General features: G+C 37.3%; 27 protein-coding genes and 2 long non-coding RNA genes across 46 annotated transcripts in view; 12 read left to right on the plus strand and 17 right to left on the minus strand.

Annotated features, from left to right (window-relative positions):
* Positions 1-6,273: 6,273 nt before the first annotated feature.
* ccdc88b (coiled-coil domain containing 88B) lies at positions 6,274-23,805 on the minus strand. 3 transcript variants are annotated; one of them, XM_043257290.1, is made up of 29 exons: positions 23,565-23,805; positions 22,897-23,045; positions 22,652-22,760; positions 21,018-21,087; positions 20,845-20,903; positions 20,635-20,718; positions 20,407-20,547; positions 20,132-20,274; positions 19,407-19,488; positions 19,157-19,315; positions 18,122-18,268; positions 17,738-17,918; positions 16,559-16,674; positions 16,370-16,459; positions 15,640-16,254; positions 15,054-15,233; positions 13,977-14,317; positions 13,045-13,171; positions 12,277-12,675; positions 11,939-12,100; positions 11,391-11,668; positions 10,226-10,369; positions 9,450-9,636; positions 8,648-8,793; positions 8,395-8,508; positions 8,064-8,215; positions 7,202-7,501; positions 7,003-7,065; positions 6,274-6,556 (listed from the first exon to the last, which is right to left on the minus strand). In XM_043257290.1, exons 1-29 carry the CDS (start codon positions 23,622-23,624, stop codon positions 6,504-6,506), a joined length of 4,851 nt encoding a protein of 1,616 aa, XP_043113225.1. In that variant the 5' UTR covers positions 23,625-23,805; the 3' UTR covers positions 6,274-6,503. The 3 variants fall into 3 exon arrangements, with proteins under 3 accessions (XP_043113225.1, XP_043113223.1, XP_043113226.1); XM_043257288.1 differs by having other exon boundaries at positions 7,003-7,068; XM_043257291.1 differs by having other exon boundaries at positions 7,003-7,068; positions 23,558-23,805.
* A 1,350-nt stretch (positions 23,806-25,155) lies between these two features.
* Positions 25,156-29,924, minus strand: rom1b (retinal outer segment membrane protein 1b). The gene is made up of 5 exons (XM_043257292.1): positions 29,753-29,924; positions 28,684-28,959; positions 27,853-28,007; positions 27,287-27,533; positions 25,156-25,799 (listed from the first exon to the last, which is right to left on the minus strand). Exons 1-5 carry the CDS (start codon positions 29,900-29,902, stop codon positions 25,569-25,571), a joined length of 1,059 nt encoding a protein of 352 aa, XP_043113227.1. The 5' UTR covers positions 29,903-29,924; the 3' UTR covers positions 25,156-25,568.
* Positions 29,925-30,794: 870 nt separating this feature from the next.
* LOC122357740 lies at positions 30,795-46,669 on the minus strand. The gene is made up of 6 exons (XM_043257281.1): positions 46,487-46,669; positions 33,538-33,566; positions 33,111-33,239; positions 32,949-33,015; positions 32,423-32,530; positions 30,795-32,025 (listed from the first exon to the last, which is right to left on the minus strand). The coding sequence occupies exons 1-6, from the start codon at positions 46,511-46,513 to the stop codon at positions 31,402-31,404; spliced, it is 984 nt and encodes a 327-aa protein (XP_043113216.1). The 5' UTR covers positions 46,514-46,669; the 3' UTR covers positions 30,795-31,401.
* LOC122357739 (lateral signaling target protein 2 homolog) lies at positions 33,543-36,905 on the minus strand. The gene is made up of 2 exons (XM_043257280.1): positions 36,382-36,905; positions 33,543-35,797 (listed from the first exon to the last, which is right to left on the minus strand). Exons 1-2 carry the CDS (start codon positions 36,519-36,521, stop codon positions 34,375-34,377), a joined length of 1,563 nt encoding a protein of 520 aa, XP_043113215.1. The 5' UTR covers positions 36,522-36,905; the 3' UTR covers positions 33,543-34,374.
* Positions 46,670-46,846: 177 nt separating the features above from the next.
* scyl1 (SCY1-like, kinase-like 1) lies at positions 46,847-54,663 on the plus strand. Its single transcript, XM_043257279.1, has 18 exons — positions 46,847-46,985; positions 47,784-47,924; positions 48,178-48,300; positions 48,388-48,608; positions 48,730-48,820; positions 48,942-49,097; positions 49,718-49,876; positions 49,987-50,094; positions 50,250-50,363; positions 50,477-50,632; positions 50,724-50,912; positions 51,029-51,104; positions 51,199-51,393; positions 51,938-52,056; positions 52,189-52,269; positions 52,575-52,916; positions 53,020-53,098; positions 53,766-54,663. Exons 1-18 carry the CDS (start codon positions 46,878-46,880, stop codon positions 53,888-53,890), a joined length of 2,583 nt encoding a protein of 860 aa, XP_043113214.1. The 5' UTR covers positions 46,847-46,877; the 3' UTR covers positions 53,891-54,663.
* A 1,003-nt stretch (positions 54,664-55,666) lies between these two features.
* Positions 55,667-57,630, minus strand: LOC122357741 (phospholipase A and acyltransferase 3-like). Its single transcript, XM_043257282.1, has 5 exons — positions 57,509-57,630; positions 57,192-57,233; positions 56,627-56,735; positions 56,245-56,513; positions 55,667-56,171 (listed from the first exon to the last, which is right to left on the minus strand). The coding sequence occupies exons 2-5, from the start codon at positions 57,204-57,206 to the stop codon at positions 56,052-56,054; spliced, it is 513 nt and encodes a 170-aa protein (XP_043113217.1). The 5' UTR covers positions 57,207-57,233; positions 57,509-57,630; the 3' UTR covers positions 55,667-56,051.
* Positions 57,631-60,874: 3,244 nt separating this feature from the next.
* Positions 60,875-62,656, minus strand: LOC122357330 (phospholipase A and acyltransferase 3-like). Its single transcript, XM_043256682.1, has 5 exons — positions 62,544-62,656; positions 62,245-62,278; positions 61,773-61,881; positions 61,396-61,664; positions 60,875-61,241 (listed from the first exon to the last, which is right to left on the minus strand). The coding sequence occupies exons 2-5, from the start codon at positions 62,251-62,253 to the stop codon at positions 61,122-61,124; spliced, it is 507 nt and encodes a 168-aa protein (XP_043112617.1). The 5' UTR covers positions 62,254-62,278; positions 62,544-62,656; the 3' UTR covers positions 60,875-61,121.
* Positions 62,657-63,063: 407 nt separating this feature from the next.
* Positions 63,064-67,700, plus strand: ints5 (integrator complex subunit 5). The gene is made up of 2 exons (XM_043258119.1): positions 63,064-63,326; positions 64,250-67,700. Exons 1-2 carry the CDS (start codon positions 63,250-63,252, stop codon positions 67,275-67,277), a joined length of 3,105 nt encoding a protein of 1,034 aa, XP_043114054.1. The 5' UTR covers positions 63,064-63,249; the 3' UTR covers positions 67,278-67,700.
* A 190-nt stretch (positions 67,701-67,890) lies between these two features.
* On the plus strand, positions 67,891-76,595 carry ganabb (glucosidase II alpha subunit b). 2 transcript variants are annotated; one of them, XM_043256814.1, is made up of 25 exons: positions 68,014-68,037; positions 68,115-68,191; positions 69,038-69,139; positions 69,344-69,452; positions 69,653-69,780; positions 69,943-70,122; positions 70,629-70,701; positions 70,964-71,045; positions 71,223-71,319; positions 71,402-71,582; positions 71,674-71,827; positions 71,907-72,142; positions 72,238-72,364; positions 72,535-72,614; positions 73,061-73,201; positions 73,349-73,445; positions 73,553-73,654; positions 73,779-74,022; positions 74,157-74,221; positions 74,323-74,399; positions 74,568-74,642; positions 74,722-74,835; positions 74,959-75,071; positions 75,180-75,280; positions 75,403-76,595. In XM_043256814.1, coding segments are annotated over exons 2-25 (2,787 nt in total). In that variant the 5' UTR covers positions 68,014-68,037; positions 68,115-68,189; the 3' UTR covers positions 75,510-76,595. The 2 variants fall into 2 exon arrangements, with proteins under 2 accessions (XP_043112748.1, XP_043112749.1); XM_043256813.1 differs by lacking the exon at positions 68,115-68,191 and having other exon boundaries at positions 67,891-68,037.
* Positions 76,596-76,894: 299 nt separating this feature from the next.
* On the plus strand, positions 76,895-83,854 carry si:ch211-114c17.1 (pre-mRNA-processing factor 39). Of its 3 annotated transcripts, none has more exons than XM_043256815.1 (14): positions 76,895-77,018; positions 77,375-77,601; positions 77,692-77,817; positions 77,996-78,114; positions 79,772-79,939; positions 80,301-80,484; positions 80,585-80,689; positions 81,054-81,290; positions 81,401-81,527; positions 81,661-81,932; positions 82,578-82,762; positions 82,885-82,956; positions 83,039-83,207; positions 83,361-83,854. In XM_043256815.1, the coding sequence occupies exons 1-14, from the start codon at positions 76,964-76,966 to the stop codon at positions 83,430-83,432; spliced, it is 2,118 nt and encodes a 705-aa protein (XP_043112750.1). In that variant the 5' UTR covers positions 76,895-76,963; the 3' UTR covers positions 83,433-83,854. The 3 variants fall into 3 exon arrangements, with proteins under 3 accessions (XP_043112750.1, XP_043112751.1, XP_043112752.1); XM_043256816.1 differs by having other exon boundaries at positions 82,885-82,941; XM_043256817.1 differs by having other exon boundaries at positions 76,956-77,032.
* A 378-nt stretch (positions 83,855-84,232) lies between these two features.
* Positions 84,233-88,612, minus strand: ubxn1 (UBX domain protein 1). Its single transcript, XM_043256818.1, has 10 exons — positions 88,225-88,612; positions 87,643-87,705; positions 87,508-87,561; positions 87,238-87,350; positions 87,044-87,119; positions 86,761-86,952; positions 86,399-86,450; positions 86,170-86,292; positions 84,716-84,893; positions 84,233-84,559 (listed from the first exon to the last, which is right to left on the minus strand). Exons 2-10 carry the CDS (start codon positions 87,699-87,701, stop codon positions 84,519-84,521), a joined length of 888 nt encoding a protein of 295 aa, XP_043112753.1. The 5' UTR covers positions 87,702-87,705; positions 88,225-88,612; the 3' UTR covers positions 84,233-84,518.
* Positions 88,613-88,816: 204 nt separating this feature from the next.
* LOC122358108 lies at positions 88,817-89,902 on the plus strand. Its single transcript, XR_006252577.1, has 2 exons — positions 88,817-88,903; positions 89,394-89,902. It is a non-coding gene; the product is annotated as an uncharacterized LOC122358108 (long non-coding RNA).
* Positions 89,903-90,889: 987 nt separating this feature from the next.
* ehd1a (EH-domain containing 1a) lies at positions 90,890-98,774 on the plus strand. Its single transcript, XM_043257446.1, has 5 exons — positions 90,890-91,633; positions 93,787-93,884; positions 96,538-96,950; positions 97,380-97,544; positions 97,649-98,774. The coding sequence occupies exons 1-5, from the start codon at positions 91,236-91,238 to the stop codon at positions 98,174-98,176; spliced, it is 1,602 nt and encodes a 533-aa protein (XP_043113381.1). The 5' UTR covers positions 90,890-91,235; the 3' UTR covers positions 98,177-98,774.
* A 1,885-nt stretch (positions 98,775-100,659) lies between these two features.
* Positions 100,660-102,921, minus strand: map1lc3cl (microtubule-associated protein 1 light chain 3 gamma, like). 2 transcript variants are annotated; one of them, XM_043256978.1, is made up of 5 exons: positions 102,534-102,921; positions 102,197-102,360; positions 101,814-101,869; positions 101,628-101,734; positions 100,660-101,391 (listed from the first exon to the last, which is right to left on the minus strand). In XM_043256978.1, the coding sequence occupies exons 2-5, from the start codon at positions 102,252-102,254 to the stop codon at positions 101,232-101,234; spliced, it is 381 nt and encodes a 126-aa protein (XP_043112913.1). In that variant the 5' UTR covers positions 102,255-102,360; positions 102,534-102,921; the 3' UTR covers positions 100,660-101,231. The 2 variants fall into 2 exon arrangements, with proteins under 2 accessions (XP_043112913.1, XP_043112914.1); XM_043256979.1 differs by lacking the exon at positions 102,534-102,921 and having other exon boundaries at positions 102,197-102,400.
* Positions 102,922-106,337: 3,416 nt separating this feature from the next.
* si:ch211-168f7.5 (dapper homolog 2) lies at positions 106,338-116,636 on the plus strand. Its single transcript, XM_043256973.1, has 4 exons — positions 106,338-106,971; positions 112,194-112,362; positions 113,310-113,513; positions 113,975-116,636. Exons 1-4 carry the CDS (start codon positions 106,741-106,743, stop codon positions 116,320-116,322), a joined length of 2,952 nt encoding a protein of 983 aa, XP_043112908.1. The 5' UTR covers positions 106,338-106,740; the 3' UTR covers positions 116,323-116,636.
* A 227-nt stretch (positions 116,637-116,863) lies between these two features.
* Positions 116,864-120,441, minus strand: ttc9c (tetratricopeptide repeat domain 9C). The gene is made up of 4 exons (XM_043256977.1): positions 120,105-120,441; positions 119,268-119,580; positions 118,306-118,488; positions 116,864-117,380 (listed from the first exon to the last, which is right to left on the minus strand). Exons 1-4 carry the CDS (start codon positions 120,114-120,116, stop codon positions 117,232-117,234), a joined length of 657 nt encoding a protein of 218 aa, XP_043112912.1. The 5' UTR covers positions 120,117-120,441; the 3' UTR covers positions 116,864-117,231.
* A 476-nt stretch (positions 120,442-120,917) lies between these two features.
* On the plus strand, positions 120,918-123,998 carry zgc:153018 (Transmembrane protein 179-like). Its single transcript, XM_043256976.1, has 4 exons — positions 120,918-121,379; positions 122,238-122,375; positions 122,611-122,689; positions 122,788-123,998. Exons 1-4 carry the CDS (start codon positions 121,057-121,059, stop codon positions 122,992-122,994), a joined length of 747 nt encoding a protein of 248 aa, XP_043112911.1. The 5' UTR covers positions 120,918-121,056; the 3' UTR covers positions 122,995-123,998.
* A 127-nt stretch (positions 123,999-124,125) lies between these two features.
* Positions 124,126-131,273, minus strand: sfxn5b (sideroflexin 5b). 3 transcript variants are annotated; one of them, XM_043256974.1, is made up of 14 exons: positions 131,091-131,267; positions 128,817-128,885; positions 128,542-128,619; positions 128,440-128,466; positions 128,309-128,363; positions 127,646-127,671; positions 127,338-127,391; positions 127,034-127,090; positions 126,696-126,761; positions 126,420-126,510; positions 125,422-125,537; positions 125,160-125,245; positions 124,899-125,016; positions 124,126-124,736 (listed from the first exon to the last, which is right to left on the minus strand). In XM_043256974.1, the coding sequence occupies exons 1-14, from the start codon at positions 131,145-131,147 to the stop codon at positions 124,659-124,661; spliced, it is 978 nt and encodes a 325-aa protein (XP_043112909.1). In that variant the 5' UTR covers positions 131,148-131,267; the 3' UTR covers positions 124,126-124,658. The 3 variants fall into 3 exon arrangements, 2 of the variants coding, with proteins under 2 accessions (XP_043112909.1, XP_043112910.1); XM_043256975.1 differs by lacking the exon at positions 131,091-131,267 and having other exon boundaries at positions 128,789-128,885; XR_006252495.1 differs by lacking the exons at positions 124,126-124,736; positions 124,899-125,016 and having other exon boundaries at positions 126,424-126,510; positions 131,091-131,273.
* A 1,170-nt stretch (positions 131,274-132,443) lies between these two features.
* LOC122357880 lies at positions 132,444-147,188 on the minus strand. Of its 2 annotated transcripts, XM_043257519.1 has the most exons (7): positions 145,363-147,188; positions 141,641-142,146; positions 141,311-141,465; positions 140,913-141,229; positions 136,532-138,715; positions 135,070-135,214; positions 132,444-134,313 (listed from the first exon to the last, which is right to left on the minus strand). In XM_043257519.1, exons 1-7 carry the CDS (start codon positions 145,722-145,724, stop codon positions 134,053-134,055), a joined length of 3,930 nt encoding a protein of 1,309 aa, XP_043113454.1. In that variant the 5' UTR covers positions 145,725-147,188; the 3' UTR covers positions 132,444-134,052. The 2 variants fall into 2 exon arrangements, with proteins under 2 accessions (XP_043113454.1, XP_043113453.1); XM_043257518.1 differs by having other exon boundaries at positions 140,913-141,465.
* A 214-nt stretch (positions 147,189-147,402) lies between these two features.
* On the minus strand, positions 147,403-155,162 carry LOC122357881 (BEN domain-containing protein 4). Its single transcript, XM_043257521.1, has 5 exons — positions 153,610-155,162; positions 150,689-151,249; positions 149,946-150,037; positions 149,336-149,576; positions 147,403-149,185 (listed from the first exon to the last, which is right to left on the minus strand). The coding sequence occupies exons 1-5, from the start codon at positions 154,064-154,066 to the stop codon at positions 148,944-148,946; spliced, it is 1,593 nt and encodes a 530-aa protein (XP_043113456.1). The 5' UTR covers positions 154,067-155,162; the 3' UTR covers positions 147,403-148,943.
* Positions 155,163-155,616: 454 nt separating this feature from the next.
* shisa3 (shisa family member 3) lies at positions 155,617-160,177 on the plus strand. The gene is made up of 2 exons (XM_043256773.1): positions 155,617-157,123; positions 158,712-160,177. The coding sequence occupies exons 1-2, from the start codon at positions 156,850-156,852 to the stop codon at positions 159,284-159,286; spliced, it is 849 nt and encodes a 282-aa protein (XP_043112708.1). The 5' UTR covers positions 155,617-156,849; the 3' UTR covers positions 159,287-160,177.
* A 1,338-nt stretch (positions 160,178-161,515) lies between these two features.
* atp8a1 (ATPase phospholipid transporting 8A1) lies at positions 161,516-267,580 on the minus strand. 6 transcript variants are annotated; one of them, XM_043256766.1, is made up of 38 exons: positions 267,263-267,580; positions 247,159-247,273; positions 244,095-244,194; positions 242,017-242,115; positions 238,093-238,138; positions 237,672-237,712; positions 235,655-235,728; positions 233,743-233,812; positions 233,520-233,647; positions 233,081-233,192; positions 232,836-233,001; positions 232,486-232,491; positions 228,820-228,947; positions 228,367-228,444; positions 227,552-227,640; positions 220,642-220,686; positions 216,572-216,644; positions 215,551-215,656; positions 214,347-214,429; positions 212,435-212,484; positions 212,238-212,307; positions 211,564-211,648; positions 210,930-211,069; positions 207,909-208,047; positions 203,554-203,618; positions 197,878-198,050; positions 195,538-195,721; positions 192,159-192,269; positions 185,095-185,169; positions 183,435-183,557; positions 178,776-178,854; positions 176,889-176,950; positions 176,507-176,563; positions 175,296-175,403; positions 167,658-167,746; positions 166,871-166,963; positions 166,505-166,596; positions 161,516-164,081 (listed from the first exon to the last, which is right to left on the minus strand). In XM_043256766.1, the coding sequence occupies exons 1-38, from the start codon at positions 267,309-267,311 to the stop codon at positions 163,984-163,986; spliced, it is 3,501 nt and encodes a 1,166-aa protein (XP_043112701.1). In that variant the 5' UTR covers positions 267,312-267,580; the 3' UTR covers positions 161,516-163,983. The 6 variants fall into 6 exon arrangements, with proteins under 6 accessions (XP_043112701.1, XP_043112702.1, XP_043112703.1 ...); XM_043256767.1 differs by lacking the exon at positions 235,655-235,728 and adding an exon at positions 236,472-236,545; XM_043256768.1 differs by lacking the exon at positions 232,486-232,491.
* Positions 267,581-273,299: 5,719 nt separating this feature from the next.
* On the plus strand, positions 273,300-277,347 carry grxcr1a (glutaredoxin and cysteine rich domain containing 1 a). The gene is made up of 4 exons (XM_043256667.1): positions 273,300-274,250; positions 276,083-276,322; positions 276,413-276,478; positions 277,168-277,347. Exons 1-4 carry the CDS (start codon positions 273,849-273,851, stop codon positions 277,345-277,347), a joined length of 888 nt encoding a protein of 295 aa, XP_043112602.1. The 5' UTR covers positions 273,300-273,848.
* Positions 276,785-279,435, minus strand: LOC122357319. Of its 2 annotated transcripts, none has more exons than XR_006252452.1 (2): positions 278,992-279,435; positions 276,785-277,743 (listed from the first exon to the last, which is right to left on the minus strand). It is a non-coding gene; the product is annotated as an uncharacterized LOC122357319 (long non-coding RNA). The 2 variants fall into 2 exon arrangements; XR_006252453.1 differs by lacking the exon at positions 278,992-279,435 and adding an exon at positions 278,510-278,985.
* A 388-nt stretch (positions 279,436-279,823) lies between these two features.
* On the minus strand, positions 279,824-293,918 carry LOC122357635. Its single transcript, XM_043257066.1, is given in 32 exon segments — positions 279,824-281,206; positions 282,022-282,135; positions 282,349-282,478; positions 282,748-282,913; positions 284,095-284,202; positions 284,283-284,354; positions 284,448-284,487; positions 285,000-285,135; positions 285,215-285,270; positions 285,381-285,483; positions 286,113-286,180; positions 286,396-286,454; positions 286,560-286,642; positions 286,939-287,031; positions 287,130-287,229; positions 287,320-287,363; positions 287,571-287,771; positions 287,773-287,870; positions 289,518-289,771; positions 289,973-290,024; positions 290,097-290,426; positions 290,912-291,033; positions 291,119-291,301; positions 291,493-291,631; positions 291,737-291,932; positions 292,075-292,146; positions 292,689-292,744; positions 292,961-293,044; positions 293,218-293,330; positions 293,404-293,454; positions 293,524-293,635; positions 293,789-293,918. Coding segments are annotated over 32 exon segments (3,501 nt in total). The 5' UTR covers positions 293,810-293,918; the 3' UTR covers positions 279,824-281,161.
* Positions 293,919-293,922: 4 nt separating this feature from the next.
* Positions 293,923-296,895, plus strand: grhpra (glyoxylate reductase/hydroxypyruvate reductase a). Its single transcript, XM_043257063.1, has 9 exons — positions 293,923-294,133; positions 294,459-294,589; positions 294,679-294,751; positions 294,887-295,003; positions 295,381-295,469; positions 295,766-295,867; positions 295,982-296,117; positions 296,270-296,400; positions 296,489-296,895. The coding sequence occupies exons 1-9, from the start codon at positions 294,051-294,053 to the stop codon at positions 296,608-296,610; spliced, it is 984 nt and encodes a 327-aa protein (XP_043112998.1). The 5' UTR covers positions 293,923-294,050; the 3' UTR covers positions 296,611-296,895.
* A 462-nt stretch (positions 296,896-297,357) lies between these two features.
* tomm5 (translocase of outer mitochondrial membrane 5 homolog (yeast)) lies at positions 297,358-298,160 on the minus strand. The gene is made up of 2 exons (XM_043257065.1): positions 297,944-298,160; positions 297,358-297,649 (listed from the first exon to the last, which is right to left on the minus strand). The coding sequence occupies exons 1-2, from the start codon at positions 298,062-298,064 to the stop codon at positions 297,615-297,617; spliced, it is 156 nt and encodes a 51-aa protein (XP_043113000.1). The 5' UTR covers positions 298,065-298,160; the 3' UTR covers positions 297,358-297,614.
* Positions 298,161-298,285: 125 nt separating this feature from the next.
* On the plus strand, positions 298,286-300,946 carry si:dkey-109l4.3 (uncharacterized protein LOC559137 homolog). Its single transcript, XM_043257064.1, has 4 exons — positions 298,286-298,787; positions 299,966-300,157; positions 300,241-300,323; positions 300,422-300,946. Exons 1-4 carry the CDS (start codon positions 298,604-298,606, stop codon positions 300,458-300,460), a joined length of 498 nt encoding a protein of 165 aa, XP_043112999.1. The 5' UTR covers positions 298,286-298,603; the 3' UTR covers positions 300,461-300,946.
* Positions 300,947-376,212: 75,266 nt separating this feature from the next.
* The window catches only part of lingo2 (leucine rich repeat and Ig domain containing 2), a 201,287-nt gene continuing 783 nt past the window's right edge, over positions 376,213-576,716 (minus strand). The window contains exons 2-6 of one of the 3 annotated variants that reach the window (XM_043256500.1): positions 536,833-536,897; positions 505,439-505,527; positions 460,323-460,403; positions 411,347-411,402; positions 376,213-379,101 (exon numbers count right to left, since the gene is read on the minus strand). In XM_043256500.1, coding sequence (XP_043112435.1) covers positions 377,242-379,089 — 1,848 coding nt within the window. In that variant the 5' untranslated portion in view covers positions 379,090-379,101; positions 411,347-411,402; positions 460,323-460,403; positions 505,439-505,527; positions 536,833-536,897 and the 3' untranslated portion in view covers positions 376,213-377,241. The remainder of the gene's footprint in view (positions 379,102-411,346; positions 411,403-460,322; positions 460,404-505,438; positions 505,528-536,832; positions 536,898-576,716) is intronic. The other 2 variants (XM_043256499.1, XM_043256502.1) reach the window with 2 other exon arrangements.

A 576,716-nucleotide genomic window follows, 5' to 3' on the forward strand; every position in this document is an offset into this window, starting at 1 on the left:
AGCAGCCAGTGCGCGGCTGCTGCTGAAATAGTAACCCTTCAGTGACGATTACACTGGAGTGCATCCTATACGCCAGCAGCAGAAGCACGGCGAGATGAGAGCTCCTCTTCTCTTTTTTGCTGCTCTCTCGCCTTATCTCTCTCTCCCATGCCCTCGTGCGCTCGTTTTCCACGATCCTATCGTGTCTCTCTCTGGTTCCCTCCAGCTGCGTTCCCTGTGTATCGTCAGACTCATAACCCCAGATTCTGCCAGTCAAACGGAGCCCGCTATCACTCGCGGCCCTGCCATTTCATCCTGGTGCTCTGTCGCAGTTTATAGTCACTTCAATCTGGTTTAATCTTGTGGGTGCAGCCAGAAGTGTCATGGGGCTTTCTGAGCCAAGTGGATTTGAATGTGACTTCCCAAATAATTATTTTTATCTTTGATTATTAAGTTCCAAGGTGAAAAAAAAAGCACATGTCTCTACATATTGGTCTAACCAAGTTGCAGTTGCTTAGCATTTTTTGAATCCCCACTCATGTCGCTCCAAATGCATGTGATTTTTTTTTTCCTTCTATTGTTGAACACAAAAGGCGATCATTAAAATGTCAGCTGTAATGCTTTCCAATCAACGAGAAGTTGCACTTTTGTTCTAGTCCTGCATAAATGTATGTGAAAATAAGCACCACCATCTATGCTTGTTTGTTTGTCCCCCATTGGCCTGCGAGGGCTGTGTAGTTCATTATTACTTCATGTTCTTAAAGGAATAGTTCACCCAAAAATGAAAATCAACCCATATTTTACTCACCCTGAAGCCATCCTAGGTGTATATGACTTTCTTCTTACAGAAAACTAACCTATATATATATATATCTTTAGTCCTTTTTGAACGTGATGCCACTGGTCTAATTGGATTCAATGACAAGCTAAAAGTGCTATCACCAGACCTAACTCTGGGGGAGTTGGAGAATGAGCCTATTTCCAAAAAAAGTGGAGTGTTCCTTTAAATGTCCTTGTTTGGCTGCTATTTTGGGCTTCGAGATACTGCGAAACTTTTACACTTGATTCAGCACCTTTGGTCTTAATGGCTTCCTGCTTAGCCAAAGTACGAAGTTCTAGTTAAATGAGCTGTTCAGTTATGACGCAATTTGTAGGTCAAACTGGAAGGCTAATTCACCATAAGCTCCCTCTGGATATTCTTAAGGGTTTTTGAGAATCATGGTTTTTGATTAATGAGTACTGTAAGGTCTGTGGTTAGCATTACTTGAAGAGATTTTTACATTTTGTTCTATGATATTATACAGACATAAAATGGTAAAGCTGCCACAAGCATAAATAGCTAGATAGAGATTAAAAATTGATTTTTAAAAAGGCCGATTTTCTTACAGTGTTTAGGACTACAAACTGTGAAATTCTACCACAAATAATGAAGAATACAGGGTTATTTTTTTATGTAAAAAAATGTTGAAATTTGGTTGAAATAATGGTGCCATTCAGTGTAACACAATATTTATGTTAAAATGCTTAGTTTATATTTAATATAATGACTTATATTAAAATACATACAAGAATAAGCTTTGTTTAAAATTATTTTAAATTAGTGAAAAAAATTAAACATGTCTTTTAATATGTCATAAATAGATGTTTTTTGAAATAAATATGCCTGGCAAGAAATTGTTACACTAAATGACATTTTAGTGGGTATTTTCTGTAAACCGGGAATATGTAGCATATTTATGTTTTGCTCAGGAAAACAGAATTGAAATGAAAATAAACAGAAGACTTTACCAACACGGCCTCACCCCAACCCGTCACATATTGTCACTAGGTCAGGACCCTTTGGCATCACTTTTGGATGCACAGGGTACCAACGTTATTTACACATTTATGAGTACGTTTCTGGTTTGAAGGACATTGTTCTATCATTTCCCTAACATTGTCCTAATGTTATTTTAACATTATTTTTACATTTAAATAGAGAGATTAAAATAATAAAAAAGTGACTTAAAATATGTTATCGGTACATTCATGTCTTACCACTGAAATGTAGTTTGTTCAGCGGGATTGTATTCTTTTGACCTGTAAACAAAAAAAAAGCTGGCTTTTCTCTATAGTTTTCCCCCCCGAAAGTTACAATTTAATAAATAGACCAATACAATAAATAGATAAACTATAAAATAAAATTTAAAAAAAGGTTTTTTTTTTTTATTTTTAAATTCAACAAGCTCATGTCTTTTCTTTTAAAGACTGGTGAAAGTGCATGCAGATCAGAGGCGTGCAGTAAATAAAAATGAAAAAAACATAAAATTATGATTTCTGTTATCACTTAACCCTGGCTTAATATAATAATTTTGAACATGTTTTGATTACTCTAATTTCTGTATTTTAATAAATGCTGCATTAAACAAATTCGAGATCTGCATAGGTCATTACACGTTTAAAAAAAAAACATCTGCTACGTTTTAATTAGGAAAGATACTTTTAGAGTGTTATAAAAATAACCTAAAAATTGTTGCAGTTTTTTTTTTAAATAACCATCCTGCAACATTCTGGGAACGTAATTTTTGGTTGCTAAAATAACCTAAATAATATTATATATATATATATATATATATATATATATATATATATATATATATATATATATATATATATATAATTTTTTTTTTACAAACACATTCAAATCTTTAAATTAGGACAAAAACTGATGCTAAAGTGTTCTGACCATGCAGCAAAATTTGAAGAGTTGGGACTGTGTTGGTATTAGAGTAGGGCCCACAATTTAAGACAGATTCTTAAACGCCTGTTGCATTTGTTGCCACATAAGTAGTTTAGTGCTGTGTACATCGAAATGTGATTGTGTTACTACATCTCCCACAAGCCTCAGGGCCTCTGTTTAGTCCGTATATACGAAGAGACGAAACTAAAAAGTTGTTTTTAAAGAAAAGTGTCGTTTGCTCTTCGACCGTGTTTATGTGACCTATAGGAAAGCAAAGCGAGTCAGGAGCACTGTGAGAATGGATACCTGATCTCATTGAGAAAGCAGGTGAGCGGGTAAATGAGTGTGAGCGAGAGTGTTGAAAGAGTCGGATGGGGTCAGCAGGGGTTGGTAGCTGATGTTTATGGATGCTGGAGGAGGCGCTGACATGGGGGGCTGCTTGTGAAATGAAAATGGATCTTTAGCAGAACCCAGGACACTCTGCTGCCCCTCAAGATCAATTCACTGATTTACTAGCTGAAAGCCTGTCAGAGCCAGAAACAGTAGAGGATAAACTCAAGTGGGGGTGATGGTGGGTTGAAGGAGGCATCAGGACTTTCGGTAGAGTCGTATGAGGAGAATGGAGCCTGGTTTGAAGTTTTAAATGCACTAGAATTTGCTCGCATCTTCTCAGAGGAGCAGACAGAAGATGGGGTTAGGAGACAGCTCTTTTGTGCATATATGATTCTTTTAATTAAATACGCCGTTTACTTTTGTTCTTCTCCAGTAAACACTGCAACTGAATAACACATTGTGAGAGAATTATTTTTAGTGAAGCGTCAGGGAAGTTAAGCTTTATCTCCTGCAGAGTGCCTACCTACAGTCTGTGTGTGTGTGTGTGTGTGTGTGTGCGCGTCTCTTTTGTTGGTGTCTACTAAAATATTAAAGATGTTTACTGTATTGTAAGAGAGAGGTGATAGCATCTCTTTCTGTCAGACAAATGTGTAGCATATATTTAATTTAATATTCCTAATATAATATTTAACAATTGCAAAAGTCCCAGAGCACACGGAGGCAGTTAAAATAACATTATAGTTTGTTTACCACATTACTCTGCAGCAATATGGTGCTGAGCATTATTATCTCCGTAATATTTACCAAAAGAAATGTTCTTAATAATTGTTTTTCACACAGAACACGTTGTTCTTTAAAAAAAAAAAAAATGTGAGAAGCAGCACAGCTGAATAGAAAAGTAGTAGGCTAGGCTTACCTAGCTTTGTTTTGTTTGTTTAAATGTTGTGAATTTGTACGATATCGTTCCTCTGTGATGTTATCATTGCAACCATGAAGTGGACTTCCCAATTCTCTTGTTTTAAACTCCTTAAAAATGTTATTTTTAAAATTGCATTAGTTCAAGGTGCTGAATTTTGTAGAGTCACTCTTATAAAACTAGTTAACCAAAATTAAGTGAGCATACTGTTTTGATTTACATCAATAAAAAACATTGTGTCACTGGCTGTGTAAAACCATAAATGCAGCATTTGTGATTAAAAACTATTAGCTGGTAGATGGAGGATGAGTGCTCAGTGTATAATGGAACAGTGGGTCATTTGTGGGCATTTCGTTTGTGGGCAATGTATGATTGCCTATTCGCTCCATTATAAAATGATCCATTGTATCCCTATCCTGTTTAGTTCTATTTTTATCATATATCTTGCATTTGTACAAAGCTCTGCCCACACTGAATGCACTACCACCAGTGATAAATCCTTTCATGCATTGGCAATTATTTTGGCTCTCTTGCCTTGTATCTGTGACATTCTTCTTTGGTTTGGAGGCCTAGCTTGTTTTGTGTAATTTAACTAAAATCCCATTTTTCATGATATGCACTTTACATAGCCAACATTGTTAAAGTTTCTGCTAAGAATTTTTTCTAAATTTCTGAAAATGCAAGCATGAAATTTACATACATAAATATATACATATACATATATACACATATATATATATACATATATACACATATACATACATATACATATACATATATATACATATACATATATATATATATATATATATATATATATATATACATATATATATATATATATATATATATATATATATATATATATATATATATATATATATATATATATATATATATATATATATATATATATATATATATATATATATATATATATATATATATATATATATACATATATATATATATATATATATATATATATATATATATATATATATATATATATATATATATATATATATATATATATATAAAAATAAAAAATGTTTTAATAAAATTATATAAAAATATATATATAACCAGTCTGAAAATGGTGGCTGAATTTTAAGTTTAAGTGTTTATCCAAATGTAATTGAAATGGAAAGCGTGTGTGCATGTGTGAGTGGACAGTGCCTGAGTGCTCTCCTCTCACCTACCTCGATTTTATTTTATTTTTATTTTGAATGTTTAATGTATTAAAAGGGCCGGGGTAATGAATTATAATCTTTAATGCAGAGAGCGATCGATACCTCCACAAAATAAATCAGCTTTTTACTGAGAGCGTCAAAGCCTTTAATACACTGGGGAAGAAACAAGTAAGGGAGGGAGAGAGAGAGGAGAGCGAGCGAGGGAGGGGAGCATGACAGGAGCCGTTGATGGAAGGAGAAAGCAGGAACGAATGGGGTTAGATGAGAGTGCTTCGGAAAGATACTATCACCGGTGACCATATTTCAGATGATCCCCACAAAGTCTTAGTATCTTTAACAAACTCCAGGGAGTCAGGAGGTCACATCTCATCTCGCAACAGCTGCATATGTGATCTGTTCAAAATAAAATCGTGGTGGCTTTGTTTTAAGTACTCTGTTGGAGAGGCAATCAGGCCATGAGATCTCATAATAATCATTCTCCTCTTAACTTAATGAAGGCTACCCTCAAGGGGTCCTCTAATTTTAGAAATTCTGACAACTTCACGCTCGCCTTTCTTTGTTCGGCTGAAAAGCACAGCGTTTTTGGCATCTTCGTGACAATAGATTGATTTAAAGTCCTTGGTCTAAACATTTCTGAATTCAGCGTCTTTGAGACATCGCTTAAAATGTGGTCTACCGGATGACAGTCTCTAAACTCTGCGTCGTGGTGCTCAGTATATCATCAATTCATCGACAAAAAGGTCTGCGGACTGACGCATTTTGATTAATGTTGCTATGACAACTGCATAATTCATGAATTGTATTAGCGTTCCATTTGTCGTTTTTGAGTTATGATTCACCCCAGCCAAGGATCGTCAAAAAAAAAAAAAAAAATTCTTTGCCCGCACCCACGTTGCTTTAAGACCCCCATCATCTTCTGCCTCCTTCTTAAATGTCAAAGTCTCCGAAGTGTCAGCTTTTTTCCCCCCAACGAGACGGCATGAATTAATCTGCTCTCATAAATATCTTGTTAGCATCAGTTTGTATAAGACACTCTCATAATTATACCGATACAAAGGCACCAGCACACCAACCAGTGGGCGTTATACTGCCACATAGCGGTAAGGATAGGAACTACATCCTCAACCACAACATATTTTAGTGTAGTAATGATTTATTATAATTATATTTCAGGAAAGTTACATTTTTTATAAAATACGGATTGTATTAATGATGGATGCATCTTGCGTTTTGTAAATTAATTTATTTGTTTTCTCACTATAAATGTACTAGTACATATATGAGTGTATATCATATGCTTTATGGATTGTTCGAAAACCAGGGATAAAAGTAGTTAAATGAACATGAACAGACTGTTATTGCTTCATGCTTGTTTGTTTTCTGTGTCCTGAGACTTGTCAAAACTGGAGTGAAAATCTACAGGAGAAAGACAAAAGATTGTTGTTAATATTTTTTGGGCATTCTCAAAAGAAATCAAGGCATATTCAGTAATTAAAGGGAAATGAACTGGTCAAGCTGATTATTAAGTGGCTGTACCTAATTTAGAGCAAACAGAAAATTAACGAACTGTTATTTATTACCCTCATAACATATTCAAATAATTTATTATGACAGGCTGAATGGAAATGGGCAGGCAGCATGTTTTTATAATGACTTAATATAGTTTTGAAAGACAGGTGGGCCCATATTTTCAGCATTTTATTATTTTCTTTTACTTTTTGAAAGAGCATGTCAGTATTTTGGCATTAACCGAATGTCTCTAGCTTCTACTAGTTAACAGATGTATTGGTGGCGAAGAAAAAAACAACGCGACATCACAAACAAAAAAAATCCAGCAGCTAAAAAGCACTGTATAGACTGACCTTCAGTTCCAGATGATACACGGCTGACATCGGAGTGTGCAGGTGAGATGTTCTCCTCACTATCTACTAAAACACACACACAGATATTATACTCGACGCGAATCAAACACGGTGCATGTTATTTTACAACCTTGTATTTTGTATTAAGCAAATGTATTTTTCTTCTCCCCTATCCGGTATAGGTCTTTACTGTTCTCACCTCTGCCCTCCTCACTGGGGCTGTCCTGGCTGGGTGTAGGGCTGCCGTCATGTTCCCAGAGGGCCTTGGCACCCGTTTGAGAAGAGCGCAGGCGCATGCGAGGTAGCGCGCGCTGGTCTCCTGGGCTGAAGGACTGGGACATTCCTCCTCTGCCCCTGCCGAGAGCCCAGCCGTGCCGGGAGCCCAGCTTGCGCCGACCAGTCTGCAGATTAGCTTTGTGCTGATCGTCTTCAGCCTGAGATGCGATTCTTCTTAGTGAACTCGGGGATACTGGAGCACTGATGGGATCCTGCTCCTGAACTGAAGGGTGAAATTAGGAAGAACATACTTTGAAAAAGACAGCATTTTTATTCTCTTTCTGGTGATGTAAAGGTCTTTATGGACAGATAGGTATATAATCATTAAATCTGTTGATAAATGTATCGAAATGTCAAAACAGAACTTTTTTTTTTCAAAGCAATAACTAAAGCAAGCATATTGGATATATTCTCAACGCGAGTGCCATGTTATATCCGTATACACAGAAAATACAGTACATATAAGTACACTGTTGCTTTTAGTATTTATATTATCATAAATCTCAATGCTGTACACACTCTGAGCAATATTCATTTGATCTGCAAATTCCATTCCATCGCTCCTTCACATAAACACAGAATTACTGTCTCTGGTTGTGATCCAAGGGAATAACATAATGTGGTGGGGTAACGGCATCATTCATTGTTATGAGCTTTTGGGGACCTTTTTTGTGTTTTACAGAGTCCAGGGACCCCTGCAGTCTTAACTTACTGGCACTCTCTTACACTCCGTGGTACAATACGTCTAATGTTATTACACCAGCCATACAGCTCTGCAGTCTCACCAGGAGCTGGAGCTGAAGAGACGGCAGCTCCGTCGATGGTCTCCGCGAGGTTCTCTATGCTTCCAGCTGCAATAAACTGAGCGCGGCCTTCTTTGCTTCCACCTTTAGGCTTTATCAGCTTCTTCATGCGGTCCGCTATCCAGTTTGACTTCCTGAAGCCACGAGAGAGTTTATACGTGATTTGAAAGGCAGCCAGCAAGATTCAGATAAGTCAGAAAAGGTGAAAGAGAAAAACGGCAGGATGTCGAGATGAAAGAGAGCATACAGTGAGTAAAGCGATGAGTCCGCGGTGAAAGGGTCTGCTAGAGACAGATGTTAAAGCCTGACTAACTTTGGTTGTTTGAGTGGAGACATGCCAGGCAGGGCCGGCTCCAAAACACGATACTGATCCATTATCTTCTCCACCAGCTTCTGCTTCTCCCTGCGCAGCTCGTTGAGCTTGTCACTGAGGTGGAGAGAGATGGACAGACGGGAGAGAAAAACATGAGTTATTTACTGATGCAGGTGGTCCTGTGTTGAACGTTGTACATGGTGCATGTGAAAAAAGTGTGTGTGTGTGTGTGTGTGTGTGTGTGTGTTCGTACAGGTACTCTCTCTGCTGGTTGTGGTGCTGGTCTCGGCTCTCCAGGCTGCTCTCCAGTAGGGCCTTGTTTTCTTTGGCCAGGTTCTGGTTCTGCTCCACCAGATGCCGGTTCTCCTCCTCCAAGTTCACCTTCAACTGGGTTAGGAGCTACAGAAAACATATAAATACTAGGGCAATAAATTATACTGTAAATTAAAATAGCTATTAGTTACAAAATCTTTGTAATTACTGTGATTTAATCTCAGACTTTAAATAGAACGAAATGCATTATAAAGACCACAACATTTAAACCTGTAAATAATTCAAAAATGTAAAAAAAGGAAACAAAAGTAATATGGAAAAAATGGTAAACATAAAATTAATAAGAATTCGGTTTTAAGAAAATGTATAAAACAAAGTTTGCAAATAAACTCTTCACACACACACACACACACACACATATATATATATAAATCTAGAGTGAGGGAGAGACTACAATTTAAATCAATTCAATCTAAAAAATAATATATTATAAAATGTAATGCATTTTCAGAAATCATTGTAATATGCATATTTGCATATTTACAGATTTGCATATTATTAAAATATTATTAACAATGCTGAAATATTTGCTCCATTTTTGTGGAAACTCTTTAGCAATGGAGTGTTAAAAATAATAGTATTTATTTGAATTAGTAACTTACAGTGACTTTACTGATACGTTTAATTAAATATAGTTTTTAATTAAAACGGTCCTTGCTGTTTAAAAGTATAAGAAAGAAAGAAAGAAATGATACATATCATAATGTGCAGTGTGCTCAGACCTGGTATTGGCTGCTGAGACGGACGCTGTTGAGATCCAGCTGTTGGTTGTGCTCTTTAAGAGCGTTGAGTTTTCCCTCCTGCCTGGTCCGTTCAAGCTGAGCTGTACTCAACTCTGCACGCAGAACCGAGCTCTGAGCCAGCAGCTCAGACTGCACCTGAACCCACTCCTTCTGCAGGTTCTGATACCTACACATCAAACAGGTGAATCACGCTAAACTACACAGCTCATCAGTCGTATTTTACTCCTGATACAAAAAAAACATTTGTGATTCATATGATCATATTACTTATATACGAGTGTAAAGTACATCTAATTTAGATTTCGTTATTTTTTCAGTTCTGATGTTAAGTCCAGACTTGTTTTCGTGAGCCGGTCTACACAACCATCAGACCATACAGTTAGACAATTGATCAAAGCACCAATCCCAACCTGCACTAACACAGTTATCTACCTACACTGAACTGAATGCACCTAATACAAGAAAACTGCCTCCTGCTGGGTTATGTAAAGATTTTTCTTTTATCTTCCTCACCAAAGCAACCAGCTTTACAAATATTTTCATGAGCTGTCACACCATAGCAACAACTGTTTACACATTTCAACTGGCTCTGAAATGACTCACGTTGTGGGGAGACTTTGGTGGGGCTTACCATCACCACAGTGGGGGCAGTTTGAGGTGGGTGGTATCATCACTTCCGCTCTCATTCCTGTGAATCTGCTCAACTGTAACTTCAACCCAGTGTTGTGGTCACTGCAATTATGACTTTCTCTCACCTTTCATTGTCCATTTTCAGTCTCTCCAGCTCCTTCTCGCTTTGCACCTGTCCTTGTGTCACTTTCTCCATTTTCTGTCTCTCCACACGTATCGATTCCTCTGCTTCCTCCAACTGTGCTTTTTGCTCCAGCATCTCCTTATATCTAGACAAGTACAGTGTAAAACATTTTACAAGATTAAAAATTATAAATCAAGAGAAAATTTTGTTTATTTCAGCTACTGTTAATCCATGTTTCATATGATGGTATAATCATATAGGAAAAACACAAATACAATTATACAATATGAATAAACAAACACAATAATAGTTTATCTATTTTTATATTAACATACTCTTCATGATGACCAAGCTCAAAGTCTTAAGGTAATATGTCTTTGTAGATTCATTACTAAATCATCCAGGTGTTAAATTATGTGGAAAAAAAATTTGTGTAACAAAAAAATCTGTGGATGAGTGTGTCTGGTGTGTTATTTTATTTTACATTTACATTTAGTCATTTAGCAGACGCTTTTATCTAAAGTGACTTACAAATAAGGATAATAGAGGCAATTTAAACTGAACAAAAGAGCAATAAGCTGTAAGTGCTATGACAAGTCTTGGTTAGCCCAATGCAGTACACATAGCAAGGTTACACACACACACACACACACACACACACACACTCACACATATACAGTAGATAGAATAGAAAACGTAGTAGATGGAACAGAAAAAGAATATAGAAAGCTAGACTTTTTTTTTTAAATAATGAATATAGTGCAAGTCACAGAGGGTTAATACTTTTTAAATAGTTTTTTAAAATCCACTTATTTTACTAAATTAAAGTACAAGTAAACAACCTTGTATATTAATTCATATTTAAATTTCTAACATATTTACTTAAAATATATGAAATAACCTAAAGCAAATCATATATTATCTAAAAATGTTGCTATTATTCTTAATTAATTTATTAAATAAATAACCATGTTTTTTTCTGCTTAGACTACTTAAGTTAAAATATTATTATTAAATAATTACAAATTAATTTATTAAATAAATAACATTTCCTCATTGACCTTTTATGTGAATAAGCTAAATCTGTTATTTATTAAGCATGCGGTTATAAATTAATTTTTAGCCTTTTAATAAATAAATGATTCATAACTTTTTTGGCAGTGTACCTGGCCTCGATGTCTTTATATTGAGCTTCTAGACTGCGACTGCTGCTTTTCACTTGACTGTGTTTGACCAACAACTCTTCTAACTCCGCCTCCTGTCTCTGCTGCAGAGCTGTCAGTCTCTCATGATCCCGCCTCGCAGCTTCCAGACGCATCACCGACTCCTCCTTCTCCTTGAGCCACACCCTTGATTCGGCCTCCAGAGCAGCGCAGCGCAGCTCGCTCTCATTGCAACGTGCCAACACCGCCGCGTGTTCGGAGCTCAGAGATGCCTGCTCCACCTAAGCGAGAGGAAAAAGGGTACAATAAAGCAGATGTAATGAGATTGTGGCCATTGGGGTGGAAATAACCTGTTTATGAAAAGCCTGTATAATTTAAAGTGGTGTAGCTTTATGCTCCATCAACGGTATGATTGAAACCTGTTAGTGCCCGCCCACTGTAAAAACTAATATAGATTTAAACAAATGTCAGTTTCTAAAATACCCCTGCCTTTATTTCAGCGTCAAGGGTCCATTTGGAGACCAGCAACCCACACTCAATCAAGCACTCACCTGTAGTTTGGTGTTGAGGGCCTGTAATTTAGCGCAGTTCTCTTGCAGCGAGATGGAGTGGCGCTGCAGGGCATCCAGCTGCTCTCTGAGCTGAGCACAGGCTGACTGAGACTGAGTCAGCTGAGACAGCAACACCTCTCGCTCTCGCTGCAGCACTGCATTCTGGGATAAAACCAGAGGCATGGAGTTCAGCATACAAGTTGATATCCATTCAGTTAGAATGTAATCAGAATCCCTGGATGGCGTTAATGAGGTTTAAATAAAGACATACGTGGAGTGGCCCCGTGGGGCCCCAAACGTAATGACATTTCAGTGTGTGTCTTGCAATTTTATCTCACCTCCCTCTCCGTATTTATCAGTTTTTGACTCAACGCCTCCTGGCTGCCAGTGCCAGTCTCTGCCGTTGTGTCTGGTTGTTTGTTCCCTGTGTTTTCAGAGTCTTCTGCTGCATAGATAGAGTCTGTAGGCCCCAAGCTCTGGTTGTGGTTAGTCTTATCTACAACACTGACAGTGGCCTCCTGGGGTCTTCTTGACAGCGGTGGAGACTGTCTGCTTGATTCACAACCCTCGATTCTCTGTGTGTGCGAGTCAGGAGGTGAAAAAGCAACCTCCGGAGATGATGGTTGCTGTTGTGTAGCTGTAATTTCAAGCTTGGTCTGCAGCTCTTCAAGCGTTCTGTTCAGCTGCGCGATTTGATTGGATAACTCTTGGGAACGGGCACTCTCGTTAGCCAGATCCTGGATGCGAGGGGGATATAAAAGTTAAGACAATTGCTGCACCTTACCAGCTTTATCCAGAACCAACCACGTGCCTCTTTAAGAAAACCTGAGCAATAACAGCTTTCATTAATCTCACAAAGATGCATTTTCAGCACAGTTGTCCAAGGAAGGGAAATCTAATTGCGCTGAGGATTTTCAGATAAAAAAGCAGCTAGAAAACAATTATCTAGTTGAAAGGAAATATTCTAAGGAGCCCATTTTGCACGATCTCAGCTCAGTGGGACCTCCGGGCGAACATAATTGCAGAAATATGGTGTACTGAAGCACTACAGTAATTGCTTTTATCATTCCGATTGTGCATACAAACACTTTGAATACTGCACAGACCTTTGTTAGGGAGTCAATCTGGACATTGCTCTCAGCGCTGAGTGTACAGAGCTGCAGATTTTCCTTCTGCAGCTCCTCGAACTGGGCACATGTCTCTTTGAGCTGAGAAATCTCCTGACACATGCGTCTGTGGGCAGATGACAGATGTACTGAGTGATATACAGAATATTCTCATGCCATGTTATTTCATAAGATAGGAAATAAGGACTGTGACAAAGGGATGAGTGTGAAATAAATGAAACAGTTCACAAGTAAAAGTTTGAAAATGAAAATATATTTACTTGTTCCATTTTTGTGAAAAAAAAAAAAATAAATAAAATCCATCATAAAAGTATTAAAAAGGTGGCCTAGACAACTTGCGCGCTATAGATTCCAAGTTTTGTGAGCAACAGACAGATAAGTACCAATGCTTTTAGAGATATGAAAGCTGTGGTGAAAGATTATCAATAGTAAAAAAAACTACTTGAACTTGGGTCAAAAGAAATATAAAGCACATTCAAGGTCTTTGGTGATTTTCAGAGCATGTTAGAAGAACAAGAAATGACATTCATCGAAAGAAGTTACATTGGTAAGATGTTTCAATTTAATATCTAATGCTAACCATTGCTGCATTGATTTATTTAAAAATACAGTAAAAATGGTAATATTGTGAATCATAATTTGTTCTTGTGATGGCAAAGCTACAATCTGCTATTTTCAGCAGCAGTGATTTATTTTTTTTTATATATTTGGAGCATAGAAAGTTTCAAAGAACAGCACGGATGATCAAATTTTTAAATTTTCTTCTAAAATTGTAAACTTTGGAGCAGTAGAGCATCTATCTATAAAGATTCATTTTGAACAACTTGAAAGTAAATAATGAAACTATTGTTTTTTTTGGTGGCATATTTCAATAAGTGCGAGGGTTCCTTTATATGTGCTTATGTCTGTACCTGTTTTGTGCCTCTAGGCTGCAGGCCCGTTGGTTGCCATGCTCTAGGGCGGATGTTGTGCTTTCCAGTTGCTGTCTAAGTCTGGCCATTTCTCGTTCTCGTTGTCGTAGCTCACGCCGTTGACTGTCCAGCTCTGCCTGACACGCCTCCTTCTCCTGTTCCAGTCGCATGACTTCGAGCTGCGCTTCGTCCCGCCCTCGAGTCAGAGACTCCACCTCCAGACCAGATTCGTGGAGTTCAGCTTGCAGGTCTTCTTCATGCCGCCTGGCAGACTCTAAGGTCCGTCCCAATCTTTCAAGGTCTGCCTTAAGGTTTTGGTTGGTCAGCTCTAACTGATCTCCCTATGAAAAAAAAACAAAACACTCACTTTTCTTCTGCTTTGAAGGAACAGTAGGCCTAAAATGAAAATTCGGTTATAATTAACTTATGGTGTTAATACCCCTTGTAATACAATATGATTTTTACATTCATCTTTACTTTAAAAGAAGTAAATGCAAAATGGAGTGTCAAAAGTCACTACAGAAAACAATTTGGATTAATTTAATACCTCCTTGATGAAAAAAAAAATTAATTTCTGTCAAAGCAAAAATCTTACTTACCAAAAATGTCTATATGAATGGTATGCATAATTGCAAGGCTTTTGAAGCTGTATTATAGCTTTGTATATGAATTTAATTTGAACATAAATTTAATTTATATTCAGTCATGAGACATTCAAGAACCGATTACTATCACTGAACATGGCATGAGGCATCCTGACTCTCCAGGTCTGACTATGCAAATGAGAATATGCAAATAAACATTTTGATCTGCTACTCACACAGTTGCATGGAATGCAACATATATGGACTAATATATTCATAGCAACTACTTTTATGGTGTGGAGACTTGACAACCTTATTTCTCTACCACTTTAAAGACCAATTATCATCTATCACTGCTGATTCTTCTTTTTTTGATATCCACTCATTGCTATAGCATAATTTTAGTGTAGGCACCATTAATCTCAATGTTTCCCCAGTCATGTAATCCATATCTTGTAGTACAGCAAAAGGCCAAACAAATAACCCGCCTCACCTTGCGCACCGCAGCCCTGAGTGAGTCCACGGTGCCCCTGAGGGTCTCTCTCTCCCTCTCCAAGGCCACCCTCTCTCCCTCTAATTGAGCAATCACTGCAGCCTGCATCTTCTGAAACTCCACCTGACTGCGCAGATGCATCAGCTCCTCCTCCTGCTGCATAGACTCACCCTGCAGCACCTGACAGATAAACATATAAAGTGGTTATTAGCAGACGCTTTTATCCAAAGCAAATCAAAGTGGAGTGCCGTGCTTAAGGGCACAATAGTGATGATTCATGGATGGTTCTTTAAGGAAATCAAGGCTGGAATCTCTTCAGTTGCAATCTCAGATCATTGTGCTGTATGATACAATGAGTAAAAGTGGAAAAATTAATCATAGTGCGAAATAGTGCTTGTTTTACACGGGTCTAGTAACCACATTGAATGCCTTTCTTAATTGCTAGTGGCAGGGAGTTGCAATTTTACTTGGTGAGTCATTGCCGTTATCGACTGGGCCGATATCTGGCTTTGAGTGGATGTTGAAGGAGTTTGTGCAATGATGTAGTAATTAGGTTTTTCCGTGTCATAACTTGATGGTTCATTACCTCTATCTGCTTCCTAGCCTCCATGAGGTTCTCCGCTGCCTTCTTCAGTCGCTGGTTCTCAGCCTCCAGGAAAACCAGCTTGTGTTCGGCCTCCAAGACCTTCTTGCTCTGTTCTGCCAGTTTGGAGCGCAAATCCTGGGCTAAAGTAGTCTGTCTGTCAGCCTCTTCCAGGGCCTGCTGAAGCTGGTTATGCAGGGCGAAGCTGTCCTGGGAGAATTTATCATCTTCTGTCTTCTGGGCTTCTGTGCTGTACGTCTGAGATGTCTCTTCTGTGATGTCTTTCTTCCTTTCAATTTCTTTCTCACCCTCGGCCTCTCCTCTCTCTTTGGTGTTCATTTCATCTATAACCTTCTTTTTTCTCTCGCTGAGGATTACGTCGCCCCCCTCTCCCCCCTCTCCATCTTCTCTCTGGGCTTTTATTACGCCTTCTTTTCCATCGTGTTTCTCTCTTCTCGTGTCATTTCCCTCGCATTCCCCTCTTGGGATTATTGGCTTTTTCCCTTCTTTTCCCTCCGAGGCTGCTCTATCTTCCGCTAGGTCTTTCCGTTTCTGTTTTGTCCTCAGCTCTTCGAGATTTATCTTCAAGCCTCTATTTTCATTCTTCAGACACTCCATCTAACAGTTGAAAGAGAAATGACAGGGCCGGATTCAAAGAGTTGAGACGAGGACAAAATGACAGTAGACAAAACGCTTAGAATAACTGTCTTTAAATCCATCTAAAGTGCCTCACCTCCTTGAGGGCGCTTTGAAGCTTTTGCGAGAGTTGGTCCGTGTGTTTCTGGAGCTCTTCGGTCATCTCAGGGGGGCTGGCCTGCTGAGCCTAAAAGAGAGAAAGAAAAATGTGAAACCTGAGAATTTACATGAATCAGTCTGAATCAATTTGTAGCTTGAGGATAAAAATGTTGAAACATCCACTGACCTCTCGTTCAGCCTGCAGGAGCTCTAGCCGTCTCCTCAGTTCAGCGTTCTCGTTTTCAGCTCCCAGAAGCCTCAGCGAGGAAGCTTCGTTTACTTCCTCACTAAGAGGCTTCAGATCTGAACAACAGAAAGTGAGACACATGTGCATTTTAACTCTATTTTACTCCTTGTTGTTCTTTTACAATGAGGCAAAAAGTCAATCTTCAAAGCCTTCACCCTCCCAATTCCTTTTATTTATATATTTATTAATTTAGAATGAGCTGCCAACCTCCACCTGAACTGCCGAGACCACTGCAACTTTCAAGAAGCGTCCTCAAGCATTTAACCGCCCCGTCCTCTTAAACCTATGCCCTTACCCACTCGCATTCATATTAAAAAAATTATATATTTATCTTCTTCTCTCGCTTGCTAAGGTTAAAAGCATCGGATAAATGCGTGAATGCAAATGTCATTAAATGGATAGGTAACCCAAAAATAAAAATTCTGTCATAATTTACCCTCACGTCGTTACAAACCAATAAGACTTGTATGTAAAATTAATTGAGGGACAAAACCATTTTGGTTTCATTACATATAACTTTAACCAAAGGTTTTATGGGTTTGGAATGACATGAGTAAATGGACGCAGAGTTTTTGTTTTTGGCTGAATTATCCCTTTAAGTATTAGTTTGCTCAAAAATTCAATTCCTGTTGTCAACTCGTGAGAAGCCAGGCAGGATGTTTCTGCTTCCCTTTTTGCTCACGATGAAAGTATGGATGAACATTGTCAAGCTATAAAAAAAGATTTAAAAGAAAAAGCTGCATGAAAGTGTTATTTGCAAAAGCTCTGCGCTGCCTATTCCCCTCTGTTTTCACTGTATGGGAAAGAGCATCCAGAACAATGCTAATCTTTTCATTTTGTGCTTTGCAGAAGAAAGAACAACATGCAGGTTTGGAAACACGAGGGTTAGTGAACATTAGCAGAATTTTAATTTCTGGGAAATTATCCCTTGACTGAGTGTCAGTGATAGGGTGAAAATGTAAATGTATGCATAAATGTCTATTCCCCAACACACGACAGCTTTATTTCCATATACATGATTGATATACATATACATGAAGTCAAGAAATCAATCGTCTACCGATGGCAGTTGAGTCATAATATCAAATATTATAATATCAAATCATGCATAAAACCTACCAATCTCAGGCATGTTTATTTCCTGAACGTCCTCGTCTGACTCTAGCTCTGATTGGAGGAAATGCTGATGAGTCACATCCTGACTGACACCCACAGAATGAACCTGACGCTTGAGATCCACCTGCAGACTCATATTCATCTCCAACAGCTCGTCTACCCTCTGTCTCTCAACATCTCGCTCCTACACAAATGCAATTAGATACCCATAAAGGATTATGAATATACATCACACATCTTTGAAGAACGCAATACTTTCATATAACTTTCATACATTTTAAAGTAGACGTTTTCTTCCAACCTAACATAATTAATCAAAATTGAGCTACACAGTCACACATGGCAGCTAAAAAATAAAACACTGTAAGTTCATAAACTCATTCATACACTCTCCATATCCACAAGCTTCTGCCTGAGAAGAAGATTTTCCTTCTCCAGTTCCCGCAGAGCGGTGCACCGTGTACGAGCGTCAGCCAGCTGCTCATCCAGAAGTGCCTTGTTCTCTTGCAGCGAGGCACAGTACTGTTGCTGCTCCTGTAGGGCCAGAGAAAATGAGTGTTACAGAAATCATTCACTCACTTTCATGTTGCTCCAAACCCAAACCTGACTTACTTTCGTCTGTGATATTTTTGCAGAATGTTCATGCTGCTAACCAGGGACTGTGCATCATGTTTTATTATTGATCGCAAGCTTTTATTTTACAAAGTTGATAGTGTCATTACTATCCCATAATTAACTTAAATTAAATGTAATATTAATTAATAAAATGTAATATTATTTCCAAATGAAAGCACTCTATTTTGTTAATCCAAATGCAAAAGATACACTACAATTAAATACATTTTATTTCTCTAGTTTTTTGTGTATATCAAAGATTCTTGAAAAAGTGTAGCAGTTTCCAAAAAATTAAGTAGCACAATCATTGATAATAATAAGAATATTAGAATGATTTCTGAAATATCCTGTGAGTAAGGACTGGAATAATGGCTGATGATAATTTAGCTTTGCAATGAAATACATATTACAATACATATTATTTTAATTCACAATGTTACTGTATAAATAATACTATATAAATAAAAGCATTCTAAAAGTTGCTCCGTTTAATGTATTTTTTATGTATATATAAATAACATCAAATTTACATGATGCAGCTTTATGCAGGGTTCCTTTTGCGTTCAACTGAAGAATGTAGCTAAAACTTGTTAGTTTGAAATGATTTTTTTTTTTTTATTCAGTGACCCATTCCTTTAAAAGTAACCCTATGATTTAATTTGGTTTACGTTTTCTTTTTTGCAATTTGCCGATCATTTGCCAGAATAAAAGCTGCACAAAATATCACTCCATTTCCAAATTATAGCACTCCACTTTGTCATTCCACATTGCATGATGATTCAGCCTGATGCATATCTCCTCCTCTACCTTCAGCTGCGTGCGGTACAGCTCCATGCTGCGGAGCCGATGTGTGCAGTTTTTCAGCTCCACCTGCAGTTGCTCTGCTCTGGCTGCACGCTCGCGCAGACAATCCAGCTCATCCTTCAGACCCCGGCTCACACGCGCTTCCACCTGCAATGCTCGGTTCTGAGCCAACCAAACATAAGCCGGTATGTCAGTGTCCATGCACATTTATTAATGATTATACAGTGAGCTTTAATCACTATAGTGTGCTCACTTCCTTTTGTAGTTTCTTTATTTCTTCCTCCATAGTTTGCATTTCTTGTTTGTAATCCAGTAGTTGATCGCCTTTATCCTCCCTTTGAAACATTTGAAAACATTATAAAATATATATATTATACTTATTAGAATGTAATGTTTTCCTGTGATGGCAAAGCTGAATTTTTAGCAGTCTTTAGATGATCCTTCAGAAATCATTCTGATGTGCTGACTTGACACTCAAAACAGTTGTTCTGCATATTTTTTTTTCTTGAAACAGATACTTTGATGAATAGAAAAGTCAAACGAACAGCATTTAAATGAAAAACAACTCTTTTGAAACATTATAAAAGTCTTTACAGTTTTCTGCATCTTCGCAAACACTGAACGATAGTGTGCGCTGTCCTTAACCCATTTAATCCCACCGGTTACAATAGTGACCATAAAAAAGTTTTTCATTTATAAAGCTCTAGAAACCTTACTGTTTTGCATTTCCAGCAAATACGGAAAACATAAAGGGTCTCAATTAAATATGTGAAGTTACACATGATTAGTGCAAATTGTCACATGACCAGAGCTTTTTATTTCCTGTTACAATTGTATAAAACACAATTTTTCATACACTTTCTTTTTTTATTTAATCATTATTTCAAAGGGATACTAATGGCACATCATTTGGATATTTTCATGCCTGGGAAAGATTTGGGATTAAATGGGTTAAAAACGCTTTGCAATGAAACTCACAGCTCCTGTTTGAGTCGGCGCAGTTTAGCTTTGCTGTCTGCCAGCTGCACAGCCAGTCCTTCAGGAGGTCCATCTCCAAACCCACTTGATGTGGTTATATGGGTTGTAGATGACTCCCGTTCCTGACAAAGCTCTGCTATCCTCTGAAGATCAAACAAAGACATCCAAAGCTGAAGAGCCCCCTTTCTGAACACAACTGTGAATAAATCACATCTAGCCTCACCTACTTGCAGTCTGAAAATGTCAGACTGCCGAAAAACAAATTCTTCTCTCACCTCCAAGTGCGTGTCTCGTTGACCGAGCAGGCTCTGGATCTGTTTGGCCATGGAGCAGAAGAGAGTCTGCAACTCGGCTCCATTCAGTCCGTACATGTCTCCAAACTCCAAAGGAAGCACTGCGTTCGGGTCCTGGGTTACCTGGGTTATCGCAGGGTTATTTGCACACTACATAAATGTGTTTTATAGTTCGACATTATGCTTGTGATATGTTGAAAATGCGCCGACCTCCTGTATGCAAAGCGCGAGCTCAGTTTGTGTATCAATGTCCAAGCACTGAATCTGCTGAATGAACGTTTCTTTCCTTTCACACTGGTGACAATGAGTCATAGGAACAGAGATAAATGAATCACACACTGTAAGCATTAATAACGTTACACTCTAATCAATGTACAGTACTGAAACTGTCCGTTAAACATATTAAAAGTGTTTAGTTACCTGCACTGCACAGCCTAGCAATAACAGTAGCAGTCGTCTGAGCTCTTCAACAGCGCCCTCTATTGACAGGGAAACCAACATAACACCAACGTACATGAAAAATCATCACGATCATTTCTGTTTATTTAATAATAATTGGGAGAGCATATTTTTTTTAAATGACAGGACCGCACCTGTCAAGGGATCTCGACCTAAAACTGCAACATTTGGTAGCGGCATCAGCACCAGCTGCTGTAGATTCTCCTGAAAGAGCAACACACGTGCAAGAAATGACAAGCATTAAAACTGTCACTGGCACTCTGCTGTCATCCCAGACAATGCGCAAGTAAGAGGTTTAAGTATGACACGCATTAGAGCAGGAAGAAAGTTATTCATATGCAGTCATGGCCAACAGAAAACAAGCTTGATTGTGGAAAACAGGCTTATTAATCTGCAGCAGCTGACATCTCGTTCGGCGTGACTAATGATCTTGTTATTACACTGCTAATTTTCTAATGCTTTTAAAAAATGAATGACTTTTAGAAGTACTATAACAATACCATTGTACAGTGATATAAAATGTGGTATGGGATTATTACCAAATTCATATACAGTGGTATGCACTATTCCAAAAATAGCAAGAATTTACATAAATCCAAAAAGAACTAACTGTGATACTTTGTGTAAGTGTAGTGAAAAGTTTGATAATTCTGTAAAGTGTTACATTATTTTATAAATAAAAACAACTAAATAATAATAATAACTAAGTTAATTAATGCAAATACATATGGGAATTTATGATTTGCCCTGTGGTTATTTTTGTTTTTTAACAATTCTATAAATAGTTTTTACAAATTTTATTAAAAAAAATTGTAATAAGCGAATGCATGGTAAAATTAAGTTTTATTTTAATTTAAATAGTAAAAAATATTACTTCTAATATTTCATAATGTTTTGAATTAGCTTTTATATAGATTTTTTTATTTTAATTATAGTTTTTGTTTTTTTCTGTTTCTATTTTCTTTTCTTTCTTCAGTTTTAGAAATTTTAGGTACAAATATGCAGTGTTTAGCTACTAATTGAACTACTTGGATTGGACTAAATGGATGTACCTTTTGAAAGGGTACTGCCCAAGTGATATATAATATTTACAATTATTCAGGAATATTTATTACATTTCATTCAGGTTTAATTTCATGAAAGTTATTTGTAATCGTTTTATTTAATACTGGCTGTTTACTAAACAACACTGGTTATTTCACGTAAGATTTCTCTGTATGTATGGATCACTTGCTTAAATTTTGTTTAATGATTAATCAAATAGGTTTCCTCAAAGATAAACCAAGTACACTTTTTATTCTAATAGAATTAATGTAAAAATTCCATTAAAGTAGAAAAAGAGCAAAGTAAAGCAAAACCGCCATTTACATTTTTTTCTACAGTTTTCTAATGACTATAAATAAGCTTTTTGTTCTCATTTTATTTTTAAAATGACAAGAACATAAATTCTTTGTCATTTCCACATGCTTTGTGTGAAAATAACAGTGTAAAAACATGCCCACAACTAGGACATTTGAAACAAGAAGTGAAACCACAGAAAACTAAAAAAAAGCAAGCATGGCTAGCTTGTTTCACAGCTACAGGGGCAGTGCAGACTGTTCAGTTACTGAATTGTCCATTCATACGACATTTACCTGATGCTATTTACCGTCAGGTCACGGCAGGCTTGTTTATTTTAATCAAGGAATCTAGCGATTTTATGCATGTGTAGAATATGATTGCAAAGATGTTTTCACATAGTAGTTTGATTGAGGCTTTCAGTCAGTACCTGATAGTATGATCTTAAGTGTCGGTTGAGTATGGAAAAGTTCTGCACCCTGAGAATCTTGTCGTCACCCACACTGCGGTAGATTTGTTCTACCTTTGGATTGGGATCACTGATTAAAGAAACCAAACAAACAACAAAAACCTTGCTGTTAGTTGGGTCACTACTGAGCTATCGTCAATGAATGTGAAGCTACATTATACAAAACAAAATCATTTTTAGGCTTTCACTTTGTAAGTGTGTCTTACATGATCCTCATGACCTCATTGAGGTAGACTCCATTGGTAAGCTTCAGGTACTGCCTCACGGCATTCTGGGAATTGAAGTTTACCTCCATGTATTCCTGAGAGAGCGATCCACTGTCCTCCTCATCGACAATACCCTCAAACAGATGAACCTGACAGACAATAAAAAACAATGCCCTGCTCACATCAAGGTTGTCTACGAAGAAAAACTGTGATCTGAATCATAGTTTATTTTTTTCTTGTGAATGCTTTATCGCTCCTGTGTCCTGTTTACATAAAGTTAGCAAAAGTTATTTTGCGGTTGTCCAGATTAAATGGTAAGTTTCATTTTGACTCTATATGCTACATAAATAACTGAGATATTTTAAGATATCCTTTGATAACTCTGTTTTAAAGTATGATGGCTGTTTGACCAGCTGCTAGTTAGTAGCTGGTTCAGGATGGTCTGTCAAACGGGACCAAAGCGGCTAACATGTTCCGAAAAACACCATAAACTATTTTTGTAATATTTTTTTATTTGTTAATGTTCAGATCTAACTGCAAGTGAGATGAATTGATTAAGAAAAATCATCTCTGAGCATCATTTATAGTTGCCGGATACTTCTGAACAAACTTTTATCGAACAAAATGAAGATGTAAATGAGCTTTAATTGTTTTTGCTTACCACCTACCCATGTAACAAGTGCACTTCCCATAAATTCTTCTAACATTTCCGTAACGTCCGCGTCCATCTTCGTGTACTGTACCTGGTCTGCTTTATTCCTCAAAATACAACGGATTACTTAAATAATGTGCTCTGAAAAGTACACTCATGGCTACCGTAATTCCCTTGACGGTAAAGTGTCAAGATAAAACTGTTTAACTGTTAACATGTTTGCTTTCTGTGCCTTTCCCTTCCTTCATTAGTCACACTTCGAAACCACACCGGAATCTAGAGTTGCATTGCATTAGTTTTGTTCCCCTCTGCGCGTCCTCATCATGTCAGCGTGACGCCCGTGACGCCCGCGAGACCGCGACAGACAGGCTGCGTCTCAAACCTCACAGCCTGCCTGCCTCGACGGAGTTTTGAGCCTCCGCAAACGCGTCTCTTACGTCCAAAAATGCATTATGCGCCTTATTAAACTGCTTTCTTGGTAGGCAGATCAATAGGATTTGAGACACAGCCCAAGTGTGTGGGCAGCACGGGAAAACAAAATCTATTCGCGTCAATGAAAGTCATCCGCAGTGCCCCTAAAAGAAGTAGGTTACATGCAAATGCATCTAAGCTTGATTTGCAAGGTGACTTGGGTGCAATATTTCTCGAACTTGTGAGTGACAGAAGAGGAAAAATGAGTTTTTGCCGCTCTCTAATGGTGAAACGGTTTAGTGCACTGCCAAGTGAAATAGTGAAATAAATAAATCACACACAGTGAGTTTTTTTTTCTCTCTTTTTTTTGTGAAAATGGTTGTAGTGTCTTGTAAGGGGTAGGTTTAGGTGTAGGGCAATAGCACATACAGTTTAACTATATAAACAGTATACAATTACACCAGTGGGATGTTCAAACACGAACACGTGTGTGTGTGTTTCTCTGAAAATACAGGGACTTTCCATAGATTACTTTTATATTGACCGAACAACATTTTCTTTCCCCTAGCCCTAAACCTACCTCCTACAGATAACTTTTTGATAACTTTACAGTTTGCATAGTTAAACTTTCAGATAAACATCATGTACTTTTTAGTAGGTTTTACTATCTTTGTGGGTACACGTGGTTCCCAAAATGTAGCATAAACAAACTCTCAAGTGTGTGTGTGTGTGTGTGTGTGTGTGTGTGTTGTGTGTGTGTGATTTCCTGGAATGACCAAGCCACTGAAACAAATTGAAATGATCCCTAGTGCAAAACTAACTGCTTTTAATAAATAACTAGGCATGACACAGTTGTATTTCTTGTTCTGGCCTAATGTTTTGAGTGCTTTGGCAGCAGTCATAGTATTAACCATCATCAAAAGGATAAAGAGATTTCAGGTGTCACAACAGGACACCCAACAATATGGCCTGCCGCATTCGGTCAGAGTAATCCTATTCATTTCTCTCTCACTCTCTCTGCGTGTCTTTTTCTCACTGCATACGCAAGAAGAGGAAATAGATTCAGCACTGCACCATTTAACAAATGAAGTTAAGATCAGGCTTGCGTGAGGTAAGAAGTGTCCAAATGAAAAACACATTTCAACACAAACATTAGCGCTTGATGTACGTTCACAATGACCACATGACTTCATAGATCAGTTAAAAACTCAAATCTTTATTTCGCATGCGTCTTTTGCAATTTCACCTCTTTATTTTTGTCTATTTAAGCAAAGCAGGAAGCAGCAAAACATCTACAGACCACATGTACTATTTCATTGCCTTCATTTCCTTGGATTTTTCTGCTTTTACTCTTCTTTATACATCTTCACTTTTATATATAATTGTCAAAGGGGTATTTTGGTATTGTTAGGTTTTGCATTAACAGTTTCCAGTGTTTTGAGAGGTTCCTGGTTTTTACCTCAAATTTTTGACTTCATTTAACAATACAATGAAGTGACAATGTTACGTTGCAATTGTGATTATGTAATCCCTTTGGATGATGAAAATCAAGGGCAGTTAGCACTCGAGTGCACATTAACATTCATTATAAACAATTACACTTGGTCTTTTAGGCTGTGGCTGGCTTTTCTGCCTCTGGCTGTGTTTCTGGGGTCACAGCGGATGCGTCGCCCACCTGAGCAAACTGGAGAAGCTTCTTCATCTTTTCTTTAGTCTCCAGCAATGTCTCCTTCACCCCCTTCTCCAGGATGTATCCCTCTGTCTCGATCTCCACATTTTCCTGTCCAATCACACCCTCCATCGCAGTCTGCAGATAGCGCAGACTCACCAGAATGGTCATCTGAAGGCAGAAGAGATACAGAAGTCAGAGTTCAAGCTCCTTTAAGACATTTAAAGTAACAGTTCAGCCTTAAAGGAAAAGTCGGTCGTTTATACACCCTCATTGTCATTGCAAACCAGTCAGAATTTATTTCTTCTGTGCAACACTAAAGATGGTACTCTGAAGAACATCTAGGTCCAAAAACGAATTCAAACCCTAACTTCCCTTGTATGGGAAACATAAAATCTAGTTTGTGTTGTTCCAAAAAAAAAAGCAAACCATAGAAGTTTATACTAGCATAAATGGTAACCACATTTTCTTTTTTAAGAGTATTTAGTTTACTTTTTTCCATTTTTGTTTCCCTGTATTATAACCACTTATGGGGCCCTACACTTGAATTTATAAAGTAACAACTGATAGTATGCCATGTTAAATATCACACTGTGTAGATGGAAAACAAACCTACTTTTCCTGGTTCTCACAACAGACGCTGATTTGTTGTCTATTGAATTAGTTTATGAGGAGCAATTAATCATGCGGTTAGTGTTACAAAATCTGTGACTGTTAAAAAAAGCTTAGAGCATGATTTGGTTTTGAGTTAAAGTTATTTTAGTCCTTAAATAATGAATACTGACGCAGCATACTGCCAGCCGTTCCGGAAACGTGTCAATATTCAGTGATGAGTGTGTGAACAGTTCGATGTGTTGAGGCCATTAGATTATACAATGTGTCATTCAAGGTTAACACTTAAAATCATGTGGTTATTTGGGGTGTCCTCTCAAAACATTAATAATCATCCTCTGACATTAGTTCGTAGGTTAATTTGCTATGGGTTCCCATTTATTAAGTTCTGTAGTCATCATGATTAACTACAAATAACTATTTTCAATATTTCAGTATACTTTAAAATGTCATTTATTCCTATAATGGCAAGCTGTTGTTACTTTTCATGTGATCATGTAATAAAATTGTTGTAAGATACTGATTTTGTGCTCAAGAAACATTTCTTATTATTGGTAATGCTGAAAGTAGTTGCTTAATATTTTTGTGGAAACATGATACTTTTTTCAGGATTGTTGGAATTAATATAAAATTCAAACAAACAGCATTTATTTGAATATAAATAAAATTAAATACAATGCAATATTATAACTGTTCCTGAATGCAAGTATTCATTAAAAAGAAAAATCTTAGAGACCAAAAAAACTTTTTAAAGGTAGTGTTTTGCTGACAACCACTGTAGTAATAATATAGCACCTTCCTAGCAAATTATGTTATTAAATTAGGGTGTTCAGGATTCACATGAATAATTTATTTTGGAGAAAAAAAAACCTGCAAAAGTCTCCTACAAATCTTATTTTACTAATAAATCACAAACTTCAATTAAATGCCCATAGGAGATTCCTAAGAGAAACCATAACTCAGAAAAGCTAATTATTTTTCTGTTTGGGCTATGAGGATCAGCGGACTGTAATTACTATTCGTTCAAGTTATTAATCAGCTCATACCTGGAGAAGGAAATCAAAAAGTACACAGGGGCCGATGGTGTTCATTAAACCCATGTAGTATTTGACAAGGGCCTGGCGGCAGCCTCGATTGTACAGGTTCAGCTCTTCACTCTGGTACTCGTAGTTGTAATGGGCAGAGTTGTCCAAGAGACTGTACTGGATACAGGGCCGGGGGGAGGCAGGGTTACAGCAGCTGAATGGGACCCCATCCAGCAGATATCGGCCATCTACGTTACTCCTCACGCGACTGTATCGGGCAAAATGAAACAGACAGAAACTTAAGATTATATATAATGCAGATAAAAGTACAGTTTTCCTATTGATTCTAAATCTCTTATTGTTGACTTGCTGATCAACGCTTAAACTCATTTAGTGACGACATTCTGTTTCAGAACAAAACAGAATTCCGATTCACCCTGGAAGCTAAAACGTAGCATTTTGACATGTTTTGTTTATTTAAATAACGTGCAGTGTATTACCTAACCAGCGCTATCTCAGATCCACCCTCACCCTTCATTCAGGAGAGAATGCAGGAGCATGTGTTTATCTGTGATTTTTGGACTTACTCTTTCACTTCTTTGGATGTGAAGTCCAGGTAGCGGTTGCTGATCCACTGCACCTCAAACCAGTCTCTGTAGTTAGTGTTACCACAGCACTGGAACTCAATCTGCAAACGGTCGATAGTCTCCTTCTGGAAACAACGGCCTGGTGTGTCTGTGTCCTGTAGAGATATGAAATATCAGTAAAGTTCATTGAGAGAAATATGTATGACTTGAACTCCTGCAGTTCAGTTCAATACCAATACCAGTAACAAATACCAATACCAATACCAATTTATTCTATTTGTTGCATTTTAGACTGCCTTTGGAAATATTTGTATGAATTAACTGCGTCTAAAATGCCACATTCATTAATTCATTACTTTTCAGTAAATATATATAGGCCTCTGCAATGGCACGGTTACTTTATTTCAATAAAGTACTCTGAAATGACACATTTATTAAAATAAATAAATATCTAACATTTAAATGTCTTGCATAAGCCCAATAGTATTATAAAAAAAATCTGTTGTAATTTCCATGTGAAATTTATTCTATAAGAGGAAATGTGCAAAATATCCTCCATGTGTAAAAAATGCTAATAAAAAAAATCTGAATTTTAAATGTGAATCACAGCTGCATCTATTTAAGTAATTAAACATTTAAATGCATTAAAATATAAAAAAAAATGTAAAATGAGACCATGCAGAGAGCATTATGTAAATAACACACACACATATATATGTATGTGTGTGTGTGTGTACAGTATCTATAAAGTATATATGTATGTGTCAGTGCTAATTACTAAATTAAATGGGGCTTTTAGGCCCCACCCTTTTTTTTTTTTTTCTCACCAACCTTGTAGAAACGGATGCCATTCTTGAGCCCAATCTTCAGAGACTCCTCCAGACTGGGCTGCAGGGCAAAGCTCAGAATCATGGCCACCAGCAGCAGAGAGGTGATGAAGACAGAGAAGCAGAAGAACGGAGGAAGAAATGTCTTCCAGCGTGGGAAGCGCGAGGGATCCAGTGAGTCCTGGCAGGCTTTACCAGCACAGATGTTGATGCCCACAGACGCTAACCCCACTGCCATCAGCAGATTTGGCACAATGTGGATGTCCATACTGTGCATCACCTGTATAGAGTGAGAAGAGAAGTGTTGAATATCTGCTCTCTGTTTTTTATTACTGTTATGTGTAGACATTTAATCAGGCCCAGACCCATGTTTACTTACACAAGGCTGATACTTCAACTGAAAACTTAACCATGAATTAATCAGTATAAGAAAAAAAGGTTCGGCTTCTATTAACATTTCATTAATGTAGTTGACAAACTTTTATCCAAGGCAACTTGTATTGAGGTAATGGTAAACATTACATTACATTATTACATTTTAACAGCTTCTTTCTTTTTTTTCCATACTAATTATTACACGTTGTCAGGTTTCATTTTGAGGTTTATTGACTTCATTGTAGATACAGGCTCAGGTAGTGGTGCACATTACAGGACATTATCTGAGTGCCAATCCTCAGATTATGTGAGATTATTCCTCTCAACAAGACAAAGCTTAGGCCTGTTACACTGGTGTTGACAGTCTAAAGGGTAAATGAAACGAGTGATTGTTGTAGTACTGTAAATATATTAGTAATTCATTTAGTAGTAATTGTCTCAAATAATATCTGCAAACTATTATGTAAATGTCACGTAGTAAAACTTTGCTTACTGTACAAAACACAGAGCGTTTCTAAAACCGTTACACAGTGCATTTCTGATTATCCTCTTTATAGATGGAATATATTGGCTGCGCACTGAAGTTCATTATGTTTCTATTTATGCTTTTGGCAATCAAGCATGTATCTAGGCAAGCATTCGCATATCACATTCTTCATTTTCAGGTTCTCTTTTTTTAATAAGAAAAGTTGGTTTACCTCCGATCTGCGATGTAGCTCAGTTTTGAGGAAGACTCCCATAGCAAAGGTGATGGCTCCGGAGAACATGGCCACCCATGAAAGCAGCCATAGACCCTGGGCCAGACGCACCCTCTTTTGGAAGGGGAACTTTATTTTTAACAACACCATGCTGCATAGGAAGAAGTGTAGAACAGAGGAGAGAGAGAAGTTTAGATTGCAGAAGAGGAATTTAATAGAGGTCAAGCAGGATCAGTATCCAGCTCAGCAAACAATCAGTCATTCTCAGGTAAATTCCCATCAGGTTCTGTTGCTTCTAATAATAAGGAACAATCTAGCATCACTTGAAAATCACCTCTTGATACTTTCAGCAACTGATACAAGGATGCGAGACAAAAACTGTTGAATTAAAATGACTTTTGTTGTCCCCAAGAGCATCTGATTTTAACAGAAGAAAAAAATTGTTCTTTACCTTTAAGAATGTTTGAGTGCCCTTTCTTTCAGACCCTGAGCCTTCAATATGCCTCCTACACTTTGGCAGCCATTTTGATTAGGTCTTAAAAATATGATATAGCGTATTATGTCTTGAGTGTCATAATCTCCTGTCATGTCTGATCCTATTAGACCAGTTCCACCAATGAGAATCCAGGCCAGTGTCCTCTAAGCAAACCTGCCCTTGGTCAACAAGTCCAGAAGAGTGCCGGAGGGAGGGGTTTGACGTAAAGTGTGCCATTTAATGGACTGAGAAACCATGAAACTGAAAAGAATGGAGAAGAAAACAGGCATGACAGAATGTGATGCATTGCTGTGAGCCTTAGAAATGAAGACTCATAAATAAGGACACGGTTTAGGGCAAAAACACACTGAGAGAGAGAAAAATTGCTAAATTGCCAAATTCTAGCATTTCATTTCAACATTTTAGGATATTATATAAAATATGTAATTCATATTCCATAATCTAAGGTAGGTTAGAGCCTTGGGTCATGGGAAATATTAACTGTAACTATGACCAGCATTTGATGTTGATTTAACGTAATTGATTGCTAATTGGATGTTGCACTGGGTTTTATATGGATATAAAGTTGCCCTTAAATTGACTAAAACAGATATAAACCACTCCCAAATGTAGAGCAAATTAGCACATTAGACTTTATTAATACAAATACAAGGATATTCTTTAATAAATATACATGGTTTTGTGGTTTACTTTTAGCTTTTCTAGCAGAAATTATAACTAATATTCTATCAGTTATATATTTAGATTTCACAAAAACAACAATTCAAACTTTCCTAAATTTCACAGTATTCAATAAACACTTTCTATAAAATACACCCTCCAGTTTAATTTTAATTTTATACAGGCAAACATTAAACAAAAGATAAAAGACAGGGTACCATACTTTCCTGAACGGCTCACCGACAGTAAATTTGGTTAGCTATAAAATAATATGAATATCTAGCTGTATTATATCATTTCTAACCAACGAATCGATAACCAATCTTTAAATATTTCACAATATCCAGGGCAAAAAGTGCAAACAGGTATAAAAACACTAATATAGAGGATACCATTTAAATATGCATTGAACTACAAATTAAAGCAGGAAACCACAAAACTAAATGTTTTAATGGATATAGCACAAAAACAGATAGTATATTGCTATACATTGTCAAATCAAATGTTTCTGCTTCCCTCCTGTTAGTTCTGCTGCATGATTCCCTTCAGCATCATGATCTGGAGGAGGAATCTGGTTCAAAAACTCATTCAGCATCCTTTGAGCCGTAAAATAGCTGACATCAGTGGGCTCCTTCCCCAAAGTGACAGTTCCCTCTCCAGCTGTCTGTCTGCTGAGCCTCATCTCATCTAGATTATATGGGTTTGGGGGAATTAAGTGAATCTCTGTGTTCATGGCTAATTGGTGCGCTTGTTGACTTGGGGTCTTTGTATCTGCCAAAGTTTTGTGGATTGGCACATCATTAGTAAAAGAAAAGGGAAGTTGTGAGTCACTTCCTTTAGTCACGAGTTGCCCTGGCCCTGCCCATGGATCGTGATCGTGTTTCCATGGCAGAAAGGCTGTGGCGGGCTGTTGTCTGGCAGATGAGTATGCGTGTCCAGTCTGTGGCCATTCAAAAACATCTCCTTTTCCACCAAATGGTTGGTTGTTTCTGAGCTCCTGCACCCTCTCTGATTGGTCGCCATCGGTTTGGCGTGGAGATGTTCGAGGACATAAGTGTTCCAGGGCTTCATGAGAGTCAAAGTGATTTTTCAACAACTCTCTAATCAGTGAGGGAACCTGAAGAAAGGCAGATGTTAACCTTTGACCTTTAGTTCAGGTAAATTTTTATGTTGAAATAATTGACTATACCATAAATAAACTTGCCATAGCTTGAGCAATGTCGCATTTTATTTATTTGAACAAATTTATATATTTCCCCCTCATTTTTCACGGCAGAAATTATGTCGTGACAATGCTGACTATCTTGAGCTCTGATGTCAAAAATCAAGCCGTATAGGTAAAACATCTACTGCACTACAATAAAACATTATCATATGTAAATTAGAATAGTACAAGTGTTATTATATGCATAATAATATAGGCGTACTTTATGTGCTGTAAGCCATTTAGTGGGGAATTAAATAGTTAGACATGGGGCATCTGTTTGCTGTATCTCTCTGCGTGTCGCACTTACATTGATGTTTTCCAGAGAGCTGATGGTCTTCTGAGCAGTATCCAGCTGTTTCGTCAGATCTGCAATTCTCTGCATGAGGAACTTCCTCTCCGACTCCAAGCTGTCTACCTGTCAGAATAAGGTTAAAAAAAATACTGTTTACATATAAAACAGGTGACAGTATATCACCACTGAAATTTCAGCAGATGTAAATTAGCATTTTTATAAAGCCCAGCGCACAGGAAGGCAGGTGCTTTAATCAGTAAGCCATGAAAAGAGTACCATCATATTTTACAGATGTTCACTTTATGTTTTGGAAAAAAACTTAAATAAGCTATTCACGACACATCTCACATCTGTTGCCCAAAATGATGATTTGGTCCCACCTCGGAGGTCTTGGCCTTTATCCAACAATAGTTCAGTTTAACTAATTTACAGATCAGTGTACTTTTAACAATTCAGGTTAAATTTGAACCTATTTAAAACAGCCAAAAAAAATTGGAGTCATTTTGTGAAAAATGCCTTCTACGATTCGTATTAAACTTACTGCAGTTTTGAGTTTCTGCTCCAAAGCACTGTTTGCCTGCTGAGAAACAGAATAGCTTTCTTGTAGCCTGCAAAGGATACATAACAGAGAATAAGAGATGAGTGCTTTCATTTTATGATTAAATCCTTTTTTGAGTATTATGTATGGAGTTTAGATGCTGACCTTCTGTATTTTTCTTTGAAGCTGACTAACTCGGTCTTGGTACATTGCAGTTCTGCCTCCATGTTTTCAATGCATGCCACCGTCTGCAACAGGTTCTCATGTAGCTCTTTGTTGTACTCCTCCAGCATCCTGCAATATATTACAGATCAGTGTGTTTATCTGTCCATGTCGGGGGGGGGGGAACTGCTGTGTTTCTGCAGAAACTCAGTATCATAAATCATTCGTAAAGAAAAATACCATGACTCTGCTCTAATTGTGTACTGGACAGATGAACAAAGACAGATGAAAATAGAAGCGATCGATATGGCACAGGCTGGATGGCAGAGTTTAGGAAACAGAGCAGAGTAAAATGGGGGGAAAGCTCTGGAATAAGGGCAAAATCAATAGTCTGAAATAACCAATCAGCAAAAGGGGGGAAACCACTTACTGAACTCTGTTGACGGAACCGGATGAATCCTAGGGGCAAGAGAGAAGAGAGGGGGGTGAATAGAGGACAGAACAGGACAGAAAATAGAAAATTGATTTTTTTTTAGCGATATGTTCCAGAGAAGACCATTGATCGATGACTCGTGTTCATCAACGGATATGGACACAATGAAGGGTATCCCTCGTGCTTCCAGCATAGAGGTTAATCCAAGGCTATCAATAATTCGATCTTTATTTCTGTGCTTGCTATTGAATAACATGTGTACTTGCCCAAGTATTTGTGAAGGGAATAATAATAAAGAATAATTCTTTAATTCACGGATTATATACACTGTTCAAATGTTATTGAGAAATCATCCTGATATGTTGATTTTGTGCTCAGGAAATATTCATTATGACAGCTAAAAATTTTTTGTATTGCTTGATATTGTTGTAGAAAAAACATAATACATTTTCCCCCAAGATGAAAAACATTGAAAAGAACAGCATTTTTTTTTAAGTAGAATATTTAGAATATTAGTAAAAAAGTGTTCACTGTCGCTTTTAGTTTAATGCATCCTCCTTGAATAAAAGCATAATATCTTACTCACTGCTAAATGTTTAATAGTTGTTTAAATCCAATCATTACAAAAGTACTTTCGCTCATTGCTGTTTAGCTTTTTTTTATATTGATTTTTAAATGTAGAAACACAGACACACACACACACACTCAAATTTAAAAAAAAAACTACTACAATAAATTTGTTACAGGGTTGCAGTAGGCCCTCGTATAATTTATTGGAATTCAAAACAATAGGCCACATTTCATATTTTATGTATTTATTTATTATAATATTTTCTAGAAACATCTAAGACGTTTTGGCCGTATTTTGCTCCAAACATTACGGTCTTTTGATGAACTCACCCTGTGTGGTTTGGATTGCCTCTTGTGTCCCGTGTGTTTGGGTCTGTCACTTTTCTCTGAACTAGCACTGGTGGATGATTTACTCGACTGGGACTCTGACTCCAGGCCTGCGGCTCGCGGAAGCGGCGGTGATCCCTTCGCATGCTTAGTATGGAAGTTCCTGGACGGGCCATGACTGCTTTGATGTCGCCCTTTGTGTTTAGAGAGGTTGGTGTGGATCGTTTCTGGGCTGGTGCTGGTACCATCAGTGAGCATCTGAGAGTATTGTCTGTGGTGTTGTTTACCTGAAGCAGCCCCCTGTCTTTCGGCTTTTGAAGGGCGGCGGGGCGGTGGCGGAGAGCTGGTCAGTGTCCGGTTGTGGTATTTGCTCTTATGGGATCGAGAGAGTGAGCTTGAATCAGTTTTTCCTGAATCTGGCCTCTCAGCTTTGACAGGCTGCTGTTTGGGTCGCGGCACGAGGCTCTCCTGCTTGCCGCTGCGGTCCTTGCGCTCTTCATTGGGAGATTTTGGTGGCGTTGGTGTATTTACGCCAAATGAGCTAAGAGCACGGGGACTGATAACCTGCCTGGTGATCTCGTCCAGAAATGCAGAGAACTGCAGCTTCCCTTTCACAAAGTTATCCCTCGCAGCTTCCATAGAGATCTGTTTGGATGCTCCCGTGGCGTGCACCCTGGTGGACAGCACCTCCATAGACTTAGATTTTCTAAAATGTCCTTCTTTTTGTCCCTCATCCTTGTTTTTCAGAATACCTTTGCTGGGCAGCTGAATAGATGAAACGGCCTTCTTGGGAACCACCCTGCCACCTAGAGTGTTGTCGTTATTGCCACCAAAGGCAAGGCTTTGTCCCAAGCTTGCGGTCTTGTAAAGTGGCCCATGATCTATGGAGTGAGATCCTGCTGAGTAACCATCTTTGTGCTTGTTTTGTTGGAGGCCCTCCTCGCTTTTGCTATGGCCCCGGGAGAGTTTTGCCATCCGCTGTCCATGCTGAGAAGCAGGCAGCAGGTCGACAGCGTTTTCTAGGCTGTGGCGGTGCCTCTGATCTCTCTGATCAAAATCAAAGTCCTCGGATTCTCTGTCATGGCTTTTCCTTCGGACCTCAGGGATGTTGGAACAGGACAGGGAATGCTGGGGCTTGTGCATGAAATACGTCTCATCATCCAGGCTGGGCTCTGAGGTCCAAGTTGCAGATGAGGAAGTGGAAGAGGATGAGGACAGACTGGAGGAAGACCTTTTAGAGAAGCTGTGATGGTCTCCAGACATTTTAGGGTTAGCGGGATGATAAAAGTGATGCTGGTTGTCGTGGTGATGATGAGTATGTTTATCGGTGTGCTTCCCATGACTGCTTGAAGAGCTGTGACTGATTTTAAAATGGTTACATAAGGAAATGACATAAATAATATTAAAACTAATGTCTAAATGTTATCTGTTCTTGTTATATATTGACTCATTTACACGATAACAGCAGGGAGATTCACAGTGTTGATATTCTCACTAAATATCTCAGAAAAAGTTAAATATACAAAATACAATAAATTTTGTTGGGAACACACACACACACACACTGTGTTTTCTTTCTGTTACAGGCCACAATGTACAATTTTCAGACTACACTGATGACATTTTCAATCATAATTGCAGAAAGTAGAAAATAAGGAGGAAATAATATATAAGGCTGTTATCTTTTTGTAAACAAATACACTAATTATATTCATATCCTATAGATGGATAGACAGATAGACAGGCATTTGCATCTGCTGCCCCTGAAAAATATTTATTTTATATTTATTATGTAAACGGTTACATTTCTATTCAATTTCTATTACCTAAAAGTAGCTATTAGAAAGTAGCTTTAGAAGTCAAAAACATTTTAAACTGAATCTCTGTATCAACGTTATCTATTTTTTGAATTACATATCCTCCAGAGAAAGTTTAAACACATACCTGTGTGATCCATGGTGGCGATATTGGTTGTGGTGGTAATGATGGTTGTGAGGATGCTGTTGAGGTATGGGATGGTAATGTTTATAAATTTTCACCTCATCCTCGGAGGAGCCCCGCACAGGTGTGAAGTATCTTTCCATTGCTTAAACTCACTACACTATCAGTATTTAGCTGTGTTACTCTGTGGATGCCTCCCCTAGAATTCCTGAAAATTATTTGTTCAGCTCTGATTTGGGCATGTGATCCTTGGTTTGTTTAAAATTTGCTGTTGAAATCCCAGGAATCTGAAGAATGGATGATCTTGTAAAGAAATATATTCAAAAGTGCATCCTTTCACGAGCAGATGTTTCTCCACCAGGGTAAAGCAGCAGGAGTAAAACAAGGTTTAGTGCTGCCAGGGCTTTCTGTCACCCAATATCCATCTGATTCTGATGTAATGACTCCACATTGCAGTCACTAAAAAAACATGTACTCATGGGGGGGAACACAGCTGGAACACAATCGATTGGATTTGGTGAAAGGACATTGCATTGCATGGTATCTGGGTTACATAGCCTACACAAAATGGTGTGAATGAAATTCACAAGACTACTCGGTTACATCACAATGGATTTATTGGAAGACATTTATATTCAAAAGCTTATACAAATTGTTCCTTTATATATGGCATTCATGTCTCATCCTATCACCTTACAGATAGCATGCTTTATAATGCCTCTCTCTAATTGACACAAACTTTTGCTAATTACTTTATTATTGTGCATTCATTTTTATGACTTCAAAAATGCAGTCATCGCTGACAAGGTGACAAATCAGTAAAAGCTTACAGAACATGCATCAAATGTGTTTTTGTTCAAAATTTATGTTAGTCTTAATAAAGACTAAATAAAAAAAAAATAAATAAACAGGAAATTAATTAAAATATCTGACTGGTTGAAGGTTTTTATTCAGGTTTATTATTGGCTGATAGGATTTATTAATTAGCATATAGACCTTATTTGTTTAGTGTGAGATCTGTGCCATCTAGTGGTTAACTTCCAACCCAGTCACAAAATATACAGCTCTTTCCACACGTTTCCACATTCGTTACATTAAGATCTTAATATATCGTAATACATTTTAGCACACCACGCTGTGCCGCAAAATGACGCCGTGAAGTACAATAAAACGAGAATATATTATATTAGCAGAAAGTGGAAAAGTATTACTTGTCCGATTGTGACGAATCTGCGAAGTCGTATTAAGCTGTCGCACAAATGACGACAGCTGCCAAGAATAATAAATAATTGCATTGCGTTAGTCTTGAAAAACAACAATGAAAAACAAGTTGTATCATTTGCACGAGTCTGGTTGATTAAATACAGCGATTTAACTTTGATGATCCCTAAAACGATCCCAAAATGACTATTTAGGGCAGCGTAAGGCAAAACCGTTTATCTGATTAATTGGTGTTTACCAAATGAGCGCTGAAAGCGTTAGGTCACTAAACAAGTTTCTACTGGCTCGTTACATGAGGAATGTTTGGACACAAACGGGCAATCTGCCGGTATTTCGTGTTTTTTGACATGGATTTGTTGCCCATCCCCCTTCCCTTCGCGCTGTCCCGATATGAACGTCAGCACAAATACCAGAGAGGATACGTGCTGGAGGTCGCGTTTGCCCCGCACCCACTCTTTTAGTCTGACAAAGAAACGATTTCCTTTAACGTACTTACTCTATTCTCACAGCGAATTCGTTTTATCGTAAGCGGTTTAAACAAGACTAAAAGTATAGCACACGTTACGCACAGAGCATAAGTTCATCGCCAGACAGCAAAAAAACATTTGACAGAATCTCTTTCATGTATCATGGTGGCCCTTTATTTAACCGTCTAAAGTGTAACCCATATGTCTTGACCTCCGAAAACAAAAGCTTGAACGTTTTCGCATAACTTTCGATCTGGATTAAACTAGAACATTCTGGCTTTTAGATCTATCATCTTTTTAAAGCCAAAAACTGTTATACGCATGCGCACTGGGGCACTGCAGTAAAAAGAAAAGAAGATCCGCGCACTAAAACCGGTTTGAGCCGGATTGAAAGAGGGGGTTTGCTTTACCCATGTTGTATTCATCCGCACTGCGCTTCTGACGTAAGTGTTGTTGTTTGAAAAGTGCATTTTGTGATGATTCACCCCGGGTTTCTGGGCTTATAGAAACTGAAAACGTATATGGCTGGGGAATTCCTTTTGATTAAAAAATCCCAATGTCATCTGCTTTTAAATTTGGTTTTGGTTTAGACTTTCTGTCTCACATGAGGCATTTACACAACGTTTAATACACAATATATTCACGAAACAATAGTATTTCACTTTTGATTTACATACACGGTTTCACACATAGCATTATTCACGAATGTTCCTAGCAACATACATTGGCTGGTCTATACGGCTCTGAAAAATCTTTTTTGTTTTAAAAATCTAATTCCTTTGAGAGGAACTATTTTTCATCACACGGCGGAAGGAGCTCAAACCGACCGCCTCACAGTGGTCTATAAATACCGTGGCCACAACAAAGCGCGTCACGACGGGGTGAGGCGCAAAGGAAGGCAGGGAGGTTTCGTTGATCTGGTGATGTGATTTCGTATCATCTTTTCGTAACTTTTTGACGATAATTTAGAGGCAGTGTTCAACCTTTTTCGTCTTTACGCTTATTCCTTTGTTGCAGTTTACTATACTAAGGTTTATTACTATTAACCATTAGCGTGAAGATTTGATATACGCTATTATAAGTGCATTAATTATAAAGAAATAACTAATTTCAAAGAAATAACGGAGTTTAACGTTAGACCATTTGTAATAGAAAAGACAAACTATAAAATGAGCAGTTTGAGTATGTAACGTTATCGTTTTTTACCAAGCTAGCTAACGTTAATGTTTAACCAGCTGATCGATAGCTAAAACAAAACGCAGCTATGATAGTTTTATCTTATTCTATTAAGCTAGTATTAAATATATTCCTTCTTCAACGAGGTTATTATGACGTAACTTGACTTCATCCTTATTTGCGTTATTTGTTTTCTCATTCTCAACGTTAGCAACGTTAACAAAATGGCGGTCGCCACGACACGCACATGATAGTGAGGGCGAAATCTATTACTGAAGTACAGTAGAATTTCTCCAAACAGTTTCTTTTGTCTTTAAACCGTAGCAATTTAAACAACAGACAAACAGAACGTGTTTTATTTTGTTTTTGAAGCCTTTAAAAATGGAGAAGCCCGTCTTGTTGTCCTTATTAGGAAGAAATGTATTATTCCGTACCTCTAAACACCAGACTAGATGAAACTTAATTTTTATTTTCTTAAGCTTTGAAAAACTGAGATACCCGTCTTGTTCACTTCTATTAGGAAGATGTTATTGAACCATGAGTTCCTACCGTTAAGATAATAGTTTTTTTGTTTTGAAGTTTTTTTTTTTTTTTTTTTTTTTAAAAAAAGCCTGTCTTAAAAGAAACTGAACATCAAGTTATTTTTTTCTATATATAGTTGAAGATATGGACGACGATTGTAGTCGCAGCTTATTTGCGTTTGGTTCTTTTTTTTTTTTTTTTTTTCAAACAAAACCAATATTTCGACCATGAATTAATAAGCCTAGGAGTGTTTTAATCTGCTACGATGACGCACTTATCAGTGCTTAAACGACCCACCTAAGTGATCGCTTTTATGGACTGAGTCATGTGTTGCGTAACGGCTGTCAAATGGGAGCATAGCTTGTTTTTCAAGATCCAAAAATATCAGCAGAAGACTGAAGTACGGAGCGAAGGAGAAATGGACTGAGTTTAATTTATCCAGTAACGACTTAGCGCTTAGATGACAACGGATGGAAGAAAAGATCTACGGCAGAGGCCAGGACCAGGGAGAATCAGGACAAGATGGTGATCCAGGCAGGACCAGAGAGGAACCAGGGGAGGATCAGAGGGCACAGATCAGGGTGAAGAGCAGCAGTTTCCAGATGGGGGAGCCAGTTCCACAAAGGCAGGGTAGCGTCAGGACAACTTTCGCCACCAGAGGGAGCTCAGCTGATCTAGATCAGAGCAAGCCAAGATGAATGTCCCGACAGCAGCAGAGAAAGAAAGATGGCTCACAAGCAGAGAGTAACAGGGGTCTTCGCCATAGCAAAGTCATGAAGAGGGCGTTTGGTTTGTATGGGTAGAGGTATCCTGTGTAATTTAAAAGTCATGTCAGTAGTCTGCATACAAGAACACTTTTGCTCGCGAAGTTCTGTTCTTTCCTTTTCAGGCGTGGTGAGTGACAATGTTTGAAATTCCGATGTGTCATCTATCCTGTTGTTGGCCAAGTCTGGTGAATGGCGTTAGTGTGCTGTGGAGATGACCGTCCTTAATCGACCACGCCTCCGCTGCGTTTTGGCTCTAGGCCCGTGGAAAAGTCGTCCCCGTATCCGCTTAAATCCATTAGGTCTGTCCTGAGAAGCAATCCACATGCGAAGGGTTTTTCGGAGTTGAAGTTCGTCTGCGTCTGTCCCTACACGACACAACTACCTCTCTACTGCCGCCACCCCCCGCCGCGTCAGTCCAACATACGATGCCAGGGCAGCTGCGTATTGCCTGCCGGTAAAATTTTGACGAGTTCATGCATGAATTTTAATATTAGATTGAAGCAACAGCTTCTTTTTATTAAAAAAAAAAACTAAATAAAGGGAAACGCAGTGCGTTTTTTGTAAGAGTAAATGCGCTATTTTAAAACTTACCATACAGATTTTGCAAATGCAGTTTCTGAATAGTGGTGTAATGTTCTTGCACAGTGTTTTGGGGGTATGGGAGGGGCAAATGCGTTTCTCGAGTTCTCTTTCCCACAGGCCCTGGTCACATTAGAGGCGATAGAACCAAAAGGGATTCCAGGATGTTGTGTGGACCCTTTTAGAGTCAAAATTGTTGACTGCTGTGTAACGATTTACAAAGCTACAAGGAAAGCCTCTACTTTGATGGGAATTAGGAAGGTACCTCATTGAATTTGTCAAGTCGTGTTTGGAATTGTGAACCATACATATATCCAGTTTTGAATGTCGGGGATTGTCATGGGCTACAGGGTGGGAGGGGTGTGGGCCGTTAACCCAAATCTTTTCCTAGACTTTGCAGCTTGAGAAAGCGGCTTTATTTAATGGTGGCAGTGGCTTGCATAGCGCTGTATGGGGGAAGGAACCACCAGTGTGTCTGCCAGTGGATGAGTGGCCCTGTTACAAGCCTTCCATGGCAGCTAGACCAGCGTTTACATCTTTGGTAACGCGGCATGGGATCAAACGCTTCCATTTATTTAACACATCATTATGGCACTCTTTTGTCTCATTATTGAATGGTGCATCGATATTGGTTGTATGTATTGATATTGTGTATGGGGTTTGTGGATCTGGGGGATTGCTGTAATTTTGACTCTTACAGATTGAAACAAACCCTCAAAGAACAAAGCTGGTGGTCCAACCAATATCCGCTCCCTTCCCCCACTTAAGGAGCAAAGCTACTTCAATAGAGGCCAAGATGCTTTTAACGTTTTCTAATGGCAAGTAATTTGGTATTCATGTAAATGGCATTCATTTGCTTTCGTCTGTCATTGTATTGTACTTGAATACAATTTGATGGCTAAGTGTCTAAGCAGTAATTGTATTAGTTGCTTATTGTTTGGTTACATATTTGTATTTTTAAGAGCGGGGATGTGTGTAGGCTTTCTTTTCCTCCCCCTTTGCATTTTTCAGTGTGCAGTGTCCCTGAATGCTTTCAACTGAAGATGTCATCCTAACATTGTATGTAAAGATTTGCTTTCGCATCAACTTCAGCCTCTTTTGGTCACGTAAGGTCACTAAGCAAGCCCATTTGTTCCTAACCTTTTTCCATTAATAGTCTGTTACAATTGTAAGATGTGTGGTTGAGCACTTATTACAAATTAGCTTTGTAATTTGTATGTAAGTGTACATTCTGTAACTGTTCCCATTTTCAGTTAATAAATGCATAGCTTGTTGTGATTGAAATATTTTGGTATGCATTTTGTTTCTTGGGGTATGTGTGGGGCTTTCTTGGGTATTTCTCTATGCTTTTTCAGGTGTGAGTGTAAAGCTTGGCGCTTTTTGTAGAGCTTGGATGCCAGGGCTTGATGTCAACTCTGTTCAAGTTGGAGAGGCAGATCAGTCCAGTCCAACAACTGCTCATGTCGAAGGAAGAAAGGCAAAATTATATAAACTTAACCTGAAGTTACATAGTCTCTTTGGCTAAAAGCCTGTTCTTTTATTATCTTATTCTTCCAGATTTTACTTTTTTGAATATTGCGCTGTATAAGGGTGGGCATAGGGGTCTTTGTTTTTGCCACTTTTGGTCTTGCAGAATTGTACAAAGCTTCGTGAAGAATGCCACCTCTCTGAAGTTAAGACCCGAAATCACCCAGTTCCACCGAATGCGTCGGCAGGCAGGACAATTTGTTGTGCTACAGTAGACTTTCAACTACTATACCTTTTTAAAATATTAATTACCCAGCCACTGCTCTGTGCAACTGTGCAGGGTTAGGAAAAGTTGCTTTGCAAATGTAATGCAATAGCTGTTGCACAAATGTGCTTCAGACTCCAAATTAAGAGTGGCTGGGAAAAGCTGCGCAACTGTGCGGCTTTATTTGGAATTGGCCGTACAACCGAATATTCTGGAAAAGATGTGTTTGGGGTGGGAAGGGCTTTGCACTTTTCTCTCTCTTCTGCAGAAATTTCATCAGCCAGCTGTGTGGTGAAAGTTACATGATGTCGTCCTGTGGAGTCTGTAGTTACCAGGTGTCTGACACTTTAAACTTGATTTGTAGAATCCTCATGCAACATTTTGTAAACCTTCAGTAACATCAATCGCCAACGCTTCAGAAGCTGCACTTTTTTTTTATGCTTCATGCATTAAGTTTCTTTTACATCTCTTAACTCCTTTAGTTGAGTCATACAGTTAGTACTGCAGTCGGTGTGGTGGAAGTGTTTGTGTGTAGAAGCTCTTTGTTTCAGATTACCCGTCTGTCCCCCTGCCTTCTCAACTGCATCTGAATGCAAGGCTGTCTGAGAGCAGTTGCCCCGGTGAATGTCTTCACTCGAATGAATGGCGATCGAATCCCCCTACCGTGCGCTTGAGAGCTTTGTCCAAACATCGGAAACCCTTCGCCGAAGTCCTTCTCTGTGTCTGCGCGTCTTTCCTTTTTTTTTTTTTTTTTCTTTTTGTTTTTCCCCCTTCCAACTCTTCATTTTCTTAGGTCAATTTCACTTAGGGAGCAAAATTGTCTTGTCATCTGGGAGAGCCTTAACCCGCCTGATGAAACATCCAGTCGCTCTGATCAACCTCACTTTCGTCATATTTTGCTGCTAATTGAGCATCGCTCTGCTGCTATCTGCTGAGTTAAGTACATGTAGTTGGTTTTAATCTTGTGTATGGGTAGAACAAGCATTCACCTTTTCATAAATATGCATGCACATAACACTTGCACTAAAATTTCAATCCAATCCAATGTCAGTATTTGGAGTTTGGTAGCTTGGGAGGGGTGGGGCAACACTTTCTCTTTTTTCAGGTATGCTGTTGTGATTCTTCTAAAATTGAGACTGGGCCGTAACATGGGAGTGGATGGATGTGCTTGCGTCGAAGCAGTTGCGTAACTAGTATTTGCAATGGTTTGTAAATTGGTTTAAACTGTATTGGGATGGGGAGGGAGGGGGGTGTGGGCTTGTAAACTTTTGCTCTTTTTTCCCATTGCAGCTGTAGACTTGCTAATTCTTTTACTCTGAAGAATTGGGTGTAAAGCGTCACTGGCTGGAGATAAGTTTTACGTGCACTTTTGCCTTTTTAAAGATTATGAAAAATGAATGGTTTGGGGAATCTGGAGGGGGGGGCGGGGAAAACTCTGCGAGCATCTATCCAGTTACAGGGACGGTGAATTTTACCAAAGGCAGGATTTTGCGTTTGCGGGATTTCGCGACCTGGATGATCTCTGTTGGTGGTAAACGACATTTGTATTGCATTGGTTATGACACTTTTGGGTTGGGCAGGGGGTGGGGGCTCTAAACTCTTCTCTTTGTGTTTCAGCTTTTAAATGGGAACAAGTCACACCTGAATACAAGTGCAGCCTTATTCAAGAGCTCGCTGGTCAGAGATTTGATCTTCCAAGTTGAAGCATATGAAAATTTGACCGTTCCTTCAGTAATGGCAATGGCCATTTTAAATGTTTTGAAGAGTATTTGGTGATTTGGGGTGGGGACCTGCAGTCTTTGTAGTTTCAGGCTAAAGAAGAGCCGTAGAAGACCAGAGTATTGTAGAGCAGCAGGCTTGAGGTTTTTCTTTTCCTGAGGGAACAGTCTTAGGATTGTTCCTTCAGGTTTTGCTTTTAACCTCATAAGAAACAAAAGCAAAAGACTCCGGTGGAGGCACTCCTGATTCTCAGGACGGGGTTCAATTCCCTGCGGTGTCTTAACTTTCTAACCTCTGCTCCAACAATACTACTTTGACTACTAGATTTATGTACCTCCATTAGTTGAGGGTCGTAACTGGAAAGTATATTTCTCTGCCAGCAGTGTCTGAAATCTTAGCTTAACAGAACTACACAATTTTATGACCTGATGAACTTTCAAATGGTCCACTGCATTGACATTTTTTTTTTTTTTTTTTGCTGTTTGATAAGTGCTACATGATTTTACAATGAAATGAAATAAAAAATACAAATGAATCCAAACAGGTTTTGGAATTGCACTCTTGTGAATTATTGTTACCCTTCCTAGAAGTAAAATGTCCAGTCACAAGAACAATTACCCAACCATGATTTTTCAGTTGGCGTATAAATATAGTAAAAACGCAAATTCCCTTATCACAACAAGGGGGGAAAAACAAATATAGTTCACAGTAAAAAGGAAGATTGACAAATTAAAGTGTAAGAAAATATCTAAAGAATATTTCCACGTGTGTGTATATATTCATAACTTGAAAACCATTTTCTTACACGCATTATATGTATGTTTGTGTGTATATATATATATATATATATATATATATATCCATAGATTTTTTTAAATCTATCCAAATCTAAATCTACTTTTCTGAAATTGTGATTAATTCCACTTTACATTAGTTTTTAACTATACTTTTATATTACAATAATTTCACATTTAATCTTCAAATCAGTGTACAAACAACATTTATTTTGTTTAACGCCATCTTTTTATGAATGCAGGCCGGTATCACTGATACTAAGTAGCCTAATACTAACTGATTTCCCTATTTAAAATTCCTCTAATATTTAACCATAGACTATAGACATTGAACATTACATTCTAATGAAGAGCTATACAACTAACATTTAAGGCTCTCAAAATACCTTCTATTTTAAGTGAACCAATAAACCAATCTTCACATTAACCCATTATAATTAGCTAGGCTACCTGTGCACCTCAGCAGAAATACGCAGAAATTTAAGTTATCAAACACCAAATTCTAAATACAGCTATATAAAAGTTACTGATTTGATCACAACAGATAGATATTAGCTAGGTTTTGGCTGCTATTTCTCTAAGAGCTGTCACTGAGTGATGAGTTGAGTCGGGTGTTTTAGATGTAGAAGACAGTGCTGGGATGCTTCAGGACACTTTTCAAGGGCGTTCTTAACGCAACTAAATAAAACATAACATGCACGCACAGTTTTAACCGCAACTCATCACGACATTGCACGCGCGTAGTTTCTTTCGCGACTTACTTTTTGACATAATATTCAATTGTTCACACGTTGTGCACGAAGGGAAACGTGGCTCGTGGCGTCTTATCCTGCAGCCCGTCCGTATCATATACATAATGAATATACACAGTACGTATAGTGCTATGCAAACAAAAACTTGGATGAGATTTAATCGATTGTCAGCATTTTGTATCTTTAATGTCGTGGGCCTATATTTCTGCCAGACTTGTTAAGACGCATGGCATCATGGATTCAATTAAACACCAACAGATCAAAAATAAATAACTGATAAATTAAGAACAGCAAAAATAACTGTCTGTTAATGCTAGAAATCTTATAATGGGCCGGATCAGTGATCCAACATTTTAATAATAGTTCATAATCTACTTACCCGAGCACTATAGAAAACTTGTGGCATGAACCGAGGAGAAGCACCAACGTGGAGCTAGGAATCAAAACGGAGAGATTTTCGATAAAGGAATATCGACTCTTGATTTCTTGTCAGGTGCTCTCCAAACGCATCGAGCATCATAGGTGAAGACTTTGTTATCTTGGCTAAAGGATTATGCAAAGGTTACCATTAACTGGGGCCAACGTGTACCAGAGAAAAACATTTATTTCTTAAAGAGATTTCCACCGGTCCTATGAATAAACTGAACTGCAAACAGGATCAAGCGAGCTCGTCGTGTCACATGGCCTGCTGGCTTGTTGGATCAGGGGCGCCCTCTGTTGGTTCGCTGTCCGTCCTGCAGCAACATCGTAGGCTGGATTGACGGGGAAGGATGTGGTCCTTTTTCGCACGGGATCCTATCAAAGACTTCAACTATGAGATTTTACCCGAAAACCAAGAAAAGTCAGGCATATGGACCCTTAGTCGGGGCAAGCGCAAGGTAAAATGACTTGACATATTAATATAAAGCATACAGTGTAGCAGCAGGCCGCTGAAGCCTCGGGCTAAAGTTCAGCTACATACCGCTTAGCATCGCGCATCGTTGCGTTTGAAGCAAATCTAAAAAGCTCAAAACACCTTGAAATTCTTTGTAGGATTATATGTTTTGATAGGCAGTGCTAAATATCCTTAAAGCCGCATTTGTTTCAATACCACTTAACACAAACTAGGTGTCTTTTGTCATTATTTCACCACAGTATATTTCGTTCCCGTGGCCACGTCAACAACAAAAAACCTGCAGGCACATTAAATTGCTTAATGATGCTCGTATGACTAAAATAGTCAGTATTCAGTTGTTTATGGGTTTTTTACTCTGAGTGTTACCCTGTCATCTCTCATTGTGTTATGTATGATTATATAAATAGCTAAGAAAGGAGCAGTGTTTGTATTTACCGTACACGTGTCCTGGCAGGCCATATTAATAACTTTATCACATCATTCATCACAATTAATAAAGTCATATCACTAATTGTATTTGGTCGTCATTTACTAAGTTGGCAGGCGCCAGTAACCATTAGATCATCTCTAACGATTTCTGAAAATAATCTGTCAGTATTATAATGGCAGCTCAAGCATCAGGGAGGCTTCTTACTGTAATGTTGTTGACTCATCAGAGGTTTTGTTCATTTGAAGACTAGTCAATATAACCAGGACGTTCAGTTTTTGTTTCCCCCCAAATCTAATTGCCTTAGTCTTCTTGAACTGTAACCTAAGTTAACTAGAAACCTGTTTATTCCAGACGACTGGCGAGCCGGTGTCAGTCTTCCTGTATGAGGTTTCCCAGGGAACAGAGGAGCAGACTCAGCTGGCAAAAGCTGCTTTCAAACGCACAAAAACTCTCAGACATCCCAATATCTTGTCTTACGTAGATGGGCTGGAGGTAAGGATCTTTTACGTTATTGTTATAATAATTTGTATTATGCTGTTTATCAGTGATAAAGCATAAGGGGGTATACATAAGGAGAGCTTTGCGGATGTAACCCATTTTACGTTAAATATAGGCTTATTTGAATCCCAGAAACAACATTTCCTTTGGTTAGTGAGGGATTTTACACAAACATTTGATGGTTCAGATTTATTGTGATTGCAACTGCAAAAAAGCCGTTTTTCTGTCTTTTCCTTTTTGGATTCAGACCGAGAAAAGCTTGTACATCGTCACAGAGCCTGTAACTCCTCTGGCTGCTCACCTGAAGCTCCAGGCAGATAAGGGTGGTGCAAGTGATTTAGAGGTGTCATGGGGCCTTCATCAGATTGTGGTAAATTGTGAAGGCATGGACTAAATTGAAATTATTGTTCAGTCATTAGTTAAATTGCTTAGTTTGCTGTCATTCCTTTCCCATCAGAAAGCACTGAGCTTCTTGGTGAATGATTGCCATCTCAACCATAACAACTTGGGCATGTGGGCTGTCTTTGTGGACCGTGCTGGTGAATGGAAACTTGGGGGGTTAGATCATGTGACCTCAGACCAGGGAGACTCCACTTCCTTACCCCCACCTAAAGTGATCAACCCCGACTTAGAGAGATATGACCCTCCAGAGAGCCCTGGCAATGGTGGAGAAAAATGGTAAAGACAGAAATCTCTTGTTTTCTAGTTCTCTTTCTTGTACATGTATTTCCTATATGTTTTTGTCAAGACCTAAAATGCGTATAAACTGTAGCTTATTGTTGTGTGTGTACAATCTCAGGACAGGGGACGTATGGCGTCTCGGTTGTCTTATTTGGGAAGTATTTAATGGAACTTTACCACGTGCCTCCTCGTTACGATCTCTCGGCAAGGTACCAGAGCATTTTTGCTTGCTGTTAACTAGCTGTGTAATAAATAACAACTTTCTTCAGTAGTTTTGACTATTACATACAAAATAAAAGCTATTTATACTCTGCCTTTTATTTCTTACAGATTCCAAAGCAGTTGGTGCCGCATTACTGTGAGTTAGTGGGAGCAAACCCAAAGATCCGTCCCAACCCTGCACGTTTCTTACTGAACTGCAGATCTCCTGGAGGCTTTATGAACAACAGCTTTGTAGAGAGCTGTCTGTTTCTGGAAGAGATACAGGTATTTTAGTTGTGTCTCCTTGAAAAGCTGGGTTTGGTCATTCTGATATGCAAATACAGGGCTAGAAAGCATTTCTTATTACCAATATTAAAAACAACTGTGCTGTGTAATAGTTTTTGGAAACTTTCATCAAGATTCTTTGATGAATTCAAAGGAACAGCATTTATTTAGACATCTTTACGGTCATTTTTCATCCATTTCATATATCCATTCCTTGAACCACTCTCAAGTATTTGAACAGCAGTGTAGATTGCTGAGTATGCTTTGATAAATGAATAAAGACATATGTTATAAGTGTTTTATGTAAATGATAAACGGTATGTAGAATGATCAGGCTATGTGTGTGTGTTGAGTTTGGGTGTGTATAGGTTTGTGTTATTATTGTGCATTTTCATTAATAAGGTAATATTATTATTATCATAAATTTAGGCTTACCGCTTTTGTTTAATATTACATGTATGTTTTTTGTATATTTGTACTTTATTTATTTGTATATGTATATAAAATGTAAATAATTTTGCCATCAACATAGCAACTGTTGCATTAAATTATAAATAATAAATCATACATTTATGTTAGATAAGTCACCTAAATGCTTGCTTGTTTGTGTGTTTATGTAGATTAAAGAAGCCGCAGAGAAGCAGCAGTTTTTCCAGGACCTAAGTGAGAATCTCGACTCTTTTCCTGAAGACTTCTGTAAACATAAAGTGCTGCCTCAGCTCCTTACAGCCTTTGAGTTCGGCAATGCTGGCGCTGTCGTCCTCACACCATTATTTAAGGTGAAAGACTTTTTTGGTATTGCATTAACGCTAAACAATATGGCACGTTATCTCCAGAGCATCTTAAAAAAAGTTTCTTTAATACAGTTCTGATATTTTCTTTGCCTTAGGTAGGGAAGTATTTGTCAGCTGAGGAGTACCAGCAGAAAATCATCCCAGTCATAGTGAAGATGTTCTCCTCTACTGACCGTGCCATGAGGATACGACTACTACAGCAGGTATAGATTACTTCATCGCTTTAAGTAGTTTTCTACATTAGAATTTAGTCACACCAAAGTTTTAGCCAAGCTATCTGACTCTACACATTTAAGCACATTTAAACTCTCAGTTCTAAACATATTCTTTCTTTTCTATTTGTCTCTCTTTTTACCAGATGGAGCAGTTTATTCAGTATTTGAATGAAGCAGCAGTTAACTCACAGATTTTTCCACACGTGGTTCATGGCTTCACGGACACAAACCCTGCCATCCGAGAGCAGACTGTAAAGGTATTTGTATGCTCCAACTACCGTCCTTTTCAGTGTTTTGACACTCAATATAACTGAGATTGGCATACATTGACAACAGTTTTAAATGTTGTTGTGTTCTTTTTCTCTCGTAGTCCATGCTACTGTTGGCCCCTAAATTAAATGAAACCAATTTAAATCAAGAGTTGATGCGTCACTTTGCACGACTCCAGGCCCGGGATGATCAGGGCCCCATCCGCTGCAACACCACCGTTTGCCTGGGCAAAATTGCCCCCTACCTCAACGCTGGGGTAACTGCATCTAAAAACATAATCTTTCACTTGTTTATGCATATTGTTTTCTCTCAGTGACCATCTATTTTTCATTGCTTTTTTTTCTCAGATGCGCCAGCGTGTATTAATCTCTGCGTTCTCACGAGCAACTAAAGACCCGTTTCCCGCCTCGCGTGCAGCAGGCGTGCTGGGATTTGCTGCCACCCATCAGTACTATAGTGTGGCAGAAAGCGCCAGTCGTATTCTGCCCACACTGTGCACACTGACTGTGGACCCAGACAAAAACGTTAGAGATCAGGTAAAGAAAATGCACAGCAGAACTCATGCAGTATCTACTTAAATGTTCTGTGGTTCGGGAGTGTAATCCATAATTTTTGAAAGAGACAACATCTTGAGCTTTTTCTGTTCCGGTAGGCATTTAAAGCCATAAAAAGTTTCCTCAGTAAGCTGGAGACAGTTTCTGAAGATCCCTCTAAACTAGCTGAAATAGGTATGTTTTGACCCTTGTCTTAAAGGGACGATTTACTCTAAAATTCCCAAATGAAGGTAATTGTATAAAAAATATGTTAATGGTTCAATCGCAGAGAAGGATGTGACTGCATCTGCGCAGACAGGGGGTTCAGCTGCTACATGGGCAGGGTGGGCGGTGACAGGTGTCTCATCTCTCACCTCCAAACTCATCCGAAATGCTCCGGCTGGTTCGGAGGCACCTCCTGCTGAAAACAGCCCTGCCCCTCAACCTGCTGCTGGAACAGTACCCACAAATACTACGAGTAAAGGTATGCAACGAGACCAATGGCTTCAACCTCTGGAGGTCACGTTTGTCATATGCATGCACCAAGAATGTCTAATTAAAAAAAAAAAAAAAAACATTATTTAAGTCTGTTATCTCTAGTGAAGAAAAAAAAAATGACACTACGTTTTTTTTTCTTACTTGTAATGTAAGGTTTTTTTTCTCAATGACACATGTAGCCAATGAAAATTACTTCCTGGGGACATAGATTTCCAAGTATAAGTAAAGGAAGTGGAATGAAAATGATCAAAGATGTAGCTCTTAAGAAAGAAGCTAAATAATAATGAGTTGCCACAAAATGTTTTTCAATTCACGTTGAAAAAAATGTCATTCAAAACCTTTTTACAAATACAAAGAGAACTTGTGATTGTGAGTTTGTGATTAGAATGATTACAGTTATTTTATAACCTAGTTTCAAACTACCAAATCTGCAGTCTTAGTTGATTGAATCATATTTTTTTCCCCCAAAAAATAAAAATGAAAACGGTTGGCACCAAGTTTATCATGTCATCAACCTCTTTTCCTCTTAGGGCCAGAAATGAAAGCACAGACGCTAGATGCTCTTGGAATCAAATCAGAGACATCAAATGAGGGGACCGTGGAGCCAGATGGGGATCGATGGGATGATGAAGATTGGGGGAGCCTTGAGGTGAAAGATGATTATTCAATTTATGTAATGCCTCTGGTATTTTTTCAGTGCTTGACGTTTTTATAATGTTAAAAAATCTTACACACAAATACTGAGAAATCTGAATAATTCCTTATCTTTGTGCACCCACAGGACCCTGAAAAAGTCCAAACAGATCCAGATGATTGGCATTCTGATTGGTCGGCAATGTCATCAACACAGAAGAAAAGCAGTGTAAGTGATTTGCATTAGTATAGTTTATGAAATAAAAGATCAGTATTATCCTACTAGATTTGTTATGTGTATATATACAGTATTCATACTTATTATTACTAAAAAACTAACAGGTTTTAATGCTATTCATTACTATTAGTGGTAGTCAGAGATGGGATTCAATGTGTTTTATAAAAATATAGAAAGTATTGTACGTGCAATGCAATACAAGGATCACAATTTAATTCAAATGTTGCATCACAAATAAATGATGCATTAATCATTAATAGTCATTAATAGCTAATCTACGTGTCATGTTTCCATAGGTGGGCCGGAAGTCCTCCGAGGCAGTCAAGAAGCAGAGTTCTGATTGGAGCTCTGGCTGGGATGCCGATGACAGCTGGTCTAACGAGAAAGACGCAGATGGTCAGGGTCAAAGTTCACCTGCTGATGAGGGCTGGGGTAATGACTGGGATGAGGATGGGAGTCTGACAGAGAGTTTCACCCCAACATCTCGAAGTAAAGCCTCAACTGGAGCTCCAAAGAGTGGCAGGCTAAGCTCTGCACAGGAAGGGGTACGATTGGCCAGCGATTACAACTGGGATGCAGCGGAAGCAAAATCGGCAACATCGGATCTGCTGTCCAGTGTGTCACAGCGAAGTACTACGGTGAGTCTTTGGTGGAGGAATTTCCTTTCATTGTAAACTGCTTAAGGTGGTGGAAATCCTTTGTGGATTATAGTTTATGCGGGTTGTGTGTTTTTGTCCACAGAAGTCTGATGGCTGGGACGCAGACAGTGCAGGAGACTGGGGGACAGAAGAAAACTGGGAGTCACTGGATGGAGAACAGGGTCAGAAACCTTTTTTTTTTTTCTAGTTTATACACTTGAAGGGATAGTTTATCCAAAAATGAAAATTACGTCATTAATTACTCCTCCTCATGTCGACCTTCATTCATTTTTAAAATGCTAATTAAGATATTTTTGATGAATTCCGAGAGCTGTGTCCCTTTTATAAACAGAAAGGATCCTTACATGATGAAACGTGGCAAGGAGATTGTTAAAATTATCCTTGTGATAAAGCTGTGTGCACTTTGATCTGAACAAAAACACATTCATGTATCGCACACATAACGTGTGTACTCTCCAAAATGACGACTTGTTGAATGAAATTATTTTTCTTTTCTTTATGCACAAAAACTTTTCTCTTAGCTTTATAAAATTACAGTTGAACCCTGATGTCACATTATTTTAACAATCTCTTGTTAAAATATGTTTCTGAGCTTTTATCATGCAAGAACACTCGCTGTCTATGGAGGGTCAGACATCTCTAAGATTTTATTATAAATATCTTAATTTGTGTTTTCCAAAGATGAACAAAGGTATCGTAGGTTTGGAACGACATGAGGGTGAGTAAGTAATGACAGATTTGTCTTTTTAAAAGAACTATTCCTTTAATTCCTTTCAGTTAGAGAAAATAGAAAGGGCATCTCGCATAGCCATGCTTTTACTCCCTCAGGTTTAAGTAAAGCAGAATTAGCAAAGAAGAAACGAGAAGAGCGGCGGAAGGAGCTGGAGGCCAAACGGGCCGAGCGCAAGGCGGCAAAGGGTCCTCTGAAACTGGGCGCACGCAAACTGGACTGAGGACTGGAGGTACAACAGATCATTGACTCCTTAAAGATGAAGGGACTGCGAGATTTTAAAGAAACATTCCGTGACGGAGCTCACAGCTGTCTGCATGTGGGGCGACTTGGAAGAACTTAATTCTGACCGAGGAACAGCTAACACACCTTAAACTATGATATTCCTTTACTCTACTCACAGTATGGTTTTTATATTACACAATATCATAGTTTACTGAGTGTGCATGAACTCACTGGTTTGATTATTAGAAGTCGAGGGAAATTTGAACAATATAATCCTAGATACCTTTGTATGGATGTACACTGATTACACATTAACTATGGACTGCTTTACCCTGAATTCGGTGTTGAGGACATAGGAGAATGGATGATCCGGAGAAACTCAAACATGTTAGCTGTTACTTAATCATGATCCTAGATGGAACAATGCCATTACTAGTGCATGTATAAACACAGATGAATATTTTCAAAACAAAGGATTCACTTGACCAAAAAACATTGTATCTCATGAAAGGCGTTTTGTTCTTTGTTTGCCATATGACCGGGTGAGGGTGGATGTGCTTGTTATTTCTGGTTTGTGCCTTCTATTGTGTTCCTAGTAGGCGGTACTGCTTATGTTGTAAAATAAACTAATCAACAGATGATTTTAGTTATTGAGACAGTCTGTGAAATCTGGTGCAATATTTTCAGAAGGGGTGATTCATGTACTGTACACACAGATGTAAAATCCAACTTCATATGTATTATAATAAAAAGGAGCTGTCTGTCTTTGGAGATTTGCTTTACAGAACAGTGTTGCTCAATAGCTGTGTTTCACAGAACAGAAAATAGTCTCAAAAGTCTCACTGAACTGCCAGAAGAGGTGTCAAGTTTTATTTTCTGCAGTCATCAAAAATCTATAAATATCAAGGAATTTTAATATATGTCCCAGGCCTCAAAAAAACACTGGTATACTGTTCAGCTCTAAGATATTTAATTAGCTGAACTGTCTATATAATAATTTCTTTACATAATCAAAAATAATTGTGTGAATGACAAGAGTTGGGAAAGGTGATGTTAAGTTATCGGTCAAAAGGATTGTTATAACCCTCCAAATTAAAATTTAAAGAGGTTTGAAATGCATCACTGGCTTATAAATATAACTTAAGAAGAAATAGGTCTTAAATTCTTATAGTACTGGACAGTAAGATTAATATATTCATTTCCATCTCATTTCCTTATTTTTGTCCAGAGCTATATTTGTAAGCGTTTATTTAAGGAGTGTTGATATAATAGATTATAATTACACAGTATGGTGATTGTTATCTTTTGTTACTTTTGTTATGTATATGACCCTAGTCTTAATGGATGGGAGTTCGGTGTCAATTTAGTTTGATCCCATTGATCCCAAAAGCCTCACCCTCACCCTGAATCTTTTTTCCTTAAGAGAATAATCAAAATTATATTTTGCGGTGATCAACATGCCACAAAATAAGTTTAACCTAAACCATTAATGAGCAATTAACTTGATTAGAGATGTTTAGCAGTGTCTCTGATGTCAGTGTCCAATTGCTATGCTTCCCACTGCTTTCCTGTGTTTAGCATTTAGTCCAGAAAATAGTAACAAAGGTCCCATTGAGCTGACGTAAGGCAGGCCAGCTATGCAGAAATCTCATTTTATTGTGTAAATGGTGATCTTGCAACATGAAACAACAGAATTAATTTAACTAGTAGCATCCACGATATGCTGGTGTAGTGTAGTGTAATCACTTTAAGAAATACACAAACGTCTAGTACATGAAGTCAAATATTTAATGGCACAAAAATGGCAACATGGCAGTTTATTTATATGGTCAAATATTCAGCTTTCTATTTTTGATTATGTTTTAAAGTGCTTAAAGTGTCAATAGGAAACCAGTAGAAAGACAAATGCGAGAAAGTTATTTAAATAATATCTTCGCACAAAGATTTGTCAGCAAAATGCACCACTTAAACAACAGAACAGACAGGATTTCGTTTGGTTGCTGGCAATCTCTTATGTTCAGTTTAGGAGTATTTCTAGTTGTGCTCGGATCTAAGCCTGCCTAATCGGTGCATTAAATTCCATTAGATGAAAAACATTTCATAGATTTTAAATATCAAAGGCCTCCACGGCTGTGCTTTCACCGCTTCACACCCGCTCTTTACTGGTTTCGTTTCTGTTTGTCTTTTGAGCCGAATACGGTTGAAGCAAAAGCGAGCACTGCAAAAGTAGCTGCTGCAACAACACCAACTCCAATACCGATCTCCACCGCTTTCCTCACCTATAACAATGGACAGACTTTTTAGAAATTGCTGAAAGCACAATTTACTACTTCACTGTTATATGAGCTGTACCTGTCGGGACTGTGGTTGTCCGTATCTCAGCTCTGTAACAAAGTGCTCACAGTTCCCTCGAAGGACACAGTACGGGAGTTCTTGTCCCAAAAACCTGTGTGCATCCCGTAGAATGTCTCGAACAGGACGTGGCTCATATTTGTCATCCAGAAGGTTGTTGACACGGTATTCATCATTACCAACCACTTCAAAAAGCTCTTCTTTCTTTACTTTGGCTTTATCACATAATACAGACATCATACTGTAGGCTCCAGCTTCAGCGTGTTCCGCTGTAGAGAAAGAAACGTGTCATTCATGAGACTTAAATGGAGCCCTTAAGAGTCAAAGCTCACTAAACATCATTTGAGGCGTGATACTGAAAAGAGATAGATGAGATACTCACAGGGAGGGGCCAAATGAATCACATAACCTTCTCCAACATAAATAGCCCAGTGCTGATATGAGCCTCGGAAGATTTCAATCAGGTCTCCAGGCTCCGGCTTTTGATCATACTAGGACACAAGATCACATGCCATATTTTGTTAAAAAAAAAAAAATCTTGTAGATTGACAGTAAAACATCATAGTGGTTGACTCAAATAATAGGTACTATTGCACTTGTGTACAGAAAAGAAAATGAAAGTGAAAATGTGCTTGCTAAAAGTTTTGCTACCTTAAACGTAAATGCGCAAAAACATATGCTCTTGACATCTACCTCTTTCTGTTGCCTATTAAAAAAAACAATCTTTTTTTCACGCACTTTTTAATACTCTCTGTAGCTTTTAATAACATATAATTACAAATTGTCATTTCTCCATATCAGGCCTTGAGCAATAAGAATACATAATTACCCAACTGTGCAATAGTATCAAACACTGCGATTTCATCAATAACAAGAGCACTCAAATGATCTATGCTCCATTCTACTGGTACATTTAATTTCGGTCTGAATCATTCAAATGAATTTACCTTTGTCGGTGACATGGCAACCTTCTTGTTTTCACTCTTTTCCTATGAGAGACACATTAACGACATTTACGATCCGGGCACAAAATGAACCTTTAACATTTTTTCCTACGCAATGACTCTTAAATGGAAACAAATACGTGGCATTATCTGAAAATAACGTTAATCGCGTTTCTATATAAGCGAATACGATATACACTTATATTGCGCATCGAGAGAAAAAAAACGAGGTCGTAGGAGCGCAGACGTCGTACAAAACAAACAAACAAACAATTCAAGATTTCGCCGTCTCGTAATCGAAATAAAAAAATCCCACTTACAAATAATGATGTTTGTCTCTGTGAGCTACGATCCGTATAATGTTCTTCGCGTCTGAAGCAAAAATAACATCACAGACCAAACCAGCTGACGTGACCGTCGGTGTCGACCAATCAGCGTGCAGGCTTTCGGCCCTGATGGACATCATTGGCGGACGCCCTTAAAGTGATCCTGCTTCTCGAACCAACCGCCGCATCTTTCGGTGGACGTCAAAAAGCACAGTGCAACAATTTACGCTTAATTAAGAGTAATGGTACAGTGTATGACGGATATTCTGAAATAAGATCGACTTATGTTTCGCTTTTATCGGTTTCCTATTCTGAAATAGATAACTCTGCTGAGCTCCGCACATGTTGATTTCCTAATAATAATTCTCATACAGTGCATAGGGCGGTAAGTGCGCTTACTGACTGTAATGCATAGGGCAGCAGGTCCTGGCCTTCTAGGTTTTGGGGGTCCTAGAAAATATTTCTTGGTGGTGTGGACAATATTGTGATATTATCAGTGGCGTTGAAATGATTAACAATGTTCTCTTCACATTTGCAGTAGGCATAGTTGTTCTTGTTGGGAAAATCTTCGTTGTTTCCCTCCCAGGTTCAGGTCTCAATGATGAGACTTACTTTTAAATGTACTATCTTAATTAGTTTAATAAAGTCAGAATAATTGAGACTGAGCTCAGGATTCAGAACAACAGCATTAAAGGCATGCAGGGCAGTCCTGTATGCTCACACTACATTTCACACAGTATTTATATTCTTGTGCTTGCGTCTTCCTCCCACTCAGGGTGTCCTTCACAGAACCAGGTGCAGTTGTTTCTTCTCGATCAGTAGATGGGCTCAGCAGTCTCCACATCCTGTTTCTGCAGATATGACATTTTGCACAGCACATACACACATAATATCAAGTAGAAAAACTCAGAGCCTTTATGAGGCCTGGGCACAGTGCTTCTATTGAGTAAAACCTGTAAAACATAAATCCTTTAAAACATAAATCCCACATTTTCTAAAACAATATTATGCATGAAATAAACACGCAAAATGATGTGGTGAGCAGTGATACAGGTTAATGAGACATTGCTTCAGTTTATGGACAAAAGTCCCTGTCTGTCTTGTTAAAGTGTTATCTGTGTAGGAAACTCTTTTATGGTGGTTTCATTCTGATTCTCTGGTTAAAGTATGTATAGGCACAATACAGTCTGCTAATGTAGGCCAAAGTTCAGTCCAAATTAATAAAGGTCTAAACATAATTTTGTCACTAGACAGTTATACAATTCATTGCTCTATTGTTAAGTTACCAAATAACTAGGCTAACTGTTTTTCCTATGGTATTACATGTTAATTGTTCATGTAAATTACTGACTCGCATGATAATCAATAATCATTACCAATTACTTCATAAAGTTCTTTTTCCGTCATTGTGGCTTTTTCGTGTATTTCTGATATTACTTTTAGCCCCAATTTGATCTGAAAGAAAAACCACATCCAGCGTATTCAATACAATGGATGTGGTCTGTAAATTACTCACAGGTGCATTACATAACCTTCTTTTCCTACATGGGGCACAATATCAGGTATCATATTTTTTAAGTGTTTTGATATGATATGCTGATCATTCTGTACAGAGACACTTCAAGTCGAACACAGCTAGTCTTTTCCTATGAATAAAGAAAATGAAAGTGAAAGTATGCTTGCGGTTTTGTTAACTTTGCCTAAACATAAATTCACTAGCTCTTTCTGTTGGCTTAGAAAACACAATTTGGTCTTTACAACGATGAATGGTTTATAAAATTGCTGCACTTAAAGTAGCAATGGATGCTTGGTTGTATAATGCAAATGTTTAGTCAAATGATGTCAATGCATCAGCATAAAATCAGCATACACTAAAAGAAGGATCCTGAAATGCAAGAATTCATATCGGTAAAGATTAACACAGCTTATATGTTTATCGGTGAAATAAACAGTGAAGAGAAAATCTTTTGATGATTAAACAGTACATACGCTGTAAAAAAAAAAATCTGTAGTTTTTACAAAACAAACATTTTTGGCAGCTGTGGTTGGCAAAAAAACTGTAAACACATTTATGGTAAAAAAAAAAACTATTCATTTTACAGAATAAAACTGTAATTTAAAAACAAGAACGTTTGAACGTAAACCAGTAAATACAACAACACACGCTGCTATTAAAACCACCGTAATAATGCATGCGGTAAAAGAGAAAGCAACATGAAGAATCAAATCTCATTACAAGTATCCAGTACACGCAAAAGTATCTACTAATATATAAAAGGTGCACATTCATGCAAACACGAAACACTATCATGGTAACACATGGACACTAAATAATGCAATAAAAGAGTACCATGTCCTTTGTGTCAAAAAATGAGATTTATGGCCATTTATAAAAATCTATGTTGCAGTTTTAAAAAAAGTCGTTTTTCACATCGTGAAACTAAAAAATATATTTGGTTATTGTTAAAACAGCAGCATAAGCCATTATTTAAAATCGTATACCATTACAATTTAGGAAAAGCTAACGTTTGTCACAATTTAGAAAAGTTAAAGAGAAATCCTGCAGAGAGAATAGTCAGATAGATCGTCACAGTGGGTTGTTAAAACACAGCGAAGCATCAAACCCCACCCACTAACTCCAGCCCCACTAACACATAACCCTGTTAGGAGAGACCCCAGCACAAATTTTAAACAAACATGTTTTAACATTAGCTTATATTTAATAAATCTTTAACATTTCTTAACTGATTAAGGCATAATGTTGTTTTAGCATGAAGAAAGTTAGAGCTTTTCATTTTAAAGATAATACCATTGTATTTTTACACAAAACACTTCCACAATAAAATGTTATTTTATTTTACTTAGTTATTCACATCTTAAAACTTGTTTGGTTTGGTAGCTAAAACATATATCTAACAAATATCCAACACGAATCCTCACAAAACACTGCAGTGCATTTAAAGAGATAAGTTAAAGACAGCACATGCTAGGATAGTTAAGGAGGATCTTGTGGATAATCTCATTAAACAAAGTCCCTTGCTTTCTAATTTTGATGTTTCCATGTAATATGTGGATACCTTGGTTTAAAGTCTCATCCCGCAGTAAGCATGAACAGTGGACAAGGGCTTGGTGAATAGGGGGCAAATTTTTTTCCCCCACTATAATAGAAACCTGGACTAAAGTAACATAAAAGTCCTCATATTTTAGTTATGTCCATATATCCTGTCTAAATACCCACACTTCCGGTCTTTGCACTTGACCACTTATACAACAAAGCGTTCAAGTGATCATGAAGTCAACTATTGTATTACTGTACAACGTTGTATTACCGGATGCTGGGACGCACGTATAGTCTTGTAAGAGCGTTTACAAAGCTTTTATTTTATTTTCAATACATTTCCTTGTACAATAAACTAAAACAGCTGACACAATTGAATTCGTGGTGCCCAGCTGAGTGACGAAAAGCTATTGTAAATGTTGTACAAAATAACCATTCTCATCTTTGCAACAGTAAACCATTTTACCACCATGCTATATTTTTAATTGTTATTAATATTTAACTTAACTTTAAATAACCCTGTATTTCTAGTTCTTTATCTCTCACAGTTCACTGTGTCTGCTTCTCTTTGTCTTTTGATCTCAAAAAGTTTGAAATGGCATAAGCGATGATTCCAAGGCCAATCCCGGCCCCAGCAGCTGCAGCAAAAGTCTGCACAGCGTCTCGTACCTATTAGAAGAAAAAACAGATATCTATATTCATTTTGTGAGAGTAAATTATTTACAATATTTGAGCATGAAAAATACCAATCCAGTGATTCATTTATGAGTAATTCGGTTACAGTACTTGAGACTAATATCCCAGGTCGTGCAAAAAGCTGTACCTGTCGGGACTGTGGTTTTCCGTATCTCAGCTCTGTCACAAAGTGCTCACAGTTCCCTGTGAGCACGCTGTATGGAAGTTGCTCTCCCAAAAACCTGTGTGCATCCCGTAGAATCTCTCGAACAGGACGTGGCTCATATTTCTCATCCAGACGGTTGTTGACACGGTACTCATTATCGCCAACTACTTCGTGAAGCTCTTCTTTCTTCACTGTGGCTCTATCATGTAGCACCGACATAAAACTGTTGGCTCCAGCTTCTGGCTGTTCAGCTGTGGAGAAAGAAAGGGTGAAGTAAAAGCAATCATCTTAGAAGGAATGTTTCGACTGAATGCAAGTTAAGCTCAATAGACATCATCCGAGGAATGTAAAATACTCACAGGGAGGGGCCAGGTGAATCACATAACCTTCTCCAACATAAATAGCCCAGTGCTGATATAAACCTCGAAAGATTTCAATCAGGTCTCCGGGTTCGGGCTTTTTCTCGTACTATGAGACAATATCGGTCGATATGTTTTGAAACGAGTGTAAATACATAGTCATAATCTGTCAGAAATGGAGGCTAATATTACATTGTTTAACTGATATAATGCAATGCCATTGCACTTGTGAAACTGCAAGATCGCAAGATCTCTGTCACCGTAATAAAACTGAGCAATAAGAGCATATAACAATAAGAGTTGTATATAACAACAGCACAAAAACTACATTTGCAACGTGAGCTTTCCTTTACGAGAATTAACCAGTAGTAAAAGTAAAAAGTAATCTTGTTTTTGGTTCATGTTTTTGTATATAAAAACATGGTTAATATTCGTAAGGGAATCTATTCATCCCATTAATTAAAAGATTTACCTCAGCCATGGCGATTTTCACTTTCACTTAATTCCTGTTAGAAACACACAATAAAGCATTTTTAGCGGACAATTCAAAACTCTGCGTCAAGGAACACATCTAAATCACATTTTATGTACCTCAATGTAAAGGCGTAAATAAATTCACGTGAAGCATCGGAAACAAACTCGATGAACTCGACACTTTCGGTCTTCCTAAAACAAACTAACTAAAAGTTTGCGCTCCGCGATCATTGCTTTGAACGAGGTGTTCATAATCTAGTTGGAAAGTTACACTACTAATTAGGAGCTTATACTTACAAAAAGTAGGTATAGCCTGTGTCGCAGTGATGCTGCTTTCCTGAAGCACGACCGGAGACAGTATGTCGCGCTACCCGACCAATCACCCGTTCAGGGCGGAAAGAGACGCCCTTAAAAGATGTCGGTGTTCTTCTGAAACAACTGAACATCATTGAGCTTTTTTTTTTATTATATTCCTCCAGATAACTGCTTTTAGTACGTTTAAGACAACCAGAGTGGACTTAGGTGGCAACTTTTTTCAAACGCTGGACAAGCAGTTCTTGTGAAAAGTTCACGCACCTGCTGGAAACTGTATAAATAGGCCCTGAATGTTATTAACCTGGTTTTATTCCTGAGTTAATAATAGGACAAGCACAATAGGAGAACGTGTTTGCTTTCGTCAGTACATCATCAAACATTCAGCCGGTTTGTCACGGGTTTTTTTTTTCAAGGAAGGTGTTGAGAGCATAGACACGGTTGAGGGTGCTTTGACAATAATCACTCCTAAACTCCAGAGGGCGACAAGCGTAGCGGCCTCGTACTTCCCCCTCCGCCGAAAGAACACGCGAGAGCTTCCGCTGTCCAGTGCGCCGTTCGTTGAAACGGTGCTGAAAATCGGCAAAAGTTGCAAATACTGCACCTTTCCCCCTCACATTTCGCCATTGCAGTAGTTGTCTTTTGTAGATAAAATACTGTGCATGGAGTACTTCGCATAAGCACATAAACGATGTCTGCGATGTTCGAGGGGAATGCCTTGTCAGCCATGCAGACGTCTCACTGCCACACTCCTCTAAACAATTACAGGTGAGCAGTAATAGAATAATCATATATGTTACTAACATTTTATAAAACATTTCTTAAGTTTATAGAGGTTTCCATTAAACTGCGTTATCGGTATGAACGAACAAAACATTGTTCGCTTTACTGACATGAACAAAGGTGGTTTGTTTTAGTCTGATTTATACGAATAATACAGAGAGCAGGTGTTTGCCAAGTTCAGTCCAGTATTTTAGTAAAGGTAAAAACAAAAAAACGAATGGAAGGATAAATCACTATTGTTACTGAATGTTTATTTTGCATACAATATCATGTGTTGCCTTCTCTGGCAATGCATTTCTGTGTTATTTCAGGTTCAGTGAAATTTCCACACATAGTTAACGGCTTTGAATTGCCAAAGCATTAAGAAATATGCAGTTTTTTGTATCTATTCAAAAATACACCTTTTTACAGTTATGACCCAAATACAGTGTGTAAACCACATTGACACTTTATGACAGCATTCCTAAAATGTGGGATGTTGTCACACTCTATATGGGTTAGTTGGAATGGAAACTAATAAGAAATAGCCTATTAAAGGATTTTTTAGCACAACTTAAAACCTAAAATTAATATGGGACATTTCTTTAATCAGCACAGTTGGAAAAGATTGAAAAGCCATTGTTTTGGCTGCAATATCATAAAACGTTTCTTTCATAGATTATATGAAATTGTATAGAATATGTGACAGCTTATTTTGAAATTATAAATAGTGTATGTTGTTTCTTAATTAATACACAGTCATAAAACAGAATATCTAGTGTTAGATAAAGGACAGTTACATTTGTGTAACTGCTAGACATGTTATTTGTAGAAATTTATAGAAAATATAGAAAAATCTTATTTTACTGCTAAATGTATGCAACATTTAATTTCTATGTATTCCGACTGTCCTCTCTCTTTTTCTTCAGTCCTCAAGAGCTGGCTTTAGAAATCAAGGCCTTTATCAGTGGCGTTGACCAGACGCAGGGACGTAAACTCAGCGTTCGTGATCATGCCCGCTGCGCAGTGCGCCTCCTTCGAACTGTCCCAGCCTGCCGTGGAGCCGTCTTGGAGCACTTAAGGGGAGTGTATGATGAATATGTTGCAGCCTTTCTGCAAGACCTGGAGGCAGAGGGTGAAAACGGTGGTAACAGTACATGTGGAGGAGGCAGCACCAGTGTATCCAATTTGGAGGACGTTATTAAAGAAGTCCATGCAGTCCTTTCTGAATTTATCAAGCTTAGTCCTAAAGCTTGGGCTCCTCTTGTGTCCACGTGGGCCGTTGACCTTCTTGGTCAGCTTAGCAGCAAACATGCAGGACGAAGAGCGGCTCCTCACTCATCCAGCCTAAATGAGCTACTGCAGCTTTGGATGTCGTGTGCAGCCACTCGCTCACTTATGGAGTGCTACTCTCAGTGTTTAGCGGCCATGTTGGCCTGGTGCCCCGATGCCTGTGTGGATGCCTTGCTGGACACCTCTGTCCAGCACTCCCCTCATTTTGACTGGGTTGTCGCCCACATTGGTTCAGCTTTTCCTGGCACTATCATCAGCAGGGTGCTGGCTTGTGGTCTCAAAGACTTTTATGCGCACGGATATTCCTCTGCTGAGAAGATCAGCCAACAGCAGCCAATAGACAAGAGCAGCAGAGTCCCCAAAATAGGCTCAGTGGTTGGTATCCTCGGGCACTTGGCCTCCAGACATTCTGATAGCATCAAGAAAGAGCTGCTCAGGATGTTTCAGGATAGTCTGTCTCTGCCCCCTCAAAATGTACCACCTCATTCATCAGGGGCAGGCGGGTGGGAGAGCTCCCCTCATCTCCGTCGGGCCACTGTACCTTTTTTGCTTCAACTGGCTGCTCTTTCCCCCACTCTCCTGGGTGCTGTTTCTGCAGAACTGGTGGAGTTCCTCAGACCGCCTGTGCTAATTCAACTCCAGGCTCAGTTCCAGGCCTTGCCCCGGGAGGAACTTGAGAATATGTTGGGTCTAGCGGTGCATCTCATAAGCCAAAGCCCTTCAGGTGGAGCAAGGGTGCTGAAGTTCCTTGCGGACACTGCTACACCATCTTCAGTGATTATATCAGGCCCTACACCCTCACCGCATGATAGTATCCGAGAAGCCTGTGACCGCTTACTGCAAATGCTTCTGCTACATCTTCACAAACTGGTTCACAATAGACCAGAGGGTGATGAACCCTTCCCACAGTCCTCTGCTGCCCCAGCAATGCCGCAAGTGATCCCATTTTTAGAGGAGCTTCAGGGACACATAGGTAATTTGTGTGCTGAAACCCTCCGACTTGAGCGCAAAAGGCACCTCTGGTTGCATCAGCTCCTATGTCTGCTATCGGTGTATGGTGGCCCGAGTGTGGCCACTGAAGCTTTGTGTCAGCTCTTCACCCAAGCCCGAAACCCAGAGGAGCTTGCTCTGGCCTCGCAGTTGTACACCCCACTTTCCACTTCACTTTCCAGGTTGCTTCCATCAACAATAGCCCGCTGTGTTGCCCAGATCCACACTCAAACCCTTGACAACAAACAGCTGGCTCAGCTCCTCAACAACCTGGCAACTGCGGTACAGAGTCAAGAGGAGGATCGTAAAAATGGAGGGGCTGCAACAGGGAGTTCAGCATATTCATCAATGGCCGCTCAACTTAGAGTTGCCATCTCAAACAACCTTCAGGATTTCTGCCCATTGCTTCTTCATGGCGACACCATGGTATCCAAGGCAGCTGTCCGTCTGCTTTCGTGTAGCCAGCTTCCCAGAGCTTGCTCTCCTGCTCATCTGTTGCTGATATGTAGAGCAGCGGTGTCACACTTTTTTGTGTGTTTACGACAGCAAGGAGATAGTCTTTGGGTAGGGGAAGAGGAAGTAGGCTACTCCATGCGACTGTTGTCACGTCTTGCAGCCTACTCTCCCTTGACTCTCAAAGCTGTGTTGCAACAACTGGTGGAGGGGGCCCTTCACAGAGGCAACCGAGATTTATTTAGAGGCCTGCAGGAGAACCCAGCTGATGACGCCACACAGTCATCCAACCTCGTTCCAGACTTGGGTGTCTCCCTGATGGATATCAACTGCAAATTTGGCACCTCTGTTAACTTCTCGGGTAATGTGTGGTCTGTGTTTCATGCTGGAGTGATCGGAAAGGGTTTGAAACCCCCATACACCCCTTCACAGCCTGACCCAGATAGAGTCAATCAGAATATGCAGACCTTGTTTGCGGTCATGGTTCAGTGCTGTAGTTCAGGTGGAGGAAGCCCTACTGGCATTGCTAGGAATGGTTCTTCTGGAGGTACCGCTAACGGCCGTGGCCTCTCTGGCAATGAACCTCTTGTTTCTGATGAACTTCCCCCAATTAATGCTGAGGCTGCAAAGGTAATTGCTGTGACTCTGGTGGAAAACATTTGTCCAGATGTAGCAAATGGAGAACTGTCCTGGCCTCCAGAAGAACATGCAAAAACCACAGTTGAGCGAGACATACACATTCGTCGTTGCTTCGAAGGAAATCCTGTGCTGTTCTATCTTCTCCGTGTAGTCGCTGCCGGACGTCCAGCTCTGTGCTACTGCTCCGTCATTTTAAGAGGTCTGCTTTCCACCTTACTAGCTCACTGGGAAGCATCAAGGGAACCATCGGTGTTGGACTCCCCCTGGCACCTTCAGACCTCCTGTTTGCTTGTGTCATGTATGGGTGAAGGTCAGCTACTACCACCGGTGTTGAGTAACATCCATGAAGTCTTTCCTCACCTCACACCCTTTGAAGTTAGGCTACTGCTGCTGGGTGTATGGGAGTACATGCGGGGGAACAGCCCAATGCCACAGAAGTTCACATTCTGTGCTGACCAAGGACTTTTCTTTCGGGACTTTTCACGAGATGGTGATGTTGCACGCTATATTGCACCCATCCACAGTGTTCTACATAAGAACATTGACAGCCTGGGACACCTTTGCTGGAGGTTTCAAATTTGACAACTGTCAAAATTATGAGATGTGGTGTTCTAAGGTCACAGGGTTCTTGCATTCATATATTTTTCTACTTATTGTTATATTAGGTCTGAAGTTGATATTTCTAGATTTTAAGAGTTGTCAATGTCAACAGTAGTAACAGCAAACCACTTTAAAGCCCAGTTGTGACAGTATCAGGAACTGTTTTTTTGTTAACCATCACATCTGTTTTTGTATCTAACATTTATATTGGCTAGCTTTAATGTAGATTTTTTAAACACTGAAAAATAGGCAGTTTGATGCCTACAGCGTAATGTATGATATTTCAAATATTCTGTTTTTGCAATTCAGCACATTGTCTCTGTTGTTGTTGGGAGGGGAACTAAAAAATAAAATGTGCATTAAAATGCCTGTTATTCTGTTGTTTATTTTGCACAAGACTTATAAAATAAAAAATTAAAAGTTGCACAAAACTACATGGGATTAACCATTGGCATTTATGCTCTTAGTGTGTCAAATGTAGTTTTCATCATCCAATCAACATGAAACGAACCACAGCTGTACCGAATGATCCCTGCCTATCTATAATATAATATAGTTTCATTGCACTATTATCTCGTGTACACAAACATACATGTCAGATGGGGAGGTTTCCATGGTAAGTGCGGTCTATAGGGATTCGGTTGTTACCCAATAGTGCTCGCGCAAACACGCTAACCAACCAACCTCCGGGAGGCTGGGCTTAATGCTGTGTGTCCAAGATGGCGGTTATCTCCATTGAAAGGTAAAACAAAGACTAAGCTATTATACAAGTTCGTCGTTAATGTTTTTAAAAAAATGTCCTCTTGTATTGATTTCAAGTTAACCGACGGGCTGCCCGCGAGAGAGTTGGGCTGTAAATCTGCGGCAGGTGTTGAACGAGGAAACGAATAGTAGATGTGAGCCATTGCCGGCCTTATGACGAGTCATCTTTAAATTTAAGACCCCGACGTCTTTATACAGCTTTATGGTTGATGTAAATCAGTAAACACGAGTATCTTTTATCTCGCGTTGATTATTTGCGCATGCATTGCAGCCTTTTCCATGTCATCCTGCGGGTGAAAAAAGCAATTCTGCGGTCGAGATTGCAATTAGTTGATTGATCGGCGTGCAATGCTAGATAAAATCTGAAGAGTTTACAGATGGTTTCGTAAAGCATGCAGTTGATACCAAAATGAACCGCTATTTTTAATTAAGGAGGAAATAAGCTTTATGGGGCGAATGAGGTTATACAAATATACGTTTACTGAGAAAATGCAGCTTTTTGAATTATGCCGTTGTTGTTTTTTACGCATTAATGCATCCCAGCTGCTTTTTTAAATGAATGGCACCAGATTGTGTCACGTGCAAGGTGTAACTTCTTTTTTTCCCCTCCCAAATATAAAAAATAACTCGCTGTGTAAGTATAAAAAGCTGTTAAATCATGGATCGTGGATGCTCGTGATTTCTTTTTCCTCCTAATTTAATTTTCTCTTTAAAACCGCAAAAATGAGCATAGTAAGAAAGTTTACTTCGCATACAAATTCTGCCAGGTCTTGTGAATGGACTTTGATCTGTTTTGGATTGTTAGCAATAGTTTTATTGTCCTATCTGTTTGTTTGTTTTTTGGCTGTGGGTGTAATTACAGAGAAGAAGAAAATGATATGCAAGCATGAGAAATAAAGAAGTGAACACAGCAGTGACTCTTATTGTTACTCCACCCAGCCTATTTTAATGCAAACCTTTTCCTCTTGTATTTTTTTCAGGATGGGGCTGCTGTCTGTAGTCTGTGTGTCTCTGTTTTTCAGCAGCGCCTTTGCTGTGGATCGGGGCAACTTTAAAACCTGTGATCAGAGTGCTTTCTGCAAGTATGTCAGAGTTTTGCTGTTAATCGCTACAGTGTGCAACTAGGATTGCATGTTAAGGATCCTGTGAAGGATAAAGTTGTATTAGTAAATGAAAAAAATTTAATTATCCACAGTATACTATTGTTTTGTTAGTTAAGACACTTCTTGACTCACATCTGTAAAGGCTCCAGAGATGCAATAGTTTTTGTGTCTGTTTGTCTGTAGACGTCAGCGGGCGCTCAAGCCGGGTCAGTCCCCATACAGGGCTCTTCTGGAAACTTTGGAGCTTAGTGACTCTCGACTGACCCTCCAGCTCATCAATGACAACAACAAGGTCCGTTTCATGCTCTCCTTTGATACCTCTTTAAAAAAAAAAAAAAAAAATATATTTCAGTGTTTTATCTGGTCCCATTTATATGAAATCTAAATGCGGTAGTTAGTCTGCATATCTTGTTACATGTCTTGGGGTGTTTTCTCTTCTCAAAGGCCAGGAAATTTGGCTGATTTTAGTGATTTCTCTACTGCTGTTTGCAGGTGCACTTGCTGTTGGAGCTGTACAGACTGCAGGGGAATATGACGCGGGTGAAAATAAATGAGTTGAAACCTCTGAAGCCGCGCTTTGAGGTGCCAGACGTGCTCATAGCAGAGCCTCCTACTGAGCCGTGAGTGTGTCTCTGATCTGAGAGTGCACGATGGTATTCAGAGAACAGTCGAACACATGCATGATTTATTGTGTTCCTCTGAGTAACCTCGGTTTGTTTCTGCTGATTTATTTTTTGCACCTGATTCCCCTGTCTGTCTTTGTTTCTCTCTATCTCTGTCAGTCTCTCAGTGTTGTCCAAGGATGATAATGGTGTTGTGTTGTCTCTGGGAGCAGAGAGCCAAAGGTTGATTGTTAGCGCCCGTCCATTTAGGCTGGACATCATGGAGGGGCCAGAGGTGCTGCTATCCCTCAACTCTCGTGGCCTGCTGGCCTTTGAGCACCTGCGTCTTCGCAAGGACACGTGAGTATTGACCTTTTCTCTACTAAAATGAGCTTTATTTGAAAGCTGAGAAAAATACCATGCATTCCTTTCAAAAGTTTGGGTCAGGGTGAAATCAGTAATATTGTAAAATATTATTACATTAACTGTTTTCTAATTTAATGATTTAAAATGCTGTTTATTCTTGTGATGGTAACCATTCCTCCAGTCTTCAGTGTCACGTGACAAAACAAGTATTAAAAGGATTCATTTTTGTATTGACTCAACTTTTGAACGGTATTTTAGTTGATAAAAATGCTTTTACTACAAGGATTTAAAAGGATAGTTCACCCCAAAAGTGGTCAAAAACATGTGCTTAGGTTGAAATAATTCCCTGTCCTCTCTCGTAAGCAGGACAAAGTGTAAGATAGCTTGCTACGGAGTGGAGGAGATTTGGTAAATGTCAGCGACGAAAGCAAACCAATTACTATCTAAGCCTAACTATTGTTATTCTCTCTTTTGTGTTTATGTTGGGTGACTTATCAAAGGCAAGCACAACCAGATGGTGCTGAGGTTAAAGAGAGTGTAGATGGAGATCAGCAGCAAGACGAAGGCGAGAAGGTCAGTGGCCGTTTTTGTGCATTTGTGGGTGTGTTCAGGTAAATAATACTACAACTTGATTCAGTGTCATCTTGCCACGTCTTCAGTTAAAACCAATATGTCCGGTTGCTGTACCTGATCTGGTTTAGCAACTTTACGTAGCGGTTATGTAACACTGATATGTATGAAAGTAATATAGTAACTAAAGAAGTGTGACCTGACAATCATCACATTGAGAACCGTTTCAAGGAATATAAGATTTTTTTTTTCCCTCCACACAAAGGAAGAGGATGGAGAGAGTGATAAAGAGGAAGACGGTCTGTGGGAAGAGACGTTTAAATCTCATACAGATACCAAACCCGATGGTACGTTTCTGCATCAGTTTCATTTCCATGAGATCATTTTACAAGTGTAGTTTTCAAATTGCTGTTCACGTGTTTCACTTCTTGAAGGTTTTTTTTTTTTTTTTTTTTTTTTTTTTTTTTTGGTTACACAATATCCCACAATAATGAAATGTTAATATTTTTCATTATTTTCTTTAGGCCCCACATCGATAAGTTTAGACTTCTCCTTGCCTGGTGTAGAACATGTATACGGTATTCCAGAGCATGCTGATAACCTTAAACTGAAAACTACAGAGTGAGTGTATATATCTTGATACACAGAAATCTAAATACACCTCCTTTAAACTCAGTAAGCAAGCTTTTTTTCTTTTTTCTAGTGGTGGTGATCCATACAGGCTGTATAACCTAGATGTGTTTCAATATGAGCTCTATAACCCTATGGCCTTATATGGATCCATACCTGTCATGTTGGCTCATAACACTCAGAGGACCATGGGTATTTTTTGGCTTAATGCAGCTGAGACCTGGGTAGACATCAGTTCTAATACAGCGGGAAAGGTAAGGGACCACTAGGCTTCTCTATATTATAATTTCTTGTGCAATTCAAGTCAAACTCATAACTTCATTGTTACCGTTGTCTTTCTTTCAGACTGTCTTTGGTAAGATGCTAGACTTCGTTCAAGGTTCAAGTGAGAAGCCACAGACAGACGTCCGTTGGGTCTCTGAGAGTGGTATCATTGATGTCTTCATCATGCTCGGGCCCAAACCATCAGATGTCTTCTCACAATATGCATCTCTCACAGGTAAATGCCAACTATGACCTCAAAACTACACTAAATCATATTCAGACTTGAATCCTAAATATTGTGGGGGTTTTTTTAGGCACCCAGTCTTTCCCTTCCCTCGCCAGTCTGGGCTATCACCAGTGCCGCTGGAATTATAATGACCAGGATGATGTCAAATCAGTGGACCAAGGCTTTGATCAACATGATATCCCTTATGATTTCATATGGCTTGATATTGAGCATGCAGATGGCAAGCGCTACTTCACCTGGGATCCCCACAAGTTCCCTCAGCCTAAAGAGATGCTTCAGGGCCTAATGGACAAGAGACGCAAGGTCAGCCACAGTAATTGTAGACCTACAGTATGGTATTATTTTCTTCCAAACATTCCATAAGGATTCTTTTGTGCTGATAATCTTGTTTTTAATAGATGGTGGCTATAGTAGATCCCCACATCAAGGTTGATAGTGGCTACAAGATCCACAATGAGATAACTTCTAAAGACTTCTATGTTAAGAATAAAGATGGAAGGAACTATGAAGGCTGGTGCTGGCCAGGTGGGAAATCTGTTGTAGTTGTGCTGCTTAATATTAATGCATCCATGTTGAGTAAAAGTAATCATTTCTTTAAAAAGATTGACCCAAAACTTTGACAAACACCTTGTTTGTGTAAAGATGCTTAATGTTGCTTGAATTGCAGTTTAACTGCATCTCTGTTCTTATTACAGGAAACTCTGGTTACCCAGATTTTACAAAACCAGAAATGCGGGCCTGGTGGGCTAGCATGTTTGCCTATGACCAGTATGAGGTAAAACTCTCAATCTCGGCATAGTGAAAGCTCTAAACTAGGAGAAGGATCTGAAACTGTTATGTCATAATGCTCTTAACCAAAAAGAGTGTTAACTAATGTTAACCTGATTTCCTTCAATAATTCTAGTAATTTGCAAACTTATTGCAGCAGATGTTGTAGCTGTGAAGGCAGGATGTGGTGATGCTTTTATGTTTCGTGCTGCATTTCCTTTCTACATATGACCGTTTCAAAAGGGTGTACAGTGCTTATATTTTTTAAAAAGTTACTCATCTGTACACCAGATTGCAGAAGGATATTGTCAATCATTGGTTTCGACTGTAAAATTGAGGTTCACAAAACTTGCATTTAGGAACTGTGAAACATCACATGTGGGGACACAGTGTTAAAATCAGAAAATGGCCAAACAAATCCCATTGTCATAACTTTGTTTCTTCATGTTTCAGGGTTCAATGGAGAATCTTTTTACTTGGAATGACATGAACGAGCCGTCTGTGTTCAATGGGCCTGAGGTCACTATGCACAAAGATGCACTGCATGGAAAGTGGGAGCACAGAGACATTCACAATATCTATGGACTTTATGTGGTGAGGAGCTGATGCATGGAAAAATGGGGGGCACACATAAATAACATTGGTTACAGTTATTTTGTATTAAATATTCTTTATGCATTAAATATTCTTCCACATTAAATGTTATTCTGTTTGATTTTTCTCTTTTGTATTATTTTGCAGCAAATGGCCACTGCTGAAGGTCAGACTCAGCGATCTGGTGGAGCTGAAAGGCCTTTTGTGCTCACCAGAGCCTTTTTTGCTGGTTCTCAGAGATATGGTGAGCACATGTGGTTGTTTTTGCACACAGAAATCAAAGACTTTTTGATCATTTTATCATACATATTATGTGAAACAAACATTTTATGTTTTGTATGTTTTCATCAGGTGCTATTTGGACTGGTGATAATGCAGCTGAGTGGGACCATCTCAAGATTTCTATTCCCATGTGTCTCAGTCTTGGGCTTGTGGGCGTCTCGTTTTGTGGAGGTCAGTAATTATCTGTGCACTATTTCACATATAATCACAATTTCATAGTTTAAACTGTATGAATGGTGTAGTGCATTATCTGACTATATTTTGCAATCATTATCATTTCTTTCCTTGCATACAGCTGATGTTGGTGGCTTTTTTAAGAATCCCAGCACTGAACTTCTGGTTCGTTGGTATCAGACGGGTGCGTATCAACCTTTCTTCCGTGCTCATGCTCACCTAGACACCACACGCAGGGAACCCTGGCTCTTTGGCCCGGAGAACACGGCGCTCATCCGGGAGGTAATCCGACAGCGTTATGCTCTTCTGCCATACTGGTACCAGCTGTTCTACCAAGCACATAAGACTGGAATGCCTGTCATGAGGTAAGTGAAGTCCCTTTGAATCTCTGTTTAAGATATTGTTCATAATTTCACGCAGAGCAGCTTGTTTGTTTGTATAGTCATAAGCACTGCTTCATTTTACATGCATGCACTTTTTCTTTTCTGCCGTGTCTTAGGCCTCTTTGGGTTGATTATCCCAAGGACACTGCAACTTTCACCATTGATGATGAATTTCTGATTGGTGAGGGCAGAAAAAATTGAACATCAAGTCTAATGTCAGTGAGTCTGTAATTTTATAATGCATTTTGCATGTGTGGTGTTTTTTTTTTTGTTTTTTTTTAGGCAGTGATTTGTTGGTTCACCCAGTCACCGAAGAAGGATCTCGTGGAGTCACAGCCTATCTGCCTGGAGCTGGAGAGGTGATTTACCACCAGCTTTATTGTTCTATGACAAAAGTTTAAAGCTTAAAAATATTTTATTTTTGTCCACGTCACAAAATTACTTGATGTGAAAATGAACGCAAATGTATGTCACATGTTGCATATTATATAAGATTAACTCACACTGTTGTCTCTTCCTATTTCCAGGTTTGGTATGATGTCCACACCTTTCAAAAACACAATGGTGCACAGAATCTCTACATCCCAGTCACTCTAAGCTCTGTAAGAGTCCCTACTTATTCAAGAAAATCTGTTTTATATTTTGGTTTTATTTATTTATTCATTCATTCATTTTTTTAAGATCCCAGTGTTCCAGCGTGGTGGCTCTATCATCCCTCGGAAGGACAGAGTTCGGCGGTCTTCTGCCTGTATGGAAAATGACCCATACACCTTGTATGCGGCTCTTAGCCCTAAGGTGAAGAACTAGTTCTTTCTGTTTATTAAAACAAATGATTTTATGTATGTATGTATGTATGAGTAATTTAACTTTTTTTTTTTTTTTTTTTTTTTTTTTTTCTCTCTCTTTCACACTTTTTAGAAATTTGCTGAGGGCGAGCTCTACATTGATGATGGCCATACTTTTAACTATGGTACAAAGAAAGAATTTATTCACCGTAGCCTCACCTTTGCCAACAATGCTCTCTCCTCCAGGTAAAGCTATTAATCTGCCCTTCACTTATGTTTCATTGTCCAGACATTTTTTTTGATTCAATTCTGTATAAGTAGTTTTGACTCACTTTGTACTTTGCTTCATCTCAGCAACCTGTGTCCAGACTGTAATTTCTTAACCTCGTCATGGATTGAAAAAGTTCTCATTTTGGGCGCTAGCAAGCCAAGCAAGGTTCTTCTAAAAATGGATGGTAAGAAATTTAATCGGTTCCGCTGAACATTGTAATTTTTGTAATGTCTTGTATTTTAACAAAAGTGACATCAATGTCTGAGACTGTGTGGTATGCTGATCTTCTCGTGATCTCTCAAACAGGCAAAGAAACCCCTGTGGACTTTGAGTTTGACACGTCCATGTCAGTGCTAACCCTCCGTAAACCTGGGATGAATGCTGGGGCTGACTGGACCCTGCAGCTGCAGTAACTCATTGGATTTCTATAGCGCCCAGGACCAGATGACATGAGATCTTAAAAAAAAAAAAAAAAAAATCACTTGGAAAAATTCATCAGTTAAACATTTCACTATTAATTCATAAACACATTGAGCACTTACAAATTCAGAAGCGAACAAGTGGTAAAGTGGGTCAGGTATTTCTCAGTGCTAAAAGTAAACAGATCCAACTGGCAGGGTCAGACAGTAAACGCTTTCCATTTTAAATGTAGTAATGTCATTCAAAAGTCAAAAGCTTTGTTTTTAATTTTGTGTCGTGAAAAGTAGTATTAAAGTCAGAATTACTGAATCATGCAGTGGATTTAAATAATTTCAGGGCAGATAAAAGTGTTAGTTGTATTTAAACCCTAAGAGCACAGTGAAAACCCGGTCATTACTGAAGTGAATTGGTCTTTAACAAATAGATTGGCTCTTTTTACATAAAAGAAAACGGCAGGTTCACAAATCAATTGTTGGTCTTCTATGTTAAAAGCTGTAAAATTGGTTTAACCATGAGCACACTGAAGGGTTTTAGAGTTCAGTTTTAAAGGTCTTCACTGGAAACTACTAAGCTCTATTTGCTTATGGCCTAGTTAGTTAATTTAATGTGGGATCATGGGATTGGATTGTTTTACAGGGGCATAACCTACTAAATATTTGAGTTTATTTTGTCTTTTTGCTTACATTTTTGTTTTCTAGAGCACTTAAATATACTATTTTTGGGATAGGTAGGGGGATTTATTTTTTGAGCCAGAATGAAACAGTCAGGCACTTATAATTATTCCAGTCTAATCTACTGTGATGGGGAAGATGATGAATTGTGAAATTATTTTTGTCATCCACTATAAATTTATGGCTATCGTGTGAAAACGACTGAACTAAATGTCTCGTGAAGGAGAGCTTTGTGTATATTCCAGTTTGACCATCTTGCACTACTGCTCTGATTTTCCACTTTGTTTCATTCCATTTTTTTGAGGGTGACCCTGAAAGCTCTGAAAATTTGAGGCGAAACGTAATGTCTACTGTGATTGAGAGTTCAATTGAGATGGTAATAAAAATTACTGTACATTCCCAACTGCATTTGTTTGTTTTGCCTTATCTGTATGGCAGCGCATTCGTTCAAAATATTAAAATAACATTTTGATTTAAGTCGTAGCTACACAATTGTATGGTAGTTGCTTATTCCATTTAAAAGTACCAATGTAAATTAAATGGTTTTAAGCAATAATACCGAAAAATAGCTTTTGAATTGTTTTACGCCGAAAGTAGCTCCAGACTGTTTTTCTTAAATATTTAAAATGTCATTTCCGATCACTATTTAATTTTCTCTTTGAGATTTTATGGATCGTACAGCAGCGGATCACTTTATATACCTTGTTCTCGACAATTTACTGCGACGGTGGAGCAAGGGTCGCACATTAAGTGCGTCATTTGTTGTGTGGTCGATAATGGCGGCGGAAGGCGAAGAGGACCTGGGTAAAAGGGAACACACAAACCCTTCAGGTTTCCCTTTAAAAGTTACATAATAAAATACGAGTTTTTAAGCATGCGTGAATAGTTTGGCGAATTCATTTCTTAAACGCTTTATGCATCAGTTATTACAAGAGCGCGTCTTTATAATACAGCTAGCGATCTAAATAACCATTGCTTTATTGATTTAAACGAGCATTTATATATATGTAATTTGTTAAATTTATTACGAAGATAGATTAAATTGCAGACTAAGCCTTCATATTTAAAATAAGTAATGAAATCAAATTGACTAGGGTGAACTATTCTCACAGCTATATTGTACATCATTGCTTAATTAAGGAAAATGAATTAAACTGCTGTCTGTTTAATCAAATGCATCGCTTCAGTGACAGAGCTTTATGAGCCTGAGGTTGCAGACCTTCCCAGGTCAGATGATCAGGCGTCAGCGGATGGAGGAGACACTGGCATCCCGACAGCATCCTACACAGCAGAAGGAGAAGAGGAGGAAGAGGGAGACATGCCCGCCGACTTCCAGAGACTTTGGAAACTTACCAGCGATAATCCTCAAGATTTCAACAGCTGGACTGACCTCCTGCAGTATTGTGAACAAGAGGTGAATGTGTTGTAAACGGATAGCAGTGTTTCGTTACTGGGGCGAAACCAAAATGTTAGTTGGTTTTACATTTTTCACTATGTATTGCAGGGGCACATGAGAGCTTGCCGTCAAGCCCTAAATGCTTTTCTGCTGAGGTATCCTCTGTGTTACGGTTACTGGAAAAAGTTTGCGGATCTTGAGAGACGGGCCGGTCACGTCGATAAGGCGGAAGAGGTGAGAACATGCAGAGATCAACATTTCAGTCAATTACAAAAGAACAGGAACAATGCCAAAACACAAAATTATCTGGCTTAGTATTGTATTCACTTTTCTGTAATTTTGTAATATTTAAAAATGATTTGTACATAATATGGCGGCGAATATGTGACGCTGTATTTGGTTCCTTTGACAGGTGTGTGAACAAGGTTTAAAGGCAATACCTCTCAGTGTTGATCTCTGGATCCACTACATCAACCTGCTGCTGGGAACGCTCAACATGAACCTGCCTGAGTCAACACAGCGCATCCGCAGGTACCACTCACTAACTTGCAGCCCTTTTTTTTCCAGGATGCAGTTTCACCTTCCATTTTTGTTCTATGATATTGCTAGAGCCAATGTGTTACTAGTATTCTTCCTCTCCTGAAAAGTAGCAGATTTTGTCTGAAAGTGAGTTGGCTCTGATGCGAGTGAAGAGCAAGAGGTAGGAAATACGTCATGAGTATATAGGCAGAATTTATTGAGGAACATTAGTTGTGTCTTTTTCAAAGCTCTATCTGACCAGAAACAAATTGAGCTGGTTGTTTTTACAACAAGCAAAGAGAAAAGGAAAGTTTAATGCTATTTAGCATTTTAAAGGGATAGTTTACCTGAACATTTAAATTCTGTTATTAATTATTCACCTTCATGTTGTTCCAACCCTGCAATTGATCTTTGTAACACTAATTAAGAGATTTCGGATGAAGCCCAAGAGCTCTCTGACCCTTCAAAGATAGCAAGTGTCATGTCACGATCAAGGTCCAGAAAGGCAGAATTGTTGAATGAAGTTGTAATTTTAGTTTTCTTTGTGCACAAAAAGTATTTTTGTAGCTTTATAAAATGACAGTTGAACCACTGATGTCACATGAATTGGATTGGATCTGAGGGATGAGAACCAGAAGAGTGTAAGTGATATTTTGGGTGAAATGGGAGTATATATCAAAGCTCTGAATGAGCTATTTTAACTAGCAAAGGTATATAAGTATAACGTCAGCCATGAGTGGTCAATTCTTTTGTCATAGTTAAAATCAGTGTAGGAAGTTATATCAAAGTATGGTCAATTTTAGTTTTGGCCCTCCTGTAAATTTGCTGAAATGTCACTTACAACTTCTGGTTCTCACCCCTCAGATTATTTTAACAACGTTCTTACTACCTTTCTGGACTTTGACTGTGGTAGGAAATACCTTAAATATCAAAAATATCTTACTTTGTGTTGCAAATATGAATTGATGAATGAAGGTTTTGTGGGTTAAGAACAACATGAGGGTGAATACTGACATGAAAATCTTCGGGTCAGCTCCCCTCCGTTTTAATACCTTTTCCAATACAGTTATTCTCTTTAACAAAATTAAGACATCATAATTTTTACTCCGATTATTTCTCTCATTTACAGACTGTACAAGTTGACACTAGTTGTCACACAGGCTATGAATTTGTGCTGTCTGAGGATATCAAACATGACTGATATTTTAAATACATTTTACAATGCACTTTGTTTTCATCATGCATCTCCTGGCAATGAGGTACATGTGTCTGCATTAGTTTGTCGTGTTTAGAAAGTGTGGTAGTCTGTTATCCTCAGTCATTTAGTGTAGGATGTTCTGTTTTGCTTTACAAGTCGGCAAGTATATAAAGCCATATGTTTTAAATTCCTGTTCAGATGTGTTGATTTTTGAGTGTATTCCAGACTTTCGTTAAAACTTATCTAAAGGAAGCTGGTTGTCTTTTGTATCCCTGTTATGATGTATATCCAAGTCGTATGGCATGTCAAACCAGAAAAAATGTGGGGCGGGACTTTTGTCTACCTAGAAGTTATTGGACAGTTGTTGTTTGCTAATTGCTGCGTTTTTATGTAACTGACGGGTAACATTCCATAAAACAACATTTCAATGACCTATGTAACATTAAAAGAAATGTCCTGTCCTCTCCTCAGTGTGTTTGAGGAGGCCGTTGCAGCCGCTGGATGGGACTTCCATTCAGACAGGCTGTGGGATCTGTACGCTGAGTGGGAGAAAGAGCAGGGCAACCTGAATTTCATGACCGGCGTCTACGACCAAGTACTGAGGGTCCCTACTCAGCTCTACAACACACATTACGAAAAGTATGCTATTCTCATAGATCACATGTTATAAGCGTTAACATTATTTTTTCCTCGCACAACTCCTCAGATTTGAGGCACATAATCCACATACCACTCACACGCGCATGGATTTGTGAGAATTTGTTACCATTTCTTCTCACGCTCATATTCTGTGATCTCTTTCCCCCTTTATATTTAGATGCAGCTGAATGCATCAACAAAAGCCTAATTGGTAAACTGTCAAACACCTGCAGTTAAACACATCAAATCCAGATCACCAAAATATCACAAAAATTCTTTTGCTTTCAGAGTCCATAAAAATCATGATGACCCTTACACTGAACAAGGCTGATGTTCTCTGAATTTCTGTCTCTTTTGTCAGACTGAAAACTCATCTAACCTCCCACCCACCTCAGGACGTCCTGTCCCCTGAGGAGTACGGTAAGGTGAGGAATGAGTACAAACAGAGCCAGATTCAAGCCAAAAAAGAGAGCTCTGATATCAGCGCTGAAGAAGAAGAGAGGCCGCCTGGGGAGGAAGAGTCTGCAGACAATGGAAAGGACTCGGTAACTTACTTTTTCAGCTGTAATAGAAGGTTTTCTGCAGTTGATGTAATACAGCACTCTAGATATCATCATTTGAATCTTTTAACATGTTTTTATGCAGGAAGAAGCAGTGCAGAAGATGCAGGAGCTCCTGATGATCAGCAGAGAGGAATTGTACCAACACAATGAAACAGAAGTCAGGAAGAGATGGAACTTTGAAGATGCTGTAAGAGTCAGAAAGATGCTTCACAGACGTTAAGGAAACACAGATGTTATATATATATAAAAATAAATCATATATACATTCTTTGGGAGAGAAATCAATACTTGTATTTAGCAAAGATGTTAAATCAATCTAAAATGATAGAATACATGAATAAACCCCTGTAAAAAACATTTTACACTAAAATATTACTTACTCAAAATAAAATGTTATTTTAAATCTTAATATTTTTAAGCGAATAAAGAGACTTATCAAAAAAAAAAATTCTGACCCAAACTTGAGCTATTTATGGTTTACGTATGAAGTCTTTCTGTCAGTTTACCTTCCTCTTTCTTTCTTGATTCCTTCTCTGCTTTTTTCCCCCCAGATTAAAAGGCCTTATTTCCATGTGAAGCCTCTGGACAGAGCCCAGCTGAAAGCGTGGCAGAGCTATCTGGACTGGGAGATCGCAGAAGCTGAAACAGCAGCACTGAATGCTGAAGGGGCGGCTGTGGAGGGCCATGAAGGCTCAGTACAAGAGTGTGTAGCTGGGCACAAGAGGGTACTGATTCTGTTTGAACGCTGTCTCATTGCTTGTGCGCTCTATGAGGAATTCTGGAATAAAGTAAGTATAGAAGGGGGATCCAACAACCTGATATTTAAGATCATGATGATTTCTTTTATAATATTGCTGCCATTTTATTGCAGTTTATAAGCTGTTTATGTGTGTTACAGTATGTGCTTTACCTGGCACCACACGGGCTGGGGGAGGTGCGTGAAGTGTACCGCAGAGCTTGTGAAATCCATCTTCCGTACAAACACAGCATCCACCTTCACTGGGCATCGTTTGAGGAAAAACATGGTAAGACAGTAAATTAAGCATGGAAAGAATAGACTTAGCATAAAATCTTAAACATGTTTAATTGAAATGTGGACTTGTCTCAGCTACTGCAGAACAGATTACATTCTCTCATGATTTCTTTTCCCTCTCATAGGTAATATAACAGAGGCACAGCGCATTCTAGGATCGCTTGAGATGACAGTGCCTGGTTTGGCCGCGGTGCGTCTGAGAAGAGTGGGTCTGGAGCGGAGAACAGGACATTTGGTTGCAGCGGAGGCACTGCTGAAGGAGACTGTGGAGAAGAGTAAAGACAATCCACAACTTCATGCCTTCTTCTCCATAAAGCTGGCTCGCTTTCTTCACAAGCTGTGCAAGAGTCCTTCCAGGGCCCGCACTGTTCTACAGGAAGCCATAGAGCTGAGTCCGGTAAAACATTTGACATATTATACACATTACCGTAATTCTGGCTTGGTTTAATCAGTAAGATAAAGGAAATGTGTTGCTTCAGCAAAGATACATTAAATTGAGCATAATTAAGAGTAAAAACATTTATAATGTAATTTTTTTCCTGTTTTAAATAAGTAGTTCTTTTGGACTTTCTGTTTATTAAAGAATCACTGTTTCCACAAAAATACTGGTTATTGCTCATGAATTCCCTTTTTTCTGTCAATTATTTATTAGGCTTATAAAAATATAATAAACATATTTTAAATAAATATTTCCAAGCAAAATGAACAAGTGAATTCTTTTAAGATACCTTAACATCCCCGTGAGTTTGCACATTAATATAACTCATTTTTGCCTCCTCTGTCCTGTGTGCTGCATTTTACTTCACACCTTAGAGGGAACATTGAACATAACTATTTTCAGCATTAATAATAAAGAGAAGAAATTATCTCTAAAGGATGGTGTGACACTGGAGTAATGGCTGTTGAAAATCTGAATATTAAAATATAAAGAAAATATTATTACTGTATTTTTATCGAACGTTTGAGTGGTATTACAGAAAATGATCACAATATGATGCACCACAATACCAATATTTGATTATTCTTGGATTCGGATCATTAGGATAACGGTAGGTTGTATCAGAACCTTCTGGAGCTGGAGATGTCAGGTGACCTGCGGGCTAACGGAGGTGCTGTTCTACAGTGTGTGGCCAAAGCCCTTGCTGCTCCTCTCTCCCCAAAGACCAAAATCCTTTTCTCCCAACGTGGCTTACAGTTCGCTGAGGACTTTGGGACCACAGTACAGAGGTCAGAATTAATTCAAACCATTCTGGGTAGCTTCAGCACAAGTTCTAAAACTTGTTTAACCATGTTAAATTACAATTGTGTTATTATTACTAAGTTGTTAGCTTTTTCTTGTATATTATCAGTGTGTTGAGCATGTATGAGGAGCACCAGAAGCTGCTGAAGGAACATGATGCAAAGAGGCAAGCAGAGAATGGGTGAGCTCAAAAAACACACACGAAGATCTACTTTCATTTTGTGAAAGCTTTTTTACGCTTTGTGCGTTTGTTTTTCCTGTAGCGATAATGATGATCCAGAAAAGATGAGCAAAATGGATGATTCGTCTGCATTGACGGTGCAACAGACGGCTCCACCCACAATGCCTCACGTTCCCATGACAACACCACCTCCCTCTATGATGGGTGGAGACACGAGTGGGTCGTATGGAAGTTATGGCAGCTGGTACCAGGTAATGGATTGAATGGCACATTTACGTTGTATTGCCAAAGCACTTCATTTCCCCAACAGAGGGCATTTAAAGCTTTAAAAGATTAAATGCAAAGAATTTTCGTTTATTATTAAACCTGTATTGTATGCAAATATTGTCCCTGTGTCTCATCAGCAACAGTATGGAGGTTATGGCAGCTACCAGAACCCATGGAACCAGTACAATCAATACTACCCTCCCAGCTAAGTCCCTTTAAAGACAGAGGTCTGGAGAGCTACTTTATGTGATCCACTCACACATCCTCAATCCTTCAAAAGCCACAGCAGTGTGTAACCTGAGCCAGTGTCAGAAATGAGGGATAAAATGTGCAAACCTATTATTTATAAAGCATATTACCCTCTCATTCCCTGAATTTTTTGTACTAAGTGCCACCTTACATCCTAAAATGCATTTGTAGATATATATATATATATACTTGTTCATGCTTTTTATGTAATTTATCTGTGAATTGTCAATTTATGAACAAAAATGTATCTCCTGAAATGTATTGTGAACATTTTTCTGTTGATAATTTTGTACGAAGTTATTTTTAAAAGTTTAGTTTATTGTCTAATCACCATCTTATAATTGTAATAAAATATATACACGAAACATTTTTTCAAATTCAAGATATGCTGTACAGGTTTTACTTAATTGACTTTGTACAGATGTTACATAGACACTTTCTCTTATATAAAAGTGTTTTTAATGCATCAGCAAAAGGGCCTTTTTTTAATGATATATCATTAAGTGTATAATATGTGCACTTGTCAGGTTAGGAACCACTGCTTCACAAAGTAAAGGTAATTTGCAATGATTGTGCAATTCTGATACAAGGTATTATAATCACTGTCATTTTAAAAGTTTTTTAAACCCATTTTAAAACTATTTGGTATAGCTGAATATGCGCACTGTATATGCAATGTTCAGAATCTTGTGCTTGTTTAAAGCTTTTGCCTTTACTTTAAAATTCCAATATTACATTCAAGTCATAAAACTAAAATGAGTAAGATGAGTAAAATTTTATTGGTGAAAATGTCTTGTTTTCATGTGGCAAAACAGAACAGCCAACACCTCTTTCTCAAAGTTATCATTGTAAAAACTCACCTGACCCTTCATTAAGCAGTATCAACAGGTTTATGTTTAATGAAATTATTGATCAATTCATTGCATGTTTGGCATTTTAAGTGAAATCATTGCAGTAGCAGTCCACTGATTCAGTCTCCATTAGAGAATCCATTTGATCTTGCACTGACGTCTGGAAGAACAGCTTGTTGCTATAATTATTATACTTCATTTCTTGGTAACCACAAGGACGGCAGAAGGCACCAAACCTGTCAAGTAAAACAAAAGATTCATAAATGCTGGATGTTATGCTCAAATTCTGAAAATAAAACAGCTATCGTTAATTCCTGAGAGACAAAGGACTGTGATCATTTTAGCACTGTATCGCCAGTCAACACCTACATAACCCTTATATAAATTCTTACCCAGCTCACTAAGGGGTTTTTCCATGTCTAGATCTGTGTACACACGTCTGGGATACGGGGTGATGAGGTTGAAATCCTGTCCGTTTTCCCCGTTCATCTGAATATAGACTCTAACAGCAGCCAGAGGTTCCTGAGCCTTGAAGACAGTGCTCAAGGTGGATCCATCTAGAAGACGCACCTTACAAACAAAGGGTAAGAGATGAGTTTAACTTTAAATTAATTGTGAAATTAAAAACATTTTAAAATGTCCATCCATTCATCCATCTTCCGCTTATCCGGGGCCGGGTCGCGGGGCAGAAGTATAAATAGGGATGCCCAGACTTCCCTCTCTCCAGACATTTCCTCCATCTCTTCCGGCGGAAGACCAAGGCCTTCCCAGGACAGCTGAGAGACATACTTCCTCCAGAGTGTACTAGGTCTTTCCCGGGGCCTCCTTCCGGTGGGACATAAGGGAGGCATCTGAAACAGATGCCTGAGCCACCTCACATCTCTCAATGTGGAGGAGCAGCGGGTCTACTCCGAGCTCCTCACCCTATCTCTAAGGGAGCGCCCAGCCACCCTACGGAGGAAACTCATTTCGGCCCCCTGTATGACCATAGGTGAGAGTATGAATGCAGATTGACTGGTAAATCGAGAGCTTTGCCTTGCAGCTCAGCTCCTTTGTCCCCACGACAGATGGGTACATCGACCGCATTACTGCAGAAGCTGCACCGATCCGTCTGGCGATCTCTTGTTCCATCCTCCCCTCGCTCGTGAACAAGACCCCAAGATATTTAAACTCCTCCACCTTAGGCAGGAATTCCCAATCAACCTGAAGGGGACAAGCCACCCTTGTCCGACTGGGAGGTGGTGATTCTCATCCCGCTTCACACTTGGCTGCAAACTGCCCCAGTGCAAGCTGTAGGTCCTGGCTAGATGCAGTCAACAGGACAACATCAACAGCAAAAAGCAGAGACAAGATCCTGTGGTCACCAAACTGGACCCCCGTCTAGAAATGGTGTCCATAGAAATATTGAACAGGACTGCTGACAAAGGGCAGCCCTGCCAGAGTCCAACATTCACCAGGAACAAGTCTGACTTACTGCCGGCAATGTGAACCAAGCTCCTGCTCCAATCATAAAGGGACCAGATAGCCCCTAGCAAACGGCCCTGGACCCCGTACTCCCAGAGCACCCCCCACAGGACACCGTGAGGGACACGGTCGAATGCCTTCTCCAAATCCACAAAGCACATATGGACTGGTGGAGCCCAGTCCATGAACCCTCCAGTACCCTCCGGAGGGTATAGAGCTGATCCAGTGTTCCACGACCAGGACGAAAGCCACATTGTTCCTCCTGGATCCGAGGTTTGACAATTTAAATCTTTTCTATTTAGCATCTGCCTGGATTCTCAGGACTACATGGGCACTGAGTAATGTGTTATGAGTGAAATGTATCTTAATTTTGTGGCAGTACCTGTATCCGACAGTCATCGTAGTCTTTCTTAGCAGGAGGAGCTCCTTGGTTATCAGGTGGAGACAGCAGAGGGGCTTCAGACGGGGGAGATGACAAACCTGTGCTTGATGAACCACCTCCAAACTGCAGAGGTTTTTGTTATTTATTATTTATATACTTGATATACTAGTAGGCACACAAGTTAATAGTAGTAATGTGAAGTGGGCAAAATGAAAGCATAAATTAATACCTTTCGTGCCCTCTCCTCTCTGTCTCGTGCAATCTTCTCTTTAACTCGCTGCCTAAGAAAAGATCATAAGATATCACTAGTGGTTCTCAACAAGGATGACCTAAAAGGAGCATTTGAATAAGAAAAATGTCAAGATTTCTTGTTTTCATGTTCTTCTATAAAGAACCAATTATTTATAAAAATCATAACTTTTTAATTTCTAAAAGTCTAACTTCTAGACATGGAAAAGTAAGGAAAATGTATTAAAATCTTCTAACTGCATTGGCATTTTTATAGTTACGGCAAGCTCTAAATAGCTTGAAATTAAAACAAATAAGAACCACTGATTTCAAGTGAGGGAACTGTATCCGTGTTCATCTTACTTGGCCAGCTTGTCCTCCATCTTCTCTCTCCTGCGCTGGTCCGCTAGCTTCTTCATTTCATCATCTTGGAGCTTCTGTTTAACCTGCAGCAGCTCTTGGCCCTGTTTCCTCCTCTGCTTTTCTCTTTCTATTTCCTCCTTTCGCTCTCTCTCTCTCCTCTCCTCCTGTCTCATCTTCATCAACTCCTCCAGTCTGTGGGGGGAAAGCGATATTTTCATCAGCTTTTAAATGTGTGCTTAATACATTTTAATACATTTTAAGGTCAGCTCTACGAAGCACAAACCGTTTTACTTGTTCCATCCTTTCTTCTTCTGTCATAGGTTGTTTGGAATCATCCATTTGCTCAGCATCTTCAATGGCTGTTTTTTGTTTTGGTTACAGATGCAAATGAAAGAGAAAGTGACATTTTGTTTTGGGGGATGAAATAATAGCAGTGTTTCCGTGAAATCGAGAGCAAGGAGCATTAGAAGAACATACATTCTGAAGTGTCTGTAGGAGACTGGGTCTGTTCTTCTGTGGTGCCAAGAGTATTTCCAGCAGGCGGGACATAAGGCTCATCTATATCTGGATCATTCTCATGCTCCATTAACCTGTACATTTTTATTTGATTGAAAATTAATATTATATATTCGATTGCCACAATTATTACTCTTTTCCATACAATAAAAATGCATAATAGTCATCAGTTATCAGAATGAGTTGCAATTTATATATATATATATATATATAAAAATAATGATGACTCACCAGTCCATTGCTCTCTCAATGCCCTGGTTTCCAGTATGTGCTACTGCCTTCTCCCTACAAAGCAAACACTGGGTGAGTGAAAGTACTGGATCAGTGTCTAAACATGAGCGTCAATGTAGAAAAACCATCACTTACGCTCTGTTTCTGTCAAAGCCCATTTCCAGCAGACTGTCTAACGTAGTGCACTCAGCCATTGTGCTAAAAAAATGAGTTTATTATAGCATTGTAACAATAGTTGCATCAAGATCGCACATAAACAGAAAGTAAACGCGAAACAGAAAGCTTACTCGGAGTTAAAGAGTTTAAGACATTTCTGAGACAGTTTTTTTTACATCCAGCACACAAAAAAAGTCATACATTTGTGTAGATACTCTAATAGCACTTCACTCGAAACAGTAAGATTAACTAGCTCTACTGTTCTGGCTGACATGATCGTATCATCACTACATAATCAAATCCGACTGATAAAATAATTAAAATAAGTATGGCAGCAGCCTAAATTTATACTGATGGATACCTGATCAAATTCACTTAGCTGGCAGGCTAACACTGAACAGCCTCCAGCAACAGCTAATTATTCTTTTGCCTAACTAGCATCTTCTAGAGAGCGTTTAAGAATCGTCCATATAAAGTAATAGCGCTTTTTCATATCAGAAACGATCTTTTAGCTTAATTTCATCCTTAATTAGCCCTGCACGTCGTTCTACAGCTACTTACATTTGTTGTCAGCACTGGGTTGCCTCCACACACGTCTACGGAATGCCGCGAGGACCAATTCGCTTTCTCCGCTCCTGAGCGACCGGAGCTGTGCCGCGCGGTCCACACACACGCAGAGCTACTATAAAACGGCGAAAGCACACAGTAAAGATATGATGAAACGTAAACAACAGCAAATACTACATGTGTCGTAGTTGTTTATAACCGTGCTTTTGAAATGGCTGAGGCAAAATGTCCCAATCGACACGAATCCGCTATATTTACATATTTGCAATTAATCATGTCTTTTACACATGGCATGTCATGCAATTGCAGAACTTTATGCAACGGGTTTCATTTTAAGGACAATGCATGAAAAATTAAATAAACCAATAAATCAGAAGTGTCCAGTGCCAGAAGTCCGTTTTAAGTTTTTAAGATGAAGACATGATGTTAGGTGGATGTGCAAACACTGCAATATGGGACGGGCTTCGTAGCTTGTTACTTATTGGGTAAATGTATAATAATTAATCTGGCAACATTCTTACTCTGGTGCATTCTTCATTTGAATGGCAAGAGCTTACGCGTGCTACTCTTTGCTCTTTCTCTCTCTCTCTCTCTCTCTCTCTCTCTCTTCTCTTTAATAGATCATCATGTTCCTTCAACCCGAGTTTCTCGCGTTTTGATACAAAGAACACGGGTGAGTTATTAATTATTATCTCTGGTAGGCTGCTTTATTTAGCGTTTATGCAACTTTACATAAAGTTTGCATAGTATATGCATGTACGCTTTAATTTTTTGGGAAGGATTTGTAACGAATGACTCTCTAGATACTTCAGAATAATAGTAAGCTAGTCAACCAATAATACGTTTTAATGTTTATTGTATTAAGCAAAGTACAAAATGTGCGCAGGGAAGATCCGACTTTATAACGTTCACTAGTCAAGGTGTAAAGTGGGTAAAGTTCAATACGCCAAAGTCCTTAACTTTTTATAACAAAGAGGTCAGCAAATGAAAGGGTGAACAGTTTATACGAATAACAATACTAAGATCACATTCAGTGTTTTCATATACTGCATGTTTTCTCTGTCCTTCAAATCTCGTGACTAGGTCTATTCGTAGATGAGCAGGGTGTTTTCTTGGTAATGTCTTTTTTTATTTTCTAACCGCGGTTCTCTTATCTTTAACAGAATAAAATAGTTGGACGTTGGACAAGGATAGGAAGTGTTGAGAGCTGTTCCTAGTGCTCGCTGCGTGTAACAGCCACTCCATGTGGAAATGTATTGCAGTGCCAGTGGAGGAGCTGTTACCTGCAGAGAGTCACACGTGACGGAAGCCGGAAGTGCTGCGCCCATGGGTGCCTCTCCCGCACGCGGAACTGTGCGCTGTGTATAATGCATCTGTATACATTTAAAATGAGGCCTCATCATCACTAACTATACAAAACATGCTTTTAATGAAACATTTGTGCAATTAGAAATAGTTCACGTTTTATTTAACTAACAATAAACAAATGAAATGTTTAATGTGAGTGCTGTCGCAGCAAATCTTTCGTTTAATTAAGGTAAAGCAACGACTCCATTGCATCTGTGTCTGTTGTCAAATGTCTGTTTATCATGCACTAATACTGCTGTCCACTAGGGTACACTCTTGACTAATGTTCTGTGTCAATTCATATTAAAATACAATCTGCCCTACACGTTTAGCTTTTTACACTTTATTTTATATGTCTATATATATATATATATATATATATATATATATATATATATATATATATATATATATATATATATATATATATATATATATATGTATGTATGTATATATATATATATATATATATATGTATATATATATATATATATATATATATATATATATATATATATATATATATATATATATATATATATATATATATATATATATATATATATATATATATATATATATATATATATGTATATATGTATATATATATATATATATATATATATATATATATATATATATATATATATATATATATATATATATATGTATATATGTATATATATATATGTGTATATATATATATATGTGTGTATATATATATATATATATATATATATATATATATATATATATATATATATATATATATATATATATATATATATATATATATATATGTATATATATATATATGTGTATGTGTGTATATATATATATATATATATATATATATATATATATATATATATATAAATGGTAAAATGCTAAAATGTAACAGTTTTTAATCAAATCTTAATTTAAGTTTTTAATTTAATCAAATGGTATATCGGTTACTCTAAAAATACATTAAAATTATATTATAAATGTATATTTATCTTATGTTTAATATATATCTTCTAGAAAATAAAAAAATAGGTTGTACGCTGTTAGCTGTACGTTTTATTTCAAATGTATTTGCTTTGTCATGTTTTACAGAATAGTATTAAAAAAACTAGAAACGTAGAAAACATGCGTATGAACTACATTCAGAAATAATATCGTAAAGAGCCACGTAGCGCTTTGTTTTATGTTCAGTATCTGTCGATTTTACTTCAAGCACGTATTTATTATGCCTGCTCCAATGCTACCTCTCTCACATGAGCACTTTCTGTAATCCGAATAAATAAATTGCTGTGTGTTTGTGGGCGCAAAACCTAGGCTTTTATTATGAAGTACGCGAGTTTCCGCATGCAAACCGCAGTCGGTTTAGATGCAAGTAGAAAGTTGAGATCCGATTAGATAAGATTTACTGCAACTTTAAACAACGCGGGTTCATAGCAGAGTGTTGCGACAATCTCCGCCGTCCCCGTTGCGTTACAGTTCAGGATCTGTCGGAGAGGGAAGTGCCGCATCAAGTCTTAGGGCAGGCTGCGTGGAGGTGACTGTACAGGGGTGGGACACGCAAACTTTAGACAGAGCGGTGCCTGCGTCTGCGGCCAACATTTGACAGCAGAAGTCGTTTCCTGTCGGGTTAGCATCGACGTATAACGACCATCATGTTCAGCTGGTCCAAACGAGAAGGAAAGAAAGACCCGGAACTTTTCCAAAACGTGTCGGAGGGACTGAAGCGCCTCTACCGCACCAAACTCTTCCCTTTGGAGGACAGCTATCATTTCCACGACTTCCACTCGCCGGCTCTGGAAGATGCTGACTTCGACAACAAGCCCATGGTGCTGCTGGTGGGACAGTACTCGACCGGGAAGACCACCTTCATTAGGCACCTGATGGAGCAGGATTTCCCGGGGATGAGGATAGGCCCCGAGCCGACGACGGACTCCTTCATAGCGGTTATGCACGGCGAGCAGGAAGGCGTGATACCTGGCAACGCGCTGGTCGTGGACCCAAAAAAGCCTTTCCGAAAACTCAACGCCTTCGGAAACGCTTTCCTCAATAGGTAACGCACCAATTGATCGTGTAACGCGTAAAAGCTCGATTGTGAGTGTATGTAGAGTCAGGTGTGGTGCGGGTTAGATTAAGGCTCGCCTTGTGTTTGTGAATCAGGAAATTGTCCCCTCGGTGACTTCGAGTGAAGGTATTTTCACTTCTCTCTGGCAAATCTTTGACACGTGAACCAATGATGCATTGGGGTGATTTACTTTAAAACGCGTTTTTGACATTTTTGTATGTTGATCAGAAAAACAAAAGCATTTTCTACTGGTGTCTTGACTCTGAAAAGTCAAATAGTGTAAGCATTAAATATAAATTTATATTTATTACAAATATAATTAATTTCTTAGTGCTGCTCTATTTAAACAAAACATCCCCTTTCAATTACATTTTGCATTTAAATTGCTCTTTTACATTTCCAGAAACATATAATTAATTTACAATACTGTATTATATATGTTGTTTTAATTTACCTTAAAACTGGCACGAGGGTCTAAATGGTCCTCTCTGTTTTATTGTCACAATGCACTTACTTTTGTAAACAGAATGGTTGCGAATAAAGCAACAATAATAACATAGATTATTCTAAAACGTAATTGCTTCCCTTTTTAAAAATAAATATGTAATAATACACAGTGCATCGTACATTGGTGTAAATCCTTTTGATATGAATCGCCTTTTAATGTATTTTTTTTAGTAACTTAGACAAAAGGATCCATTTGTTTTTAATTATGACCTCATAGCAACTCATTATTTAGTTTCTAGAAAGTTGTGTGTCACAGTTTCCATGTGTGTTGGATCTGAGTCATGGTAAATGCTGTCACACAGGCCATGTTCTTCAGCTTGAGTTTGTCTTGAGCTGTTGGTCTTAAGTCACTTGCCTGCTATCACAGTTAGAGTCGACGGGGCGACACCTAGCCGGGACGTTTAGCCCAGGTTCAACACACGTGTGACGTTATGCGATGCCAGTCTGAACAACTTCCCCCTGTAACAGATTTCTGGGTGGTGTCAGATGTTGAGTCTACTCAAGCGGATTGAGGCGTGCTGGGATTACCAGCGCTCTGCCATATGCTTGTTTAAAAAAAGTTCAAGGCTGATGCAGCAGAATTAAATATTTGGTCCCAAACAGAGAACTGTAAAAAAAAAACACGCTGTTTCATTCGGAAGACCTTCCCTTTTTTCCGCTCTTACTGTCGGTCACGTGATTTGCGGTCATTGTGAAATTACGGATTTATAAAAGCAGCGTGAGCTGGCTCCAGTTTTCAGACCTCGGAATATTTTAAAACGTGAAACGCGTGCATGTGAGAAATTCCTCTCTTTTGCATAACCGGGGCATTTGTCTGAGTGGCGCAGACTGTTCAGCACATTTTGTCCTTGGTTCACGAATACTTCGTGAACCAATTGTTCAATACTTTGTGAAACCTTACTCTGCAGTTAGCTTCTTCCAGGAACTTTTGTCCCGGTGGAAAAGGGTGGGTGAGCTGTTTCAGTGTCGCACGCTCGGTGTTCTCTGTCCCTCATCCACATTTCTATGAGTTTGTTATTAGATGACACAGAAAAGCATTGTCAAACAATACAATGTTCAACGAAATATAATCATAAAGCCTCCTTGGGTTTTTGTCAGTCGCCTATGTTAAAGTCTTGCCCTTAAATGAGCTTAAAAAAATTACGCAACCACTGGAGAGAGATTTCTATTGGAATTATTTTAAGTAAATGGTGTTTTTAATGTCTCTGGGAAACGGCTTCGCTCCAGCGGATCTGTGCTGCTTTAAGAAAGTTCCAGCTGTGATCTTCAGTCTTGTGACAGAGATTCGTGTATTAGCAGGCGCTTGTGTAGAGTGCTTCAGGCTGACGGGGAGAAAGACCGTTAATCACTATAAACAAATCCACATCTTTGTATAAGCAAAGTTCATTTCATGGTGCTACAACATGAGACTGACTTCAACTTCAGATTTCAGCATTGAGCAGTTATTCTACAAATGTCATTTAATATTAGTACGTCACTAAAATATGCTTGTCGAACTTTTTTACTTTGTATTACTGTTGTGTATTTTAATATAAGAGACAGAGGAGGTGTAAAAGAGTGGTGTTGTATTTTGGCCTCGAATGTCACCCAACCTGTTCCGGTCTCTACATGACGTTCTCTCTTTCCCCTTGCAGGTTTATGTGCGCTCAGTTAAACAACCCTGTCTTGGAGAGCATCAGTATCATCGATACACCAGGCATCCTGTCAGGGGAAAAACAAAGGATCAGCAGAGGTCAGCAGCCCTGGGCGCTTTCTGGCTTATTTAGATTTTTACATAATAATAAATTAACAACAAAACTAATATTACAATTGCATCACTTAGAAATGTTACTTAAAACAATTAATTTGAATATGTAAAATACATTCAATTGTATAATTATTTAATTATACTATTTATAATTGATCATATTTGTATTTTATGTTATTATTTTTGCTTTGATTTGATTTCGGTTTTGTTCAGTTTTGCATCTATAGTTTTGAGATTTACTTTCTTTTTAGCCTTATATTTTTTTGATTGATCTTTTCTTTCTTAAAGGAGTACTTTGCCTTTAATCAACTGATATATTTTAGCACTCTTCCTTTTTCTTTCACATACTTTACATATTAAATGCACTCTCCTTTAGTTTATTTCGTGTCGTGCCTATAGCATGTTTGTAACTATTAGCCCGTGCGTTTTAGCGTAGTATAACTTCTTTCTAAAAATCGTTGGAGTCTGGCTTTTCGTTGTGAACTTATGCAGATTTAAGTTTGTTTCTTCTTCTATGAAAAGCAAGTAAAACAAGTCTGCCTTCCTTTCCTGCTCACTATTTTGTTTAAAATCTTAAGTGGATTTTCTGTAATGCGGGAAATATCTAAATACCTTTTTCTCTACTAATAATAGTCATTTATGCTACGTTATTAAATGAAGATGTAACGCAAACAGGATGCCAGAGCTGCTCAGGCAAGTTTGTTCTTTGTGCATAAATCCCCAATCTAAAAGCAAGCTCTGCCCTAATGTTAATGTTGGTAGGGAAAAAACCTACTTTGTCAAAATAATCCTGACCGCATTGTTCCCAGTTCCCACTTTAATACCACTGAAAAGATTTTGTGGGTGGGGTTGCGTCATCGTATGACTGGTAGCTTGTGCTCGTACTTGTGATGAGCTGTCCGATATTTACTACGGTCACAACCTGATAGTGTGCTTAAACTCCATTCTCATTCATCTGTGAACAGGAAGAATCCGAAGGAAATGCTGAGTTGGCCTTGTATGTCAACTCACTGCACTTCTAGATGGAGATAGCAACATCACAAAGAGGCAGCTGTTAAGAAACAGAAATGTGTCATTGTTACAGGATATGTCTCAAGGAGTCACGTGACTCTCTTGTCCCTTCTGGGGCCCGTTGAGCCAGTAACCAGATACTGAGATCAAGGTGCCGTGAACGCACAGCAGTCAGACCCCGAGGCTTCCTCACCGCGAGTCCCAGCAGAGACGAAGCAGACTGTGCCGCAGTTGTGTCTGTGTGGGATTAAGCATGAAAGCCCGTTTGAGCGTTTCTGTCTGACTGCAGCTCGAACGGCCTTTGTGCTCCATGTGTTCCTGTGAGTTGCCATTATGATGTCATTGGGCCGCTTGCAACTGGAGTTTATCCCTGAGGGAAGGTGTGTTTACGGAAAATGGCTGGAAATAGGGCCATCCTGACCATTAGCTGGCGTACAGTTTAAAATGTGTAACTAAAACTTATGTGTGGTACAGGGTCATGTGAGATTTTGCTCAGAAAATGTTTTCCCAGAAGCACATACCACTGTCCACTGCAGTTTTTATATATATATGTATTTAAATTTTATAAATGATTTCCTGGGTCAGTACTATCATGCCTTTTCAAAAAGATGGGGTGCATAGATTTTTATCCAGCATTCAAAAACTAATTATTTTGTATATTTTGTATTCATTTTTGTGTTTTTATTTAATTATAATGTTTTTAAAAATGGATAACAATTTAAAATGCAAAACAATATTTTGTTAAAGAAATATTTTGTACTGGATTATTTTATTTTTCTTTCCTAACCTCATATCCATTGCATATTTTCTTTCTTTATAGTTCTTACAGCCTTGTAACAGGTTACATTTTACGTTAACCTGCCATGTCTTTTCTGTCTTTCTGTATGTAGTTTTCCCATAAAAACGCTGATTTTAAAAACAAAAGTTTATATTACAGTCATTGTAGGTTAAAATAGAATTTGTATTTTTCTGTTACATTTATTACTTTTAAGTGTTATAACTAAATATAACTGTTATAATGTAATAATTGAATAGATTTAAGTATTTTAAAATACAATATTTTATATCAACCTCATATACATTTGAGGTTAATATAAAATATATAAAAAAAAATTTACAACCCATGTGTATTTTTTTATGTTTCTAAACAGTCTTATTGCTGATTTTGGTTAATTGTTCCTTTGATGCACATCCACAATACACTACAAGTTGTTGTTTTCACGTTTTCCTTCAGCTTGTAGATCTCATTAATCCAAAAACCACAATTTCTATCATGATTTGTGTGGGTTAAAGAATCACCTTATGGTTAGCTAGCCAGTACTCCCATAAGATCTCTACTGGAAATAAATAGGTGCACAATGATGACAGATTCCTTTCAATTCCTCTTCATCGGGGATTTCACAGACAGCAGATCTCTTTCTCTCTGAATACACAGCTTTATAGTTGCTGTTTACAGTTTTCTGAATTCACTGAGATCAGATGACGCCGTCTCTAATCGAATCCATTATCCCTGACCTCCTTTTCTAAAATAAAGCATGTTGCATGCAGCCCTGCTGACTTCCTCTTTCCAGAGCTTTGATTTAGGGCACAATCTAATGCACTTATTTCTAACTTCTCTCAATTGCAGGCTATGACTTTGCAGCAGTTCTCGAGTGGTTTGCAGAACGAGTGGACAGAATCATCTTGCTCTTCGACGCCCACAAGCTGGACATTTCCGATGAGTTCTCAGAGGTGATAAAGGCCCTGAAAAACCACGAGGACAAGATGCGTGTGGTTCTGAACAAAGCTGACCAGATCAGCACCCAGCAGCTGATGAGGGTGTATGGTGCCCTCATGTGGTCACTGGGAAAGATCATCAACACCCCTGAGGTGGTCCGAGTGTATATCGGCTCATTTTGGGCTCAGCCTCTTCTGATCGCAGATAACAGGAAGCTGTTTGAAGCAGAGGAGCAGGACCTCTTCCGGGATATTCAAAGTCTTCCCAGGAATGCAGCTCTGCGGAAACTTAATGATCTGATCAAAAGAGCACGTCTCGCTAAGGTGAAACTATGACGTTTTTGCAAATTTACTCTAGCATTCAAAATCTTATGTAAGGAAATGAATGCAAGGATGCATTCAGCGGATCAAAAAGGACAGAAAAGGCATTTATAATTTATTTAAAATTAAGAACCCACCAAAAAAACATACTAGAATGATTTCTGAAGGATCCTATTTAAAATTCAATTATGTTTTAAAGTGCAAGTTATTTAATTTCTTCCGCCTCTTAATAATGAGGATTGAAGTTCAATCTGTTATATGAAATCCATCTGGATATTTTTATGAACTTTAAACCCCAATGTGTGTGTTTCACTTCTTATTTTCCCCTTTGTGAAATAACTTAATACTTGTGAGAAGTGTATTTCTGACACGCTAAACTGCACAAATGCTATTTGTATTTAATTAGAGTCCATTTTTATTCTTTACCTTTAGGTACACGCTTACATTATCAGTTCTCTGAAGAAAGAGATGCCAAGTGTATTTGGCAAAGACTCAAAGAAGAAAGAGCTCATTAACAACTTGGGTGCCATATATGAAAAGATTCAGAAAGAGCACAACATTTCACCAGGAGACTTTCCTAATCTAAAGAAAATGCAGGTAGGTTGATATGAATTTTTATCTAATGAATTAAAGTTTTATAACGATATGTTCTTTAACTGATTAAAAAAAAAAAAACTACACAATATTTTTGTTTTTTGCAGGAGTTGCTAGCTGTTCAGGACTTCACCAAATTTCCCGCCATGAAACCAAAATTGCTGGAGTCGGTGGAAGACATGTTAGGTAACGACATCGCTAAGCTCATGACGCTGGTCCGTAAGGAGGAGGCCGCCATGCCCAGCCAGACAGTGAAGGGTGGTGCATTTGAGGGAACCATGAATGGGCCATTTGGTCACGGATATGGAGAAGGAGCAGGTGAAGGCATCGATGAGCTGGAATGGATCGTGGGCCGAGATAAGCCATCCTATGATGAAATATTCTACACGCTCTCGCCAATTAACGGGAAGATATCTGGTGCCACGGCTAAGAAGGAGATGGTGAAGTCCAAGCTTCCAAACACAGTACTTGGAAAGATCTGGACTCTGGCCGATGTCGATAAAGACGGCTATCTGGATGACGAAGAGTTTGCACTTGCGAATCACCTGATCAAGGTGAAGCTTGAGGGGCACGAGCTTCCGGCCAAACTGCCTGCTCACCTTGTGCCTCCTTCCAAACGGCAGGAGCAGAATTGAAGAGTTGGTTTGAGGTCTCCGTGGCTGTCAGCTACATTCCAAAGTGCCCAAGCCATCTTCTAGCTTGTTTTGACCATTCGACTAATCAGTCTTCAGGAACTCAATTTCTGTCTTAATCGAAAATGCTTGGCTAAGAATGAAAGGACTGAGAAGACAAACCAAGAACTTATTTGCCAGAGAGAGACTTTTTCTTTCTTCTTAATTTTAATATTACTTTGAAATGGAGAAACCACTATGAGCACAGAAGGAATTGAAATTGATCGCAAAGTTCTATGGTACTGTTTAATGGGCATTTGATTGAGGTTGTGAAGCAGCAAGCAAAAATAACGTTGAATTTATACAAAAAATGTGAAAATATTCAATATACGGTATGTAACTCCAAAATTTTGATTGCTGTTTTTCTTCTTTAACTTATTCTTTTACAGCAATTTTTTTTAAATACTGTTTTTTTAATATCTGTAAACTATATCAATATCTCCACATGTATTCTGTTATTTGGGAGTGTATCTTTACTTTCCTTTGGGATGTTGTGATCTAAAATGCTCACCTTCGTTTGAATGCAGCAATTGCAATGACCAATAAAAGAGTTTATTTGTAAGCTGTGCTTCAAAGACTGCTTGTTTTCTGCAATCGGAAACATTTCCAAATTGGAGTGTGTAGTGAAACAAACCCATTGACTCATCCAACACTGACACCTGTCAAAAATGCATACATTTATCTGTCATCTGTTTTCATGAGCACTGACAGAAAACTATGTACTTGCATAAACAGAGATGTTGAGTTTGAGTGGAAAATGGGAGGCTTCTTTGGAATGGTAGCAATGCAATGACAGCATCATATTTCTCTCTGCTTATCAAGTTATGTTTAGACATGTCAAGGTACTCTACTGTACAGAGTCTTGTTTTTTTTTTTTTTTTTTTTTTTTTTTTTACCAGCTATTAGGAATTTATCACAGTTTTTTTTTTTTTTTTTTTTTTGCTTATGCAGCTGGCTTAGTTACTATCTTAGTTTGGTGTAATGTGGACCCTCTTGCAACACTTTTGGCTGAAAAGAAAAAGGGTTTCTTTGTCCTCTCCACTTTAGCTCTGATGCCTTTGGATCTTTTAGTAGACCGTTGCTACCAAAAGAGTTTACAAACGGCTAAGACGAGAAATGCTATGCCATCAAACATACCCACGCTTTTGGGTATCGATATTGATTTCTTTGGGCATTTAGACTTCTTGTACGGAAAAAAATGCTTTACGCCTATGCTTCTATCGCGTCCTGTAAGTTCTTTGATTTGCTGTGGTCATCATATCAGTATTTTATTTTCCGAGTTGTATATTCTGTATTTTATTTTTGGAGTTGTCCAGCTCTTCCGAGTGCAACCATTTTACCTCATCAGAATAATGGCGCCCTCCACAGTCCAAAAAATATATAAAACAATGTGATTTTTTCTAAATAACATAAATCATAATTCCTAGGTTTTCCTCTAGGTATTTCAGTAAGGGACATACTTTAGGTTATATCAAGCCATGCAAGTCTTAATACCCAGGGTACTAAAGTTTACAGAGATTTTTTTTTTTTTTTTTGAGGAAATTATTTTATTTTTGATCAAAAGTGATGGTAAATACTTGGATTGTCAATTAAGTGTATTTTTGGAGTAATAGCTGCTGAATACTCAGATTTGCCATCATTGGAAAAAAATCATGACAATTTAGTTTTACAAACTTTTGAACAGATACTAAACGACTTATTAATATACGCTTTCCTTGCGCTGTTATGTGCCTTCCAGTTATCATGTTATACTATCAGCATGCATTCTGTTTCGATCAAGATCTCTGTTTACCTCTATTTGAACTTTCTCATTGCCATTTCTTAGTTAATGCATTCTGCTTTCACAACACACTTTGCAGGGAGGTGCTAAAGTTCCCAGTAACATCCTAAGTAACAGTAAGAATGCAGATGTGAAAGGTTTAAAATGAACCCCCCATCAACCCACCCGAGATTTGTGCTTAATCTTGAATTAAAACAGCCTGGTTAGATAAGGATGAAGTATGAAGGTCTACAGTTATGTTGTGAGGGACACTAACATGCAATTAACAGCCTGTTTATATCCATATCATTTGTTAGACCTGACCCATTTAACACCTCCTGCTTACTGACACAGTAACCTAAACCCTTTTATTAGAGATGCTGGTTAATAACAGCCATGTGTAAAAGGGTGATGCATCTTTAGAAGAGGTGTGAGACTAAAAAGCAATGACTCAGATTTCTAGCAGAGAATTACTTCACTGCTCTGTGCATGTTTATGAGCATGTAAACGATGCCTTACTGGCCGTATTGTTTATTTTAAGATGCCCATTAGAAATAACCAAATGGAAAATAAGCAAATTATGTCCCTACCCTGCGGTGTATGTCACCATGTTAATCTTAGTTCCCTTGCTGAACAGAGTAAACCACATAAACAGAACAGATCGAATCAAATAAAGCCAGACATGCAGTTAAAATAACTAAACTGATTTATTGAGTATTTTCCAACTGCATTTGAAGCTGAGTACATAATGACTGTGTTGTTTGCACTCGTTTTCATTCCAATAGATGCTTAAATAGTTTTTTGTTTGTCAGTTTCCTCTGTGTTTGTTTTAGAGACAGATGCACAGTCACAGAAAGAACAAGGAAAGGAAACCAGCATCGAACAAACCCCGTCTCATTGTGACAGGACTTCCCCGGTCCTATGAGGAACAGGACGTCCTTTTTTGTGTTGGAGCCTCATGACCGGGCAGCTTGAGGAGCAATGCCAGTGGCATCCCTTTTCTGTTCTTCGTTAGACGTCTCAGATGTAACCTCTTTCAAATCTACTGATTACGCTTCAACATTAGCCTCAAAAAAACCTAAACTATTAAGAAACGAGATCAGAAGAGACCTCTTGGCCAAGTGTAGCCGGTAGTCTGTGTGGTTTTGGGTTTGATGTACAGTGAGAATCTTCTTTTAGCAGCAATACGTGATCTCAGAGAGGCATCAGTCTGGAGGTATGTGAGGTGATCAATGTGTCATGCTCAGTGTGAAGGTCTTTTCATCCGAACATGTCCTGGGATGCATAGGTTATGTAGAGGAAGCCATCGGGGTCTCTGAACTGAGAGTAAACTTCTCCCATGCTGGCTGACAAACAGGACATGTTCTTTCCTGAGATCAGCAGGTACAGAGCTTGAGATGCCTCTAGCGCGATCTTACCTCTGAAAGAGAAAGAGCAAGATGGGAAAATGGTATTAGTGAAAATAATTGCTTGAAAGAGTCTGAAACTTCAGGCAGTGCTTCATACAGAGATTAATGCAACGTGGCACAGCAGCGCTGACCTGATTCAATGTTCATATAACACACATTCACAGTGACTCCAGAAAACAGGCCATGACTCATTTTGAGCTTCAAAATCTGACACATACAGAGAGAGAGAGAGAGAGAGAGTACTTACCTGAGCAAACTGAGGAACTGCCCTAATGTCAGCTCATGTGGCACAAGAAACTTGGTTTTGTCCAGTAGAGGAAGCTTTTTCTCCCGGAGATATCGCTCCACAATTACCTAAAATACAAAATTATAGGCATTTATACTTTAAATTATACTTTTATAATACTCCTATAATATTAAAAAGGTATCTTACTGGTAATTTGTTGGGGAACTTAGATCGAATTGTGCAGACTTCATCTTTTCTTGTTGCTGCATTAGAGGAACAAATATTATTCACTTGCTAAAAATGGAACGCTGTTTTACATAAAACAGTGCAGACACAACTTTTTATCACATTGTCACGTCATTGTTTTGAGAACTGAAACCATTATAAAAGATGAGTTAAAAAGAAGTAGCCTGCATAAGAGGCTAAATAGTAACATCAGATACTACATAAAACCTGTATCTTTGAAAAATGAGCATGCATTTTTAAAACATAAAATAATTTTTTAATCAGCCTCTATTTAATGGATTTATTATTTTCCCAGACAAAACGTATGTAAAATGCAAGAGTTGAGTTTTAATGTCATGACCTACCGAGGCACTTCCTTTGCTTGAAAGGCGTTATTTCCATGGATTTCTCGTAGGGAGGCATTCTGTCTGGAGTTTGGCGAGGGTGAGGTAGGAGGAGGCCTGTCCCGCGGGTGGAGGTCGTCTCAAATGCCTGTCTTCAGCTCGCTGGGCTCGGCCCTTATAGGACTCTGTGTGTGTGTGTGTGTGTGTGTGTGTGTGTGTGTGTGTGTGTGTGTGTGTGTGTGTGTGTGTGTGTGTGTGTGTGTGCGTGTGTGTTTAGGGGGAGGACAGTCTGAGGTGTGAAAAGCCGAGAAGTGCTTGCGCGTAATTAAAGGCCTTGCGGTGATATTAGGATACGAACCGTTACATAAGCTCTTCGAAACCTCTTCAGAGCCTCTCTCGTCCTCGCGCTCCATCAATAATGAAGCGTCGTAGTAAATGAGCAAAACATTCACAGTCACCGGCGATTTGAAGTTCAGCTCTGTGTTTTTTTTTTTCTAAAGTGAGTGCCATGACAGCTTAATTGCGAATCGTGACATGCGTTTGCGTAACACCTAAACAACAGACGTGATAGACGTGAGAAACCGAGCTCCCTAAAACAAGCGAGGGACTATATATTCAAGCGGTTTGTTTCAGGCTATGCCACAGGCGTGAAGCGTTTTAAATGCATTCTTTGCATTGAAAATCAGATGAAATCACAGAAACGTAATTAGTCGTGTATGTACAGGCATCCATACCTAACTAAAGGGCTATCTTAGTAGCAGCTATGGAGTTTTGTCCTCTATAGAGGACTTTATATGTGATTTCCTTGAGATGTTTTTAAGTGTGGATGGCTTGTACAGCGTCAGGGCTTTTCAGAGACATCAAGTGATTGGATGTTTCACCTTGACCACACCCTCTCCTTGGTCTTTAAATGGCTGACATTAATTTGATTTAGTCATTTTATTATTATTATTATTATTTTTGTGAAACATGGAAATATAACAACAGTTAGACATTAGACTTTAATTAATATTAATGAATTAATTGGACTATTTTTCAAATTGTTTATAATAAATTAACATCTCAGGAAAATGTTTTGGGTTATCTGTACACACCTGTTATGAAACAGGACATCGATTTCATATCCACTGTAGAGGACAACAGCATGTGTATTACACTTTTGGGAGACACAACAAATTAACAGAAAAAAATACATCAGTTTTTCTATTAAATATTAGATATTATTATGAAAATCCTGCAAATTATTACTCCTATTATTGCACATCGTTCAATCTATGTTGACCCAAAAACACATTCATATAAAAATTAGACACCGTTTATAGATACATAATAAAAAATGTTATAGATACATAATCAAAAATATTTAAAATATCTTTTATAACAGAAAGAATTATCTTTATATAAAGTTTGGTTTAAACAATGAAAATTGATTTGTGATTAAAACAAAAATCCCACAATTTTTGCCTTTTCATGTTTATTCAAAAACAGGACTTTTTTCCAGGGCCCATGTTCACAAAACATCTTAATCTAAAAGTAGCTTCTAACTTGCTGATTTAGGTCAAAATCGTAAACATTTTGGGCGAGCCAGTTCTGAATTTAGGACTCCTGGTTTTTTGCTCTAATAGTATTTATCTAATAGTAAGTGTTTTAGCGCTAAAACTAGCTTCTAAATCTGTAAAATGTTAGGAGTAGTGACGAGGACTAAGACTAACTCACAACTATCCTAAAACGGCTGATGCAATCTGCCATGGAATATAAACATTTATGAAACATTTGATGATATTGAGCTTTTAAAAATGTATCACCTTTAGGGTTTGGAGGTTATTCCAACTCCAAATTTTCAGTTGAAAATTAGAAAAAAAAAATCCCAGGTAAAAAACAAGCACACTTCCATGATGTAATTAAAGTGCTCTATTTTTGCACAATAATATTGTACTTAATATACTAAAAAAATTATTTTGTACTTCTTAAGATAAACTTTTTAAGATAATCATTTAAGTGTACTCAACTTTTGAGAGCCTGTGAATATGAATGCACTTTTAACATACTACCATTGTTTTTAAAAATTGTATTTAGTTACCACTTGTAACACGCTTGAAACAATCTTTCAGGCAATAGTACACTCTGGTGTAACATAAGGGGTAACTAAATACATTTTTAAATACAGGTAGTATATTAAATGTCATACTAAAAATGTTTTTTTTTTTACTTTAATATAGTTAAAGTACAAAGTTAAAGCACTTACATTATTTATATATATATATATATATATATATATATATATATATATATATATATATATTATATAAAAACTTTTTTTTATTATTATTTTTTTTTAGGAGAAGCATATATTCTTTCATACTATAGGCTATACTATATACATATTTTCTTAGTTTTGTGAATCGCTTTTAAATGACCTTAGCAAAAAACTATTTTGTACTATTTTATGCTATTTAGGAGAACTCTAAATAGTAAGGTAAAAAAATTGTCTACTACATACACACACACACACACACACACACATATATATATAGGTTACAAAAACACACATTTGGTTCTCGTAATTTTCTAAAAATATTTTATTTTCCTAAGAATATCATACGGTTAGTTTTAAAAACGAAACATGGGCGAGTAAATGTTGGCATAATTTAAATTTTTGAGTGAACTGTCCTTCGTGTTTTTGCGATAGATGACCCCAAACACAATGAGGTTAGTATGTTGCAGACTGCATAACCATAGTGAAACAGAGCCCAAGCGCCTCTGAGTTTGGAACAAAAGCCAGTTTTCACTTACCCTAGGGCCCATCCTCACCGTGCTCCCATTCTCAATGAGGTCAAGCAGATACCAAATAAACTGTGTATATGCCTGATGGGTATTAGGCTTTATCAAACAATAACAAGGCCAAGATAGCAATAGGTTTTGGCATTTATTCTTTTAAACAAAACGTTTTAAACATACATTTACACATACATTTTACTCACCGACTCAACAACATGAAACTCTTTAAAGCGCTTAAATTTAAATATACCATGACATTTTGAAAGCATATTGAAAAGTTACATGTGAATTTCGATCTGACTTGAATGTGCTCAATCAGGGTAATGCAAAATAGATTATGTAAGTGATCAAACAAACTATGTTTGTGGGAAAAGAGGATTTAAAAAATGAAGTGAGAGAAAACGTCTAGATTTTGAGGTTTCACATTTAGTTGGATGGTTTCAGCAGGAAGTTTGCCTATGAATAGTCAAGTTAGTTTTATTTTAGAGAGTGATAAAAGAATTAAGAAAGAGCTGATATGCAGAAAATATTGTGCTATAGGCTTGCTTCATATAGGCCTATTTCTGTTTTATAAACAAATTCAATTAAATTTATGACAAATTAATTTTACATACACGCTGAAACTAGATGATGCATTTATTTTCATCTGATGGTTTATTTATAATTTGGTTTCATTATAAACTATATCCAACATGGATATGGAGTATCCAACCTATATTTGTCTGCTCTTCCTATATGATGGTGATTAAAGGATTACTGGAGAGCTCGTTTGGTGTAGGTTAGACAGGCAGATGCTGTCACCTGCTGGTTAGACGCAGTCTTGGTCGTTTGTGTCAACAGTGGACTTTCTCGTCGCCTAGCAGCCGATACGGGAACCTGCTATTTGACACCAACAAAACCAAGCGGATATTTGATCATTTGGAAAAGTACACAAAGTAGGGTAATGCAAGCCATAACAGCATATTCCATTCAATCACGACGTGGGTCATCTTTTTACTTAATGTGCTCATCGTTGAACGCGATATTTCTCTGGTAGCGGTTGCCGAAGGATTTAAGTGAACGAGTCCTTCCGTGAACTGATTCATTTTTGCCTCTTGAAAATATGCGCAAAAGAATCTTCCTAGTGAACGAATTCAAGGCTTGCCGTTAGATAGATGGGGTGAAAGCAAAACACAAAAATCTGCTCCACTGATTTTAAGTCTTTAAATTTGCTAAAAGAACACAATTCGAGTTTGTATTAAATATTAGATAACCTACCGCGCCACGCTACAGCCTCAATACAATACACAGCATTCCTCGTCTTAAAAAAACCTATTCAATTCTGTTCGAAAACTTCCCCGGCCAATCAGCAGCGAGCGTTCGCGTCTAGCTCCTCCCCATTCATACTCTTTTTCTTCACAGCGGTGAGCTGTGTGCAAGACTGTCGCATATGATTCAATCCACATCTTCTTCATCATCATCATCATGAACCGAGTGATAGCTGACGTGACGGCTGTGGCGTCTCAAAATGGTTAGGTGGGAAAGGATTTTTCGGGGGTGCAGATTAGGACCTTAAAAGTATGCCTTTGTTGCGCGCGCCTCGGTGCGAAAGTTGAGTTGCGACCGCACTGCATTTTCGTGATACATTGTTACGGACTCTGAATTTTAAGCGTCGGCTCCGGTGTTTGCTCATGTCGCACGGCGCTCGTGCTGCATTGACAGTCGGTGCTCTGGCTAGAGGCGAACAGTGAGCCCTCCCGTTCACCGGCGACCACCGCGTCTGCCCCCGAACCGATTTTGCGCGCACAATGGCCGGTCGACGCGGTTGCGTGAATTCGCTATGGTCAGGGAGCGATCGGGTTCGTATCGGAGAGCGGCTGAAAGCCACCCTGGCCGGCATATTGGAGCTGGACCTTCTCAGAGGACGGCAGCTGGAGATGGTGGACGCGGTGCTGGACGTGAACGGAGCGCCCGCTCACCAGGGGGAAGGACTGGAGAGCGCCGCCGAGGATTGCGCCGCAACCTCCCGCAGGCAACAGGTCAGTGGGGACGTGGGAAATTCCGAAGGAACATAATGTTCCTCGTAATTGTAACTTTGATCTCCCCGCGCGAGGTGGAACCCCGCTGGTGGCACCTGCTAAACGTTTCGGCGACAGTGGTATCCAGCGGAGCTCGGGTTGCGTGACCTATACAGGACGCCGCTGTGTTTACATTTCAGAATTGTACACACCTTTTTCTTCAACGTGTCAAGGTTGAGTTGGAGTGCACAGCTATTTTGGGCCCCTGCGTACGATGCATTTTGATTGCGCCGATACAAAACGCATACTAGTGGAAATTATGTGGCGGGAGTGGAGCCGTGTCGTTTTTAAGTTTGCCTCTGGGAAAAAGAAGAATTAGATCTAATTTGTTCAATTACATATCAAAACGCCTGCTATCAAAAGCAGCTATTAGAAATTTGACTTATCAGAAAAAGATTCTTGCTTCGTGTTGGGGGGGTAAGCTGAATCCTTGCAACGTGACCATGTTACATGAAAAATGTACATAACCAGTTTACTAATATGTTATTCCAATGTGGCAATTTTGTAGATACCTGCCATTTTTAATATTCAAAATATTTGATTGGACCAAAAAAAAAAAAGTGTTAATGTAATAGTAATAGTTCCATGTTTTTCCCTAATTCAACATTATGGGGAAAATTAGCACACATTTTACGTGGTTTTGTACTCAGTTCATAGACTGGATATATTTGCTTTGATGAGGAATTAATTTCACCTGCTATTTATAAAAAAAATGCAAAAGAGAAAACGTAAAGAAAGACCTTTTCAAAACATTTTTTTCGTGTGCATTGCTCAGAAACAATGCTCTGTTTTGTAGACTTTGGCACAATCTACGCACTGGTACATCTTACCTATAGCAATACCTTTTTAATCTACACGTACTGTCTGTACGCTGCAGAGACTGTTCAGTAACAAAATGTCGATTCTTGTCACGGTGATTTGGCAGGGCTCTTGACCAGGTATGGAGGACTGATAACAGGTGCAGTTCAGGTGTGTGCTGGTGTAATGAGAGAAGGAGAGAAGTGTATGTGAGAGTTGACAATAGAAGCACCATTGTGTGTTTTTAGATAATGGACAGCGTACAAGTGAAGCCACAAATGTGAAATGCATTTAATAGTGGCAAGCAGCTCATCAATTATTTCTCATGTCCTTCATTTATTATAGGGCATTTATATAATTATCCGGGATCGCCTAGATCAAAGTGATGCGATCAAGAAAATGTTCTTTCATGGCTTTTTAAAATCAATTTTGCAATTTCAAAAGGCTTTTAAAGGACACTTACAAGTAGCCATTCAGTCCAGCAAAATGTGCGCATGAGAAACAGCAATATGTATCATGAGACAAAAGTATTAGTCATCATCGGGGCAATGTTGTTGCCTCTCCACCTACGCGACTTCCATTTGCATAAACACCACATGGAGAAATGTTTCTGTTGTCGGCGTCACAGATATCACCTCTCCTCTGCTACCCGCTGAGGGAGAGAGAGAGAGGATAGAGGGAAATGAAGAGAAAGATGGAGAACGGGGGTGTGCCATGCAGAGCAACTGATATGTTAACCCCTCGCTAGGATGGACTTCTGCGCAGTGGCTGAATGCAGCATCGGATTTCATAGCTAATATGCATATTTCATTTTACTGACATTGATTTATTAGACGGTTCCAATGTATGATATGTTTTTCAGTCAAAGAGTAGATTGCTCTGATTCAGTGGCTGGAAAGCTGTCTTCCTGCTGCCTCCCACAAGACTCACCTTGTTATTAAAATATGACGTTAAGCCGTTTCCAGTGTCAGTGAGGGAATTGAATGAGTAATTCCTCTGTCAATGGAACTGATGGCCAGACTGGATGTTCATCCCATTATTTGCATTATTTTATGTCAGTTTGCATCATTAGCCTCATATAATGCAGTTTCCATGTGCCAGAGCACTCCTTCAGGAATTGATCGGGAGCTGGAAAATGGCCAATGCACCCTGCATGAGACCTGTATCAGGTTTCCCCACTGAGCAAATGCTTCTTCCAATTCACCTCCTGGTGAAATGAAACAAATTGCAACTGTATACTAGGATAATGCAGTATAATGCAATAAAATGCATTCTGTCTAGATGTGTGCATCGGCGTATTTCAACAAATTCGGACTTTGGAGGCAAATTATACATCTTGACGCATTTCATTCAGTGGTGGCCAGGAAAAATTAAACTGAAGTAACTCAAGGGGCGGATATATGTCGTCTTTTTCCTCAGTATGTCCTGGAATTGTACAAAATGTCTAAGTGTTGACTTTATTTTCCTATTCTTTGTATATTCGCTGAGGCTATTGACTGAAAAGTAGTTTAATCGGTAGCATGCTGGCATTGCACATAATCGAACCGATTGTGGTGTGCGAGAAGATGGGGTTTACAGGGAACGATAAAACCGATGCAAATGTGCCAATTTAGAAATCCTAAGCCAGACATTGTTCGCTAAATAGAAGTAAATGCGTTTTTCCTCTAATGCAAGTGGAAGTGTCAATGCACGTGTTAGTTCATGTTCAACCAGAAAAGAGAGAGTTAAAGTATTGCTGCTAAATCGGATGTGTGGGCGAGAAGAGGAGAAGGAGAGCGAGAAAGAGAAGGAGAGAGAGGGCAGGAAGAGAGGAGAGGCCTGACAGCTCTCTGAAGTGAAGTGGGGGAGGCAGTTATATCCAGGAGTGGTGGTGGTTGGGAGGGGGTCTCACATAAGAGATGCCTCCTTCATGCTGTTCCTCTCACTTGGCAACCCATCCCCCGTGCTCTCTACTTTTCTTCAAAACTCTTTTTTTGCTATCTAGTCTCTTTATGCCCCCCTCCATGTGTTTTTTTTTACCTTCATCTTTTTCATCCCTGAATGTCCTGCTCACTCTTTATTCTGTACGTTTTCCTTCCACATATATTTTTAGCGTCCAAGACAGGAATTGTGGGTAAACTGCTGGAGCAGAGATAAGCCTGGCCAAAGTCTGTCTTTCAATACCCATTATCCCCCGTCTTTTCTCCCTCTCTCCTTTGTTTCATCATCTGTCTTTCTCCGCTCTCTGCTTATTAACAGCCCTCCCCCGACTTTTTTCATTTCGCCAATGCATCACCTGCATTGTCTGCGTAAAAGTCTGACAGAAGGTTGATCGGACTTAATAGGATATGCACAATAGTCACTTGGTTTGATGTTGTTCCTCAGAAGTGTTGCAAAGGAAGATTCCTTGCAGCTGGTGGAGGTTGTGGATCACAAACAACTAACCCCATAAACACTTCATGTGGATAAGTGATTCAAAACTTCTGAACTTTAACCAAAGCATTCCCCTGATGGATCTCAGTTTATCAGTCTTTTAAAATCTTCTCTGAAAGCAGGCTTAGACATCAAAAAGTCACCAGCTATTGATGTGGTTTCTCTTTACAGGTGTACAGGCTTGTAAATATATACATCACAGATACTTGATTCTATCCTAGGAATTAACGTCTGTGTCTGGTGATCCGATCACAAGTGGTCAGCTGAGACAAATTGCTGTTTGCATTAGGTATATTGACATGCGTCTCAAATGCACCTCCAGTGACCAGCTGTAATCTTATATAGTGGAGGAGGATCTCTGATAAGAGGGCTAAGTACATCGCTCATTTTGCAAATGTGTTATTGCAAAATGAAAATGAAATACTAACCCTAATGTCGCTTTATACTCATAAGACACCAAGTAAAAAACAAGTACACTTCCATAATGTAATTAAAGTGCTCTATTTTCTTGCATTAATTTTGTACTTAATATACTAAAATGATTCTTTAATACTTCTTGAGATAAGCTTAAGTTCATCTAAGTGTACTCAACTGTGCTATTTTGAGACACCATGAATATGAACTAAAATGCACTTTTAACATACTATCTTTGTATATCTATGTATTTAGGTACCACTTGTAGCATACTTTGAGTGTACTATTGTTTGAAAGATGGTTTCAAGTGTGTTACAAGTGGTAACTAAATACACTTTTAAAAACAAAGGTAGTGTGCTAAAATTGCATTTTAGTTCATGGTCTCAAAGTAGCACGATTGAGTATACTAAGCACTGAAGAATAACAAAGTGTGTGAAAATAGAGCACTTTATTACATTATGGTGTCATTTTATTACGTGTACTTGCTCTTTACCTGGGAACTTCGATCTTCAGGAACACATATTGAGATATTTTTGATAAAATCCGAGAGCTCTCTGACCTTATTTAGACAGTACATATTCAAGTATAAGAAAGATAGCAAGAACATTAGTTCTCAAAAACTAGTTTATGTCAACAAGCTACCCTTTTTATGTGCAAGGGAAAAAATTACCTTATTCAACTACTTCTTCTCTTCTGTGTTAGACTATACTGTGCATCCCATTTCATATTAGAATAAACATTTTTGTTGTGAAAATGAAAGGTCTTATGGGTTTGGAAAGACATGAGGGTGAGTGATTAATAATGGATTTTTGGTCGAACTGTCCCAACAATAAAAAAATCGCCAAACTTACTCATCTTTCATGCCGCCCCAAAAGTGTATGATAAGCTCAAACAAAGCTGTTCATAAAAAAAAATATTTCTTTGAGTTCATAATAAAGCAAGTGGCCCTTAAAAGTTAATACTTCAGAAACCATCCAAAGTGTGTTGTTTCATTGATTCATCAGTGTGAACCCAACTGATAAATCAGTGTGCTGATAAAACAGTTGTTTGTGTGGTACATTATTTGTTTGTCACTGGCAATAATGTTTATAAATGTGTGCGTGTTCTTGTGCCTCATTTATTAAGCGTGCATAAATGAGGCATGACTGGTGATACTTTATATATTAATGACATTAATTAGGACATTCATTTATAAGGCCTAGAGCTAAAAACAATAATTTGCGCTAGATCATGATCATTTGCGATGTATAGATATTACACCTGAAAGAGAGGCATACGCATATCAGAGAAATGATTGTAAGATCAAATTTGGGATGGCTTCTGCGCAAGATTTTATAAACAAGGCCCCAGATCTTTCAATCGGATGGTTATTTTTAAAAAGTTTTGTTTCAGTGAAATAATCGATTGACAGCTGTCAGGGACGTTTTGTGATGGATTAGCGTTTAGCTACAAATGCAATGTGATCACATGAATCATGATCTTATGTTAATACCAGGTGTAACCGGGTCTTTGTGTCATCACCTTATCTTGTAGTAACATGACTCCTCCATCTGTTTCAGAGTCTGTCGCCTGCAAACACTGATCTGTCTTGCCTCGGCACGACAGGAGAGGGGATAAGCTCACGCTGGTCCACGCTGTCCTGGGACATCCCGTCTGATCTGCTGTCCTCTCCCACTCCAGACTTCCCTGGCACAACACCGCTTGACTGCGACTCTAGACCCAGCTCAGGTGCTTGTACTTCAAATTCTGCAATAATAAAGAGCAGCTAAGAATGTCTTAGTGTGGATACTTGAACCTGTTGCAATGACCTCTTTGAAGCATCTCTCGTCGACATGCTTCTCTAAAGCTCCTTTTTTCACGAAGAAGAATTGTGTGATTATTCATTGTTCCACAGTATTGTTTCCCTTTTTAGTATTTGGCATTTGGAGCATTATATAATTATTTAGTCACAGTTGGTTATTCTTGGTATTGTATTTTATTCAGCAGTGTTAGTCAAAACCCGGTATGAAAAGATGACTAATACGAAACCTTAAAAAAAACAAAAGGTTTATGAACACTGACTGGTAACTAGGGGAAGGAAAGACACCCAAAGAAGAAAATCTTATATGAAGTGTTTGCCTAGATTTGTCGTGTGGAATATCCAGAGAGGCAATAAATAATATATTCAGAAATAATACATCCCAGATCAAAATATCAAATGTTTTAACAGTGCCACAAAAACACAAATGGATCTCTTACGCTAGAATAGGAGAACATCGAAAGCATAAAACACTTTGTGATTAGATTAACCATACACAACAAAATGAAACCATTTTGGATGAACTATGTAGAGATTCCTGAATCAGTCGAACTATTTGAAATACCTAAATAAAAAGCGGTTATCCTTTAAGCCCTTCCTGAGGAATGAGCACTGCATGAAATAGTAATGCATTTCACACAAGTGTATGACTCACAGCTTGGATAGCCTGGGGCTCTGTTTGAAACAAATGATTCAGTGTTGACCTTTCAACTTCAACATGACACATAGTTTCTGTGTTTTTGGCAGTTCTCTTTTTACTTTGGCAAACATTAACCCTAGCTTTTTATGGCAAACCCATCATTTATATCATGTGTCACCCCTGAAGCACTTCTCCCCCTTACGCTCTTAACTTCATCTATCATTCTCTTGTCCGCAGGTTTTTACTCGGTCAGTGGGAGTTCTCTGTCAGACTCTTGTTACTCTGTATCCAGCGAAGCGGCTCCTGGAGGGTCAGTGAAAGTTAACTGTAGGCCTCGTTCACTGGATCATAGTGCCACTCATTGGAGGGAGGCTGAATCTCATAGCACAGATTGTCCTGAGGGCACAGTGGAAAAACAAGAAAGAAGGCCCTTTTCTACTGGTATGACTACATTAACTGAAAAACATGTTTGAGTAATATTTCATTCAAAACCCAAATTAAGAACTTAAACCTATTCACATAAGCATTTATAGAAAAAGTTTGAAATACTTATACATTATGGTAGGATTTGTTGTTTATTTGCATTTTTTTTTACCAAAAAAAGCTTGTAAAATAGTGAGCATTTAATGAGAATCAATACTTGCTAGTAATAGGAAGTCAAAAATAAATTTACAGATCTTTTTTCTGTATGCATAATTATTATATACAGTAATAATAATTTTGTTGAGAATGTAAAAGATAAATAAAACAAATGCTCATTTTTATGCAATATTTAAAAATATATATTTTTTTAATCAATTGCTGTTCTTAATTTGATGCTGTTTCCTAATTCAAATCTTTAAATAAATTATTGTGTATTAGAGAAAAATGTAAATAATAACTTTTTTTTTATTTATGAACAGGGGATCTTGAGCTCAATAGCCTTATGTTCCTGACAGACCTTTGTTCCAGTTTGGGAGGAATTCACCCTGGCTCTCTAGTACCCTCGTCCAACTCCAGTCCACAGCTTCAGCTGGACCCTAAATTTTGCTCTGACCTAGTTTCTCGGAAGACAAAAGAGGTGTACCCTTACCCTAGTCCACTTCATGCTGTGGCCCTCCAGAGCCCCCTGTTCACCACCTGCCAGGAACCTTCCCCCACCCGCCTCTCCCCCAGTCCAGAGAGCGAGCAGCCTGTGGAGCCAGGGCTTGAGCAACCTCCTGACAAGGGCCAACCCCCAGCCTCTCCTTCCTTTACTCAGCTGGAGCAATACATCAACAGATTAGTCCATCAGCATCACTGCAGGGTGGCCGCTGAAACTTCCAGTCGTGGACCCCTAATAAACATCGCAGGTATTGGTTATGAGGGGATTCACCCAAGAAGTGCTTCCTCCTCCAGCCTGACTGGAGGTAATGTTACTCCTTGCAAGTCCCTCCTGGGCAATTCAGCGAGGGTCAGCCTCAGCAGTATTGGGAAACGCGCAAGTCGCAATTCCATCAACCTTGGAAACTTGCCCTCCGTGACAGGGGAAGATTTCAACATCAGCTTCCACTTAAATCTGAATTTGAACCTGAATCCAAACCTGAACAAGACTTTGGGTGTTGATGCTAAAAATTTAAAGGAAGAGGTCTCAGGATCATGTGGGCATCTCTCCGCCAGTATAGTGACTCCAACTGCTTCTCCTTCCTCTTCAACGTCCACCATCACCAGCACCCCAAACTGGAGCAGGAGACCAAGGATCTCCACCTGCCCTTCCTCTGTGAACAACCGGGGGTCTCTGGAGATAACCGGAAAGAGCTTTGGGCAAATGGGATTCTCCAAGTCATTAGACTGGAGTGGAGCCTCAAGGGAAGAGGCAGAGGGTTGTCCTCCAACCAAAGCTTCAGACAGCCCTCCCAAACTTAATGAGGACTCTGCAGTTGTATGTGAAATCTCTCGCGTATCTGGCCTGCCGAGATCTGTAGTTCTTGGCTTGATGGAAGAGGGGATGGAGTTGGATGCCGAATGTTTTAGGAGCGAACGAGAAAGAGGCGTGGGGTCTGCCTCCCCGAGTAACGTTCCTACCCTGCACTCCTCCCGCTCATCATTTCAGCACCCATTTGGATTAGATCGAACTAATCTGACACCAGCATCAAACCCCTGGGCAAGTGCAGGCACTGGACAGGATTACATATCTCAACAGCATCGCCTACAAGTTTCACACTCGGATTGCCATTCAGCATTGACGTCACAGTCAGGTAGCCCTCATTCGGACCATTCTGGTCCCACTCCTACTCGTTCTTCTCCCATTCTGCCTTTCCCACATAATCAGTCAGACTCTGCCTCCTCTCCGGGTTCTTCCCACACCAGAGTCCACTCTCCTCCTCGGCTACTCTCAAATTCACCCTTCACTCCAGCCCAGCTTTCAGTATTTCGTCGTGACTCCCCATCTCAATGCTCTCTTCCACGCTTTCATCCATGCAGTTCCCCACTGGAGGGTCCCATTCGGCCTCGTGGAGGTTCCCTAAGGCAGAATGCGGGAGCTGGGTGGAGGCCTCAAGAAAGAGGGTGGAGGAGGAGTGGGGATGGAGAGCGGCTCTATCAGGGCAAACATGCCTCAAGAGAACTTATTCGAGCATCCACTGTTAGTAGCTATTCGGGTAGGGACTATGGCACCGGATGGGAGGATGAAATGAGCACTGAAACGCCTAAAAAGGCTGGAAAGTTTTGGAAGGGGTTCGAAACACGTTTTTGGGGACGAGAGGAGGAGGAGGAGGAGCGAGATGAGAGAGCCGGAGGTTTTGGTTGGAGGCACACCTCGTTGAAAGAAACATCTTCCAGTAGGCAAGATCATAGGGGGAACAATTCGAAAAAGAAAGGTACAAGTTGGGACAGTCGCAGTTCCAGCCTCCGGTTGTCCAGGCGAGCGTTATTTCGAAGCGAGTCTCAGGGAATTCTTGAGCCACATTCTCAGAAACGGGAAAGCAATCAGTGGCGTTCCTCGTTCGAGATCAGCCGTGCAGGACGGGGCTCTGAACGTGCTCGCAATCTTGTGAGGAAGGAGAAACATCACTCTTCAACTGCCAGTCTTTTCCATCTCTCTCGCTCCCAGAGCCTGGAGGGAAGCAGTCACTCGCTTTCTCCTCTTTCATCTCCATCGCTCTCGCCCTCGCCTCCCCCATCGGCTCCTCTCACCCGTTCCAGATCATTCCGCGACCTTGGAAGGAAAGTGTTTGGCTCTATGAGGTCCCTCAGTTTCAATAAAAACCACAAGTCGAAAAAGAAAGATTAGTATAAACATTTCAAAATGGTAGAAGCCAACTTTTTTGAACGTACGATTTTCTCGCTTTCTGCTTGTTTAGGTGCTTCTGCATGCCATGCTGTGCTGTGTCTATGTGCACTCTTATGGTCATAGTGGTGCTGGTGTTGTTTTTACTATGAACACATGCTTAAAAAAGCACTCTAAGGTATATGCTGACCAAATACAAAAATAAAATGTTGTTTGAACTTATGCTCAGGACTTTGAAAAAAAAAAAGAAGTTGAAATGATTGTGAAGTGCTGAAACTGATGAAAAGTCAATAAAAGAATTTCCCATTTAAAAAGTCCTTACTGACTTGCTTGGCACTGACTGCATATGTTGTGACTGCTGAGTGAAGTGTTTTATAGTACAATAGGATTACATGAGAGCTCACGTGTAAAAATCTGCTGTCATAGACCTACAATAAATGTCTTATCGCAGCATTTCCATAATCATATTAGCATAATCCATTAACAATCAGCACAACAGCTTTTGAGCATTCTGTTTCAAATGGCAAATAAATCATACATTGAGTACTTTCAAAAATATTTATTAGGACGAGTAAACAAAAAGGCGAGATTCATCTGATTCTGAAACAAAAATACAGATACATAAAGAAACTGAATGCAAAACAGAATCAGGCAGTGTAGACAGCGCATTAGCCATACAAGACCAGAGTACAATGCATTTTAAGTGCATTATAATTCTCGTTCAAGCTGCCACATTACACCAGATTTCAGCGATACATTCAGTCCTTTTACTGGACCTTCAACACCAGTAAATGCCATGTGCAGCGAATTATCCATGCCCTGAAGCAAAACATCCCACTTTCTTCCTGGTGACGTCAGCTCAAGCTTCATTTAACTTGATGTATGTTCCTGCTGAGACATGTATTTGTCCATTTAGACCAATTTCTGGGTCTTCTCCTCTGCTAACTGCTCCTCACTCTGTTTCTGCTTGCTGAACATGCCTTTGTACAGCGCCTTCTCTTTCTGATAGTCTTGGCTGACCCTCTCCTCCACTCGCTGCAGCTGTTTCTTTACATCAGGATCTGAGAAATAGAGAACGGGATGATATGAATGCCTCATTATTTCTAATCTGACATGAACTTTGAATGCAGACGTGAAACAGCAGTTCAGTTGAAAAGCTGCAGAGGCGTTTGATCCTGCTAACTTTTAAGAAAAATGGATCAATCCACAAAATGTAATAAAACTGCATTATGTAACAGGCCCCTGTACACTGTATTCTCTTATGAAAATTGTAAATAAAAATCTCTGGCAGCATATTAAATTAGACCAGTAGTTCCCAACCTTTATCTCTGGGGATTTTTTTTAATGTCATGTTTCTGACACCTTTTTTATACACACATTTTTTATTTAACAGGACAAGCAAACTTGTGAAAATACATCAAAATCAACAGATACACCAAAATAAATAAGCCTGTAGAATACTGTGTAAAATTAGTTCATTAACCTGTCAAATGACCAGCCCAGTAATATTTATTGGGAACCCTGTGTCTGGCTTTTTTCAGCAAGCAGTGTAAAATCAAATCATATGACTATCATTACACACTTTCAATCTGAAATGTTTCTCTTTTTCTGTGTGTGCGTTTACCACAGGACACACAGAACACATTCTTGCATTTAAATATAGCTGAAGGAATGGAAGAGAATGCAGGGGTCTTGTGACATGTTTTTAAACTATTTTTAACTTGACTTTGCTCATGGCATGCCACACTGAAAAATAGCTAGACAAAAGCAAATATCTGCCACACACTGAACAAGATAATTAAAATACTATGTACGCAGAACACAGTAAGTGAACGACCGACTGCTCTTTAGATTTTTTTTTTTTCTCAGCATGTTTATATCATAAAGGTAATTTAACAAACCGAATCTAGTAAATCAATTAGTGGCCCTAACTCAGGTTGGTAACCTCTAGCGACCATGGAAAGGTGGGATGTGGTTGGTTTTTACCGTTGGGTTTCCCCCTGCTGGCCTGTGTGAGGTAATGTCGAGCAGTCTGAGCATCACCCAGTTCTAATGAGGCCACTCCAGCTCTGTAGAGGGCCTTAATGTCACCTGACCTCCACTGGAGCACTTTCAGACTGTATTCTAACACACGGCCATAGTCCACCATCTCTCGCTGCAACAGACACGCTGTGAAACACACAAACAGGTAAAGAAGAGAATGCTTCCCGAGATTAGATTTACAATTATACTAATGAAAAATTTTATCATCTGTAAGATTTTTGAAAGAAGTCTCATCACTAAAAAACTAAGCAAAAACAGTGATTTTGTGAAATACTATTAAAACATCAAATAAAAATGTAGAGTGTAATTTATTCCTGTGAAGGCAAGCTGCATGCTTACGTATTTTTTTTCTTGAAGAATAGAAAGCTAAAAGGAATATATTTTAAATTAGTCAAAAAACTAAATTTTGTAAGATTATAAATCCATTTCCTGTTCCTTTTTGAGTTTAGTGTGTCCTTGCTGAATACCAGTATTAAGTTCTTTCAAAAGACCACGAACTTTTGCATGGCAGTGTTCAATAAAGCAAGACCTACATCAAGGACAAAGTTCACAAGATTGTATTTCCTGTTTCTCATATTATTAACTGCTATGGTTAGAGGTTTTAATGTGATCAGTGAGATGAGACGCCAGCAAATAAAAGGATCCTAGTCATGGGGGTAAAATAGATGGTTTTGCTGAGTTTAACAAAAATGAAGGGGCTTGGTTTAGAGGTTTTAAACCAAAATGAAATGGTATTAATCCAAACGGTATGACAATACATGACACATAAGAATACCGGCCAATGATGATACCTAGCCTAGCCTGACTACTAAGAAACTGTTGCTATAAGCATGCTTAAAAACTGCCTGCAAAGCGAGTACACTTAATTCAGTATCTCACACCTCAACAGTGTAAGAAATACAAACCCGCTAAATTGTTATAGCAATCTACTTGAGTGCTCCTCAGCAGGTCCTCCTGCTCCTGGCTCAGTTTAGGCACCTGAGCCCCAAACCCTTGCAGGGCAGAGGTCACATCGGAGTCCAGGCCACGGAGAACGAGCAAAGCACGATGATAACGCCCAATGGCACTGCGCACATTTTTCTCCCGGTAGAAAGCATTCCCCTCAGTCTTTAATCGAACTGCATCCTGGAGCTGCGACTCCAGACGGGAACCAGATGATCCTCCAGTGGCTCCCAAACATGACGACGCACCTTCGTCCCCCGCAGTAGGACCTAAAACCTGCCACACATAACCAAAATAAGAGCTGACCACACAGAACTACTGCTTTATTAACCCTAGATGTAGCTAGAGCATCTGCACCAGCAGATCAGTCTGGCAGTTCATTATATCCTGGTTTTAGGAGATCCAGAAAGGTCTCCCATCCTGGAAAAGCCAGTGAATATCTGGTATTCCAGTATGACCAGGTGAGAAGTCCCCTAGTTCCTTCTCAAACTATAAACAGACAGGCAAACCATCACCAGCAAAACACACTAAAACTGTTTTCCCCAACAGATCACTCATCACTTCCATGTCCATTCATTAGGTGTGTAGCTGACAGTTTTAAACGCTTAATAGTAAATAACGCGCTCATGAAATCTAAGTACATATAACAGAATTCACATCAAAAAAGCCTTAACTTTTTGAAACTAAAACACATTACGATGAATGTGAACTGCGCCCAGCACAGCAATGCAGCCTCGCCTAGCCTTTATCACGTAGAAAAAGAAACAACACGCCAAGCGACTTTTTTTTTTTTTTTTTACCTTTTCGTCCATTGCGTTTAAAGCTTTAAAAGGCTCGCAGTCTGCTTAGAAGCCAGTTTAACGGAGAAAATATTGTTGGGACGCTAAAGAAACAAATCTTTGACACTCTTCTTCGTGGTTGTTATGGTTGCTGCGTTGCTTTTGACAATACTACCTCCTATCGGTAGAATATTAATAGCGCAAACTCACAATTTACATGATCTATTGCAAATACATGTAGCGCATACATCTCTAAAAACGAACGAACTGTTGATTTAAAAATACAAACACACACAATAAAAGCATAAATATATGAAAGTAGTTTAAAGAAAAAATTTATTATTAAATACATTAATCTATTAGTTTCAACTAAAAAAAGAGTAGAATTTTTTAAATTGTGAGACATAAAATGCTCGAAAGCATCAAAAGCTTTTATATATTTTTATATATTTATTTATTTATTTATTATTTTTTCTACTGGTAGCAGCAACCAGGATAGCGTTTGATTTTATTGATCGTTTTTGCATGATGGATGACCCATTTTCATCACAACGCAGCGCTGATCCACTGACCGAATTAAGCTTTATGGGTGTGGCGCTGCCTCTGTCACGGAAAAACCCAACCCTCGCTTTTTAATTTTTATTTTAATTAAACGCGAATTAAACATTTAAATCAAACGGAATCAATTGCAGGCATGTTTGATGTGAAATATGCAGTCTGTGGCGCAGCTCCAGAGTCGCGCGCGCGCGCGCTCGAGGCTCGTGAGAGCGCGTCAGAGGTCAGGCGGCGCGGAACCGTTGTGTAACGAGCAGCGTCCCGCCGCCGGAGGGAGGAGTCCCAAACACGCTGGAAAATTCCACTTAGCGTGTGCGCTTTAAATTTGTAGCCACACCGTGAAAAACAAACGCCGAGATTGCGGCAGGTGAGTTCGTCTACACTCCTCTAGCGCCGGCTGAGACTGATCTTCGGGAACATGGAGCTGGATCGGCGGCTGCTGCTGGCTCACTGCGCCGCGCACGCCCTGTCCGTTATAGCGGGGCTGTTGGTGGTGGTGCCGCTCGCTCTGAACGGATCCGCTTTCAAGGGAAGGTGCGCGCTGTTTAGTCAGGGCTTCTGGCGGACGGAGAACCTGACGCTGGGCGAGGGAGAGTCCAGGGAGGTCACTCATTTGGTGCTGCAACAATGGGGTCCTTTAGCGGCGTGCCAGTTCGCCACATTTGTCGGTGTTTTCACCGTGCTGTACGGCGCCGTTCAGGGCTGGAGGAGCCTGTTCTACCTCCATCGGCGGCACGACGAGTAAGTCCAATAATATGACACGAAACTTGAATAATTGCCATTTAAACGTTGTATTACGTACGTAAAACGTATGCATCATAGGTAATACTTATGCAATAGCCGTATTTTATCAACAACATTAAAATATGATATGAATTTGAAAATGTGTGTATATATTATATATTTCACTTTTTTGTAGTTGTACAATATATATGTAACATAAGCAATTACATAAATATATATTGTAGGTATATTAGTCAGCTATTTAATATTTTAATAAACAAATTCATAAAATTCAGTTTAATATTTAACAAAATGTTAATATAAATAAATATATATATATTTATAACATTTTCAGCATAGTCTGCTTAGAAGCCAGTTTAATAAGAAAATATTGTTGGGACGCTCAGAATTATTTATATATATAATATTTTTAATTATATATTGTTATATTATAAATATAATTTATATATATATATATATATATATATACTATATATATATATATTATATAATTAATAATAATAATAGTTAACATTTTGTGTTAAATATTAAACAGAATTTTATGAATTTGTTTATTACAATATTAATATAGCTGACTAATATACCTACAATATATATATATATAATAATAATATATTTTTATATATATATATATATATATATATATATATATATATATATATCTATATATATATATATATATTTCTTTTTACACTTTCACTTCTTTTTATTAAGTAAAAAATTTCACATTTTCCATAAATATGTACTATATCTTTTGTAACATATTTGCTATTGTTGTATTTTAATTTTATATAGAAATTGGTGCGAACCACCTGCTTGATCCGTTGGTATTCATTTTCCCTCCCTTTCCCGCAGCACACTCTTTTCTGCCTTCCTCACGCTGCTGCTGAGTCTGTGTGTGCTCTTCCTCTCCGGAGGGGCAAGTATTACTCTCACCCTGGGCCTGGTGTCCTGGTGCAACACTGTTACAGACCATAACTCCAGACCCTACAGGTACACAAAGCTTGAAATCTATACGCCGATGGGAAAATTGTTTGTGTAGCATTTTACGCGATGCATATAGTTTCAGAGCAGCATTAGAGACTTGATTATGATCCAAAATTATAAAAAGCATGCTGTATTCATATTTAATAAAATGTATAGGCTACTGATGAATACATGTTTAACGGATGAAATGCATAATGTTGTCACATGTTGATGTATTGAGTGCTTGTATCTGTCTCTGCAGTTGTGCTGAGTCACAGTCTGTTCCTCTGTATCTGGACGTTGAGACATCCTCTTTCTACTCTGAGCTCAACTGTGCACAGGTAAAAGAGCAATTGAAGTAACTTGCATTTCATTGTGAGTTCAACACAACACGCATATTTACACGGAAAGGCATTATTGTAAGCATCTCTCTTTGCAGATCTCTCTGTGGTGCGTAACGGCTCTGTGGTTGGCTCACTCTATTTTGTCTTTCCTGAGGCTCTATCATTCCCACAGTCAGCAAATCAGCCGGCCGTGTTTATCCAGGGAGAAGGAACTCCTCCTGGGCCAAACTCAAGTGGAGTGTCCCATTCATCATCCAAAACCACACTCGCACCCTTCACACGCTCCCAGTGTTTTTATTTAATGACACAGTGTTCATAGAAGTTGCACTTGGTTGATCGAAGGCCAGTTTTATTGATTGGAAAGACTGGTCCAAGATTAGCGTAGAAGTGAAGTAACTTCTAAACTAAACAGACAATCCCGATGATTCTCTTGCATGTTACACCTCATGAATCGGAGTTAGCCTTGGTTTTGTTTTATCTATTTGTGACTTTTTATGCATTTGTTAACAAGTTTTTGTCATGTAGCTTAGACAATGACATACAATTATGTGTGCACCCATTTATAACTTTGCCATAACAAATGTCAAAGGATTCTTAAATATGTATGATATATTGCACTATTAATGCATTGCTCTTGCATATGCAAGGTAACGTCTAACTTTATATGTTCAGCCATATAATGTGAATTTTAAGTGAATGGGAAGGAAAGACTAGCCCGTTGCATGTGCTGAAGTCTGACCCATGCTTGTTTTGTACAGTGAATGTATACGTGTGCAGCGTGACTGTCTGCAGAGCCAGTGGTACTGTCACTCAAACCAGACGTTCTCTTTCTAACCCAGTGAAGGCTTCTTATATGAAGCTGTTTGCGTTGATGCAACCTCCAGATTCAGAATCCATATTTGCTGGATATTGCATCGTGTAATTTATGTGATGGAAATTTAAAGACAAGGAGACGCTGTAAAAAAAACCATGAGATGGAAAGTCAAGAATGTTGCTTATCCTTTCTGAATCCTGAACCTTTGACCTGGAGGATTGTTGTGAAACACAAACAGTTGAATAAGAAACGAGGGAGATGAGAGAGAAATGTTCACTTATGGTTTGGAAATGTGATGATGCTTTTTTTTTTTTTTTTTTTTACTGCTGTGTGTATCCATTATGTCCTATTTATAAGCTCTTTTCACTTGAGTAAATGGAAAAAGAAAATGGTCTTGATCTTAAGTTACTCAACTTTGTGTGTGTGTGTGTGTGTGTGTGTGTATATATATATATATATATATATATATATATATATATACATACATACATACATACATACACACGACAATTATTTAAACTCAAATGACAAAAGAAATACATTAATCAAAATTGTTATTAAACAAATCAATTAAGTGTTACAAAGATTCATTGTTTAAATAAACCAGTCTCAGAAATAGTACAATTTTCAAACATATATTTGTGTCAATATTGCAATATAAATAGTTTTAAAATGTTAATACTTAAGAACTAAAGCTTTGTACAAGTACACATAAAAACAAGAAATTATTTTTTTTCCCCAGGTATTTGGAAAATATTAAGTGTGACATGCAAATAAACTATTCATTGCAATTACATTTTCATTAAAGTGCATTCACTGACCATATAATAGAACGATTTAAAATGTAAAGTTGCACCTCTATTCTTATTACATATATTTAGTCTGATCAACGTTAATATGCTTATTAATATATAAAATCATGTAATATAAGGCCTTGTTTCCTCCCTGTCATAGTGTCAGTAAAATGGTAAATACTGTAATTATTACTTCATCAGCTGTTTCTATAAAACTGATAAATGGCTCAGCAGGTAAGGGAACGGTTAGCTGGTTACTATTGCTCAGAATGCATTTTCCTCCTCAATACTGTTTGCACCTGTTATGCTACATGTCCTTGGCAATCTTAGACAGCTGATTAAACCTCTCTGTCTTTCATCACAGTCCCTTGTTGTAAGTCAGCACCTTGCAATCCGTTGCCATGGCAATTTCCGGCTCAAGGTGAGATGCCTCGATCTGCGAGGAGCAAAGAATGATTAGCAAGCAATTCCCCGCTAAAATATTTATTATTCAAAACGCATACACACACGAAAAGATTAATGGCAAGAGGTCGACAGACAAAATTAAACCTGCTGCAGCAATTGTTTGGGGGAAGTGATGCAGGTGTTGCTACAGTACCTCTGACATCTGTGGGAAGAGACTGATAGCCAGCGGCAAGGACAGACCAAAGACTGCCAGACATACTAAACTGTGCACAGGCAGCATCATCCTGCGATGGGCCTGCATCAGAGGAAGCCTGGCGGAGCACAGCAACAACAGTTATTTAAAGAAATAAAATAAACACAGTACTACAGTACAAGCATTACATTATACTTAGTAATAATTCATTCTGATTTACAAATGGTATTAAATGCAAGTGAAGAAAAAGTAAATCCATACTTTTCCAAGAAGGCCATTATGATCGGTGGAAGGACAAAGATTGGCAGTGGCAGGGCTACTCGTGTTAGTGCTGTCTCTATCAGTGCCTGAAAGGAAAAAAAATAATTAATTTAAGATTATAAGGCTAGTATAAGGATAGTAAGAATACATTTTAGTTATTATGGCTACTTTTCTACTTGCATTGATTTGAAAAAAAAACAGCACAAAAAAGCTATCAACAAATGGAACTGTGGAATCTCAACTGTATAACTAACATACGTACATGTTTGGCAGCTATCCGTGAGGACCCCACTACGTTCCCGTTGTTGTCTAACACATCGATCCCCTCAGACAGCTCATTGTGTCTCATCAGAGCTACGTTACAGATGTTCGCACTGGCTGAGAAGAAAAAAAAAAAAACAATCTTAATGTTGACCTTCCATGTCAAACAAAACATAACATCCAGTTTCTGTCATTTGTTCATCAATATAAATCAACCACATGGATAAGCAAATAATAATAACAACATGACACAATATTCATTTAATATGTCTCAATTAATTTGCAGTTGAATCTAAAATTTACATGATTAAAATAAATCAGTTTTTTGTTTACCACAGTAATAGACACCAGCCCTTTAACAGCTTTATTTGAGGTTCGTCCAGAGAATGTTTAACTGACAGCTTCAAGGAGAGATAACACTGCACTTTGCACATCTCTTCTAACCTATCAGTAACAGCAACATGATTATATACTTTGTATATATAGCATTTACTACATTTTTATTCCCCCCCCCTAATTTTGTAACAGTTTGATTCTTGAATTGTGTACCACATTTGTTTTTCTTATACATAAAAAAAAAATGAACATAAAACAATAATTCTGTCCTGGATAAATATCCAGGATTCACTTGCTGTTTCTACTAAAATATCAAGCAGCTGTATCAGCTATATTAATAGGAAATAGCTTGAACATCAAATCAGCATATGAAAGTAAAGTAATGGCTGCTGAAAATAATTACAGGAAACAAATTACACTTTAAAATACATTACAACTCTGAATTCAATTGTATTGATATTTCACAATACTGCTAGTTTGTTGTATCTAGTTTTGCTGATCGGATGAATCAACTGCGATTAAAACAAATTTTACTGACCCCAAACTTTTGACCAGTGTGTGTTATGTGTTATTCTTTCACACTGACAGCAGGGGGAGCTTCGTGCAATGCAGAGCGTAGGACTGCTGAGTCCAGCAAAAAGCTTGATGTATGGAAGAACATACCTACAGCAGGGAAAGGGATGAACCTCTGTATGAACAGTCTGGTGGCAGGGTTAAATTTGCTGGATTTCTCGATGAGTACATTCAGTCCCACCTACAGTAAGACAGAAGATTACTGGAGAATTTAAATGGTAGCACATTAAAACAAATAGGGGTATTGTATTGTTTAAACATTATTTTCATATCAAACGTGGAACACTGGAGCAAACATTTACGCACAACTCGTTTACATTATAAATCACACCAATCTCAAACAAAACTCGCTCATCGCTGACTTACTGCAATGGAAACGGCGCTGGTGACAGCTCCCACGTATCCCTGAAAAAACTTTGAGGTTGGTGTTGGCTAAAGATAAAATTGGGGGGGAAAGAAAACATTTATCAACATCCAGGTGTAGCAAATGTACCACAGACCGCTGTGCAACAAAAAAAAAAAACACTTTGAGGTTGTGAACCAGAGTCAGATGCAGAACAGACGTCTGGCCCTGAGGACACAGCAATAATCATTCAGACGGAATCGAGAAGAGCAAACGCTTCACTGAATGACCATCTGCAGCCGAAACGCAATAGTTAAACCTCACAACTTGACCTGAATCAAAAGAGCATTTCAGACCGTACCTTCGTGGCATTGCGGTTGGCGTAGTTCACACAAGCGTTGTGACTCTGGTTGAGCCACTGCAGAAGAGAAACTCTCAATTAGCTTGAACTGTTGGTCGATTATTGTGGAATCACTCTGTCAGGTTTATTCGATTTTAAAGTCAGCCATAAAAAGTCAAATATGTAGGAAATATAATTAATTAAGACTACTTTAGTCTGATTGCGTAGTTCTAATTGTGAAACAGTGGCTGTTGGGATACTGACTAGGCAGTGTTTAGAATTCCTGGCACTGAGGCGCTCAAACGACGGGAACAAGCCACTTTACCTGCCAGAACACAGTAGAGGCCAAAGTCTGGTTTGGTAGGAGAAGACCAACAACCTGCGAAAAAAAAAAAAATTGACTTCTGATAACAATACAACATGCGACAACGCACTGGTTAATAATTCACACCTAGATCTAATAAAGCAAAGACTTATTGCAATGCAGATTTCAACAGCTCTCACGCTTAAAAGATTTGGACGTGTCAACACTGGATGCAAAATGATTAGGAAGGCTTCCATCTTCTCATATTTGCTCTGTCTGCGTGGTCTTCATTTAAATTTTTTTTTAATATAAGCAAACAGAACACTTACGATTGGCGTTCCAAACGGCACATAGCCTGTGAAACGCATCCAGACAAAAGAAAGAGCAACAATAAATTAGAACTCAGAAATCAGAACAGAGCAAAAATAACCTCTATGGCTCTCCTCGCCTCATTTGCATTTGTTTGAATATTTATTACTTTAATTTTAAACAGTGTTGGTATGGTGCAATTCTATTATTAATTTCATGGCATGACCAAACTGCTGCACACACGCATAACTAATCGCTGTAACACATCCAGAATAACATCTATAACATTCATTTTGCTGAAGTCTTAATTCCAGTTAAACTAACAAATAACAACAGAAAAGAAAATGGACTTTCGATATAATTGCAATGTCTATGTATGTTATTGTAAGATTTTTAGATGTTTTAAAATATTTGGCAATATGATTTATTCCTGAAATGTCAAAACTAAGTTTTCAGCAGCCATTACTTCAGTCTTCATTCTAATATGATCATTTTATATATAAAACCGGAATGAGACATCTGTGCTGCTTAAGACTTTGTGAAAACAAAATTCAGTCTTTGCTGGTAATTGATCGGTTTAATGTATCCTCAAAAAGGCTCCTGAATATGTATTCATTTTTGCATGCAGTGATCATTTTATATATATATTATTCAAATTCCTCTAATTCTCTCTATACTCTTACCTGACATACGGAAAGGCATGAAGATTTTTTCACCGGTATCAGGGTGAATGATGGCCTGAAAGGAGATGAGTCAGTGACTGTAATTCCAACCATTTTTTAAAAGTGACAGCGAACGACGAGCAAAGACTGACCTGCTTCACCTTCTGAGCCTCCCAGAGCTGAACACAAAACACAAGTCGTTATAAAGCGCTGCACCACATGCACTACATAAGCGTCATCGAAATCTGGTTCACCTGGTGATCTGTAATTCCTGGAGGAAGGTTCCCGTGCTTAAAATCATCCAGGAGTTTGATACATTCTTTTAAACGACTCTATGAAAATAAAACAGAATTCTGAAAGCATTACATAAAACTACAGGATACGACATTAAGTAGCTGATAATCAGCATTCGTTCTGTATAGATGTGACGTCCTTACAGTATATAAAAGAAAGAAAGATCATTGCAAGGTAAGAAGCAAAGAAGCTCACTGATTAATTTACCATAACACAGACAGGATTTTTTTCATACCTCCGTCACAAACAAAGTGGATGGGTCGATGATATCAATGAAATGTCTCAACCTGCCAAGAAATGTGCTCTGGGGAAGAAAAACACTCCTTCAGTTACACAAACTTGCATTCAAACCTATGAAGCAAACAGAACAACCTACTCACGGCACTATCCTAAACACGATTAAAACTTGCTGTTTATACCTTAAATTCTCAGGAGCTGTTCTAATTTTAGTTTAGAGATAGACCGAATTATTTTAGGGCTGCAATGACAACGCACTGACAGCTTGTGCAGAACGTTTTCAAAGGAGAGACGACTGCCTGCATCAACATTCCCACTGTCTCTGAACCCCAAGCAGCAATGCAAGCGCTTTTCTGAGAGCCAACTGTTTCAGAGGCCCGACGGTTGAGCATGCCAAGGGTTTATTTGGCAAGGAACACAACGTAAAAAAAAACCCAGCTTCAATCAACTGCATCTACACGATTTATCCAAGGGCAAGGCACACAATAGCTGAAATCCATTTTACCTTATATATATGGTGAAGAGAGCAAGAAAATCTGACTTTGCTCGGCTAATAATCCTATTTCTAGGCTACAGACACTTGCTTCAAAGCTGTTGCAGAGAGCCATGTGAGCGCATGTCTGCTGGAGAAGACTTGTTAATTATGCATGTGTTTCTGCTCCCCAGAGAATATGCAACACAGTTAGCAGAGATGGAGCAGGAAGAAAACATACACCCATACCCTTCAGATGCATTGATTTCACCTAAAAACAGCAGCAGTAAAAAAAAAAAAAAAAAAAAAAAAAGAACTGTCTGCATTTATCAAGTGCACTTGTGCTGGATTGTGCCATAAAAGCAATTCGATTTTGATTCAGAGAGAGCCGAGAATGATGATAAAGACAGGGACCGACCACAGGCAAAAGACAGTACATTAGCACATGTATTTTCACAAATATCTCGGACCAGCTTGTCCGCGGGGCAGTGATCTTTTGTTTGGTTTTATTCCCCGTGGACCCAATGCAGACTCATTTGGGCGACATATGGCATAATAATCAGATGAAATTCATGACTGCATCAAAAAGAACACTTAGCAAAGTATACCATTCGAATGCATTCAGAGACAATGTACGGTATACGAGCAGACTAACAAAGGAAAGGAAGATTATACCTTGCCATTCTGCCCTCTAAGATAATGGTAACATAAAGCTCTTTTCAAATGAAGTACTGCATTTATAATAATATCATACTGAGCATTTTTTTCAATTAATGTACATTGCAGTTGACAGTACGCTTCAATATAAGTTAAAGAGGCGCACTGAATAAGACTGCAAAACTGACACACGCTTTCAGTAACACTACAACTACAAATGTGCTCCTTTTTATATTTTAAAACATTAAAAAATAAACCAAATATATTTTAGAACATTAGGTATTCGTATATTTAGGTATATAAAAACCTGAATCTACTATATTTCTGTATTCACATTTTTTTTCTTGAAATTTTAAATAAGACCAGTCGTGACTGTCTATTGTTGTTCAGAACCAATATGGATATAGAAACGATATATCGAAACATTACCACAAACAAATTCCGAATGACCATCATTTATGACTGAATTCACAGTGTAAATAAACTGGTGATATTTTTGACTGAACGGATGTGAATGGGTTAATTAGGATGACCGCGGTGTTTCCATGGAGGCAACAGGACTTAAATAGATGGTCATTCAGAGAGATCTCACAGATAACACAATTATTTGCATTCGTCCAGCAAAAGCGGCTCTGTTTCAAAATGCAAAACTTGAATGCATAAGTTCGTCCAGCGTACAACGACGTTTATTTTAGAAACGACAATAAAACAAGCAAAAAAAAATTATGAACTTTGATAATGTCCCGCGAAATCGCTCCCACTCAATGCCATAATAAAAGTGATAAGTGACATCGCATTCAGCAGCTTTAAAAACCAAAACAATCCTGCCCTACTGGTTTCCTGTTATTTGCATGTAAAAAGAAAAGCTGTTGTGCACGCATCTAATGTTTTATGGGGTTTCTAATACAACGGTGCTACCAAAACCCTCTCTTACGCTCATCGCGAGAAATTGCATCGGCCAGTTATATTGCAATAAAGCAACGAGCAAAAGATACAACGCAAAAAAAAAGCGTGAGAAATGGGTGACTTTCGCAGTACAGTGCCGGAGCAAAGCAAAGGTATCTACACACATATGTTGTTTATCAACGCCCATCAAAGATGCCCAGACAAAGATGCACTTTAACATCGCGGCAAACTCTTTACCTGCTCGTAACGCGGTTTTCCCAGCTGAAACACCGGGCACGACGCAGATTCCGCCATCTCAGCAGCGCTGGAGTGATGTTAAATAATAAAAAGGTCCATGAGACGGAATTTGTAAGAATAGTCAACTCGGGTACGAAACTAGTGAAGCAATAGCTCGCAGGGGTTCATGGGAAGTGTAGTTTCCTGTTAAACTCAGGACAAAGCATAGCGCATTCCATCCCCACCCATTGCAATGACTAAAGTCTGAAAGATTTACATCACAATGTGTTTTTTTAATCTATGAACTTATTACAAATTCGAAGCGGAATAAAAAATGTGCATAAAAAAGATTACCATCTTTACACCACATAGACATTTAACCATGAAGTGAAATGAGCTATTCTGAAATCTCCTTTTTGTTAAAATGAGAGATATTGTGAGGGGTATTCAGATGAATATTCAGAATATCTTTTTTAATAGATGAGTCTTAAAATATTAAATATGTTCCACCCCAGTCCTAAACATGAGGATTATGTAATAAAAAGGTCACAGAAGGAGGAGCAGAAAAAAACATGTTCCCAAGAGTTAAAAATGACATTTCTTGAATCATTTATAAATAGTCGATCTTAAATAATCACATTTAGGGGGATGTAATTGTTTTTATAATTCACTATCAACTGTATACAACCATATAATAATCCTAAAAATATCAGACAAATGAGCTGTTAATTTGGTTTCAAACAATTACATTTTCTCTTTGTTGTTTCCTTCTTAAAACAGTGTAGGCTTTTAACACTGTGCCAGTTAAGCCTATAGTCAGGGCATATTCATTTAGGGAATATTTTAGGACATTATGTTTGTTCCACCAGAGATAATTAACCAAGAATGAAAATGAGCTTCCTCTATCCCCATAGGAATGGTTAAAGATCAGATTTGCATTACTGTGGCATATTCATGTTAAAACAGGCAAAATGTCATTGGCATTCGACACTGAGCCCAAACAATGCAAGCAGAGACACTGTCAGTGTGAGCTTTGATTCCCACAACATTAATATTTCATGAAACCCATCTGCACGATTTGCTGCTATTAAGAATCAGCTTACTGCAACATTTTATATATGCACTTTTTAGCAATGGTCTGAGTGATTTTTGTGATTTTTTTTGTATTACAATTTGGTCTAACGTTTACAAAGTGGGTTAAACGCAACTGAAGCACAATAAATTATCCTAAAAGTGCTCTAGTGCCATCCGGTGGCCATTCAATACATCACTACTCTGACTGTTCATGTAGATGAGAGAGAGATCCACCTACTTGTTCAGGTTTATATGTGAAGCACAGATACAAGTCATTTATGCAAAGAACTCAAACGAAAACACGACAGATGATTTTAAAACTTTATTTTCAAATAACTTTGAAAATGAAGCTGCTTGAAATAATTAGCAATAAATAAAAATACAAATAAAAAAAATACAAATGCGAATGTTGTCAAATAAATCCACAGAGGCACATTGAAAAATGGGAAATAAAAGGCAAAATGAATCAGCAACACTCTAGAATCACAGTGATACCTGGTTCTTTCCTGCAAAACCTGCTGAAACCCAAACTAAAAAAAAAAAAAAAAAGTTGTATGTATTTTATTTTAGAACGTATTTTTGGTGATACACAAAAATGATGCCTCGAGTCAACAACCCTGTACTTCCTTTACATCCAATACTAAGTCATAGAACTGATATCCTCTTTTGACAATCTTGTTTTTATCAGCCTAATAAATCAGGAAACATCAACCAAGAAAATACTGTATAATGAACAAAAGTCACACATAACTCTTTGAAAACAGAACAAAAACAATGGTATAAAACACAATCAGAACGAGTATCAAGAGAAAATGATAAAGCCACTCTTACACGACAAAAAGTTACAATGCAGTAAAACAAACAACAGCTCTTCCATAGTTTTTGTGTTTTAGAAAGCTGTGGCGTTTGCATATCACTAAATCTGCTACTTTAGCAATGATGTATGTGTACTGCAGTGCTAAGGCTTCATGGATATATTTTTAGTGTAGCATATATTATCTCAAGCTACGGATTAGCGGGTTGTATTGCATAGCTTACATGTTTGCAGAAACAAGTTCTGCTTTTGTGCGAGTGCTTGATGGAAGTGAGCATGCACTAATATCTGTTTCTATGAGGCATAGCTGACTGGCTCAAGCACAATGGTTTTGCATAATGCGTATTAAGGTGCTTTAAAAGCTATCAAGTAGTAAGATATTTATTTACATTTACATAATATTATCTAAAGCATTTTTTTTTACATCAACTTTAACACAAGGTGTAACAGACTACATATTATGTATTAAATATTACAGTTTTTAAATCTCTGGATTCACGTAACGTATTCGTTTTAATACCGTATCTATAAATCTGAAACACTATTTTCTTGAAATACTAAGATATGGAAGTTTGAGAAGTGTCCCGAGTTTTTGTTTTTGGTGTTATTTTAGAATTTTATTCCAAATACGTCCAATTATGAGGAAAAATTAGTGTTAAATTGTAGTCAATTAATAAAAGGCAGTGCTTTTTTACTCGCATTTGTGGATTTTTATAACTTTAGAGATAGTTTGTTTGGCATTTTGAATGCATCCAGATCCCAGACCGTATTTCCTATTACGAAAGTTAGCATATTTATGAGGAAGACATGTTCGTGTAGATTCTATGAATATTTACATCTACATGTGATCAACAAAATCTGATTGCACATATTATTATTATTATTATTTTTTTTTTTACTTTTAACCAGTGCCTTGTGCTCATAGCATGACCAGGAGTATGCTAAAACTCAACGACGGGATTGGGAAATCCAACGAGAAGCATGCAAAGCGCTATCGTGTCTACGTGAATCTGGCAGTTTTGAAATTTAATAAGAGCATCACAAATGGCTTTAGATCAATATGAGGTGTTCTCGGGACGGAGCAGGTCACTGTAGTCATTTTGGTCTGGCGCGTACCTGCAGCAAGGTCGGCGTCTGCTCCATGATGCGCACCAGCAGCTTGTCAATGTAGTCCTCCAGGTCTCTGACCTGAACCTTCATCTTCTTCAGTTCGGCCTCGCGTTTCTCCAATAACGCCACCTGCACTTCAGTTTCAGCCCGCTGCTTCTTGACGTCCATTTCCTGCTGAAGCAGCAGGGCTATCAGCTCCATGTTCGTCATGTTCTGGTACTGAGCCCGAGCCTCCATCAGAGCCAGCTGCACAGGAAACAGGTACAGTCACAAGAAGAACAGTAATGAGGTACTAGGTCATGTAGAGAACGATGAACCAGAACTACTTCATTAAACGCTTCAGCTGATCTTTGATCACTCATGCGTACTTGCATTATCTTTATAGTGCAATCAGCAAGTCCATATTCATTTTAATGAGACCCTAAATAACCTCTCAGATCAATACGCTTCTGTTAGCGTCTGCTTGTAGTCTGTTTGCTGATTTCACTTTTCCAGAACCTCGGTCAAAGCATGCCTTCCAGCTCTTTATAGGCGTTGTTTTCACCAATCGGCCTAAATTACACCTGTTTAAAGGGATAGTTCACCCAAAAATAAACTATCACTCCATCACCGTCACGTCACTGCAAACCCGTAAGAACCTTTGTTCATCTCTCTGGAAAATAAATTAGGATATTTTTCATGAATTCCAAGAGCACTCTGACCCTCTGAACAGTATAAGGACGAGACAAAACATTCACTTTTTGGGTGAACTATCCCTTTAAATAACGACAAACAGAAAATTGTGGAATCCACAGATCACCACATTTTAGAAAAGATTATAATTTACTTTCATGCATAAAGACCAATTTTACTAGGTAGTTTTATTGGATTTTTTTATATATATGTTTTAATGTAACAACAAAATGCTGTATTGAAGGAAATTATTAATATGAAAGAAATGCTGTACTTTAGGAATGCTATAAAATTTAAACATTGCTTACAGCACCTTTAAACTTCCAGTACCTGGTTTTTCTCATCCTCAGCAGTGGTTGGAGGCGCAGATCGTCCGGGGTTGATGGTGGACTTGAGTTTCTCCAGCACTGAGCGGCTTTCAGGTTTCTTCTCTCCTTGCAGAGTCGTGTTGGTCAAGGGTTTCACTGGGTGCGGACTGTACAATGGTGCAAAAAGGAGATCAATTAGGTTTTTAAATTTCACATATTACCTAGGGCATTGCATCATGGTTCAACTTGGTACTGTATAAGCATCTTTAACTTTAAGCCATTATTGAAGTCTCATGTTTATCACCATCCCGATGAGTTAATTAATATAACAAAGCCATAGCGCACAGTTGAGGAAGCAATGGTTAAAAGTTATGAAAAAAAAACCCAAAACAATTTTTATCACTAAGAGTTTCTTTTTTATATCTGAAGAGACTAGTTACCTTTCATTTAAGCAAAAACTTGTTTAGAGATCTTTTCTTAACGGTGTTGTTAATATTAACTAACACCTAAAACATATAACATTAAAATAATTACAATAAGGTGAAATAATTGTAAATAATACATAAAAAAACAAGTCTACATACTGAAATAAACTACAAAATGTAAAATATATTAGTGTTGTCAAACGATTAATGAAATAAGTTTTTTTTAAACATAATATATGTATTTGTACTGTGTATATTTATTATGTGTATATAAATACACGCATACAGTATATATTTTCCAAATATTTACATGTATATACATTTATATTCTTATTTCTATTATACATAAATATATAGTTTATAAACAACACACACACACACACACACAGTATACACATATTACGTAAACAAAGATATTTATTTTGAATGTGATTAATCTTTTGACAACATAAAAAAATACATTATATATATATATAGAACTAAAATTCTTTGGATAAATGAAAATTCCATGATGTCACCTCTGAAAGTTTTTTTCTGAAGTCTCAAGCTATTTAATATTTACTGTCTTACTGTTAAGCACACAGTAATATTTACAATTTACTTTCTAGGAGAAGCATTTTGAGAAGGATCTATATATTTGTCTCTCAGTCATCCCTCATACAGTCAACATCTCACATCAAACCTCTCATGATGCAAACCTCTAGATGCATACAATACAACTGACATCTAACTTTAGTTGACTCTACGAAGGAATATGTGTTGCTGCTAAATTAGAATGAAGGCTGAAAGAAGCAAAAGATGAAAAATGAAAGATCTAAAAGTAATGCAGCATGAGCAAACCAGGAGGAAACGTAAAAAGAGGTGGTGCTGGAAAAAAGCATTTACACATTTGTCAAAGTCCGAATTACAGCAAGCTGTGAGTGCAAAACAAAGTTTGTTCTAGGCCAACATATGTGAGAGCATTTATGAGCCTGTCTTAGTGCACCTGTGAGAGAGAATGAGGTCATTTCTCAGGTGAGAGCAGAGGTGAGTGCGCTTTTAAAGGCAATGAGGTCTCACCTGCTCTCCTCATGGGGCAGGAGGACGTTAGCTGGCTGTGTCTCCTCAGGTGAGAGGGAGAGCAGTGCATCAACGTGGGGCTGGGCGGTGGAGGAGCATGTGGAACCCATGCTGGGCAACTCGACTGAGGGGTTCGCAGGAAGGGAAGGGTCAGGGTGGAGACAGGAATTTGTAGCAGCTGATGGGGTGGGTGACGGGGAAGGATCATGCAACGCAAGATGAGGAGAGTCTGGGAGGGAATCGGCACCCGAGACGGTTTTGGGTGAGCCTGTGGTTGAGCGCGGTCTGATACGGGCTGATTTTACTTCTGTTTTATAGGGGCTTCTGGAGTTTCTTGGAGCTACTCTAGCATGCAAGTCCTCGAAGCTTATTTGTTCCTCCAGCGTTGAACAAGATTCCTCGGCCTCATTGTTTTTTAAGAAGCAGACTTCAGAATTCAGGTTACTTTCTGTTAAATGATTATGTGTAGTGTGCAAGTCATTGTCTTCTGCTACTTCTTGTTTGATTTGCATTGTCACAGTGTTATCTTTGCTTGAGCACGTTTGAGTGATCACAGTGATCTCTTTGTTGAGGGGAACGTCAGCAACATTGGGAGACTCACAGTTAAGGTTTGAAGCAGTGTTTCGGTGTTCACAAGAGTCGACCTTCTGTACTCCCAGTTCTTCACAAGGTCTCTCAAAAGGTGACGAGCAATGGTTATGGTTTGGTGAGTCATACAAAAGCGATGTGATATTATTACGGGTGCTTTTTGGTGAAAACATCTCCAACTCTGATGCCATTCTGCACATTATATTCTCTGGTAATCCTGGGGAGCATCTGGGAAGCGAGGAACCATTTGAGTGCAAATCTGAACAATCTTTGAATGATTTAACACCATCTTTGTTTATTTCAAAAGGCAGCTGCAAATCAGACTGTGAACTTCCAGAATCAATAAAAGCAAACTCTGAAGTACTTTCTGTGTTGTTGTTCGAATCTCTAGGTGAGAGGGTCAACAAACCGACGCCATTGATTTTAGTCTTGCATTGTTGTTCATTGGAGATCTTTATTTCACCGGACAATTCTGAATCATGGTTCAGTTGGTTCTGAGGTGAACTGCAAAGCGATTCGGTCACTGTTGTTTCCCAGTCAGACGGGAAACAAAGAGTTTCAGGTACTGTGTACTCACATTCAGAACTTCCGAGTGCATCTTCACCGAAACCATTCGGTGAGCCGTTAGCATTGTTGTTTGTGGCAAAATCATGACCCCTTGCTTCCTCAACCACGAATTCGTTCTGTCTGATACCGCTGTGCAACTCTGCACCCGTCTTGTTACACCCTAATGAAGATATATGGTGCAACTCTTTATCTGAACATAAAATCTGAGAGTTCCTCTTCAAGTCTCCATCTCTCACATGCTGCAGGGAAGCGAAGTCAGTCTGGGAAAGAAAGCAGGCTTCTTTCTGCACAGCCAGTTCTTGGGCTCTATCCAACCAGCTGTCCGTGGTGATCCCTTGGGTCCTCATGGGTCTACGTGGTGGTAGAGGAGGCAGATCCCATGGCCTTGGAACTCCCATGTCAACTTCATCAACCCTTGAACCAATGTTCCCTTTGTTGTTCACACATTGGTTTGTATTTGCTACCTGTGAGAGAAACGGTGCAGATGGAGGTCTGGTTGGAGTATCACTTGGTGATTTTAGCCGGCTGGTGGCAAATGCTTCAAAATCATCCCATTCCCCAGCCCTCTCAGACAGAGAGTGGTTCGGATTAGTGTTCGAGTTTCGATCTGGTGTCTCAGGCATAATAGCTGGAAGAGATCTCTGTCTAGACATACTTCTGGGTCTTTCTCTTTTTATTGCAGACATTTTGTTCTGTGCTCCATTGCGGAGGGGGCTGCATCCGACTGGATATTGATAAAAACCGGAATTAGGAGAACAGTAGTCAGCAGTCGGAGACTTTAGTGTTTCCTCAGCTATAAGATCCTCAAAAAAGGGGTTTTGCTGTAGTCGTGTAAGGAAAGGGTTGGAGGGAGAGATGGAAGGGGGTGTTGGGGAAGAGTGGGTGAATGGGTTGGTGTGATTGCCACTAGGGGGAGACACCGAGCCAGTAGTGCAACCAAGGGGAAGAGAGCATGGGGGCTGACTGGGGGAGCAAGGGATCTGACAGGGGGTGTCTGAGCTGCTCTCTACCTTAGGAGAGACTCCCAGCCTGTGGAGGGAAGGCACAAGTAGTCCTCTTAGTCATAGTGTGCAACGGGCCATAAAATCTAACTATGTCGGGAGGGGAGAGAGACAGTTCTTAAAAGAGACACCTCTTAAAAGGAACTCAAAGTTTTTCATTGTCATTACTCACTCTCATGTCGTTCCCAACTTTATTTTTGATGACACCCTCAAATAGACAGCAGGGATCCTTACATGATCAAGGCTCAGAAATGTAGGAAGGTGATTGTTAAAATAATCCATGTGACGCCAGTAGATTAATTGTAATTCTACAAAGTTACAGGAATACTTTTTGTGTTAAAAGAAAACATGCAATACTCTCCAAAAGGGACAGTATAGGGTGAAAGTGGAGGAGGTGAAATGTTAAATAAAGTAGTTATTTTTGTTTTCTTTGTGCACAAAAAATACTCTTGTAGCTTCATAATATTGATTTCACTGCATTCTTCTTGCTATGTTTCTGAACCTTGATTGTATAAGGACCTTTAGTGTCTATGGAAGGGTCAGAGAGCTCTCGAAATGCATCAGAAATAAATTTGTGTTCCAAAGATGAAAGTAGGTCTTATGAGTTTGAAACTTCAATTCAAATTTTTTGGTGAACTGTCCCTTTAATAGAAGACAAACTGTCATTAGATTAAAATTTGTTCATGTTTTGATTGGAAGCGTCTGGCATGTTTTGACCAGCTTGCACACTGTTCCTACATAAGTACTGCTGGATTAGCAGAAACAAAAGGGGAGAAAATATTTCCTGTCATTCGATAAACTCTAGGGGTGGGCGATATACCTGCAAATGTGATAAACAGGTACAAATTTCACAAATGGTATATATCTCAGATCATCATCTCTAGTGTGATTATGCTAATGCAATGTTTCCAAGTTTAGCATTTACATGCATTCTTAAGCCTTGCCAGTTTAAACTTTGAAGCAATTTTAAAACATTCAAGCACAATAAAGAAAGTTTCTTTCCCCATTTCACATAGCATGAGTACTGTATTACATTGTTTTCCATGGATTATTTTACTTGTCAAATATTTAAAAACTTGCAAGACAATTACAGTATTGGAAATACTGGTTTATTCACATAAACGCAGTTGGTGACGTTTTTAGTAAACATAGACAATTTGGAGAAAATGGGATGTGTAATAATATATTGTATGATGTATCTGTTTTAGGTCCTAAAGTGACAGCAGCGTAATATACCCCGTGTCATTTAATGTCTTTTAATCAACAAAAAAAGGGGAAAAAAAGGAAGCACTCACTGATCTTGAATGAGATAATTTTGTAGTTTTAATAAAAATCCTGTATATTTCATTAATACAGTGTTTTATTGTACATTTGATTGCACATTTATACAATTTCGGTAGTATGTCTTATCACTATCTAAAAAGGCAGTATTTAGTTTTTTTTTTGGTAGTTATTTATTTGTTTCCACTTAGCTTTAATTTCATAATTTCTTATTAAGTTAAGCAAGTATTGTGCATAATGTATAATTGTACAATTTCAATATCACCTATAAAATTATTCTAAATTATTTTATTATAGATATTTTATTATAGAAAAAATATGACTACATGGATTTGTGACATTGTTATGACATGAAATTACTAATAAAGATTTGTCATATCGCCCACTCCTAACTCTAATAAAAAAATAAAACACTTGTAAACTATAAGAAATGGCTGAATGTGTCCAAAAATTCATGCTGATGAATGAAAAAAAATGAAATGAATTACTGAAATGTGAAATAATAAAAAAGTACATAAATCAATCAATTAATATTACGTCAACATTTCTTATAAAAACAGCTGATATTTTTGAACGCTTCAACAAATTTGTGGAACTTGATAAACATTTTATTTATGAAACTGCACATCCCGTCTTTAAAAAATGTCTTGACCTATGTTCTGCAGGCCAAGAGCAATATAAAGGACTGAGATGGAAAAAACTGCTGCAGTAACTGTTGCATCAGCAAATTCAAACACTCCTTTTTCTAAGAATATTCTCTGAGGATCAAAATGCAGGCTGACATTCAAAGCCATCCACTTAAAAATGTATCCCTTTAGAAGAATGTCTGGCAATAAACAAAGATCATAGGAAACTGCTATTGATGATATTGATACATGAGCAAAGTCAGACATCTTTTTGTACTGTAACATAAAACCTAGTAGCCTTGCTTGGCATTCACTCACCTTGGCTTGTTCTGGGAGTCACCCGAGCCAAACCATCCTCTGCGTCTGCCCTCAAGAGGAGCAGAAACCTGGCTCTGCTCCGGCTTGGCTGGGAGAGAGTCACTCCGCCCGCTAGAAAACAGAGTTTTCCTCAGCTTTTTCCCTTTATCCACCGCTTCCAAAGGTCCCGCGGCCTGCGCTGGCTTCCCCTCGGAGGTTGTGGCTCCTTGGGTCTGACTCTGAGCTCCCTCTGCCTCACTGTCCTCCTTCTTGCTCTTTTCAATGGACCAACGCCTCCCATCGCTCTTCTGTGAATCTTCACCACGACGGGTCAGGTTCTGGAGAGAGCGAGAAAGGGGTGCACATTTCTCAAGCAAGGAGCGCTTGGCCGGGATGGCGCTTGGACTCTTAGGGCTTACAGGCTCGGACGAGTAGATATGGCTTCCGTTGATGCACAGGGTTGATTTGGAGAGCGGCATGCTTTGGCCTTTTAGGTTTTCCACAGCGGGGCTGGGATGAGGAATACCTGTGATCTTACTGGCTTCATCACTGTGCGCGCGCTTGTGGGTCATCACTTTAAAGACAGGGATCACAGAGAGAAAATGTCTCAGGGTTTTTGTCCACACAATGGAAGTCAACGGGTCCAATGTTGTTTTGGTCCCCAGTGACGTCAATTGCATGCACAGACAACACTTTTTAAAAATATCTTTAAATATGATGAACTTAATCATATGGAGCCCACAACTGACCTTTTATCCCACCTTCAGAGTCCATTCGGAAAGGCTCCATCACTCTGCTGCTGTAGATGGGTGTTCTGGACAGCTCTACGGAGATGAACGGATCCCCAGCAGAGGATGCCATGCTACTGTCTGACGCCAATGACGAACACGACCGCGTGTCTGAATTCTTGCGCAGTTTCCCCTTAAGGAAGAAGTCTTTCACCTTGCTCCGGTGTACATCGGCCCCCTCTTCCTCACCCAGCTCATCTGGTCCACCATCTCCTGCAAAGGGAGGACCTACAGAGCCTGAGAGTGCGGCGTAGCGACCAGGCAAAATGGCAGAGGAGGATTCAACGTCTCCTCTCTTTCTCCCAGTGACGCGGTCCTTCAGCTTTCCAAACGCAGAACGGGGCTTGTCCTTTATGGTCAGATCGTACATGCTAGCGGTCATGTTGTTGCGGGTGAACTGGACGGTGACCTGCAGCTCGCCCCGCTCCTTCTCCTTGCGACCAGGCTTGGAGTGCAGCTTGAGCCACCTTAAACATAAAAAGAAAAAAAGTCAGCTGAAAGCTAATTTATATTTAACACTAAGTAATCGCTAGCAAATACCTGATGACAAGTTATTCACTGTTTATAATTCTGTAATGAATGAATTCACTTGTAGTATTTAAAATGACTGACTTCAGTCCTCAGTGTTTTAATTTAAACAAAACTTTATAGAATTGTAATATGTAAATGTTAATTACAATTGAATAAATCTAATTAAACATCAGGCCAAGATGGTGCATACTTATTTTCAGAACATCAATATCTTTTAGATATCATAACCAATCTTAATGATCCTAGTTGACGACATTGAAAGAAATTTTTACTTCTATTCAGGATGCTTTAAATTGACCAAAACTGACTTTACAATATTTACAATATTACAAAACTTTCTATCCATCAAAGCTTCCTGAAAAAAACACCAAAATCAGTTTCCTCAAAAATCTTAAATAGTAATAGATTAAATAAAAAATGTTTCTTGAGCACCATGGGATTACTGTGCTTTCACATGAATAAATACATTTTTTGCAATATTACAATAATAGTTATTTCAATCGTACCAATGTTTCACAATATCACTGTCTTTACTCCATCAAATAAATGCAACCTTAATGAGCATGAGACTTCCTTCAATTGTAATTATTATTATGCTTATTTATTTATTTTTTACTGATTTTGGGATAACATTTTCACACGGTCTGCCTCGTCTTTTTTATAACGCGAGCGTACAATTTCCTGCTCCACACCGAAGCAAGCGCTTATGACCTATACTGCAGCGGGGGCCTCTTGAACGAATGTCACTGCCTTAGCACGGTGCCGTCCCTTTGTCTCACACAGAACCAGTGGTGAAACTATTTCCTCCATTTCCGGTAGAGCGGAGAGCACCTCATGTGCGCACACGTGCAGAGAGCCAAGACAAACGCCTTACACTGGGAGACGCAGAAGAGAGAGAAAGAGAAGGCGAGAGAGGTACTCTGAGCTCAATTAAAGCCAGATGTGCAGAACAGCCTCACGCCTACAACATGTGATGACTCAGAATAGTGTGAGCAGAGACCAACATTTCTCCACACCGAGACGAACAACTTCAGAACTAGAGCCCGTTCACTCCACAAAGACATTTGTTATGCGGCTACTAGAACTCCTGAACTACGGTGTTCAACACGGTTGCTAGGCCGTTGCTAAGGTGCACTGTAATTTACTGGTTTTCAACCTTTTAATGCAAAGATTCCTTATATAGATATATTCACCTTAATTTTGACAAAGTTTAAGTTCACTTCAATTGATTAATATATTGTTAATAATAATTTATATGTTATAATAAGTAACAGGAATTCATTTTTGTAATTTCAGCTTTTTAAGAAACAGCAACAACAAAAAAAAAAAACGTTATTAATCACGTGAATATACAATTTCAGCTCGCATCTTGTATTACATATTGCATTTTTTTTTAGCATTTGTATTTAGCTTAAAATTTGATGTTTTTATATCAATTAATAATTATTATTAAAGTTTAGAGACTTTGATTTAAATGACAATAATAATCCTTTTTAGAAGTTATTATTTATATTTTCTTAAAACAGCAGATTTAGGATTTTATAAAACCAGTAACATGCTTAAACCGATAATAAAGAAATATACAAATTCATATATAAATAAGGTTTATATCATAAACGGTCACTCACATTGGGCATTTGATATGTATTAACGTCTTAAGTGTTTAATTAAATCCATTTTTAGTTCTGAATTTAGGAGTTGACTTGTGGACGTGAGAACAAAAGAAGGAGTATTAAATATGAAAATAACAATGTTATTGTTGCTCAGCATGGCTCACCGACTTCCTCCCTCGCTTGTTTATAAAGATTTCAGCCAAGAGGCCTCCACCTACCCCATCTCTTCCTCCCTGATTTACTCCTCCTAATGACGGCACCGCTAGATATGTAGACGGATATCATCTATTAGATGCACGAGCTTTTAAACAAGAGCGATATCCAAATAAATGCAAACAAAAACAAAAAAACCCTAGATTCCAGGAAGGTTACGTCTGCTGTGAGTGCAGTGAAATGCGTGTTTGTTGAGTTCAGTGCAGACTCTGTGACCATTCTGACACATGCTGGTACTGCCCTGTGTGGAGGCATGACTCTGCGCCAGCGCTACGCAACAACACCGATGAGGACTAGACGCAGCATGCCCCTCCGAGTATGTTGCTGTTGTTGTGTCTGCAAAAGCACATCCCATTACTCTGGTATTCAAAACAGTGTTGGTTTTGCACTTCCCATGGATCACTTGCGCGGCTTTGACCGCCATGCATGCGTTTAATATTACATGCGACATCAGTAATTTAGGTTAAGTTTTGATGGCTGGCCAAAGAATCTTCCTTGCAGTTCTGCTATGTTGCGAATGGGAACGTCTGTCCAACTGTGAAATGGATGCACAAAAATTCTTCCACCCAAAATCACAGGCTCAAGGTTTTGGCACGCCTCTGCCAAATATCCCAGGACTATATCAACCGAAAAACAAGGAAAGCTATTCTTTAAAAATACATTCAGCCACATGAACATAAGGCTATAAAAAAACATAAAGCTAGATCCTGTAGCTTAAGGCTATACTTTTTTTTTTACACTCACTCTTGGGAATGAGTGGTGAAACAAGGCTTTTTTTTCTTTCACATGTACCCTACAATCAGTGTTTTTAGTGTAATTTAGACACTACTATAATTGTAACGAATATTTTTTTAAATACATTTTAATGCGCTTTTATCCGTTTTTTGTAACGTCTATGCGTTTAGTTACTTCAGAACATCACATTTAAATATTTTGAGTTAGTAATGAAAACCAGCCTATGATCTTTACACCTATATCTTTTTTATACCATGGTTTTACTACAAATTAAACCACGTTTACTACATTTACACCACGATAATCACAACTTAACCATGTTTTTGTTTAACTAAAAATAGTTTAACCATGGTATTTGCAGTAAAACTGGATCAATACACACACAAAAACATGGTTACTACACTTTTACTGCAACAAAACCATTGTTATTTTTCCTAAGGGTTGTCTTCTTGCTGCTGTTCAGCATTCTTTTGGTTTAGAAAGAGTATAAGCGCTTTTTTTAATGAATATGTCAGTGTCACAGTACAAAAGTATCAAGGAGGCTCGACCAAGAGGCCTGTGATTGATCCTATTATTAGCTGCGATACTCACTCATTTCTGGGACACATTCCATCCTGAAAAACTTTGTCGAGGGGGATAACAGCCTGACCGAGAAACACGTCGAGCCCGATGAGCACGCGGTGCATGACGGTAAGCACCAGGTTGCCGCTCATCCCTCCCGCCTCCAGCAGCCCAGGCAGCAGCTCGAAGGAGCACTCCTCGCTCCACTGCGGCTCCTCAGCCTTCTCCACCAGGCCGGTGGTGTACTTCTCCTTGCCGACCTGGATGATGGTGTAAACGTAGCGGCTGCCTTGCTTGCCCTTCGTGCGCAGACCCCTCGCGCGAAGGACGGTCACGTTGACGTGCGTCGGGACCCATCTCTGCTCGTCGTCGTCGAGGCTGATCAGAGGCATCCCGCTGCGGTCGGAGGCGCAGTTGTTTGGGGTAATGACACTTGCGCACTGGGTAACTATGCGCTGCCCGCGCCCTTGCGCCTGTCCGCCGCCCGAAGTTGCAGTGAGACAAAGCGCTGCATTATCGTCCGGCTCAATGCAAAAGGGCAGTCGCGGTCGTAAGGTTTGCAACAATCATCCCTGGCGAGTCAAACTTCGCGTCTATTCGCCGTAGTGGGCGTTCTGGACCCTCGGCGTCAGCGCCACAACAGATTTTTGACAACTCACTGCACTGCTGCTGCTGCGCGGCCCGCCCTCTCACATTTTGTGGGGGCTCCGCAATAAAACATCCAGCTGAATTAAAGAGAAAGGCGACTCTAATCCGTGCGGCGATAGTTCACCTCGGAACACAGCGAACTATGCAGCGGAGAGCCCTAGTTAGAGCCCTTCTTCGACAGGGACCCAGGGAGCGCGCGGCGATGAGTGTCGGAGAACTTATCCACGCTGAAGAAGTTCATTGCAGCAAGCGGCGTTTGTTTCGTGAACGACTTTCGAACGAATCCTTTAAGCGAGCGAATCGGTTGGTTTGAACGAATCTTATAAGTGAACCGATATCGTTCTCTCTTTTTGTGCACCGAAGCTTTCGAATATAATTGCGAGGGTGCACATGTTGTGGGCGTTTTGATGAGTATGCGACCTCTTCAGAATCAGAATGGTTTGCAAATCTGTAGCTTTTCGAAATGTTTTTCGACAGCTTCACACAATTTCGTCCACCTCTAAATCTACATAACAGCGAGCAAATCGCCCGCTAGGAGAGATACGATTTGAGCAGTTTCCAACTCTGGCACTCGAGATCCGTTTTTCTGGGGTTTGGATCCAACCTCGATCAAACTCAACTGCCTTTAACCCCCTCGCAATTGTGATGAACTCGATTAGTTTGTTCGGGTATGTTTGATTAGGCTTGGGGCTAAACTCTGCAGGAAAGTGCACCTTGAGGGCTAGAGTTGAGGAGTCTGAACGAACTGAACTGAAATACTGATCACCAAAAACTGAAGAGCGATAATGGCGAATTGAACCAAGCGGTTGTATGACTCGCTCTCGCCGTTGCCTTCAAAAATACTCACCCAAAAGACGAGTGAATCAGAATCGTGAGTATTCTGACAGTAAAAGATTCGAATCAATGAATCAAAATCTCCATCACATCTGCAGTACAGTGAAGATAGTTCTGGGGGTGGAGCTCGATGCTATCTCTACTTAACTGTCCCAAGACGAAGATGATTTTTTTTTTCCCCGGCTGAACTAATCTCTGTTTGAGCCACATATATTGCGCAATAACTGCTCGTTGCACAACATAATGAGCTAAAGATATAACTTCACAATGGATGGTGATTAACCTGTAAGAGCAACACGAGTTTAAACTAAGACTGTGTGCCTGCTTTGTCCACCTGGTCTGCCAGCCAATTTTGCACTACTGTTTATCATATATGCTAATTGTCTGCATCCGAATGTTTTCATAAAGTGTACTCGCATCCACTCCGCAGACATCTGCAATTATTCACAACGGAGTGAATTTGACAGCCTCTGAATTGCTCTCACAAAGAAGCGTTGCAGCGTCTTTATTGTTGTCTACTGCCATCTATTGTTCAACGTCTGGAATTAATAGAGCAGCTACTATTGAAACACAACACAGATGGCATTGTCTGGAGCACTTATTTTGCTTCATTGTCTTTTGTCATTTTTGTCCACATTACATAAATGCATCTCCTGTTTGAAAAGAAAATATCATTAATAAGTAAGGGGAAAAACAGTCTCATCACTTTTGGCGGGGTTCACAGTGTTGACACGTTCTTTGAATAGACTAGAGGACTAACAATTTCCAATCACCATGGATTTGTACAATCACAACAGGCTACATAATACAACAACAGAGGCTTTTGTATGTCTGGTAGTCAAAGGCAACAGCAACTTGGTAACTTATTTTGAAGTCTTTATACCACTTTATCAGCTGTTCGATGTTGGGGAACGGCTGACATTTAACCCTGAACTCAGAGTAGCCGTTAGTAGCGGAGTAATGAAGCCACAGATCTTCAGATGCGAAACTAGCTTAAAGATCACACGTCTTTACGCCGTGTGAGCAGCTTTAAATGTTAGGGATTCCCCACTATCATACATCTGATGAAGCGCCGTGGAGAATGAATTCAAAATTAGTAGTTAATGACATTTGACTGAATTCTACCAGACATTACACAAATGACCTGCGTGTTAAAAAACGGTTCACAGACAGAGACTTTGTCTAAGGCATTAAAGAAAGATGGTCCGTTTTCAAACACATTTTTCTTTTGTTTGAAAACCCAAACAGCCAGAGGCCACTAATGTAACAGGAACACCAAGAGATAAACAACAGTCTGAAATTGGCAGTATTTGTAGTTCTTAGTGGTAGATGGTGTCTCTTTTTAAGGCATTTCATTTAGTCTCTTATGCAGTCGCGAGGAATATCAGAATGTGGTAGAATAAATGAAGTCGCGTCGATCCTTTAAACATGATCTTTGTGGTGCTTGACGAACTAGAATCAAGAAGCAGCAACACAAATTACGAACAGCATCGCTTCCTTATTGGATCAGAGGAAAGATTAGGAAGCCGCCCAACACACTATATTACAGACTTACTGTATCTCCACAGTCACAGACACGGACAAATCGCAGAGTTCAGTAATTTCATCCTGCAGCCAATTTGGAAAATGATTTTGCAACATCACAGTTTTTTTTTTTATATAAACATCAAAGATTATTCAACATCATATGATAAAATAGAGGGCAGCACTTTAAATGTAACCATATCAGAAAATCATATTAGCACCTCATTTGCAGGCTGTCTGTATCAACATCTGACCTATATGACACAAGAAAGGAAGCTCTTATTATTTACACAATGGAGTAAAATGGATACATTCATGTTGCTATAGTAGATCACATTCTTAATCACATTCGATGGAACAAATTAGTAAATGGAGCGCATAATCAACCTGATATTGTGTAGAATTCAACCAACTTTGCTGCCTAGTGACTACTAACCATTTAAACAATATAGCATGGAAGAATCCCACATAATTTAGAGGGTAGGTGTAAACGCTCTGGAATGTGTTGACAGGAAGGATTATTTTCATACACAAACCACGTTAAGATCATGTAAGTGCTGCGGATCCAGAGGGCTTGATCCGTGATTTGGACGTAGTTTTCTTCTTTAGTCCCCCAAACCGTTCTGTGAGCCCTTCAGATAGAGCTCATCCTGAGAGAGCTGCCCGTCGTAGCTCTCCATGTATAAACTACCGCTGCTGCTGCTACCGCTGCCTCCGTTCCCCAGGAAAGTGCCTACGGCCCGGCCCTGCCGCGCGTGCCCCACCGCATCGCTGAAGACTTTGTTGATCTGCTCCTCAGAGGGCATCCACCAGTCAGGATTAGAAGCACAGTGCATCCGGATAAACTCTGTGAGAGGGAACGCCGCGGGACAGAGATGGATGAGGGAGATAGGACGTGTGAGATGCTAAATTGAGTTCGCATAATTATCGCACTGATAATCTGATTAAAATTAGATGCTGAAATTAAGAAAAGTGGAAGAACGTTTTAGCTCACTACCTCTGAGACAAGTGACCTTGACGGGGTTGAGAGGTCTTCTCTCCGGGCCCGGTTCCCCCGTGTGTACCGAACGTTTCCTCTTCCCCAGACCGCACGAATATTTCAGCTCATCTGTGGTGAACACGAACCGGATAAGGTAACGCAGGAGCCGTCGGCCATCTTTTTTTGAAGAGTTGACTGCCTCGTCCCACTGCTTATTGGTAATGAAGAGAGGATAGTTCCCCAGAAGCTGTTTACTGCCCTATTTCAAAAAGACAGAGATTATGAGATTATAGTTGGTAGAGGGGAAGAAATCTTTAATCTTTAATGCGCTTTAATGCATCAACATTTAAACAGAAGCTGCACTAAATACTGTACCAGAAAACAGGCAAATTCAATATGAAGAACTGAAACTTTACTGGGATGCTAAAAGACTCTGTTGCTTTTAGTTTACGTAACAGACTAATCTAAGGTTATGAAAGGTTGTGATATTTTCATAACCTTAGATTAGACTAATTTGACTGACAGTTTCAGTTCTTTTCCTTCTGGTAATCTTTTCTTGCGTAAACATGCATCTCTGTGGTTTTCATGACTATTTTAACGGCACTGAAAGACTTTTTGTCAGGCTCACCTCGGTAAGCTGCTCTTCGGGCTGGGGCTGTACAAACTGGTTGTAGTGTTGAAGAACAGTCTTGAAAAAGTCCAGAACATTCTGGCAAGGAGCTGTTAAGGCAAAACCAGCAAAACATGTTGGCTGATGAACTTTTTAGTTTTTTTAAAAACCAACCAAGCTAAGAAGATTTCGGACAATTGTTTGTGACACCATCTATGTAATATCAATCAAGAAATTTCAGCTGCTGTACATAAGCCAAATACAATGTAGTGTTAAAAATGGACAGTATTTTTTCCAGTAAAAGTTTTATACCTACCCTATACCTAAATAAATGCATACTCTGGCTCTGTGGCCTAGAGAAAGCTACTGTAATCTTTGCTATTTGTTATAATAATTCTTACAATACTGTTATAATTGTATTTTAGTTCAGTGTTTTCAGTTCAGTTGAGTGTTTATTTTTACAGAACAACAGTAAAATCGTTCTGAATTTCTCTGCTTTCAAACATTATACCAAAGACCTTTATTTTGGTGGCAAACAGACAGACTTTGGAGCTTCTTCGACGTTTAAATGATTCACAAATTTGTAAAATGAGATTCTACCGTGTCTTCATAAAGTTTGAGAAACATTAAGTGAAACCTTTAAGTACACCGTGCCCCTTTAAAAGCTTAGGATATCAACAATGATTTTGTGGATATAATGATTACAGTTGATTATGTGTCTAATACCAAGACAGAAATAAAACCAAATCAAAGTTGAATACCTGGTATATTATCCAGTTTGTGTCTCAGTTCCTCATTTTCCTGCTGTAGACTAAGGACTTCCTGTTCCAGCTCCATACAGCGTGGACAGCAACCTTCCTCCTCATCTTCCTCAGGCAGTGTGGACGAGGGGTGTCCGTATGATTCTGACGGTGCTGGAGAAGCCCAGCCGCCCAAGTTCTGCCTCGGGGACCCTGATGCTGCCGGCTCTGCCTCGACCGGGCGACACCGTTCACTGTCTGACGACTGGGGTCCGGAGAGCAGGTAGTTCTGGAGAGACTCAGTGAAAATCCGGAGGAAAGTGGAAGTCTGTTGCTGGTTCCAGTGGTTGCCCCGTTGGGTCTCCTCACCTGTGTTCTCCAGGGATGAGTCCTCCGTCCTGGACTTAGAACCGAGCCTCTCTCCTGGAGACAGGCAGCTGTCCTCCTGTTTTATGAGAGCGGAGATGGAAGAGGACGGAGGGGCGAGGGAAGGCTGGGGCTCAAGAAGCCGTCCGTTGCTGTTGAGGAGGCTGAGCACTCGACTGCACTGCTGAGCAAAAGCATCCAATATGAGACGGTTTTCTGAGGGGAGAGCGAAATCACACGCAATTACACAAGTATTGCAGCATCAGATTTCTATTCATCTATTCACTTACTAAACATTTATTACAGTCAAACCAAAATTTATTCAGACACCTTCAACATTTCTCACCTATGGACATAGTTTATAAAATGGTAATATATGACAGGAACACTAAACTCAGAACACAGTTGAAGTCTTAAATTCATCTTGATAATATCAGATAATTTTGATAGATATGTTTGTCATGAATTTGGTTGAATAGCTTTAAATTTAGGTACATATTTAGACACTACCAATTCAGGTCAACCAATCATCAAACAATGCTTAACTTTGTGGTGTAAAGATTGCATTAGCAATTAAAGAAAAAATACTAGGTTAGATCGAAATGTCTGAAGAATTTTTGGTCCCTATTTGATCTTTTTCTTTTTTTTGATTAATGAATTTTACTTGTAGTCCACCGTAACAAGCATTTTTGTGTATAATATGTCAGTTTATTTTATATTGCTTACATAAATGAACTACAGTGCCCTGCACCCACTAGTAAAAGTATATTATACACCAACAATTCTATCTGGTGTCTGTATAATTTTTGGTTTGACTGTATTTTAGTTCAGCCTAACGATCTTTATGAGCTCCATTTGTGCTTTTTCGGGACGTCCTTCACGTCCTCTGTTTGCACTTTCCATCATTTTTATCTTTAAATCTGCAACTTGGTCCTGCATGCCTACAGATTTAGGAGATAAGGACGCTGTGAATCTGTCGGCACACACACACACACACACACATCATTTACACGGTGTCACTGTTCTAATAAACACTATTCATATCTTCCAAATCCTCTATAAATATGATGAGAAGAAGCAGAGAGATTAATAAAAGGAAAATGCTGACCAACCAAGCGCATACAATTACTCTGTCTCCCCACAGCCTTCTGGCCGCGCCCAGATGCAGAATCTTAAGAGGATGATTATGAATTTGCCACCCTCGCACAAAGACACAGGGCAGACAATTATCAGCTCAGGCAGTCACTGTGGCACCCGTATGAGTGACGGGCGCGAGCCACCGCCGTCGCCTGGATGTGTCTATCAGGCTTAAGCAGATGTGGCCATTTATTAACATGCGCAGCATCTCTGTTTACCCCCAGCAAGATGGATTTGATATCATTCTCCTCTATCTTACCCTCTCCCTCCTCCTCTGCTGCTGTCGTTCCCTCTCTTTCCTTTCACTTCTCCCCTCCTTCTCTCCCTCCCTCTTTTTCTCCCTCCGTTATGCCACGCAGAGTGAGCCTCATGAAATTTCATTAAACACAACATGTGCCGCAGAGCCAAATTTATGAGCCACATTTGTTTTAATCACAATCCCTTTGGAAGAGCTTTTAAATGCAATTTGGATTATTGCACTGATCTCAGAGCTGTGTCCTTGGGTGTCTACGGCCCCTTTCCCCAGGGCTAGAAAGATGAAACCATTAGCATTGTCTGATTGGCCAAAAAATCCCCATGTGTTCTTTTGCAGTGGATATTCCATAACAATAAACCAAAAGGGGCTTCGTATGAAATTAGGATGCACTGTTTACAAGCAGGCACTGTCAACTCTGAGCTACGTTGGAAACATCTACAGCGTCTCCAACAAGTGCAATTAATATTTATTGAACAGCCTGAAGCCCTTTTAATGATGCCCAGGTGAATTGCGAAGTGGACTCTGCATGTTAAATACTACATCCAAAAAACAAAAAAAAGAAAGAAAAAATAAAAACAAATAGGTGGCAAGGTTGATCTTAAACCTTCCCATATCCAATCCAATAACTCATGTAGGGAAAAAACAGATCAGCTGAATGTTTTTACAGACTCTTGAGGCACGCTGTTGTATGATAATGACACAGCTTATCAATTTGTGAAGGCCTGGGGCTCTGCTGAATGAAAACGAACTCTTGCAACAAGCACAAGAAAAAACAATTACGGAAGTTGACAAGTTTAGGTAAATCAGAGAGAGCGGGTGAGAAAAACATCATGCTTTATACAAATTCATGCTGGGAGCATCTTAATGTATGGTGTAAAGAAATCAGACAGTACTTGACGAGTCTTTCATTTTTATGGCAGTTACTCTATAATCATGGACCAGCTCACATTTCACTGTAAAACTGTACACTACCTGTCAAATACTTTCGGGTAAAAACTGATGTGAAAATTAAACATGTAGACAACGCTCGAATGAGTCGCATCATTTGGGCGTGGGTCCCAAATTCTGCATGTGTTCGAGTCTAAAAATAATTGCTCGTAAGAAAACACACCCCAAAGTTAGACGCTTCAAGTTCTCAGCTTCGTGGTGGATAAAAGTTTCTGAGGCAAGCTAGTTCGCTTACCTGAGCTTATTCCGTAGGTGCAGTCTGGAGACTGGTGGCGACCCGCCGGGTATCTGCCTGGCATGTCCTGGCCGGCGACCCTCCTCTGACTGCCAAACGATGCCGCTGCCGCCGCGGCGCTCCCCGCTGATGCCGCGTTGGGTGTCGCGACTCTGCTGCTGGGCCTGATCTCGCAAGGGAGACGGTGCTGCTGGCTGCTGCTGATGGAGAGGGACGCTTGCGGAAGCGGTACGCGCTGTGAATACTGCTGCTGCTGATGACTGAGAGGATGAGGATGGTCTCCGAGCTGCGGGATGTCCACCATTGTGGGTCTGTCATATCTCGCCTTGCCCGCCGCGCGCTTGCTCGGGAAGGTCTTGAGGGAGCTGTACGGACTCCGCTGCTGCTGCTGCTGCTGCTGCCTGCAGATTTTGGGCGCAGAGAGACCTTCGTCTGCCGGTAGCATCTCCTCCTCCATCTCCCTCGCACTTGAGCGTCGTTCTGTCCCGGTCTGGTTAAATCAGTTATGCCAGCGTCTCGCCGCCTTGCTCTGTGTCTCAAACACTTCTAACTCTGTCTGAGATACTCAGAGGGTGGGTGACTTTACTGACAAGTCATTGCTCCAATCCCCTGGCGGTAACGGCACTCGCTGGCTTTTTATTCTACCAACAGGGGGATACCGGCGGCATCCGCACGCGCCTCCGCCGCTCGGTGTGTATATGTAGCTCGTGCTCCCATCAGTGGGAGTGTCAGACGAGAGAGGTGCAAGATGATATAAAGAGGTGCGCGCGATGCCTCCATGTTTTCTCGCATAGCCATGTTGTCAGTGACGGGGGTCATTTGTTGTTTAGTAGTTTGTTTGGTGTTTTTGGTCCGAACCGATTGGGGGGAAAACTACTTTTGTCAGAGCCGATCGGAAACGCAAATGCAGCGCAAATATAGGCTAGATACTTAAAGGGATATTTCACCCAAAATGAAAATTCTGTCTCCACCATATCGTCCCAAACCCGCAGAGATTGAGAACAGCACCCGAGCCCTTTGACCGCCACTGAAGGGACATAAACGACACCGAGACATTTACTAGGATATCATCTTATGTTTCACAGAAGAAGGTCAAACAGTTTTATAACGACGTGTACACGATGACAGCATTTCATTTTAATATCTACTGTAACACTGAATTCAGGATGATAAAAAAAATAACATCCACAGATATTAAATTATATTGTGTAAATAAATAAATAAAGTTCCCGAATCTACCGAATCATTGCTGCGGCGCTGAATGGAAGCAAAGCAGGAAAACACAAAACATGTTTTCTGAAGTGAATAGAAGCCAAGCTAACGCAGGCCTTTTATACTACAGCTACTTCTGCTCCTCGGATCTGACTGAGCGAGGCTCAGTTAATGCATTAATCATATCTAAGATATCCATTAATGATGCCACATTAGCAACTGATAATGAGTCTGTCTGGTTAATATATTAGTTCATATATGAATTGTTATCAATTAAAAATCTCATTGCAGATTAATTCCCTAATAGGCCTTTTTAACTAACGGTGTTAATTAACTTAATAACAGTCAGCCAAAGCTTGCATTTCAACTTCAACGCAAAAACTAGATGCATTGATACTTGATTAATCACAGCATTATTTACAATTAAATTAATACAATTACTAAATGAAGAGTTCATATTAATGCGCCCCAACAAGTCACAACATCATATATATATATATATATATATATATATATATATATATATATATATATATATATATATATATATATATATATATATATATATATATATATAGACAAACAGCATGAGATAATAATTAATTCACGATTATCATTGTTTATAAAAGCCAATTATTTTTTTGGCAGATTATTAAACAGTTAAGCGCTTTTATAAACGGTGATCCAATAAATCACGTTTTTAAAAATCACGATTATTACATTAATTCCGTATTATCTGTGCATTAGTTAAGCATAGTGCTTATTAGTGTGCACGTATTGTAAAGTGTTACCAAAAGTTTCCCCGTTTGTAGTCTACTCAGCTGGCTGGCTTTTTTGTCTGTAATAGTTCATCTATAACAATTACTTTTACTTCATATAAAGCTTAGGTACTTGATATTAGCGTTATGTAACATCCAGTGAATCACAGCAGTGTTAAAAAGAGGAAATAATAAATACACTATCAGAGGGTCTTTAAACCTAACTAGCCTATGTGATGGTGATGCATACCAGACTACAGGATATATCTATATCACATATAAAACTATAAGCCCACATAAGGAGAAAAGTACCTGCTGTGGAACAACACTGGCTATTTTTTTTTTTTTTTTTAAATGCTGACTTCAGATGTATTCATTAGTAATACAAATGAGCCTGAACCAGCATCAGCCTTCACGCCAAGGTTTTACTAGTTTTACGTAAAACAATAATGTCCAGAAGAGGGCGACAACATGACACTAATTTTAAGGCAAAACCTCCTCACTCCTTTCCAAACGATTGAAAGAAGTCTAATATGAATATAAAATAATTAACGGCAAATTCAATCAAATGAAACACTTAACTTTTAAAGACTTCATGCTGCCAAAAAGGTATAGTTTTAGGTAAACCAAAAGGAAACTTTGCTAAAATAGCAATGAATAAAAATAAACTTTCTATCAAAAAGTATTTTTATTAAAGACGCGGAATACGTTCCCCACGCAACAGGACGCAGACACCGGCCACATGAATGCGCACGTTAGGCCCGCCATCTGCGTGCGCGTCACTGAAACGTAGAGGGTGCGAGTCTAAAACAAACTTAGTGGAGCTGATCAGCTCATTTGAGCACGTTTGGCTTCAGTGCAGACGCGCGCGCCTCTGCGCTCACTACTTCTTTGGAGAAAACGGCAGGATAGGAAAGTGCTTTTACCAGTCTTCGATAAAACGTATATGTGACAGTTAATTATATCACACCCACATGGATATCAAAAGCACTCGCCGAGTAGATTACAACGACAGTAAACAGCAGGAGCGGATGAAATACAGATAAATCATGGAATTTCTGGAAGTGATATTTTAAAACCAAGACCCGCGCTGGATGACTTTAAATTTTGGATTCCGGATTTAACTCCAGTCACATTTAAATCTTATGAGCTGATGGAGTATTTTCATAAAGCAATTCAAGTTCATTCACCTCTCGCTTAACCCAAAAACGGGCAGTTTATCGGGCGCGCACTGTTTGAGAGGAACTGAATTAAAGCGCATCTCGCCGGTATGGTGCGCCTGCTGAATTGCCTGGTCTTGGGCTATTTGACATGGAATCTGCGGATATCTGATGCCCGGGGAGAGTACTGTCACGGCTGGCTAGACAGCAGCGGGAATTACCACGAGGGCTTTCAGTGTCCGGAGGACTTTGATACGGCGGACGCGACGGTGTGCTGCGGGAGCTGCTCGCTGCGCTACTGCTGCGCTGCCGCCGACGCGCGCCTCGACCAGGGGACCTGCACCAACGACAGGGAGGTGGAGAACAACACCCAGTATGCTGCACGTAAGACACGCGTTAACTCATCAAGAAATCAAAAGAAGCATTTGCATTAAGTACAAAACATATATTATATATATAAATATATATATATATATATATATATATATATATATATATATATATATATATATATATATATATATATATATATATATATATATATATATATATATATACATATATATATATATATATATATATATATATATATATATATATATATATATATATATATATATATATATATATATATATATATATATACATATATATATATATATACACACATATATATATATATATACACATATATATATATATATATATATATATATATATATATATATATATATATATATATATATATATATATATATATATATATATATATATATATATAAACAAAACATGTATGATTCGGTTTCTGTTCTAACGTCTGTTAAAGTAAATACTAGATATAACAAGGATAACAAATTAAGCCATAATAACATCTGGTTGAATTAGCTCACTTGTTGCCAAATGATCACATCACAGAATCATAACAGGATTATGTGGTGTTTTAGGAATGACTGTATTTCAGTGTTTTACTCAGGTAAAATACAAACAGCAATAAAGGGATTAGAGTTCTCCAGCACCTGTTAGTCTGCCAGAGCAGAGGTTAACCTGACACACCTGCACTCACCGGAGAACACGCTCACCACATCACAACTCTTTACAACAGTTTGTCATTTCTACAAGCCAGGTTTTCTTATTTTCTTCATCAGAGGTTAAGTGCAGTACGTCTCATTTCATTTTAAATGGTGATTTAATCCAGAGTAACCCGTTTAACAAACGTTTAGTTTAATAGCATAATAGCAGGTAATGTTTTACAATGAAGTTTTGATAAAACAATAAAAAAAGAATCTACAATAGGTGACCACTGTATAAGTATTTACAAAGCACAAACTTAAATATTCTTAAATCAGTATGTTTTAAAAATTTTTTAATAATGGCTTCATTAATGGTTCAGATAACTTATCCATTGAAAGCATTGAAAGGAATGTGTGTATATAGGATAAATATAGTCGTGTTTAATGTGAAATTATGTTGGTAAGTGCTCATCAAAACATCGGTTTCTTTGAAACACAGTATTCAAAATACATTTGGGTGTGTTTTAAAGCGAACAGTGCTCTGAATATGTAAAGCAAAGCTCTTGCCAATTTAGATATTATGAATAATGTGAAAAGTAAGAGGTTAGAAAGGGAAAACGTTTAAATGCTTTGTAATTGTGATGTTCTTTGTGCTTTTTAAATAATATTTCTAATTAAAGTTTGATCAAGTATTTTACACTCCTGTAATTAGACTATATACATTTTAATAATAGTTACTTTCATGGAATGCATTAAATCTAGTAGTACACTCTTAACGTTCCATGTAGAACCAAAGAAGACGTTAAACATGTTAAATATCCATTACAGGTTCCTCAGTGAATAAAGGTTCTTCAGATTATTACAGTGCTCTAATGCATCGCCTTTGAACCTTTATTTTTTAAGAAAGTAACCTGAGGCAGATTAGTTTCTCTAACCCCCCGTGTCATTTCTCCCGTTCACAGAGCCCATCTATGTGCCCTTCCTGATGGTGGGCTCCATCTTCGTGGCATTCGTGGTGGTGGGTTCTCTGGTGGCGGTGTACTGCTGCACCTGCCTGCGACCCAAGCAGCCCACGCAGCAGCCCATCCGCTTCTCACTGCGCAGCCAGGGCGAAACCATCCCCATGATCCTCACCACGGCCCCTCCCAGCCTGCGCACGCCGTCCCGTCAGTCCAGCACGGCCACCACCAGCTCCAGCTCCGCGGGAGGAGGCAGCTCCGTCCGCCGCTTCTCCCTGGGCCGGGGGGACGGGCTGGGACAGTGTTCTCAGCAGCTCCTGATGGTCTCGTCTTCCACGGCCTCCACTCCGGCGTCCGTGGCCCCGGCGCAGCCTCTACTGCCTCCGCCTCCTCCGCCGCCCTACACCTCCCAGCAGGGCAGTAACTCTCTCCAGCACGCGCACGCTCACAGCCAGTTACAGCTGCACCATCAGACCCTGCAAAGCTCCGGCTTCCTCCTGCCACAGCAGTACTTCTTTCCCCTGCCGCAGGAACCGTTCTCCACGAACAAGGGCTTCGCTGACTTCAGCCAGAGCTGACCTGGGGTTGCCTGCTCAAAAGGAAACGGACACCAAAGAATCTGTCATTCACAATGTCGTTGCTGTAGACTCGTATTACAGAGGCTCCCGGAAACAGGCGCTAAATTGTCTTTCAGCAAGCTCGATCGGCACTTGTGACACCGCAGCTGGAATTTAAGAACCACGTGGGCCGCTAAAGATGGCGAGACGGTCAACTATCAACCTGACAGACACTCGAGTGCCGGATACAACATTTAAGCCTAAATCTACTAAACTGATTGCATCTCATATGCACTTTCAATCTGCTTATTTGATGAAAGAGCAGCTGGTCAACGACACTCCACCGAACATTTAACCTCTACATTTCAGATAATTTGTTATATAGATGGACTGAATATTACATGACAATCTCAATCCCATTTTAGGGGTCCTGCACACAAATGGTGCCATGCATGAATGAGGGTTTTATAGAAATTATGTTATTTTTTCCAGTGGGTCAGAGATGGAAAGTTTAGTTGCCAGATTGAGGCAAAAATTGTTAATGTTGAAAACAGGCATTCATCACGCATTATTCTTGCTCATAGAGTATCGGTCACATAAGGAACAGGTTAACATCATACGAAATGTACAGCTACCTTTGGGAAAACCTGTTTTTAATGTTTGGAGAGGATTCATTGTTCAATTTTGTATAATTTGTAGCAATCTGAAAGCCATTATTGGCTTAGTTTCAGATTACATTGGCAACACAGTCCGTTGTATTTGATATGAGACGTTTTGTAAAAGATCAGGTGTATCTAAAATGTACAGAGCAGCTGGAAGCACGTCATGTGACGAGACAGCCTTCAAATAAGTATTACAGTCTCTAACCAACAGTGTTTTTGAGCTAAATTAAACCATTTTATCTTCCACTTATCTCATTTGGTCTCATCACTTTGAAAGGACAGCAATGCGTCAGAAATAAGAATGAAAAACGTTCAAGAAACTGTACGACAAAGTTTCGTTTTAGAACAGGCTGACAGAGAAGAAGTTACATTCCAGGATCCTGTTACCCGCGAAGGGAAAGCTTGTTTTAACCTATGGACTGATTCTTTCTAGGGACACTACCATAGATACATTTACGTTAAGAGAGGCCAACATAAATAAACTGCTGTTATTAAAATATGGAACAGATAACAACTCTATTAATGTCACTGACCAACACAGTCAGAATGATTCATCTAAATTACAGTGGATGTCATCTATTTGACGCATCTCCACCTTTTCCTGTTTAGATTGGTATCGTATCCTGTTTAATGCCACACACGATGAGCAGCTTCAATTCTATACAATGCAACAATTATATGCCGCTGTTCAGTTTGGGGGAAATTTTTTTTTCTTAAATTAGTTTTATTCATTTTTATTCAGTAAGGGGGCTTAAAATTGATCAAGAGCGATCAGTTAAGACATTTATAAATGTTGCAATTTTTAAATAAATGCTGTTTTTAACTTTCTGAGTTCCTGAAAAATCGCGGTTTCCACAAAAAATATTAAGACGGCTGTTTTGCATGAAATAGATTTCACATTGGAGACCGAAGATTTCCCAATCTTGACAGTAAGCAAGCAATCAAAAATATAAAATAAACTAAAATAATAAAAATACACTGAAATATATACCGGGTGCGGAGCCAGAATTTGCTCATGATTGAACAGTGTAAACAGATTTTGGTGGCTGTAAACAAGATCATACATCAATATAAATCTTAACACCCTTAACACCCAATTGCCCTTTAAAGAGGATCAGCCGTACACACATTCTGAAGAAGTGCTTATTAGTGAGTGCTGTGCAGGCAGGGAAATCCTAAAGGCGTTTTAAAAGACGACATGAAATCTAATGCATTAACTGGTAACACTCTTTTTAACATTACTTTATTAACATTATAGCGGCCAGAAATAGATTTACACACGCAAGGAAGTTTTTGCTAAGGAATAATTTAATGCTTGTGTAAAAAAGAAAGAAAGATGCATTAGTCTAGACAGGAAATAAGCTCTTGGAAGTTTATGGTATGGAAACAAAACAGATTATTGCCAAATCATGACTCCGTATTGTGTGGAGACTCTCCGTTGGGGATTGAGAGAACACAAACCATCAGTGAACCCGATGCCTGCTACAGATCTAACACTAACAGCGCATATCTTGGATGACCTTCAGGCTTCATCGGGATATAATTAACAGAATGCAACAAAACGTTTGAGAAATCACCAAACAAGAGGTTCAGTTGGAAAGTTTATTTCAATAGTCCTTCATGGCAGTTAAGACAAAACACTTAAAAGTTTGCAGTTCCAACATGCTAAACAATCATTTAACAAAAGGACATAAACGAAAGATCCGAAAGAAAAAAATAAAACACTCAATAGAGAATTTGAAACCATATAAAAGTGCATTTTCATTCTTTAAAGTGACCAACACTAGAGGGGGATTCAGCAGACAATTAACATTTAGGCTAAACCAAGAACGACTTTTCCATTCATGCAATCAGTCACTTTGACAGACAGAGTTTTTAGAAAGCAACAGTCCAAGCCTTTAACCAACGTCACGTCATATATCCAGTGTCCGAGTCGAGTGATGACCCGAAAAGCCAACGATCGGTCAAAAGCACAGCTTAAGGAACGAAATGCACAGTAGCTATAAACGTATTCTTTCCACGTTAAATAAAAGACGTTTCAGCTGGAAGAAGTGTTACAGTGAGATCCCAAACTAAAATGAAGAACATGTACGGTACATCCATCCAGATAAATAATACTGCAAATGATATGAACTAGATAAGAGAATATTCATCACAGAAAAGTTAAAAGAGTGCATTGTGCAACATCTCTGGTCAAGCTTTAGCAGAGCTTCATACAAACCGAGACACACAGACACACACACACACACACATGCACTCGCACACTTACACCTGCACACACCTGCTGACGTACAGGGCCATGCATCGGCATTTAGCTCACCGTTAGTATACCTGGAGTCGTGCAGACGAACGAAACGAGCAGCGGCACACAACCGGACACAACACGGAGGACGTCACGCACGCATCCTCATTCGAGTCTCTCAGGCTGCTTTAATATAGTTAAACAGACATGCATACCGACAGGGTCACGAACACTCACGCAGTCACGCGACGCATCCGAAACGTAGCTCACATGCACATGCAGACGACACGCACTGCGCAGACGCACTATACAAAACGTGCTCTCCCACAGGGAGAAGAAAACCAACGCACAAACTCCACCATCAAAGAAAGAAGCGTTAATAAGACAAGTTGTAGTCACTTAAGCTCATGAACCACGATCGGTTTCTGAAGAGGAACCACAAAAAAGAGGGACGACGTTTTCATTACAAAGCAGATCAGTCCAAAAAGTCACACTTAGTCCAATATAAAAATACAAATTCACTAAAGAACTATAGAGACAAAGTTGTATCGATACTGTGTGGGTCTGGCAAAATCCTCCGTTCCTCCCCTATGCTAATGGCACTTATGTTTGAGGGATTAACGCTCGGTTCCAAGTCAAATAAACGTTATGGTGAACATCTGATCGTCTAAAAGAGTTTCGCAAAAGCCCCTTACGGTGAGCCGGACGCATAAACGGGGCCGAGGTTCAATGTGTGGCTTAAAAAGCTCTCATTTTGCCCGTGTAGCAGCCTGATCATTATTTTGGTCTAACGTGTAAGCGTGCGGTAACGCTGCCTAGCTAGAGACTCTGAAATACTATCTCACTGGGAAAAAAATTCCTGTTAGGCACCTTTGTGATCATTGCAGCTGTGTAAGATGTGGAATGCAGAAACGTGTTCAAGAAAGCTGTTGAAATGTTGCCAAATTGTACAAAAAAAAAAAAAAAAACTAAACAAAAACAACAACAACAAAGAAAAGGTAGAAACATGCAAGCTAAGATCTGAATAACCAGGCACGATAAACCGACCAATTAAAAAAAACAACAACTAAAACTAAAACTAAACAATTTAAAATACAAAAACTGAATACAAAACAAAACAAAAACCCCATAATGGCTGAAGGCAACAACAAATATAAGGCTTTGATAGCTTAGATTTTAACACGAACAATAATAAAATTAAAATCAAGGGTGAAGTTGTCAAATAGATGTAGAAACCATCTGATTTCTAAATATTGTTTTTAAAACAGGGACTGCATATTCTTTGGAACTTCATTTCTGGTTATCTGGCATACGTCATGTTTTCTGACGCAAAATAAAATACATGTGTGATATAAAAGAAAAGGGAGTGTTTCGTGTGCCATTAATGATTAGGAAGTCACAGTCAAAGACCATTACCACAAACGTTTCTCAACACCTTTATCACCACCCTCATCAACACCACATTTTTGGCTGGAACACTCATAGCCGAAGGAATGGCGGAGGAGAGAGGAGAGTCAATTCTTTTCGCTCTTCTCCTCTGTTTGACAGATCAGAAACCATACTGACCGCAGGCCGGGCAAAAATATGCTAGCACAGTGCTCGTGTCTGCTGTTCAACATACAACTACAGCACAGCAGAACTTGATTTTTTTTTCCTCTCTCTCTCTCTCTCTCATACTGCTTCATTTTTCCGTATCCATTGTTGCCCAGGGTGCCCTAGGCAGGCCAAAGTTAAACTGACAGGCTTCAGCTCTCTGTCAGCCTTTAAAAAGTTGAGTGACCGCTGAGAGGGGGCGGGGCCCAGCGAGCCGGATCTCACCACTCACTGGTCCGTTGCTTGGTGGTGTCATAGGCTCTGATGACTTCAGACTGGGAGAGCACTCCGTTCTCATCCTGTGAGAATGCGTAGCCGTCTGTAAACAGGACCCAGAAAACACGCATCAGATAAATACACTCGGCTAAACAATCTGCTGGCACACTTGCAAGACAAGTGATGCAAATTAAATCATATAAAAACATGAAGCAAATCAAATAAACGACATGCAATGAGATGGGGAAAAAAACGCTAATGTTGTGCATTTTCTTAAGTCATCACTAGGGTGTACACTTTGAAAAATAAATGAAAGATTATTTAAATCTGAAGTAAAAATTTGCGACAGTAGCGGAATATTCTCATATTTTTGAGAGAAAGAAAAAAACAAGACAAATAAATAACCCTATATGTAAATCCATTACATTTCTAAATAAATCTTAATTATATAAAATTGCATTATGCACGCATTGCAGAAATTATACCATTAATAGTATAAAAATAAAAAGGATTATATTTCGTTTTAAGTAAATGTTTATGGTCATAAATAAATATACATTTACTCAGCAAGAAAAAAAAGTGAAAATATTGTCCGTGAACTGAAAAGAGGATTTAAAGGCTGTCTGGATTATTCTGTTGTTGGGAGTCTAATTGGGGGTTTAATAAGCCCTTACGATGACCTACATACACTAATGGGAACAAAATGTCGGAAAATATTTGTAGTGGTCGAAATTAAAGGAGGTCTTTTGTCTGCAGAAAGACGCAGCAAAAAGACATCAGTATGCACAACATCCTGACTGCCTGCTTCCAGAAATAAACAAAAAAATTCAAATCGGTCTCACAGGGGACCTTGAGAAACGGGCTATGGCAGTGTGGGTGGGCTTGCTGGGACGGTCGGGGCGGTCAATAGTAATTACCCTGGCAGACTCTAAATGGAAGCTGGCAGGAAATAAGACACTCTGAGTGTTTTAACGTCAGATTATTGATTCTACCTGGAAAAATCAGCTACTCTTCCGAAAAACAAACAAACAACAAAACGGAACAAAAAACTAGAAGAAATGTGCTTCAAATACAGCTGTTGAAAAATGTCTTTGATTTGGACTCCAAGTCTATTCAAGTCCTAGTCATTTTAATATTAAAGATCTCTCTCATACTGGCGCTACGGTCTCTACAGCACTGCACACTGGGATTGGCCCTTTGATCTATGACTCACCTTATGTCTCAACCGACTCGACCTCTACCTGCTGGCCTGAGGGGGCACATGCAAGAGGCCGAGGAGGGCAATGCATGGTGGGAATGATAGCGGGACATTGAAGTGATTAAATAGGACTCTGCCTGTCAATCAAAACACAGCAGCACAGCAGCACATGCACAGGTGGGGAATGGGAAGGACGTGATGGACAATGCAGGTTTAATTGCGATGTTAATTTGTATTGTGTAAGGCAACTGCATTATTATTTAGCGGTATGAGCTAAGGGGTAAGAATGCATATAACATCAGACTATCACTGAACGTCCCCCATCCTCACCTAAAAGCAAACACAAAAATAGAGCAAATAAAGAGAGGTAACGGACAGAAATAAAAAGAAATGTAAATGTTAAACTATAAAGAAATGAAAAGACAATGGTTCTCAACTGGTTATGATTCAGAAGGTTTTTTTTTTTTTTTTTTGCACAAACGTACAAAAATAGTTAAAAATAATATACAAAATATAAATGATTATTAACAAAAAATTTTATTCAACGATTAATAAAAAATACATTTAATGAATTGTGTGATGAAAAAAAAACTAATATATGTATATACATACATACACATATATACATATATATACACACACACACACACACACACACACACACACCTCAATCACACCTGTAGCTCACCAGTTGAAAATCACTGAGAGAAAGCACATGAAAACAGGACGTGTAGTATAACAGCATATCCAGGAAGGAAATGTTAGTAATCTGATAAGTCTGTGTGCATGTGTGTGTGTGTACTGTGACTGTACATATTATGACTTCATGAATGAGCTTTAATAAGCCAATTTTGGACCGAGATATCCTTAACAGAATTCTCCAGATTTAACACGGAAGGCCAAGTTATTCCCTGACAAGACATGAGATTTGAGTCCCCGTGCCCAAAAACCAGCTGCCTGAGAAGAAACCCTATGATCGGTGCCATCTCAGCCTAACTTGAGCTTTGTTAATGCAGCTGTTGCTCTCAAGCGATATTATGACTACATTAGTTACTATCCACAGCTGTCAAGAACAACCATCCTCACCTAATTTTCATGGGTTTTGGTTCAGATTTGTACATCTGTGAGTGTCTGCAGTTGCACATCCATAAGGCCTTGTGTTTGAGCGTGAACCTGCATTTTGATGCTGCAGATGGGGACGGTAGGGTGTGTGCGCATCAGTGATTCTGCATGAGTCTGTCTGTGTTGTCTGCGCTGTGGAGAACATGTAGGTGTGTCTGTGTCCGTGTGCCTGTGGGAGGCCAAGCACATGTGTGTCGCTGACGTACGGAGTAGATTCTGCTGCATGGAGTCGGACCGGTACAGACTGACGGTGCTCTTCTTAAAGACGTTCTTCAGGAGCTGGGCTCTCTCAGTCAAACTACAGGAGAGGACACAAAGAGGAACAGGACTGAGACACAAACATCATTGTGCTCATAATGGACGTCTCTTTTCTCCTCCCACAGAAGAGCGATCGAATGAAAGACAAACTTCCTGCTGGACAGATGTGTCTCCAGTGAGAGATTGAGGAGACAGAATGAGACCGGAGCCGGGAGAGCAGCCAGTAGGATCGTTTACACTTGGAGGTGATCCCTGCTGATCCGCTGTTTTTGCTTTTTCTGTTTTATTATGGAATCACGAGGAATGGCCCTTACCTCTTCCCATGCACCACAGCTCCTGGATCTTTTGACAGCGCCTCCAACTCTTGAACTTCATCAACCAGGGTCTTAAAACACACCTTTTTCATACTGAAACACAAGGAGTAAAGAAAAAAAACAAGTCAAAAATTAAAACTATGACAAAGATAAACCCTGAAGGTGGAAAAAAAATGCATGTAAGAACACATGTAACATCAGACTATCACTGAACATCCTAGATTGTGCCCTAAGTGGGAAAAAACACCAATTAAAAATAAATTGTGATAAATACAAAAACTGGATTTTTTTTACAGTTACAGATTACAGTAGTATGTGTTTGTTACATAAAAAGTAAATAAAAACTGGTATTAAGCGTGTACTTGGGTAATAATAACCTGCTAAAAAGTATTTATGCTTATTTGATTAAAAAAGCAACTACAATGGGATAGCTGAATGTAATCTAACATCATATGCGTTAAGAAAAGTTGAGATTTAACTGGCTTCGTTATTATAACACTTTGGCTGAACTTCATTTAAAATCACAGACAGTGGGTCCACATGATGCAAACATGTTATTTAATACTTAAAAGTACAATTAACTAAAGTGAACTCAGTAAATGTATCTAAAATTAGACATGCCCAAATAACTTGAATTGATTTTTATCCAAATAATTAAATTGTTCAGCCAAAGAGTTATTTTTTTGAGTCTAGCAAGCAAATTAAATTATACATCACTACATTTAAAACTGTATACATGACACAAAGTTCAGGGTTTAACGGCTGGCACTGAAGAATCTCAACTTACACTTTGTAGGCTACATCAAACACCAGAGAGGTGATGGGAATGAAGATCAGACCCATCCAGAAGACTCCTGAACTGAACATCATGTCCGCCTTGAAAACAGACGCACACACACACACACACACACACACACACACACACACACACACACACACACACACACACAGATAAGACAGAGTACCAAGGAAAATCTGCGACTGATTTCCAAACCTAACCAAACCATTTAGCTGTACTCTCACAACATCAGTACTACAAAGAGCTTAGCTTTTAATCACCAATCTGACCAAAACTTAAAAGATGTAATCTAGTTAAGGGGGGTTGGAATGTGTCTAATCCTGGTACATTTTAAATGTGTGTGTGACAGATGAGAAGCCAGACAGACAAGAAGAGGTGAAATGAGAGACAGATGAGAGAGGCAGTCAGCTAGAATACAGATCCCAACTCTTAACTGCTAATGGTACTTCCCAGATCACCCCTCGAAAACCCTGATCCCAAATGATGACCCTAACCTATCAGAACGCCTGCTTCATATGATACATGGGAGACAGTGGGATAAGATGTCACCATATGTTTCTTTTAAAAAAAAGGGTGTATCATTATACAGCTGTCTGTGCATGTCAGAAACAAACAAAAAAGGCAGATAGATAGATAGATAGATAGATAGATAGATAGATAGATAAAAAAAAAATTGAAAAATCAGACTCTCTCCATCTGTTTGAAAATGTGAAATGCATATGAACAGTAAAGGAATAGTAGCCACTGCAATCACCTCATAGACACTAACGCAAAAATTGCCTTAAAGTAAAAAAGTAATTTTTCTGCCAAAATTCAAACTGAGCAGAGATTAAGAAAAAGCTGTAATGGCCATTATTTGTGTCATATTTTAAAATGGATGAAGTCAGGTATGCATAAACAGCACTATCTGTTATCACAGTCAAGATTACTGGATTACAACCAATCACTCTTAGAAAGCACTGCATGGTACCAAGTGCAAAACTCAGACACATAAGTCTTCATTACTTTAATGAATTTCATAACTGAAGTAGTTCATAAATTTCCTGCAATTCCGAACTGGAACAGAATAAACTCGTTATCTCAAAAATTTCTGTGACCAAAACAGATGATTCCTAAATGAGAGCCAAAGCAAGGCCAGTATCAGAACATCCATCTGCCAAAATACATTCATTAATTAAATCAACAAGCAGCAAACAGATTCATCCGTCTTGAACTGGGTGATGCTCAGACAATCTCACAGATGATTATAACAGCTTCAGTGTATAATATCATCATCATAACATGCACATCCAAAGAGAAGAGTGTTTAAAGCCTGTGAGAAAGCAAGGAATTTGTAGAGAGAAATAAAGAGGAAAAAAAACTGCAGAAAAAGAGAAAAAGAAAGGGTGTTCTGTGGTTTCACAGGGTCTGAATAGACTGAATAATCTAGCCTGGGCTAGTGGGGTGTGAGATGTAGTCGTCTGTGCTTATCCTGTTTGCTTTGGCCCAGCTGCGTTGAAAATACCTGTCATTAAATGTCAAAGAGCACCGATCCACCCCCTTGCAATGCCATTCAACATACATGCTTGCGCCACTTGTCTAAACTCGGCACTCCAAGACAAATCAACTTCCTGTAATCGAAACCAGTAAAGGCCCAAGCGCAAAGCCGAGAGGCACACCTGCCTGCAGCAATCTACCAAAGGTTTCAGGTGTTCCCAAATTAGCTAATCTACTCACCATTAAAGAAAAATATACTTTGATGTCTAACAAAACATCAGGGAGGCAGGAAATCCCAAATGACTGGAAATCAAAATGGCTTCCTCTACCCTACATATTCATCTTTGACCCTGAATGAAACAAGTGTTCTGTATTGCCAAGTGGAATTAGAGAAAATTGTACATTGGTGAAAAGATATTCATGGCGTGCCGGAATTCGACAGTCCTAGAGGTAACAATTTTCTCTTTGATAATGGCAGTTTAATCATTTTCATTGGAGGCCAATGTATTGAACAATCAGACAGAACCAGAGGGGCTCCAATACATCAAGTATGAATAAAACTAGTGTCGGGAATGTTAAATTGGAGTCAATGACTAAAAAAAGCAAGATGTCAAATTTCATTAATATTTTCCTGCCAAGTTGTTTGTTATAAAAACTCTTAAAAAGCAATAAGTGGGTTATTTCGCTATGAAGTGTACAATTTAAAATTATACAAGTGAACTTCCATGTTTTTTTCTAACATTTCTATGGATAGTTCAGGTAAATACACAGATGTATTTTAATTTTGAAAGCATGCAGGCCATAGGTGTATTTTTACGGCAGAATAATAAACCACTCCAGCCTCGTCTTGGCAGGAAATCAAGGGTGTCCGCATCCATTGTTTAGACAGGACATCGACTCCCTCTCTCTCTGCTGGACACATTCTACAACAAATACACACACATTATGCTAATTTTCTGCTAGAAAAACCCAGGCAAGCTAGTAGCCAGCCACCATGTTCCATAAACCAGATTAAACTGGTAGGATTTTGGACGCGTTTATGGTCCTAGATGGTATACTAATGGTCTACTAACACAATTAAAAGCTAAAGACGATTATTCTAGTTGGATGCCTCTCGCCAATACTTAATTTCATCTTAAAAAAACCTAAACAAAAAAACCCCCAACAACCTTTGTCTCTTTGTCTCTCATTTCTGCAAAATGACTAAACGTAAATGTAAAAACATCATGCATGCAAAATATTAAGAAATTCTTAGAAAGGTAAATTTGCAAAGATATGCACACATACTGTACACAAAGCACCCCATCCTTTGTCATAAGCAATAAAAACAATGAATGAGCTCTCCAGAGCTGGCATGTCTGCGGTTTGAAGGGCCCTTCACTAAAGCTAAACTAAAGTCACCCCTGAAAAGGGGGTTAGACGATCACATTACACTGTTGGATTTGGCCACATTGTACATGCAACTTGGACAAAAGCTAATGCTAAATGGAAATCTGACAAAAACAAATTCTATATAAGCACACACTGTAAACCACAATAAGTTGACATATACACAAACCTTCATGCACAAGCTGTAATTAATCAAAATGACTATATTGCTCTGTCAGAAGCACAAACTAACGGACCATTTAAAATCTTCAATCAGGTCTTTCAAAACCTGAAAGCAAACGTTGACAGATTCTATTAGCGCTTAAACCAGGCAGACTGAGTGTGAGTGTTTATCATTCAATCCCACGTGGTAACTTCCTCTGGTGATTGACAGGATGGATTAACTATGCCTGGGTGCACTAATCAGCAGTGCTGTGAAGCAGCAGAGTTTGGCTGCTCATGCCTGCCAGTGATAATGTTGGCCCAAGAATGTTAATACCATCCATTGTGATGGTAAATATGAGATGAGAACAATTCACACATGGTCATTCACCCTCGGCCTGGCCCTTTGGCTTTAGGGACTACATACTAACGCCTTAGCCAAGTCGACTTTATCAACATTTATACACACACACACACACACACACACACACACACACACACACACATGTGCAAGAAGAATAAAGAATGTTTTTGCCTTTTCTCCCCAAAACTAAATATTCCACTTGCAATTAATTTGAATATGCTTTTATTATAAGCCAAGCCAGTCACTCAAAAAGTCTAATGTCAACTTGTGTATATAAACATCCTAATTGTAAATGCTCTATCAAAGTTCTTCTAGTCAGTTTGTGGTTTGAATGTGTACAACAGAGATTCAATGTCCCAGTGGACCAGATACAGCTGCAGTCCCATCTAATGGCTGTTGTTTTTGAAAGATAGAGGGGGAAAAAAGGAGAAGAAAAAAATAAGCAAGAGACATCTAACTCCGACAGGGCTTGCAAGAACAGCAATTCTCAGTTTGTCTCAAGGCGTGAAGAATGGAGGTATTCACATGGCCTTCGAGTGTCCAGTATGGAAAACACACATTCTAATATCCCAGCATGTGACATCTCCATGGGCTGAGGGAAAGTTAGGTACAAAAGTCTGGGACAACACTGATAATCTGGAATTCAAATTCAGAATAAATAGCAACTTCCAAGCTTTATTGGGAATCATTTTTAAATTGTGCTTTATTTCTAGGTAACTAATCAAATAAGCAGAACTGTGGCACTGATCATGTGAACTCCTATGATCAGATGGTCAGGTGTTCTTGCTCATATTGAGCACAAAGTGCTTAAAAAAAAAAAAAAAAAAATATATATATATATATATATATATATAACTATATATATATAACTTTTTTTATTTTTTAAGCACTTATATATATATATATATATATTTATTTATTTTTTTTTTTAATATTAAAATATAAATATAAAAAACGGTAGCTTTTCAACAGACATTAAGCAGCACTGCACTGAGTCAGATATCTTAGTTGATTGTATTATAATAAGTTGTTGGACAGGAACTGCCTATCAGTATATGTTTTTTTTTTTAATTGAAAAAGCAGATCACACACACACACAGTTTCTAGTATGCACATGTTACAAGAGCAGCAGGCTGCAGTTTTATCTGCTGATAGAGAGTGAGGCTCTAAAGGTGAAATCTTGTACATCAAAGAGAGTAGAACAAGATGAATGGTCTGTCTCGCACAGATACCAGGTGCACTTGAATAAAACAGACCTGTCTGCTGAATTCAATGGAAGAATGGAGAGGAATGCACCACAGAGCACTTTCAATGCGGCTACAGCTAACCGTTACATCACGCCTCTGACATCTAAAGATCTTTTTCTGCATCTTGTTTTATCCGCTGTGACTTTCTTTAGAGTGTTATCTAAATTCTACATACCTTTTGATGCAAAATGTTATGCGTGTTTGTTCAAAGGCGCATTCATGACTTGACTGGCTGAACGTGTGTGAATGTGCATGTCTTTAAACAGGTGTTTTGAGGTCCTTTGTAATGGCAGGTGAGGTGATAGTTAGGTAATCGGCAGACTCGATGTTGAGCACAGTATCTCAAGTTACCTTGAGTGTGACGTGATATGACAATCTGAACTAGTGCAGTAGACAACTACATCAAAAGTATACTGTTAAGATTCATTATTTAACACGTGCATAGCAATTCAACATTATTGAGTTAAAAAAATTAGCCGAGTAGAATAGGTCAATGCTTAGCTTATGTAAATTTCTGCAGGGTGAATGCTACATACATGAGATGATGTCTTGAACGGTGCAAAAAGCAGACATTCTCATGCTTTCTGTCAGGCTGTGGGCAGCCCATGGTTCATTTAAGAGGTTTTCAGAGCAGTTCAGACCAAAGGTCTGTTTTAATTCTCTAATAACACTATAAACTTAAGGTTCACGGTTTCACGTTTGTGTGTGACACAACAAATGCAAAATGTAGCAGTCACAGGTAATCGTGTAAATCGAGTAATCAACTTTTAGATGTTTCTGAAAATTGTTCACTGTTTGAGTAAAAAAACAACAACAACAACAACAACTTCATATTTAACTTATTTTTCAGTACGCCAAAACATTTGGGAGTACAAAAACAACAACAACTAATAATGGAATTTACAGTTTAAGATACTTTACTCAACTTTCTAAAGAATTAAATCTGCATGGATGCATTCAGTTCAGTAAAGATATTTACAAAGTAACAATATTTATATTTCAAATAAAATACTGTTGTTTTTTTTTACTTTTTATTCATCAGAGAATCCTGGAAAAAACTGGATGAAACACCAGGGAACACAGCAGTTAATAAGAAGAAATATTTTTTTAGCACCAAATCAGCATATTAGAATAAATGTCTGAAGGATTATTTGACACTAAAGAATAGAGTAAGGTCTGCTGAAAATCCAGCTTTTCCATCACAGGAATAAATTACATGTAATAAAAATTACATGTATTCAATCAAATAAATTAAGCCCCGATGAGCATAAGAGACTTTAAAACATTATAAAATCTTACCAATGATTTAACATATTCATATGACTATCTTCAAAGGACTTAAGGCACTTCAAAAGAATACCCACCATGCTATTCTTCTAAAGTGCCTTGGAGTACCATGAAAATGTCAAAATAATGATGCATTGTGATATGTTAGAGTGACAATTCAACTAAATAGAGTTAATGGTGTGGCGTGTCTTAACTCTTTCCATCATAATCGTTTTCCCCTTTCTCTGCCCTTCAGGCAGCTGTGGCAGCAGTCAGAGATCGGTGTGAGGTGGCCCAGAGTTCAGGTGTGTTCAGGTGCGCTCTCTCTCAGTAGTATCCCGTGCTCAGATGTAGTGCCGTTGCTATGGCTCCCCTCGGCATTGGGTTACCTTGAGCCTCAGGGGTCTGATCTACTCTACTACCCTACATGTAGAGGGAAAGAGCTGATAAAAGAGCCCACTTGACTGGCCATTCAGGACGGGTGTGCAGGACACACATGAGAGGAAGAGGCTACTGTTACACAACGCCAGATGCTGGGATAAAAATGTTGGATGCTTTTAAGAGTGTTTAGATAACGGCAACAATGTGTGCGAACAGAACGTTCTCATATTGGTGTCCAGACATTATATAAATAAATAGCAAAAACAGCAAAAACACATCAACTTTTATTATATTTGATTAAAACCATACCAAACAATTATAAACAAGTATTCTGCCTGCACTGCAGGACTTTTGAACTCTCTGCTCACACAAGCAGTTTTGGATTTTTTTTATAAATCGCTCTTCTTCACAGGTGACACAAATAGGAACTATTAGGAGCCATTAGGAGATTATGAGGTGAGAAAAAAGCAGAGACCTGTGGTGCCCCGAGGCCTTATGGAGGTGTAGAGTTTCCTGCCCCCTGCTCACCCTAATGAACACACACAAACTCTCAATACTCAGATTAAGGCATAGATAGTGTAGAGCCCCAAGCAAGAAAAAGGGTGGTCTGTGTGTGTTTTATATCACCTGACACATCCACAGCCCCAGGGATAAGGATGGGGAAGTGTGTGTTTTTTAGCTTAGTATATTCTGAGTGCAAAACTGATTCATAAAGCTACTTAAAAAGCTAGTCAAAATATAATAATTAATTCTTAAGTCTTATGCTTAGCAATGCTAAAATGATTTAATCAAATGCTCTAAAGGCCAATTTCTATTTCATTTGAATTCTAATACATTTTAAAAGTGTAATTTATTCCTGTGATGCAAAGATGAATCTTCAGCAGCCATTACTCCAGTCTTCATTCACATTCACTCTGTGCTGCACATACATGAATCTTGTGAGTGTTGCAGGTTTCCATGTGTAGTTGGTGCCTGACAAATTCTGTATTCTTACTTGTGTCAAATGTGATAATGCTCTTCCGTTGAATGTTTTTACTTCAGTCACTGTCACTAGTATTTGAGCCGCTATTGTAAGCTGTATGTGAATAAGACAGTTTGAGGCCTGCAAGTAAATGTAGCTGCCAAAAATCTCAAACAATGAGAATGTAGTGCAAAAAAAAAAAAGATCAGCGTCAAAAACCGCTGTGCAGCTTATTATTTTGGTGTAAACCCCAGTAATTTTTTTTTCAGGAGAGAAAGTACATTTTTTGTAACATTATAAATGCCTCTGCTGTCAATTCTGATCACTTTCAGAAGTTCTTTAAAAAGCAAAAATCAGCAGTAAATAAGTAAAACTTTGTTGTTAATTCTGTTTCGTCTTACCTCTCCTGACATATCCGGGGCCAGAGGAATCAGAGGCCATAGTGAGGAGTAGATGCCAAAGAAGACTACCCACAATCCAATGCTGCCCCAGATGGCAATGTGGCTGAACTATAAGCCAGAAAAGATTAGAGAAAACACACAGTCAGTGAGGAGGGACGTCATTCTCCTGATAATACTGGCAGCCTGACACTCAAACAGCACAAAACCTCATCTGAAAGATGTATTGTAATTTTAGACTAGTGACATACATAACAACCCTTAACACACATGAATTTTACATGAACACATGCTAAATCACAAGTGTGCACATATGGGAGTATGTTACACCCATGTGTTTTTGTTTAATCACATGATCATCAAGCATTTGAGGCTTGAAATTTGCACATGTGAAACATTGGAACCACATGTGAATTTTCCAAAACCACATGAACATCATGTGATTGTCAAAATTATACTTGCAAAATGCAGTGCAGCAAAATGGACTGAATTTGTAACATACATGTTGTCAAATTTTATTATGGCATAAATATACAGTAGCATACATTCCTACTAATAGTAAAAAGTTTGGAATAATTACATTTTTTTATATTTTTGTCAGACGTTTCTTATGCCACCGAGGCTGCATTTATTTAAATAAAAATACAGTAATGGTGTGAAATACTATTACAGTTTAAAATAACTGTTTCCTGTTTAAATATATTTTAAAATTAAATTTATTCCTGAGATGGCAAAGCTGAATGTTTCAGCTGAGTCATCACCCCCAGACTTACAGACTTTTAAAAAAATTCTAACTTCAAAGGAGAAAACGGTTCTTAAATTTTCTTTTTCATAATATTACTATTTTTACTGCATTTGATTTAAATTACACTTACATAACTTTTGATTACATTTTAAACGCTGAGCATTTGACTTGCAATCACCATAATATTAATACAATTTTAAACAGCAATAAAATGTAAGCAACAGTGAACTATGATTGCATTGGTGAATAAGTGCTTTGATTAGCGATGCAACCATGACATCATCTTTGAATGCTCTGAACTTTTCCATGACATCAGTGGCAGAAGAAAAGGGTAAGTGAGTGGAGTGAGAGGGGGCGGAGGAGTGTGTTTCTACTGATAGAGGGACAATAAAGTCAAAGGAAATAGGAGGACACAGTGAAATGGGAGAGAAAAGCGATAGAGGGATTGAGAGAGTCATCTAAAGCTCACCATGGTCCAGGACGACGTCTCCAGCCCAGCCTTCAGACACACCGTGATCACCACAAACTGTGAGAGAGACAGGTTCTTATCTGAGGTCGCATGTATACATAAACAGATTAGATTGAACAGACGTAAGATCTAATGGGAGACAGTCGGCAGACAGGAACTTCCAAACAGTTTCTGTTTGAAGTACAGTTTGAAATAGAGCAGGTCAGCTTCATTTTCATTTGGGTGCCTAAAAAAGTTGGCAAAAAAAGGAGTGAAAATCCTCAGTGAGGCCAGACTCGAGACAGAAGGAACATTTCACAGCAGGACAACCGGGACAAAGTGTCAGGCGACGGGGAGGACACAGAGGCGCTTTGTGAGGATCTGAGGACCCAAATGCACTTACTGTATAAACCATGTTGCCTAAGAGGAGATAGTCTGGTGTCTTTCCGTTTCCAAAGACGGTATCTGTGAGGAGAATCAACAAGGAGGCTTTTAGAGTGAAGGATCACATGCTAACACACACAAGTCCATGAAAACACAGGTCAGTGGGAATGGAGGTTGAGCTCAAGAGGGATCTCATCTTCACATTAAACAGACAAGAACACCAGAAGAGCCATTTTTACATACATGATGGTAAAATGCAGTGAAAAAAAATTTGCGTTTAGACAACGTGATATATTCTTTGAGTCAGGATATTTAAATTTAGGATATTTAACCTCAATTTAGAGGTTAAATATCCTAGAATATTACAAATATTATTGCACAAATGCTGTTAACAGGCCTGTTTTCAATGTAAAACATTTGTAAACATTCTCTAGGACGTCCTGTTAGGGACAGAGCTAGGACTTGTGAATCATGCAAGTTTGAATCTGACGTCTTTGCGGAAAGGATTTTATGGCTGTCTAATCTGAACCAAAAGCTTGTTGAATTGTTATTCTCCTCTTATGACACACCTGTTCTCAGTTCTCCAATGGTCGTGTGATTAAAAGGTAACAGTGGGTGTAAAAGCAGCTGTTAACAGATATACAGAGAAGTTTGGAAAAAAAATCTTCCCAAATCATAGAGGATTAATTGACCGTTGAGGCAATCTGGGTTTTCTTGATTTTTCAGGATGATAGCTATTGGGTTGTGTTAATTGCTTCAGCAAACATCTTAAGATTAAATAGTAAAAATTCTGGCTTAATAAAAAAGCCACACACAAAAGTGCACACATGGCAGTGTGGTTTAGTGGAGGAGTATTAGTCATTCTCCGATTGTAAGTGAGAGCGGATGATCCAAAACCATCAGTACTCTGGCACGGTGAAACACAACGGACAGCACATGTGGATCAGGAAGGTATGTGTGTTACCGCGTGTGTGTGTGTGTGTGTGGTGCTGACAACCTGTCAGTCAGAGAGAGTCTCCAGTGCTTTGTTTAAAAAGCAGGTCTGATTCTGACTGTGTGGTCCTGCAGTCAGCCAGATATTTGTGCTGACACACACTCACGAAATGCTCACATGCTCGACACACTCCTTTGTACATGCTTACACTTATTGTACGATTGCATGTAAAGAGCAACTTATTAGACCACAGAGCAATTTATTAAATTACACCAAAATGTTAACTTAAGAATGAAAAGTGTCAAGCTACAAAAAAAATTAAAAATCCAGGAAAAAAAGTGTAGATCTGCTGATAGATTTGTGCAAGGTAAAGCCTAAAATGTAAGGCGTTATTGACTAAAATTTGTTGACAAAGAAAAAGTGATTTGTAAAGTTCAATCTTTAGCAATATTCACAAAACTTGTATAAACAATTAATTCATAAAGTTTAATGCACTAAATAATCCATTTACAGAGATTATCAGTGAGAGATCATCAGTGAACAATTAAATTAATTAAATATTAAATTAAAAGCAGGCCCATTTTATCACACAAAGACATATAGCTTAAAGAAGACTTTTTAAAATATTTTACGATGCAACTTCATCTTTTGAAGCTTGACAGCTACATTCCTCATTTGTTTCATTACAATGCTTTAAAAAAGTAAAAAAGGATACAGGATTGCAAAGGCATGATAAATGAATACAATTTATCCTCACTGTTGCCTGAGGAATATGTGGAAATGGAGAAAATGAGAGAATGTGTGTGTGTGCACATATGTGTATGTGACTGAGTGATCTTCAGATATTCATGGTGGCCAATGAAAAGCAATTAAGCTGAAGCGAGAGCGGACCCGTCTTTCAATATGACACCCACTGAGCTCAAAAAACAAAACTAAAAAGTAGTGCGAGACAGCGTGTGCATGTGCGCTTACCGTGCTGGAAGGCCTTAAGTGGAAACCAGAAGAGGATGACTGAGTGAAACAGGCCGTTCAGACAATGAGCCCAGAAGACCTGCAGGAGAGTGGAGGAGGGGTGGAGGAGAAAAAGAGAGAGGAGAGAGGCATGAGAAAGACGGTGGCCACCCTAACCCTGCCGGTGACCCCTGACCTGGGGCCTTTGTGCGATCTCAGCGCTAGGCTAAGTGGAAGGTTTGTCAGGCCTCCCTGCTCAATGGCCACCCCGCTGACAGACACTTTGTATATCCTGTGAGTGAGGAGAGAGCAAGAAAGAGGGAGAGGGGAGGTGCGCCAACTATATGAGAGATGTCAGTAAGGGGTGTTTTTCCGCCATCCCTTCTCTTTTCCCTGCAGTTAGTTGCCTCATCGAATTTCCCCAATCGTTCCTTTGTGAGTTGTGAAAAAGCCCCAAATCCTTCATGGATACTTTTAGTACAAACACAGACAAGTTTAAGAAATTAAGATGTATGAGTCTGTCGCTACAGTGCATGGTTATTTGGGAGCATGGAAAAACTATCGCTTACACAGGTACGGCATAAAGTCTTTGAGTGTCTGCGACTGTATACATGGGCATGTGGACTTTGGATGTGCCATTTAAACAAATATCCTCCTTCAAAACCGCCTTGTTTTGAATTTACATTATGCATGGACGTGGCCAATCAAAACACTAATGGGCGATGTAGCATGAAACAGCCGTGAAATGAAATCAGGCCCGTCACAGGTCCAGTTTCCAAACCCTGCTTTTTTTTTTTTTTTTTTGTTGCTTGCTCTTTTCACCTCTGAAAGTCTGAGACTATTCACTGCCCACAGACACAACAGATTATTTCCATATTTATAAGTAAAACAGCATAATATTTGTGCTGAGAGGCAGTAAACAGTATTAAAATGTCTTTTCTTAAATTGATTCTCTAAAATAAATAAATACAAATTTCTTATTATATACACAAACCTGTTATTAAAATGAGCCATGTATGGAGTGTCTGCTAGAGAGCTTCATTTCGTGAAGGAATCGTTCTTTTAAACTGGTTCTTTTTAATGAATTATTCAATTCAAACTGAAACAATTCAAAGCGCTTAAAAGAATAGATCTCCCCAGAAGTGTAATTATCAGCCTCTGTTAACTTCCTTCAAAAACTGATTTAATTGCAGATTTTCACATATGCCATGTATAAGTATGGTTGTTATTTCTTATTTAAACTGCAAAAAAAGAAAAACAATTAATTGCAATAAATTAGTATCAAAGTTCCATTTGAGTAAAATTGTATTTTTTTAAAATAGGTATCTTACAACAAATGTTAAATTTAAAGGGTTGTGAAAGTATGGGAATGCTTACAAAACATTAATTATCACACACATTTCTGTGTAAACCTTTAGGGTCAGTAATACTGTGAATTATTACTACAACTTAAAACTGTATTCATGTTTTTTTAATTGAATATATTCTTTAAATGGCAAAACCGGAAGTAAAGAACTCCAGTGTTGAGTTTCACTTTTGATCAATTTAAATGTATCCTACCTGTATAAATGCATTATAAAAAATAAAATGAAGCAAATAAATAAAAAGCTTACTGAGCCAAAAATGAGAAACATTCCAAGGCTATCATCTGACAGAAAGGGCTAAAATCTTTCCACTATTTCCTATGAACCATAAATAAATCTGCAAAAGGTTTGCTCTATGGATGCAATGAGCAGCATTTACAAAAACTTGGTGCAATGAGGTGACATTATTTTACTCACTGTTCAACCATCAAGCATTAAATGTAAATTTGAAAGTTTAAAAGGATTAATAAATTACTTTCAATATACTATGAATAACTCCTAAAGATCCTGCTTCTATCCACAGCAATTTTATGGATGTGTTATATATCATAATAATAATGTATCTATATTTCATAATTACATTTTAGTTTACACAGCAACTGTGTGAAAGAAACAAGAGTATTGGAGAGAAAAATTAAAGATTAAAAGTACGAGATTTGTAGCACAATCTTATGATTTGCTGCAGTCCTTTTTCCCAAACCAGAAGAGCCTATCAATAATTTAAAAAAAAATAGTAGGTTTATTAGCAAAAAGATGGATAAATGATCCTAAATCTCTAAATGTTGAAACAACTGCCACAGGTTTTTCCGAATCCAACCAAGTGGTAGCAATGAAATCTTTTAAGGGGGAAGGGATGCAGAGAAATGAGAGGAGAATGAGAGCGAGAGAAAAGAGGAATGCCCTGAGATTGTCTTGTTCTGTGTTGTTTCACAGAGGCCCTGTACGACCTCTCGACCTCTCTGCCCTGACCCTCTCACCTCCGCTATCGGCAAAGCAAAACAAAGCTCAGGGCTCCGGCCTTCAGACAGCCAGCTCATCCTACACCCACAAAACACACCTCAGAAGGCCTCTAGAGCTCACCTCCAATCTTTGGAATTAAATTCATACTTAAGGTTAGAAAAATTAACAAACTCTAAACCTTAAGTATTGAACATTTTTGTATAGGTATTGAATTATTAAAAAAGTATTAAACATTTTCATAAACCCACACTAAGCTATGGACATGAATCTATTCTACAGTGACTGGACTTGAGATTTTTAACATTTAACATAACCACCCAAAACGAAACATGATCTAAGTGCCATGTGAAACAATCTGCCCTCACCCTCGCCTGCTGCTTTACACGCACAGTCCTGCAATGAATGCTAATGAAATCAATAAACGTTCATAATCATTTGTCACAGGGAGGCCCCGAACTCCTCCGTTTCTAAGCAGGTTGCTAAGAATGTAGGTGTGAATGGCCGTCTGTCCTGCCTGAAGCAAAGCACTGCATTCTGTGTGACAGCTTAATTGCTTAAACTAGCATGAAAGGGTAAACTTTATTTTGTGCCAACTATTGCCAGACGCTCTAATAAGCCTTCTCCAACTATGTTGGGCTACAAATAAAGCCAGAAAGGGAGAGAAAGAAAGGGAACGCGGCAGAAGGAGGGAGGGATGGAGGCTGCAGTGTGTTGAATGAGTGCAATAACCGCTATCCTGGGGTCTACGAGGGGCTTTGTAATTATTAGGGAGACTTTAGTGTCAAAGCTATGTAATTAAATGTGAAAGGGGACATGGTGGGTAAAGATCTAAATATTTCACACTCTTTGCTTCTCCCCAATCGAATGCATGATCTTTCTTTTTGCTTTATTTACAAATAAAGTGTCCGTTCTGTACACAGATGATGTCTGAAATGGGGATGAGGGTTGCACACAAATATTTTAGACTATTTTTGTATGAGTTTTACCAAGTCATTAAGATTGTTAAAGGGTTCAATTTAACCAATTCTGAATCAAAGGAATCTTGTGTTCACAAATTGGACAATGCTAGTGTATTCAACAGATGCTCACATTACCTTCCTCTATATATTCATTAACTCAGTCTTTCCTTCATTTAAAGGGAATTGTATTATTTAATTATAGAGAAATAACAGAAAGCTGCCTATCATGATTTCTAATAAAATACTGTTCTGTTACTGATTATTCTACTGTACTTCCCTGCTTCCATGCTTAATTTTATTGTATATCATAGTTGTCGTTTTCCCCATTAAAGATTTTTTTTTTTTGCATTGGGCAATTAAAGTAAGAATTATGGTGTTTGTGTTACAAATGGCCAGTAAATCCATCTCCCGCTTTCTCTCCCTGGTGACCCCAGGGGGTTGTGTTGTCTGTAATCCGTGTCGGTGTGGTGGTAAATGGGTCTCCACGGCTGTGGAGCAGGGCTGTGAGGTGACACCAGCGCAGACACGCCGGAGCTGGAGACGAGACGGCTTTATTAACATAGAGAGGCGCAAAGCCAGGAGTCACAGACACCTAGAGAGGATGGAAATACGCTTCTCCTATAGAGACACTATTAAAATATCTGAAAGCAAAGAAGGATTTGCGTAATTTTATTAGGACATATCTAGCACTGTAGCATTCAAAACCGGGTATTTGTCCTTAAGACTAAAGACCGACTTTATTCAAACTTCTATTAATAACAAACATTGGTATTTTAAATAATACTTTAAGAACCAAGCAAACACATAGAAAGAGGAAAGCCAAAAAAAACGTAGTATAAACGTTCATTTATTAGACTGAGCGCACAATTTTTTAAAGCCGAAATTAGAAGTTTATAGGTGTACATATTAGACACTGCAAACAGTGCTTCAAATTGGTACTGATTTAAGCGAGTTTATGACCTTCTAAAAAGGGAGATGAACACTCAAAGACATCTCAGATAAGCAGAAAGGCTGACAGAGAGGGATGGTTTAATGGACGGCTAAAGCAACAAGGTCTTGCTGTTGACTTGCTTTTTTACGGTGTAGGGAGTCGTAACAGGATCTGTTTGTTCAGTGGGGTTTTCGCCTGGGTGCCAAACTGTTCACCAAACGCAGGTCAGTAAAGTGTACACAGCATGACCTGTCTATAGGGTCATCATCATCATCATCGGAAATTAACTAAATTACTAGTTTATTGTTTATATTTATTTACAAGAGATTCATTATCTTAAGTCATATGCTTTAAGAATTTTTTACTCATTATCATCTGCCATTTACATCATTATGTCACTGCACGGCAAACACTGATGGAGATTTAGCTAAACTTAGATTTATACTGCATGTTTGAGTGTATTTACCTTGGTGTTGAAGCCCATTGCATTCTGGGAAGTTTTGTAGAGTTCAGGGTATTTGAGCATGTTCTCTTTCCTGCAGGAGCGTTCAAAGATGCCCAGAGTCAGAGGAGGCAAAGCAGTGAAGATCTAACAAACGAAAAAGGAAAAACAGACAATTAAACAAAGTCAAAATGTCATGCAGACGATTAAAATGAATAAACAAAAAATCATTAAATTATAAGAACACAAAACAGAAGCACTAGTACATCACTACCACTATCAGCAATGTTTTTTCCCCAGAGACACTATTACAAGATATTATCCTAGTTCTCATTACAGAAACTAATTTGTGATGAACTGAACTGATAAACTGCTAAATAAACCAAATAAACAGTAGGGTTGCCCCCTAATAGTCAACTAACCAGTTGATGAAAAGAGGCCAAAAATTGGTTATTTAAACGGTTTATTAATAAATGTGCAAATACTCACTGTTTAAAATAAACGAGTACTAGTCAATTTAGAAAATAATTTAGTAATATCTTTAGTAGAAGGCTGCCCTAATGAACATTGAGAAGAAAAATAAAGAGCTAAAAATAAATCAATACCTAAAAATACATAGCAGTCTACTCTGAGCACAGGCGTGCTGCCCTCATCGTGCTTGCTGGGTTCAGCTCAACCAGCACATAACTTTTCTGGCATTTATCATATTTGCACTGTGTCCCTCAGTGTGCAAAAAAAGAACATCTGCCACTGTGCCTGCAGCTTGTTAGCAGATCTCCTGGATGCTTTCATTTTTCCGTGGAACTCTAACGTTTCTCGGCGCAGCAGCTGTTGAAAGCGAGAGGGGTGGTATTATGGTCCAGAGAGGGTTGCGGGGTCAGTCGTAAGTGTCTTTCCCTGGCCCAGCTGGAGCGGCTGACATGGTCGGCTGGCCTTTTCCATTCAGGGGTGGTTTCGGCCCGTTGCATCCAACAGACCCCCTCTGACGTGCTGGAATTCCTCCTCTCTCAGATAAAGAGAGAATGCGGCGGGCCGAGCTGTTACTGGCCTCACAACGCCAATGATCCATTACACAAGGCTGACGGGAAGCCGTGTTCAAATTTTGTTCTTTGTTCAGGCGTAAAGAAATCATTTCTCGGGGCAATCAGCGAGTCGGGTGGCTTAGTAATTTTTCCTTCGTGTCTTCGTTTGTTTATGCAAAATGGAAAAACGTACTCCACCCAGAGCATTTTAATAACTTTCCTTCCTGTTGAATACGTGTTAATTAACAGCATCAATTCCTATCACCAAGCCCTAAGGCAGCCCAGTTCACAGGACTCCACCCTAAACGGCCAAGTGTGTGTGTTTAAATGTGTCTGGATTCAACCTGTTCCTTTATCATCCACCGCTGACCTGTTTAACGCAGCTCTTTGGGGCATGAGCGTCTGTTGTTGCAGCACATTCAGGACATAGTTCTGGGCACGGAGGGAATACGGACCTGACAAGCGGTCATAAATAAGAGGGAGATTTTTCAGGATGGTGCTGACACGGGCCGCAGTAAAGGAGCCGGCTGGGGTGCCGCGGCTAATGAGTTTCTTGCCTGAGCGCAACAGGGGAGGCGTTTTAACACATTCCCTCTCACAGTAATGAAGAGGGGAGAGTAAATCACACACCCAGACAGATGTGTGAATGCGAACGCTCTTACCACGTTGTACAAGCCGATGCACCAGCGCTCGAACAGAATCTGACCGGAGAAGCCGTTCACAAACGCAAACCAGATCTAAAAGACAAAAAGACACGGCAAAGGTGAACAACTTTGTGAACGTTTTACCCTGTTACGTACACATAATTAAAATAAAAAATTAAATACAATAATAACAGATTCATTTATATTTATAAATATATAAATAAAAATACAATAAAATGTAATCATTCAAAAACAAGAAATAAAACCTAAAACTCTTTTTTTTTTTTTTTTTAAAAGAGTAAAAAATTGAGTAAAAACAAAAAAAAGATCAACTATATGCTTTCCAAGTCGTCCTCAAGGAAATGGTAACATATTAAAAGGGCAATGACAGACCATATGATAACCATTACTACATAAATGTGTGACTAAAAGGTAAATATATACCATCATTAATCATATATTCCCACTTTGTGTGCTCTTAACTTTGCTCCTAGCGGATTTTAATTTAGGTTGATCGATGGCTGTTGTTTTCTGTGGGGCCTCTCAGTGCTTGAAATTACCCGAGAGAGAGCGATCTCTCATGAAAGCAGCAGTGAACTGACCCCATCAGTCCTTTCTACGGTCTCAAACACTGGATCACTGCAAATGGTTTGTTCCAAGATCAGTCTTGAAGAATAAATAAGCCAGCTTTGGGTCACTTTTTCATATACATGGCGGGGTCCGAAAGTCAGAACCCTATTGAAATTTCTAGTATTGTAATATTTTTTTTATTATATACTGCTTCAAGTAATTAGAAAACCAGCTCAAAATGTATGACTGAATATTTAACTAAATGCATTTAAATTAATTCATGAAAATGTTAAATTAAAAATGTTCAAGATAAAAAAATAAAAATAAAAAAATGTTGACAAAAAAATACAAAATAAAATGTCAAGTATAACCAAACATTTTTTTTTAATAAAATATAATACAATACAATTTACAATACAAATTGTGTTCTATCTTTTAATGGAAACATTTTTTCTTTCATCTAGACATGTCTACCAGCTAAAAAACTATTTTACTTTATAGAACATTTTGAAGAAGATTTATAGTCTACTATCAATAAGAACAGCTGTGAGATGAGTGCATGTAAAAGCAGTTAATCCCCTACTTTAGCAAACATACTGCCAAGGTTTTCAAAACATCTAAACATAGAGAAGCCCAGCTATCTTGTCATGCAAAGCCACAACCTGAGCTTAACACATCATTACTCAGAGGACAAGGCAGGAAGAGAGAGGAAGGGCGTTAGTGCTGGAGGTAAGAGAGAGAGAGAGAGAGAGAGACACTTCAACAGTTCCCATGACTTCAGCCAGAAAGGCTCGTAAATCAGACGCTGTTTCCCACCTTGATCAACCCCCAGTGTCTCATAGCAGAAACAACTCATCACAGATCAGAGACGTCCTATTGTACTAAGTTGAGTTTAAGACTGTACAAAAACCAGATCAGTGCAAAAGGACTAGATTTAACTATTTAAAGAACTGAAAGATGTGAGTTATTGGGCTTAAGGGCGGAGAGCTGGGAAAAGACCACAAATTAAAAGGAGAAGAGAGAAGAATGTGTATCTAAACCATATGCCATGGAGATGGAGCTCATCACTTAATATCTCTATTAGTTTGACTAGTCTGGCACACAACTCTGTCATAGTTATCTAGAAATCTGAGAATGTGATAATATCTCAAAGCAGCTGTTTTAAACGGGGGGAAATCTGTAACAATCAAAACTGGCATGAAGAGAATGGAAAAAAAAGACAACTTAAAAATGGCAAAACGCAGGAATTTGTGTGACACCAAAAAGTACACAAATACAGGACTTTCAAAATTCTGTCATTTAAATACCAATTTGCAATCTACACAATTTAAACATTTGGGCTGGTGAGTCTCTTATGCTCACAAAAGCGGTTTTAACTTTTTCGAAACATGTAATATTGTAAAATATAAATATTAAAAGGTTTTCTATTTGAATACAATTTAAAGAGTAAATTATCTGTGTGACAGCAAAGCTGAACTTTCATCAGTCATTACTCTAGTCTTCAGTGTCACATGATCTTTCAGATATCACTCTAATATACAGATTTTTTATCAAACCATAATACAGTTTAAGTACTCATTTTTGACTAGATTAAGATTAAGATAAAAAAGACCATTTTTCATAAATTGATCACACTGCTTCCGAAGGAATGAAATACAGTGCACAAGTCATACAGAGTAATTTTACAATACTTCATGATGCTTTTTATGCAAGCCACTTTTAACATGCACTGTATAGAAAAGAGCAGTGGACATCCAACCAAACATCTCTTTTTTTTTTAGTGGTCTATGGACAAAAAAATATATAGGTTAGGAATAATATGACTTGGAGTCAAAGTTTAGTACCATTTAATTTTTGCTAGACTCAAACGCTGCGAGCCTTAGAGCACAGTTATATTGGAAACGTCTGAGAAGCTCAACCAGTCTTGATCGTGTGTGTGTGTGTGTGTGTGTGTGTGTGAGAGGCTTGACTGTTAAGCAGACCCCAGGTTACTGTGCAGTGCCACGGTAAGGCGGACAATTCCTCGCTTCATTTAACTCCATTATGAAAGCGTGAATTGCTACAAATTTTTGGGGTTTTGACAGAAACCCCTGACTGCGGCCCCCGCCAGTCCTCACACACACACACACACACACACACAGAGCACATCCACCAGCCTCTCTCATTCAATAGAGTGAGCCAATGCGTGAAAATGTTCCCAAAACAAATGTCTGTCACCCCTCCCCTCCGGCCTCGCCATAGAGAAAGAAAGAGAGAGGAAGAGAGGAGGACTGGCCTCACTCCCCCTCCCACAACCACGCCCACCCGTTCCAACTCCCATTTTCCTTTCCATCAGGTGCATTCTACCGTGATATTGTTTTTAAAAGAGATCTGCTGCTTCTGCAACCCATTCGCACACACAAACATGAATAAATTAGCAGTATTGCATCACATGTGATGCTGTTTTCCTCTTCGCAAACAGATTCCAGACTCGGAGAACTCCCTTATGAACACATTTTGATCAAAAACCACATTAAAAAAACTGAACGGTCGTGGCCAGCGGCATGCTGGTAGTCAAACAGGTGGGTCAGAGAGCTGAATTAATGCGAGTCTGCCTCATTGAGGGGCTACGGGCTGCAGGATATTGTTGTGCTAAGTCAAAATAAAGCCTCTATTCATGAGCAGCAGTACATGCATATGAGAGAGCGTTTTGGCCTGGTCCTCTGGGTCCTGTGAGTGCCCCTCTCTCCCGCTTCCTTCAATGAGACAGATTCATTGATTTGCTCATTAGGGAGCAAGGACATAGTGTGGAGGGCTCTCTCTTTCTTCTCCTCTTCTGGCTTATTCAGAGCTGCTCGGCGTGGAGGTGTGACTGCCCTCTACCCTCCGCTGCACAATCTGAAAAAGCGAGGAGTGTGTATATATGTATGTGTGTGTGTGAGAGTGTGAGTGTGAGTGTGTGAGAGAGAGAGAGAGAGAGAGAGAGCGAGAGAGAGCGAGAGAGAGAGAGTATGTGTGTCCCCATGAGACTTGTCCTGTGAGGCTTTTGGTGTATTTTTCTGAGAATTTTGAAATCTGTGATTCTACCCCCATCCCCTGTCTTCATGTTGGGTGGGAAGAACCCAAAGGGAAAAAAAAAGAGAGAGAAAAGAAAAAAGAAAAACATCACCTCCTTTGGTCCACGTCTCTGCTTGAGAAGTTAAAACTAGCTTTGCTGCACTCAGGAACATGGCAGCTGGTCCAAGCTGCTTTTAGGTGGCCAACTGGCTGACCTTGAAATAGCAATAAACTAGCTACTACGTCGTAAAAAACAGCTTGACCACCTTAAACTGGTATTATCTCATTTTTCCAGTAGGGCCCTTAATCTGGATGGTATGGTAGCTCACTCAAATCCACACTAACTGTTACTCCAACAGGCTAGAAACCAACTCCAGTAATTCAAATCAAGCTTTGTGAAATATTAAAGGCAAATGCATATTTTCAAATGGATTCACAACAAATTTCACATAGCACAAGGAAAATGTTTTATTTTTAAAAATTCAACAAAATTAAATGATCAGTTTTCACCAAAGTAAAATATATACAATATATTGCAAACTGTTATTTAAAAAACAATATATTGAACATATGGAATATATGGAACTGACATTTTAAAGTATACTAAAGCTATTTTAAAATGCAAAACATTTTTAGATTAATGCAGTCTCTGAGAGCACTATTGGCATCTGCCCCTCCCCCCAAAAAAGAAAAAAAGAAATTTTGTGTGTGTGTGTGTGTGTGTGTATATATGTATATATATATATATATATATATATATATATATATATATATATATATATATATATATATATATATATATATATATATATATATACACACACACACACACACACACACACACACACACAACTGTACAACCTAAATATTCAGAAAACCTAAAAAATGCTGGCAAGATAATAAAAGGCAGGGTCTTTGAATTGCTAGTGTGAGTAGGAGAAGAACCAAAAGAACTAGTTTGGTGTTTTTCAATGATGGCACCAGTGAGACTGCAGGGCCCAGGGCCTCCACTCAGGCCTGCAGTCTTTCTCTAAGCCTGCTGCTCTGTCTGAATGAGGCCCTTGTAATTACCTCAGAAATGCTACTCGTCCATCAGTCCTTCTGGTGCCTGCTGAAGAGCTGTCAATCACGCTCTCAAGAGCCCAGCAGGATAATGACAGCAAGCACAGCAATTTGGTTGTAAGAGGGGCTTTCTGCATGTCTCAAAGCAGCTAATCCAACTAAGTTTCTGAAAAGTTCTTTTTCCCGGGTTAATTTTTGCTCATGTCGAAAGAATGTGAGACCACAAACCAAAAACTAAATAAACCAGCATGACAAACGTTTAGGTTAACCCAAACTTATTTGTCTGGCAATGTATGGAAGATCATGTGCTATTGTGTGGTTACAGCTGGAAAAAAAGCTTAAACAATAGAAACCTAGCTAAAGCTAATATGACATATACAAATCATCATTGGATGGTAAAAAAAAAAAAAAAAAAAAAAAAAAAAAAAAAAAAAAAAAGATGGATGTGCACATATCCATTGCAAACCACACATTGAAAAGGCTAAAACGGCCACTAACATCCTTATTCCACTTCCTTGAGGTTAATATCTGGAAAAATGAGATGAAGAAAAGTCTTCACTGACACAAAGGTAAACCTATTAGGGCGACAAATGTATCCCTTTAACTGGCCCTTGGGAAGCAAGTGTCTTGAATGTCAAGCTCTTACAAAACAGAGGTGTTTTTGGTGTGAGGCAAGGAAACAGTAAAGCTTTGCCCTATTATATTCGAACGCCCCTAACGGAGAGGGGGAATACATTTTCTGCGCATAACAAAAGATGGGCAGAGGAGGAGATACATTCACCTCTAGGAGCTGGGGTGAACTGGGCGCTTTCAGTTCTCTTAAAGACTCAAAAGCAGAGCTTAAAGAGAAAAGGACAAAAAGCAAAAGTGGCTAGAAATATTCGGAAGGCGTGTTCGGATAAGGCCATTTACTGGACGTAGTTGTTCCAGTGCCACCTCTTATGCAAAACAAGAAGAAGAAAAAAAGCAAAAGACATGCTTGTTTCTTGATTGATGAGAAAGTGTGAAATGTGATCACAGTCAGAAATGTTTGTGTTGAAGGGGAACTTTCATTGTGGAACAAAATACGACAACCCCATGGCAAAACCCAAAAGAAAAAAAAATACATGAAAGCCACCCGGCATGACTAGCACCGAAAATGTTTAAAATATCAAATTCATTGAGCGATAATTGCTCACAGCTACAGGGCTCTGAGATTCCCATGGATTTAATCTACTGAATTTTAAAATGGAGGGAAAAAACCCCCATCATGACTTCACTGCATTTATGAACACGACCACAGCAGCTTTCCACATCTAAACAGCACAGAAACATGTAAACAGGAAATGGCCATGAAATGGGTTGAGCTAACTCACAAACTGTGCCATGCTGTACACTTAGTGAGGGCAGAAGAAAGCAACGGTCATTTGAAGCCCCGATTCATCTCCTTATCCTTGTTCTCACAATCTACAGCAGCGCTGGATACCAACAGAGAGAAATCTAAGGGGCTTTTCAGAGATTTACCACAGCACATAAAACAAAATCAAGATGAAGGGAAAAAAGAGTTCATGGGTCAAGTGGCACACAAGTGCAAGAGGGCCAAGGGGAGAAAAGATGGATTTTTGAAGTGCTCATGTTTCTGCTGGGGTTGCACAGCTCATGAATACTGGTGTTGGTCTGTTTCAAATCGTAGTGAGCTGCATACAGAGGGAACATTTTACACAAGAAAGATAAAATGGATAAAGCATGGATACAATGTGAATTACCAAGCAACTCCTTGGATGCATTAGTGAATAAAAGGCTTCTTTTTGTCAGAAAGTGAAAAAGAGTTATGTATTTTGAACTACAATCATTTAAAATGTCATAGGAATACACAACATATGTATAAATTTGGACATGCACTTCACATTTTGTTCTATACTATATCCTTAGCATACTAGCACAAGGCTAGTGTGACCAAAGGTCCATTTCGTGGATTTCAAAGACCTTAGAATAGACTTATAGTGGCTTAGTGTTGCTTTTAGACCATTAGTCTGCTACTAAGTCTTCTTTCAGCTCTTGAGGAAATCAAAAGCTTGTCCCTGAGGTGTAACTTCTCCTAAACCAAGCGTGCTGCAGATCAAAACGGCCAAACGCCCCTCATGATAAAGCTGGTGCTGATAGCAGCCCTTTAACTTGTCAGGTCAGGTCTCTGAACCTGCTATCAGCACCAGGCCTGGAAACTGTCAAATACCATCACAGATGGATGGCTTGTGGGTGTCTCATCGACAGACCTGCATTCCTGCAGCAGGATGGAGACATGCATGCGATGCCAGTTCGTTTCATTAAAGAGTGGTTATTCAATCTCCATGAAAAAGACATTAACGGTCAATGCAATAGAAGGCTTGGTGGTCTGTCATTCCTTCTGCAAGTGCTATGAGTTTGATGAGACTTACCTCAATAATGTAAAGCACAATGTTCTTGTAGAAGCAATACAGGATGCACTTGGCAACACGGTTGTAATTCCAAGCGCCGTGAACCAACAGAAGATTCTTCAAGTACTTAAACTGTGAGAGAAAAGGGAGGACAGAGATAAGTTCATTAAGGCCTATCGTTTACACCAGATCTACAGTTCCCCAGCCAACACAGAAAGCGGTTTTGGATTTGAAAATAAAGAGACAATGTTATCCATGCTGGGCAACAGGAAGCCTGGAGTTGCAGGGACAAGATAAACACAGTCTCACCCACATTTCTAAGAACTCCAGCTACAATCTGTCTCATTTTTGAAAAGCAGAGGAAGGGAGAAAAAATTTTGCAGCTGTGCAAAAACAATAAAGTTTGGCTTTTAATAACTGCCTTATTATGAAAAGTTCATAAGGTTTATCAGCTGGCCACTAAGAAGTAGTTTCAACCTGACTGTCAGAAAATATGATTTAGATCAAAACGGTACTTCATCTACTTACCCAACACCCACAACTGTAGATATACATTGCTTAAATCATCTGGATCCTGTCAGATGTAACGAATATAAAGTGCTGTTTGTGTTGCTGTCACTGTGTGTTTAACTTTCATCAAGTCAGACAGATGTCTTTTTTCAAACATTCAATGAGTAGTTTCACTCCAATTTATTATGTTGCTTCATACACATATATTGCAAAAGCCTGAGTAGATAAACATATTTAGTAAACATTTTCACCATATCTTCTGCTGTGTTCAGCACACCGCACACCAAAAACAGGCTCAGCACCAAAACTTTACTTCTGATTTATAACACTTCGGCGGACAGCGAACACAGAGTGATTTCACATGCACAACAATTCGCTGATAATTCATAAAACTGTGTTTTCGTCGGGCTTGGACATCAAAATGTAAACAGATGTGCTTTGCTCTCCAAATAAGATGCTGATGAAGGTGTTTACGTGCAGATCAAAAATCAGGATAACAGAGATAAATCTGTATGGATTGTTTTCGTTAAACAGTTTATGAAATTAAACTGACGAAAAAACAACCGACATGACCTTGCATGTTATTGTTTACAAAGCACAACAGATAAAAGTTTATTTCACTGTTACCCATTTATACAGCCGCTGAAATAAATACAATATGCAAAAAGCCGAACTTGAACAGGTGCTTAAGATTAGTGGCTCACAGCGACCCTCCATGACAGTGTAAACAAGTAATGTGTGTTATATGCGAACATGATCAAAGGATGATTTAGGGATGCCATGTTTTTTTTCCTAAAGAGAATCCTGTATGTGACAGTGCTATAAACATCATTGCTCTAAAACAAACAGCAAGTCACTTCTATAAAGGCAGGAACAGCAGGGTGGGATGTAAGGGGTACGGAGGGCCTTTGAGGGGCTTAGAGGCTGTTTGACCTCTGGATGTGAGGAGAGCGAGTTGATGACAGACAGACTACAGTGGAGTCTGGATATTGAGACCCCTTCTTAAAATCTGCTGTGGAGGACCTAGCGCGATGCTGAAGCACAGCAGCATTCCAGCTCACACCGATTTATCCCTTCATGTAAACAATTTAATCACATCTTCAAAACAGGCCCCAAACAAAACTAAAGAACCTGGGTTTAACACAAATTAACGCAGCACTCTGTGAGAGCCCTGTTTGAGATTAGATTTAAATTGGTTTCACACTTGGGCAGCACATGGGTCAGACATGCTGTATATAGACGCACTCAATACGCTATACTATACGCTCTGTTACCAACAACTAATTTAGAATTAAATATATAGTTATTAACAAATATAAAAATGCAAGTAATATACCATGATTTCATATTATATCTCATATATTATGAGAATGTGCTTTAATCCTGTAAAGCCTGACGGGATGGAACAATTTATTGAACCTTTAAACAAAAGAAAAGAAAATCAAAAATGTGGTCAGTATCATATTTGACGCATCAAGCTTTAAATGGTTTTTATGGAGAATAAGGAGCTCACACTGCAAGATGAAAAACCCAAACTACATCAAAAGCCCAAACTAAGCACAAATAAGCAATTTGATGAAGTCGTTATATCTATGGTTATAAAGGATCATTTGCCTTCATGACAGTGTATCAGGCTAACATAAAATGCATATTAATATTACTCCACATCTCCCAAAACATAATAATGTATTTATTATATATTGTATAAAATCTGATCATTAAAATGTTGACGCTTAAAATGCATTTTTGTCCTGTTTGTGTTGTTTTACTTACACAATCATAAAACATTACACACAAAGTTAAAAAAAAAAAAAAACATTGTTATTTACAATACACTGTGTGGTTTTTAATCAAATTTTTTTCAAGGGGGGCAACCCTCCGACAGAGGGTTACATATTGTTATTGATATTATAGCGTTGTTGTTTTTTATATAGAATACTTTTTTATGTATGACACCATGTGGTATGTATAGCAGCACTGTGAAAAGCCTTACGCTACAAATCAAGATGACGCTGGTTCAGGATGATTAATGCATACTAGCTGCCGGTACTGCACATTTGAAGTCTGCCGTCTGATCCAGCACATATCATACGAGCCATTTTGCTGGAAGGCAGTTGGGGAGACTTTCTATGAACCTGCCCGCATTCCCTACTACCTCCACCCGTCTCCACCTACAATACGATGAGGGCACTTAAGAAAAGAGACGATGCTTTCTTGGGTAATCCGATGCATGAGGCCAGTGAACAGACGGCTCGGGGGCAGTATAGAAAAACAAGTGTGAAGAGGGATGTTTCCACGAACTGAACAAAACATGAAATGAAACTTGGGACAGAGATGGAGAGCGATGTTGACAGCGATCGGCGATACTTGAGCTCCTCTTTTGTTAAACACACAATGAAGATTATGCTGTATAAAAATCTGTGAATTACAAAACATCTTCTTAATTAAGTTTACATAAGAGGGACAGGTCCAGTTTCAGCGTCAGCAGGGGTTTGAGTAAGTGTACACTCAAGCTATGTAAACTGACCTGAGCGACCCGTTTCTCTATCTCAGACTGCACAATCTATGAGCCACAGGTTTTAACCCTTCACCCTAGATACATAATCTGGAACCAGATTTATTTTCTGGGAGTCACACTGTAGTGACACAAGACAAAAGTGTCAGTTTACATTGAGAACCGATATGTGCTTCAGGTTCAGAAGCAGAGATTGCATTAAATGTTTTGTAATTTTATTTTTATAATGCTGCATAATTTTTGATTCATTTAAATTTCATGTCCTCATATACATGTCATAATAATTGATGGGTAAAATTATTTCAATGACTCACTGACGATTTATCTAACTTATTCTATCTTCCTGCAGGCATGTGCAATGTGATAGTTTCTCACCTGTGCAATGGAGTAGTCTGATGAGTTGGCAGCCTGCAGCCCTTCATTGCCTGAGATGCCAACACCCACATGGGCGGTCTGGATCATGCCCACATCATTGGCTCCATCGCCAATGGCCAGTGTGATCACTTTCACCTGTTTTTTCACCATCTCCACCACCTCAGACTTCTGCAGAGGTGAAACCCTGAAAAATAAATAAACAATTACAATTTGACTACAAGTAGTATCTGCTCTGATGTGGAACATTGTCGAAATTCCATGTTTTAAACTGACATTTTATTTCTTTCCACAAGGAAAGACATGACAGATTTACAGCATAATTGTAGATTTGCAATGGCACCTTTACAAAAGGTTCTGAGGCTATTTTTCTTGTTGCCAATTATTAGCGTCGACAACCATTTGATTTCTTGGCCGTCTGTTGTGACCGCAGCTGTTGAGGTCACATCTCAACTTCACTACACGAATTTGTCTCTTTAAAAAGACAGGTTAAACTTCAAACTATCACACTTAAATAGCAAATTACCATTTAGAAACTTATCCATCATTGTGCCTTCAGCACCAAATAACATCTAACTTTTCAGTTTTGGGAACACTCTTTTTTTTATGTTTTTGAAATAATAATTACCATGGCTACATTTACATAAGAATATTGTGAATTATTATTATAAACAACTTCTGGAAAAACTATAGATATATAACGTTCAAAACATTTAAAAACTGATTTTACAGATTCCTTGTAAATGCCAAAACCAAAAGAAATCTATATACCTGATGAAGCCCAACCTGAGCCCAGGATCCCTGACCTTTAAAAAACACACAAAAGCTTGCAGCACATTACAGTACTGCATCATCTGTGTCAGCAAATGAAATTAAGGTCTCGCTTTCAGCTAGAAAAGCTCCTCCGGGGTTTAACCCTAGTTTAATGTTCACAGGTCATCCTGTAAGCAATGAACAGAGTGATGTAAGGCTCTCCAGTGAACCGGAGATTGCTGCCGATATAGCAGGAGACCTCTAGAGTCAGTTTAACATTTACTCATCTGCTCTCCTCAGGACACTGTGTGGCTGTTCATATATGTGTGTGTGTGTGTGTAGCAAGCGAAAGCAGATCGGATAGATTACATCAAGCATTGCATAATGGCTGTGGCACCTGTGGTGTGCGTTGTTTCTGGAAATTGACACTGATTTTTGGCAGTTCCTTGTCACGCTCAATTGGTTCCTCATATGTTTCTTTTGCTGTGTAGCATTTTTTGGAACAGTTCATACTAGTCTGCTAACACACGGTTTAACTTTGTGTACAACTGACAGACATTCTGACTACAATCTACTATTATAAAAAATAACACTCATTAGTAAATTACTGCTTTGAGAGCTAGTGTAATTATGTTTATTGGGAAGGTTGCGACCTAAAGGGAAGGTAATTTGTTCTTTAAACAGCACAGCGGCATTTCCCTGTAATTGTCTGCCAGTCACTTGATGTTTTTGTAAGTGCAGAAAAATGTCCGACGATGGCGTCAGTTCCCTGGAGGGCAAAAAGGGTTATTAACCTGCAAAGATGTATTTACATCCACCTGTGAAACAGTAAACATTCAAGCAGAGCATAACCGTACAACTTCCTGTGTACTTTGGTTTAACAACTCAAATAAAAGTAGAATGTATACATTTGATGACAGTAGGGGAAAAAAAAAAAAGACTTATTTAGTTTGTAGTAGGAGTGTGCAATATACCAGTAGACATGAATAACCGGTAGAAATTCGTCAACCAATAGAGATTTATACTAGCGTCTCCATCGTTATGTTACACTGCTCTGCCACATGGTCAAGAAAACTTACTGTTTGCACACATTTTTAAGCATTGTGGTTTAAAAACCAAGTGATTTTAGGCTGCCGAAATGCAAACAGCAGCCAAAGAAAACTAATTTTGCTATATGCAGGCATTGTTTCTTTGTACCGTCAGTCGTGTAGTATATTCCAGCCTTAATTTGTAGCAATAGTTAAATTGAAAAAATTGGTGTTTTTCTTTACTTTTTGATGGCAAAGACCACCAAAAGTGATGGTTCCCTTGAGATGGTCTCACTTCATAAAGTTTTAGCTTCATATCTTCATGCTGACAGACCAATTTGGATCGTGTGTGAAATTTACCCATTAAAAAAATAAACTTTTTTGTCTTCCAAACTAAATGATTAACTTCTAGTTTTCTTTGTACTACAGCCAAAATAAACTGGGATATTATCTGGATAATATTTACTTTCAAGTACCCCCTTGTGACACATTTTTAAAACCCATACACTTTGCAAAGACTACTATAAAGTTATTCTTCCTGATTTTCAGTACAGTTGCATACCTGCAGCATATCACAGCCTTGCAAGAAAGAGCCAAGTCCAGGAAATACTGGCGTGCCCCGAAAGTGAGGGCATACTTCAGTGTCTTTCCATCTATGATGAGAGCGAAGTCGTTCTCCTTGTGCAGAGCATCTCCCAGCATGCCGCAGTGATGGCTGAGGGTCTCCCTGGTACCCTGCACACAAACATGTATAGAATAACGTAAGATATTGATAAACATTTCATGCAAAATGACATTACAACAATTGTGTAACTGACTAAATCAGCTGGTATGTAAATATTTCTCTGAGAAACGTGCAACTCAAAAGCCTGAATTCATTATGATAGGGATTTGTAATGTAATAAATCATAAAACTGTTCACAGACATCTGATGAGACACCACACATGAACACCGGGATAATTCCCCCCTTTTTCTTCAATGCCAATGCAATCAGTCCTAAGAATAACACAGGATTTCACATGCAGAGTACCAGACACTTTTGCACATGGGGTTTACGTCTGTTTATTGTCAATGCACAGGGCATCAAAGTGAGAACATACATATGGCACGCTTCATTACAGCGAGCGCAAAGCCGAAGCTGGGTGTGATGGTTCGTTTGTTAGAGCAAGGCCTTTCAATGGCCCTGACTAGGAAACACAAAGGCATGGGAATTTACTCTGAGCACTAGCAAAGCTGCAGACTTCAGTCTTCTCCCTCTCTTATTGTGTTCACGCAATCGGAGTGACCAAACATCTGGGTTCATGGATTATTTGGGAGGAATGTCCTGTTCCAGCTGTATGGGCTCAAACCGGGAGCCAGGAATATTTCTGCGTGCTGATTAAACCTGCAAGATCTTAATCAACACTGACTGGGCCAGAGAAAAATTGGGATCTTTGACTTAACGTGACTGTTGTTTTAAACCGAGTTTAATAGTGAAAACTCTACTTTCAGCAGAAAACACACCTTGCAGTAAGAGGCTGTTATTGTAAGGATTCGGGACATGTGGGAGGATGCTTCTGTGTTTGGATTAGGAATGCTGCTGTACTCCATAAAAATAACACAGCTCCTGCTCATAAAATGATCCAAATGCTCATAGTAGAGTAAACACCACACACCGACCGGCTCATGATTCTGCAGCTACAGCTACTAAAAAAAAAAAACATTACAAGGGAGTCAGTGGTCTCCACTATATAACATTTGAACAGGTCTAAGAGACAGTGTGAATTATCACAGAAATGTATCTTCCCTCCAAGAAGCTGGACTTCTTAGCTTTAAATCCCTGAACATTGTGGGTAAACAAATCAGTTCATGTCTCTATCTGCAGCTCTTGTTCCACAGCTGTTTTTGGCCTCACATTCCAACATGGTGAAGACCATGAGACAAACAAGCCCTTTTGTATCTGAGGGGTGAAATAATGACTAATAAAAACAAGTATATGCAGAGCAGACAGAATGATCGAAAATAGAATAGAGCTAGGGCCTTTTATGGTTAGATTGCCTTTTTGGGTAAACTAAAGAAATATTAATGATTCTCTTTGGTATTTTTTCACCACTAAACAAAAATGTTAATGTTAATTAAACCGTTGAAATTTTTTTAAACCTAGCTATATAAATATCATTACATCTTGCTTAAGGAGGCATTTTAAACATTTGCCTGAAAATTGACCAAGATCAATAAGCTGATATAGGTTGTATTTTTATAATTATAACACAATATAGAATAACATAACATATGTAAAAACCTATCCTACTTTATAAATAATAATAATAATAATAATAATAATAATAATAATAATAATAATAAGCAGCAATTACCAGGGTTTGAGCATTTTAAGGCTTTTAAAGTTGCATGCTTTTAGGGTCTTAGAGTTTCGATTGGGGCAAAAAAACCTAGTTCGCAAAAGTAGGTTTTGGATATAGCTAAATTTTACTGAGCAAAAAACTCACCTATGCACTTTTGTTCGTGCTAAGCCAAGTTTTTTAATCTACGACAAACTGTGTATGACCTATAGCCAAAAATGTCTGAAATGTAATTTTTGTGCTCTAGTGCACCTGTTGAGCCGATTGGGCTGAGAATTTGATAGATCTCAAATCCTTACATTTACAATAGAATTTCAGCACAAAAATTTTATTATTTGTATTATTGAAACAAAAAAACCCCCAGATATATTAATGAAACATGATGACACTATTGCCTTTAAATAAATACTAAACAAAAACAAAACAACCAAAACCCCCAAAAAGGCACATTATTATAATCATTATATCTTAAATCCAAGACTTAAAAAAAAAAAAAAAAAGAAGTTAATATATAATATGTATGCATGTGTGTGTGTGTGTGTGTGTATGTGTATGTGTGTGTGTGTGTGTGTGTGTGTGTGTGTGTGTATGTGTGTGTGTGAGGAAGGCAGATGCCTAAGGGTAGCGAGATTCGACCTCAGGGACCAACCAACATTCTCCTGGCACAACAGACTCTGAAACCCAAGCTCAAAGGAAATATTTAGACAGAGAAGCCATGGGTTTAGATAGAAGCCTCGGGTTTCAGAGAAAGAGAGGGAAGTGCAGCTGTAAGAGCTTCTCTAATATGTGGTTACCATCTGTAGGTGTCCTTGCATGTAATGGGTGTATATAATACACAAGTCTTCCTCAGGCAGTGTAAGATCAGATGATAAGACTGCTTACGAAGAGTAATGAGAGGACAATATCTTCATTTCCTCACAAGTAAGGCAATTTCGCATTCTCCACAGCTTAAACACTCTCAGTCGTCCAAACAGGCCTCTGTGTTATGGCTGTGACCATGATGAGTGTTTGCTTTGCAAGTGGGTAGAAGGCATCAGTGGGATATACAGTACATCAGCGCTTCCACACGCGGCCCAGATCCAGCAGATAATGGCTGATTAAGGCGGTTTGGAAATACTTTTACTGAGATGCCTGGACTCATGCATACGATATCGGACATTATAAACAAGAAGCGGAAGGACATAAAGCCTGGGTTACATGTGTCATGCAAAGAAGTAATGATAGATGGAGGACTGCAAGTGCATACATACACTCACAAATGCATGTAAATATGCCTAGACGGACACCCACTTGCACACTACTGACAGAATCAACTGCCTATGAAAGAAAGACAATATGGTTCTTGTTATTTCAAACAAACAAAAAAACCCAATTCACAAGAAAAATGACATGACGTTGAGAAAACATTTCATGATGATGTGATCACAGGAAAGCAACCTAAATCAAGGTTGATTTCCACTGAATTTTCTTGCACTCTTGAAAAAATGTAGTCTTGAGGAAAATGAAAAGGATGATCTCAAGAGCAACTTTAGTTATGTTAACGAAATCACTAAGAACACATGTTGAGAACTTAAGATTACGCAAAGATCTTCGTACGCGACTTTATAGACTATTATAGAATGAAAGAAAATCTAAATGACTAAACAGAAAAATATTTGTTTCAACGTATGGAATTTTAGTTGCGCAACCAATAGTCAGCATGAGTGCACTCATAGAGGAAAAACTGCAAATTGTATTTATTCATGAAATTCACTACCATTATAAAATGGAAATGTTACTAAAATAAATGTTACAAAGTCAAGAAAACATCTTTACATGGAATTAAATTAAAAGACAGTGCGCTCTGTGCTTTGCAGAATCTCTATTTTTGGCCCCATTTCTTTCTTCCTTTGTACTCTTCTACAATCTCTTCATTCTCTCAGCTTATCTGCAAACTATAGCTCTTTTTCATCAGCGAGCAGCAGAAGGCAATGCGGTCCGCCGCATATTTAATGTGATTATTGAGTTACTGTTCTTTGACCCGTCCCACAGTGCCTTGCATTTTCCTCCACTGAGATAATGAAACCCCCCCCCAGACGTCCGGTGAAGACCTCAATCTCTCTCTCCAGGCCGGATGAGTGGGCTCCTTCATCCATCTTGTTTTTCTTAATACGCTGAATGTGTTAAATGCAAAAAACAAGAGAAGGGGAAGGGAGGCGCACTGTTCCAGTGTTTTCTCCTGCAATGTGAGAGCACGGCAAAATCGCACCACTGCCGGACCTCCGAGCGCTCAGAGAATTCCTCCTTGTTTTCTTTTCTCGTGTTGTATAAGCATGTGCATATGCATGGGAGACCATGTGCTGACATTTCAAATGGCGCCCGTCTGCTTTGTGGAACGCTCCTCTTATTTCTCTCCTCTTTTTCTTTGGCTCCATCTATCACGCTAAACGGCTGTTTGACAGACTGAGAGCCGTCCGTCATCGCCTAAACCCCACCCCCTCGCACTAGGACGGGCCCCACCCGATCAGGGCTTTCATTGAATGTGCGCAAGCTGCGCAAAATGGTTTCTCGAGCCCTTAACTTCCACAGACAACAGACAAGACCCTCCCTGCAGGGGCCAGCTGACCTGCAGGATGTGCGTGCGTGTGCGTTTCAAATGGCTTCCTTTGAAAGCGGATGGCTTTCGGTTTCATCGTCAACAGAATAGATTCTCCCATCAGGGAGTTATTGGCCTGTACCTTGTGCATGTGTCAGTGTGCGTATGAAATGGGGTCCAAAACCCCTGCTCTAAGTCCACGGCCGCTTCATGCGGTGCAACCACATCCTCTATTTCCTATAAGCTCGTTGTGACCAACACATACAGTAGAATCCCAAAGTCTTTGACCACATTTCAAAACACATGATTTAAGCCTGGAAATAAACAATGTTTTAGAAAGTTGAACATTTCAAAACAGATGGTTCTGTATGATGTTAAAATCAATCAATCAATCAAAGATTCTGCAATATTTCTAGGCCATTTGAAAAAATTCTGCAGTTAGAAAATAGATTTTTAATCATATTTTACTTAATTTTGCTGTTGTCATTTCATGTATGTATATATATGGCTGCATGTATTTAATTGAAAGTGCTAAGAAATATTACTACAATTTAAAATTTAACTTTTTAAAACAATGTGTATATTTAAAAATGTATTTTATTCTTTTGATAGCAATGGAACTTGAAGGAAAACAATCTTTGTTTTAAATCGTGAATACAATGTTTATTAACAGCATTTTTCCCTGATGTGTTATCGTTCCCATTAATTTGTTTCAGATGCTGAAAGTCTTGAGGATTGATTATGATCACCTGATGTTTGTCATTTGCTATATAATCACTGAGAACCCAATTTTGTAATTTATTTGCAATGTTAAAAAATAAAGTTTTGATACTGCTTGATATTGTTGTGGAAAATTTGATTTTTTTTTAAAGCATTCTATATGGTCATATTCATCAATTAAATCAGTTCTTACCAAATAAAATTATTAAAAAAAATAAATTACTGAGCCTAACTTTTGAACAGCAGTGTAACAAAACAATAAATATTTATTAATAATAATAATAATAAAAAAATAAAATAGTTTAATTATTAAAAATACAAAATAGAAAGTTTTTTTTATAGTGACCTTTGGGTCCCACTGTATCACTTTATGCCTTTTGTTCAGAGAAATATGAAACAAAAAAACCAGAGGGGAATGGTTTGGATGAAAACCCAAATAAAATCTATAACTGTTCTGGAAGAGAGTCACATGCTTTCATGTACCAGGGGCTGAAGCGATCCGTCAGCTGTCGTGTCTTTTCATCTCTTCTCTGAGCTTGCATTACAGATGGTGACATGAAACTGTTTTTTCAAATAAACATACACCTCTGTCCCAATACTCACATCCAGGGTGTCCTCGTTTATCACCAGCAGGCCCATGTTCTTCGTGAGCAGTTTGCAGGAGTGTCCTTCAGGAAAAAAAGAAAAAGAAAAACTCATTACTTAAACCTCTCACTATTAAGCCTGAAAACATATGGTATGTTTGTGGGGAAAAAAAACGCCTTGCTTGGCATTTAAACAAATGACAAATGGTTTGCCGCAACTTAGTATTTTAGCAATAGATCAACATTACAAAGATATGCGAAGTGTAACCACAGCAACGGATGAAAGAAATGACTAATTGAGGAGTGAAAAGCACATTTTGTGATTAAAGTTTACAGCAGACCTGAGTTTAAAACTCCCACACCGCATTGGTTTTAACGTGCCTTTCCACTGTTCGTATGAGATCACAACTGGAAGCTTGACAGCATGCTCTCTCAACCCGATTAAAAAAAGCACGACATCCCATCATCCATCAGGATATGTCTAAACAACATAAAGGGCGGAACAAGTCCATTTGCCATTTAATAGGATACCGACACCTCAGAATTTGAGGAGTGATGTCCACGGGGAACTGTCTGTCTGTGTGTGTGCACACTGGAAAGAATCAACGGGACACTAGTTTTAAATAAAACTTACTGTAAAAGACAAGAATTGCCCAAAAATAGTAGTTATTTATTAAATTACAGTAATTATGTATCAGACAGGCCTGCTATATTTTTCCTAGCAACAATCTCTGTTGGTGCTTTGCATTACACCTGTAAAACATACATAATACCTGTAATATTAATTTTCATAAAATAAATTTCATTAAAATTAATGTCATAAAATAATTAATTTCTCTAAATTCCATTATTAATTGAAATCATGAAACATATACAATTTAACAGAAATATTAAAAGTTTATCAAAACTATAAAAATAATGAAGGCCTTGTAAAAGATTTTTTTCCTCCCCTGAAATTTACCAAATTTTATTTTACCATACTTTTCTGGATTCCATTTGAATGGTTTTATTAGACTTTTATGATCAACAGCACCACTAATGATTGATTTACAAACAGACAGCTTTTAATATTTATTTGTTTTCCAAAAAAACCTGTTGTTACATTTTTCTGCAGTGGTCTTTTTTGCAGCTTTTTGCACCGTCACTTGAACATATCGCACTTTGTCTCAAGTGTACTGACCTACTTTTGATTTATTAATCCAAAAATTGGCAAATTCCATAACATCTTTTTTATATAGTATATTCCATTTATATGACTGGATATATACAGGACCCATCATACACATTCATATATATATATATATATATATATATATATATATATATATATATATATATATATATATATATATATATATATATATATATATATATATATATATAAAAAAAAAAAAAAAAAAAAAAAAAAAAAAAAAGGAGGAAACTTTTGAATAGTGGCCTTGTATGTAACTTTATACATTTTAACAGAAAAAAACAACCCAATATGACACACTTCACCCTTAAGGAAAGTGACTGTGCCATTCTAAAACTGTGAGCAAATTCAACAAGAGCCTGAATGAGCATGTACTTGTGTGTCGGTGTCCTGTCCTCTCCTGTCATTTCTGTGCAGAGCGTTTCTGTTGATTTCAAAGTTGCATATTCACCAAAATTTCCTGTCTGCGTGGAAAACAGATTTGGTTTCCTGACAGTGACTCAAACAGTGACATTTTTGAGCTTCATCCTGACCACTGGCAGAAAATGTCACTTCATCCCTCCTCAACATGGTTAAACTAACACCCCTTTGGTAGAAACGATAGATTTACATTGAGACACCTGCACGATGCAGCAGACTTCTGTATGAATCTGGAAAGGAGGCACTGAGGTTACACTCAGCGGTCGCACCGGCTCTGTGCTACTGCAGGGTGGGTTTTCTTTCGGTCTGTTGGCAGTGGCTGTGGGTTAAAAGAGGGCATGTTGAGTTGTTTGCGTTGGCCGCATGCTGTTTGTTTGGGCTTTAATCTCTGAGGCTTTACAGTGGCACCCAGTGGCCAGGAGCAACAGCTCAGTGGTAGGAGCACAGTGTGGATAGCTCGCCTGTCCTCGCTCCAACTCTCTGCTTAATGGTCTGATACATTAATAAGGCCGTCAGAGGGCTAGTGTGGATAGAAGAACTGGAGCGGTCTCATGTCTATGTGCAAGAGGCGGCCAAACAGCTCTAAGTGCCCGCTAACCCAAGATTAAACGGCGCTTGACTTCACAGTACTGGGGTTCACTTCACTTCTGATAGTTTTTCATGTTTTTGTAGAGTGCAAGCGTGGGAAATGAAAAATCCTACATGTAAGCACGCTGTGGTTTAAATGCATGCATTCATGTTTTCAAGTTGTTAAAAAAAATAAGCCATAATCGTGTTACCGTTGTTTTCCTCGTGTTACATTTAAAACAAAATGGCAAACTGGAAAACTAGCTCAGAACTAGCTTCAAACTAGCATTGAAGTCTGTGAAAATTGTGGAAAATGTAAAATTATAGAACTGAATAGTAAAGTGCTGTCTAGTCCAGGCGTCCTTAAGAAATATAGTATACCAATAAATATATTAAGGCTGGTAAAGTTCATACATTAAAATGAAGCTACATTCAATTTTGTGAGAAAAAAAAAAAAAAAAAAAAAAAAAACTTCTGTTAAACCTAATATACATATCACCTTAATAAAAGATGGATGCTTCCCAGACATTTAAACAAATATAATTATAATGTTAAGGTCAATTAAGACTAGAATCAATAATTAAATTTTGTTGTCTACATACTATATTGTATATATCAATTTGAACATTTTATTTAAAGAGGTCATACAATGCAACGTCAAGATTTTCTTTGTCTTTGTGGAGTGTTACAAGCTGTTAACTGTTAAGTTGCAAAGACTAAAGTTTCAAAACCAAAGAGATATTCTTTATAAAAGTTATGACTTGTCCACACCCACCTGAAATGGTTCGTTTAAACACGCCCCCACTTCTTTACGTCATGGTGTGGGTTTATTTTTATAACATCAGCAAAATTAATGCATATATGGTCATGTTTACGAGGCATGATGCAACATGGCGCAACGCATAAAAAGTACCAAGTCATTATAATCAGTAATTATGTCAATAATGGATGCAAAAAATGCCTCATTTGTAATGCATTTTAGTGATTTTGTGTGATAGCGCAGGGACACTGCATCACATGGTGAGGAGCGTAACATTTCCATCACATGCTTGATTGAGGTATTCGGCCAATCATAATGCACCGGATAACTAGCCAATCAGACCTCGCTTTTTTTAGACCAATGAGCTTTGTACAAATCACCCCATTTCAGGAAGGCGGGGCTTAGAGGAGAAACTATTTTTGTTGCATTACACCAAATACACAAAAAATGTGCATCATATGAATTCTTTGATAAATAAAAAAAACTTGCTATAATAATTTTTTATTTTTTTTATACTTACTGTCTTTATATTTTAAATGAAATAAAGTTTGAAAACATCTGGTCATATCACCCAAGTCACCTTTAATCCATACAGGCAAAGGATTCTGGGACACTATGCTAGCTGGAAGACTCTTGTCTCTTGTCATCCTCCAACTCTCCAAATGATGAATTACAAAAAGCAAAAAAAAAAAAAAAAACACAAAGTAAACACAGACATGGGTGTCTTTATTTTAGAGTGCATGCCAGCCAAGTGGAGGTCCAGTAAAAATCCCTTCCTCTCCGAGCGTGTACGTTTTCAAGCCGCGGCACAGCTGGCCGGTGGGCACAATGGGCTGATTCAGGATCAGTGCTGGTAGGTGGCCACAGACTGTGCTCTGTTAAGACCTGTTTTTCTGACTGTAGCGTTTAACACGAGGCCTGTTCGAAAGTCGTGCAGCTGTCGGACTAATACGAGACGCCACATCACAGGCAAATATGAGGGGGCCGCGGTCTGTTTTGAGAGCTGGTGGTGGTTGCGGGGACAGATTAGAGTCGAGCAGGTCGAGGACGCATGCGTTACATCAGCTTTTGGATGAGGAAAGAAACCAAACGCTTCATACCTGTGCGACAGCCAGTCAGGAAGAGCTATGTTTGTTTGAATGAGAGCGCGAGAGAAGTCTGGGGAAGGACTGTGTATATTTTTGATCATTTAAATTAGCCAGAGAAATTCTTACTGGTTAATGTCAATACATCAGGAAAAAACCTGAAGCATCTCATCTGGAAGAACCACCAAGAATTATACTAGAAAATAAAAATAAAAAATAATAATAATTACACTTATCATGGCATAGTTACCATGGTTGAGCGGGTGTCCAGATCATTTCCTGTCCATATATCTGGACTGTCCATCAAAGCGTGTGTTCACACAAACAATCTGCACGTGTATAACTCTCACCTATGTTGATGGCGGTCTCCTGTTTGTCTCCAGTCAGTATCCAGATCTTAATGTCAGCTTTCATGAGGGTCTCGATGGTTTCGGGTACTTTGTCTTGAAGCTTGTCTTCAATCGCTGTGGCCCCCAGCAACTGCAGGTTCTGCAGAGAAACAGTCAAAAATACATCATAATAAAATAAATAAATAAACACTGATAAATGAGGACAGTCTTTTCCCTCAAGCGATTCCTGCTTATAAGCAGATTAAAGAAAGATATAATGCATAATCAGCTACGCATTATTAATAAATGAATCCAAACAATCTTGCATCTCTCTGTTGGGGTTTAGAGATAATGACCAGCTTATTTTACAGTATTCATTTCTTTACAGGTACTTCTCACAAATAAACACATATGAGCATGAAATTGTTAATTTCTACATTTCAAAGAAGTGAGTTGAGAAAGGCTGTGAAGTGATACGGGGAGTAGTGCAGCTCCAGGCAATCCTTTATATTCTATTATACATTAAACTAAACAAAAGCGGAAAATAAGTGTTTTGAGCTGCATTGGTAATTCTTGCTGGGGTTTTCCTACAGTCATTTGACTACTCTTACAGTTTAGATGCTAATGCAGGACCAGAGGGGCATTTGAGGAAAATCATCTCATTCTTGGATTACAAAGAATCAGTTATGCGTGTATGAGAAAGAGAGAGGAGACGGAGACAGAAAGAGTGAGCGTTTGGACTGTTAATGTGTTTTTCTCAGGAAGCCCCTGGCCCTTTGACCAGCCATGATCCTATTTGGAGCGGACGGGATTTTGACAGGACCCCGTAGAGGAAAGTCAGCTGCACCAAAGAGAGGAAAAAAACAAAAAGAGAGTAAAAAGAGAGCGGGTGAGAGCAAATGGCCTCCTGTAAGCTGATCAGTAATGTGGTTAGCAGGGGCTCGGATGTGATACATCCATTACTTAATATGCTCGGTTTCTTTTTTTTCTTTCAAGGGCACAAATCTGCAAAATCTCTTTTTGGTGTGTGATTTAAGAGGTAAGGCAAGTGCTGAACTTTGGGAATAATGACCAATAAATACTCGCTTTTCTACAGAATTTTGTGCTTAGCCATAAACTAGATCAAAATTATTGTTACAATGACCAAATTAATTTTGAACAACATAAACAATGTATTAAACAAAAATACATTTTACACAACTGTTTCGTATGTTAACATACATTTAAAGTTACTAAAACCTAAATAATATTTCACAATATTATTGTTTTTTACATGCATTTTTGATAAAATAAATGCATCCAAAAGAGCAAGTTAAAACTATTAAACCAAAGCACAGCAAATCTGATGAAATAAAAATATAATACAGGTTTTTACTGAATACCAATCCAATCATCTATTAACATTTGATGTTCCCTACAAGACAACGTTTTTCATATTCACTTAATGTTTTATCTGTTACTAAAATATAAAAAAGTATTATTTCATTCATGTAAATCATTTCTGATTATGCTCAGACCAGAAATGATATTTCAGAAATTGAACTGCTATTGCTGCTCAGAAGGACATCAGGTGCCCCCTGCTGATGAACGGTTGTAATTACACCCATCAAACGAGCAGCTTTCATCTGAAATGATTGATTAGATCCATTTTCTCAGAAAAGTTGGCAGGGCTGCTTCAGCCAGTGATTAACGACGGTGGTCAGCCATGTTTGACGAACACTTCCAGGGTCCAGCTTTCCACAGGTCCACCACTATGCTTTCTTCGCAGTTTGAGTCTAATCGTTTGTACTTTTTCGGATGCCATGTGTGCAGAGAAAACCCAGCCCTCATTGATGAAACCAAAGCCAGTGAACTGTTCTGGGACTCGCCAAACTAAACTTCCTACAGGAGAAGAGGGACTGCTGTATAACCTGCAGACTGCCCTCAGAATCCAGAGTGCTCTCAGAAGCGTATGTCATTTGTGAAATATGGCTGTGTGGACATTTCCTCACACCCTCCCTCTTATGAAGACAAATTACCTCATGAAATTTAAGGATGAGAAGTTCAATTTAACATAAAACAGACTTATTATTATAATGGACTAGTGCTTGTTCAAGGACAACTGTGGTACTGATAATTATTTATTTGTTACCCTGCACCACAAAATCAGTTTTAAGTTGCTGGGGTATATTTTTCTTTCATGCCAAAAAGCATTAGGATATTAAATAAAAGATCATGTTCCATAAAGATAGTTTGTATATTTTTTGCCATAAATATATTAAAACTTATTTTTTTGATGAGTAATAAGCATTGCAAAAAACTTAATTTGAAGCACTTTAAAAGGGCAATTTTCTCAATATTTGAATATTTTTTATAGTTGCATGTTGGCCAATATTGTCCCATCATACCAAACCATACATCAACAGAAAGCTTAATTATTTAGCTTTACGTTTACATACTGTATAAATTTCAATTTCAAAAGAAAATTGACACTTATAACTGGTTTCGTGGTCCATGGTCACATTTACGTATTCACATTTTAATGCCATGCCATCATCAAGGCCATGTTTCATGGCGATCTATGAATAAATTATACAAGGTTTACAATTAACGAAAGGTTATAAAAGTCATTTCAGATGTACACTCTCAAATACATTGAGGTGAAGCATATGCAAATCAATCATTTAGACTCACCTTTGAATCAATGGTTGTCTATTTACATTAAAAACAGTACAATCCAAAAATATGTTTCAAAGTCATTTTAGTCACCAAAGTCACCTTTTAATAAATATTCATGTTCAAATCTTGTATCAATTGTGTTACTGAATAAAAAGCATATTCATGAAGGTATACACAGTACCATTCAAAAGTCTGGGGTTGGTGAGTGTTTTTACACACACACACACACACACACACACACACACACACCTGCAAAATAATAAAGGAGAAGATGATATATTCCCTTCCCCGTTGTTACTATGGAGCTTAATTTTGGTGCAGCAAGGAGCACATATGCCGTTCTGTGATCTTTGGATGTAGACCACCTCATCTGTGCACACTGACCTTTTCAATCAGTTCATAGCTTTCTTCCATCTTGAGTGCCCTGTTTTGGAGGGACGTCGAAGCACGATGATAAACCTCCAGCCACTGCTGATAGGATGACTCTGAGATGTCCACCACAGCGAAACACAATGTGCGTAGTCCTGCAAAAAGATGAATACACAAGCTCGTCTTAGATATGCTAATTCTCAACACGTCCCCTTCCTCAAAAAAAATCCCTTTCTTCTAATCTTCTTTAAGAAGAAAGCCATCATCTGTTTTCAGACTGATGCTAATACAGCTGAGTGGATGATCTCTGCTCGATGTGAATTATTCATGCAGGATGTTTAAAAGACAAAGCAACTGATTGCTCGAGGGTCCTGAAAGGCTGACAAATCTCTCAGTTCTTCCACCAGGGGGCAGCAACTTCACAAGAGAGAGAAGTACTGCATTATGCCAGTCCATTCAAGCACACACACATTTCACATCAGGCTCTGCTAATACTCGGTTCTCATTCTCGCTATGAGAGGATCTGGCAACCATCAACAACACCTACAGTGATTTGATTGGATTGTGGGAGCAGAACAGACTAACATTTGATTACGGATGAACAGAAGAGAGACAGCAGATACTAAGCAGGTGTGTGCGTGTCTCTCACCCTCTGTGGCAAACTGTTCCAGGTGTTTCAGGGTGATGTCCTTGTATCTAGAGCTGTCTGCTAATCGCTCATAGATCACTGTGTCCTGGGAGACAAAAAAACATGGGCCGTAAATTTGCAACTCTGCAATTTGTGTGATCTGTGAAGTCAGCACGGAGGACAACGGTGTCAAAACATATCATTTTACATTCATTCTTTCCTTCATGAACACATTTATAGTAACATGTTAATATTTTATAATGTTTTAATGCATTGCACAACAGCAGGGATGTGATGTGGGAGGAAAAACACCGCTTTCCCATCATTCTCTGTCTGAGCACTAAAGAGCGCTGCCAGCCTTTATTACATTCACATTTCTTACAGTATCTTCACACTCAGATTACTCAGTACTCTATAACATAGCTAAAATGGCTAATTGATTTAGAAATTGATGCAGATTATTATACACATTATTATATTATAAACACTTTTTGTTGATATAATACATAATAGCCTATATTTACATTTGTATAAAACTACTCGATCATCAAAATAATAATCTGCACAAAGGCAGTGTGCGTGTGTGTATTTGTCTGGCTTCTCTCTTGTTCACAAAAGAGAACACTCTAGAGTGGTGAGGCTTTAGTTGCAAGCGTCTGATGGCTCAGTTTCCATAGCAACAGACAGATACTCACAGCTCCTTTGCAATAAAGGCGGATCTTTCCTGATGGAGTGCGCATGATGACTGACATCCTCTTCCTGGCGCTGTTGGAGGGGGAAGGGGGAACACAGAACAACACCATCATCCATTATCATTACTACCATAACTGCTGACATCATCATCATCACCTTCACTAGTGTAAAGGAAGAAAAGCAAACATGAAAAAATTACCTTGTGAATTCCAAAACGTGCAGCAATTCATATTTCTCCTCCTCTCCATACTGTAAGAAAACATTTTGATTATAATTAACGCTACATTATAATAGAGGTTTTACATTTTCTTCACATTTGCGTTGTGTAACCTACATGAAACACACATAATATACACAAGCGATTTTTGTTGCTTTACAAATTAGTACATTAAAATGATGTCACTGAAATATCGTCATGTCACTTGGTTAAGCTCAGATTTTGCAATCTCTAATGTTCTCTTAGCTTATTTTGAAAGACTACGCTCATCTTGACACCAGGGAGCAGGAAATTAAAACTTTTAATTGCTTTTTTTGGCCCCCGTGACTTCTATAAGCGAGCGAGTATGATGATGGGGTAAATGGTGGGAGATGTCTTGCACTGAAGGGCCAAAATTATAGTGTGTTACAGACCAGGGAGCACAAGACTCGCTCTCTTCCCCCGGCGCTGCCATCAGATTAACCAATTACAGCTGCAAAGTGTGACTCCTCGCTCCCAGGTCTAAGAAAACAGCAGCGTTTTCTGTCTCACTAATTAAATTTTCTCTAATCTTCACTCAGCAAGTTTCTATTAAGAGCTCTACGAAGATATCTGCAGCACATCAGCCAGATCTCTCACTATCGCCTCCAGTGCTGCAAAATTTCTCACTTTTTTTCTTTGCAACTAAAGAAAGAGTGAGAAACAGAGAGGCGGGGGGGAGGCACTGCAAGAAACTGCATCAAACCATCACGTTCCCTAGCTCTTCTCTATTGAGACGTTATGTAGGGTGAGAAAATCACATCAGATGCTGTGGAAACGCAGCCTGAAATATCTACACAGCATCTCATCTTCAAAAGAAACAGATTTTTCATAAAAAAGGATTTTGAAGACAATCTAAATCTTTAAACAGCAGCATCCCACATTATTCTGGTTTTGTAGCATACAATCCTAAATACATAATAAAGCCATATGTTTTTTGTATGACTGTGCATGTGTATTATGTACATATAAAATGACCTTTTATTTTTTATTTTTGTGATGACTACAAGTTACATAAACATCCATTAAGTAGGTCAAATGGTAATTCGGTAACTGCTGAGATGAAATCAGCAAAAAATGTGTTAGTCTGATTTAAAGTGATATTACGAGCAATTCGGAGCATTTCAGTAAAAGAACCAACTCATAAAAGGTTCTTTGTTAATCAGATTCCGCAAACTTACAACTTGGTTAAAATATAATTTACAATAAGTTCATTTTTAATCCAAATAATATTTTATTAATGTAGCTTAAATGTTAATTTCTACATTTACTAATCGACTAATTTAAAATAATTTAATTACAAAGCTATTTTCAGTAGCCATTACACTCAGTTCTAATCAATCTAATCTAGTTTACTTTTTTTCCAGGAAACTTTGTCGAATAAAAAAATTAAAATGACAGAATTTTTTTTGTAATAATATAAAGGTTTTTAATGTCTTATCAGTTCAAATGAATGCACCCATGCTTAAAGTTTACATTTTTAAGCTTTAGTGCATAAGTTGAATGAATTATTGTTCATGACGCCTAATGCACCTAATCATTTTTAGATGTGAAGATTCAATAGCATTGCCGTTGAACAGCAGTGCAGAAAACCCTATTATCAATAGTCTGAGGGTTATTTGTTTTAGACCGGAAGAACGTCCACTATTCATTGACTCAGTATATAAAATGAAGTTGCCACAGGTCCGTGATGGCTTCCTCTCTATCATACATTATAATAAGGAAATAATGGAACTGTTGAAGTGGGACTGCGTCGTACAAATTGCCTGTAATAGTTCTCCAGAGTGTAAAGTGTGAGTGAGCTATGCAGCATGACAGAGGGTGAGTCATGTTCCCAGTGCAACTCATCATCTATTCCCAGGACGTCTCTACTTACCGACTCCACAATAACACAGTCTGGAGTTCTCCCAGAGAACACAAAGCCCAGGTTTTGTGCCGCCCGTACCAGAGCGCCTTCATCTGTGGAACAAGACAGCATGTGGTCAGGGCAGGTGGTGGTTAAGTTGCATTGGATAAAAAAAAAAAAAAAAAAAAAAAGTGTCTGGTATATGACTTCTTGCTCACGACACTAAGCAGACAAACTGTTCGAGATGAGGTGGCACTATTAAAACCTGCTGCTACCTTTTGTCCTCCGATCTGTCTCTACAATCATCGCTCATCACATTACGCTGCCCTAGCCTTCCATTTATCTCAACCACAGGTCTAGCTAATATTCAATGCAACGCTGCACTGACGTGAAATTAAAATGGGTCGCATAAACCCATCTCGCTAAGCCTCAAAGCCAGGGATAACTTCTGACAAATGCTAAAAAGATAAATTATGCATAACCATGAAGTGTCAAACGCAAAGTAGCGAGGAGAGTGAACCGGCATTAATTAACTCATCCGTTTCTGCATTATTTCACTTGTTTTATACAAATCATTTAAGCAAATTGATTGAAGGCATTCAAACAGATCCACTGCTCTCAGTCTCAGCACAACACTGATGTCTATTACAGTTTCAGAAATAACTGAAAGAGGAACAGGAAATTCAGAGCATACTGTGACTTCCCTCTTCACTTCCTGTGCACCATTTTGAAACTCCGTCTATTTTGTCTGACAAGCATGTTTACCTGATGTGTGGAATGCTAAAATTAGTTCAAAGATCTTTTTTTGCACCCATCTATAGATTTAACTGAAGTATTTAAAGCTTTCTCTATTGAATACATGACTGTTCAAAAGATTTTGGTGAAGATGTTGTTGAAAGAAGTCTCTTATGCTTATAAAGCGGTTGTATTATTTGCCCCAAAAGCACTAAAGCAGTAAAATACCTGCAAACATGATAATTTAAAAGAACTGTTTTGAATTTTAATTTATTTTAAAATGTATTCCCTCTATGGTAGTTTTGATGAACAGAAAATGATTTTTCTTTTAAAGACATTTCTTTACAAGCATTCTGATTGTAATGAATCATTCTGTCTAAATGAAATAATGATTTAATTTAAATAAAATTAAAAATACTGAAGGGTTGTGTATTAATAATGGCTCTCAATGTGTCAGCCTAACATGTTGTTTTGATATGTTTGGAGAGGTTTGACAGACCTGGGGACGCAGCCTGGTACACGATCTTGTTGTCAGTGCGCTCAGGGACGGCCGTGTGACAGATAGCCATCATGGTCATGAATTCCTGAATGACTGAAGCAGTGGGCTATGTGAAAAAAAAACAAAAAACAAATGTAAGAAAGTATAAAAAGGGGAAATGTCACCTCAAATCATGCAGGTGGTTAAGGAGGTATCTGTAGTTCGTTTTCTAATCAATCAAACTTTTCATTAATTTTCCCCATGGCAGCCTCAAAGAACCAATCTCAGATTTACAATGATGAAAGGAATCCAAGCTATTCCAAGCAACAAGAATATCGTATCATATAAACAGCACCCAAAACACCTTACCAACTGCATGTTAAAAACGGTTTTGCTTTCACATAGCATCCACCCACAACATCCATGCATCACACTGAGTTGTATTTCCTTCAAAGTATGAATAATCGAGATATACAGTAAGATCAAATATATATGATCAAATATTTATGCTTTTTATGTTTTTTATTAATTATTTGAGTGAGCAATGACTGAATATCACGGTGTGCAATCAAAGCCTGTTTGGTTGGAAAGGCGACAGAAGCTCAGATGGCCATGAAGAGCTGTACGATGCTGTCATGAAGGCAACGCCTGAGTTCACGTCTGATTCAAAGTGACAGAAACAAAAGCATTCTGCTGAGGTTCTCTGACTAACCCCTGTCAACGCTTGTGACTGACGGACAAATTCTTGAGTCACCGGGCTGAAAGAATTGATAAAACACGCCAACAATGTTCAAATAAATATCTTACTCTTGAGTACCTGCATATGGAGTCTTATTTTCATTAGTCTCATGTCATTAGAGAATAAGTTTTGTGACTGTAGACTATTTATACACAGCCGGGTGGGCAAAACAAAGCTAATACGAGCCAGAAAAGAGCCGTGAGGGAAGACAGGAGGTGTGAGCGTGTGGATATCAGGGCCTGTGTGTAAATTTCTGGCTGGCTGGGCATGACTGAGCAGCTGTGATGCCATTACAGTACTTACATGATTACTTTGGAGGTTTTCCAGTAAGCTGGGGTCATTAAATCCAGTTTCCTCTGTGGACTGAGAGCTGTGACTGCACACAGAGAGAAAGATATGAAAGAAGACGGAGATAAATACACAAACAGGTGCTCTCATTTATAAACAAAACTGACGTTTTTCTCCTATTACTGAAAAACAACAGTTCTCCATCTGTAATGAAACTTTTCTGGAAAATAGTGAAAAATAGTCTGTTTGTTTGTTCATAAAGTGCCATTTACACATCTGAGCCCTAGGGGGTCTGCAAGTGGCACTGCTGGGGGTCTGTCATTGCTCGATTTCAATCCGACTTTCAGGAAAAAAGAAATTAATACATTAAACCAAATTACATTAATAAGTTAATGTTAACAAAACCCATGATTATGAAGTTCAAGAGTTTCATGCATGTACATAACATTTTAATTAAACACAAGTATAGCAAATAATGAGTACTTGTTTACAAACCTTTTTTTTTTATGGAATTGCAACTTAAGAATCATAAACTATTTATTTTAATAAATCAATTGAATGTTTTGATGTTAATCAAACGTAAGACAAAGACTAGATTTTAAAATGGTAACTAAGCAAAATAGAAGAGAAGCTGGAATGTTTTATTCGCATATTAAAAATGAAATGGAAAATGTAATGTACAAGTACAACTCGGTTAAGCAAATAATGACTATTGTTTGTTTATAATGAATTTGCAATTTCAGCATCATAATCTAGATAAGGTCTTTCTAAATAAATAAATAAATAAAAATATTATAAAAAAAATAAGGGTAACTGGACATTCCTTAATTCCATAATTAAGAGAATAACATTTTGCTATTAATTAAACGTAACGCAAAGGAACCACAAGAGGTGATTAAAAAGATCTCTGCAATATTAGCATTATGCAAAAAAGCCCCTTCAACAGGGAAAGCTCATCAATGCAAATTATTAATATTAATATCCTCACATGCCATGCTCCTTACCTTTGACCCAAAGCACTATGAATCCCACTTTCACAGTACTACAACATTATCAGACACTTGCATTAAACATAAAAAAAAATAAAAATCTCCTGAAGCATGACTTTGGAGTAGATACAAACATCACGTGAGCACCCATTGATACTAACTCCATTAGAGAGGTGCACTGAATTTACACCTTGCAGACTACAGCACTTTTAGAATATTGATTAACAGCTCTGTGATATACCGGCTCAGTAGTGGACATATCCATGGTCGTACGCTGAACATGACATTTTTAAAGAACCAGTTTAAATACTATACACAAGCACTGCACCAAGCCTGTGTGGAGAGCTCTCGATCAGAGCATCTCACTGCAGCAGCAATCTCAGAAATCAGAACCATATAAATCTGACAATGAAAAAAAGTTAGTGCAGAATTCCGGCTTCCGGCAAAGGAGTCCGTGGGAAAATATTTCAGGCTTTCGTCACAGCACTGTTTACCTCACCGTTGCATTTTAACACGCGTCACAGCTTATTCAAGCGGTCGTTGGTGAGATTCATCTCTTAGACTGGGGATGTCGTGTTGAGGTAAGGACAAAATTACAGATGTGGGGGAAGGAGGATGAAAATCAAATCTATCACACTAAGAGGAGCACATTATGAAACCGTGCCGGCACCAGCAAAATCCAATTTCCTGTCTCTCAGCACCTCACCACGTGCAGGGATACGTGCAGACATGCTCCTCTCACTCTCACACACGTACATACAGGTACGGCTTTCTAAACACATTATAATGTACTGGTTAAACTTTAGTTTCAATGTGCAACAAGCAGAAAAGGATAAAAAAATAAAAATAAAAAAAATCTGCATATCATGCAACATGAACACTCAGATCACTGCTGCTGTGCTGACAGAGAAATTCAAGCAAATGCTTGGTTGCATATACACAGAAATAAAAATAAAAAATAAATAAAATAAAGTTTTCACAAAAATTAAGCACCAACTTTTAATAAAAAAACATATTAACATATTAGAATAAAGGATCATGTGACTAGAGTAATGAAAAATTCAGCTCAGTAATAAACTGCATTTTAAAATATATTTCAAAATATATTAAAGTAAAAAAACAAAACAAAAGCATCCTTACAGACCTAACTTTTGAATGGTGGTGAACCTGAATAAACCGCAATTTTAATAATTCACTAAAAAAAAAGAAGATAAAAATAGAAATAAATAAAAATATAATAAATAATAAAATACAGAAGAATAAAAAAAACTAAAAATACAACAACACAAAAATACAAAACATAAAAACAACAAACACACATTAAATGATTTCCAAGAGACCTCTGGCTAAGTTAAATGTGTAAGCAATAAGGTCATGTGACGATAAGGTTGTTAACGCTGCATAATGCATATTGCTTCACATGCTATTTATAGAAACAGTAAGCAGTATTCATTGCATACGGCGCAGTAAGCAGCACACTAGTATTCCATTCTGAACACAGCCTGTTATTGGTGATCGAAAGCCCAGCGGGGCAATCGTCTCCATGGAAACAGAATGCGGCACTGTAGTTATCGGACCTTGATGGCCCGATTTTGCCCATTCATTCATATCCCTCCCACAGTCTACTGCAGTACTGAACTATAATGGTCTATAACAGATAAACACGTTATTTCTCTTGTGATCACGCACACCACACAGGCCATTGCAGCGTATCTTATTACTGCTCCACTGAGAGGTACGCAGTTCGCCATTGTTTAAATGTGTGCGTGTTTATGAGGGATTAAACAGAGTAAACAGCAGAGGTGGAGGGGCAGGAGGCATATGTCAGTGTGTTGCTTACACAACTCCCGCAAGAGACACACACACACACACACACTTCCATTGTCCCCTGCACATAAAGCTCCACTGCTCAAATGAAGTTACAATCCTGTCCTGAGGACTCAATGCTCACAGCTCAGACAAAGACAGCAACTGCATATATTTTTCAGTGCATCCGTTAATGATGATATTTTCAGAAAGCTTTTATCTAGAAATAACAGACAACAGTTCTCATATTTTATCGTAACAGGCAACCCAGTCCTTCCGGCAATCATTATGTATGCTTTTATTCCTGCCTGATACAAGCAACTTCTGCTTACACTCAACAAATTATGTTTTAATTAAAACTGCATAGCATGCAATACATATAATTTATTTTATTTTATTACTTACAGTTGACATTGCATTCATGTACTCAGTAATATTCACAGGGATGATTTACACCAAAATGAAAAATCACCTTCAATTTGTGTTTTTGCCAAGTATCCATAATGGGGTCCATTATATTTCATGTTTCACAAGTCCAACAGTCTGGAATAGTTCACATTTTGCGTGAACTGAGAAATTTGATTCAGACGGATTCGCCCAGATATCAGTAAGAGTTTCCAATTCTCGAATACTCTGGAGAGAACATCTCTACTGCTCTGAGAAATACTTCAGAAATATCCAATTGGGAAGTTTAAAAATTTAAGTTGGTGCCCCATTCATATTTCATCAGTCTTGCATAAAATTAATGTGTCTTCAGTTTAGCTGCTCTAGTTACAAATTGTAAAGTGTGTCATGACATGGAAAAGATGGTTTTTGTAGCCGTTTGTAGACAGTTCAGGATCTGGGCTGCTCAAAGACTGTAGGTTCAATCCCATGAAAAACCAACTCTGAAAACCAACCCTGCAACTAGTAGACTGAAATCTGAAGTCTGCAAAATTGCGCTAAATTATATGGAAATGACAGTAAACAAGCTGGTGCTGAGAAATCAAAGGGCAACTACATGTGGTCTTGCTCTACAACAGAAAACAACACTTGATGCTGTTCCATACAGTACAGCCCAAAAGAACAAACAGAAAGATTAATCAGATTTAATCAAACAAGCACAGCACAGAAGACAACGGCTCATCATTAATTCACATTCAACATTCATCTGCCTTCAATCCAGTTTAGGGTGTTCACTAAACACAACCACATAACAAGAAAAGGGCTCAAATCACATTTCTCACAAGGCGTCACGGCATCACACATCACAGAAGCATAAAACAAACAGCCAATGATGTTGGTCCTTACCAGTCCTCCTCCGCAAAACTACCATCCTCAACTTCAGCTGCATGACTGTTGGGTGGAGTGAAAAGAATTAAATACAGAACAGAAATGACCTTCTTTACCCTGCATGTCTGCCACTGCATGTCAACCATACATATAACCATATATGTGTGTGTGTGTGTGTGGGTGTGTGTGTGTACTTTGAATAGAAAGTAGCACTAATTTATTAGGTATAATATTTGTATTACTTAATTCCTAAATAACAAACATAAAAAAAAAAAACTAATCAATTTTATCTGAATTTTATCAAAAACTCTGCAGAGGCAAACACGTTAAGCGAAGTAGAAAACAAGAAAGTGATTTTTGAGAAATGTGAGAGTGCTAATCCAAAATAAGTCATTAAAAATACTTCACTAAAAGGTAAAACTCTTATGGTCAGTATGTATCCATAAAGTAATCATCGAACAATGTAGCAGATTTAATACATCAAATCTCACACATGAGCTTGATGGGTAAGTAGCACTAGCCAATAAAGTAGCTATACCTAATTAAAAAGCACAAATCCAACCGGCTTATCTTACTTAGACTTATGTCATTTATTTTATCTAGCAAAAGTATATAGATTTTTTTTTAGAAACAAGGCAAAAATAATTTGGCAAATAACTACAATGTCTACTAGCCAATATAAAAACTAGTGAGACAAGCCAGTGCTAGTAAACAGGCAGAGGATGAATTGCTGGCTGCTAAACTGTGTCTGCTGGGATATGGAGAAACAGCCACTGCTGCCGGCTTGACAGAAGCAAATTATTCTCAAGTCTTTGCTCTGGTCAACAGATTCGGGCGTTGAGGGCTTTGTTAACTGTAATACGAGTGGACACTGGCCTGACCGAGTGTTTAAAGACCAGACACTGGTGAGAGAAGGAGTTACAGAGAATAAGCAATGTGTGTATTATGACACAAAAGGAAGAATAAAAGATCGCCAAATAACGTTGGGTGTATTGTAGAAAGTATGTGAAAAACCAGTGTGCGTGCTAGACACCACATGTCATGGTATGATGGTATTATGTATACCATTCTTTGAATTCCTCTTTACAATGTATTTACCTTGGTATATAAATGCAAAAAACATTTACTGTCATGGTATACACCAAAATATACGTTACGACACTATTATTGCACAGCCATAGTACTTTGGCATGAAAGTTGAAACTAAATATCTACAGAAGATATTTGAAAGGATGGAAGGAGGCAAAGAAAATAAAAAGAAAGCTGTATAGGAAAAAAAAAAGTAAAAAGAAAAATAAAAAAAAAGTCTGATGTGATATCTATGATCTTACACTGCTGAAAACATTGTTTCACGTGTCTTACTTCAAACCCAAATTATGTCTTGAAAGAAACTATAAAAACAAAAGGCAGGTTGACTGGCCATGCACATATCTGACTTTGTACCATCAGCCTCAGGGGGAAGAGAATTGTTTAGTACGCTGAAACAAAGAACTGCATTTCAGCAGGGGGTGGAATAGTGCATTTACGCTAATATAGGCCAACACAAGTCCTGCAGGTATTAGACTCACTCAACGACTTCTTCACCATCCAAACAAAAGAGATTTCTGCAGACGGGTGGTACTTGGTCTTTTAAAACAAACATGCTTTAAAAACGACAAATGCTAGTCGTGTCAGGCCCTGTGGGTTGTTACCGAGAAAAAGAGCTCTAAGCAACAAGGTAGCCGGAGAAAAGAAGAGCAGAGCATCGCAGTAGGGCTCCTGAGACACTTGCATGAAAGGATCCCTGCAGAACTGCACTACCTCAGCTTACTTCAAAGAGACGCTCTCAAAAGTACATGTTAAAAGGGTGGTGCAGCCTAGTTGGTGAAGATCGTGGTTGTTCATGCTGAAGATTTAAATATGTTGCAGAGCTGGAGTCAGGACCGGACCCAAAATAGATATCTTGAAGTCTAAAACCAGCTCCACAAGTTTCCATAACTTCTATATCTTTGTCTTTTTTACCATTATTGTATTACATTGCATATGTTACAACCCCCACAAGCTATCAGAATTTTATCTTTCATTACAGTCCCGTAAATATCTGCATCAATTTGCACATATTCTACAGTTTTATAGGTTTGAATACTGGGGTGTTTTATGACCATGACCTCAATACTTTTATATAATACTGTATAGACATAAAAGCGGATTATAACGAAAATATAATTTAGGTTTCTTTTTAAACTGTTTTCAAACTGTTAATTATTTTTTTTGTAGCATTTCAAAATAATATTTATTTATAAAATTAATATTATTTATAAAGCACAGAGACAGAGCAAAGGCATCAACTCTGGTTATTTTGCTAAAAACGCGTTACTTTATTTTTAAATAATTTGGCGAAAAGCGTTTGCCAAATGACTAACTGGCAATTCAGTAGTACAATGTACATGCAAATAGGAATTTGCAGTAGTATGTCTTACATGCAAATAGGAGTTCTGATAGTATGTAATCAAACTTCCACCTGACCTAAATAGGTAATGTTTATCACATTCATTAGCTACTGTACCATGTGCACAGATGAGACCACATCTGACCCATGAGACATTTGGGGGTGGAGTGAGTACAGCTGGACATTTACACACAATAACCGACAAACATGCAACAAAAAGTGGAATAAACAGCTAGGGGTGGGCGATATGAGCTATATTGATATTATACTGCGGGGCAAAATATGTATTTTAACCTTATATAAACTTAATTTAAAAAAAACAAACAAAAAAAAACATAAGGCAAAAAATAAAATGGAGACTTTAGATGTGCGAAGGTGTGAAATTATGCTACATAAACCACCTGTGTAAAAGAAAAACAGCAAATGAACATGCAAGTTCAGTCCTTGACAGCATATGGTGTTAATGGAATATTCTCAATATAGCCCTACCTTTTATTACCGCTGTAAACAAAGCTGCCCTGCGCTGCGCTTATGAACACTGAGATAAGACAAAAGGAAAAATGCCATCTAAACCTAAGACAGTTTCCTTCAGTTCATTCATTCAAACCCCCTGACCCCTAATTCAATATTTACATTTTCACTCGGTTCGGATTTTTGTCTGCGTTATCTGATGACATCTCTCTCCGCGGGGGAAATATCTTTGTCTGTCCGTCTGGTGAAATCCCTGAATATGTAACGGTATCCACGGTATAGCAAAATCCATATCATGGCACAACACAATAGCGGTAGTCACATTAATACCAGTATAGCGCCCAGCCCTTTAAACAGCACTCTTGCAGCACCACATAATCATCTTGTTTGTCAATCACCCAGTGTTTCTGCCCGAGACTACACAATGTTTTGAGTTATATGCCAAGCTAGATCCAGGCTGCACACGTTAATGTGTTTTTAACAAGTTGTAAAAGAGATGGGGCCAGTGGAGACTCAGATGTAGGCCTATAAATAAGCTGAGCAAAAGATGAGGATTTGGCAAAGAGAAGGAAGCACAAATTACCATCCATAAACTACACAGCTTCACAAGCCAAGCACAGTTGTTACAGTCCAAAACGTGTAATACTAAAAGCAAAAGAAATAAGGAAAAAATATGATCAGACACAATCATTTCTCTAGTGCTCATGGCTAAAGAGCAATTTGGCCATCGTGTCTCCATGAAAGCTCATCAAATTAATTAACATCTTCACCCAAAGGGATTTTTCATTAACTACTGTTCTATTTAATTAGCTGGGCTACGTAACACAAGTGAAGAGGACAAAAGACATGGCGGGGCAGGTCAAGGAAAAACAAAACACATCACACCCTTTTATGAGAATGTCAGATCTTTGTTTTATATAACACATATGGCTAAAAAGCAAGCCTATAAAAGACAGAAAACAGTCCAAATGCTTTGACAGATACACCTTCAGATGTGCTAAAAACCCATTACTCATCCGTGTTATTGTTCATTTAAACTAAAGGCTCATTTCAACCGAGTGGTATGGGTCGGTACGGAACAGCTTGCGTTTCCACTGCCATTGCTACCTTTACTTGATAGGCGTGGTGTATGAGGGAACGTAGCAATCGTCGAAAGCGTGACAATAAGCACAGCTGCCTTTTTTTAAATGAGCAATATTCAAAAGTCGAACAATTATCAAAAGTCAGCACTGTACTACGGTCAAGTTCAAATAAACGGCTATAAAGTATATAAATTTGTGCTTAGCCCAAACTATAACAAATAACCACAAATGGCTGTTAAATATATAACGTTTCCCAAAACTAATTGTATCTAATTTTTGCATCACTAATAAGTAATTGTATCACTAGAGATGTCAGAGCCAGTGGGAAATGTCGGAGGGACTAGCCGAGCTTGAGGCAGCTCTGAGCGGATACATAAACACTGAGCGCCTGGCGATCGTCTGGAGCTACGAAATCGGCATATCAAATAGGTATCTTTATAAATAACCCACAGATTTGAGTTTTATACAACTACATTCTCACCTGAAAAACTCTTAAAACTACACTTCATGACACAATAACAGTAATATTTTGAAAATTAGCAGGTTTTTGGTCAAAGACGTTTCACAAAACCACAAGAACAGAAAATAATGCATATTGAGAAACGACTATTGCTTGTGTGAAAATATTAAATTATAAAATACACGTTTTGTGTTTGCGCACTCTTGATGTAAAGATTGGAGCAGATCGGAACTAATTCAAATGCAAAATATTAATAAATACTATAATAGCATTTAAATGGTACTAAAATAACCTCCACTCCTGTGATTACAAGAGTTGACGGTTTGTAATACATAAATGAACAATAAAGACAAAAAGAGATGTGCTGGAGTCTTCAGTAGTTGCTTTGGATTTAGAAGATGCCTTGAGTTTTATTTGGGTCAGTGAAGAGAACTTAAAATGAAGACGTGGAAATAAAATCGAAGAGCCATAACACAAAAGAAAGACATAAAAGACAAGGTCTAGTGCAAAGACGTCAGCTCGTCTCAGCATTAACACCAGGACTCCAGCATGCTACACTAGCAGCATGTTGGTTTTTCCAGTCCAACAAACATGTCAAGTCAAAAATCTAGGCTATATTTCACATCAAACTCTTCCTTTGGGCTTGCACCAAGTTTCCCCACTCACTGTAAGAAAAGATGTCACGCTTCAAAAACATCAATGACTTGCTCCGACTCCCAGAAAGAGGAGAGGAGGAGGGATGCATCATCAAACAGGACCAAGCTTATTTGAAGCTGATAAAAGATGGCATCCATATTCATGAGGTGGAGGACAAGGATTTGCTTCTGAAATACAGGCCAGTTTGCAAGTGTCAAAGAGGCACGGACATACTTGTGAGAGATTAAACAGGTACCGCGCTGACTTCACCAAATTATAAGCGGAGGGATTTCCTTCGCTACACAGTCAGAAAGAAAATTCTTGAAAAACTCAATTGAGCTGCCTTGATGTTGGCACAAAAGCAGGGTTGCCAGGGTTTAGGGAAAACAAAACAAAAAAAACAGCCCAACTACTTTTTAAAACTATCTCAGTCATGCTTTGTCTGCCTTTCTGCTCTGTCGAAATCATGTTCTGGGTGGGTAAGGGAGCCGCATACTAAAAAACAACCTGCAGAAACAGTGGAAAAGTAGTTCAAAATCCACTGTAAATTCAGACTTGGCAACTCTACTCAGTAAGCGTCAGCTTTGTAATTTAGCTGGTGTAAAGGTCAAGGCGGTTGGATAAGAATGTAAAGATGTAAGAACTTCATATAATCTTGCTTTAAACTGATGGTAACATTCTCTGTGGAGGAACACAGAGGCCCTGGAATAAATGTCACAAAACAAAAACGACTCTGACCTTCTTCCCCATCCTTATTTTCAGTTTAATATCCTCAAATGTATAAATACCTCCATACTTTGTACGCTACCATTTAATTGTATTCAAGACGCTTGAACGCAAACAGTTCAAAAGTGAAAGCAAAATTATAATTGTTATAATAATCATGAATGAAGATTATTGCATGCAGTGAATTCAGCTTTACAGAATTTTTTTGTTTTAATGTTTAAAAACCTACTTGAAAACTACTAAAAAACACTATTACTTTGCTGCCTTGGAAGTGCAATGGAAATCAACATAATGACTTGAGCATTTCCTGTGAGTGTCTTCCTTAAAGTGTCACAGAGGAAATGCCTCTTGAATCTCTTCATCGCAGAAGAGTTTTAATTGAGCTAATAGGATTAATGTTGCTCCCAAATGCTGGAGAAGAGATCGTTTAGATCCAGCTTCTAATATTGCCGCCGTGTGCTTTATTCTCTGAATTCAGAACATAAAGAGACACCCATAAACTTGTATGTGAATGTAAGGCTGGATTTTGTGATAGCTGGCATGTCTGTGATAAGATCTGAAGTCCTTGTGCATGTAAACACCCAATAAGCTCAGAGCCTTGGCCTCGATGTGACCTCGTCCAATATGCCTCATCTTTCGTAGACTGCTTACCATAAACATCACTGTGGCCATAAAACCCATTTGGTGAGAAGGGAAAACACAGATACGGAAGACAGCTCTGCCACATGCTGAGCATGCTGATGAACATTTCTTCAAAAACACACTCACATGGTATCAGCTGCAGCACAGTGGAAATTTCCCCTTTCACATCACTTTAACTTATAAATACAACTGTCTAACAAAATGTTCTAGTTTTAGAACACACATATATATGCATGCCCCATAAAAATGTCCAAAGTTAGACAAATAGGCAACCAGAAAAGCAGTGTTCCTATCTAAGCATGTAAAAAAAAAAAAAAAAAAAAAAAAAAAAAACTGCGAGTCCCCTTCTCTGATATTTATAGAATCGCTCTGGCTGTGCAGGGAAGCATCGAGGCAGCTGCTAACAAGGGAGCTGAGGACAAGACAGCTAGAGCCAGATGTACACTCTACTGATTATGAAAGCAGTGTGAAACAGAGCCTTACCCGTAGGCCACGCCTGCAATTGTGCACTTCTTAAACTGCATGACGTTGCAGGTCAGGGTGCCCGTCTTATCCGAAAAGATGTACTTCACCTGGTTTCAGGAAAGAGAGAGCAATATACAATACAGTTAATTAAGTAGTTGCACTAAGTAAATATTAATAACCCCTTTTACTTCCATAATGCAACTTATTCTGCATGAAACAATTCTCTACACAAAAACGCCAGGAAAGACTTGATTAAATAATTCAAGTATAAACTAGTTTGTGAAAAGTGGACCTTCATTGTGTTAGGCTGCATGCACTAGGCTGTGTTCCCTAATAAGGGAACACATTACAACTAAAGTAATAAATTGTGTTTTGGCAAATATCTAATGAATGCCTAATAATAAAATTGTTACATAATTTCACCTAAATAAATCTACAAAAAAAACACATGATCCTCAACAGATTACATTTTACATTGTTATTTAATAATCATTGTTTTCAAAGATGAATTTAAACTAATTGTCAATAATATGTAATCAGTATATGGTTCAAACTATTTTTTTATCAAGTCCATTATGCATAAAATAACTGTTTTCTATTTCAATACATTATTAAATGGAATTATTAAAGCAGTAATTTCTTTCGTCTTTCTTCTAGAATTCTTTGGAAATCATTATATCATGCTGATTGGGTGCTCAAGAAAGATTGCTGAATAAAAGTATTAATTTTTATGCATAATTGCACAACAATAGTTTTTCACAAATAAATCAAATGCAATCTTTACATTTTTAATCATTATTTAGTTTATTTCTGTACGCGAGGGCAAGTAGTACCTGTCCCAACTCCTCATTCAGGTTTGATGTCCGAGCCATGGCTGGTGTGTTAGTGACTTCATATAGCATGTCAGTGTCCTAAAATCACCAGGCAGAATTAATAATCATAACCATTTTCTATTAATACTTTGCCATCTGGACTCTGAAGCATATGTCACACTTTTCATACTCTGTCAATCAAAACAAAAGGAATGAAACAACCATTCAAAAGTCTTGACACTCGAAGGGAATTCACAAAACTCCACTGCATCTAAAAGCGGTGTCTGTTTGCTGTAAGCGCCTTGCCCCAAATCCAATTTTGGCATCTTCAAATGGGTTATTTTGATAAAGCTCCACTTTCGTTTGGGCTGTGAAGTTTTCTGGGATTGGCCCTGGAGGTTTAGGCAGTCTGCATTTCAAAGACAGCAGATTCATCACACAGACAGAGCTCCTGCTGCTCAGCCTCACACTCACCCAGTTGATGAAGAAAGCCTGGACAAACTTGATGACCTCTAGAGTCACCAGAAGACTGATGGGAATCAGGTTGTTGAAGAGGATGATGAAGGTGAGGAAGTTCAGGCCGAAGTTGGCCGCTCCACCATCTGGAAAAAGAAAAGCGAGGGGAGGAAGAGGAGAGAAAGGTAGTAAGCTGACAGAAAGTTTCTGAGCTAAGAAAGGCATGATGGGATGGGGTGGACTGAGGAATAAATGATGGAAGGACAATAATGCCACAAGCTCATCTGGTCTAATTCACAACGTTTCCACAATGCTCCACTGGTGTTGTGTGAGCGTTGTGCAAACACTATACAACTCTTCCACCCAATCTCTCCAGTAAGCCGCTAACCTACAAATTCACATTCAATTCTCCAATTAGGTATCCATTAATTAGTAGCTAAACTCGATTCTTTGACATCATAGCAGCAGCCTTGGCAATATGGGCAAGAATCAAAGCAGCACATTATCCCACAATGCACTGGGGGTGGGTTATCATGATTTCCAAACACCAAATTTAACAAAGAGAGCAGCACAAAGAGAAACAAAAATGTAAATCAATAAAAACAAAACCACAGACACAAGACAGCTCAGACAGAGTGTTAAACTCAACATGAAACAATATTCACAACCCATTTTACTTTGACATAATGACAGTGTTTAAAAGGATATTCAAAGATAAGAAAAACATTTAAGTTCTGCATTAACTATTAGAAGATATATATATATATATATATATATATATATATATATATATATATATATATAAAAAAAAAAAAAACACCATGATAGCTTTAAAAATTGTTACTATGAGAGTCTGTTAACATGAAACACTGATGAACTGTTTATAGCGAGAACAAGAATGTTTTTTTAAAAGAAAGTAAATGGGTTCGTTTTTACTTCATGTTGACTTTAAGCATGAATAAAAAGCTTTACCTGGGGATCCGCAGAATGCAATAATTCTCTTTGAGCAGTTAGGAGAGGGAGCGCTTTCTCATACAGAGTAATAGAACTAGAGAGGCTTTGCAATCATACAACTGCTATTGGAACTGACTCACAGAGAGAGGAAGAGGATTCAGCTAGTGGTGGGAAGGAAGACAATCAGTTTGGATGTTTCAGTGTAAAGGAGGGAGACCAGTCTAAAGTACCTTCCCATAACATGGAGCCAAACAGAGAAACGTGACATTTAGAGATCAATCAGTCATACTGAATAACGCTTGACTGTCTATCGCATGTTGGCTGAAGAACACCTTTCCTGGTGGAGGAATTTTGGCTGCATTGGAAGTTACTTAAAACTTATTTTCGGACAATTGAAGAGTTACAGTGAAGAACTACACCGGACAAATTCTCTGCATTCGACAGGCTACAGTAAACCAATGCATCTCTAATGGCTAGCCTTCACTCGCACGAAGCATGCGCATGCGTGAAGATGCAGCATCATCTTTCTCAGCTTCTGCAGGTCCACTGACATCAGTGCAGCAAGGAGTCGCGCTGCGGGGTCAGCACTTCTCAAGACACCCGTCAGCATTTGTGCACCACAAAACCTGCTACCTGTTATTTCATGGTCAGGAGTTCAACATGGGTGACTGTTGTTGCAGGTGGCGTGAATGCATAACAAATGACTGCTGCTCAAGTGCTCTTTAAGCCCATCTGCATAGAGGCACATGTGTTGGTTTGGAGATATACTGGGACAGAAGAGGAGTAAAATATCACAGGGGTTCAAAGTCAAATGAATTATTTATGATGAATAATTACTCATCTGCCTGAAGTGTGCGACGCTCAGACTAATGAGTGGAAGGTGTGTACCCGTTGCCCTCAGCATACGCTGGCTAACCAAATCTGGAAGCCTTCAAGCACAGCTATTGCATTGTTTTTACCTCTGGGGATGAATCATCATCTGACATTCAGCAGCAAAAAAAAAACAAATAGATCCAATCATGCCCAAGAGGTCAAGAGTTGGCTGGTTAGCATGACCCAGTTAGCTTGCAGATGTCCTAAGTACACCATCTGGTTGCATAAAGGAATTTTCTCCATTGACAACCATTCAGATGAAGTCTGCATTCTGACTAATTTAAGTTTTCAAATTCTGTTCTTCAATGAATAGAAATGCTGTTTGGGGTTTTATTTAAATAAAATAAAATCATTAACTACATTACATGTACTACATTATTACGATTTTAGGGGAGTTTAAAAAAGGTTTTCTCTGCATATTTCTGTGGAAACGCGATACATTTTTTCAGTAATTTTTATAAATAGAAAGTGTTTATTTGAAAGAAATTTTGTAACATTACAAGTCACTTTACTTTCAATGTATCCTTGCTAAATGCAAGTATAAAGGCATTTAAAATAATAATAATAATAATACAAATCTAAATGGTAGTGTAGCTCCCCTCTAGGTATTATTAATCTTAATAGTTTTATAATTAATTCTTAATTATTTGATAATACCACTGACTGAAAAAGCAGGATGTGTTTATAAAGTAAATACATTCTGCAAAAGCATGTAAACGAATCAATGCCACATCTCCCTTTTACAGCTCCACTAGGAGGGCAAACAACAAACATGAGACAGAGTCTCCCTCCTTTAGAGGAATAATCAATTTCATGATGGATACCTGCTTTATGACCTCACTGTTCCCTCACATGGCAACCAACATCATTGTTATTTCCTTTCCAAATGACTGCGCTGGATGTGAATGATTACAGATGGAACCCAGCATTCATGGTGGTGCGTCTCAGCGTTTGATGACATTTTCGATGAACTCTCAGAGCATACCAAGAAGGGAACCGTGTAGGCCATAAAACAAGCTGCGATCGATTCGGACACAAACAGCCCCTCCTATTTAAATCAAGAGTAATGATGGTGGCGAGGCGTTAATCACTTTGCAAGCATCTCCTGCCACCAACTGAACACATTTATATCTTGTGTTGGTGCATAAAATTGTTTATTTTTCTGTTTATCAATTACCCGCAATGCTCGAGGCACACAACAGATGTGTTCCCATCACAGTTCATTAAAAATTAAAAGTTGTATATCTTAATATCGTACTTTTTCCCCAATCTAAACATTAAGCCTATTAGCATGGATTGGCTTGTCTTCTCCAGAACTAGGCCTTTTCTGCCTCGTCTGTCAGCACCGGTATAACAAACACAGCTGAACGAGGAGGTGGGTAAGAGCAAAAGGGGGGTATTTAGAAAATGTCACGGTTTGACCTCCAGGGTCTTCTGCTTCTGCACAGGAACACGTTTCTAACTCTTGCTCTGACAGCGCCTGTGGCTAACTCGCTCCTCTCCACGTGTGTTTCTTTGGGTCCGAGGCTTACTGTCGTGGCTCATTTGTTAGGCACGAGCGAAAGGATGCTGGCGCGGCCGAAGCCAGAGCTTGCAAAGTGTTTAACGTGTCACCAAAATAAAGAAAGGGAAGGCACGTTTTTGACATCAGGCATTAAGAGGGTCTACACAGTGTAGAGCTGGAAGGGAAAAACCTATCATTGGATTCCTGGTGTGTGTGTGGTCCTCTGCAATTACCCTCTCAAAGTAGGGCAACCATATAAGTGGCTTCGGTAGCTTAGCAAAAGCTGAGCTTCAGTTAGGGGTTAGTAAGGAGGGGTCATTCACAGATGGCCAAGGGTTTTAAATGGTTGTTACCTGGAGCTGTTAAGAAAATGACAACAACAAAGAAACAAAAAACACAAACCAAACAGAATGTTAGAAAGGAAGCTGATAACAAAACCAACGGGAAAAAAAAGTACTACAGCAGCGTTTGTGATATTCAACCATTTATACATTCATGTGTCTATGCATATTAGAACTAAAAGGGAAAAAAAGTTCTCCTTTCCCTTTTTATTGACAAATATTCACATATGCAATGCATATTTGTTTACATAGAGGGAAGACGAAAATTACTGACGATAAAGGAAAGAAAAAAAAAAAAAAAAAGCACACATAGACACGCAAGCGGTCTAGCATGACAGAAGGAAAGGGGGTCTGGTTCTTACAGTTGAGGTCCATGTACCAGGCGTCATTGCCGTACTGGTACTTCCAGATGGTCTGACCTATGGAGCAGACCAACGAAATGGCCAAGAGACAACCAAAAAGCACGAGGATCTGAAAGTTGGTGATGCGTTCCACGTTGGAAAGCTTCAGAGGGGGAGAGGTGGAGTTCTAGAGAAACAAAGTCAGATTTATTAGATTGAAGCTGGATTTTGGATATGACTGGTGCAGACTGAAGCAGATATATTACCTGCATGAGTTTGGTGTCGTGTCCTGTGTAGACCACAATACCGTGGACCCACTGTGTGTTCCTGAGTTGCGCTCCTCTCAGCAAGATCTGATCAGGACCGAGTGGTACAGTGCTAAATAGGGAGCAAACACAAGAAATGTGAAGATGAACATTTAAAAATAAATAAATAAATAAAACCAACTCCAAAAAAATAAAATATAGCAGGAGAGTGTGACATTAGAATAAAATAAAAATGCACAGAGGGAAGTTTAATGAAATTTTATTGTTTTTTCTTAAATAAATCAATACACAATTAAACCTGCCTTCAAACATCACAGACATTTTCGTTCTTCAATCTTCAATTTACTTGTCTCACGTTGAAGTGAGCCTGAAAATTTCTGCCATTTTTCTTTAATAAGTCAAATTTGATCTTTATCACTCATCTTTAATTTTCTCATACCTGTGTCCATCCAGGCGAATATTGCCCACAAACTCATACAGGTGTCTGTTGGGACTCTCACATTCCATCCGCCCAGAGAGACGCATAAGACTGTCAATGTCCTTGATGTCCGCAGTTATCTGCAGACCCTGAGTATTACAAAAAACACTTAAGTAAAATAATTCACACCAGTAAACAATTAGCTGAACTGTGCAGTATTAATAACAGTAGGTGTGATAATCACCTGTCTTATCTTGAGATTAGTTTCTCCATCTAGATTTGAGGTCTCAATGTAGCACATTCCTTGAGGTTCACTACAAAAAACAGCATCATTATGAAAAAAAAATATATATACACATCATGAAGATCATGAAGAACCAATAGAATGTTTAGCAGTTTACTGAAATATATAATAAATACAATATTATAATTTTTTTCTGTTCAAAAGTTTGGGGTCAGTAAGAAAAAAGATTTCCATTTCAAATAAATGCTATTCTTGAGCTTTCTATTCAAAAAATTTCGTTTTGCAATAATCTGAATAAGTTCCATTTTGAAATATATAAAACGTTCATTTGAGTTCTAATATCAATATTACTATTTGCACTACATTTCGGATCAAATAAATGCAGCTTTGGTAAATACAAGAGACTTTCAAAGATAAAAAAAAAAAAAAAACTAAGCCCAAACTTTTGAACAATAGTGTATCTTAAAAGAAAATGGCACAGTCTAGCTACTTTAATAAAATACCAAGTAAAACAGCTAAATATAACTATTGCATGTATAAAAACTAAAGGTTTGTTCACATCACTCAAAACCTCACAGCTAAATGAAGCCCCATAATCAAAGATGCCTTGTTTAGCTAGTACAGTTTTCTGCAAAAATTGTATTGATTTTATTTCAATAAGAAAAATCCACTGTGCAGCATATTTTCCCCAAACTGCACAAGGCATTTTAATGCTTTAAAACATATTACTCTAATAGGACTCCCTTAGATCCAGATCCTTTATTTTGCACACAGCCATTAAGAAACTTTAACTCGATGCATCTTTGTTTATGGCCATGCATTCTGCTGGTTTATTTTTAGTTACATCCTCCACATGCAACAAAGGAAAGATGCAGCACACCAGACAAATGAACATTCAGTGTTAATACTGAGAAGAGCAAAAGCAGGATAGCAAGTACACAGGGCCAAAGCTGTTACACATCTCTCCTTTAACAAATGACTGCAGACGCGAATGCAAAAAAAATTGGTCCTTATACTTAAAATAAAAAGTTATCCGAAAAAGTTTGCTCTGCTTTTGGTGTCAATACTCATTTCTTCTGGAGTTATCAAAAGTCCCCACTAAAACATCATGTTTATCTTAGAAAGAAAAAAAAACCAACAACATTTCATAGATTGAGTACACGGACAATGCGGTTTACAATGAAGGCTCGTGACAATGCTATACATTGTGTTGATGTGACCGCATGCAGAGAGTCGCATCAGAGTCTGAGCTCCTGCTGAAGCCATGCATTGTGCCAACAGCTGTGACATTTACAGTCGCTCAATGGGTCTTTTCTCCAGCTGTGTTAGAGAAGCGCTTTGTTCTTCATGTGAGCACATGCTTAAGCATCTTCAGCACAAAGCAGAGGTCTGTAATACACATCTCTATGCTTATGGAAAGGGCTCCATCAGTATTTTCTGCTAGGAGTTGAACAGAGTCGTCCTCTGTGAAATATGTGCCTAGTCAGCCCAAATGTAAGAATCCCCTGACAAATGGTCCTATAATGATTCATGGGATGCTGTGCATCATGATAGTCTTAATAGGCCCTTTAATTGCACAAACACAGTGCGGCTAAGATACATATTACATATAAAACAAGGTATATTAAGGATCATACAAAATAAAACACCACTGTGAAGAGAAAAAAAATTTAGTTTTAGGAAAATCATGTCTCATTTTTAAGACTGCATTGCCGATTTAAAATTCAACAGCAAAACAGCAATAGAAATTGGGAAATTCATCTAATTTCTATTACTCAATAAAAAGTTTATGTTTCACTGAATCATTTTCAAAGTAAAGAGAGAGAAATATTAAGGTAACAGATTCTCTCCACCTGTGCACCCCCTGCCCCCTTCCCACCCAGCCCGCATGCAAACCGGAGCTGTTCCTGACCTGGACGACAGAATGATGAGATCGGCCGGGAGGTGATCTCCATTGGCTGCTCGGACTACCTCCCCTACCGACACCTTAATTTACCCAGCAGCCCCGACGCAAGGGGAATGACGCGAGTGAAGTTGGGAGAAGGTTGTTCATCACATGAGGTTGAGAAGGGAGGGTGTAAGGTGGAGATGAGAGGAGGCAAAGGACATATGGAGGAAGAGCACACATAACAAGACAAGGAGAGAGACACAAACGTTTAATCTTCACAGAGGAAAAAAAAATATTTCCACTGCTCAAAACCCACCTAGGCCAGGCTAAACCACCATAAAGGTGCAAGAAAAACTTTTATTTTACCGTTATCTGTGGCTAATATAAATGTCTGTAACAACTCAGAAATTATTAAGACCTGGCTGACAAATGGATTTTGACAGTGAAGAGGACACAACTTCATCAGGTCAGTATTAATCAATAAGCAAACATCCACTAAAGGAAGTGTTGACTTTGACTTTTTTATTAAACAATAACTCACCTAAAAATACAATTCTGCCATTTGTTCCTCTCATTTCATCAACAAAGATGAGTAAACAACGGCAGAATTCGATTTTGGGTGAACCAGTCATTTTAACTTTCATCCTTTGTGGATTGCATATGACATTTATATTATTAAAACCATCAACTGATACCATTTGTAATTACACTGCACTGATTTGGAGCTTTATCTGAGAGTTATTTGTTATTAGCCTATTAATCATCACTTCCTTTGGGTGTTGAGTGTGAGACGGGGCATAAGGATTGACAAGTTCCTTTCTGATGATGTAGACTCGTCTACCTGGACGACAGCAGTATAGCATCTGCTGGTACGAAATCTTTGCCATTAACTTTAACTATGTCTCCAACCACAACCTGTAAAACACAAACTAGTTACCAATTCAAAAACTTAATAGCAAACTAAGCAGCCACTGGTCGGGGGTAAAGAAATGAGAAATATTCATTTCACTTCACTTTTTTTTTTTTTTTATAGAAGGTACTTAGATCCAAATATAAGCCTTCAATTGAGACTAGCTTTTAAAATGAGGCCATTTAATCGAAGTATTCTCTGTAAAATTCACAAATAAACTTTTTTTTGTGCCCCCCCCCAATCGGATTTGCATTTTTAATCATCTTATTAGCTATAATCCAGTAGAAAAAGAGGACGCTGCTTCATAGCTGGTATTTTGAATCAAAGTAGAGAGTTACTTAAATATGCATGAGTTGGCCTATATTAAAAATACATTATTCATACTGTGCACTGTAATTCAAAGTGTGTCACAGTGTGGCTTAATAAACGGATGGGCGACAAGAATCCTGGCTCCACAAAACTGTTTGAATATTGATGAGATGACAATAAAAATAAAACTAGATTTAATGGGCTGAAGCAGAATCATATTGTACTTCACTGTTCATTCTAACAGCACTTAGCAGAATTGCGGCTTCAGAAAATAATATACCAAAAGGAAACAACTAAGCAGTCATAGTTAACATCATATCCTATTTGTGACACAGTGAGGTCACCAGGGCACAAGTTAATGCACTCTTGCAGATGTGCACTAATATAGCAAACGGTAATGAATGCCTAGTCCTCAGGTAATTATATCTCCAGCCATTTCCTTTTGCTTTCACCTTATAATTATAGACTATGTTTCTGTCAGGGTAATTAGCTCGACTCTCTATTAACACGTTGAAAAGCTGCTCTGTGGCTGGCTGCATTAGTATCTCTATGGATACTGCATGTAAGCTACGGCCTGGTTAGAGTCTAGTGCTGGATTCCCGACTGTTAAGGTCAAGATGAACAAAAGAAAAAGAGCAGGGAGGGTAGTACCCTCTTCAGAAAACACAAAAGTATCTGCTTTCAAACCAAACCTGCTCTGGTTTACACCATCAGGCATCTTTATATGCGTACTCATTTCTCACTCTGTTCGTGTGTTAACTAATTTTTAAGATGGAACTCTTGTGAGGCAATTGGTATGAGAAACACCATCTGCTGCAGTACCTTCTCCCAATGTACAATCTCCCAAGCTCCATTCCTCAATACTACAAAAGAAAGAGAAAAAGGGAAAGATCACCATAACTGAAAAGTATGAAGAAAAAAAAATAATAAATCATCCCTAACACAGATCAAGACTACATGATTTAAATATGTACACACACACACTTAAAGCTGTTGGTTTTCTTCTTGAAAAAAAAATGACTCATCCCATTTGTGTCCAGTTTTTTGGCAAATTTCTCATTTGAAGGGTAACATCTAACTATCAAGTCAAGTCAATTTTAATACAAATGAAAGCTACTCTCTATTGAAAGAGTCAATTACGTCCCATAAAACTTTGTTTCAATAGGAAATACTAATCAAGCAAATGTATGGAGTTTTTAAAAGGACAAATGTTGAGTTAAATACCTTGTGTGTCTTGTCTTACCTTGCGTCTCTTTCTTGTTAACAACACTATCAGCATTGTGGCGTTTCTGGAGAAAAAACAACAACAAATGTTATCTTCCCAAAAAAAGCCACAAAGCTTCAAATACTTTTAGATGGACGGGCACTATTTTATTACTTTCTTCTGCAATATAAAAAGAATATTGGCACACATAATTATCACAGATATATAAATGCAGAATGCATTCAATACAAAGTCAAACGAAAACATTCTTTATAGAGAAAGAGTGACGTCTTACATGTTTAGTGATCAATAAAACAGCTAATCGAGACTTGGAGAGATGCGTGTCCACTGAAACACTCTTTTCTGTCCCAGATTACAAGAGCTGTTTGATCTGCTCTAACTGAGAACCACTTTGAGCTTTTCTATCTCAGAGAGAAAATGTGAATGAGCGAAAGTGATCTGAAAACACTGATTAGCCTCTAAAAGCTCTACAAATACATTTGTGCTCTAGTCTCTAGTGCTCTCTGATTGCCTATTATCCTAAAACCTCATTTTTGTCCAGGACAACTGGTTTATGTGCTGTTAGAAAGACAAATGAGAAACCTGAATAACTTTAAATTATGGTACTATGCTAAAAAGTTCCATGAGCACCAATTACATAAATGCAGTTCATATCTATTAAATTAAATCATTCCTTTGTCTTGTAATCTTCTCTAAGTTTAACTTAATCTTGCTACTAAGACCATGTCCAAATGAAATTTGCTTATACAGACACAATTTAGTAAAAATAACAAAAAATACATTATGTTAAAAATCTTTGCTGCTTACTGTATATACTCTGCATCAAAAAGGTAAATAAATAAATGCATACATAAATAATTGCAGGAAGTCCTTCTACATTTTCCTTCCACTCCTCCCCAACTCTCTCAAAATTAATATTATATTAAAATAACATTAACTGTGACAAAAAGCAGTGGCCATATAACTGGAGAGATTATTGTGTGGCCATTGTCACATGACCTCTGAAGGAGAAGGAAAAAGAATGGTCTCGGATCCAGTTTATCATCAAAAACATCTCTGGTGCAGTGTTGGATAACTCATTCTCTCTCTTTCTCCCCACTCTCTCCTATCTCCCTTGCATTTTCCTTCAGCTCAACATGGAGCAGAGATCAGGCTCTGTGGAGGGAAGTGATGATTTGATTACGCATCTAATCTAACTGATGGCTTGTCTGCAGAGGATATTTAACAATACAAGAAGGACCCAAAGGGAAAAGGAGACAGTGGTTTGGTTTTGTGGTAAGATGCAGCACCAAATCCCAGAAGGATTAGTTGAGTACAGTGGGGTGCAGCTGATAAGCAGGCCACTGTGTGGAAAGCACTGGCGCGTCACCTCTTTGTTAGACTCTGTCTTTGTTAGAGATGCCGGATTATGACGAGTTATGGATTATACTGAGCCTGCTGGCTTCTTTTGAAACTCGTATATGAAGACACAGTAAGAAGGAAACAAACAAAAAGTGTGATTCTAAACTACACAACTGTTCAAAAGTTTGGGGTCAGTAAGATTTCCTTTATTTATTCATTCAACAGTTTTCCAATAAAATGATCAAAAGTAATAACATTCATAACGTTATGGAAGATGATCAATCAATCTTTTTGAACTTTCTATTTAAAACCAAAGAATCCTGACAATTTAGCTGTATTTATAAGTAAATGACGCTTTTTTCAAAAACATCAACAAATAAATATATAAATATTATTAAGAGCTGATGTTTATCAGTATAATCAAAGCAGAAAAATGCACCATAAAAGTACTTCTGCACTATATTTGAAGTCGTTGACAGTTAATGTCTCACACATGTCTTGAGATTGAACTGTAGCTTTCTAATAGGACATCACAAATCCCTTGTTCACAGCAAAATATCTTCTTTTGTTTTTGAAAGCAAGTCATTCAGGTTTGGAGATGAGGAGTTAAATAGAGTTATTTTTCTGTTGAATATTTCTTTAAACACAAAAACGAGCCATGCAATTCTAAAAACAAAAGCTAGCACTCAAAGTAACAAGAGAAGCCTTTCTCTCGCCTTATGGGATGCCTTTAAAATTAGAGTTTGAAAGGAAAAGAAAGCAAAGGTCATGCGACCTCCACTCAAAGCAGAGTGGTACATGACAGCAGGGAGGTGAATTTACCATATGACCTTGACGTCCAGAGCTAGTTTTGACCTCTCAGACCTGAATAACACATCAGAAACCCATATAAAGTGCTGAGTAGGTCATTCTGACCACAGCATCTAGCGAGATGTGATCGGATGGCTGTCCAGAGGGATCCGGGAGAGCTGGCTCTGATTTCAGGGTCACAGCACTATAGTGGATCCACTTGGGCTGGTGCTTTTATCTCAGTGTTCACTCTTTTATGCAAATTTCTATGTAAAAGGTCTTGGAATTAATTTACATGGCAAATAAGACGATACTTCAGGTCAGGAAAAAAGCGTTGACTAATGGGAGTGAGAAGCATTCTGCCGTGTGCGTGTTCACCAGAGAGTGAGATTGAATTATCAGAAAGAGTAAAAGAGGTAAACGTGAATGCAGTCTAAAAACCGACTCAGATAATATAACAGCTGTGAAGGGCAAGAGAGAATAAAACCCACAGCAAGCACGACTGCACACAGACACCAAGAAGAGTTCACAGTTCTCCTTCATTAACCACTCATTAAAAATGATTCCATCTGCCAATGACAAAGTGATTAAAATACATTGAAAAAGTGAGTTATCTGCATAAAGTTCACATGCATTTTAGTGTCGTCACAACAACAAAAATTTTACTATTTGATACCCGACTCTTGATACTACTACTGAACTAATACTATGCCAAAAACATAAATCAACAGCAAAAGTAGTTCAGATTAAGATGATTCACATGGAGCTAAGTGTTATTTTATCTATTAATTAAAAATAAATATACATATATATATATATATATATATATATATATATATATATATATATATATATATATATATATATATATATATATATATATATATATATATATATATACATATATATATATATATATATATATATATACATATATATATATATATATATATATATATATATATACATATATATATATATATATACATATATATATATATATATATATATATATATATATATATACATATATACACATATATATATATAAACATATATATATACATATATATATACATATATATATATATATACATATATACACATATATACACATATATATACACATATATATACATATACATATACATATACATATACATATATATATATATATATATATATAAATATAATACTTTAAGCATTTCATCCCTCATCCAAAAAAAACAACAACTAAAAACTAAACTAAACCTATGAACTATACTTTCATTCCAGCATAATAATCAAGGAAGTTTGCTGTCATTTCTATGGCTGCACCAGACACAGTGATATCATGCAGTGCCTGAAAACAACCAGATCATCTTGCTTGCACCTTATAAGCTGGGGACTATTTTCCACAGACGCTGTGTGGTATCACTTTGCCTGCTGTGGCCTTGGTACGGCAGCAAATTTTCTTGATTATTAAGGTGGAATGAAAGTATACTTCCTAAATCATATCGGCCCAGAAAACTGCAACTTTTCATTTTCTGCCGCTCTTAGTACACAATATAACTGCAGAAGAGTAAAGTTTTAAATAGGAAAAATATCAAACCTCTTTGGTCATTTTTGAACGCAATGCTACTGGTCTAATTGGAATCGATGATCTACACTAAAATATGCTAAAAGTGCTATTGCCAGACCCGGAGATCAGAACAAAAACAGTAAAACAACTTATGATCTCTGGTGCAATTGGTGAATGAGTCTATTTCTAAAAAAAAAAAAAAAAAAAAAAAAAAAAGCGTTCCTTTAACAAATATAATTGAATGCCCTCACCAGGTCTTCTATAATCTCCTTTACTGCTGCCACCACCAGGATGAAAAGTAATGGCACCAGCGTTGTCCATCTTCCTGTTGGTGACACATCAGGGATTTGCTGTTAAGAAAAAAAAAAAAAAAATTATAGAATGGTCACATGAATGCTAGTCATTAATCACACCCTCCAGAAGAGCAAAATCAAAACATGAATATTTAAATGGCACACTAACCTCTTCACCTACGGGGCATGAATTCAAACACTAATTAAAGTCCAGCAAAGCATTTAAATGTATGACCTCATGAAAAACACTCGGGGGGTAAAATGATAAACTGCTCCATTTTGTTTCCCAGCAATCATAACACAGCCTGAGGGTCTACATCCCTGGTGGTGTTAGTATTTATCACCAGGAGATCAAGAAAGCAACCTAAGGGAATGGTAATAACCATCAGAAAGTCAGCAGCAGCGACTCTGATGGATGTTTAGAAGTCGCCATGTGACATATCTGTCCACCCTGCTGAAGAGATCAGCTTAGACTAGCATAAATTTCCAGACTGGTCCAGGCTGGTTAGGCAGCTGGGACAGTGCCCTCAAGCTAATATATAATTCACACCATTAGAACTTGATTAAACTTCTACAGTTTCTCCACTGATTCTGGCAAAACTCACAGAGCTTACATCATATCAAGAAGTGGATCATCTTTGGAACGTGTCCCTATCAGATAAAGTGTCAGAGCTGTGACAGGTTCAGACAGAGGCCAACAATGCAAAGACATACAATAGGAAACCCGAAACGGATTCCTTTTAACCTGATGCCAACACTTTCCCTTCTGTGTTACGTTTCACTTAAACAGGAGTGTACGCTCACAACCAAACCACAGCGGCTTAGAAAACCAGAGCAGTCGATCATCATGGAACCTGGGGATAAAATATTCACTTGATTATGATGGCATACCCCGAAGCAGTTTTTGAGTCATTTCGATGAAACGGCATCTATAAAAATCAGTTGGTCGCCTTGGCCCCTCAGCAAACCCATCCCTCCTGTTTTTCTCATTCACAACATGCCTGTGCATTTCAAGGTCACTGCATTGACAGCGGCGTAATGAAGATACACAGAACCTGTGCTTCGAAGCCACCTGACTCCCTCTGTTTTACTCTTGTAACTCGCAGTTTCTCTTCTTTCTTCATCTCTCTTCCTCCAGGTCATCGATTGAGCTACATTAAAACAAAGGCGCTAATTGTGCAGTGCATTCACAGGGTCACGTCGGGTTGCTGGGGGTGGATTCATCATATGTCCTGTCTCTAAAGGAACAGCGTGTTTATAGCACTCTGGAGCCCTCGGTGACTGCAGCGTGTGGTAATTACACAGATGCTGAAGCAGTGCAGCCAAAATCTGTTTAGCTTTCAATATACTGTATACAGTACACAACTGTTCAAAGGTTTTTTTTTTATGTTTTTAAAAGTAGCCTCTCATGCTCACAAAGGCTGCATTTATTTGATTCAAAAAAAAAAAAAAAAATTAAAAACTGAAATGTTGCTAAATAAATTACATTCTATTAAAAAACACTTTTCAATGTAATTTATTCCTGTGATGCAAAAGCCATTACTTATCCTTCAGAAATCATTTTAATGTGCTGATTTGCTGCTCAAACTTTTCGTATTACATTTTTCAGGATCCTTTGATAAAGGACGATATTTATTGAAAATGTAAATCTTTTGAAGCATTTGTAAAAGGTATCCACTGCGCAATTTTAAAAGCAATAAAAAAATTATAAAAAGCACGATTTCTATCAAAAGGCTCCAAATCATATATTTGTGTATGTGTGTGTGAGTTTTGGGGACGTTTTAATGTAACCCACTATATCATTAAGGTTTTCCCACTTTGCTCGATTGATTGGTCTGAACAAGAGTTCGATTCCACCCTGCTGTTCAGTCAGTCTTGTCTACTTAAGAAAGCCGCTATCTGATCACAGAGGGTCAGGGAATCCACAGACGGATGTTTATCTGCGACACTGAGAGCTGACAGCCCTAATCTCTCCATCTTGTCTTAGTATACTTGCCCTGAGGGAGGAAGGTTGGAGACCAACTCTGAAGTCTTACCTGCAGAAGTGCGATGAACAGGAAAAATGAGTTTGCTGCTCTTCTGAACTGAGAGTACAGGAACCGAGGCAAGAATGTGAGAACATTGTACTTTGCAGTGCTGGAGAGAAAAAGAGAGAGAAAGTTAAAAATGTGACCTAACATTGAACACAATATAAAACCACCTGACAGCTTCCGCAGACTGGGTTGACAGCATTTTTATTAATCTCTCACATTTTGCCATTTTTTGTTATTATATTAGTTTGTTATTACACAGTTTACCATTGTGATATTGATAACCATGAAGCATAACTTTGATCACCAGAAGGATTCAAATTCTCTCTCCTTACCACACCCAGAGTTAGCTTCAGTGCCAGCCTGAGACAGGAGCATAAACACACAGAGAGTGATTGAAAGAGGCAGTTAATGACCATAAAGAACAGCTAAGTTTGAGGAAGAGAGAGACTGGGCGGTAAAGAGCTCTGAATTTGAGTAAACTACGGTGGGAGCTTGCCAGAGCCTCCATATCTCAGACTGCCGACTGATTTACACTCACATTAGGCCCAAGACAGCGAGGCCACTTTAGACTGAGATAAACATCCCACTCTGAACCCTGACACCTGCCTCTTTATCCACCTACTTACCAAAAGAACAGCCAATCCAAAAAAAATTTGTATTCACTAATATATAAATCAATACTAAACATAAGATAAAATACAACATAATACAATAAAACACAGTATTCCTAATGATTAATACATAAAGCAATAAATAAAGGCAACAAATAAAAAAAATAAAATGTAAGTGGATAAAATGCAGTATTCTCAGAATTTTTAGAACATTTAAGTTTAATATTTGGATGAGATTAATCATTTGACCGCACTAAATATAATAATAATAAAAAATTAAAAATAAACAAATAAATAAATAATAATAATAATAATAATAATAATAAAAATACACGTAAGAAAATACTGAATATAATAAAATTAAATGTTATATTAAAAAAAAAAATCCCTCAGCAACTTAAAAGTATTTAAAATAGATTAATAATAATAAAAAGAGCACACAAATACATAGAATATCATTATATACTTTAAGATTTGTACTCATGGATATTAGAAGGGGGTGACTCAATACTTTTGGCTTATTTATAGAATATTAGCATTTTGTTTTGTATTAATGACTACAATACAAAATACAGAACAAAAAATTCAGCAAATTGGAGAGACTGAGACAGTGAACATTTCTAACATGGAAAGCGATACGAGTCCTCTCCCTGCCTCTATGTTTCACAGAGATCCTTATCAGACCAAGGCACACAGCACACCGTAGCACAGCAATTAGCAGCACCGTATGAGATGGAAAGTTCTGTCAAGGGCCTGTCGTTCTCCCTTTTCTCCACTTTCTCTTGGCTAGTTTTCAGCTTTTGCTCAGTGTAGTGGCGTCAGGTGGCTAACAGCGACTAGCAGCTGCTCTTGCTGTTCTTCAGATAAAAGAAACACTTTCCCAAGTTGCCGGCAATTCAAATTCACGGAGGAGAGCATACTCATCATTTAACACACATAAGACCTTTTTTCTAAAATTCAATAAAATGGCCACAAAAACAAATAAATAAATACTCTTTATTGAAAGTGGTTGCCAAAGCAAAGCCCATTTAATAATAACAACAAGCAGTTTGATGGACATTGTGAACTCAACATGACGTCCCAGCAGACAGCATTCTCACGGCGGTGCAGAGGGAGCTGACCTGCGTCTCTCCTCCCATTTCCTCTACACGACCCCAGAAACCAGATCTAGGCCTGCTTCTAAACCTCAGCCGGCTGCTTTACCCACACGCTCTGCTCGTTTAGCACTACTTGGCGTCATCATGCTTTTAAACAAACATGTATGGCACACGAGGGTTGACTGGCTCATCAGGCAGTCACTGTGGTGTTCTGCTCATCAACAAGCACCTCAGGGTTTAACCACGTGCTGTTAATCATTTTAATGGAGAGAAGGTCGTGGCATTGTTGGCAGTGGAATATTTACCAAAGCGTCAACAGCCATTTTGTCTACAGTGTGAGGAGCAAACACACTTTTTTGGTTTTTGTGTTAGGAGATATAATAATGTTTAAGGTTTCAAATTGTGTAATTTGATACAGCTAAGCAGGCCCTCTATTTCCACCCCCAGAATGTTGTATTTGTTTAGGTAAAGCTCATGTTAGTACTTTGTTCAAGAGAAATGCAATGCGATCCCTCTTCCTTGTAGACTGGTTTGCTAGTCTTGTTTGTACAGTTCAACAGGAATGCTTTGGGTAGCAGTTTGGTTGATAAGCTCAAATTGTGAAGATCTGCTGAGGGTAACAACTTGAACTTAACCTACAGTTCAGGTTTAAATCTAATACACACAGCTCTCAACGTGGTCAAAGTATGTTGTTCGACACAAGTTGGAGCTAGACTCTTCAGGACCGAGTTTGGACAGCCCTGCCCTAGTCTCTTAACCTGCGGGAATGCAAACATTATCCTGGACTGGTTTAAAACTAATGATGAGTCATTAGCCTAAAACTACAGACCAGACTCGGCAGCACCATTTTTTTTTACTGAATTAATCAAAGTATGGCATTATTAGTGAGTAATTATGGTCTTGTTAGACTGCAGTGGCCGTTATGATCACTAGATGGAACTAATCAAATAGATGCTCTTGGATTTTTAATACTGAAGGTCTGCAGTCTGAGTGACCTGATGTCTGGATGCTCTCTCATTGCAGGATGGCAGAAAAAGCATCTTTACAAACTTTACAAATGCGGAAATATTTCTCATTTCAAATCAGTTCATTTAACCGGTCTTTTGAGGGTAAGTAAATAATAACACAATTTTAATTTTTTGATGAGCTGCGCCTTAAAGTAATTCAGGGTGTGATCCAGTCAGTTTCAGATATTAGCTGCCCCTGCCTCCTTGTATTGAACAAGTTTTTAATAAACAAAATTTCACTCGCTTCATTCACCATCTTAAAGTCCGTCATCCCCATGGTCAAAATGAAGGCCTGTTCAGCTTTTGTTTGAGGAAACCGAAGAGTGTACAATGCACACGGAAACACACATACCTGACACGGTTACTGCAGAACTTGGTAAACTGGGGCTGGTTGATAAAAATAAGTCTGGAATCTTCTTGGTCTGCTAAAGAAGTCTTTTCCGAAGTGTCTTCTGTCTTTTCATAACCTGAGGCAAGAAGGGAAAAAAAGAGAGAGCGACAGAAGAATAAAGCAAAATGTAATATAATGCATGCAAAAAGGAGCATTTATCTACTATGAAATATCAGCCTTTGTTTTGTTTTTTTTTAAATTACAGCTATTTTTACCATGACAGATCAGATCTCCCAGCCACTGAAAACAAATCGCCTTTAACAAGATTACAATAAAGATTACATCTTTAACAAGTGACAGACCCTGAGGAGCTAAAGACTTGACCTATAACTGCTAAAGGCTTTTCTGAAGCGTGTGACTCCTTTGGTTTAGCTAATGACATTTACTTATGCATTATTATTATTATTATTATTATTATTATTATAATTATTATTATACACACATCTTGTAACTATAAATGATGATATGTCCTGGTCCCTAGAATTCAGATCTCCAGGTAGATTAAGTCATTATTAGGGCTGGTGTGGTGACAGCCAGTGGAAAGAGAATTGTGTGATATTACAGGCACACTGAGCCCAAGGGAACAGATGAGTGAAAGAAGGGCAGCTCAAACAGATTCGCCTGCAGGCATCCACACACACACACACACACACACACACACACACACACACACAGTGATATTACTTGCTCAGTCTATTACAGGCCACATTTTTACTGGCTTAAGTTAATGCAGTTTGCAACTAATTTAGAGCTTGGAAGAAAAAAAGAAAACTTTTGTGGCACCCATACAACTTGCCAACGTTCACCAAATTCTTATTCACATAAAATTAGTTAGTAGGTTAGTTCACGCAAAAATTTAAATTAGTTTATATGTATATGTTTTACTCGCCCTCAGAGCATCCAAATTGTTGTACTATGACTATCCAGTCATGGCTATTAAAGGTTTAGGCCCAGTTCTAACCCATTTTGCGCGTTCACGTGAATGGGTACGGGTGTCTTCATTTTCTTTTGATTGGAGGGGTAGGGGTAAGGGGAAAGGCCAGATAGCCCTTTGAATGAAGATTTTTTGGAACCACACTACAAATGAAGGGGTATGATTTTTCCTCAGCATAACCCAGCTACAGCGGCAACATGGCTCTCGTGTATGTCTCTCACAATGAGTTTACTGCAGAAACTGTGATTTTATCATCTCGTTGCAGGAAAATACAAATTATAACGGCCTTAGTTCCCCAAAAAAAAAAAAAAAAAAAAAAAAAAAAAAAAAAAAAAAAGTATTTTCAATGTTTTACAGCTTGATTTATCCATATTTTACCTTAAGGCATCCTAGGTGTATATGACTTTCTTCTTTCAGACGAATCTAATAGTGTTATATTACAAATTGTCTTTGTCTTCCAAGCTTTATAATGGCATTGGCGGGGAATTTTTGTCAAAGTCTAATAGTAGTTATATTAACTGTATCCATCCATATTAAAATGTGCATCCACATTTAAAAACTTACATAAACAGTTCCACTAGCAGTCATACATCTTTTTGCACAAGACTGCCTTCCTGGAGGATCATATCGGACATATAAACAACACATGAACTATAAATGTAAATATAAGTTTCTTCACAAATCCTTATTTTGTACTTCTGATTTGTGACTGGTGTTTTGTTTTGTTCCCTCTCTGTTGCACTTCCACGTTTGTCACTTATCACCAGAGCTTACGCTATGCCCACATCCCATGACATTCGCTGGATCGGGTTTCACCTATGAGAGCTAGGATAAGTGAAAGCAAGGCGTTTTTTTTTTGTCATATACACCTAGAATGCCTTAAGGTAAAATATGGATAAACCTAGAGATAAAACATGGAAATTTAAATTTTTGGGTGAACTAAACCTTTAACAGGCATGACTGGAAGGTCACAGTCCAACAATTTGGAAAAAAATAATAAAAAGATTGCTGTTAAAAAGGGAACCACAATCAAATGAAATCAGTTGATGCTTCAGTCAATGAAGTTAATGGCACAAATGAATTTAAGTACTTTTATTTAATCTTCCTGCAGAACAGTGACAAGCAAAATCAAAACAACAGAAACGCCCTTATACCTGCTTGTTTTATCAGAAGAATCTGGGCAGGTGACAGTACATTGTGTAAAATCATCATCAGTGAAGGGTGTGCCAAGTCAAAACACGTACACAGAATAATTGCTTAAGACTTAACAACACACTTTGTAATAGGAAATTCCTAAAGTAACAGAGTTTACTGGTTCTGTGTGCTCGACATAAGCATGGCTGAACACAACACGGCTGAAGCTGTGAGACACATATACATATACATATACACATATATACATATACATATACATATTATATAACATATGCCTTACATAATGAACATTACTGTGGCATACTTGACAAAGAGGTCAAGGCTAAATAACTGAACCTACTTGGTGTTTGTTTGTGTGTGATGAAGCAAAAAAAAAAAGTGAAAGAGGAAGTAAAACAAGAGACACTAGACAGTGTGAACATTAAACAAAGCTGAAGACACGGAGGAACAGAGACCCGTAATTGCTGCTGTGCAATATGTGTGAAAAGGACAGAGCTATTTGTGAAACTATTTTTGATACGAAAAATAAAGTTCCAGCTTTCAAATTCTGCCAATTTCCAATTTCACAAAATCAAACAATATTATAATATATTAAAACATTATACAGTCAGAGATATATATATATATATATATATATATATATATATATATATATATATATATATATATATATATATATATATATATATATATATATATATATATATATATATATATATATATATAAATAAAACAACAGGAGAACAAGCCTTCTCCCTCGTGCATGTAAGCTTTGGAATAGGATCCAGCTTGACTACATCTAGAAGCACACAATGCCCCTCTCATTGAAATGACTCTCTGTGAGTAAACACAACAGCCCCATTCATGACAGTGCTCAATAAATAATTAATAGTTGTGCTGATAAATAATGCATATGGCACATAGTAAATTGGCTATGCTCATCTAAGGGATCGCTGTTATTAAAACAACAGCGGAAGGCAATATGAGAATGAGAGCAACATAAGATTAAATGCATTCAAACTGGAGCACCGAACAGAAAATGGTGTGCTGTCGTACCGGCCTTTACTTCTAACCTTTTGACCTCATTTAAAAGCAAACATGACCAGAAAACTCTGTTGTTCAACTTAAATCCAATTTACAAGCCTGTGGATGCAGAACCCAAAATCATGAATGCACTGTTTGTTTTTAACAGCCTGAGGTGTGAGATGAGCGCATGTTCTTCATCAGTGTGCAGTTTAATGAATTTGGGGAGTTATACAAACAGAGCGATATTTTGCCTATAAAGGGAGTGGAGGTTGAGCGTCCTGAGCAACTCTGTTTGACCAACCAATGCAATACAAGGTGAGTGTTAAAGAAAAATGCTTGCAATTTCATGTTCCTGATGCTAGTGGTACAGATAATACTTCACCTTGATCTGTCACTTTTGGTTTCACAGATTTTTACAAGATATTTTTTGTAAACACAAGTTTGTGTTGTGCAACCATGTGCGATGACGCAGTGCAGCCGATAACATGTTACAGGAAGCAAGCATACACAAACACATGACAAGACAAAATAAAACAAAAACAAGCACAAAAACTGCCATGGTGGTTTGAATTCTCCACTAGCTAACATCACTTCTGCTTTATACAGATGTACAGAAGTGTTATGACCAAAAATGTTGTATGTCTAATGAAACTTGTACAACTTAACCTCAATTTATTAAAAGTTTAATAATTATTAACATCTTTGTTTTATCGTTACCAAATTCTGTGTTTAAGTATGTCTAATTATTTGAAATGTGTGTGTACCTGGCATTTCTAATGTTATGGGGACCAAATGTCTCTACAAGGATAGGAATACCAGCAAATTTTGACCTTGTGGGGGAAATTTTCTAGGTCCCTAGGAGGAAATAAGCTTATAAAACATACATAATTAAATTTGAATGCGAGTAAAAAAATGTGAGTAGTTTCCTGAAAGGGGTAGGTTGGTGTAGGACAATAACACATACAGTCTGTACAGTATAAAAACCATTACACCTATGGAGAGTCCCTATAAAACATGGAAACACAATGTTGTTGGGCAGTGTTTAAGGGGAAAGGGTCCCAGTAAGAGCCGCACGCACTCCACTCTCTGGTCCGGGGTGTGATTCTTCCCATAGCTTTTCCTGGTTTGGCCCAAACGGCCCTTGAGGGGATAAACAGCCCAGTATCCCGGCCTGTCATCTGTGAACGGGTGCGGTCATCGTCCGATGGCTCGCATCTAAGGCAGCATGGGGATTCCCTCAATGCACGGGGGAAGAGACCGGACGGACACACACACACACACACACTCCTGTCAGGAGCCTGGTGAAGGGCAGCAAATAAAGGACGGGGTGATGATGATAATTAGGGGAGAGGCAACTGACTCGTCACTGTATGTATGTATATTTTCTGAAGATATACTTCCTTCAGAAATACAGTAATATAAAAATCTGTGATTGTTGAATAAACTTGAATACACGCATTTCAAAAAGTGTTTTATTTGTGGCGGTCAGTTATGACCGGTCTGGCCCTAACAGAGCATCATTCTCATCGAGCTGTAAATTTGAGGTAACTTTGGCGGAGCTCCAAACTGCGTTTGATTAGCTCACCGGCGCCACCCTCATGGCTACACCGACAACAAGGGCTGCAGGCGCCACAGAAATAAACAACCACAAATAACAAAACTGTGTCATGCAGACTCCTAGAGAAATGCGTTTGGGGGGTTACTGCACACGTTTACCCTGTTTATCAGAGACGTGCAAGACTCAAAATGATACGAAAACATTGTTCTGCATGCTTTTACGCTTCCCTTGTTGTTTTGCGATATGAGTCAACCGATATGTCCGCGATCACATTCACTCCTTTCTGTCATCTATCCAGCCGTGGCGATGAATAAAAATAACGCAGATAGTAAGAGAGCGAGAGGAAAAAAACAGACATGAATCATTAATCTAAGAGCCATGATTCACAATATGCGTAATGACATGTGCTGAGGGCAGCAGCTGAGGGGGGAGGCTGTAGTGATCAAGGCCAAGGGTTTTCAATTAAGCGCGAGTACTTAAGGGATTATAAACACGAGTTAAAAAAAAAAAAAAAAAAAGAACTGCTCTTTAGGGCTGAAAGAGTCTGGTTCAAACAGGAGGGATTTCCCAGCTGAGATAGAGGGTGCTCTCTGTAGGCGTAGTACAGTGAGCAGTGAGGCGGAAAGGATGGAGAGCTGAGGAGATACATGACATACAGCGGCAGAGAGGAAAACGTGAAAAGAGGAATTCCGGATGGCATGGACACACGTGGGCTATGAGTCAGGAGGCTAACGGGTGACCAGAGGCTCTGATCTCAAAGCTCTCTCACATTTGGAAGTTGATATTACAGAGTTAAGTGAGGAGGGAGGCCCAAGCTTACGAGAATGTGAGATGATGCACATTTTGGTCAAACTGACAATTAGAGGATAAGGGCAAGAATTCTCACTCATGTCTGGATTTTTTTTATTGTATTTTTTTTTGCATGTAAAAACCATCATTGAGAGTGAGCCCAATTTAAAGCAGGTCATCAGATGCCAATTTTTCACAAGTTGATATGATTCTTTACAGTTTTAAATGGCTACTTCTTAATGGTAGCATAAAACAACAACCTTTTAACCTTGTCAAAAACAGCTCTGCACACAGCAGCCTGTTTTGCTGCATGTCTCTTTAAATGCTAATGAGCTTGGATCGCCTCACGTCCCTCTTCCGTGATGAGCCATTCTCGGATAGACTGTTTACTTTAGCTGCTAACTTGCTAGCTAGAATGTTATTAGGAAAGTTTAAAAAAAAAAAAAAAAAAAAAAAAACGTATACTTACTTCTTCTGTCAGGCTAGATCATGAATAATTTGCACAAACATAGACGTATTTAGGCAGATCAGAGTGCATTCCCTTCAAAGACAAATGTAATACACTAAGTCTGCAGCGGCTCAGATGTCAGAAGTAAATGACGACCGCTATGTTCATTATTACATCCAACAACAAAACACATCAATTGCTTAGGAGACATTCTTGTCTACACCTGCTCCTGGGTTGAAACAGTGGAGGACTAATGACAGCTCACTCAGGGCGGTAAAACACCAGTGTCATTCAACAGTTATGGGAGTCCAAATAAAGGACCAACTTGAACGTGAGCAAAATTTGTGTGGGAAATTTTTACCTCAGTTTAAAAAGACAGATTCATGCACAATGGTTTGAATCGGTCTCAAGAATACTGCCCCGACTAAATTTACTAAACTCTTGTATCTGTCAAAATAGTTACTGATTTAATCTAAAATCAACCCACAAAAGATACCCCACTAATTGATCCCAAAACGTAAAAAAAACACTGAAAATTGTGTTTTCAAAAATAGCTGAAAATAAAAAAGCTGCAATATTACAGATATATTGATGCCAGAGTACTCTGGCTCTCATAATCTAGTGTAAACTTGAATTCTTAGATTACACAAACACAACTTTCAGATATCGCAGTCATACAGCTCCGTTAGGAAACTACTGCCCTGCATCTTGATTGCAAAATCTAAAGACGGAAATTTGATAAGAAGCTTTCAAAGGCTTTTGCTGGTAAGTTCGTATTCTCCGAGAATTAAATGACAACACGCTGGAAAAGGGATTAAAAGTAAACGCATCTGCTTACGTCGATATCCACAAGATCCTGCACAACTCATTCATTCGTTGGCTCTGAAGAACCCTGACAAACAGAGCATTTAAATCCCAGCTGAGTTTTAGGCTTTGAATTAGCCAGTTTTACTTTGAATTAAAAAAAAAAAAATTAAACTATTAAAAATAGAAATTTCCTAATTTAAATAAAGCTGAAATAAATTAGAATATTCGAAGAAAACCTAGAACTGAAGAAATGAGGCTTTGGCAATCAACTGAAATAAGTATAAACTGAAGTACTAGAATTACTCAAACGGAATCAAAAATAAATCAAATAGAAATATATAAAAAAAAAAAAAAAAAAATGAAATAAAACAGCCATGTCAAATGTATAAATATTATTGTATATGAATAAATCACAAAAATAACAAACTAAACAAAGAGGAAGCTATGTGTCAAAACAGGAAAGTAATGGAAGTGTGGCTGCGTCATTAAAAAAAAAAAAAAAAAAAAAAAAAACAATATCACAAGAAGCTTTAAAAGGAATCCAGCACAGAAATAGCCCAGTTTTTATGTTGTGGGACCCCTTCATCCACCAATTTTTCCTTCACAGGAATATTTTTTCTCAAGGTAAAACAATTACATGCAAATAGCCCCAAATATTCCTGTCATAATACATGTAATCATCCTATTTCACTGCTCGTACTTCCTGTTGCACTATCCTTTTGCTAGTTCTCAGCTAAAGATGAAGGTTACTAAAATTAGTCCTCCTAACCTCCCCCTCAATGTTTTGATCAACAAGCCACCACACATTACATGTCCAGCCATCCCAGGCAAGTTATGCAACGGGCCACCCAAATGATGGCGCAAGATGAGAAGCTTATTGGATTCCCTGAGGCTCAGAAGGAACTTTCCAATAGCACAGGCTTATATAGGTTACCCAGCTGGAGCCTGAACTTCATCTGGTGATACCGGTGCTAATCCTGCTAGTGCTCTAGAGGTGCTGGTTATGAGGCATGACTGGCCAGTAAACAGCAGCAGATGCTTGCTCCAACAGTGCTAATGTAATCCAACCGTGGGAATGAAACGGGACCAAATGATACACACTGTTGCTATTAAGGCTACAGTTAAAATGGACACCATGACAACAATAGCAGCAAACATCGAAACGGCTCGTATAAATTTCACAGGCATCTTCAACAGGTGTCCACTGAATTTGCAGTCAAGTCTTAAGGGCTTCCCCTGTTTTACCGTCTATTCTTGGTGAGGTGAGTTGTAAATAAGCCATGAGGTGCTGCAGGGGTGTAAATTAGGTCCGATCATTAAAGTTAAAACTTCAATCGCCGTCCTTGTTTGCGTAGGCAGAAAACGGAAAGCTAAAGCAGTGCAGAGAAAATGTATAAGCTGGAAATGTTTGGCATCTCTTGGCAGGGCAGAGCGGCTGGGGTCAAGACCCAGCCTGAACCCGAGCAGAGACAGCTGGCCGGGGGAAATACGACAGCAGGAACCGGAGGTGAGACGAAGGGCACGACAACGGCATGCTGGGGGCAATCACCAAATCATGGGGCGTAATTGAAAAAAATTGAAAAAAAGCAACAGTCCTAAAAGCAGCACTTATAGAGTTTATTTTTATACACGCATTATACAATTTCTACAGCACTGATAAGAAAAAGTAGCTAAATTAGCAAAAATACTTATTTTATTTAAATTTACAAAAATTACAACATGGCAGGCACATTTGTAAACACTACTAATTAATGAAGCTGAAAATACAGTTCTTTAACCATTCAGCATTTTATGAAAATGTATATTTTTAGTTAAATATGCATTAAACAAAAAGGCATTTACAAAACATTTCTATTACTTCAAAAGACATTCTTTTAATTTACCAAAAACATGGCTATAATTACGTGCCAGTTTAGACGTCACACTAAATACCAGGGTGTCGTTTAGCCATTCCACGCAAACAGTAACAAAAAAAAACAAAAAACAAACAAACATGGTGAGTATTTTTATACCAAATACGCTTCTTCTGGGTAAAGTTTCTTTGAGCATGGCCCTTGCATAGACAGCACATACACACATCAACCAGAGTAAAAACAAAAGCACTCCCATCATTGTCCTCGGCAGCAGAGCACAAGATTGGCACAAAGAATGTAACCAAAGAAGTCGGTTTTTGGTTGTAATGGAAAATTTCCTTGTTTAGTTTCTCAAAGAACCCAGTGCTACAGCTACGGATGCAGTTCGTTTCATAAAGCTGTATCTTCCTTTCATAAATGTGATCAAACCGAAAACTCTCTGGAGCCATTAAGTATCTTGGTTGTCAAGATTACCATGAGATTGGGTTCACTTGTTTGTCATGTCCCTTCATTTGACTGACAGCAAGTATCTTGTTAAGGGCAATTAGGGACCCGATTTTTTTTAAGCAGAAGATCGGAACATATTTACAGAGGATTTTCAATATCTTTGCATGGAAAACCAACACCAAAATAAGTCTGCAGATTAAAAGGGCTTCCCATCTGATCCGATACTCCACCACATTAAGGACAAGAACTTGTATAATTAATGACTGCAGTAGGAGCTGGGAGAAAGGAGGGTCGTAGGCTCAGAGTGAGGAGACAGTGACTGATGCAGTTATTCTGTTTTTCACACCCCTACTGAGAACAAACTGGAGAATGAATAAAGGACAATGATGTCATGGATGCACCACTAAAATGAACCTAAAAGCCCGTGCACCTCAGTGCAGCACTTACTTTATCATAAACCAGAAATCCTTCCTGCAAACATTCATTAAATGTGTAAAAACAAAAACAGAATCAGATTCAACTATTTGTTTCTCATCATTCACGAAGTCTTGCGTGCCATTTATTAACATGTTTTAGCTTCTTACAGTATATTGTTATATGGGATACAGTATTCTAGAACAAAGTGAAAAATAGTGATAATTTCCTCTGAACCCTTGAAATCCTAAAAGATAAGAGAACTTAAGACAGCATGTTTTTGACATCAGCTTATTTGGCTGTCGGGCTGCTTGTGTAATACGTAACAAAACAATAAAACTGGCAGTTTTCTGTATCCGTGCATTATTAATACTGCACAGTAATCACAACCGAGCAGAATCATAATCTTTGTTGAAACCCTTACTCAGTTCCAGGAGGAGTTTCCTATTATATCTAAAGTAATCTTGCATTTCACACTGCAGAGTGGCTTTCATTGCACAGTGCTCCTTCCATATCTCATCTCTTTCCCTCTAGAGACAGTGACGTTCAGGCTCAGTGTCTGACACACATTTCTGTACGTGATCTTCTCATAGTATTCCCTCGTCGACGCACTGCCTCCCTCTGCACTAATTTCATTAACTGCAGGCTAGTCACGCCTCAGCTACACAGACGCCAACAAACAGTCAGCCAGACACAGGAACAAGCTCCAGATCAGTCTCCTGATACCTCTTACTCTTCCCGTTTTGGCCATTTCTCATTGTTTTACTGGATTTCCTCGTTTTCTACGTCACACTCTCCCTCTCAACCAGATCTGCTGTTTGACCCTTATATTGTTTCTTAAAGTTCTTGCCTTTCATTTATACTGCCAAAAACAGCTATGTCTCAGCATTTTTCAAGCTTTAACAATTTATGTTCTGTCACTATCACGTTTTCAATTTCCACACATTTTTATTTTTGGTAAATAAAAAGACTTCTTAAACGTACCAATTTAGCACAAAGCAAATGCTCAACATCCACCGCCAACACAAGGTAAAATACACAGCTTGCACTGAAAAAAAAAAAAAAAAAACAACTAAAAAACATTGTGCTGAGGTCAGATCATGTGACCCAGTCTTAAGGGTAATTTTTTTTAATTGAGATTTATATAGCATCTGTAGGTTGAATAAATAAGCTTTTCGTTCATGTATTTATTAGGAAAGGACAATATTTGGCTGAGATGCAAGTATTTCACAAACAAATGAGAGTGCCACAAAAAAAAAAAAAAAACCTTTAAAGTTGAAATGAAGTCCAAATGAAGTCCTTAGCGATGATTATTATGAAACAAAAAATACATTTTGATATATTTATGGTTGGAAACTTACTAAATATTTTCATGGAGTATGATCTTTCCAAAACAATAATTTTAACCCATACTTGTTGACCCTTATTGCTAGCTACTGCTAATAAATATGGCCAACCTGGAGACTGGTTTTGTGGTCCAGAGTCAAATATAATATCAAAACACTCTCAAACTTCATTTGCAATGTAAGGACTTTGAACTAATCTCCTTTATGAAAATAACTGTCCAAATAATAATAATAATAAAAATACAAAAATTACATATTGCACAATGTTACAATATTACAAACAAAATCAATATAGATATTATTATGATGAGATTACATTCATTATATCATCTACCCCTACATCAGCCTACTCACAAACAAATCTGCTTTGAAGGTCACAGTCTATGGACGCCATGAACATAACCAAAGGGAAGAGGGAATGAGAACAGGTGTGCTGACTGAGAGTCACCTCTCTCTGAAAGAAAAAGGAAGGAGAAACAACAGGAGAAAGAGAGAGATGACACAAAAAACTGTGAAAGACAGAGAGTAATAGCAAGTGAAAAAGGAAGCTGATGGGGAGGAATAGAGAGAGAGAGAGAGAAAGAAAGAAAGAAAGAAAGAGAGAGAGAGAGAAAGAGAGCGGAGTTAAAAGAGAGAGCGAGAGAGAAGTGTCACCGGAGGGGAAGCCTCTGGGGGCAGGATCAATGGTGGCAGGAGCTGTAATGAGGTTGGAGGGAGGCCAGATTTCAGGATTATTGCTTGTGTCAGCCAACAGACAGGCAGCCAGAACAATGGCACGGGGGTCACACAATCCAGAGGGGTGCCCGCTGGAGGAAGAGGGGCATAGAGGCCCTATTCTTGACTTGGCACTCTCTGATATGGCCTGAAAGACTGTTTGTGCGTGTAAGAGACTGGCCGAATGCAGTGGGAACGAAAGATGGCAAAAGGGAGACAAAATGTGTGTCATTCTTCCTTTGGCACACAGAGACATTTCTCTCCAAAAGGGAGACATTATGTTGATAGCATCACTTCCTGATGGCAATGCCTTATTTTGACATTCTGTCACAAATTATTTCAAAACCCGTATGAAGTACTGTATTTAGATATTGGCACATGTTTGCCAAATATGACGACATTACATGACAAGAGAGTCATTTGCATTTTATTCTCAGATGCATATACAAAATATGCACCACCTCCCCCTTTTCGTTTTTGCAACATAAGGGATTTCTTTTTTTTACATTTGTAATTTCCGTCACACATTTCTGATGCGATACTTCAAATGCACATAAAAAGAGGGTGATGAAAACAGATATACTCTCGATGGAAGCTTATTTTCAAGCGGTTCAGGCATGATTAACTCAAGCATGGAGCAATTAGAGAGCAAAGCTTTCTCTTGTAGGCCTATTATATGTGTGCTGAACACCATCAACCTCAATTGCTCTTTAGATGAAGCGGTCTCAAAAAATGATTCATAAAAAGTTACTATTTTAGTGCATCTTCTGCACTGCTTTAGGTCTCTATTCTGATTTACGACTGAGTATCGCAGCTTTACGTGTCTGTGGAGAGGGGGGTTGACTTTTGAAGGATTACAGAGGCGTTGCTGTCAACACTAGTGATATTAAATGGACGCAGTGGCATTATGACAGAAACAACAGAGAATGCCATTACCATACATGACCTGTTTGGCGTTCTAATCACTCAATGTATAAAAAAAGACATATCCTGGCAGGCCGGGGAGCTGACAGGGGGGTGAGGAAGCATCTGTCGAAATGAATGACACAAGGCCACGTCTTATCCTGCACATAAACACACCGACACGAGAGTGAAAGAGAGACAGAGGGGAAAATAGCAAATCCATGGCTTGATGTCAGTGGCTCGATATAAGGCAGCATGTATTGATTGGGTCCTCAAGGGTGATGGGCCGAAATCACTTCTTTGAGTCTCCGGGGCTTTTGGAACCAATTCTGAAATTGGGCTACTAGATCAAAAATACACCCAGAACACCTGCACTGAAGTGTTTTTTCACCTGGTAATAGAACTACAATGCTCATGATTACTGTCATCCGACATGCCAAACCTCCAAGATGCAAGCTTATTTATAGCAAGTCAGATTCTGTGTTCATTTTATTTTTTTAAATCAATTCACCCATGATTCCTCTTTGCGATTCACAACATTTTAAGTAATCCAAAAAAAAAAAAAAAAAAAATTAAAACTTCTTTGAGGCATCATACTTGACAAAAGAGACTATGACAAACAATTTCCAGTAGTTTTTTTTCCTCTGTTTGTCTTTAAAGCCTTCTTTAAACTATTTGTAATCCATTTGCATAAACTCAAATACTGACCTAGCCTCCAAACTCTTAACTTTCATCACCATACTTTGGTATTTCAGTGTTTTACAGAAAACCAAGAAATTTAGCACACTACAACATTATGGATGTGACGATCTAATTTAAATGCAAAATACAACTTTCAAAACTACAATGCTTGACAAATACTAATATCATATAGCTTTAAATAAGACACAGCCACCAACAGTATAATCCATTTGTATTTTAACAAGAGATCCATCCATTTAAGCAGAAGTGTATGTCTGTTTTTATGTTTTTCATATTTATGCTCACCAAAACATAATTTATTTAATCAACAAAAAAAAAAAAAGCAGCCACGCTGTTTAACATGAACACTTATTCTGGCAAAGCTGAATTTTCAGCATCTATTACACCAGTCTTCAGCATCCCATGATACTTAAGACATCAATCAAATATTCTGATTTGGTGCTCAAAGCAACATTTTATACACATTTTCTAAACCGCTTAATATTTTTAGGATTCTTTAAAAAGAGTAAAAAGTTCAAAGGAAAAGCATTTGACAAATATATATTTTTATATTAACGTGAAAATCAAACGCTCACTTTTGATGCTTCCTGATTAAGTTCTTTAAAATGACAATAATCAAAAAATAAATCCCCAAAGTTTTTGAACTACTGCATTTTAACACATTATTAGGAATGTGAATCTGGTTGAAAAATGTGGCCGTCACTCCCTTAATAAGCCGTTAAGGTGAACACCCAAAAGAGGAGTGACATCTATATTGAGCTGTAGTGCGTACGTGGCCGTAGTCACATTGGATGTGGAATGAAGTCTTTAATCTTCTGGTCAGCTGCAGTAATGGTCAAAGATTGGTGCGCAGCAGGACACATGCTGAAGGCACCAGGTGAAATGGTCTTTACTGTGAACGCCGTTGCTTACGGACACTTAAAATAGTAAGAAAGGGAGTAAAGTCACAGCTCGATCAGTCACTTGGTTTGCAGCAGGGGGTTGAAGTGCAGATACGTGGCTAATGCCTGGTAATACCGGGGTGCCCCTGGCTTAAAGTTAATCGGAGTAGAGGACACTAAAGGCACTGAGGGCTGCTTAATTAGTTAAAAAGTCTGATGCGTTTTCCCAAGAAGCAGGGATGCTGTAATGAGTCCCAATGAGTGACATTTGGTCCAGCCATGTGCATTAGTTCCAAATCGGTCCTGAAGTATTCTGTTCAATGTGTGTGGCTGAATAGGTTAAAAAGTCATAGGTACTAGTGCGTGCCCGTTTGTGCATGCTTTGCAAAGATTGATAACTAATTATTACAAAAAAATCCATATGAAGGATTCAAATAAGGCATCTTCCACCATCTGCATCATTCATCTAGGGAGGATTAATATTTCACTACACGCAATATAATATGTATTCATGAAGCCGCAACCTCGTCTTGAGAGGATTTAACTCTTCCATGAACAGAGTGGATAATATGACTACATCAGATAGTAACCGCTGATTATGAGCATCCACAGCTGAATTAACTAGGGTCAAAGCAGAAATTAAAATCCAGCTTCCACATCTGTCCTAGACCAGCAAGAACAAGGCAACGAAATAATGATATATAATATATATATATATATATATAATAATCTTGCTCAGTCTGTTCCCTCGAGGCTGAGCTGAAACTAACTAGGACTGTCTGAGGGACGGGAGGAGGGGCGGAAAATGAAGGATTAACAGGGTGATCAGTAAAGAGAGAGGGAAAGACACTAGGCTGGACTGATTCATGTATGATAAAGCAGAATTTATGCACCACGTGTATGATTCGTTCATAAAAAATATAAAATAATAATAATAATAATAATAATAATAATAATAATAATAATTATTAAACAAAAAAAAAAACACACAGGTTTTTGTGCGCAAACACTTAATCCCAATTGACTCTTATCCATTATTATGACTACTCTTATTATAATTTGATATCATTTAAATAATCACTACAATATTTCTAATAACAAATTATTTAACAAAGGCCCAAAGCTCTGCAGATTTGCATATTCATTTGAAAACATATTTTAGCCAATTTGATTATGATTTCAGCTGCCAATATGTGGGTTTAGAACATTTAAATACATCACACAATTTACCACAAAACCAGCACTAGAAAAATGTAAAATAAATAAATATTAAACAGAGAAATGTTTTTTGCTCATACAATGACATCAATGAATACAACATTGTATACTGTAGCTATATAAAATACATATTACAGTTTAAAAGTTGGTAATCAGGTTATTTATTACTTTTTTTCTTTTATTCCAGTATGCATTTTAAATACTGTTCTTTTGAGCTGTTCTTTTCATTAAAAGAACCCTGAAAAAATTGATCAGTTTTTAACAAAAATATTATTGAGATGTGTTAAGAAAAATTACTCATTAGCTACAATCAAATTTCTTTTGGGGATGGTTTTATAGGTTTTAAGTATATCCTAGTTAGTCTTTCTAAATAATGTTGACATTTGACTAACTAAACATATCTTGATCACTTCAGAGATGCAAACATTTTAATTGCTAAAATAAAGAAAGCAAGATTTTAAAATTATAGTTATAATGAAAGCACAGTAAGTGATAACGTTAACACACCTCACGACTGGCAGACTCACGACTTCAACTTCTCCATTACGTCACAGTTCATCGGTCCATTACAGCACCAACCCAACTGTGGCTAACAAAAACTTAACACTGCATCTCCACAATGATTTGCGAGCCCATTAAGCCATCACATTCGAGACGACAGCCCAGTAAAGCCAGCCCAGTGATCACAGTGTGTGCCCATTTCAAATACGGCAACCTAGACGGCTTTCATTACTCGGAGTGTAAATTGTCAATACACTGTGGCTATTTCAGGCCACTCGAACGAAGAATCACTAGAGGTACTGACAGATCTGACACATCCATCTTCAAAAGTGTCAGGGTAAAAATAGCAAACCAGCGGCACAGTGAAACACAATGTCTGCAGGGCACGGAAGATGAGACTGTCTGACACAAACTCTACAGCCATTATCACAAATGATGAGCGCCCAGCCTAAAGAGCTGCGTTTCAACAATCTTCATATGTTTGCATCATTATATAAAAAAGGCTAAGTATGTCATTTCTGTAGCCTGACATTGCATCAAGAGCATGTTTCCATCTTAAAAATAGCCATGAAAAACCTGGTGATTTAAATAATTAAAAAAAAAGAGATTTAAAAATGCTCAGTGGTATGAAATGTGCTGGTTACTGTAGCTAAAAGACTACTGGATCCTAAAATGCACTTCACTGTTTTATAAGAGCGGGATGCGTGACTGCTGCTCCATATAAAGTGAGGTCAATCATCATCTGAACAATCCCAGGTGCTTTAATAATCTAAACATGCTGAGAGTGTGTGTGAGAATGAGTATGTCAGTGTAGTTGTTCAATAACAATACTGTGAATCACACTAATAGCTCCACTGAGACAGAGAGAGATACATTCGGGAGGTCAGACATGACACTCTTTGTACATTACACAGCAGATTTAACACTACTCAGCATTACTACCACTGCAATAAAAACAGTGTGCCTGGACCCAAACGTTCAAGCAGAAGCAGAAACAGACTCATAAAGGAGGTCTACAACAGTAATGGCAGGTATTTCTTTGGTTAAAACTTTTCAGAATGGCTTCAGACTGCTTTAAGTACAAATACTCCCAGTACTGCAAAATAATCCTCATGTTTGTTGCAAAGAAATGCAAATCCAACAGCAGAATCTCAAGACAATAACGTGGCAAGTCACATGTTTAATTTGAGAAGAAAAAAAAATTAAACAACTGTAAGGGGTAGAAATAAAAAAGGTACTACAGTGGTTTGACAACATGGTCATCGCTAATTATTATAGTTATGAGAATGATGTGATCTAGGACCTTTATGCAGTGTGTACTATCGTAAAGACCGTATGTCTGTTCCTCATTTTCATCTGTGTCACATTCAGAAGAGCATCTATCCTGATGAAAATCCAGGTCCAATATTAAAGGCAAAGTGCATAATTTATTTCATGTTAAAATTATCCGTGCACAATTTACAATATAGAATATCCTTCGATATTCAAGATTTTTTAATTTATCGGTCAGTACTGGATATTTAAAAAGTTAATCTTTGAAAACACTAAATTACAAAAAAAGTAATCTCTATTGTTTCACACACGGTTCATGTTACAAATCCACTTGTAGCATTTTAAATGAATTTTTCCATTTACTTAAGTTTAAAAATTGGCCTTTTACCCGTGAAAAATGTAAATCTTAATAAGCCCATCAGTATCGCCGTTGGATTATAATGTACATGTATCCCTAGTTAAAACAGCACGACATAACTTGAGCTGAACTAATGGCCCGAGTTACTGTCAGGGATACCTTGTTTGTTCAGTCAAGAAGATCAGGGGATTGTACGGGAAACTGCTCTACGAAAAACGTCAAATGTTTTGCCTAGCTAAAAATTTACAACTGCATTGCAGATACTGCCTTGGTTGTCCAGCCAAATAAAATAATAAATAAACAAACATTAAAATATATATATATATACAAATTAGGTTTTCTTTCTGAGGTCTTCAGCAGGCATGCCCACTCCCATTGGTGTGGGCTTTACTCTGCGATCTTTGCCTCCAAACTGAGAACTGTGCCACCTCCGCTTACCAACCGCCACGCAGATAAGGCTGCTTTGGCAACCACCCCAGCCTGGCCTGGCGAGCGCTCCGATGTACCCAAAGCAAAGAGACAAACGGGGACTGAGGAGGAGTTGAAGCCGGAGTAGGTGGTAGGGTGAAGCTGGGAGTCGTTAGACAGGGTATGAGTGGATTAGGCTGACGCTCTGCCAAGGTCCCACCCTGCCCCGCCACGATGTACTGCAGTGATTACAAAAAGACAACGCATTGTGCCGCACACCAAGGTCTGCAGAGAAAGTAAAACCGGTGCAAGTAGCAATAAATAATGCATTTCAAAACAGGTCTCTCGCTTTCATTCAAACTGCTACAGTGTAGGTCACGGGCCTGATCGGACATGCAGGATTATTGATCGCTCAGTGCTGGGAAGTGCTTGCACTGATGAACAGGATACTTTTCAAACACGGTAAATGTGGAGGCAGGAGGCATGGCATGCCCCAAAACCAAGGTTAAAACCAGCCAGACACTTTTTCGACTAAAAAAACAGTTCAGCTGGGCCGAGAGCTGGTTACCGTCTTGCTAACTGTATTTTCACAAGCACTTGTGAAAAGAGTGCAATCGGCAAGAACCTCTTGAATTATTCAAGTCAAATGTATGGCCTCTATTCCATCTCCTTCAAGCTGTAGTTACTAAGACGCATCGCAGGCTGCATTGAAGAGAAGTATGCTCTCTCAACCTGATTTTCCTACAGTATCAACAAGTCAATGGCACGAGGAAGTAAAATTGTTCAAATATGCCGATATTTCAATCAGTAAACACTATTTCTGGTCAGTCTTTTGACTGCATATCATACGTGCAAGCAAATCTGATTCTCAACGAGGAAGGTCACTGGAAGCATGACATTTTATCCAGGATGCAGACAGACATGAGACAGAGAGCAAGTCTGATCAATATCCATCAGGCTCAGAGCAGACGCCCTTACACATCTATGCTCATTAAAAAACAAATTAAACAAATATATGAAATAAAGTCCCCGCCATACCCAAATACTGCAGGTGAAGCACATCGGAGCAAGCCACTTGCTGATGCCGATTCATATTCCGTTCGCTTCAGTCTTTCCGTTACCAAGTGCGGGACCGCCGTCCTGCCTCGAAAGATGGATTAAAACACGAACCAATAGCATTCGAGCGCAAGTAGTGAACGTACATTTCATTGGTTGGAGCTGCTGAACGCATACGCCCACTCAAACGAACGGCGTTTTCCATCCAAACGATATAAAAAAACGCATTTTTTTTTTTTTTAATAGATGCATTTCGTATATAGGTGCATCAAAATAGCATTTGGCAAAACGGAGGGGGAATATAAATGTTTATCATTTGTAGAGATGTATAAACATTATTTATGTAGTCAGATTTAGTACATGAATATGCATGAAATCCTACGCAAACGCTTGTGAACTGTTGGCGTTTTAAAACGAATCGGTTTGGTGAATGATTCAGCGATTCGCAATGCACAAAAACACAACGTTAACTCCATCTACTGGCGTAAGGTAACTCCACTGAACTGTATACATCGTTGTACAAACCAGTTCGTAACCTGCCGAAAGAGTCCCCAGAGATTCAAAAGCATCGAATAACCGGAATGAATCTTTTTACTTAAGGACTCAAAAGACTCGAAACATGGAGGAGAATCAGAATTCAATCCACCATCACCTGTAGTTTTTTAAAGGCATATGAGCTATTGGTATTTATTTAAATGTTTATATGACTGGGAGCCGGGAAATTTCATGACAGCAAAAGGGGGAGGTAGTTTGACACGGAAACACAGCAGTGTTACAAACAAGTCTTGGCCTGCTTCTAACCACCAAACAAAACGTTACATAAATATAATAACTTCATAATTACACACACACACCTTCAGCTTTCATCCCCACCCCCACCCCAATACCACTTTCTCGATATAAAATTAATATAGAAATTCACATACATAAGTACATATACATATATATGAATATATGAGAGAGAGAGAGAGAGAGAGAGAGAGAGAGAGAGAGAGAGAGAGAGAGAGAGATAGTATGTGTGTAAATGTCCTATGGGACCATTATGCATCTCAATTTTACAAATACCCACACATAAATATAAAATCTTGCCCACAGTCTTTGAAAACAACTGCTGAAACAACTTGTTTGCAAGCTGGATTCACGCAATGAAGCCCAACGCAATCAGCTTTAAGTGCTCTCGCAACAGTTGTCGAGCACGAGAAAGATTGTGCACATGTCACGAAACTCAAGATGACAGGCACAGACTGACACAGATCCGCGTTAAACGTGTCTTACCTTCAGCTCGGGTCCGGAGATCCGACATAGTTCTCTGAACGGGCGGCATCGGTCCACCTGTCAACCGAACGCATAAAACTCCGCGTCGCGTTTCTCTCTTCGCCCGTCTAGGGGTTTTAAGCGCCGGTGACCGTCACCAAAGTAGCTTTCCCCGACTCCCGTGACCGGTAACCATTTATTTAGTGTTATGATTCATGTTGTTGTTGATGAACGCCGACAGTTCCGCCCTCTATAACACGCTCCAGCATCAGCGCACGGAGCTGAACGCCAAATCTCCCCAGCACGCACAAGAATCGATAAGCGGTTAAAACACTGAACGCGAGAGAGCTCTGCCGCTTCACAAATTGGACCGTACCAACTAAGAGCGCAGAGGGGGGGTCTAGTCGCAATATCTCACATAAAGGCTGAGCATTCACTCTCTGAACAACATCAGTTTCTTTTAGAAACAGTGCTTGTTGAAGTCTCAATAAAACCAGGTCTCCAGATATACAAAGCATGATTTTATTATGCCAAACAAAAACTAAACCAAAACTTTCCCCCTAAAATGATCTCTCAGTTAAAAAGGTCTGCTGGAGATTCCCTCGCTGCAGTTACTCTCATTGTTTCGAAGGGGATTGCAGAGACAATGACAGCCCACTATTTCTTTATTTTAGGCCCTGAAGCAATCACGACTCTGCAATTGCCTCTCATATTACCCTTCAGCCGGAAAACGTTATGGCTGCGCTGATATGTTGAGGGTTTGCTCTCAACAAGCCACATGTTGATGGACGGAATTCTCCATTCCTGTTTCACGTTCTTCCTCTTCTTCGGGCCAACAGCTTCATTGTTGATGTTTTTATAAAGCGACAATTGGATAAAATTAATTTAACAAATAAAGAACAGCACTCGTATAATTGCAATTGATTTTTTTCATGAACATATTGGCATATTTCCCGCCTTTATTATGTAACTGCCTGAAAACTTGAATAAGGCACACACATCCGTTTTGTATATATTTGATTGTGTTCTGTCAGTAATATAAGATCTATGAAATTGTAACTCACAAATAATAACACGTCTTATTTACAAAGCTTTCGAGTTTTTTTCTCTCAATCTAGTCGGCATCCATCCACCCGCCTGCACCGGGATTTGGGTCCATTGCTCCCGAGGTTGCCTAGCAACAGTGACAAGATGCCTGCCTCTTTGATTATGTGCGCGGCGGTTTTATCTTTGAGCACATATCAGTCTAAATAATGACTCATCCTCTCAATACACACACAGACACGCGCGCTCTCATTCACAGACAGATATAAATAGATCAAGCTTTTTATATGAATTCTGTTGAACACGCACGAACGTCCAACCTTGTTCCCACCCTCCATCTGTGCTGATCAGACGAACATTTGGTATAAACATGCATAACATTTGGTACACTGCATGCAAATCCTTTTAAGGTATTCTGTAATCTTTGATGTAATACAGCCTATATCTAAAAATGTGTATTAATACTGTACATGTATGTACATTAGACTAAATAAAATGCTGCAATCTAAAAGGAACCCAAATTTAGCATTTCAAAATGCTCTTTTTAAACAAAATTCTCTTTTAAAATTAATAGTCTGCCAAATTAGACTACTTCCTGGTAAATTCCTCACATACATTTAATGTAAGGCTTCAAAAGTCTTGGGATGTAGCATGAGGACGACTTTTATTTAGTAAACGATGACTGAATATTCATTTTGGAGTGACATATTTCTTCAAACAGTAACACAGCAGTGGGATCCTATTTAGTTCATATGCACATTATTTATTTATTTGGATAAATATAAACCATTATTGTTAGTATTATATAGTGGAAAATATATATGTATATAAAAAAGATGGAGTAGTTGTAGCTTGATGGCTTGAAGGCTGTCATTCTGTTATATAATAATAAAGGTAAAAATGGCAAAACTAAAAGCTAAATATAATAATAATAATGTCTTTGTTGTTTTAATTTCCCTAGCAAATGTTTAAATATATATATATATATATATATATATATATATATATATATATATATATATATATATATATATATATATATATTGTTCAGTGAATCAGAACACCACAACTCATGAATGTAAAACATTACAATGCTTCTTGCTATATATCCAAAGAGTGATGTCTCATTCTCCAGTAAAGAGGGTCTAGAATCTTCTGCTCTCAAAGCAGTGGTCAGAGGGCATCTCTGTGATAAATGAGCCGGCTGCTCCATCAGAACACTCAGGCCACACAAGATCTGCACTCACTGCAGGCTATGAGTGTGATCTACGCTTATTGACAGATTAGACTCACTGCATGTGGTTGGGACCATGAAATATTCAGCGTGTATTTATAAATAGCATGTTGATTCTTTTGCGCTGAGAACAAGATTATGGGTTTAAACGGTGACACCAATATTGTTCAAAATGGACTGGACTAGAATAAAATAAAATACGGGGTTGTGTTATAGACTAAAGACTCGGCCAGAAAGGGTCACGAAGAGTATCAACAGCAACACCTGTCAGTCAGCAGTCGGATGGCACCATCTGTCCTGGGCAGCGCTGGCAGCCTATCAACCGATACGATCAGAAAGGCCCCTCAGAATTGATGGATCTGCTAACAATAGCTGAGGATTCTGGGATAGTAAAGCGGGGGTAAAAAAAGACAGTGGGCTTAACAGATATTGACTGACGAATCTAATTAAACCCTGCATGTTTATTTTGCTCATAACTCTGTTGGAACGCAGATATATTGCACAGGGAGATTTATGGTGCCTAAAGAGACTAATTTTATATTATATTATTTTATATTATGAACGTGCAGTCATGAAATTGCTTATGCGCAGGACAGTATTACGGAATACCTGTTAAAAAAAAGTGGTAACCTGCAATTGCTAAATCTATTTCTACCTGAAAAAATATATAATATATATATATATATATATATATATATATATATATATATATATATATATATATATATATATATATATATATATATATATATGTATAATGTAAATGTACGCATTTAGAGGATTTCTGACAGGGTGACCTCCTTGAATCAATTTTATGTTTAATTTTATGTGAGTTTACACGATTAAAAATGCATTTGTAACAAGTACTATGTGCAAAAAAACCCCTTTAAATCAGGAAACAACCTGATCTGTAGATTGGTGCAACTGATCAATCAGTAAGATCAGACTCTGCCCTCTGCTGGAGCAGGAATATCAGTGAAGCCCTCGCATTTTCAATTGCCTGAGAACACCTTTTCAATTTCACAAGTAATATTAAACCATATTTACCACTTCTTTATCAGTTGTACATTTCTCCATAATCCTCTTATAAAGTGCCAAGTCACAGGTAATGAATTTCAATGTTAAGCTCTGCAGTTCATTTATTTTGTTCATCGAACCATATGTAAAAATCACCTGAAATACTCCATTTAATCACGGGATTTAAGCCAAATTAATTCCTTAAATCGCCGTAAACAACACAGGATTATATTAATCTGCATTGTTCTTTATATGATGGGATGGTTGGGTCAATCACCTTCTTGACTCACGGCGATACTTGACTTAATATTAATAGATCGTGCATAAATATTGCTTTCTTGGAGATTATTCTCTAAAATGCTTGGTGTAACGATGCTGATGACAGCAGTGTCGAAAACAAAGATCTTTGTAATACCTGAATTTTAGAAATCGTACACATAATTAGCAAATTAATGGACATATTTTGCAATTGTAAAAAAAGGTGCAAAGAGAAGTGTCCTTGATTTGAACACTTTGCCGCTGTAGAGGAACATTTTAAAAATGTAAAACCTCAAAATGAACTATTCCACAATTTCAAACAATTAAGGACACACACACAAATAAATTATTTTAAAAAATGACATGAAAATCCAAAAATACATGAAAAAATTCCCCTAATTGAAGGATCTACGAAATGATTTGTTCTTATATCAGCCTATGAAATAATCTTGTGCCACACCTGAATGCTAACCACAACCAGCCTGACCGGTTCATTAGCATTGTTGTTTAATGCCAACAAGGATGTTTATCCAGAAGCGTAAAGAATAGACACGGTGAGCCTTGAGCTCTGATCACTGACACTGACAATCACAAGCTCTGACATGCCATCATTTACTGAAAGACCTGCCTGAGAGCCGGAGCACACAAAACCGCCACTGACTTCACAGAGAAGAAAAAACCCTCGACTGGAAACGACAGAGACGCATTATAGCATTTATGAGGGTGGATTTAAATGATCGCTGGCACAGCATGCTTTAGACGAGCTCTCCGGGTCATGGTTCACCGTAGTCTTGTGATACTGAGGACACTGAAAAAGCCTGGAATTAAATCGACGGGTATATTGGCGCGTGGCCGGAAACGGATGATTTGTTGAACTTCAAAGTGAAATGTAGTCCAATATTCATCAGGCTCCAGCAAATCACTTGGATGCACACAGGCGGTAACTCACAGGGTGACTTGTAGGCTCTAAATTATGCCGAGTCTTTGTGTTAAACCTTTGGTTCTTCTTATGCTACTGTTTGAAATGCAAAGAGCATCTGATGTGACCGTGTGTGTAACTCAGATAACTCCTTTACAAGGGAAGAACCCAAAGATCAGAATGATAAACGAGAGGGCTGAAGAGGCTATCGCCAGGGGTTTGTTCGTCTGTTATTTGCCATAATTTTGTAACGAAACTTTGTCGTTTTGCGCTTGTGATGCTTCAGAAAGAATATGGCATTAAAGTACTGTAATCAGCAGTTGATATCCAGCAAAAAAAAAATCCAGTTTTCTTTCCTGTATTGTTGTATTTCATGATGAAAGAGGAAGTTTAGGTTGGATGTTTGTAGTCATTGCTTATAATTGACTCTGTTGCAAACATACACTACTGTTCAAAAGTGTGTGGTCAGTATGAGTTTCATTTATTTACTTTTTATAAAAAATACTTAAAAGGTTAGTATTTAAAAGTCAGCATTTACATTTCAATAATTAAATGATAGAACATTTCTGTTCATATTTTACCCAGCACTGGGTTGTATTATATTTTTAGCTAACAAACATGTGCGAAAACCCACAAAACATTGATATAAAAAAGCATAAAAAAAGACCCTTTCTCTAGTACAGACTGTGCAGACAGAAAGTGACATATGTCTATAAAAGGATGGTTCCAGTTGATGTATAATGTATTCCATTTCCATTTCCAGCTGTGACGCGAGATCATATGAGTATTGAGCCTGTTGAGCTGGCCGCCATGCAATATGGCTCCGTCCACTTCTGCAGTGCCATTGTAGTAGCAGAGCAGCTGTAGTGCTACCTGCCGCCCCACTGGAGGGCAGATGGGTGCAAATACCAGCCAATGACAGAACAGCGCCATTTCCCCTCACGCTCAAGCGCAGCAGGTGAATGCGTGCAGACCTAGCGCAATCTTCTAAGTGGCGTGAAACTGCAGTGCGTTAAGAAGTGCTGAGACGCACCGAGAACCACATAAATAGAAAACGTCTCTCTGTCTTACTGACAAGCAATAGTAAAAGATTTACCTGAACTTCTGCTGGAGAAACCCCTACGGAGCAAATCAATGTCCCTCTCAATTCATGTGTACACTGAAGAAATTATCCATTGAATTTACTAAATTCTTTAAGGAATGTAGTTGCAAATTCACTTTTTGTGTATCATTTGTTTTTAGTGTGTGTGAAATACTGTCTCAGCTAACTAACATAGCAAAACAAATCTTGAAGGAGCAGTTCACTCAGACACACACACACACACACACACACACACGTGCACACACACATACACAAAGATGTTGGTATTTGTGATTTATAAGGACTGTCCATATGTGTAATGTGCTATTGCCCAACACTAACCCTACACCTAAACCTACCCCTTTCAGGAAACTTTATGCATTTTTAGATTTGAAAAAAATATTTTGAATTATGGGGACATTGGCAGTGTTCTCATAAACCACTTTCAAATTGTAATATCTCTGTCATACCCATGTCACTACAAACCACAAAAAACAGCACACGCACGCACACACACACACACGCACACACACACACACGCACACACACACACACGCACGCACACACACACACAAGGGTTGTTTATTAACTCCACGTAACTTTCTTTCTACCATGGAACTTTGTGTGTATTATTTGCCCATAAAATGAAAGCCAATAATGTTTTATTCATAAAGTTTTGGAAAATAAGTATAAATGAATGATGATGGAAATGTTAATTTTTTTTTTGCACATAAAACTCTCTGCTCATGAGTCAAGGCCATTCTCAGAAAAAAAAGAAAAATCTACGGCATGATGAATTATTAAAAAGACTATCAGTTTCTTCATGGTCGGTTTTCTCAGTAACCATGGCAAGGCCACATGCATTATTAACACGTCCAGGAACACTGGTGGTGAGGCTGATGGTGACTCACAGATCAACCTCTTTCCGGGTCTGTTCGCTGTGCCTGGGCTCCAGGGGAATCATGGAGCAAAACCAAGGCTAACTATTTCCAGCCACCAATGAAACCGAGGGATTAAAATCACCTTTTCTTTGTGGACCATGTAAGCCGACACAATGGAGGAGGCTTTGTTGACACCGGAGGATGGGAAGAGGCAGAAGAGGGTGAGATTCCGGGTGGCCTCAGGGAACAGCGGGAGGGTTTTGAAAGAGATGTTTAAGGATGAGGGGCCGTCGGATTCCCTGGATTCAGACTGCACCAGCAGCTCCGAGGCGGACCGGGCCAGCACTCCATCCACCAGCGGGGAGGTGAACGGACACCTGTGTGGATTCTTGGGGTCGGAGTTGGATGACAGCGGAAGCGAGCCCGATGACTTGCTGATGTTTGCAGGAGGAAGAGACAAAGTGTTGAGTACCAAACGAGTAAACATCCTCAGCAAAAATGGGACGGTTCGGGGAGTCAAGCACAAAGTCAGTGCTGGCCAAATACTCTTTGATAACTTGGCTAAAAACAATGGGGTAAGTCTTTGAGGGTCGGTTTTTCTCCTCTAAAATCTTTACAGTGGTGCACGTTAGCTCTGATGACATTAGTATTACCAGACTTTCTTTAATATTGACAGCTGCTCGGAAGCTTTGTGTCCTTAACAGGGTCAGAGCCTCTTTCTTCAACCGCTATTGGTTACAGAACATCTCTGGCCAGACAAACGAGCTGTCCCGCTGAGCAAGATCACTGTACGATTAAAGATTAATGATGCATTTCTTTAAGTGTTTTGGCTAAGCTAATCATCTTAATGTATTTTCAGGACCTATGTTTTGTAGTTGAACACTGAAAAAGTGTCTGACGGCTTTTGTCTGATATCAGACGTAATTCTGTATCTATATAACAGAAGGTAAATTGGGAATTAGATGGACCAATAAAAACTACTTTGTGTGAGGTCTTTATTTAAATAACGTAATACAGGACATCAAATACTTATTTTATTTAATTGCAAATACAGCAGACAAAGAAACGTTTTGATAACGTACCCATTAGGTTGCGGTAAGATTATTTTTGATGATCTCTGAACATTTAAAAAGTCAATTTATTCAAAAATCAAAAGGGTTGGTTCACCCAAAATGAACTGCTCACGCTAATGCCGTTCCAAACCTGCAAGACGTTCGTTCTTCTTCGGAAGTGAAATATTTTTGATGAAATCCGAGAGCTTTCTGACCATGCACAGACAGCAATGCTACTGAAATGTTCCCAGATAGTTTCAGTTACGTTGCTGTCTATAGAGGGTCAGAAACTTCTTGGATTTCATTAAAATTATCTTAAGGTTTGGAATCTTGCAGGTTTGGAACGACATGAGGGCGACTAATTATTGACAAAACGTCAAGTTTTCTTTTTAATGGAAATGAAACAAGCAGTCCCAAGCAACCAAATTAAACATTCATGAATAATTGCATTTTTTGTGCTCATATTTTGAAAACATTATTAAAGACCGCATCATTCTGAACAGAAATTCTAAAACGGTTTCTGAAAGAATGTTTGCCAGAATGCTGGTAACCATTACCTGTTGGCGGGTCTGATTTAATTACGCTTTTAGCTTTGGCATCTGTATTTTCTGCTCCGACAACACTGTATCATGTTCATCCGGGATGGCCATCACCATCTTCGTCAGTGTGTTTTAAGCATGTCAATACAGCAAGTATATCAACTTTTCGTGAGCTGCTCTTTGATGTCAGATAAGGATGGTGAGATTCATTAGTCTGACAATAAGTGCACAATAATTGCATTCCTGCTGATTTATTGACACTTCATGCTTGAGAAAGCTTAAAAGCTGACTCATTCATGCCTAGCTTACACAATACTGCAGTATCTGTACTAAGCTTGTTGGGAATTTAAGGCTTTGGAAAACTGTCCTCAACCAGAAACATTTATAAGTTGCTTGCAATACCACATCTACCTAACCATAATGCAAACTAAATGTTACAGTCGCAATAGAGAATTAGCTCCATCCTCTAGTCTCACTTTAAACTGTGGGAAGGTTGAGTCTATTTTTTCTCTTTGCTAAGAAAAGCACCTTCACACTTCATGAGGGCCGTTCTTCTAAGAAAGGATTCTGAAGGTCAGTCTCAAGAACAGTGACTCACAAAATCAATAGATGCTGCCTGCTGCCTCACGTTACCTGTAGAAAGGACTCAGAAAGCGGAAAATACATTTATTGTGCTTTTCGGTTACAGATGAAAGGACGCTTTTCACATGCGGTATATTTAATTGATTTGTTCTCATGAAAATGAAATGCAAGCGAGGAGCGTCACGATTGGATCGAAGGCTGTGAAAGTAACGCTGTTTTCTTTGGCCCTCTCAGCCAGAACTGATTCTGGAGTTTGGCCGAATTGTAATCTACACCACCAGTTTTCGAGTGGTCAGGACTACATTTGAGCGATGCGAGCTGGTCCGAAAGATCTTTCAGAACCACAGGGTGAAGTTCATAGAGAAGAACATCGCTTTGGATAGTGAATACGGGAAGGAACTGGAGACACGCTGCAAGCGAGTGGGAGAACCTCCCTCACTGCCCGTGGTCTTCATCGATGGACACTACCTAGGGGTCAGTGCTCATACTAACGCTCCACCTCCGTTTTAAAATTCACGCTATATTTAATGCCATAATTGATTTGCTTATGTTTCGCATATTCAGGGTGCAGAGAAAATACTCGCAATGAATGAATTAGGGGAGCTTCAGGATCTCCTCACGAAAATAGAGGTAAATATTGATTTTTTTTCACGTAAATAAAGGTTTCATAAGCAGCTTTTTGCAGCAATGCCAGAGAAGAACCATTTTAAGTGAACTTTTTTTCCAGAAGAACATTTTAATAAGAACCCTTTTCCACTAAAATAACAATATGGATGTTAAAGTTTCTTCATGGAACTATACATATCAAAAAGTGTATATTCCAAAAGTCTACGTAAATATATTTTTACCTTTTAATTCCAACTGCTAAGTCTAAATCAAATCTGGTTTATTATCAGTTTATTCTTTAAACAACAACAACAACAAAAAACAGACAACTTATGACAAAAAGGTTTATTACATTTCATAGCTCTTTAAACATAGACTGCATTTTATATCAGTGATTAATATATATTTTTTTTTACAATTATGCATTTGGCAGGCACGATTTTCTATACAGTGCTTTCTCAAACATAATCATTGTCGTCAATTTCAACACAATCTTGAGTCAAATCTGGAAGTTATCTACAGTTTAACAAATACATTTAGATAAATAGTGCGCAGAACAGCCCAACATAACAGATAAAATCAATTTTGCATTTGTCTTATTTTAATAAATAAATAAAGCAAGCATCACTCAGATTGTATGTCAAAGAGAATAGGTCAGGTATTTGGTTCCAATCCACTCACATTCTTCTCTCTGTTTCTCTGTATGACGGTAGAGGGTTCAGCACCCCGACACATGCCAGACGTGTGGGGGATTTGCCTTTGTCCCGTGCCCTATGTGCCATGGCAGCAAAATGTCTGTGTTTCGCAACTGTTTCACCGACTCCTTCAAAGCCCTGAAGTGCACATCGTGCAACGAGAACGGTCTCCAGCCCTGCTCCAGCTGTTCTCACTAAGATCCTCTTCAAGTGCCTGCAAAACCCTTCCCAGCACCACCTCCACCCCCATAAGCCATGTGTAAAACAAGAGACGCAGAACAAACTATATTTGTGAATAAACGTTTTTTCTTTTTTTTCAGAAAACTCAATTACATGTCTACAGATGTAGTTTGTACCATATTTGCTATCTGATGATGATTAATTATTACAGCGCAAGGATTTTTTCACATGCCAACAGATGTCTGGCCACACCGCCTAATCGGACAGCATGGACGCTGCCTGTCACTGTAAATAAATATAGCAATTAAGTAAATTAACTAGTAGTTCGGAGAGAGATATCGTCTTTCTGAACTCTGTGATCCCAGCACCAGACAAAATTCAAAGCTTTATCTGGTGAACGTCAAAACAGTTGACCTACGAAGGAAAAAAGAAACAAACAGGACAAAACCACAAACAAGTAAGAATAATAATAATAATAATAATAATAATAATAATAATAATAATAATAATAATATGCATTGCTGTCATCTTTCATATAATATTATATATAAAAATAATTCAAAGTGTTTTTTTAATAAATGATATTTAGATTTCTACTAAATATTAGTTTAATTATTTCCCAGCAGGTTAAGGACGTAGATACGCACCTTATATTGAATTATTCAAACTTTTGCAGGAATCAAATTGCTTGACATTGAAAGAAGATGACCTAATGTCTGTTTACCAATGATATCGCGTTTCAGTTCAGTTACAGGGTTGATTAAACAAAGCGTCAAAATCAATCAATAATTAAAAGAAGTGTACATCAAGTGCGTTGCAATGATACAAAATAATCAGATAAATACACTTTAGAAGATAATGAAGAGAATTCTCCACGAGCCGCCGCGTCTCCGTGCTTTCATAGCCCTGTACAATGCTGCTTGATTCTGGGTCTACAAGGCAGCATTGTAAAGAGGCTCAAAGCTCAGAGTAATTCATCTGTGCGTGATGTCTACTGAGGGCACATAATAACACCACTGGCTGTCTCTCAAAATCTAGCGAGCGGCAGCGGTGTTTTTGGACATCGTTGTAAGATGCCTCATAATGCCGTCTAGGTAGGCAGCTCGTTGGGTTTTCTAGATTCAGCCAGAGTCGCGTTAAGCTTAGATAAATGACAACGTTGAAAGGCAAATTAACATACAAATATAGCGGAATGCTTCCATGGAGCTGGAGGACGTGGCCATCAAGCCAAGGCTGATAGCGCCCCCTATTGGTGCGTTTGCTATGACAAACATCAATAACAATAGGAAAATTCACACGAATATCAAATATCGACAGTCAATAAACAATGCAAACGGACTAGCATGCTGAAGCAGGATATATTCACACACACACTCATTATATATTAGGTTTAAACTCCAGCAATAAATCAATACTAATACAATATTTTAGATAACAGCCGATATTAATTACCTGATTAATTGTGAACAAAGCGCACATTTATCGCGTGTTTGACTTTTACGAACAAAAAGCGAATTTAAAAAAAGCGTGGGATGTATAAACCCGACAGAACCAGAAAATCAGTGATTTATTTTGATAAGCATCTGAGCGGTGATATCAGTTTCTGTAGAACCAGTCGAGTAAATATCAGTCATCACACTTTAAAGAAATAACCCATTTTACCTCCGCAGAAAGATCAAACCCTCGGTCGTGGGAAGAAAGCCGATGTTCAGCCGCGGCGTCTCTACCTTTCTTCATGATCACCATCACAGATGCGCCACACGTTTCTCGTGTCCCTCCGCGGCGGCGTCTCAAACCCTAGTGCGCTTCCTGCATGGGACGCGTAGAGCGCAACCGAGTCAAACGCTCACAACGCGTTCACATATGTGGTCTGGGTAGGCTGCTCGCTAGAATTTGAGATACAGGCTATGTACAACGTCCCTGCTGCTGTAGATGCATTATGTGCACCGAAATCACGGCTGCCATTGACCATATAGAATCCTATATGATGCCGCACGGAATCTTATATGCTCCTGTTTTGAGAAACCCTTTATAGCTGTAGGCTGCAGCTCAAATATCCAGAAATACATCTAGACAATCAACATGAAAGGCTAAGATTACTGATAAGTGTACTAGCCAATGACATTGACATTTGTGAAGAGCGATGTTAAATAACAGCGTCATAAGGAACACATATACATATATATATATATACATATACAAACACATATATATATATATATATATATATATATATATATATATATATATATATATATATATATATATATATATATATATACATATATATATAATATTTTTTTTAATATGAAAAAGTATTTTATGCTTACAAGGCTGCATTTATTTGACCAAAAATACTGTAAAACAATATATTTTTACAATATATAAAACAATATATAAAAATAACTAAATAAAATCATTATTTCCTTTAATAACAGAAACCAATATATTTTTAAATAACAAAACATTTTAAAAAAAGACTAATATTCGGTGGTTTAATAAATTAATTGCAATTTATTCATCCTTTTTCTTCAGTAGCTCCAAACAGCTCAAACATCTAACCAAATAGCAATCTGTCAAATAAACATATTTAAAATATATATAGTCTTAAAGCCTTTTCCATAACTGATTTTTAAACTTTACACTTGCTAACCACCCTTGAATGTGTTCACCCAACCTGCAGTATTTTATCTGACTGTTCCTAAGGGAAATTTTTTACAATGTTTAAAAACAGTACTTAAGACTTCAGCACAAGAGAGCAAGTAACTACCACAAAATATACTGTTTGTATGTGTGCTAAGGGTATTTAAATGGACTGAACGCTACTTAATGATACAGATATCAAAATAAGAGTGTTGCATTTTCTTAGTTAGGAATTATTTACAATGGAAAAACACGTGTGCTAGTGTTCACAGACTAGGTTGGCAGCACAACAATGCCACCAATGACTTTAGTAACAGAGCTGTTTTTGGACATCTACACTTGCTGTCTTCATTCAGTCACACTAAATTACAGCATAAACAGATGAAGTCATAAAGCATAATCTGAGTAGTCCTCATCACTTGGGGTTTGGGTGGGGGGTTAAGGGGGGTTCTATAGTCCTCTCGTTACTTATAAATATGTATATAATATAGTTTAGAACACACTTTCCTCATTTGTTATTAGTAATATTTTAAATAAGTGTCATTTATGAAGGAATCTGAAATGTTTTTTAACTGATATAAACATCAATTTAAACTGGATTAAAAAAGTAGATTACGATTACTCTTCATTTTTGTAACTCACTCATGAATATTCAATAAATCAGCTTACTTCATTCAGTGACAATGGCACAAATTGAACATGCCATCATCTCAGCGCATCTGAAAAATGACGTATGGCGTAACATGGGAAACTGTTTTTTTTAGATATAATTTAAACCAGTGCTTTCATACAGAATGGACACCTCTTGACTAACACTTGTGTGTTTACTGAGTGTTTATGCTGCTTTGCATGCAAATTGTGAAATGAACTAAGATTGGTCCTTTTACAATCCATGGACATGATTTCAAAGCTCTGACGGTACAAACTAAAACAAATCTGAAAGCTAATGACTAAAATAATCATTTATTAGCCTTGTCTCTATCCAGCCGGAGTCATCTCTGTAGTGGCTATGGATTTGCACATTTATGAAACTGAAACCAGGCTAGCGCTTGGGTGATGTGGGACAAATGTAACATAAGACCTCAGCTGATTGGCTGGTTGGAGAGTATGGGGTGCTCATGGTCGCTCAAGGTTTAAATAGGTTTCCTTCCACTCCATCCTGATCTCCATACTGCAAAGTGTCACGACATTATAAAATCTCCAGATCCACATGCCGGACCTCAGGATTACGTTTCTGTTGGAGATATAGAGCAGGAGTCAGTCAAGGGGAAATGAGGACCAGCAAGTACTAAATGTTCTAAAGAACATCCGATTTAATACATTAGCACCAAAAGTGCTCTTTTTTTTTTTTTTTTTTTTTTATAAAGAAAGAAATAATTCAACACTTTTATTCTGCAAGAATGCATTCAATTGCACAAAAATGTATCATAGTTTGCACAAAATATTAAGCAACAGCAACTGTTTTAAATGTTAATAATGCTAAAATGTATAAAAATCTTTATGCTAAAATCTTTAGATGTTCATGTTTGATTTTTAATTAAATCTCCTTTTTTAAATTCAGAAATACTAGAACAAAAAAAAACAAAACAAAAAACTTAAATTGAAAAAAATATATAAAATAAATATATAAAAATTTTCACACACAAAAAAATTTGCATTTAACTTTCTCGCCATCACCAATACATCACATACAGTGTGAAAAAGCAATTACGGTGTTGTTCTCTGTATAACGTCAAATCATGAAACTGGAAGGTTTTGCTTTGATTTATTTGAACAGTGGTGGCCAAATAGCTTGACTGATTTCCATTATAAGCAAGAGTGTGGCGTCTGCTGAATGTAGTGCAGTTAACCATACATCATGTAGGTCAGTTTTCCTGAAGAACTGTCAGGTTTGAGACCCAGCGAGATCTGAATCAGAAATTCTTTACACAGTACTGCCAAAGAAGAACCATTTATGGTTTGCCAAAGGACCTATCAGTGAACGCACTTAAGAAAACATTGTTTTCCTAATGTGGAAAATATTTAAAATAATCTGGCCTTCTCAGTTACCTTAAGTTCTTTCTCTAGACGGTCCACCTCTGCTCCTAAGGTGTCAATAATGTTCTCTCCATGCTTCAACATGAAGTTCTCCAGCTCCTCTGGCGTCTTCACCTGCTGAATGTCCTACAGGCCAAACACACACACAACGTAAAAGAACACACAGTTACACTATTAATACGCAGAGCTCACAAAAAGATGATCCTTTAGCAAAAACTACCATGAACTTGTTTGAGTGCTAATAGTTTAATCACTTCTATAAAGCAATGGCTGGACTTCTAACTAATGCTAAAGTCACGTCGGATGATCAGAGCAGACGCCTAGTCTCTTAGCACGTACGTTGAGGATCTGTTCAATGTCTTGCTTCTCCAGGTATGAGCGTGTCACCACCCGCCCATCAAAGTCCACCTCTGCCTTGAAGCGCACTTTGCTCAGCCCCATATCTGTTGCTTTAACATCATGAATCGCCCTGGAGACAAAACGACCAGAAGTGAGGACATCACATGTAATTTCATCAAAGCACAAATGGACACTAATGCAACTCTGCCTGAGCAAGCTTACATTTAAGAATGTGATGCTTGCCTGAATTTGAGAAGTATTTGAAGCAGATTGCTTCTGCCTCCTCGTTAAAGTACTGTCATGAACTGTAAGGTAGCAGCATGTTTGCTGCTGGAGCTCTTGTTAAGCAGATTGTGGGGTACATGTAGTGGACGCTAGAGGCAGGGAGGGAGGACTGACCTGACAGCAGGGTCGCTTTCCAGAAATTCTGTGAGCTTCTGCACATGCTCAGCCTGGATGGAACGACCCAGCAGAGCCTCTGTGTTAGTGTAGATGAGGAACGCAGAAACCGTTCCTAATAGTGTACCCACACCAAGAGAACCCAGACTGTCATAGTACGGGTTCCCTATGAAGGGGGAGAAAGAGAGAAGCATTAATGCATTAAATGTAATGTACAGTACATAATATGCAAGACTAGTATAAGCGCAACCCACATGCTGGATGACATTCTAAAAAAAATGAATATAGCATTGACCATAAATAAGGTAATCCATAACCAAGTTATAAAAAATATGTGCAGTGAGTTGTGTGTCTAATATTAGCAATATCTAAATGGCAAATGTTTACATTTATGCACATAAACGTTAAGAATTCTAGAAGTAATTCATTTAGCTATACAGTTGATCTCAATATTATAATCTAATATTATAGATAGAAAGATAGACATTATGTATATGTACAGTAAAGACACAAATATACAGTATATCTTTAGAAAATATTTACATTTATATAATTTATTTTATATAAAATTTGATTTAATGTATAATTAAAAAAAATGCATGCATGTATTTATATATACATAATACATATACAGCACACATGCTATGTTTACAAAATCATTGATTTTGGAAGTGATACACACACACACACACACACACACACACACACACACACACACACACACATATATATAAATATATATTCCTTTAAACCGTAATAACGTTTTAAAATGTTACTGCTTTTACAAGACTTTTTTTTTTTTTTTTTTTTCAAATAAATATTCTCTAATTTCAAAAGAAAATATAGTGAAATATAGTGTACATGAATCAATATACAGTAGTATTTAATGCCACAATAGAGACCTCTAGTGGAACAAACAAATCGCTACTTTTCTCTTTAAAAGCCCAGCTATGTAAAATAACATTGCTGTTAGTTTCATGGTTGATTACACTTCAATACCATACAACTGTAGTAAGCGGCAGATAATAAACTGAGCTGAAACTGCCATCAGGGCTGTTCTCAAGCATGAAAGCAGGTTTACTGAATAGAGCATTATCCAGATCTCTACACAAATTTTCCACAAAGCCATGAAAACCACAGGGCAAGAGGAACAAGCTTCAGGGCAGCCGTAGGTGTTAACTTTATGTGTGCACAGAAGTGCATTTAGAGCTGGATTTACAAAGCTTAAAAAGAACATCAACTGCTCTTTACAAAGGGGATAAAGCTCAGGCCCATGTGCTTATTAAACCTGGCCCTGTGCTAGAGATCACAGTCGGCATGAAACAAGAGCACCATCCTTTGAGTTACCTGTGAGAGACGTTAGTCCCATACATCCAGCTGCCAGCACCACCCCGAGCACAGCAGCAGCGTCCTCCAACAGGACCACGTTAGTGCTGGGGTCTCGACTCTGCATCACTGTCGTACGCAAACAAACGATTATCTACACGCTGTGTCAAAACTACAATCAAATAACATACAAAAGTAAAGGTACATACCGTACTCATAAAAGGACAGGCCTTGTTTATGCGCACTCTTCTTGATCTCGTTAATGGCCACCAATAGTGTAGCTTTATGGGGAATCAACAATCAGGTGATATTAAAACAGTGACACTGTCAGGCCTTTCTGAATGTTTAATGAACACATGGAAAGCGCATCTCACCTCCTTCAGATACCAGAGATCCTGCTAATATGCAATAAGCCTGCAAACGACAATTAAAAAATAGCTATATTCGCTGTTGTTTAAATGTTGAGGTCAGCAAGGTATTTTAAAAATCCGTTTTTATTCAGCAAGGACAGATTAAATTAATCAAAAGTGGGACTAAAGGCATTTATAAATACTACCAAGATTTCCACTTTAAATAAATGCTGCAATTTTTAAATTCATATTCATTAAAGTGTAGCACATTTTCCACAAATATATCAAACAGAACAGCTGTTTATTAAGCAACAAAATAACATTAAAACTTAGTCGAGTCACTGAAGATGAGTCATGCTTGCTGAAAATTCAACTTTGCCATAACAGGATTAAATTACCTATTAAAATACATTCAAGTGGTATAAAATTGTAATGTTTCACAATATTAAAATCGATATTGTATCTTTGATTAAATAAATGCAGCCTTAAAGATCTTTCAAACATTAAGCTTTCAAAAAGTAATGTAACATCGCAGACTTCATCTGGTTTTGTACGTCTACAAGTTATACTACTAACCCAGAGCAGTGATTCTATTGGCTGAGGGTGCAGGAGTCCCATAATCCCATGATACCAGGACAAGCCAGCGCCCATCATGAAGATACCAACTCCGCTGATGAGAGAGGCGATGTAGCGCATGTTGGAGAAGCCATACCTGTAATAACAGAGAACAGTTGGCTAAGATGTGACCCTATGACCAGAAGACAAAATCAGTCTGTATGCGCTGTACGTACGGATGGATGGCGTCTGGGTTCCGGACAGACTGGCTGATGCCTAGTGCAAGGAGCGCCTGTCAGTGAGAGAGTATAAGAGATCAAGCATACACGTCTATGTGATTTATTTGTAAATCATACACCATTTCATGTAGCTACGTCCTGGAGGTGGAAGGTGGGAATATACCTGATTGCAGGTATCAGCCAGTGAGTGGATGGCTTCAGAAAACATACTGGCAGATCCTGTATAAACCCACGCCAACAGCTTAAAAAAAAAATTCAGTCCATTTCTGCAGAAAAAAAAAACAACAACAAAAAAAAAAAAAAAAACTATTAGAAATGTGTATCTTTACTTGATAAACAACTGCTGGTTAGCAATGCTGCATGAAAATCTTGTATTTCAAATAAACCTGAAAAGTGTATTGTAGTACATGCTAAGAAAATGTTATGCAGCACAAATATTTTCAATATTGATAAGTACTTCTTAAGCAGAAAACCAATATATTAGTATGATTTCTGAAGGAACATTTGACACTTAATACTGAAGTAAAGGATGCAAAAAAAAAAAAAAAAAAAAAAATCAGCTTTGCCATCATTAGGAATAAATTACATTTTAAAATATATTACAATAGAAAAAAGTTATTCTAAGTTGGAAGAGTTTCATAATATTATTCACAATTATTTCACTTTTTGTTTAGCCAATGAATGGAGACTAAAAAAAAAAAGTACAAAGTCTTAATGTAACTCCACAAGCAACACATAATTACATAATCTGTCTTGGTGTATAATGTACTAAACACAGGTCTGGTTGTTTTAAGGCTAACATCCTGTCTGGGTCATACCTCATGCGGAAGCACATGCCTTTTAACTTAATATACTTAATCTAATAGCTAGATAGCTTGGCGCTGGTTAAACTTACATGCATATAGCCACCATCACAACTTTTCCTGGTCCTTGTAGAAATGTCGCTCTCTTCCTCGACCGAGGCTATAGGAGTGAAAAATGATCAAAAAACGCACTGTACTCATCAATATGCTCTGTTTTGAGTTTACATTAGGAGAAGCATGAAAATACAACAAAAAATGTCATAAAAGGGAAAAATGAAGGAGGCAAAAGCAGAGGAAGATCATGAAATCACAAGCACTGGCTACCAGAGTACCGAAACATAAAAATGACATTCACAGGCCTCAACTTCTTTTTACCTTTGTGTTCCCCCAGAAGTCTTTGTACTCCTTCAACAGCTGCTGATTTCTAAATATGTCTTATGGGCAAAAAAAGAGAGAAAGATTAATGGCTATTTAGACTGTAGATGACATGAAAACATTAGAATGCAGATCATGCAGTAAACAAGGACACAATGACATACTTTCTTGGTACTCCCTTTCCACCTCTTTCCTGAGATTTCTCTCTCTAGCAAGGGCCTCTTGACTTCCCCATACATCCAGCGCTCTAAATTAAAGACACCGAAACATGCTTATGGATCTCTCAACTCGTAACTTCAGATCCTGCGTATATATAGCACAAATCAGTTTAAAAGGCTGAGGTCAGTAAGGTTTTATACGATTTATTGTCATTAAGGTTGCAATAAGGTTGTAAAATATTTCTTGCTTAATATTTTTGAGGAAAAGGCCAGCAATTTCTGTTCTTTAATTCTTAGTAATAACTGTAAGCGTAAATTAAATTGGATCTTACTGGCCCAAACTTTCGAACGGCAGTATATATGGTAGTGTAACGGTTTTACATACTTTGCCTCCACGTCTGATCGCAGGAAGACGGTGAAGGCTTCGGTGTCATCATGGGGACTACGTCGACGGATTTTCCTGAGCTGCTCGAGATCACTTTGAACACACAAAAAAATGCAAAGATTCACATGTGAACATGGTAGCTAGCTGAATTACTGCCAAGTAAACTACAACGCTAAACTTCCAAGAGGTACCTGGGTTTGAGGCAGAACTCGTTCATAGCTCTAACTGCGGTAATGAAATTATTCTGGGTGTATTTGCTACCATATTCCCTTTTTTTCAAGACAGCCCGTACTGAAAACACAAAAAAATGAGTTAAAAACACAAAAAGTATACATTGGACCAAAAGTAAAAGTATCTGTGCGTAAACCAAGGCTGCGCTACCTTTTACTTGAATGCTCTCTGCTTTCGTCAGACTTCGATTTTTGAACCTCAAATGCAAGAAATAACATAACATTTGAGTGAATCATAATCACCACACATACACTGTATAATAAATGTAAATATAACATATAAGACACTATTTACTTATTTATTTATATTTACTCATAAAAACCTAAAAATAAATAAATCAAACCCCAAATTGTTTACTGAACTCAAAAGCCTGTAAACAAATACAAAATACTGCAGGGTCATTACCAGCTGTTTTTGCAGAGGACTGTGTAGTTTGGTTTTTGTCAGTGGGCTCTACAGGACCTGCTGGAGATCCCTCTTTATCACCGCCTGATGTGGAACAGTACTGGACCTGTGTCCACGTTAAAGACGTGACTCTGAAATCTGGAAAACTAAACCAGAGCTTGTGCACCCCTCCTCCGCTTTTCCAACCTATTAAGTATCACATGTTGCATAATGAGAATGATTTCCAGATCTAGTCTAGAATTACTAAAACTACCAATGCTCAATAACAAAATAAGAAACAGATTTAAATAAACGTCCTCTCTGAGTCCTTATATACTAAAAAAAACAAACATGCAAATGGCACAGTGTGATGCTCTTACCGAAGCATGGCTTTGCTATTTTGGAGGGTCCCTGAGATAATGGGGCTCGTTGTTGCAGGTAGACCCGGCAGAGGACTTGCCATGGTCTGTGTGCCAGGCAGGGGAACATCCTCTCTGTGGCAAGTCCAGGAGACACACACTGAATCCTGCTGGACATTGACAATACATGATGTTAATAAAAACATCAGATTAAGCCTATTAGAGCAACGTGATTGATCATGTGATCATGTCTCTATGCACAAAACTCAACACATCACACAGAATTTTAATGCAACCTATATAAATAAATGTTGTCCACAATCACGGTGACAGTTTTATCTATCTATCTATCTATCTATCTATCTATCTCGCATCTTAAACACTACGTTAGCTAATTAGCTAAATGTGACAGTGAGTTCCCAGAGAACTTTTCCATATAGTTACAAATACCTATTAAATTCAGGAAAAGTCAAAATTCAGAAACATTTAACAGCTCAGCATAAACTTAGATCAGTACAAGTTCAGAATTGCCATTCAATGATACAAGTACCCGGCTAGATATCCCGTTAACGCGTCCCCGAGCCAAGCGGCAGATGTCTAAACTTGCGACTGCTTTAATTTCTATCAGATTAAGTGAAGACTACCGCTCTTGTAACAACACACACAGCTAACTGTACCTGACTGCCACCGGTGCCTTTCAGTTAGCTTAGCATGACAGCTATATCTTAGCAAGTGCTACAGTTGCTGAGGCCATTCTGGACATATTATACACAAACGCTGAAATAACATCTGGTATTATTTACCTTTATATAGCTCAGTCCATTGTGTACTAGTGGTGGGCAGCTAACTCAACACATAACAAAATAGTACCAACACAGAAAACAGCCCAGTCGGAGATCTCGCGAGATCGTGAGTCATTGAACGAGAGCGAGCGCCAGAGCAATAGTTTTGAAACCGCGCCTGCAGTTTCGCGGAGATTTAACAGCGGAGGACCTTGTCACTGGAGAATCTATTAAACTATATATATTTTTTAAAGATTCAAAATTCATCACGTTCTTAATTTGTTAACATAATTATACAGCCTCTGCTGATTGGCCTAAATCATTCTTTAAAGATAGAAAAACCGTTTTTTGGAAATTAATGTTATTCCAGCTTATAATTAATATTATAATAATATTAATAAAAATACTTAAGTAGAAGAATAAAATGGTTTTAATTTATACATATATAATATAATATACATGCAACAAAAATATGAGACATTCTTTGTAAATTTTAATGTAGTTTACAAAAGAAATAACAAAGAAAATACATACTATTAAATTACAAAAACTGTATCTAAAGTAGCATGTCAATATACAAAGACATATTAGCAAAAAGTATTTTTCAGCGTCTTGAAGGCATGAGTAAAATAACAAAAGAAATGATCATCTCTTTTTATTTGTATGGTACTCAGTACCATTCAGAAAAGTCTTCAAGCTCTTGAAGCCACTGCTTCTCCACCTTCACAAAGAGAGAGAACAAAACAGTTAGGATATGCATTGCATTGGATATCGGTTAGAACAAACGGCATACAGTATTCCCAATATTGTTATAATTATCCACCTGTTCATTTTTCAGTTTAGTCAGACTCGGCACTGAGGGTTTGTCTGCGATCATCCTGGTTTGCTGACTTTGAGGAAGCTGTATCGGTGACAGGGAAGTTCTCTGAATGTTTGCTGCCTCAAAGACATTATTCATGAAGGCGTCTGAATTCTCAGAGGTTGTCTCTGAACATTGTCTCTTCTTAGAAATAAAGCTTGAGTATTGAGGTTCAGAGTGAACCCTCTTAGAAGACAGTTCTGGTAGATTTTCAAACTCTAAAAAAAAACAAAAAAAAAAAAAAACATTTGAAATATAACAAACTCAGCCAACTTTCAATAATTTCTGTGGATCTTCAAAGCCAATAACCCCTAAATCACATGAAATGAGAACAGCTAGAATGACAATGGGAAGTATTATTGTATAAAGACTATTAAGCTCATTTAAAAAAAAAAAAAAAAAAAAAAAAAAAAAGGTACCTTCCTCCCGGCCATCAAGACTACTCTGTTGAGCGCTAACAGCGTCCGCCACCTTAGGAGGACATTAAAATCACAAACGTTCAAAGGTAAAATCATGAAAGCAGAAATAATGTAAAAGAAGCACCTTTTCCTTATTACACCTGCGCCTTGGAGTAAAGCGCCCATCCACGATGCTTTGAAGAGACTGCTTTAGTGAGGCATGTAACTCGCCGGTGCTCTTGACCTAAAACATTTTATGCAACTTTCCCAAGTTAGCAAGCGCTGTTCTTAAGAATAAGAAGTGAAATGACACATAAAATAGGGTGTTTTGGGAACCAGTATAAATTATAGTCATACATTATACCTTCATGCTATCAAAACACGTTCTTCGAAACTCTCCGCTGCTGCTGCTGGCAATTATGCTGTTCATTGAGCTCAACACAATGGGTATGGCAGAATCCAACCTCTGCCTGGCCTGAAGTACACACAGAAAAGGTGTTCGGTTCAGTGGTCTTTAAACAAAGACTAATGGCTATACTGTCACTATTGTTCATTATGTGTTCAAAAGTGTTTAAAAGTTTGGGGTCGGTAAGATTTTTTAGAATATTTTTGAAAAACTTCTCTTGTTCACCTCAAACAGTAAGTTTGTTACCTGTTATTATAATGGAAAAGAACTCCTTTCTGTATTCAATTTAAAATAATTTTTTAAATGTCATTTTAAAAGTGTCACACGATCCTTCAGTAATCATTCTAATGTGCTGATTTGGTGCTCAAAACACAGGTTTATTATTATCAATGCTAAAACAATACTTATTTTTTCTTTTTTGGATTTCTTTGCCTAACAAAAAAGTCAAAAGATCTTCCCTGTCCTTAATCTGACCGGCTCCAAAACTTTTGAATGCTAATTTGAGTAGCTAAAATTGTAACTTTTAGAAATAACGTTTAGCAGATGAATCTTACAGCATGCTTTTGCTGAAATACTTTCAGTGTGCTTTTCATGGTAGTTTGCAGCGTCGCCCTCACATTATCCCCGTTGTACCACAAAACTGCATCCAAGTGTCTCTCGAAAACCTCTTCGCTGCCTGACTCGTTTTAAAAGCAGAATCTCAAAATGTTATGAGCCATCACAAGGTGTCTATATGATAGAGAAAGGCAAATGTGGCTCACTTATGAAGTCTGAGATCTGGGAGCGGAAGGGGTCAGTGTACTGAGTGAAAATGAAGACAGTCAGAGTCTGTTCTACAGCGCGGCTCCATTCTGACTCAATGTCCTTCTCTGCACCGCTACTACATCTTGTTTCCTGGCTGCAGTCGGTCTCGACAGAGAATTCTACATCAGAACGCAGAGATCCTGCAAAGAGAAAAGGCAGAATTAAATAATACATAGACTGTCTGAGCAACTCCAGCCCCAAAGCCAACAGTGATTTGTAGCACAGTGGTTTTTATGCTTTGCAGCGAAGCTTCCATTGATAAAATCATAAAACATTGAGCGAATTTTCCCTCAGCATCCCCAATTTCTCCCCATTTAGGCCTGTAATTTACCCTGTATGTTTTGTGCTTCCATACAACAGACTCTAGAAAGGCCCAGATCTGCCCAGGAAAGTGAAGTAGCCAGACTCTGGAGGAAACTCATCTGCGTTTGCTGCATTAAAGGCAAGCCGCATGGACTGTACACTAACATGTGCAATGAATGTTATGGATATATAATCAGCATTTTTTCTTATCAAAAGAAAGGCGGACGGCCTAAAATCATCAATACTATTTATGTGAACATTACAAAGGATATCCGTATGCATGAGAGACGAATGGGCCAATTGGAATACAGATCCATACAAGGAGCAAGTGTTGCCATGGTAGCCATGCTCACTTCCCCACACAGTCCAGCCTCTACCACGTCAGTGGGAAGCACACAGCTCAGTGTGTTTCCAAACACTGGGTGCATCTGTGGACAGGACGGCAGACACCGTACAGAGAATGGACTCCTTCAAAATAAAAATCATAGAAATAAAATATGAAAGGAAAATCCAAATTCAAGTAGAGATTTTTTCTGATGTTAAAACTCAACGACCAATTTGAGATGCTCATTCAGTTTGTTCTATCTGATAAACAATTGCAGGAACTGACTGTCCGTATGCGGCAGTGTCCATATTGATGCTGTGAGCCATCAATGACAATTTACTTGCTTTCACTCCTCCACTATAAAAGAGAAAATACACCCAAATTACACAATTACACCCAAAATGCTCTTAAAAATAAAAAAAGAGTGGGTTTAATTAGTAGACCTGTAACACACTATTACAAAATGCAACAAAAGCATAAAAACAAGCTTTGACTTTTTTTTTTCTTCTACACTGCCATAGATGATATGTAAATCTTACTGTACAGGAATGCTTTAATGCTTTAAAAAGAAGTCTCTTGTGCTCAAAGTCTGCATTTATTTAATAAAAGTATATTATTATATATTGTACAATATTTGTTCAAATATAATTTTAAGTGTCATTCTATTGTGCTGATTTGGTGCTCAATAACCATTTCTTGCTGTTATCAGTGCTGAAAGCAGTTGTGCTGCTTAATATTTTGTGGAAACCATGATACATAGTATTTTACGTCTAAAGGAACATTATTGAATACAATTGATTTGAAATAGCAATCTTTTGTAGCTTAATAAATGTCTTTACAATTTAAGGCATCATTTCTTAATTAACACAAGTATTAAAATACATGTTTACTTAGACAACCTGAACATCTGCTTGTGTGTCGCTGAATCTGTCCTGATCTCAGATATGATTTTCACCTGTAACAGATAAAAAGGCAGAACCAGACCTTCACTTGGCAAGAGAGAATAGTATCTTCACTCCCAGTTAATTTACAAATTCTAAATACACAGTAGTTTTGTTATAAATATACACATTTACACAAATCACCTTAAGAGTAAATGTTTTGGTTTATGTCAAATGTCGTTGCAGGATATATTGCTGGTGTTGTTTTGAATGATCTGCACTGGTCTCACCTGTGCATGAACCAGACTGAGTCTGTGCAGAAATTGTTGGATCTTTGACAGTTCAGCCTCCACGGACTGATTAGTCTTTTCAGCCTTTCAAAAATGAAAAAAAAAAACAAACCAACAACCCAAAAACATACATATTTAATCACAATATCAGAATTAGTCGCATACGGAATGAGGATAAAACTAATTGTACAAAAGATGTGAAAATATAAGCACAATATCTGAATACCACAGTATCTTCTCAGTCAGAAGACACTCACATGGAAACAATAGGTGAAAGACAAAGACCCAAAATTGTCAGTAAACCTATTAAGCTCTTGCTGATGAATACACTCGCAAGGTGGGACCTTTAAAGAAAGACCGTATAAAGCCTCTGAAAAAGAAAAACAACGGTCTGAACAGGTTTGCAATTACAACCAATAGTGTTCAGGCAGGTACACACTCACCTTTTAAAGCAGACTTAGACATTTTCTTGCACCAAGCACCAGCAGCAGATACTGTGAATGAGAACATATGTCGTGATGAATGAAATTAAGAATTAAGTCAGTCCTTTAACAAGCTTTTACCGGTTAAAATGGCGGGAGATTCGGACAGCGCTCTCACGACAACCATCAGACCTCCTGAACGTTTACTCTCACCGCACTCCTCACGAACCAGAGCCAACAAACACCTCAAAACCTGCAGTTGAGTGAAGTTAAAACGACCATACGAGCGATATTCAAACGCAAAACAAAACGCTAAGCAATACCCGAAATGAATACATGTCGAAGAAAACATGAATAAGAAAAAACTAATCCATTCTGGATTTTAAAAACGCAATGCTGAACGCACCTGTCGTAATTTACAGTACATTTTCAAACCCGGCGACTGTCAGCTTCGTCTTAAAGGCCCTCAGAAAAGTTCGCAGGCGCCGTTGCGCTGCCCATCCGCTCCACTAGATGGCGCGAAAGCCCGCAGGAAGAGGCGCTTCAGCCAGCGCGCGGTCACGTTCTTTTTAGTGCCGCTCGGCGCATGTAAATAGGGAAGCGTCTGCAGGTTTCTGTAGTTATCGTTTTCGTAGTGAACGTATCCGTTTAGCCTTTAACCGTGCAGGATGAGCGCGCAGCAGATGCTGAAAGTGTTCGTCACGAGACGCATTCCTCAGGAGGGCATGAAAATACTCCAGAAAGCCGGGATGTATGAAACTTTGTTTTTGTCTTGTATGAATGCATTGCATGCGATTTTTGCGTATATCATCCGTATTGGATGCTTTTCCTGAAGTGTTAATACGATAGGGTGGCCACACGGCACGTGCGAACCTCAAGGAACATTGGAGGAAGATACACTTTGGCTTCGCTCCTTCTTTTAAAGTTTTAGCAGTGACCCTGCAGCGTGCTTAGAGTCTGTGAACGTAACGCTGTTAGATCAGGAGTCTTGTTGCATGCTTTGATGTTTTCAACAAATGTAACAAAATAAAAACTAAATATATAAGTAGTTTAATGTTGTTACTCATTATGCGCAGGTGTGATTTGTCAGTGTGGGACTCTGATGAACCTGTGCCCCGGGCAGAGCTCCTGAAGGAGGTCGCAGGCTCTCATGGGCTCCTCTGTTTACTCTCAGACAAAATTGATGCTGAGGTCTTGGATGCGGCTGGTAAGGCAAATCTCTAGTTGCACGTTAAAACAACTTTAGATTTAGATACTGATTTAGTAATGCTGCTAACACACATGAAATATTCTCAGGACCAAACTTGAAAGTGATCAGCACTCTTTCTGTGGGATTTGACCATCTCGCCATAGATGAGATAAAGAAACGGTAAGTTTGTGTTTCTGAAAGCATTAGATATGACCCTGGAAAGTGAGAAAACGGACAGTGGATCGATGATGATGATGGATCACAGTAAGGATGTTTATACAATATAAACGCATGTACTATCTTTCTTGGGCCCAGAGGGATACGAGTAGGCTACACTCCTGATGTCTTGACGGATGCTACTGCTGAGCTGACAGTGGCTCTGCTCTTGGCCACCGCCCGACGTCTTCCCGAGGGTGTAGAGGAAGTGAAAAAGTCAGTAAAACACCTTTCCTAATACATTGCCATATATCACAGCTTTGCAGTGAACCGTGCCAGATCTTCAGCAGTCTTAAAGAGATAGCACATCCAAAAATTGAAAAGCATATTGTTCATTTATGCACTTTCTCATGAGGAACACAGAAGAAGATATTGTTTAGTATGTTGGTAACTAAACCGTTTTGGTTCTCCTTGACTTCTATTGTTTGGACAAAACATAAATCAGTGGAAACAAACTGGTTAGTTGCCAATGTTACTAGACTTATCTTTTATTGGTGAGTAAATGATGACAGAATTTACATTTTTGGGTAGGCTATCCCTTTAATGTATAATAAGCATAATCTAATATCCCAGTTTTTTTTTCTCTCTCTCAGTGGCGGCTGGAGCACATGGAAGCCTCTGTGGCTTTGTGGTTACGGTCTTTCAGGCAGTACTGTTGGTGTCATTGGTTTGGGCCGCATAGGTACTGTATGAATTATTCATTTTTTCCTCTCTCTGCCATAAAATAAGCTACCTATACATCTGCTGTGTTATGTACACCATCTGTTCTTTTAATAAAGTGACACATTCCGTGACAGTCATAGTTAAAATGAACCACTTTACACATCAGCAGCTTGTTACTGTATGTAGTGTGATCTCTCTGTATAATTGAAGATGTTGTCCCATTTATGTTTAAACAACGAAGGTGAATACTTTAGACTATCATTACCAGGAGAATTCCATTGGCTCTAACAGATTTGTTGAATCGGTGACTTGTAGGTTTGGCTATCGCAAGGCGACTAAAGCCTTTCGGAGTGAAGAGACTACTGTACACAGGCAGACAACCCAAACCACAGGCCCAAGAGGTTGATGGGGAATATGGTAAGAACGACACAAGATGAGTGCATGTGGAATTGTGTGAATACAGGTGGAATAAAACGATTTAACAGCGAATAAGATGATCGCACAATGGCCTCTTTTTCGATCTTCACGCAGTGTCTTTAGACACCCTGGTGAGCGAGAGTGATTTTGTGGTGATTTCCTGTTCTTTGACTCCTGACACTAAGGACCTTTGCAACAAAAACTTCTTCAGCAAGATGAAGAAAACATCAATCTTTATCAACACCAGCAGGTAAAAGCAGAGCGGCAGTGGAACAAGCTTGATATTTTAAGGCTATATTAGTATCATTGCAGTTCTTCTGTAGTCTGGCAATACTCTCTTTCTTCTAAACTTTGCAGTTGGCAATTTCTCCTCAAATCAATACCGTTTTCTCTTTTCTCTAGAGGGGCGGTTGTGAATCAAGAGGACTTGTTTGAAGCCCTCAGCAGTGGTCAGATTGCAGCAGCTGGACTTGATGTTACAAGCCCTGAACCTCTGCCCACTGACCACCCACTGCTGACCCTTAAAAACTGTGGTGAATTCTCATGAAAATCCACTTTAATTCCGTTTATTTTTCTGCCGTGTATTAGTAGAAAAACCTTGTTTATGTCTTTGTCTTACAGTGGTTCTCCCTCACATCGGCAGCGCCACCTACTTCACACGTGGAGTTATGAGTGAACTGACAGCAAACAACCTTCTGGCAGGCCTGACAGGCTCTGAAATGCCCAGTGAGCTCAAACTGTAACGCTCTGAAATATAGACACCATATTATACATATGCAAAAAGTGAGTATAGTAATTCTAACCATTAATGCACTGCATTAACTAGATGAGATTGGAAGGGATAAACATGCATTATAACCATCTCACATGAATAACCTTAATCATGAATCGAACAAGATGACACTATTTGATATACTAAAGATGCACATTTGATCTACTGTGATAAGGCACGTTCAAAACACACTCCAAGCTAAAGAAGAATTAATGTTATAGGTATTTAATTTGTAACAATAAAAGATTTATTGAAACTTTTGTATTTGACATCTCTTGGCGAAGCACAGCTTTTAAGGAAATGGTTGAACCGTGTTTTCTAAACATTACGATTTTAACGAAATGTGAAATAATATAACCATTACATTGATTTTGCTGAAAACGTAAGTGTTTTGGGTCACCATTGACTTCCGTAGTAGAAAATTAAATATGATGGACACTACAAAAACTTTCTTCAAAATATCTGAACAAAAAAAAAAAAAAAAAAAAAAAAAAAAAAATTCATACAGATTTGGAAGTACTTGAGAGTGAGTAAATGATGATAGAATTTATTCCTTTGAAGTCCACAGCAATTTTAGTTTTTATCCCCGTAACACATTTATAATTAATCCAAACGTATAAATGCAAACTACCACGGTTTTAAAAGATCATGCAGAGATGAAAGCAGAGTAAATGTTATAAATCCAGTCTAAGTTTCAATTTTGACGACTCAGTGGGAATTAACTGATGAAAGATTTATTGCTTAGACCACCGTGATAACATTCTGTTAGACATCTCTTGTTTGCCACGATTTTCAAATGAGATTTGATGTAAACAAATCAAGTACATTCAACTGCATCCAGTAAAAAAAAAAAAAAATTAAATAAAACAAATGACTGAAAGGGACACCATCTCTTCGTGAACTGCGGTGGTAAGTGACTCTGTGCAGCATCGTCCAGGTCCTGCATGCTCATCTCTCGGAATGTTTTGTCAAGTTTCATATGCTGTCAAGCTTCTTCAAAACATAAGGTGCTGAAAAACAAAACGACACTTATTTCAACCATCAGAAACCTTCTGACGTTAAGAGACATTGCTCTGTTTGACACAGAATTGAATACGCTCTTAACTATACGCTGTTTGACTATAACGCTTTAAAGGTGACCTCTATGATTTACAGCCATAGACTCCACTAAAACGATAAGCAGCTGAATAGACGATAAATTAGCTCACAGCTCGAAACGCTAATTAAAAAAACGAAGATTATTTCCATTTTAAAACGCACATCTGATCTAACATACTAAACGCACGAAGCGCCTGAATACTCACTGACTCTCAGAAGCGCAACGTAAATCAAAAAGTTGCGAACAGACGTAATGACATCCTCGCGCATTTTTTTCTTCATCTCCTCCGGGTCCATCTTCGGCCCAAGCCCCTCGATTTTAAACATGGTTAATATGGAATCAAGGATTATATGTGCCTCGAAAGATCGCTCCAAGCCACATTCAATCCAAAAAGCATGCGGGAAGGGAAATACGTCATGTTGGACCCGCTGCTAGGACGCACGCTATTAGCCTGCTACTAGGCGCCTGACATTAAGTCAGGTATTTTAACGATCAATACATGATTACAAATAATGCGTTTCTAATAACAATTCATGGTATTTCAAGGCGCATGTATACTACAAGTTTGTTTTTAATAAATTTAGTAGAAAAAATACATTTACGATGTGTCATTTTAGTCAGGCAATATGAAAAACAACACTTCGTCCCACTGCTCATTGTTTTGATTTTAGGTGCGCGCTAGTTGTGAATCGTTTCTATCTGTGTATAGGCTACAAAACGAATACCTTTATTGGTCTTAATTATTTTATACAAACATCATCACAGATATTCTGCCGTTTATTTGGTATCCTGTGTCACTGAAGCATAAAGATTGTAGCTGCATGTAATTTACTTACAGAAAGTCTACATTAGTGTAACGTGAATAATGGAGCACAATGGACTGCTGTCCAGTAACGCTTGCCAGACACATCTGAAATTGGTTAATGGGTTCACTGAGGCGTCGACCATTTGTTTACCCAGTAAACGTAAACGAAATGATGTGAATACTGTAAATGGCCACGAAGAGGATGATCCGAAGGGGTTTCCCTCCAAAGAGAGCTTGAGGAAACGTAAGTCTGGCTCTTTGTGCAGGTGTAGAATAGGTTGCAGGATTGAATACAAATCACAATTTGAACTCGGGTCTTTAAGGTAAATGTACTAATAAAAAACATAATACATAAAGTCAACAATTCAATATATTCTGTCCCTATATGCACAGTATCTGTATACAGACCGTTTCAAATGTGAGTAACTACAGTTTTTCTTGTGTGTGTGTGTGTGTGTGTGTATATATATATATATATATATATATATATATATATATATATATATATATATATATATATATATATATATATATATATATATATATGTATATGTATATATATATATATATATATATATATATACATATGTATATACATATATATATATGTATATGTATATATATATATATATATATATATATATATATATATATATATATATATATATATATATATATATATGTATATATATATATATATATATATATATATATATGTATATATATGTATATATATATATATATATATATATATATATATATATATATATATATGTATATATATATATATATATATATATATATATATATATATATATATATATATATATATATATATATATATATATATATATATATATATATATATATATATATATATATATATATATATATATATATATATATATATATATATATATATATATATATATATATATATATATATATATATATATATATATATATATGTATATATATATATATATATATATATATATATATATATATATATATATATATATATATATATATATATATATACATATATATACATATATATATATATATATATATTATATACATATAGATATATATATATATACATATATATATATATATATATAATATGTATATATATATAATATATATGTGAAATTTACACAGAAGATAAAACAAATTCCATGTGTAACTTTGCTGTGAATCTAATTTTTGATTTTCTACAATTGCTAATGCAATATGCATGAATTACTTTAAATTATTAACCTAAATCAACATCAGTCTGTTGCTTAGCGGTTCCAGTTACCTTGTTTGTGGCTACACTGTTAAACATTAGGACGTTAGGATTTGAGTATTTACTATAGTGATAACATTTGTGTTAGGACAAAATTGTAATTCACTTGAGTCCTGTGAATTTCTTTCAAGGTGGTTTTGTCTTGATTGACGGCCAGAGAGGTGTGTTCCATTCTGAGAGCTGGGAGCCTAATGGCAGCACTTTATACCTGCCTGTAAATGGCACTTTGTTAGCCAACATTGAAAAATACGATCAGATCAGCTTTGAGCAGGGCTGCTTCTGCATCGGCAATCCAGCAGGTGGATTTCAACAGAAAGTCCAAGGTAGGCCTCGTTAGTTTTTTTGTTTTTTTTTATTTATTCTGGTTTCTTCAATCTTTTCTAGCAATTGTCTTTTTAATTTGCAGGTCAGGCGATCCATTTCTGGCGATATAGTGAACGTGAGCGAAAGCTTTTCATTTCACTTTCTTACTTGTTCACAAACTTACAAGTGAGTTCATTGTTTAATAGTATAAAGGATATTTGCATAAATGGATTAAGGTATGGCAGTATCTATCATTTATGTATAATTCCTTCTTCATTCTGTAGGTGTTCCAGGAAGTTGTCAGCACTCTTGATTGTCTCTGAGGATTCTGAGTACACACAGTGCCATCTAAACTAAAAAGCTTGGACCAATCGTATTTTATTTAGTGCAGCCTAGACATTTCTCTTTCTTTGTTAAAATGTATTTTATAAACATTATTTTAAATATTGTGATATCCGTTGAAATATGTGCCTTTGACACATCAGTGTATTTCATTTCTGTGCTGTTGCAGAGTCAACGATGAAAGGTATCAGCCGTGTTTGATATCTAAAAAGTGTATTTAGTTAAGCTTCCATAAACGCGGACACAATATTACACAATTACACAATATAGTAAGTGATCTTGAAGCCTTTGTTATTGCTGTAAGCTAAAACATGACATGAAAGTACTGTATTTTAGATGCCCGTGGAGCTCGTTGCTGATTTTGTGCACTATATTTGTACTCTAAAAATGTTGTATGTGTTGAAGCTTCGCTTTGGTGACTTTTTATATATATATTTTTTTTTACAATAAAATGGAAAACTAATAACTGTCAAATGCGTGCTTCAAAAATGAATTTTGTTGACATTTTGTGCAGCGTGTAAATGAGTTTTTGTTTCTTCATCAGAACAGATTTGCATCACTTGCCCACCAGTGGATGACCTGCAGTGAATGGGTGCCGTTAGAATGAGAGTTCAAACATTTTATAATAATTTCACAATCCACAAGTAATGCACACAACTCCAGTTAATCATTTAATTAGAGCTGTGTGTTTGTAAGAAACAAATTCGTCATAAAGACATTTTTAACTTCAAACACCATTGCTTTCAACTAAAATATGTGGTCCATAATATTGCGTTCCCCAATGAAAAACTCGTATTTGCTGAATCAGGAGAGAAATATGCACAGATCGAGCACTGAAGGAAGTGTTGACATGGATTACAGGTGGGTATTTCGGCCTGAAGTGACAGATAAAAGCAAAATGCAGCTCTTACACTTTAGTTGTCATGCATATCATTATGCTATTTTTAGCAGTCATTCTGGCATCACTCATTTATTGCATATGATCCACCGGTGAGCAAGTAATTTAATACAAAATTTCTACAAATCTGTTCCAGTGAAGAAACAAACTCCCTTACTCATCTTTAATGGCCTTAAAAGGTGAGAAGATATTAAGCAAATGCCCATTTTTGGGTAAACTATTGCTTTAAGTCCATTGCGTATATTTCAAATCCTATTGCTCCTCTGTATCCTTTTCTTTCTCATCTCTCGCTGTTTATACATCTAAAATGGCGAAATGTTACAAAATTGAATTAGAAATAGGAAAGGGCAAGAGGCTAATATCATTGTTCCTCAGTGTTACTCTCAAAATTGCTCGCCCCTTGGAAAAGTTTGCTCAAGTATAGACTTCAGTCTGTTCACACTCCCCCTCCTCCATCAGTCTCAGCGGGTAGCTCTCCATTCATTACGTAGATCCTGTGTGAGTCAGACGCCTGCTGTCAGACTGGAGAAATAAGATGGAGTGGAGAAACTGGTTGCAGTTTATTTGTTCTTTATGACTTTTCATGAGGTGAATGAGAGAATGCAATACGCAAGTCAGATTATAAACGTGTATTCCTTTTTTTTTTTTAAAAAGAGGAAATTATGGCTTCATTGCTCAAAATGCCATTCAGAAAGGCATTATAGCAAATTATACAGTGCATACAATGGCTATTAATGTTTTAAATGAGTCTGAACTGCTCAGCTTTAATGGTAATTTTGAGAGTAACTCTATTTGTGTTAAAAGCAGCTGGCTGATGGTGAATGTTCCAGTTATTATGGATCGCAGAGGGGTTATAAACACAGCTGGCAGCCAAGATTCACTTGCAGTTTGGTGCATTGAGACCTTATTGGCAGCAGCCTAAGTGATGTGTTACTTTTAGAGCTAAGAACATAAGTAAAAACAGCACCAGTAATGCATGTATTTTTAAGATGTATTTTAAGTTTTAATCTTTGTCATTAAAGTTTAATTTGATATACAACTGACGATAATGACCGAAATGACTTCAATCACCCATTCATTCTAAAATGGCTACGTCAGTGTATGTTTAAATGTATAAAAATAATGTATAAATCATGGAGAAAAAGGTTATCTAGTACATTAACAAGATTTTTACATTTTCTAAAGAAAATGACAGGAGTATTTACAGATACAGGCTCAAAAGCTTATTATTATCAAACTTACATTTACATTATGGTCTTGTGTAGTTCATCTCTTTGAACACTAGACTGCAGTGTAACACAAGCCATCTCTCATGATGCTTTACCTAAACTTAAAATTCAAAGTCTGGATATCAAACCATATATATATATATGTATACCTATACCTGTTTGTTGTTATCTTATCTAAACTTAACCTATTTTTATTTATTTTTTTACTTTACTGCTATATATATCTTCCCCCCTATCTAGACCTAGTACAAAAAGGGTATTTTTTCCCAGCCCCTAACTCCTCTCAGGTGGTACTAAAGCAGTATGCACGCTTCATTAAAGACAGCAAACACCTGTGTGCCTCCTGTGACTGTGAGGATAGAGTATTTAGCTTTCTACCATAGACATCTAGAGCTCTCTCATCCTCTATTTCAGCTGACGAGGGGCATTGGACAGCCCTAAACCAGAGTTTCTTTCCTTCTAACTGAGAATCTGATTAAATGAGGGCAGGTTGGTTCTGACAGATACCGAGTGCTGGTGTGGTGATGAGAAAATGAGCTCTTTATCACCGCCTGAGAGAGTGAGTCAGCATGTTTAGTGAGGATGAGATTTGCTCATTTCAAAAGCTTCCACGTGATCGTCAACCAAACTACGGTTTTGCACTTAAACATTCAATGGGGGTGTATGTTTAGTTAAATTGAGATGTAAATGATTTTGAATTTAACTCTGCCTATTTATCCAGTTTATATGCCATTAAAGAGAATATTGATATTGCGATAATGGCAATTATTATGATAATGGCTTATACGACTATGGCAACATGTGTTTATGTGTGTACTATGTATGTACTATATATGTACTCAAATGGAGTTCCCACCCAATTTTTTTTAACTCCAATAATCTGTTTTACTCGCATTTACATCACAATATGGAAAATGTCAAGTAACTTCAAATCAAAATGTATTTTATTTGCACAATATATTTTTTTACACATGGTTATAAAGAGGCTTTGCAGAAAATCAAGTCACGTTTATCAGACCTGGACCTTGTACAGCAGTACAAGTAAGTGCTCATTTAGGATTTTCTATACAGGATATATTGTTTTACATGGGTATATTATATAAACAAAAACTGATTACATTTCTATATCCAACTTTACACAGTATACACATTGATTTGCAGTCTACACAGCTGTGTGATAATTGAAATATATAGCACATTTTGATTAGCTATTTAGTATATACAGCTTTACTTATTAGATATTAGATTCAGCTTCATATTTATTCCTCTGATAATGATATTACAATCTAAAATATCTGTTTGTACTCCCATTACACTTTTGTCATGCAACAAGGAACGTTTCTGGAATACTCCTTCCCTCTGCTATTGGTTAAACAAACAGAAAGTCCCGCCCAAACTCACCCTATTGGCTGAGGCGGTGTTGCTATGTCAGGCTGGTCGGGATTGTCAAACAAAGCAAGGTTTTTCCCAAAGCCACGGTGTTTACACTTTGCAGGGAAATCAACATGGCATATAATTGTCTCTGCACATCATAAAAGGCGCTTTAACCTTTTAACACATCACATTTTAACTAAGCAAGCAAGTCTCATTTGACATGTCACACAGGAGTTGATGGAGGCAACCTTGGTAAGAGATAAATTACCTAAAGCCTATTCTGTCTATGATGGAGGTGCTATGCAGTCGCGTTAGTGCCTGAAATGAGCTCACCGTTGATGCACAGGCCAGCTGTGAGAACTTCAGTCTGATGTGACATCAGATCAGTGCTTACAGGCATCTGTGCTTGTCTAGTCAGAGCCAGCTGTCCTGTGCTATGATTGAGATCACACCGGCACCTCGTCTGTGCCAGACTAGCGGTGTTTGGCACTCGCCATCAGCCATTATCCAAGACCCTGCAGCTCCTCCATGCACTGCTGCACAAATGCAGTGTAACTGCCATCTGCTGAAAATCCTGTCACAGTCAGAATCTTTTAACCAGTCAGTGCATTAGCCAGGGAATGGATTGCTACACGGTAAGAGCTGGATGGCAGTGGATGGTGATTTTAGTTGGAGTTGAAAGGGGTGGGGCTAATCTAGACACATAATTACTGTACAGCAAGTCAACAGCACTCGTTTTTAACACAGAGTAAACCTTTATACAATTACTCTTTATTTGCTTTATATTTTTAAACAAAACAGAACATAAGAACAACCCATACAAAACTTTTACAACATTTATGGGTATTCAGATTTCGATCAGATTCTGACGTATAAATACAGTTAAATAAAGTTAGTTAGCTACACTAAAAAAACAATAAAATGCGGCTAACTACATTATAAATTACAGTTCAAATGTTTGGTGTTTGTAAGATTTTTAATATTTCTAAAAGAAATCTAATGCTTGTAAAGACTGCATGTACTCAATTTTAGTTTTATTTTAATTATTTTTTCTCCTAGATTGAGCCATATCTCCACTTCAATAGAAATTACACACACCAAACTTAAAGTTTTTATTCCTGTCTATATACTGAAGGTTTTTACAGAGGGATTTGTTCATATATAATTTGCTCAATAATATAATTTACCCCCCAAAAACGGTCAAAACGTATTGTTTTCTGTCTGTTCTAAGTATTTTCTGAATTATGGAGCGACAAAATACCAACTAAGATAACCAAAATTCCCTCTGTAAAACCTTTTTACTCTAATGCTTCCAAAAAAAATAAAATAAATAAATAAAAGAATTTTAAAAACTGGCTTCATCGTGTTTAGATTTATTTAGTTCTATAAATGTATGCAAATTAGCTCATATTTCAATAACTAATGCATCATTTGCATATTTAAGCTTCATATTTTAGAAATCTTGTATTACAAAATTAATATTTTTGCAATTATCAATGTAATCAATCAACTAGCTAAGGTGATAACTATTAGTAATTTTTTTACCCTATTCACCTGCAGTGTCTTGCCTTAATACCAGTGATTTTTTTCATAAATCTGTGTATTTTTGTAGCATTATAAATGTATTTACAGTTACTTAATTAAAGTGAAACGTTGAACTAATACATTTGTTTACGAGAACCATCTGATTTACTAGAAAGAATGAAGCTTGCACACACACACACACAAAAAAAAGGGAAAAAAATGTTTTTAAGCAACAACCGTTGCTATATGTTTGTTTTGATACTCCCCAGAACTGGTTTGTACAGATTCACTTGTATTCCTAGCACATTTGAAGCAGCTTGTCGCATATGATAACGGTTATCACACGTATCCAAAGGCTTCCCAAAGGTGTGTGTGACACAAAAAGAGATACTTTCTGCATGATTGTGTGAGCATCTTGCAAAGCTTTGTGGAATTTTTCCCCAGGGAAGGCATTTTTACCCTCAATAAGTCATAATTCAGACATTAAGTCCCTTCAGTGATGATAAGACTATATGGGGTTCAAAGAGCCCTTGGTCACACGCTCACCTGACTCAATATAAATACCCATGCCTGGACAGGAGGAAGATAGGGGTCGTGATAACTGGTTGTATGAATCAACACGGCCTTCTGAAAGAGCCAGCAGCCTGCGGACATGTTTATGCAAAAATATCATGAGAGGAAACAACATGGTGTGACTGGTGTGCATTTACTTCTCTGTAGGTTAGGGAAAGGTTTTGCCGTGCCCCGTGGCTAACTGTCATATTCAAACGGTTCCCAAAAGATTTGAGAAAAAATCCTGCTTGCACAGTGCTTTCTCCTGACAGCTGTCTCTAAGTTTTGCTCTCATGTGCCACAGGATATTTCGCTTGACACTTAAAAGCGACACACTAACACAAAAAAGATAGTATTAGCCCTCTCTTTCATAGGAATATCTCGAGTTTGCTACAAGTTAAAAACTCATTCTACAGCATTCAAGCGATAATGCTGCACTTCTTTCTTTGAAAAGGAACAAAAATGTGGGTACAGTGAGGTATTTACATGTAAAAAAAGATTGGGGCTAATATAAATTAATAATCACTGTTTTATAGCTACAAGACACAAAAATACACAGGTTACTGTGGCTAGTGTAGAAAAATAATACTTACTTTACAGTTATTCAATTCGACAACTTATAGACTATTAAAATTCTTTAAACTGCTTTAAATAACACATTTTAGCACATTTAAAGTGCCTTTATAAAATTGTATACTTCACATTTCTGCTTTAGATCTCTAATTTGCACCATTTTTGCATTTTAAGGAAAAAGCAGCACACGCCTAAATTATTTTTTTGTCGTAATCAACATCATGCCACAAATGCTGTCAATTGAGCTTAATTTGCACCAAACCCAGGATAATCCTTTAGATCTATCGTCAAGCATGTACACAAAATGAAAACTGGAGACAACTAAAGAATAATGACCCAACACATTAAACTGTCTGTCTCCTGATTACGTCCATTTCTCTGTGACAGGCCAATTGTGGCTCACTGTCAATTCGTTGGAGATTAGTAAAACTCATCTTTCTGATAAACTCTCTTTTCCCCTTTCCCTTTTCTCGCCCCCTCTGTTTCATCTCTCCTCTTGTCATTAATTATGCTGGGGCTCTTCTGAGTGGTAACAGCCAGTGGAGATATAATAAAGAACTCTTATCACTTTTTCATTACGTTCCAAATCAGGCCTCCTGGTCAGCGGCTACGGGATAACAGATTGGGCCGTGTAATATTAGGCCATGGCTGTGGACAGATAGTGGCCTGGGGTTGGATCTGATACACTACAGGTTATCAGAGTGATAAGGTTAGAGCTGCGAGATTGGTCACTCAATGGCACGGATGCTGGTTCACTGGCGGTATCACGTCAACAGCAATTATAGTCAGAGGAGTATAGTGCATCTTTTGGCTTTAGCAAGACCGATCATATGGATGTGTGAGGTCTTCTTCTCCATTAACATCCATCAATCCATTCATCCGCTTTTTCAAGCCAACATTCAAGCGAGCAACCTAGGCTCATTGGAAAAAACGTGCCTCTTTATACATTTCTGCAAAACTCAAAAAACGTACCTGGATGAATCGGTGCAGTTTGAAATTACCACTAGAGGCAGTAAAACTTTTACAGTAAAGTTTTATTCATTTTCACACAAAAGCACGATTTGCAGGTACGTTTTGGTTTAATAAAGGCTAATTTTCATACAGTTGCAGAATGTTGTGACTTCAAATAAACTGTTGTAACATCCTGCATGATCTGAAAAAGAACATTCTCCTCTCATATACAGCTCTATATATATGAGTTTTCTAATGAAGTAGGCTTACTCGGCAGCTCTCGTGGTACCGTGTTGCACATAGGTCATGAAAAGAACTGCGCAGAACTGCCGCGGTCACATATTATGACTAAAACATGTGCTTAAGCGCCACTCTCTGAACATTTTACTTTGAAACTGCTGTGAACCGTGCAGTAAAGCACATAATTACGGGGTTACATAAATGTATGTAGAGGCACGTATTTTCAACGAGCCTGGCTTGGAAAGATTCGGCTTTTAGACTTTTAACTGGACAAGAATGGATGGAAAATAACAAAATTAGTTTGGATTTTCAAAACCTTCAGTTTTTACTTCAGTAATACTACTTAAAATAATCATTAATACTGTAATACCAGTCCTTATCGCAAAGTGAAAACATCAAGGCCAACGGCTGTCTTCATGACAAATATTAATACTGAGCTCAGTAAAAGGGTGATTAGGAAACTATTTGATGTCACCTTCTAATTCCTTTAAAGTATGTCCTCAGACATCTTTTGAATCATTTGATGACTCATAATCATAATAACAGGGTCATACGTGGTGTTTTGCTCAGTGGGCTTCTTGCAAGATCTAAAGACGCGCATGCACATCTTTTGCATTGCCATTGTAATGTGAGCATTCAAAAACCCTTTCTGTGTGCTCAAGCTCATTCACAGACGTTTTCAAACGTCCTTGTTCTGCAGAATCCCAGGAAGATTGTTACTTTGCGGATAGCCAAGACACTAATCGTAAGGATGAAATACCAGAAGAAAACTTACCATCTGTATCAGCATGGTGACAGAGTCTGCCTCACAGAACGACAGACAAATTAAACCACAGCTTCTAGCTTTCTCTTATTTGACTCGCTGGCTAACAACACAAAATACGTGCTTGTAAATAACAGATGCTGCAATAGTTATAGTCAGTGTGCTTGAGCATATGGATGATGTGGAAAATGGAGTGCCTGTCAGTTATTGTAGATAAGTGCACATGCTGTTAATGACGTCTCTTATGCTACGTCTGCAGCTGTCTTTGTCCATTTACAGGAAATCAAAAAAGAATCTTCTTTAGTTTAGCATACTCAAAACTTTAGCAAGGAAAACAGCTACATAATGTCGGACATTTTACACAGCGAAGAAATACTTTTTACTTAAGGAAAGAAAAACAGGAAGAAGACTAAAAAAATAACAAATCCTTAAATTGCCCATTATGCTTCAGCCGAGAGTGGTGCTGAGATGCCAGCTTGCTTCAAGTTATTGATCCAGAATATCAAAGTTCTATTGTAGCTCTGCTTTTCTCCTGTAAAAACTCCATGTTTTTTCCCTCTCACCTGACTCTTCATTTTCACTTCATTTTAACCAACACTATGAAAAGTGCTGCAATTTTGCCTTTGAGAAAGATTTGTGTTTGTGTGCATGTACAGATGCAATTTGGTTAACGGTTAGAAGGTGATTTTTGATTCAAAAATAAGTGCCTTTTTTACATCCACATCCAGCACTGTTCAAAAATTTGTAATATGTTTCTTATACTCACCAAGGCTGCACTGATTTGATCCTACAGTAAAACTACAGTAAAAAATGTTACAATTAACTATGTATTGTCAAAGATGAATAGTAATGCTCATTTTCTTTTCAGTGTAATATTATTGTAAAGAAATTATTCTAATATGCTCAAGCAACATTTGTTACTATTAGTATTGAAAACAGTTGAACTGCTTAATATTTTGTGACAATATAAATGTTTTTACTGTTATCTTTGATCAATGTAATGCCTCCCCAATGAAAAAATAAATAAATCAATGCCCCCAAATCAGCTCTGCAGGATTTATACAGCGCCTTGATCAACTAAGAGTGAACAAATGTATACTAATAGTTTACTATTAAACTACTAGTTTGGCAGTATTTTAATTCAAGTGTACTTGAAGGTTTTTTTTTGAAGTGAATCTTACTTTATACTTTAAGTACTACTATACAGGTATACTACTATAAGTATACTACTACCCTATTTTGTAATGTGTATTTTGTTATAAGAATATATGAACATACAAAACTTACAAAAGAAAGGACTGGGTTTTTGCCTGTAAAAAAAAGCATAACTTTAGTCTAGCTTCTTGCATTCTTTTTTTTTTTTTTTATAAACACTTGAATGTGGGTTTCATAAATAAAACAATAAAGAAATAAGTAAACAAGATTTTAAACGAGCTGAAACAAAGCTGAAAAAGTCGGACTGGATTCAGAATGATGATCAAAGCATGAATGGAGTCCAGTAGCTTTACCTCTTCAATTATTACCTCTTCAACATTTTATTCCATAACGTTAGAAAATTTTAATCCTGTTTTATTTCTGATGATCATGTTAGATTACATGTGAAAGCAAAGAAAATGTGTAAATTGTGTGTTATTCTAGATATATGCCAAGTATACTTAAATGTAATTAATTTCCAGTACATTCCTGAGAAGTGCATAAAAAGTAGACAAAAGTATACTTTCCTATTTTATGTTTAAAAGAAGTATACTAATAGCACACTTGAATGAACTTCTTTTTCGTAAGGGAATGAGACTGTTCTGTATATAGTTCCTCAAAAACATCTACAAGAAAACTGAATGCAAGTTTATTCAACTAGATCTCTAGAACTAGAAAAGAAAAGTTCTCTTAGTTCTTTTACTTAAGGTTATGCTACCCAAAAAGAATACATATATATATATATATATATATATATATATATATATATATATATATATATATATATATATATATATATATATATAGCCTCATATTTCAAATAGTGTACAAAAATAGAATTACAACAACAAAAAAGTTTTTGTCATAATGCAATATAACAACCTTGTTCAACAATAGACAGAACAATAAAATAGACAGAACGGCAGACGTAGGCATACAGATGATGGATTGCTAGATAGCTAAACAATACAATAACAAACAATAGAAAAAGAAGAAGTAATCCATAAAAAATAATAATCTAATTCTAAACTGATAAGTTTACCTGTAACTGTATATGTGTTTTTCTGCCTATTTAGACATCATTACTTTAGCACCATCGACAGCAGTGCCATACATCATGCAAACAGCCCTCTTCACACAAATCAGGCTACGTAGAGCAAGGCTTGAATCAGTCATTAATGGGACATTTCAGTTAGGATGCTGCCTTAAGGTTTCGGAGACAGCATATCTCGATGTGTAACATTAGTCATTAGTAACTATGTCATGTTGTTGATTACCTGAAATATGAAATCTCATTTAGCCTTTCTACAGCCATACAAGTCGAGATAGATGGAGGCTGTCTAAATTGCAGAGAGGTATTTTGCCCTGTGAAAATGATTATCCATTCTACACGTCAGGTATTTCTTCCAGCCGTTAAATTTGCGGGATTTCAAATGAATTTTCAAGTATAGAAAATGAAAAGCACATCCATTTTAAGAGCAAGCGTGAATGTAGATTAACATTGCGGTGGGCTATTACTCTGACCAGTAGGAATTCTCCAAAGGAATATTCTCCACAGGGGCTCAGCAGAGTTTCCCCCTTCATCTCCGGTACTTGTGGCGCTTGGCGGCATGCAACAATAATGAAGGCAGCACCTGCTATGAATTCATTCATAGATCATCTGCTTCCTTTATTAATGCGTAAAGACTTACTAGGCGGGCTGCGCACCTCCACATCCAACCTCTTTGATTAATGTTTCTTCTGAAAACCGCATCAGTTAGAGAAGGCGCTATCTGGTATTTGTCTTTACAAGATCGTATCGACTTTTGTGAGCCCATGCAGAAAATGAACTGTCATGTACGCAACCGGTCACAAAATGAACGCCATTAATACCTCTGGACTAGCGTGGCCAGACTCGCCATCCTCCGCCTCGAGTGTTGGGAAAATAAGCACGTCTGTCTGGCTGCTGTGATGAGGGAGTGCTGACATCCATTCAGTCACATCAGAAGAATGGTTGTAATAAGACTGACTATCAGCACTTTTCTTAGAAAAACATTTTAGTGGGGAGATGATACAACAAGCTATTCCGGCGTGTGTTAGAGTAGCTAATGACATTATTATCAGCGCAAGCACAAGCGGGAGACTTCCACTCCACCCGGTGACCGCCATTCATGTCTGGGTTTTCACAGACGTAAACTGAAGCTCAAAGCCAGATCAACATGCAAACAAAGGCTGCTAAGTAGAACAGACGCATTGCACAACAACATTTCGCCATGATTCAATTCATAAGCACTTGATTGTTCTATTAAATTCTGAGTTATGTAGATATGCACTAATGTAATTTGAAATAACATGATACTGACAGTTTGAACCATTTGTTAAAATAATAACTGAATGATGAATGTAACTTGTTCATGAATCAGTGGCATTGTAAGCCTGAGTTTAAATTTCTACATTCACCATGTAGCCCTGTATGTTTGTTTTTGCATGGAGAAAACTAATCCTTTTCAGGTATATTAATAGGCTTTGTTGTAATTAATGGAGTATTTTGGTTGAGATCACGGTTGAATGTGAAACTGCGTGAGATAGATGTACGGCCTTGGAAAAAGTGAACTCTGCATTAATCTTGGTGCTACTCTAACCTTGCATCCCATTTAGATTATGGCTTAGAAATTGTAACAGCCAAACATGATGCACACAATTTCCCAGTAAAATGATAAACTTGCAATGCACAGAAACATGATCCATTTACTTTACAAGATGAGTCACTAGTTGTAAACATTCATAGTTGACATTAACTGAAACGTTAACCTCCAGGGGACAACTACAAACCTGATGCACTTCCAGTGAAGCTTCACAAAGATGAACTCTGTTCGATTATAGTTCTGGCCAGGATCTCCTTTTGAGCCCTTCAGTCAGCATTTGATTTATTATTTAGCACCTTGATAAAGTTAAAGAAGTGCTAAAGAACAGAGAGAGGAATAGAGATAAATATCAAGATCTTTGAGAGAAAAGCCAGTAGACTGGGAAAAAGAGTAATACAATATTAAATAATACATAAAGTGAGATTAGTAATGAATTATCATATACTGTTGAATAGAAAAGCAATGTTGGGATTTGGATGCTGGCGTCTATATCAGGCTTCTTATCTGATCTAGCAGGCTGCATTTGGACTTCTGGAAGAAGACAGCGCTAGTGGATCATCTTTCCTTTTCTTGGTGAAAAACTGCTCGTCTATCAGCTAGTCCATCACCACCTCTGACTAGCCTAGACCAAAAAGGGAAAAAAAGCTGCCTATGGGAATGACATATATAGCCAACAGAAAGCTAAGTATTTGTTGGTGTAGCAAACTTCCAGAATTTACAATGTGAATATGTCCCAAAAGACCCAGTGTTTGGACACTGCTCTGGTTTTAAGGATTACTAGGAGTCTTGATTTCAGTCCAGAATTCTGGCAGCAAAATAATGCATGTGATTGAGCTTAACAGACCTCAAACAGCCCTGTTCAGTAGTAAATGCCTAAAAAAAACACAATAACTTTACATGCATGAGAGACTTTTGTTCAGAGAATAAAATCCAGCTGACATCTGCCTGAATCCCCCCTATTGAATTTGACACCTTTGGTGCACGATCAATGCCAAGGATCAATGTTTGGCCCCTGCTGAAACAAACATTTTCAGACCACCCCAATAAATCATTTATTTCGCTCATGAATTATAGACTATGGATGAGAGAGACGAAAACAAAATGGACTCTAAGATAAAATTCCACCCTTTAAAACTACGCCAGCCTCTCTTTCATTATTCGTAGTTAGTACTAAGAGAGGCATTGTCTGTAATGAAATGCCCAATGCCTCAAAGATTCAGACAGAATCTGTTGTTTACTTTTAACTACTGAAAGCCATTAAGTGTCTCAGTTGTAATTGGATTCTCAAAAGGATGCCTGCTTAGTGCTCATACCTCAGAGCCAACATCAAATACACATATATCCCACAGTCATTGTATGTTAAAAGTCGCTTCTTTAGTCTTCATATTGTTTTGGAGCGATCCTGCAGATTCACCTGCTGTGCTTTGTCTCTGAAACATGTGTCTGACGTTCCCCGCATGCACTTATAACCACTGCGGAAGATAAGAAGCATTTCAATGGCGAGCACCAGGAAAAGAGCATCAGAAGTATCCGTTTTTAAAATGAGGTTTTTCTGCTGTGATACCTTTGGGGCTCTGGGTCCACTTAACTGCAATGTCATTAGTTAGGATTTAAATGAGGACTTTGTTGTTCCGCAGTGCTATCCATTTAGACTTTAATTACAAACAGAATGTTTGGTGGCATCAGGGAACAGAATGCCACATTGCACGCTGGATACTTATTCCGTTGCGCTAGTTGTGTGAATTTCGGTTAAAAATGAAGCTAAACAGCATAATATTGATTTAGATGTATAGAAGTTGAGCCTCCAGCGAGCATATCGCAGTCACACAACCCAATTATGCAAACGAGTGTAAGGAATGGAGTATCAGGTAAAACTGTATAGGTTGACATTGTTTATTTATTAGTTTAGACATTCATGAAGCATTTCTTGGATCTGGAATTAAATGGATAATGCAAGTCTGCTCCTGCGAGAGCACCCGAGGGCCGTTTGCAATCTTTGAGAATAGTTTCTCAACTGGTGGGTTGTGACCCAAAAGGGGCCGGAGGTATTTTTTAATAGGGTCTCAGACAGCAGGGAAAGCAATGCTAAATGGAAATAATAAAATGCAACTAACTATAAAATTGTGTGTGCTTAGGGTAGTAAAATATATCTTTTTAAAAGGCAGGAAAAAACGCTTCACCTTTTTGAGGCTTTATTCAGATCCTTAGCGGTTGTGTCTTTAATAAAACACTGCAAAGGTGGACTTCAATTAATTTATCACATTTTCTATTCAGCCTATGTCAGAGGTTTGTAAGCTGGGTTCGAGGAAGGTCTGCGGGAATAAAACAGAGGGAAAAAGATTTACCAAATGCATTCGTAGGATGGTCAGAGCTTAGTTAATACTGTAAAAAGTATGTGAGCCAATTATTTAATAAATAAATTATATACTATAATATATTGTACAAAGTAAAAATAGGACCTTATTTTTCATTATATTTTAATATGATGCTTAATATTTTATTATGAAGGTGTCATGAAAGGGTATCATTATATTTTGCATGCTTTGGATTTTGGGATAAGATTTGTATAACTTTTTTTAAAGAAATCAATACCATTATTAAGCAAGCAATATTTAAAATGTTACAAAATATTTCAAATAAATGCTGTTTTCTTGAACCTTCTACTAATTTAGGAATCCTTAAAGAGGATTTAGATTCATTATTTAGATTAATTATTAAGCAGCACATCACAATAACATTGATAATGAGATCAGCATATTAAAATGATTTCTGAAAGACCATGTTACACAGAAGACATTGCTAGCTGAAAATTCAGCGTCACCACCACAGGAATAATATTTTACAATATTTTGACAGTATTTATATATACAGTATAAAACAATGCAGCCTATTTGAGCATGAAAGACACACACACACACACACACACAAAAATCTAACTTTTGCACAACATATTATTCTGATGCTGTGTTGGCATGCTGCGTCCGATGTAAAGCAACCACTGCTTCAGAACTTCCAGCTGCACTAAGACACTACCCTTCCTTCACCGGACACTTCTAAAAACTTTGCACATTCAATCAGCCTTCCTATTACAAAGACGGCCGAAGTGCCTATCTGATCTTTCACTCAAAAGCTCAGGCATCAGCTCCTGTAGCTTAACCACAGACGCACAGAGTAATCCATCATGCAGATAGATATCGGTTTGCTCTTGTTCACCACTCTGAGCATGGAGAAACCTAACCGAAACAAACTAAGCTTTTATGCAAATGGTCATAAGCTGGCTACTGCGCCTCTGGGTATACGAGTACAAAATTTCCACAACTCACCAAACGCAATTACCTGAGATATTGTTTGTTTGCTCATGATTACAAATGCCACCACAACACTGGCTATACATCATCAAACCAGATGAAATGGCAAGGACCGAGCGGTGTTGGAATTCAATAGCGGTCTGTAGAGTGCGGAACAGTGTTAGCCTCAGATAACGTCAGTCAAAGGCTGCTTCTGCTTTATGCAGGAAAGCTTGTCTGACGCCCCTGAAATTGCAAAGAAGGATATTCAATAGGATGTGGAGCACACCGCACGCTGCATGTAATGAGTGCACCAGGCCCAGTGTCCCAATGTCACCAGCAGAGCAAGCCAAACACACCGGGGCCTCTGGAGAGAATGCATTGTGGCCCTCTGCCTTCCTCGAAAAAATTAAATTGGCACTTTTTCCGTTTCTCAGTACATTTCTCTGTGATTTTAAACATAAAAATCATAAGAGCACACTCAAACATAAAAAGGAAGGTCTTTGAGAGCTGTTAAACTGCATTTTAACATCTCATAAGAAATGTATGAAATTTTTGTTGCTAAGAGTTTAATGAGGTCAGATATGTCAAGTTTTTTTTAATGATTTATTTTTTTGGTGCTTTGCCTATAGTTTTGATAGGACAGATCATAGCTAACATGAAGTGAAACTGTAGAGAGAGAGAGAGAGAGAGAGAGGGCGGACGGGAGCAGGAAAGGTCTGCAAGCTTGGTCCCGAACTCTCAGCGCCCGAAGCACAACAGCACTGAACGTCGATGCGCTGCCCACGAGGCTACCAGCTCCAACAGAAATGTCAAGTTTTGCGCATCTCATCAAACGTCAGTGCCAAAAATGAAAACTCAAATGATGTCACTTCCTATTTCTCTTCCTTTCCAGTAAACAATTTTGAGTGGTGTGATGGGGCAGCTCAAAATTCAGTGACACAAATTATTCTTGTATACATTTAAATAGCATTTTATTTATAGTTCTGATACACATTGTTCTCATGGCTTTTTAAAATGCTAAATAAATAGCTAAAAAACAAATACATTGCTAAAAATCTTTATAAAAACGCCATCATCAAATTTCCACATTTTACATAAAAAAAGTATTAATTTTGAATGAGTGTATTTAAGTTAAATAAATAAATGGGCATTTTTTGCAGACAAATCTTGTGACTGTCACACAAGGAGATTCTGGATGGCAGTAACTAAACATGACAAGTGAATATAGCAGCAGTTATTGACTCTAAAATAAGCATTCATTATTTCTGCATAATTAGCTGTGTTTAATGACCGGTGTTTCAAATGAACAGTAAAGGAAAGCCCAACAATAGTGCCTAGCAGCCTAGCAGTTAACTGTGACAATCAATTTAATAACGAATGAATGCGCTGAAACGGACGCAGCAACTACGAGTCATTAGTGCAGCTGATTTCCTCCACCACGGTTTGCCAGCCCATTCACCGACTGACCAGCGTTAACTAGAGAGATTCTCTGATTCATGCTTTAATCAACCTCATTGTTGTGCTTGTTTTCACAGAACATTTATTTTCTGCACCCATATTGTTGCTGAATAGCTTCTGTACACATTTTTTATTTCTTGCTCTCGTTTAATTTTTAATTTTTTTTTGTAGTGCAGAAAAATTCGAATGTTTAGCCAAACGTATTGTTATTTCTTTTCATTTTCCTCATAAGTAAATGGATGACAGTAATAACTAGGATTTGCTTTTTCCCTGCGATTAACCACAACACATTTCACAAAGCTTTTGGACAAAGAAGCTAAATTTAATTCAGTTTCAGTTCTTTTGGGATAACATTTTACAATGTAGTTATTTATTTTGCTCTCACTTTGAAAACTGCACTAGAGAATAGAGGCCTTTTTTCCTTTTCTTTTTTTACACCCCTAGGGCCAGTTTTTGGGCCAATTTTCACATCATAGTTCAGACATGGGCCGGGCCTCGGGCCTGTTTAAGGCTTCTCCTCAATTTTATATTTTAGACATCCATCAATTAGTGATGAAAAAAAATTGCTGTGGAATGGTGGAAACAACGTGAGACTATGCTACCGTGACTGAGAGAGGCTTGACTGTGTTAATATAACCCCAATCAACTTTTTACTTCTATATGCACATTAACTGGGCTTGATTCTGTCTTTCTGAAGGTTTGCAAAATTTTTCGTTTTACAAATACGAAAATTAAAATTGCTAATGAATGGGAAATGCAAAACAACAACAACAACAAAAATACAAAACATAAAAATAAATAAAAAATAAAATCAATAAACCCAGCATAAATCTGAAAATCAGGAAGTCTGAAAAGGTCTGGTACTAAACCACAAATGCCCAAAAGCAATGAAGAAAAGATATGCTCACACACTCACTCTGTTAATATTCCAGATGTGCATGGACTGATTCATGTTCAGAATGCAATTGTAAAAATATTTTTATTTAATGTTCACAATTTACTCATTTCTACATATTTCTGTTGGTTTTATTTAAATATTATTTATTTAATTATTATTATTATTGTTATTATTATTACATAATATATATATATATATATATATATATATATATATATATATATATATATATATATATATATATATATATATATATATATATATATATATATTTTTTTACTCTTCAGTAAAATTGCTAAAATGCAACTACAACCAGACTAATATATATATTAATTGAGTAATCGCATACAAAATAAAAGTTGTTACATAACGTGTGTACACTGTTTATTTGTTATGTATATATAAATACACTCACACAGTATATATTTAGAAAAATAAAAATGTATATACATTTATATTTATATTCTATATTACATAAACATACAGTGTACATGCATATGTATTATATAAATATTATTACACACACACACACACACACACACACACACACACCCAAACAAATGCACACACCCACACATTTATACATATACACATATATAAACACACACACACACACACACACACACACACACACACACACACACACACACACACACACACACACACACACACACACACACACATATATTTAGGAAACTGCAACTGCTGCCATTTTACTGATTTAAGTTTTAACATACAGTCTGGCAAGTAAATTGAAAAAGCTCAAGGTCTTTGAATAAATTTTTTTATTCTGCCATCATTTACAAGCCCTCATGCTTCCACAAACCCACATGACTTTCTTTTTTCAGCAAACATTTTGATTGGCTCTGCTCTCTTCCACGCACTAAAGGTTGATGGTGACCAGGAGCTCCCATTTCTACATGTAGAGAGGACATCCTCTATTAGTATGTACATCCATAATGACTGCGAAGGCACTTGTCATTAGCACTTCAAGCAGTTCAGAACTCGCTTTTACCTTGTAGGACGCCCTCTGTACTCCACTGCAAGTGCAGTCCGACTTCACTACTGTGTTAATTGGCAGACAGCGATCAGGCTGGTCGAACAGATGCCAGGTACACGCTATAAATAGATAAATAGGGCTCCTCTCTTATGATGCACTCCCAGCCACACCACCTTGCTTGCATAATGGATTTATGCTAATGCAGCTCACCATGAGGGATGTGCAGGTAGGCCGGCACGCATTCCGCCTCCTGAAGTAAAAAAATAAATAAATAAATCAAGACACAAGGAGGCATTAAAGGATGCAGGTATAATTTATCACACTAGAGTTGCGGATGTCGTCACACTACTGCTTGAGGTATAGGGGACATACATTTCTCCCACTTAACTCAGACTAAGATGAACTGAAGCAAATCTGTCGAGCAAGCCGCGTCGGGGTCCTCCTTCAAAGCTCCTCTGCAGCAATGTTGTTAAAAGCCATTCTGAAAATTAGTGATGCAGTCAGCCATTTTTGTGGCAACATGGTCGTTTGGTACTTGAGCTGAAGAGTGTACTTTTTTTTTTACGATACTTTCTCTTATTCCAATTTAAGATGCACTTTTGCAGGTTAATATCCTCAAAACGTTAAATATTGTGACTTGTTTTCTACAACTCTGAGAGATGTCTCCACTTGGGTATAAAGGAATCAGAGAGATGGATTATTTTTTTCTAAAAATATATGTAGAAATATATGTACTATGTATGGAACAGTGACAAAAATAATAAATACTTTTTTTTGTAAAAAAACAAAACAACAACAACCAAAAAACAAAAACCGTGAAGCACTAAAATGTCTAAAACTGAAATAAAAATAAAGCTAAAAAGAAAGATATATTAAAAAACTAATAAAAAATATAAATGTAATATAAGAGCATTACAAAGTTACTAAAACATTAAAATAAAAACATAAAATAAAATAAAAGCTAATTAATAATTATAGGAATGGAAAACATTCTAAAATAACATAACTAATACTACATTTACAGGGCTGTTTGTTTTTCAGCTGGCAGAGAGGGAACATACAGTATTTTTGCAATTATTAGTAGAAATATATGTGTTTCTTTGAGTTCAATATACTACATATTCACATGAAATTGATTATTCAGAAATCAGTCATAACCATGAGCACATTACCATGTTAATGTGTATTCAGTATTCAGCAGCTTGGACAATTCTGCAGACTATGCTCACAGATATAGATATCTTTAAAGTAGCAAAACCTCTGTTTAATTCCATTTAAATGAGAGAAAGAGAGAGTGTGTATAATTTAAATTATACAGCTAAATTACTACTTCAGGGACAGAATTTAATTCAATATAAAAATGTACAAGATTTAGTTGAGTATGAAAACTGACAGTTAACAGATTTTACAAGCTTCACTAAATAATGTGCTAATTCAAAATTCACTGATTCACATCAAGTCATGTTTTACAGCATTTATTCTTCTCTCACCTAATGTGTTTGATATCGTTTTTTCATAATTATTATTTTTTTTTAACCAGAGAACGAATAATACCGATCGAGGACAGAAAACAGGACAGCTCTGCTTCTCTGGCTTCTCTCATCACTGGTGCTCACTTGACTGTCTGTCTGTCAGATTTGACCTCTGTCTTCTAAGACCAACCTGCCTGACATCTCTCTCAGCAGATGCCTGCACAGAACAGGAGTGACATGTCAGATTAAGCTATGACAGTCGTCTTGTAGAGCAACTGCTTGTGTTACATTCGGCTCTTGCTGCATAGCATGTGGTCTTGCGTGAAACTCTCGCTATGTGTGACTGTAGGTGAAGTTCACAGTGTGAAAGACACAGCAGGCCTAGTTTGTCAACCTCCTATGGTGACAGGTGTATGAATGACCACAGGGATACTGTGTAAGAGAACAAACAATTAAGTTACACACAAACAAACAGTGAACAAAACTGTGCCGTTGCCACATCAGCTAGGATAACTTACTCTCTACTCTGGTATTCGTCAACCACAGGGTAAGCAAGCAGGTTCCAGGGCCTACTTGGAAAGATTTGACTTTGTTAAACCTAGAAAACAGAATAATATAATATTTTTTAAGCTTTAAATATTTTTTAAGCTTAACTGTCAGTTAGATCACATTTGTAGTTTGTGTCAAAAGGGAGCCTGCACCTTACTGATAAAGTACAAAAAGGAAGATCCAAACAGCAAGATTTGACATCTCTTATTAAAGGCTTGACTTTTAGTGGATTTTAAAGGCCATTAATCCTCTCTGTCAAAACAGTTTCAGGTTAAATTTAAAGGGATAGTCTTGATTCCTGGCTGTTTTGAGAACTGTGAGAATGACTCTAGAGTTTAATTACAATCTTTAACATAACATTATTAGACCAAAGATGTCTCTAGGGTTTGTATAAGCATAGTAAAAACTCAGCAGTGTTGCTAACATGGCTAAAACACATTTTCCACTTTCTTTAATATAAATAAAAAAAGCAACTATTAAAAATATAATTTGAGAGACTAATATTTTGCAGGCAGACGGATGCTGTATTTATCATTATTTCATTGCAGCACAGCTATTAATGTTTAATCAGTCCTGTTATTTTAAAGAATGCATTCTCATCTGTTTATTTATTAAATATTTTTCAAGGCTATATACCATAATTAAAATATACATGTATTTTTGAAACACAGAAAATAGTCTCACTGAAAAACGTTTATAGAATGAACACATACAGCATATATATCATACAGTTTTGAGATTAATGCTGCCTATGCACTATACACGCATCTTTGAAAGCTGTTGGATTGCTGTTTTGGGTATCATGAAGTTGCTGGGGTTTGCACCTTACATGATGGATCGTGCCTGAGGGTCACACATTACACAATATTTCACTACCAAGAATCCCTGACAACTTTGTCTTGCTTATAAAAGCACATGCTTGAGAAGTGATACAGGAAATGATGCAAGATCGTGCATGAGTGGAATTTGCACTGTATCCGGTTTTCTCGTTGGCTGTCGGTTGCTTCCAGTCAAACACCAGGAATCTTCAAATCTGGCTCAGGTAAACCACGTTCCTACAGAGTTTAGCTCTAACCCTAATTAAACACACCTGAACATGCTAATCATTGTCTTCAGAATCATTCGATAGGATAATGGATCTCACAAGCCAGATTTGAGGATCCCTGTCTACATTTTACACTGCAAGACTCCGAGTCACAGACAGGTCTATGTAAATATGTATATTTAGCCTGTTAAATATTTTTCAGCATCAGCAATACATCAGCACTTCTCTTGGATTGCGTTTTTGATAAACGAGCTTGAGCATGAGCTCGAGCATCAACCAATTTCCCTCAGATTTTTTACTTTTGTTTGCAACCTTGTGTAGTGTATACCTGGCATACACTGAAAGAGAACAACAACAAAAACAATTAGCCACATTGACATTTATAGATGTGTAATTTAGATACATCTGGAAATGCAAACAGAAAAAAGTGTTGCAGAGTAAATACTGTGGTGGCCAAAATTATGTTTTGCTGTAGTGTGTAGTAGAAAATATCCGTTTACATCTGCCATTATTTGTAATAACCATTCTTCAGTCTGTCTGGAGTGACATGTTCCAAGAAACTACCAGCAAAGATAGAGTACTGTTAAAAGTTTTAGGCACTTAACTAAATTAAAATGATTGTTTGCCAAGACGTCGCAAGTCTGATTAACTAATCACATTGACGTTAACCTAAGAACACTTCAAATGCAGCAAAATCAGATTTTGCGAGATCAGATCTCTGTGTGAAGCAAACACCTTGTGCAAACAAAAATTACACACAAGTTGTTCTCTTTCAACTTATGCCAGATATACACTAAAGAAGAAGAAGAAATGGATAGTGTCAATAAGGTCTGATAATGTAAACTGAATCAAGTAAAGGGTAAATAAAGAATATGCCTGCCTAAAGTCACAATATAAGAAATGGAGAGCGACAACAGGGCTTCACCCTGAGCATGTTAATGTTCAGTGCCGGCGGCCAGGAAGTAGAGGGAGGACATTAGCACTGTGGTAATGACTGCTCCCCCAGAGCCTTGAATAATGCCTGATGCTGCAGTAAGGGCCAGCCAGGATTACCTGCTGCCGCTGACACACTGCCCTTGTAGCCGCCGAGTTGCAATTGGGCTGGAAAATGGCTCATCTCACACCCTGCCATCCAATTTCCTCTCGCAATGATAGAGAGGTGTACTCGTCTTATCCACTGCCCTTCAGATGCTCTTCTGCATGTGCAAGCTGACTGGCACATTTGAACACACTCTAGTGCACCCTAGTCCTGTTGGATGTAGAGAATCACGTTTGCAACGTCTGTGAATGTTGACATAAAGCCATTGAGAGCCGGACTGCTCTTCTGATAGAGTGCAAACACACTGTGTATCCTTGAGAATCTCCTGATTTGACCTCAGAGTTGATGCAATTTCCAATGGCATCAATTCGATGAAAATATCCAGTGATTCGCAGTCTTTCAGGGACTATGTTAGATGCTATCCAGACCTGTTGGAAATCATTGAAATTTACAGCATGTATCATCTTAGCTGCTCTGGGCATTGCTCTGTGATTGATCTTGAGTGCAAAGAACTGGCCTACTTGGCTTCGAACCTGGAAAGCAGCCTGCTCCTCTCTGATGTCCTTGCTGATTGCTGATGATACTCGTTGCGTGATTATTATGCAGAATATGTTTATGGAGAGAGAGTACAGTTGATGCAGCAGAAAGAGTTGCTTCTTTTGGGTCACATCAAGATTCTCAGAAAGAAGCTGTGGAACAATGTCTGACATTTGAAATATTCACAGCCAGAACCTTCAAAATTGGTTTCTTCCTTGATTTTGTGGTTTGTACACATTTACAGGCTCTTCTGTTGTTGGAGGCTCTGAGATAATGAGCCTTTCAGAAGGACTTTTTTTCTGTCTTCCAGTAAAATGTGAGGAGGAGCATCTTTTCAAACACGTCCTCAAGAGTGTTCTGGATCACAGTGCTATCAGAGGCTGTTTTGTTTGTCTTGTAGCCTTTATGTCTTGTTTCGTGTGTCAGGACACCTTTGGCTTTACAGTCTGATTACAAAAGAAATGATTACACACCTATCATCTTCTCTTTAGGCTGTGATCTCACAAGCATTGCTACGAACTGTCAATCAAGTGACTGATTAGTTTTATTTTGAGACTCCTAAAAATACCAAGAGGATTAATACCAAGAAAAAGATTAAAAATATGCAGTTGGAATAACATTAAATATAATATTAGTAAACATTTTGAGTGCGTTACATGGATGGGTCTTTCAAAGTTTAAAAACTAAGCAAAACAGACAGTGTGTGTAACAAAGTTGTGCACAAATATTTAAAATCACCCCCTTTGAGCTTCTCACATAAAAAGACAACAACATACAGGTTTGGAACGACATCAAGGTGAGTAAATAATGGCAGCATTTTCATTTCTGGGTGAACTATCCCTTTAATGATCGAGCAACACATTGCTTGCCAAGATCTCATTGTAATTCATGTGTAACAGTCGACATTGCCAAAGCAGATACTATCTACTGCTTTTGACTCTACTGTGAATTCACATCACATTGATTCATTTTAAAGCGTTTTCACTTTCATGTTATGATTGCCTCTGGAATCGTGACAATAGATTAAGTGATGGCCATTCTGTAACTCAGAAAGGTGCAAAATCACCATCTATTCCTTAGCTGTTGCTTGATAGAATCAGTATAATTAGTCTGTCTTAATCTTTAGCCAACTAAAAAAAAAGATCTCTATTTACAGATATACAAGAAATATCAAAATTTAAAGACTTGGACTTGGTCAACCTGCAGTTTGGCATCATCTCTACTTCATATCTTCGACCGTCCTCCTTTCTCCCTTTCTCTCTTCTTGTCTCTGTCTCTCACAGCAGTCTGTCTCACTCTTCCGGGGGAAACTGAGGCATGCGAGACCATGTGGTGTTGCAGCATCAAAGACAAAAGCTGTCAAAAGACGGGGAAAGGAAAGCAGGAATAAAGGAAGATAGAGGAAGTGGCTGGGGGCTACTTTTGGCAATGGGATGGGTGTATAAGCTGGATGTTAAAAAAGACCTTCGTAAATTGACAGTGAGACGAAATAAAACTACCAGTCTGGTAATTCTGCAAACGCATGCAGACAAAATCATACGTTTTTTTGATGCTTTGATTAACAGGATTAGATGAATGAGCTTTTCCCAAGTCTTCATTTAGACCTCTATCTGATGAAAGACCTCAGGTAATTCAGCCTGTTTGCTTAGACATCTGCTTGAGCTTCTGCCAAGAATCTGATTTATTATCCAAAAGAGTCCTGCCCACAGGTTACTTTAAAAGCTACTTGGTTGATATAGTGTATATTCAGGCTGAGTGTTCTTTAATGGGAGTCAGAGGAACTCTTCTACCTCGCATTCAAGCCAAACAGCTGATCTGGGGGACATTCCAGTGTCTGTCGTCTGGTTGTTAACCTTCCCTACGGAAATAAAAATATTTAAAATTGTAATGCCATTCTATTAACTGCTATTATATGCTTCAGCAGACCAAAAGTAAGAGTTCCAAGCTCCTATGGTGTTCAATTGTAGTTTGTGTGAAATCATATTACAAGCACCTTTGCTTTGTATTCTCAGCATTCCCTCCCTAGTCTATCACAATTCCATCAAACTCTTTACACACTCCTGTGACATATTGCTGTACCGACGCTGAGCTAATACACTCCTCATCCTTTTATCCTACCACTTACAGATTGTACGCCTTCATAGCATAGAGCTGATAATCTACTGCCTGCAGCAAAACAGAATCTTTTTTTTATTGAAAGATTGTAGGATTACTTGCAGCCGCTTTGCGTTCACACTCCTGCTGGTGGCAGTGTTGCCTTGTGCAGTTTGTCGCATCCACGTGTGGCTTTGTGGAGGTTTTGACAGGTCACTGCTCTCTCCAGATGCCCTTTATTTAAAATGCAGCAAAGGGGCAGGGAATGCGTGGGCTTGTTGTATGACAGAGTCTGAGTGCAGCCGTAGTTCAACGCACACATTCTCAGACAAACAGACACGCGCACAGACTGTCAGCGACACGGGGGGTCAAAGAGCTATTCACTTGTGCACCTATTATACATCTTTCTCTGTACTCAAGGCGTACCGGTGAAAGGGAGAGTGGAAGGGGGTGAGACAGAGTTCAGGCTCTGTGTTTGTCATGTCTTTTGCTCAAGAAGCACTTTCAGAACTAGATGTGGTCGGAGACTTTGAGGAAGCTCAAAGATCAAGCAACTCTAGACTTACAGTGAAGCGAAAAGGAAACACTTTGGCAGTGAGAAACCAACAAGAATGGACATCCAATGCTTACTGAAGTATCTCCTTTGAGATCTTTTGCTTTATCCTCATATTTGACCCTTATTATGGTGGTGAGGGTGATGTTATGGTATAATAAATACTACACACAATATTCACATAGAATGACAGTATTTCAAAGAATAACCTACTATGGTAGTATAAAACGTATTATAGCTATACTTTGGTAGATGATGGAACTTCACTCCACTCCATTCCAGGAATAGTGATGGAACTTCATTCCAAGAAATAATGGCACATTTCAAAATATCATGTTAACACCATTGCACTTGCAGCCCCCAACACACAAAATAACTTGTACCACCATAGAAGTGATAATACATGTGCAATAAACATGAAATTTACTCAGCAAATGTCCTTTTGCACATTTTGTTAGTTTTAAATCACCCTAAATGTGTGATTTTACAAAAAAAAGGTTACATCACTTGGTACCATTTTGCATAAAAATTCACCCAAAAAATGAAATCCTGTCATCATTTACTCAGTAGTTCCAAACCTCTATAAAAAAATTGTAACCAGGCTGTTTTGGTCACCACTGACTTCCATAGTTGGAAAAAAATACTATGGAAGTCAATAGTGACCCAAAACAAACCTTCAAATTATTTTAGTGTTCAGAAGAACAAAGAAATATATACAGATTTGGATCTACTTGAGTGTGAATAAATGCTGACATAATTTTCATTTTTTGGGTGAACTATTTCTTTAATTGCTCTCTTTTTATGTTCTTATTAATTACTGAGTATGTATTATCTGTATTATCATTTTTTTCAAGTTTATTTGTGCAGCATTTTGCCCACCAAAACAAATCATTGCAAAACAGCTTTACAGAAAATTTCAAGAGTCACAAAAAAACCTTACCTTTTAATTTGCTTTAGTCAATGGACCAAATCTAACCGCTGTATAAAATACACACCCACACACATACATACATTTGTATAAGATTACTGTGCAACAAAACAAAACAAACAAACAAAAATGGACAAAAATAGATGTGTAAAAAGATTATATCTTTAAACCATGTGTTAAATTACAGTATTAGGCTTACTGCATAGACAAATTACACAAGGTCAAGTGGAAAGTTTTTGAACACAGGATTCTGACGAATGAAATACGTGCGTCAAAACTGACGTCACTTTGTAAAACTGGCAACACAGTGTGAATGTTCTGCTCACCCATGTCTTGATTATAGAGGCAAGTGAAGTACATGAAATGTAGAAATTGCTTGTGAAACTACCACCTGCCTGTGTGATTTACTGCCTGCCAGGACTTCTAACAAAACCTCAATTCAACTAGGCAATAAATCGAGTTCTAAGCCATCACAGGTCCCATCAGATAACCATTAAGGAGTTAAATGAATCCCAGTTTCCTTCTATGCAAATTGTCACATGGATCTTTCTCATTAACAGGTGTAGAATATTATTCCCACATCTATAGAGAATCATCTACCCAGAATTCCAGCTACGATCCTCTGCCTCTTCCCTGTTGTGTAACATTTCTGCTAGTGATTATACTGCGCGGGCCCCCTTCAGTTTCCACGTCTTGCATTTAAGCGTCTGTGACTACTGTTCCATATCAACCTCTGCAGCCCAAATCAGCCTCTCTAAACACAGGCAGCCTCTCTCTCCTCTCCTGGTGGTCGGATCAGCAAGGCTCCCTAAAACCTAATCCCTGTTGTGCTTGACAGAAATGCCAGCCTCAAATAGAGTTTTGCCTCCGAAAGCGCCCCTGCAAAGCCCAAACATGGCTTTTATTTAGCCTTACAATTCCGACCAATCGTCCCCCTCTGAGCTGAATGGAGAGGGACAGGCTGACAGAAAGACTGAATGCAGGGCTCATAGAAACATGGAGATTAGGGCTTGTTCTCTTTAAACCGAAAGTTGTAATGTGCTACGCTTAGTTTGAATAGTCACACTGGCTGAACACAGTCCTGAGAGCCGATCAATCAAGCGTTTTTTCTTATTCCCACTGTGTCGGTAATCAGAAGAGAAGGTGAGAAATAAGTTAGGGATAAATTGGAAACAGACCCTAAAAGAAATGCAGGGCAGTAGGAAAGCTCATAATATTTTAGACTCCAGCTGCGCTTATGCTGGTGGTAGGTAGAGTGCTGGGAAGTATCATCAAGTGCCAAATTGCTCATTCTCATTCAAAGTGAGGTACATCCACACACAAGACAAACACTTCTATCGGTGACTCTCTCATGTTGAGATCAAATAATGAGCAAAAGGCTACTAATATTACTGTTAATAAATTTACACAGTGCTGGAGTAAAAGTAAATCAAATACACTCATATAATAATTAATATAGAGTTAACATAAATGATAGAATAAAAAAAAAAGAAAAATAAAGAAAAATATTAAATCTTAAAATAATTTATCCACATTGCATATAGAAAACAAAAGTAATTGCCAATATTTATTTTACAATTCTCATTACATCCGAGTAGATCTGATAGATTAGAACTGTGAGATATAAACTAGAATTCTGAGAAAAAAATAAAGCAGAATTTCAATATAAAAAGCAATTACATTATTTTGTTACTTTTTATTTCTGTCTTTATATTTTATTTTGTGTCTGAAATAAGGTTTCATTTAACAGCCAGAAGACAAATCTTTAAAAGAGATCTTTCAGGGTGCGATTATCTTTGACCCTTATCTATATTATCATCTATTGGGAATGATGTGGGGAACAAAGTGACCAGGTTCAGTGCCATATTTATTAATGATTTGAACCAAATACTTCAACACTGATACTCATAGGTGTAATGTTTGTCTTAGCCTTCCCTTTGTTAAGGGAACTTGGGGCAAACATTCCACTGAATTGGACAAAAATGCTGCTGCTCAACCAAATTAATTCTATTACGTCTGTTGCGAACAAAGTCAAATGAATAGACAGTATTGATTATGGCATTAAATGAAGATTACTCATGTTGCATCGTGTTTTATATTACGTGTTTTTAAAAACAGTATTTTACAGCATTTTATCCAATCAGTTCTGTTGGCCAGTCAGAGCAGTTTAAATAAGTGCATGTGTTTTCTGACTTAATTTAAAGACAGAATCAGATGTATGCACAATGATACAAGATATTCATTTCATAGTGCATAAAGCTTCAGTGCTTATGGTTATGTTTTATTTATTCTTTTTGAGAGAGAGATCTTGCAATAGAAGTTATTGATATCAAATTCACTCGCTTTTTGAATAACGATGCAAAGGAAACTATACAGAAATATCACTTTCTAATGTTTTTTTAATATAAATTGTAATTTCAATATTTACAAAAGTGATTGTAAAAGCTCAAAATAGTGAAATTGACTTGGCATATTAAATTGTTCAGACTACTGATAATGAAAACCATTTTAATTGGTATGGGAGGCGCCAATTATCAAACCAGTATTTAAAACAAAAACAAACAGCTGGGACTCTTTGCTGTTTATGGTCTCGGTTTATAATCACCTCCAGGGTGACAATGAATCAAACAGACAAAAGTACGTCAAACAGTTTATGTATCCACTCTTGTTTTATTGCTATTCAGAGGACTATCGGAATTAGAGTTCTTCTGGCATAATTGTCATCTTTTTTGTATAATAATAACTCTGATTTCAAGAAATAATGTGTTAACATAAAGATGCATATACTGAGAGCAAAACATTAAAATAAATCTGAGTGCGCTACATTAAGTCCTGACAGGATTTTCACAACTCCATCTGTGCTACTAAGGCAGTTGCATCCGTAAGCTGCTGTAACTCATTTCTAATTGCCGAGTTTTGATGGATCCAGGAGACGCTCTGTCGTGAACGCTACTCTCACCTTCAGCCATGCATCTGTCTCGTCACCTCCCAGCATCCTCACATTCATTTATTGCACTATATTAACACACGGCTTGCTTAATTATTTAGTGACTCAGATCTCCGGAGAGTTGCTTGAATTTTATTATGCATAGCCTGCTCTTCTTAAAGCAGCCTTCATGAGCCTTTATAGCCACCATTTCAGAGGGATGCCCGCAGACAAGGTGTCTGAAATACAAAACCAGAGTCTACTGAAGGGTAGCGGTTTATAGTGCAGTCACGTAGTCCACATTTCGGTGAAGTGTGATTATATGATAATTTGATGTTTGCTTCTTACCTTTCCTCTCCATCACTCTTACAATGTCTCCATCTGACTCAGCTAGATCCCTATGAACAGACATAACCTTTTGACAAAACACACATTCAATAAATTATCTCGGGAAACAGGCAATATACTTTTGATTGTACGTTTCGAGCAGTCACAAACTTACTTTACAAAGGACCAATAAAGAGAGAAAGCAAGGAAATGAAATACACTTAGGAACAGTTGTTGTCACATTGGATATTTTATTGTTTTTGCGAGGTCGGTTATTGAGACTTGCTCAGCAGGAGTGTGTCCCGGGGGCTTTACCTTCCAGCGACACTGCCATCCATTCTCAAATAGCCCAACCAATCACACGACTATCACACACCCTAGCTACACAAATCCACACTGGTACTGAATTCCCCTGCTGGACAATTATGATTACCTGCCCGGACACAAGCAAAATGATACAGCAATAAAATCTTTAAAGCTATTTCTCACCTAAAAAAATTCAATTGTCATTGTTTAAAAATGCTGTTGCAAATGTGACCCTGGAGCACAAAACCAGGTCTTAAATCGCTGGGGTTTATTTGTGGCAATAGCCAAAAATACATTGTATGCGTCAAAATGTTAAGTATAGATCCTGTTACATTTTGTACATTTACTACTGTAAATATTAAAACTTGTAACAAAAACTGCAAATGTTTGCTTATATATGCATGGCTAAGAACTTTGAGCAACTTTAAAGAAAATGTTTACCAATATGATTGTATTCTCCTATAATAACAAACCATACATCAGTGGAAAGCTTATTTATTCAGCTTTTGGATGTTGTATGAATCTTTATGTAAAAATGACTGGTTCTGTTGTCCATGGTCACAAATGTGTATGCTGTTTTTACGTGCATGTTTGTTTTCTTGGTGACAGTATCAACTCCAAAATGGGCAAAAAAAAAAAAAAAAAAAAAAAGAAAACAAAACAAAAACAACAGCCACAAAAGTAGGCAATGTGACTCATGCACTATATCCCCTCTGGAATAAAAGTCTTTATTCAACTTGATTTTTATTAAAACTAAAAACCTTTTTCTTTCTTTATTTTGAAAATATGAAGGTTACATTACAAGTGTCTTGAAAACATGCTGTCAAAAAAATTGAAAATGAAAAAAGAAAATGACATATGCCTTTTATTCCCGGCCTCGGATAAGCGGAAGAAGAAGAAGATATGCCTTTTACATATAGTTTATCATTTTGTTTTGTCCCAAGCCTGGTCTTTGCCTATTGAAGTATAAAAATGTATCATAAAAATACGAATTATTACAAAAAAACCCCAAAAAGTACAAAAGAAAGATGCAAAAATGGACCAAAAATAAAAAAAACAAACAAAAAACTATTTTACAATTAAAATGTAAATTCTATTCCAAAAAAACATTTTAAATATAATTTGCATCACAGTATATGAAGTAAAAAGTAAACACATCTGATATGTGGAATAAAAGTGACAGCATGGAGACAACTGAGTACTTCCAGAAAAGCATACAGGTTTGGAATGACATGAGGGTGAGAAAGAAAACCACAGAATTTTTATTTATTCCTTTATCGTATCATTTTACTCATACAGTCTTTTGTACATTGTACGGACAGTAATGTATTCAGTGGCTTATGAAACCTTTCTTAGAATAGCAAACATGGCTATCCCATAAACCCAATTATCTGGCAGAGGATCATTTCAGAAGCTGTCACTGCAGGATTGTAAATGGGAGTGAGGCTTATTCAAAGTTGCGGTACACCCATCAGATCTACCTGTAATATTCTTATCCTGTAATGATGAAGCTCAATCACTGACCCCTAGTGCTCACATTACAACTGAAATGAGAACGCTGGGGGAACAATGGCGGCGGGGCGTTCCTCCGTGCGGTGCAGTGATGGTGGGTAATGCTGGGGTGAGGGAGAACAGACAGGTGTCTCAATGGGAGCTAGGCATGGGCATTCAGGCCTGTAGGAATGCAGGATAATAGCAGATGATTGGAGGGGTGAAATTCCCCCCCCATTCACCGAACAGTCATGTAATTACAGCGGCGACCCCTCAGAACTCTCCTCCCTGACTCCCCTCAGACACAGCGTCTGGGTTGAAGTGAATGAGTCTCCATTATGTCCTTTATTTATCTCTCGGTGTCTCTTTTTCGCTTTCTTTTCTCACTTTCCCACTGACAAACAAAACATTTATGCATAAAAAGATAGACTTCCTAATGGTGTACTGCGAGAATGTTTGTTCTTCCCTGTCACTTTTGCAGGCCATTTTAGTACTCAAATATAGTCACTGAAAGCTTCAAAGTATCCAATTATCCTATTTAAATTCATTAATATGAAATGTTTAAACATGAGGAATTAGGAATAATTTATATCTAATGCTTTGATACTCTGTGAAAACGTTTCATACACCACTAATATGCTGAAATCTAAATTAATTGGTCTTTTTTTGAAGTTAAAAATGATTTCAACAACTCAATCAGCCCAACGCCATTGTCATGCCAAAAATAAATAATTAAGGTAACAACTGCATTTTCATCTTGATTTTAAACTGTGTAATATGAACGGAATCTATAATGAAAACACTTTAGATCCTCATACATTCGAAATATGTTGACTATATCGGATTGTTTTGTTGATTCAACCTTTGCAAGTCTGTTTATTGTCATTTCTTTTTAGCACAGCAGGAAAAGAAATCAAAAAAGTATCTTAAAGCCAACCTTGTCTCATAAAAACAGGTTCCTCCGTGCACTTTTTGTGCAGCGCCGTTTTACCTTACTGCACGTTTCGCCGCAGTTTCAAAGAGAAATATCCACTGAGTTCAAATATCCCAGCATATTAATATTGTTTTGAAGTCATAACATAATATTCTTCAAGTAATTGTGCTAAAATAATACTTTATTCATCATAACTCTGTAAATTTGTGTGAAAAGGAATAAAAGGTGTTATAGCTGCTTCTAGTGTTCATTTGTTTTGCAAACCGCGGTGATATGTACTTGTTGATATGTATTTTGTCTTTAAATATGCACCAAGGTTACAGTTTATTTTAATAATGTCCTTGTTACAGTGTTATACATTTAACATTAATTAACTTGCTTAAGGTTAGAAATAGCGGTTAGGATACTCGCGTTAACATTCATAATTTATTCTTATCACAATAGTTAGTACATGTAACATATGTAACAAGGACACCTTAAAATAAAATGTTACCTAAAATGTAACTGTAATCCACACACACACACACACACACACAAATATTAAATTGATTTTCTTTCCCACATTGCATTGACTAAATGCTTTTTTATTTAATACCCGTTTTATTTTCTGTTGGGTTTATGTATATATTTGTGGTCACATTCACCGTTGATAGTCAAATTTTCATCAACAAAATCCAGTCATTTCAAAAGGAGTCCTTATAATCCAAAATGTCACACAAGGATAAAAGAATACAAATTTTTGCCACATTGACCAACAGAAAGCTGACTTGTTTGAAAGTGACTGCTTTGCGAGCTGTCATACATCTTCATGCATCTACATAAAAATGAATCCTTAAAATGGCCCTTTTTTGCCTGTGATTTCAATGCATATGACCACAATTTATTGCTGAATAGTATGTCCGAACAATAAATAAGACACGATCACTGATTCTTATGCAGATTACTCAGAAGTCATTGCTCAGGATAGTAAATGTGCCAAACCATCTTAGATCAGTTTACCACTTAGAGCTGGAGGTTAGAGCATCTGACCTTTAAATACCAGTTTAACACAAGCCCTAGGTTACCCTCTCAGCTTGTAAGTCATGTAATTACAAGACGTATGACATGAAATGCATGAGTAATATCAGTCTCACTTCTTTGTCGTATGGGGCTCTCTATGGCAGGCATAAGAATCTTCTTTTCTGATGATAGGGCATGTTTGATACCATGGTTACCATGACTCACCCAACCGCTAAATGATGTGTCTAGTTCATGAAATATCCTCCTGGTCTCCTGGTTATCTACCTGCCCACTGTTGGAGTGATACGTTTGTACCTGATTCAACCGGAAACCCCCTTTAATGCTGTAAATCTGTCTCTTTAACTACTTTTTTTTGTAGCACTGGGAATTTCAGTGATGCCAAAATGATTCATTTTTTATTTATGGCTCCCTGCATCTTTCTTGCTTTCTTTTCCTCACTTTTCCACTGACAAACATTTGCTCATAAAATAAGCGTTATGTGCAATGCTTGTTTGTTCTTCTCTGTCGCATTTGTAGGCTACTTTAATACTCAAATATATGCTCTGAAACCTTCAAAGTATTCAGTTATCTTCTTAAGATTCATTAATATGAAATGTTTAAACATGAACAATTTGAATGTATTTATGTCCTAAGCCTCGACACACTAGAATGTTTTTTAATACATTGCTAAAAATTGTGCTGAAATACTGTTTCAATAGTTTTTATTCAGTTAAATTAAGGTATAAACAGGCATTTCATTATTTAAGGCTATTGTTTTTAAATGTGAAAAATAAAAAAGATCTAAAATAGTCAATATGAATAATCCTCAAACTCAGACACAAATTTAGCCAGATTTAATCATTGTTAAAAGGCTGAAAAGACTTGATGTTCAGGTTGGGGAATACCAACATTCAGCTGTATGTAGAAACATGGTATATGTTTACATGCAAGTTCAATAAAAGGCGTACCAAAAAAAAAAATATTGATGGACAATATTTAGCCCATGGGCCTCCATTTGAAGAGCCTTGTTCTAAACCATTTGATCTACTAATTTTAGAACTTACTTGTCAACAGTTTTAATATGAATACACGGCATGTATTTTTTTCTGTGATGCTGCGTTTTATTTTGCTCTAATCAGAAGCTAGATGTGGAGTGTCTGAGGGGCTGGCTTCCTCTTCCTCTGCTTTGATCATTGAGCTGTTTTATACTGCATTATCATGCACCTGTAACTGTCGCTCAGCCTTCAAAAGGCATTATATTCAGGGCACTACTGGAGGTGACTCAATATTTAAATAATACTACAGCACTTTGGGTTGTCAGTTTACGTGCACCGATGAACCTAGTGGGGATTTTCCATCACTTTTCCTTGCCTTGCATGCTCTATCTTGGTTTTGTTTGCTATTTGGATCACTTATTCTGTCTGATTTTTTCATGTCTATAGAGACAAAATAATTTAAGTATGGGCTAACAGTTATTACAGTAACATTACTGTAATACATTATTCCTTCTTATTTGAGACCTAATAAATGGACATTAAATACTGAGTAAGACCTTGAAGTATCACAAAATACGAAACTAGCAGTTTTGGGGTAAATCAACTTGTCAATTAAATGATTCAATGGTTGTCAAGAACAACAACATCTGACTGCAGAATGCAGCAATTATCCAATCAGAATCAAGATGTCATCACAAATATTTACTTTCTGAGCTTAAGCTGTAAACATGAACACTAATGTAACTGGAAAAAAAAAGTTTAGTTTCTGCTGGGCTGCATTTTCCAGTCCTAGCACAGTATTAGCACAGACAGTAAAATAAAGGGTGTTCATGCGAAAAATGGAAAATCCGAGCACTTGGCTAAACTGCCAATGCCATATTTCAGAGCACAAGATTATATCTCATCATGTTAAACTTTGACATTTAAATATTCTTCCCCCATATCTAAATTGCTCTCCATTGGTTGTGCAAGATAGTATATACTAAGAATTTTGTAGTTGGTGACATTTCACATAAGAATATAACATTAACATACTCACATCCTTGGATGCTGAAATTTTTCATTTTTCTGAGATCTTCCTGTATGCAGCTCTTTAGTGCAACTTTTGCTTTATATATAATATTGATGGGAATCATTTTTATTATTTATTTATTTTAAAAAAAAAAAAAAATCCTCAGTTTTTGGTATTACTTTTTTTTTTGCATTATTGAAGTGTGTTTTTGTTATGTGCTGTAAATCGCCTCACACAATGCTATATTTTAAAAAACTAAAATAACAATAGTGAAACAGTGGGTTTTCTTGCCTTATTCTCTTGAATGCATCACTAGTAGGTCTAAGACTACTTGAAATTACAACCCGAGTGCTGGAGGTGTTTTTTTTTTTTTTTTTTAACAAATTGCTTTAAAAATTGCTTAAAAAATAACAGTCTCCTCTCCTCCTACCATTAAAGACTAATGCATGTGAGCAGTGCCCTAACCTAAAATAAATTAAAATAACAACTTCTATCCCCAAACCAAACACGCAAATTCAAAATGACGTTCACAAAAAGACAGCTCTCATTTTTTAGCATAAAAGAGCAGTAAAATGATTTCCGTTCTCAAACTGTTTCTGATCAACTTCATTCATATCTCTTTTCCATGCAGACATAATTATTCAGTAGCTTTGCAATGAAATCTTGAAACTGTTTTGCTTTGAAATGCCTCAATTTGAATAACGAATATTTTCTTTGTATCTCACAAAAAGTGCCATATTGTTTATTGAAGTGTCTTTTACTTAAGCATTTTAAGTTTCAGAATGGCAACGGTCTATTAAAAATGTGAATCATGCACTCTTAGTCATCATTATTTAACAGTTGTCAAGCTATATTCTTGTTTCTGTTTGTAGTGGGTCCACTTTGTGACTTCAAACAGGTTTCTAATAAAAGATGTTTGGCAGTACATAGTCTTTTTATGCATTTTAATGAAACGTTCTTTTTTAAAAGTCTGATGATTTAGTTTTAATGTGATTTTCTAATGATTTAGTTTTAATGAGATTTTCTAACCTGTAGTGGTGTCATCTTATCCCTAGATACAGTACACTAGATGGGCCAAACAAGTTGATATGTCTCTGCCAGTTACATAACAAAAGTTCATTAGCTATCTCTATACCCTTCCATGGCATCAGTTACACAGTTATTGTGTTACTCTTAAGCATCTGAATGTTTAATGGACACTGGCATGGAACATTTCTGTGTAAGCTGTTCCTATAAAATGTCTCATTTCATTTTTCTCATGACATGTTTCCCTCCCTGTTTTCTAGTCTTAGACAATAAATTGCATGTTTGTCAGACCTTGGCAATGTGTCTTGGTGATATTTCAGTCAGGATAGAATGTCTTTCAAAAGGGGGTTTTGGTTACCAGGCAACAAGTGCTTGAACCAATCAGGAGCTAAAAGGTAAACACTGATAGTCTTATGCTTCAAGTTTTTCTCAGCTGATGTGTGTTATAGATGCACCTATTCTAGATTGTAGATTGTAGATGACATTCTTTAAAATACGATAAGAGTAACTGGATTTCCATACTGATTTACTGATTAACCGATGTTAGGCGAAAACTTATTCCATCTTGCAATAAGTCAAGGCTACGGATGTTGGTAGATTTATGCATATTGTACCCACTGCACTAGCCATTTTGTCTTTTGAAAAATTGACATTTTGCGGATTTTCAATTGAATTTTTAACAGAAAATGTAGTATATGTTTTAGCTTACAATGGCAGTAGCAGCCTATAATCACAGTTTTAACTATAGGTTAAATCATGCAACATCCTGAAACTAAAAGGTCTTGTAAAATAAAAAAATAAAATAAAAGCATAAAGGTAAATTGAGTTATAGGTAAGATAAAATTAAGCTCAACAGTAAAGTCAACAGCAACCTGTGAATATTTAATATTTTATATATAATATTTTATTTTTAATACGTGAAATTTTTGCTCATATACTTCAAAAAATAAGGGTGGATTTTTGAAATAAAAATAAACAAATCGAATTAGAATCCACTTTTAGCAGTGGATACATGGTACATTTTTTCATGGTCAGCAATTTGATTAATGTAGCTTTATTTTTCATGATCAGACGGCTTACTGTGCTTCACTGTTGCTGACCAATAGTGGCTTAAGTTAGAGGTGAGCTCATACAGGACAGAAAGCTGCTTGAGGAAAAAAAAAAATTGTGTTTACAATTTTGTTCCCACTATATACGTCACGATTCATTTTCATTGAGAGAAGCAGGCATGGAAGTGCACTGCTGTGAAACTGGTGTAGATAGAATGATAGAGAAGCGGGTGCCGCCCCAGAGACGTCACCACCCGAGGCGACTGCCTGTTATATCACAATCCGCCACACTTAACACAAAGACATGACCTTTAAAACATAGCATAAGGCATTCTCTAATTCATCAGAGAAACTCTTGCAGTCATAAAGTGTATTGCAGATGGTCACAAAAATCTGATCACATAAGTCAAACACAAAACTAATAGTGCCAGATTTTACAGTATTTACATTAATCACACTTACAACTGACTCATCTCTCCAACTCTCCCCCAATCATCTCTGAAACTCACCAGCTGATAGAGATCATGAAACTCTTCCCTCCTCATCTGCATTGTTCTCCCAAAGCAATGTCACATCATATGATGTGATTCATTAGTTATAGAACATGGCCATTGCGAAATACATGAAGTCTGATGAGCGTGCAATCATTACTTTTCTCTATAGGTGCTGTTCCCTGCCTGTTTGTCCTTGCCTAGATTGATTCTGCAGACAGTGTGATGATAACAACAACAACAACAACAACAACAACAGGAAAGCCCATTAATTAATAATCATTTATGCCGAGCTTCACTTGAGTAACATGCTGCATCTTGGCGCTGATAGACTGGATACGCAGTGGAAGTGAACAGGTATTGTGCTAAGCTTTAATAAGTCTCATCAGGAGAAGTCAGTTATTATTGTGGACTCAACAAACCGTTGAAGCATTGGATGTGAAATTAAAATGGGTGAGCTAAAACTTTAAAAAGCGGAGTAGGAGTGAAAGGGGTGATAGAATGAATTCAGTTCATGTTCCACAGCAGATTTACAAAATATTATTATGATTATATTCATATATAAATGTTGATTTGAGCATGTGTCACTCAGCGACAGAATTAATGATAAATGACTAATTTGACTAATTTGTTGTTTAATTAAATATCTTTGCAGGTGCTGTTTATGGTGGCCACCTGTAAAACTAGTGAAACTTGGGATGGGTGTTTCAAGGTGTGTGTGGAGAAGATGAATTCTTTGTGAAAAGTTGAAAAAGCAGTAACATTATCTCCCTGCATACAGAGCTAGTGCAGCAGAATTACAAGCACAAACTTATTTAACTATATTGACTAAACAGAAGTCTCAATTTCGTTACTCATGGTTAAGGTTTAGGTGCAGAGATATGGTCAAGACAAAATTTTGGGATTAAAATGTTCCAGGGTCAGCAAAATGTGTGGACTTAGGAACACATAGAACATAGGACGTGCCTTAGAGAGCCATTGTTACAACTGACACTTGTGTCCCATCTTTGCATGTTGTGTTTTGCAAACAGCGTTTAAATAAAATTGATAATGGAGTCTAAGAATTAGTGTATGGTTTTACAGATTTGGTGTGCAAGTTCTGGTGTTTGGGTGTCAGTTTTCAGAAACTGTGCGCCAAGCAAAGATTGTGTAAGCAGTTGAACACCCCAAAAAAAAACAAACAAACTGTAGAATGATTTTTGAAGGGTGCTACACTGAAGACTGGCTGTCTTAAAGTCAGGAAAAAATATTTATATCAAATATAATAAATAATAGATGAAATAATAATAAAATTGTACACATTTTTTATTAAATAAATAATTCATCATTAATTAATCTTTATACCTGCAAAATGTTCTCCTTCCACTATTAGGTCATTTGCTCGCCTCCACACTTGTTTTCTGACCTCTCACAAAGCCTTTTATCTTCGGATTTTCACTGGGCTCAAGCATCCTTATGAAAATATGGAAATGTAATTTGTCGAGTGTTCCTTGTGGAAACCATAATCCAATTATGAAGTCATATCAAAGCAAAAGTTCTAGCTGCAGAGAAAGGGAGAGAGGGAGAGACTGAGCAAAAGGGGGAAATTGCTCATAAAACCTGCATAGAGGAAAAAAAAACTGATCAAAAGAAGTCTTTTATTCCAAGAAAGAAAAATCACATTTGGTCCACAGGCTTGTTGGGTGGTATTGAGAATTTAGGCTGAAAAGGACATCTGTGTCTCAGACATCAATTTGAGTACTTACGAGCCAGTGACTCATTTGTTAGAAGACTTCAAAAGGTTCAGAGACTTCCCTACTAAGCTGCATATTCAATGCATGTTCTGACTGAGGTTGAAGAGGCCGTGGAGAATTTTTTTGTACTGTATTGTTTGTTTTTGTGCCATTGCAATGTTAGCCTTGAGACTGATTCTGTATCCAGCGCAAGTTTTCCAGAGCCACAAACCAAGAGTTCCTCATTGTCAGCACCCATATGTTGGATGCTCAAAGGGTGCTTTGTGTTTGACTGCTGTCACAGCCCTGGCATCAAGGTACACATACCAACAAAACCTCATTAGCAGAATTATGCCAGCTGATATTTGTTGAGTTTGTGCAGGGAAATTGGATGGTGTGAAAGAAATTAGCTGATTGTGACATCATAATGGCTTTAGAGTGTAAATTACAGCAATGCACGATTTCTGTGGATGTGACACATGGGAAACAGGGAGAAATGCTTTGTGACACATTTTTTGACACGACAGCCATCTTTCATCTGGGTAGCACCAGCTTTCTCATACTTTGCAAATAGAAGAAGCCATAAAAATGATAAGACCTGCAACGCTTTCATTATGACTTTGAATTTTAGAAAATTTAGCTTTGTCCCGATTGATTTCCTTGATTTGTTTTTAGCTTTACGTCCATCAGATTGATACTGAGCGATCATAACGTTGGATTTTCTTTTAGTCAATTAGTTAGACATTTAAATTGGCCCTGTCAGCTCCCATCACTGCAGGCCTTTGGGTGATTAACATTGTTTAAAATTGAAGTGAAGCGCTTTCACACAGGGAGTGAAGACAGGCACAATGGGATTATCCCTAACAAAAGGATGAATAAAAAGGAGGTGTCTGTGTCATGCATAGAGGAAAGGTTGAGCAATGAGGATGTAAGTCCAAATACAGCGTCAGGTCATCGTCAGATTACCAGTGACATGGCCATGTACAGTAAACAGTGTTTCACCCAATTCCATAATGTGAAAACTATAAGATAGATACATGTAAATATTTTCAACAAACTGCAATACTGTATGTATGTGTATTTGTATACACATAATAAATATACATAACACACAGGTATATTATGGAAACCAAAACTAATAATCTAATAAAACCAAAAACTTTTATCACCATTTTTCATTTGACAGCACTAAGGTGTGTGTGTGATGTATTTACAGTTTTTAAAGTTTTTAAATGGCAGTTTATATGCTAAACATGTAAGATGAAGCTTAGGGAAAGGTTTCATTTTTCATTCTTACATGCACACATTTTGTATATGTAGTTTGAAAAAATACTTTATGCTAAAAAATGTAAAACCTTTGATATGATTGCAATGAATCAAAACTGGTGGCAGTGTGGTTGCCATTGAGTCACCTGTGAATTGTCAGCTATCATAGACGTGACCTTCAGTGGTTATTTCGGTTTCTAAGGTGCTGCAAAGATAATTGTATCTTGCAGTGCAGTTTCTCTCACTTCTGAACAAACCTTTCTGTGAGACAATAACATAATATACGAGAAACAGTTTTCACAGTGTGTGTCTCTTTTGAGGGGACAACTCATCTACTGCATTATGTGCAGTAATAATTATACTTCAGTGTCCTTTATCTTGGAGCGTGTTCTTGAATGGGGGTGGAAGTGTGTCCCTAATCAGTCCTGCTGACCCATCTTGGCAGTTTCCTGTTACCCCAGTGACCCTTGTTGGAAAATGACTTATGGGGGATAAATTTACGACTCAGTATGCCAGTCACAGTCTGACGGGACATTTAGGGCAGACAGGTCTCGCATGGACGTTTAGATGTCTGTTTTCACCTCGAAATGACAAACTGTACATATATCACAGCTGTCAGATAGGAGGACAGTCATGAAATATAGTGAACGATTACACTTACATATTCACCCGCCCTGCAAGATCTCGAAACCTAACAAACAATAAAGTCAGTCAATATATTTTGTGAATACTAAAGTAAGGTTACTGACAAAACCTCTTCAAAAACAGCCAATTAGCTATCAAAAATGGTCTCTATGGTGAGTAAGTTTTTGTCTGCGAGAAACCATACCTTTTTCAAGTGTTTTTCATCTATGGGCACTTTTGACCATCTACAATTATCAATTAAATGCCCTTAAAATACATTCAAATTTACTAGTTTATCTATGATGACCATCAGTTTCTGGTAAAAAATGTTGATACAGTTAAGTGAATGAAAATACATGAAAGTTCCTATGTATGATGTATGATGGATTAATGATAAAAGCACTGCAAAAGTTCACCGATTTACTGTGGCCTTAAATGTAACAAAAGGAAATTTTGTTATTTTTAAATAAATGTATCTATTTGGAAAAAAAAAAAACTTCCAGAATTCCTCCTACACAAGGTGAATAGACCTTAAAAATGTTTCTTTTTTTCCCACCACAGTAGAGAACACCTTTTTCTTAAACGAGAAGTTGTTTCTTATCTGTGTCCTAACAGACGTGCAGCAGACTCAACTTGCCAGCACATTTATTTCACCCCACTGCATTTGAACTGTCACAACTCCATACACTTTCTAAAGCATTTAAATGAATACTGATATACATGTTCTTTCAATGCACAAGGCTGCACTGATCTCTATGAACTGTTCGGTGATAAGGCAACTTGCCGTCTTTGCTCTTTAATTTGAAACAGCAGCTTTAGATAAGGTCGTAATGCTATATGGTTTAATCTCTCAGCGACAAGGGGAAGTAATACCTAAGGGTTCAGGACTGTCGTCTTGATTATCTCCCTGCTTTTGGTATTTTCTCTGAGGCAGTAGAGTTATTGTGCTAGCTCAGAGTTGATCTGCAAAAAATCAAATCTTACGGCACACTTTATAGGGCAACTATAAAGCTAATCAAGGGCAACTGTCATTTCTTATAAGCTGTTAAAGGTGAACCACCCAACTGAAAAATTCACTTTAAGATGGTTGCTGTGTTTTAGAACATGGTAGTTGTTTTCTAGTTGGTCTAAGATGGTCATCAGCTGGTGCAAGCTGGAAGCTTTAAAGTTGAAAAAGCTGTTTCTTACAGTAGAACATGATGGCTGGTTGACTAATTAATGACCAGCAAAAAAAACACCAAAAAACAACTGCCATGTTCCAAAACTTAAAGCTGGATTTTCCAAAAGGATAAGCATGCATGTCTTTGATCTGAAGCCTCTATAGAATAAAAATAGTTTGTTCTTTCTTGTTTACATATCTGTTAGTTAAGAGTGATTTGTTTAAATGGATTAATTCAAAAACACTGATTCATTCAGAAAAGTGAAAATCACAGTCACATTGTGTTTCATTTTAAATCACAGATTGAACTGGTTGCTTCAAAAATGAATCATGAAATAAGTCATTCAATCAATTTGTATGTTCATGTATTTGTATGTCCATTAAATGTTTGAGTGAGTCACTCAATGATTCCTTTGACTGATTTATTAAAAACAAGGATTCATTCAGGAGCGTTTTGAATCAGACTCAATTAATTTGCTCAAAATCTGCGCTAAACTTCCTAATTTAACGAGTGACTCTCTTTAGTCAATAAATCAGGAACAAAATAGGTTACATTAATTCAGTAAGGAACAAAACAAGTTGCCTTTCTTTAAGAATAAGTCATTTAATTCTTTATTCAACCACATTGATTCACTGAACAATGCCGCCACTGTACGTTACTCACAGATGGTCAACATTTAATTTTTTTTAGCTTTGACTGATTGTTTTATTCTACAAACAATTATTGCATTAAAAAGTGCTTCGCAGAACTGCACGAGGACATTTTAAAACTCACGTAACATTTCCAAGTAAAACAGATCAAACCTGCAGAGCAAGAAACAGAACTCTACACACGTCCTCAGTCCTTCTGCAGTTCACATGCTGAAACATTCGCTGGAGATCTGGGGGTGGGTGGGGAGCGTGGCACAGGATAGAGCTCACAGCATTTGTCCGATGAAAGAAGGGCGGCCTGTCAAACGTTTTGTAGATTAATCAGCAATGACACATCCAAGGGGTCAGCGGGAGAAGAAGGCCTCCCTCGGGCTCCTCAGCTCTCCTAATCAAGCGCTCTGTCGGCTTTCAGAGCTTTTGGTTTCTGACTTTGAGGATGAGGCAGTAATCCAGCCTGAATTCTCTTTAGAGAGCTGTGCTACCTGGAATTCAAAACAATTATAATCGACATCCTGCTGCGATCGGATCAGGTTTCGAGCATGCGGTCAGGAATCTAATCGGATTCCCTCCCCACAGGTCTCGGGCAATCAGCTAAGACATCTGAGGACTTAACACCATTTTACAGGAAGGGTTAAAGAAAAACTGAACAGCATGTTGCTTGTACTACCTATAATTTGCAGGGTAATGCAGTACATGTGAAAGCATGGAAGGATGAAACCCTGGAATTACAACAGAGAACAAGACTTGAACTGTAGGCTGGAAAAGCAGGTCCTATGATGTGACGGCTGCTCTGGGAGTTACTTCCACAAGACACTTCACGCTGACCTTCACAATCTATCATATCCAATGAAGGGGAAATAAACTAATTGCGTGGCCAGTGAGGCTGTGGTTAGCTGTTGTTCCATTATGGAGCAGGGTTTGAATACTTTCTTGCGCTTTCCAGTTGGATTAAAGCAAAAAGCCAATAAATTAAATTGATAAAAAAAAAAAAAGCCATTTGACTAGTGGATAAATTGAATATTTGTCAAACAAGGACATCTAATAGTTTCCTCAATTAAGACCACAGTCTAATCCATGCCGTTTATCACAAATGTGTGTAATGAGTCATATTGCAGCATTCAAAGTGGCTGCAAGAGACAGAGGAGAATTTCAACAAAGATAACAAAAAAGAACTAATTGTCAGTGGTAGAGAGAAACGGAGCAATACGCAACAGCAATTAACTCAATCTCTTCGAGGACTACAAAGAGAAGAACAGGATGAAAAAGTGTCACTGAGTGTTGGAGTAAAACAGCGAGTCAGTTGTCGCCCCAAGCTGTAAAGAGAGGAATGTCCTTACATTGCTAATTATGTCAGTGTTCATTTTGTTCTTTTTTTTCCCCTTCTTGGCACTTGACAGTACAGAAAGGGCACACACAAAGCGAAACAAGAATTCTGGAATACCTCTATGCTGCTTTTGTGTTCCAGGAATAAAATAGACTAAAATTAATAAATGAAAGATTATACATACACACAGTTTGGGGCTGGTAAGTTATTGAGGTTAGTTATTTTATTTATAATTTTCTCACCAAGACGGCATTTTATTTCATGTTAACACAGAAAGAACAGTAATATTGTGAAATAGTTTTGCAATTTAAAATAGCTGTTTTCTATTTTAATATATTTAAAAATGTACTGCAATTAACTCCTCTGACAGAAAAAAAGTTAAATTTTCAGCAATTATTTCAGGTCTTGACAAAATGCAGATTTGGTGGTTTTGTAACATTTCTCAAAGCTAAAAAACTGCTTTTATTAATTAATAAAACATTTTCAGCATCATTTATTTAAATACTGCCATTTTTAAATTCATGCATCCTTGCTGAATAAAACTATTAAAAAGTCTCACTGACCCCAAATGCTATTCTGCACCAGTTGTGTAAATGGCTGTGGATTATATGGACTTGAGCAAAGTTGCTAAACATGGCCTAAAATTGTATTTTGTGTACTTTTAGGTTCTTCTTGGACTAGCCAGCCGTAAAAAGTCTCTGGGACAAGATATGCTGTAGACCCAAACCCAAATTCCAAAGAATTGTCCTTCCACTGAGTAAAGCTGGCATGTCATCAGAACTCCAATCAACAATCGTGATAGAATCTGAACAGCTGCGAGTCAATTTGGATTAACTCCCCGAGTCTCTCTCCTCGTGAATTGGAGAACCATACTTCCATATGATGCTCTAATCCATTGCAGTCCAGGAAGATCATCACGCTGGGGGAAATGCTGGCTGGGACATTGGAGGAGTAGAAAGTTTGCGGTCCAGACAGAAACACACAGGGCTCTGTGTGATTGCATTAAGCTTAAATTGAAATTTTTCATTATTTTGCATTACACGTCCAATTTCTGGCAGTGTAAACATCACTTGAAACCTCTTAACCACAGTAACCGTTAGTCCTCTAATAAAGGCTAACCATTACAGACATGCTGCCTGAAAGAGATGTTCTCTTCAGTGAACAATGGAGCCCCATCCCCACTTTGGACAGGTTTTGGTCACACATGCCACTCCTGAGACTGACAGTCTTTCATGGAAAAACCAGCCACGCTTGCTTTCAAAGGGGTTTCAGAGCATCTTGTGACACCTTCCCACCTCCTATTGTGTCAGCAGCCTGGGCAGACAGAACTTCCATTGATCCACTCAAGAGCTACAATAATTGGACCATTAAGACGTCAGAAAGACAGCCAGCACGTTGCTTAACTGAAGCTCTAGGGTAGTCATGCTATAAAGATCACAGTCTCATATCATTTCATAGCAGTTTGAGTCGTACGTGCATGCTAAGGCATATGTTCTCATGTCATTGGACAGTTAATATAGATATTATGGAATTTTTGTGGTCATGCTGAATGGTTGTGTCAATGAACTCAAACGTGCATGGCAAAACGTGCAAACGTGCATGGTTGCCAGATTTCCACAGAAAAACCCACCCAATTGCTACTAGTCCAAAACGAACCCAATTTTATGAGTCTCCTGTGAAAAGTGCATTAAAAGTAGCTCAATTCAGCTAGTAGTAGATCTAAAAATAAACATGTTTTAGGATTTTGAATCCACTGTGTGAACTTTTGCATGCGTCTGCAAGCGACAGCTTACACAAATGTCATGTTATTGTGATACTGTCACGTCTTTGGACTCTTTTTTTGTTTCGTTTTTGTCTTGTGCCATGTGCTCTGTGTGCTCTACCTTCCGTTCCTGTTAATTGTATCATTGTCTTCAGCTGTTTCTTGTTAATTTAGTCATTTACGTTGTATATTTAAGTCCTGTGCGTTTGAGTTCACCTTTGTCCGATCGTCAAAGTTGATACGTGTGGTTTATGTTCTGCCTGCTTACTTGTATATTATTATTTTGTCAGTTTGAAGAGGATTAAAACTGTTTAAGTTTATTTATTCTCGTCGAGTGCTCCTTCACGCTAAACCACACCGTGACAGATATGTACTAGTCAAACTTTTTTTGAAGGGGGTGGGAAGATACCCATTTTTTCCATGACATTTTCACTATGATATCCAACTAGCAACTCAGTTTAAAAGAATGCTCGAATATTCCATGTACCAGCTTTAAACAAAAGGACTCCTGATTGAACCAAACTGTTAACAGTCTCTGAGGCCATCTTTACCTCTTCACTCTCTGTTCAGCTGGATTTCAAAGATAAGTGTGTGTCCTTGGAGACAAGCAGTTCTAGCTTTCAGCAAAGCAGTTTGCCGAGATCCTATTAGTTAGACGCTCTTGGATAGGGTGAATTTGACGAGTTTCACTGTCCACATAGATCGGTTCACCTTGTCCCTTAAGCATTTATTTTCAGTCATCTAGTTCTGTACTTTCCACTTTTACTATTTTTAGGGTGCTTTTTAATGTCGAAGCCAACTGCAAAAAGTGTCTGTGTTGCTGGTTCCCTCTGTAAAGACATTTCTTGCTTCATTTTCTCAGTTAATAAAGGAAGTGATGTGACAGAATTTACTTTCCAAAGATGTGAATGCCCCTATGTACCACATGTGAGTATAAGATGTACCACATGAGTCTCAAAATTGCAGAACCTATACTCAGGACTGAAGATCGCAAATTACATTGGCTCTCCGAAAGGTCATCTCTTTATTGCCGTTCTCGTTTTTCCTTTTTTTAAACAGGACTTTTATCCACTGCTCTCGTTTAACAAAATGACTGGTATTAAAGAAATGGGGTACTAAAGACATTTTTAAGAAGTAGGCCCCTGCTGAGGGTATTTGATTATTACTTCACTTTTCTGTTAGTATCAAAATATTACCTCTACTCCATTATTAAAACCATTCTAGCAAATGCTAGATAGATTCCCAGGTGCTGATATTTCCACAGAAATGACCAGCTTCTAAAAAGATCAAAGTTTACGGCAATGAGCGAATTGTGTGTTCAATTACAGTATTATTCAATGAAAACACATTATGAATGCAAAATTTGGAAAGTGGCAGGAATGCAGATTATATACGGTACATCCAGTGAGATAACATTGGCAACTTTTTTTTAAGTATTAACCAACACTATGGCAAATGCGTTTTCGCACAAAATATTAAATAAGAGTGGTTGGTCTCAATGTGATTCTAAGGATCAGTTTTCACCATGCACTGTAAAGGGACCAAAGCGTCATGGAGAATTGCACATCTCTTTTCTTTCCTGACTGCCAAAAGGTCATTTTTCTCGCAGAAGCCTGACAGACGACCCTGTGCGGTCTCATGGGGGTGTGATAGAATCGATACAAAAAGTTGAAATAAGGCCATAACCCTCTCCGTCTAGCTTTACTGTTGTGGACGACATATGTGACATATTGAGGGGTTTTGGGATGTTGCATAGCCATCGCATCCCCTTCTTCTCAGTCCGGCTCTTTTAAAAGAAACACAAAGAAGCAAAGAAGAGAAAAACGGTGCTCATTAAGTTTCCATTCAGGGCTTATTTTTCCTGTCGCTAGCACAGAACAAGCTCTCTCGTCTCGCCCCTGACCCTTTTCTTCCCCCTCTAAGTTCTCCTACTCACAAGGCCTGTCATATTGTGCTACTCTCTGTGAATCACACAGAGAGCTGGATGTGAGTGCCATTCACTTCACATGAAGAGCGATCGTCTCTTGGCCAGGAAGGAAAGGGCCGAGTACATGCCTGAAGGAAACCTGCCAGGGCTTTTGATATTCGTCAGATATCAAACGCTGATCATGGCTCTCCGACAGCTTATTAGTAAGAGCTGACGTTTGATTGCGTCTGAACCCAGCACTATTGTCAGCTCATGCCTACAAATGAGGAGTTTAGATGAAGAGTCATTTCAGGCCACATTTTTGTTGTAGGACACATAAAGCATTGGCCCCCAAATGCACTTGATGAGTAATCATTGAGATCACTTATGTCAACATGAACTAGTAGACTATGAAATTTCAAGAAAAGGGCATTTTATGGTAGCAACAAAAGAGGGCAAATTTGAAGTTATGCTTACTCACTCTGAAGGGCAGAGCCCTCAAAGTGGGGACATTGGAGGGAACGGGGTACTTGCACATCATAATGAAGCTGTTTGAAATGCTTTTGAAAATTATGCAAGACATTATAATTTGCTTATGATCTAGATTGTAACCTTAAAAAATATTATTAATATGTTGCAAATAATTATACATTTCATAAAATGTTTTTGCATGTGTGTATCCCTTCTTTGCAATATATTTAACCTATATACACACACTTTTAAACATTTCTAACCTATGTGTCACAGTGTGGTTTAGAGAAGGAGCACTTAATGTCAACGACTTTAATCATTCACTTACAAGGAAATAATAATAATACCTCGGGCATGTAGGCAGATAAACTTAACCACATATAATATCGATCGGACAAACTGGACTGAAACAACAGGACTTAAATACACAAAGTAAATACTTAATAAATGAGACACAGCTGAAGACAATAAGACATTAACTAAATGTAGGTCACACTGAACACATGGCACAAGACAAAACAACAACAACAACAACAAGAGTCCACATGTGTGACACTATGAAACATTTAAAAGTTATATGAAATCAATGGCAAAAATGTTTCTTTTTTGGAATGGTGTCCTTTTCTTGAAGTGCCTTTAAATAAAACATTTTCAGAGTTGTGTGATAGTCAACCCATTTTTATATATATATATATATATATATATATATATATATATATATATATATATATATATATATATATATATATATATATAAATGGAATTCTTTGTGATGTGCATAGAACATTATTGTGGTATCCCAAAGAAGCAAAAAAAAAAAAAGAAAGCCTGTTCACTCTTGCTGAAATGCTCTGTCCAACACAATCCAAGCAAAGTACCATGCCATCTTCAAGAAAAGGCTAAAAACACATCTCTTCCATCTTTTTTGCTGCGGCCCTTGAGGAACTGAATTTGACAGCCCTGCTCCTACACTAGCGTTCTCTATTCACTTTCTATTCTGTTTATTATAAAACAAAACACATTGCTATGTATACTGTGTTAGGCTAACTGAGACTTGTCATAGCACTCACATATTATTACTCTTTTGTTGGTTTTGATTGCTTCTATTGTCATTATTTGTAAGTCACTTTGGATAAAAGAGCCTGCTAAACAACTAAATGTCTATTCCATTCCATTTCATTCCATCACATTCCATTCCAAATTCCATTTCAATTCTAATTCCACTCGATTCAAATAGCAGTCCAATTGTATTCCATTGTAAAACAATTTCTAATTTTATTCTAATTTTATCCAATTCTAATTCTATTCTATTCCAAATTCTATTCTATGTTCATGTCAAAATTATGCTAATCCCATTCCATTCTTTTATTCCATTCTAACTCCAATTCTAATACATTCAGATCCCATTCCTATTGTAACTATTCAATCTTATTCGAATTACAATTCTATTCCATTCAGGTGCATCCCAAATTCTATTCAACAATTCGGGTTCAAATTCAATTTAAATTCTACCCAAATTCCACTTCATTTCTATTTCGATCTAAAAGACTACCCATTTCAAATCCTACTTCAACTCTATTTCAATTCTGTTTCAATTCTACTTCATTTATAATTCAACTGTACTTGAATTCCACTTGAAATCTATTTCAATTCTACCTCAACTCTATTTCATTTATAATTCAACTCTACTTGAATTCTACTTTGACTCTACTTCAACTCTATTTCAATTCTACTTCAACTCTACAAGGACGCTACTTCAACTCTATTTCAATTCTATTTGAAGCCCCATGAACGCTATTTCAATTCTACTTCAACTGTACATGAACGCTTCTTCAACTGTATTTCAATTCCACTTCAGCTCTATCTCAATTCTACTTCAACTTTACTTGAATTCTACTTCAACTCTATTTCAATTCTACTTCAACTCTTTTTCAACTCTATTTCAATTCTACTTCAACCTTACTTGAATTCTACTTCCATTCTACTTCAACTGTATTTCAACTCTACTTTAACTTTACTTGAATTCTACTTCAACTCTATTTCAATTCTGCTTCAACTCTACATGGACACTACTTTACCTCTACTATAATTTTATTTCAACTTTATTTTAATTCCATTTGAAGCCCCACGAACGCTATTTCAATTCTACTTAAACTCTACATGGACGCTACTTCAACTCTATTTCAATTCCATTCGAATTCCACATGAGCGCTATTCCAATTCTACTTCAACTCTACATGGACACAACTTCAACTCTACTTGAATTTTATTTCAACTCTACCTCAACTCTATTTCAACTCTATTTCAATTCTACCTAAACTCTATTTCGATTATACTTTAACTCTATTTTAATTATATTCGAATTCAACATGAGCACTATTTCAATTCTACTTCAACTCTACTTCAACTTTATTTCAATTCTACTTCAACTCTATTTCAATTCTACTTCGTCTCTACATGGACGCTACTTCAACTGTATTTCAATTCTACTTCAACTCTATTTCAACTCTATTGCAATTCTACTTCAACTCTATTGCAATTCTACTTTGGTTTTACATGGACGCTGCTTTGACTCTACTTAAACTTTATTTCAATTCTACTTCTCTACTTTACAACTTCAATTATTTCAATTCTACTTCAACTCTCTATTGCAATTTCTACTATTTCACCTATTTCAATTCTACTTGAACGCTAATTCAATTCTACTTCAACTCTATTTCAATTCTACTTTCTAACTTTTAATTTCAATTCTACTTCAACTCTATTTCAATTCTATTCGAATTTCTACCAATTCTACTTCAACTCTACTTGAAACTTTATTTCGATTCTAACTTCAACTCTATTTCAATTCTATTCTATTTCGATTCTACTTTAACATGAGCGCTATTTCAATTCTATATTTCAATTCTACTTCAACTCTATTTCAATTCTATTTGAAGACCATGAACGCTTTTTCAATTCTACTTCAACTCTATTTCAATTCTGCTTCAACTCTATTTCAACTTCAATTCTACAACTGGAATTCTACTACTTCAACTCTACTTTAACTTTATTTCAATTCTACTTCAACTCTATTTAATTCTACTTTCTACTTCAACTCTATTTCAATTCTACTTCAACTTATTTCAATTCTACCATCAACTTTATTTCAATTCTACTTCAACTCTATTTCAATTCTACTTGAATTCCACATGAACTTTTTCAATTCTACTTCAACTCTATTTCAATTCTTTTCAACTCTTATTTCAATTCTACTTCAACTCTTAATTTTTTCAACTCTATTTCAATTCTATTTCAATTCTATTTCAATTCTTTCAACTCTATTTCAACTTACTATTTCAATTCTATTCTACTTCACTGTATTTCAATTCTACTTTCAACTCTATTTCAATTCTTTCAACTACTTCAACTCTATTTCAACTCTATTCAATTCTACTTCACTCTATTTCAATTCTATTTCAAACTCTATTTCAACTCTACTTTCAATTCTATTTCTATTTCAACTCTATTTCAATTTCTATTTCAATTTCTTTAACTCTCATCAACTATTTCACTTGAATTCTACTTCAACTCTATTCTACTTCAACTCTATTTCAACTCTTCCAATTTAGACTCTACTTCAACTGTATTTCAACTACTTCAACTCTATTTCAATTCTATTTCAACTCTATTTTAACTTGAAACTTCAACTCTATTGAATTCTACTTTCACTCTATTTCAATTCTCTATTTCAATTCTATTTCAACTCTTGAATTTCTACTTAATTCTATTTCAATTCTACTTCAACTCTATTGCATTTTCACTTTATCAACTCTTCAACTTATTTCAATTCTACTTCACTTTATTTCAATTCTACTTCAACTCTATTTCAATTCTAATTCTACTTTGACTCTACAACTCTATTTCAAATTCTACTTCAACTCTACCTCAACTCTACTTCAACTCTACTCTCAACTCTATTTCAATTATTTCAATTCTAACTAAACTCTATTGCAATTCTACTTTGGTTCTATTTCAACATTCAATTCGCTGCTTATTTCAATTCTACTTCAACTTACTTTAACTTTATTTCAATTCTACTTCAACTCTATTGCAATTCTACCTCGACTTTATTTCGATTCTACTTCAACTCTATTTCGATTCTATTCGAATTCCACATGAGCGCTATTTCAATTCTACTTCAACTCTATTTCAATTCTATTTCAACTCTATTGCAATTCTACTCCAACCCTACTTGAATTCTACTTTAACTTTATTTCAATTCTACTTCAACTCTATTTCAATTCTGCTTCAATTCTCTTCAACTCTATTTCAATTCTACTTCAGACACTACTATTTCAACAACTCTTTCAACTCTTTTCAATTTATTTGAAACTTTAACTCTATTTCAACTCTATTTCAATTCTACTTCAACTCTACTTTACTTCAATCTACTTACTTCTTTCTACTTCACTCAACTCTATTTCAATTCTACTTCAACTCTATTTCAATTTTACTTCTGCTCTATTTCAACTTTACTTGAATTCTACTTCAATTCTACTTCAACTGTATTTCAATTCTACTTAAACTCTATTTCAACTCTATTTCAATTATACTTAAACTCTATTTCAACTCTATTCCAATTCTACTTCAGCTATTTCAATTATACTTAAACTCTATTTGAACTCTATTTCAATTCTACTTCAACTCTATTCAATTCTACTTCAACTCTATTTTAAACTCTATTTGAACTCTATTTGAACTCTATTTTAATTCTACTTCTACTTCAACTTTGAATTCTTTCACTTCGAATTCAACTCTATTTCAACTTTCAACTCTATTTCAATTCTACTTCAACTCTATTTGAATTCTTTTCAACTTCATTTCAACTCTATTTCAATTCTGTTTTTTCAACTCTATTATTTCAATTCTACTTCTAACTCTATTTTCCAATTCCATTTCAACTTTGAATTCTAATTCTACTTCAATTCTACTCTACTTGACTGTATTTCAACTCTATTTCAACTTTACTTTGCTTGAATTCTACTTCAATTCTCATTCTCTATTTCAACTCTATTTCAACTTTATTCTACTTCAACTCTATTTCAACTCTTGAATTCTTCAACTCTATTTCAATTCCTTTCAATTCTGCTTAAACTCTATTCCGCCTCTATTTCAAATCTATTTCAACTCTATTTCAACTCTATTTTAATTCTATTTCAACTCTATTTCAATTCGACTTCAGCTTTGCTTGAATTCTACTTCAATTCTACTTCGACTGTATTTCAACTCTATTTCAACTTTACTTGAATTCTACTTCCACTCTATTTCAACTCTACTTGAATTATATTTCAACTCTATTTCAACTCTATTTTAATTCTATTTCAACTTTGCTTGAATTCTACTTCAATTCTACGTCGACTGTATTTCAACTCTATTTCAACTTTACTTGAATTCTACTTCCACTCTATTTCAACTTTACTTGAATTCTACTTCAACTCTATTTCAACTCTATTTCAATTCTACTTCAACTTTATTTCAATTCTGCTTAAACTCTATTCCGCCTCGATTTCAATTCTATTTCAACTCTATTTCAACTCTATTTCTACTTCTTTTCAACTTTCTACTTCGAATTCTATTTCAACTCTCTACTTCAACTTTACTTGAATTCTACTTCAATTCTATTTCGCTCTATTTCAATTCTATTTCAACTTATACTTGAATTCTATATTTAAACTCTATTTCAATTCTACTTCAACTTTTTCAATTCTACTTCAATTCTACTTCAATTCTACTTCAACTCTTTCTTGAATTCTACTTCAACTTTATTTCAACTCTTGAATTCTACTTCAATTTCTTTACTTGAATTCTAACTCTATTTCAATTCTTCAACTTCAATTCTATTTCAACTCTATTTTAATTCTACTTCAACTTTGCTTGAATTCTACTTCAACTCTAAATTCTACTTCAATTCTATTTCACTGTATTTCAACTCTATTTCAACTCTACTTGAATTTCCTCTCTATTTCAACTCTATTTCAACTCTATTTCAATTCTACTTCAACTTTGTTTGAATTCTACTTCAATTCTAATTCTACTTCAACTCTATTTCAATTCTACTTCAATTCTACTTCGACTGTATTTCAACTCTATTTCAACTCTACTTGAATTATATTTCAACTCTATTTCAACTCTATTTTAATTCTATTTCAACTATTTCAACTTTATTTCCTACTTCAACTCTATTCAACTTCTACCTCTCCATTTCAATTATTTCAATTCTACTTCAACTTATTTTAATTCTACTTCAACTTTGCTTGAATTCTACTTCAATTCTACTATTCGACTGTATTTTTCATTCTCAACTCTTGAATTCAACTCTACTCAACTGAATTATATTTCAACTCTATTTCAACTCTATTTTAATTCTATTTCAACTTTCAACTTCAACTTGAGTTTTTCAATTCTCTTAAACTCTATTCAAATCTATTTCAACTCTATTTCAACTCTATTTTAATTCTATTTCAACTTTACTTGAATTCTACTTCAATTCTACGTCGACTCTATTTCAACTCTATTTCAACTTTACTTGAATTCCACTTCAACTCTATTTCAATTCCAATTCTACTTCAACTTTGCTTGAATTCTACTTCAATTCTACGTCGACTGTATTTCAACTCTATTTCAACTTTACTTGAATTCTACTTCTACTCTATTTCAACTTTACTATTCTACTTCCACTTAATTATAATTTCTTGACTCTATTTCAACTCTATTTTAATTCTATTTCAATTCTACTTCAACTTTATTTCAATTCTATTTCAAATCTATTTCAACTCTATTTTAATTCTATTTCAACTTTACTTGAGTTCCACTTCTGCTCTATTCCAATTCTACTTCAACTTTGCTTGAATTCTACTTCAATTCTTCGTCGACTGTATTTCAACTCTATTTCAACTTTACTTGAATTCTACTTCTACTCTATTTCAACTTTACTTGAATTCCACTTCAACTCTATTTCAATTCTACTTCAACTTTATTTCAATTCTGCTTAAACTCTATTCCGCCTCTATTTCAACTCTATTTTAATTCTTCTATTTCAACTTATTTGAATTCTACTTCTACTTCTTGCTCTATTTCAAACTCTACTTGAATTCCACTTCAACTCTATTTCAATTCTACTTCAACTTTGCTTGAATTCTACTTCAATTCTTGTATTCTATTTCAACTTCTTCTACTTCAACTCTGCTTTGCTTGAATTCTACTTCAACTCTGTATATTTCAATTCTACTACTCTGAACTCTATTTCAAACTCTATTTCAATTCTACTTCAACTTTACTTAAATCTATTTTAATTCTACTTTGCTTGAATTCTACTTCAATTCTAATTCTGTATTTCAACTCTATTTCAACTTTGAATTCTACTTCAACTCTATTTCAATTCTACTTCAACTCTTTCAATTCTACTTCAATTCTACTTCAACTCTATTCAACTCTATTTCAACTCTACTTCAACTCTATTTCTATTCTAACTTTACTTGAATTTCAACTTTGCTTCAACTCTATTTTAATTCTACTTCAATTCTACGTTCTACGTCTGTATTTCAATTTCTCTATTTCAACTTCAACTACTTGAATTCTATATTTCAACTCTATTTTCAACTCTATTTTTCCAATTCTATCCTTTGCTTGATTTTCAACTTCTACTTCGACTTATTTCATTCTATTTCAACTTTTGAATTTCTACTTCAACTCTATTTCAACTCTATTTCAATTCTATTTCAACTTTATTTCAACTTCTATTTTAATTCTATTTCAACTCTATTCCGCTTTATTTCAATTCTGCTTAAACTCTATTCAACCTCTATTTCAACTCTATTTCAACTCTATTTCAATCTATTTAATTCTATTTCAACTTTGCTTGAATTCTACTTCAACTTCTTCGACTGTATTTCAACTCTATTTCAACTTCTACTTCCACTTTTCAACTACTTGAATTATATTTCAACTCTATTTCTAACTTTAATTCTATTTCAAACTCTACTTCAACTTTATTTCAATTCTGCTTAAACTCTATTCTTGAATTCTATTTCAACTCTATTTCAACTCTATTCAACTCTATTTTAATTCTACTTCAACTTTGCTTGAATTCTACTTCAATTCTACTGTATTTCAACTCTATTTCAACTTTACTTGAATTCTACTTCCACTCTATTTCAACTCTACTTGAATTATATTTCAACTCTATTTCAACTCTATTTTAATTCTATTTCAACTTTTCACTTCTGCTCTATTTCAATTCCACTTCAACTCTCTTGAATTCTATTCAATTCTACTTACAACTTTTTCTTGAATTCTATTTCAACTTTGCTTGAATTCTACTTCAATTCAACTTTACTGAACTGTATTTCAACTCTATTTCAACTTTACTTGAATTCTACTTCCACTCTATTTCAACTCTACTTGAATTATATTTCAACTCTATTTCAACTCTATTTCAATTCTACTTCAATTCTACTTCAACTTTATTTCAATTCTGCTTAAACTCTATTCCGCCTCTATTTCAATTCTATTTCAACTCTATTTCAATTCTATTTCAACTTTATTGAGTTGATTCTAATTCCACTTCAACTTTACTTGAATTCCACTTCAACTCTACTTCTTCAACTCTATTTGAATTCTTCAATTCTTCAGCTTTGCTTTCTTCTACTTCAATTCTACTTCGACTGTATTTCAACTCTATTTCAACTCTACTTGAATTATATTTCAATTCTATTTCTCTAACTCTATTTTCATTCTACTTCAACTCTATTTTAATTCTATTTCAACTTTACTTGAATTTCTACTTCAATTCTACTTCAACTCTATTTCAACTCTTTTATTTTAACTCTATTTCAACTCTACTTGAATTATTCTATTTCAACTCTATTTCAACTCTATTTTAATTCTATTTCAACTTTACTTGAGTTCCACTTCTGCTCTATTCCAATTCCACTTCAACTCTACTTGAATTCTACTTCAACTCTATTTTAATTCTACTTCAACTTTACTTGAATTCTACTTCAATTCAACTCTTGAATTCTATTTCAACTCTATTTCAACTTTGCTTGAATTCTACTTCACTTCTTCAGACTGTACTTCAACTTTACTTGAATTCTACTTCAATTCTACTTTTCAACTTTACTTGAATTCTTCACTATTTCAATTCTACTTCAGCTTTATTTCAATTCTGCTTAAACTCTATTCCGCCTCTATTTCAATTCTATTTCAACTCTATTTTAATTCTATTTCAACTTTACTTGAATTTCACTTCTGCTTCAACTTCTACTTCAATTCTATTTGAATTCTACTTCAATTCTATTTTAATTCTATTTCAACTCTATTTCAACTTTACTTGGATTCTATTCTACTTCAACTTTATTTCAATTATACTTGAACTATAATTTTAAACTCTATTTCAATTCTACTTCAACTTTGAAACTCTATTCCAATTCTACTTCAACTTCTACTTCACCTTTACTTGAATTCTACTTCAACTTTATTTCAATTATACTTGAACTATATTTAAACTCTATTTCAATTCTACTTCAACTTTGCTTGAATTCTACTTCAATTCTACTTCAACTTTATTTCAATTCTACTTCAACTTTATTTCAACTCTACTTCAACTTTACTTGAATTCTACTTCAATCCTACTTCAACTCTATTTCAATTCTACTTCACCTTTAATTGAATTCTACTTCAACTCTATTTCAATTCTACTTCAACTCTACTTCAACCTTATTTCGACTTTATTTCAACTCTATTGCAATCCTACTTCAATCTTACATGGACGCTACTTCGACTCTATTTCAATTCTATTTCAATTCCACCTCAACTTTATTTCAATTCTATTTCGATTCTACTTCGACTGTACTTCGGCTCTACTTGAATTCTACTTCAACTCTATTGCAATTCTACTTTAATTTTGCATGGACGCTACTTCAACTCTACTTGAATTCTACTTCAACTCTATTTCAATTCTACATGGACGATACTTCAACCCTATTTCGATTCTACTTCAACTCTACTTCAACTTTATTTCGATTCTATTGTGACTCTGCTTCAATTCTGTTTCAGAATCAGAATCACTTTATTGCCAGGTATGTTTGCACATACAAGGAATTGGTTTTAGTGACAAAAACTTTACAGTGCAACACGATAACAAGACAAGGCAGATATAAAGAGAATTATGTACAATATACAAAATATAAAATGTGAAAAATAAAAATAGAAAAAATAAAAACATATACTATAAACATTCAAGTGTAACAGGAATTATGTTTGTGCAGTGTTATGTGCAAATCTGTATGTTAAATAAATAAGTGTCCTCAAGTGTTCATGACATGGACTGCATGGGGGAAGAAACTGTTCCTGTGTCTGGCTGTCCTGGTACTCAGTGCTCTGTAGCGGCGACCAGACGGCAACAGTTTGAAGATGGAGCGTGCGGGATGTGAGGGGTCCAGAGTGATTTTCTTAACCCTTTTGTTTAATGTGGATAGGTACAGTTCTTGGAAAGTGGGGAGGGTTGTACCAGTGATTCTCTCAGAAGTCCTGACTACCCTCTGTAGTCTTCTGAGGTCATAGTTGGTAGCTGAGCTGAACCAGACAGTTATGGAAGTGCAGAGGATGGATTGTATGATGGCCGAGTAGAACCGTTTCAGCAGCACATGTGGCAGGTTGAACTTCCTCAGCTTACGAAGGAAGTACAATCTCTGCTGGGCCTTTTTAACAATGGAGTCGATGTGAGTGTCCCACTTCAGGTCCTGGGAGATTGTGGTGCCGGGAACCTGAATGACTCCACTGTTGCTACAGTGCTGTCCATGATGGTGAGTGGGGGGAGTGCTGGGGGGTTCCTCCTGAAGTCCACTATCATCTCCACTGTTTTGAGCGTGTTGAGCTCCAAGTTGTTCAGACTGCACCATTCAGCCAGCTCTTTGACCTCCTGTTTGTAAGCAGACTCGTCACCGTCCTGTATGAGGCCGGTGACTGTGGTGTCATCTGCAAACTTCAGGAGTTTGACAGAGGTGTCTTTAGAGGTGCAGTCATTGGTGTAGAGGGAGAAGAGCAGTGGGGAGAGGACACAACCCTGAGGGGCTCCAGTGCTGGTTGTGCGGGTGCTGGATGAGAATTTTCCCAGCCTCACTACCTGCTGTCTGTCTGTCAGGAAGCTGCTGATCCACTGACAGACGGAGGTGGGCACCGAGAGCTGGGTTAGTTTGGGGTGGAGGAGGTTTGGTATGATGGTGTTGAAGGCCGAACTGAAGTCCACAAACAGGATCCTCACATAAGTCCCTGGTCTGTCTAGGTGTTGCAGAACATAATGCAGTCCCATATTGACTGCATCGTCCACTGACCTGTTTGCTCTGTACGCAAACTGCAGGGGGTCCAGTAGGGGTCCTGTAAAGTCCTTCAGATAACCCAGAACCAGTTTTTCAAATGATTTCATGACCACAGACGTTAGAGCCACGGGTCTGAAATCATTAAGTCCATTAATTTTGGGTTTCTTTGGGATGGGGATGATGGTGGAGCGTTTGAAGCATGAAGGTACTACACACAGCTCCAATGATCTGTTGAAGATCTGAGTGAAGATGGGGGGCCTGGTGCCTTTCTTCTTTTGTTCTTCCTGAAGACCTGGCACACGTCATCTTCACTGAGTTGAAGGGCAGGTGTGGGGGAGAGGTGGATTACAGGAGGTGAGAATGGTTCCTTTTCAAACCTGCAGTAGAACTCGTTCAGGTCGTCTGCCAGTTGTTGATTTGCCACAGTGCTGGGGGATGGTGTCTTGTAATTGGTGATGTCTTTCAGACCTTTCCACACAGAAGCTGTGTCACTAGAGGAGAACTGGGTGCGAAGCTTTTCGTAATAATTCCTCTTCGCCACTCTGATCTCCTTTTCTAGTGTGTACTTGGCCTGCTTATACAAGGCTCTGTCCCCTATCCTGCGGCTTGACGGAGCTGACTGAGTTTAGCAGTGAACCATGGTTTGTCATTGTTGTAAGTTAAATAAGTCCTGCTAGGAATACATATGTCCTCACAGAAACTAATATATGATGTTACCGTTTCTGTGAGCTCGTCCAGATCTGTGGCAGCAGCTTCAAAGATAGTCCAATCAGTGAGAGAAAAGCAGGTTTGTAAATCCCACTCTGCTTCGTTAGTCCATCTTTTTACAGTCCTAAGAACAGGTTTAGCTGATTTCAGCTTTTGCCTGTAGGTCGGTATGAGATGGACCAAACAGTGATCAGAAAGTCCCAGGGCAGCTCGTTGGACGGAGTGATAAGCATCCTTTATTACGGTGTAGCAGTGATCCAGTATGTTACGGTCTCTGGTTGGACAGGTAACGTGCTGTCTGAATTTTGGCAGTTCACGTGAGAGGTTGGCTTTATTAAAGTCCCCGAGAATGATTAAAACAGAGTCCGGGTGTTGTTGCTCAGTCTCTGTGATCAGATCGGTGATTTTTTGTAAAGCCAGACTCACGTGCGCTTGCGGAGGGATGTAAACACACACCAGAATAAACGAGCAAAACTCCCGCGGCAAGTAGAAAGGCTTGCAGTTAATGAAGAGTGCTTCTACATTGGCTCAACACATCTTTAACACAGTTACATCTGTACACCACCTTTCATTGACGTAAAAACACGTCCCGCTGCCGCGCGATTTCCCTGTTAATTCTACGACACGATCCGCTCTAAACAGCTGAAAGCCCGGCAGACTTAATGCGCTGTCTGGAATTGCATCATTTAGCCAGGTTTCCGTGAAACACAGAGCAGCAGAGTTTGAGAAATCCCTGTTAGTCCGGGTAAGCAGAAGAAGTTCGTCCATTTTGTTGGGTAGAGAGTGGAGGTTCGCCAAGTGAATGCTGGGCAACGGCGTTCGGAGTCCGCGTTGTCTGAGTTTCACAAGTGCGCCAGCCTGTTTCCCCCATCTGTGCGGCCTTAGGCTTTTGACCAGCACCGCTGCCCCGCTAACTACGATGTTCAACAAGACGTCAGAATAATCAAAGACCGGTGAAATATTTTGCGGAGTAGTCTGCCGAATGTTCAGCAGTTCATCCCTGGTAAAAACGATGGTGTTTGATAAACAAAAACAGGAAAAACTAACAAAAACAATAGGAGCACTTGAGAGCGAAGCACCGAGGTTGCCATTCGCGGCGCCATCTTGAAAATTTTGATTCTGCTTCAATTCTGCTTCAACTCCATTTCAATTCCACTTCAATTCTGCTTCGTCTACCCTTTTTTAAAAAAAAAAAATCCTATGTCAATTCTGCCAAATTCTAATTCGATTCTATTACAATTCCACCCAATTCAAGTTCGATTCTTTTTTCAAGCTCTATTCCCATTGAATTTCAATTTCACAAGGTTCCAAAGTGTTTTTGAATTCTATTCCTTTTCCATACAAATTCATCGTAATTTCTATTGATTTTATTCCATTCAAATGCTATTTTCATGCCATTTCCACTGTACTTTAATTCCATTACATTTGATTAATTGTATTACATTTAAAATACATTACAATTCTATTCCATTCTATTTAAATTTGGATTCAGATGCTATTTCAATTTCATTCTAATTCTATTCAATTACATTGTAATCCAATTTCAATTACATTCCTATTCTATTGTAGCTCTATTCAAATTATTCTCCAATCACATCACAATTCTCATCAAATTTAATGCTAATTGCATTCTAATTCCATTCCATTCTAATTTCATTCTAATTCTATTCCACGCTGATGCTACTCAATTTCAATTCTATACAGTTATAAATTTTATTCTATTTTTATTCTTCTACATTCTATGTCCATCTCAGATTATATTCTATTTTTCAATTCTATTCTGATTTCAATACATCCCAGTTCTATTCCACTCTAGTTCTATTTTAATTCCATTTAATTTCAATGCTATTCAATTCTGATTTTATTACAATTATACACCAATTCTACTCCATTCTATTCCATTCCATTTTTTACTTTAATTACATTCCTTTACAATTCATTCCATTCTAATTTAAATTCCCTACTATTCTATTCTAATTGCATTCCATGTGTGTGTGTATATATATATATATATATATATATATATATATATATATATATATATATATATATATATATATATATATATATATATATATATATATATATATATATCATACACACACACACACACACACACACACTGAAGTGTTCTTGCACACATAACTTTATATTAAAAAGAGAGAATGAAGGGGATAAAAAAATACTTGGAGAGATGAAAAAAATATGGAAAATAAACAAAATGAAGAAAACAATTTAGCAGCCTTCTAACTGCCGTAGGAGAAGGCAGATAATGAACACATAGAGCAATAAACACAGAAAGCAATACCTGGATTATACGTGGCCTTGCAGGCTGCTGTCCAGTGGTGTTTATTATTTAGCAGGCAGGTTAGTAGGCCTGCAGCAGCAGATTAGATTGCATTGCGTGCCATGCAATAACATAGTGAAGACAGCCATGGGCCTGTGTGGTTTTGAACGATTCCCTCTATGCAGAGAGGAAGAACAGACAGGAAGCCATTAGTCAACTTACTGCTCTGTGATTCGCATGTCAATACTTTGCCCAATTATAGCCTAATTCAGATCTACGTGCATAGAAGATCATGTGGGAACTGTTTTCATTGGAAGATGCTGCAAAGTAGACTTTGCATCTTAAGACAATACAAATCATTACTTTGTTCCTTATACTGTATTAATTCTGTTGTATGATGATCGGTAGTTACTCATAAATATGCATCTGCTAGTCAGTTTCTAACTGCAGATTGCTAAACCTGCCCAGAGGCTCTGCAAAATGTAAGCCTTACAGATAAATTTTGAAATTCATGCCTATGCATGTTTATTACATTTGATGTGTGGATATCTGAAAAATTATTGTGATTATAAATGTGGACAGCATTTTGTTGAATGTAATGCACTGCATACCTTTTTTGCACATTTTGAACTGCCTGGTGTCAGACTAATTAGTTAATTATATCACATCACTGACCACACTTATTCATCAACCGTGTCTGTATTTCTAGTATTGTTGGCTCCTGTTTGATAACTAGCTTGTGTTAAAGATACAATCTTTTTCCTTTTTTATATTTTACTTTGAGGACCTTTGTCATATCTTAGCAGTATGGTGAGGGTACCATAATAGAGAAACAAGGTCTATACAGTATGTTTAGTATGTAGGCCATTGGATATAGGCCACTTCTGAGATGTCAAAATAAAAAAAAAAGGTATATAGAGTCTTTCCTGCCTTTGTACAATCTCAGAGAGAGAGAGAGAGAGAGAGAGAGAGAGAGAGAGAGAGAGAGAGAGAGAGAGAGAGAGAGAGAGAAAATTTTACACAAGTGGTTTTTGTTTGTTGGTAAAATTACATAAAACAGCATGAAGAACCACAATTTTGCTTCAACTACCTTAACTGAATAACTCTTATTTGTGTTGTGCTGACAGAAAAATGCAATAACTCTTTCATTTGTTTTGCGATTTATTCGTAGGCGTAACTAGTGCAATGCATAATTCAGTTACCTCCAAAGTATTCTTAGAAACCAAACATTACTGAAGAAATCACTTTAGACAGTTAAAATACAACATAACACTCTTAAAACACAACACAGAGTGAACATTGGAGTCTTGTTGCATTTGTATAGACATAGATGCATTTAATTAAAGTCAGCCTGAGATTAAAATTTTATCAAGTCACCTTTATTTCCTACAGTACAGATTGTTTTAAAAGGAGATGTACTTCCTAATTCTGATTCAATAACACCAACAAAAATGAAATGAAGCTGCTCTGAAAAGACAATAGTAAATTATTTATTGTCTTTATTGTAATTTTTCATTTATATACTTTGTTCTAGTATTTGTAATTCAGTTGAAATCAGTTAATTGTTTATTCAGTTCACTTCAGTAACTGTGCAAAGCCCATCCATTATGGAATGGGTTTAATTAATTTATAAAGCAGTTCTGGAAAAAAAACAGTGACTCAGTTCAGTTCTCATCCAGTAGTTCTCATTCAATAATGTAGCCAGATGTGACCCTGGAACACAAAAATCAGCCATAAGGGGCAATTTTGAGCTTTATACATAATTTGAATACATTTTAAATAAAAGAAGCTTTCCACCAATGTATGGTTTGTTAGGATAGGACAATATTCAGAGATCAGAGATACTATTTTTTGGCAGAGAAACTATTTAAAATCTGGAATCCCAAATATACCACAAATATCAAGTGTCCCTCAGTGACAGAAAGAGAGAAAAAACCTTGGGAGAAAAACAGGTTTAGTTGGAGGGCCAGATAATCCAGTCCATGTTAACAAATTACTTAAATGTTTTATCCTGTCCTATTTTTTATACCTTGTTCAAAATAACATAACTTGATCTTTCAGTGAAAAAAGCCAGACTTTTCCCATCACTTAGTCGTAAACCCCATTCCATATTCCTTTTTATTTTTTTGGTGCAGTGCCCACTTTTCTAAATTTTCAGAATAAAACCAAGTTCCCTTATGTTTCTGTTTAGCTTGTATTCAATAGATATTCAAAAGATATTTGGAAAAAATATTAATGTCGTTCCAAACACATAAAACCCTTTGTTCATCTTTGGAAAGCAAATGAAGATATTTTTGAGCTTTCCGACCTTGAATAGACAGCGGTGTAACTGAACTGCAAAAGCATGTGTCGTGGTACTCTCATGAATTGCGGCGGATGGAGACGAAGAAGAGAAGAACCGTAGAATAAAGTCATTATTTTTGCTTTCTTCGTGCACAAAAAGTATTTTCTGGGTGTTGAATGTATCAGTTGAGTTGCTGTTTATGGAAGATATCTTCATTTGTGTTTGGAAGATGATGAACGAAGGTCTCAGGAGTTTGGAACGACACGAGAGAGAGTGCTGTACTAATGATTTTAAACAATAAAACAGTCTGCAGAGTTAAACAACAGGTGAACTGTTTGTTCTGGATGATAATTATTACTTTCTGCTGAACATTCTCAGAGCATTGCGTTTTTACTGAAAGACAGCCACACTTCACTTCTAAGTGCTTTTAAAAGTGTAAATGCATACTGAGAGAGTAATCCACTTTGACTTCCTGCCGATCTGACTGTGCGCCATCTCTTTCTTTAACAACAAGACATTTATCAACCACAACATGCTGTTCAGTATTCTCATGAGAAGAAGACGACAGACAGATTGTCTTGTTTAGCAGGGAGTGTATATAATTGTTGTGCCATGCTCTTTGTGCTTTTTCCAGACTGGAAAAACATTTGCATTTGCTATCATAGATGAATATCTTGGCTCACGAATTGTGGTGCTATTATGACAGTAATCAACACACTGGCCCCAGTAGTAAAATCTGGAAGATTTTAAGAGTGTTTCCTCACCCTCTTGACCCAGTCTTTGGCTGTCTTCTGCATCTTCTGGAGGTTTATGTTTGGAGCATGGGATACCTTAACCGTTTCCCACGAACATTGCTTTGATTTGGACCTTGGTTTCCATGGCAACTTGCAGATATCCTTTACTAACTCGTGTGTCTGGGTTGTCAGCCGTTTCAGTAATGCGTTAGCAGACTGACTTAGCTGAACACAACACAATGAAAAGGCTATTTGTCCTTGCTTACGAGTTGATTGTGTCCTTTTATCAGCTGCTAGCAATTAATTAGCATATATCAAAATATAGTGTGAAGAAGCTTACAAAATTAACATTTTATAAAACGCAAAACAGAATATAAATCATATCATCATAAATAGCTTTAAAAATAAATACTAAACTCAAAACACTTCCATCATGCCCTTAAAATACTGTTGAACACGCAGACCTTCAAAAACACAGTAGGGAATCATACTAATAGCCATTTATAAGGGTTATACAAAAGGGAACATTTTGTCAGATCTATCAAGAGCACCATTTTGGTGACCTTGGCAGAATGAGAGTCTTTAAAGATCCATTTAATTGATGTCTTCAGTCTGAAGTTCACTTCAACTCATAAAACCTGTGACCTTAGCTTTAATTACAGACCTGAAGTTTTACTCCCCTCTGTAATAAAACCACTTCATGTAACTCAAATGGTCACATAAAGCACCATCCATCTCATCCCATTCATTTAACACACATCACATGGAAGAAAAAGAACTTCAAATCAGATATTCTTTACATTGTACTTGTCTGCCTCATGCAGAATTAAATCAAAATCAAATATTGCTTCAGGTTTAAAGCCTCAGATGCATGTCTGCCTCAGAAAAAAAAATCCATTTGAAATAAAAATTTTAAATTACTTCAAAAGAAATCAAACTAATATCACTTCATTGAATTCATAAATTTACAAACAGCCAGCTAGCTTTGATTGAATCTTTCACCTAGCTACAATCTATGCCCACACATAAAACAAAAAATAAAAGGAGGAAAATAAGCTAATAAGGTAAAGAGTTACAAATTAAAAAAAGAGACTGAAAAGTAAGAATGATTTTGTTTCATGCAATATTCATGCCACATTTTCACTCCTTCAAATGTAAACCCCAAATATATATATATATATATATATATATATATATATATATATATATATATATATATATATATATATATATATATATATTTATTTATTTATTTTTTTATATATTTTTTTATTACATTTTTTTTCGAAAGGTATTAAATAAAATGTTTTCCTTAGTAACTTTTTATTTGTTTATATCAACAGTAAGAAGAAATTTCCACAAACTGCAACAACTGAAATCACATATTCTCCAGTGTGTACATGCTTAGTTACTCAGTAGACATCTCTCTATGAGATCTTCCTGCCTGTTTATTATTTCTGGAGCTAAACCAGCCAGAGGTCCCCTACAGGGCTGCCCGAGTCTCCACATTAACTGACCGCTTTGGCTTTCTTATTACTTATGCATAGGTCTATACTTTCCTCCTCATTTCTTCTTACCTCTGGGGCACTTGATCCTTTGGGCTGAGTCTTCATAAGTGATGCAAGGGCCCCACAATTTGAACTGCATGGTGCTTAACTGCTCCCATTGCTGACCTGCAAGTGGAACACCAAGGTCGTTTTTTTTTTTGCACCAGACCCTCAGTGATAGATGCTTTTCTTACTGCCTTCAATTGTTAAAGTAAAGGTTTCATATCAGTAGTACTTGACATGTATTCAGGTTAAAATTGTCTTACAAAAGCTTGGTTGATTAAAAAACAAAAAACAAAACTGGGCTTACATGCATTTCATATTGCCTTGTTTACTCATGTTTTGACCAATATTGTTGCCAAGCACGTAATTGAAATACATAGACACTGAATTAACAAATGCAAAACATAATTTTTGATGGCTGAATGCCTCATTGTTATGTGTGCATTCAAAAGCAATTGCATTGGAATAATTTCATGGAAGCTTACCCAGATGCAGTGTCATAGAAAAAAACTGAATGTCAAAACAGTGTGCAACATTGCATTAATTTAGTTAATCTATTTCATGGTTTTTAAAACTAAATATTAGTTAATATCTGTCTTATATCAACCACTGAAACAAGTGTCTTGCAAGTGTTAAATGCATTTGCTTCTTGATATGCACATTTAAAAGTACAGAGAGAACACACATATATGCTAAAACAGATATTTCTGATGCATAGTACTAAATCTTTACCATAAAATATTCACGAACAACATGCAAACAGACATTTTTGTAATCTCATTTGTGTCCTTGTGTAAAGATTTTATCTGTAAATGGATTTTGAATGTAACACTTCCAAAGACAGATTTCTATCTTTCTCTGTGTTATTAGCATTGAATTAGCACCACCAAAATGCAGTTTTAGATGACTTTGTAAAACTAATGGTTTGTGCTGTGTTAATGGTACCTGTGGGATCTGAGATTTGCACACATACATATTTTAGAGCTGTCAGCATCACTTTCCATCACCTGCAGGCCCTGTTTACACCTGATGTTAACATCTGTCTTGGGTGATCACTACTGGTCGTTTGAGACAGATTGTTGTTTACAAACATGCATCGCAAATGTGTCTTCTGTGACCACTTGTGAGTCTTGTCGCAAAAGACCTTCCACTTGACTACTGCACTAAAATAAAATGCTGCTGCATGCTGGTGAAGCACATTTTCTAAAAAAAGGTCCATTCTTTCTTCCACATATACAGTAATTTAATCTTAACACAAATTGATGCTTTTAAAATAGTCTGCCTGTCTGGTGGATATTTTCAGTGGCTCTATCAGCAGTTAGATCATTAATTCAACTGTTCTTATAAGTGAATCATTCACTCTTTCAATTAAATATTCCAGTTTAAATATATAAAAAGACACCACATTTGTCTGGTGGATGACTCAGAGCATCCTAAAATTGAAAATACTACTTTTTTTGTGTCCTGAAATTATATTAATGCATAATTTTAATAACATTAATAACAATAATATTTAATTCATTTTCTTTAACAAGCAAAATTTTAATTTTACAAATTAACAAATTGGTGTTGAGATATATATATATATATATATATATATATATATATATATATATATATATATATATATATATATATATATACACACACACACACACACAATCACACTCAAGATGCTAGACTTTCATAGTTGTCCACAGCAGTTCCACATACTGGGTCTCATTTAACCCAGTTATATAAGCAGCCCCTGTCCTCCTTTTACTAGAATACCGAGTGTCAAATTTAGTTCCAGTGTTTATGAATTACTAATATGGGCCCTGCAGGCTTTCTTCTTCCATCCATAGCCAGCAATGAACATGAAATAGAAGAGAAAGATGGCAACAAACGGGAGAACAAAGAGCCGCCGATTCACCAAAATTTATTTATTTATTATTTCATTTTATCTTATGTTTTGGCTGGTTGTATCTGCTCATACCGTTGTCCTGTTTGTCAATAGTTGCATTTACATAAATTTGGCAGTGGAACCACTCTGAATGCTTTTGAATACTAAAGTGGCTTTCATTTATTTTTCTCATGGTCAAGTCAATAGATGGGCTAGATTGAATACACAACTCATGAAAAAAAAAATCTTAGCTGAAAGCGTAATGCATCATATTTTGGTGAACTCAGTGCTTTTCTTGTCTGTTTAATAACTCGAACGAATGCACCTGGACACCGTTTTTTAAAAAGCTTTTCTCATTTCACGCATCCCTCAATATGAATAAATATTATGACTTATTGACTTAAAATGAAATGTTAACTTTCTACAAACACATTTGGCAGATCGGCTCTGTGGCAGATTTGTAAAGGTTATATTTTCTCTTCAAATATTTTTTTTATCTCAGTAATAACATACAACTGGATTCTTTGTCTTTAAGCTGTCTAAAGTTCTCTTTAATCATGTCTAAGATGTTTAGTTCATAACCTTCTAACTATTAAAGGCATTTCTCATATATTCTTTTTGAAGTTGTCAGAATTGAGTTCTCAGTGGCGTTGCCCTCCTCCTCAGCTATGTTACTTCACACAGTGAAATCTCAGTCTTCCTGTCACAGATGCTGCCTTTGAAATGGATTTTCTTTATGTAAAGAGCGGTAAGCACTGTTCTCGCTGCAGGTCATGGAACAGGTGTGAGAATTAAAGCTTGCAAATATTCAAATGTCGTCAGTGATTTCAGAATAATAATTTTGGGCTGAACAGAAATGTCTCAGCACAAGGTTTAGCACAATACTGATTTATGCTGAAAAGCTGAATTATTTTAGATAATTTGATTTTGTTTTAAAGCAGCAATTTTGCTGCACGATTCAGATATTATATTGGACATCAAAGTGTGACCCCGGACTTCATAGAGTAAACAAAACAAAACAAACAAACAAAAAAACCCATATACATATATAGTATAATTGTCACATGTGCAGGCAACAATAATCCAATAACTTATATATATATTTTTTTTCCCCAATAAGGCACCACCACAGAGACAAACAGGTACAACATTCAATAGCTACAGGATGAGGAAGAACGGAACAGAATGTACCGAACTAGAACTTAAGTAGGGCAGATAACGAGGGACAGACAGGTGCTGGGGTTTAATTGATGATAGACTAATGAACTAATGAGAACAGGAATAAAACCAAATATGGGCAAGTAGGAACTGAACTAAGGCAGATGACAGAAACTGAATAAAACACATCCGAATTCAGGGGTGTAACAATAATATTGCAATTCTTATTAAGATTGTAATTTATTTTATAAAGTTATTATTATTAATAATAAATATTATTATTTAATTATTATTCACAGGTTGAAAGAGAAAGAGGATATGATAAGTATTTTATTTTGCCTTTTAAAAGTTGAGCCAATTTATTTAGAAATACTATCTTTACACTATTATATATTTTATAGCATTATATTGTTTATATTTATCTCTTCGACCCTAACTTCAAAAAACAACAAAGCAGTTTTAGCTGGATAATATTTAATTTCTAGTACTTTGCTGTACGTTTAGTTCATAACAGCACTGCACTTAGGAAATTACCTTAACTATCACTTTTCACGCTTACTTTATTATAGTACAAATATTTGCCTTAAAAAAAACAACAAAACTTTACTGTCCGATAAGACACCATATTGCGTTATGTGTTTACTGTTCATTATTTGAATGAGGATTTATGTGAAGCTAAATACAATTACGCACTGAGCCTAACTCCTAACATAATCAGCGCAGTAAACCCGTAAGCCAGTGAGGTACATCCCTGCCTTTCTTCCTTGTATTAGATTAGGGGCTACAAGTTATCAAGGCACATCAGATTTCCCAGGCCCTCAAGTCCGCACTTAACCAATGTAACATACTGAAAATATATGCTTTCACTATGAAACCCTTCTCAGTGTGACAAGGAGAAAAAAAACAGGATAATTCCAGAAACTAGGAGTGTGGAAGTACATGCCACTGTAAAACACATTCTCGGTTTCGCTTTTATTTAAAGAACAGCAAATTTGCATGTCTGGTTGAATTGAATTGTCTTCGGAGACCTTGAAGGCTGACAGGCAAGCGTGTGCAAAAAGTTGTAGAGCAATTTGTGTTGCTTGGTTTGAGTTCTCAGTGGTGCGATTACTCCGTCTGACAGGTCCAAATAAAGACAGATTGAATAAACATGTTAGAACCACATCACATGACCTCAGCGATCCAATCAAATGTTAGCAGCACAAATGTGACCGTAAAACATGTATGCATTCAGAACTTTACTCCTTCGGAAAGTTGTGTTGGTTTTAATAAAAGCAATAAGTATGTTTTCAAAATGGCCCCTTTAGCACGAAGTGCTGTAAAATTGCTTTTCAGATCTGACATTTGAGTGGCACAATAGGCAAATTGCCATTTTATATTACAGCTGGACGAAAGTGTTTCACACAGATTGAAATGCAGAATTGTGGCCCTGACCAAATTGGCGTGGAGTTTGATGTGTGACCGTCCTCCTTTTCTTGTCACACACATCAGCCCCCTCCGCCCTTCCTCTTATGCCTCAGTACATCCGTTGACATCTTGCTTTTTGTTGTTTTTCCATCCACAGCCGTGAGCCTCCTCAGTCAATATCATTCCTTTTAACCTCTCTCTGGCAATATCTGAACATCTAAATCAATTGTCAGATCATTTGATAAGAATGTAATCAGATCTCTCAGAATTGGGCTTAAAAAAAGACAATGCCCTTGAAGAGAACGTAATTGGAGAGGAATGTCTGGCAGTAGTATGATTGATGTGGGTATTCTGCTTTTGTTGATAACTAGCAGATTGAAGATTGGATAACAGTCACTGTTGACACTTCTCTTTCACCGAAGTGACAGTGTCCCACTTTCCTTCCAACAGAATACCATAGGTTAGAACTTTTGCTGTAACTTTTATAAAGTTAAACACTGCAAAACTTTTTTTTTTTATTATCCTAGGTTTTGTTTAGTGTAAAACCCGACGGCAGTGTTGGGAGTCTCCTAAGTAGGTCTTCACAAAAATGGATTTTGAGGAAACTCTAATAGGGAACCTGAGGTAAACAGACTTCTGCCCAATTATAGGGCAAGTGACTAGACTTAATAAAACTCTCATATGGAACATTGATCTTTCCAAGCAGAGGTGAAGGCCTTTCAGTTTGACTAAGAGCCGAGGACAAACATGTTTTCAGATATATAGTAAATATATCCAGAAAGATGATAAGGGATGGAGATTAGGAATAATTGAACAATTTAGGTTCTTTAGCTAAATTTATGTATTTCAAGCAACATTCAAAATGATTATTTTTTGTCTATTATTGAAACATTTCTAAAATGTTACTAACAGAACAAAGAACATTGGTTCTGTTTTTAAATGGAGCGTCAGTTCCATTCAGAGCCGAAGATCGCTGACAAAGAAACGCAATATCGCGTTTAGTTTCACGGGTGATTCATTAGCCCTCGCCCTGTTCTGGGGTTAGACTAGCTGTACTGTGTGTTTTTAATTCACTAGTTAAGTGTCATTTGTTCATTGTCTCATGCTGTCGACTATCAAACAGTAAACAATAGAAAATGTTTTCACCTTTTCTAACTCTACTAAAAACAATGAGTCACAACCACTTTTCTGCAACATTTGTTTCATGAACTATACACTACTGTATTTACCTGAAAAACATTCTCTTTCAGCAGCTTCTGTATTTCATAAAAAAAAGATAGGAATAATGTGATACTTTACCTGAAATTTACCTGATTCAGGATCTGCACCACACAGTAGATTACACATTATGCGTAAACATATCATAATTCAGTCATCTTCAGATTGTCAGTGGTGCCTCAGAGGTCTTTTGGAACACAGTTATAGACCTCATAAATAAAACTCAGTCATGCAAAATGTTTTTTTTCTGTATGACATCCTGAAAGATATTCCTCAGTACCTCAGTCACAGCCCTACAGGGTTTCTCTAATTAAATTTGCACTCTAATGAACAAGCTGATGTATGTGCTTTTTTTTAACACAAAGTCAAATTGTATAAAACAACAGAAGAAAATAGACATCGTCTATCAGAACTAGGTGTAGAATCTTTTTGTTGACACCTCAAATATCATTCCCAAATATCATTTTACATTTAACAAATATCAGAAGATTAGAAAAGTATTGGTACATTCAGATGGTAACTGTTTGAGACAGTGAATAAATCTAACTAAACAAATTGAGTTCATAGAGTACTGCAAATACAAAATACAATTTGATGTGTGTTAAGTTGTACTTAATACAACTTAAATGCAATTTAATTGTCTAATGTGTATAAAGAAATCTAATCTAGAAGTCAAAATCACTTTGATGGTGCTAGGGCACAGCCTGCAAAGTGGCATCAGGAATATTGAGACAAAATATCAGACATACTGTGACAAGCACAAAGAATTAGACAGGCAAGATGCTTTCAAGGGATTTGCCATGTTGAACATAAGACCATAATATTAAACACATCAAATTTAAAGTTTGTGTTAGACATGTAGTTGAGAAAGGACTTTGTAGGGACTTAATAGGTCACAGATGATTAATTTAGGGACGTCTATGTGTGCTGTTGTGAGTGTGTTTTTGTGGAGTAGTTTTTCTAATCCCCTTGAGTTGAAAATGGCAGCATCTGACCCATTAACCGTAGTCAACCTAATTTTAGTTTTTCTCAGGCAATAGCATGAGTGTCCTTCTTTCTGTCCAGAGGGACCGCAATAACACAGACCAAAAGGAGTGAAAAGGGCCGACGAAAAAGTTTTTGCATATGGTCCTTTGGGTTTGACTGAGATTAGAGAAATTAGAATATTCCTAATGTTGGCCAGTAACCCCATAGTGCCTTTAGGGAAATCAATAGAGTTACAAAACAGACCGGGGTCCCAAATTAGGTATCCCTTGGCAGTAGTGTGAATTCTGCTTTGATGGGTGGCTTTACGGTTAGTGCATAGCCTTCTAGACCTGGTTTTAAGACACAGAGACACCACTTGTTCACGTAACTTCATATGGTTGCGTTCTGACTTTCTTTAGAGAAAGACTATGGGGAAAAAAAGAGGACAAAAAGTTCTAACTAACAATTAAGAAGCAATAAAAAACATCTCTCCCTTGTCAATTTGTATAATTAGTTCTATCATCCACTGTGATTTTCATGCCTAGTCTGTTTCTCAACACATTGTTCATCGGCATGATAGTCGTAGGATAGATGTAGCATGATGGATGTATCTTGCCTTTTCATTTCCCTCATGTCACAGGGTTAACAGCTTTTCTAGAGATGTTTCTCTAGATAACGTGCTTCCTGTTGTGGAGATAATGCATGCAAAGTATCTTAGTTCAGCAACATTCGCTTCATCACATACATTTTCCCTGATTCATTTTCTTTAGTTCAACCTCAGATTGCCTAACAATGTTTGGACAGCATAGTTATATGCAAACCGCTTAAATTATATGTAATTAAATTGTCTTTCAAAGTGTATCAAATATACCACATCCGAAGGAACACTTTACTTTGTAGTGTGAAATATCAATTTAAATCTAATATATATGCAATTAGATAAGTCTAAATACAACATCAGAATACAAATCAATATTCTTTATTCCACATACATGTATTTTTTCTTTTACTTTGAACTGTTTACAATCTAAATGATTCAACAACAAAATGAGAAACTACCACAACAAAGTCAGAATTTCTTACTAGGGAAGGAAAAAAAAAAAAAAAGATAATGGTAGCTTGACTGTAAATGGAGACATTTTGTATTTTGTACCAGATGAGGGGTTAGAGTCACAGAAATGGACAAGAGCACAACTAAAATTGGTGTGTATTAATTAATGTGTATACTTGCAGCAAAATTATAGGGGAAAAATCATGAATTTAAACCATTTGAAAATCTTCACCTTGTATTATTGAGTTTGAACGTAAAGGCCTTTGTTAATAAATAATCTCTCTTCTTTTTTTCCAGATTATAAACAAATATAATATTCTTCATATCAGGAGAATAACTTGGGGTAGACAAACGGCACACATGTTTCCCGGAGTAACATTTCACACCCTCTAAAGCCCTTTGTCCTCCATCCTCAAACAGTTTGAGTAGCGAGACGATGGCTTGATCACACAGTATTTCCTTCGAATCAAGGGAAATGTAAATTTTGGCGGTCATTGCATTTTGGGAACAATGCAACAAAAGAAAGTGTTTATACATGTTAACATACACATACATAACTGAGCATTACGTACATATATGCAGGATAATGAGGGAGAGAACAGATCCCCGATCATCTGTTGGTCGCAGTGAGAAAGCATGTGCGAGCCTCGGCAAATAAGAGTAATACTTGAATTTTACAAATCGGTTCTGTACACAATTTGTGTTGGAGTGTTGGTGAACATCCCCTCTTACCAAGAGGGTTTCATACAAATTGAAAGTGGTTCATTATTGACACATATTACTCCCCTTGCACATCCAGTGAAGTCCAAGCTTAACCAAAACCTGGATTGAACCTTAGGGACTGTTGAGTTTCCTGGCATTGGTCTGAAGGAGTCCTGTTCCAGGTAGCATTTGTGAAACAAGGATCAGCATAAATTCCCACTTGTATTACTTTCAACACCTTAAATCATTTTCATGTTAAAGCGACGTGGCCCAGCACCCTGGTCCGCCTCCTCAGCAGAGGTCCCATTGGACTTTGAGCGTGGCACGTACTCAATATCAATGTTGTTTTTATGTTTGCCTTTTCCTCGACTCCATACAAACAGGAGCAGGAAGCAGAAGAGAACCACTCCTAGGAATGTGAAACAGCCCATGGCTGTAGAAACTAAGATAGTCTTTAGGTCCAGGCCAAAGGTCACATTGGGGAGGTTGGTACCATTGGCAGTGGCATTGCTTGTATCCGTGTAATGCTGGGTCCTGTTGGCATACAGCGAGCCCAGACTTTTCACTGCCAGTGATACCATAAGTGTGTCATTGCCTGCCGTGTTAGAGGCCACACACATATACACACCGTCATCCTGAACCTCCGCTGCCTTGATATCCAACGAGCCGTTGTTGTGGACTATCACCCTGCCATGGCTCCTATTGGTCAGGTGCCTCCGGCGAGGGGTGACCCAGGAAATAGTGGGCCGTGGGGTCCCCTCTGCGCTGCAGTGTAAGCGGGCCGACTGTCCCTCCTCTACGGACACCATCTGAGTCCGGTTTTCCCGGATCTTCGGCTTAGTGCAGGTCACATAATAAGATAGCAGTGTTTCTTTGAACTCCCTGAAGGGTCGTCCATGAATTCCTTCGGGAGTGCTGCACTCGGGCTGGGTGTCTCCAAAAGAAATGGAATGGCGCCTTTGCAGCAACCACATGAGTCGGCAATCGCACACTAGAGGATTGTTGTTGATCAGCAGCACCTCTAGGGCCTCAGGAGAATGGAATACACCCCTCTCTAGGGTATCAAGGCGGTTGTGGGACACATTTAGCGAACGAAGCCAGCGGATGCCCTGGAAAGCGTACGGTTCAATGGATACCAATTGAGACCCAGCCAACCTCAGCTCACGCAATCGCACCAGGTCCTGAAGCAGTCCACCCTCGACTGTCCGGATACGACTGTAGGAGAGGTTAAGGTGTATGAGGTAAGGCAGGTGGCGAAGAGCCTGGTAAGGGAAAGCCGACATGTTGGTGTTGGTAATGGAAAGCGTTGTGAGGTTGAGGCCATGCAGAGAATTAGCAGGGACAGAATCTAATGATGGCCAGTTGTCGATCTCTAGGTGACGGAGGTGGAACAGCTTCTTGAATGAGTAGGGGTGTAGAGAGCTAATACTGAGGTAGCGCATATGTAGCCTCACCAAGTTGTGCAGGTGGGACAGGGCATCTGTAGGCACCACCGTCAAGTTACAGCGCTCCAGCGTCAGGCTCTCAAGGGACAAAAGTCCACTGAAGGCCCGATGGGAGATGTAAACCAGCTCATTATCTCCAACTTCTAATGACTTGAGGTTACGCAGGTCCTGGAACATATAGTCCACCAGAATAACAACTTTGTTGTCACTGATATCCAGGTTCGTCAGGTTGGAGAGGCCAGAGAAGACGCCTAGAGAGAGGAGCTTGATACGGTTGCTCTTTAAGCTCAGTGTGTGGAGGCTGTAGAGAGAGTTGAAGGCTCCGGGTTCAACGTAGGCAATGATGTTCCCACTCAGATCCAGTTCTTCTATGTGTGGATAGACAGAAAAGTCATCAGGGTTGACGGCCGGAATGCGATTCTTGCTGAGATCAAGGATTCTTGTCTCAGTTGGGACTCCATCTGGGATGGCATTGTAGCGCTTGCGGTGGCAGATGACAGAGCGGCTCTGGGCGGAGCACTCGCAGCGAGCGGGGCAGGCCAGAGTGGAACCCACAAACACGGCCACCAGGGCCAGCCCCAGCAAAGGCTGCCAGCAAGACACGGCTGTGTGCAGCATGACTCGACTCAAACAGTCCACCATACTGTCATGGCTCTGAAAGAGACAGAAAAACAAAAGGTTACTATGTGAAATAACATATTTTGACACTGCATAAAAGTCACATGTAATATACAGTTAGCATCTTAAGCAAAATACGAAAAAATATGCCCATATAGGTACTTAATCCCATTTATCAATACTGTTTAGTGTCTTGTAACATTATATGCACAACATGTATTCATCTAAAACATCATTTAATGGACCTAATATGAATGTGTTTGCACTGCACATAAAAACTAGCTGATCAGTTTAGCCATGCACATACAAACAAACACTGCCTCCGTTCTTGCTTGTGGGTTTGTATGTGCATGGATTGATTCTTTACTGTTTGCACATGAATTCACAGCCCTACGGGTGTCCTGCTGTTTTTCTTTCTCAGTTGGTTCAGTATTTTTGAAGATTTGGACTTTCTCGCCATTACATTTCTGTGAGGTTTTGCAGTTTTCCTGAAGCCGCTTTAATGCTCAATAATAGCAATACACAACATTATGTATTTAAAAGAGCTGTTCAAAGTAACTGTTGAATACATATTCATTAAATGCTAATTTAATTATAAACATTCATAGAGTATTACTTTAGAGAGAACAAAGACCATAATTTACACAATTAACTTAATTAACGTAAAAAAGTATGGTCTTAGTTTCAAAGTGGACAGCAGCATAAATTATTTTGGCGTTTGAAAGATTTTGTTCATTATGTTTACAGTAAAACCATTTGCTTATCAGATTAAGCCTTAAACATAAAAAGTTTGGCTTTAGTTTTCAAAGAATAACTTTAAAGAATAACAATATACATCTACATTAATCATTTGTACAGCACAAACATATATACAGACACAAGACAAACCAGGATTATAGCAATTTCTAAACTGCACTCTGGCGCATCATAAATATAAATAGTTCGAGGGCACAATCCACTGGTGCAGACATTACAGACGCAATTATGTAGATTATTACAAAGGCGGAAAAGATGGGTAAATGAGGCCTCAGAGGTTAATAAAACACATTTACTGCTTTTTTAGACATTCACCTTAATAAGACCTCTGCACAAGACTCAAAACAAATCATAGTTGAATCATATAATTTTTGTTCTGACATCAGCAGATCAGCAAATTCAGAATCTGTTTATGTATGTGTGCTCACCTCTAATAGAGACGCTGACTGCATTTGAGGCCAAACACAACAGTAAGGTGACAATAAAACAATGCAGCTTCTAGTTTTTGAACCATCTGTACCGTTTATTTCAAGCTGTACACTTTGATGTTGGACTCTTTCTGCTGTCACTCTTTCCTATTGCTAACGTTTGTCAAATATTATTCCTAGACCTTCATAAAGGCCTTGATTGTAAAGAAGAGCAAGATCAACCTCTTTTACTTTCTGGGAACTTAGTGGTCTTCACACTCCTCAGAATATAATAACTTGCGTTACGAATCTTGAAACGACTTCCTAGAATTATTTAAAACTATTTTACTTTTCAGCTGTACATTTAACCCCTCCTCTAAATCTACCTGGCCCCATGCCTGATTTTATCTTGCTGAATATTCTGTTTAAACTGGAAATATATTTCAAATTAGGCAAATGGGATGCAAACAGCATTTCCTGTTGACTTTAGACACCCTGGCATTGTGATTACTCTTCTCTCTTGCTTAGGGATGTTTCTTTGTTCTCGTTGTTGTTGTTGTTTTTTTTTTTTGTGGCTCAGCATACTCAGCCTCGTGTGAAAAATCTCACTGCAGTCAAGTCACAGTGGTGTCTGCCTGTGTGCATCAGCAAAAACAAGCACTCACACATGATGCATGTGGAGACACTTTCATAAACGTCCTGCAGTGTGACTAAGTGTGCATGTGTTTGTTTGATTGTTTATGTAAATATGCAGTTTCACAGTCACATTTGAAACTGAGATGGCTGTTTGTGAGTTGATGCATTATAGTGCTATAGCTATAGCTACTTTTGCAATTGCGCTGTATCTAGTCTGAACTTATTTTGAATTATGGGATATGTATGTCAACGTTTGACCTCTAGAGGGCAGGTTTGCATAATAGGGTGATTCAGAAAACCAAAGAGAACATAAGTAATAAACATTCAATCAAAGGAGTGCCATTTATTATAAGTGTGTTCATTTGTAAATTTAGACAATATTTAAATGAACTATAACGTAATTTGAACATTTCATGAGAGTTAGATTACAAATGAACATTGTTCCTAGTTATTTGTAACCTGGGCACTGTAAATTCTACACAGGAAATTACAATGCAATAAATGAAGACAATATATCATCTAAATTAACATTAAAAAGACAAAACTTTGCAGCCTCTGGTGAACAGTACAAATGAATGAGTGTCAGGAATGTGTAATGAACTAGAGTTTAATGACGTAAACATAATTATTTGACTGTACCTAAACATTCGGCAGAGATAAAACAATGTGATGTTCAAGTAGAAAATGCAAAAATGAATATCTGCAAAGCTCGACGATGAGTAGTGTGTAAGTGTGTGGGTGTGTGTTGGGGAAGCAGACAGATTGTGAAACAGGTTGTGAAAAGTGCACAGACACAGCAGCTCATCTGGTGTGTCATGGGCTGCACTAAATTTAAAGAGAGAAAAAGAGGTGCAGAAACCCCGGAGGCACAAAACACAGCCTGGTCGAGTTTTAAAACCTGTATATGCACTCTCATTATATGACATCAGATGCTACGCATCCGCAGAAAGCAAATCGCATTTGTAGCAAGGTATACAGTCTCCTTGCATGTAATAGATTAATTGGGTGTGGGTGGTGGAGGTGACAGAAGATGTATACACAGGATTAAATATTGACAGTATATTCCCTCTAACCCAGAGAATGACCAGTGAAACAAGTCAAAAACAGAAAAAAAGTTACACAACTGTTCCTTGTTCAGACAGAGTATCTGTTTTGCCTGACCAAAATGTATGCTAATCATCACAGAAAATGAATTTGGTGTCCTGTTTATTTCTGGCTTTATTAGCGTTGCCAATTATGTCCTGAAACTAAACATAATAAGAATAAATGAGACTTAGTACGATAAGACGAGAAAAACATTCTCCCTCATAGCAAGCCTATGTTTAGATTCCCACAATGAGCAATTTGAAGCGTTAACCTTGTGTTGACATGCATCTCTAAGAGAGCAGGTGCTCACAGTGAAGAAACGCAAACATGACATCACTGTGTTTGTATCAGGAGTCTTATTAGATGACTAAATTAGTATTTCTTTCGCTAACGTGCACATACACACAGAAACTGACAGACCAGCGTATACAAATGCCATATTTACGCATCCAAAGACACTTCACTACTTCATATTTAATGAACAATTTGTACCTAGGTTAACCTTTCACTGATCTTATTGGTTATTTTCCCCAAGCTGAATTTAGATGCTTTCTTTATTAGGTATTCAATACCATATTGATTCCCACTATCTGTGAGTTATATATGGAACCAATTGGTTTTTTGTCAAATCCATACCACACATTTGTTCTTGACTCATGTCTCATGATATTAACACATTTTCAAATCTCTGGTGGTTTGGATATGCTAATTACAGCATTCCATACAATGGTTTCGATCTTATTTTGTAAAGCTATAAATATAATGCTATATTTAAATAAATAAGCAGGATTGGGTGTAAATGAATCCACTGGGTTTAGATTAGACTGTAAAACGTTCTCAGCAACTCTGCTGAAAAAACACAACTAAAGCTGGTTTTGGCTGACTTAAAATGATCTCCCAGGCTGTCTAAGCTGGTCCTCATCCGGTCTACGTGTTCTCTCAGACAAAAAAAATGCTCAAACCCCTCTAAATCAAGCCAAAAGACAAGCCTAACCAAGCTAGGAGGCTAGCAACAATTAATTACAAACAGCGTTCTACTCTTAATCACTTCATTACAAATATAAAGAACGGAAATAGGGCTAATTTTCATATTACTCTAGTAAACCAAATGCGCTCTATGAAATATCTAAATGACATGTTATCTTCAATAAGTCATAATGTATTTTGCAAGCCATTCAATCTGCAAATTCATTTCATTTACTTTTCCACATGCTGACATGTGAATGGATGCCTGTTGAAGAAATAGGGAGAGAAAGATAGCATTTAAACACCTGGGACATGTATTTTGTCCCGACCTGGCTGTGATCGGCTTAAAGTATGTGAATGGTCCTCCCTGGCTCTGTCAACCAGACTAGAACCGAGTCTAATACCCTTACATGTGCTCTCCAGCATTTTCCGGTCTTTTGCCCTGGCAGTTTTAGGCTTTAGATAACAAACTGGACTCCTGTGCAATCAAGCAACAAATGTCATTTTAAGCCAGGATGTGCTCTATCTCCACTCACAGACTATCTTGGTCCCTCTGATGTGGACCACCTAATATGAAGGCCACACCCTACAAGAGCCCTGTGGGTATATTTGTTTACTTCACCGTTAAGAAAAGGCTTGATAGTTACGTTATATCTTCAAATAGCCTGGGAGTGAACATGAACTCACACAGAATTAAATATAATTATGTGGAAAGAAGGTACAGCATGTTTGGAAATAAAATTATATATATATATATATATATATATATATATATATATATATATATATATATATATATAATTTTATTCCATAATGCTTTTTACAGAGTGGTTTGCCAAGACTTCATTTAAGGAAACTGTAAGTTCTGTGCCAGAGCTTGAGATATATCTCATTAGTTTTTTCCACTCCCATTAACACATATACCCAACACACCTGCCTCAGCTGGACACAAAGCTTTAGAGAAACAACCACCTCACACAAACAGATGTGTTAGAAGTACAGCCTAAAATAGCAGGTGTTTTTTCCTTTTCACACTTTTAGTGTTTTTTAGAAGACAACAAGTTAAAACAAAGGCAGTTAGATCTCCATCGTGGCGAGCATAGGTTGTTTGTTGTATGCTTACTCTAATAATACAAACACATGGATTTCACAAATGATGTTTTAGTCTAGGTTAAAATATTCCAGTAAATATAATCAGCATTGGCATGGATATCTTCTTTTACCAGCTCTGTCCCAACAGTAATCTCAGTGTTCACATTGATATAATAGTTAACGTTATTAAATCATTGCTTTATTGTAATGAGTCTCATATCTTCTAACGATGCTACCCTGAAGGAAAGATGTAATTAACTCAGAGGTTAAAGCAGAGGAAGGGTGAACATCTAGCCCTTAACGTTTTAGTGGGCTTGTGTGATATCATCACAGCCACTGATAACGAGAAGTCAAAGAAGAATCCCTCAAAAGTTTCTTGCAGCTCGTCTGTGAGGAGAACTCGGGAGATCTTTATCAAAATGTCATCTTCTAAGCTTAGAACGGCTACAGAAGGTTTGCAGTAAAGGATATTGTGATGTCACATCTATTAGCCACTTGTTGGAGGTTCAATATTGTTAGCATTTGAGAAACTCTCCGGCAGGCTGTTAAACACCACATGCAGTGGTTCAAGGAAGTGGACAGGAAACCCCAGTGGCCCCCTGACCAAAAGAAATCCATTTCTCCTGCTATTGATTCTGATATACAAAGTGAGTTTCCACACATAATCCAATCACAAGCACCTCTGCACATAAATTGAAAATACCAAGACCCGATTGAATGCAGAAATGACAAGTTTATTGATTCCTAAATACACAACTATTTAATACAGTGTGACTGACAGGTCAAGGGAAATGTCCTTTAAACCAAATATTTTATTGGATTTTTTTGGTCATTTTTAATTGTTATTTTATTGTTAATTATTGCTTTACTTACAGAAGGATGCTTTTATAGGTATTGAATTTCTTTTGTAAACACAAATATTTGTTTTTTTAATATCTGCATTACTGAGACTTTACTCTTCTTTAAAAAACAAAATAATCTATATTTTAAATAAATAAATAACCATTCAGAACGCTATTGTATACTACTACCACTAATAAAAATAAGCATGTCAGTGTAAGCATAAAAAAGCATTTTATATAGTAGTATGATAGTGATTTTAAATAGGACAGGACAGAACTGATGGGATGGTAAATTGCATCATTTTTGATGACTCTGCTTTCCTAAAGATGCCTCTGACCTGGAGCTTGATTTATTTATCTGTTTTGTGAGGTGAGTTTCATACTGGGTAACAAAAAGCCCCGAAGAGCAATTTACAGTTTTTCACCACCCCTTGTGAGGGGCTCCAATTGCTGCGGCAGCACAATCGTCCGCCCCCGCTGAGAAAGTGAGGTGGGATCAACATCTCTGACTGTGAGAATCAAAGGCAAAATCTGAAAACCCCACTAATTATGCAGCGACCAACCATACACTTCACACAGAGCTCATCAGGAGGAACGAGCCTGCGTTAATTAGTGATAAAGCAATAGAGGAAGAGAGATGCTTCTCTTGTTCCTCTCACAGATAACCCTCTGTTAAGAGTGCAGCCAAGAAGTAGAGTGAAACTTAACTGCTATTTCCTTACGCTCATTCTCTCTTTACTATCCGGTTCGGTGAAGCCTGTAAAAACTGATTTCTCAAAATAATATCAGTTAAACATTGTGTCAAGCATAATGGTATGTTTCTCAATTAGCATAATTGCTTTAAATAAATATGAAAAATTAATGGATGAAATAAAAAATAACTGATTGAGTCTAGCATGCAGAACTCACATCCTGTGCATCACATGGCTGCAATACCTTTTTGGCATAAAACACATGTATGCACCAGTAGAGATTTATTTTTCTATATATTTTACTTAGGTCATTCTAGGGCTGCAACATTTATAATCAATTTATAATCAGTAAATCAATAAAATTGATAACAATTGATAATGAAAATAATTTGTGTGCAGATGCTAGTCATATCACTTCACAGTAGTGAATTTCCGACTGAGCTGCTGTGAAAATGTTGCACAAACCAAGCTATCCTAGCCATAAGAATCTTTTATATTATGTCTATAAGCAAGGCTCTACTAAACTAAGACTTATTTCTGTAATTTTTTATACAACTTTCACTCTTTTTAATTGCTAGTAATTTACATCAGCAAATAACAATTGAATTAAATGTGAACTTTTGAAGTAGCAAATCTGAAACATTTTCTTAATAAAAAAAAAAGAAATGCTATAAAGGGGTCATTGGATGACCATTTTACACAAGTTCCTAGGATTTTTAAAGGGTCTTTGTGAGAACTCTATAACATACTTTGGGTAAAATGTCTCAATGGTGGTGTAAAAAAGCAATTTCTTTACCCTGTCAAAATCAGTTATGTGTTTATCAAACCATTCTAGTCCATGGTGCTTTAAATGCTAATGAGCTCTGCTGACCCCGCCTCTCTCTTCTGCGACGTGACCAGCAGATCATAGATATGTGTAGGTGCCCTATTTGACCGCTTCAGAACTGCTCTCAGAACTGTTAACTTGACATCATTCACAATAATAAAAAAATAATATAATAGTTATACAAGCATATAACTTGCTGTTGTAAAAGCACACAGTCAGTGTGCTAAAAGGTTTGCAGACTGTGGAGGCAAGAGGTAAGATGGTCTCTTCTTATTGTAGGAGGGGTCTGTGCAGATCTATGTCATTCTGACAGGAATGGTTTAATTTGAGAAACAGGATTTTAAAAACACACGGGGTGGATTTTTATCATTGTAGGATGGATATGTACACACACTTCCAACACACATTTATGCTCTAACACCTTAGCCAGGAAGTCAGCCAGGAATTTTGCATCTGATGACCCCTTTAAACATTATTTCTAAATTCTGTCTCAGTACATGGAGCTAGAAATCCTCAACCTTTCTAAACTAACAACTAACTTTAGCCTTTAAGCCATAAAGGTTTTTATCTCATTTCATGTGGTGAGATTATTGAATTTAGTTACATTTATGCTCACAGCAGATCTTTCTTTCTATAGGGAACTACACTTAAGCATAGTTCCCTACAGTATAACTCCTTTCTGTATAAAGAGCCCTGCTGTGAGACTCGAAGGCAAAGTGAGGCATTTGTAGGTTTGTCTCTCTATGAAGTCCTAAACAATGAGAATTAATGGCTTCTGGGTGCCGTTCGACCACCATTCAAAATGATAAAGTCATAAGCATATTTTCCTCACGGTTGCTCAAGTTAATATAATTCATCAAGTTAATGTGCTACATAAAATGTTGTTAAAAGAGGATAAACACAGTAGCAGCTGAACTGGGGGAGGGAGGGAGAGACAGAAATGCAGAGTGCATGCAATATGCTTCTGATTTGAATTACCTTTTAAAGGTAATAGTCAACACTTGAACGCTTGGCACAGCTGGTCCAGCAACACAGGCACTGCACAAGTCACCTTGCACTCTGTTCTTAAATGCATTGTTATTGTGCAATTTAGAGTGGAGGGCCTCTTATGAACATCATGGCTTTCTCAGTGCTCCTTGAGAGATATATCTTCGAGATACAAAAAGTACAGGAAGGCACTTTCCATACACTCTCATTTTCCTTTGACTTTACTAAAGTAGTGGAAGAACAAATCTAATGCTGTTGTTGTGAGAACTATTATTTATTTAATACAAAAAAAAAAAACAACTACACTAAAACATTATAGTAGTCGGTTTTAAAGTCTGTATTCTTATTTTTTCCCCCTGCATTATTATTATTATTATTATAATTATTATTATTGTTATTATTATCATCATCATTATTTTAATTTGTATCTTTGTTACACTTTATTTTGATAGTTCACTTTAGACATTCCATTAACTATGAGTAATTACAACTAATTCCCATTAATATGCAACTACATGTCTATAACTCTCAGAGTAGGCTGTTCGGGTAGGTTTAGGGTTAGAATAAGTTGACATTCATTTGCAAAGTTTATGGTAGTCAGCATGTTTTAGACTGATAAAAATAAGTATTAAAAGATATTAAGCAGTCTAATGACTGCTGATAGACTTGTAGTTGCAGCATTACTTACTGTTAGTTGAATGTCTAAAGTGGACTATTTAAATGGTTGAGGATAAACATTTTTTGAAGGTTAAGCATTAGGGTTGTAGTCTCAAACAGTTCCTTTTTGAAAAAAAAACAAAAAAACAGCTAAGGACCAGCTTAAACCAGCAAAAGACCAGTTTAAACCAGTTAAGGACCAGCTTAAACCTGCTCAAATCTACCTAAACCTACTTAACCAGCATTTTTTTTCAACGGGGATATTATCCTATAAACCATAAAAAAATAAAGATATAGGTGAGATGAAGGCTACAACAGTGTTTTAGCATCAGCGGTTATGCTAATATTTCCCGAAGGTAGAGTAAAAGCTGTTTGTAATTATAGACAGTAACAAAGCCAGCCAGCATATCCAATACTTCAGAAAATCTAAAAACGGAGAGGAAACAGATGCCTTCTGTTCTCAGCGTGAATACATTTGGAGTGTCAGCAGGAAGCAACAGCAAGCGTGTGTATAGCCCGCGTGGTCTCAGAGAGGCTGGGGCCGTGTGGGAAGCTGAAGTGTGTGTTATGAGGTCAATGTGTGCACACTCACTCGCTCAAGAGCTTTAGTCACGAATGTGGGCTGGACTATATTAGGAATACATCAGGGGTGTATGATTACAAACACTTGACTTCGCCTAACAAGAGAGACAGCACAGGAAACTGACAACCTCCCCATGTCCCAGAACAAAATAGTACAGACCTGATATGAATGCAGTTAGATTTTGGAAAATTGTGATTATGACAATGAAGCCTGTCTCCCTTCCCCTAAGATTTATGCGCACATGTGAGAAGAATATCTTTCAAATGACATCTTGTAGAGTATGAAATTACAGTTCCAAAGGAATGCGCTGCAAAAATAATGAAACTAGAGGCATCAAGCATTAATGATGCTTCAAAACAACAGCTCTCAAGGTTGCCTCCTCAAAACAAAGCACCCGCTCCATTTCTCTCCCTCTCCCACATCCTTTACACAAGACTAAAATGAGAAACAGCCAGTTAGAGATATCCAGTCCCATCCAGAGCCATTATCATTGCTATAAGAAGTGCAAATATTCAGAGAAGCTCATAATCAAATGAAAGGAGCAGCGTACCAGCTTTTCCGTCTCTTCATCCTGCCCGAGCAGTGCCTTTGACAAGCTCTCACTAATCCCAGCTGGAATCCAGCTCAAACACAGAATGGTCCTCCATCTCCATCTGCTAAGACTTCTTCTCTTTTCTCTCCTCCAAGCTCCCTCCCTTTCTTTCCCTCTCCCCCACCCTCTTTCAACCCAAACAGACAGAACACTTAATAAAAACACAACCTTTAACCTCCAGTCAATGCAATTACAGGTTAATTAGATGAAAATACCCATGCACAAACATACATACGTGTTTGTGTGTGTGTATGTATGCATGTATACATATAAATAAAGTAAAAGTTAAAAAGTATATAAATAGTATAAAACATATCAATTATAAATAATTATAATATAAAGAAGATAATAATAAAGAAGATAAAATATAATAATAATAATAATTAACTACATGTAGCTTACGTATTGAATGCAAACAGAAGATCCTTAAAAAAACAAACAAAAAACATATTCATAAAGATTTTTTATTTTAAAGGTATTCATGGTAAACCTCTTTAATCGCCTTATCAGTCAACGGTCTTCTTAAGATTCATGATGTCAGGCTGAAGTGTATGAGGGTCTTGTTCATCTTTTTTTTATGCATGTTGCTGGCATTAGAGACACTCTCTCTGCATATCAATCACTTAAACAGGGATTAGCATTTCATTTGAGAGCCATTACCATAAAAAAAGTTAAGTTAAACGTATTCAATTATAGTCCATCACATCCATGAGACAGCTGCTTTTTAATGATCCATGAATAATAGATATTAATTGTATCAGTAAGCCTTGATACCTGTGCAGAGTAAATAACAAGGCTTAATGCATTAACATGAAGACACATGTCTGCTTCTTTGGATAATGCCTATAAGCCCTATAAAACCAGGTCCATCACCTAATAATTTGACCTGTTATCTTTTTGAACAATGTGCTTTATGTCAAAGGAAAGTGAAAGAGGCACAGCGATTTTGCTGCTGAGATGACAATGACAGATGAATTTTCCTGTTCTCTAACGCTCTAATGACATCTCATGTGATTCTTCTGCATAAATTTGTGGTTGATACGTTACGGCACATAGATTTTTTTCTAATGAGGCTTACTGAGATAATCAACTTTGTTGAACTCTTGTGTTATATAATGCGATATAATAATAATAATAATTGCTGTCACAGCAGTGTGTTTGCATTCATCATGTCTATCGTCAGTTGGGATGAGGTCACAAAAAGTCAATATATTACAGCCAGTAGCTTTAATACAATATGTGAAGGTAAACAGCTGCACCTGTCGCAAAAATCCAGTGCTGGTGTGGTAAGTACACAGGCTTGCTTTTTATCTGCCATCTGTTGGCACTTTATTGACAGGGAACTTGCCTAGTGCTCAACATCGCCACAGTAGAGCTCAGAATTCACCATGCTGCGTGTTCAGCATGACTGTGATAAGCTGCAATATTAATTCTGTATTCATTATTGGAAAATATGGAAAATAATAGGCCTATGTCAGATATAGAATATTACTGAGCAACTACAAAATCCAGAAATTAATATAATATGTACCTATTTAAAATTGTAACATAAAACAGGTAATCTATATGGCAAATTGTACTTCTTGCACTTCATGTTTACAGATTGTGCTTCATGTTTATTACCTCCCTTTACATTCATTTCAAATGCAGGCTTTCTCAAATCAATTCTCTATTGTGCACAACCCTGTTCAATACTGCAGCATTCAGTAGGATCATGTGTTCCTGTGCCATGAATCTCTTAAAAACTGAAGCATTCTCACAACATGGTCATCGTTCCCTTGTGTCTCTTAGTAAGTAGATTAAAAACAACCACTCTTTTTGAAAAGTGACTGAGTGATGAGACTGAATTAAGGTCTTCCATGCTGACCCCCTGGTCCCAGAGGAACCTGAAAACCCTTAAGAGAGACCACACATGGCTAATTCTCTCTGCTACTTTATAAGCAACGAGTTAATGAACCCATCAGAGGCTGAATGCATGAGTTCCCCCAACACTTCTCCATATTTTATGTCTCTATCTTATTAGGTGGCAAGGAAGAGACTCTCGAGGGAATTAGGTACTATTTGCTGTCCAGGAGATTGATTAGTTATTGATTATACCACAGTTTGGAGACTGAAATGAAAACATATGCGAAAAGAAGATTATGGGCTGAATTTCCAGATTGCTGATCCTTGTCTTTGTAACTGTTCAATCAATATGGCAATATTCCCAAGTTAATGCACCATGACAACCAACATGCCTGTGATTATAATTGGGACTGATATCTAAAACAATACATATTCAAATGCAATAGACAACGAGAACAAAGCCATGCTTTGTGCCATGCTTTAAAAAGAATAGTCCACCTGAAAACATTTACATACCCTCATGTTGCCTCAAACATGCATGACTTTCTAGCTTCTGTGAAAGAACCGTCATGTTTGGTTTCAGAATGTGCATACATGTTTGGAATGACATGAGTGTGCCAATAAATAAATACATATGAATATAAATAAGGTGATGTAAGGTGGAGGTGGGGATGAACCACCACATTTTTTATTCTAATGTTATTCACTCATGGATATATGCATAGAAAGAAGAAACTAAATAAACATTTACCCATACATAGCAGAGTTATTTAGTTAGCTTTCATCTACTGTATCTCAGTTATATCAGGCAAGCTCTAATCAAAAACAACACAATTTTCAGTTCAAGTAAACTCACGTTGAACTTGCCTACACAATAAAATGCTAACACAGTGACTCTATATGTGCAGAACATGATTTTGTGCCATATGAAACAGTGACATTTTCCCATCTGCAGATATGTTATCTCTCCATTGTGATAATCTGTACCCCATTGCTCTTTCTCGTGTCTCTTTACTGTTCTTGCTCAGAAATGATCCTCAAATATGTATCTTTTCCTTTTTTGGCCTAATTCCTGTGCTTGCCACTGGGTTCTTAAGCACTTTCACATCTCTGTATATTTTATGTGAATGTGCAAGTGATTGAGTGAGTGAAGGAGAGAAAATCCAATATGAGAAAAAAACAACAAGTATGAAAAGCAGTGAATGTAAGCATTTAGAGTTACAGCATCAAGACAAATACAGTCAAAAATGAAGTGTACTTATCTTTTGTACATCCCAAATCATAAATCTGTTTAAACCCTAGTCAGTGTCCTTGAATACTGCACATTCTCTGCTATGCACCATGGAAATTGTAATACTCCAGCACTCTTGAGAGTGTTTTAAAGCTCACGGTGGATAAACAGAGAACAAAGTTTCAGCAGCCTTGAGCACTGGAGAAGCCACTCTGCATCTGTCTATATATCTGAAAGAAACATGTTTAACCCTCAGCTGGTGGTTAGCTTTGTTAAAATGGTCACATGCTGAGATTCAGACTCTCAAACAGTCAAACATATCGGTTCACATGTGAAGAACCGAGGTGGGTGTTGGATCTGTTGGTGAAAGATAAGGTGGAAAAATGGGCTTCCCTGCAAACAAGCCCGTTAACAAGCCTTCTATCTCAGTCATTACCCATGGCACATTAGCAATTTCTCTTTCCTTTTCTGGCCATGCCTACTTTACTTATTGACTCCTGCACTGGCTTCATTAGATGAACCTGATAGGGTACGGTCTTCTCAGGAGTGAACTAAATGGCAACTTCCAGCTTGCAACAAGGGAAGCCATGGATTTTTAAATGAAATGGATCGCATTGACGGACAGGATGGATCAGGACAAAGCAGGAGAAACACAATGAGATAAGTGGGGGAGAGATTTGTGCCGCTTTTCACCATCTAACTTCTTCCGTAGCGTCCACAACATATCTTTTGCCACAGAACCATTGCTTGTAAATGTTGGCCTGATAAATCTCTCCATCACCCTTAAGCGCATTGTTTTACTGTCAATCCTCTTTATCCTCCCCCAAATCCCTTCCCAATTATTCCCATTTTTGCTCCTCCTGGAATCAGGCAGAAAAATGTCCCCTACTGCCCCTTATTTAGGAAACTGTCATAGCAAGTAGGAGCCTATCCCTTCCTGGCATATGCAAAAAAATCCAGTAATGCGTTATTGTCGGAACATTTGTAATTGTCACAGTCCATCAAAATAACCTCAAATGACAAAGTGGAATAATGTCTGGAGGTCTTCTTCCAAAAAATATAAGTCTCTGCCTTTGTCAGACAGTACTCCTGTCTGTATGAAACTCGTAATTGCCTGGTTTGGGACCCTCACTGCTACAGGATATGCAGCCATAAAGACCAATTCACAGAGGACAAGGCTTGCCTTGGGGGCCCTTGTTTGTGGAAACTGTGTAGCTTTACCCTTGTTTTAACTCAAGAATAGTGTTTTACAGAGTCTAAGTAACATGTTTTGCTCATTTCTTAGCCATTTAGGAGTCTTGCTCTCACTTGCTTTTGCCATTCAGGACCTAGCAAGCTTGAACCAACAATTTATTACCTATTCTACCTTTAGTGTTAAGCTTGAAACTGAAGTTAAGCTTGAAACCGACTCTTTTCAGGTGTGATCAGGTCTGGTCACTTCCCAACCGAGACTCTTAAATTGCTTTATTAAAGGACCTTAGGGTCCAGTGGCCTAATTACTGTCCAGATGGCTGGTATGCACAGAGTTAGTGATATCCCACAGCCCATCCCGTACTTATGTTTAATTAGCATTCTGCTTTTAAGGCCAACAGAGGGGTCATGCTGTGCTGATGATGCTCGGCAAAGGAATCATATGGATATAAAGGAGGAAATCACATAAAATATTTAAAGCAACTATATATTCAAACTACAAAATTCAACTAAAAACACCAACATAATATTAAATCCATTAATAATAATAATCCCAAAATATCTATGTACATGCATGCATATATATAAATGCTTGTCCACAGTTTTTATTTATTTAGAATTTGTTTATTCTGCCACACCATGTACTTGGTTATCTTTTTAATATAATACCAATAGCAATGCTAACACTAATACTAATTTAATACTAATTTATAATATGCAATATTTTTAAATATTGCGTGGGTCTGATTTAAAGAACTAAAAAAGGAAAATTTGTCATTATGAACTCACCCTCAGGTTGTTCCAGACCTGTATAAATTTCTGTCTTATGCTGAAAACAAAAGAAGATATTTTGAAAAACCAAAGAGTTTTTGATCCCCATCGACTTCTATAGTAGGAAAGGAAATAATTGAAGTCAATGGGAACCAGTTTGATTACCAAAATTGTTCAAAATATCTTTATTTGTGTTCAACACAAGAAAGAAACTTATACAGGCTTGGAATGATATGAGGGTGAGTAGATGATGACAAAATTGTCATTTTGGGTGAACTGTCCATTTTAGTAAAGACACAATACATGTCTGTGAAATCTGGCTAGACTCTACATTCAATATATTTCCATGTCATAAGTCATTTTAAAAGAACCAGTATTATGGCCAGCATTTTCTTTTTCACTTTACATTGAGGAATAAAGGAGTCATGTTTTCTATATAGGTAGGTCAACATCTCCTTGCTAAGTTAGAACTTCATACACCAGATTTATAATAATAAATCACCCAGTGTAGTGACTCAAGTTCAGACAGAGCTGCTTATTAAAAAAATGTATAAATAAACAAGACCTCATGCTGGGCACAACGAGGCGGTCAACTCCGCTTGGCTTTTCTAAAAAAGCCAGAGTTAAGCCATCGGTGCCTACGAAAAAAAAAAAAAGTAAAATAAATAAAAAATGCACTATAGATTTATAAATGCAGCTTAGAGTAAGCACAGAAAAGTGTCTTTCCTAAATGGTCTCGGTCTCTTAAGACTCTAAACCTGGTTCACATTTACTGCTCATCAGGATGGAATAGGGCTCTTCTCCACACAGAGCTATCGGCAAACCCATCTCGCTTTCATCTGAATTGAAAAGAGCTCAGCGAGCAGCGGCAAGAGAGAGTGCTTCTCGACAATCTGTGCAGTGTGCTCACCGGTGCTATGGCACATCCAAGCAGGTGATGGGAACTGAACCATTTCAAAGTGCAGAAATGAAGTTGGCACTGGAAGGGAATTTAATAAGTTGCTTGAAGTTCAGAAGAGGTCTACATCATGGACCCCTGCCAAGCAGCGGCCCCACACTGGAGTGTGTGCAGAAAACACCTGGGAAAAGCTGGAGCTGCGAATTTCTCATCAACAAAACCACAGCCAAGATTGAGAATGTGTGAGAAACAGAGGACCGACTGACCTATCCACACAACGAAGCTTAAATAGAGCTGCACAGTAAAGGAAGACTACTATCTCTTTCCAACAGCGCTAAATTGGACATACTGTACATCACAAGAGTCCCAAGAGCCCCATTAACATATCCAAGACATCTTAATGTAGAAGTGAGGGGCTTCAGACGTCACCACACTTAACAGACCCTGTGTGCATTTTGCTTACATAATAGGACAAGGATCTCTCCAAATTTCAGCCCCATTTTTTCCCTTTCTTTTAAGCAGCTATCAAATGAGATCTCATTAGTATTTGCATATACTACTGCATATACTGCATTTATAATAAATGACCTCAAACATGTTTAAGACATAATATGTATTTAATGTATTTAACTCTTAAGCATTCTAATGGTTTTTGTATGATTTCTAACGAGAACTTGGAACCAATGTGACAGCATATAACCCAAATAATGATTTGTCAATGGTATTAATAAGACAAATATTACTGGAGTAAGAAAATACAATTTTAGTCTTTCTTCTTTAAAATGTAATTAAATGTTTTGCTTGTTATAATCATCTGTGAATTTTTTTTTTTGCACCATTTTGTTTCAGTGTACACAAATGAGTATGTTGGTGTTATACTGCAACACTGATGCTGTTTTACTTATATATCATTCCTGAAGCTTTGATGATAATTAAATTCATTCAGAATAAGTCCAACTTGGATTTAATTTATAAATAAATTAGCCCTTAAAATGTCTTATTGTGACAGTATTTCTAGTAGTGAAAAATTATGCCCTAGGACTATATCTGCTTTTTGAACGTTCACATTTATATGGGTACACCAAAAACTCTAAAACAAAAAAACTGCTTAATTCAACTTGCCGCACATTCATAAAACATCACAAACACTCACTGGGATGATACTGAGAGACCAGACATAATAAAGTTCTCATGCTATTCTTCTAGCACTATAATTTTAATATGAAAATATCCCACCACTCACTGACATGTCCAGGTCACACAAAAAATCAACATTTCATGTATTGTTTAAAACGCAAGTGTCATTATCTTTTGCTGCAGAATATGAATTTAAAATGAATATTTCGCAAAAAAAGCATTTATCTTTCTCAACGTTTTTGAAAGTGAAAGCAAGCACATACAACTGTAGATATATGTGTTATATACATCACAAGACTAAACATGCGTAATTGTTTTCAAATACCTCCACTTTCACAGTCCATGCTACAATGCGACAATGGCATTTTCAAATCTAACCAAACGGGAGTTTCTCTAAAAGCTTCTCTTTTGCTTGACAAAAAGCCATCTCAAATGTACAGAAAAAAGATTTGTATCCAAATTGTCGTGGATGCAACTTTAGTCACCTGTACCATTACTTTGGCAAATGTTACAACAATTTAAGTTTTTGTACATTTTGTACGTTTGTGTTTTTAATGTCTGTCTATATGGGCACACTTACTGTATACAAACGTCTATGGAATATTGAGATTATCCTGGACTATCAACCTCATGCTACTGTAAAAAGACCAAAGCATTTCTTGTTGCAGAAAGGATTATGGAAATGGTCTGGGGAAAGAGAGAAAGAGAGAGAGTGGAAAAGAGAAAAAGATGTGGAATCACATGATTATATTGTGAGGCATGTGAAGTATGCAGCACATCCTCAGTCTTAACAAAGCATGTGTGTAAGGGGATTCCACGGTTCTGTGGAGAGCATTACTTTGAAGCCTTCCATTTCACAAAGATGGAGTGTGTGCGGAAACTTATGGTAATAGCTTGTCAAGAATGAGAAGCATGGCTGAAGTGCTGTCCCCTATTGTTAACAGGGAGAAATTGAGGTACATTTTGGGACGGGGAAGGTTCCGGAAATTATTCCAACCACCAGAGACAAACAGCAGGAGTTTCTATTACACCCAAAGCCGTAATGCACTCTAATAGCCATGTAATGACTCCAGGATCCCTTTAACATTGTCTGTGTAGCCACCATTTCCCCTCTCAATGTCACTCTCTTGTTAAGCCTTTTGGACCTTTCAAAGCCTTCAAATTCATTAGGGGAGTGTCCTAGGTCCAAATCTTCTTATTCTTCTAATTTTATTTTGTTGAATGGGTCGATTAGAGTGTCACATTTAACCGGAGCACTTGGAAGCCACACAAATACAGTGGAAAAGCTGATAATTGAGGAAGAAATGGCCCATATTTGCACATGCACAGCCAAAAAAAAAAAAAAAAAAAAGGGAGAAAAAGAAAAGACAATGTGCCCTTTCTTCATTAGCCTTATATACAGCTTCCATTACTTTATAACTGTGCACCAAAAAAACGCATGAAAATATAGCCTTATTTTAACATAAAGAGGCATACATAAAAGATGCACTTAAATATATTTATATAATAATGCTCTTTAAATTCAAAAAATAATAGGCCTCATGCCAGCCTCTTTTGTGATGCTATAGCTCATATTTGAAGAAAACCCACACTTCATCCCTTCAGATGTAGTTTACAAAAAGAGCAAAAAAAAAAAAAAAAAAGACAGATGGACAGACTTTGTTTCTAAAGCAGCCTGGACACCATGTGCAGTCCCTTCAACAAAGTCTCGTCTCAACTCATCAAATTCTCAAGGTGTAGCCAAAAGCAATTACAGGGAGGCTGGATGGGAAAGCCTAGTGAAGCCTTCCCCACCCAAAAGCCCCCATTCACACTCTCACTGGTCCTAATAAGGCCTTGCCTTCCAAACAAGATGAATCATGTTCCACTTTTCTCTGCGCCTCAGCACTTTGTGGTGGTCTCACATTGTAGCTTTGTAGCCTTATTAGCCCCTACATCGTAATAGAGCCAATAACGCTTGGGTTTTCTAAACTCCACCTGGAGCAATTGTGAAATAAAGGAATAGGATAGACATGGAGTCCTGCAGGGTGTTCGTTTATCACAGTGTTTGTTAATGCAAACGTATGCTTCTTCAAACTGGCTCCAAAGCTGCTTGATGCAATGATGCTATATTAGCACTTCAACTAGAACTCAATGAGCAAGAGTAAAGTTTGATTTGCAGGTGAAATTGTAAGCATTTTTTTCACAAACTATTGCAGTTAAAGTTTAACAATAATTGGAATAATAGGGCCTTATGAATGGTGTCTTTTTTTTTTTCCTTTTCTGGACATGAGTTTATGATTGATTGCTTGATTTATAATAAATTAATGAATGAATTAGAAAACAGTGCAATCAAATGAATTAGAACTTTTAAATGACCAATTCTAATTAATTACATCCAAAACAAAACAAAACAAAACAAACAAAGATTTTTTGAATAAATTTAATAAATGTACAGTTTTAATGTACACACTATATATGCAATGTTCCCCTACATATAATGGTATTTAAGGTCAAATCAAATTAGTTCAAATAATTAAAAAATAAAAATCTTTGACCCTTTGAACTCATTACATCAATCAAATCCCAAAATGAACATCCTGAAACGTCATTCACAAAGGATTAATTCCTTTCAAGGGCATGTATGTGTGAATTAAGATCTCGACTGTAACTACCTTTATTGATGCCTGATATCTCTGAGCTCTAATGAAAGTAAGCTAAAAATATCAGCGCCTCGTCAATATCTCACACTTCCTGCGAGCGCATCCTTGCCTGTCAGGAGGTGAGAGCTCTGTGACTTTGTGACATGCTCATACATGCTGTCCACAATGCTAATGCCAACAGACAACTGCCACTTAGTCCTCAGGGTCAGATTTGACTCTGCATACTTGCTTTGAGAAGCACCTTCAACAAACCCCCCGTTCTTATCCTTCCACGTCACATTACATTACACGCGGCAGAAGAGCAAAATCAGTCAACAGAAAAGTGCTTCGGAACGTCTGCTAACAACTTCGAAATCTCTTTCCCCTGCACCGCTATGAGAGAAAGAAACTTTTAATTAGTTCTTAAAGATTTAGTGCAATGGACTATGTGAAACTGGGCTTAAAATTAGAACTCAAAGAGAAAGCGAATTTCATTAAAACAAACAGAAAACTTTATTTCTCATCTCTTTGATCTTTTAAAAAGCACAATAAAACCAATTGAAACAAAGACTAAAACACATCTAAAGAGAATGCAGTTGTACCTTACCAATTCGGGTGACATATCAGCAGCTCTTACACAGTAGTTAGCCTCCTATGCTTCATCTGTACAACTGTCGCCCTCCATGAGCTAGAAATTTCTCACGCCCTGTCCATATCACAATGACCGCCAGCGGCTAATCCAGATACTCGCATTTCCCCCGACATGACCTTGTTTCCACTTCCAAGGACACAAAAAGCCTGTCTGTTACTGCATGCAGCTAACATGTTCTTTGGGCTGACTGATTGCAACTGCTGCAGGTTTTGCTAGTTAGTTAAAGCTGGAGTTTGTACCTGTAATGGGTAATGAAGCCCGCGGGGCCAGGCCTGGCTCCGATCCTGATTACAGGCCCTAATAGGTCCACAGGGTTCAATCAAGCCAGACCCACTGAACACTGTATACTGCAGGAAAGTGGTGAAGTAAACACTATTGTGCACCGCCCCAGGGACAGGCGTCTCAAAGCACACAACGCTAATGATGGTGACACATAATGAAAGAGAGCATGGATGAGAGAGATATATAATTGCATGCATGCATACGCGCATTTGCATAAATGAATACATGCAAACACATTTAACCTCATGCTAAAGCTTTGCAAATGTAGCATGAAGGAAATCTTCTCAAAAATGAATGCAAAATCCCACGCGCATTACGAAAAAGGGGATGAGAGATTTCAAGCCCTAACTGTGACGATAGCACTTCTGATTCCACCCAGATCTTCATTTGACTGCTGAGCTTGGGAGGAGGTTGTTATGGCTTTGAACAGCAACATACCCCTCTGAACGGCTGGTGTTTTGGTGCATGATTACTAGTGTGCTGTTTTGGCTGATTTAACTCAATTGTTTTGTTCTGTAAAGCATGCAATATTTGTTAATAGAACACTAAAATACTGTTGAGACCATAATCTCACCATCTCTGTTCTCCAACAAGCTCTATGCTTTGGTGACACACTGATGCAGTTGCAACAATGAATTTACTGCAACTCAAGTCAGTCAAGGCCATCTATGAAGTGAGCATGAATTATTGCCCCCTGAAAACAGCAGCGGTGGTCTGAGGGCGGTGAGAGCATGGGGTGTGATTGACAGCTGTGATCCATGCAGATATACCCTTGCAGAAGAGGGTGAAGGGGAGGACAAGCAAGGCCCAAAATGCACCGGCTTGTTACTTATCGATTTAACAGGTGTGAGGGTCTACAGCCGGTCAAAAGCAAAAAACCAATGTAGAACACAAATGGTCTCTTATGTCGTTTCTTGCACAAATGCCGAATAGTACCGAATACACAGAAATGCAATGTTAAAATCTACATCAACATAAGCCTAGATTTGATAGGACACTACATGTTGTTTTAATGTTATACTAAAAAGTTTAATTTACTGTACCATTTAGAGAGAAATCTACAACATATTTAATGAGACAACACTATTATAATTTAAAATGTATTTTTTGTTTTTAAAACTGTATCACTTTACATTTAACCATTAACCATGGACTCAAATGGAATATAGAAACCTGTAATTTAACTGTAAATACTATAAAAACTGTTAAATAAAGTACTATATGTGACCTCGGACCAAACCAGTCATAAGGGTCAAATAAATATGCTTTCCATTGATGTATGGATAGGAGGTTTGGTATGATAGGACAGTATTTGGCTAAAATACAAGGATTTGAAAATCTGTAATCTGAGGGTGCAAGAAATTGCCTTTAAAGTTGTCCAAATAAAGTTTGTAGCAATGCATTTTACTAATAAAAAAATACATTTTGAAAATGTATTTTAATACATAAAGTTAATTGGTTGGTTGTATATTCATTACCTGTAATTACAGTAATGGATTGTAAAACACCCAAAATGCCATAATCCTCTAATACTTAAAGCCTCCCTGAAAGTTTTTTCGGTGTTAGTATTAATATAGTATGCTAGTCTTAAGGTTATATATAAGCCAGTTTGCTCCAAAACAGTAACAAAATTTGCATTTAGAAGATATGCAGTTCAGTATAAGCATTCAAAACTTTCAGTTCGTCACTTCTGCCAAAACGGAGAAATGATTTTAACGATATTTGAGTCAACACCGGAAAATATCATCTGTTTATTCTCATCGTACACGCATCTGCTGCTTTAAAATTCTCAAGCTTGTGAGAACAGAATGGATTCGGAATGTTTATTTCATTCATTAGCTGGAAAGAATCTTTCTGAAAATGATTCCAATGATATCGTTTCTCTGTGAATTTATAGTTATCGTTATGGTGTGGACTTATTTTAGAAATATATCTTTATAGTTATCTTTATTGTGCTTGGAGTGAAAGGGCCTTAACACTCTTCAGGGGACCTTTAAAACATATTATTATCATCACATTTTGCTGAGAAATCTGGCAACCACAACTGCCCATTTGTTATTGTAAATTTGAAAGTATTTTCCCTGTAATTGTCCTGTAAATGCTATGAAAACGTTTCTATGTCAAACACACAAAAATCGGTGTTCAGTGTTTAAAACACAGATTTCTGGCAACCACAGACACTTGCCTTGTTTTTACTGTAAATTGTTCAGTGTATATGTGTGTACAGACACGCAAGCAGTTTGTTTGAGTTTTGTTGACTTTTAGCACACACCTACTCAGAGAGACAAATTTATGCATAATTACAGTCTTGCCTTTGAACATACCGACACACTCAAACACTCATACCCAGTGCATATATTTATACACGCTCACACATATTCAATGCCAACACATACACACACAGCCATCTGTGTTGCAATAGTATGAATAATCACCACCTAAATGGCACGTATTTAAGTCTACACTTAATCTAATTCAAATAGCACATAATGTCCCAGGTCATGCAGCATTTATCGTTAAAACTGACTTCAGGATGTATTGTTAAGTGTAAAATGGTATTTTTTTTGCTGTAAACAGAAACCCAGAGTGGCAATGTTATTCAATACAAATCACCCTAATTGTGACAATAAAACCTTGTGTGTTGGTGTTTAGATGTGTGAGTTTGCTGAGGTGCTGTTTCTGTGACATACACACAGAGCGGAAAAACAGTCAAGAGAAGGGCTGGATATTGCATTAGCAGGGGGCAACCCTGTAAGAATAATCACGTTTACCGTATGCAAGGATCTACGCAAACAAACCGCTCTCTTTCCATCTGAAGGGCGAGATTGTGTTTGTGCATTAAGTGCATGCGGTAAATACTCTAACTCACACTGTCTTTTAAATGAGCATGGTTCCGTTGCAGAAAAATACATTAACATATGCACAAAGATGCTTCTTTTTTTGCTTAAGACTTCAATTTCCCCTTTTATTCATTCCCCAGCTTCTTCTACTTCTTCCCAGTGTGGTATTGTCAGCTTGAATTCTCAATGAAATGAATGCATTTGAAACACGTTCAAGTTTCCATATGAACTATGAAGGAGAAGATAAATGGGCCAGATATGTTTGTGCTTGTAGCAGCATTTTGCTTTGGTGATGCATTTATCAGAGCTGTGAGTGTGTGTGTGTGTGTGTGTGTGTGTGTGTGTGTGCGTGGATGCTTAGATTAGAGAGTGGGCTGATAACATTAGGCTTATTAGAAGCTCTTAAGCAGAAAGTGTGCGATGAATGCAGCTTTTTACTGTGGTCACCATGCCAAACTGCTAAGCTCTATACTAAACTTGAGATTACATCTAGATAATGTGTCTGACAGGCTTCCTTTCTCTCTTAATTCAGAAGAAAATGTAGACCCATACATTACTTGCCATACTGATTATTATTGTAAGTTATTGGGCTAATTCATTAATTACAGTCATTAATTACAGTAATTCATTTTTGAATCAAATGAATTAATCAAATGAATCACAAATAATTATATATATATATATATATATATATATATATATATATATATATATATATATATATATATATACACAAAAAACATTAAATATTAAATATAGTTCATATAGTTAAATATAGTTCACAAATAATAATATAGTTCAGCATTATAATATTAGTAATAATTATGATTTAATAAATTTTTATTCTATGGTATGTGGTTACTGATGCATAGATGCTGTATATTAGTATATAATTTTTTGAAAGAATTCTTTTCTGCTCACCAAGCCTGCATTTATTTGATTCAAAATACAGCAAATCACATTGTGACATATTTGTATTATTCAAAATACAAATTGATTTCTTTATTGCTTTCTATTTGATATATATATATATATATATATATATATATATATATATATATATATATATATATATATATATATATATATTGGCACTCACTATTAAAAATAAAGGTGCTTAAAAGTTTCCAAACACTATAAAAAACACTATAAAATGACTATATTGATTTGATGAATTACGTGATTATTCTGTGGTTCTAAAAGGATAGAAATGTTTTTTTAGTACATTAATAACGTCAATCCAAAGGTGTGGGTACAATAACAGAATCACAAAAAAAAATGGTTTTATTTCAAAAACGCCGGGTCACGGGGTATGATTAATTGCATTAATTGTTTTATCGCACTATTTTCTTCATAATTAAATGCACTAAATTAACACATTAAACTGACAGACCTATTAATAATGACTTATTAATTTAAATTCCGACCTTGTTAGGAAAATGAACTCCTACACTTACTAGAGGCCAGAATTATTAATGGAGTCACCTTCTTAACTGCCTCAGACAGCAAAAGACGTCTGAAGCCCGCGGCAACAGTCTGACCCGAGCTTTAGACGCGAAGACTCTGTTTACAGAGCTCAGAGAACAGGGACTGACCGCTCGTCTACTGCTGTGTACAGTAGCAGCACGCTGGGGCTGATAGCAGCAATCTTCTCCAGACCTCTCTATCTCTCTCGCACCCAAACAACCGAGCCTTTAATCCAGTGAGGTATGGACAGAGCCGTGGGGATTACTGTAAACAAGTGGGGAGCTGAAGATACACTAAAAATGAGCATCGGTTATGCTCTCTCTCTGGATAGAAAGATCCAGGGCTTTCGGATTGATCTTCAATGCTCTGGTTGCTTCTGCCAGCCCGTCCCGCGCCGCCCTATCGCCCCGTGCAATTGGTCAAGAGGTCTTGACTGGCGTGTCTATAGGAGAAGTGAGGATCGTCTGCAGGGTTCGTTAAATCCCGGCTAATTGCAGCAGGCAGGCTTCCTTGGGCGGGTGTGTATGTGTGTGTGTTCTGTCAAATGGAAAAGCAGCCGTGATACGGCACTGGCAGGCCCTGCTTGGAGTGCTAGCAGCAACACGGCGTTAAATTGAACAGAGGTGATGTGAGAGGAGAGGAAATGTACTAGAGCGGGACCACAGTGTGGAGGCGCACTAATGGAATGAATCTAGAGTTAGGCAGACATGCTGTCTGTGTCCCTTCTGCAGTCTCGCCATTAATCTGACGATTTCCAGCTCTGTGTCCGGATCACTTGGTGGCGCAGTATCGTTTGAATCTGAATAAGAGGCAATAGGATCTGACAATATGTTTCGGGTATGATAAATGTAGCTCGGCTTTTGCTGTCATCGCGGCGCATGGTTATTCTACGGCAGCGCTTCTCGACTGAAGGGCCGCGAGTCTGCTCGGGGTCGTGGGGAGCAGGGACAAGACAGCGATGATAATGCAATGAACCATAAAATAATGCAAATGCAAAACGACAGCACAATAAATAGGCTTATCAACTTTTAAAGTCCAAATTTATGTAGCATTTGCCATTGTTGAGTAAGACTAAGATAACTTATGTTTTCTGGTCATTTGTATGAAGTAAAATATAAATAAATATTAAATGAAAAGATTAAATGGCAAAGGCACGCAAGGTTACAGAATCTGAACGGAAAAATCTAAAATAAAAACAAAATAAAAGCTTTTATTAAATATTGTTATATACATTTAGAGGAAAAGCCCTAAAAAAATGTAAGTCCTGAAATTAAAAGTAATAATTAATGACAAAAGCACATAAAAAAGTTACTAAAATGTAAACAAAAAGTAAAAATAGAAAAAACTGAAAGAAAATGTAAGCTAATATAAATATATATATATATATATATATATATATATATATATATATATATATATATATATATATATATACAAATATCCTATATATATATATAATACTCCATTAAAAATATATATTAGAAACAAAAGTCCATAATTGATAATACAACAATCTAAAAACAAAAACTAATATCAAAATATTAATAAATGTGGCAATAGTATAAATAATGCTAACACACACAACACACATCACAATATTAATAAACACACACACAGTATACACACATGCACACACACACACACACACACACACACACACACACACACACACACACACACACACACACTCAAAACAATTTATCAATTTATCAATCAAATAAATAATACATATTACTCACATCTCCACCTAAGAATTGAAACTAAACTAACCAATCACCACTACTTTACATAAAGCAGAGCGTTTTGCATTTTTTTACACTGCCTTACACAATGACAAATTTACAGATTTACATATCAATCCATAAAGTACATTAATTACAGCTGCCTCCTTTTTCACCTCTTCCTCTTCACCTACATCAGTCCTTCAATCTATCTCTATTCTTTACTTACATTTCCTGGCCCTATCCAGCACAATTTTTTTTTTCAGTTAGCTTAACATCAGAGTTGCACAAATGTAGCACCACGTTTAGTAACGCCACACTTTACAGTCTTTCATGCTTATAAATCAATGATTTCTCATTCAGAGCTGATGAGACAGCCTCTCCCGGCTCAATCAATGTTTCTGTAACTCCTTTGCCTACGGTACCCCCTCTAGTACATTTAGCGTAAACACACAAATTAGCCCAAGCAATTTTCATTTGAACGCCAACAATAAGGCAAAGATTTACAAACAGTTACACTCTGCATCCAATCATATGACATTCAGCCATGAAAGACAGCTTGCTAGAAACATGGTACCAAAGTTTCACAGCTTTTTCCAATAGTTTTACACTTTTCCAATACCACTCTGGATGGATACACTGCAGCCTTTATTAAAGTGCAGCTGTGTAAAGCTTAGTATATAAACCACAACCCTCAATAAGAGGTCAACTGTAGCCTATGAGTATAATGGAGCTTAAAATGAACAGTATAACTCATCATCTGATAAATAAAGATAAATAAACCATTAACAAACAAGCCACATGGAATAATTCTGTAGGGCATGAAGGTCAAACCTAAATTTTCTCTCAACAAAACATGCCCAATTCAGCCATTTTTTAAAACGTTCATAACCAAAAAGTCCTTTGTTCATAACAGTGAGAGTGTAAACCAGACAGATGCAAAGTGCGTACGGGACACCACTATATGGCTAGAGTCTCGCTGCATGCACACAGGTTGAGCAATAGTGGCATTCAGAATAAACAAACACTTGTCAGTACATTCTAGCTGGAACAGACGGTTTCCGACATCTATTTTACTTTTTTTCTGGCTTGGAGAATGACACGATGACACTGCAAAAGCTGCCACATATTTTAAAACTGAATGATTGACAACTGAGATGCACATTCTCCAAAGAACAGGGTGGATGTTAGTGTCTTACCGAAACAGTAGTACATATACCAAAAAACAAGAATGAAAAAAAAAAAACATCGTTGAGCTGTCTAGGAAAAATAACTGGCAACCTTGTGTGGGTCAGTGAAAATCCCCAATTTTTTATGTATAAAATTATATAAATATATACTGTATATGTAAATACATTTTTGAAATATATGCTGCATGTGTAACAAATGTAAAATACGTAACATATATTAAAAACATATATAAATAAAAACGTTTTGGATGCAATTATTCACAATAAATTAATTTTAAAAAAGTAAAAAAAAACAACATTTTCCCTTTTTTTAAATAATTTGAGATCAAATATGATTGTTGTTAGGCATAAATCTGGTATTCTTAACTGTCTGGAAAACAATCGTGATACATTAATTTTAGGTTACTGACCAAAAAGAAAAAAAGATACCATAAAAGCCTCACAGAAAGCAGAAATCTTAATATAGCTACCATTCATATACTTGCCTTTCAGCAAATCAGTTATGACCACTGGGCGCACATTATCTGCCCTAATTACTATTCATGAGCCAGGAAGATAAGGTTCATAAAGTGTCGCATATCATTCCTATGCTCCTGTATCCTGCTTTCAGAGACATAATGATTGCTAAGAAAACAGACAATGATATTCAGGTAAGTTTGAGAACAACAGACTCACATACACATACACATGCACATACACATACACCCAGCATCCCCTGTTTATGCCTAATGGGCTAGTTGGTGGCACCAGTTTGGCCCATTTTTTAAAGCTGCTTGCATTTCCGAACAGTAAGAAACAGGACTGCAAAACACCTGAGGCTTTCTGGAGGCTAAAGACTGCTGACCTGTCATTCTACCTCTATCCTTGCCTCATACAGATATACACACACCCACACAGCTCGATATTAGTTGTAAAAGTTTTGGAGCGGCTTTTTCTTTTTCACCCTGACACAGCTTCTACACACAGTTCTACTTTTAGAAGTAGCCTTGTGTAAACCCTGAAACACTGTACTGTAACAATCCTAAAGCCTGAGGCATTTATCATTCACAGCACTTTGAAAATATCGGTTTGGCATGAAACAGACGATGATGAAAATAGGTTTATATACAGTATATGTTTAGGTTGCACCAAGTAGACAAAGGGAGAGAGTATACATATATAGCAATAAGTCCCCTTTATGAACCACATGAACACTTTACAAAGACAAGCATTACCATGAGTGCATGAACAAGGAACTGTCCAATTTACATAGTTATCTATTATTTAAATGATGAGCAAATGCTCATTGCAAACCTAATTTGTAATTTCCTGGCAGAGCTCAGTTGTTTCCTCCAGTTTAAATTTAAGTATCTTCCTCAATGTCAATTAAATCTATTATCTCCTCATCCTTCCTTTGAGTTTCCTCACTTCTGCTCTGTTTAAACTGGTTAGTATTTAGAAGCAGTTCAATGTAATATGCTTGCAATAAAATCTCATAAAAGACATTCAACATGGTGAATGCTGAGGTACTGAAGGCATATTACAAGAACCAGTTGGTAATTATCTTAATATAGACCCAACCACTGTAATCTGAACAGTTGTCTACAGTTTAAATTACTTGAACATTTCTCTTGTACATCTTAAAGCTTCCACTAAAAAAGAAAATATATACTTATAATATAAATACATGTACCACAGCAACATACATTTCAGCATAAATAACTGAGAAAGGCGCTAGTTGGATTTGTATTAAACAAGACAGAGATGCAAATATTTTAAAGAAAACTGTAACATTATAATATTTCACAATGAAAAACATTAGCTTAATAAAAATAAAAATACTGCTACTTTAAAGCTAAATGATTTAGTCACGTCTTAGACCAAGAGCCTAATTTTAACTTTTGAATTCAAAATAAAAACATTTGATATTCAACATATTCTACAATATCACAGACGACTATTTACAATTAGGTAAATTAACCTCAAAACTGATTTGCTAATTAAATCTCACAAAAATTGATATTCACACAAAATTAAATGTGTTAAGATTTTGTGGCACCTATGGTCAAGAGAAAACAATAAGGTTGAGGAGTCATTTTGAAATCATCTTACCCTACATAGCATATTTTTTTTTTCCCTGCCTTCCTCTCTTCTCATCATGTATTTTCCCTACTGCTTCTTGTTGAGTTTTTCACAGTCACACACAATGCTAGAACCCAGACCAGGGGCTATTTGGTGAAACAGGTTATACCCATTTTCATGGATTATTATATTTCAGAGCTGTGCAAAGGGGGACCAAAAAATGAAATAATCTTGGCCTTCTGGAGGCTACCAACCTCTCTTTTATACGCACATTATCTCACCTATAAATTCTAATATTAATTCATACCATACATGCACTGTACTGCAGAACCAATCGTTTCAGTCTCAAGCCAATAGTCTGAAAACCATTAAATGCTCATGTACTACTGCAGAGTCCATAGGGCAGTTGTGTTTGATGATTACAGAGGTACGTATAGAATGTTCTGGTACATTTGTGAGTGTGACTTCTGGGAAATTAAGTCTGGTAATGGGTGGAGATACTGATTCTGCACATTGAGTAAAACTGCATTGCCAAGACCTGAGACATCAGCTTCAAAGCTCCAATAAAGCTCTGTTCACTTCCAAAACAACAACAGAGGAAGCACTATTCTGGTTGGTTAAAATGACAGGACAATGTCTGAATATTGAGTATGCATGAATATGCAGTAGACCTTCTGTAGAGGTGTGATGTACTCTAACATTCTATCTTAGCATCTGTTTAGACATTTCTCCTCATTTTCAAAACATTCTCATATACATTTTTCTTATATTCATTATTAATATAACTACTAAAATCAGCCAGAGAATGTGTCTCCCATTTTTTACTGTGCTGACAAGGTGAACAAGTGCTTGCAGGCTGTTTCCATTTGCAGAGACGTGAATTTGTGGCACATCACAGTTTCCCGTTTTCCTGGAAACCCTGCGGTAATGTGGTTACTTTAAGGGTTGAAGCAGAAGATTGCATACCTTCAGTGTAGAAACACTGTTGCAGTGCTCAGATTACTTTTGACATTTCTTCTATGTCATTTGCTATATTTTTTTTAGATTTGAATGCAGTCTAATTAAAAAACATCGGCAGTTATCTTTGTTAAAGCGGCTCCTACCTGTGAAAGCTCTTACCTTTACTTTTCCTGCTGTGCATATTAATGTTTCAGTCAGCACAACAATAAGAACCTTTAAAATATCGTAACTTGTAGAAAAATGTTTATGTTTTATTTCTTCATATAGGCACATGCTTTAAAGAGATAGTTCACTTTGAAAATAAAATTTGAATTTTATCAGATTTCTCCAAGGGCATCTAAGATGTAGGTGTCTTTTTTCTTCATTAGATAAAATTTTGAGATTTTTAAGTCAAACCGTTGTAGTCTGTCATATAATGTTCGGCATAAGGAACTTTTTCTATGAGAGGAAAAAAACACGCACAGAGAAATCCAAATTAAACCATACTCCATCTTAAGGGGTATTTTTGGATGGCCTGAGCCTGGATTTCTCTGTGCATGTTTTTTCCTCCCATAAAGAAAGTTTCCTATAATGACCACCAGTTTGACCTAAAAATCTCAATATTGGATATAATGAAGAAAGAAAGACACCTTAGATGCCCTTGGAGTAAGCTCATGATCTTTGAATTTTTGTTTCAAAGGGAACTACTCCTTTAAAATTTTAAAATAACCAAATACAGTAAATAACATTTCCACTGTTCTTACCAAAAAAGTATTAATACTAAAACAAAAACAATTTCAATATATATATATATAAATCTTTGAAAAAACATTTAAAGAATTTGTTTTCTGTGTATTTTTTTCTGTTTTAGGGAACATTAAACGCTGCAGTTTAAGGGTGTGTGAAATACCTTCCTATATTACGGTGACTGCTGTATGAACACCTGTAAATATCATTTTTCATAGCATAGTGTTACCCTCGTGTATTGGTGGAATGCAGTGTGTGGGTGGAGGTTGTGACTCAGGCCTTGGCACAAAAGTCTGGTGGCAAAATACCCCCTCCTACATCATATGTCATATGATTTCATCTCTCCTACAATATCGTGCCATTTGTGAAAGGCATGACCAGTTATCTTTTCATATGCCATCAGTTTCAATTTCCTCTTGTGCCTGACTTTCCGAAATTTTCCAGCAGGGGTCCAGACCCCCTCCCAACCACTGCACGTTTTTTTGACAGCGGAGTGAAAATGAAATACAAAAGACGACCAGAAGATCAGATGGAAGTCGTTTTCACACCTCCGTGCTTATACACACCTGCTCAGTAGCAATTATTTACACCTACCAACCCTGCCTCTTGAGGCTTTGGTAACCTTTGGAGAAAAGTCAGAAAATAGAGAAGAAAACAGAATGAGAACTTTGATCTCAAACCTGCCAAGACAAACAAATACTTCACCCCAAAATGCAAATTGTATTATGATTTATTCACCTTTCTGTTGTTCAAAACCTGTATGACATTGCTTCTTTAGTTTGTTTTTTTCCAATACAAAAAGTTAAATTCTGAATAATATACTAGCTGATCTTTCCTTTGCAGTTGCATATGACGAATTAGCATATCGGAGCAATTTCTTTAAGCATTGCATATATGACAATTGAACCAAATTAGCACTTAGTTTTTTGATCAAATAAATCCAGTCTTAGTGATTTATTATATTAAAATCAAATCAATGGGCAGAAATGACCAGTTTAGCTATAAATGTGCTTTTGCGTGTCCTTTTCATTTTCAATTGACTGGGTTTTTTTGCGACTAAAACACTTTGGCTTCAAGCTTGTCTCAAATCTATTGGCTGTACATTATCTCAGGACGCACACTGAAAACAATGATGTGTGCTAAAATTTATGGAGCAAGAAACATTCTCTCCCCTCACCTTCTCTTCTCCCTCTATTGTCTGGTTTCTTGCCAATCATCACGTCTTCCCGCACTCCCACACAGATCTTTTCTTTTACTTACTCTGCTCTTCTCTCTCACACGTACAGTAATTTCTCCTCCCTCTTCTTTGCCTCTCCCTTTCTGCACCCTTTTCTCACCCTCTCATTCTCTAGAGGTCCTTTTATTCTTTCTTTGCATCCTTGAAGTCTCCACTAGCTTTGAGCATTCTCTTTTTCACTCCTCCTCTCTCTCCCATTGCCCAAACAAGCGCGCACACACGCACAGCAGTCTGCGTTAATGAAACATTAATGGGGCACAGACTGTGCCTCCTCTGCAGTCAGAGTTTGATCCTTACCCTTCAAAGCAAAGCACACATACGCACACACAAGTAAAGCGCAATCCTCTGCATTACCAGAACATTGTGTAAAGATAAAACACCCAGCGCGTCAGATACTTCAATGTTTTTAGGACTTTTCTCTCTGAAGAGGTGATTAGATATCCCCTTTCAAGTTACGTTAGGGTTGTCTGCAGCCTCTTAACCAGCAACATCAAACATGCTTTAAAAAAATAATAAATAGAAAATGGATATATACAAATGGTGTTCACTCATTTCATTAGAGCAGTCGTTTTCAACTAGTAGGCCACAGCGAAAAATGTTTTTCCCCACACCTTTATAACACAGTATATATATATATATATATATATATATATATATATATATATATATATATATATATATATATCTCCAAAACAGTTAAATTTGGCCATTGCAACATTTTATGCATGTATCAAAGCAGTTTGGAAATGAAATTTATGCTGCTAAAAGGTCAATGCTTAATTGTATTTCAAATTAAAGTAAACGTTACACTAAACTCTACACTCTTAACCAATAGTTTAAGCAAAAGCAAACGAGATATACAAATAAAACAGCTCAATAAAAAATGTCAATTATCTTGCTTTTATGGAGGAGTGTCTCGAGTAATGTTGTGAGCTGAGGACTCACATCGCAAGATGAGCTACTGAGCAAGTTTACCACATCAGAAGAAAACCTATGCACATACGAGGTTGTTAGCAGTGACTATTTAAATTAACTCTCACAACAGTAGCTGTGGTGTAGGGATTAAGACGCATGACACTAGCTTTTGAAAAGTTTGAATCTGCTTTTTGCCAAACTTATTCTTTTCACATCACTTGTCTTATCAGAAAGGCCTTTTTTTAATAAAAAATGAATAAAATATATAAAAAAAAATGGAAGTAAAGTGGCTTAAGGGTGTTTATCGGGTATTAGGAAGAAGGTCTGGGGATGGCTTTATTGCCCCACCCATTTAATAATTTTAATACAAATAATAATTTACACTCAATATATTATTACACTCTTTTTATAATGTACTGGAATACTGAGGCGCAGAAATCTGCCACTATTTGTGTTAAGCATTAATCACAATTTTCATTTATACCTACTGAAAAGACAATACTGATATTTTTAAATAGAGTGTAAACAGAATCTATTGCTATTTGCACTCAGTGTAAAAAGCATCTATCACACTTTCACTTAGTGTATGTATTTGCTATTTACACTTAATGTCACTGTCTGCACTTACATATGGGGCTGATTATGTAATGCCAAAGTGTATCAGTTTATGTCTGACTTAAAAAAAAGTAAAAATTGTTACTCTGCATCGTGTTCATTAATTTTGTGTGACAAAAAACAAAGTTTGTTGGTGTTTTACTGTTGCATCACTGCAAAACCTCCTGTGTTGAGTCACCAAATATCTTGAAACAGAACCAATTGAGAAACACTGCATTAGTTCTCCAGCCAGTCTTTATGATGCTGGAGTAAGGTGAAACCACTGGCATATTTGGTGTCACTGTGGAACAGAGGTGACTGGTGAAAGCTCTAAGGCCTAAGAGCTTTGGTTTCCTGCTAGATTTGCCCGACTTTAAACCTGTAATTGTGACAGTGTGCTAGTGTATCTAGGGAGAGGGTGGTGGGGAGGAGAAGGGGGAGGAGAGCTTATAAAAACAGGCCATGAAAAATCAAATGTGGGACAGAGAGGGTTCCCTTTCCTATTTCTCGACTTCCTCTTTCTCCTCCCTTCCTCTCTTTCTCTATCCGTGCACTGCTGTGCAGCACACAGTTTATGCGTGTATGTACTTTTGACAGTCAAAGGCCACACTACCGGGCCTCGATGGGGCGCCTGAGCCTTTCACTGACACTCACTCTCAAATGCTCACTCTTTAAATCCCTCCACTTCTTCTGCTTCTCTGCTCTTTGTAAAATAAGTTTTGAGAAGCTCAAGTCGAGGAGCGAGTAAGGCCAGTGGTGGGACATTGTGATACACTAAACCCCTTGACACGGAGAGATGAAGCCTTTGCCTTGCACTGGCTTACTTCATTTTGCACAGACTTGCCTCAGAGTGTGGTTAAGTAAACAAACACACACACACACACACACACGAGGATGCAAACTCCTGACAGAAACAGAAATGGCATATGTTAAAAAAACAGCTGAAAATTCAGATTTGCTATGACAGGAATAAAAGACGCTTTAAAATATATAAAAAAATATTTCCAAATATAGCTGTTTTTACTAAATATTGTTGTATTTTTAAACAAATAAATGCAGCTTTGGTAAGCATAAGAGCCCACCTTTAAAGAAACAAAAGACAAGACCATTTTTTCCCACATTAATTATAACTGCAAAGAAAAGAGTGGCCAATATATTATTAAAAATGTCTTCTTGTGTGTCCCACAGGAGAAAGTAAGATCCGTATTTAGAACGTCAAGAAAGTAAGCAAATCATGAAAATATTTACATTTTGGTCAACTATGCCTTTAGATGTTCAGTGCAGCTTCGCTGTGAATCCCTAAACCCTAGTTGTATTTCCTAATTTGGATATTTTATGAATTTTTAGATTTGGGTTTATCATTGTTACCGAAGAAGCATTTGTTCATATTTTTAGTGTAAATACATTTGTATGATAAATTCCCATTCCATCCCCTAAACTTAAAATGCTAAGATTCATATTATATTTAGTTCAGAATTAGGCTCTGATATGTTCATTACATGATGCCACACATTCTGGACTTCTTAGAACCTCAAAACATAAACGACGCTGAATATTTATGTGTGGCTCCACTGCATTTTAGCGTATCTAAATCTTATGTAAGATTTTGGTCCTTATCAAAAATTTTACAGCATTGACAAGTAAGTGGGCTGACTTGTAATGGATTCTAACCTCATACAGATTTTGCCTGGTCATTTGGAAGTCGATGAATGGAAAGCAGCAGTGCATATTACACGATCAGACTTTCTGCCAGAGGTGCTACTGTAGTGCTGCCGTTGATCTTTGCTTGCAACCAGACAGATAATTCACATTCTTGACAACATGTCTGCTTTAAGAAGACCTCGAGTTTAAAGCATTTATTTAGTAAGTATCAACTGTGTGTGTGGGTGAACTACTGGCTGTTAAAAAAAGCAGGCAAGATGTAAACAAGTTACTTTGTCAAAAAGTGCAGCCCAACGGATAATGAACTGCTGAAGGTCTCTCCAGAGAACAAATATTTGTACAAAATACATCTAAAAATCTAAATTCTGCCATTATTTCTGCCATTTTTTAAAATCTTTATAGCTTTAAACCTGTATAGCTTTGGGTATGAGAAAGTGAACAGATGTTTTGAATGAATGATTCTTTTTTCAAAACCAGACTGAATGATTTGTTCATGAATCAGACCGAACCAATTCTTTACTCTCACTGACCCTGACAATCCAGTTAACCATTAACGTAAAAAATGATCAGAGAGTAACAAATAAACATAGTCCACACGAAGCTATTGTATAACTTCAGATGAGTTGTAAAGTGCACAAATCTGGACTGCTTTTATGATACTCTTATGTTGGTTTTACATCATTTTTGTATCTTAAAAGCTGCAGCCCCCATTCACTGTAATTGCTCTATTTATATTCCACTGCAGAAATAAAGTCATATGGGTTTGTAACGACTTGAGGGGGAGTAAATGATTGCATTTTTGAGCAAACCTTCATTTTCATTTTTGAGCAAACTATCATTTTAAGCATTTGAACACCACAGTTTCTGCTGGTTTATGTAACACTACAGTTTTGGTTTAGAATGTTGTTAATATTCGGCTCAGAAAGGGTTTAGACTTATACTAACTCAATCCCTGCATTGCACTCACACACAAACACACACCACCACCACCACCACTTTCTCTCAGTCAGTTTATTTATTAATCTTTATATGCAGTGAGTATCGGAGTTGCCAGAGATGCGGTCCACAAGTGTGGTTGCAGTCAGAGGAGAGGGCAGTTTCCATGGCAACTAAAAGACCAGACCCAACTCCATGTACCAGAGCTGCCAATCAGACCGCAAAAAGAGAAAAGAGAGAGAGTGCAGAGAGAAAAAAGACGAAGGACGAATATCTTTTCATGAAGGTTGAGGAGATTGAAATGCCATCATCCTTTCAGTCCAACACAGCACACGAACACACACACACAGATGTACACACACGCATTCACTTTCACCACCCCATTCAGAGTCAAGTCTGCAGTCATTTACATAAGCTGAAATCTAAGCATTGCCAAGTCTTAGACAGATATGTGCACACCCTGGACAGAAAATACGTCAAAATATTAATTGGAATTATTTTGCTTATCATATGTTAGCGTAAAACATATCTGTATGCATCTGATAAGATATAAGGAAGTCGTATTGCACACATACGCTAATGAAAATTAATTTCTGCATGAAAAAGAAAAAGAAAAAAAAGAATATTGCAGTTACTCACCTTTTGTGACCAACATCATTGTCGCCCAAGCAGAAGAGACGGGAGAGAAAAAAAGGAGAGAACAGAAAGTAGATTAATTAAATTGGAAGTCAGTAATTAAATACGGCATGTTGGAATAGAATTGCTGGTATCAAACAGGAAATGTATTTATGTTTTCTATACTGAAGCACTTAAAATCCCCAAGCTGGCACGACACTAGAACAGAACAATTGTTCTGCATGTAAATGTGTTTCAATTATGCCATATGGGAGAATACCTGGGCCATTTACTGCCAGAAATGTGATTTGAGTGACAGGTGTATAATAATGCTTTCTACTCATTGTAAGCAATCGTTTCAAAGTGGCCGTTTTTACCGATCTTTCCTGGGCATGAAAACAAAAAGACTTCACAGTTGTTCTACAGTGGAAGGCTACACAGTAATGGCACGCTTCAAGGGACTGTGTTATATTCTTTTAAGCAGGTGATTTTATTTATGTCCACCCAAATCAGGGTTTATGTCCGCCCAAATCTCATGTCATACAATTTTCTTTTATGGAACGTAAAGTAAATTTTCTTTTAGAATCAAGTTGCTCTTTTCCATTCAGTGAAAGTGAATGGTGACAGGCAAGTCTCAAGCTCCAAACCTGACTGACAAAAAGTATCATAAAAGTAGTTAAAAATATTTTAAACATACATGCTGAAAGGTGGAAATGTAAGTTTTATACATCTTTTGATTTGGTATTCATGTCCACAGAACAAACAGCATTGTTTTAATAGCAACCGAATGAGTGGAACTTAATTGGAAAATTCCTTCTATTATATAATTCTACTTTTGATAAGAAACAAAGTCTCGTCTTTAAAATTACGTCCTTTTCCCCAAGGAAATTCAAATAATAAATGCCATTTTGATGGTCTTTGATGTATATGCCTTTGATGTACAGTACATAGCACAGAACGCGATCATCCCTTCGTCTTTACTATTCGTTTTAACATGAATGAACATCTCACGTAATTGCTCAATTAGTGTTTCAACCACAGAAAGACTTCAAAAAAAGAATTTGTCACATAAGGGTCTGTAAAAGCTGTCAGTTTTGTATTTTAAGGTAGACTGGTGTTGTCAAAAACAAAAACAAAGTTCTCTGTACCAGTTTCGGTACCAAAGCAAAACACAAAAGCATGCTAATTAAAAAATAAAGTGAAACTAATATAAAATGTACAAAAACTGTATATATGAAAAAACAGTAAAAAAAAAAAAAGTTTATTTATCAATTTTTATTTTTTTGGTAAATAAAGGGGATTTACTATTAAAATTAAAAATAAATATTGTGTAATTATTTCTTAAAAAAATAAAGTTTTATTAATTTTTTACACAGTAGTGGTAGTAGTAGCCTATCGCATACATTATTCTAAATCATAGTAATACATTTTTGGCACATTTTGGCACTTAAACGTTTTATTTTTAATGAATAATGTTTTCTTTTCTTTTTTGTACCGACATGAGTCTTTTGACAACACTAAGGTAGACTATGCAAACTTTTTAGTCTAAGTTGTACTCTTTTGCTTTCTGGCTGGCTGTTATGAGAAGCATGGCTTGCCTGCTGAAAAACTGGAGGACTCTACCCCTTCTCCTCTGATACTGTTCACACTCCTTTGAGCTAGTAGTTATGGGACCAAATGCAGTACACCGTCTCCCACTCCCTCGCTCTTTCTGTCTGGATGGGTTGACAGTGGGGGAATGGATTTGTTCCCCTGCCCCTGAGGCAGATTGGAAATCTCCGGCCTGTCAGGTAGTGCAGTGGAATTATGGGAGTGAGTGGCTCCTTATTTGTGGCTCGCCTGCTGCTACCAGGTGATGGATGGAGGAGTGGAATCACCAGTCACTATGGCAACTGTACGGATACTGCTTGGGCACCACCCTGGCCCCCATTTTTATCTCTATGACTCCTTATGGAGTTACAGCCTTAAACTTTGTCACTTAGCCCAGAATGACAATATGACTATTTTCCCCCAATTTTAAAATATTTAAAAATGTAATTTATTCCTATATGATCTTTCAAAAATCATTATAATATGTTGATTTGCTGCTCAGTTTTTATCAAATATTATTAGTGCTCAATTATTAATTAAGGTTATTTTTAAGAAGTTTGAAAAATTTGTTGATGTGCCATCACAGGATTAAATGACATCAAAAATACATAATAAAACACACATTTTTTATTTTTTATTATTATTTATTATTATTATTATTATTGTTATTATATATTTTTTTCATTAAAACAACAAAACATAAATTTATCTTAAAGGCCAAACAATCTAAGAAGCATCTAAAGGAAAATGAAAGAACCAATCATAATAGTTTTATAGGAACATGGTATTTCTACATTTTTGACAGACTAGATTTGTACAGTATACCAGTGATTTATTGTAAAACCCCCAGCTGTGAGCGCCAATGTGGTGTTAGAAAAGCACTAACTCCAGGTTTAACAGCTGGTTTAAGTGGTTTAAAGTGGAATAGAAAACGTTTTTGCACAAATTATTTACTCAACAAATGCTCGAGTTTTCACGTGGGAGAAACGCATTTACCTCCTCATCTATTATTCGTTCCCCACAGCAACTCCACTTAGTGTATATGCATACATTCACTTTCTCTCAGTAGAGAGCGAGTTCCCAGATACAGCGAGAGCAAAAGACTTCTCCCCACCTGCCATTTTACTCGTGGCCGGTGGGACTCCATAAATCACATGTGGATTTACTCACAATCATTAAAAATATAGGTGGTGCACATTTTACAACAGGATGGCTCTTCAAGCCCACTGTGCCTTTCCTAAATGGCTGATGGGGGACAGTGAAAAATGACAGCATCATGCTGCTTTCCCGCCATAAATCATTCAGTAGCTATACTCACGTGCACAGCTACTGTACAGCTAGAGGCAAGAAAACTCACTCTATAAGCAACACTCTGGGTTTTAGGGTTCATGGAATCAGTAGTGCCGTGGTATTTGAGAAAAATGGTAAATATGTCTGTGGCGTGGAAGGTATTGTTTTAAAATTTAAGACAACTGGATTTGGCTGAATTGTAAAAATCAAAAATGAAATACATTTAAAAAGTACAGAAATAGGTGCACTATAAATTAAAATTTGGAGTTAGTAATATATATATTTTTTTTTTACGTTTTGGAGTCTCTTAAGCATGGCTGCACACATCAAAAATATACTTAAAAACAGTTACATTTTGCTAAATTATTACAAATATAAATACAATATTTTTTAACAGTGTAACATATTCTAAAATGTAATTTATTCACGTGATGAAGGCAAGCTAAACAAACATTTCTTATTAATATCAATGGTGAAAACAGTTTTGCTGCTTAATATATTTGTGGAAACCACTAAGCCCTCTTTCAAGATTTCAGAATTTGTTAGAATATTTTGCAATATTCTTTTGCAACATTATATATGTCCTTTTAATTTAATGTTTCCTTACACACATACACACACACATTATAGGAAGGACACATTAGATTGACATTTCAGTGTCATTAGCATCTGAACACCAAAAATGTTTTTTTTTTTTTATTGTTATTGACCAAACACAGCAAGAATCAAAGAAAAAAAGAAGAAAAAAACTTAAAATGCCTGATTAATTATACATTTCTGCTAAACTGCTGTTTTGCCTGATGTGAACGAATGCTTGGGGTAACTCAGTAGGTACTCCAACAATAAACAAATAACAGAAATGAAGAAGTGATCAAATAAACGTCCCAGGGAGCTCCCATTTCACATCAGCTGTGACTAACCTCTCCGCTGCACAAACAGCCCCAAGACAGGCCTGTTTTTATACGGGTTAGATTAAAATGATTCATTTAGCTTTTTTATTTTCCTCCTGTGAATCTGCATCTCTTTAACACCGCCTCTGTCATTGAGTTAACAAAGAAAATAGACCACAAATTTGCAGTTTCTTGTTTCTCATGAAATATCTAATTTTAATGAGATTTTCTTAAATGTTTGAGTGAAATGAGCATACTAATAAAATTTTAATTTACAAAGTGGTGGAAAATGTTCATGTCTAATCTTCTTACTGTACTACACATGATAAAGTAGTCCTCTACGCTTTGTGCAGTAAAAGGGTCTGGGGACAATAATTCCAGTTTCTTATTTTGGTTTAGGTTCTACAGTATGACTAATGCATTACACATTGCATAGTAAGTCAACATTCACAATGTTTCTTGACCTGAGTCTATCACAAATATTGACTGAAATATTAACTATACCGCAGAGCCAATATTGAGATTATTTAGTTCGGCATAATGATGCACTTTGCGAATGTCCTCTAGCACACATATTCAGTGCACATGACTCTAGAAATGAACTGCGAAGTTTAACATGCTCAATGCAGCTGTGAAAAACCATAAATTCTCACCAAGAGATTTAAAAAGCCAATGGATTTACATTTGTAATGTTTAAAGACTATTTATTTATTACGGTGTGAAAGTCTCCTTTGTCAGTTTTTCTGATCAATTCAACAAAGCAACACTGCGTCCATAGGCAATCATTATTATGCTTGGTGATGCAAAAATATGTAAATTTGGGTATTAGGTGAACATCCAACTTTATATCTCTAAATTTTATGCATTTGCCAGAAGCTTTAATCTAAAGAGACAGTGTGCTGTGCACGTGCTGTAGAATTCATAAAGACTGGATAGTGTGAGTAAGATTCAGCTGAAAAAGGCTCGGCGGGATGGATCAGGTCTTAATCACAGCTGAAACATCTGGGAGCAAGCTAGCAGCACGCTAATGAAACGGCTAATAAGCATCTCCTTCCTTCCTTCTTTCTTCGCACACACGGCGCAGACATCTCAAGGACGCTGGTCCTTCTGTGGCACACGAGCAGGTTGCTGTTAATTACTGATTTTTACTTGAAGAGGCACGTTTCTCGCATCACTGACAGAACGGAAACAACCATACCTCGCTCTCACATAGAGACCAAAGCAGCCGTTAAAGATGCGTGTGGGTGGGAGTGCTTGCGTCTGCCACTTTATGGGCATAAGGGCTAAAAATCACATGCTTTTTAAATTTCCATTTATTTATTTGGGCATCTAATCTACTTAGAGACTGTTTAGAGCCGACTAATTTGGTGGGTTGGGGTAGCAGGTCAATAGCTGGTTTTACTCCAATTTGAATCTAACAATTATCCACTAATAACATCTAATTGCTATTTTCTTGTGACTTCAAGACCGAATTTGAAGCCAAGCCTCGGAGTCCTGAACAGAGCAGCCAAAAGATGAAGGTAACTATTCTTAAGCCTTCCAAATAATCTTTCGGTGGCATTTCACATTGACCTGCAAACTGATAAAACTCTCCTGGCTGTACTCTCAAACCAGGGCAAGAGAGCAAAAAAACAGAATTATAGTAGACAACCCCCTCTTGGTGACTGTGATGGTTGTGTTTCCATCTGCACTGCTCTTAGATGTTCGCTCAGCCAATCAGTTTCTGAGGTGAGAGGAAAAAATGCCTTCTCACTGGGAGTGTGTCCCACTATAATCATGAAGAACACTTTGAAATGGCTTGGCACACTCATATCATATCTACTATTCTTTTTCTCGGTGTGAGGTGACATTGACCGAATAATCCGCTCCGCTCTTTCCAAAAATGAACTTTAACATGATTCGCAGTTTTGTTGTCAGGCTATGACCACAAACCCCAGAAGGAATCTGCAGGCTTTTCTGCCTTTTTTCTAAAATGGTTCTGTAGGTTTATTGTAGAATTTGACCTACATTTTTTTTCAGTTAAAACTTTTTAAGAATTCACTTGATAATTTGCCAGAAAATAGGAATTTCTCATATAAACATACAATTCTAATGCAAGTTAAATTTAGTCCTAGTGGATTTCCTTATATGATATATGTGGGGGTAATTATCTATTTTAATTTTTAATTTAACTTATTTATTCATTTGAAATAAGTATATATTTGTAGCAAGGACACATACCATGTATCAAAAGCGACAGTAAATACTTATTAAGTGAAGCAAAAAAGTGAACACTGGTGTACATCAAATTGATAAATTCTTTTATTTATTTATTTATTTTTTTTTTTCAAAAGTCCATTGAATCTTTTTGACTCCTTTTATGTATTAATGCATGTTGAGCCATGAATTCTACATAGAACTTTGCTATGACAGGTCTTTGAAAAGAACAATAGAAATCTACTGGCCTCAAATTCCACATAGGCCTGACTTTGACTGGGCCTATGGGTTTACAATCTGTGACCTCTTTCTCCTTTTTTTCATACACCCATGCACAAGCATACACTATTAATTTTGATGAGTGCATCACTCACCAAACACATTTCACAAATGCTGTCAGCGAGAGTGTGAAGTGAAATGCTTTTCCGGGCGTGTGAACACACCCTTGAGAGGCCCTCCAGGCAGGCCAGATTTCCAGAAATGTACCAGATCCAAGTTTAGCATGACTTTGACGCACGTTGCCAAGACGCAGATCTGCACTGACTTCTAATGATATGGCAGACTTTTAATTGTTTACAAAGGCTCACCACATCCCAGTCATGAAAAGGTAGGCAATTAAATCAAACATTTGAAGATATTTTGTAGAAAGGCTCATTAAAACTTCATTACACCCCAATTTCAGGAACTCCTCTAACTCGACTGCTCTTCATTAACGTTACAGACAGTGAAGAGAAGCAACAGACGCACATTTTGTCCCTATCAAGAGGATTAGCTCAGCAGATTACACATATACACGCTCAGGCATGCAGGACGCTGTTTCGCTTTCATAATCAGGAGCCGATTTGAATCGTGAGTTCAGAGATCATTTGCTAAGATTGGGCATGGTCCCCTAACGCTCAAATCAGCCAGTGTCGAGCTGCCGGAGTGTTCCGGTAAACAAATCTGTAATGATAAGCCTCTGATACACGTCTAATCCCCTCTCTAGGAAACAATGACTGATTTATTAGTGATAGGCAGGATGTATTCAGCATTCGATGGAGTGCGGAATATAAATAAGCGGAATATGCCGTAATGAAGCAGGACTGCTTTAAAACACTGCACGAATCTGAATTAAACAGGATATGCTTTGTTCATGTGATGTTCTCTCAAAGTTAAGTTGACAGACAAATGCTTGTATACGCCTCCATCATACATTTTCCTCCATCACCTCACCCACACATGTGCACTTGATAGTATTTAGTGCATACACTGCAGCTGATTATGATCACTGGCCAATATTTTAAGAATCTTTTGGCACGAAGACTGATTGCTGCTTTTGTCCTGGACAGCTGCCACTGTTGCTTTTGTGCCACCTACACTCTCGTGAAAGCTAATAATGAGAGTTTTCTTTCACTTCTTAATAGACTACCGCATTTATAGACGAGTCAAAATCAATTTAATAAGGTCAACAAACAGAGAGTTTAAACAGTTATAGCCCTCAGTTAGTTGTGCAGTGAATCATAGCTGAATAAAGAACTTGTGATAAATAACACTAATTAGAGTCAGTTCTGCTTCTTTAATTTAACCGGACAAGAGAGTGGATGTTTTTTATTACAGCACTAGAATGCTTTACTGTGAACGTGATCACTGTCAGTCTGGGTGTCACACATAAGCCGATTGTATTTTAGTTGCTTTTTGAAGGATCACTGGAGCAAAAACGGATAAAATATTAGGCAGTATTGCCTAATATTATATTCTAAAATATGTTTAAATGTTACATGTTAAGAAGCAGGTCGAGATCGCAGATAGTCACACATGTGCTGACGTTCAGAACAATTATTGCTTTTATGTTTCGGTTTAATTAAACAAGAAAATCTATTGAGTAACATATATTTTAGAGATAATATTTTATTGATTTTTTTTTCTGCCAACAAAAAGCTAATTTATGTATTTAAGTAAGACTTAAGTGGTGTTTTGATTGTAAATGAATCAATGTTTTTTTAAAAAAGAATTATGACTAAATCACAAAAAATTATAAAGTAGAGAATAATTGTTTTTGAACAAACTGGTTTAGTGCGTGATACAATTACTTCAAAAATCTTGAATGAATCAGTATTTTTTAAACAAATTGGTTCTATGAAAGATTCAATGATTTATTCATATATATATATATATATATATATATATATATATATATATATATATATATATATATATATATATTTTTTTTTTTTTTTTTTTTTTTTTTTTACAAATTTGTTGAATAAATGGTGAATAAATGGTAACAATGTAACTTGCAGAAAGAGTCTCTAAATGCATTCTAAATTTGCAACCATGTGATACTGCTCTTTTAATAAAAATAAAATCGTCATCGATAGCAATATTTTCCGATTTGTAAGAGAGGAGAAATATGTGAATCAACTGAAATATGTGTCATTGTTTGCAAAGTAAATTTAATTAAATTATGTAATTAAAGGGTTGTTATAAAACTCTTAAGCATATGACTCATGCAGTCATTTCTCTGCAATAATGTTGTCTCTGTTCATCATATTCTCTCTGTTTAGTCAGTAAGCTCATTTTAAAAGTTCAGACAAACATTACTGTCCTCTTTTAAGTGTTTAATAGAGTTTTGTCCTTAATAAAAAGACTTGCTTGAAACTATTACACTTTCTCACAGTGAAGCAAAACTATAAAAATCCAATTAAAAAGTCCTGTCTTAGGCAGGTGTAGTATATACAGCACAAATTTGAACATTTCCCTCACCTCAATTCTCTACAGGGTCATTGAAAATATCATGGTGAATTCACAGTATTTAATCTGAACCACCATGAACTACCAGCAATCCACTTTAACCGTGTGCTGCCTGGGCTGGAATACAGTGTTAGAATTTAAATGTAAGAAGCTGTCATTTTCATGCTCCACGCGGCATCTTTATATGCAAATTCGGTTTATTATAGATATTTGGGGTGTGTTTGTGCAGTTAAATGATTTGCATAAATCCTTTAGTGATTCAGGTGCTAAAGCAACACAGATAGCACATACACCTAAAAAAAAGCAATCAGTAGGCGCTGTACATTCTTAATGAATTTCCCCTGGAGCGTTTCGGCATCTCTGGGATTAACTCGCAACTAAACAAGTAGCAGTATGACATTACTTCCTTTTATTTTCCTCCTTTTAACTGCCTGTCTGTCACCCTATCTATCTTTGCCACTTTATCTCTCTTGTTTTTGTTCTTTTTCTGCTGCCCTTTTTTGACTGCTACCTCAAGTAGCGATGACCTGACCAGGGCTGTGTTATTTTTGAAAGAGCATTTACTGGTTCAATTATTTTGCTCCGGCTCACGCACACACTCACACGCAAAATCACACAAAATCCAGCTCAAGTGGCTTTTATGCTGAAGCGTGAAGAGTCGTTCTGCAGTAGGATGTTGATTTTTACCACCCTCTCTTCTAACTTCTCGCTGCTTCGAGAGAGTGTTGTTCTCTTTGCCTTTTGGTTTAAACATTGATATGCAAATATTTCATGCACAGCTTGAAACACAGCCAGGCTGGGCTTTTTTTCTCTTAGGAATGAAACCTAAGTTTAGGTGAGCTATTTCTTACAAACATTACATTGCAGAACTATGGCACTACTTAAGGGATTGAGGTTTTAGTGTTTAGCATGACTACGTCAGCTCCTGCAGGTAGACTCCCTAACTAGAACTATTTATTAAAACTGTTTTTGTTTAAATGAAGCTAAAATAAATCAATTAAATATAAATATCACATGAAAAAAAAAAGAATGAGAAATGTTGACTTGAGAGTTGAACTGAAATAAAATCATGTACATTTAGACTACAGTACTACCATTATTAACATTACCAACATAAATTCAAGCTGCTTGAAATGCACATGAAACTTTTACACTTTTTTTGTATCAGGAAGAGTGAGTTAGAGAACAAAAAATAAAAAAGAGATTGAGAAATGATAAAAGTAGTATTTAAAGACAGTGGAGGAACAAAACGAGTAGGAAGAAAGAGATTGGAGGTGCTTTTCTACTTTATATTAGGTTTGGGAAAGTGCTCACTGACTTTAAAGAACCACTCCTAAAACTGGCCTGAGATCATTACAGATTTCTGATACATATATTGAACCCTGTACTTCCTGAGGCAAGAGATACATCATGGCCTGAGATGACCGGCGATTTTTGATCCCCAGCAGTCTGCGAGAACGACACACACTCATTCAAGCACATCATACAATTCCACAGCAGTTTCACAATTGTTGAACATTTCAGGCTCAAGACAAGACAAGCACTTTATACTCATCAGTCTCCCTCTGATCTTTTGAACTGGGTTCATTCAACATATCTTGAAAGACAAAGCAAAAAGCCAGTCAAACAAACAAGAAACAAAACTAAAATGAAGGTGAAGTAGCAGTGTGCTATAGTGGCTACAGTCTTCTACATTTTAAGCGCATATTATAGTAGCAGTTATATGCATGCATGTGTCTGACAATACATTGAGTCATTATCTTCCATATAAGATCAGTTTTGTCCAGCAAGCTGATTATGTGTGACTGTGATGCAACCATAGAGCAACATCTGCATGATGAGATGAGTAATCACATAGGAAACGAACACCCTAGGCAACTCAGTCCATCCTTGTTCCTCCTAATGCCTAGCTGCTAATGCTAGCAACACTAGTTCTGCTTCACAACTTTACACACTTAGTGCTTTCAATAAAAAAGAAAATATAAAAAGGTATTAAGAACTGTGGGATTACATTTTACCATTTAAATGTGTTTATTCTATTGTTCATTAATAGGCTACACTTCAGCTGAGAAGTGTGTGCTAACAAATGAGATACAAACAGGTCTTCTTTTCCATATAATGATTTTACTAATTTGTCATTTAGCAGATGTTTTATCCGAAGCGACTTACAACTACCACAGAGACCGTCAGGGTGTAAAGTGCTTGATTAATTGTACTTAATTAAGAATTATTTTATTATTTGTTCCGGAAATGTACACCTTAAAGGTCCCATGTTGTCAAAACTGATTTTTTTTTATGATAGGTGAGGTGTAGGGGCTATGTAACTACCATATAAGTTTCAAAATGGTCAATCCACAGTAAACTGCACACAGCCTGCATGAAGTATTTTTCACGAGCCGTTGTGACTTTCGTAAAAATGTGACATTAGATCTACTCAGGCATCACCCAAGCACACAGAAACATGTCAAAAAGGTTAACTAGAAGAAACCAGATCGGCAGACGTGTACACTCACTCCAAGGATATGACAGGACTGTTACTATGAGATGAATCACATCTAACATGTAAGTTATAGTAAAGACAAACTCGCCATGTCTGTCCAGTCATGAGGAAGAGGTTTACATTTCAGTTTCAGCAGGCAACTATTTTTACAGCTTCATTATTATTCCAGCTACAACTAGTCACTAGTCTAGCTAATCAAACAATGCATATACAATTACACATCATTAGATTTAAATTGTCAGTTTGTTGTTTTACACACATGCACACAGACATTATTTCATAAACAATAAATGCAATGCAATAAATGAGATAAAATAAAACTTCAGACGCACCCATAACAGCAAAAGACAATTCTTAATTTAACATTTTCTGATAAGAAGTGTGCCAACTTACGCATTTTTGACGAACGTTTCTGACCAGTCCGCTCATTTTATTGTGATTAATCACATCTGTAGTCAGTTTTATGTCTGGCAGTGGCTTTGGGTATGTGATCATATTTCTAATTTGAGGCTGTGTTGTGAATCTGCATTATTTTAAATGAGCATTTCTTTGTTTTGCTTCCAGCTAACACTTGTGACATAATTTTGACGTTGTTATATTTGACTGGCCTGCTTCTGTGCCACCCAGAAAAGAACAGGTCAATCAGAAGAGAGGCTCATGAATAGTAATTAGACTGGCCAAAATCGATCTGTTTTTGACAGAACACCTGAGAGAGGAGCTGTAAAAAGGTAAAGAGATGGTTTTTGTTACTTACACTGCAAATATATATTTTTAAAGACATCAACACCTAAAATAAAACTCCAAAAAGGTGTATTATATGGGACCTTTAACTAAGTACTGCTGAAACTAAATACTCTTTATCAATAACATTTCCATGGCAAAAGAAGTTAAGAAGTTTGTAGAAAATAATATATTGTTTAACATCTGATTTGTCCTACACATTTTTACACTACAGATATTTTAACTTGAGCCATGAAGAATTCCCAAGGAATTCACAAGTATATCTTGTATATCCACGTTAGTTGCTTTGAATAAAATGTAAATGTAATGTATGCTACCAAACCAATTCACTTGCCAAGGGTTATTTTTTGGCTTCTCCAGATTTACCTTAGCATTCACCAATAAACTAGTCTGAAAAAATTACAACTCCACAGAACTGGTTCTGCAGACACCCATAGAAACAAAGTGTGAACAAGGTAATCGAATGCAAACACTGAAAATTGAGTCAATATCTACACACCATGCATTCTTTATGAGCGCCATGTTTCTTTCAAACAAAAACAAAAAGGTTATCTTCAGCTCAGTATTAAATATGGATGTTTTCTGTCTGGGGAGTGCAAATTATGTAAAGAGTAATCACATTCTTCTGCATAATTAAAAACCAACTTGGTTCTCCAAGTTTTGGAACCTTTGGAACAATTTAATAATGTAGCAGAAGATACAAGGCCTTGTTTGGATTGTGACACTGAGTGCACAAGATGTGGATAACATTTTGTCTTCTTTTTTTGCATCTTAATTAAGTTATCCTAAAATAACAATAATATAAATTTAAGCTGTCCTTTTTATCCTAAGATAAAAGGTGCTAACCTTGCCATAATATTCTCTGCCAGATGAACTCAACCTTGAAAGATGGTCATTTGGGACCTCGAGTTCAACTGCACCATAAGTCACAAAATTAAACAACTGAAAGACAGTCCCTTGGGCTTCGATGTGCCTCACTGTTGCAGTGGCTCGTCCTTATTCAACAGCTGCCTAATAAAACCAATTACCCTTTTGAATGAGCTCTGGCCTCTTGGGTTCAGTCGGAGAACCTGTGAAATGTTCTGGTTCTCAGCCTTTTTGTCAAACTTTTTTTTGTCTCTTTTTTTTGCCTTTTCTTCCTGTCCGTCCACTGGTCTAGTCCACAAAAGGAGCAGTCAGTCTCAAGAGCGCATGGCCTTTTCATTTCATTCCCAGGAAGAGCTATCAGAGTCATATGTGACTCATTAAGAATAATTTTTCACTGCAGAGAATTCACCACATTTATGGATGCATCACACAAGCTAAATGTAGGTTGGTTTTGACAGTCCACTGCCAAAGACAAAGAGATCTTAACCTCAATCGTTTGTACAACTGTGAAAAGCAAACCGATCACATTCAGCCACGATTGCCGTCACCAAAGCAAACTGGCCTGTGCTGTTTTGGCCCTGGATCAAGTAAACAGTTTGTGTAGGCTGAGTAAGAAACAGCTCAGCCGTTTTCCTCTTCACTCTTCATCTATCATCACTTCTGCTTTTGATTTTTCTCTCTACCATGGGTACATTTCACTGAAGCAGCATTTATAAAATTAGACATTTTGTCTTCGTTTAGACTCAAGATATCCTTGATAGTGTTAGTGCATGTGGACAGACAATACATCAACATGAGGTTTATTTTTCCCACACATAAATTTGGTCTCATAAACTTCAAAGCTAGAATACCCAGATGCCCAAATAGATGTAGCGAGTAGCAAATAATGAGCTCTGCCCCAATTTTTTTTTGCAATTGCTGATATTTGTTCAAAAGAAACCTGATCTAACAAATGTTTCACAGTAGATCAATCATAATTTATAGAGATGCAAAGAGTATTTCTTAGAAAATAGTTTTTGTGCTTTGTTTTTTCCAGGTGTGTGGAAAGTTGGCTGTGTCACTTTCCAAACACCTGGAAGAACAAAAAACATTAATACATCTATTGTACAGAGAGATAAGAAGGTTAGCCAATTCGAAAATCACAATTATGTACATTTTTAGTAACTGTAGTGCAAATGCAATTAAAATTAGGCGATTGATGGTCCAAAAAAGCCTGGGCTACTATATAACGACAATTCTACTGAAGTGATCAGAAAGGACAACAAAAGCAGGGGATGGACAGACAGTGAGAGAGACCCGGTCTCTAATTGCCCGGAGCATTTTGAAGCAGCTAATGCTATTTCTCACAGGGTGCTCAGCAAGAGAAGAGGAAGTGATAAGCTCCCATGGGCCAGTCTTGCGGAATGTCCCTCTCTAGCCTGAGGAGTACTGAGAGGTAAATTGGCTGTAGGTAATGAGCTCATGGTGCTCTGATTAAGCGGAATGAAGCATTTGGAACCAGGGAACTCCACTCTGTGCTCAAAAGGAATGCTCTTGATAAGGATTTATGTGAAGGCAATGTGATGCTGGCGAGCTCTTGTCATTAACACCATCTGCAGTTTAGTCAATCTCAAAGCCATCAGGCTCAGTCGCCACGGAGCATGATTAATTACTGCTCCAGCGTGTCTCCATTCAAGCTGCAGATAGTCACAGATGACTGCTAACAAACACTGTAAAGGTATCATTAGAGTAAATAAAAGAAAGAGTGGAATGCATGCACTCTCATCGAGACAAAAAGTCTTATGAATCGAATGTTTACAAACCCAAAACACCCACATTTGTTATATTTTTATAGTCAGAACATCAAACAACACATGCACACAACACAACATATAATGTCACAACATATAATCTTTTAACTCTAATTTTATTTTATTTATGTGTAGTCTGAACATAAAATAGCAACGCAATGTTGCCCAAACTCAAGCCAAATCCAATTCACAACATATTTTGAATGTGATTCAGTCTGAAGTACTTTTTTTATTCAGTACATATGTAATATTATATAATATAATATCTAAATATATTTTCACTCATACTTCCCTCATAGAGCAAATGTGACTCTGCATATTGTAAAATATATATGCATGTGTAAAATCACTAATGTTTTCAAATGAGCACTGTGATGAGATATGCATAAGCGGAGGTAACTTTTACTTGCTATATGAGAAACTCTTTGGCATTTGTGCTGATGTTTACATCATTACAACAGCAACCAATGCAGGTACACCAAAAACAGACATGGACTTATTCACTAAAATAGAATTTGAAAATTGAAATAGAATTTAAAAATCAAATTGTATTTGACTTCAGTGCAAACAAAGACTTATGCATCCCAGCTCTAATGGCTCCCAGCTCAATCCCGACACTATGTCTTTATTCCTTTTAGAGAAGGCAAAGTAAGTTTTCAGAAATATTTTAGCATAGTATTGTCGGGATGGGCATGAATGCTGCCAGGATGACTGAATATGGAGAATGTACTTATTTGCAGCTTCCATTCAAAGTCACTGTAAGTCAAAAACAATAACGCTCAGCACAAAGGTTCTACAGATGACAGTTTCTACATTTTTGCACCGTTTTCACTGGCTTTGATTCTGCAAGGTGAGTTATGACAATTGTGAAGCTCTCTCTTAGTGCGCTGCAGATATCAGCTGTCAAACTAGCTGAATATCACTGCAGAAGAATTTGTTTGTTAAACACATCTGATTCATAACCCCCCACGATGGAAAATCTGGAGTAATTTGACAGAAAATCTAACTGCATTCCATAATAAAAGAGACATTCATAAAAGAGAATTCGTAAAATACTACTAAAACTACACAAACGTAACACAAGTCAGTCTTAACCTAAAATTTTCTGAAATGCAAATCATCAGTTGATGGAATTTCTGCTTGGGACCCAGCTGATAAAACTGTTTGTGAATTTTCAAAACAGCATTAACGTGCTGTCTTGAAACCAACGGGGACTTTGTACTTTCTGTACACCCCCTTCCTCCTTTTTTCACACAGACACATCTAGGTCTTTCAGTCTATCCAAGCTATTATTAAACACATCTTGAAAGGCAGTGATCACTTCAAAATGCTCAATGCCTCTTGCTTTCTCTGTCTCCCCATCTCCCCTGTGTTTGTAACTGTCTAAAATAATATTACAGAGCAATTTAAGGAACTGTGCATATAAAAAGAGGAGCTATTGCTGTTGTTAAGGTTGTACTGACAAGCAGAGCCATTGACGTCAAGTAATATTCAAAAAGAAAGAGATAAACAGATGTCAGATATTAATGCCAAAAAAAAAAAAGTGTCTAATCAATTCTGTTTTATTATTTTAGAGTCTGCAATATTTGGACTCCGCAATGTAGGTTAATCCCTTACACACACACACACACACACACACATTCCCTTCAACATGAAACATTTATTTTCAGCTGCAACAGGAACTTTAATCGTTTTTAATTTTTATCCACTGAGTGTCTTCCGGGCACATTCAGCCAAACGTGGGTCACTTAACCTCCCAGGCTATGGATTCAAACGGGCTAATCAATAGCAATTTTAAAGACAACAGAGCTGCCCCCTGTCACTTCATCTAGCCCCAGCGTGAAGAGATGGCAGCAGACAATTTACTGAGCCTCTCACCTGAGAAGGACAACAGGAGGAAAGCCAGGACTAATGGGGTATTTCATGAACTGATGGAACCTACAGGGACAGCGCTGTTGATAAACGAGTCCGCTTGATTTGGTCTCCTTAAAGTAAAAGAGAGTGGTGGCATCTTTACACTGCATCACCTTGATGTTTTAACTTTCAAGATTCAAGACGTCTATTACCTGTTGATAATGAGCACACAAGGGGAAGTGTGTGTGCTCAAAACTGCTAGAGGTGGTAGAAATGGAAAAGAAGCAAACCAAGTAGCATCAGAATAGAGTGTCTTGATAAGTGGACATTTAACTCTCAGATTTAAAGAAGGGATAAACAGCCCGGCATCCTGGCCCAACAGCTCGCTTCTCTGGCGGCGTGGCGAGTCCCTTCACGCACCCTTCCTGGACCCACGAGGACACTAGCGCGCATGCACGGGGGGAAGAGGCCGATCTCTCGAGGAGAGGCGTGGTCAGCATTTAACTGCGGTGGTGACGAAGCTCGATACACTTCAGGTGTGCCTCGTCTCACGCTGCCAGACCTGTCCAATACCACGGCCCTCCTTTCACACACACCCACTCCCGTCAGGAGCCTGGTGAAGAGCGGACGAATAAAGGATGGGGTGATGATGACAATCAAGGGGAAGGGCAGACGACTCGTCACAATATATAATAAAACAAATTTAAAGTTTAGAGCATCAGTTTGAACCCTTCAGATGTCAGCTGGTTTCTGCAGGATGTAATGGAATTTCTACTCAAAGTTTTCAGAAATACTTTTGAGGCCACTTTAAGGATATATATATATATATATATATATATATATATATATATATATATATATATACATATATATATACACACACACACACACACACATACATGCATATATATTGGTTGTGTGTGTGTGCGTGCTCACATACTCCCATGCAATTTAAGGTACATCACTCTCAGAGGCCAGACTAGATTGCTGGCTGGACTGAAATTGCAGTAATTTGAGGCAAAGCAGAACAGACATTATCGTCTTAGAATCATAGTATGCTGAATCCACCTCCTATTCCTTTAGCACCAGCATGTAATTTGTCAACATCTATGATGAGCTCAGGAAGACAAATAACGACAAAGGACAATACTGTTTTACTTTTCTTTAAAATTAAAAAAAAGGACACAAGATGAAATGACAGATGTGTGTGCTAAAGTGTGCTTTGATTTGATAACACAACGAGACAAAGTCACATAAAAGGCTCGGCTGGAAGACCAAGGTTGAACAGGTTTAACCACAAAATACTTTAGCCTCTAAGAGAAACATGAATTACAAGGATTTTTCTTCTCTAGCTACACTAGTATTGATTGCTCAAAAGCATACATACCACTAAAAGTTTGTGGTTTGTTATAGTGGCTCTTAGCAGCAGCGTGCGGCGCGGTACAGAGGAGAGGGTCCTGACCGTACACAGCCTTGCTGGATTATGGCCGGGTAAAATGCTGGTTAGATTTGCCTTCAGTCATTTTTACAAAGTAAAGGTAAGACAGAAGCTGCTTCCAACTGGAATATATATATATATGTAGTGGTGATATACATAATGATAATACTCACTGAAAATCTAACGGTGTGTGTGTGTGTGTGTGATGTAGCTAAAGCCCACTATATTTAATTTAAGGGATAATTCACCAAACACAAGTCCTGATTCATCTTAAACATGTAAAGCTAAAAATGTCCAAATAGCACCCTCGTCTTCATGATACTAATTAGTCTCATGCTTATGAATGATATCATTGCTTGTGGCTGTAACTTAAAGCTCACTCTTTTATTATTCAAAAAATTATTCACTGACAACCAACTAAAACAAGTAACTAATCTAACTTTCAAGAGAAAGCCCATTATATTTACCAACCTGTCATTTCTAAAATATGCTGCCTTATTTGCACAACATACAAATATAATTAAGCATCAACACAGCGTCTTTGATGCTTGTTTATACACGCAACTGTCCATACTTGGTGATTTGCGCCATGTTTTGTAACACTACAGGATGCTAAGCAGCTTGTGTAAAAGAGCTTATTGCTTTTGTTTGTTTTTCTTTATTAACTCTGAGGCTTAATCAATTTTTTTATATAAATTCTGTCTGTGGAGAGTGAATATCACCAGCTGAGAGGGAATCGGAGCACCTACTGTATTAGTGATAGTGTTTTAGGGTGGTCTGTGGGTGGTTTTCGGCTATAAGATATGTGCAGATGGGACTCAATGGGAAATGATTATAGCACTAACTGGACCAGTTATAAGCATTCTTGCTTTTAATAAGCTAACAGCAGGCATGTGGCGTCCGGATGCAGTTGGCTGACAGAATATTATGATATGTTTATCATATAGGCTCATGAAAAGGCCAGACGCAATGACCCTCTTCCTTCAGCCTAAATCCCGGAGCTCTTCTGGTGCATACAAAGCTTCCCACAATCTACTGCGTCAAGATTATATAAAACAAGGACATAATAAAGTAGTACAGACCACAGACCCGAGGACATCTTTCTTTAAAAATAGCCATGTGACTCCCTGTGATGTTCAGTATTCTGCTAGAGGCTGTTTGCATCCCACAGCATGCATTTGCATATAAACAAATGAGAATGATTACCGCACGCCAGTCTGTGGTAAGAAGGTACAGCAGTTGGAAATGCTCCCTATACAAATGAACTCTGAAGGTGGATTCCGCTTCAAATAACCTTGTTTTCAGTTTAGCAAATCTTGAAGGACCGAGCTTGAAAGCAGATACCTTTGTTATTTCATAGGAACTAATTCTATAGAGCAGTGTTAAGAATTTTGCTCAATTCTGCAATGGGATTCTGAACTGATGAAGCTCGATGGAGTGCAAGAGGTCTGGAGTTAGGTTTTTGCTTGACGTATTAATTTTTTTTTCTTAGTATCTTTTCCCAACAAATGCTAGTTTATGTTATCCAACTGAACTAAAACATGAGTTCATTTGTTCAATCAGAGATACACTGGATAACTTTTTTGAATAACTTTTTTTTTTTATAAGAATTTTTTTTTTGTTGTAATATTGCATAAGATATTTACAAGTCCTTTACCAAATTAGATAAAGGACTATCAGCACACATGAATATATACATAATCTGCAGACACATACTGCATGTGAAAAAAAATATTATTGGATTTGCTGAGAATGCTCAGATGGGCTGGTGTATATGAAATAGATTTTTTTTTCTAACCACCCTTATATGAATCTCTGTTTAAACAAGATAATAATACACAAACATGAATATATAAATGCATTGTATGTACAAATGTATTTTGAATGTAAATGAATGTTCAGTACTAGGTTCAGTTGCAGTTAAATGTAATTTGTTGTATAATGTAAATTACAGAAGGTAATATTTTTACATTTCTACTATATATATATATATATATATATATATATATATATATATATATATATATATATATATATATATATATATATATTGGCAAAATATTAATTAATAAGAGATACATAGATAAATGGTAATGAATTTAAGATTAATGGTAAAAATGTTATTGACTAAGTCTGGAGCATTCATTAAATGCACATTGTGCCCCTTCTCTTAACTCATTTTTTACCTCCAGGTCAAGCATTCAACACTTGCATTTTGTATTTGCATGGAAAGTGACAGTTCAGAGAATAAATTTAGAACCATAAAAACTCTTTGATTTGAATTTCAAAAGGTGAAAGGAATTGCATATTTGAAACTAGGCTGCTCATTTACATTATCACATGGTGGGCAATATTTTGTGAAACAGACATTTCATGAAACACGTAAGAAAAGAAATGGCAGTGAGTTATTGTTCTCTGGCTACACGGTGTTCTCTCACTTGTACGTCTACACCACCATCTGCACATTAACTCCAACATTTCTTCCAGGAACAAAGGGTAGACAGGCCAAAAACCATGAGTAACAAAAGGCAAGAAACCAAGAAAGTGGAAAAAAGGAGTACTGTTAAAATATTGAAGGCTCTCCGAGGAGATGACACACAATGACCTGCCCTAACCTCTGCAGCTCAAGCTGTGACACTAAATAAAAACCTCTGCCACTTCTTAAATTTTAACCACGTCAAGTGTGCGGGAAGGGGTTTCTCTGATGGCACTGTGAGACACTAAGATATCCCAAAGACCACCTAAGCACACGGTGGATACACAGCCCTGGGACAGAAAAAAGGCAGTTTTTAAAGTCTTGTTAATTGGACTTTGAGTAATAGTGGAAGAAATGGTCCAGCATCTTGTATTTGACTCTCTATTGATCATGGCAGCAGTAATTAATCAAATCATGATAAAATGAGCATAATGAAAAGAGCATAATTACCAGCCACACACTGTATACAGAAAGTTGAGTGCATTTTCTGCATTTTGAAAAAGTTTAATATGGCATGTGAAAATAGAAGGCTACGAGAGATTTACAGTCTTTATAATGGCCCCCCATAGTAAAGGTCCTAGATCAGGCAATTTTCACAACTCACATTTAAATTGTTTTTTTTAACTGTAACTTTTTAGAAAGATGTTTAGTCAGCTGAAAAAATTCTATGTTGTTTAACAGCAGTACGATCTCTTGAACACCCTCACAACCTATTTTAATTTCTGTCAACACAAAATAAAGATTGTTTTTTGGAATCAGTGGCTTCATTAAAAACCTTGCATTAAAGGTGGGAAAATATAATAATATATAATTTTTTTCTAATGTTATTCAAACTATGTTTTAAGAACAGATCACTGAAAGGTTCTCTAAAGAACCAAAAATGTTTTTTCTATGGCATTGAATGACATTTGAATGACTATAACTCCAATGTACCAAAAAATAATTTACTCAACTTAATTTTGTTCTTCACTTAACTTCTTGTGTAGAACACAAAAGAACGCATTGGGGTACAAAATATAATTTCACTGGATATTTTTCAAAACATACTTTTAATTTGTTTTGCAAAAAATCAACAATAAAGGTTTAGAATAACATGAGTGTGAGTAAATGATACCAGAATATTTGTTTTTGCGTGAACTATCTCTTTAAAGCTTAAACATTTCATAGAACGCAGCAACACTTCTCAAGCCCCTATTCTAGCCAAGATAATGTTCCTCTTCTATTCTAACATCATCCTGTAAAACAGTGCACCCGGCACGTAATACATGCTGCATTGAGTTTTTAATTTAACTAAACCAAAATTGTGGCAACACAGCTAATATGGCCTCATCCATCTTTATCACACAACACTGCGGCCTCAGACTTAACAGCTGTGAACGTAATGACTCTGTTGATAATATTGCAGGTCTCCATGATTGTGAAATTCACAAAAAGCTCTTCAGAAAATGAATTGCTTCAATAGAAACACCTCCCATCAAGTATAATAATGGTGTTAAAGATTTATATTGAATGTTTCATAGTAAATGATTTACGTGGATTACAAGCACATGCAGACAGAAAGAACCACTCACACTCCTCTAGGCCCTTTCATCAGACTGCCATTGCTCTATCTGTCTTTCTCTTCATGAAATAATTGTCTCTCACTTTCTCCCTCTGGCCAGAACACCGTGTCTATGTCTGACAGAAGAGAAAGATGAGGTATGACAGTCTCAAATGACGTCCTTTTGCCTTTGACCTGTAGGACTAAGGCCACTTTTGCTCACAGTCACTGTAAATTCTAAGTCAATCCTGATTTTGTTGTCATCTAAAGGTTTTTGTAATAACAAATTAATAAATTTGTTATTACACATTTATAATTTTTTGGGGGGTTTTTAGATTATTCAGTTATACACAGCAATACTCTGAATAGTGGGTAGAAAACTATTACAAAATATATTAGAGGTTATATAACTATCTTTATATTTTAGAAAGAAATCTAAACATTTGCACACGTCTGCATTAAAAACAAAAACAATTATAATCTGAACCTAACCTATGAACCATGAAACATAACCAAGTCAAGAACACTACACAGTGAAAAATGGTTCTTGATAAAAAGGGGATTCTTTACTTAATGTGCTGCTAAGAAATAGATAAAGATAGCTTTGACAAATATATCTCATGAAGCCATGGGCAAAGTGATTCTGCTTTAATTTAAATAAAAACGCAGAGAGATGTATGGATTGTTAAATGTGTGATAGTACTTTCCTCCTTTCTTCTGTCATTTCCTGAAATTGTGATTAGACCAAAAGACTGAAATATATGGTAAAGCAGAAGCGCTGTAGAGAGTTCAAATGAGTCAGGGAGGAAAATGTCAAGATAAAAAATGGAATATCCTGAGGTGCATTGGTCTCTCTCTCGCTCTCTCTCTCTCTGTCGTATACACACTTATTGTCTCTTGCTTTTCCCAGCCACTATTCCAATCACACACACACACACACACACACACAAAAGAAGCAGCAGTTGAAATAATCTGAGATAGACACACAAACTCACACACTTGGTACACCCCTGAGTAGAGCTGACGAGATCAAACTGGACTTCAGTGGGTTTCATTTCTCTTGTACTCACTCTATCCCCTCGTTTCTCCACTCTCTGTCTGACTCATCCAACCCTGCCCTCATAACAAGTCTCTGCAGCACTGCTTTTAGAAGAAAGCAAAGCAATTGCACCCTGACAAACACTCCGCCATCTTGTATCCACCACAATAGTAAAAGATAGAGAATGTTTTTATGGTGAAATACATCAGTCACACAGTGACCCAGGCATAAGAGCTACTTATGAAAGGAAACAAACATCCTGCTTCGTCATGCTAAGGGTAATAGAGGTTAAGTGTGGTAAATCACATTGCTTTAAAGGATGTTCTTTGCATTTTAATTCGATATGTTATGAAGTTTTGAAGAGACACTTGCATCAAGGGGACTTAACGGTGCTATGTTGTTCTGAAATAAAGCCAGACTTCATTTTGTCTTGCACAGCCGGACCATTTACTAACCAGCATAAGGTCTAAGGTGGTAGTCTATGTGAATAGAAAAATGAAAATTGAATTAGATTTAGAGAAAAAGTAATAAATTCTGATTGTTTTACAGACCAGATCATTTAAAATGCAATAAATAAATAAATAAATAATATACAGTTTTTCAATTATTGTTTACATCTAACTTGTTAATTAATGCCTCTAATACAACTTTTTAATTGAGGCTCTTTATTATTATTATTATTATTATTATTGACCAATCAATCAATTAATCAATCAATTAAACTATCTATCAATCTTATCTAATCTAATTCTGGGTCCAGTATTAGTAATAGTAATTTTTATAAAGAAGCTTCTTATGATTGAGAAGGATACATTTATTTGATTAAATATATAGAACAGTAATATTGTGAAATTCTGATATTTCCCATTTTAATTTATTAAATGTCATGTATTCCTGTGATAAAAATGTAATGTATTCCTGTGATTTTCAGCAGAAATTACTTCAGTTGTCAGTGTCACGTGATCCTTCAGAAATGATTAATTGTTGCTTATTATATGTTTTGGAAACTGTGACATATTTTTTTCCTCTGGATACTTTGAAAAATAATTTAATAATTTTTTCAATTGCATCCATGCAGAACAAAAGTATTAATTTCTTTGAAAATAAATTTGTATAAAATGACAATAATGCAGTAATCAGAGCTTAAAATGATTAGATATTGTTAGACGCTGCTTTTTTTTGCACTTCAAGCATGTGTAGCCAGTTTTCAGTGTAATTCCATTCATCTACAATCACATAATCATGAATGTTCTCTGAGGCTTCATTGCTGGAATCCACTCATTAAAGGATACACGCAGCTGACAATCCGATAAAATGATTTTTCAAGCACTGCTGCTCATTGACCATGTTGCTTGCGGAGCCCACAGATGGCCTGTCATTTTAAATGTGTCAATTATGATGTGATTTCCCATAACATTGGCTAATCCACTTCCAAAAGTACCTTTAAATAAGTCACGCAGATGTTGAAAATGCAAATGGAAGCAGGTGTTTACTTGCTTTTCGCTCAGTATCTCTGCTGTTGAAAAGCAGACTGTTACTTTTAGGAAAGTTATGATACAGAAAAAGCTGTTTTAAGTTCACCAATGGTTTCTCCTCCACGTAATCTCTCCATTCAAATGGCACGACTTCATTTCTAAGACTGTAACGAATAACCACCGGGGGCAGCGTGAGAGGTAAGATAAATAAAATCCAAAATTGCTTTGTCACTGCTTTCTATCACTCCGCGCTGTCCGCCGCTCCTATCTCTGCGATCTGCCGGTACCTCAGGGGAGAAACTTCAGGTACGTTATCCAGACATGAATCATAAACTTCCACATTAATATACTTTTGGATTCCATTCAGAGCCCGTAAGGACTCTTCGATTTGGCTTTTTTTCTAGCCTGTGAGCGATTGTGGCGGCTTTTAATGAAGCCATTCACATTGCAGGAAAAATGGTGTGATTTAGGCCCTATGTTCAAGAAATCCTGGCCTCTTTAGTGCGCATTTAAGCTTCCTACAGCCTTAGAAGCTTTAGAACGACGGGGAAAGAACGGATCGAATTAAAGAATGGGATTCAGAGAAAGACTGATACACAAAAGCTTCATGCTGAAGGTTAAAAAGCATTAAGCAACATTATGGAAAAACATACTGTAGCATCATTTTTCTTTCTTTAAATGATAGATATTCGAAACACTGAAACAACAGCAAATGTTTGTTTATGAGGCCATTTAGTCGGGTCATTACTTTATTGCTGCCTAAGGTCCAAAGGCAAAATCAGGGGAGCATGAAATTTGAAAGTTTTATCTTACTGAAGCGTACAATGCAAATGCCTCAGGTTTAATGGATCACGAACGCTGGTATAGAATCTACATTTGATTCCCGAGGTGATGTATAACACAAATCTAAATCATTAATACTATTAGTATTAGAGATTAGGAGTAGTTTAGTGTGCTTCAGCATTCAAAACCATTAGAAAAAAAGATCATTTCTAGACTCTGGAACCGTGTCACAGAGTCTTTGCACTGCGACAAACCGAATATCAGTACAACACTGGAGATGAAAAGCCAAGCTTTAAATTGGCTATCTATTCAGGCAAAGTCATACTTGCAGCAAAAGGCTGTGAATTATTATAATTTTAAATTATAATTGAGCCGTGCATTGAAAATCAATGAAAATGTTAAATTACCACATTCACAGAGAGATGCATGGGTGCATTTCAACAAGGGATCTGGCCTTGAATATTTTCTCTAAAAGGACAGCTCGCTTTCGAACGTAACAGTGCTGGGGAGAGAGGAATAACAGTAAATTGTGCTGGTGCTTTTCCCGTAACTGGACTGAAAATTGAATGTAATGTAATCACTATTCGTCTATGTACTGTGTACTGCAAATGCTTTTACTGTACACTGAAATATATATATATATTTTTCTTGAATGACTTGCAAGAGACTCATTACTTTCCAAGGTCAGTCTCTTTCACATGTTTAGTACTTCCAAACAACCTTTGGCACAAGAAACAAATCACTTTACTTTTTGAGGACCAAGGATTTATTAAAATTGGATGAATTCCCAATGTATAGGCACTAAGCAGCAGCTTAGTCATGTTTTAACCTCTTAAGTTTATATCAACCTTTCTCTAAAATATAAAACATTGCTTTGTTAAATTCTCACTTATCTCAAGTGGGAGTTGTTTTTGCTTTGGAATTATGCATCTCACCGGACAACATGCACTAGATAGCTGATACTCAGACACGCAATTCTGCTAAAAAAATAAAAATAAATAAAGGCAATTTAAAGAGCTAATAAAATTGCTCTGTTCTTTGCGTGAATATGGTGTTTTTTTTCTCCAGACATTATGTTCCTCAGATGTTTCAGATACCAACTGCAGAGGGCGGTCTGTATGTTGATAATGATGTATGTACACACACACACACACACACCCTTGAGGTATCAGAAGTGGCTGCATCTTCATCTTTCCATCTGGTTGAGTTCCAAGTGGAAACTCGGTGATCTGTGGTCGATCTGTAGTGACAGATGCTGCTCACTACGCTCACACATATGCAAACAAACCTTTATTTCTGAAAATATACATACACACACACACACACACACACACACACATATATATATACACACACATAAAGAAGCAGATACATACACAGTATCCACATTGCTCTCCTCAAGGGTACATGCTGTAGTGCTTTAATTGGAGAAATAGACGCCACTGAAAGCAAGTGTTTACACAACCGATAGAGCAATGCTAACGCTGCAGGCAAAACCCTGACTGCCATCTGAGAGAGCGCCAAGTCACACACAAAACCATTTGAGCACTTTAATGTGGAGAGACTTTGCTTACAAGCTTTTATAATAAATCATTTCAATGAGCTGTAAATTTGACTTTTTTTTCTCAAGTCTAGTATTAAACTCTTCTTAATTTCAGGTTTACATCCTGGTGAGTTTTAAAGAGCCTTTATTACGCAGAACACACACACACACACACACACACACACACACACAAAAGCTATTCCGAGAAACCTCTTTTCCCCCATATAGTACAACGATAAACATACAATGAAAGTCAAAATGTTCGTTTTTGAATTCTTAAGTGGTTTTATTGTTTCAAATCTGCAGTTGACCATCATTGGAGGTTTTCTTCTCGCTCTGCCTCCATGGGCAGACTTTTGAACATCACAATGCACAATTGCGGTGCTGAAGCACGTAGCTACCGCCAACTCCGCTGCTGCCCCCCAGGGCCCGGGAACTTTTTAATCTAATTAAAACAAGCTGAGAGACGAGTTGAAAGATAAGGTCGCCACGGGGAAATGGAGGAAACGTTTTGCCAATGTGGGCTTTTCCTCAGCCTCCATGACAGTAACGAGTTATCAGGCTTTGAGCATGTGGCGGTAGCGTAGGGACAGAGCCACCAACCGACTGACAACTTTGGAGTGCGGGTGGGACTCACTGTCAGCGGTTGAGACACTGTGACTGACAGGGTAATTAATCACACAGTTTGGACAGAGCGAAGCAAAAGAAGGCAACTTTCCATCTTTCAGCAGTAAACCATTTGTTTTTTTATAGTAAAGTAATGGACAGCCAACATTAAAAAAAAAAAAAGATTTGGCGTTACGCAACCATGCTTAATTTTTAAGTCAACTCTCACACTTATTATCAGACTTCATTATCTGGTCCAAATTTAGAGTAACAAGTGTTTTTGATTGCTCAACACTGTTGGACCAGCAAACACTTTTTAAATTGGAAGAAAAAAAAGAATGATAGAAGTAGAATGGGGAAAAAAAAACTGATTAGAGTGTAATCATCTTGCAACAATAGCACAAACATTATAATATGTGGTAATTCTAAAAATAATAATAATTTTATAAAATAAATAAAAAAGACTCTTCATAGTGGAAATGTTTTAAAAGTATCTTTGTAAAAACAAAACAAAATGCGCAGTATTCTGTTGTTGCCATCGTTCAGGTTACACACTGCTTCAATACTGACATATGCCTTCTTGACCTCCCACTAAGAAAAACTGCAACCCGCTCTGACATTTTCCCTCTTTGAAGTATTTTAATGAGGCTTTGTCACTGTTCAGTAAATGTAGCAAGTCATTATTTTATGGCTGCCATTAGTTGTCCTATTAGCTCATTTCATTTCCATTTACCCAGCACTGTTGGAGAAGAGGACCCACATATCCCATCCCTCCAACCGGGGCAGCTTGACTCCTCCGGTTCTCAATGAGGTCATGTCCCCTACTTAAAACCACAGAAAGAAACCATTTCCCTCTGAGCAGTCCAGAATGACAGATCTAGTGAACTAGAGGAACCTTTGTTGATTACTGTGGATCCAGGCAAGGCTTAAATCATTAACTGTGCTCTACTGCATACAGGTAAAATTATAGTTTTATTACATCAAAGTATACATTATAAAAGCTTTAAATAAACAAATAAATAGAAATCCTACATACTGTATACAGCTATAGTTACGTAAAGAACAAAACACAGCTTAAAGGAATAGTTTATCGTTCAAAGAGTTTTTTGCTTCACACGTCATTGATTGATAGATTGGAGTAGTGTGGATAACATGGGGATTATTGTGATGCATTTATCAACTGTTTTTGCTCTTTTATTCTATTCTGTTTCGGCACCCATTCACTGCATGCAGAGGATCCATTGATGAGTATGTGATGCAACGCTTCATTTCTCTAACTCATCTACATCCTGGATGGTCTGAAAAAGAGTAAATATTCAGCAAATTGTCCTTTTTTTTGGTAGAATTACTCCTTTAAGATCTCAGAACATCCCACAAATGAGATCTCATAAATATCTTAACAGTTGATCACACACATCAATGATATTATATTGAAACCACACAGAGATGTAAAATCATTTCTCATAAAATTGTTCCAAGACTAAACTATCTTATACCATCTACAGTTCTATAATCTTATTGGATGTCAACGGTTGTTTTGGTTGTGCCTATTTATATTTCTCTGTGTGAATTTTATCAGAAACATGTGGGACAAAGTTAACTGTGAAATCCATTAATTCTCAAAAAGCAACCTCTGAGCAATAAACAAATCATTTGGTAAACAAGCTCTATCAGAACAAAAGTTCTTTTTTTTTATGTGGATCAGAGAGGGTTGCCGTTCTCATTGTTTTTCAAACACATATGTGTGTTGACACTCTGATACGGTTCGCACACTTCATTTGCATACGCTCATGACTGGATGGAAATGACATCTAGTCACAAATATCTCTGAGGCATGAGACATCACAGACAATTCCGTGACAATGAGAACACTTTGAAAAGAGGCAATAGTATGTTGCAGGAAGGAGAGCTTTATGACCCCGTGCTGTTTTGTTTCGAAAGAGGACGTCAGGAGGCACATCGGTCTATAAAGCTGCCGCCACAGGCCCTCATTAAAGTTTCCTGTGGGGTGGATGCACCCAGTGGGCTTTCATATTTCCCTTTTTTTCTGTTTATGGAGCTGCATAGCTGCTGACAAAGATGAACTCATCTAACTGAAGTCTTATTATATTATGCATACATAGCCACCTATATTTATACATAGTACTGTATAAATATATAATATTCTTAAGCTTTTATATGACAGTCTAGCTCCTCCATTTTTAATATTGAGGGTTTGAAGTGAACACTTTGTGGAAAATCTTTTGAGATTTTTACCATGCAGTGAAGACACTTGACAATGATGAGGACAAAAATGATTTCAACAGATATTCTTAAGATTTTGGAGGCATCAGAGCAAAAATAACTGAGCATAGTAGCTGCTGATAACTTATTTAAAAAGTATGTGGAGCAGCTAGTATTTATTTATTTATCTGTTTATTTAACAGGGACAGTGGAATGCAGAATGACATATATACAGGCTTCTAGCTAATGACTAATTTGCAGTACCGGTCCCTGGTAAGGTTTTAAAATAACAAAACATGTTAAATCTGAAGCGGACTAGGTTATCAAGGGTCAAGGGTCAAGGATTAAGTAATCAATCGCTTTGCTCACCAAGTCAGTATTTGGGATTTTTCCATATCATTATTTTTGGGACTTGTCTGTTTGTTGCTCATATATATTCTTTTCTGTTCCAGAATACTGACATTTTTTGCCTTTTTTCCATTTTTATATTTGCAAATTTATGTGTGTTAGGTTTATGTATATTTATGTATTAATTATAAAAAATAAATAAATAAACACATATTTCTAATAAACACACAAAAATGACACTTTTTTGTTTTTTGGCATTAAACGTTAAAAAATTACTTTGCTCTTTTCTTGGGGTAAAAAGCTTATCAAAATTTCAGATGACATTTTTTTAAATGTATTTTTAGTTTAACCATACTGAAGACCATGGATGAAAAAATTACATTTAAAAAATGTACATGAATGTACATCAACTAAAGTCATTTTTTTTTATTCCAGACTATTTCACGCACCTCCTGCTGCCCCCCCGTCTACTTCAGCCGAACATTTTACAGGAGTTATGTCTCAATCTCTAACAGCACAATACCCCTATTTTCAGTATTTTTTTATAACCTGAGACAGTCTGACAGCTCTAACATTAGAGTCTGACTGCAAAAAGTGCAAACCTCATGTCATATGCATGCCGATGATGCAACGGCCAACTAGCTGACTGTGGATCCTCCCATACAGTACATTTCAACCAAACAGGCTGAAAAAGTTCAGCTAGACTGCAGCTGTCAATATAAAATAACTAAAATACATATGCACAGAAACACATTTGGCTCCCTAACTAGCAGCAATTTTCTATTACTTAGAGGCCAATCAGAAAAGTAAAGAATTAGACGATACAGTATATCTATCTATCTATCTATCTATATATATATATACGTATATATATATATATATATATATATATATATATATATATATATATATATATATATAACATGATTAGTCATCCAAAATAAAATATATAAAATATGAGTACTGTGCATGTTTATTATGTATATATAAATACACGCACACACACACACATACAGTATATATCTTCAAAATATTTACATGTATATGCATTTATATATTTATATTTCATATTATACGTAAATATATTTATTTAATATAGAAACATAACATATTGCTCCTCAATATATTATTATTTATTAGACAGCTCTAACACATACATTGTTAAGAAAGAGGCACAAGAAACACGCTAAAGTAAAAGCCAATAAGGTTCATTTTAGTGAATGTCATTTTATGTCTCTTTAAAAATGCGTCTTTACAATTAAAAAGAGCATATGATTATTTGCACACATGCTTTTGTGTATGGCCTGTCATTTCTGAAATGAATGGTGCTCATAACAGAGGAGTCATAACCAATTCTCCTCCACTTGCCTGTCGGGCAGAGAAATTGCTGATGCTCTAGATTTCCAAGGTAAAGAGAAGATTAAGTGTGGACCGCTGGTGTGTCCTGCTCCATACAAATCTAAGCTGAAGATAAAGTAGTGCTTTGTTCATGTCACATTTAGTTCCTTATGCGAGGGAAAGCCATTTATGGTATATCAGTGCCATGAAGGTTTCAACCTTTGGGATGTTTTCACTTGTCAGAGTGATAGGATTTATATGCAGCCTGTCTCAAGGTTACACATTTGTCTGAAGGCTTCACATCACAATAAATTAAAGCTACCGGCAGCTTTATTGTAGACACCGTAATTATAGCTTAGACCGTCATGGGCAAGAGTCCACCGAAAGTGAATGTCATAGTCTACAAAAAAAAGAAGTAAAAAGTTTAAACTTCAGAAAAATGTTTTGGCTATTCATAGATGCCTAAAATGGCCGAAAAGGCCCGTTTTTTTGTAATAAAGAGACAGAGTGAAAGCAAAAACAAACAGAAGTAAGCCTAAACATTTATAGAAATAAACAGTTGATCTATAATCTCAAATTTTTGGGAGAACAAATGTTGACCCTGCAGGCACTTTCAAGCAGTGAAGTATTGATTTAGTAAGTTTTCAGTGCATGAGAGCCAGACAAATGCAAAATACAGCATGTACTTTTGGTGATGACTATAAATCTACTTGGATAGAGAGAACCGGAGGTCAGATTTGTTGTTCCACACAATTACGTCAAACAAGTACACCCTCACAAAACAACCGAAATATCAGTGTGCTTTAAAACACTAAATGCTCCACTAAGCATGAAGCAAACAGCCATTTAAAATGACATCTTTGACATCAAACTTTGTTCTTTTCCTGGTTTAAAAGGCCCATCATAACAACATGTTCATTAATTATTGCATTTCTTTTTCTTAATCATAATAGAGTTAAACTGAAGAAAGAAAACAGTTAACAGAAATCTGACAAGACTCTTAGATCAACTTTATTTTTTGTCAGCTAAATTTAGATTTCATTTATTAAAAGTACTAATTATAATACAATACTAAAACTAATGATTATAAAATGTCAAAATATTGACTCAATTCTAAGTATTAGCAAAAAAAGAAAAAATATGACTAAAACATCAAAGACATAGAAACTCTTTAGCGACTAATTATAATACAACACGATAAACAAAGAAAAAAAGTGTTGTCAAGCAATTAATAATGATTGCAACAAGTCTTTTTTAAATATAATATGTGTACTGTGTATATTTATTATGTATATATAAATACACATAGTATATATTTTGAAAATATGTATTTCCATATATATATATTTATATTAATTATTTATATATATACATATTTTATAATTTCTTAAATATAAACATGCATTATGCATTTATATATATACATAATAAATATACACAGCATGCACACACACACACACACACACACACACACACACACACACACACAAACATTATGTAAACAAAACTTTTATTCTGTATGCGATTAAACAAAAATGACCGGAATATATGTTTTACAAGAATTTTCTTCTAATGAAACATTTTGTTCAATCCAAAGTTACTTGCTGTTTCTTTTTAATTGTTTGTGAAATTCACAAGCACTTTCTGACTGAAAATTAGTTTCTTCACTTCAGTGTGAATGTATATGCATGGAAAGAAACTCTTCGTCGTCTTCCAGCTTCTTCTAGACACTGCGTCGGCTATTTAATTAGCCAACACGCTGTCAGACGCCGTGTGCAATGGTTTCATGCCACACAGACAAAGCAAATGAAACGCATTCATGTGAGATCCAGTGGCATTAAGGCGTAAGGACAAAACCACAGCCATTTAGGCAATGAATACTTCAGTGGTACATTCACGATTTCCTCCAAGACAAAATAAAACATAAATAAGTCTGACTAAGCTCTAACATCCCCCTTTAAACTCATTTACTACATCGCAGCCTTTCTTTTTCAGGGTACTCTGCATACAACTGCTAACAGTCCGGATGTACTTCTGTGATGAGTTTGTTAGCGGTGCGCATGACTTCTGCCACACTTTTTAGATGCAGCTGGCGGGGCATCCACCCCTGCTGCATTCGATTATTGTAGCCGGGCGATTTAAACACTGACCTTATCTAAACTGACAAATGGGCAATGCTCTCCCTCCTCAATCACACATACCCAGCGTGCTCTAGTTTCTTATTTACAGCCTATTTTCCAAATGCCACATTTGTTTCTGTTTACACCAAGGACTGAGGGCCATCAGCTGTGAAGCATTGTTCAGATGGGCTTCACCCCCGAGTGAGTCGTGGCAGGCGGATATGCCTGTATATTCACGTTTATCTTTGTGGGTCAGATCTGGCGTTCACCAGTTTGTCTTTTATCAAGCTGGCTTAGCGCTATAGAAACGAAGGGGGAAATAGCACACTCTTATAAACAAGAGAGTTGCACTGTCATATTCCTGTCTATATACAGGGTTCCCCAATAATGTACTACACTTATAATTTCTAACAATGTTGTGTTATGATCATTAGCCTGTTCACTGCTTGCATATAGTTTTATAAATATTAATGATTAAAATGTAATTATTTTTGAAATACCTGCAAACACTATTTATTTGTATTGATTAGAAATATAAAACAACTATAAATAATACAATGTATCTCATTAAATAAATAAAGTGAGCATACCTAAATAAATAACTGATTAAAAAAAGATTAATTGAGTCTATTGTATCTAGTTTATTTACTGCTCATATTATAATGGCACACTAATTATTACAACAGAATCATACAGAATTATTAAACACACTTATTAAATAAATAAATAAAGGCACGTTTCAAATGAAAACAGTCAAACAAATTGCTTTTCATATTCCTAGAACTTCCGTACATCTACCATCTAATTCATCCATTCTGTATATCCATCTAAAGACAAAACATCTTTAAATTCAAATACGAAACCCGTGACCTCATGAAAGACCTCTGCACTCTTCTTCCACCTCCTCTCCAGCGCCGCAGGGAGTTCACTTCACCGCAAGCCTCTCAACTACACTATACCGACTTCATGAGGTCAAACCCCAACCCCCCATGGTGCTGAGGTGTGATTTTCTGACCTTAGCATGTGTGTGAGCTTAGCATTAGCATAGTCTCCCTTGAATTCAGGGGTGCTTCTAGGGTCAGTGAATATTTTAGGTTTAGCCTAGACCTCTGAGGATGCATATAGGCACATATTTTTGAAAGATTTAGAAAAGTCATATTTTGGTGTGCACTGATATGTTTCATCCAGTTAACTTTAAAAGCCAGCATTCTTTGATTTTATGTGTGTACAAATAATCTGCTTGCTTAAACTTTTATGTATTTGTCCTTTTGTCAGTCATGTACTGTATATAATATAATTACATAATTGATTTATTTTTTACGCAATTTCATGATTTTGTTCTTTTTTTGTGTGTTTCTACCATTAACATTAATACTTTTACATGAAAAAAAAAATTCAATGTATGTATAGCTTTATAAAATAAATGTACAATAATATTATTAGATGTATAATTTAATTTAATTTAGTAAAGTAGTTTAGCTATCGATCATGCATGGCAACATATTGCCATATTATTTGAAAACTAACTGAGAAACTGAAAAAAAAAAAAATGTGGGACTTGAAAGCCCACTACTACTGCCTGCTATGGTTTATTCTCTGGATGAGTGAGTAAAATATGACCTCAAAGTTTCCTTCTCCATTCTACAATCTCAAGCATTTCATCACACACTGTAAAATTCTATGAAATATGTATTTATCTGCCTTTTCGTCCTCCTTCTGTTCAGTCAGTCAGCATCTCAGAGTCACACCCAGTGATCCTGCCTGTTTTGCAGGGACTTAAAGTTGGTCTCATGGTGGGCCGCGCATGCTACAGAGTATCCCGTCATGTTTGAAGTGGCTGACTGTGCGCTAAAAGGGTGAGACTGAAAGAAACTGAAAGATTCTCTCCCGCTGTGACTCAAGCTGCCACCAGAGAGCTTTGGATCTGCATTTTCCCATGTGAAGAGGTATAAGCCACCTGTGCTACTACTTAGCTTCTTATTGTCTGCACAACTGGGAGATTTTCCGGATCTAAGTGTGCATTACCCTTCCGACCCGGATAACTTGACTCGTAAGCCCTCATACACATGCATGCGGTCAGCTGACAATTACACAACATTTCCATGCAGTACACGTGTGTCTATGTGTGTGGCGACTTACGCATTCGGTGCTTTTATTCACCCGTTTGGAGGGTGCAAATGCTTTCATGCATTTAAAATAATGCTAAAGGTCATTCATTCATTCACTTAAAATATTGCAGCCATAGCAGTACAAGATAATGGGCATTTTAAAATATGTTAGATACATATACAAAAGAGTTCTCCCTGCAGTCCACTGGAGAAACATTTATATTAAATTTACACTATAACATAACATATAATATAATATATAATATAATATAATCATTAACAAGGAATTAACAAGGAATAACATTCAAGTTTTTGCAATTATCTGTAAAATTTACTAGCAATACAATACAATATAATAATATATTATCTAATAAAAATAACACAAAATATTATTGTCATTTTAAACAAAGAGAATATTAAAATGTAATATAAATGTGTTATTATATATCAATTCCACTTTTAAAATATGACATATGGATTTATAACATAAATAAGTATTTGTTTATATAGTGTGTGTGTGTGTGTGTGTGTGTGTGTGTGTGTGTGTGTGTGTGTGTGTGTGTGTGTGTTGTGTTTATATTGACGTATTCATAGAAACACAAACAGAACAAACACTGCAGAAATAAAACATCATCCAAGTCTTATGTCCTGTAAATAGTTTTGGACACAATACATTTTAAAAGCATGTTTGTCTGTGCTGATAATGCATTACACAAGCACTGTATAAAAATGACCTAGTTACATCCAACACAATGCTGTCTCTTCTTCCTACACACACAGCGCAGACATGCACACATGCACCACTGCATCAATAAATCATAAACAAGAAATAAATTAAACATTAATTCCAAGCTTGTGGAGAGCCGCTCACAGTTGGCCAACAGGAGCCTCTCTTGCTGTAGCTCCTATCTGGCACAGCTTAATTAGGATCCTCATATTTCCAGTGAACAAACAAAAGAAGAGGAAAAGAAGCATAAGAAAAGCAGCAGGAGAACAGGACACTCTAAGTAGGTTAGAGCTCCCCTCTTGGGTCAAACTACCACAGCTTACAGTTCTAATAGCATAGCAGTGAGGGGGGAAATGAAAGGAGGACAGAAATATTTTAACAGCCCCTGCTAACTCTTCTGAAAACCAGAAATCTGTAACCCTAAAGGCAGAAATACATCATAAACTGAACACTGTAGAGTGAATTCACTGAACGTGGGACGTTTGTGCCTTTTTATTGATCAGGCATAAGTTAACGATCAAACGATTTGGTGACATTGTTAGAGCCAAATAGATCATTTCTTTAGCAAATCGTGCACTTCAAGTGGATGCATATAGGCACATATTTTTGAAAGATTCAGAAAAGACATTGTTCGAGCTAAATTAATCATCTCTTTAGCAAATCATGCACTTAATACGATAAAGAAAGCGCACTGCGGATCTTTAGTATTCATCTTTAGTACATTCCAATATCCGGTCTGGCTGGAGTAGCTTGTTCTTTAAATGTCATCTCCAGTCTAATAGCTCAAGAAATCATATTCAAAAACCATGCAAATTAAACTGCAAAGTTTTAAAAATGAATGTGGCACCCAGCAAAGTTTAAGATGGCTTTGTTGCAACGTTTCATTAATCTAATCTGCCTCAGATAGTTTTCACTCACTGCATGCAGTACCAGCAATTCTCTCTTGGTCTTTTAAATGGCTCTGGATATTGATCCATGAGACAAATCCACTGTTACTAAGTGCAAATTTGCTTTTTCTTTCAACGCGCACATAAGAGATACTGGATACAAGATCAGTAAATCACTTAAAAACAACTGTTTATTGAGTAAACATTTCATTTTCATGTGATCACATTTTATTAAACTAAGTTTTTTTTTCAGTGATTTATTATCAATCTGGATAAGCTTCCTATTATCCAAAAAATGTACAAAATAAACCGATTCATAAAAAAAACCCCAACAACAATGCGTTAACACCATTGTTCATTTGTAACAACAGTAGCTGTGGCTGTAGAAACATAATCAAAATGCAATTAGCAAATTAATTTCCACAGCTCAGTAAAAACTGATGTCTCGCATCACAAACAAATGAAGCAAAATGCCAAATCCAATGTCAAGCGTTTCAGACTGGACAAAGAATTAGAGCAAACCTCGTCTGTTTAGTCATATGTCCTCCTTTAATAGCAATTAAGCGTGGACAACAACACGGCAAACAAAACAAGTGGCCGTCGCACACCAATACAGCTCACATTTCTTTTAATTAAAAGTGTGCAAGATCGTGGCTGACATTTTGGCTGTCCCCTGTGAGTGAGTCTTTGGCTGAACAAGACTCATCTGGTCTAATTAAATTGCAACAGAAGCCTCACACTGACTGGGCTGTTGACTGGTGCTGAGACATGTGGGTGACGCGCTGCGGTTTTACAACAGCGGCACTAGATACTATACTCCTCCTAACATCCACAGAGCTCTTGAATCTATTCCAAAAATTCTCGCTCCATTTTCACCCCCGCATATGCACTAACAACTTAATAATAACCTTCGCATGTTCATTCAAACGAAATCTCCCCATTCCCTCTGGCAGGCTCATAAGGGAAAAAGTTGTTATAGCAACTTTTATTCAGCATCACCTAAACATCTGCTGATATTCGTCATCAAAGTCTTGGCAATCTTCGGATTATCATATGAATGAATGAAGGGTACACACACACATACACGCCAATGAAGGTTGCGCACACACACAGATACATACATACATGGATGAAGGGATGCAGTTGTTCTTCATTCATACATACATGCAGACACGTAAAATAAAAATAAAGACTTATACATGTGTCTGTATTTCTATACGCGTAATAAATTATGTATAAATAATAAATGCTTTTTATACATAATAAATATACACAGCACACACACATATATTATGTAAACAAAAACCTCTATTCTGGATGTGATTAATTGCAATTGATCGTTTGTCAGCACTAATATATACACTACATACATACATACTCACTCACAGACTTGCTTACTTATTGTCGGTCAGTCGTTCTCTTCCTGCGGTGCTTTCTTGCCAGAATATGACTCATTTTACCTTTATACTGGCTTAGCACTGCTTCCGTTTATGGATGTGTTTAAGCAACAGATCTTGCCTGTGAGCTGTGTTTGACACAATTATATCTCCTCATTTTCAATAATTATGGCTTACATGCCTTTGAATTACCAGAGAATTATTAAGGAAGATTTAGTATGGCATATCGAGGTCTTCTATTGCTACCATTCAAATTTTACTCAGCTGATGTCACCAGGAGTCTACTTTTGTCTTTTTCCCCATCACAAATGAGATCACAAAAGGGGTCTATCTTAAACTAGATGAGTTAAAAATCTTACAGACGCATTTGGAGGATTTCATCACCTCCCTCCAAACCACATCAATGTTTTGACAGGCATTTCAAAAATTGCCCAGACTGAGAGAATGATGAGCAGATTGTCAAGTAAACCAATTCTTTGGGAATTTGCAAAAACATTCTTGCTTTTTCCACGTTCAATATGTTGAAAAAAATGTTTTACGGAAAATCTGCTCAGAACTGAATATGCCTGAAGTCACTTTTTTAAATAAACCATGATGTCTGTCTAAATGTTAGCCTAATTGTTTAGATGTGCAGGCACATCATTAGTCAAAGTAAAACATTTCTTCTTCATTGCACGCGTGCTAAGTACTTAAAAATTATACTGGGAACAAATTTTTACTGTTGAATTGCAAGGAAAGTCATTATGCCCTCGCTGTGAAACAAAAGTGGATTTCTAATCTCTTCCTATTCCAGAGCAGCTGAATATTTCAGTAATTTTGTATGCAGAGGTGAAGAGGGCGTTTTTGCATTTCATTGAGGTCATGTGACATTTAGCACGAGCCCTTCTTTGATCTTCAAGAGGAAGACAAGAGTGCAAGATGTAAAACTAAGTGTGATACACTCCAAGGAAAATATTGATTTGAAATCCAAGTCGCACCACTGCCAAAGGGAACAACGCATATCTGGGGCTCATTATTTCCTGTTCAAAGAATGAGACTTTGCTCCGATCAGGCACACATTGTTTTACCTCAGTGTATTTAATTGCCATTTGTAACTGGCTCTGTCTCCCTCTGCTCTGTGAATTAGACAGTAACTAAGGCTGAAATGTGTTAACTGTGACAAATAGCTGTGGTATTTAAAGTTGCATCTCTGTTGTTTGCTTATGCTAATGATATGAAGGTGGACACAAATATACCCACTCAGACATATCTATATTCCCTCTCTGAATCAGCAGCTTTATGACTTAGTGTATAAATATAACCTGTAGTAAACAAGACACATACTGCAGCACAACGTAACGTAGAATTCATTCTTATTAGATGCAATGATTGGCTACGACGCAGCAGATTTCTCACATTTTCTGTACTGGATTTTTGGACTCGAAAACATTTTACATAAAACATTAAGCAGTGCAACTGTTTTCAATATTGATGATAATAAGAAATGCTTTTGAGCGTCAAAACAGCATAATAACATGATTTGAGAAAGGATCACGTGAGACTGAACACTGGAGTAATGGCTGCTGAAAATATAGGTTATTTCATTAAAAATAAATATTAAAAAATAAAACAGAAAACAGTACAACATTGTAATAATATCATGATTGATTGTTTTTATCCTGTTTCTGCTTTTATAATTCTACTAAATAAATGCCATTTTAAAACATTACCTATATATATACATATACACATACACATGAAGTGAAACGGAAGAACAAAAAGAAAGAAAGAAAGATAAAGGCATTTGGTCAATGTTCTTTCAGAAGTGCCTATGATGCAACCTACTGTAACTCCAGCTGCAAGATGAGACTGTAGATTGTGAATAGGAGAGTGCTGCTTTTTATCAGCACAGTGAATATGACACACAGTAACAAATATTCCATACAGAACTCAATATGTCCCTAAACAGACACATTAAATATTGCATCAGAAAAAGCAGGCAGAAGTGCACACCATTGTAGGAAACAGGGCCATAAACCTGCAGGATGTACAGGCAAGAAGAAGAGGTTATCTGCAAGGTGAAGAACAGCGGAACTGAAGAGGCTGAGGGAAATAAATTTTTAATAGATTTTACTGGTGTATGTTCGCATGTGTATGTGTCGTACATGTGTGTATGTGTACTTTTTTTTTTTTTTACCCCAGACAAACAGAGAACCACTACACACTGATTTGTATAAGCTCTGCTGTTTGACCTCTACTGTACCGCCGCTGATAAATTCACGTCTGACCGCTGCACATGTCCTTTCATGACCCCACCGATTACGACACAATAAAAGAAACCAACACAAACAAGAAACTTACTATGAATCTAACTCATCAAAAAACATAGCATGGATGTGGAACCAAACAATGTGAATCACAGCTATGCATTTTTACCCTGCAGGCCGTGGTTGAACAGTTTTGAGCAATAAGTGAAAGTGAACGCTAACCAGAAAGCGCTCGAAACACAGGGGATTCATAGTGACACAAAGACAAAGAAAAGTGGTATATAGCATCATGCTGTCGAGAAATGACCACATTTTCAACCCTTGTTTTCTTAAATCCAAAGAGATTAACAATTCACTTTGGAAGTTCATTCAGCGTTCAGGAATCTTACGAGACTATTGCCGATTTTCATGGAAGGATCAACACCAAGGACACAGGAGCCACAAGAGACATGAGAGACCACTTAAGAAAAAGGTTCTCCTGAGTGCTACTTGCCCTGATTTCAAACTAAACTCAGGAAACGCTCATTTGCTATACACAAACTTGTCATGTAGCATCATTTTCATTACAACCATGTAATGTAACTCACTCTCGAGCCTTCTAGCAACAATTACAGTAATCAAGACCATCTTGCGACCCCCCCATTCATCCTTACATTAATCAATGCAAGTTATCATGTGAATATCGAAATCACGTTCTGCCACATTTACTACACAGACATGTACCCACCTGGTCTCATGGCATAAATGCACTTTTTAGTGAGCCATGAAATACGTACCAATAACTACATCAGTGCAGTTTCCAAAAGAAATGAACACTGGAGAAAGTAAAACTCTGACACCAGAGTTTCGATTAATAAAGCGTTATTTTCACAGAATTACTTAATTGAATATCATGTTATGGTTAAAAAAAAATATGAATATGTTGAGAGATTTAAAAACTGGTGCTTTTGAATGTTAGCATCAGACATATCCAGCTTCATATCTATGGGTTTTCAAAGATGGCAGGTTTACTTGTTAGCTCACGCTATACGGTGTTGGACGATGGAAAGCTCCAGTTTGATAAAATAGTTCAAATCTACATAAAAGGAAATTGAAATGGCACAGTTGCATCAACAAATTACTTTTGAAATCAGTTTTGTATTTGTTAACACTATTGGGTAGGTTTAGGATTGGATTTGGTGTAGAGCATATTTCCAGCATGATAGAGTATTAACTTTTAGTGACAGTCCCTGGATATTTGAATTCTGAACCGTTGCAAGCAACATAATAAAAACACAGCAATACTTCTGTCAATGTAATAAAAATGTGCCAGGGTCATGTATTGAACCTTTGTTTTAGCACCACATTTCTCTTTGAAACTGAGGCAAAACGTGCAGTAGGGTACATAAAACATATTTTTTATGACACATTTTTTATATACAAGGTTCACCTCTACAGTTAAAATACGTCTGCAAGTTTTTTCATAAACATGCTGCTAAAGTTCGTTGATTGTTAATTACGCTGAAACTTTTACACAACAACACCTGTCTAAAAATGAAGGACAACTTATTTGTAACTTATTTGTTAGAGCTGTATACTGTTGATGAGTCTCAACGTCTGCATGTTTTGTGACATATGGCTATGTTGATGTGTTTATACAACATCAGCCTTGATGTTGTTTTTATAATTTCTAGATAAAAAAAATTCAATGACACCTGCCAAAGCAATTCAACCATTGTCTCACTATTATCTGTGCATGAATAAATGTTTCAGGTATTTAGAACTTAATTGAGAAAGCCTTTAAAATTCAGTTTTGCTTAAATAATATATAAGTGTGCAATATGTATATTTATTATTTATATATAAATACAAACATATAGAGTATACATTTATTTTTTTTACACGCATATATTAATATTCATATAACATTATATTATATTAACGTAACATACATAACGTATTAAACTTTAACTAAAATATAACTTATTTTTCAGAAATATATGCATGCAGGTGTATTAACATATACATAAATATACACATTGCACACAAAAACGTTTATTTTGGATGCAATTAATCTCGATTAATCATTTGACAGCACAAATTTGAATATATAAAGAACGTAAGATTAAAGTGTTTCGAAAAGCATTCTAATCGGATATATTCAAATATGTTTAATAAATTACCTTTTGCAGAATGCATGAATTTCTTTGAACTGCAGTTGAATAAACTGAATTGCAATTCAATAAATTCCTCTTCCTGCCTCTCCGGTTGATCTTTCTGTGAGGTGTGGCCAATTCAGTTCAAAGTCCCAGTTACGAACTGAAAGGGAGCCGATTCTTAAGTTTTGAATTTTCCAAAGCTCTGGCTGTATGACAGTCAATAACTTTGTTCCTAGAACCCGTCCATTATTGCTGCACCTTGCCGAACCCATTACCGAGACCTAATGCATCTTGAGGGACTCGAGCCCTCCTACAGATGGCAAGCGCTTTGATGCATGATTCCGTACTTCCACTGTACCAGGATTATTACGCCGCTGCTCAATCAACCCCCTGCTTTCCACGACTTTTAGTAAAATAAATCTATATCAACTCTGTGTCATACAGTAATGAGTATGCATACGTCTGTATATTTATGCATGTGTGTGAAGGGGTTAGACGGTGAATATACGTCTTTGAACAGCCGTCTGCGGAGACCTTAAAAGCTCACTGAAATGGAAATGTGGTTAAATATAGATTGATTAGTTTGTTTGTTCTTGAGGATTGATGTTTTTAGAATACATTTTGCATATTTATCCCATTTATCTGAACTAAACAATATGGCGCACCACCATAAAATATCAGGAAATAACAGGCAGGTGCTCACCACATGGAGAAGAGATCTTCCCCTTGGCCATGTTTTTTTGTTGTACTAAAGAGCCGTCTGGTTAGGGTTTGTTTCTTGAATCTGCAAGAAAGCACAAAATAAACGATTTGAATAAAGACGGAAAAAACAAGGTGTAATTAGGAAGCAGACAAAACAAACATACAATCAATAGTCTTGAGAAGCTCTGAACCACGGAACACCCTTATAGATGTGAAAACCGACACAGTATGTTATTACTGCGAATGCTGTCTGCAAGCTCTGTGTTTCACGGCTTTACCCGTAATCTCAAGGGCTTGGGTTTCATATGCGCTTCCAGCAAAGTCTGGGCCAAGCCACAATGAAACTTTTGCACAATCAATATCATGTAATATGTACAAAGCCCGACATGAAAAAAAGAGGCTTTACCTTTTTTTTCCCACTTCCTCTATCCTCTTATGCACTGCACAGGATGCTGTTCTATGACACAGGACATTGTTCTTGTTTTTTAAATTCCAGAAATCTTGCAGCAAGGATTCGGAATATCTATATCCCAGTCCACTTGCGCTTCTCCTTTGCGCCTTGTGGAAATCATTTCATTCTGACAGTATTTCTCTCTTTCTTTTACTGTCTGAAAAGACACTAATGAGTCTTTCCATACAGGCCTGGCGGTAGACAGAGGCAAGGTGATTATGCAAACACCAGGTCCTGAATTGCAAATGAAAGCTGGGGAATATGTAGAAGACAACTGTGTGGTAAAGGAAAAGGAAAAAAAGCAGTAGAAAGTTTGTTTCTGGACTCTTGTAAAATCAGTCCTGACACTCAGTGCTATTAGTAGCCCATTAAGCAGTTCAAGGACAATAGCTGTCCTCCTGTTTGATCATTTATCCTCCAGATCTCGTTGTTATGCTTGGTGCCTAAGATCAAGACGACCGTAGAATATCAATGGCATTGCTGAAAGTGGGCAAACTAGGTAAAATAATTCTTTTTGGCTCTATTTACACTCTGCGAAATATTGTTTCATAAGCCTGCGTTGTTTATTTTCCACGTGAAGTATTGGAGCAATAACCTTGTTTTGTTCAAACATAATGAAGCAAGTTTTGGTGCCATATGAAAGCATAACATTTCAAAAGCACAAGCTGAAAAGACCCTTGATATTGATTCATGCCTGTGGGTGTTACAATCCACAATGAAAAAGTAGGACAACTCAACCTGTGCAAGGTGAAATGACAGAGCGTGCCATCCCTTCTCTTATTCTCTTAAACATACCGTCTGTATCTGTTCAGTGAAAGGACCACAGGAGGAGGACAGCAAACAAACTCATCTCAACCCCTTCCTTAATCATCAGCAATAGTTTCCCCAAAGCCACTGTCATGGATAACACAGAGGGGCATTCAGCCTGTCATTGTTTGTAAAATGGCTTCCTCTATTAAGAAGAGAATGACGTGTTTTACACGTAACATGCCTGCTTTAGTGTCCAAATTTAGTTTCATTAGTTATCCAAAAGGTAGTCTCAGGCGGTTTTCTGGGTTATGATTCTCTTCTCAAACTGCTTAACTAATAATTAAAGTTCCTTTATCTCGGATAGTTCCAGTTTTTCTTTTTTGAAAAGCTTTCATCTTATGAAAATGGTGTTGAAAAGGATTCAGAAAGGTAGGTTCTCTGAATGAACTTACCGTAAAGACAGATTTTTCACTTCTACCTTTCTTTTTCCATAAGAAATGCTTTCTTTTGTGTTTACATACGTCATACAGAAATGATTACAAGTACCTAAATAATTCGCCTTTCTGAGAAGAACATTCCTTGAAACTGCATCACATTTGCCTTGTTTTTAGGATTTCTATTTAAAATGAATGCTCTTACTTTTAAACTCTTTCCAATCATCACTAAAATGTCCTAAAATGAAATGTATCACTGCCTCTAAAAAACCTATTAAAACATACAACTATTTTCAATATTGACAGAAATAATTGTTTCTTTTCGTAGCAAATCAGCTTAGTAGAATAATTTCTGAACGACTGTGATATTGCAGATTGAAGTATAATTTCTATGACATGATAATTACTTTTATTAGTAAACAGATCGTTAATTAAAAACAATTTCATTTAATATTTCATAATATAAATTTTTTTCCCCTGCATTTTTAATTCAGGCTTGGTGAACAACAGACTTACCAAGACCAAACTTTTAAATAATCGAGCACTAAACAGAGAAAAGAACAGAGGTCCTAATGCTGGTATTTATTAAACACTGGTAATATCCTCTCATTGACCAGCGGCCATGGTGATATCTATCTCATTCAATTATTCTGCCCACATGGACATCTTGCTAAATCCCTTTCAATCTCATGTGCTTGATTAGTCTTCAGTTCATGCTTGATTTGCCCTTTGCTGTGCATCAACCTGGGGCCTGTTGTAATGGATAACAACACACCAATTAATCCCATCATTGTGGCAATTAAGTAGATTGAGTGCTCTGATACCAGAGGGGATTCCAGTGGGTGCCGTGGGGTTGGCAGGGGATGGGAGCATAGGATTGATGTTCCCAAGAGCCTCCAGGACACCAAAACAGATGAACGCATCAGCAGCACATCCAAGCAAAGAGTTAAGCGCTAGGAAGAGTGAAACTGAGCATTAGTTTAATACTACATAAACTGTGCTCTAATATAATGTGACATTTTAAGAAGGGAGCTTCTCCCCTCCTGAGTTCAACCAGACTCCATTAGTGTGGCTTGTTAGCATGGGTCAAGTTTGATCCTTGTGGGGATAGAGTGTGTCGGTAGACTGTCTTGAAGGAGCTTGTGTATAGGCACTGGGGATATTGCACAGCTGGAGTGAAGACTTAGTGTCACGGTGCTCCTAAGGGGGTCCGGATTACAGAGATTTCAACTAACTTTCCCTAGCGTAGTTAAGCTCTAGCATGACAGTAGAAAAAGTTCTTGCTTTTTGCATCTGCCTTAATTTCTCCAGGACCATCTTCATTGTCCTACATTTAAAGCGCCCCTATTATGGATTTGTAAAAAAATATATCTTTCATTCAGTGTGTGCTCTGAGTGAATGATAACACCCTGCAAAATTTTTAATCTGAAAGTGCACTGTGTATGAAGTTATTGTTTCTCCAAAGAAAGGGTCGACTATGAATCATTAAAACCAGTCCCAAGCCGTATAATTTTTATGTCAAAATAAAACATTAGCATATTGCCTGCCACTCAGGACTGGAAAAGCTCCCTTTTTAAAATGCCACATTATATGAATCTTTTTGTGTTGGTCTGAATGAAAACGCTAATTCATTTTTTGCCACTAGATGCCACTTTTGAAGTGTTAAAAGCTCTCAATCACAGATTTAAATTATATCGACCAATCAAGAGAGGAGTTTGGAAAAAAATTAATCGTTGACAAACGTTTGGGGAGGGAACAAATAAGGTAAAAATAAATGCATATTATACGAAAATTAGAGTGTTTAATCTTGCATGCTATTGTTTGGGACTCCCAAGATATGAACCTTTCATACCATACCAGGTTTTTTTTTTGCATTGCACTGTGCAATGCTTTTTTAACAATGTACAATAAATAAATAAATACACAAATTAATGTAATTTAATTCATACAAACACAAGCACATTTTACAGTTAAAAACAAGACAATGGCACATATCACTAAAACAACAAATCATGACAAAACAAATTAATTATAGTATTAAAAAGATGCGTTGTGTTGACCCATTTTACAAATAGTTCAAATAAAAGCTTCCTATTTTCTTTTTTCGCTCTCATCTTTCTGTGCGTTCTGCTTCATTTCTTGTTTCCCATTCATTGCCCCTCTCTCTGTTTTTTTTTTCTCTCTGTGTCTCTTCTTTGTCTCTGCTCTTTTGCCAAGCTCATGTTGGGTAAATGAGAAGTGGCAACACACACAGACACATGTACAGCGTCTATTCTCATTATCTCAAAGAGAACTGCCTCCTCCCTCAGCCCCAGTGGCATTGTGCAGTGCAATCCAAAGAAAAAAAAGAGAATGAATGCATTTAGAGCACTCATCAAATTATTTCAAGTGCAAATAAACAAAGAATGCAATGCTTTACCAATGACAGAGAATAGGGAAGAGGATACAGAATTACTGAGAAATAATTGAATAACTGAGAATTTCTGAAAAATAAGTTTTTCACATTGATCTCATTGATATCAAAGGTTTGGATATGATGCTCTGGAGTTTAAATAAATGAAAATGTTTATTTTTAAATTCATATTTTAATTCAGCAAGGATGAATTAAATTGATCTTTCGCACCAAATAAGCTTATTAGACTTGTGAAGGATCATATGAGATCAACACGGGAACAAATGACGATTTAAAATACATTCAAAAACATTTTTTTTTAATGCAATTATATACTAACGTTTTTGATATAATGATCTAATAAATGCATCCTTGATAAGCATATATGAGCTTAGCAGTTTTACTTTTCATATAGCTCATAACATCCATGCCATTGTTTAAGATGTGTAGACTGTTCCTGTAGTGCAGCATGTTAGAAATATCATTACATGAACATAATGAGCTTGTTAAGGAAGAGTTTAACCCATGGGCAGAGGAACAGAGCATTAATCTCTTTGCTTTGGGCTAATTAGGGTAAAATCCCTATACAGAGGCATATCAGCATTGTGACCTCTGTCTCCATCCTCTCATTTAACATTCATAAATGAGCATGAAGACAATTTGCAAATTGTCTGCACAGGCTTATTGCTCTGTTTGCAGAACTGAAGACCGAGCTGAAACAACTATAATGTAAAAACACACGCAATGCCACTTAGTGGCTGCGCTTTTTCAATAGATTCAATAAGATGACATAATGGAAGTACATCAGCGGCCTCCAGGCTTATGTCCGGTAATGACAGTTTGATTTATTCACGTAAAACAGCAGTAGGAAGCAATTGATCAAAAATGTTGACAAATTTCTCTTGCCCTTAATTGAGATTGATTTTAAGAGCATATTGATGTTATTGGTGTGAAAATCTTAGATATGTAGTGCATGCTGGTTTTTATCTTTTATTGATTTTGTAGTTATTGATTAAGATATCCTAAATTGGCTTTTAAGTTCTTTTTTCACATCAGTGCTAGAGTTCCTTTAAATGTTGTTTGTTATATCCAATATTGATTAAAATAATAATAATAATACTAATGCTGAAAATGCATTGACATGTTATGATCAATGTAGCCTTTTCTATATTTAAATAGTTACTTAATAATTAAAGCTGGGTGGACTCTCCTTTCAACACTAATATATATATATATATATATATATATATATATATATATATATATATATATATACACACACAATCATGTATGTGTATTTTGTCAGTCCAATCAAGTCTTTACAGGCAGATCATATGCTTAAAAGTGAAAAAACAAAACAAAAATAAGAATAAACATTATTATATGTATAGAGTACTATTATTATATTATTATATGTATTTAACAATGTGTAGATATGCTTAGTGGGGAAAATAGTCAAAAATGTCTCATACAGAATATAGTTTGTGAGAAGAGGGGACTATAGATTTTCTTACTAGTCAGTAGACTAACCTCAATTGATAAAATTCACTCTAGTGTACTGATCTACTCCTGTGGCACCATTTGATTCTTAGTCACCCTCATTTGAATGTGTGTCATATTCTGACTCAAATCACCACACCTCTAAAGAACGGCAGCTTGGCAAGTATTGCTTTCCTCTTCCCCTTTCTCTCTCCCTTACTCGTGAGACCGAGGCAGCCGTGAAATATGGTCACCAGCAAATTGAGATTCATCAGGCAGCCTGTCTTGCTCACTTGAATCTATATTCAATTCTGGAGCATCTGTTATAGCTGAGGCAGTTCTGGACAGGCTGGTATTGTGAGGGTGAAATTGTGCTTGGATAAATAAACTTACAGGCATAATAAAATCCAATGAAAATATATATCACAGCTCCAATATCGGTGAGAATCCTGAAATCGGTGTCTTGAAGAAAAAGAAAAAAAGGTTGGTGTAAAGCTGCAAGTACTTTATTCATAAATACGAAAACACAAAAGAAGTATTTTTAGACAAGTTAAAAACCATGTAATGTATTATTCCGATATCTGCTATATTCAACATTCATGAAAGTGTGAACATAAAGAATGTTTCTCTGTAATGGCTTTTAGGATGTTGTCCTAGTTTATGCAAAAAAAAAAAGTACACATGAAGTGTAACTGCCCATCCTCTTGAGAGCTCATCAAAGATTGAGATGCACCTTTACCGTAGGAGAGACAAACTAAATGAGTGCACATACTGCTTAGATAAGCACAAAAAGGCCCGGCTGAAAATCACGGACGCTAACTGTAGCAATAGCCGCAGCTTTCTCAACCCTAGGGGCTTATTCAGCACAATGCATGCTATCAAACAAAGTCTCCCTCTGTGAAACTGGATTCCCCGTTTAGCTTTAGATACACACAATGTTTCTTTGCATGCAACGAGAGATGAAACAAACGTATCTATAATGTCACGGTTGTAGTAGTGCTTTTTTTCCGCCTTACTTAGTCAGAGAGTTTTGCTAATTATTAGCATGCTGTGATGTGGAAGGTGAGACAGGTTGTGACACGAAAGCAAAGCAAAAGACAAACAAAGGCATGATGCCAAGACACGACAGGAATTAACGGGAAGAGCGAACGATGATAGCATATTCAAAAGACATTTGAAAGCTTTCTTGTATTGCAGACGCGACCTTGTTTATAGAGTGCCCTTGCACTTTGCATGCATATTTCACCTCTCTTTGCACACCTCCTCCTCAAACATCACCTGATACGAAAATGTCAAATATATTCAACACCAACAATCATCCATAAAAGCTCTCCATGTTCACACTGGAAAGTTAATACTTCCTGTGCCCTTCAAAGGCGTGCTAAAGGATGCTCACATTTGCACTTAACTATTCTTACATTTATGCAAGGTTTGTTCTCTGTCTCCTTGTGTGCATATGTTATTTATTTTGCTTGTTTAACCTGTACTAACACGCAGAGGTCCCCCATAATATCAGTATATAAGGTTAGCTAATGAATATTAATTAGGTGGCACAGCATTCACCCTTAGTTTTGAAAGGCAGGTAAATTGGCGTTAGCGCAAAGGTGTCAGGAACCACAAACTGAAAAGCAGAGAGACACAAGAAGTCATTACAGTGTATCATTATATCGACTTGGCTCATGAATATTAATTAGGTGGCATAATAAAAGGGATGTGAAGGAGCACTAGTACATGGATGTCAAATGAAGTCCAGAATCAATTACGCAGCTTTAATCACCAATACTGGGAGTAAAATGAAAAGCAACATGTACTATTTACTAAATTCACACACCAGAGGGCTTTAGATTACATAAACATGATAATCAAGGAATATTAAGCTAATAATATTATCAAGAAAAAGAGAAAACTGCTCATTGCTTTGGGCTAGATAACTTTGGTTAATAAACATTTGAAGCTGAAAATGAAAACAAAAATATGCTTAAAATATAATGAGTGTTTAATCTAATAAATGTTTATTTAGCAATTACTTTGCTACACCATGTCTAACATGCGCCTTTTCCATATCCCTCTCATTCCTTATGGGTCTCACAGCCTAATTCGTAAAACACCACAATTTGTTGCAGCTGATACGGGAATACAAGGATCAGAGTGAACAATGGTCAGTGAAATGCCAATCAATACCCACACTTCATTAGCTCATGCTAATCTGCACTCTGAACAACAGATTTAATATCTTCACATAACTGGCCCTTATTTACACACATTAGCATCACACCTGACTGGACACAAAACTGCTTCAGGAACGGATTTTTGGAACAAAATGAAGATGGTGTTTACGCAGTGGAGGGTAGGAGAACTGACATGATGGATTTTTCGGAGATGAACATCTCTGCATTTGCCATGAGCTTTGGTTGAGTGCTATGAGTCACTTTGACAAGACGTCACGTCAGATGTTCAAGAAGAATGGGACGTCTTTCTATGTTTAGAAGCAAATTGGTGAGTGTATTCCTCTTGTTTTTTGATGAAAGGGTATTTCTATTGCAAAACGCAAGGATCTTCAAATAGATGTGGGGCTTTTGGCAACTTTTAGACTATAGTATGACATGAAAACACAACAACATATTAATGACATACCTTCTTTACGAACGTCTTAGGAAAAAATTAAAAAACATACCCCTGCAAAAAAGATACTTGTTATGATAAATATAAATTAATAGTATCTTATACATGAAGAACAAAGTAATTATTGGACCTCCAAAACACCAGATTGTAAATAAAACCACAAACCCTATCATCAACAGAGAGACGGAGGCTTTCGAACAAGGTGACCTGTTTGCTGTGCACTAGTCAGAGAACTGAAGCTGATTGGCATGTCATTTGCATAATCATCGCATACACTAGGTGTCGGTTGGAAATCCAGCACTGATTTCCAGCACTCCGCTCGCCGTGTCGACGCATGGTGCAATCAAGCCCGAGATTAAAGGTCCTCCAAAGATCAATCTCCCACCACTGCACCTCTGCTTACACCGATGAATGCCGATATTCTGATACTCAATATGTGGGTTGATGCAGAGGGGAAAAAATAGACTGAAAAAACTATACCGTCGGCAGAGAACGAAATTAGATCAGTAATTTTCTTTCACGTCCCCCCTCGAAATCTCCACCCATCACGCTGCGACTGTAACATTGCCTGTACGTGACTATACTGCCATTTGAGTTTCATTTCCTGCTCATTACAAACCTCCAGCTCTGTGAAAGGTGGATACAGTCAGAACGTCTTTGTGATTCTTTTTCTAAATCTCACAGTACATTTGATTAAATATTAGTCGATGATAACTGCAGCTAGATTTGAAAGGCAGGAACTGAATTTTCCATAGTTCTGTCAGAGCTTATTGTTTAGACAGCGTTTGCATTCATATGTATTAGTGTGCAGTACTAATGGTTCTTGAAGGTGTATGTTTCACAGAAGTGAATTTTCTAAGTTAAAATAAGGGGTCAAAACGTGTCAGAGGCTGCACAAAATTGATTATGAAATCTCACTGAGCTCTAGTAATAAAATTAAATGAAATAGTCACATTTTTAGCCTTAGTTTTTTATATCTATAAAACACTGATATTTTATGTTACTCTTCTCATTCAAGCGTTTGTATACAAATGATCCTATTATAGCTCACAGGATATCTGTGCAAAGAAAAAAAAGTGTCATCTTCAGCTTGTAGCAACAGGTGGCCTTTCTGGCTCCACGTGTATCTGTGTACATTAACGGTGCATAAAATTAAACAAGAGCAGGTGTTAATTCACTAATGCAATAAATATAAAATACTTCCATGAGCCTAGAAAACTGTGCAGAAAAGTGCCTCCATTAAAAAGCATCCATTGTGAAAACCTCATAGTGGCAAACAAATGACTGAAATCTGATACAAATCATCAGAAGAGTGTGATTTGAGCCTGAATACACTGATGACATTAAGCACTAAGCTCTGGTTGACACTCCATAATCAGCTTCCAAGGACGTAGGAGATGACATGACCCCAAAAACGATTGTGATTCAGAAGGTCACTACCAAAAGATGGGAAATGGGACCAACTTATACCCCATGCCTCCCATTCAGTCCCTCGCTGTGTGGGTCCCTTTCAGCCTCTAGAGGTGTGGGGTTACACGGACATATTAACTTTCCAATCTTGAGCATATCAGATCTCTCTCAGAGGTCAATGCCAGTGATAATGCACAACACGCTCTGGTGCACAAAAACAAGAGGCCATGATTCAGCATGATCAATGATGAATACACCATGAGCAACACATATCTCAATGACTCTCTTCAAACTGAGATTAAATTTGCCAATGATATTGCTCCCTTTTTCTAATGTACAACCTGCACATTTAATGGAACACTATGCTGACCAAGCTTAGAACAACCTAAAGTGGTTTGCTAGTCTCCCAGCATGCCCAAACTGATAAGGCTGGTTATTTTAGATGGGTTTTAGTCACAGGTTTTAGCTGTGTGTGTTTGTGTGTGTGCGTGGTTTCATTTGGGAAAAAAATGAACGATATAAAAACATTCATCTTCTGCTACTATCCAAAAGCCCTTTGTTTTACATAACTGGCTTCTGAACTCATTTACCTCACACAAGGGTTAAATGGCACATTTAAAACGTTTTTCAGAATATCTTTAATTTGGACAGCCGAAAAGAACTGAGCAATACTTTGAAATTAAGTATTCGTCAATAAAGTAGACATTTTTGTGTCCGATGCTTGCTGAGGCTTGCACTCTGTCAATGAAGAATAATGTCTCTGTTCTTTCTTTGGTTCCTGTCAAGTTTAATGTTTGATGAGCATTGCATCCTGTCCAGCATTTTAAAGCTTATTCATAACTTTCAGGTGTATTGGCTACCTAGGATCCCTCACAGAGATGGCACGACACAAACAGAGGACTTGGGTTGAGCTTATATCAGTTCAGAAAGACTTTAGTTCTACTGCTGAAAGTAAATAAAAAGAGAGAGACATAGATGACTCTTGTACATATAGCTTTGGCATTCATTAGCCTGGAAAGTTGACACACGTTAACGTGTTGATAAACGGATTTAAAGCATGTTGTTGATGGGAAGGCTTAGCTCAGATTAATGGATTAAAACGTCTGTTCCCACTGATTAGATTCTCATTACTGCCCTGACCCGTTGGTCAATTAACATCATCAGTGACACAGACACACACACACACATATACTTTCGTCAATTAGACTAGCTACAAGTGAAAATAGTAAGGCATTTAATCCTGCATTCATGCCTACTTCCCTTCTATGCAGCATGGCAAAACCAGTCCATGCATTAAGCAGTATTCATTAACTAGTTTAAAAAAAGGCAGTTGACCTACTGCTTCTACCAACTCAGACAGAATTACTAAGAGGAGAGAAAATGTAGCATCATGTTTAATGTTGAGTAGGGCTGCACGAGTATGACAAAAATAACATAATTGTTGATTATTTGCTTGTAAATGTAAATGTAATTACGATTAACACAATTTACATTGAATGATGTTCATACCATTGTTTAAAGCAACTTCATGTCATATTTTTATATTAAAATAAATAAGCTGAAAGAAGCCTGTAAGCTATTAATTGAATTGGTTTCTTCTTTAAATTATAAAAAAGCAAAACTATGCATGGTATTCTGATGTTAAACTAAAACTATAATTAAAGAATGGAAAACGTTTAAGATAATGTGTAGGTAGAAAGAATAATATCTTAAGCACTTAAAGTAACATAAGTAGACTTTGAACGATTATTGCCTTTTTTAATGATTATGTAATTGTGGCATTCATAATTGTAATTGAAATTGGATTAATTGCGCAGCCCTAATGTTACGAAAAAAAGTCCTAACAGTAGGTATACAAATAAAGAACAAAATGGAAAAGTTTGTGTAATTTCTTTAGCGTCAGTATAGCCATTCAGGTTTGGCAACAAATGGTGTCAAAAGGTTAATGTTGATTTAATAAGCAATTAATTTTAAGCTGGTACCTTTGAAATTGGCAAGAGTGAGGATGATAAAAGATTAGAATCAGCTGTGGTGCCTGAAAAGTGAAGCATTGAGTCCTGGGTAAATTGCCTTTTCGCTGTACAAAGCTAGGCTTGTTTGTTCACAGCTCAGAGAGGAGTCGGCTGCCGGTTAATTGGTGCAGTTCTCCTGGGCACAGGTTGATGATGTCATAATAGCACATATACGTGAAGCTCCTGATGAGGTCTGATTGTTTTTTCGATGAGTGTGAGTGCAGATCGATAGGCTCAGTCTCTCTTGGCCAGAAAACCAAAAGCGTCCCTCTCTTATTAAATAAAAGCCAGATGGCCAGTGGATTAGTCAGGTAGAACCACTGAGTGGCACCGGGTGAGTGCAGCGCTTCTGAACTATTATTTCCTACATCTGACACATTAGTTTTCACATGTGTGAATGCATAAAATGAGAAAACTTTGCACTTCAACTTTCTGAAGGAAAGAAAAACATCACAACAAAACAACAAGTACGGTGACTTACAGAGCCTTAATTCTGCTATCGTTTACTCACCCTAACATCATTACTTTCTTCTGCTGAACGGTGCAGCAACACAGTTGAAACCAGTAGGTCACATGACTAGTACACTAGACAAATTGATATATACATATTTATCATTGAAAAGCAAGGTTTGAACCAAACGTAGTGCCTAATATGCAGTATGCACTTTTTCATGCAGCATAAAACAATTTTATAAGATCTTTTTTTGTGTTTAACAAATGAAAGAACATTATACAGGTAAGCTTGGTGACCCAAGTAGCTCAAAAAGTGAGCCCTGTTCAGTGTTAAATGACATAAGCTAATGTGTTGATGCGCAAGACCTCAAGTAACCATCGTAGCCTTAACTTGCACCAGACATTAGCCAGTTTTCAATCTGACCCTTTGGTCAGACCAAAGGTTTGTTTAGGCAATCACAAAAGCTGAAATGCATACAGAGTGTATGACACCTTTTTCTCACTCTGAGTTCATATGGTCATTAGAAAACCTGTCAGAGCAGAAGATAAAATTCCACACACTTAATCCTGTAAAAATACTTCCCACAATACAATGACATGAACATGCTGCAATTATACACACCTACTATTCTTCATACATCACCATCAACCGTGCCTTAAAGGCACTGACTGAACCCACTTAGCGGCTCCATTCATCTCAGGAATTATTAATTCATCGCCACTATTAATTTAAAATAATACAATGGACTAAATTTAGGCACCAAACTCCCTAGACATCACTGACCTGAGTCTCTTTTCAAACATGCGTTTTCTACAAGAACAGTGTGATTACACAATTGGCAGACAGACAAAACCACAAACTAATCAGCTATACGTTCACCGCACTATAGTCTCCATCGCTTCCTCCTTTCTAAACGCAGTGACCCAGACAGACCTGGCTGTATCAGATGACCCACCTCTGTCGTATCCATGTGGTTTATCCTGTTCCTCACCTTTTAACAGGTCAATCATGGCTGGTCACTCACTGGCAAGCGCAAGCACTGTAATCCGCTAGATACGGAGAGCTTCTCTTATCCTTTTGCGAAAGTTTCTCTGTGATGCAACAAAAGTTATAAAGGAATTAAATGAGGAAATTAAAAACAGTTCTGGTCCAGCTTGTTCGTTTCCGGGACCTGGACTCCTTACTCGACTGATCACCACATTCAGTTTTCCCTTTTTCTATTCTTAATGCATTCGCAGCAGGAGCACATTAAGAAAGAATCAATTTGTCAGCCGGCAGAGGAAGGGGAGGGCGGGGGGGTCAAGTGGGAGAGTATATGCGTGTGTGTGTACGTCGGGGTATAGTGTATATCATGGCTCTCTCTCTTCATATCGGATGTCCCTGCTTTCGGCGGACTTAAAAGAGTTGGTGACGCGAGCTGGTGGCTCGTGTGCAAATTAAATGGAGAGACAGAAAAATGCATTATTGATGCCAGCGGAGGCTGAAGTGTCTCGCTTACAGAGCCGGCTCTGGTTCCCACACGGGGTAATTAATCCACAATCCTGAGCCAGCCATGAATGGCCCGACCATAGAAGAACCATCTCTCTCCACTAGAGCACTCCCTCCACCGGCAGCTGAAAATAGGTCACCTGCCTAGGGCCAGCCGGTGCGTGTGCGCACGTACGTGTGTGCGTGACGCACCGATGGGACTGCTTAAAAACAGAGCGCATTTTTCTGCCAAATTTGCAGCGCAGGTTAGTGCTGATGGTTGTTGCATGCTTTTCTGGTACCAAAATGCTGCTGCGTAACATTTTAACCCAAGGGCAGATAAAATTCAGAATAGGTACAGGGCATGTATTTGGTACAAATTCATTTTTTTTTGGGGGTGTCTTGAGTTACTTGGCATCTCCCTTGCTGTTCATCATTTATTCTTCGAAACTGTTTAGAAGTCAATAGGCAGTTACAAAAAGGCACACAATAACTCTCTTGAATATGTACAGCAAACCTCCAGAAAGAACCACAGAATGTAACTACAAAACAAAGATCCAATGGTCTGTAAAATAGCAGCCAGTTGCCACTGTAGAGTAGATTAAGCAATATTTTACAGACTTTGAAGGAATTAGAAAGAGGAGCTGAACTGGCCTGAGCTTCTAAAGTCATTTTCTTGGCAAATACTTCTGAGAAAAGCAGCTTACAAGAAAGTGCATGCACTTTAACAATTACTTCAGTAACTAAAGATTCAAGATAGACTCAACAAACAAAAGAGCACATTTATGTTCAGTGGGCCCTTTTTCAAAGCCCTTTCGCCTTCCGCTCTGTGAAGATCTGAGCAAGGTCACGGGCATCAAGAGGGGAACAAAGGCAAAGAGATGAAAAAGAAAAAGAGATTTTAAAAAGGGAGGGTGAGCTGACCTTAGAAGAGATCTGTTTAGAATAAGACTACGCAAATAATACAAATAAAATAAAAGCTTGATGCAATTACTAAACCGCAAAATAGTATAATATTTAAATGAATAAAACAAGTATATATTGTGTTTGCAGCAGTCTCAGGGGATTTAGCTTGCTTCATATTATTTTAATATAATAATAATCGTTATTGTTTTTATTATATTAACTAAAATAGATAAAGGCACGCTAACTAATAAAACAGAACTGAGACCTTTTAACGCTGCAATTCAGTTTTGGGTCAATACTTTTAAAACTAATTATACTGACAGAAATGACTTGTACAGTTCAGCTCTAATCACAATGGAAATTCTATTGTGCAGCCCTAATCTGGAGTGAAGTAATGCTCTCCCACCCTCAGCCTCAGTTGAGAGTACAAAACGAATAAATTACACTACATATACAACACAGTGCCTGAGAAAAGCAACAGGAATTCCATGTTAACCTACACATAAAGGACAGAAAATGAGAGCCGAGGGCTGAAATGCACACGTGTGTTTAACTAGCAGCCGGTGAGTGGGTGGTAGTTTTAACACTTTCTCACAACATCTGCAGTTCCAAATATGAGCGCTCTTGAGCACAAACCTTTTATTTCTCTGCCTTTAGACATTGAGTAAAAATATGTTCTACAACAGTCATTTTCCACACCTATGCTGAAGGAAAACCTGTGGAGTTCTGAAAAATGAAATAAAAATAGTATTTAGTAGTTAAATAGTAGCACATTGTTTTACTCAAATCTGCCAAAATATTTCATAAAAAAATAAACATGCCATCAGCAAATGTACAGTTCTGCTGATAAGTTTACATACCTCTTCCAAAAGAGTTAATAAATTTGGATGTTAATAATCTCAATCAAATATAAAAAAAAATCTGAAAAGCCGGGGGTGTAAATTTGTACAGTTTAACTTCTCAGAACAAACAAGAAACTCAAACGGCTAATCGCGTGTAAATAAAGGGTCATTCCGTGGTTCAATTTTTTCTGAAGAAAGACAAACATGCACAGTAGGGATGTAACAATATTATCAATATTATGATATTGCAATATTATGATATTATCATGTTCACCTCAAGATATGTCTTCCAGGCAAAAAGTGTAGTTATTAAGTGTAAATATTTCAAAATTTCTTATTCTAACATAAAAGGTTTATAAAGTTGTGTTTTGGGCCATTATTTGGCACACTATCTGTCAAACGAACTACAACCAAAAGCACATGGCTTAATCCCTTCATCAAGTCTCTTTTTGCTGAAGTGTGCACATGTTCAGGCAATCAGCTTGTGATCTGGTGTTTCCGTGCCTCAGAACGGCTCCTTTCACAGTGAATAAATGCAGTTTATCACACGTTTTGTGAGTTTAGTGAGCGTTTGGGAACGCACCAGCCACCAGTTAGGTTTTATTTTTATAGCAGATGATTATAGCATTTCACTGGATTTATAGTGAGACACGTTATTGTAAGCATGTTTTCATTAAAGCTAGACTTTTGCAAAAAAAATCCCTTAATTGCTGTTTCTTAAAAAAAGGCTTATAAGTGAAGTATGATTTGCTGATAGCTAACAGGTTAAATGCAGTCCAAATTGTAGAAATTAGCCAAGAGATAAGTGTAATTTCCCTCCTGTAGTGTAAAGCAAAAATATTATGCCAATGAAATATTTATTTTCATTTATTTTTCAATGCAAAACGCATTTATGTTCCTTTTCAGCACTCAAACATGTATGATATATGCATATTGCTCTGATAAAAGGAAACAAGATATAATTTTAATTTCAACATTATTTATTCTTGAGACGTTGCTGTTTAAATTCAATTTGATTAAATTTAGTAATCTGAATATGAAGCCTCATTGAGACCCCCATCTCTAAAAGATGCAGGGAATGAAGACTCCAAAGGAAAGGTTTATTAAGAACTAGAAAATAAAATCATATTGCAATATCTTTAATGCTCCTTGAGTTACAGGCAGGCAAACGTGGAAAAAATTAGACCCACGTTTGGTTTTTTGTGTACAATTTAACAATTTACTCTTCTAGCCATATTGGAATTCCAATATCTCTGGAACTGAACAATATAGGGCTTTAAAAATAAAGATGACAAAAGGAAATTGCGTTAAGAAATTTTGTTAAGATTTCTAAAAGGGCATTGAGATAGCTTTAATATTTTTTGAGTTACAGGCCTGCAAACTTGAATAGTTCTCTTTTCTCATATTTAAATAGTCACCATTGGCACATAATGCAACAAATACAGCTAAAGTCAACAGATATTACTAACAGACCCACCAATCTCTGTGCAAAAGTAGCAAAACGAATGCTATCTTTACGAAGTCATTTTTAACCCACTCTAACTTGGTTCTGAATCTCACAGGAAATTTTCCATTTTGACCCACCTCTACAACATTGTGGATTACTCAATAAATATTAATCCAAGACGTTAAATATTTTTGCTCTCAACTTTTCTACAGAAAAAAAAATATTAGTAAAATCTAAAATCTGAGTCTGGGACCTTTTGTTGATGTGGAATGACCCAAAACATACAGGTTACACCAACCAGTATTAAGGGTATAGTTCACCAAAAAGTGAAAATTCTGTTGAATTCTGTTGAACAAAGTTGTTACAGGTGTGGAGTGATTAACTGATGACAAAATTAAAATTTTTAGGTGTACAATGTTAGATTCAAGGGTATGTAAACTTTTGTATTGGCATATTTATGTGAATTCTGTTATTATTTTGTCTTGTAAACTGTATGTAAACATATGCTATGTTTAACAGAACAGTATAAAACAACATAATATTAAATAATATTAAATAGCATTAAATAAATGTAATTTTCATGTGTCCTTTTATTTTATTGAAGTAACAAAGATCTTTCATATCCTGTAACTAAGGAATATGTAAATTTATGAGCAGAACTGTATAACTGTTTTTTACAGACTATGCGCAACTATCATTAACATACACAGGAAGTGAAACTAGGACTGCAGACTTCAATTACCAGCCCTGCTTAGACAACAGACACCCTTAACCAAACACCTCCCTTATCCTATATAAATGCATATATTAAGCATAACATTGCAGCCTTTTTTATGCATGACACACAAATCGGCCTATGTATAGGATGCAAATATAGTCTTGATTAAATATAAGAGAAAAAAAGCGACTTCAGCACCCGATGAGAGATGGATTGTGGGTCTCAGTGCGGGGCAAACCACACACACAGCTGTGACAGTCTCCTGTGTTTCATAACTCCCACCCAGCATTTCAACACTCCCAGCACTGTTTTTTTTTTTTTTCTTCTCGATCATCCATCTTTTGACCTGTCACCCAATTAGGCCCATGCCTGTGATGAACTGAGCCAATTAAGTTGTGCATGTTGGCTCGGACAGGAATGCATCTTATAATGGTGCAGTGCAGTTTTCCTGAACTAAACATGCTCCGTTTCTCATGCATTCATTACTGCTCGGCGATTAGCCATCACTCACTCAAGACACGCTGCTTACAGCTATACTGCAACATCAGAGCGGTCCTCGTGAAGCATCATAATGAGAGCAAATCCTCTAAATCACCGTTCTGCGATGATGATACTTTTTACTGTCACCTGGTTTTACCGTAAACTATGAATTATGTCACACAAAGACTCAGTTTATGCAAAAGCTTTAATCTCAATATGACAGAGATTTGTCTAGAATTATGAACTACAATTATGATTATATCTATATCTATTTATATTTAAATCTATTTATAGAATTCATAATTTAGAATTTTTTGCACCAGTGAAAGTCTCAAAACTGTCTTCGAAAGATGTCAGGAGCAAACTGAATTCACAAGAGACACAAGAAGAAGAAAGGAGGCCTAGTTTAGTCAATGCCACATCACACTGTCACAGTGAGTTCAAAAGTTTGAGTTCATGTAATTTAAACTGAATTTTAGAACAGGAACAGAAAGTTTTAGGATAAATGAATGAATGAAGGAAGAAAAAAAGTTAAATAGAAGATTATATATATATATATATATATATATATATATATATATATATATATATATATATATATATATATATATATATATATATAATACTTTATATATGCATCTGAGTGAAAACACTGGTGCACAAATGTATTATTGATGTGAAAAATACAAGTAGTAATAGTATGGGATGAACACTGAACATGTCAAAATTCTTCAATTAGATTTTGAATGCTGAGCAGGCCCATTTTCTGCATTCTTAAAAAAATAGAGAGAAAGTGCAGACTTCATTTAATTGACCAATTACAAGGGTTGTTTTTCAAACCTTAGATTGCATTAACACTCACTCATGTAAATGTACCCTGATGCAGGAAATCAGATCTGATTTTGATTAGCCTGTAAGAGGTTTGATCTTAAAATTCAGTAAAATTCAGGTGCATCATCTTGTCTTGAAATAAGACAAGAAAAACAAAACATGCACATTGAGTAGCATTGCATCATAAAAACAGCATCTAAGTTTCAATGAGTCAGTTATTTTATCAAGCATCAAAACAATAGCATCATAAAAAAAGAGTATGCCTAACGTTTCAATGCACAAATGTATGAAGTACACATCATAGTCCCTTCACAACAACAACGCTGTGGTATTTGATGAAAAGGTTTAAAATGCTACTTATGTATGTACTTACACACACCATTCAGTGGATTGTTACATGTGTTACAGAAATACACAGGTATTAGGGACACAATCTAAAGTGGGACCACAGAGGGTCCCAACAAAAGTGTTGTTGATGTTCTTCTTTTTCTTATTCAATAGAGATGCACACTTGTTGCAGAAACAGCCATGTTTCATCCACACTGACCCACTGGCTTGTCAACAAGTCATATACTTTTTTAGATGATTAGCTGACAAGCAAAAAATGAGTAGCTGAGCAAGTCGGCATAAAGAGCATAAAATAATAAAAGTACATTTGATGTCTCCCTTTATACTTCCGCATGTCGCTTGTCACCACTTCACATAAGCAGAAGCAAGTCTATGCAGTCGAAAACATGTTTACCATATTTCCCCTGAATATTAATGGGATTTGCATAAAACTCCCAAGTGTACGGTTTACACTTGTGTATAAACAGAGACCATCAAAGATCTGCCCTATTATGCACAATGCCTCATATAATTTTAATATCGCATTTAAATAATTCAGATATTAACTTTTAATTATGTTTGTAAATATTCTGAGACCAACATTTATAGAAGAGGCCGCTTTTTACTGTCAGTTTTCAGTCTAACCAAAATTGGATTTTCCACAATTTCAAATAATAGCGCTGTAAAAATCTACAGCAGCAGGGAAACACCTCACAAACCCCAGGCTGCCTGTGTTGCTCTCCACTAAGGGCTGCAGTGATTGTTGGTCTGAGATGAAAGTGTTTAATCTGTGCTCAGGTTTTGAAGATCATCCACCCCTCTCAGCTTCTCAATTCTCCCCTTTGAACGCTCTCCTGGGGTCCTGGCTAGCATTAGCCCTCAAAAACTGTAGAGCTGCTGAATCATCCGCCCTCCCCCATGGCATGATGCCTCACTCAGGTTGCATCCTCTGCCTCCGCTGTAAAAATTTGTTACTGAAGCTGAAACTTCTCTATAAAAAGTTTAGCAGTATGTCATAGCACTGTAAATAAAGGCAAGGTAATTGTTCTGTTGTCGTTTCGGTTGGTGCTTCAGTGCTTTGTCCCTTCCCCCACCAGATGGCAGGTTGGTGACAGATTCTTTAACATACATGTTTGGCTGCTCATCAATCCAGACTGATTGCCTCCATGTTAATGGGCTGTGCGTGGCTTAATTTCTCCCTAATGAGAGTGTCCTTGAGAGGTCTAGCATTAGTGAGAGTTGCTAAGATTGCTCGTTTAGTTGCTAGGATGTTATCCCCACTACACTTCCTTGAATTCATTACGCTTTTCGGAAATGTTGTTAGGAAAAACTCAGAAGGTGCAGTGCACTCGCGTTTTGAGATAAGCTCTTGACTGAAGGTTTCACACTTGATGAGTGTTCGCTTTATCGAAGCTTGACAGGACTGGATGTTTGACTGATTTGGGCCGTGGTCTGGGGATCTGTGATTTTTCTCACAGATTTGGGGGAGGGAGTAGTAGTCACATGTATTTTGCTTATAAAGCCAATGGCCTGAATGTGCAACAAAACCATAGACCACTCTGCTAACAATATGTTTGGGAATCAAGAGCAGTTCTATAAAAATAATGAAATTATGATAACCAAAATATTTAGTGGTCTTGTAAGTGTTTTAAGTCTTACCACTAGATAAAGAAACTTAGCATGGAATAGCCTTTTCCCGTCACATTTTTCTTTTATATTTTTAACGCACATAAATGCCTCACTTTTGATGTTTTCCTGAATGCTCTTCCTTAAATTAAAAATTACAATCAATTAAATTGACAGTAACCACTTTTAATGTTAAATATTTCTCTTTCAATATAATATAAATGCTGTTCTCTGAACATTCTTTTCATAAAATAATCCTGACAAAAAAGGTTCTAAAAAACATTATTTAATTTTAAGTTATTCTTATAAATATTAAATATTTCTGAAGGGTGACACTTCAAGTGACACTTGAGACCAGATTTAAGGGATAATGAAAATTCTGCTTTGTAATTACTGGAATAAATTACTTTTTCAAAGATATATTCATTTAAAATGCTACATTTTTCAATATTGGTGTTTATACTGTATACTGTATTAAAATATATTTTTTAAAATCAACTTCTTTCAAAAACATTCGTTACATAGTTATACACACTTTTAAATTTGCATTCATTAATTTGACAGACAGTGCTATCCAAAGAGATTTGCAAATAAGTTAAAATCACAGTTAGTTTGTCAAAAAATTTTAGCAATACTCTTACCAATGCCACATTCAACCATATCCAAATAACACTGAGACGTATTCCGGCAGTATTATGAGAGCTGGGTGTGATGTGATGTATGTTCATGGCCTTGCACCTGCTTGCATCTGTCTCTCTCTGTCCTTTTTTTACACAACAGACTTTCTGACTAAATGTTTTTGCCCACTGTGCTAAAAGCATTAATGCTAACATACAAATCATTTATTTAAAACCCTTTTATTGGTATTCGGACTGCATCGAACAAAGGAAACCATTCCTACCTCTTGCTTTAGATAAATAAATAATAAAATATGCACATATGGAGGGCATATATAAATTGCTGGTCAATTACATAGCATAGCATATTAGTTTGCGCAGCTGTAAGAGTGACAAACTCGCTCACATTTAACACTCAAAGGTCTGTCAGGCAAAACCCCATGTGGCTGAGTAAATGTTGGCACATCTGTGATTTAACATCTGGAAAACGTCCATTTAAATATGATAAAAAATGTTTTAATTTCATTCAGCAGACACAGGCCATCTAGGAATCCTTCTGTTAAAAGACATGATCAAATGCAACCTGCTTAGCACAGAAGCACTCTCACTTGCCAAGACTAATATAAGTAAAGTGTGTCAGTGCACATAAGGTGTTATTATATTTGACTGTATGTTCCATATAATTACATATGGAAAATATGACTAGGACCATCACCCATTATACTAAACTACAGCTAGTTTTATAAGCATGGATATCGTTAAAGGGAAATTTCCTCCCAATAATTTGTAATGGCTGAAAGGCCTGTTTGCAACTTCATCATTTACAGCATTAAAAAAGAGAGCTTCACCTTTTGAAATTTCCCCTCATCAGCTATGCAGATACATGCAATTACCACGAATAGCTGGTGACTTTTAACCTCCTATTCTAATTGAAGCTGCCTTGAAGAGAGCTGAAGAAGTGTGCGTGTGTGCTAAGAGTATCCTCCTGCCTTTTCCGTCTTTTCTCTTAACACAGAGAAACAGTGAAAGGAGCAGGCTGTTCCTTTCTAAGATCCGAACAGAGTGATGGGCCTTAGAGTTAAGCTTGTTTAACACGGGTTAACAAAGCACCGCTAAGCACTGATCCTCCGCATTTTCTTTAAGGAGCTGTTACTCAGGCTTGCCTCAAGCTACTTAATGAATCAATAAGCTTAGCAACAGCCATGGTCAGTGTCTGACAATCCAGAGATATATTTAACCACGAGGCTCCTAACACTACCATAGAGGCATAGAGACAGTCTGCTCCGAAACATGGTGAGCTGCCCACAGGCAGTGGTTTAAGGCATCTTAGCCTTCAGAGACACACGAGATGCTTTGTTTTTCACACATCACACATTCTTGATTGTAGGGATACATACTACACAATTTACTGAGTAACCTAATGCGGTCTAACTTTTTTGTAAAGTAATACTTTTATTTAGCTGGGATGAAGGAAATTGATCTAGACAAAATACTGAAAAGAAATGCTGTTTTAAAAATCTTTTCAAAAACATTGCTAATAAAAATAAATATTTCAGGAGCATCAAATCAGCATATTAGAATGATTTTCTAAAGGATCGTGTGACATTGAAGACTGAAGGTATGAGAGATGAAAATTCAGCTTTGCCTTCAGAGGAATGGATTACATTTTAAGATGTTGAAAATAGTTGTTTCAAATTGTAATGATATCTCCCAAAATGACAGTATTTTGGCTTCAGTTTGTACCATGTTACGGACCCCAAACTTTTGACAAGTATGAGGTCGCAGTCCTCAATGTTTATTTTTTGCAGCATTTTGGAAGAATCTGAGCGTTTCTTCCCTTTCAGACAGAATATCAAGTTCTTGGACTCACCCTTATCACATTTTTCCTCCACCTCATGGGCGCTTGCTCATCTGATCCATTCCTGCCTTGCAATTGGATTAATCCTCCTCTTAGAAGTCAGTTTGGCAGTTGCATTTCTCTATTTTGTATTTTTCCTTGAGGAAAGCGCTATATTTTCCTTTTACCCTGAAGACCAAAGTTATATTACTGGCTCACTTTAACATAGTCATCGTTTTTGAATAGATGACTCTTGTTCTGTTCCAAAACCTAGTGAGCTGCCTCAACTGCCTACATAGACAGCATCCTAACTATCCTGGAACATCATAGATGACTGGTTTGGAACACTCTACATAGGCAAGAACTCAGCCGAAAGTACATAGAAAAATAAATAAAATGGCCAGATTGACAAATTAATTTCACAATGCCTAAATCGCAAACAAATACAGAACAAATGGTGGATTTTTATCTCATTTGCTGTTTTTGCTGTGGCACCAAGTCACGCATACAGTGAGTCACTAAAAATATTTTTCCTCACAGCGGTGAATGACATTTCTAGATCTCTCTAAGAGCAGCTGCTGCAATTACTTTTACATTACCTAAATAATCACACAGAAATTAATGACATAGACACCCCCCCCCAGACACGCATTCAAATACATTCATCCCATTTTGAGTTTTCATAATATACCACCATCACACAGCTGTTTATACTTTGTCTTATTTTCAAAATTAAAGCCCATTGCATATGACCCCAATTTGTCCAGGGCAGCTTCATTATTCTGTTTGATGAGTGGCCTTTTTCTCTCAGGCATACACAAATCTAAGCTGGTGGCTTAAATTCAGATATAAATAGTGAAGTTTGTGTCATGGAAAGAGTTCACAAGCACCAATCTTAAATATGTTCAATCAAGATTAGGAATGGAACCTTGTGTATATACAATGCTTTGCGAAAGTATTCATTCCCCCTTTTCCACAATTTTGTTATGCTGCTGCCTATTAGTGTACACTCCATACACCATAACTGTACAGCAAAAAATACATTTATAACATCTTTGCAAATGTACTTAAAAAATGACTGCATTGCATTAGTATTCTAGTAACTAAATATTTAGATGAAGCATCTTTACAACCTCAAATCCTTTTTATTTGATGCTTTGCTCAACAGCAATTTTGGCTATTATCTGCCACTCACCTCTATAACTCTCAAGCTTTGTCAGGTTGGATGGAGGCTGATGTACATGTTCAGGTTTCTTCAGAAATATTTGATTGGATTCAATCCCAATCCCAATGTGTCTGGATCACTCAGGGACATTCACAGAGCTGTCTATAAGTCACTCCTGCTGTGTGCTTAGGGTCACTGTCCTGTTAGAAGGTGAACCTTCTGCCCAGTCTGAGTTTCTGAAAGCTCTGGACTAGGATTCCTCTAAAGCTATCTCTATATTTTGCTGCACTGGGTTTTCCTTCTACTGCGATGAGTCCCTCAGTCCCTACTGCTGAAAAACAGCACCGCAGCATGAGGCTGCTACCAGCACACTTTACTTTTGTGATGTTACTCTGCAGGTGATTAGCAGAGCTGGTTTCCTTCAAACATGATGTTTAGAATTGAGGTTAACAGACCACAATTCTGACATTTCTCACAGTCTGAGGGTCTTTTAGTTGCTTTTTGCATATTCCAAGTGTGTTTTTATGTGTCTTAACTGAGGAGAGTCTTGCCAAACCACCATAAAACCCAAATTGATGAAGTGTACTTCTGTAGATTTCATCCAGTCCTAGATCTCAACGTATGATCATGGAGCTCAACTACAGTGACCATCAGGTTCCTGGTCACCATGGTATCCAAAGCCCTTTTCCATCGTTTGCTCGAGATCTAGGAAGTGTCATGCTTGTTTCAAACTTCTTACATTAAGGTTAACAGAGACTGCATACTTCTGTGACCCTTCAGTGAAGCAATTTTTTTCAGAATTTTTCCACAGATGTGTGGTTTGGCTCAAACCTGTTTCTCAGCTCTTCAGGAAGTTCCTTGACCTCAATGCATGTTTTTTACTCTGATATGCATCATCAGCTGCTAGACCTTTTGCGTGTGGCATTCCAAATTATACATCTACAAGCAATATGAATGTTCCTGAGCTAAATTTATCCATTTTAGTTTTTTTATTTTTAATTAATTAGATGTTGCAAACCTGTTTTTTTAGTTATTCTGTATAGAGTGTAGACTGATGTGGGAAAGAAATTATAGCAGTTTACCATATGGTATTTGTTGGGGGTATGAATATAAGGGGTATGAACACTTTCACAAGGCACTGTTTGTACAAAAACAAGAATGAGCTCTGCATGCAAGACACTGTAAAGTATAAATAGTTCACTTTAACATGCAACTTATATATGTAATGCACATTTATTTTTTTGTAATTTTATAAAACGAGTAATCCTATTCCATTTTCCATTTTCATTCATTTCACTTTTTCAATCAGTTGCATTAAAGAAAACCGCCTGCTGAGATGATCAGTCAAGCCTCTGTCTGCATTGCCATGGCAACACTCAGAAAGTTTGACCATGAAAGTGTTCCAATAGCAGGCATAACAAAGAGACATCACTCAAGGACTTCCAGTAAAGCTGCATTTGCCCAATGGAGTGTGGCTGATGTGTGTTACATGACAAACTTTATCACTTAGAGGCTGAATAGACAACTGCATCAAGGGCAGACACATTTAAATGAAAATGTTTTGGAGGAAAAAAAACACATTTCTAGGACAATGTCAAGGATTAATAGTTGGGGTAATGCTTATAGCCAAAGATTCTGTTGGCAATCTTTTTCACACTGTTATAATGATGCCTTTGTAAATCTTCATCTCATCTTAGTCTTTCTTTGTCCCTGCTAATCTTGTAGCAGTTCTAATTCACTTTCTTCTGGAGTGCACAGGTTAAACGGGTCCAGCCCAGAAAATAAATAATGAATGGAAGGACAGTAATTAAGTACACAGATCAGATGAGGCCTAGAGAACCCTGGATGATGACCCCATTCTTCTAGTGTTTAAATAAAGCCTAAAACTCTCCTGCTTTCTGCTTGTTTGTCTTTGTATTTTAGCTTATAGCAAGAACACTAAAATATTCTAGAATTAATTAATCCTAGCCCACCTACCTACCTATCTATCTATCTATCTATCTATCTATCTATCTATCTATCTATCTATCTATCTATCTATCTATCTATCTATCTATCTATCTATCTATCTATCTGTCTGTCTATCTATCTGTCTGTCTGTCTGTCTGTCTGTCTGTCTCTCTGTCTTCACTCTAACCATGGCAACGTTGAAGTAAACATGATCTGAAGTCAGAGGGGGAACATCATAAATAATAATTGAGGTGATTGATATGGAGTGGACGTTCTATCAGGTCTGTAGACAGATCTGAGAAGCTAATTGATCCCAGAGCTTCACCTTGACGCTAACAGAGCACTCGCCCAGAGATTTGGCCTTCAGTAAATAGGATTCACTTCCACATTGTTCAATATAATGCTTTCTTGAAAACACAATATTTACTGATGCTTGCACTCACTCTGTGTTGGCCTCAGAAATAAAGAAGGCTGTGTAAGGTGAAGCTAGAGTGCAGCTGAGGAGACTGAATGCTAGGCCAGATATTCTCGAGTGGGTACAAAGCATGTTAAGGAGTGCCTATTAATTTGGGCAGCCTCTGGAAACTTCAAAACTACACAAACTGTACAGTATATCTAGATACCATGTAGTAAAACTGAATTGGAAAACCAAAAGAAAGTAAGGCAGAATTAAATGTAATAAGTAATGTCTTTGCTGTTAAACATACTTCTTCAGGATCTGTCCACACATACACACACACACACACACACACACACATTGGATAGACGTCTGTGAAAGAGCAGAGACAGTAAGGAGATGGAGACAGAACACTTGAAGAAAAATCGATGGGAAAAATCAAAGTGTTCAATATGGCAGCTGTAAGAAAAGAAGTCCTGCCTTTCAATCAAATACTTTTTACTCTAGCATGTTAATGCATATAAAATGAGACTACACTGTTATACCATATTCAGAATAGCATACTATTCTTACCATTTCTGTCATCTTAAAATTGATGTAAAATAATATAAATAAATTTTAAAAAACGTATTTCTTCCCCATTCTCATTACCAATCACATGGGATGACTGTCTTTACGGTCTTCACTGCATAATGTTTCAACATTAACACCTGCCATACCGGTTCGTTTTTTATAGACGTTGGCACTTAGCAATGACACTACATTAGCATTAACTTGATAGACAGAGATGTTTTCTGGCATTTTCCCTGCGCAGTAAACACTCCACTCATTTGGTGGGCAGATTGTATCACATTAGCGCACTGAAAATCCAGGCAAATTGCTCAGTAAATTTGGCACAGAGTGTTTAGAAGTTAAATGCGGTGCATTGATACTGTTCAATGTCAAAACTCATCACTCTCTCTCCTGTCTCGATCACTGTGCACCGATGGATTGTTTCTGCACGGCAGCTTTTGTTTCTGATGCTGTATATAATTACATAAACAGCAGCGTTAGAGGTGCTTAATTGCTTTTGGTGCCATTAATCTTAAACCTAAACTGATTACATTTGTCAGCACACTTACAGTTTGTGATGGCGTGATATTTATATTATTCAGTGTCACAATTCAGTTTAATTTCATTTTATGCATGTCATTTATAAAACATAAAGTTACAATGTGGAGCAATTGTTAAACATATAACGTAACAAGAATATTATTTTCCATTGTATTAATTTACATTTGCACTAAAGCACACTTTCTGAATACAATGACTATTTATAGTAAGTAGGACATTGCTTCCACATACATATTTTTTTATTAGATAAAATATCTAGAGCATAAAGACCACAGCACTCTCAATAACGATGACAGAATTTTTAAAATGTATATTTAACTTTTTTTTTTAAGACATTTATCTTTATTTGCCCAATTCATTAGCATAATCTCTAAAAACATGTAATGGTAATTAAAATATAATGAGCCATTTTGTCCATTATAGATATAATATCCGACCTGAGACAGTGATTCCGGTGGCTGCAGAGTAATTGGGGTGTTTGGAGACATTTTCACCTCTAACACAACCTCAGGGGACCTTCGGATTACGCTTTCCCAGGAAGAGACTCTCGGCACGAGGTCCAGAACTCAGATCTACTCATGCCTGCCAGACAGTCTCTTGGCAGTCCCAATGCCTTTGTCACAGTCATCTTATTTGAGCCTGTCCATTTTTATAATAAGCCAGACAGTAGGTCCTGCCAGATTGCGCTCTCAATCTATTTTTTTGTAATATTTCCCACCTCAGAAAAGGGTAAGTGAAGGTCACCCAAAAGTCATATTTGTGGGCAAAACTCGTAAATATGACAGACTCACATCCTGTGGGCTGTTTTTGAACCCCATGCAGTGTAGACTGGCACATTTACATGCTACAACAGCATTTGAATAATCTGCAACCTTGACCGTCACACATCATTGGTTAAAGCTTAAAATGAGGGGAAAAAAATCCAAACTTTGAGAATAAACCAACTTCATGTTGGACTTGCCATAAAGAACCAGCAGACAGCTCCATCTTGGAAACAAAGGCATGCAGTATGCAGCCTTGCAGGTCTTGCTGGGAGGGTGAAATTCCTGCCAGGTTACATTCTGTTGGGGCCTGTAAAACTGGCTATTTCTGTGGAGCATTAGCACAGCAGGACCTAGTAGTGAAGGGAAGCAGAAATACTAGAAAGTGGAGAGCTGTGGAGAGACAGGTTTATGCGTGGGAGACGAATGGAGTCGCACAAAAAGCCTAGGAGTAGCAAAATTAAAATTGAAATACAGTCTACTCAAAATCGCTTGGGATAAATTCCGTGTCAGATTAAGTGGGAATTTTGAAGCACATGCTCCTTTCTTTGACACACACACATACACATGTTGGTATTTATGGTTTATGAGGACTCACAGTACAAACCATGTTTCCTATCGCCCCACCAACCCTACCCCTAAACTAAGCCCCTTACAGGAAACTGCATTTTTATAATAATAATAATAATAAAAAATCCCTTATCCTCTATGATATATAAGCCTTTTGAATTACGGGGACACCTAAGGCATCCCCATAAATCACCTTCATGTTGCAATACCTATGTCATACCGATGTAATTTTACAAATGTGTGCCCTCAAAAACCACATAAACATGCAGACACAATTCATCATTATTCCACACTTTGAAAGCAAAACTGTGAAATATTATTACAATTTTAAATAACTTTTCTATTTTACTGTATTTTAACACATAATTTATTCCTGCAATAACAAATTTAAAATATGCTCGCTTGGTGCGCAAGAGATATTTCAAGTCCTTATCAGAGTTCAAAACAGCTGTGCTTCAGCAAATTGCCAAATTATCACAAATTAAAATGGATTCATGCCATTTTTTTCCAAAACCCCACTTTTCTAGGACATTCAATATATGTATACATTTAAACCTGTATAAAATTGCAGACAGAAAGAATGGATTTTGCCACAAGTGCTACAAATGTTTCTCTGCACCGGAATGTACATTACACAACCCTCTTAAACATAAAATCGAAATACAGTGTACTTAACAATGCCTGGGATTAATTCACAAAATCAGTGGCATTGTACTAATATTGCTTGAGTGCTGACTGGAACTAGTTTAAACAAATATTACATTAAAAGGAATTGATTTTCTTGGCTGGCTCCTTTCATTTACTGTGTTCCTAGCTGGAGAGGGAATCATAGCAGCAAGGAATGGCCCTGGATAGCCACCCCGGCATGTGCCATGTGGATAATGAGAGGTGTCAAGCAGCTTACCGAAGCGCTTTAGTTTCTCCATGCGGCTTCTCACGGTTCAGCCTATCTGTATCAGGCTGCATACATCCCAGTCTATAAAGCATTGCAAACAGATTTAGCCAGCACACAAATTTGACTTGGTTCCATTTCATATTCATTAGAATTCGTGTGTGTTGCGTCATGTGGATCTGTTGCCTATTTTTTGTTCCCCTCATCTCATTTACTGCCCTTCTGTCACGCTCTCCATTTATTTTTGCTTTTTTTGTCATCCGGGTTGACTGTGATGATCAGAATCCTCAGTTGCTATGCTTGCGTAGGCGCAGTCATTTTACATAAAGTGCCATGAGGACGGGAATGCGAAACGGGCTTTTGTTGCTGGAAGCAAGGCACACATTAAGAGAAATGTCACTAATTTGGAGAGTGAATCACTGCAATCAGAAGGCATTGTGAGGGGCGCTTGCAGCGGTGCACACTGGATGTCGCATCGGCTCCAACGTGATAATGAATGCCTGTGTAACCAGTGCACACAAAAGCACAGCTTAACTGGGAGTGTTGGGGTTTAGGGGGGCTCATTACGGCAGGATCGCAGCCATCGCTTCATGCCCTGGAGGGGGATTCCAGAGAAGTCCCGTCAGAACTGATGAATTGTTTTTATGACTTTATAAGCGTTATGTAACAGATGCACTATATAAAATCCCACAGTTATTAATGCTGTTGTTGTCGTCGAAGGCTGTGAAGAAAATTGACCCTTCCTCCTCTTGAGACCGGAATGTTCAATCAGTGACAAAAGTAAAGTAAGCGTCTCAAAAGTGTTCTCAAGGAGTCGGAGAGGGACATTTTATCAGTCTGGATGACAAGCCGAGTCAGTCACATTGGCTGACTTTGATAGCTCTGTTGCTCTTCTTCTTCCTGACATGAAAGCCAAAATGTCCTTTTGCTTTACTGCTTATTTAGTTCGATAATTTTTTTGCCTCAAAACGTTCCTGCACATCCTAAAAATTTAAGGTGGTGGCCAGAGGGGGACTGTAATCTTAAAGAGGAAACACCAAACACAGTTGTGTATTGCTGAACCGTGTAACCGTATATATATATATATATATATATATATATATATATATATATATATGTTTTCCTGTCAGTGTGTATTATCATCTGTTGTGAGAGAAAAATGAAAAATGAATAAATGAAAAAAAAAATATTATTCACACTTCATGCCTTTATATTTAATGCCAACATCTACATGACATTTTCAGAGTTAAACTCTTGTATTTGGATTTACCTGAGCAGATTAGATCTAAATGCATGCCTTTTAGAAGCGAATTTTTGAAGGGAAAACATATGGCTAAATATGTTGCATAAATACTTACATAAGCAATGCCATTTTTCAAGTTCAAAGTGCTCTTCTCGTGAACACTGCAGCACATTTGAAGAAATTCAATTAAACGACATGGATGGGAGCAATAGTGTTATAGCATGACAGATCAACAGAACAATAGACAGACAAAATGAACACAAATTCACACAGAATGGTTTTCTTCACTGATTATATGCAACTAAGAGTTCTCTGACGGCGGGAAAATGGTTTGCATTTAAAGATCCATCTTAGAATTTGACTGGCGTAATGACGGATGTGTGCTTTTAAATATCCTTACCTGAGTTTACAACAGGCCATTCATCATAAGTGGCAAGTGATTAATAGAAACATCACAACATGTATCCCTGTTTTGTTGTAGATTCCAGCTGATACGCAAATTCCTTTACTGCTGATAAATGATGCATTATGTAAATATGACAAATGGCTTTTTTTGGGAACTATTGTGATTTCCGTTTGAAATGTGGCAGTTTAGAGAATGTTTAAAATAATGAAATACACCCGATCATCTTTTAAAAAAGCTGAAACACAGAGGCCTTGACTTATAAGAATTTAATCATTTTAACTTATAGTACAAATGACGTATTTAATCTCTCAGAAAATGCATCTTGGAATGCACTGCACATTCTCTTTGCTCTCTCTCTCTCTCTCTCTCTCTCTCTATCTATATATATATATATATATATATATATATATATAATATATATCCTAAATAATCATGATAATATCATTGCAATAGTTGGTATGAATATATTTGCTGTGTGGTTGATTATCCTTGAGAAGGTGAGCTTATATGATTATATTCATCTTTTCTTAACTTGCCATTTGCCCTTGATTTAGTGAGAGGATCATTAATCCCCCCCACCCCACACACACATTTCATTCTGCCTCTTAACAGCCCCCTTCATTCCTTCACACATACTATTCAAATTTAAAATTCAGCCTACTGTACAAATGAGATGCCTTGCACAGTCCGTTCAGAGCTATGTTGCTCTGGGCTCCAGCGTGTGTCTGCTTGAGCTGATTCATCTGCTGTGTTAACTCTGTGTCAGATACAACTACAGCAGATACCATCTGTTTAAAGGTCCATAGACCGGGAGATCACACAGGCCATCTTCAATTATGGACATACCAGATCGCATATGAATGAATGAAAACATCCTGTAAGATCGCTAAGTGCACTGTGTATAAAGTTATTGTCTCTCAAAAGAAAGAGTTGACTGAATTATTGAAAAATGTTGTTTTTTATAATGAATCCCAAGGCGTTATTAACATTAGAATATTGCCAGCCTTTTCACGTTGGTCTGAATGAAAATGCTAATTCATTCTTTGCCACTTGGAGCTGTTAAAAGAGTGTTAAAAGCTTACAAACACCGCTTTAAATGAAATCCGCCAATCACTGGAGGGGATTGAAAAAAAAAAAGAATCAGTTAACAAATCATTTGGGAGTCGTTGAACAAAGGTAAAAATAAATGCATATTATAAAAAATGACTGCATGCATTTCAACCAGTTGTTTAGGACTTCTAAAACCATAGTAATAATAAAAATATCAATAATAATGATACATTTTATATATATATATATATATATATATATATATATATATATGCATACCATTCTATAATTACTTATAGTCAATAATAATAAATTTTATGTATAATAATAATGAAAATGTACATTTTATATATATATATATTTATTTATATTCAATTTGTATTTATATTCAGTGTATTTCAGTGTATCATTTATTTTCATTGTTGTAACATGCTTTGCCTTTTTTGTCTAGCTCTGAAAGATGTTCTTTTCCTCTTGTAATATTAAGGTTAGAAATGTAAATAAAATAATGATAGTTGCAGTAAATTGATGTAAATTATGAGGTAATACTGATATAGTACGGTAAGGTAATAGATTGCTATACATAAGTGTGAAAGTGTCCTTTTCCATCACTCTCCTCTATAAGAAGCAGATTGACGTTATCTCAGAAATGTACCAGTGCAGCTCACGCATTCAGATACATCACGGCAAGGCTCCCGATTCATGGACCCAGTGCAGGTGCGTTACAGATAGTTACACTATTGTTTATATCCCATTTCTGTTGATGAGCACCTGACGCATTCCTCTGACATCTCAATTACACTGAAATATGTGTCATCAAGGAATTTATCTGTCATAATACGAAGTAATCTTGAGGTGATCTTAGAAGGTGCCATTCTTAGTCTTAATGTAAACATGCACAGATGTCTGCCTCGCCATCTGTTGTTGTTGATTGAAGAGCTGACGATCTGTGATAAATAATAAGGGTATTCTAACAGCTGTATGCAAGTTGTCAATCAAAAAACGAACAACCCCCAAAAAATAAACAACGATAAAAAAAAAAACTGTCCTGTAATGGCTGGCATCTGACCCCCTTCCCCCCATCATCCAAAAAAAAAAGAAAAAAAAGAAAATAAGAAATATTTATCCTCCTTTCTTCCCTGTCTCTACCAGAGCCATCCTGATAACAAGCTGTCAACCAGCAAATACATACATCCTTTTGATTGACATTTTATAGATAAAAATGTTCTTGCAAAAGCGCAAGCCGTGGCTGCACTAAAATATGAAAAATGGTGAACGGCTTTCTGTGACCTCTACCGTTTCTCGATGTGATAGATGGACATCACTTACCCTCTCCTCCACCCCTCCCAAAAGGGCAGGAAGGAGCACTGGATTATAAGACCGGTAATAGCCGTTGCGGTTAGAATACCCAGTTTCTGTGACTTTGAGCAAACAAAGACCAACGCGGAAAGGTCTTACAGGCCCTGCGCAAACAATTTATGAGAGAAGAAGAAATGAGAAAAGAGAATGTGACAGGAGAAGAAAGACAGGAAGGCTCCTGAGGGCCCTGCAGTTGTGTTTACATGGAAATCCTTGACATTTATACCTCTGTGCATCTGGCTGGGCCTGCCTGAAAACTAAGGGTGTTATGTAAAATAGACAATGAAGTCCACGATGATGTCTCTCTCTCTCTCTCTCTCTCTCTCTCTCTCTCTCTATTTTAGCTCACAGTGGCTTAATGCAGAAACCATTTAACATTTAAAAATAAATTACATTATCTTTTTAAAACCGTGGTTTATTGTGGGTTGTTTTCATCAATGTCCGGATTTGTCAAGCGGTAGAAAGCTGACCTTTCACAAACCAGTGGGGTGCTAAAAAGGGGGTGGAGAGAGAGATAAAGAGAGCACGAGAGAGAGAAAAAATATTTTTGTCAGCACAGCATAGGCTATCTAACCACAATACGGCACAGTGAGAAGTCTAACCGACCACAAAGAGGCAAATATCAGAGATCGAATAGGAGGTCTGTACTGCAGAAAAAAAACAAAACACAACAGATGTCATTTAACTGCCACGTCTCTGACTGTGCAACTGGGCTCGAGCTGCTCTCCTTAGTATTCCACTGCAAGCAGAAAATATCCAGCTAATCCAGCCAAAAATTAATACGGGCTGCAGAGCGCATACACCGCTGTCCAAGCAAGCCCATGGACTGACGCACAAACAAATAAAAGCGGGCCGGTTGTAAATTGTGTATGACAACAAATAAATAGACAAATCTATGAGGGAAAGTCTGGTGCTTCAACAAAAAAGGGCAACGGCTTCAAACACAAAGAGGCTGTGGGAAGAAACACGTCTTTCCATTATTTAATTTAGCTGTGGGAGTTGTTATAATGGGGGTAGTCTTTCCATGCTTATATATCCTGTAAGAAAGGGAATGTGTACTCAAAATTGTGTAGTTGTAGAAAGAAAGCAGTGGAAATAGTGATAAAGTGATTAATCGTGATAAATTGCATCCATTTTGTTACACTATGTGTGTGTACTGTGTTTTTTATGTATATACAAGTACACACATACTGTACAAAATATCATATCATTTTTAATACATATAAATATATATTTTTTTTCATATATACATATGTGTGTGTGTATTACACAAACAAAAACATTTATTTTGGTGATTAATTCTGATTAATCTGAATAGAAAGAACTTTTAATATATAATAGTGTACTTCTGTACACAAATTAAAACCAAGCGAAAAATGTTAAAATTTCACACATATGAACAATTCTGTGATCATTTTTTCACCCTCATGCTGTCCCAAACAAACATATATGGCTTTCTTTTATTTTCTTTTATCATTTACAAAAAATGTTCTGGACCCTATTGTCTTTCATTGTATGGACAAAAAAAATGACATTTCTCAAGATATCTTTTTTAATGAAAATTATGTCAATTGTCCTCTAGTCTAATCTAGTCTAGTCTAGAATTTTCCTCTAGTCTAGTCTAGTCTAGTCTAGTTTTCCCAGCCAGGAAAGTTCAGACACAAAGAGTTGGTCCTGACAGCAGGTGTTTTCTCTCAATGTCTTTTTTTTGCCATGACAAACAGACCGCCTCTGATTACTTCGGTATTTGGGCCGTTTGGTCATTTTAGGTGAGATTGCTACAGCAGAAGGTTATTGTTCTCTGGCAGCTAACTTTCAAACACAGCACACTTTCCTCTCCCTGTATAATCTCAGACATTCAGCCCTCAACCTTTCACCATTCACTCGTTGTAATGGACACTACTTCACCAGTCTTTTCTCATTCTCAGCTACTGCCTTTTTTTCTTTCTGTTTTTTTTTTTCTTACTCGATAGTGTGCGAGAGGTCACTTTCAAGATTAACAACATTTTGAGCGCTGCTTGTTCCTCTGTAAACATGCCGTATTTGGTAAGATCGCGCCTACTTGACATTCGAGTGGTCAAAACAAAGTCCCTGTTGTGGTGCTGGCGGTTGAAGTGAAGAAAAAAAAAAAATCTGTACACAATTATTGTAATCATAAAGAATCACAGAGCGATTCTTTGCAAGCGGACTTCCTTCCCACAGTAAATTCGAGGGAGGCTTCGCAGCTGAGTGACATATAAGCTGACATTAACCCTGCTGGCTGTTATTTGGATGTATCGCTCTGATTTTTTCCGAATCCATATGTGCATTCATCAAGCTAGAATACTTTACGGGAGGACCCGAGTGTTCCCTGGCTAGCCATTAATAAAAAATGCATGAATATGTAAGGAATAAATCCAGACAGCTGTTTAGTAGACAAAACGCCCTGTTCCCGAAAGCAATCTCGGCTCAAAGCACCTGCCCTCAATCTTACTTAACAGGCAGTAGCTCTTGCTAAGCTATGGCACCCGTGCTCTTATCAGAGCAGAGAGGCCTACTAAATGGATGTTTCCGCATCTATCCTTCAGTTCAGTGAAGGCCAAACTGTGGAAATGCTGTCAGCGGAATCATATTTCTTAAGAACTGTTTTGGATTAATGGGGTGGATACTTCTGAATCAAGATGTTTTGAATAACATTATATGAAACATGCTTATTACTGAATAGATGCACCACTTTCACTTCATATTACAAAAATATCAATTAAAGTCAATGAAAATCTGTTTAAAGTACATTAATTTTACTGAAAATCAGACGAGTATATAAGTATATTTATTTTAATATATACAATAATTTAAATAATGCTATTATATATTCAACTTAATTAGTAGATATTGATTTATAGCATTACATTTACAAATTTTGGCCTTTTTCTTAAAGACGCAAGGACATATTACATTGATCACTTTTAGTGTAAAAATATTTATAACGTTGCTTCTATTTTAAACAAATTGTGTTCTTTCTAAATGAAATAATCATGAAAAAAATTGCTATTCTTAGTTCACAAATGAAAATTATTGTAAAGTATTACCATATATGGTTTAAAAATATTTTAAAATAATACAAACCCCAAACCTTTTGCATCTCCTTAAATTTAAATTGAATTCTGCATCTTTTTTTATCTTTTAGGATCCTTCCCTTGAGTACATCTATCAATTACAACTCTTTTATATTCCGACATCAAAAATAATTCTGTACATCCATCTCTGTTGTGATCTAACCTTTGCTTCCTCATATTTTCTTGGAGAGAAGGAGTGTATGTGTGTATGTTTGAATCACACAGCTGAAAAAAAAAAAAAAAAAAAAACATCCCTTACCCCTGTGCTAAATCTCAGCTCACACTGATAGATAAGAGCGGAGGATTGAGTTATCAAGCAGGAGGGTTTTAGATATAAGTCCTTACCGAACATAAAAAACAGAGGGCGAAGAGAGGAACAGAGGGTGAATAGTGTTTGATTACTAAAGCAGACTCCTTTTGCTCTCACAGTTTTTCACTAGCAGACACAGAGCCATTACAACCACTGGTCACAGCAACGGCAGTTCAATCGAGCAGTTTAAGAAACTACTTCGGCTTTTAACCAATTACTGCTGATTCAGGTCTGATAACTCTTAAGAGTAATGATTAGGCCAGTTTATAAATGTATTTATTTATTTATTTTTACAAGTAATTACTGAATGTCATTGTATCCACTATTTATTTATTTTGTAGAGTCTTTAGAGGACTGAGCTCTATTTTTATACTGTATATTATATTTTATTGCATTATATTGTAATACATATATACTGTATATGTGTGTGTGTGTGTGTATATATATGTATATATATGTGTATATATATGTGTGTATATATATATATATATATATATATATATATATATATATATATATATATATATATATATATATATATATATATTTTTTTTAGGCAGGGCAGAAACTTCCAAAAGTGCTCATGAATATAATACTGTGAGAAAAATGTGTGAACAAACAGAGATGTCAATTGTCACTTATCTTTCACATGTCCTGCTGTGAGTGTTTTTAGGTGCACACATTTGCACTTTTAAATATGAAGAAAAATGTGTGCCTTTCCAATCGAAGTGTCTAACAATGTGTTACAATGCATCACTGCAAAATGTTTCAACAATTAACTTCGCAGCCTACTTTACTCATATACTGCATACTTTTATACTAATGAATGTTTATGCATGAGATTAAAAGCAAAACGCATTTTATGGAATGCAATTAATTGTTAACTGTTACAAAGATATGCGGGTTGTGTAAGAGAAAGTGAGAGAATGAGACAGGAAGAGAGAAGTGTTCTCACGGGCCCAGTATTTCCTACTAGGTGATAATGGGGCCCGTAATGCACTGTGTTCCTACTAATGGAAACACAGAGAGCTTGGCGGCTCTGAAAAATGAGACACACTAAAAGCAGAGGGCAAAAAAGAAATATACAATTACCTGTTCAATTCACACTTGTCAAAAAAATTAAAAATAAATAAATAAATAAATCAAAATAATGGGATGTTGGCATGACAATGTAATTCCACCTCGAATATAAATGAAAAGAGTGCTTTCACAGTGAACACGAACACACACACACGCAAACCATATATATTCAAATAAATAAATAAAGCTAAAACAGAAACATTTGGTACCATATTTGATATTATGCTTGTCAATAAACAGAGCAATCCATGCATGACAGATTATACATATGTTGATATGGAGATGCGAACAGTAATGGGAGTTTTATTTTAATGATTAAATTATATATTGGGTAATCATTTTGCCACTATTGCTTATGTGTTGGGGTGTGATTTTTAATGAAAACTGTCACAATAGTTTTATTTATATTACACTATTTCACATTTTGAGCACATGACCCAACCCCTGTCTCTAAACCTACTATTAGTCAGTAAAACGCAACATATAACAGGCATATACAATTACATTCATAATTTATTCAGAAAGTATTAGTATGCCAAGTCTTCTGAGGCAAAATTATCGATTTGTGAGAGAAACAGACTGTCCACCATAAAGCTCTTCCAAAAGCAGTTTGTGCACCTTGTCAGCGTTGGTTGCGAAATGTCACTGGTCTTGTGACCAACTGCATCATGCTAAGAAAGTATATTTTTGACTGAGATGTGAGCACGTTAATGGAGCGAGGTCACTTTCAGCGATGAAAACCTTATGTTAAAGGTAGTGTATGTCGAAAAGTGACGCTAAAGGGGTACTGTATCTAGAGTGTCCAAAAGAGACACCAAAGGGTACAGACCAAGCGTCAATATATGGCAAGGTGGGAGTGAAAACGTTTAAGAAACCATATGAAATCCGCTAAATTGCTGCATTTTAGGCCCAAAATAAAAACAGACCATATAAAAACCCATAAACCCCCTTAGCAAATGACCAAATGATGAGAAAGTGACACTGATAAATCTATCAAATTATAACATTGACAAATCCCTACTTCTGGCAAGCCCGGTCCAATGAACTGAGTAAAGTTAAACAATGGAAATCTCGACACTGAGTTAATGTTTTCAGATGTTCATGAACAAAACAGCCCTGCAGTGCAGCCACTCAGTCATAGCTATAGCAACGCAAAACAACATTACCGTTTAAAGCCTTAGAAATATTTTCGTCCTAATTACAGGGCCAAAAATTAACAGGGGAGTGCGTCATTTCTGAGATTCTTTGTCTCTTTTTATTAGAGAACAGAATTCCCCCTTTAGCAAATATAAGTATTAAATATGCATGCCACCGATTAACTGAGCCAATTGTGTTTTAATGCCGTGATGAAAAGTCCGCCTCTGGTAAACGATGTGACATGACCCCATCAGTCAGCAAGGCGGACAGCATCACGAACTTTCGATCATGGTGACTCAACACTTTATGACACGTGCTCTATGACACTCCTTGTCTATTCATACCAGCAAATTAACTGACTTTAAAGGTCTCATTGACCGCTTAAGCGTTTTTGTAAACCAATCAGCAGTCAGTTCTTTTTTTATTTGTTTGTTTGTTTTTTTGTTTTGTTGTGTTATTCCATATCTGCAGCCATTATGCCGTTTTCATCAGCGGAATGGGGCACTTGGTAGCACAGTGTGCTAGACTGAATGAAAAGTGAAATAGTAATTTACTCAGGATGAAGGGTCTCTGGTACTGAGTGGGGACTCATGTGGACATTAACCAGCTCAGTGGGCACAACGTTGCTGCCTTGCAAATGACCCATTCTAATAAATGCATTATCATAAATAGTAAGTGACTCGTCCAACCATGGAAATGGCCAACCTCAGTTTAGGTCACAAAATAATCACCCTGCTGGATGATTGTTTCATAGTGGGCTGGTACATTTATAGTCAAGAACGTACTCTTATCCCTAGATTATCTCATCCTGCAGGTCTGTTACATAACCAATGCTGCAGAAAACATACATATGGTTTTATTAAAAGGTGCCTCTTTCTTTGGTGCCTATTTAAAATCAAATAGAATAAAAGTTAAAGATCAAATAAAATCCACATTAAAATTCCTGAACACTTGTTGATAATGCATATTAATTTAGGAATATATTTTAATATTAGAAACGTGCAAAGTTATATTATTACTATTATTATTATTATTATTATTATTATTATTATTATTATTATTATTATTATTATTATTAATAGCATTCATATATGTCTTTAAGTATTTATTATTATTATTATTATTATTATTATTATTATTATTATTATTATTATTATTATTATTATTATTATTATTATTATTATTATGCAATACACAATTTTAAAAGAGCCCAAGATAAAAATACATTAAAAAAATAACATTAATGAATTTTATAATTATTTTTGAATAATTGTTTAATATTGTTTGGTTTATCCGAATATTATGTAGTCACACATCATGCAGAGAAAGTGGCAGATTTCGGCTGTAAAGCCTAATGTAACTTAAGTTGAAAGCAGTAGGCATCATGCAACTAGGTCAAATTTTAGTTGGATAACAACTGCCAAAAGCAACAAAAAAAAAAACAGTTAAGCGCTCATACTGTTTATTAGGTGTAGAGTTCAGGCTATTTTCATGCCCCCTCCCGTAAGGTGCATACGGGTCAGCAAACCAAAGCACAGACAAGTCTAAGAGCCTTACTCTTTCAAACAACGGGAGCTGTCCAGAGTGCTGAAATCTGAAAATACTTAGCTGGAGACCGACTGTGGAGACACAGCAACATCTTTTCAGTTCACAGTTTCAGAGGTTTTTAGTTTTAGATCACATAATTGTTTGTATGTAACACTGTGCTTTAGGACAAACACGCCTGCTTACCTTCTTGTAAACATACTTTGCGATACATTGCTGTAATTAAACTTGCCCGTCTGCATCATACATTAAAACAATAGGCAATTTGCAGTGTTTGTCAAGGCTTTTAATTTACATCTACTTATAAAAATGCATGTGTTTTCATTTTAATTTACTTTGACATTTGTGTGTAGCCACATGCAAACAAACACACAAGTGGAAAGAAAAAAAGTTTCATATTTTAGCTCTATTATACTGCTTATTCTGCAATACACAGTACAATAAAGATTCCTTATTAGCATCACACAAAGAACCTTCACCATCCATGCAGAGGTTCTTTAGATGTTTAAAAAATGCCCTGGCCCCATTTATACTAGTGCGTTTTTGTTTTAAATTTTGTTTTGCTATGGATATGCTTATGAATATGGTTATCATTTTACACTAATCCGTCGAAAACAATGCAGACCCCATTTTGGTTTGAAAACTTTGAGGTAGAGTTTCAGCGTAAACAGAGCCAAACTGAGACTTTTAAAAATGGTGTGGCTGCCCACCTTCTTTCTGTGCATCACTGACGACATAAAACGAAACCCTAAACACTCCCTGTGCTGTTAGTCAGCCTTTCACACAGTCTCATAGTGAAGCAATTAGTTGAGCCAATGTTGTACCAACGGGCCTGTTGGGAACAACCGTTAACAAAAAAATAACTTATAAAAATGCATTTGCTTCCTTAATTGCAGCTTGTTTAGGAAACGTTAGCTCCGTTCTCCATTTCTAGTTGGTAAAGTCACAGAAGATCACAGAACATGAAAGCAACACGAAACAAACCTCCACTGAGAATCAATTGAAAGAATATTAAAGAAACCAGTGGTATGGCAACTTATCAGAGCACACACTGTCACACTTCTATTCAGCATTCCGCTTGCACTAATCATTCCTTCATATAACCTTCACATCAGGTAGCTAATAGTGAGGCCACACGTGCCTGCGCCGCTGAGCTGTCCTTTGTGACAGAGATTTTTTCATTGTGCTGTAAAACTGAGATGGTTTTCAAAGAGCTCCTGACACTGAATGAGATTTCAGCTTCCTTTCTTTGCACTGTTTTGCCCTACAGAAACATCTCTTCAGATCTAAAGGACAAAGTTCTTCAATCTAGCCATCACCTGCTGGTTTCGCAAAAGCTGTCAGCCTACCAGACAGGGCCTTGATTTCAAAGGTATTCGACTGCAGATTCATCTCTGATCTTCCCCTTTATCACTGTTAGTGCCCACTACAGTTAACTATACATCTGCTCTTTAATGACGTCATCTTTATGATGCTGTGACGATCTCTTCTAAAAGCATTCAAAAACCACGCACCTTGCGAAACGTAAAAAATCTGAATAAATATGAGCCACGACGGCGAGCCACACACGGTGAATAATCACGACAAAAAACGCTTTGCTATCCCTGACACAAGCGCTCTGATTGCGGGACCGGCGTTGAATGGAGTTACAGGTGTGCGGGTCTTTGTCTCGAGAGTAAAAGTAGCTTTCAGACGCACAGGGAAGCGGAGGCGGTCAATCTGAAAGAGTTCACACAGCGACTCTGTGTTTTCTAGGGCATGCATAGTACCAGCCGGGCCTTCCCGCTCTCATTCTGTAATCACTCTTACGGACATGACTTAATTAAACCATCAGATCAGCTAGCACAGAATGCAGCCGAGTTCTCTGCAAATTAAAAAGAAATTAGGATGGCAGATGTGTCTTTAATGGCTTAATCATGCCTCTATATTAGATGTATTAAAACATAAAGGGTGTAATATTTTCCAAATATTCCTCAGCTACTGCTGTGCATGCGTGGGCGAAAAAAAAAGTGAATCGATTGGTGAGAAAAAAAAAGAAAGTAAATAACAAACAGACAACATGCCATGCAAATACAGCATGAGTCCAGTTATTTTTTTGGTTTTAACAGTTAAAAGTTTAAAAAGTGAGAAAGGGGAACTGGCAGGGATGATGATGGTGTCTGCTAAACGTGAAAATTCGAAGAATTTATTTCTAATCCTGGATCTAAATGGGATGAGGTAGAAAACAGGATGCAGAGCTGCAATTTAAATTTGCGTGCAAGGACGTACAATCAAATAAACTGAAAGAACTGCAAGCAGAAAAGCAGAAAATCTAATTTTATCAAACAAAGATTCATGCTACCATGACAAAGTCTGGTTTAAATATGCAGTTTTGAGGTTACAAAGAACAAAAACTATAACTTCCTGTTATTTCAATTCAAAGTCCAAATCAGCCTAGTACTGATGACTATAAAAATATGACTGGTGAGGTTAACACACCTGAGAGCTATGTTTGAACAAACAAACAGTAATATTATTACAATTTGAAATTTTAAAAATATGTTGAAACTGGTAAAAGTTTTCTATTTAAATACGTGGTTACACTTTATTTTAATGTTGTTTTTTGTTACTGTGTAATTATACATTTAAATACAAAGTAATATTAACAACATGCATTTACTCTATGTCAGGGTTTGGCATAGCGTTACTTGCATGCAATTATGCGTAACACATTGTTATTATAATACTAAGTACACGTAACATGCATATCTTAAAGTGTAACCAAATATAAATTGAACAGTGCACATGCTCTACAGAGCGTTCTAGTATTCTGAGAAAAGGCACTGTAGAAAAGGATAAACACATACACACTTATGCTAAGACTTTCATTCCAGTCATGGTCTTTCCAACTGTTTCGCCTTTGAGACCTGTGTGTAATTGCAGCACGGCTGAATTAGGAGGAAAATTTAGAGTGCTGGCACTCCTCTGATGAGCCTGTGAGAGAGGAGTGTGAGAGCTCTCAGCGTCTACTACATTAGGAAACAAATGGAAGGGTGAAACACAAAGAGAGCGCACAGGCTCAGGAAGGGATCAGATGCTAAAAATACGAGAAAACAGCGACCGAATGCTTAATTTTAGCATGCTTCGAGTTTTCCCATCTTTTAATTCGTTTTCACAAAACAAAACGAGCACAAAAAAAAACAACAACTACTGTCTCTTACCTACTTGTTCTCAGTAATTTCAAAAGGGTATTTCTGCTTTATGGTCCTCGCTGAAGCACAAACGAGAAACGTGACAGGAACCGCAAGTGGCCAGAACGTTCTCGGCGCTATGCTCCACTAGCGGATGCTGGCATTTGAAACTGGGCATTTAAACATGTGGAGATGACGTGTTTGACACCTCAGAGTAATTTCATCTCACATGTGCCCTTTGGGGAGAAAATGTCATACTGACACAGTGGATCACGAGGAAGGAGAACAGAGGAGAAACAAGACTTCATATGAAGAAGAAGGTTAGGCAAAGGCATTCGGTCTCAGTCCCTCTGTCACGTTTACAAATGCATTCAAAGTTTTATTAGCAGGAAGCAACCATGTGCAACAAAATAAGCCTATGCTTGACTACAAAGTGTTTTTTATATCCCTGTACTACTTTCAAGACTAAAAATATATATTTATGTATACATTTATTTATTCATTTACTTTTTTTTTTAAAATGCAGCCAGTTTTATATTGTTAAGAACACATTTAATACCATTATACTGGTAAGAAGAACACATCACAAAAAATGCAAAATATGTGCTTGCAAGGCATAAAAATGAACAAGATCCAGATCAATTGCTCAAAAAGGGCAAGTTAGAGTTCTGTCAACTGATCTCAAACACTCCTTGCCACTAGGCCATCTTTATTGTTGAGTCCTGAGTTTCACTTATCCACAGAACCTCAGTAAAATTAAAATATATCTTACCTGTCAGGCCTTCTGAATACAGACGCCAATGTGTGGGATGAATTTTTGCTCGAAGAAGACCGCTGCAACAGCAGAATTCACAGCAGGATCTGCAAATGAGATAAACGACAGAAGCTATTTATCTTACTGTGCTTGAAAATAACAACCAGATAAATGTGCTTCATCTAAGATCCATCTGATGCCCGGTTATACTGACATGGATGAACATATTGTGCCATACGCTGACTTGAGAAGCTCCTGGACAATTGGGAGACATCTGACCATATGTACTGCCTCAAACCCACACCGACTCTAATGCGTAATGGTTTTCCTGGGCAAACTACAGTCTTCTCCTGCCGTTTCATTAAACCGTTGTATCTTCCGGCTGAGCAACTGAACTATACTGTTATGCCATCTGTAAGAGATGCAGCTTCAGCCTTAGGCTGGCTTGGGTTAATAAGCGATCTAAACCATAACAGACACTTTTATTCAGCATTTATCTTGTCTACATAAAAGAAACAGTGGCACCTGGCCCAAGAGCATCTTTTGACTTTGCGGCCTAATGCTTCCTGGAATAAGGTGTTTAATTTAATTGGCCCTGTAATGAGCCGCTTTAAAAGTTTAAAAGATGATGGAGCTGATTATCTGGATATTCGGGCATGTTTTTAGGTGGGTCATATAGTGCAGAGATGTTTTTTCAGTTTGGAAGCCCCTGAGGTAAAGCCTGTTTACTACAAATTGGCCTTATAAAGACAGCAGGTGAAATTCTCCTGAGAAATACAGATAAGGTGTAATGTTTTCCATAAGGTTATCTCCCATGTCAAGAGCTAACTAGCTAGCATTGCCTTCACCACCGTCAATCTTGAGCGATTATGCTGGGTGGGCTCTGTGCACAGCTTGCCTTATGCATCTGGGGGCAAGGAACTGTTTGAGGCAAGAATATGAAATGAGATCATTATGGAGAGAAACAACTCCACGGCAAATATCTATTTCAATCAGCGGCTAGATGCGGAGGTTATCGATCAAAAACCACCATCATGCCTACCGCTTACTTCCAATTGAGTGCCATTTTCCAACGGAGGGCTGAAAATGAATATATGTGGCAACGCTTGCTTATGGATTAGAGTATTCCTCAAACCTCAGGATTATGAAGATTAAAGTACATTGCAATGAGAGAGACATTCAATTGCATGCCAGCATTCCCACTCAATATGGAGGATTGATGGTTTCCTCCAGTGCCGGGATTTACATATTCTACTGTTAAGAGTGATCGGCTTCCATTGCAACCGGTCACATTATTATAAGACTGGTGATGAAAGATGGAGATGAAGCTACAATGTCAGCTTATGTTCAGCTCCCACCCACCCAACTTATTAGGATGAAGAAAGAATTCAAAAAATTCAAGCCCCCATTTTTTCCCAAAGGAGTCTTTGGGATGATGAGAGGAAGAAATGTCTGAAGGTTGGTTTAATGAGACAGCAGAGAGGATTGTGGGTATTCAGTGTGATCTTATGAAAATGTGTAGTTAGTGTTTACATGCATGCTACCATTCAATTGGTCTGGGGTATTTTATTTAGCTATAACTACTTTTATGATTCAATATTAGTGATAATAAGACGTACTAAGCACAGAACTGAAATTTCTGAAGGCTCATGTGACACTGAAGACGGAAAGATGGGAATTATGACCGTATTTTTCCATCGCATCCTTCAGTGTCTATAAGACATTTTATATTTATGAGTATGGCAACCACGCCACAAATATCTATGAATTACTGAGAGATCACGATGGGCCAAAGGAAGTGAGAGTCTCTTTCTGTAGCTGTAAAGTTGATGGTTGACTCTGGAAGCTGTGAGCAGGTCATCAGTGCAGGGCTCTCAGTGGCTTTAAGGCCTTTAGAGAGCTTTAGAGGCAGACAGGGAATGCCTGAGATTGATTCGGTACAGAAAGACTGCCCACCACTAGAGGATAAGTCATAGAAGAGACCCATAAGCCTACTATGCTCAGGAGAGTATAGCCTACTCACCCCGTCTACTCATATCCACCCAACCTAAATACACTTGTTTCTTCTCTGGATCAACCATATGACAGTTACAGAGGTCATAGCTGGTGTCTTTCTCTTGCCTTTTTTGTTATACGAACAGATAATGAAAAGGCCTATCCTTCGTTACAATTCCTGAGGTGGGCGTTAGAACCGAAATGTGCTTCTTGTAAATGACTTGTGAACATTCTTTTCTTTTTTTTTTCTTCTTCCCACCCACGAGCAAGAGTAATCCACCATGTGAGGATTTGCAGGGCTGGTAGAGAGAGTGCAAAAGAGAGAGCAAGCCACATGGAAATCAAGGAGGATTAATTAGAGCACAGACCTAATGAGGATCCTCACAGGAGCGGACATTATCGAAGGAGCAAATGTGTTTAGCTACCTTACAAAAGAATAGGAGGAGGAAGGAAAAGGGAAAAGAAAAAAGAAGTGGTAGATGTAGAATATAATGGAAATACGAAAGGAAGGAAAAGGCCATATTTGTTTAGAAAAAAGGCTTCTAAATTTCAAAAGGAAGCCTATTACCTTGAAGCTGGTAGAAAAAGCTTTTTGTAATAATTTACTGTGTGTTCTCACTAATTCTACTACTATTAATAATAATAATCTACTCCTGATCATCTGTTTTTGTTCTGCCTTCGTTGAGCGTCTCTGAACACCATTCTGCCGTGGCGTTATTGAATGAGTCAACAATTTTGATCATAAAGGATCCTTTAGGATGGTCCAATGACTCATTCAAAAAGACTTACCCATTTGTCGCCACCTAGAGGTAACGATATAACTTGCAGAAAAAAATTCACTGAGAAATCCACAATAATGTACCGTTTTAAAAAAAGATTAAAAAATAGTATAAATAGTATATAAATAGTATTAATAGATAGATTAAAAAGTATACAAAAATAAATGCATGCGCCTGTGAGTTTGTTTTGCTCAGATTCTGTTTTCTGTCAATACGACTCAGACTCCTCTCGTGGACTGCCCGCTTACACGTGTCGTTTGATATTTGTGTAACTATCATTCAACAATTAGAAATAAGCGTGTGTTTTAGTGGGATTGCCCCCCCCCCTCCCTTTTCTGTCACTTTCATCTTTTTCCATCTTTTGTTTGTAGCACTAATACAAATGCCTGTTCTTTATCCCATCAAAGCTTAGCCACCTTTGTGTTTCCATTACCATGCAATAGATGAGTAAGCAAACACTCGCCCCCACGTCTGCCTGGAGAAATACAAAAAAAATAAACAATTAAACACATCTTGCATGGTTTTTGGCACGATTCACTCCTCCATTTGACTAGTTTCAAGATGAAAAACACTTAGCAGTTATTATTGCTTGTTAGCCTACTATTTCTGAGCACTTTTGTGTTACAGTGTTGTTAGAGGAAGCCTACACCTGCAGTCAGCTGAGAGTTTGCAGAGCGTTAATGGAATTGTCTGCAGAACCTTTTTCGTCTTTAAACTGCATTAGTAACTTGAGAGTAACACTGTGGTTGGCTTTAAGTAGAGTCTAACTCCATTTGCAGTGCAATGCAAGGTATGTGTTTAGTTGAAGCAAGCAGAATATTACACCTCCGTTGTGTATTTATTTACAGTGTAGCAGTCCCTGTTTGACGTAAATAGTAATGATTTTGTTTTAGCTCGGCTGCAAACATTCCTTTTCACTATGTGGCGCGCTGAGAGACAAACTAATTGGACTAAAATTAGTAAAAGGTCCCTTAATAAAACCGAAGCATTTGTGTTAGAAAGCTTGCTGAAGTAAATTAAGTGAAATATGTTCATCTGAAACACAAGTGTGTGCGAGTGCATGTAAAGAAAAAAGGAAGCTAACGACCCATTTCCTGGTGGTTAAGCCCTGAATGAGATAATAGGCTTGCGGTAGATTCTTTATTAAATGTTAATTAACTCAGGCTTAATGTTGTTGTTGGTTTTTTTTACCTTCCAAAATGAATGTTTTTGTTTAAATTATAGGTAAACAAGAGAGATAAGCAAAAAGGCTTGTTTGCCCGTAGGCATGTCCATTAGAGCGCGCAAAAAGGAAACAGCAGAGCGCACTTCATGGACGGTGAGACAAGTGAGATTTCATTGAAAAATTAAGGTCTATCCGAAAGCGCAAACTGGCAAGGCATTTTGAACTTTACTAACACCTATTAGCATGGATGCATGAAGTTTACTCATTAACGGCTGCCGCTTCACAGTTGATTGTTTATGCTTTGTCTCTTTTTGATGGTTTCTTTTTCTCTCAAATTACACAACAATAAAATGGACAGTCTTGGATTCGTCCCAGTGAATCTGCATGTTGTTGGCGGTTCATGCTGATGCTCTGCTGGCTGCTTCATTGTGTCGAACTATCTCTCCCGGACTGCAGTGTTGTGGCTTTTTGTGGTGCGGTGGTTCAAGCAGGCACTGCTTGTTTGGACATTGTTTTTCCCCACTGGTATTTGTTCTGTTCGCACTGGTGGATCACACGCATGCTGATCCACACCAGCTCTGCGGTTACGCTGTGTCTTTAACAGCTTTTTCAAGCACACAGTCATCATTCACACATTTCCATACACATACGAACACATGCACAGAACTGCATATACGCATTCGAAGGCAACAAGTAAACCCGAGTATAAATAAATAAGTGCAAATTATATGGGGTGAACTACAAGTGCAACCAAATACTTAATACTTATTTTTTAGCCACCATTGCCTACTCGCTACACAAAATAACAGCATATGTAAACGGAACAATGATTGCCATCAAGTACAAGTTCTGCTCAAATGCGGTGGTCAGGAAAAGACCGTCGACCTTGTAATGGTCAGTAAAAAAAGGCTGTAACAGTTTCCTGGGAGACTGTGTGCTCTTTACCACTGAGGTTCAGGAATAAACTCAGTAAGCCATTTGTACTTTAGAAAATGCCTTCATATGCAGCAAAGGCATTTAAAAATCTACAGAGGAAATATCTCACTACTTGGCATCTGAGCCTCAGCAGCTTATAGCGTTCAGAATAATCACTGTGCCAAGTCATTTTATTTGAATTATTCAGCATCCATCGGTGTTTGAATGTTATACATGTTGACACACACTATTACTCCGTTTACTGGCAACAGTTCAACAGTTGTCTTTCCCAGCATCCTTTGAATCCAAATGCCAAGGATTTCTTTTAAAAATTAGGGTTGTCGTTCCATTAAAAAAACTAAAAAAAATAACAAATTACACAGTGTGCTGATTAATCTCTCTAATTTATTACAACAATGATAATTAACATTATCAAGTTATGTAAATAAATGTATACAATCTTTTGTTTAATATTATTATTCTAATAATGACAGTGTCGTGTTGTGCCGGGCATCGTGAAATGACGCATGACTGTCATTACCAATCAAAATGCGCGTTCATTTAAATGCAATGTGTGGACTTTTAACACCCATCTCATGGTAATTCGTACATAGTAGATGTAATTCATAAGAACGACAACACCTAAGCCACTCCTAAACCTACCCCTTAAAGAAATAGTGCACAAACATTTCATGAGCATGTGTAATATCTGGGATTGAACCCATGATCACATATCGTCTTACGTAACTCAATGCGTTACCAACCGAGCTACACGAAACCCAAATTACGGTGCGAAAAAAGTATAAAACATTAAAAGGAAAATATCCAGTTGCTCCACAAGCAACTGTACACGCTCTGATGAGCTGTATTTCAGGGATTCGGACAAACGACCTATATGGGGATATTGGTTGGCGGACAGGTTGTTTTAAAGTGTCATGATAATGTCAATGTTATATTTATTAGATTTTATCAACCAAATATCTGACATTAGTTTTTGTAGTAATTAGGTAGCTCAGGTAATGACAAAGTTCACACATTCCCAGAAGAGCCAGTCCTGTCACGGTCAGACAGAGTCGGATCAGACAGGCATTCTGGTAGAAACTCAGACGTTTGTATTCCAAATGTCACAAGCCTCTGCGGGGAGTTTGGATTCCCAAATCGTGTCTACGCACAGGGTCAGTCGAGGGCCTTCAAAACGCCCTTCTGCTTCTGCTTGATTTAACAGAGAGAGTTGAATAGACACATACAGACACTTAATCATAGACAATACGGATGAAGGTGAGAAAAAGAGAAAAGAACAACATTCGTATTTATCCATATTTAATTGATGACTATTCTCTAATAAATCCAGTTGGACAAAAGCAGAATCCAAATATTAGAGCTTAACTGTGAATCTGCAAATACAATCAACTCACAAGAGGTGTAAATAAAGAGAGGCTTCTTGAATCTTTAATCCTCTTTCTGTCTCTTTGGGTTGTAGCCTTTTGCTGCTTAGCAGCTGGCCCAATTAGTTTAAGTATCAGATTTGCACATCATTATGTGTGACATATAATAAAGCTTTTGGATTAATACAATACCATGGCTGCCAGGTTAGAAATGCAATTTAAATGTAAACAATGCAAATAACAGAGTGCAATAGGTCCACTTTGAAACCACCTGCATTCTTTTAACAAGGTTTGCACACAATTCCACCTATTACGCTATGAATATAAATGAAATTTTGAGTCTATATGGCTTTTTAATTTTTTAGTAGGTTACAATGCAACAGAATTCAGTACAAACTTTTGCCATGTAACTTTACTACAGTCTTGCAGATCTTACTAGAAGAAATCTTAACAAAATATTGTCCTCTCAAAGAGGCAGAGACATAAATAATTTAACGCCTGCCATAATCATTTTATTTATTCAGTTTTCTAGCTTTCCTTTCTTTACATCATCTTGCATGGTCATAATATGGTACGTTGTCTCCAGCACTACATCTCAAATAGCTTTTAAACTCTTCATGCAAACTCTTTATTTTTATGCAGATAAAGCTGAGGAAAATGCTGTTCTTTCAACCTGTCCTTATTTCTGTATTTCTGAAGCTCTAACATGTGACTTTTCCGTCCGATCCGTCTCTTTCTCTCTCACTCTAGCAGATGGAGTCATAATGTTGTCCCATGCTGAAGAACAAACACTTGACCTGAGAGAACTTCCCGAATTCATAACAGATTTTTGTTATTGACCCAGAGCATTCCCAGTGAGCAGCAACTGAAGTGCCATAGATTGTAAAATGTCTCATTTTCGTTTAGTATCTTTACTGCACAGTTCAAAATAATAAAGATTCCATCATTGTTTAATCAATTTCATGTCATTCCAAACCTGTATGTCTCCATAAAAGTGCCCCTATTATGGATTTTTGAAAATGACCTTTCATGCAGTGTGTAACACGGCTGCACGTGTATGAAAAGATTTTTAAATTTAAATCTGAAAGTGCACCGTGTATAAAGTTATTGCCTATCAAAAGAAAGAGCGACTGAATATTTGAAACGAGTTTTAAAATGAATACTAAGCAGTTTCATGTTGACATCAATATACAGACCACCCACAGATTAAAGTCATGCAAAGGAGGGGTATTAAAGTATGAAGTATGAAGTATTAAATGAAAGGTTTGGAAGTTGTTGCACAAATGAGGTCAAACATAAATACATATTATAAGAAAATGAATGTGTTTTTTGACCATGCATGTCAACTTGCTGTTGGGGACTCCCAAAACAAAAATATGACCATAATAGGGCCACAAATGGTGAAATTTTGAAGACTTTCAATTTGTAGTTCCTCACCATTGTTTCTGGTCAAAGAAGGGCACACTGCTAAAAGCTGAGCTATGAGCCGTTTAGGAATACTAACAGCTTATATCAGTTGTTTGAGAAGACGGTCACATCAGAGCCCCAGAGCCCAAACATTTATTCAGTGGATAGGCATCTCTCTCTAGTTGACAATGAAAATGCTGCTTTCAGCTTTGTCTTATTTGAGATTCCTCACTCGGACTCTAATCTAAAACATAATCTTCAACATGCTTTCATTCTCTACCATAATGTGACACGCCATGCCAATGATAAATCTGACAAAGATAAAAAATATTGTTTTAAATAATAACTGATGAGAAGATATGCAAAGCAACCGTGTGCATAAGTGTTTGACATAAGTTAAAACTGCAATGAAAGGAGAGGAAAATTCTGAACTTTTTGGCTGCAAGGTTATATGTGATTTTTTTTTTTTTGTACAAATAAGTTATAGCACTGTTTATTTACATGTGCTGATATGTACAATAGCAAAGTATTGACAGCACTCGAAACTTTTGAGACATGTAACTTAGAGAACTCAGAGTGACAGAATAGTTATCAGTAACTTTGTCCAAGAAAGACCTTTTTTTAAAAGCATTTCCATTGAAACCCATGAATAATAAAGGAGAAGTAATTACCATAAAATTATGCAGCATAAGTGAAACAGCATCAATGTTGCAGTGCAAAATTAACTAATTTCTCTTTTTACTGATTTGTGCATATGTGTATCTTGCTAGAAATGATACAGAACAGAATGATACCTAATTAATGCTAAATTAGTTACAACTGCACGTGCGGCGGTGTTGAACATGTTATCCTTTATTATAAATAAAATAAACCTATGGAATGTATGAATCAGTACTGTTTGAACTTCAAACAATTAGCAGATACGTCCCATATTTCTCTAAAGGTGTTTATATTAAAAGTGATATTTTTTTATATGCTGTCAAGAAAGCCCTATTATATCATTATAATGACATCTTTCAGGCGTGCAGGTTTTTCTTTTCTTTTTTTATAACATTCTATAATTTGGTCTATGAAGCTGAAGAATTATATTCTCTGTGGTGAAGCATTAACATCTGACTGCAGTGTTGACACTATGACTGCTATGACTGACAGACGGGCACTCTGAGGCTAAGCAGCTGATTGAATCTTCACTTCTCAACAATGTGTACGGTTAGATCAATGACTGTTGACAGATACGTCCTGACCGAATCATTGATTTCTTCCAAAGGCCGGAGATCCATCTTGAAGTCTCTAAGATCAGTCTCTAAATCTGTGAATCTTTGTAAAGACGTTTCCTGGTGTGAGGACGTAGGCTGACTGAGAAGAAATCAGTGACTTTGGATGGATGGATAGATAGATACTCCACATTTCTTCAAAACCTTTGTTTTCCCCAACCAAAAAAAATAATTCAGTAAAACACCAAGATTATTAGTTTTCTTTACTTAAACAACTCAAGGCAGGCAGACAGCGGACAGGAACACAGGCTGTCTGAGCCAAGAGTCATGCACTAACACTTTGGCCTCACTCTCTTTCTGTTTTGTCTCCCATAATTCCACCTTCAGCCTCATGCTACGTTGTCCATCTGACAATTATGCAAATGATGGGCACATAAGCAGACGCGGAAAACTGAGGAATCCATAATCAGAGTGATTTTATCTAACTGTGTGCAGAAATGACCAGGCAGGTGGTAATGATGATTAAAGCTGTGCTTCACCCAGTCCGCAGAACCCGTGGTGGAACTTAATGGGGTGAAAAGCTTACTTTGGACCCGAAACAAATTATTGGCCCAGCAATCAATAGGGTTAGTGAATGAAACCTAATGGCCTCTGCCTCACTTCTTATAATAAAAGTGAAGAAATGCATCGATTTGCCCCTTCACAGGTGGTTTTTTCCTCCTCTTATTGATTTCAATTAACAGAGCGTTTACTGAAACTTGAAAGGGCAAAACATGTTGTGTACGTTCCGATATTGTGCCATTCGAGAGAGACTTTTAGCATAGCGGCACTGCATTCTTCAGCGCGAGTTCTGCCTTCAACTAGCTGTCACACCAAGTGTGAATCGTGTAGTTCACAACTGTGTGTATTTGATTCCTTCACCGGGGTTTTTTGCAGTCCAGGTTCATTGTATGTATGCTTCATGTCGTTTTTCATTAAACTATTCAGCCCGAGGGAGAAAAAAACAGATCTCATGTGACAACCGCAGACATTTTGATGTTGACATAATCACCGCAAAATGAAGCCAAATAAACAGACAGGGTACAAAATAAGAAGCGACTGTGACTCTTTCTCAAATTCAGTCCATGATCAGAGGTCCCCAAGTGCCATAGAGATGTGCACTAAAAACAGTGACTAGTGCTACTGAGTGACACATTATGGAGCATTTGGAATCTATTTAAAAATACATTAGAGCAGGATATATATTTCTATACGACGCACCGAGAGAGACAGAGAGGGAAACAAATATGCACCAGAGCCAGAGCTGTTAGCGCACGTTAAATGTAATTTTCCTTATTTGCGAAAGCAATGGGTCATGCCGTACTTTCAGCACACATTACTGCTTCCTCTTCCCATTGTCTTAATAATGGTTTCTGGACAATTTATGTGACCATCCCCAGATACTTTTTTCATTTTTCTCTCCAGAAAATTTTGCTGCCCCTATTGTATGACTCCTTTTTAAAATTCTGCTTTTCCCGTCTGCAATATAATTTCAAGGATTTAGACAGAATGGTTTGCTTGGCAATGCCAACCGTCATAACAATAACCTCCTCCTGTGCCAGGCTCTGGGCGACTACAGATAATAGCACCCGATTTCCAAAAACAATGTCTGAGCAGACAACCTGGCATGATAGACCACAACAGACGACAAATGGTCCAAACTCGACCGAAAACTCTTAATCGGAGAGAGGTAATTAAACTCTACAAACGACGAGGAGTAACAGCAGGAAAACAGTAAGTGCAAAATACACCGAATCTCCTGAGATAGAAACGAGGCTCATCCTGTAGATAACATGAGCATCAAAGGCTTTCCTGCTGTGACCTCAGAAGGACGGACGCCATTATCGCTGGCCTACTAAACCACAAAAAGCACAGAGAGAGAGAGAGTTCACACTTTTCACATTCAAACAAGGTAAACCACTGCAGCACGCTTTGTTAATTAGTGTATCATTACCAATAAACTAATTTATGTGCATATTTGACCAAATTCGTTCTGCTTTTTACCTGTCAATAACGCTAAGAAATGTGAAGAAAAAAAAAAGATTTCACTCTGCATACCAGTGATCATTAGCAAGACGCTGTGCAAAACACAAAAAGTTAACATTGGGTTGCTTATTTCATTTGCACCTCTGACAAAATGTAAAACATATCTGTCAAGTACAAGATCACAGAAACACGCATTTATATATATTTGGTGGACTAATTTGCACGGGGAGGCTTTCTCATTAACCAATCCAGACTGTTATGTTGCAGTTTAAGTGTAAAAAAGAGAGAATAAGTTACTATTTTTAACTGACTTTAGAGCCAAAAGCGAGGGAATCTAATATATGTCAGTGCATGTTTATTAACAATACATAAATGTTGATTTAGTAATGCTAATCCTTATTTCAATATATGGATTTATTTCTCCTTAAAGTGCTAGTTCACCTCAAAATGAAAACTGTGTCATCACCCTCATGTTGTTTACTTTCCATCATTTATTCACCCTCACGTTGCTCCGAATGTTGTATGTTTTTCTGCAGGTACACAAAATAAGCTCTGAAATTGTGTCAAATGAATCATTAGTCCAAAAATAAGCGTTCATGGGTAAACGTGGCAGGGGTGTACTTCCAGCTGAACAACTTCCACTAAAATGAAAGGCAAATACAACAAGTTTTTCTCTAAAAATTATTACATTCACATATGCAAGTCTGATCTGATATAGTGAATGTGAAATGGTCATGATTTCAGCTTCGGAGTGATCGGAACGCAGTCTGATGCCTCCAAGGCCAGTCTGCACACTTGCAGTGGAGTACTGCTGTGCTATGACATCCGGAATTGTGGCTTGTCAGAAAACCACCCCCTCTTAGATCTCTACGTTAATGTTTAATATGAGGGTTCCCACTGGGCCTGGATGTGTCAGGACATGATTTAGTCTTAAAGTTGTTGTTTTAACCTCCACAACAGCCATTACTGTAGTGTAACCTTGCTTCTGGTTAAGCAAAGAAGTTATTTGCTGAAAATCCAGAGTCTGCAGAGTTTGCGTGCCTGACTTGTGAATTAATCATTTGAGTCAGAAAAAGTCAAATCTTTTCAATGACTCACTGATACAGTTCACAAAACCAGTGTGAAAGATTCATAAAATTGATCTGATATAGACCTTTTTTCTCGGAATTTCTTTTTTTTTTCTCTAGCCTTTGTAGCAAACCATTTATACTTAAACTTGGCATTGCAAACGATAAAATGTTTATGATGGTTCTCATTTTGGAAAATAAAGATAAAAGCTAAATGTAAGTGTAAAGTGATCCTATTGCTATGGTTATTAATGACGGGAAGATAAGAATCTTCCCCAAACAGGTTCATATGTATAATCTTTAGTCATATTCCCAAACAGGAAATCATTGCAATAAGCCAAATATATACTTTGGGTGTGATTTTGTTTAAATTTAGATAGAAAGTATGATAAAATAGATTATGAAGAAGAACTGCACCTGTTCTGCAGCTGCATTGGAGCTAAAATTAGCATCATGTCACATAAGACAATTTATGAGATTAATAGTAACTTTTACTCAAAACTCACTTTAAACCTCCACCGAGTGTTTGTAATAGCTTTCTTTTGTGATCACATGTGAAATTTAGTTGAAATTAACATTTCATATGTACACATATTGTAATGAAAATATCCAAATCAAGAAAACCACATACAATCATGTTTATTATAATATATTTTCCCATGAATGTGTTTGTATTAAGAATCAATTACGGGGATGTAAACTTTTGAACGGGGCCTTTCTTAGAAATTATTTGCATCTCATTTATTTTCTTGTGAACTAAAGATCTTTTGTGTGAATATATTTTATTTGGGTAATTTTCAAATACATATTTTTCTTGGTAAAATAAATAACACATAAACTTTTGATTTCAACTGTATATGAATGTATGATTATTTTGCATTGTTAAAGCTTAGTTATGAGCCAATACAATTTTGAGCTTTTTTTTTTTACACAGAATTACAGAAAAGCATATGTAAAAAAGAGAAGTGCTAACATGTTTATACATGAATCACGATTGCGGAAAACGAAATATCACATAGCAGGATGTTGATTCTCATGAACAGATGGCAGGAAAAAAGACTTGCACTGACTGACAACGTTGGTAAACAGCGAGATTAAAACTTTTCAAATGACAAAAATACAGAAAGATGAATATTAAATATGTCAGTGGAGCACTAAAAAGTAAAATAAAGTAAAGAAATTGAAATTGTGCATCCATTAAATCAAAAGCCATTGCAATGCAGTAACAGCTAAATGCCTGTGCTAAAACTAGCCGACCTGCGCCCCCTAGACCTTTCTTGGCCATAAGAACTTCATCTCGGATGAAAGAACGCATCCTTGCCCTTGTAAGTGCAGCAAGCACCTTGTCTTGTTGGGCACAAATTGGGCTCTGATGCGACCTGTTTTAGGTTGTAGGTATTCTCTGCTGCCACAACCTTTTGACCTGCCCTTTCTCAGCGATGATGGCTGCCGATGACTCGCGCTGAATCCAAATCAGCTTGGGCTGACAGGGTCTTCAGGGGCCCCGTATAGAGTTTAAAACAAGAGCAGCCCAGTTTACAGCATTAGTCCCTTTAAAAGCAATTAGTGTGATTGATCTGGGGAGAGTGCATTTGAAGAGGAGGAGAACTGCAGACACAGTGCACAGAGAAGAGCTAATTATTTCTAAATTATGGACAGAGTCAGCATGGATGAATTGAATGGCACTCTGGTGGAAAAAGGGAAATTTATACCTAGGCTGACCCTGCTGTGACCCTGATATGTTTACTCTTAATGAAAAGAAGTTCGAGAGACGGAGAGAGACAGGGAGAAATGTTGCGTCTGGCAGGTAATTGCCGGTGGTAATCAGGGATGCGTAAAGAAGGGAGATGACCTTTGACATTTCAACTGCGCCAGTCGAGTTCAACAGTCAAACACTCAGTGACCATGAGGACTGAGTCAAACTAATTACTTCAGCTTGCTTGTGCTTGCAGATAAATGAACATGCGCACAGTGAACATACACATTTCAGTCTTCAATTAGGAGACTTTGGAGAGCCAGAGTTATATGGGCATTGGGGCGAAAGGTATATTTTATTAAGCAGTGATACAATAGAAAAAGAAAAAGAAGAAAACATTACTATTATTTAAATATAAAAGCGAAATTCTCGGTAGGCCTACTACAATTTATGATTATTGTTTGTTTTTTTTTTTACATTTGTTATTCTACTCTGTCATGATTCTGTTAATTATATATATATATATATATATATATATATATATATATATATATATATATATATAATAATCTTTAATCTTTGCTCACATAATGCAGGTCTTGATTAAAAGCAACAAACTGACAGTTATTTTTCCACTACACCAAAGGCCAGAGTGCGATTTTATGCAGTTACCTAATTACCTTATCAAAATATTGTATGTGTTTAATGTGATGTTTTTCAGTCTGGCTTTCGGAAAGACGACGCCTAAAGGCCTAGGGAATTATGGGTAATATGCAGCGCTGAGACAATTTCATTACTGCAGTTCTCTCATCCATAACAGTGGTGGAATAAATGGATCAAACAGATGAACACTGTGATCTTCACTGTCAACTAAGGCTAGGCTGCCTTGACAAATTATACGTGTTCCCGTTGCATGTTTCACACTTTAACTGTTTCACAAATCCACATGACCGGAACACTGGAACATCATGATGTTCCGAACAGCTCAACCAGGAAGAAAACAAATTATTGACCAAAAATATGATTCTTTAAATAAATTGTTCTCATTTTTGAACGTGTTATTTTGAAAGACATGGCTTTATGGTTATAAAACATGGATGAACGGAGATGCATCCGGACACGTTTGTCATATTTTGACATCCTTAACACAAGAATTTAACAACTGAATAGCCTAGAACATCAATCTCTAAATGGAAAAATCCAAAGACAAGCATCTGACAAGAAACTTTTCTCAATGCATAGAAATACAACATATATTCCTTATAATGGATCAAAACTAGGCACTTACTGTCATATCCTGCAATAAAACACAAGTGTCTGCGTTCAGATAGATCACAGGGAGGTGTCTAGATGTCCCGTGGAGGAATCTTTCCCGCATCACACCACCTTCCCCTCCCTTCCAGGTTTTCTCTGCTAGACGCATCAATACCGAAGCCAATGAGACATGGAGGAATGGCTGTCTGTTCGGGCAGCCACACAGCTGACTGAGATGACCATATGTCTTGTTTTAAACACTGTGCTCTGCGCCTTCTGAGTTAATCGAAGGTGCTGCCCTTCACTTCCTCTCCTGTCAAAAAGTGCGTGTGTGTGTATGTGTGTGGCCTAGTTGATAGTTACAGATAAATCAGTCTGAAACATTTACAAGTTCAGTCATTTCCGTGAGTAGCACGCCGCTTGTTACAGAAAAGCAGCAGGCACTGGTACCAGGTGTTGGTTAATCTGTTTATAATAAGGCTGTCAGAATTAACACATTAATGCACGCGATTGATTTTTTTAATGCTGGTAATGAATTGATTCAATTTGACATCATAACGGTTTAATTCTGCTTTGAAACAATCAGAAAATTTCAAACCAATTAGCTTTTAAATTAATCCAAGAAAGACAGCACACACATCCTTTGAAACTTTGCAGAGTTTGTGAAACAATAACTAACAAATACAAAGTTACACAAACCTAAATTAAGTTGAAAATGCAACTGGACACTTTTTAGGGAATAACACCGTATGTCCATAATGAAATGTTGAACGAAATGTTGAAATGTTGAGCATTTGTGGTTATAATGCTTGCTTTGATATTTGTTTTCTAATGCATTCTGCATGTCCAAATACACTTCAATTGTCATTTATCTATCTTTTAGTTGTTGTGGAGATACCGCCTCAGATATGTTTTATGTAGATTTGTCTTATAAGCTAAAAGCATTCATGCATACACACTTACACAATGATCAGGAAATTCACATTTAAGTTATAGAAAAAGACTTATTTATTTCTCATTAAAAGTCAATCAGTAGATACTTTAACATGAATGATTTTTAGTATTGTCCTTCATGTTTATACAAAGTGAGTGACGCGCTCATCAATTAATATTGCGGCTAAAGAGGATGTTTTAAGAGGGTTGACTTCAGTCATTTGAAAATTCTGAGTAAATATATATTAACCTTTTCTGAATTAGTGAAAGACCCTCCCTTAATGGACTACTCCACATTGCCTGCAATTAGCTCTTACTCAAACACAATTGAGTATTTGAGTTTTCTGCTCTTTATTAGTAATCCAAGACCGTCACCGTGTAGCTGTGAAGAGATGAATTAGTGCTTATCATGTTGAATATTCAGATCATTTCCCTGCACTTCCCCTGGAACATTGCCCTGTCAATCAAACACTGAGTGCACAACCTCCACCGTCACATCTCTTTATTGCCTTCCCAACAAACTGATATACAGGAGCGCAAGGGAGTTGAGATTGGAGAGGAAGGCTGGAGAAAGAGAGTGAGAAAAAATACAGGTTGGGGGTGGGGGATGTCAAAATGAGAGACAAGTTGAATTGTTATGCTACTAGGGGATGCATGCATTTTGATTCATGTTTTAACCAGAAATAAATAAGTAAACTTTGGTGAAGAGGTGGATTAGTCTAAATGTGTACAGGGAGGGATACACCAGAGAGTGGGATAAATAAATAGCGGGAGGCAGTGATCAGTCACAGATAAGTCTCTCATCTTCTTGTACGCGGCAGGTCAAAATCTAGCCGATCGCAATCTATCTACTGAACATCAGAAGAATCCGAATCACTTTATTTGCCCATGGAAGCACACGTCAGAATCTGATCTGGTCATCAGCACGATGAGAGCGCAGATTTAGAGAGGAAACACTTCAAATGCAAAACAAGGACAATCACAAAGCACTATCATCAAACAGCAACAACAAAAGCTTGTAAACTTGTTTACTAAAATTTCTCATTTTTAATAAATAAATAAATTGTATATAGGGTCAATTAATTTGAATTTTATTAATCACAAATTTACTGCACATCAATTTTGGCTGGGCAATTAAAGATTAAACATATATATATATATATATATATATATATATATATATATATATATATATATATATATATACATAGTGTGTGTGTGTGTGTGTGTGTGTGTGTGTGTAGTGTGTATTTGATATAATAAATACACATTAAAATAGACAATAATAAATAGACAATACAGAAAATAGCTTTAGAAATAAATATTTTGATTCAACATGGCAAATAATTAAAATAAATGAGCATTTATGGGCAATTTTATTTTTGAATGCTGAAATGCTAAAAATAAAAATAAAAATAATAATAATTATTATTATCTGATTAAATATTTATATGATTACACTGTAAATATAAAAATAAAACTGCAAGTAGGTAGAAGCAAGTAAGTGACAAGCAATAAGTGAGTCATTCATTCATTCATTCATTCATAAATTCATTCAAACAGTTCAAGAAGGAAGCACGTTAAGCTATCTCTATGCATAGGTCATTGGCTACATTTGTTTAAAATGTAGATTCATTCAGTAAATAAACACCGCTATGTGATTTTGACAATATTGAAAATACCGTGTCACACGACGTAACACTATATGAACTCCTTGTTTATTGAACTATTGTATAAAACCAGTGTCAATGAACGAACAGATGACATCATTCGAATGACCTGAAGCTCGTCTCAGTTAGCAACATTAATCAAAGAATCCAGAGCTTAGCAAACGGCCAATTAACAAACACAAAGGGTATAATAATAGTAAAATAAATCAATACAACATAGTCACTGAAATACATCATTTTTTTACGCTTTATATCTCCACCATTCTTTCAGCAGATCTGTTTGACAACTCACTCACTTTTGATGGATTATGCCTTCAGGAAATGCCATCACTGGCCTCTACCTTCATCTTTTAATTCTCTGGGGAAATGTATGCACAGCTCCTGTGATCCCGCTCTCCAACCCTGACCTAACAGGCAAACTCCATCTTTATGAGAGTGATGTACAGAGATATAATATTGGAAGGGGATCAGTATAACCCCTAATGATATTTTTCATTCTCCTGAATTACTAGTCCAAGGTAGCAGCTCTGTGCCAAGCTCTGGGGAAAAGGGGAGAAACAGGTTTAAGCCCCGATTTGGATGTTGTGCTCCCGTTAATAAATAATGCAGTTGAAGAAGGCATCTAAGACCGGAGGAGCTGAGAGGAGTTGTTAAAAAATGAACCACTCTCTCACTCTTTGTCTTTTTGTGCAAGGAGCATACTCGGTGTTATTTATTTATTGATTTTGAGCATTACCATCCCCTCTTATCTCTGAAGCTCAAGAGGATCCCTAACAAAAGCCCGGCTTCATATGCCCTTTATGTATAGTTACACAAGGCCTATCAAACTCTCTTCCGCCCTATTTGACATGATATCCTTAGAGATTATATGGACTCTAGACAATAGATTGAAACCAAAGCATTCTTTGTTACAGTATGCTAGTCCATTTTTCCCCCTTATCATCATTATCTCACAAACATTTACTTTTTTCTGCATCTGTAAGCTATATCACTTACGTATGTTTTATTTAATATTTCATATGTATTTGTATAGCTGTATATATGTATGATGATTGTACACTGACTGTCAATTAATTATTCATGGGCAGTATATCACACACAATAAATAAATAATAAATAAACTAACTAGCAAGATGTTTATTTGTGATATAGCATGCTACATTAAGTTTTTATTAAGAATTAAGTATAAAAAACTGTGTGTCATAATGTTGCTATTGCTAACTTAAAGCATAAATAAATAAATAAAAAATAAATGATAGAAAATAAAAAAACAAATAATAAAGATTTTATGAAAAATCTAAACTGAAACTAAGTAAAAAAAAAATGTTGCCTTGGCAATTGCTGAAACAAACAAACTAAAGCACTAAAGTGACCAAAACAGAAAAACAAAATAAAATAAGTTATATTTTTAAAACAAAATATTAGTATGTAGTGCTTAAATTTAAAACAATGCTGCTGTGTCAAAGAGAAAAAAAAGAAGAAGACACAACACAACAGAAAACATAAAATAAAACAAAACAAAACAAAAAACATAACAAAAACAAAACAAAACACTCAAAGTCTGATTCACTAGCAGATGGATCTTATAAGTTAATTCTTTAGCGAATCACCAGAAACACAGTCTCTAACAGTCTCTGAATTCTTCACTGACTGAACTTGCTGCACTTCAACATGAGACTTCATGAGAGCATTTACACTTTCCACTGATGTGATCACATTGCTGTGGGAACCCTCCATTACCCAGCTCAGAAATCACTCTGGCCTGCGTTCTTTCACTCTATCTATCTATCTATCTATCTATCTGTCTCATCATTGTCTCCTCTCCCCTCCTTCCCACACTGTCTTCTCCAACAGCTAAGTGGCAGAGTTCAGCATTCATGGTCACTATTTTTTTTGAGAGACACTTAATGCATGTCTTTCTGCTCTAGTGCTGCTGTCATTCTCTCACTGTCAGGTTTCCGGTTGACGTGTGAATGCACTGGTCCCCCGGGGTAAATGCTGAGAGGGCTGACAGGAAGATGTTCACACACATAAAGATGGCAAACACACCCAAACACAGACGCTCACTACGGGCCTTCTGTCAACAACAACTCGGGGCTCATGAAAAATGCTGTTTTTCATATCTATAATGTACAAACTGTTCAACTTGTACTTTGTTTTGTAACAAGGGGCCATTGATTTACTTTCTAATGTTAAATTTCCCAAATACTAAAAGTTATTTAATTGAATTCATTGAAGCCAGAAGAAAAATATGCAGATATTCTGCACATGTGAATCGATTGTGCTTGGCTGAGCGGTTGCAGTAATTGACATGCTTCAATAATTTGTCAAATCACAGAATTAGCGTGTGCCAAATTGGATTGTGAATTAATCTCTGAAGAACCCGGCCATTATCTACAGCTTTCTCAGACTTTGTCAGAGCAGTTGAGAGTGAAAACTACTGTACAAGGTGATCATTGCATTGCTTTGCCTGATGAACTGCTTCCACTAAACATTAACCGCATTGGTAAGAGCGTGAGATAATCTTGGGAGCTTCGCGTAAATGATCAATAAATCAATAACGGAAAAAACTAAAATCTATAAACTAATATATAATGGTTGACCACTAAATCACAAAACTGCTCTGAGCTCACAATATTCATGTCAGTTTAAGATAATTTACTGCGCTTAGAATTTAACATAGGAATAAACATAGAACAAGAATCAATTAAGAATCTTAATTAAACTTGTTTTCATGAGCTTCAATTTAAAATGATTAATCAGAAATTAAAATTGTGAAAAAGTTTAGCACACCTGGTTATTTTTCTCCCATGACTTTGAATTATCTTAAAAAATATGCAATTATACAAAATTTGTCAATAACAATGGTCTAAGACTTTGAGACTGTACACCTGCATACATTATCTTTAATTATCCACATTTTTTCCAGAAAGCCATTTCTATAATTTGTACACTAATACAGTATAACATTGGGTCATTCAAAAGCTTGGCATCAGCAAGATTGCTTTAAAGTTTTTGCAGGAAATCTTTTATGTTCATCAAGGCTGCAGGTATTTAATCAAAGATGAATATTACATTTTAAAATAACAGTTTTTGTATTTTAATACATTTTAAATGTGGCTCCAGCGCGGTGATTGTGTAGCTGTCAGTCACCGGTGAGAATCACAGATTTTAAACTGCGTCTTGTAATATATGACCTGCCACACTTTGATCTGGCCAACTAAGAGACAAAGCATAACAAATCGCGCTACCAATGGTGTTTAAATCAAACGATCAATTAGCAAATGATCATTATTGTTGTGCTTTCTTCTCAAATTATTAATGTTAACAACATCAGTATGGCGTGACTGAGTATAGTGTGTATTAGCGTGCAGATTTTAATTTTTGCACAGTCTCTAGTTGTCACATCATTTGAATTTCATAATAAGAAATGATTTTGTTGCAGAAAGCAAACTATGCTCCCTTTAAACTGTTAAATACAACTATAAATGGATAGTTTTGAACACTGGCTGGTTACGTACTTGCTCAAATATTTAACCACCATTTTACTTTTAGCAGCCATTACTTTAGTTCTCAGTGTCACATGATTCTTCATTATGATTCTTCCCTCAAGAAATTTTATTTATTATTCATTATTATTATTATCATCAAATATCAAAAAGAGTTGTGCCGCTAAATAATTTCCTGGAAACCTTTTTTTTTTTTTTTTAGGATTCCTCGAAACTAAAAAAATATCATTTAATTATAAATGTCAGTACTGTCACGTTTGATTCATTTCTTTAAATAATGAAGTAAAATGAAATAAAATTCTTACAGTCCCCAATTTTTAAAATGGTAGTATACTGTATTTCAACCACCTGTACTTTAGCAATTGGAATGACAAGTTTCTTATTCCATTGTGGCAGGGTTTCAGATTTTCCCATTGAGCTCAGGAAGCACTGTAAATCCACTTTGATGAAAAGCTGTTTTTCTTGCCTCAGATTACAAGTGGAGCCCAGCCTGTCTAAATCTTATTGCTAGCACTTTACCCGGGCCTGGGGCAGCATTAAACCTGTCTCGCACTTAAAATGGAGAGCCTCGCTCTTTATCCTACAAAAAAAAAAAAAAAAAAAAAAAAAAAAAACAGCTGCGCGAGAAGCGCTCTTTTGCAGGGAAAGAGAATTGAAACTTTTATCTTGGAATAGGTTGGGGCCCAACAGCACGTAGTATTTATCCTGACAGATCACAGGGGTGCGGGAGGCAGAAAGAAAGAGAGAAAAATAAATCTATCCAGGGTAGAGTGGCTGAATGGGTCCCCAGAAGAGTCCTGCGCTCAATGCTGCAGTCTTCATCAAAGGCCATCTTCAAACAGCACAGCTCAGCTGGAGCATGCCAATTTGATCACTTTAGAACTCACGGCCCACTCACCGCTTGAGTTTTGAAATGCCTTGTCAACATTGATTAGACCACTGTGAATGGGAGATCTCTGCTCCTGCGAGAAACACAGCTGCCTGCATCAAGAACAAATGACATTTCTCTGATGTCACAAAGTGCTGGACAAGTTGTTACACATTGTTCTCTGCCCTTTTCCTCCTCTCGCTCTTTTTTAACTGGTTTTCTTCCCTGATTATCCGCCACCTCTGCATCTCGAATCACGTAGATATGGATACAGTGGTGCGAAACCTCAACCTCTAAGCCCTTGCATTTTAGCTTGTGGAAGCAGCCTGTGCCCAATTAATGCTGGCAGACACATAACATGTGACTGTCGGCAGACGGTGTGTGATTCCATCTGCCTTGTTCGTCTAGCCGGATCCAGGCAGGGAAGGAAAAGGACCATATGGACGCTAGCCTTTCCTAGCCACACAGCTGGAGGTGTGCAATGACAGATCAACACCATCTCACATCTGCAAAAGGCCAAGAGCCAATAATTATCTACTGCCATTCTGTCATGCAGACATCATGAAGGTTGGAAACAGATGATCCTGCATGTCCAGCACAGAGATAATGAGAGTTAATCTTTATATATATATATATATATATATATATATATATATATATATATATATATATATATATATATATATATATATATATATATATACATTAGCTTTGTGTTGATTTTGATTGCTTCCATTGTACTCATTTGTAAGTCGCTTTGGATAAAGGTGTCTGCTAAAAGCCTAAATGTAAATGTAATCCAAAAGTAGCCAGAATACATTGCCTAAAATGGGTATCTAAATTACACTACCGACAGCAATTTTTATTACATAATTTGTAATGAGTGACATTTGTAAGTAATATGCTCAGAACCACTACCACCCACAGTATTAGTAGACTGCCTGAATAACAGACAATCTACTGACTATAATTAACTTTGCAAGAATGTCAACTTATTCAAATACAACCTAGTAAAACTCCACTTAGTTAACATGTAGTTTCACATGTAATTATATTTAGTAGAATGTCTAAAGTGGATTATTTAAATCAAGTGTAACACTTAACATTATTATAGGTGCGCTGTATAGATACAAAGGAAATCAAGTAAAATGCTGGGTTAAGTTTGGAGTAGGTGCTGCAGTGACACTTTGTTCATCATATCACTGGAAAGAAAAAGCCAGCGAGATTTACTGTTCAATTACAGTCATAAAACTTTCAGCCTGTCTTGCCCTCTACCTCACGAGAGAAACCAAAATAATACCTTTGGGGTAGAGATATCCTCACAGCCTTTGACTATAAAAAAGGGAAGGGGGTGGAAGGTTATTAAAAATCCAAGTCTTTCACAAATGGAGAAGGGGGGAAAACATATCTCTGGAGAATATGGAGAGAGCCACTAGCAGCATTTTATCTCTGCACAGTTGAATTTCAATAACTCAAAGAGGATGTGGGCAGAGAAACTGTGGGCAGTTTTCCTGTCACAAACACATAATAGAGTGGTCAGAGTGCTGTTAGAATGATGCATTCTGGGACAGAAAACAACACAGAAGAGCTGTGTACTTTGAGATTACTGAGAAATGTAGAGAAACCTGTATATATATATATATATATATATATATATATATATATATATATATATATATATATATATATATATATATATATATATATATATATATATATATATATATATATATATATATATATATATATATATATATATATATATATATATATATATATATATATATATATATATACATGAAGAAATAAAATATAAATAAAAATGTATACCAACCCTAAACCAACTCATACTTATTTGCATATGCATAAAAAGAAAATACAAAAACAGAACTTAAACCTAAAGACACAAAGAAGGTTTAAACAGTAAATTCCACAATGTTGTGCCTTATATATTATACATTAATATAATATACAATAAAGTTTTTTTTTTTTTTTTGAAAATTCTATACTAAAGAGTGATAAAAAATAGTTTGTATTTTAGGAGACATTTAGTCCAATAAAATAATAAAATGGTGTCCTGATTATTTAATCTAATCTATTTTGAAGACTAAGGGGTGCCTAAATTTAGATATGTATATTCAGTTTATGCTAGAACACGCTAAAACTTTTTCTGAGCAGCGATTCGTCTTTTTTTTTCTTGGTGTTTATACGTGTGGCTTGATAGCAGCTCAAAATAGAAATGTGTGGGAGTTGCCATGACTTAAATGGTTTTGATTAATTGTGTTGTTTGCGTACAAAGTATCAGATCAAAGGGACGGTGAACTACTACAGAAAAAAAAAAAAAGTGGAAAGCTAAAGTTTAAAAAAAAAACATCATTTTTAAAACACTGCATTCTACAAATATACTATTCTCATTCATAGAATGCAATGCTGTCCATGGTCCTGAAATAAGCTCCCAACTGCTGTCCATGGTTCTTAAATTGCCAAATAGCTCACAGTTTCATTTCCTCACTGCTGTATTATGTGACATAATGCACTTTGGACAATGTTGTGTCAGGGTAGGGTGTCAGCTACTTCTGCCTGTTTCTAAAATATATGGTATGTAGGTACATTAGCTCCTAATTATCACCAGGCAAAAAGGCTCATGTGTCCCTTGCTGCTCTCTTTTTCAAGACTTCAGTGGTGTGGTGTGATGCAAGCCGGCATGCACACAGAATCACACACACAAACGTACAACTCCATTATCCAACCCAATCTCCTCAGAGGCCACCCCTGCTTCCTCAAACATGCATGCAGAAAGCACTGCAGGTAACACACTCTAATTGTGTGAAGTGAAAAGGCTCAAATGCATTGGCGGAGTGAAGGACAACCTGAGAGGGAGTTAATAGGTGCCAGAGTGCTGACAGACGGTGAAAGAGAGAGATGGAAAAGAAGGAATACAATGCAGAGAGAAAGCTGGCTAGATAGCTAGATAAATTAAATTACTGAAAGTGTAATTCCTTCAATGCCATGCATTCCAATACCCCTATACATTATACATTGTAATGTAAAATTCTATACACTACCTTACAATACAGTGAAAATTGTTGGGGCAGTAAGATCTCATTCATTCAAAATGTACAAAAACACTCCACACAGTTCCACACAGTTAAATCACCTATAAGGTTAAATTGAAAGGAAGTAAAAGTGATGATGATCTCAAGATTTTAGAATTAGGCTATAGAACATGCATTTTAGATGAGATCACCACATGTCATATCCATGCAGATTTATAAATGTGGATTCAAGTTTTCCACTCCACCTACTACCAAATTTCAGAAACATTTTCATTATGCTTCCAAACATTTGCTGAAAAGCAATGGAAAAAGGCTGTGACAGGAAAACCCCCTTAAGTGTGATTGAAATCATCCAGAGACCACCTGCATGTTCCTCATACACTTCACATCTCCAACCCCTCCAGTCAAGTGTGCCGAAATCATGACACATTCTTTCACAGACCGCTGGCTTGCCCAGGGATGGAACATGTTTACACGTATCTGTGCATCTAGCTGATTATTTCTAGAGAAGAGTGTACCCCACGTCGCCTGCTCCCAAAAAACAAAGTCATTCAAGTGAGGGCATATCGTCATCTTGTAGCTACAGGCAGACATAATCCTTATCTTCAGTGTCACTGCTCAACAGTTTCTGATAGCCTGTTTCAGTCTGGTTTTCTACTAGAAACCTGAGAAACAAAGTGATTTCTTGGAAACAGTGATTGTGCTCCTCTGTGTCTGTCTCTCTCTCTCTCTCTCTCTCGCTCTCTCTCTCTCTAACAGTAATTTTATTAAATATAGATATATTAATTGCTGTGTTATACGGTAATTAGTGGTCGCGAGCCAAAATGTAGATGACAATATATAAACATATAAGATTTCCTCATTCTCAAACAATAAAACAACATACGGTACAAAACCAAAAATAAATAAAAACTAATAAAATAAGCTTGTTTGTGTTTGGTACAAAGCAAAGCAAAGCAAAACAAAAAGCAAATTAAATCAAATGAAGCAAAGCAAAGCAAAACTAAACAAAAAGCAAAAAGCAAAGCAAATCAAAGCAAAGCAAACCAAAGCAAAGCAACACAAAGCAAAACAGCAACATGAAAAAAAAAAAACAAGCATGGAATACAGATCATCAAGCAAAACCATTTAAGAACCACTGCTACAGTGTAATATATGTATTATCTACCTCTCTCTATTTACAACTGATGTAACATAAGATTAGCCATCCAAGCAACTTAATGCCTTCTCACCAAGTTACAGTAAATGTGTTATGAAGCCTTCTACTTACATTCATTTAAGTGCTTTTTAGAGGCGATGCGTTACGCTCTGTTAAAGGAGCAGGACGTTCCTGTCATAACACAACACAGCTCACAGACTCTGCCCTTAACATGCTTGATAACAAAGTGCAAGACAAACTGAGATCATTTCTTTGATTTGATCAATGCAGACACGACCGTAGTGTATTTGTTTTGCTAGCAATTGAAATGGCTGTCCAAACTGTCATGTTGCAAGTTAGTCGATATTCTGGGTGAATGCATTAGTTGATATAGCAATGATGTTAGCACAATGGCAATAGACTTTCTCAAACAACAACTGAGTGTCACTGTCAGCGTGGAAAGAAAGAAAACAGCAAATTTCCTCTGATATGTTTAGCAATGATATCTTGCCACAGTGCTGACGTGCACGAGAACACATGAACTAACCAGCACATGAAAAAAAGACTGAACGAAAACGACGGTTCCTGCCTGTCTGAAAGTTTTAATGCTTAATTCTCATCAGAATTCTAATTGCATTTGAGAAGTGAGAAATACAAACACTGACATACATCGCTTCACAGCAACTTAAAAATGTCTTCCATGTGGCATTGACGGTTGATAAGATAAAAATAACATTTGGCGGTACAGATGGCTTTGCTGGGGAGAGTTCCAGCAGATTTGTTTGAGAAGACTTTTCATCATCTAAGTATACATTGGTAAAGCATGAAGTACCACTGAAACAAACTTAATTCCTGTTAACGCCAAGTGTGATTGCAATATGGATGAGTTAGAACTATAAAAAGACCCAAACTCTGCTCACAGTAGTACGACAAGAATTAAACTGAACACAGTATCATTAGCAGCTTAGGAGCGTCTGAAGAATAAATGCTATATATTTAATATAATCTGCCTGTAGAAATCTGATAATAGTATACAGTGTGTGAAAGTGTGTAAAGACCAAACAGGACATTAACCCTTATTCTGCTTTCATTTTCCCATAATTTCATAGCATTTGCTTTTGCTTTTTACTTTGTTATACTATCATACTAAACTATTATCTAAATGTAACATTGAAATATTCAATAAATGAAAATGGATCTATGAAGGACATATACCACAATCAAGGTCACATACAGAGCTTTAAAAGGACAAAAGTCAAAAATGCTATTTTATTTAGTATTAATAGTTATAGATAGTTAATATCTCTAAGCATACCTGGTTCACATTTTATATTGGGTGTCCTTAACTACTACGTACTTACGCCAAAAAATAAATACAACGTTCATAATGTATTGCAAAACACTCTTGCTGCTATATGGGTAAGGTTAGGGATAGGTTTGGTTGTATGGGTAGGTTTAAGCGTGGGTTAAGGTTTAAGGGATGGGTCAATAGTGTAGTTATAAATGCAAGTACAAAAATGTATTGGAATTGGACTTATAATTTAAAAAATGCCTGTTTAATTACATATAATGCAAGAACATGCACGTACACAATAAGTGCATTGTACCAAATTATAAATTTAAATGCAAGTACAGTGTAGTTAAGGCCACCTAAACCTAAAATGCGACCCAAACCTGTACTACATTTGCCATCTTTTCATGACAAGCACAATAGTTTGTAAACTCTGTCCTTTTTATCGAGAGCTATCAATGTATTCTGGGCAATGCTGGCGTTTTCTCAGCATGAAAAAATATTATGAAGAGATAAGTAGACAGAAAGTAGAATGAAATAATAAATAAGTGGCAGGACCTTTTGTCACTTCTCTCCAAAAACACACATTATCTCTCTGGGTTTGTGTGGATCTGCTAAGAAAAAAAAAAAAAAAAAAAGCTAAGAGGCTTTCCTGTAGCGCTCCCTCCCTGTCAGCACAAAGGAAAGACGCTTGCAAAGAATTACAGCAAACGCCGGGGGGATATTCTCACTGTGACATGCCACTGACCTCATGGCATCTGATCAGAGCCTGATCCTTCCCCTTTAAGATGCCTCAGAGCATTGTGGGTAACCTGACGGGCCAGAGTTTGCTGTGGCTGTGGTGCAGCAGGGCTCGCAGACAACATAAAATAGTAGGTAAATCCATGTATTCCCCTGTGAAATGGATGCCGGTACAAGGAGCGAAAAATAAAACCCTATTTGATTAGGGAGGCTGAACTACCTGATTAGTGTCTCATTGTAAGAGGGATTATCTCACCATGAATTTATTATCTATGATGAAATTTACAATAATAACAGTCAATTTGAGAACAAACCAGCATAAGGGATTAAGAGCTTTTAACACAAACACAGTAACACTTGAGTGTTAGTAATGGTCTGCGTCCCTTGGTTAATAAGGGGATAAGAGAGAACATTCTTGTTTAACACAGTGAATATATTTACACAGAAAGACCAAAATACAGGTGCTGCCACTGACATTAAAGCGTGTGAAAGAGTTTGAGACATTTTTTTTAAAACAAATACTATATAAAATGAAGCCACATTTTAAATCTGCACAAACAAATACAATACTGACAACAAACAGTTGACACATTTCAGCTAATAACATGGATTTTTGGCATTTAAATATTTAGAATCAGAACAACCATCTAGTTTTCTATTTCTCTTCACTTTTGTTTTATTCTATTTTGTGCTTATTATAGTAAGTAATATTCAAATAATGCCTTTTGTGACGAATTTTCAAAAGCATTGCTTGATGGACTGATTCAAGAACATGAAGGTTTTATAAAAGATGGCCACTGGGGACCACTTGATCGCTGTATTAAGACTCTGCTGGCAACAAATCTGCCTTTAAACAATAGACCATGATGAACAAGGTGCCTACATGTTCACAACGAGTAGTGTATTTACTTCTGTTATTGCAGTTTTACATACATAAGCATCCCAGACGTTTTCACCCACATCCATGTTTTCATCCACATTAGTGTATAGTATATATATACAAAATATTTAAAATTTGCACTACTAATAAAATCAAAACTGCATAGTTTCACTTTATCCCTTTAATACATTCTATTGACTACTGTTACATTACATATCTACTAACTCTCATTAGAGTGTTAGTAGAGACTGATAGGGTTAGAATTAGAAAAAGTTGACGTACAGATATTATCAGATAATTAATAGACAGTATGTTTAAAAAGCACCATCAAAAGAAGTGTTACCATATATATATATATATATATATATATATATATATATATATATATATATATATATATATATATATAGCTGATATCCCAGCATCCTCTCTCCGACAGAGTGACTGGAGGCGTTTCCTCTATTTTTCCTTATCTATCGAAGCACAATGGCTTGGATTAGTCTCAGGGTTGACTTTCTTCAATGTCTATCAGCCATCAGCTTCAGGTTTTTCCTATCAATTGTACGAGCCCCACATGTCAAAACATGATGTAAAATGCTCGGTGAAGCCAAACACAGCTCAGGTGGCAGGCAGGAGATGTTTCTTGTGAGGTGGGGCATGGAAATATTAAGTGTCAGTATGAAATGATAACATAGATTCTGTGGATAATCACCGCCTCGGCGTAATGCATTACAAACATGCGCGTTCTTGTCCCGCCGTATCATTTTATGACCCCTTGTGTTTGTGAACATGAGAGAGCCCAAGGCCGATGAGAACAGAGAATGTGATTTGGAGTTGCTGTGAATGCGCATTTGCTTTATTGCGCTTAAATAAATAACCTTTGGCCCAGTGGCATAATTCATCTTCATTTTCTGACGTAAATAAGGAGCGAGATGGTGGTGGGAGAGAAATTCATTTGTGTTTTGCCTTAGAGCAAATGTCTGTGCATTTTTCATCTGATCTCTTATTGAAGTCTAATTATGTGTGTCTGCGCCAAAGTGTGTATGTGTGTCCATGAAGTCACATCCGCTTGTCTTTTTCACAAAGACAACATGTCACACTAGCAAACAACACACTGTTTAAGAATTGACGTCAAAAAAGAATGTTTGAAGAATTTCTTACTCTGTCATGAAGTCCAATATAGTTTGTGTCTTGAGCTAACACAGGAAATAAATGACATATCTAAACAGACCTGTATGCTCTTTTTGTCAGGTTGTCATAGACTTCATTACACAGAAGAAGCATGCTTCAGATCTCTGTAATATAAAATAGTGTTGCATTGCTCAAAGAAACACACAAAGCAATTATATAACCCACTGTCCTCTTTTTATAATGGCACATGGGGAATATCTTCAGATCGCTTCAAAACACGGGTAAATTAATTTGTTTAGCTTATAATAGATTGAGTCTAAGGAGATGAGAATTCAGAAAGCTTTGAAGTCACATTTCAAGATATTAAATACATACATACATATATATATATATATATATATATATATATATATATATATATATATATATATATATATATATATATATATATTTTTTTTAACTACTTAAAATTATTTAACTACTTAAAAATGATTGTTACATACCAGAGTCAAACTGAATATGAGTTTGTGAATTAAATTAAAATACAAGTCTACAGAGTCTACAGAGGCTGACTGAGTAAAAAATGAATGTTCATTAAGAAAACATCAGGCATGTGATTAGCTAGAGACAAAAATCGGAATCAGCATTTAATAATCATGATATAATGTAATGTAAAATAATGATATAATATAATCATTACAGTTTCATCTGATGCTTAAGAAACGTTTCTCAATTTTGTGTGGAAATGGTGATATTTTTCATGTTTACTAATGTTTTAACCAATGTTACATAATGATCTTTATTTTAAAGTGTTACCGGTTTGTTTAAGCATTTATTAAATAGCAATCTTTTGAATAATTTTAAATGTATTTGTGCTTTTCTCACTTTTTATCACTATAATGTATGATGAATAAAAAAATAAAATTTTCTGTGTTTTAAAATATTACATAAATGTTTGAGTGCTATCGATTCCACATAAATGTTCAGCATCAAAAAAAAAAAAATCTGCATTAATCTGGAAGAATAACAATCATAAACTAGCGTCTATTTTATTTGTTTTAAATGTCAACTTTTTCTTAGTTTAATATTAATCTTCGACGGTAAAAAAATATTGTTTTGACAGTACTCAATCTCCTCCTTCCTATCTAATATAGCTATATTATCTTTTTTTCAGCCCGAAAAGAAGCAGCTATCAAAAAAAGTAATAAGACAGTGCAGCATATATATATTCCACCTCGTGTCCCCACAGGCCATATCAGCCTTAGTTCCCACAGACGTAATGGGGTAACTTACCACATAAAAACAGAATAGTTTGTCATGGTCAGCCTAGAGGCAGGAGACGAGGCAATGTCCATGGCCTACAAGGGAGACAGAAAAAAAGAATTAAGAACAACACCCTGAGTTAAACTACATCTGAATTCACTTCATTAGCACTAGAAGGTTAGCATTGTTAGCAACTTGTCACTTCACTGAGGTGAAGCCAAAGACTGTGTGTAAAGCTTGGCGAGCAGTGCTTCAGTCATTTTATGTTTTCGGTATAAAACAAAGTTCCACGTTTTTACCTTAACAACAGAATTGCATCTTACAACTGCTAAAGTAAAAAAAGCTAGCCAAAGGTAAACTCACTTTAAGATGTTTTTTTGTTTATTTTGAATAAGCCAGTAAAATCTTTATTTAAGTCATGAAAGTATTTTTTCGTCAAATGTTCTGTGCAATTATGATCCGAAATGAACAAAATGTGCTCAAGTAGCACACTGTTGCTATGGTTACTATCTCAGGTGAACGATTTTCTGTTCACGAGCATCTATTTACCATTGGTAGAAACATCTTATAGAAAAAAGCATACAATAGTCCGTAAGAGGAGCTGCCATGTTTTGTTCAGAACAAAAAAATCGATTCAGATATTCATAATGTCAACAGCAACAGCAGCTCATAAACCTGAAGTGCATCTTTAAGTAAATGCATATTCTAAAGCCTCAGTGATGGCTTTTTTTCTTACATTTTTCAGTCCGCCATCATGTCTCATTTCAAATGAAAATAACAGCAAAATATTATCTCCACACCGCTGCTTGTGCCCTAGTTTTACATTGTCAACGTTGCTATGCCAGGTACATGTTCTTCAGGTATTTATCAGAAACGAAATCCCCATCTCTCATTAAAGGTAAACCGTTTTAAGCATCCGTCATATCTTCTTTTGAGCTACTTTCCCATGATAGCAGATGACAGCCTTTCTCTTTATATGCATTTCTTAGACATAAGCATGTCTCTTTGGTTTTATGTAAAATATACCAATGAAGTAAGGCTTAAGTAAGACTGAAAAAGAAGTAAGACTATTCTCTTCATAAAAGCATGTATTATGATGGCGGAGCTACTTAAATAGACTGAAGTGATGCCTTGTGACGCCTTGCATTTCATTCAGGTGGAATCCATTTGACACTGAGAACAGTTTTTAACTTTGCGTCTTTTGAAGACTGAGGCTGGCAGTGAGTGACTGCAAAAAAGGAAAGATTTGGGTATTAGAACACATGGAATTGATGAGTAGGCTCCTCTGTGTGTTAAAAAGAGAGAGGGCAAAGAAAGTTGAAGGACAGCGAGAGGGAAAGACAGATGGTTGCGAGCGCATGATGAGCGATGAGACTAGGCTGGAGACGGAGTTGTGCAATATCTAGGTACTGCAGCACTACAGATTTGAAACAGCTGTACAACTGATAAAAGAATCTGCACTTTATATAAAGAATGTTTAAGCAAAACATATTTTTTTTTTTAGCAGGCCACACCAGAAGGTGGCGGTAAGTGTCTTGATTCAAGTGTCGTTATTCAATTGAACTGTTCAAAAACACTTTGACAAGTCATTGAATCAGCCGCTGATTGAATTCATATAAATGCACCGATTCGATGTCTGGTTCCTCACTCTGAATTTGTATTTAAAGTCTGCGTGAGCCAGAAGTTTGCGACCGATTTTACTTCCATATTGTGACATAATTCAGAGAGAAACAGAATATCGAATGAGGAAAATTGAGAGTGTGTTTTTTTTTTCTACTGCAAATTGATTGGATGTGGTAAACTAGGCGTTTCATTCAGAAATGAACACTGATGATTGGAGAGGTTAAGTGGCTGGAGTGGTTAAGGACTTGCACGGATGAATTGTTCACCACAATATAACAATATAAATATAACAAAATAAATATAGTCAATTTTGATTTCACACGGACTAAAGTACAAGTTATTTAATATAACGTTTTAAGGTAACACTTTATTTTACGGTTACACCTATTAGTTTCTCATAAGCATGTATATTACTAGAATATTAGCCATTTATTAGTGCTAATTAAGCACATATTAATGCCTTATTCTACATGAACCTATTTTACATCCCTAATTCAACCTGATATCTAAACTCAACAACTACCTTACTAACTATAAATAAGCAGCAAATTACGAATCTATTCAGGGAAAAGTCATAGATAATAGTTGAAAAGTGTTACCTACTTTTATTTTCATGTATAGGAGAAACCAAATACTTTAGTATTACCACTTTTGGTTTCTCCTATACATGAAAATGAATATAGATAGATAGATAGATATTTCTGGCAATATTCTTGACAATATGCTTCATGATGGTATTTTGTACCCTTACTAAATAGATAAAAAAGTTAGTAATTCTATGACCCTGAATCCCACACATATTCGGTAGTTTATTTACAGTACCATCTGTTCCGAATCACGATATCAGTTGCGAAGCATTATAGTGGTTACAGTACCGAAGCCGACAACCCTGGTACTGAGCCAACCCTAAATTAGCCTAATGAACTGTATCTGTGTTTGCATGTGTATTTAGCTTTTATGTTTTCTGTTAACGGGAGTGAAAAGTTTGTCGTTATGTAACATTAGTTCCCATGCCCTCCTCTCGTTTCCAAAACCATTGCATCGTCTCGATTCCTCTCGTTTACCTCCTCATCTGTTCTTTCCTTATTTTCTTTCTCTTTTCCTCCCACACACACATAAAGACTCCACAAGAAACCACTGCATCTTATTTAAGTGGCACCAAAATAGGTTAGTTGTGCTTAAGGAAATAAAACCTGACTCACCCTCCCTCTATACTTTGATACAACCTTGTTAGAAACTCACATTATCACCAGTATATCTGAACTTTGTGTATGTGTTAGGGGTCTTTGGCTATTCATCACACTGTTGGACTCTCTAGAAACAGCAAAAAACGGGTTGCTGTGCAAGTCCTAGTATTTTCTTTTAGAAATATTCATCTATATGTGTCTGCTAGTGATGTTGCATGTGCGCATAAGGTCATGCCCTTAAACCAGGTTATTTCAAATGCATATTAATGAACAGGGGATTTTCTCCAGTGTGCTTGAAGCCCAAAGATTGCAGCTGAAGCTTTCAACTGTGCTTTGTGCATGTGCTTTTGCTGCTCTGCACTAGTCCCTCACTTGACCCTCTACCATGTTAGCCTAACTGAACTTGACTGCACTGAACACTTTTGCTTTGCTTTTCAATAATATTCTCTCAGCTCCTTGTTGCTGCTTCTATCTATATAGCAAGATATACTTATTAATATACATGTATATGTGTGTGCCTGTGTGTGTGTGTGTGTGTAGTGTAATATATATATATATATATATATATATATATATATATATATATATATATATATATATATATATATATATATATATATATATATATATATATATATATATATATGCTCCCAGGAATAAATAATAAATAAAAAAAAACATTTAAAAAATAAAGTTGGTCTATGGCTTCTTAATTTTAGAAATGTGTGTAAAAAGCGTACTATCATAGTACTAGCGTACTATCTGTGTGTAATTAGAATTTTTTCCTTTAGCAAGCTATTAAACCCTTACAAAGCCTAGAGGAAACTTGAAGCTAGAATTTGCCTCTTATTGCCAGAGATAGTCATGTTTCACAGTCTCCTTCTGAAGCCAGACTTCACGTCTCCGAAACAGAATTATGTATCCCCTAGGTCCAAAAATAAACCTGATGCTCTGTTTGGCTTTTGTCACCCTGCTCACATCCCTTTCGTTGCTAATCAGAAAAAGTCAATACTCTATCAAGCTTTGCCTGAGAAATCTGAGATGGACACAGTGGCAGAGCTCCTGCAAGCTCCTCACCTCGGGTCTCAGGAGCTGTAAAGCAGTATGATTTATGATATTTATTCTCATAAAAGTCCCGCACGCTGTCTAGAAGCCTAGGATCAGCTCGCTAGAGAACGCTGCTGACGGTGAAGCAGCAGTGAGTAAACACGAGGCACCACGAGGCGACAGCTAGCATTAGCATTAAGCTCTACCAAACGCCATCGATCAGTTCCGGAGACGCAAATCAGGATGCAAATTTCCAGTTAAACCTCAGGAGCAGTCAACATCAAAGCAGCACTCAAATGCACCATGCGTGCCAGACTGCTGATGAAGATAACGGGTGATTGAACGGCATTGGCTTAGGCTCGAAAACAACAGGAGCCATCATCTCGGCATTAATACCGATCCACTTCTGCTTGCATTCTTTTCCCACTTGTGGTTCAGTGAGCACATGAACCTGCTGTGGTTTCAAATACAGAACACTGCCAGTCAAAACAGGAGCTCTGGCAGAACAGCATTTTAATACATCACACTCATCTCCAGTGACATTTGTGCAAGTCTCAGACGTGATGTAGATTACTGTACCGTTCACAGTTAAAAGACTACTATAAGTGATAATGGAGAGGACGCTTGTTTACAGATGCATTAGCACTCTGGTAACAATTCTCAAATCAGCAAATGCATCCACAAAAGCTAACAATTGAAAACAGAAAAGGTTTCTTGTCTGCTGAGACCCAGAAAACATCAATTTTAAATACACTGCCGTGAAAGCACTAAACACTTATTATAGTGCAAAAACCTGCATGTAATTCAGTTCTCAACATTTTCGAAATGTAGAGTATTAAGTCAACGTCTCTTCCAGATGTCTCTCGATATATATAAACAAACACACACACACACGCACACACACACACACACACACACATATATATATTTTGTAAACAAAATAAAAATACTTTAATATTTATTAAATATTTATTATTTTATTTCTTAAAATATCTCTAAGTGACCCTTATTTTAATAGACTATTTAAATTACTTTCAGTCATCTTGCAGCCCTCTTAGATGTTTGCTGAGGTCCCTTTGTTGATTTGCATAATTCTTTTAGTGACTCAGGTGCTAAAGCAGCAGCGTGAGCAAATAAACAATGCTATCGGCGGACGTAATTCATTGTCTGTGAATTCCCTCCTCAATGTTAGCTGGGATAATTTCAGAATAAACCTTTAAACCAGAGGCCTCAATTCACATGGTGAGAGGGGAACTGAGGGGAACTTTAATTGAGTTGTCTGCTAGTTCCTAATAAACCATCTTGTGTGCTTTAGTAAACAGTGTCATATTTTCCCAACGGATGCAGATGACACATATTAGCTCATGTGAAATATAGGCCACTGAATGCAAATCACCACAGACTTTCCCACCACTTAAAAATACCTAATCTACTTTTCTTAATATCTAATCTACCTAATCTACATAAAGCACATGCAGTGAGAGCAACGCACAAATACTTGCATAACGAAAGGCTGGTGAGAGTTTAACTGAGCTGGGCACTAACAGAGACAGTTTGGAATGGTTTCGTAGCTTGTTTGAGAAATTAAAGTTCACCCAAAAATTAAATGTCTGTCATCACTCACTCGAAAACAGTTCGACATCACCTGCACAAAAAGTTCATTTTAAAATAAGCTACCAAATAATGCCACAAAAAGTATCATAAAATTGGCCGAAGTCTTTTGAAATCAGTTTTCAGGAACAAACCATTCATTTTCAATGAATCAGCTCACTGTATATGAGTTGCACTGAATGTTTCAGATACCTGTTTTCACCAAGCTGCAGTGGGCATTCATTGTAACTTTATTCACAGAGAAAATCATGCGTTTGGAACAAAAACAGGCTGATTACATAAGATAGCTAACAAATTTGGAAAGTTGCTAATCAGCTAAGCAGAGAACCTGAAACCTTGTATTATGAGTTGTGTCTTTGTTTCATGAAAAAAAAAAAAAAGCCTGAAGATTTAATTGTAACAAAAGAAGACTAAGTAGCTCTGGTGGATTCAGTGATGTTCCATAATTCATACCAGCAAACATCATTAGTAATTTATGGTGAGGCAACGTTGTGGATATAGCTGTTAGCAAAAAGAACGCACAAACTCATCGGTCATATTTGCACATATTTCACACTTTGGCAGGGGAAAAGCAACAGAATTAAATACTTTCAAACCTATGAAAGTCTTAACTGACAAGAGACTGTTTCTAAAAATACTTTCTACCAAAGATTTACTAAAAATATTTAACAATCAGAACCTTTAAAATTACAACTAACAGATTATTTTAAATGGAAAGTGTGTTTTCATAATATTCACTGTAAGCAACACCTCCTGCTCTAAAGAATTTGTGCTTTTTTGCACATACTATTTTACCTAGAGTGTCAATTGCGTAAAATCATTTTAATGCGTTATCATCTGGATAAATGTGCTGTTATTAAAAGCACACTGCATTCCAGAGTAACACGATGTCATTCAAATCAATCTTAATCAGTTCTGTGTCAGTATCAGAGTCACTGTGTACTCGGCTTAGGTGTCAAACATCTAATTTAATGTGATAGTATCACGCTAAACCTGTAGAGTGATTTAAAACCTGGTTTACAAGACATTCTACTATCCTCTCGAGAGGAGGAAAAGAGAAACCGCGATCACTGTCAGAAAAATAATAACGCTGATAATAATAGCATTGACGCAATTAAAGCGGGCATGATTGAGATGGGTTGAGGGAGGAGACGGGATTCAGACGGGATTCATCGGCTTTTCACTTTACATGCTAATGCAGCAAGCACTAGACCAGCAACGGAAACCATTTATATTTTTTTGCAATTAAAATGATTCTCCCAATTCTCTTTCAATCCTGCCTGGTCTTTTATTCTCTTCTCTCCCTCTCTCTCTCTCTCTCTCTCTCTGGCAGTGGTTGAGGTGGCACTCAAAGAGAGCGAAATCTCCAGACAAATGAACAGAAACATTGTCATCAAGTAAAAAAGAGAACAGAAATTAATGTATGCCAGATGCTTTCATCCAAGTCCAATCAGCACTTTTCTAAAACAGAAGTTTGGAAAGGTACATGGCAGTTTGCTTTGTAGAATAAAGTAGAGTCGTTCTAATTAAGTACATCCTCACTTATGAAGGAATATGACAACATAAAACCAATGCATAATTCTCTTCATCTAGCTATGTCTTTCTTACTTTATAGTCTTCAAACATCGTCTTTCCCAGTGGAGTGGAATATGTGAGTGCAGAAATGTGGAAGCTGATTCCAGATCTCTCTCATACCCCTTTATCGCAAGTCTAACCCATCAGCTCACAATGCAACGCACATCAGCGAGAATTCGCCATATGTTAAACTCAGGGTTAATTGACTATTAGCAACTCTAAATGAAACAAAGTTGCAATATAATAAAATACTACCAGAAAGTCCAGAAGTTAGATTGTATATATATATGTAATACAAAAAAGATCAAAACACAGCAAAAAAACTGTTTCTGTTTCAATATATAAACCAAACTGTAAGGTTTTTCTTGTTATGACGAAATTCGCAGCATCATTAATCAGCATCATTACTACAGTTTTCAGTGTTACAAGAGTCTTCAGAAACCAATCTAATATGTTGTATTAATATGTAATAATGTAATAATATATCCCTTTTAAAACATGCTATTTTTGAAACTATTAATTTATATATATATATATATATATATATATATATATATATATATATATATATATATATTATTATTATTATTATTTTTTTTTTTTTAAGAAAATAATTTTTATAAACCTTTTAACCCTGATATATATATATATATATATATATATATATATATATATATATATATATATATATATATATATATAGTGTCTTGATTAAATTGGGAAATGAAAATCATTGTCGCTTCATTTCACTCAAATACTCTGCAATTGAGTTGCTGTCTAACTACAGCTTGACAGGCAAGATTATAATGAGGTATGCAATATACTGCCACTGGTAAGTGCTAATAAGAAAATATGACTGTGTTCTATTAATTCTCTTGTTGTGCTCTGGATGCTTGCCGGATCACTGCTGAACTTAGTCATTGAGATCATTTTTGTGATGACTAATTTGTGATGACTCACATTTTTGTGAGTGTCACTAATGATCTGCAAACACGCAAACAGTAGATGATGAAAAATGCAGGGGACACTCTTGTCATAACACACTGTTTAAGCTTCAGTGTGTCATGGACCTAAATAAAGGACAATGAACACTTCAATAAGTGAAACTGAAAAGTAGCAGTAGCACTTCCCCAAGACCTTCAAAAAAAGGTTTTCAGAAAATCTCTGACCATAAAAAGTATGGGGAAAGAGATTAATATGCTAATAGCTTATGCAAATGAGCCTTGAAACACCTGCTTTACAAAATAATGTCTCTAAAATTACCTAAACATAGCAATCGCATTGTATTACATTATAACAAAGACAACCTCAGGGATCCTGTACTTTGCCAATGGATTTCTATTATTTGTCCATTACTTTTTTTATTCATGTGTGAAGACTAGATTATTTCGGATGACAGTTATAAAAAGTAATTTCAAGCTGACAAAACACTTCAGAAGTAAGTATGACTATGAAGAACAAAAACATTCCAAAATTTAAAAGTTATTTTTCCAAACCACAAAATCATGTTTTGAAATTCTCTTGTGTATGCTGTTTATTTCCGGAACCTTGAGATCTCTGGAGCCTTGCATTTTACTTCTAAAATTAAGTTTAAGCATAGTATGCTGATTTTCTAGTATAAGACATTTTAAGACTCCTTGCCTGTCGGAAAAAAAATTGCATATGCTGGTTAGGTATGTTTAGAAGCTGAGAATCTGGTTTGAGCTGGTTTATGCTGGTCATGTGCTGGCCCTAAGATGGTACAACCAGCAATGGACCAGTTTAGACCAACTCAAACCAGCATTCCAGCTTCAAAACATTCCAGCTGACCAGTACCTAAAACCCCTTAAATACCAGTAAATCAGACCAGTTTAATTAGACTAGAAAACCATTTCAGACTGGTTTCAGCCATATGTTTTCAGCCACTCAACCCAACTATTTAATTAGCACCAGACTAATAATTACAAATAAGTATTTGTAAAAGCAAAAGATTAGCCGCTAAACAATGAACAAAAGTCCACTGCAAACACTCATTATAGCTCAGTATTTTCACTGATGATTCGCCTGCAGTAGCACGATAAGCATTTCATTTCTGCGCTTCCGAAGGACCAACCCGTCGTCATGTGTGTCTGCGAGCGCGGTCGTCACAGACATAATCTGTCAAGCAGAGGACGAAGCTGTGTCTCGATATGGCATCACAAGATATGGGGTTTTAAACAGGCAATAAATCACTGCAACAGCAACAAAACACAAGAAACAAACTCATGAATCATCCTGAAGACCGTGTGCTGATCTTCTTCAAGCACAGACACCACATGTTAGCATATCGCTAGTCCATATTTATACACAGCTAGCATATAAGCGATATGGATTCCTCTCCCGGGCTGCGAGTATCCAGAGATCTGGAACTATTTCATCCACAAACATATTTCCTCATTTTTCTTTTGTCATATAATACGTGTTTGAGTTTGTCAAGCTAATGATTAATTTATCTCCAATCCAATGTCTTTGCTCGGGTTTGTGTGAGTTTGATGAGGCATTTTTTACCGGATAAGCAATAATGAATTATTAAAGAAGCTGAGGTCTTTTTTTTTTCTGTGGAGGAAGTGGAGCCAGAAAGGAAGCTTATGGGCTGTTTCCTGGAATGAAATGCACCCACAGCAACCATACAATCTGCCTGCATAAGCACATTAATGTACAGTCACTGTCAACACCATTGGATTTGCACTGCTTTTGTTTTTTGATTTGTGCAATAAAATCGACTTTCCTAACAGACACACACAAATGCATAGACCCTCCCACGTTCCGCGAACGCTAAGTGCTTTTACTGTAGTCTCAGATAGCTCATTTAGACAAATTATAGCTTCAAGTTTCACATTTTCTGTTCATCCCCCTTTTTTTTTTACATGGTTTCAATTACTTTGGTTAACTGCTTCTGCTGCCGTACTTCAGTTTGTCCTCTGGAAACCACAGGCCGAAATGTGATACATGAAAATTACGTTAGTGTTAACACAAAGTGTTGAGAGCAACGATCCACTCTATTCAGCGTGACAGGTACACATTTACAGTTTTTCCTCAGATGATTTTGCACATTTCTCCAATTCAAGGTCAGCAAACTTCTCCAATCCAAGATTCCTTTAAAGCAGTTAAAGTAACAGCTCAGGTGAAAATCTAAATTCTTGAAAATGATTAATTATTCTGTCATTATTTACTCACCTGTATGACATTGTTCCTTCTGAGATGATATTATGATGACAGATGATTTTCAGTAGACGTAACCAAAATTAGTGGGGTCCAAAACACTGAACCTACTGAGACAGGTTTTCCCCCTTTTCTTAAAATGCCAAAAGTCATATATGCTACCGTTGCAAGTGACAGTTAAGGCTAAAAGACTAAAAGTAAATTATTACTAAAAATAAAAATAATAATAATAATTTGACATCACTATCAATTCGCTTCTATTTCTTCACAATTCAATCACTGTTTCTACAAAGATAATAATAAAATTAAATTAAATAAAGTACAAAAATTTAACAAAATAAAATAAATGAACTAATAAATAAAAAAGACTTTCACCTTTTTTCACCCTTTAACACTGACAAGAAAAATATACCAAATTCTAACTTCATGTTGCATGTTGTCAGATAGCATCAAATTTACATCTGCAGTGTTAGTGTGACTCACGGAAACGAAAGTGGAATTTACCCCCAAAAAGTTCACTCAACTGTCATGACTTTGCCATGTATAAAATGTGAGAAAACTTAGAGCAAAGAAATAATGAGGACCCTGGAGAAAGAGTGAGGAGAAAAAGAAGAGGTGTAGGACTGAGAAGAGGTGGAGTGGGTAGAGAGAGGAGAACGAACAGGAACAAGAGATAAAAAGGAGTGGGGCAGGGTGGAGGAGGTGAAAAAAGATGATAGGAGAGAAATAGAGGATGCAAGAAGAGAAGGAGAGGACATTTAAAGATTTGATGAAAGAGCAAAAGGAGATAGTTTACAAGAAGAAATGAGCCGTAGGAAGAAGAGACGAGCTTCCAAGAGATGAGAGTCACTCTAATATACTATGTAATGAGTTTTGGTTTTCTAAATGAGAGTGGCTAAATATGGTCAACAAGGATCCAGCGTCACCATAAGTGCTGTCATGAAGCTGTACAATGTAGCAAGACTAATTTATTTTACAGTTCTCATCCTATTTCCACAGGAACAATCCAAAGCAAAGGATTTCTTGTGGTTTAGGACAATGTCCAATTTCACCATGCAGTCGTGGTGCGTGAGTGGTTTATGGTATAATCACTTTCCACAACACTCTCCATTTCTGAATCCATTTCTTCTCTACTTTGAGATGGAAAGTGTTCGACCATTACCTCTATGACAAAGTAACTCTACCCCAAACAATCAAAGAGGCTCTCAGAGGTTTAAAGGCATGTGTGTGCAAAAAGGAAAACGATTGTTTTAAATAATCAAATAAAGTCAAGAATTGACCAACTTGAGCTGAAGCTGAATAGTAAATGAGCACTAGAACATGGAATCGCTTTGCTAGCGGGTTATTTAATTAAAATGCTTTAATATCTGATTGTACATATTTAATTAATCAGGTACTGTACATGCACAGTATAATAAGGGTTTATATTGACATTTTTAACATTGGTTTAGTTGCATGTTGGTACTTCTTGAAAATAGTATATCAAATTAACAGAATTAAAAAAAGACAAAACAGCAGATTCTAAAATATTTGGTTTTATGTTGAGTCATGAAAAAAAAATTCATATAGAAATACTACAACTTTACTACAACTACTAAATCATAAGAATTGTCATTGTGAATTGTCATTAGTCTATGCATGTTTTTCATGTTTTTAAAACCAAAATGGCCCGAATTCACTGAATTAGCATTTCTGTTTATTAAAAATATACAATAGATCGTGCAAATGATTTTGTATGCCACTGATATTTCTGAAATATGTAAATTCAGTTGAGAAAACCTGCATCTGTAATCACAATATGGCGCAATCTCATGATGACACATGCTCATTTACTCTGGGCCCATTCTGTTTCAAAGGATAAGATATTTGTGTGCTAATTCTTAGAGAAATTAGAAATGAAGCATAGCCTGATAGTCTTGGCTCTCAGTTATAGGTTAATCTGTTCTACCCAGAGGCATTCACGTTTCAGGATTACACATTCCCAGACCCAATCCAGGCAGAGGAAGACAGGCAACATGAATGCCAATCACGTCCGGGAAAGTGGAAAGATGTGATTCGCCTCACAACGAGATCTGCATGAAATGCAGGAAGCTGTAAAAGGGGTGCTGATAAGACACAGGTGAGCTGATAAGCCATCGGCTCTCTCTCCTCCTCGCCTTTTCTCCTTCCCATCATCCTTATTTCCGATCTTCATTCAACGTCAAAAGGGCCGATTGGAAATAACTGGAGCCATAAGGCGCTCAACCTGAGGCACTACCGTGAGTCATACCTACATTTCTGCATTATACAAAAAACATTATCGCCTGTCCCATAGGGAAAATAACAGCATTTTTGGTTAGGCACCTGCAATCATTGCATGCTACAATAACACACTTCTGCCCCCGTTATCATGTTTGGACTTGTTCTAGTCAGTGACCCAAAAATAAACAGAGCACATGTAACAAAATGGAAGTCATGATATACATGTGTGCACTTAGGCCCTGAATTAAACATGAGCTTGAGCCCAGTGTTGCAATGCAGAGGCTGTACAGCTGCTTACCTGCTGTTCCTCATAAGCTTGCGCACACCGCTCCATGTGTACATTCATGCTCCTCTGATTCTGCAATGTGCCACTGCAATTCCTGCCAGATAAAAGCCACTTCCTCTGCAGGGACATGATGGGGTCTAAGGAAGCTTTCTTAAGGGTCGGGGATAAAGTAAAGGCAGCTTTCTGCCATTTTGACTTTAGGTGGTTTAGGCCACTAGCATGCCTGCATTTGTGATATAAAATTATGTGTGATTACAGCATAAAGGCTTAAATATGATGACTATGTGTAGATAATGAATTCCATTTTATAAACTTGTTTTCAAAGGGATAGTTCACCCACAAATCTCAGTGTCGTTCCAAATTAGTATGCGATTCTTTCTTATGTGGCATATGAATTAATAAGGTATTTATATAGCGATGTTTTAGTGTATTGCTGTATGCCCAAAGTGCTTTTCAATCATGTGTGTGTGTGGGGGGGTGGGGATTCTACTTGGATTATACGACAGAAGCCACAGGACAACGGCGCAAATGCGCTTACCACACACCAGCTACAGGTGAAAAGGAGAGAGAGATCGAGCCAATCAAGGATGGGCATAATTGGGAGGCCATGATTGACAAGGGCCAGCAGAGGGAATGTGGCCAGGACACTGGGGTTACCCTGCTGCTCTTTTCAATGAGTGGCATGGGATTTTTAATGACAACAGAGAGTCAGGTCCTGAAAGACAGTGCTCTGCATCACTATAGTGTCTCCATCATTATACTGGAGTGTTAGGACAGAGCAGGTACTGACCAGGCTCAACCCTGCTTAGCTTCAGTGGGCAACCAGTATTGGGCTGCAGGGTGATATGGCTGTGGCAAATATGATAATATTTTGAAGTAATAATGAGTATGAAAATATAAGCATAGTTAATAAGTATGTGCTTCTCTTTTATGTGGTACATGATGGTATTTTGAAGTCATAACGGCTAGAATTAATAAGTAATTGAGGAAATTCTGTCTAAATATAAAGCATATTAATGATGAAAGTAAAATAAAAACTATGAAAAAAAATTGCATGTGTCTTCACAGTGGAAATATATGTGTTTCTCTAAAATGGAAATGTCCTGAAAGATTTATTAGCATTACTATTCATATAATGTTAGGATTCAAACATTTATTTTATTTAACATTCTTTATATTGCCAGATGAAATTCTACAGAAGTATTTATTTTATGAGACTTACTGCAACGCAAAGTTCCAGCTATTTTAATGTTAACAGCTTCTTGACAACAAAGAGTTTGCTGGGAAATTAAAAAGATAAATGAAAGATGAAATGCTTATGCTCCTGTAGACAAAATCATCTCAGCGAAAATAATACGCTTTAATGGGTGTTTGCAGTGGACTTTTGTTCATTGTTATTGGCAAATCTCTTGCATTTACAAATACTTATAATTATTTACCTGGTGCTAATTGAAGAGTCGAGTTGGCTCTAGTTGGTTTAGCGTACATTGTACTGATAAACACCAAAGCACAATATATAAATGCTAACAGTTTTCTGTCAACAACAAATTTAACTACAATATACAACATTTATCTACTGACACTTAGCATCAGTCAGTCAAGCCATGTAATATGATAATATAGCATTATATGATGATATAACCTTAATTAGAATAACCAAGTATTAATGCATATTTGCCACGTTGACTGAACTTAGGAGAACTCTATTCATATGAACTGAAAAATACAATTCTAATATTATTATAATAACACTGTATTTTATTTTCAGTAATAGTAACAGCGTTATAAAGGGGGCAACAATAATTGTTTAATTACTCGTTACAGAAAAAAAAATAATGCTGTTAGTAACGCCATTCATTCATAATGCAGTCATTCCCATTGCTGATCTTCCCAAAAACATTTTGCTTGAATCCCAGAGTTTTGGGAACCCTAGTCACTGGTACCAGAAGAAATGACAAACTTCATGTCAGGGGCACACTTTAAACAGACACTTCATCCCAAAATAATATTCAAAATATCTTCTTTTGAGTTTGGGAGAGTAAACAAATCCTACGGGTTAGGAACGACATGAGGGGAAGTAAATGATCACAGAATTTTCATGTTTGGATGAACTATCGCTTTAATACATCTATCATGCTAAACAAATGAATAACTAACATCTTTTGATCCTTTGAAGATCTTTCAAAGATGTTTTGAGTGTAGATTCTTGTAAATACATCAAACAAAAGTTTGTTCATCTGTTCTGAGCCAGCAAGCTTTCCCTAGTTTCTTGAAATGATTGTGCTTCACATTCTCATTTATAATCAATGTTTATTCATTCGCAGTCAAAGGTCTATTTCAATTACTGCTTGCTTGAGCTTTCCCATGAATCATTGGGGTGCAGCTTATGCTGGAATTATGTGGCTGAGTCAGAAAGAAAAGATTCGCAACAGACTCATTTCAAAGCATACCGGATCCCCAAGAACATGTCTCAGCTGCTGTCTAACACACCTGGTTGGATCTTTTGAATTATCCAGAGACCTCTTGTGAGCTGAATCAGAGGTCTTTGTGTAAGGGCAGGACAAAACATACTAATTCAATTTCTCCCTACAGGGAGGACAAGCCACCCTTGCACTACTTCTCTTCCCTCAGTGAGACATCTGAGCTTTAAAAAATGTCAGGATTTGAGAAGAACAATTGGGTTTGTCTTATTTCCTGAAGAAAACAAAGAGAATATATTATCAGGTTAGAGAATGGAAGATGATAAATGTTGGGAAGATGAAGCAAAGAGAAAATTCGGTCATCTGGGTTAACAGCAAATGCTTGGGTTGTGGGCTTGTGGTTGAACAATATTTTAGTGCTGAGCTTGCTCATTTCATTGTGATTCAGTGCTCATCAGCGGCTGCTCATTTGTGAAGAGGTTAGTCGAAGTTTCATAGAAATAGCATGGGGGTAATAGGGAACACATTTCCCTAAGCTACTTTCCCTTAGAGGGAAAAAAACATCTAATTTTTAAAAAATATTTTCTTTCACACCTTTTCCACAGTTGCGGCTTATCTCCTTTCTGCAGTATTTGCCTTTTTTGTTCTCCCAATGTCATGCTACAATTCTTCCACAATCCCCTCTCTGTTCTCTAACAACAAATGACCGCTCGCCTCTTTTTGTCTTAGCGACAGCAAAACTGTCTGTTTCTTATTGAAGCTCTCAGCCTCTTCCTCAACCTATTGTCTCCAGTTTCCCATTGTCCGATGGCCGTCTGCTGCATGTTATTTACAGTTCCCCAGAACTGCAGAGGGCAGAACCCAATAACCCACTGCTAAAACACATAGATAGGCCTTTTCTGTCAACTCTTGGCAAGAAAACACATTTTAAAATTACTGTCTGCAACTGCACCCCTACATCCCATGCATGCAGTACATATATTAAGGAATGGTTTGTCCACTATTAACAATTGCCAAGTACTAAATTTGGTGCTGGGAAGTAAACAAAATAGAATTATGCAGCACAGTCTGGTGACTTGATTAGGAATTAATCAACAGTATTTGCGGCATAATGTTGCTCCCTCAAACAATTATTACAATGAGGCGCTTACTAGGGAAAGGGAATTAGGATAAACTGTAAACTTTAAAATACCCATAATATTGCCAAAAGGCACAAACAAATCAGTTGAAATAAATTAAAACATTTGATTTTACATGCATTAACGATAAAAAAATAAGGCATTATGAGCATTTAATTGAACACACGTAGCATCTATAGGCAGAGCACACGCGTCTACTTGTTACAGTGCTTTAGTGTGGTTTGATTGCTATTCTGGATCTACCTTAGTGATTAAATAACCATTAAGGAATTAAGTTAAAAGATTAGCCTCTACTAAAGGGTTCTGGTTCTCATTATTTTCAAATTCCCGTAACAATTCCAACACGAATCAAGAACACCAAGTTGCTAGACCAACCAGAGTGTCTCACATGGGCTGCTACTGTAAGGCAAGCTACTGTTATTGCTCAGGCTGCTTATATGCAACTTTCAGATTATCATAAGCAAGACCGAAGAAAAGCAGATTTGGAGTCTAGACAGTTGAATACAAACAGCAGTCAAACTGTCATTCTTCTACTATATAACCCGTGCATATTCCCGCAGTAAAGCCGGAGAGAGCTGATGTTAGAGTTTACCATTGCCAGCTGCTGTCTATCGATTCCCTCCAGGTGTAGAATGACTGGGCCATGAAAGTGAAGAGTACTCTGCTACATCTCCATCCTCTCAAGGTCAGAGGCCTAAAGAGGATACCAGAGCCCTATGAAAGAATATCTCAGCTATTCTCATCTGCTATCCCTTCCACAGGGACCTCTAGCTCATAATATTTAACAAAGAGAGAGCAGTATGGTTTGTTAATATCAGTTTCTATAAATACATATGAGAAGAGAGATAAGGAAAGAGAGAAGGCTATAAAATACATTTTACACATTATACAGCTGAACTACTTTGGTAACCGAAATTGAGGTTTACAGTCTGTCTCCACTGATTTTAAAACTTTTAAAACAATACTACAGTGTGATAGTGATTGCAAAGCATAGTGTTATAGACATATTGTACAAGTACACTATTACTCAAAGTAAATAAATATGTCTTGAAATTGCTGTATGTTTGCCTATGTCGTAACTTAAAAAGGAACACCGACATGCATATATTCATCAAGCCTTTTGTTTCTGTCTGCATGGAGAATTTTCTTCACATCACATAGTGTTTCAGAATGAATGGACAGTGTGAATGTTGAATCCACACTTGGCACACATATAGTACAGCCCCAAGACAAAACAGCAGAGTACAGCAATGACATTGACTGTGGCACACTGACCAATGACATTGCCTCTTTTCCCTTTTTTAAAGACTGAAGCCACTGTAGATCAGCTCACATTAGGCTAAACTCTCTGTCCAGCCTCTCAAGTATAGACCATGATTCATAACACTGCCAGTTAGTGTTCTCACCTCTTATTATATCATCTCCTCTGGCTTTTTCCTCCTTTCTTTCACTGCCTTATACTTTGGCTCCCTCCCTCTCTTCTTCCGACATCTCAAATCTCTTCCTTCATCTTTCTACCTCCTCCACTCACCTCTTCACCTCTCCCTCTATCCACACCACCTCTTCTCAGTCCTACACCTAAACAAAGTCATGAACATTATGTGAATTATGGCATTTCCGGCACTGTGTATATTACCAGCCAATGTCAATACTAAACATCAAAAGCACATGTATTTGTGCTTTTTGTATTTCATTTCCAACAATATAATCCCAAATTGTGTCCAAACTACATTAGCACAAATAACAATAACTTCTTTTGTCTGTTAACTTTTTTGCAAAAAAGAAGTGTGCTTAACTGTGTTACACTTACTGTTGTAAGTGTTTATGAACACACTTAAACACTAAAAAGTGCACTTTGTAGTAACAAAGTGTGAGTTTGTGTCCACTTTGAATTTGACTTTATTTCTGCATAGTAGCATTAACTTTGAGAGATAAATCTACTTGCATTATATGGACTGACAGTGAATGATTCTTTTTTCAAGTGAAAATTGGTTTTAACAGTGGTTTATTTATTTGTTTATTTATTTATTTTTTACACACAGTAGATGCATTGTGATTTTTCCCTGACTAGAATATATATTACCAGATGGGATAAAAAAGAAACCAGTATAAGCTACTTGCCTGGGCTGCCAACATTGGCTCCCTCCTGCAACTCTGGGCCCTGTTCCCGAATCACCTCTAAAAGGCCGCAGATGTTGACTGGCTAGGGCATTACCGACCACTCTCTCATTCCTTCCTGGCCTCTATGGCCGCCCTTATTCTCTCTCAGCCACTCATTGCATTTCCTCTCAGAGAGGTCTGAAGTGTCTGTGAGTCAGCTTTAGGATGCATTACACCTGCAAATATGGTGCTGTATTCTGTTTTTGTCTCCTTACATTGTCCTGAGAGTGATTAGCTAGGCATACCTGGTGATATAAATAAACTCTCTGTCCAGAGAAGCTATAGAGGCCAAGCAGGAGGAGCTGTGAACAAGTCAGAAACCTCAGGGCAGTTTAATATTCATTCCGGGAGGGGATGAGAGGATGGAGGAATGGATGGTCTCTCTCTAATCTATAAAAAGGGCTCTGTAGGGCTCCACCTGCCAAAGATGAGGCATCAAGTGATCAGTCATTCTCAATGACCCATTAGGGTGACTCTGTGTTACAGCCCCGCAATCCTACACAAAGCCCCTTATTGAGCTGCTGCCCTGATTTCTAGCTAATTGGATCGCCGCTGTTGTTCCTCCTTGCCGCTTTGGAGTAGGTGGTTTATAAGATTGAGCACATTCCCTATTCTTCCTTTTACAAGGTTGATTTCTTTGCTCCCACTCTCAGCCCCAGGATCTGTCAGTAACTTTGATAAAATTGGGCTGGAGATTGCCTGATTAGGTATCATTGTAAAGTGGTAACTGGTTTATTTTGTGTCCATGCTTACTTATTTGTCAAAGAATACATGCAAACGCGCAATGCAAAAGAACAAAGGTATGCTTGGCATGTAATTAAACGCATAACATAAACAAAGGCAGAGCCAAAACCAAAATTAAAATGAATGAATAAATAAATTAGGGAACATCGTATTAAACCGCTCTTTCGCTGTTTATTAATAGTGAGGTATGTTTATGTATGTTTAGGTATTGTGTGTTTAGGTATTGGGATTAAGGGATCTAATATATTATCATGCAGAATAAGGCATTAATATGTGTCTTTTAATAAACAGACGTTATGGAATGTGCATGCTAATAAACAACTAGTTTATGCCTTTTGTCCACAAAATTAAAAGCATGGTCCGACCAAAAAACACGTACACACGGTTATAAAGAATTCCTGCAAAAGGCGCAGTTAAACTTTATATCTTTCGACCCAGGTGTTGTTGCCAACCACAGGAATCAAAATGTCCCTGTAGTCTCTGTAATGCAAGTTCTGGCTCTTGGGGCTCAGAAACACTGCAGCAGTGTTCAGAGCACATATGCCAGTGACGCTCTACATGCCACAGCACAATGGCGGTATTGAGGAGACCTTTGTCGGCACGAAACCTCAGGGACGCACATCTGATGTGGTACAGCACAAAAGACGTCCTTGTCGGAGATCACCAGGGAAACTGCAAGCCTGAGACATGGGAGCACTGTGCAGGGCGGCAAATAACCTCTAAATCAGGTGTTAAAAGGGGAACCGGTCTACATATGCACATGCACTGGATTTCCATATGTCATTGTGCTCATGAATACAGCATTAGGACAAGGTATGATGAATTATTGTCATCGGAGGATTGTAGGGTGCATCATAAACCTTTCAATGGGCATGTGACATGACACTGAGATTAGATATCCAAGGCATCGAGGGGGTAATCTTGCACGAGCGATTGCATTATTTGAGCGGCTGAGTGAAACTAATCAGGTTTGAGGGCTCCACTCATCTTCAAGCCAGACGCTCATTAGAAAGGCCGTGTACCGCTGCCGAGACACACACTAACTGAAAACGGCGTCATTGAAAAGCGATGTTCCTTGCCTTTTGCCATTTGGACCATGCTGGTGATTTTTAATAACATTTCCAAAAGCACTCATGCCAGAATCGCTGAGCTGGGTCATGGAATCATCAAAAATGTGCATCTATAAGGTAAAAAAAAACACGTTTATCCTTAATTAGGCCTTTACAGGACTAAGAGCAAAACGGCCTGTCTCTTTCAACTTGCTCTCTACATTTCTAACCAGGTGTAGTTGGACAGCCATATGGTGAGGTTTTTTTTTTTTTTTTTTTTTTCTGGCTTTGTAAAGTCATTTTCACTGAAAGCATGCACGTAAATTTGCGTAGTCTGAGTAGAGGGGAGAGGGAGAGAACTTGAAAACCAGACCATCTGCTACATGCATCATTAAGTTCATTCTCAATATTAAAATGAGAGGGGTTTATCATGGGAAAATCACCACCATCATACTTGTAATTAGAGCTGTTGTAGCAGCAGAATGTCTATAGGCATGATGGATTTAAACTTTACTTGTTGCTATAGTGTAAATTTATAAAAGTTTTTCGCTCTCACTTTATAGGTGGCCTTAACTACTATGTACTTATATTTAAATAAATAGTTAATTTATGTAATTACATTTTTTATTAAAGTGTTCGTTCGTTCCTTAAACCTTAAGGACCCTTAAACTTACCCATACCACCAAACCTGTTCCTAACCTTATCCATATCCCACCTCAATAGCAGCAATAGAACACAATAAGATTTTTGACTAATTAGACAAAATACAAAAAATATAAAAAAGATGCAACAGTTAATATGCATACAGTTTTTATTATAATATTTTTTTTATACAATACCACAAAAAAATAAAAACCTGTCATTATTTATTTGCCCATGTTTTTTTTTGTTTTTTTTTTTTTTAAACATCTAGGTGCATTTGAAAACATTTTAAATAGATAAACGTTTCCCACTCAAAAAGGTTGCAAAATTATTACAAAAGTAAATTATGCCAAGCCTTCTGAAGGTGTACAATAATGAGGAACTCAAAGCCTTTGCCTCCTTGACACGTTCATCATAAGAGTCAGATTTAAGAATCAGTTGATCTAAATAACAAAATCAGTCTGAATAATTGATTCATGTGTAAATATGATTAAAATTATTTTACAATTTTTTTAATAAAAATTGTAAAATGAAAAAAAAAAAGATACAATATTATCATCAGGTTTTAGAACACATGTACTACTTTACTGGCGCTTTTGGGTGCTTTTTTGGACTTGAAAGTTTAATTTCTCCATTCCATTTTTAATTGAAAAAAAGAACAATCATTCTCGTATTTCTTATTTTATTTTCTATGGAAAATGACTTGAGGGTGAAGAACGTATAACAGAATTTAAATTTTCTAGTGAACTATTCCATCAAAACTTAAACACTGCTAGGATATCTTCTTTGCTTCACGGAAATTTATTAGCACCTATCAAACATATTAGCGCTCAACAAGAAGATGAGACCTGCAGAAAACTATAATATTATGATATATTATGTAGCGTACATCCAGAGATTGGCCAAGATATGGGCTGAATATTTCCATCTGAAAAATAATGAGGAATGGTTATACATGACTCTGCAGGGTCAATTCTGTCTTTTAAATTCATGAGATTTAGAGGACTTCTTAATGCAACTTTTGAGAGGCAAGACGAAAAAAAGAAAAGGAAATTAAAGAAGTGGAAATCAGTGTTTCATTGCACCCATGTTTTAGGAGAGAGGTCAGGCATATTCTTATACAGAAATTTGCTCCGAAACATATCCTGCTGTGATTGATTTTGTTGCCCTATTTAAAGTTAAATTTTAATATAAATTCACGCTTCAGGAACAGAAGAGACAAGTCAGGTTCACAAAAAATAATAATTGCAAAAAGGCAGATTGAAAAAGAAAAACTTGCTCTTGAAGATATTCACTATAGGGCGCAATAAAGGCTATCCACTCTTTTAAATGATCTGGAATACAAAAAGGCCTCATTTATCTTTTCTGGCCCCTGGTACTTAAAGCCCTCATTATGATAGGCTAATTATTTAGCACTCTCTATAACAGGTTCCATGCCTGCTTGGATTGGGCCACTCATCAAGATACATGGTTGGCCCATTTTTCCAAACCTAGGACAGAAATAATGTCTTAAAGGGATTTCTTTTTCTCTGTTTCTGTGTGTAGATGCTGTCAGCATCCAGGAGTTGAAAAATAACCCAATTTTACATTCTTTAAACATGTAGGCCTGTGGCATGGCTACAAATGAGGAAGCTATGTTGAGCTCAGTCATATCCTGATGAGATTATTTTCACACACCATTTATAAAAAAAAAAAAAAACCACACTTTCCCCCCTCATTAAAGACAAAATAAGCCAGAAATAGGAAAGCAAGAGCAGCCGTCTTCCACCTCCTCCCCTCACAGCCATTTTAATATTTTATGAGGTTTCCGCTTCAATTTTAAGGTGCCCTATTTAGTTTGCGAACCATAATGCTTTTATTACATAGTCAGGCTTACAAACTTACTTAATCTTAGCTGGTTAAGTGTCAACATAAACGGCAGGTATCTCACTGCCCGATCGTGTTGTGACTGCTTTAGTTCCACTTTGCACATTAAATCCCAGAATCCGGTTGGCTTATGCCAAGGCGCTCTTGAATAGGAGCTATCAAGCCACTTATGCTCCTGCTGAAGACATTTCATAACAGAACCCACCCGTCTAAAATACAGTATGGGTAAACAGACAGAAACTGCAGCGGATTAAACATTTTGTAGAAGAATCTGATGCAACGTTCATTATGTCTGTCTGACAAAAAGTGTTGTGGAGGTTCCTATATATAGCACAGAAGCCGTTCCTCAGATATGATTATGTTATTCTTGTCTAGCATCTAGCACAGCATCTGGTACGCCTTATTAGCTCAGGTGGAGAGTAAACTGCTCAGGTGAAAAGGATGATGGGATATTGCATCACATACAAAGACCTTTAGACCTTAAAGGACGGTTGCACAATGCAACCATTGCCATAAGTGTACAATTAAAATGGCTGCATTCATGAGTTTTGCCAGTCAGGCTTATTTGCATGTAATGAGGGTAATTAGTTGTATATCTCAGAGGGATTAGGAGGGTACTTAGGTGCTGTGTTCCTTTGAGACAGCACAAATCTCCAGACACTTCTGATGTTTTACAAGCAAATGCAAATGCACTGATGCATCAACTGACTGTGTAAAAAAGAAAGTGCAGAAGAAAATAACTTGAGATAAAAATATGATTGAACCACAGCCTTGCATGTGCACATTTCAATGCTGTTGTTTTGACATTTTGGGGCCCAGATACACCCTGCAGCCTCATACATCAAAAAGCACTCCTGGTGGAACTATGAGTCATAAATACACACACAAAAAACCCTACAAGCTCATTTTTTTAAACGTTATCGCTACATATAAATATTACGAATACTTAAAAAAAAATTAAATCACGTTTTGCCTTGTCAAATAACTGAAAATAAGGCATATCAAAAATAAAAGCTAATGTAAAATAGATATAATAAAAATACAAATAAAAAAGTCCCACTAGGGTTTGCCAATAAAATACACAGCTCAGTGATTGTCCTGACAGGAAACACAATGCTATATGTTACAAATGGACTACAAGATTTATATGAACAAAATGTACAAAACTGGAGACCGGAGATTACAGTATCATTTGCCCCAGTGAGTCATAAAACTTACAAGTACACGCCTACACAATCCTGCTCCTGTGTTCTGACTGCAAGTGCTTTGTAAAAATACTGGAACTGTGTGTGTGTTTTTGCATGCATTTATATACACATCACTTTAACCTTTGCTGTGCTGTTATGTGCGGGAGGCCTCCTGTCTGGCTGAGACAGTAATTCTTGCTGTAATGAGCCCATGTGGTTAACAGATTTGCTGAATGTCCACCGGTCTGGGCAAAAACCTGTTCCAAACAGTTGGCTCGGATGCTGCAAGAGGCAGCTGCCCACTTTAGCGCAGCTCTTTCTGTTCACTTAGTGACCTAGCACTGTCAGATGACTGTGTGATGGCTGATATGTTGTTCCTGTACTGAGAGTCTATTTGTCTTCCTGTGACAGGCGAGGTGCCAGAGTTCTCCTCAAACATGGGGAAGAGGTGCTGGCACAGTTATTTTTTCAACAGTGAATGAGGCCATTAGCATTTAATGTGGACTTGCCACATTTTTTTCCCGTTCCATCTTTGAGAATGTGATTTTTTTTAATACTAGATTCCACAATACATTTTATTGCTACAGGGTGTGTGACAGACTTTTCCAACTGTGCTTCTAGCTTTTAAAGTGCACAGTCTATCAAAAATTAAAGGGTAAAGGTCCATTTTCATCAGAAACTTTCGCACTAAAAAATAAATAGGACCCCGCGTTGTGTCAATCATTTTTACACACCGCCTCCAAAACTTTCTTTAGTCATAAAAATAAATTCTGATCGTGTTTGATTTTCAGCATTTTCGCATCCCTAGCATGAAGAATACGGAGTAAAAAAAAAAAAAAAAAAACTCAAACACAAACAAAAAAAAGTGTGCAAAGTCCCTAACAGTTGTTTGAAATTTAAAACTGAATCAACAATTCCTTCTGGATTAAAATGTTTTTTTTTCATGAAAATCCTGAATCATGAAACATGATGTAGAATTATTACAAATGAAATCTGAATTAAACACATTTTAATTCAAATTAAATTAGGTTCATGAATAATTTTAAAATAATGGCCTTAAAGAAAGAAAGGACTGAATATACCCAGAGGGGACTGTATAACTCAAACAAACTGAAAAGTCTGAATTTTGCACAACCCTGCGATCCAGTTTTAATCATGTTTGCCAGTTGCAACATTCTGCTCTTGAGCAAGGCACTTAACCCCAAATCCTCCCAGAGAAGCTGAAGTGACTTACCGCAGGATGCTACAGTACAGATTTCTTTGTAAATATGTTCAGTTTCACTAACATTTGCTCTGTAAAAAGGCTATTATAGTGTTTTGGCTGAGCTACTGCTACACGCAGTACCTTCTGCACACTGTTAAAATACAACTGTGCCCGGAAAACATGGTAATAACAATGTTGTTGTTGTTGACATTGCATTTGTAAAACTTTGCACACAACAAGAGGGTCACCCATCCAAGAGCACACTCCAGTAAGCTTGTTACATTCCTATTGTGCACAAAAGTGGAGATGCAAAACAAAAGGGTACACCAGCAGGACAAAGATAGACTGAAAAATGTGATTTAGGTTCCTCTTTTGTAACGAACGTCTTTGTTCAATAAAAGCTTCATCGGAGGAATAAATACCCGTGAGAGAGCCAAGGTAACTGTACGTCTTATCAGCACAGGGAGAGATAAGGAGTGGGATTCTGTGGACAGCATGGTCTGTCGTCTTAGGTGTGTGCCTCAGCCACTGATAAAGCTAAGCATCGAACATCCACTCCTGACGGCTTCCACAATATCTGTAAGTCAAGGTTACTCTCCAAATTAAGCTGCAGAGTTTAAGTATATCACAACAGGTTTGGCGATTATGGATCACCTTTTCAGTATATCTTACACAAAAAAGAATTACAAACTATTTCCCTTTATAGTCACATACTACTAGTCTATTTACCAGAAAACTGTGTCTCACAGTGTTCAGTGAAATTTGAGTATATGCATGAATGGGTAAAATGCCTCTTATACGTTATTTCGTGCACTTTGTAAGATCAGAACAGCAACGAGAACATACAGTAGTCATAAACTGAGGCAAAATTTTCCACATTGACAGTTCTCAACTGTTTTATGAGAAAGTCTCTTGCTGACACTTACATCATTATTATACCAACAGATGAAGACGCACCAGATATTGACTACATAGTGTACGCAGTCTGAACAAACAGATCTGATTTCATCTCTTGCAAAATGACAGCGCAGGCAGTTGGTAGTACAGATCTGATTTGAAAACCAAATTGAATTTGTGTGCAGTGTGAACAAAGGCTTCGAGCTCAGATTATCCATCGCTATATTTGATCTCAGCCATTTTGTTTCAAGATGAATTTGCTTTGAAAGATTTACTCAAGCTGCTTTTTTAAAAGTCTAAGCAGATGTGTAAAATCAGCCATTTTTAAGGAAGAACCCATCATGCATCTTTATGAATTAAAGCAGTAGCTCACCCATAGATTACATTTTATTTACTAAACCTCACGTTGTTGCAAACCTGTATGACATACTTTCTTCTGTGGAACACAAAAGAAGATAAAAATATGAAGGTCATTATGATGCTGTTTTTGCACTGAGAGAATTTCCTGTCTTCTTCTAGCCATATCTTCTCCTCCATCTCTGCTCGGCTCTCAATGTGACCTAGTTCGCAGCTAATGAAAGCATTTTTTCCCCTTTCCTCCTCCATCACATGGGTACGTGCAAGGTTACCTGACCTTAGCATATGTTGGTGGTGCTTGGGCCTCTGCCAACCAAGGAGAATACATTTCAGACAAGAAGCAAAAAACCTGGGGCTAGGGCCGTTGAAATTTAGGTTGGCGTAAAACAGGCATTCTTTCACAACACTGCAAGGGAAACGTAAAGCTTCTGTCATGAATCTTTTCTGTCATGACAAAGGAGGTGATTCCTCTTGGCCTGTCTGAAGTCAGGCTAAAAGTCTGCCAGAATCTCTCAATGAAAGCTCATTCAATAACACTAGGGGTTTTTTATCCTCATCCCGCTGAATGACAGACGGGGGGAGACACGTGCCAAGAGCTTGATGCTTCAATTAACCATGGCGAACACCCATCCCGTCCCCTCCTAATGAGGCAGCAAATTTAGCCTTTTTTTTGCCTCCTAATTCACCTCCCTGGGTGACTGCTCACTTGGCCTCCCTACCACTAATCTGAAAGATCCGATCTCAATCAGCTGTGCATTCACAGATCTTGCATAAATACTTTTATAAACTATTGAGAGAAAGCGAGAAAAGAGAGAAAATAATGCAGAAAAAGAAGAATAAAAATTGCCAGGTGGCACTCGTCATAAGTAAAGGAAAGAAAAAAGATAAAAGAAAAAGGGTAATTAGCACGTTTAACAGCTTGATTAACACAAACATACACACACTGTGGCCGGTGGTTCCGTCGCTGTAGAAATCGCGACTGCATTCCCCTGGTAGAAATTATTTCTCCCTCTCGGGCTTTTATAGTCGGGACCTTAAAATCATCCTAACCTCCCCTCTTACAGTGCCCCTATGTGTGCATTTACATACAATTAACAGTCAGATCACATTGTATTTAGTCAATGAAAAATATTTGGTAACCAGTCAACATATTTTTCTAACAGTTTATTTATTCATTTTGTTTTACTGTAGCATTTATGCAACCTTGACTTAGACAAATGGAGAAAACAGGATCAGAAAATGATGTGAGCCAGACTTGCATCAAGCACTTAAGCACCACAGCTCAATGTATGCACCAACCACAAAGCCCCAGGTCAGGCCATTGAGCCTTTGTTGGCAAAAGTCCCACAATTATTATTTTTAAATGTCTCATTTGAAAAATTTGTCAGCGGCAGCAACATACACTATGTTGATGCTGTTTTTAATTGGCATCCGCAAACAACCTTAAATGGTGATGCCTAAAAAAGCTGCAGTGTATATGCAAATCTGAGGCCTTTAAAGTAAATAATGACACAAATTCACCTCCTCTATGAGGATTCTGCCAGATCCATTGTCTAATTATGCTAATTCTGCAGAACGACACTGAGCTGACTCGTCTCTCTTTGCCGCATGTGGTGACAGAGAATCTTTTGATCTAAATTTAGCTACACCATCTTGCCCTTCAACCACACCCATCAATTCCAATCGCAGTTGGACTTGGCCGTGCCAATCAGCAGTGCCTCCTCACTTTGCCAAATGAGAGAAGGTCTGGTTGGCACCTTCCAAAAAAGCAGCAGAGTTAGAAGAGGATGAGTCTTTTCCTGGGTGAGTCTTGGGCGTCTGCCCTGGCCATCTGGGGCTGCGAAGAATGAGGAGGAAGCAGCCCAGGACTGCATGCGAGAACAAAAATCTGCACTTTTCCCTGCGAAAAACGGCCCTGCTGTTAGCTTGATTTTACCATGGCCAAATTGCACTATGTTTTCCCAAATGACATTTGAAACATATATTTCCCCATTTTTCACTCGTATGGTAACAATGTGGGGCGGCACAGTTCTTATTTCACAGTCAATCTCAATCGCTGCAGCTGAATTCAAAACAAGATCTTCTGGGCTTTCAGAGAATGCTGACTAACTGACTTTTAAGAAGTTAAAAGCATAAATTATGCCTAGAGAAAAAGTACCAAAGTTCACACTTGGGTGAATCTCAAAAAACATGTCAAGAGCATCTCCGGGTAACATTTTACCACAAATCAAAACAAAATTACCAAATGACAGTTGACTTTAAGGAAACTAAACCGATTTTTAGATCCATTATATTTGCTTTCATAATCATCTTTCTTTCATGACAATTAAACACATATTATGAACAAGAACATATCCCACCAGGCACCGGACATCTATATATAATTCAGTTTGACGTAGGACATGACGTCGGGAAGATGTTGCATTTCGGTTGAAAATGAGGGGTTGACGTAAGTATTACAGTTAACATTGCATTTTGGTTACACAACCTAAAAACAATGAATAGCAACGTCAACTGACGTCTGTATTCAAAATATATGAAATAGTATCTGCTGTACCAACAGCAAAATTTAAAACTGCATTGAATTACATTATATTTCTCTACAAGGAGCCATTCACAATAGACACATTCTTGCATTCAATAAGCAAAATGAGACAGAACGGCAGCATCTCCAGAGACATTTTTATTTTTTTTTATTGAACTGGTAATGAGGATTTAGGGGACAATATGCGCTTAATTGTCATGAAAATACTGTCACAATGCAAACAACATCTTAATGATGTTACAAATAGGCTTTAGTTTTATTTATGCATATTCAAATTTCTTTAGATTTTTAGGGGGTGGGCGTGACCTGGACTTGTTTTTGTAAGATTTACCCAGTTCTTCTAAGCCTGCTCTGGTAAGTCACAACAGATGCGATGTCACCAGTCAATGTGCCAAATGCAGCAGTGGAAAAGCAAAGGCTTGATCACTTCACTGCATCTTTTAAGCCCCATCTAATATGATCAGGGTGCAGGCTGCTCGTATTGTCATGCATGACTTTCTGGCAAGCTCCCACAGAGAAGACGAATACTTAATCCGAAGCGTGCTCTCTTTCTCTCTCTCTCTCTCTCTCTCTCTCTCTCTCTCTCTCTCTCTTTCCATTTCCCTCTATCGCTTTTCTGTCCTCCTAACAAGCTTGTACCAACATCTGTCTTGATTCATGTCTCATCAAAGATTTTTCCACCCTTTCCCCACTTTCCAAATGCCTCACTCTTGTTCTTTCAACAATAGCATACAAACAGTTGGAGATAATGAAGTCTCCTTGGGCTGGGACAAAAAAAAAAAAAAAAAAGAGAAAAAGAGAGTGCGGCTAGGAAGTGATCAAATATGGCCTAAAGCCAAATGCCTTTGTAGATGGTTTTTGAGTTCCCATTGATCTGAGGGTGGGCACATTGAAGAAATGAATAATTTATGGTCTCTTTTTGGTGGGTAGGGGTTTTCAGAATTGAGAAAGGCCGACAATGGAGTCTCAGTGGGAATATAACTGCCAGAACTTAGGTGTGCCTTATATTGTAGTGAAATGCTGAGGCTAATTCCTGTTGAGGAATGCACATTATCCTAAGACAATATGTTTATATCAAATATGCAGCATGCAGGACACTCTCAGGGAGTAATGGATGAGGCCTCACTTTGTTTAGCCATATTTCACTGTGCACTAATAGCTCCATATTGACAAATAAATCAGTGACAGGTGCCTTTGGGAACTATATAGGAGCATTCCAGCATCCACCAAATGCAGCTTGATACACTTTGCAATCCCAGGTGGGAGATTGGGATATTTTCAGCACTGTTCTTACAGGTACAGTAAGGAACGTGTTCTGCACAGCGTCTGCAGTACTGGAGCACAGCCAGTAAGTATGTGCAACTGACGGTATGAGTCAGGGTGACTCAGAATTTGGCTGCAGTTGGCAAGATAAATATTCAAGGGCAAGGTAGACTTGGCACTTGAAATATTCAAACTAATTGTTGTACAGAGTAACGAATATCCCTTTAAAAGTGCATGAGGTTAAATGGTGTTAAAATGGAAAACAATTCTTTTAGAAAGGTAGTAAAAAAAGATGGTGGATAAAATGCAGTAAGAAAATGTAAGAAAATGCTGACAACACAAAATATAACAATTACGGGAAACAGCTAATATGTAAAAAGTAAACACAATAATTATCACATTTTTAGTTATCTAAGAGGCTATCAAATCTAAATTAGTAAGATACTGAGTTAGTTTCACTGCCAAAGAGAGAACACGAGTTAATTTGTGCAAGCTTGACTGTGGATTATTTTTGTCCAAGTCTGAAGCTGTTCGTATAATTACTCCCTGTAGATATGGGCTAGCAAAAACTGTTCACAGGGAAGTTATTTTCAAACCAAGCAACTTTCTGTTGGTCAGTGTGGAAAAATCATCTGCGAAACCAAAATCTGTGTGGGGAACTTTGCACAGATCCCCATTTAAATGACTGCATTTCGCCTGCAGGACTTTTGCCAAGCATCAGTAATGACTGAACCTTAAGTCTTTCTAAATACTGTTTATCTGAACACAGTATGTACCATCTGTCATGAGATCATTTAACTAAAAGTGGCAAAAAAGAGACATTGATAAATCTGGCTCCAAGCAACGCTCTCATTTGATATTCCTTAACTTTATACTTTCAGCAGCTTTGATTGAACGCCGCATTCATTAAAGTGCAGCAGTTTGAAGAATCCAGCCACTTGGTCTAAGGCGTTCACCTGCTGTCATCTGCAGAGAGGGTATGGCTGAATGTTTCTTAAGTGTTTATGTATGCTCTCATGAAAAAAAAATGCAAGAAAAACATTTTTAGGAGTACACCGCAATACATATGTCTACCACATTCTAAAAATGCATATTAGTCTCATCTAGATATTTTCATGCACTCTTTAGGACTAGGTAGAAAGGTAAAGTAGAATCATGTAGCTTTGAAGGTATTCACACTTTTTTTGTTGACAGTGTAAGATGACATAGCGGTTCATTCATTCATTCATACATTTATAAAATAATATTATTGACTTTCTTGGTTCTCTAATGTCTACTACTGTTTGTCAGGTGTTCTAATTCCTGGAAAAAAACCCATCTATTAGCATACCCATTTATCTAAGTGGCTCTGCCTTTATAGATAGTTGCTATCTTTGCTCGGGGTTTCTGAACCAATCACCTGAGCTGTGATGTGAAAGGGAGTAAACAGCCAAAAAAATAAATCTATTTCAAGCTCTAAAGCTCTTCAAAAATCTGTCACTGGTAAAATGTCTATAATAAAATACAATTCTTGCAATGTATTCGTTGCAACAACAACAAAAAAAAAATCAGAATGCATGGCTATGGCTGACTGGAAAATTAGTTTGTAGGACAAGAAGCTGATATATTATTAAAATTTAGCAGTTTGCAAATACACACACTTACAGTAAAGCCATACACACACACACACACACACACACACACACACACACACACACATTCTCTTTCTGTAAGAGTTCGATAAGAGCTTCTTTCTTCCTTGGCTCCCTTCTGGATGCCTGCCAGTGGCGGACAGCAGCTTTGTGGGCTGGACAGAACAGCGGCATCCCCAGGAAGTCTCTCCCTGCCACATTCCCCCACATCCTCTTCCGTCCGACCCCCACCGCCTAGTATTCTATCCTCAGCTAGACCCAGGGGCCCGGGGATCCTCAGTAATGCAGCCTCATTGATTTATAATTCCGTGCTGTGCTGGCATCCAAGGGTAGAAATTACACATGTTGACAATGGGAGCACTGCTTGTTCGAGCCGAGGTAAAGGTCATCATTTAGATGCTGTGGCTTTGTTCCCAAGCCTCTCGAATGGCGTATTAACATCCGGAGCGCATGCAATCCAGCAAGTTAAAACACAGCAAGGATGCTCCATCATGAAAACGCCAGTGCACTTTGATAATGCAGCACACGGGTGCGTCCCACTGATGTCTGTGGTTTGTATGTTCTTTATAGACTAATGTGGGTTTGCCAGCTGTTGATTTTGCTCCATTCATCTGAAACATGCATTTTTCGATCTGATGCACCTCTTGGTATGAACGACAAACTCAAATCCAAGGTTGGCAAACATTAACATAAGTGTTTCTGTAAGAAGTGCTTGAGCTGGAATTGAGTGACATCTTCACGACCTCCCTCAGGAAAGCTTTCTATCAACAAGAAGCCATTTTTCAAATTTAACACACCCTCTCTTGTCCCTAGTTAAACAACTCTCGATAGAGCGTGTCATCTGAAGTGCCTACGTGAACTCTGTGCTGTGCATAACTGAATAGATAAGGGAGTGACTTGTTGATTGAAAGGATTCAATTGATTTTTTTTTTTTTAAATATAGGCACTATTCTTACGAGGTAGCAAACACCTAATATATACACTATATACACAATCTGAGTATATACATTCTACTTCTTTATTGCATTAGCTTGTGATTAATCACATCAAAAATTTCAAAAAGTTTTTGTTAACATAATATATATGTACTGTGTATATTTATTATGTATAGGTGCTGTAAATACACATATAGTATATATTACAGAAAACATTGACAAATTTATATTCATATAATTTATTATATATAATTGTTTTAATATATAAAACAAAAGTGTTTGTATTTACATATACAAAATATAGACGGCACACACACACACATAATGTTAAAACAAAGCAAAAAAACAACAACAACATATGTTGGATGCATTTAAGCGTGATTAATTGTTTGACAACACTAATTAGCATCAATAAACCATATTTGCAACCCCACCTTAATCCTCTCTGCTGAGTAAGACTTAATATCCCCAGACTAGTCAATTAGTCTATGCCATGTCTCAGCTTAAATTTTTAACTGTATGGATGAGCCTTGCGTCCTAATAGAACACATGCAGCAGTTTTCTAGCCTCTGAAGAACGAGCCAGTCAATAACCTAAATAAAACACTCACCGACAGCAGTAAAGGCGGAGGTGAAGAGAGAGAGAGAGAATGGTCATCAAGCTACTCCAGAACAGCTGATACAAACAAAACCACTGGCCAAGCCCACGCCGTATATGCTCACACAGTACCACAAAAAGCTTGGATAATTTCTGAAGAAATTAAATGCCCACCATTCCTGAATTTGTATGCATCTGTACTCCTTGCATGTTTATGAAATTTTGGTTCGTCATAAACTACCAATAAGAATTTTAATACTCCCTGTTAATTCAACACCGTTCAAAATAGTCAGATACAGAACAAACACAGAAAATCTGACTGGAAGTATCATTGTTCAGTACCGTATAAGCTGAAATATTATTGTTAAACTAACAAAACTGAATGTGAACTTGGTTTAAATGAAAAGTGTATCAAAATCAAGATAGCAAATAATGTTATGTAATTTAAATTATAATATAATTTATTTTTATTTTTTACACACGCACACATTTATACATAAGATACAAAAGTAAGGTACATTAATATAGATAATTTCAATTCACAAGTTATGTTTTAAAAATATTTTTTTATAGGAACAGGAACATTTTAGGAACAGGAACATATTAGGAACATTTTGATTTTATAAAAAGGTATTTGGCTTAGCAATTTCACAAGCCTATGGTAAATATGCTTTCAGCCCAACAGGAGAATGACCGTGTCAAGGTCCCAATTGCCATCATTTGTTTCAAATGATTAGTGTCAATAATTACTTCCCTATTAATGAAATGCATCTGCTATCGCAAACAACATCATTATGGATTGGTTAATTGGATGAGTTTAGGCATATTAGCCAATATTACATCTAAGCATGGAGGGGTGCTGCTTTATGGTCCATTTTCGGCTAATTGCATTTTGGGCCCTTGTTACAAGCATCATGAATGTGCATCTGCCATGAATCTCTCTCTCTCTCTCTGAATCGATGTATGATAGAAATGTAATTATCAAGTCAGTGAAGGTGTAGACAGTCGTGTCTGTTTGCATCTAAGCTTACTATCCAACATAGCATTAGCAAAACATGTTCTGATTATCTGTTTGGAGAAAACAGATTTAGATATTTAGGGCATGAAAAGATCTATGTGAAATCACACAGCATACATTTAAAGGAATACTTAAGGTTCAATATACTGGAATATATCTTTTCCAGACAAAGAGAAAAACAAATGTGTTTTAAAGTGATGTACTTCTAATGGAAGTAAATAGGATCAATCTGTAAATATTAAAATACAAATTTTTCAACATTGTATAGCCACAATGCTGAATAAACCTATCCAAATGTCGACTTTGCTGTCAAGACAGCAACGCCTAAAATAATCCTAAAATTATTGAGAACTTAAGTCAGTATTTTAATAGAAAAGTAAGTGCTTTTAAATAAATGTAATAGTATCACACTTTATTGTTTATGGCTACTTTATAATTTCAGTAGATTGAGCTTAATTGAATCCTGAATATTCCTTTAACATAGCTTAGCTCCCATTCAGAGATATTGCAGCTCCAAGATGGTGGAGGAAGAACTGTGCTATGCCTACATTTCTTCTTCTTCTTCTTTCTTAATAACCATAGTGTCACCTAACACTGTACAGAAACTCTGAAACATTGCTTCAGAATAACACCGAAGGCAAGGGACCTTAGGTGAAGGTCACATGAGAAGCCTCTCTTCACAGCAGAACCTGAGGCAGACTGACCTCCTTCTTCTTTTCTCTCCTCACTTACAGCTAAAATGGACGCTTTTTCTTCCATTCTTCTCCATCACATCACCCATATGACCCTGGCTGAAGCTTGATGTCAACCCAGATGCAAAAATTCAGCACCACTTTAGCTTGAGGTGGCCCATTTCAACCAGCTCCATGGAAGGTTGACTGCAAAGGCGACATGGGTGTCAGGGTCATTGTCAGCCACTATCGGTCCTAATCCATCCCTCCAGAGCCGATGCCGTCCATCCGTTCCCCTGAGCACCTGCTGACATTGCCCTTTACCCTTCACTGCACTCTTCTCAGGCTGTGTAACAACCATCAAGCCCCGTCATACTACACCATCCGTTCCCCCAAGCGCCCCGCACATCACAGGACTGGGGCTGAAACAGGATGGAAGACGTCCTCTTAAGTTAGCATTGCTACAGGCTACATGTTTCAGTTTGGAACAGACCCTGGAAGACTTGGCAGACTCTGTCTGTGTCATTTAATTGAGACTCTTTGACTTCTTAAGGTCTTCATTATACAGCATGAGGCAATACAGGTCTAACACTGAGAAATGTGGAAAAGAAAGAGAAGTGAAGTGCGCAATTTATCCATGAGAGGTTTCTCATTAAGAAACAAATACATCACAGTGCATCTGTGTGATTTAAAATGGCACTTCTTAATGTTTTGCTTCAGGCCAAATTTTAGCTTAGACATCAAGAGGACCCAACACCATAGCAAAATTGTTTCATATAGAGAAGTAACACAAAATATCACAATGTATTAAACAGGTCATGAAATGGAAAATCAAAACATACAGAACTTTTCAAAGGTTCATATTTTAAACTCCCCAGTTTAAAATATGAAATCGACCAATTCTAAATAGATGTAGACAAGCTGTACCTCTAAAAACTATGCATACAGTACTCATTAAATTTTCTCAGTTACTCAATAATTAAAAAATGCATTTACGCAAATAAGGAAGTTAAGTGCTTGTGACAGAATTAGTATTTTTACAAATATGTAAATTTTTTAATGCATAACACAGAAATTCCATGACCATTCAATATATAATACATGTGTATAAGTGAATGTATGTCTAATTTATTAATTGATTAATTAATTAATACATTATATGTTTTGTTGACATTTCTGTGGAAATCACATATTAAGTATCTCTGACCTGCAACCAACTATTATTCAGAACCTCTAATGTTAAAGGTACTGAAATGAACAGATTTAATTAAGCTCCACTACTGTTTAAGCAGTATGCCATGAAAATCCTGATTAAGAAGATCATCTAATGTTATTTTTAAAAGCTTTGTTTGCAAAATCTGGCAGAACTTTACTAACATCCTGCGCATAGTGCCAGCATGTTTTCCACCAGACTTTTGGGACCCTTGAGGATTAGTGCTACCATCTGTCTGTATATACCATCCAGATGTGTTATATGAATACATTGATAAATATGTTTATGTTGACAGAAAACAGAGGGCTGTAAGTGTAACAATCAAAAGAGGAGCAGCAGTGCCAAACCCCTGCTAAAATTAGTCCACGTGCACTACATCTCTCCGGTCATTCTGTGGTCTACACTTGCCTTAGGGATCAAATCAACAAGCACTGAAAGATGGCAGATGGGGCCAGTGCCCAATTTAGAGCTTTTTTCTGTTATTTAGACTGGCGGCAATAAGGAGGCATGACTGTTTTTGTGGTGGCCATGCCAACATAACATCAGCCTGATGTGCACTAATGATCTGAAGCACTGTGACAGAGTCATCCAAGCTCGCTTGTGAGAAGGTAAGAGTCACTCTGCTAAAGGTCACAGTCTCCAAAATACGGAAAACAAATGCTGACAGAACAATGAGCATTGATTTTTTTTCTTCATTTCTTAATGGACTCGCTATAAATATAGTGACGGTCAAAGGCTGAATCATCTCTTTCAGGTAGAAAGAGCTCTTTTACTACTGAAGTATTGCATATTTAACCTCTTTGGTCTCCCTTTGACATAAATCACGTTTTTGTTGCCCCATCCTGTGGAAACTTTATTTTAGAAACGGCATGAAAAAGTCAATGAATCTGTTGCAAGTGTAAAGAAAATAACCTAATCCCAAAACACTTTGAAAATGCAAAAACAACACTTTTAGTTATGCTTTTGCATTCTGATTGCAATAGATTACATTCACAATTATACGTTTTTGTTTTTTTTTTCCTAAACTGTAAAGTATCATTTCATCCATTCCCTATGAATCGAAGCCATGACCTTGGAGTTGTTAATGCAACGTTTTACTGTTTTGTGCTACAGGATTGAACATAACATCACAAACATTAATTTTAAGTGTTTCCACAAGGGCTGCTTTAGTGGTGTCTCTTTCTGCCTCTAGGTATCGCAAGTATTCTTTGGTACAACTCGTAGAGGCCAAGGTCACAAGTTTGATTTCTGGGGGAATTAGTAAAACTGACATGCATTATACTGCAAGTTGCCCTAAATAAAAGCATCTGGCAAACTGTATTTTAAAAATAAAATAATATTTATAAAACTTCACATGAATATTAGCATTTTTGATATAACATTTTATCCCCAAAACAACACAATATTTCACAATATGCATGCATAAAAAGAATGCACACTCACAATTTGTTGTCCATCCATGCTAAAATTAGATTAAGCCATCTTAAGATCATACGTTTTGATGGTTTATATAGGGTTTTGGGCATTTGACAGCCAGTCTTATTGGCTAAACCAGCTAATACCAGCTTGGCATGGCTAGAACACCAGTTAAACCAGCTTAAACTGGATAGTACCAGCAAACCCTTTAGGCTACATTTATAGTAGATGTTTTTAGTTGCATTTAGCTGCATAAATCAAGTTTCACTCGCAGGAGACATTATATTTGTAATGATAGTCAGTGTCAAAACATGTTTATTTAAGAGTGCAATGAAAAAAAAAAACCTTTTTATTACTCCAAGTAATTCCAGAGCGAAGCGACACATCTTTGATTTGAAATGATATTTGAAAGAAAATCAATCAAGTACATGATCAAAGCATCTTTGTGCGTTTAAAGTGCATCACAGTCACCTTGCCTCCCACTTTCAGGTTCATAGGACATCTGTTATCCCATGACCCCATCATTTCCACCATCAAACAACACATTTAACATACAAAGTTATCGAGATGGCCATGAGAGCACCTTCAGGCATGGCTGAGCTTCAGCTTCACGCAGTGGCAAACCTCCTCAGATGCCACGTGTGTTGATGCATCTGGCTAGACTGGGAACAAGTGATGCTGGCAATGCAGCGAAAAGCTTTTTCTGTGACTACATCTGCCAGTGCATTCTCATTTCCATCCAAGACCCTCGAAGGCCTGTTTCATAACAGCAGGCAAGGCAGACTACGCTACTGCTGTCGCATAGCAATTACCCCATTTATTACCCCACATATTCATTGTACTGTATGTTTTGAAAAATTACATTTAAGGATTGAATGACAACTTGGAAAAAATCAATATATATACGAAAAAGCTGATTTTATACACTCCAATCTAGACTCTACATGTCAGTGATTGAGAGTGTACGAGCAATGCAACTGCAAATCAAGCAGCAGCAGCCTCAAATCCAGAGCTCCCTCTTCAAACACAAACCGGCAGACCCAAGGACTGCGCGACTCTGCCCAGTTAGTGCTCAATAAAACATCAAAGACATAGAACACACAGACATCATCATCACACTCTCGCTTTTCTTTTTTGTCTCTCAATCCGACTGAATTCAGCCATGTATTACAGACAAGACAGATCATTCAATGACATTTCCAAAGCATTCAGATAGAGAGAATCTCTTTCTCAACATTCACCCGGACACATGAGAATCATTCTGTCACATTCAGATCCTTCCTCGGTAAACTCCTCACATTAACAGACCGCCTAATCGGTTTTTATCTGCAGGCGAAGTCACGGGCGTACCGGTAACACAAGTGGAGAGAATCATCACTATGGACAGGGTAACACAGGGGCCAGTTTCAACAGTCAGGGTTATTTATTATTCAATTATTTTAAATATTTCAGGGCAGACAGGATGTGCATGCAATCATGAATATTTCAGTCCCTCCTACAAAGGAGGGGGGCACTTGTCCACTACCGTCAGGGGAGTGCGCACACGCTCCTCGACGGAGCTGTGGGACATTCACGCCCAAACCCGAACGGCTGTCCTTCAGTCTGGAAATAAATAAATAATATTTAAAAAAAAAAAATTTATATTCTGTCCCCTTTCCATCCGGCCTCAGTTGCGTGAGGCAGCAGCACAGATATGAGGCTGTCAAACCCCCTTCATCACACCTTCAATCTCTGTTTGCATTTTCACACCCCTCCTTTCTCAAACGTGGTCACAAGACGGCCACTAAATTGCTTCATGTGAAGGTGCCACGGCTGAACTCGTGGGAGAAGTGACAGCAAAAGTAATTACGTCGGGCGCAGCGAAAAGAAAAAAAACTGACAACAATCGGTCAGCCGCCAACTCCGAAAGTTGCGAGAGCATCTTAAGACATAGATTTAAATATTCCCCCTCAAAATGACATATAGCTGGTGTTAACCCCCTCTTCCCAACCCCTCACCTCTATTTCTGACAAATGGGGGATCCTGTCAAAATGAGTACCGTCTCGCACTGTAATTATCCCCTTTGTCCCTCAAAATCCCAGTAATATCCACCAAGGTGCAAAGGAATAAATCACGGTTTTAACACCAGACTCGAGCACTGATTAAAATGCAATCCATTTTATCCATCTACTTTAATTATACAGAACAATTTATGTAAATAGTTCACAAAA

Source organism: Puntigrus tetrazona, chromosome 14 (assembly GCF_018831695.1).
Source record: "Puntigrus tetrazona isolate hp1 chromosome 14, ASM1883169v1, whole genome shotgun sequence".
In the NCBI taxonomy this organism is placed as follows: domain Eukaryota; kingdom Metazoa; phylum Chordata; class Actinopteri; order Cypriniformes; family Cyprinidae; genus Puntigrus; species Puntigrus tetrazona.

Bases quoted from the DNA above. Each gene is read 5' to 3' on its own strand.
- ccdc88b (XM_043257288.1), bottom strand. From the start codon at position 23,624: ATGGACGCGGACGTTACGGAAATGTTAGAAGAATTTATGGGAAGTGCA. The intron at 8,216-8,394 runs GTTAGTCAGGCT...TCGTGGCTTCAG, and splicing joins TCTCCACTCAAACAACCAAA to GAAGTCAAACTGGATAGCGG. The intron at 6,557-7,002 runs GTCAGTCTATAC...TTTCTCCTGTAG, and splicing joins TGTATCATCTGGAACTGAAG to ATTTTCACTCCAGTTTTGAC.
- rom1b (XM_043257292.1), bottom strand. From the start codon at position 29,902: ATGGTGTTGTTAAAAATAAAGTTCCCCTTCCAAAAGAGGGTGCGTCTG. The intron at 28,960-29,752 runs GTAAACCAACTT...CACTCTATACAG, and splicing joins AGCTACATCGCAGATCGGAG to GTGATGCACAGTATGGACAT. The intron at 27,534-27,852 runs GTAAGTCCAAAA...TGCCCGATACAG, and splicing joins ACATCCAAAGAAGTGAAAGA to TCGCGTGAGGAGTAACGTAG.
- LOC122357739 (XM_043257280.1), bottom strand. From the start codon at position 36,521: ATGGAAAGATACTTCACACCTGTGCGGGGCTCCTCCGAGGATGAGGTG. The intron at 35,798-36,381 runs GTATGTGTTTAA...TTTTAAAATCAG, and splicing joins CGCCACCATGGATCACACAG to TCACAGCTCTTCAAGCAGTC.
- LOC122357740 (XM_043257281.1), bottom strand. From the start codon at position 46,513: ATGCCACAAGTTTTCTATAGTGCTCGG. The intron at 33,567-46,486 runs GTAAGTAGATTA...TCTTGCCCCTAG, and splicing joins AAGTTTTCTATAGTGCTCGG to GATTCATCCGGTTCCGTCAA. The intron at 33,016-33,110 runs GTCAGCATCTAA...TATCCTTTGCAG, and splicing joins TTCAAAGAAAAATACAGAAG to GCTACAAGAAAGCTATTCTG.
- scyl1 (XM_043257279.1), top strand. From the start codon at position 46,878: ATGTGGTCCTTTTTCGCACGGGATCCTATCAAAGACTTCAACTATGAG. The intron at 47,925-48,177 runs GTAAGGATCTTT...TTTTGGATTCAG, and splicing joins CTTACGTAGATGGGCTGGAG to ACCGAGAAAAGCTTGTACAT. The intron at 49,098-49,717 runs GTATTTTAGTTG...GTGTTTATGTAG, and splicing joins TGTTTCTGGAAGAGATACAG to ATTAAAGAAGCCGCAGAGAA.
- LOC122357741 (XM_043257282.1), bottom strand. The intron at 56,514-56,626 runs GTGAGTATCTCA...CTTTCTCTACAG, and splicing joins GATTCATTTGGCCCCTCCCT to CGGAACACGCTGAAGCTGGA. The intron at 56,172-56,244 runs GTACAGCTCATA...CCATTGTTATAG, and splicing joins GACAACCACAGTCCCGACAG to GTGAGGAAAGCGGTGGAGAT.
- LOC122357330 (XM_043256682.1), bottom strand. The intron at 61,665-61,772 runs GTGAGTATTTTA...CTTTCTCCACAG, and splicing joins GATTCACCTGGCCCCTCCCT to CTGAACAGCCAGAAGCTGGA. The intron at 61,242-61,395 runs GTACAGCTTTTT...TTCTTCTAATAG, and splicing joins GAAAACCACAGTCCCGACAG to GTACGAGACGCTGTGCAGAC.
- ints5 (XM_043258119.1), top strand. From the start codon at position 63,250: ATGTCTGCGATGTTCGAGGGGAATGCCTTGTCAGCCATGCAGACGTCT. The intron at 63,327-64,249 runs GTGAGCAGTAAT...CTTTTTCTTCAG, and splicing joins ACTCCTCTAAACAATTACAG to TCCTCAAGAGCTGGCTTTAG.
- ganabb (XM_043256813.1), top strand. From the start codon at position 68,015: ATGGCGGTTATCTCCATTGAAAG. The intron at 73,655-73,778 runs GTCAGTAATTAT...CCTTGCATACAG, and splicing joins GGGCGTCTCGTTTTGTGGAG to CTGATGTTGGTGGCTTTTTT. The intron at 74,836-74,958 runs GTGAAGAACTAG...CACACTTTTTAG, and splicing joins ATGCGGCTCTTAGCCCTAAG to AAATTTGCTGAGGGCGAGCT.
- si:ch211-114c17.1 (XM_043256815.1), top strand. From the start codon at position 76,964: ATGGCGGCGGAAGGCGAAGAGGACCTGGGTAAAAGGGAACACACAAAC. The intron at 77,019-77,374 runs GTTTCCCTTTAA...GCATCGCTTCAG, and splicing joins GGAACACACAAACCCTTCAG to TGACAGAGCTTTATGAGCCT. The intron at 81,933-82,577 runs GTAAAACATTTG...TCGGATCATTAG, and splicing joins AAGCCATAGAGCTGAGTCCG to GATAACGGTAGGTTGTATCA.
- ubxn1 (XM_043256818.1), bottom strand. From the start codon at position 87,701: ATGGCTGAGTGCACTACGTTAGACAGTCTGCTGGAAATGGGCTTTGAC. The intron at 87,120-87,237 runs GTATGTTCTTCT...AACAAAAAACAG, and splicing joins TCCTACAGACACTTCAGAAT to CCATTGAAGATGCTGAGCAA. The intron at 84,560-84,715 runs GTAAGAATTTAT...TTTACTTGACAG, and splicing joins AAAACCCCTTAGTGAGCTGG to GTTTGGTGCCTTCTGCCGTC.
- ehd1a (XM_043257446.1), top strand. From the start codon at position 91,236: ATGTTCAGCTGGTCCAAACGAGAAGGAAAGAAAGACCCGGAACTTTTC. The intron at 93,885-96,537 runs GTCAGCAGCCCT...TCTCAATTGCAG, and splicing joins AAAACAAAGGATCAGCAGAG to GCTATGACTTTGCAGCAGTT. The intron at 96,951-97,379 runs GTGAAACTATGA...CTTTACCTTTAG, and splicing joins AAAGAGCACGTCTCGCTAAG to GTACACGCTTACATTATCAG.
- map1lc3cl (XM_043256978.1), bottom strand. From the start codon at position 102,254: ATGCCTCCCTACGAGAAATCCATGGAAATAACGCCTTTCAAGCAAAGG. The intron at 101,870-102,196 runs GTAGGTCATGAC...CCTCTAATGCAG, and splicing joins CAAGCAAAGGAAGTGCCTCG to CAACAAGAAAAGATGAAGTC. The intron at 101,735-101,813 runs GTAAGATACCTT...TTTGTATTTTAG, and splicing joins AGTTCCCCAACAAATTACCA to GTAATTGTGGAGCGATATCT.
- si:ch211-168f7.5 (XM_043256973.1), top strand. From the start codon at position 106,741: ATGGCCGGTCGACGCGGTTGCGTGAATTCGCTATGGTCAGGGAGCGAT. The intron at 112,363-113,309 runs GTGCTTGTACTT...TCTTGTCCGCAG, and splicing joins CGACTCTAGACCCAGCTCAG to GTTTTTACTCGGTCAGTGGG. The intron at 113,514-113,974 runs GTATGACTACAT...ATTTATGAACAG, and splicing joins AAGAAGGCCCTTTTCTACTG to GGGATCTTGAGCTCAATAGC.
- ttc9c (XM_043256977.1), bottom strand. The intron at 118,489-119,267 runs GTTTGTATTTCT...TGTGTTTCACAG, and splicing joins TTGCTATAACAATTTAGCGG to CGTGTCTGTTGCAGCGAGAG. The intron at 117,381-118,305 runs GTAAAAACCAAC...TCTATTTCTCAG, and splicing joins CAGCAGGGGGAAACCCAACG to ATCCTGATGTAAAGAAACAG.
- zgc:153018 (XM_043256976.1), top strand. From the start codon at position 121,057: ATGGAGCTGGATCGGCGGCTGCTGCTGGCTCACTGCGCCGCGCACGCC. The intron at 121,380-122,237 runs GTAAGTCCAATA...CCTTTCCCGCAG, and splicing joins CTCCATCGGCGGCACGACGA to CACACTCTTTTCTGCCTTCC. The intron at 122,376-122,610 runs GTACACAAAGCT...CTGTCTCTGCAG, and splicing joins CATAACTCCAGACCCTACAG to TTGTGCTGAGTCACAGTCTG.
- sfxn5b (XM_043256974.1), bottom strand. From the start codon at position 131,147: ATGGCGGAATCTGCGTCGTGCCCGGTGTTTCAGCTGGGAAAACCGCGT. The intron at 127,672-128,308 runs GTAAGAGTATAG...TGCGTTTCACAG, and splicing joins CATGCCTTTCCGTATGTCAG to GCTATGTGCCGTTTGGAACG. The intron at 127,392-127,645 runs GTAAGTGTTCTG...TTTTTTTCGCAG, and splicing joins TGCCGTTTGGAACGCCAATC to GTTGTTGGTCTTCTCCTACC.
- LOC122357880 (XM_043257518.1), bottom strand. From the start codon at position 145,724: ATGCCTCTGATCAGCCTCGACGACGACGAGCAGAGATGGGTCCCGACG. The intron at 142,147-145,362 runs GTGAGTATCGCA...TTTATGTTTAAG, and splicing joins GGAATGTGTCCCAGAAATGA to GTGGCTCAAGCTGCACTCCA. The intron at 134,314-135,069 runs GTACTGGAAGTT...TTTCCTGTGCAG, and splicing joins CTGAGGATGAGAAAAACCAG to CTGGCTCTGATGGAGGCTCG.
- LOC122357881 (XM_043257521.1), bottom strand. From the start codon at position 154,066: ATGGAGGAGGAGATGCTACCGGCAGACGAAGGTCTCTCTGCGCCCAAA. The intron at 150,038-150,688 runs GTATTCAACTTT...TTGCCTTAACAG, and splicing joins CAAACTGGATAATATACCAG to CTCCTTGCCAGAATGTTCTG. The intron at 149,577-149,945 runs GTGAGCCTGACA...TTTTTGAAATAG, and splicing joins CCGAAGAGCAGCTTACCGAG to GGCAGTAAACAGCTTCTGGG.
- shisa3 (XM_043256773.1), top strand. From the start codon at position 156,850: ATGGTGCGCCTGCTGAATTGCCTGGTCTTGGGCTATTTGACATGGAAT. The intron at 157,124-158,711 runs GTAAGACACGCG...TCCCGTTCACAG, and splicing joins CAACACCCAGTATGCTGCAC to AGCCCATCTATGTGCCCTTC.
- atp8a1 (XM_043256766.1), bottom strand. From the start codon at position 267,311: ATGCCGCCCGTTCAGAGAACTATGTCGGATCTCCGGACCCGAGCTGAA. The intron at 227,641-228,366 runs GTACTACTTGCC...TCCTGAAACCAG, and splicing joins TGAATGAGGAGTTGGGACAG to GTGAAGTACATCTTTTCGGA. The intron at 220,687-227,551 runs GTAAGGCTCTGT...TCCACCCAACAG, and splicing joins ATTGCAGGCGTGGCCTACGG to TCATGCAGCTGAAGTTGAGG.
- grxcr1a (XM_043256667.1), top strand. From the start codon at position 273,849: ATGGAGGAGGCTTTGTTGACACCGGAGGATGGGAAGAGGCAGAAGAGG. The intron at 276,323-276,412 runs GTCAGTGCTCAT...TCGCATATTCAG, and splicing joins TCGATGGACACTACCTAGGG to GGTGCAGAGAAAATACTCGC. The intron at 276,479-277,167 runs GTAAATATTGAT...GTATGACGGTAG, and splicing joins ATCTCCTCACGAAAATAGAG to AGGGTTCAGCACCCCGACAC.
- grhpra (XM_043257063.1), top strand. From the start codon at position 294,051: ATGAGCGCGCAGCAGATGCTGAAAGTGTTCGTCACGAGACGCATTCCT. The intron at 294,134-294,458 runs GTATGAAACTTT...CATTATGCGCAG, and splicing joins ATACTCCAGAAAGCCGGGAT to GTGTGATTTGTCAGTGTGGG. The intron at 295,004-295,380 runs GTCAGTAAAACA...TCTCTCTCTCAG, and splicing joins GGTGTAGAGGAAGTGAAAAA to TGGCGGCTGGAGCACATGGA.
- tomm5 (XM_043257065.1), bottom strand. From the start codon at position 298,064: ATGTTTAAAATCGAGGGGCTTGGGCCGAAGATGGACCCGGAGGAGATG. The intron at 297,650-297,943 runs GTGAGTATTCAG...TTTGTTTTTCAG, and splicing joins CGTTGCGCTTCTGAGAGTCA to CACCTTATGTTTTGAAGAAG.
- si:dkey-109l4.3 (XM_043257064.1), top strand. From the start codon at position 298,604: ATGGAGCACAATGGACTGCTGTCCAGTAACGCTTGCCAGACACATCTG. The intron at 298,788-299,965 runs GTAAGTCTGGCT...ATTTCTTTCAAG, and splicing joins CAAAGAGAGCTTGAGGAAAC to GTGGTTTTGTCTTGATTGAC. The intron at 300,158-300,240 runs GTAGGCCTCGTT...TTTAATTTGCAG, and splicing joins ATTTCAACAGAAAGTCCAAG to GTCAGGCGATCCATTTCTGG.